This window comes from Gymnogyps californianus, chromosome 5, assembly GCF_018139145.2.
Source record: "Gymnogyps californianus isolate 813 chromosome 5, ASM1813914v2, whole genome shotgun sequence".
NCBI lineage: Eukaryota > Metazoa > Chordata > Aves > Accipitriformes > Cathartidae > Gymnogyps > Gymnogyps californianus.
In genome coordinates this window covers 26,978,415-27,532,963 of record NC_059475.1, presented here as the reverse complement: position 1 = coordinate 27,532,963, position 554,549 = coordinate 26,978,415, and the positions used below count along the sequence as shown (strand labels likewise).

The 554,549-nt window shown below is 41.7% G+C and overlaps 11 protein-coding genes, 1 long non-coding RNA gene and 1 other non-coding gene across 62 annotated transcripts; 5 read left to right on the top strand and 8 right to left on the bottom strand.

The window, feature by feature from the left end:
- Positions 1-2,751: 2,751 nt before the first annotated feature.
- CKAP5 (cytoskeleton associated protein 5) lies at positions 2,752-44,907 on the bottom strand. Of its 6 annotated transcripts, none has more exons than XM_050896913.1 (44): positions 44,826-44,907; positions 44,139-44,332; positions 42,808-43,014; positions 40,127-40,298; positions 38,977-39,109; positions 38,592-38,695; positions 38,103-38,216; positions 37,757-37,861; positions 35,009-35,098; positions 34,737-34,901; positions 33,798-33,926; positions 32,705-32,887; positions 31,626-31,739; positions 30,299-30,409; positions 28,976-29,068; positions 28,146-28,331; positions 27,570-27,664; positions 26,041-26,098; positions 25,835-25,960; positions 25,355-25,491; positions 25,026-25,200; positions 24,362-24,475; positions 22,181-22,309; positions 21,335-21,529; positions 20,546-20,681; positions 19,662-19,750; positions 18,730-18,840; positions 18,322-18,447; positions 17,469-17,618; positions 16,863-17,066; positions 15,457-15,592; positions 14,445-14,638; positions 12,528-12,700; positions 11,212-11,385; positions 10,649-10,769; positions 9,799-9,978; positions 9,153-9,340; positions 8,659-8,734; positions 7,677-7,865; positions 7,420-7,566; positions 6,808-6,891; positions 6,555-6,714; positions 4,673-4,827; positions 2,752-3,479 (listed from the first exon to the last, which is right to left on the bottom strand). In XM_050896913.1, exons 1-44 carry the CDS (start codon positions 44,880-44,882, stop codon positions 3,225-3,227), a joined length of 6,234 nt encoding a protein of 2,077 aa, XP_050752870.1. In that variant the 5' UTR covers positions 44,883-44,907; the 3' UTR covers positions 2,752-3,224. The 6 variants fall into 6 exon arrangements, with proteins under 6 accessions (XP_050752870.1, XP_050752871.1, XP_050752872.1 ...); XM_050896914.1 differs by having other exon boundaries at positions 2,752-3,476; XM_050896915.1 differs by having other exon boundaries at positions 7,429-7,566.
- On the bottom strand, positions 10,488-10,598 carry LOC127017461 (small nucleolar RNA SNORD67). The gene has a single exon (XR_007766595.1). It is a non-coding gene; the product is annotated as a small nucleolar RNA SNORD67 (small nucleolar RNA).
- A 13,573-nt stretch (positions 44,908-58,480) lies between the features above and the next one.
- On the bottom strand, positions 58,481-141,088 carry LRP4 (LDL receptor related protein 4). Its single transcript, XM_050897050.1, has 38 exons — positions 141,004-141,088; positions 99,664-99,810; positions 89,456-89,572; positions 87,289-87,402; positions 86,726-86,842; positions 84,127-84,255; positions 83,681-83,800; positions 83,425-83,550; positions 80,959-81,084; positions 80,374-80,508; positions 80,081-80,206; positions 78,826-79,056; positions 78,368-78,524; positions 77,789-78,006; positions 77,273-77,449; positions 76,574-76,696; positions 75,641-75,849; positions 74,926-75,007; positions 74,156-74,261; positions 72,970-73,171; positions 72,449-72,638; positions 72,065-72,196; positions 71,245-71,385; positions 70,426-70,512; positions 70,041-70,212; positions 69,795-69,957; positions 69,332-69,557; positions 67,583-67,886; positions 67,029-67,247; positions 66,585-66,719; positions 66,275-66,383; positions 65,806-65,950; positions 65,164-65,277; positions 64,736-64,859; positions 63,678-63,745; positions 62,965-63,052; positions 62,290-62,431; positions 58,481-60,510 (listed from the first exon to the last, which is right to left on the bottom strand). The coding sequence occupies exons 1-38, from the start codon at positions 141,086-141,088 to the stop codon at positions 60,175-60,177; spliced, it is 5,742 nt and encodes a 1,913-aa protein (XP_050753007.1). The 3' UTR covers positions 58,481-60,174.
- Positions 141,089-155,164: 14,076 nt separating this feature from the next.
- Positions 155,165-241,307, top strand: CSTPP1 (centriolar satellite-associated tubulin polyglutamylase complex regulator 1). Its single transcript, XM_050897195.1, has 9 exons — positions 155,165-155,178; positions 166,207-166,309; positions 183,565-183,695; positions 226,432-226,516; positions 231,994-232,079; positions 234,618-234,813; positions 236,407-236,516; positions 239,796-239,859; positions 240,391-241,307. Exons 2-9 carry the CDS (start codon positions 166,230-166,232, stop codon positions 240,569-240,571), a joined length of 933 nt encoding a protein of 310 aa, XP_050753152.1. The 5' UTR covers positions 155,165-155,178; positions 166,207-166,229; the 3' UTR covers positions 240,572-241,307.
- A 2,000-nt stretch (positions 241,308-243,307) lies between these two features.
- Positions 243,308-253,251, bottom strand: ARFGAP2 (ADP ribosylation factor GTPase activating protein 2). Of its 2 annotated transcripts, XM_050897193.1 has the most exons (17): positions 253,117-253,251; positions 252,733-252,851; positions 251,734-251,806; positions 251,068-251,199; positions 250,897-250,977; positions 249,957-250,059; positions 249,252-249,308; positions 248,033-248,077; positions 246,863-246,915; positions 246,291-246,427; positions 245,624-245,755; positions 245,007-245,135; positions 244,798-244,926; positions 244,292-244,418; positions 244,087-244,177; positions 243,850-243,968; positions 243,308-243,420 (listed from the first exon to the last, which is right to left on the bottom strand). In XM_050897193.1, exons 1-17 carry the CDS (start codon positions 253,186-253,188, stop codon positions 243,400-243,402), a joined length of 1,620 nt encoding a protein of 539 aa, XP_050753150.1. In that variant the 5' UTR covers positions 253,189-253,251; the 3' UTR covers positions 243,308-243,399. The 2 variants fall into 2 exon arrangements, with proteins under 2 accessions (XP_050753150.1, XP_050753151.1); XM_050897194.1 differs by lacking the exon at positions 248,033-248,077.
- A 10,372-nt stretch (positions 253,252-263,623) lies between these two features.
- PACSIN3 (protein kinase C and casein kinase substrate in neurons 3) lies at positions 263,624-285,213 on the bottom strand. 2 transcript variants are annotated; one of them, XM_050897393.1, is made up of 12 exons: positions 285,148-285,213; positions 273,035-273,118; positions 271,429-271,529; positions 270,830-270,986; positions 269,798-270,033; positions 269,233-269,388; positions 268,508-268,683; positions 267,553-267,673; positions 266,943-267,079; positions 266,223-266,288; positions 265,555-265,715; positions 263,624-263,934 (listed from the first exon to the last, which is right to left on the bottom strand). In XM_050897393.1, exons 3-12 carry the CDS (start codon positions 271,480-271,482, stop codon positions 263,819-263,821), a joined length of 1,380 nt encoding a protein of 459 aa, XP_050753350.1. In that variant the 5' UTR covers positions 271,483-271,529; positions 273,035-273,118; positions 285,148-285,213; the 3' UTR covers positions 263,624-263,818. The 2 variants fall into 2 exon arrangements, with proteins under 2 accessions (XP_050753350.1, XP_050753351.1); XM_050897394.1 differs by lacking the exon at positions 266,223-266,288.
- A 4,595-nt stretch (positions 285,214-289,808) lies between these two features.
- DDB2 (damage specific DNA binding protein 2) lies at positions 289,809-304,808 on the top strand. Of its 4 annotated transcripts, none has more exons than XM_050897389.1 (11): positions 289,809-289,832; positions 291,132-291,315; positions 294,171-294,301; positions 295,393-295,584; positions 298,340-298,506; positions 299,610-299,709; positions 301,080-301,257; positions 301,946-302,091; positions 302,370-302,534; positions 302,821-302,866; positions 303,600-304,808. In XM_050897389.1, the coding sequence occupies exons 2-11, from the start codon at positions 291,144-291,146 to the stop codon at positions 303,848-303,850; spliced, it is 1,548 nt and encodes a 515-aa protein (XP_050753346.1). In that variant the 5' UTR covers positions 289,809-289,832; positions 291,132-291,143; the 3' UTR covers positions 303,851-304,808. The 4 variants fall into 4 exon arrangements, with proteins under 4 accessions (XP_050753346.1, XP_050753345.1, XP_050753348.1 ...); XM_050897388.1 differs by lacking the exon at positions 289,809-289,832 and adding an exon at positions 290,151-290,184; XM_050897391.1 differs by lacking the exons at positions 289,809-289,832; positions 298,340-298,506 and adding exons at positions 290,151-290,184; positions 296,444-296,589.
- A 332-nt stretch (positions 304,809-305,140) lies between these two features.
- ACP2 (acid phosphatase 2, lysosomal) lies at positions 305,141-314,538 on the bottom strand. Of its 2 annotated transcripts, XM_050898084.1 has the most exons (9): positions 314,487-314,538; positions 311,587-311,739; positions 311,131-311,229; positions 310,879-310,968; positions 308,462-308,594; positions 308,298-308,386; positions 307,563-307,669; positions 307,167-307,342; positions 305,141-307,084 (listed from the first exon to the last, which is right to left on the bottom strand). In XM_050898084.1, the coding sequence occupies exons 2-9, from the start codon at positions 311,701-311,703 to the stop codon at positions 306,948-306,950; spliced, it is 948 nt and encodes a 315-aa protein (XP_050754041.1). In that variant the 5' UTR covers positions 311,704-311,739; positions 314,487-314,538; the 3' UTR covers positions 305,141-306,947. The 2 variants fall into 2 exon arrangements, with proteins under 2 accessions (XP_050754041.1, XP_050754040.1); XM_050898083.1 differs by lacking the exon at positions 314,487-314,538 and having other exon boundaries at positions 311,587-311,827.
- Positions 314,539-316,845: 2,307 nt separating this feature from the next.
- Positions 316,846-346,341, top strand: NR1H3 (nuclear receptor subfamily 1 group H member 3). The gene is given in 10 exon segments (XM_050896965.1): positions 316,846-316,887; positions 333,972-334,219; positions 337,067-337,075; positions 337,078-337,332; positions 340,257-340,465; positions 340,717-340,896; positions 341,295-341,394; positions 342,945-343,058; positions 343,906-344,000; positions 344,403-346,341. Coding segments are annotated over 9 exon segments (1,227 nt in total). The 5' UTR covers positions 316,846-316,887; positions 333,972-334,101; the 3' UTR covers positions 344,550-346,341.
- Positions 346,342-363,363: 17,022 nt separating this feature from the next.
- MADD (MAP kinase activating death domain) lies at positions 363,364-425,588 on the top strand. Of its 36 annotated transcripts, none has more exons than XM_050897675.1 (36): positions 363,364-363,513; positions 366,317-366,931; positions 369,689-369,992; positions 370,330-370,461; positions 371,697-371,810; positions 372,532-372,612; positions 375,205-375,383; positions 375,994-376,229; positions 376,606-376,762; positions 377,764-377,867; positions 378,751-378,944; positions 379,605-379,734; positions 380,525-380,665; positions 381,911-382,012; positions 384,051-384,110; positions 384,568-384,670; positions 385,726-385,912; positions 386,087-386,237; positions 388,699-388,905; positions 393,798-393,851; positions 396,926-397,023; positions 397,363-397,434; positions 400,453-400,611; positions 402,339-402,447; positions 403,004-403,066; positions 403,454-403,574; positions 404,727-404,832; positions 407,898-408,008; positions 408,585-408,692; positions 408,776-408,940; positions 410,254-410,326; positions 411,793-411,899; positions 417,059-417,067; positions 417,322-417,391; positions 422,269-422,315; positions 424,065-425,588. In XM_050897675.1, the coding sequence occupies exons 1-36, from the start codon at positions 363,452-363,454 to the stop codon at positions 424,170-424,172; spliced, it is 4,839 nt and encodes a 1,612-aa protein (XP_050753632.1). In that variant the 5' UTR covers positions 363,364-363,451; the 3' UTR covers positions 424,173-425,588. The 36 variants fall into 36 exon arrangements, with proteins under 36 accessions (XP_050753632.1, XP_050753614.1, XP_050753608.1 ...); XM_050897657.1 differs by having other exon boundaries at positions 379,605-379,885; positions 380,526-380,665; XM_050897651.1 differs by having other exon boundaries at positions 379,605-379,885; positions 380,526-380,665; positions 397,363-397,446.
- A 7,091-nt stretch (positions 425,589-432,679) lies between these two features.
- On the top strand, positions 432,680-436,693 carry LOC127016356 (uncharacterized). Of its 3 annotated transcripts, XR_007766490.1 has the most exons (5): positions 432,915-432,970; positions 433,204-433,258; positions 433,958-434,051; positions 434,135-434,151; positions 435,195-435,225. It is a non-coding gene; the product is annotated as an uncharacterized LOC127016356 (long non-coding RNA). The 3 variants fall into 3 exon arrangements; XR_007766491.1 differs by lacking the exons at positions 432,915-432,970; positions 434,135-434,151; positions 435,195-435,225 and adding exons at positions 432,680-432,749; positions 436,629-436,693; XR_007766489.1 differs by lacking the exons at positions 434,135-434,151; positions 435,195-435,225 and adding an exon at positions 436,629-436,693.
- Positions 436,694-436,836: 143 nt separating this feature from the next.
- Positions 436,837-500,455, bottom strand: MYBPC3 (myosin binding protein C3). Its single transcript, XM_050896779.1, has 35 exons — positions 500,354-500,455; positions 491,065-491,331; positions 488,384-488,479; positions 488,032-488,118; positions 487,736-487,884; positions 486,631-486,748; positions 485,161-485,209; positions 483,845-483,889; positions 481,431-481,487; positions 480,698-480,700; positions 476,332-476,355; positions 475,420-475,586; positions 474,442-474,574; positions 474,206-474,208; positions 473,647-473,771; positions 472,921-473,026; positions 468,694-468,860; positions 468,140-468,305; positions 467,079-467,185; positions 466,726-466,755; positions 466,422-466,558; positions 464,812-464,889; positions 463,395-463,554; positions 462,200-462,304; positions 458,538-458,726; positions 456,366-456,500; positions 454,976-455,143; positions 453,593-453,681; positions 448,315-448,510; positions 442,938-443,077; positions 442,019-442,178; positions 441,321-441,457; positions 438,580-438,766; positions 437,426-437,468; positions 436,837-436,900 (listed from the first exon to the last, which is right to left on the bottom strand). The coding sequence occupies exons 1-34, from the start codon at positions 500,376-500,378 to the stop codon at positions 437,458-437,460; spliced, it is 3,816 nt and encodes a 1,271-aa protein (XP_050752736.1). The 5' UTR covers positions 500,379-500,455; the 3' UTR covers positions 436,837-436,900; positions 437,426-437,457.
- A 10,806-nt stretch (positions 500,456-511,261) lies between these two features.
- SPI1 (Spi-1 proto-oncogene) lies at positions 511,262-531,287 on the bottom strand. Of its 2 annotated transcripts, XM_050898017.1 has the most exons (6): positions 531,188-531,287; positions 530,920-530,922; positions 524,510-524,603; positions 516,883-517,070; positions 512,767-512,923; positions 511,262-512,064 (listed from the first exon to the last, which is right to left on the bottom strand). In XM_050898017.1, exons 1-6 carry the CDS (start codon positions 531,230-531,232, stop codon positions 511,748-511,750), a joined length of 804 nt encoding a protein of 267 aa, XP_050753974.1. In that variant the 5' UTR covers positions 531,233-531,287; the 3' UTR covers positions 511,262-511,747. The 2 variants fall into 2 exon arrangements, with proteins under 2 accessions (XP_050753974.1, XP_050753973.1); XM_050898016.1 differs by lacking the exon at positions 530,920-530,922.
- Between the last annotated feature and the right edge of the window lie 23,262 nt (positions 531,288-554,549).

Sequence of the window (554,549 nt, the reverse complement as noted above, 5' to 3'; positions counted from 1 at the left end):
CAGTGTCAAAAGTAAAGCAACTATAACCTGTTCTGATAAGACAGACATTGCTCTCAGCTACAATAGCAGACAACAAACACGAGCACCACTGTTTGCAAGGTTAGCATCTTAAGTTACAGATGCCAGCCGTATGCAATTCATCCTACAGAGGAATATGGGCTTGAATACGTTAAGTGGCACTTCCATACTGTATGGCAGTAGCGTTCTACATGGCAGGTGGTGCTGGGTCCTCAAAGTGTATTTTCCACCTGCATAGCAAGATTCAGGAAGCAATTTATGCACAGTCACTGTCAAAGGGCCTCCAATGGAAGCATCCTGCACTATGCCTGTTTGGTTGTCTTATAAAGCCTGTTTAGGGATCACTCCCAAAAGAAGCTTCAGTTCTTTCATGAACTCCTCTTTAGCAGCAATTTGTGGATCACCGAGGACCCAGCAGTACAGCAGTAAACACATATTCTTGACTAGCCAATTTGTTCAGCCCAGTTTTCTCTTAAAGTAATCATGAGATTTGGAAACTGTCCTTGCTCCCTATGACACCATATTCCTAAACTCCTCATTCACAGTGCCATCAAGTCACAGAAACAGGCAACAGTGAAATTTTGTTGTGCCTCATACAGAGTATTAAGAAGCAGAGTGACTGTTGAAAAAGTGACAGTAGAGCTAACTATCTGAAACTAGTTGGATATAAACAAAGTTATTAATCAACTACTGTCTGGCTACCTCCTTGAAGATGGCTCATTTGGGAACCAACTTGAAGACAGCACAATTTGATTGACCAAAGAAAGCATAAAAACAACCTCTCAAAGACATCTGAAGAAAGAAACCTCAAGAGTTCAAGTTCTACAACTGTTTAGTGTCATTGATAACCACAGGCATCGGACACTGAAAACGTTTAGCCCTTCTAATGTTTAAATTTTTAGCCTCGCCCTTTCACTGCTATTTAATAATCTGTGAGAATTTGCATATCTAAGAGGGGAACCAAGACCATACAGTTTCTGGAGTAAGTCACTGTTAATACTGACTTGTTACAAACAATACAGAGGAATCATTTTTAAAATTCAGTTTAATGTTATTTAAATATTGTTTGGGCTAAAGATTAGGCTTTATTAATTTATGTGCACAAGTTTTAGTTCAGAACTCCCAGGATATTGAGTGCAACCAAATACTACAAAAACACAGGGCAAAAACTCATTCATAGTCAGCAACTATATCTTCTGCTACTCAATTATTCCTGTATTTCACTTCCAATTCAGCTTCAAATTTAAATAGTTGTATGCAGGTTTGCAGGCATTGCTGTTTTAACATCCTGAACTAATTAACAAATTGCTCTTCAGAACATCTGCTGGACATGGTTAAAGGAACATATGGATTAATTTAAATGTCAGTAAGTTTCAAAAAGCAGCTAGTAATTGAGAGGTAGTGGCAGTAACGCTAGTGCCAGCCAACACAAACTATTCACAAACAGCCCCAGTTTAAGTGCACAAAATCTCAGCACTTACCAATAAGGCCCAACCTCCACTTGTCATACAGCTCTGTTCCACAAGAAAGTGCATGCCCACTTCAGGTTAGGAGAGGAGACTGCGACTACTACATCAAGGTGGTGGAGCAATAAACAGCATCATGGCAATCAACAGAGGATGGAGAACGCTCACAAGTCACCTGCTATCACAGTGTACAAACTCACCATAAGCACCAAGCAGTATTACGTCAACTGCAACCCCAGCCTAGGGGTCCTATGAAAGGAAGATTTCAGCCATTTGCAGAAGCTCTGGCATAGATCTGTTATACAGGTACTAATTTAAAGCCACATTTTTACTGTAATCAGGCAAGATAGTTTCAGTAACAGCCCTAATGCAGAGACTGCTGGTCCACAGAGCAAAGAACAAAAGCAGCAGTTACGTGGAACAGATTAAAATCTAGAGCAGAAGTGTGCTATTTTAAGCCTGCCTGTCCAACTCTTCAATAAGTCTGTTCTAGCTATGGAACAGATGTGCAATTTATGCTTCACAACCAGCTCTCACATGGAAGTGCAGTAGTAAGGTGAAAACACATCACCTTCCTAGAGATGAAAGGGCTAGAAAGGCTACACAGTGTATGTCTTAATCTTCATACTTGTAGCTTCTGAAAAAGGCTAAATCAGAAGACACTCTTAAAACAAAAGCAGTGGCTACAGCTTTTGCAGACTAGCACTACCAGGTGTCTTAAGTTATACGAAACAGTAGAGTTTGCTGACATCAGATGTTTAAGAGCAAAAAGAATGCGGTGGTGAGGTCTACCTGCACAAGGAAGACTGCTTAACCAAATGAGTTCAGGATATATGAGTCCACTGACTGTACATCACTGCTAATCTATTCCATATCAACAGCAGCAGGCTCCCTCAAAGAAAGCATTTGTACACAGATGGGACTATGCTTAGTCTGGGTAAAGGCATCACAAGGACTAGATAATTTAAAATAAGCATTTCAGCAAACTAAATATTCTCAACTTACTCTCAAGTTACAGAAACGTATTCCAAAACAAAAAAGCAACTATATGAAAAAATGCACTACTGCTCATAGAAGTAAGAGTGCAAAGTCTCAAGACTGCACTCACGGATAGTATATATTCACTCATCTTCCTTATAATATATCCAAACGCCAAGGTTCATGTCAAGAATAGCTTAGTTCAGTTTCTAGATGCCCAGTCACTAACATTCAGGAATAGAGAGTGTCTCCTCTAACCAGCAGTCACTGCTGTTCCTACAGAGGCTGGTATAGTTAATGCAAACTTTATTTACAAAAGACACTTAAATTAGTTACTTCATGCCATGTGTCCACACAGAATCAACAGTTCAAGGATTACATGGAGAAGAATTCACAAAATTAAAAGTGAAATCACTAAAGATCTAAGAGTTAAGAACTAGGGAAAGATCTTAAAGACAATTTTACAAATAAAAAAACAAGTTATGAGAAACTAGTCTGAGCAAGAGGATGGTTGTTTACAGGTCTGTACACTAAAACTAATACACAGACAGCCTTCTATTGTCAGAGATGCTCACTGAGAAGCAGAGTATGTACAAATACTTGTGCCACAATGACTCAACCCCCCAAAATCCACTGTATTATACATAAACCAGTTTGTATACATTAGGCCTAAATGAGGCCATTTAACTATGAAGACTTCTAGTTTAGTAAACTAAAGCTGAAGACAGCCCAAGCAACAGTGATGCTGTCTCTCTCGCATCTCTATTTGCGACTGCTTTTTATTCTCTCCAATCTTTTTTTCAAGTCATCAATATTAGCTGCTGCAGAAGAGGGTGAAGCCAGGGTAGTTCCAATGCCAGAGGAATGAGTCTGATTGGAGTCCAGGTCCAGATGTTGGTACTGCTCCCGTGACTCACGGAGCTGGGAGAGCTTACTGTGAAGCATATCTGTAGAGGATGCAACTGTAGGGAGTGCTGGTTTAGAGAGCAGAGACGTCAGAGGTGGCCTGTCTTCCTGCTACGGGGGAGAAAAGTGAAGTGTTAAGACAGTGGCAAAAGCCACATAAGAAGTACAAACCATGATCAATGACTTTTCATCTTCACAGGAAACACTAAAAACAGAGAAAAGGGAAGGAGCAATACAACACAGGTGATCTGGAGCAATAAAAGTCATTTGCCATCAAAGTCAGAACCGTGCAAAGCTAACTACAGTACTCAATTCCTATCATTTAAGTAGTTCATGTTTAGCTTGATGTCAGTAGCGATACAAAGGAACTATAGTCTTTAAAGATCAAAAATTCACAGCAGACCAGTGTTTTACTGAGATGGCCTGCTACAGTCTTGAACAGCCTGAATTCTAACACCACAAGAGGAAAGTCCATGCCTAAGTGCAGCATCAATAGCCAATGAGTTTTCTGGAGGAATGAGAAGAAACTTGGATTACCAAGTTCTTCTAAAAGAAGAAACTTTTACCAATTGATACTTCCATCTGCATTAATTACCTTGTTAGTATCATCAAGGAAACATTTCCCCCCCTCAGAGCTGTGAGCTGATATGCAAATTTGCGTTAAAGGTTAAAACAGTGATGTGCCTGGATGACTATTCCTAGAGCGAACATCACTTCTCATGTGGCTGAGTGCAAACTTCAGTAATTGGCACTAGATTCCTAACACGTAGATCACCAAACTGTTAGAAATTTTGGCCCACAGGTTTCCAATACTAAGCTCATTCAGTATTTCTGTGCCTCAGTATCCATACACCCAAAATACATAAAACTTCACTCAAAGTCTTCATTCAGCTCTTATGGTTGTTTCAGAGCAGAAACATCTAGAATTTGCACATCATTGCACTCAGAGGTCAATATATGTTAACCTTTAGAGAACAGCAGTTATTTGAACCTTTCTGAGACTCAACTACGTGACAATGGAAGATACCTAACTACAGGGCTATAGAAACAACCTGCATGTACACCAGTGCTGCAAACAGAGTGGACTGAAACATAAGCCTACTTGGCCAAGTAATGAGTTTAAAGCCATTTATACTAGGCATGGTGACATGCAGTGAATAGCTAGGACATGCAGTATAATGAAAGATCATCAATTCTGACTAGAATCTGCCTTTGGCACAGAAAAACCAATCATTTGAATTCTTTAAAAAAGTACAAATGAAGTGCCTCCCCTAGGGATTTACAAGTGTTGTCAAGTACAATACCTTTGCGTTGTCAAGGCCACAACGCTGCCTCAGGATTTTTAATCTTTCCAAGTAAACGGAAGGCCCCACTTCCTCGCCATTTGTGTTTCCTATAGATGAAGATACAGTGTGGGTAGAAGCAGGAACACACGTTCCTTCCATCTGAGGAGAAATTCCTGGAAGACGAGGGGAAGGGAGGAGGGAAAAAAAAAGTAAAAAAAGAAAAGATTAAAACCATCAAAAAAGTGTAAGCCTCTTGGTCAGTTCCTTGAAATAAGATGCAATGGATGAAGAATCAACCAACCTATAAACTGCCAAGCTATTTGCATTTGCTAGTATAGGCATATCAACCCTTTCATTTCCTTGCAAGAGTGACAATTGAAAACCAAGAAAAGAAATTGAGACATTTAAGAAGTGGCAGCAGAGCAGCTCCAGAAGTAGTGCTGAAGCTGACAGCTGAAGACGACAGTGAGGGGAGAGGAAGATGCTGATGTGGATCAACAGTAACCATGATGTCCAACAGAGAGAACTCAGCAATTGGCAGGATGGGAAATATTTGGAGTCTTCTGTCTTTTTCTACATTTAGTAGTACTTCTGGGCAGACCTCACCACTGATTCTGACCCCTCTTTACCTCTTGTTCAGGCAACTTAAAGCTGCTGCTTCTCTCAATTAAATCTGAAATAGTGATTTCTGGAAGGCATGTAGCAAGGTTTTTAAAGCTTCCCTACCAAAAGACTAGGAAAAGGTTCTACATTATGAAAAAAACCTTTCCATTCTGAAATGAATGGCAAGTTCTAAGACTTAAGAGTGGACAGGGATTTGTTTTCACTAGTTTACTGCAAGTGTATTTAAAATAGATAAAAGGAAAATTAAGGTTAAGCATTTATACTTCAGTCTAAATAAAGCACAGTTGCAAGATGGAACAATATCCTTTATTATATCAAACTATTCTAGTTAGGGAGGGGAAAAAAAAGACAAAGTTGGGGCACGTAAATTCTGTTTTGAACTGTTCTAATTCTAACTGTTGAACTAACATTTCTTGGTTGTACAGACTTTTAGGATGAAAGGTAGAATTTTCTGTCCTATCTAGTGAGACACATTTAGGAGGTTCTGAAAGAAACTTACATCGTCTTCTTAAAGTAATTTACAATACAGGGATAGGAGAAGGAACAGTAGTAGGAGAAAAGGCTAAAGTCTCACAGGACACTGTGAAACGTGAAAGAAATGAAAGTTAAAGGTAGTTTTGCCAGACTGTGTATCAGTTTTTACTGTCAGCTAATCATTTGTCACACTCCCTCCCTAACATTGCATTAAATACTCATTTGTGCTTATCTGCAATGAAAAGACTCACTAACAAACTGTTTTACAGTAATTTATCCAATTAAAAAGCTGATTTATTGGAAAGGGGTCATCACAAAGACTGCTATAGAAACAGTTCAAGTTCTTTAAGATAAGCTTTCCGATTCCACAGTAAACAAGACTCTATAAAAAAAACCCTGTACCATTTTAGTAACCAAAAGGTAAAAGGAGAACCTGACAGCTGCTGCTGTTATAAACCAGCTGTATACTGTGCAGAAACAATTCTTGATACCAGACACATGAAGCATAGGCTAATGTTCAACTCACACTACAGGATACAAATTAGAACCACTTCTTTACCAAGCCTTTCACATGTTTTCTACATTTAGTGTGACGATGATTGTACCATCTTTTTTTGTAAACAAAGAATGCATAGTCCCTGCAAATGGTGCCTCATGAAGCAACACAAGTGCCAAGAAAATACATGACTTGCTTTGAAAACCCATAAACATTTGCAAATATTAGTTTCTACCAGGGAACATGTAACTGCTCTCCTTATATCTCTGCTTCTCATAAATCAATCAGTTTTGCTATAACATGTACCTGTGGAAGCAGCAATGCGTCCTTTCCCCTCCCGTTCTGTTTCTATCAGTCGGAGGCCTCTTTCCACATAGCTCTGGAAGAACTGAGAGGAGTTTTTCAGGAAGGGCTCGATGTCTGCATCAGAATATTTCTTTTTGTATTCATACAGCTCTGCCAGACCCTGGGAGGGAAGAGTTTGTGTGCGTTACTACAACTGCTGCATACACCATTCCAATGTATCATGCCCTCTTCCTTGCAGGAAAGGAGCACTTACCTCCTTAGTGTTCTCCTTGGAGCCAATCTTCTTAAATATTTCTGCCAAAATATCGTTAACTTTGGCCTTCGAAGCCTTTTCCTCCTAAATAAAGAAATAAAAGGAGACTTCTAAAACAAAGTGAATAAAAATGAAGAGAAGTTAGACGAACCCACAGTGACCTCAGACCTGCTAGGTGGATCCAGAACTTCCAAGATGAAGAAAACCTTGAAGTGATTAGGGTTTTACATAGCCAGTGTTTACACACAATGAGAGTAAGGACATCATCAAGCTGTAGGACTCCTTCTGAGAAGCCAGTGTTTAAAACCTGTTTTGGGTATGGCTAACCTTTAGTAGATCAAATGCAGTATCAGGCAGCATAAAACCTATGCTGCACACCTGAATGTCCTGGAGAGCACTTCATCCTGGGGTATGCACAGAATATCCAGGTAGTAACAGAAACACACTGCAAGTTCCCAAAACAGCCATAAATAAAAGTGAAACTAGAAGAGTATTTCCAACACTAGTTGCATGTTGGAAAGGCAATTACTACTTCATATTCCACAATCACAAAATGAAGCTTGTTTCTTAAATAAGTTGCCTTACATTCCCTCTCCCTACCAACACATTTACCTTACTTACTATGCGAGAAGCCCCTTTTTCTGTATCCTTATCAGCTTTGCTTCCAGTCTGGTCCATAGAGTGTTTCATTACTCTACACAGGTGAGCCTCCAGCTCAGACTCATTTTTGTTGTCTATCATTGTCAAATGATCTAAGATCTAAAAGGAGAAAAAAGGGAATAAATTTAAAAAAAAAAAAAAAAAAGGAAAAGCTTTAGAGACTGCATGAACATCCAATTTAAAAGTACATGACTGGTGACTGCTCTGACCTTGGGCCCTTTCAGCTTGCACAGGGTGTGAAGCAGAGTCTTCAGTGTCCTTATAGGAAACTCACTCTTACATTGCTTCAGTTTCTCTTTGGGAAAGACCTTCATGAAAATGTGGATATCCAGTAGAATCCGATCCAGATTGATGCTATTAATGGTTTCCGGAAGAAGACGCACCATTCTCCACAGACACTGGAACGAGAAGCTGACTTAAAAGCAAGACAACTCAAGGAAGAAGCATTTAATTATATAAGGAGAGATCATACAAAAGTATCGTTGAGCCGTATCACTCTGCTACCACATACAGACACGCACCATGTCTGTCTGCTCAAGCTATATTTGCACTGGTACATACTTTTTCTTTGTAACTACCTGTACTGTATCGAGATCCTTCTTTAGAGCTGATGCATAAAAGTAGTGTTAATTTCTCTACCAATAACAGGAGACTGAATGCTTTGCGTGAAGAAATTTCAGCAGATAATGCATATATGCTATGTACACCCCCACACAGTGTGAGTTCTTTAGGTTTAACCTCATTAAGAACGCCTAAGTTGTCTTTAAATCATGCCAGTTACAAAAGGGTGTTGTATTATAAAAAAAAAGATCACACTCATGCTTTAAACGCAGACATTTGCATGTTCACTCTGCCTGTCCTTAGAGATGCCAAAATACTAGCCAGCTCCAGCCTGGGACTGTTTGAATCCCTAGCACAGTGTTATGCCTAAGCAAATAAGCCCAGCAGGTGACTGCACACCTCTGTATGGAGTATGCATTAGTATAAACAAGCTTCTGTAAACTATTAGCAGGTGTTAAGCTCCCTCCTGGCATACATGAAGTCACTACATGTAACATCTAATTATAAGATTATAAGAGTTATAAGTTATGGTCACCATTTTTTTTTTTTTTTTTTTTAAATATATCTGTTCTTCCAGCTAAGTTGCTTCACATAAACCAAGTAAGTTCAAAACCTCTACTACAGGCTCACCTTCATGACAAGTTCTGAAAACTTAGGAGAGCTGGCTGTTGCTAGCAGACTGTCTTGGAGCAAAACAAGCAGAGCACTAGAAGGAATAAATTTATAGTAGTTACACAGGAAAAGTGCTACACACAAAAAAAAGATGCCAATTCCCCACAGAATACCACACCAGAGACTAGGGTTAGTCCAGCAGTTTACGTCATGTTGTATAACAGCTCTTTCTTTCTTACTAGTAAGTTACAAGAGTTTAAGAGGCAGTCTGAACTACAAAGCATATAGAATCATACTAAGCTGGTTCATTTAGCCTGCCTCCAGCTGTGCAGACTGTGCAGTCAAACTCTGATCACCACTGACAATCAGTGATAATTCTTCATTAGCCAGCTGAATGATTCTACAGACATCATTCTTTGCTTATAGAATGACTAACAAACAAACTCAGCCATTCAAGGAACACACAAGAACGAGTGAAGAGAAGTAGTAATTGCGCAATTTTCATTATATACCTCAAGATGTTGGTCTGGTCAGACTTTTCTAGAACCTTCACTACCAAGAGGTTGACTGATCGGATGACCTGCTCACCCTCCTCAAGGTCTTCAACTCGAGAATCCAGCATTAATGTAATAAGACCATGCATTAGGTCCTTCAGCACACCCGTGGAGGCCTCTCGAGCCAGACTCTCTATCTGAAAAAGCTGCAAATTGAAGAAAATATTAGAAGACGTTTTCCCTGCATGCAATACTTTAATATACTGATTTCTCTAGACTACACTGCCAGACCATTTAACATTCCCTCGCCCCCCCCAACATTAAACAATAAAAATGCAACTAGGAAGAAAGTTATTTCTACTGAGTGACTTCTGAAAATACTTAGGCCACCAGCTAAGCATTCAAAAGGTAAGGAATATTAAAACAGAGTGTTAGAGCAGCTGTATTCTGTATAAGCAACAAACAGACCTTCTTCCCTTCCCCAATTTCTCATTCCCCACTCCCTCTCAAAAGGTGCATTGGTGAGCAGACAATTGGCAACAAACCTTCATAAATAAGGCTCAGTAGTAAGCTAACCTAAGTACAGGACAGACATTCTATTCTCCCACAACTTCTGCGCAGAAATTATTTGCTCTTCACCTTAACTTCTAGGTCCAAGTCTTACCGAGATCATGCTCCCAATAATACAGCTGTAAAGTTTGACTATCTCATCTTTGTCTAGCTTCTCATCTGCCATGTGCGTATTGTAGATTAGCCGAAGCTGCATAAATGTAGCTATTAGGAATTGGTCAATGTGGCCAGACATAGCTTCTGCTTTGTCTTCCTGCCTGAGAACCTCATCAATCTGAGATTTAAAAACAAAACACCCACGTAAAGTCAACATAATGCAAACAGTACAAAATAACTATAATTTAAAAACTTTTCTATAGGAAAGGTGCCAAGGCACTTGTATTCTAAGCTTTCACCTGAAATCAGTAACCATAGACTTCTATTGCTAATCCAAATACAACCAATTATTGACCTTTTAGAGAACTGCAATCCTATCCTGTACGCAAATGAAAACATGAAATGCTGCATTATGGATTCTGGAATTAACAACTTTATGAAATCTTCTGGATAAAATACTTCTAAGTAGTTAAAGCCATCCTAGAAACATGTAAAAGCTATGAGGCAAGACAATTCTTTTGCTGAGGATCTTTAAAACAGTTTACATTTAAAAGTTAAGTTTCACTGGCTTTTTCAAATTTATAGCACAGATACTTGACAAAAATGAAGAGATACACTTTCTTTTTTCTTAGTGCTTCTGTGTTAAGAGTCTATTCTACACCATCCAAGTGGAATTTCTATTGCTAAAGCGAGTCAGATGGCCCCTGTGCACTTAGTTTTGTCATCAGGGAGATTCTGAGCAGAGTCCACGTCACCTGACATGATTGCTCCACCACAGTGCAACTCATCACCCTCGCAGACAAATAGTTTAGGTACAGTGTGATTAGTTGCTACCTTAATTCGCTTACCTGTGCCAGAGCCTGGATGCTTGTATTTATATCACCACTGGCTACTTGGGAAATGACAAAGTTGATAGTAGAAGCTGTGTTACTGTGCATGTCATCGAAGTGTGGGGACACAGCACGGATTCTAAACAGTTGAAGAAAACAGGATTCACTGCTCTTTGGAGAGATAGCTCTAATTTACACTGAACTGCATTATTTCAATGACGGTTTAGAGAGAAGGGAAAAGGATTTAATTCTTCACAGAGGATACTCAAGGAAGGAATCATTCCTTTTAACATGTCTGTTGCACTACTTGTAAAGGCACTGATGATGCATTTACAAACTCAAGATTCTTTTACTATAAAAAACACATAAGCAGAACTCGGGTTTTTCATTAGAAATAACTGCTCTCCAGATTCCAGAACAGTACAACAGACCGTCGCTTTGACTTCTCTCTTCAAATTAGCTGACACTACCTTCTTGTGTAAACGAGTCTGAACGTAAAAACTAGCATGGTCAATTCAGCTTCTCAAAACAGTTTTTAAGTAGCCCTACTGGTTTCACTTAGGAGTTAAAATTAGACTCACTTGGGCTCAGGAATCAAGACTGGCTCAAAGATGTCATCTAGTTTGTGCTGTACAAGTGCTGGCATCTCACATCTGACAGTACCATTGTCATTTTCAATTTCATCAAGATCCAGCTGAAATTCCCGTGGAACTGTATGCGTTGTCTCAGAGTGACTGCCCATGTTGCGATTTTGGCTATAGAAACCAGGAGAGAGGTGTTTATTATATACACACGAGAGGCAAGAGTACTAGCACTAGCATCCACTGGTAGCCCTAAAGCTCTCATAATAGAATAACACAGATTCTGAAGTTCTGATTTTATTCAAGCCCCATAATAACCCCCTTTGCCTCTCCCCTATTAGTAAAACAAGCTTTTGTATGCCAGAAGAGCAGCTGCTAGTTACTTGCCTTCCTAGTTTCTCTTATAACCCACCATGAGACCCCCTGCATCTGTGATAGGTTCATTTTGAGACATATCTAGCACAGTTTAAAGTAGTATTAACGGAACATAGTGTTAAAGTTAGAGTGGCTTTTTTTTTTTTAATGATGGATAGGATGCGTATGTATATAGCAACCTGGCAAGCTCATCTGAACCTAGGACTCCCAGCATTCCACAACTTGTGCTGCATATTAGATTTTTCAAGGAAATGTTCTAATAGATAGTTCTCAACAGGGACTTTTATTCCAAGATAATGAGCAGGTGGCAAGGAATACAGTTTCTGAGCTTTTTGTTTCTGGTACTGTTGCCACAGGCTCTACAATTCACACATGCTCATCCAGTTCTGTGCTGTATGTCTTCCCTGACAAGTTAAGAACAGGGTCCAATCAACACCAAGTTTAATGTAACATATAGGAAGTTCTCCCAATATTTTTAACAGCTGCTTAATGTGGAAGGGCCACATCTGCCTGCAGTTTGATCTATAGTCACCTTGGCAGAAACCCGTATTTTTGGTTCCTTTCTTTTCTTTAAGTCAGAGACCTGTAAATAACCTAGAATTGGCCATGGTAAACCTGTCACCCTCAGGAAGGGATGACTAGGATAGAAACTGAAAGATACAAGAGCCTTGCTACCAAGGAGTTAGTGGGCAGTACTTACATCCTATAAGTGCGATACATAATTCTGTCCATGGAGAAGCAGTGAAAAAAGGCACAAGACCATTTAGAAAGATTTCAAGACAGACAAGACAAAAAAAAAGTTTCAGACATTTTGTTTTATATTATTTGGCCAATTTTCACAACATGCAAAGATGATGATACAAGAACTAAAATAACATCGCCAGACATGATATTAGCACATACACTATGCAGGCTACAGACCATAACATATCATTACATACTTGAGTTTGGAGGACATGTCCTCAGCTGGTCCCTTCCGCAGCATGCTAGCATTAGCGCTGATGTTTTGAGTACGCTGAGGTTTCTCCTCTGCCTGTCTCACTGGAGCAGCAGATGGTCTCTTGGCTGACCGTTTTATTCTTTCCTCCAGCATGCTCATGTCTTTCTCAGAAAGCTATAACACACAACGCTTTCACTCAATTTGAGTTGTATGTATTTTAGAAATCTTGGTCACCTAGAGGAGGTATACTACTTATTACTGCAGACTGAAGTTCTCTAGTACCAAGGATATGAACTCTCAATACTACCATCTAGCAGCAATCTAACAGGGCCACTCTGGACTGCCAGATACTACTTCAGGAGCTAATTAACACATATTGACAAGCTGTAATACTGAATACAGCTATTTCTAGCCCACATAATTTCCAAGAAACAAGTCATCTTGAATTCAAACTATGGTACTATCACGTGTTTCTAATTGTTGCTTGTGTTGCTGCAAAAAGCCAACTAAACAAAAAATCCCCACCCACCTTTCTATATCCCTTATTAGGAGCCCAGGTAATGCTTTAACACTATGGACCCTGCCACAGAAGCCAGAGTCCTTTTAACAGTTGACCTGTTCAATGTACTTATAATTCAATTTGAACACAAGGTAAGACAACTGAACACTCCAACTCATGCAGTTAAAAGAATCATATTTATCTGCTCACCTACAGGACCCAAAAGTAGCCGTGACAATTTTGTGGGAAGTACTCTCCAGCATCCCTATGATTTGGAAACCTTCCTGAAAAGCCATACATTTTGGGACTAGATGGACCATACTGAAGCTCAAAAAGCCATGGTTAGAAGGGGCTGAATGGTTCAGATGCTACAGTTCTTAACCTTCAAAATCCCAAAGCAAATGGACTATGCAACACTGAGGAGGCAGCAGATTGCACTCTGAACAATAGTTAAAATAAGATGGGAATCTAAAATGTTAATGAAAATGTAATATTAATTCTCATGGAGATGGTTACCAGAGAAAATAAGTCACACTAAATTTCAACATGAAATGTTGAAGTTGGAAAGAAGAAAGAAAAAAAAAAAACCAAAAAACACAAAAAAAGAGAGGCAGCTTTGTTTCCTTGCTCATCGTAATCTGTAAAATATCCATCCAATAGCTTGTATGCACTATGGCATATAACACAACACAAAAAATTCATACAGACATTAACATATCTATCATATTCTAATCAGTTTAAGTGCTGCTAGAAACATTACCAAGACCACAAATTCAGAGAACAAAACAGGAAAAAATGGTCTAACAGCTCTTGATTCAGGTTACAACTCACTATACTTAATCCGTTATGCACAGTAATTGTAGACAACACAGTGAACTAGCTTTCCACTGCTGGAGACTGGAAACAGTTTTGCCACCTTTAACTTTTACTGCATTTTAGATGACATGGCTAAGTATGATTTCCAGAGAACAAAACAGCAGCAATACAAAGCAACACAGTACTGACACAGACCTTAAGCACTAGAGTGCAATAAGATAAAGCAAACAAACCAAAGTTACCAGACTTCCACTGCAAAGCAGTCGGTGGAGATAGGCATTATAAAAAGCCTAGAGTACTCGATGAAGCCCCAACAACTAGCCTTTTTTGGCCAAATACAGTTATCCAAATATCATTCTAAATCACAAGTGTTACCTATACAGTTGACTATAAAGCAAGTTACTTTTATAAACAATTTAATTCCCATAAAAGATCTATGGTGCAGCAAGTCATTTTTAACATTACAAAATGCTCTTGACACCAACAGCAAGATGTACCATGACCAATCACAAGCAAAACAGTGCTAATCCCCTACAAAAGTGTAAGAATTTGAAAAAAAAAATTTTTTTTTTTTTTTTAAATCTTATTTCCAGTTACACTCACATTTCCGATCAGCTTGAACACTTGGTCGCCATGAACATTATAGACAGTCACAATGGTGTTCAGTGCAGCATTGCGCACAGTGTTGTCCCTATCACCAATATGAGTTGCCATTTCTTTTAAGGCTTTCCCTGGAGTTGGCTGGCATACATTCATGCCATACGATTCAACCAGACATCCAAGCTCCTCCAGGCATTCTAAAGGAAGAGAATGACACATGCACATTCAAGTTTAAAGCCGCTGGGAAGAGAGCCCTCCCAATTTCTGTGTTGCTTGCACAACTTGAACATTCACTGTAGAGAAGTGTCAGTCACAATGCTGATGATAGATATACTCCAGGTGAATTATGGGATGAATAGTAAACTAAAGGTTCAGACTACTTCACACAGACAGCATCTAAAAGCTGCGAGTCACCCCTATACCCTTCAAATATTTCCTATTACCATATATGAGTAATGTTACAGTTAACTTCACATCTAGGTAGACAGTTGTGAGCTTGCAATGCTATATTATGTCTATAATTTAACTTTTTGGTTCTATCAGGATAAGATATTTTCAAGGTGACTAGGGAGTTGTTTGAACTACAAACACCATACCACAAAGAATTTCTATAATAAATTTGAGACAAACGTACAGTGTAGAGACATTTCTTTCCAAAGTCTTGATCAGATTAACTGATTCCCTTAGTCACTTGGACAATAGTATTGTCACTGTTCTCCCCAGTACTGTTTCACTAAGACAACAAGCCAAGTACTCCAGGGAGACTCAAACCTAATGCTGATAGCAATTTAACAGATTGCTCATCTTTGGAAGGTAAAGAGACACCGGAAATAAAAAGCAAGACGATACTACTTTAAAATCCAATCCTTTAAACACTTACAAGCATTTGCATAAAATCCTATACCTAGGCAAATCTCACATTCCACCAAATGTTATTATGCTGGATTTTTCAAGATGTAAAACAAAGCAATCTCAAGTACTTTGCAATTGCCCAGTTCATCATGCCATTTCCCACCTGCACGCTGTTTTGAGTTTTTGGATTTTGTCCCCTCCATGATGAAAGTGAACATCTTGCTGGCTGGATAGATGAGACACATCCTGTTCAGAATGGCACGTACATCCTTGCGGATGACATCTTTCGGTTCTCCTACCTAGTGGAAAAGCCAAAAAAAAAAAAAAAGAGGGGAAGAATTACAGAATAAACAGTCTCATGATACTGTCGATTAGTCTAAATAATGTTAGGAAAGCCAGAATTATACTCAATGCAAAAATCCTTTTTGGTAAATGGCTTTTAAAGGCAAATATACAATATAGAATCATAGAATCATTTAGGTCAGAAAAGACCCTTAAGATCATCAAGTCCAACAGTTAACCTAGCACTGCCAAGTCTACCACTAAACTATGTCCCTAAGTGCCACATCTACATGTCTTTTAAATACCTCCAGGGATGGTGACTCAACCACTTCCCTGGGCAGCCTCTTCCAACACTTGACAAACCTTTCATTGAAGAATTTTTTCCTAATACCCAATCTAAACCTCCCCTGGCGCAACATGAGGCCATTTCCTCTTGTCCTATTCACTTGTTACTTGGGAGAAGAGACCGACACCCACCTCGCTACAACCTCCTTTCATGCAGTTGCAGAGAGCGATAAGGTCTCCCCTGAGCCTCCTTTTCTCCAGGCTAAACAACCCCACTTCCCTCAGCCGTTCCTCATAAGACACATGCTCTAGACCCTTCACCAGCTTCGTTGCCCTTCTTTGGACACGCTCCAGCACCTCAACTTCTTTCTTGTAGTGAGGGGCCCAAAACTGAACACAGTATTTGAGGTGCAGCCTCGCCAGTGCCGAGTACAGGGGGACAATCGCTTCCCTAGTCCTGCTGGCCACACTGTTTCTGATACAAGCCAGGATGCTATTGGCCTTCTTGGCCACCTGGGCACATTGCCGGCTCATATTCAGCTGGCTGTTGACCAACACCCCCGGGTCCTTTTCTGCCAGGCAGCTTTCCAGCCACTCTTCCCCAAGTCTGTAGCGTTGCATGGGGTTGTTGTGACCCAAGTGCAGGACCCAGCACTTAGCCTTGTTCAACCTCATACAATTAGCCTTGGCCCATCGATCCAGCCTGTCCAGATCCCTCTGTAGAGCCTTTCTACCCTCAAGCAGATCAACACTCCTGCCCAACTTGGTGTCGTCTGCAAACTTACTGAGGGTGCGCCCAATCCCCTCATCCAGATCATTGATAAAGGTATTGAACAGAACTGGCCCCAGTACTGAGCCCTGGGGAACACCACTTGTGACTGGTCGCCAACTGGATTTATCACCATTCAGAATATATTTGGAATGAACATATTGAAGTGTTTGATGGTATCCTGCTATATTCCTCATGAAAAATAAGGTTAGTTTCTGTACAATGAACCGTACCTTTAGGATAAGATATGGGATGAAAGAGGATGCTTCATTTTCAGTAAGGTGATACTCTTCTTGACTCAACAAATTGAAAAGCAATTTAAGGTATTCAAGTGCTTTCATCAAAACACTTGTGTTGGTATCAAAGAACCGCAGGGTAAGCCATTTTAGGATCAGATCCAGGCAGCTGATTACTCCATCTTTTTCAATCTCCAAGTGCTTGAAGAGAAAGGAAAAAGAAAAAAAAAAAAGGTTGTGCAAAGTGAAATACACTGTTCAAGACAAGAACAGAGAATAAGGAAAAGCTATACCTGATAAGACGGTCTACGTTTATTGGTTGATTCCTAGAATCACAAGTACTCACTTTTAACTTGTACAGCTTTCTGAAATTCTAAGAGAAGTCTCCAGTGAGGAAATTTTCCCTTCTCCCAAGAAACAGTATTAATACCAACTTCATCATTCCTCTGAAAATTATTTCTATATATGTTAAGGCTTCAACTTCACAGAACAATGACCCCTGGCTCCTCAGAGAATTCCTATTTGATTTTAATTCAAGCAGAATCTTTCACAGCAGAGAATAATTCTATACAACACCATCTACTACCACAGATCCAAACTCACCTCAATCATAACAGCCAGTGCTTTGTTGTGGTGCTGAAAGTCTGCATGAAACATCTCATCCTGTAGCCATTTGGCCACACAACTGGACATCTGAGTTTTTAGCTGCTCAATATATTCATCACGGGGAGTAGTGAAATTCCACTTTAACACCTGTAAAAGGCAGCATTTGGAACTCAAAGCAAGCAATACCTTTTCTTCCTGAAAGAATCTGCAAATTGCATCCCTTTTATTTCTGCTTTAGAATCGGTTTTCAAAGTCTCCTCGTTAACAACAAGTAATGGAAAAAATTCCGTGGTGTTTGCTCACCTTGGCTTCCACGAAAAATTTTCCTCTTTGTGGAGTGGTTATCTTTAGGCCATTATCTTAATTACTATCACTTAAAGTGGTTGTTTTTAAGCTATAGATAGGCCTATTTACTAGCAAGTTACAAATAACATGCATGTTTTAAGTAATAGAATTTCCCTACAAAAGACAAGCTTGATAAGTGGGGCTGTTCAAAATAAGTATATTAAAGCATTTACAATGTATCCTAGAATTCTAAAATTAGTCAACTGTTTTCAGGTAAAAACTTGATACTTTACAACTGAAGACCTTCTCTTGGAAGTTGTAAAAAGGCCTTTGGCTTTTGTGAGAGTGTATAAATGCACAAAATTTGGAAATCAGAAGAGAAACACCACAGTAAACCAGATATTGGCCTGTGAAAGTCAACTGAAGAACTAGATAATCAATCTAAGGGATGGACAGAGACTAGCACTTTCATGTCATAGCGTGTTTAATTCTAAATTAAAAACCAAAAGAACGCATTAAAATTACACTCCTTCAAAACTTGTGAATACATTCAGAATTTTCTCACCTTCAGACCTTTCTCATCTTTCATCCTCTGTTCTTTCCCATTTGGGACTATGATAAAAATAGGACCCGATTTATCATCATCTTCCTTCAAATTAGGCTTGCTTAGCACTTTCTTCCCCTGTACACCCTGAAAAAAGCAAGGTATTAACATGCAACACAAGACATACATATGCCTCAGTTCTAGCAATTGCAAGTGTTAGATACCAGCCAACCTCATGCTGCCTATGTGTACAAGAGCCAGACAGAAGCTGGAAGAATAACGTTGATTAGAATTTTAAAAGTATGTGCTCTGCTGCTGTGGAAGCAATACCCATGACAGTGTGCGCAGTAGTACCCTGTGAAATACGACACATCACTCTCAACCAGTGTGCTAGTCACCCACACACATCCCTAAAACCCAGTGTGGTACCTGTTTGATAGATTTGCTCTTTGTCAGACTGGTACTGCCTTTGCTGAGGCTTGTATTAGCTTTGGACAGGCTGATATTGCCCTTGGACATACCGCTACTAACATCTGACTGCTGTAAATAAGCCACAGAAAAGGCTTTATTGTTAGACAGCTATTTACTCTTAAGAGTTACCATTCCAGACCTTTTTATGTGTTCACAGCAAAGGCATCAACTCCAGCATCAGAGTTTTGACAGAAGAATACATTGACTTAGGCAAATCTACATCCTTCAAGGTTTGTTCCGTTCATTCCTGCCATGAATCTGGACCTACATCAAATGTTCTCATTACAGCACTACTTTAGACAATGGAGGCAACGGAACTGTAGAACAATTTGGGGTTTTTTTTTAGTTATAGGACAAACTTTAAAGTTAATAGCAAAAAAGTTACTGTAACACAAAACAACAGAAAAACCTAACCACAAATTCATATGTAATCAGTTGAGATTATTATTATGCATTTAAGCATCTTCCTTCCCTTTTTGCACTTGTGATTGAGAACATTTTACCCTTCATACTTTAAAAGAGAGATTAATTTCTTTTGATACATGGGTTCAAAATTACTGTTCAAAGTAGAACATTGGAACTGCAATGGTAAGAATGAATTCTCAACAGCACGAAATCAAGGAGGCAAAGCAGATTTAGAACATAGACTGAGCTGCTCACAAGACTGCATTTTTGACAACACAGACTTTAAGAATTAAATAGGTAATGACGAAAGTAATGATTAAATAAGCGATATGGGAACACCTGTCATTTCAGAACTCAGACAAGCATAAAGATTCTCAGTAAAAGCAGTCCCTAGCAAGGGCTATACTCTTCTGCCTATAATACATTAACGAACTACAGCTATTAACTTCATAGAACTGATTTTATACAAAATGAAATCAACATACCTTAGCTTTAGAGGAGGCTCCTCCTGCTTTGGCTTTTTTGGGATCAGGCTTGGATTCCATGGTATTGGACCCCGAATCTTCAGCAAGTGCTGGAGAAACAACAGAACATTTCAAACTACCAACAAGCCCATTTTAGGTCAGCACAGTTTTCCATTCTTAGGACAGAAGAAAAACTGTTCAAGGATACAATATGGTTATCACACAGAGGTCTGAGGATTTTAGACCCATAAAAGAAGTTCCTTAAATTCCATGTTAGCATACAAAGTCTTCATAGTTAAGATCATACTATGTTAGCAGATTTGTCATTATCAAAACAATTTAAAAGTGCACACACACATACACAGTACAGGCTAATGTCTAGAGCTGTAGTTGCACCAGTTTGAGCAGGCAAGCTAGCCCCAACAGAGAGATAAGGCATGGCTGCTTCTTCAAATCACTTCTCCCCTAATTCCGTTACCCTCCCCTCTGCATCAGCACAAGCATTCTGGTAGCCCCACAGTGAACTATACTGAGGAAATAGTCCAGATAAAAAAAAAAAATGTGAAAACATTAAAAAAAAAAGTTAGGTTAAAATCAGATTAGTATTACCACCACCACCACCCCCCCCAGGTCCATGGATTTTAGCTTCAATACCAAGTAGTTATTTTCAACGAGCAGCTGACATAGTTGTGTGGAAAGGAAAAACCCTCCTACATTGGAAGTTGACCCAACTGCAACTAAAACCAGAACTGCAGACAGAACTCACTAGATTACACAGCTATTTGTAACCCTAACTACGCTGAATTCTGCTCCTCCTGCTAAGTATGTTTCTTCCTCTGGCATGTCAAAAAAGCTTCAAAATCCATCCTTTTCTCAGTCATTTCCCAGAACGTAAGAGAGATTACCTGATGCAGGTTGGAATTTGGCTGGAGCTGCTCCCCCTACCACTCTGGAAGATGCTTTAGCAGGAGGAGCTGGTTTGGCTGGCATGTTGGCTTTGGCTTTCTCAAGCATGGCCAGTACCTGGTCTTTGGAAGTTGGCTAGAGAATAGAAGGGGGAAAAAAGAAGTGATAAGTTTGGAAAGATTAGTGATACTGATAACTAATACATGCCACAGACAAGGACAATGATAGTAGTTTGAAACAAGCTATTCTCTGTTTAGCATCTTCCAGGACACTTATCTTAAAACATCAATATTTTCAGATATCTCTGTTCTAAGATAAAACACTCTTCCTTTAAGTTTCTTCTGCAAGACCTATGGGAAAAATGTGAACCAGCAATCTGTTCTAGGTGAGCAGTCCTATGACATTAATGGAGTGCCCTAACAGTGATTCAGCACTCAAGGGTCCATAAGATACACCAAATTGCTAGAAGCCACCTTAAAGCATGTGTTCAAAGGCATACAATTGGACAGTAACTGGTATGGAAGCTATCTGCAGGTAGATTTTTTCAGAAGAAAAGCAGAGTGAATAAATGTCAAGCTCCTGAAGTAATAACCTGTGGTGGCAGTAGTCTTTCTGAACTAGAGAAAGCTCTAACTCACAGCCTCCTGACACTATTTTCAGCCCCCCTGAAAATATTCAATGCAGACAAGCTTACATGACTCAAGACAGCGTATCATGAGATTATGAGTGTGACTTTTTAATATCCACCCATTCAAGGTCGTATTATCTAATCTTAATGACAGAAATACCTTCAGCTTGCTGGTGGCTTTTGCCATCTTCTCAAAGCCAAGATGCATCATAAAAAATGGCAGGGCATCCTGGGCCTTTTTACGCACATCCCCATTTCGATCTTCAAGGCAGGAGTACAGGTGAGGCACACACAAGAGTAGGTCAGAAGGAACAGAACGGAGGGTAGGCAACTTCTCAGCCAACCAACCAAGAAGCTGAAAGAAAGTTTTAAAATAAAAGTTTTTGAAGAAGCACTCACAGTGCTCTGTCAGGCCACAAGAGCCTAACTAGTAGCCCTTCACATACCTCTATGTAAAGTAGGAAAAAACCCCACCCCAACCTTTGTTCAGACAAATATTCTTAACCAACATCAACTTTCATGTCAGCAATTAAAAAATTTTTAAAAAATTAAGTACAGTATGTTAATACACAGCTATCTTAAAACTTGGAGCCTGGTCTCTTAAGACTGCACGGGCTGTTTCTTCCTTTTGAAAGTAACATCAGAATTTCAGCTGTACTTTATCAGCTTCAAATATATTAATGCCTCCACTTCAGTTCTGGTCTTCATTACCATGTAGTTAATTTGAGGGAAAACAGAGCAGCTCATAAAATGCTGATCAAAACAGACAAAAGCTTCATTTTGGAGGCACTGAAATCTGAATGACAGCTATCATGCAGGAAGAAAGCTCGTTATTAGCCTTTTGAGGTTAAACGATTTTATGTCAGCATGAAGACACAGCTATTTGTTTACTCATGTAATGGTGGCATTGTGTCATTTCAGTCTGCATAGATAAACATAGCCCGTAGCAAGCAAGGTTCTTTTGATTAGACACACATAAGGAGAAGTTTACTTAATAGAAGCCTACCTCTTGTCTTAGGAAAGGATTTTCTTTTTTGAGCTCCTCAGACAGGTCTTCCCCTTCCAACCACTCTTTCATGCCAGTTTGTTCAGCCCAGGCGTTCACAGTTGCTAGGGCAGCAGCACGAACATTATTCTGTAGCAAGAACAAGGTTTAAGAAGAATAATCCTAAAGAGGGGTTAGAAGATTACAACAGAAGAGGCAATAGATTCATCCTTCCCATGAAAGGTAAAAGCTTCTATGTCACAGGCTTTGAAATTTCTGTTTTTATTCACTGCTTGAGAAGTTTAAGATTCAGAAGAATTTAGTTTTAGTGATGGTATCAGCTGCAGAAATCACCGAATCAGACACTATACTTATCTACCATAATTTATAAAAAATAAGTTTAATAAAGAGGGACAAAGGGTATCTTTAAAAGCACTTTGTACCTGCTGCCATTCATTGATGAGAATTTTGGGAGTCTCCTAACTCTCAAACAAGCTAAAGAATAGGGTTATGATTTATGTAATGCTTAAAATAGACTTAGCACATTCATAAATCAAGGCAAGTGGGTTATGGAGCCTGTTATTAGGGCACTCTTAAGACACACATGAGCAAAAGTCAAGTCAGGAACAGAGGAGCCCTCTAACTCCTGCCAATTTCCATCTTTAGTGTTTTTTTTCCAAGCAAAATTTAGAACAGCACCCTTTTTTGAAGCAGCTATGTGAAGTTATGAGAAGTCAGATGGAATACTTAACAACCATGGTTCTTCAAAACGTTATCAGTATAGACGTGACTCCATACATATGACTTTCTCCTGTAGGCTGAATTTCTGAGGCAAGCTGATAATATAACAGACTCATTTAGCTTTAGTATGAATCAATTTTAAATGCAAAGGTAACATCCAGGCATGTATCTAAACAAGAAGTGAGCATCCTTGCAAATAACTTGTCCCTTCTTTAATCTCATTGAGGAAAAGAAACAAGTCATGTGCTGCAGGTAAATAGATACTCATCAGCCTCTCTGACAAGGCCTTGGTGCCTATCACCCAAACTTAATTTGTCTTCACTCATGCTATAAGCTGTTGATTTTCCTCAACTATTCAGTGGGTTCACTATCAACATTTTGACGTAGGGCCCAAAAAAGATCCTCCTCATCTTCAAAAACTTTAGTAATTGGATAAACTGGGTAAATCTTGCATTACATCAAAAAAAGTTACTACTGTAACAATGTTTGAATGAGTATACAATCCTCTGTCAGTATTATAGTGCTTACAAGTAACACTGGTATTATGGATTTTAGTAACAGCACAAGTTAATCACAGTTGGCCTTATCCTTAAACCATATACTTGGAACTGAAGGGAGCTTGCTGTTTCCTCAAGAAAATTGGTGAATAAAAGAAGAATCCAGCTTAATCACGTAAAACCTCAGTTCTTTAAGACTCTTAATAAGAAAACAATTTGAATTAAGAATTTTTATCTAGCCCTAGGACCAGTCCTAGTTCTTCCATTGCTTGGGACAGGCAGATCCAGTTGCTGCTCTTTTTCCTACTCACATTCTGAATAGAGACATCTGAAGTATGCCACCTCTGATAACTGCCTGTGACTTCTGGCACAAGACACTGGCATCTTCCCAAGCCTCCTTCCCCCATTGCTTCAAATAGCTCTTTCTCATGGTCCTAGCTTTGATTTTGACATAGCATCCTGACAAGCTTGACACTGACATTATACAACCTTCAGTGTCAGTCGTGAGTGTCCTGTTTCTACCTACAGTTCAAAGGTTTCCTGCACAGTGACACAAAGACAACAACGTACACTGGAATCCACACTGACATGCTAAAAGAACAAAAGTTCTACAAGCAACCTTACTAAGCAAACCTGACTAGCATCTAACATAGTGTATTTTCAGCATCAGAAGTATGCATACAGTCACCACATTTCATTTAAAAGCTGAATTATGACACCGACTGAGTTTATTTAGAAGCAGGAGAATACATCTCAGGCAGAATATATATATTTAGGCACACATTCATATTTGGGTAGTAAGTCGTCATTTAGGCAAGGACCTTTCAAAAAAATTTGTAAGCTTCCAAAGAAGTTTTAACTACCATCCACCTCTCAAAAGCAAGTCCAAACAGCAATAGTTATTCTCAGGCATAGCTCAGATAGTGAGAGGCAAAAAGGAAAGAGATCTTGATGAGTGTCCTACCTTACTGTCTCCTAGGACTGTAATGACTGGAATGCCCAAATTTTTCACATGCTGTTTGATATTGGGGCCCATTGCTGTTGCTAGCTGCTGAAGAATGCTCAGTGTTTGTTGCACCTGCACATAAACAAAAAGGCTTTGAATAAAACACTGTTACAACCACGTGCACAAAACTCCGAGTCATATAGGGAAAAGTAACACTGCTGTACACCTAGACTTTTACTTTAGAATGCCTGCTCAATGGTATCTATTCCAGGCTTCAAATCCATCACACAGATAAAAATTATTTCTGTATTCTGAGTAAATTAAAGTTCAACTAAAAGTATTTTCAAACAAGGGAAACTTCACTTCTGTCACAAGTGGAGCAATTATTCAAACTTCTTTTTTTGTTTGTTTGGGGTTTTTTAGATTTGCTTACATTACATTCAGAGTAGAGGCAGATTTTCCCTTTTTTGAAGGCTTTCTTTTAAATAGAAAGCCAAGACAAAGGCAAATATTTATAAAAATAGGCAAATATATGATCTAGAAATACACAGTTCACTGTTTCCCAACTGTTGATTTTGTGATATTGTAACAGACTGAGTAATAAGCAAGGTTCAGAAACCATAAATAGTTTGTCTTAAGTTCTAAGCTGGAAATAGCTGAAACAGGATTTTGAATAACATACCAAGATTTTATTGGAGTCATTGAGACGACTCTTCAAAGCAGCTGGAAGTTCTCCTATGTTTGGCTGTATAAACTTAGCATCATTTATTATGCTTGTCACTTCATCTAGACCTTCCTTTCTGATCTTCCAGTTTTTGTCCCCAATCTTAGACACTAGTTCAGCCGTGATCTTATCACTAAGAGAAAAAAAGGTAAAAAGCCCATTTGCTTAGTTATGTGTCTTTTAGTATTTGAGTGCTTCAACATCACAGATTTCTGCTTAGAAACTGTTTATAAACACAAAGTTTTGAATTGCAGTGGAAGTCTTCAGGTTGTAGAATCCAAACCTACCCAATATCTGTTCTTGGCAAGAGATCCACTACATCATTCCCAACATCTTCCTGTTCCTCTTCCTCGCCATCATCCCCACCTCCCCCACTGTGCCTGGAAATGCCACGAGTTGGGGCTGGCGCCATCTGCCCTTGCATCTGCAAGCAACACAAAAATCAGAAACAGCTATTTTACAGTTTTTCATTTGATGTTAAAAATAAAAACACTTGCATGATACGAATACGCTGTCTTGGGGCGATAGACTTCTAAAACATTATGCTAGTCAAACAAAACCAGAAACTTTTGAAGCTCATAATGAAAAAAGTGACTATTGACATAGCTAGACATAATGAGTTTGCAGCTGCTTTGGTGAGCTGTCTTAAAAAAAAATCTAGTTCACTTACAAAAACACAGGTTAGACCACATTACTACAGATTCCAGCTACAGAAGTTTCCAAGTAGTTTTAATGACACTTGGTAGTAAGAGAGCTACACTTCATACCTTTTCAAATTCTGCATCTATCTGGGAGAGAAGGGCTGGCTTCTCATCCTCAAAAAACATTCGCAAAGGAGGTCCCACATAAAGATACATGACTCCCAGCAAGGTAATGGCAGAAGTCCTTACAGCCTGCCAGAAAGAGGATAAAAGCACTCAGTCTTCAAATTAAGGATTGATAATAACTCAGGATTAAAATTCTGTTTACTCACTGGGTTAGTTGCAGCAAGAGCTGTCTTCACGTTACTGATGAAAGCTTTGACATTCAGTCTGTGGGAAAAAGATATCCCCCATAAGTAAAACACAACACAGGAAACACCAACAAGAAACAAAATCATCACAATATGCTAAAGAAAAAAAAAAAATGTACTGAGAACAGATTCATACAACTAACTTAGACGCAGAAGATATTTGCACTTACAAAATAACATCACAGGTACAGTGTAGATGGTAGCTATTCAAATAACTACTGAAAGAGATCAGTTTGGGGAATAGCCTACTATGAAAATCAATACAGTAAATATAAGATAATTTATATCAAAGACTGCTATTATTACAGCTGGAAAGTTTCTTACGCTACATCACCCACGATTGCTAGGACTGAAATCCTGAGGGATGAGTCTAGAATCATTTTAAGCAACAGAAACATACAACACCTACATAAGCACCTACAACACAAGCACCTACATAATAAAGGTGGTGTTGGTTTTGTTGGGGTTTTTTTTGTGTTGGTCTGTCTCAGGATCTTCCAGAAAAAGGCATAAATTTCAAAAAGAAATTTACAAAAGAAAGAACGGAAGGTTTAGATTACTGAATCCTCTATACCACCCCTGAATTCAACAGAAGAGAAAACAGGCAATCACAGAAGCTTCCTTTGTGCAGCCTCAAACACTGCTGTTCGAGTATCATATCTACACATAGATTACACTGCTGGAAATACATACTGTTTGGGGAATTTACTGAAGAAGAGAGTTTATTTTCCAGACTTAATCGATATTACTATCCGTTTAATAGCTGCGAAACAACTTGGACAGGCATAGTAATTGCCTAAGTAGTCAAATAAATTAATATTTGAAGTCTTCACTGCTTAGAAATTTTGTTCTCAGGAGTAAACCATATTACGTATGCCTCACCACATTCAGTTAAGAGACTGGTGATTAAAAATTAAGGAATGTTATCCCTGGTTCTGATGGAGAATCCATTTCTTACCCTCACAGCGCCAGATGCAATAATGGCTATTTTGTTGGCTAAAACTTCATCCCGTTATCAGCCTCAAAATCTCTCCTAAGGAGAGCAATAAGCATGCCGGTATGTACTCTTCTGTAGGCTGACAGGTTTGTTTTTTTTTTTAAACTATAAAATACAGTGATCCACCAGGGTGCAAGTGTATCCACGTAGAACGGCAACAACAGACATGCAATACCACAGCTCCTTGCCCAGCCCACTCCTATACTATATAAAGTTTAAGAAAAATGCTCTTCAGAGAAGGCTGAGTGATGAATAAAGCATCTAGTAGTGTAATAGTATCCTATCCTATTAGTAATGTCAGATACTTTCATTTACACATTTAGAGCTAGAAAAGCACCTGACAGAGCTAGCATCAGAGTTTAAGGAACAAGAGTTCAGATGCACTTGCAGCCACCCTCTTCAGACCAGTCTGACAGAGAAGAACAGATTCTTAGTCCTAGATTAGAAACATTTTCATTCAAGTTTCTCTTAGCAATTTACTTAAAAGACATACCCAGAAAAGCCAAACTCTTTAATTGCATTTGAAAGCCAGTTCAAAGTTTCTGACTGGTTTTTAGGATTCTTTTGAGAGAAAGCCATAGCCACAACCTGGAACAGAAGAGAGTTAAGTGTAAATTTTCACTGGCAAACCAGGTGACAAAGTACTCTAATAAAGGAGTGAAGACACCTGCAAAAAACACAGGGCACTGCAAGTAAACAGAAACAGCTGGGGTAACATACAAGGAAAAAATTTGTTGCATCACTGTAGCAGAATATGATTGCAACTGAAGCGAACCAGAAGTTCCTGAAGTACTTAAAGGCAGCCAGAGATACCTTTATTATGGATGTGTATTTGCTTTGGCAGTATTTCAGCAAAATACTGATTATTTCAGCAAAATACTCGTTATTTCGTCTTTTGGAGGAACTTGTATTTAACTTCTGCCTTAGGAGGTATCTTGAAAGCAAACAAATCACTTCCAGGTAACAGAGAAAAATAAAAGATTTAGGATTTACTCCTCAGACTGAAAGAACACCCCACATGATATTTCTGATTTTATTTACTGGAAGAATACCTTTGCTGCTCACTCACCTGCTCAGCAGTCCATGGCAACTGACACGCCTCTGCTATTGCTGTCATGGCTTCTTTTGCATTACTCCCACATTTCACATCACCAACCTTGTCTACAAGACCATCCAGCACAACCTGTGCTGAAGTTTTGGAGAAGTTTCCTTTCTGTGCAATCAATGCAACTATATGCAGTTTCATCTGCATCACCTGAAACGTCCATAACAGCAAGGAAGTTACTTATGTCTTAATGTATTTTAGACCAAATTTTTTATTTTATATATTTATAGATATATATATATTAAAAAATGCATTTATGGGTAAACATAAGTGTATACATAAAATATGTACTCGTGTGTATATACATACAAATGTATACATACACATTTGAATATACAAAAGTGTTTGTGTTCACACACAACATTTGTGTACACAAATACATATTTTATACCCACACACACTTGTATATATATGGTTGTGTGATTATACACACAATTTGTGTGTATACACACAAATACATGTTTTTATCTCTATATGTATATATACATATACAATCAATAATACTGGGCAGCCGTTATCTACTTTTAGATCTTATATACACACACACCTATCCACACACATGTATACACATACATATACATCTAGATATCTTCAAATGTTTTCTCTAAGTCTCAACCATCAGCAGAAATAAAATTTAATTTCAAAGTTTATATTCTCATTGACTACAGATACAACTGTGGTCACAGTGCTAGGACTGTCAATGACATATATGCACCTACAGCCTTTTAGTTGGAAACACAGCTTACATTAAGTAACAAAAATGGACTGTTAGTTACTGAAGGATAATGTATTACCTGAAAATTTGTTTCCTTCCAACCAGGTTTCTTGGCCAGCATCCTTACTAGAGCTTGGCAAGGCATTTCACTTCTCTCCATAAGCTCAACAGCCTAAAGGATAAACATTAAGTTAGTAAGTCACAAGTGATAAAAAACCCAAAACACAAACAGAAGTTACCCCAACTGTAAGTATTTTCTTAATACTGAACTAAGTTGCAGAAGTTCTCAGCATAAGAATTTACCTGAACAGCCTTACTACAAGACCCACTTTTACAAGGAGCCCATTTTACAGGTACTGAGCCAACATTTAAACTACAGCATTCACATGGCTACACTTTGTATGTTCTTTAACAAGTGTCCTTACAACCACTACTGGCCATTTCAGCCCTGAGAATTTAACACTTAAAAAAAAAAAAGCAGCTTGGTTTTGTTTTTTTCTTTTTTTTAGATGAAGTATACTATGCACCTTTCACATTGGATTGCTGACTACACAGCAGCAGAAATTAAGCCTGAATGTAATCTAAATTACTGTTTTTATTTGTTGTTAGGCTTACCCATTCCACTGAAACTGTAACATCTTTACATTTGAGTAAAGCAGGCTTCTGCAGCAGCATTTCAGTGCAGCCAGTCACCATTTCATAGTTGTAAGTTTAGTGGAAAAGGTAACTAAATACTAAAACTCAGTCACAACCGTAATGGCGTAGCAGTGTGAACTATTTGTACATCTACAGTTGATGCCTTTTTGACTGTGAACTCTCAAAGGTCTTATGACAGATACCATGGGAAGAAAGCCAGGCTTCACATCTGAGTAACACATGATGGTTTTTTGTTTGTGACTACATGAAGCACTCGCCACCAGCTGTGAAGACTGCTGGTATTGCATAAGGCTTCAAACATCAACTATTTGCCAATTGAAATTTTAGCGTTATAATCAATTGCTGCCTAACATGCAATCAGCAGGGACAGACTTGCAAGTGGTTTTGCCCAGTCATTGCAAAACTTTTTGTTTAAACCTAGTTATCTTTGAGACTAAGCTTTAGAATTACTTAGGGTTTTAAGACGACCTCTATGCATCCCCAATCCAAATATTTCTGACAAAAGCATAACTATCTACATTAAACTAAAAGACTTACTCCACTATTGTTACGGAATAAGAGCCAATTTAAACCATATAAGCCACTTGTCTTTTGCAAGCATTGTTTAATCCATCTGAAGTGCTGACATATCACTACTACTGGTATGTCCTTTAAAAGAGTTACCAGGCATAAAAAGCCGAAGAAATTATTGTTTTCTTTCTCTTTCCCTACCTGCCTCTCTTCTTATCAACCACTACAAACTTACCTTCTGAAACTCCTCCATGCAGGCAAGCCTCTCTTTCCAGTTACCACTGTCCAACTGCTGGATACAAGAAGCTGGAAGGACAGCAGCAGCTTTCTCTTCACATACTTCTATCTGCAGACAGATCAGAACAAGGCTAACACCCCACTGTATCCCTTCAGAGGGATGCAGCAGCCTTAAGGACAAGTAATATACTGGAATGACCCTTGCACTGTGGTGCATTTACACAATACGAAAACTTTTCTGTTGTAGGTTGAAAGATTTTGTATGGATTATAGTTTAGGGGCCTTATGAATTTAGGAAGCTGCTAAATTGTACTGCAACAGAAAAGTAATCCCTGGAAAGTACGATAAGTTGTGCAGACAGTCAAAAATAATCCTGAGTAGCCACTATCTACCTATACAATCAAGCAGAGGTAACCTAAAATTTGCAAGATAATTTTGTATGAAGTCTGAATAAACATTCACAGCAATGAATCAGTGGTTGATGAGGGTGGATGGGAGAAGACCTATCTTCTGCATCCATTTTAGCAAAAAGAAGAATTCAAGTTATTTAGTATATGAAAAATGATAAAAACTTCCCTTGTTTTACTGGTGTTTGTATCACCTTCAGGAAGTATATACTCATTTTCCACTGTATAACTAGCAATATAAACTGGCTATATAATGGAAAGTATTCATTCTAAGTGACACTCTAAAGATAACTGACAGTCCAAAAACTTGCAGATACATCTAGCAAAGCTTTAATAGCTTTTTGTTACTGTTTGGCCTACAGATAGCTTAGTTTACCTGGTTCCCTACCAAGAGGATAGGTAGATGCTCAATTAACATGCAGAATTCAATCATTTTTTTGAAGTGTAACTTAATATGAAGAGCACAGAATAAACTTGCATTAGTTCATTTAATTATTACTGTATTCTACTTCAGGTTTCAATGTAAACTCCAGAATACTGTATTCTCAGGCTTTTAATACCAGACACCTTCAGCACATCATGCATCCTAAATTACATATGAAGTAGTCATAACGTTACTTTTTTCATCTGGTCCTAGTTCAGGGACAACATGATATACCCTATTATATTAGCATGATTTATTGTTTACTGTCTTATATGGCCTGGTACCAACAACAGCCTGAAGAACAGGTGTATTACCAGAATATATCGAACATCTGTTTTATCAGTTATGAATTCCTTTTAAGTATATTGCTTTCCCTTGTCCTAACAAAAAAACCCCCCAATTTTAGTGAAAAATTCTGTAGTAGCTGAAGAACTAATTAGCCAAAGCTACTTACACAGAGGACTTCGGATTTCAGAGAATAGCAGAATACTCACCGAGAGCTCCGATTCAAATATTTCTTTGGTCTCGGGACCCTTCTTGCCTTTTGCCCCAGCACCTCCCATACCTGCAGCTGCAGCTGGTTTGCCTTTCTTGGGTGGGCCCCCAGACTAGAAAGGAAATGCACAAGTTAGTCAAGATTAAACAGGTCTCTAGTTCATCAGATACCAAAAGAACTGCTCTTTTTCCACACTTCTACATTCTAATGTTAAAAAATACATATCTCTCTACTACCGTAACAGCTGCAGGCAAAGAAATAGTTTTCTGCTACAGCTTATTTAATTCATATGTTGCTTTCAGACTACCAGGTTTTATAAAACATGTACAGTAACAGGGACACACGAGACAATGAAAGATGAAAAGGGAAACAATGTATGTATTTGTGAAGGTTCAGGAAATAATGAATTCATCTACATATTTTCCTATTGATACTGATTAGATATTAAACTTGTGACTGGTGTCTCTTTTCCAGGCTACCAGAGTATCAATAGATTTTAAAAAATATGATCCATTCTACTATTCACTTCCAGGTTTCTCACCTGGAGAAATAAGTAGGATATTACAAAGATCATCTATAGTGCTACTTAGGTGAATTTTTAAAATCCAAATAATCATTTGAAAGTAATACAGGCTAATGGTTCAAATTATTTATGGTAACAAACTAAAAACAACACTGAAGAGAATACTCAACACTTAAGTAGTAACCTTGCTAGTTATAAGAGACGTTGACTTCAGTCAAATATTACTGTATCACCACAGAGCATATAAATGTAACAACATCTGAGGCTCCTCTGAATGCCTACAGCGGTCTATCGCTATTTCAGTATCAAAATCTGGTATTAAGATGTAAGTGACAAAACAGTTTGTATCATTAAAAATGGAGATTTCATCAAGTACATTCTCAGAAAGTCCCAGCTTCTTTTTGTTGTTGGGCTCACCTACTCCTACAGAAGGACAGCGATTCCTCAATGGAAGGAGACATTCAACAGGCCACCTTTGATCTTCAATAAGTAACTATTCAATGCAATCACAGACAGCTGTGATTATCAGATAATCTCTTGGCAATCTCTCTTACCTTCACAGTGGGTGCTTTTTTCAGTGGTCCTGGTTTGGTTGCTGCATCTTTTGTTTCTTTATCTCCACCGCTCCCTGAAAGAGCAGGGGCCTTTCCAGTAATAGGCTTGCCTTCTTTTTTCTCAGCAGCTCCTCCTGTCTTTTTACCATAAATCAGTTCTACCTTCTCAGCACACTCTTTAATCTGACAAGCAGTTTTTAAAAAAAACAAAACAAAACAAAACGGAAAGAAAAGCTATTTAGCTGCCACAATTAGAGGTACAGTGTCCTTTCAACAGCAGTGGCTCAAACTTGACTACTCTTGAAAAAAACCATGAAGAGTTTAAGTTGTTTACTTCACAAAATTTTGTTATCCTACTTTCCTTACAGTAGTAATGTTAACTAGTCAATGGCATCAGCCATCACTGTATTGCTAGAATAATTTTCCTAGTTCAAAATGAAGTGCATTTATACACATAGAAAGCATTGACACATACCTTGATACTTACAGGTGCTCTAAAGACTAATTCTTAGCACCTTAAACTATAAAATCATCATTCAGTCAACAAACCTGTCAGCTTATGCAAAAGCATGAGAACTTTGTTGTCGGAAAGTCTTTGATAGCAAATCCCGTCTAGTAATATAGAATTAGACCATGTGGTTGTGACCTAAAACCCTAAATTTTGTTTCAGACAACAGAGAAAGTGTTCAAAAACAAACAAAACCCCAAATACAACCAACCAACAACCAAAAAAAAAAACCAACCCCCAAAAAAACCAACACACCCCCCCCCAACCAAACCTCACAACCCAGCTCACAGATAATACAGCCTTGAAGCCAAACAGATACTTTACATAAGAATGAAAAGTGCAATGTTAACATACTAATGCATTTTAGGTAGTGGAAGTCAAAGAAACGATGCTTGATAATCTAGCAAGAAACAGAGATTTTCAGATTCCCTGCAACATCAGTAACTTTTAAGTAAAAAACAAATTTTCAAAAATCTGTGCTGAAAGTCATTAGCTAAAGCATCCTCTTTAGTCTTCTCTAGCCTAAGATGCATCTTAAATGGATAAATAGAGCATTTTTGTTATCATAAATGTTGTAAAACTCACCCGATCAAGCTTTAGTTTGTCTACATCTGCTAGAAAAGGATTCACAGCTTTCTCTCCAGCCACTTTCAAGGCAGTTCCTAATGCTTCAAATCCAGCATCTCTTACTTCAGGAGCAGAATCATTGATATGCTGCAGAGAAAGACAACTTGTATCATATGACTTGCAGCTCATATCTAAATAGATTCTTAAATCCATCTTCTGTACAAATCCCCTCCCCTTTTTAAAAATCTAAATCTACTACAGAATAATCCTTAACATTCCACTGCAGAAAGAAAAAGGTGGTTTTTCACTTCTGTTTTCCTATGTACTAATCAAGTCTACTGTTTCTCAGATATCAGTTTCCCATCTTTGAATCTTTCACACAAGAGGGTAAACGTTCATGCTTTAATAGATACTGCCACACTATGAAAGTTCACAAGGACTTCGAAGTTCTGCAACCCCGTTCAAATCTCCATTTTTGAAGCCAGAGAGATTTCCCATAACAAGGAAAGGGCTATTTGGCAATGAGAAAAAAGTATACATCATTATCGTTTACACTGATAAATGCTCTAGTGTAACTGCAGTGTATGAATCAGTGATGGTTCTTTTATTCATGGTAAATGACATGTAGCATTCCAACAAAACCTTGCTAGAGATGTCTGCAAGAAGCAAGTGGCACAGTGCCCAGAAGTTTAACAGTTGCAAATCACTGTCTTAATCTATTATAAACTTGGTGAGATGTCAGTTTCAGAGAAGCTAAGAAAAGGAGACTAAACTGTTCCCATGACTGACAGTCATCTTCAAGTCTGACATCAGTCAAAACTGACTCTGATGGCTACATAGCACACAAGAACTCTTTAGTCCTTGCACTACCAGACGGGTCTTTCTCCCAAAACCATCCAATGCTTCACAACAACAGTGCTCAAGTCAATGGCAGAGAAGTACCAACTCCTGCTTTACCTTGAGGAGTGCAGCACAGAAAGGTTTTAACAGGCTTTTTGGCAGAGTAGAAGGCGTGCAGTGACGGAAGCTTCTTGCAATGAAAAGGGATGTTTGTTGCTTAATTGTTGGGTTTTTGTTGTCCATCACTGCCAACACATCTTCACTTATGTTCTGCAATGTGGTCTGTAGTGTTGGATAAAGAAGTAATTAGTTTCAGTAAAGTAAGAGAAAAGCAAATCAAAATTAGAGACCAATTCTCAGACAATGGGAAAACTGTCACTCTTACTTACTGTAAGAAAGATTGCATCAATGGCCTCCTGCAGTGCCTGCACTACCTGAGGCTTCTTCTCTTTAAATTTCTCCAAGATTGTTGGAACAACCTATGGAGAAGGGAAAAAGAAACAAACAAAAAAGTCAATCCACTCTTCACTAATATAACTGGAAAGCCTGACAGTCTGCTCCCTGGTATTTTGCAGACAAGCAAATAATGCAAACATCACTGCTGCCCCCTCCAGGGGTACACAACAGCAGTATGAACTAGTTTATTCTAGCTGATCTCCAATATTAAATTCATTCCAGTCAGTCTATTAACAAATACAGATTTTTGAGCAATTTCATAGCAAAGCTAAACAAAAGGCAGATATACAAAGTTCACATAATCACAGATGAATACTCTGGCTCTACTGGTCTGGAACAGAGAGTAATAGAATGGAAGTTAAACAATTTCACAGCACAGAGTGCTGTGCTCTTGTACTATAAGAATCCAAGAAGGTATATAACCTGTTGCCTCTTTCCCAGCTTCCTGACAGCACTCAGCACGGCTCATTAAGGAGCCCTCATTTGACCCACAGCTGACAAGACCACGGTTCTAAAGCAACCCAAATCCTTCCTGGAACAATATTTTTTGGATCTATCACCTTGGAAAAGCAAACCTGACACTAAACTATGCCATACTGGAATTTCACAGCAATTTATACCCAATCTAGCTGCTCAGTCAGTCACTGCTGAAAAATAAAATAAACAAATAAATAAAAAAATTAAAGAAAGAAAGAAAAAAAAAAAATCAGCAGACATTCTCATGTGCCAGTAATACAAGCAGCTCCATTTAAGTATGGTCTCTGTAACAGTAAGAACTTCTGTCAGCAAGCCAGAAACATGCAGAGCTTTTAACTGTGGAAAGCAGGCTATTTTCAAGATTTTCATAAACGTAACGCAGTTCATAGTTCGGAAGCAGTCTGATGCCTTACAGAAGTTATAAGCTCTTGCATAATACAAAATAGATTTTCCACAGATAATGCTTTCTACACAGAAGCTGACTATGAGATCTCAACCCCTTGCGACACAGTGACCTAGGCTCAGCTGGTATCCTTTGCTGGGCCGCAACTTGCAAATTCCCTGTTCACAAAGACTTTAGCATTAAAAAAACTTCAATTAATACAGAATGGCACCATGGAAACCCTCATACATGCTACTGCAGGTGCGAGACACCCCTAAACCCTACAGAGAACAAAGTCATAGGAAGGAGATATTTAAAATCATTAAGTCTCCATTTTAGAAAATGCTGACAGCTAGAAGAAATATTTTTTAACATGGAAGTTAAAAGCCATGTCCTATGTGAGAGAGGGAGGGAAGGAAGAAGAGTCAGTCCAGGGCTCCAAAGGCAGTCAGAGGTGAAGTTGGGCCACACGTGCTCAATTACAGCAAGTAGTACAGTTCTATGCTTTATTTCATCACTCTTGTTTTAACATGGACTGCAGACTGTAACATTACAGTCCAATATTCAGCTAGAGTTTATTATAATCCCACAATTCTAGCAACAGTTCTGTTTTATAACACTTCGAATGCCCGCTCTCAGGAGAAGTCTACATCTTCCTCACTAGTAAATAATCCAGCAAACAAATCAAGTGAACTGGTAAAATGAGTGCTGAGATTATACAATTCATAGCTGCCATTACAGTACTGAAAAAGTCATCTTCTCAACACCATTTGCTTGGCAACCATGGAGCTATACCCTTATTTCAGAAGCTTGGCTTTTTCAATACTAACTCTGTAGCTCTAAGGGATAACCTTTAAAATACAAATCAAGTGTAAACAGATGTAAGAACGCTGCTTACAACAACAGACAGCTTTCAGAATGAAAGAGACTTTGTCCAAACTGTTGTTCTGAGTTCAGGAGACTTGAATGTTTCTGAAGCAGTGAGATTCAGTAACTTTCCAATTCACCACAAAATACAACACTACCGGCAGCCAGACACATCAGTTCTTGCTCTCTAAGTTCTACCCCCACCACTCTTGCTTATCACAAGAAAAATTTGATTGAGCAGCTTAAAGAACACAGCAACAGAGGCTTGAGAAACAAGTGAGATAACCAATCTTTGGAAAGAAGGGGAGCTTTTAATTAGTTGCAGTTAAGCTTCCCTGTATTCCCTGATATTAGCTGTTGGTAAGAGAAAAGCAGCAAAGGAGAACAGAAAAGAGCATTAAACTAGATCACCAGAACATTTTGGTACCAGAAATCTCAGTAGTTTGGCTATTTAAAGCAGACAAAACACCCCACAAAACCCAGACAACAAACAAACAAAAACCCACCCACCACCAACCCTCCCCCAACATTCAAAAAATCCCAACCAACCTAAAACATACATCACTGAGCTGCTAAGTAGAATCAGGTTCAGAAGCTATTTTTTCCACTGTGGCCTACAAATGCATTTCTGTGGGTGTATCTCCAGGATGGTAAATGTAAATAAAGTTCATTTCATGGCAGAGTAATTCAGAGTTGTCTTCGTACAGAAGATTTATTGCAATAGTAAGCTTCACGTTGTTGAATGTGAATAAATAAGGTCCTTTTAACCTTAAGCTGCAAGAGATCTTGGCAGATGTTTCACTGCTTGCTCTATTAAGGGGTAGGTAAGTATTCATAATTGTACAAAGAATACCTTTGATAAATACCAAGATATGACAGGCAAAAAAAAAAAAACAAAAAGAGGAAGGTGTCCAGCATCAATAAAAACAGAAAAAAAGTACATACTCTTACTTACATGCCCTGCATACTGTCCAAATTTCTTTCGGAGGCCAGCAGCTAGTCCAGCAAGGCATTTGGCAGCCAAAGCAACTAACATAACATTTGTATCCTTTCCAACAACCTGAAGAGAAAAAACAAACAAAAAAACCCCCAAAACAATGTTAAAGACTGAAAATCCAAGTTTCAGAGACTTGGAAGAATTTCTTAGAATAGTCCAGTGGGCCACAGATTGGGTTATTTCCACCACTGTTCCAGCTAACAATTTTCTACTCATATTACCTCAACTGTAACTTTTAAAGTATAATACAAATAAATTACAGAAAATATTAAACCATATGTGTACTCTGGGTTTTATTTACTACCTTTTTGAGAACTTTCACCAAGTCTGCATAGTCTCCTGATTCCAATTTGGGATTTTTCACCAGCAGTTCAACAGCTTCTAGAGCTTCTTTCCTTTCTTGCCATTTTTTTGCTTCCTGCAGAGCAAATAATTCACATTCATTTATAAATGGAAGCAGTTCTAGAGAAGCATACTTGCCACAAACCATAGATTTTAAAACTTAATTCTGTCCTGAGAAAGCCAAAGTCTCCCTACAGTTCAACATCAATAATTGCAATGAAATATGAAATACAGTCCTTTCCCAGGACATATCTCACCTCCTTAAAATTACAGCTTTCTTGCTGGTAAATCAAATTTTGAGACTTATTTATGATAGTCTATATTTTACTTACACTAGTCTGTTATTATCCATGTGGCAGTAAAGCATACATTGCAGAATGCCAATAAGTCTTAAGACTCATTAGCTCCACATGTCATAGAATTAACTGGTAGTATTTAAGTTTATGCTTACTATTTTCTCATAGAAGTCTTTGGGAAGCTTGGAAAGAATTTCTACAGCTTCAAGCAACTCATATGCATCTACTTGTGGTACTGCCTCTTCCTCATCATCACCTCCTGCAACCAGAACAGAAAAAAATAGCACCAGAGTGACAAATGAAATTTTGACTACAGCACCACCTAAGGCTCATTGTTTAAAAAGTACTATCAGCAGTTGTGATTTTGCTATTCTAAAGGACAGATACTCTTTCATATAAAGTTTTTGCCCCAGCCACATCATCTTGTTGTGTACTGCACTCCACGTTTTGCACCAGTTTGAGTAAAAGCACCTTTACAATTTAATGCATTCCTTCACAAATAATATATCAGTGATATACTTCAGAGATTAAATAGTTTACCTCCATCTGCATCTCCTCCAACTGCCTGCTGCTGCTCAAATTTTGCTTTCAGCTCCTGTTGGGAACGCAGGAACCTGGTCTGCTTAGGAGCAGCTGATGACACTTTGACCCACTCTTCTTCCAGTTCTTTTAGCTGCCAAAACGAAAAAGAATCATCATATCAGAGACATTTTGTACATACCCCAAGACAAGCAATGCTTCATGGAAAGCAATGGAGTTTTCCCATTTCAAAGCCAAGATGGCACTACCTTTCAAGTTCTTTTTTCTGCCAAAGTGACTTCCCCTTCACATTCACTGTTCAGAAGCTTTTGACCACAGAACACAATATCCACAGAACAGAATATCAACAAAAATATCAATGCAAAGCATTTACTTAAGAACAAACTGTAGAACAGTCAGAATGGTGTGTCCCCTCTGTAGAAGCTTTAAAATAAAAATGGCTGAGCATGAAGGAAAATCTTTTTGTTACAGCCATGCTATTATTACACACTAAAACTAAGACAAAACAAACACGTTGAGCTACGTTTGATGAGACAGTTTGTTTTTTTTAAACCATGCCTTTTTCCAGCAAGTTACTGCTTTCCACCTGAACACAATTAACTCAAGTGGGTAGGAGGGAAGGATGCATAAATAATTTATAAATTTTTAAAATAATGGAATGTTCCATCTCCAATAGCATAGTTATCTATTGTAATGTAATGCCACTTCCTGAAGTGGAACAGTAACATCCTGAGCCCCACCAGAACAAGTCTGAAGGGCTGCATAGAGGAAAAAACTTCAGGAAAAAAAGAAAACTGAGAAGGAAAATGGTCGACTTGACTTTCAGTGCAGGGATCTTTTATAAGGGTAATCATTTGCCCTTGGGTTAGGCCTCCAAGAACTACCATCCTACTTCTCAAACCCCCTCCTCAGTTTCAATATGATGCTTCCCCCCACAACTTCACATATATTCAGAGCAACAAAACATTGTCACAATAACAAAGATGGACTAACATTTTAGGTGAAGTTACAGGAAGCTAAAAAAATAACATTGTTGTTACTGAAAAAATTCCAGCTTTGACTTTAAGAATGCCCAACACCACAGGATCAGGGAGGGTGAGCATGGAAATATTTTCTCAAATGTTCGGATACAGAACTACTTTCTGCCTACCTGAACAGAATTTATGTTCTGCAATGGAGGTCTCAGAGCATCCCTTATCCAACGGTAGATCTCCACAGCAAGGAGTTTGGCTTCATCTCGAACAGCCTTTTCCCGAGACTCAAAAAGTTTTGGCAATACTTTAATGATTGGCTTCAGTGAGATTATTTTTGAACCAAATTCACTGAAAGTTAAAAATATGGAATAGCATCAGTGTCCAGGTAGGAACCCGAGAGTGATCCACAAATAATAACTGGGTTTCTTTAAACAATCTATGAAATGCTTCCAGTGCACATTCAGGGATTGTGCCATTTACTCAAATCATTATTGTAGCTATTATTTTGTGAAGCTACTAAACTACTGTAAAATTTAAAGAATATTTGCCCTATCATAATTACCCTCCACGCCCATCTTGGAATTACAAAATCAGGCCTCTGAAATTACTTCAAAGCACTTAATCCAATCTGCTACTTAAATACGTTCCCTTGCGGGGGGGGGGGGGAAGAGAAAAAGAAAAAAGTGTCCTTAGACCAAAATTTGTATGACCTATTTTTTTTTTTTTTTTTTTTTTTTAAATCAGAATAGAATCTCCTTTGTCTATCCTTGGAGGCAAACTGCAGTAAAACCATTAGTCACTTTTCCAGTTGTTGGACCAGATAATTACAGTGAGCCTGGGTCATCTTCACAGAAAACACACACGTTGAAATATGTGCTGCTGAAAGGACACATAAAACAAGTTTCCCCAGCCAATCACCCTTCCTTGTCAGCAGATTCGACATGATGTTGAACTTAATATACTAAATTTCCTTTTTCAATCGCTGCTGAATGAGAACACAAGAACTTTCTTTTCATACTCATAGTAAAGTTAACCGCTACAGTTCTTAAAGCATCATATCTAAATCACCTCAGAAGCCATAATTTTTTTTGATTCAGAAGCATTTCCTTTCCTTGAGAATTCTGAATTAACCTTTCCACCAATCACTTTTTCTTCTGCTTCCCTCCAATCAAGTACCACATGAAAAAGCTAGTAAAAATGGCTGCTCAAGAACTAAAACTTATGTCTCACTTTCTAAAAATTCTAGTACTAAACATTTTATTGCCAAGCCCACTTTGAGAAATACTAAGTATTAAAACCTGCATAAGAGGCTCCAGTCTTAGAAACAAGAAACTTTAAATGCAGAATATGAACAAATGAGTTGCCCAAGATTTTTATTTTTCTACCATGACTCAAAAAAAGACCGTATTAGGAAAAGTGCCTATGCAAATTCTCTTATTCTTATCTAATTCATATAATATTATCTAATTCATATAACAACACAAGAAAGAACAGAAACCTTAGCACAAGATAAAAAACACCAGAAGCTAAACTAGTTATGCACTCAAGCTACCCACCTAGGTACAACAGACAAATTTTGTTATCAGTGCAGAAACCCTGTCAAAGCGCAAGACAAATTTAGGTAGCAACACAGCTCAGAAGCACAAGACGAAGGTTAAGTCAACAGGGCTCCATGAAAGAATTTGATCTTGCCATCTTAAAGATAATAAAATACTTCATATGAAAAAAAATAGGCAAGTGTGGCACATTTTATAGGCGTGGTTAGTTGAAAGATACTGAGGAAGGTCATGCAGGTTTCTAATTACACTGTACTGTTAAAAGGACATTTGACTAGATAAGGCAATTTAAAATAGCTAAAATATATTCTTAAATGTGGGACAGTAGTTTCATTTAGTAGAAGCATAGGTAATGTGCTAAGCCCAATGCTTTATTTTGACTTCCGTTACAGAAGCCTGAAACAATTAGTTTAACAAGGACCATCTATACACATGCCTCAGCAAGTTCTCTAAAAAATACCTAGCATAAGATACTCTCCATCTATATTATGCAGCTTTCATATGAACTACTTTACTCAGAAAAAGGTGTTCTGTCCATCAATACCAAAATTATCTGTTTTGTTTAAAAAAAAAATATCTAATGGACAGTGAATTATATATAACCAAGTATAAGAATTTGATAAAACCCCAGTATTTTTCACTCAACTCAAAGGCAGCAAACATACTTGGAAGTGGAACAAAAAAAGACGTTCCAAATCTAATCTTGAAACCAATTACCCCATGTTAATTAAATTGGATTTGATTTTTAGGGAGCATTATCAGTTTTTCTTTTTAATAAAGAAATTATTATATGGACAATGGAAACTTACTGTGCAATGAGCTTTTTCCTTTTTTCTTTTCTTCCGAAAACACACACCACATACCCAATTAAAGATGTTAACATCAGTGAGGAAAACAGTGGTTTGGTTTTTTTTTTTAATTTTTTTAAAAAAAGACTACATTTTAGTTTTCCCATCAGTGAGTTTATTTCAGCTATTCAGAAGAGAAGCTCCACAGTCTGGAACAAGACACACTAATCCTGCCCTTCTTTCAGAAGTCCATTGTGAAAATGGAAGTTTGGTGAACAGTTGCCATGAACTAAAGTGATCAGATGAAGCTTGTACAACAAAGACATCCCTCACATCTAACAAATCCCACGATGCTCTTAACCGTTGTCAGAAAATATCAGTTCAGTAAAGATGCGTGCCCTTGTTATTGTTGAATAGGATGTTAAAGACTTAAGCAACAAATTCGACTCTATATACTGTTGGGGTGAGGGGAAAAGAAAAAAACAACCCATGAACTAAAAACGAAAAGCTTACCTTAGTGCTTTCCTCAGTGTCTCTATACATGCTACTATGATTTTCGGGTTTTTGTTGTCCAGACCCTTTAGTAATTCTTCTTGTACTGCCTCCCCCTTCTCAATTTCTATATACATTAGACATATATCTAGACCCAGCTCTTTTGCTCTGGCTTTCGGCTGATTGAACACTTTATTTACAACTCCAGACGCTACTTCTCCTGTTGTCCTGAAAGATGAGAGTGTGTTACTTTTGGAACATTTAAGTGAATTAGGTGTTCTACAGCATTATCCACAGACAAAAGCACACACAACACCCAAAACATGCATTAAAACTCAGCAAGTCCTCATATAATAGGGACTAAATTCTAAGTTAACTTTGAAGGTAATAACTTTTTGTAAGAGATGACTTCAACCTCTAGTTTAATCAAAAGAACTCCTGCAGACCGAATGCTAGTTAATATATTCCTAATACTGGACTACACCAGACAGTGAATAGTAGACATTTTCTGAAAAGTGTATTCGTTAATATACATTAGTTAAGGTCCACAAATAAATGGCATTTCCTGGAACTGCATACATTACAGTTAACTAACATATAGTATTGATGCATAATCCCAGCACAGAATTTCACATCTATTTCAAAGCTTCCAATCAACTAAATCATTTACACCACTTAAGGGATTTGGAAGGTTGTTAGGTTTTTAAACAAAGCTTTGGGTTTGTTTATTTGTTTTTTAAATAAGACTTTTAGTCATTTCATCAGGTCACAAAGTCAGTGGACTGAAGCATTGATCTGGCCCATTACGTGTTTTTATTTCACCTTCACAAGTACAGGCTGTTTCACGGGCTAGACAACAGTGAAATACTAAAAAACATCCCGTGAAGAAATTGGCAGGTATGAAGATTCATATTGGTTAAGTTGGATGCAACACCGCATAACCGTAACTACATTTATTTCATGGATGAATCACACAAATATCTCCCTGGAAAGAAAAGGCTTCCTGTATGTATAGACTGTTTTAGTCAAACAAGAACAGGGATTCCAGTTCACAGCACCTATAGCATCAAATTACTGATTACTTTCTCTACCATTTCAGAAATCTTTACTACTACCTTTAATAGCCTCTTTGAACATTGTAAGCAATTTCTGACAAGTTAATATGCACATGGAGGCCATCTACAAGGCAAGCCTACCATTCGGCAAATCCTCTAGATCAGAAAGCAAGTTCTGCTCTCAATAGTAAAGATCAGAATTGTTAGCGGCCACTGTACAATTTATCTGCAGACTTTCTCAGAAAGGCACATTAAACTGTTGTAATAGCCTACCAATAGCAAGAAAAGGCTACTTACTTCCCAGCTACATGAGCATTTTCAACATAAGCAAGCGCTGCTTCCAGTCCTTTCAACTGAGCCACTGCATTGGAGTCTGTCACAAATTTCTTTATCAATCCAAGATACTTGGACCATTCGGGACTCTTTTCATCATCTATCTTCTGGAAGAGCTTAAGGGCTTCTTCATAACCATTTAATCTGGCTTTCCACAGCTGGAAGCAGAAATCAGACATTTAAATGTTGTGCTAGTACAATCTTAACTCACCAATCTCACAAAGTTCTTCAATCATAGTTGAAAGTGTGCTCAGTAAGCTGGCATCTGCAAGATCTCTCTTCAATGACTGCCAAGAATGATCTGGATAGAGATGCCAGTCTTCCCCACTGCTCTTCGTAAGCTCTAACAACGACTGATGAGTAGGTGGGAGCCCAACAATAGTGATGAGTAATTTCTCCACATGAATGAGTGCACTGAAAGATCAGTGCACAAGCTTACGCCATACAGACTATCATGCTACTAAATTCTGCTTAATAAATGTTATTCAGCCTCCAGGTTGGATAGAACTGATAGAGTTTCAGATCTGTTATACGCACACTGTGCGGCTATTGAGATTACCTAACTATGGTGTACTTAGATAGAGGAGTACCACAGAATCACCACAGCAGAGATATATACAGCAAGCCAAACCCAAAGACAAGATTTCCTACCTTGTGTTCACACTTCTGGTCAATGGGCAGTTTCATCCACTCACTGTCGTCCCCCATTGTAATTCAGGTTCTCTCTATAATTACAGTAATTCCTGTGGAGATAGGGACAAGTTAGAACGCAGAAAAATACATGTCAGTATGTTTACTGACTTATTTTACTTATTAAAAAAAACAAAACAAAGACAATTCTGTAGCAAATCTTATCGCTAATGCACAACCCAAGCCTGTAATTATATTTAGATATGCACTACTAAGACTATACCACTATTTTTGTTAGCCCTGGAAAGCTACCAGAAGCCATTAAAGATTAGAGAGCAGTGCAATTTGTAGTATTTCAGGCACTAGAAGTCTCAATCTGTGAAAGTTTTAGTAAGCTGAGAAGACATGCAGAATATAACCTCATCTAAGCTTGAGGAAGAAGTGTACTACGATTAAGGTGCTAAAACAAAATGAGCACCCATCAACACTAGAAAACTGACTTACTGACACATGCTTTCAGCAACAGGTGCCATGAATCAGTATCAAAAAAATAATCGGGTGCTAGTGTAAGGACAGCCATTTTTAACAACTTTACAAACAGCACAATTGAAATGAACAGTACTGTGAGAGGAACAAAACTCATTTTGCAAGCTGGACACTTTATGCCCTAATTCTAATGTAGCCAGCGTCAGCAACTGTCAACAAGAGATCAATTTCTTACCACACATAGGGCTCAAATCCTTACTCATTCAAGTTCCTAAGTGTTTTCCTCCTCCCTCCCTTTCCTTTTCATTAAAATAGGAATACTGACCATTAGGGTACAAGAGATGAGACCTCAGGCTCAATGCCCATCTCAGACGTATTGTACAACTAACCTGACTGCTCAGAGAATAACAAGAGAATATGCCTGATGCAGGCAGATCAGCAAAATGAAAATAGCAGCAGAAGTAATGAGGGCTCGCAACATTATTTATACAAACAAAATCAAACCAGAGAACGAGTAACACATTCCAGCACACCAGTTCAAATGCATAGACAAAGATGACCAAAATGCTAAAAACTGACCAGCATATACAATTTACCACTAAAGGCATATAAAATACACAATACTAGCAGAATATTCCTAATGCAAATTCAGCCTATGCCAGCAAAGCTGCATACTTTAACCTACAAACTATTTCACCTAATGCACAGAGGTTCTCTGCAGAAAATTAACCCCTAGAATTAGGAGTGTAATTTCACTGGTGTAAGTTAATATAAGCAAGTTCTCCAAAGCCTTCTGTCAGCCACACAACACTAACATACAGCTAACTCAATAGCAAAATTAGGCTAGCAACAGTCCACAATAAAAAACAATCTTTTTTCTTCCGTCCTGGATTAGTTAGAAGATACTTAAAAAAACCAACAACCCAACCCCCCCAATAATTAGAAAAAACCCAAACAACCAAAAAAAAAAAAACCCTAAAGCCCCCACCAGCCACCAACACACCCACCCACACCAAACTACACTAAGCTTACTTTAAATATTTATAAATTCCTATGAATGTTAATACTGTTCTCACTGTAATTGCATAAACCTACTAATTTACCCAATAGCAATAAAACAAAAGTCAATGTCAGGACAGAAGCTGACTACACATATAAACAAGTGTATCCAGACATTATTATGGTTTGTCCTTCTCATTTCACAAACAGCGATGTGGATATTTTTTCTTGACATCAGCATAGTTGCACAGTGGTACTGAGAAGTTTGCTTTTTAAGCAAAAAAAAAAAAAAAATATTGTTGAGAGGGCCAAAGATGAAGACTTAATTAATCCCTAGAACTATAAACCACTGAGAATGAAGGGATCACTCTGCTCATTACGTAAGAAACAAAGTACACAGAAGTGAGGCTACCTAAAGCCCATTCGACCGAACCATTAATTCTGGTACACTATCTTTTTAAATGCACAACTTAATTAAAAAAAAAAAAAAAAAAGCTCTGGGTTAAATACTGGTCACATCATTCCTCCATGTCAGGAATTGACAAGAAAAAGGTACTCTGACTTAAAAGTTACTCTGACTTAAAAGTTACAACGAAAATAAAACTCAGGCTTTGAAATGCCATACCACACCCAAACAATCATAAGAGGTCAATGTGGCAAGTGAGTTACTACATCTTTTTGCAAAGCCCCACCAGCCTTTTGCAACGGATCCTGCTTTCATCTGTTTAAACTCTTCTGAAACTCTACTGCTTTTTCTCTGCCCAAACCTCTCATTTGTTCTCTTGTCCCCTCCTTCAGCCTACTGAAAGAGAGGGTTCAAAATTAAATACAAATAAACAGCCTCCTGATTCAAATTCAATGCATTTTACCTACTTAAAAAAACCAAAACCAAACACACCCCCAAACAAACAAAAAAAAAAAGCCACCTCACGTGCAAAAGCAAGACACTTGTGGCAAACATGGAGGTAGGGGGTAAAACTATATCTAGCTCTATAATTGTGATGATTTCTCTCCAAAAGCAAAAATGAGACTGCATTCACATTAAAAACTTTTCAGATAGCTCACCTAGCGAAGGACGCAGGAATACCCTAGTGTGAACGCAGTTACAGCAGCAGACTTCCTTCTGTCATTCAAGTTAGTTCTCCAGCCAAGCACCATCAGGAAAGATGCAGCTTTGCCAGTATAAACTGTGTTTGCATTAGGAATACCTTCATCTTAATGTACCAGTATAGAAATACTGAGGTACTTCCCCAGTGTGGATGCAGATGACATAAACAGATACAGCGGTCTCTTCCCAAACTCACACATACCTTTGCCAAGAATAAGCAGAGTGAATTTAATAGGAAATTAGGTAGTTCTGAATCTTGCTCAGAAACTTGGAGGTAATTCAAGCCATTACCTGTCTATACCATTTTGTTGAGGAAAGCATAAGGAACCAATACAAGGACAATAGTTATTCACAAATAAAACAGAAAAAGAAATAAAGCACTAGCACACCTGCCAGCAGCAAAAACATCAGAATAAAGAGTTTTGGCACCTGTACTAAGACAAACCCCCATCTACACCCCATTCTTTTAGAAAACTTTCAGCAGCATGAACTTCCTACTTCAACAATAAAAAGAAACATTTATTTCCCTCCAGAAATCTGTTCCCCCAAGGAAAATCTTATTGTAAGACAGCAACTATCTTACTACAATCCTAAAATCAGTTCAAACCCTAAAGTCAGGAGCAACTCCATTAAAAAGGCTTGTCGATTGCAAGGCTGATACTGATTTAGAAGTATTTTTACCTTACACATATACAACAGTTCATTGCTACAAAGTGCGACCTCTTGCTTGTACACTCTAGTGATGCGCTATAGAACCTAGAAGAAAAGGATCTAAGATTTCCCTTCCCAACATCGCGATGTACTCAACTTGGGGGAAACACACATGATGGGACAGACACAGGGAGGGGAGACGGACAACCATGAAACAGCGTGCATTTTCTCACCCATTTTTTTCAGTCTGGTCAAGTCAGTTCCCCTACTATTTTAGTCGTTAACATCTACAATGGTTACTTCAATTATAAAATGGGTTAAGTTGCCTTCTGTGCTGAATCTAGCATCTAAAAATAGTGATAAAATTATACTTCCCCTCCTCTTCTATAACTTACAAATCCCTTTAGAACAGACAGTTTATCAGAAAGTATTCCACGGTCACAGAGGGAGAGCTCCTTCTTAAACATCCCATCTTTCTAGCTTCATCACTGCTCACGCCTGTCCTAATGCCAAGATCTTGCACTGTCTGCATCTTGCATTTACCAGAATAAAAGACTGTTGTTTCTCCCTTCAATTAAGTCACTGGGTTCTGTATGTTCACAGAATATCCTACATTTGACAAAAAGCTTTTTTTTTTTTTTAAAGCTTCTTTGTAAAGACCTGTAAACCTCCAGCCGTTACTTCTCAACATCCAAATAGCAAGTAGCCTCATTATACAATAATGCAGCTAAATTATATTATTACCAGTGAATTTGCAGCGATGAAGCGTTTGACCTACATAGCTTTCTTGTTACCACAACTCAGAACAAACAGATTTAAGTCTTTCAATAACAATATTCATTTTGGTAGAATCCAGAAAGCAAGACCTCCGAAGTGACTGAACCACCAAAATAAGTTTTGTGAGAGAGGTTTGTTATTAACATGGTCAATACAACATTTCCAAAAGCAAGTCAGCTGAGGAATCTGCAATGTAGATGAATAACAAATCCTCCCTGACAGTTCTTGGCAGGACAAGTTCTTATATTATAGAGCAGTGAGAAAATGAAGACCATCAAGGAAAGAATAGGATGTCTTTCAAAGGGAGACCACGCAAAAGCAGCAAGAGCAGAAAATATTTACAAGGCAGCACAAATGCAAGAATTTCAAGTGTAAAACTGAGAATTCCCCACTGAATATAAACAAGTTTAGGAAACAAATTTATCAACACATTAAGAGATTATGGGAAAGTGTCAATGCATGAAAGTTTGGATTAACCACGCACTGCTCTGAACAGCTCCTACTCAGCTTCTAAATAAATGCTTTCTCTGCCACAATTTTTGAGGGCTGAATAGCATCAACCTTACAGCTTCATAGTATGGGGTACTGCTTAAGAAAATCCTTTCATTGTAAGCATCCTGAAATGTCAGTGTTTTATTTTGAAGCATACATTTATCACCCATCACTGTATTTTATTGTGAAGTTTCAGCTTCCAGACCATTTTCTACAGAAAATGTGCAATGGCAAACTAGGAAGCCATTTTATGCTAAACAAAAACAGATGTTTATTGATACTGGTTGTCCACTTCTCCCTACTTGCTTCCACCTATTGAACATCAACGTTGCACAAGAATGGCATCAAGCATTTTGGTATTTTGAAAGCTTCTCAAAAACTTTACTCAAAAGAGTAAGTTCTAAGAAAGCAAGACAGGCCTTTTTAAAGGAAAAAAACTGTTTGAAATGTTCCTATACAGTAGGGCACATACTTGGAGAGTGTATAGCTGTATGACATTTCAGATGAAACTATACTTCTCAGTAGACAGTTCTCTGTCAGTACAGCCCACAGTTTTCCTAGCAGAAAGAATTTTTATTTGTTTAATGGCAGTTTTGGGTCATACCTGCTCTTTAGCTCTGAGAAGATGAAGTTTCACTTTCTTAGAAGTTTAGCCCATCATGTTTTTGGTGTTTGCCAGCTAAACCTTCTCATTAGATACAACAAAGTAGCTCAGAAAAAAGGTTGAAAAATTCAAGTAATCATAACAGTTAAATTTTTATTTTACACAACACCTGGACACAATAAGCATTTTGAAGAGCACACAAATCTAAGAACTATAGCCTAATCAGTCAGTGAAATAATGCAATTGTTTTAGTAAATTCCCCATAATCAAAAGGAAAACTGAAGTCCAGCTAACAATCCTGAACTACAGATACCTGCAAAAGCAGCAAAGAGTCAGAAGAACTTCCAGTCAGACTGTAAGTGTGCTTTCCAGCTTCAGTCCACATATCTTTTGATGACAGACAAAAGAACAAGAGGTTAAAAAAAACCACCCACAGAAGATTATTTGCTGCTTAGGCAATAAAAATTTCCTAGGATCTTAAAGGCTAGCGTTTTCATTTAAAAGATGACTTAGAAGTTGCAAGATATACAGACTCCTGATGAAAGGAAAGCAGGACCTCAGAATAATGAAAAAGAAATAGGAGAAATGCATGCTAAAAAGGAATTGTTTTGCAGGTTATGGAGTAGATAGCAGCTGAGAAAAGCTACTGCTTCAGCAGCAATGAAATGGCATTCAAGAATAAACAGCATTAAATTCTCTCTTGCCTGCTCTAACTGATATGTCCTAACTCAGCTCAGTGACATCGTAAGAGCACAAATAGCAAGTTATTGGTAAGGAAGACAGATACTTAATTTCTCTGGAAAAATATGTTTTAATACATGGTCTCTGAAAGTAACTGAGGCCATTCTTTTCCATGCACCTAAAAGTGAGAGACAATGCAAAATAAACTGACCTTCTGCTACAGCTAAGAGCAAAAGCAATTTCTTACTGCATGGGTAAGCCTGGAGTGAAGCCAGTCTTACAGAGCAGAGAGGGGCAAGAGGGAAAAGGGCAACCCACGGGCAAGTTTGCGTGCACTGACATAATTCTAAGGGTGGCTGGCTGGAGTGAAAGATGTCAGTGGGGCTGTGCTTACTAGCTGCGAACTCCCCCATCCCTCAAGGTGTTTACAGCTCAGGCGTGGAAAGGCTCATGTGATGTTCTTTAAAAATGACGGCCTGAACTGCTGATGAAGGAAAGCTCCCGCGGAGACATCACACCCCAGGATCGACCACTAGCTCCCCTCCTTCTCCAAGGGAAGCACCCTCCAACAGCAGCACGGCCCTCCCCCCGCCCCCCGAACTAGCGGCGCCCCCACCATCCCCAACACCTTCCAGAAAAGCACCCCTCCACTTCTGCCCGCTCCGCCCGCCGCCGGCAGCCCCAGATGTCTCCCTCCTCCTCCTCCCCCGCACGCCGCATCCCGGAGAGGTTTCCCGTTCTGCGGCGGCACCGGCAGCGGGTATCCGGCAGCAGGCCGCGGCCGGGGCTCGGGGCAGCGGCGGGCCGGCAGTGGCGGAACAGGCCGCCCACCCGGCATTGTTTCTGCCCGCCGCCCCCGCCCGAGGGCCGGGCCGGGCCCCGCCAGCGCCGCCGCACACCGCCCGCGCGGCTCCGCCGGGCCTCGCCGGACACTCACCCTGACAGCTCCGGGCCGGCTCCGCGGCGACCGCGGGCGGGGAGCCGCGGGCCGGGCCGGGCCGGGCCGGGCCAAGCCCCTCCCCGCCGGCGGGCGGGGCTCGGGGCGCCGCGGCCGCACCTGGGCGGGGAGCCGGCCCGCGCCGGGGCCAGACAAAGGCGGGCAGGGCAGGGCAGCGCTGGGCTCCCGGCCCCGCCGCGCTCCCCCACGGCAGCCCCGGGCACGTGGCTCCCCCCTTCCCTCCCCGCGGCCCGGCCCCCGCGGAGGAGCCCTCCCCCGCGGGGCCAGACACGCGTCCCCCCCCGCGCCGCCGGTGCGCAGGCGGCAGCGGGGGCTCCCCGGCCCTCCCGGCGGCTGCCCTGCGGCTGGGCAGGGGCCACCGGACCGTGGTGGCCGGTGACCAGCTTGGCCCACCAGGCCTGCTGTTCTCATGAGTCATACCCCTGAACACCCATACCCATCAGAACAATTATTCTTGTAACAGAGGTAGCTGCGGTCACATTCGACCATGGAGTAGACGTTATCCCAGGCCACCATCATCCAGCGATCCCTAATTGAAGAAGGGAGCGGTTCTGAAACCCGACAGGAGGAACAAGGCCTGCCATGAAGAACGAGAAATACAGTACCTTCCAAAGGAGGTATGAATGAATAGCCTGGCACCATACCATCATTGCATTTCATGTTCTGCTGTGAGATGTGTAATGACAGTGCACCGGTGGAGCTGATTCATCAGCAATCTCTCTAGCCCATCGCCTGACATTTTGAGATGCCTTTTCTACAGTGACAATAGCAATTGAAGAAGCTGTTATGGTGGAAACTGGGTGTCAATAGCTTCCTCCTGAGAAGAGGATCAAGCCATATAATGCAAGGCTCTGTGTCTTCAGACATCTTTTCAGCTAGCTGAAGAAAGAAGCCTCTTCTAGGCACTGCAGCACCAGCCACGCTCCCCCCTGAATAATCACCCAAGTTACTTTCTCTACCATCTCAACGTTCCCCCTGCAACAGGGAGGCATGAACATGCACAACAGCTTCTGCTTTTCAATGTCTGACATTCGCAGCAACCAAGCTGTCATAGAGACAACCCCAAACAACGCGCAACTGCTCAGGTCAAGAGACTCTTTATTCAAACAAGCCACAACAACACTGCCCGGTGCAAAGCAATGTTTAATTTAAACACAAGGGTAGAAGGCTTTCCTGTGTCACACTTTAGAACTCCACCCCTATAAGATGAACCACTGGAACAGTCTACAACAAAGCATCAGCAACAGCAGCAACACCGTATTAGTCTTAGACTATGTTTTCTTGAAACCATTCTGTTAGAGATGCAAATGGCTTTAATGCCATCCTACTCTGGCAGAGACTTCACAAACCATTTACATTAAATAGTTTACAAACAAATTAGCAACACAAGTTTAAACATTTATTTTAAAAACCAGAAAAGGACATCTGCTGGTACCAAGAGGAGAGATAGGAAGTGGGAAAAAAGCGAACCAGACGATCACTGACCATGATTTTGAAAACTCTAATTAGAAGGTTTACACGTATTTACATCTCTCAGGGGTCCTTCAAGTCATACGTCCTACACAATATCATCTTCTAAATTAGATACTTAAGATTGAGAGACAGTTATCTCTACTCCACAAAACATTCAGAGCAGTTTCTAATTGTACGTACTCTTCAAGATGTTCATAAGTGATCTATAAAAAGGGGCGAACAGAGGTGTTACAGTTTGCAGATGACACAATTAATCAGGGTAGCAAGAAAAAAAGGATTGACTGAAAGAGCGTACAACATGCCAAGTGAATTGGAGCTGTAAATTGGTCACCTAACACACACAGTGATGCACAAGGCAGAAACAACTTTTAACATTACACTGGAAGTCAGGTTTTCTGAGCTGACTATTAAATTAGAACAAGACCTTACTGTTTTAACAGACATCGGTAAGAGATTATCAGCTCCACCACGGCAGACCAGGTTTTCAGAAGCACAGGCCCGGATTACACAACTGGCCCATATCAGGGAAAGGACAGGAGCCAGTGTGGAAGTTAAGTTCCACCAAATACAAGTCATACATGTACGAGAATCGGGAATCATGTTCCATTACCATGCATTCACTTTTTTATATTAGAATATCAAACAAGAAGTCTCGCATCAGTACAGATTTAAAGTAGTCTGACTAATTTCCCATGCTTCTGAAATCCAAGTTTCATTTGTTCTTGTGCAGGTGTCACATAAATTATTTTTTCCATAGCAGGTCCCCTAGTTAATGTTCCCAACTTTATATTCTTGAGAATTACCTTCAATGCATCTACAACAATTTGTTTAGAACCAGTTTGTTGTACTTGAAGGCCATTTTTTATCGATTCTGTTTGGATATATCACTCTCTTGATGTTGCTTAAAAAGTTTAACCCTATTGCATCTCCTGAAGTTGAGAAAAAAAGAAAAAAAAAAAAAAAAAGAAGGTGCATTTATAAGTTTTAAATGGGGGAAAGCTACCAAAACAGCAAAGCTTAAAGAAAGGCCAAGCCCTAGGCAAGAAAGTCAAGCCAAATTCTAATTTTTGCACAATCAACTGATCTGATATTGGACACCAAAGAGTCAAACCTATAAGGGCAACTTGCACCCAATCATTCTTCTGACTTGACCCCATCACAAAGTTTTCATAATAGATTTTTATGAGTAGCCTTTTAGAATACGTCAATATTTGAGACTCTCAGCATTTGGAAATACGCATCTTCACAGTTTCAAATTAATAGATGTGTTCATTGAAAGTCTATAGGAATGCTTTCTCCAATACACAAGTAATAAATAAGGAAGGTCTCCCACAGCTGGTAACCCAACATCCCAACAACTACTCATCCCCTTCTCACCTGCAGAAGGCAACTTTAACAGCACTGCAGTGTAGCAGAAGTACTGGAAGATGCAACACTAAACACAAAATAATAAACCAACAAAAAAGGAAAACTGCAGAATAATTAGACAGATGATACACACCGAACACAAATCAGTTAGAAAATTGTAGCAGATGAGTTTGTGACTTAATTTTTTTTTTTTTTTTATTTATTTTTAGAACAGAGTCCAGGTCAGCTTAGCTCCACAGAAATTTCATTCCTCAGCCTCTGCTACACAAAACTTTGGGTCTCTCACTGACAGAGGTCCAAATTCAGGAGGAAAACCCCCTACACACCAACCTGAAAGCTACTGTCTCAGCAAGAATCACACGACTGACTCAGAAACAGAATCAAATGAAACAGAAGGGGAGGGAGGGAACATGGGACCCACATTCCTGTCCAAACCGTCTTCACATACACTACAGAAGATTCAACAGGAAGCACCTCCTGGTGAGGGATCCTGGAGATCGAAGATGAACACCTGTGCCCAACAACAGAGCTGTAGAAACGGAGATGAACTCATGCCTTTCGCTTTAAGATTAGAATCACCTCAGAGAACATTTTCCTCAGGTCATTTTAAAGGGGAGACCAATCCTGCACGCAGCCTCCTGAAACACACGCTCGGGGGACAGAAGATGCCAGGTCCGTATTTCCCTCGAGGAACGTTAGGAAGGGGCCGAGCGCGACTCCCTCACCGGCCCCCAGGCCCACCCTGCCGGCCGCCTCCCAGGCAAGGCCCCAGCAGCTCCCAACCGCGCCTGGGCCCACAGTGATGACACGAAGGAGGCGACCGCGGCGGAGCAGCCCGGGCCGCGGCTCCTTACAGGCCCCGACGCCACCCGCCCCGCGGACGGCCTAGGCGAGCGGCGCCCCTTAAGCCTCTACAGCGCGGCGTAGTACAGGCCGCGGCCTCCCACCGTTAGCGGTCGCGGCCCCCACCCCACCCCACCCCAGCCACGGAAGCGGCTCTAGGCGAAGCCCGCGGGCCCGGGTCGTTCCCGCGGAGGGATGTCAGCGCCACTCAGGACCGTGCCGCCGCCCAGTCCCCAGGTGAGACGGGAGCTCAGGCCCAGCCGCAGAGGAAGGCCTACCCCGCCCTCCTGCGGGCCCCGGCAGCCGCGGCGGGAGGGGGAAGGGGCCGGGCCCCCACCGGGGAAGGGACGACGACGGCGACTCTCACCTGGGCCCCAGCGGGTCGGGCGTGGCGGGTGTCCGGCCGCTCCTCGGCAGGGTTTGAAATCACTAACACCGCCCGCACCTCCCAGTGTCCTCAGTGCCCATTGGCCGGCGCCGGCCCCACCCACGCCCGCACCCGCGCACTTTATTGGTCCGTTTGAATTCGGCAGCGGCGACGCGTGCTCCGCGCTCTCCTGAGGTGGCTGCCGCGGGCCCTCGCTGTGCGCTGCCGACGCCGCGGGTCCGGCTGGGCCGCGAGGAGAGCGCACCGCGACGGGGACGGCCTCTGGCGGCACCGTCCCGGCTCCTGCGGCCTGGCGCACCCCCGCTCGGTAACCACCGAGACGTGCCGGGGAAGGAGGCCGCTGCGCGCGCCCGCCCGCCCGCCCCGCGGCGCTGCGGGGAGAGGCGGGCCCCGCGGCAGCCGCCGTGGCCCCGGTGAGGGTGTGGGGCAGCTGCGGGGACCGCTGGGCCCGGAGCAGCGCCTGGCGCCGGCACCGCTGGCGAGAGGCGCTGGTAGCGTCCTGAGGCAGCCGTGGTGGGCCGCTGCACCCGTCGCCTTTCGCAAAGGGCTAAAACAGCTTCCTAGCTGGCTGCGTTCAGGTTCCGGGAATATCCCATGACAGGGGAATGGGCTTTCTCTTCTTTAATATCTGTACTATGATTAGTGAGTTTGCAAGCAGTAACTGTGATGTTAGAGTAAAATGTGTCTTCCCTCCTTTGTTTCTTCATTTCAGCTGAAGCAAGCAAAGGAAAAATTCTTAGGGGTAATCAGAATAGAAGACAAGGGACAGGACAGCGCCATCAACACAATGGCAATTCATCTTACAATGCCATCTCTCCCCACCACACTGCTCAACCATCATCAATTTTTTAAAAAGTGAGGTGATTATATTTTTGCATGACCTCAGTGAAATCACTTCTGCGCTGTGCTTCAACTGTGAAATGAGCAGGAATAAAGCTAAAATCTTTTAAATCTTTTTGGTACTTCTTTCATCAGAAATGGACAGAATGGGGTACAAGATTAGCACCAGTACTGCAGTGTTAGTTATTACTGAATGTTTCATTCATTATTCAGCCTTTTGCACCATTTAAACTCTCGGTTATAAAAAAATGCAACAGAATCTTGAACAAAACCCCTTACAGATAGAAAAACAGCTCTTCTTCAGACCTTTATTTTCCACTGGGCAGAGGCTTGAGACCACTACAGTCCTAATACTTTCCAAGAAGAGGAACATCCTCTTCTGCTATTACCATGTTAAAATGGTAACGAAAAGGAAAAAAAGCAAGGTGAGAGGTATTATGTGTGCACAGGAATTTGTGAAAGTGCGTGAGTGTGGATATTTGGCCCTTGATTCAAAGCTGTAGTGGCAGAAGAAGTGTGTGTTACAATCAGATTATCAAAAGAACCCAGATCCATCCCTACCTTCTTGCTCCTCTCAAATGAAGCAAAGTTGAGGTTCTGTACAAACAGGTCTGGGAGCTCCTCTTTCAAAGGAGAGTCCAAATGACATGCATGATTCACAACCAAAAGCCAGGCAGAGTGGTTAAGAAAAGCTAAATTTATATTAAATTATCATCAACCCCTAAAATACTGAACACAGTGGTTAAATAACTCCAGAAAGTCCAATGTCTCCAGTGAGTAACGTTAAAACCATTACACAGGAACACACGGAAATCAATGACGTTAGCTCGGGACAGACAGGAGAGAGGTTTGCTTTTTACATAGTAAATCAGTGCTCAAGAGATCATCCTCCAGTGGCCTTTCTACATTCTTAACATCCTAAGTGCAACGAGGGTCTTCTCTTCCCCAGAATGGGGAACCATGATGCACCCCCTAGGCAGCATCTCACTGGGACTGTCTCTAGGAAAAAGAAACTAATTTCTGCCTGCCTGACTGGTAGAGGAGAGGCTGTGGGACATTTTGTTGCTCCTTTTCACCATAATCATTTGAGGAAGGGAGCAGAGAGCAGTTACGAATGGTTGTTAGGCTGGAGTGTGCAGGGCCCCTCCTAAGAAGCAGCAGAGAATATTTATCAAGGTGGAGATCACAAGCACCATGAGTTGTTGAAAAGACTGACTGGGTTTTCCTTTCCATTCTGCACTTGTGACTCGGACAGCGATTATTTTGACGGGCTGACTGAACCTCAAGTGACAGGTCTGGGCAGATGTTTCCCTTCACCCCTGTCCCACCTCAGGATTTTGGTGCACACTCACACAAGCTATTGGGGCAAAACCCCTCCCCCCAAAACCCAAAGAAACCCCGCTCTCCTAGAAGTCAGAGCCTTCCTCCCCCATCCACCCACTCACTCCCAACTCTGATGCCCCTGCCCCTACACGTGGTTTCTGTTCAAATCGATTCTCCTGCCTATGCTTGAGCCCTCTGGCGTTGTCCCTGCATGAGGCAGCTTAGACAGGTAAGGTCCATTTCAGTGATACGCACTCCTTTCTCAGTTCCCAGTCGAGTCCACGCCTCAATCCAAAAGTGCCTCTGCCCAACAAAAACAATGCTTCCCAGGCTGGAGTCAATCAAATAAATAATTAAATAAAAATCTAATTAAAAAAAAAAAATCCCTCTGGGAGTAGGGAAGAGTCCCACGTTAATACAGGGAAATTTCCAAGCCTTAGCTCTAGTTCATTTTCCACAGGAATATACACCAGTCAGCCCAATGGTGCAGTTATGGACAGAGTTTCAAGCCACCTAGCCAGGTCAAAGCTGCAACCTTCCCCTTTCTGCAAAGCTACCTCTGCTGTAAAAAGTACAACCAACTCCCTGGCAACTGTAGTGTTTTTCAGGGGTAGCAGGACTGTTAGTATATCATCAAGGTTAGAGCAGAGTAGGGTGATTTTTTCCCTTTTTTTTTTTTTTTTTTTACCAGCTGGAAAAATATCGCACAGGACACACACCCTCCCCATACCTCTAAGCCATACCCCTAGCGTACGCTTTGCTCTCTTTACACCACGGGTGGGAATGTACTTGACCTCTTCCCAGGAGATAAAGAGGTTACAGCGTTTGCCGTGAGAAATTCTTCACTGGAAAGTACTGCTTCCAAGTATCTGGCTTAACACTTAATATTTTACCATGATAGTATCCATATGACTTGAGGGGTTAATATAAATTTCATTTTTGAAGAAGCATCAAGAGATATTTTCTCTATCTTTTTTCCCTCTGAACAAACACATGACAAGAGAAGTCAAGAGAATATGAAAAGGTGGCAATAGTCCTTGGGAGCATGCAAGCTCCAGCTCCAGATGCTGCTGGGGTGTAACTGCAAGGGTAGGATTACACCCCCTAGAAAGTAAAGGCCTTGGAGGCCAGAGAACAACTGAAGCTCATGCAGCTGATGGGAAAAATGACTCTGCAAGGAGAGCTTTTTAGTGGTAACAGAAGAGCTTAAAGTGCAGTTCTATCTGATAAACAACTATTTAAAATGGCCCTTATAGCTCCCTGATTATTGTCTCCTATTCTAGGTCAAATGGGCTCAGCCTAGTAATAAAGCAGTTCCTAACTGTCAGCACTGAGCATTCCCCTGGGAAAGACTCGACCCAGGAATTCTTTTCCCTCATTATGGTAATCAAAGGTCCTAAAGGCCAAGAGAATTGGGACCTTGCAGAATTGGGACTAGTGGGGACTTGGCAAATTTTCTTTTTTTATATATCAGTTATGCAAAGACAAGAGTAGAATTTAGGTCTTGCTGAGATCCATTTCCTCCCCTTACCTCTGTAGAGCTAAGAACAATACCAATCTCTTCTTTCCTTAAGTTCAGCACTCTGACTCCAGTACCCACAGGGAGCAGTTCTGTAAGGGCCATTTGCTGACTCTTGTTTTTCCAGAGCAGAAACATGTTTTAACAGGAAAGGGGAGAACAGGAGCAGTGTCCACTGCCAGCAACAGACACAGTGCTCCGATCTGAGCATTCCTTAAAGTTTTTACTAGCAGATGGGAAAGTAAGCAGTGATGCTCACATGAAGCGAGTCACAGCAACTGTGGTTACCCTCTTTATGCCCTTAAAAGGTGACCTGATGCTGTGTCAGTGTCCCCTCGAGCCCCAAAGTATACCCCATCTATTCCAAGACCTCTCTCAAGTCAGAGACCCCTCAACACAAAGCCTCAAGAGTGCTGCTAGTGCTGGAATGACTAGGGGAACTTCTGTGACCAGGAGCTAGCAATGAGGCAGCTCTGCTCTCTTCATGGGCATTGACTGTGAGGTGGATGGCCACAGGACTTGCAGGTTGCCAGAGAACACAGAACCTGAACCAGATTCAGGCCAGAGGAGTCACTGCAAAAGTTAACGAGGCAGCTTCCAGGAAACGGGAACATATAAATAAACCACAGACAGTGAAAATGAGCCAAAAGGGTCTCTGGGTTCCAACCCACCCATCCTCCCTCTCCAACCACAACAGCACAGCTGCCCAAGCTCCTTGCTGAAAGGCAGTCACAGTCTCTGGGCCCCTCGCAAAAGAGGCTGGTCTCTGTGCCCTTCCTTGCCTAGCAGGCAGAGTCCTGTCTTTTTTGTGCAGAGCAGAGGCTAGGGAGGGTACGAGCATTTCCAAAGTCACATGTACTTTAGACCTCGCTCTCTGTGGAGGGCTTGCGTTGGTGTTTCCAGCCTGTGTCTGGGAGTGAGCCACGCCGTTCAGGAGTGGCTGCTGCTGTGTTAACACTGCTGCATTCAGACTGTTCTTCCTGTAGCAGCTGCTCAGTTTCGGTGTCATCCAGTGAACCAGAACTAGCCTGGATAGAGACCGTGTCTGTCTTCATGCAGACGTGGTCCCGGAGGATTCCTCCTCGGGAGTTCCGAATCTGCTTAAGGTCATCCCACTCAGAATCATCACTGGATAAAAGGCATATCCCCTCCACAATCTTGATCTTCTCCTTGGTGTAGCTGTGGTCAGGACCAGTCTAGGGAGCAGACAGATGAATGAAAAAGACTGCAATAAATCTATGGAAAAATATGGCAAAGAGCAAAGCAGAGCTGGAATGTAGACAGTGAATCAGACAAAAGGCTGGACCTCCATGTAAGCAGCCACTAGCTTTGACTGTCACAATGGCAGAACCCATTCTAAGTTTCCCTTCAGTTCTTCACCACCCCCAGATGAATCCTCCCTGCAAGAGCTCTCATTCCAAACTCCAGGAGCCTTCAAATCATGGAAGGGGAATGAGGATGAGCTGGCTCTTCTAATTCAACTATATATATATTCCCTGACAGCAGGGAGTAAGAACAACACTGAGCCTAAAAAGGAAGAAAAAAAACCCACCAAAATGGGAAGCAGGAACAGCCAGAAGACTTCATGGTAAAAGTAGGCAGGGAATCAGTTCTAGGTCTGCAATATCTTTATATGAGAGTCATTCTAGATTTGCCACTCAGGAAAGCACAGCTGGAATACCACTGTGGAGTCCGAGTCTCAGTGATACAGGGGAAGGATATTATAGGGAAACAGTGGAAGTGATCAGAGGCTAAAGGGACCACACTGAGACTAAAGTAGTGAAATCCGTCTAACTTGGCTCACTGACAAATAAGGAGCATTAGAACATCTCATCTATCCCTGAGGAGAAAGTGGATGGGGTGGGGAAATATACATCTGGGTATATCTAGGAGCAGCAGAATTAAGAGAAAAGTGGAAGGGATTTAGATTCCCAGATAAATAATCTTGGCTTATCCTTAGTACATTAGGCTAAAATGGCAGGAAAGTTTGGGAAATCTATTGGATAGTACCTTTGAAAAACAAAGCCAGGGAAAACTCTCCTCTGCATAAGTCTTTGTGATCCCTGCTAGAGGAACTAAGTGATCTAACAGATTATCATAAATAGTCCTACAGAAATTATCTTTTTCAAATCTCACATACTGAGTATGAGTAGCCAAAGCCAAGACCAAAGGATCTGCCATAGAAAATTACCTATACCTCCTTGACAGACAGTAGAGCTGGTTTAAGAACATAAAAGCAGGGGAAAAAAGAAGAAAGAACAATTAGTATAGGACAGTGCTTGAGCCACACAACAGAGCTTGAGTGAGGGAGCAGGATCAAACACATAGAGTAGTGATACCTGACGTGAGGATGTGGACGGAAATCAGAAGAGGGAAGATGAGAAGCTATCTGAGTGATAAGAAAGCTTCTGAGGAGAAAACAGAGGAGAAACTAAGTGCTGCAAGATATCATATTAAACCCTCTCCATCCTGTGGCACACAGGGCAGACCACTGCAGGGCCTTGAAAATGCTCCATTTAATAAGGGCTCCAGTTCTCTCCCTATCCCACCCCTTCCAGGCAGTGCACAGCCAGGAGCCATGTTCTTGTTACCAAATCCCTTCTGGCTGCCTGGTTTCCCCAGTGACTGTCTAAAACAACCTTCCTGCAACAGTCACTAACCAGGACTGTGTCCAGGGAAGACAATTCCCTTTGACTCCTGTACTTTGAGGGCCAGCACCCAATGCAAATGAAATACAAGACACTGTGGGAGTGGGGAAGAAGCAGAGAGCTAAAAGACAGGTCTAATTCACTACAGCTCACTGGGGAAGAAGTGCTGCTGGTTGATCTCCATAGGAGTCTGAGCAATTCACTGAAGCTGTCCTCCTACGTCCTAGAAGTAAATGCTGACAAGGTGCAACATTTTCACACACTAAGGCCTGTAATACTCAACAGCAGCTTGAGCTGGGCTCCCATGTCCTTAGTAGCAGCTCTTACCTCTTTCTTATAGCACAACTGGTTGTACATGGTTGGTTTGGGAATTGCTTCAATCTTCACCTCCTGGGTAGATGTCCGATATGAGGGATTACTGTAGGTTAGGTTCCCCAAGCCAGGGTCTGTGAACTTGGACTTATTATGCCTAGAGGGAGAGAGCTGTTAGAAAAGACACAGGGCCCTACTGCCCAGGATCCAAAGTTCCTGAGTGCTCAGCAAGTGGAAAGCTCCAGCAATCTTTACTGTCCCTCAAAGAGAGAGAATGCTGGCTTCACCTGGCTCTTCAGCTACCAGTACATTCACTAGCTACCAGTACAGCAAGGCACTGCCATTAACCACAAAAGCTATACTGGCAGTAACTGGTGAAGCTATCTGGCAGAAAGCACATGAGCTCACACATGTACTGAGATATGAATTATCTCACATCCCTGTCCATAACTCATAAGCTCTCTGCAGAAAATTTAGCCAATAAGGCTTCAAATAATAGAGTTGCATGCCCAAAACGTCAAAGGCACAGGACTCAAACCTTGCAAATAAAATCATCAGACACCGCTTCCAATGGAGGACAAAGGGATTGTAAATGACAATAAAGAAAGATGAAGTGCTTTCAGGAGCTTTCTTCTCCTACAACCCTAGATTTTACTATTGGCCAGGAAAGGGGGAAAAAAGATCACTTACCTATATATAATTAAAGCAGCAATAAGCAGCAAAATAAACAAGATGCTGAGAAGACCTCCAATAATGTAGCTGACATGCAGTCCTTCTCCTGAAAGTGAACACAGCAAGGGTAATTTATGCACTCTCCTTAACTTCCACTGGATAATACTGACCTCGGTGTAACGCCTAATACAGAGGTTTTACACCATACGGAAGCATGTAAAGTAAAATGTCAGCACACCAAGGTTTAGCAGAGGGTTTTGTTTGGCTTCATACGAAACCAAATATATGATAACCCTTCCTCCCACCCAGGCCCCAGCAAACCAAGGAGCATCAAGATCTTTGTAATGGGGTTGGATAAGGATGAGTTAGACCCCCTTGCTGATAGGTTACTCCTGCAGTGGGAAACAATTACCCTAGTCAACTATCCTCAACTAAACACAAAGGGGACGGTGAAGAAGAGTATCATTAATGGGAAGAGCCCAATGGATGAGGTATGGGATGAAAGAAAACAGAACTATTCTTCAGACCAAAGTGTCATTTGGAAAAGTCCCCGTATAGGCTAATGAATGTGTATGACTGACATTCATCCTTAGACACACTGCTCTGCTCAGAGGGCATTTGAGTAATTCAAGTCTGAGTTTCAGAAATTTGAGTTTCAAACACTATGGTCTGGAATGCCCTGGGCACATCTGGAGGAACAACCCTGGTGGAGAAGAGTTAAAGGAACTCACCCATGGTTGCCAACACTGCCTCGTTGGCATGGGTACACAAGCCTCGCCTAGCATCTTTGTCAGAGCAGCTGAATGACAGAAGGACAGTTAGTTACTGAAAGTAGTATCAACAGTATCAAAGGTATCAAAAGACAGGATGGGACAGGCTAGCACTGATATCCCTTCCATTTCCAGTTCAACAACAGCAGCCTTCCTTTCTCTTCTTCAGTACCCTTCTGTATCCAGAGGAGAGAGGACCATATACATATACATAGCGGTGTGCACATGTATATATCAATTATAGGTCTGCAATATCTTTATATCCGAGTCATTCTAGATTCACCTCTCAGCTACATAGGTGCATACATATATCTACCTATCAGAACACAAATTTCAGCATCAGTGCTGAAGCAAAAATTAGGACATCCCAGAGTCAGCACAAAGATCTCTGTCCAATACATCATACTCAAGGAAGTGAAAGTTTTGCCTTGTGAATAACCCAGCCATGTATTATAGAACATACTTTTTTGCTGGGCAGTAGGAATAGCAGGCTGTAGGGAATTAGCAAAAAAAAGTCTCTTAAGTGCCTGCATTGTAACTTAAATGTTAGAGCTGCAAAGGTTCTGTTCTGCCCCAAACAAGCTACCCCTTTGTGGCCAGGGCAGAACCACTTCTTCAGATGTCTGGGTCAGGTCTGAGATGTCTCAGTGAACTGAAGCAACAGAATCCCCTCTCCTCCTCTCAGAAATAAGTTCTCAAAATTAGGACTTCAAAAATCAATCAAATGAATGACATGGTCTCAGGAGGATTTTAACACTTCAGCACAGTCAGCCTAGACACACATTTCAGTAGAACAGACAAAAAGATCTCTGCACCTTTTTCTTGCCAGCTCAACGGTGTTCTGCATTCTTTGTCAAAATGGTTTTCCCCATTATGAATGTGAAGTCTGGAGCTGGAATAGCCTCTTTTGGCTAGGGAGAGGTACATTTGGATGATGACAACCAGAGGGGGCTTGCATGTTGCACCTTGCACAAGCTGTGACTTTCACACCCCAATTCCAAGAGAACAAGAGCACTTACTTTCCTTCCACTGCTTCCAGAGATGTGAGAGGTTTGGTTGTTGAAGTACCTACTCTGCCAGGTGGTGTCTGACTTCTCTCACTTACACTCGTGGGTTCAGGACCAGGGGGCACCACACCAGGAACTAGAACAACAGAGAAAAATAAGCAGGACCCCAACTTTGTGGGACAGATGAACAAGTCTGGTAAGCTATACAGAGTTTCTGAAATGGCCTATATGAGCAGCTTTCCCATCTCAAACCCAGTCTGTCAGCAGAAAGGACAGAAGAAGGCTCTATTGCTCACAACCGCCTTACTTCCAGTATAGTACTGCATAAGTGTTTATACACTGGAGAGTTCCAGATGCTCTGGTTGCCACTGCCACTGCATAAGTAGTGACAGTGGCTCACTTATGGAAGCTACTACCTAAGTGACACTCAGTAAACTCACTAGTAGAACAGGGCCGCCCATCTGGTTCATCCGGACACGCGCAGACAAAGTCAGAAGCCCTGGCAAAGCAGAGGTGAGTGCAGCCTCCATTGTTCACTCCACAAGCATTAGTACCTGGAAGGAAAAAGCAATTTTCTAAATATGTTGCAGATGACCAGGTAGGAGCTCAGAGCAACAATCTTTTTTCCTGCTCAGACAGAGATACTTCCTAGAAATCCAGCAAGTTACTATGCTCTGGCACATGCCCTTCATCTGACTGCTAAGAAGTAATGACAATAGCCAGACACTGGTAGGATCAGGGCAGTCTTGAAAGGAAGGCACTGGAAATCATTAGACAGGAGCCCAGTCAACACAGCTGCACAGATTAAAAACCAAAAAGCTCACATTCTTCTGTTTTAACACAATGTCAGATGAACAACACAGAAAGTGACATTTGCTAATGTCAGCTGTAACAGAATACTGTTAAGATGTACTTGACTGAAATGTCACAGGCAGACAAAGAATGTGCCCAGGGAAGATGCGTTAACAGTTTGAGTATAAGAAAGGATGCCAGCCTTGCTTGACATCTACAGTAGCACAGTGGTTCCAGAGTTCTTTTTGTCTACAATTAGCATTTGCCTGAATCAAGGTCCTCCTATTTACCTGTCTGTCTCTGAGGGGAAACCACAATGATATCCATCAGTCCCTCAACATTGGCTAGGACAGTCTCTTTGTTCCGCCCAGAGTATTTGTCCACTCTCTGGATAGATTTGGTTTGCCAGTCAGTCCAGTATATCCACCTATCCTGCTGCTCAGGGAGACAGCAAAGAGAAATCACAGCCATTAACATGTTTAGCCACATAGACACAGGATACCCATAAAAAACACATCCCAGTGGCAGAAAGCCCCAAAGGCCTTTTCAACCCCTCCCCTCTTACCATAAGGAAGAGGGCAGTCTACACCCCACAGGAGTCCAGACAAACTTCCTTTATTAGCTCCACAGAAGAGTTAAGTACTATCCCCTCAGCCATCTTGGTTTCCCCAGACTGTAACACTTCCCTGTCCCCAAGCTCTGCTGTCCAAACTCAGCAACACACCACGGAGAACGGTGGCAGCAGGAAAATCTTCTTACCTGTGTCAGAGCAAAGGGATGTGACACCTGGCTGACCAACACTTGCCGTAGCTTCCCATTGAGATCACAACTCTCTATGCGATCAAGATGTGCATCTACCCAGTAAATCCTGGAGGAACAGGGAAAGAGGTGAGCTTCCATCTATACAATCCCTTTACTTTCTAGTCATTCGCTAGCCAAGATGGATCAGACAAAAAAAACCCAAAACACCCAAACGCACAACACTACTCCAATAAACCAAGCTAAGAAGGCTAAAAAAATTCATTACATCCCTTAACCATATGCAAGTATAAGAAAATCTTTCACTGACCTCCTGGTGTCATAATCCAAGGTCAATCCATTGGGCCATCCTAGGTCAGTGTTAATCAGGATTTTACGTTCAGAGCCATCCAAGTTTGCCCGTTCAATTTTAGCAATGTGACCCCAATCTGTCCAGAAGAGGTACCTGAAGAGAAAAAAGGCAAGTGTAAGAAGAAAAGAACATTTCATTTAGCCTAATGAAAGTTTCAGTTATGAATTAAACTGCCAGATTCTTCAAGTTCAAAAAAGATCACGTGGTCTGTAGCTTGCTTCTCCTAGCTATCTGCCCAACCTTCAAATTCACTGTCTGCCTGATTACATCTGTCACTCAGAGTCAGCCCCTTGCTGGTACCTGCAGATTCACATGACACATCTCTTCTTCCTCCCACAACTTCCTCTTCCAATCTGCCTCTGCACAGCCCTTCTCCCTGCCCCACCAATATCCCATACCTACCCCTTCTTGGGAAAGACAGCAATGGCTCGGGGCTCATCCAGGCTGTTATTGATCAGCACTTTCCTGGAGCTTCCATCCAGCCTAGCTACTTCTATGGTATTGCGTCCTGTGTCTGTCCAGTAGAGGTTCCTGGCAACCCAGTCCACTGCCAGGCCATCTGTAGTCTTCAGACCCTGACCAATAACAGTTTCCATGTTGCTGCCATTCAGATCAGACCGCCTGGATGGAAAGCAATGACAAACGGCAGTGAGGAACGGGTAGCTCCCAGAAAGCCTTCACACCTCCATGTGTGATCCCCATCAACCACAGGGCCACTTCATACTGCTACCTCCGTAATACCTTTCTCCCCAGTCTCCAGCAGGTTAAACACACCTTCAGCATTTAGTTCAATGATACATACGGTGCTGTGTACCAAAGACAAGGTGTAAGTAGTGGTTTATTGCCAGCATCTCAGTCTCCCCAACTTATTGGCACACTCCACAGCTCACTGTGGCACAACCAGCACAAGTAGCTGGGTGACCTGGGCACTGGCCAAGCAGATGACTGGCACCCACCTGATGACATCAAGAAATACATCTGTGTAGTAAATCTTTCCATCCACACTATCATAGTCCAGAGAAATGACGTTGTTCAGCTCGGGGACAGGTATGTGCACATCTGTGTGGTCACTGGTGTCCAGCGAGATACGACGGATGGAAGCACGGCTAGAGAAAAGTAGGTAGGTCTCTGGAGAAGAGTCACACGTCTGCTCATCCCTCTTCAGCTGGATGCCAGTGGGGCAGGCACAGGAGAAGCCAGTGGGGTGAGGCAAGCAAAGGTGGGAGCAGCCACCATTACGAACTCCACATTTATTGAAGCCTTTAGAAATAGGGAAAGCACAGTTTAAGGATCAGTGTGGTCCCACAGACCAAAGCTTTATTTTAAAGGCTACATACATGCACAACTTGCTAGCAGCTGAGTTCATCCTTACCATCCCAGCCTTGCTGGGAATCTACAGCCCTTCATATAGAGACTGCCTCCCTCCCCTCCAAGATTCGTGGTGGGTATGGGCATGGTTGGGCAAGGAGAACAGGAAGGCACAGAAGAAGGGGGAGCATTAGGAGCAAAATCTTGACCTGCATTCCTTGCTAATCATAGTTTTCCCATGGAAAAAGGAACAGCCAAATGCTGATAGACTCACACAACTGCAGTTTAGCTTTATTATTGCTGCAAATGGTAATGCTGGCAGAAAGATCCAACCCTGTGGGGAAGCAGCGTGACAATGCACCAGAGGCCAGGCTGACAAAGAAGCTTCTGTTACAACTTAGCTGCACACAGTGGCAAGTAAACAAAGGCATCAGAGAAGCCTGCCGAAAGTGCCTGACATATTAGGGTCATATCTTTTTTTTTTTAAAATTGAAAAAAAAAACCCAACAACAAAAAAAACACCCAACCAAACACCCCAAAAAAACCAGCATACATTTATGAGGTGGGGATAAGCCCAGAAGACAGGTGCAGGGAGTGGGAAGAAGACAATGGGGATATGATGGCTAAAGTTTTGGTTAGCTTTAAGTTATATTGTAAAGTTATACTGTCAACAGTGATGTTCTGCTGTTAGTAGCCACAGGAGAAGCAGCACAGTTTTCTGTAGAAGTATGTATTGGGGAAATTCCACCAAAACGAAGCCACAGCACAAAGCAACAACTGCCACTGAAGAGCAAGGAGGCAAAATGGGGTCATATAGAATCCCCAAACAGTAACATAAGGAATCTGACCCTGGCACAGAATAGTTGGAGAGCATGATATATTAAGAGCAACTAAAGAAGCAGAGTTTGTAGAGCAAAGTGGCAGACAGGAAGATGAAGCCTGCAATGTCTGGGGAAAAAAATTACTAGAACTTGAAATAAGGTTTCAGCAACTAGCTTAAGAGGAATTAGTGCCTTTTGGAGTTACAGGGAAACTGTCCAATGCCAGTAGACACTAGTGAAGCCTAATAGGGCATGACTCATTCAGTCATCCTAAGAAAGTGGCTCTGCTGTGTGTGAGAATGAGGTTGTCAGTGCAATCCAGTGAAGGAAATGAGATGAAGGGGGTCAAAAGGCATGCAGTAATAAACAAACACCAGATCTATGGAGCTGAGTAAACAGGGAGAAGTGCAAGAATAGTTAAAGAAGAGGGAAGAAGAAAAGAAAAGCTGATTTTTGAGAAGTCACTCTATCACTCAGGCTTTACACCAAAGGACTCTTTTCAATGACAGCTCTGAAGGGCTTCCCTAGTCAGTCACCACAGACACCCGCTGATTTGGGAGCAACCTAGCAACTCACCCAGGGGCCGTGCCCTATCAACAGCTTGAATGTCCATGAGGCCAGGCAGGTTTGCCCTCACCAAGATGACATTGGCACCAGTGTCTTTGTCAGCCCTGTGAATGCTGCGAGTTTGCCAGTCAGTCCAATAGATGTAAGAGTCCAGCAAAGTGAGGCCATAGGGATGTTGCACTGGAGACAGCAGGGTGCGGCGGTTAGCACCATTGAGATCTGCAGCCTCAATCCGCTGAAGAAAGAAGTAAACATCAGCCCTATATTCAAAACACTGATCTTCTGGCTAGCAATTATTATATCAAGTGGGAAACAGAGCCTAAGCAAGTGATGTTATTCAAGTCCACCCTCCCCATAGCCCATACTCTCAGAAAAGTTTATGTTCCCCTTGCTCTTTTGATAGCTTGCTTCAAAACAGTCTCCAGACTACCAGAGACCCAATGACAAACAATGCTGAAGAACAGAATCGGACCTCAGTGTGTGCATCAGCCCAGAGCAGCTGGGACCCAGCCTTATCCACTGCCAGTCCATTAGGCCAGCCCAGGTTGTTGCTGATCAACACTGCACGTCCAGAGCCATCCATCCCAGAGCGTTCCAGCTTGGCATTCTCACCCCAGTCCGTCCAGTACATATACCTGGGGAAAAGCCAGCAAATATTATGGAAACAGAGATCACAAGTCCTGTTCTAACCCGTAGACAGCCTCTTGACAACACTAACCCCATCTCATGGTATAAAGCTATTGCCCGAGGGCTGTCCAGGTTCTGCCAGACCAAGACTTTCCTCATGGAGCCATCAAGGTTTCCCACTTCAATCCGGTTTGTTCCTGTATCTGTCCAATATATCTTCCTGCCAATAGCATCCACAGCTAGCCCATCTGTAGTCAACAGACCTGAGAAAAGAGGAAGGTGTATTGGTCACTGCTCATCCTCCCAGCTTAGTCAGGAATTTCTGGTATTCCCCTTGTGCACCTCATCAGGAAGTTGCTTTAGGTTTTGCTTGCTCTTCGACCAAAATTTTAAAGATTATTCTACCAGGGCATCAGAGAATCTCTCTTTTCATGCTGCATGGAGGCAAGAGGCTCCCAGGCCAAAATCTCTCTTACCTGTAGTGATGATGTCCTCAAATTGTGAGCCATCAAGGGCAGCCCGGCTGATTTTGCGCAGTGTGCTGTCTGACCAGTAAACCTTTCCTGGGTAGAAGAAGAAAGAGAAACTTAAAAAAAGCCCACAACAAAACCAAATCAAAACAAACCCCAACAATCAAACAGCAAAATCCTTAAAAAACAGATTCAGGTCTCTGACTACCTGCTACACCATTCAAAACAGATCTGACTGCACAGGAATAACAGCAGCACAAGACTATTAAGCTAGAGTAACAAAACAGTACAAATTATCTTGTTCCAATCCTCCCCAAAACATGTAGGAGCACTGGCACTCTGACCTTTACACAAGGCCAGAGAATACATAACACATTATCAGCTAGTAGTATAGAGTCCCACATCCGATTTCTCAAAATGGCCCAGAGAACAGCAATCAGATCATCTACCCTACTGTACAACAGTGGGTTTACATCCAGCACAGCATCAGATGTTCAGTATACGTGAACAGCCAGAGAGTCTCAGCTCTACTGCTGTAAAAGGCTTCAGCAGGAGGAAAGCTTTCTTGAATCCAAAATGCACAGGAACCTCACTCAATATAGCAAGCAGCTTTTTCCACATAGTTGGGGTTCTCCATTTTCCTATAAGTACATTCCTTTCCTGATTGGAAAGGAATATTTGCAGCACATACTAGAAAAAAAAAAAAACCTCCCTGAATTCACAACCTACAATAAGATCTGCACCTGGGTCTCTACTCAGACATTTAGATATGAAGTCACTTGTTGCCTTTCAAACAGACAGTCAGATACACTACGAAGTTCAGACCTTCACGAGGATCCACTCCAATTGCAATGGTGTTCTTCATGGTGACATTGACTGAGACGACAACATCTGCAAAGTAGGGAATATCCAGAGAGACCATCCGGATGTCAGTCCTTCTGGCAAAGATCAGAAAGCTGGTCATTCCTGCAGAGAGTTGAAAATGGACAGATATCAGCGAGGAACAAGTTCAGTCAACTGTAGGCATCATTTATTGAACATTCTGGAGGTGACATCCACTTCAGTGGAAAAGGGGAAGTCTCAGGCAGATCTCGGCTTATGGGGAGTCATAAGGGTACAAAAGCTTTACTGAGCATTACTGAATGCTTCTTTACATCCAAGTTGAAAAGGAGTGCACTCATAGAAGAGTTACTTCTGCTAGTATGTGTGGGAAACGGGAATTAGGAGTCAGTTTTTTCCTGCTAAGGAGAAAAAGTGGATATACCATGGCCTGAAGCCAAGCCTTCCACAATCCTCAGAAAGAGGGTCCATGGGAGGAGTGCATGCAGACCTATTAAAGAATATAGCACCTTGTAGTTAAAAAAGAATCCACCTCAAGATTAGGGCAAAAGTATAGGGAAAAATGTGACATCTGGTTTAGCTGCCCAACATTATTTCAAGAAAAATTTCTTCTGCATCAATCCAGTTACCAGTAAGTTTCTTCATAGTAATTCCCCCTCAAATTGAAGGTACAGGCATCAAATGGGTTTTTCAAGGGGTAAAGCAGATAAGCACATAAAAGTGAATTTTGTTCTCTAACAGGGCAGGAGCTTGAAGTGTAGCTGTGATACAAAACTGCAATGAGGATCCTACAGAGAGGACTCACCAGCAGAGCAGGTCTTGCCATCAGATTGCAGGTTGATCCCAGTAGGGCAGGTACAGCTGTAACCTTTTGGAAGAGGTGCCAAAAGGCACAGGTGACTGCAGCCTCCATTGCTAACTTCACACGCTGTATGTACTATAGGAAAGAGGATGAGAAATCCATAAGCCAGTAGCACAGGCACAAAAAAGGGGTGCAACAGCTACAGAAATGCATTCTAGAATGCCCTTAAATACCAAGCTGAGAATTATTCTCATGCTCACATATTCCACCCAGAGACTAAAGGCATTGAGGGCTGACAGACAGGTCAGCTCCTTGCAGGAGAGCTGTGCCACATACCAGAGCCTGAGCAAGCTCTTCGCTCAGTGTGGCTTGGGGCGAGCTCTGTACCTGGTGGCCTGTGCCGGTGGAAAACATGAATATCCATAAGATTCTCCAGATTGTCTTGCAGCGTTTCCCGAGCCTGCCCAGTCCTTCTATCTGCGCTCTGGATGCTTTTGGCCTGCCAGTCTGTCCAGTAGATTCTCTCGCCATAAAGAGTAAGTCCAAAGGGGTGAGGCAGATTGCTCCCAATCAGCACCTGGTCAGATTACCCCCAGCCCCCCCAAAAAACATTACTAAGAAGTCACTAAGGGGAAGAGGCTTCCCTTGCCCCCTCTCAACATCATAATGTACAGTCACAGCAAAAGGAGAGTGATGGGGCAACATCAGCCCTCAAAAGGAGGTTCCCTCACACACAGTTTGCAACTGAAAGAAAGGGAGCTCTTCTCTCCCAGTGAAAGCAGCTCAGCATGTCTTGATTTGGAGATTTCACTTTCAACTGGAAAGAGAGGCAGGGGCCATCAGCACTCTGTGCTCTTGGACTTACACCTCAGGCTCCCAGACTCCCTCCTCAAAGATGGCTTCCTTACCTTCCTGTTGCTTCCATCCAGACCGGCATACTCGATGGTCTTCATGCCTGCATCTGCCCAGTACAAGCGCTGTGACTCATAGTCAATGGCCAAGCCGTTAGGCCATGTCAGGTTGGAGGAAATGATCACCAAGCGGTTTGAGGCATCCATACCAGCACGCTCAATTTTTGGGCTGGCTCCCCAGTCAGTCCAGTACATGAACCTGAACACAAACCCAGACAGAAGTGAATGCCCGCACTCCTTCACTGCCACTACGGCCAGGCAGTGTTACAGAGAAGCAAGAGAGCCTGGTGCCTTCAGGACCTAGCAGGAAGCAGCATTACACTAATACTGTACTCATGTCCAGCCTTGGGTTCTTGTAATGTACCTAAGATCATACTCAAATTTATATACCTTCTACTACCCATGGGCTGGCCTAATTACAACATGGAGGAAAAAGTTCCAAGGTAATAGTTCAAGGTCTAAAAATTAACCAATTATTTACCAGTCTCCACCATTGGCCCTTTATACTCCTGCTGCATTGGTCTTCCACTAATCCACTCAAGGAAAGAATAGCACACTTTTATTCAAGACCTTCAATGCTTCTAAAGCAATGGCTGGCAAGCTTTTTCCTGTCCACCCTATCCCCAGCTCCACAAGGTCTTATGATTCAGAAGCAAAATCCGTTATTGAAACCATTTGTTTCTGTTACTCTGCTCAGGTTTGCTTTCCATGGCACAGTTGATCCCTCAATACTCTGACACAGTGCTTTGAAGCCAAGAGGCCACTAATGTTACAGCTTGCTTGAGATCAGCAGTAATTTATCTGAGGAGATCCTTCTGACTGAACTCTGTTTGATAAACCGAGAGCTTAAATACAAATGCAACATAGATGTGAAATAAAAGAAATAGAAAAGATCTAGATGGCCTCATTCTCAACATTTTTTGTACCACATCTTTAGTTATTACGTCCCCAGGATAAACAAATGAAAACATCAGCCAGCTCCTGCAAGCTCTACAGCACAACAGGCAATTATCCCTGCTTATCTTGTTCCACTAGCATCCAAAATCAGGTCTCTAATTTCAGTCTTTGGCAGGATGTAGAAAAATGGCACCACAGAGAAAGACAATTGCACAAAACCAAAGAACCTGAACATCTTTAAACATGCAAGAATTGCCATGTCATCCCAGAAGAAAGAATCTCTCACCCTCCAACAGGGTCCACCACAATATCTCTAGGTCTGTCTAGGTTCTCCCAGATTAGAACAGTTCTCATGGTCCCATCTGTGTTGGAGACTTCTATCCGATCTGTTCCTACGAAAGTCAAGAAAGAGAATGAGAGAGACATCAAAGACCTCTGGAATCACAAGAGCTAAGGCAAAAAACATCCATACAACAATGCATTCTTCTGTTCCACCCTCCTCTGTTCATAGCTGGAAGATAGGTAAGAAATGTGGCTCACAGTGTCACCTTCCGCTAGATCTCAAGTCACCTCTGTGGCTGTCACTGATGCAGAGTCCTGTATGAATATAAACCAGCTTTTTCCTAAGCCCCCAAGGTATCTACGTAGGCATGAGAGAACAGCTAGAAAAGAATCACCTTCCTTACACCTCTCTGACTATGACTCTCCATCCAGCAGGGAACATCCTCCAAATACTACCTGCTGCACCCCAAGATACACCGTTGGAAGATACATAAACACACACAATCACAAGCTCTACAGCAAGACAACAGTGGTGCTTGACTTCTACTATAAACCTTTCTACAGAATTAGTACTGGGGATACTGCAAAGAGAATTAAACTAAGGATTCCACCTCAGCTCCCACTTTGTTAGAAGCACATGAGGTGAAACTCCATTTTTTGCTAAACAGAAACAGACAAATTTGGAATAAGACAGATAGACGTACCCAGCTGTTTTTCAGTTTTCATGACTAATAAGGAAGACAGAAGCCTAGGTAAAGCAGAGGATCCCAGTACCTGCATCAGTCCAGTAGAGCTTGTTGGTGACCCAGTCAATTGCCAGTCCAGCTGGACTTTCCAGGCTGGTGTCCACCACAACCTAAATAAAAACAAAAAGAAAAAATCCATAGTGAGATTGGACCTTAGGGAGAAAGCACTTGCCCAAGGCACTACCCATTCACAAACAATGTTAACTTTCAAAAGGCAAAAGCCCAAGCAGAGCAATGCCATACAAGAGAGAGCATTAAGGATGCAGAAGTTCAAACAAGTCTTACATTTGGAGAAACATCTATTTTTCATGTCTGTTCAAACCGCAACTCCAAACTTTGAACTCTGTTCCCCTCATTTATGGCAACATTAGCCTAAGGGCATGTGCAAAAAGCATTCCCAAGGAGCGTGACTCTTGTTCCAAATGTAGTACATAACAGAGGATTTAATACCTCTTCCTTTCAGATTTTACGGCTACAACAAAGGAATTGACCACAGCTTACAAATCAACGTGCTTCGTGTCCCAATTCAAGGTTTTCCATACAAGCAGGAATGTACACCAAACTTGTGTATGAAGTGTTCAGTGATCTCAGGGCTCTTCTGAGCCAGAACTAGGTAAACTAATGAACAACAAATCCAGCATGAACTGCAGCTCCTTAGAAGGCCAGTGTATCCCAGTGGCTTCAAATCTGATGCTCAAGGAGTCTCCTGGCTAGATGACCTCCACACGTAGTTAACACTGTACCTCCTGGCTTGATCCATCCCATTTTGCTCGGCTGATTGAGTCGGTGCTAACATCTGTCCAGTAGACATAGTCATCCTTTGAGTCCCAGTCTAGAGCCACAGCACTGCGAACATCAGCAAGGGGGATGACATCATCTGACAGGTCATCTGTGTCAAAGCTGATCCGACGGATGTCCATCCTTCGGGCAAAAAGCAGGAACTTGTCAAGACCTGATCAAAGGTCGAAAGGTCTTCTTTTAATTTCTCTAAGTTCAACAACACAGTGATAGACACAGACAATTCCCTGCTATATCAACCTTAACCACTTACATCATCTCTCACGGGCAGGTCACAGCCCAGGATTTTACTGGTAGCAAAATATCACTGGGGGGATGGGTGGGGTGGGTGGGCAGGGGGAAACAGAGTAGTAGGGAGCTGTCTCCTGGGGATAACCTATGCTGAGGGAACAAAGTCAACCATATTCTTCAAAGAATGGCATAGACCTCCCTCCAAATCAAATAACTATTTGACAATAGCTCTTGAGAATCTAGGAGACAGTTGGCCTAATTCTTCCACATGGTTGCAAACCAAGAGAAACTGTGGCAATCAAGAGGACTGAGTTTTTTGTTCATCACTGACACAGCTCCTATGGGAGCTTTAGGGAAACAATCAGCTGTGACAGGTAGCATGGCACCCATAGCAGCCCTGAAATAAGGGCCCAAGGATGGAGCTTCTCTGTATCCCCACCCATCAAGCCTAGTGATGGCAATGGGAACGCAGAACAGGGGAATGCATCAAAAAGGTGAAGCATCCTCTGGCAGGGCCCTTAATACTACTAACTCAGTCTATCCAGCTGCATGTCCTTGGAAGCAACTGCTGTTGCTTACTCCCATTGCCAACCCTCTGCCACCCGCTGAACATCTGAGCATGCAGGCTGTGGTCCCACCTCACTTACTCTGGGCGCAGGCATGGCTGCTGGTCTTGCGGAAGCCCGTGGGGCAGGCGCAGGTGTAATCCTTGCTGCTCGGCAGGCAGAGGTGAGTACAGCCCCCGTTGTTGGCCCCACAACGGTTTCTCCCTGCTCAAGTAGCCAAAGACAAAAACAACCACGCATAAAGCAAAGAGTAAAGAAAAGAGGAAAAACACCAGTCGAGGTGTCAAGACCGACATGGATTAGATAACTTGTCTACCCAGCAGTTAATTGAGAATAAGGAAACATACAAGCTAAAAGCACTAACTCCATTTGTAAGGCTCAATTTTAAAATAAAGCATTTAACTCAATCCACTTCTAGAGCAGATTATGGCAATTGAAGAGGAATAAGGGAGATGTCAGTCATTACTAGTGCCCACTTATGATTTTTTCCCCCTCCCAAAAAAGCTCTTGCATAAACGAGCCACGAGTATTTCTTACTGAAAAGGCTCCACTCTCGCGTGTCAGCAGGGGGAGCTGTGGTAACACCTAACACCAGGTTACCGGGGCTGAGGGACCTCAACTGAACTGCCAGATGGAGGAAGTTCTGTGACAGCTCTGGATGGAGGTGGTGGATGTGTCGGTATGCTGGGTTCAGGCTTGCCATCTCCCTGCTTTACAGGGTGGTGGGTGGCAGCACGTCTTCTAGTGGCTCAAATGGGTCTCTACCCTCTCTGCAGTTACCTGCTGGCTGGCGCTGAGGATGCAGTGTGTGGATGTCCATAGGGAAGTGGAGTTTGTTGCGGATGATCTCCTGGTTCTTGCCTGTGAATTTGTTGGCACTGTTGATGCTCTTGGTGTGCCAGTCTGTCCAGTACAAACTGTCCTCAAACACAGTGATAGCAAATGGGTGCGGGAGGCCTGTAATAGACACCCAATACAGGGATATAATCAGGTCCAACAGGACTCAGGCTAGCAGGGAGACAATGGAAAGCTCTTTCCACTGCCCCTTAGGCCTTGCCACGGTCAACCTGCTCAAATCCATCTTACGCTTATATAACAGACAATTCCTCTCTCCTGTCCACCGAAGACTGGGTAGCAAACCCCATCCCTCAGCGGTGGCAGAATTCATCCCACAGTGAAAGAACAGGAGACAAGCATAGAAGCAGGAGCCAGTGGCTCTGAAACTCAGAGTAGCACTGTGCTACTCTGTCTTCTTTACTGCAGAAAGCACTCCCTGTACATAGCCCTGTTACTTACCTTGGCTAATAACAGCCTTCCTATTCCGCCCATCGAGGTCAGCCCTCTCAATGACATGATGTTTGGCATCCACCCAGTACATTCGATGTCCTGCATAGTCAATGGTCAGTCCATTGGGCCAGAAGAGGTGTGTATCCGCAATGATGCGCCGATTAGAGCCGTCCATGTTCGAATACTCAATGCGGGGAGTGTTGCCCCAGTCGGTCCAGTAGATAGTGCTGGAGGAGGCAGGGAGAGACAGCCTAGAAAACTCATGTCCCACATACTGCACCCAGCATCACTCCCTATCAGGGCAAAACAGTATCAGTCCTGTGACCTCGAGCATGAGACTGGGTCACAGCCATGGGAGAAATGACTGCCAACAGGGTAACACCCAGCATTTCAGGCTGGTGAAACCTGAAGGGCCCAGAATAGGATTAAGGCTCTGAAGGCCCCCAGCATTGCCAAGTTCCCCAAACTGCCAGTGCCAAATGAAGGCCTGAGCCCAGAGGCAGCCTTTGTGACCAAGGATGGGGTTATCAGTGTTCACCTGGAAGCACTTGCACGGAGGGCTCACTGGGGTCCTACGTTTTCACTCACCCCTCCATAGGATGTAGGGCAATTGCTCGGGGCTTCTCCAGGTTCTGCCACAAAAGCACTTTCCTGTGAGTGCCATCCAAGTTTGCTACTTCAATTCGAGATGTCCCAGAGTCTGTCCAGTATAATTTGTCATGGATCCAGTCAATAGCAAGTCCACCTATCTCCAGGGGAGAATTAAGCACAGAATGAAACCAGGAGCAGGATCTGCTCAGAAAAATAGTTCCCTTTCCCTCTCAGCCTCAGAAGAGGCCCAGTTCAGTCCTCCTGTCTCTTCCCCCATCAGCCAAGATTAACTCCAGGGGGACACTGATCTCACACCCATTCCATCCAACCCATCCCCTTGCTCAGGGAGATGCACTCCATTTTGAATGCTGGGTACCCACTTTTCTCCACTCACCCACCCCTATTCTCACACCATGGTCAAACCCCGGGCTTTTGCCTTTTTTGTGGTGACGCACCTGGGCTCTCCAGCCCTGTGGAAACCACCTCTTCCACATTGCTACCGTTCAGATTGGCCCTCATGATGCGATCGAGAGTGACATCAGACCAAAACACCAGCTCCTTGCTGTGGTGGAAGTCAAGGGCAATGGCATTTTCCAGGTTGTTCAGGAGCAGCGTATACTCTGAGCGATGAGGCAACACTTGTCGGATATCAATTCGATTGGCAAAAAGCAGCACTGGCTCTGGCCCTGAGCATATATGGGAAGACAGCATTAGAGTACTTTGACAGCGTCCTGCCTACCATTCCCTCTGCACCAAGTCCCAGAACATAGTTCTGCAGTCCTGGCAGCAAGAAACCAAATCCCAAGTGCAAAACACTTCAGAGAACTGTTTTCACATCCTCAATACACAGTCCTAACTCAAAGATGAGCAGTTTTACACCTTTTGGCAAACATTCACTCAGCAAGAAGTGATCTTTCCAGGTCCCATGTAAGCCCGCCTCACCTCAACCTCTGAAACCATACCACTAGGCAGCCGCTTGGCAGCTGGACTATAGTTTCGTTTTCCTACATCCATCTCCTAGCCATACAAACACACATGCTCTACCACATCTTCTACCACAGACAAGACAGTTAAAATCTCCCTCAGCCAGATATAAACTCAGCAGGTACTTCCACGGGGCAGGGGTGGGAATCAACATCCTTTATGGATTTAATTAGGGGAATTCCTAATGAAATCTTAATTCTTTAAATGGAATTTCTAATTCCTCAGCTCCTACATTAGAGGAGCTGAGGAATAAAGTTAAACAAGTGTATAGATGCCCTTAAAAAACAGCAGATGTCCATACAGCAGCCACTCAGAGTATTCAGGACTGGTGACCAGCATCAAGGGTCAAACCACAAGGAGGTGTGATACAACCTCACTGACTGGAAAGGTTAAGACACTTCCTGAACAGAGACAGAGGCAGGAGGCTGTTTTTGTCCCAGGGTCTGGGTCACCAGGAATGACAAGGGACTAGGAAAAGAAGGCAAGGGCTGTCCTGCTGGCAGGGAAAGGAAACAGTGAAATATCTCTCCATGGTGAAAATCACACAAAATTTTCACAGGCATTCACCAACAACCTGGGCATACCTAATACAAATCTAGGTACTTCCTTTTCCCCGTATGTTGGCTTGGTGAACAGCATAATGATGCCAATGAAGCATTAGAGACAAAATTATGAGAACTGAACCAATACACACACACACCAGAATAAGGTTGAACTCCTCTTTACCTAGAGCTTTGCAGCTACGCTTGTCAGGTCGCAGCTCGTAGCCTTGCTCACACCAGCACTGGAAGCCTCCTTCACTGTTGGTACAGCCTTGGCTGCAGTAACCTTCCTCAGCACATTCATTCACATCTGCATGTTACAGACAAGGGAGAAAGTTACCATTAGATCATCAACAGGCCAGGCAAACTCACCAATAGCTTGCTTCTGCTTTCATGCTCTGATTTGCACCCTATCGTAGCCATCAACTTCAAGCACATCAAAGCAGCAGGGAGGAGGCTACTGCTCCAAAAACCCACCTTGACATAATCGGCCATCTTCCAGGAGCCTGTAACCTGTGTGGCAGGTGCACTGCACCATCCCTCGTACCATCTGGCACTTCTGAGCACAGCCACCATTGTTGACATTGCAGTTCTCCTCCCCTGTTCGTGGACCTGCAAAAGGAACACATGAAGATAACTGAGCTGAAACCACAAGGCAGCTGCTTGTGTCCTCAGCTGTTAGGCAGCAGTTGCCCTTCAGAACAGGCTGAGCAAAAGGGGCAGGACACAGGCTGTGCTGGAAGCTGCCTCTTCGCAGTCAGAACTCTCCCCTGCAGGCCACAACTAAAGGGGACAACGAAGCTCAGAATAATATGCTTTTAGGATTCACTATCTCTGCAGACAAACTTTGATATCTGAGATCATAATCTTCTCCCCATTACTCCTTGTCTGCAGTATGTAATTGGCAAAACCACCAATGCCTTTTTCCTCAGTCTTCAACTCTCTCCCATTATCACAGCCCAGGCTTTCTTCCTTTTACACACAGCCTTCAGCAACACCAGATAGACTCCCACACATCACAGTGCCTCCATTTATGTTTAAGACTGAACCTGGAGGACTTACGGCAGTTTTGATGTGGGCTCTCATCACTGCCATCTCCACAATCATTTGCTCCATTGCACAGCTTCCTCTGGCCAATACAACGCCCATTCCCACACAGGAACTGGTCTGGGGCACATTGAGGGGTCCCTGCAATACAAGAAGGGGAAAGTAAGCACACCACAGCTTACTGATAGAACAACAGTCACGGTGAAGAAAAGGATACAGAACATTTTCTAAGATTTGTTACAAACTTTACATATAAGCATAAATCCATGACTTCCTCTTTCCCTGAATTCAGCTCATCTTGCACTCCCTACTGTTCCACATATCTTTATGCTGATTTGGAGGCCTGTGAACTCTCCTCCAGACTGAGTCCAATGTTGCTTTACTGGGAAGTTCGGGTATTTAGTTTCTCTCAGAATGACTGGAAGGTCCTGGCTTCGTTCCCTTTGGTTCCAGATTCCGCAATCCTACTCAGCATGTGCAAGAGAGGAGTCAGTTCCTCACTTTAATCATCTGATATGTCACCCCAGCATGGCTATGGATCGTAAACCTGCCCAGGAATGAGCGTCTTGTCCAGCCCTAACTGCACTGTGACGGACTTGGAATGAGATTTACATGCATCCTTGAAATCTGAGGTCAGGCAACAGGATTTCACACATGAGCTACACGCTCCAACTTCTGCTGTTGGCAGGGAGACTCTACAGAATTCTTTTAAGTAAAGTAATACTGTTTGTAGGGACTTTGCCAATCTGATTGTTTCTTCAGCAATAACTGCACTGTCCTATTGCCTCTTATTTCTTGTACCTCTTAAGCTGACTTGGTTAGTGGTTTCCAAATCATCACCCTCTGATAATCCTAGGAAGACAACAGGACAATACAGTTATCAGCAAAGAAACAATTAGATTGGCAGACTGCCTGTAAGCAGCATAGAAACGGGCAGTTGTGAGATTAACAACAAGTACAAATAAGAACTAACAGACACACTAACTGGGAACATAAAACCAAGTCACATGCAGGTTCACTTTTCAGAGCACAGGAATGCTTTATATGAAGGATTCTGAAACTTGGACTATATTTGTTATATTGAACATAGAGATCCTTAAATCAGCTGATCTCCTAGTATTCTAGGAATCTTCTCTCTATGGCCAATAAAAACATAATTCTGCTCTAAATCCAAGAGGTGACACAGGATTTTAACTCTTGCTACAGACATTGAGACAGCACACTATTTCGCTTAGATGAGCCAGTACACATTCTGCTCGGAAGCCCTGAGTTAATTTTTACCTGCTGCATATCACCATAGACCTAATGCAGAACTGCACAACTAACCTTACAGTAACAACAGCTGTACTCAACCACCTCGGGTTTGGTTTGAGGTGGAGAGGTTGAATTTCAGTGGCTCTGGAAGTTTGACTTGGCTTCTGGGTGGCAACTGTTCTTTCAATACCTCTAAATACCTTCGTTATCAGGATAAGGAAACAGGGTTACTAGCTTGTCTTTAAGTACAATTGCTTCTTCCAGGATCACCACCATCTCCTGCACACTGGTGTTCACGACAGCTGACCAATCTAGAGCAGCTGCTCTCAAATGGTTACAAAGTGTGCCTCTCCAGGTCCTCTAAGCTCAGTTGTCCTTGTAGAACACCCACTCTCCCCTCCTCAACAGGCCCAAACAAGGGGTACAGTTTCACAAATCCCTTTTGTCACCCCTAAACCCACTGTTTAAAATACACTGATCCAAAAGGGGCAGTATGCACAGCTGGGCTGCACTCACTGGGATGAATTCATGCACCAGTACACACTATTCCTCAACGAGGCCTACAGACATCCTGAAGGATTTAAGGAAAATCGAAGATTCTAGACATTCCTTGAATCCTACCATAACACTAGGGTCTGTTGAAACCCTCCTCTTCTCCATAACCACTATTACATAAAAGAATGGCTATATGTGAAATGATTACTAGGAAGTGAGAGACTCCTGAGCAAATATCTAAGGGGGAAGCTGACACCCTTAACCTTTAAAACAAAGGCTTTATCCTTCACTTCCACAAAATGCCCTTTTTGATTCCATTGCCTGCTAGAATTGCTTGGCAATTTCACAAGGCAACATGAAAGCTATCCAGAACTATCTAGAAGGCATGAGTTAGACACAGTCCATTTGACAAAGGTAGCAACTTTGCACATTAATAAAGTTTCCAAGTCTGAATGGAATCGTCTCAGAGTTCTGTGGCAATTCATAGTGTAGGGACAGGATAGAAAGATACAGGGATCTGATATTTGACCAGAAAACACCATCACTTAAGTTAGTTTAAGCACACAGACCTGCACCTGTTTGCAAGTGTATAAGATAGCCTACAGATCCCATTCTTTGGGAAGGATGGAAACTCTAGGCTGAACTCAGTGAAGCAATCCAAAAAGAGACTTCACTATCTGTTACCTCCAGGATGGAAACACTAGCTATAAGCAGCACGGCAGCAGGCCAAACCTGTGTTCTCACAGTTCTCCTCATCACTGTTGTCAGAGCAGTCATCCTCCCCATCACAACGCCAGGACAGACGGACACAGCGCCCTGATTTACAGCGGAACTGGTCAGCTGTGCACATAGATGTAGCTGAGGGACCAAAAAAAGAATATTAGATAAGCAACAAGTATCAGAAGAAACCCAATTCCAAAGCTAACAGTCCCAAACAGTCTTTTGCATCTGCAGAAACTGAATGCTTCCACCAGTTCCCAGCACTCACTGCAGTTCCTCTCATCTGACTGGTCATCACAGTCGAAGTCTCCATCACACCTCCAGCCAGCGTTAATGCACAAGCCACTGTTGCACATGAACTCTCCAGAGCGACAAGGCTGGTGAGATGCTGCGGAGATGGTAAAGAATATAAAGAGCAAACTCAGACCAATGTAACATCCCCAAAGCCCCTCAGCACCACCCTTACACTCCACTATTGTGGAACTTGGTCCTGAATAGACTCCTCCTGGAAACTGCTTTAATTCCTGTACGCAGTTCCCATCACTATTTTCACTTTCCCGAGTTAAAAAAAAAAAAAAAAACAATGAAAGAGCTCGCTTATGTGTGAACAATTAGACGGCTGTATACACTGCAACCCCTCTCCAGCCAATGCAAAATTCATTTAGGTTTGTAACTCAGATGCTTGGACCAGTATATCACCCTGCACTAACTTACAGCAGTCAGATTCATCAGACCAGTCCCCACAGTCATCGTCGCCATCACAGTGGTAGATGTCCAAGATGCAGCGTCCATATGCACACTGGAACTCCTCCAAGCTGCAGGTGGCAGCTGGAACATCTGATGCTAACAAGGGAATCAAAGAAAAAATGCCTGAGGTGACAGGGCACAATCCAGTTTAGATGCAACCTTCTCAGTCTAATAATGGACTAGCAAGTATTCAGCGCAAAGGTGTTGGAAATTACTAGCCATTGCTGCATATCTCTGCATGACTTGTATTACTGAGAGGAACTGGAATGCTGTTTGTGCTTCACTGAGGGGCAGGTTAAACCTATATATAAAGACACCGTGCAGACAATCCACTAAAAATAATTTTTTTAAAAAATTTAAAAAAATTTACATAGGATGTTAGTCTATAAACACTAACTTTTTAAGAGCCATTAAGTTCTAGAGAGGGAAACAGCTACGAAGAAGGAAAGCAACAAAAAGGATCCAAGAGCGTCACCTTCCATCTATGCTTGAGACACTATGTGTTAGTGCCCTCCAGAAAGTGTTTAAATTGTTTATTAAACCTGAAAAAGGTAGATACAAAACCAGATGGAAAAATAAAGATACCCTTTGGGGTAGCTCTATATTAAGGATTGAGGCATGTCAGAATGCAAGGTTAAAGTATGGAATGATTCATTTAAAATTTTAACAAAAATAAGGACTTGAAGACCAAAGGAAGCAAGCAAGCAGCAAGGTGCCTAGGTCTGCACCTGACCTTTGAGGATTTCCCCCCTCCCTTTCCTCTCAAGCTGTCTCCAAAACAAACCATGCCTTATCAGTAAGGAGCACTTCCAGACAGATGACCCTGAGCAAAGCCCAACAAACTTTCAGTGAAGAATTTGCCCACTGTTCTCTGTTCAACAGTACACTATGTGGGAAGGGATGAAAAAGATTTTGAGTCCCACACAACAGAATCTGACACGTCTTCTCATCCTCTCCAGAGAATGAACTGCATGTTTCAGGCATATGAGTCTTCCAACTAAGGAGCTCTGACAATAAATCCATTAAACAAAAGGGAAAAGAAAGACTGACAGTCTAGCAAGTGACCTACACCTGCCTCTCCAGCCTGAAGTAGTGGGCACAGCCTGCAGGCATGCAGTAAGAGCTTTAGTTCAGTGAGTATCCAGTGGCTGGATACTAAAATGCATGTTAACGCGTGCCTCACCAAAGGAGCCTGAAAGGAGTGTTTGGGTCTCCTTGAGGAGAAAACGAAGTCAGTGACTTAAATTCTCATGTAGTGTGATTCAATTATAACACACACACCCCCAAAAGAAACACATGCACACACACAAAAAGAAAAAACACACACAAAAGAACAGTGTAGTCCCACCTTGTCCTAGATGAATGACAAGCAGGATTGGAGATATGGAAAAGATGACAACTACATGGAGGAAGATAAGAGAAAGGGAGGTAGCCAAACTGAGCTTCTTAGTGAGTTACTTAAAATGCCTTAGAGAGACAACTGCCAGCCAGGACTGGAGAAGCATTCCAGCTCAGAGAAGCAGGGGCACCAGTTCTGGGTGCCCCTCCACTCCCAAGGAGGCAAGGTTGAAACATCTCCCCTCCCTTCTCGAGGGCCTAGTCATGGCCTATGGGGAAGTGACACGCAAGGGAGTGAGAAAGGGAGAGGGGGAAAGCAGAAGGAGAGAGGCTGGCTTCCTCTTAGAGCCCTTTCCTGACTTAGAAATGTTTGCAGCCCCTGGCTCCCTGCCAACTCTCATTATCTGGAGAGATAAAAGACAACTCCCCCATGCATCCACTCCCCCTGCCCTTCAGGAGCTGGCGGCCCGGATCCCCCTCCCAGAGCCTTTTGAAGTTTCCTGCTATCTAGAACAAATTCTGCAAAATGCCTTTGAGAGCTGGGTGGGGGAAGGGACCACTGCAACTTCCACAGACACCGACAGTGCTCACAGACACAGGAGAGAGGCAGTGGGGGTTAGGAAGGGACATAATAGACTCCTGTCCCACTTGCTACAAGCCTGTGAAGGTGGAGGAGAAAACAACTGTTGTGGGCTCTCATGGCCCCCTTTCTCTATCAGTCACTTTTCGGACAACGTCCTGCATAAAGAATCCAAGCAAAGAGAGGTTGGTCAGGCATGCAGCCCCTGCAGTGTGCCAGCTGGGGACATGCAGTCCCTGAGGATGCTGTCAAGGAGCAGAGCCCCCAAGAAATTTCAGGCAGGAATCAGACAAGAGGAAAAAGAAGGGAATAGTTTTCTCCCCTTCTCCCCTCCCCTCCAACTCCTACAGTTTTATATAGAGCTGTATTCAGTAAAGCATAAGCCGCCTCCTCTGACTCAAGCCTCACACAGCCATTGGAAGGACCAGAGAAGCAGTCACGCACAGATGAAGTATGCCTGTGAGGTAACACAAGAGATATACCATTCTCTTGTGCCCTCTGGGGTAGGCAACAGAAGGCAGCTTAGCTGCCAGTACAGGCAGGACTAACTTGTTTTTGATCTCTGCTGCAGAAAACGTGCCAAACCCCAAGACAGGAGCAGGTCCAAAGGGCTATTTCCCGTGGTTACAAAGCAAGGAGAGCACTTACGGCAATTCTCTTCATCTGAGCCATCCTTGCAGTCTGTGTCACCGTCACAGAACCAGTGCTCAGCTATGCAGCTACCGTCACTGCAACGAAACTCCTTCTCCGAGCACTTTCTCATATCTGCAGAGACAGCAATGCAAACAAAGCCTTGGCTTTTCTCAGAGTACCCAGGAAACAACCACACCATGCTCCTGAAGCTCCTAGGGCACCCGCAAACAAGACTGCTCATTAAACCATACATACCCATGTCATGCAGTGCCTGAGCAAAACCATCATTGTTCATTTAACTGACACAGAGTGCTGGATTCAAAAGGAATCCATGGGACATTACAATGGCATGTCAAGGAATAACAGGTCTCAAGTGATTTTTGCCTGTCAGGTAAGCCACACAGCCTGAGATCCCAAGCAGCCAGCCCTGGGAATGGAATATCCCACAAGCCCAGCCCAGACAAGCTAGCTGCGAGCCCTTGCCATGCTCAGGGGATCCTAGAACTGCACAGGTTGGAGTCTGTGCAACCCCTTTTAAAGCACTGGTAGGGCAGTATTTGTAGGGCCACATTACTCACCACACTGCTCATCGCTGTTGTCACCACAATCATTGTCACCATCACAGTGCCACAGGCTGCGGATGCAGTATCCGTTCTGACATGAGAACTCATCTTCCTCACACTCCCGTGGAGCTGCATGGACACAATGGAGATAAGTGAAGGCAAGGCAAGAAGATTTACCTTGCAGAACACCAAATCTGTGACATGTTACTAATCAAGCAACATCGTCCTCCAAGGACACTGCGATGTTGGAAAGCTGATTTCCCTTCCCCTAACAATACCAGGAGGGCCACTGTGAGATTTCTTGAGTGTCTGTCTTCCACTCCATCTGCAAGTCAATAGTACAGCAGGCTCTAAAACTTGAGAACATGGGTTGGAGGAAGTACCTCGAACAGTGAGATGGAGCCACCCACCCTGTGCTGGTATTCTAGCCCGGCCTCAAGCCAGGCTCAAGAGATCCCTGCACAGAAAAAAAGGCAATCCAGGCCTCTTTTAAAAGGAATTAATAGGCCCTATCATTATCTAACAAATAATTTCTGGTAGAATTATATCTTTACTTTCTTTTCACAACAACGCCAAAGCTATCTTCAAAGGAAAGGAAACGTTCATTGAAAAGGGAGAAAGAAAATTTAAACTTCCTCTTCTGAACGCCTCAGTATTTGCAGCCTCATTCCACCATCTTTGCCAGTCTTCTAAGGAAGCTTGTCTGCAGACCAGTGAGGAAAGGAAAGGGACTGCAAAATTAGTACCTGAGGACCTCAATCCAACAGAAACCCTCCTATGGTTATGTGCTAGTCTGAACAGCCCCCTATGAGTTTCTTATTCACAGAACCTTGCCTTCCTCCTCTCATTAGTCTCCAAATCTTTTGATCACTCCCTTCTCCACTGTTGTCTTCGATATAAAGGCATTCCAACTTTTTCTGAAAAGCAGAAGACCAAACAGTCCCAGACCTATATACCTTTTCTTTCAAGAAAATCTTTAAATAGACTGGAATATTGAGCTTAGTCCTGTGATCCAGAGCATCACACAGGATGTCAAACCTCTGAAACTTGCTTCCCAGCCCTTTGCCCAAAAGGGCAGGCAAAGATCAGGGGCCTACTGATCAAAAAGTGAATTCATTTCCATGCAAGTATTGGACACAGAATACTTTACAGCCAAGAGCTTTATTCGTGCATTTCTTGAGATGTGGTTCCTCCATCAGAGCCACTCTGGAGCACCATGCACACAACTTTTGTAGAATTCAAGGGCTGTAGATTGACACTTATTAAGCAGCTGCAATCATCTCAACCAGACAGCAAAGCCGTTCTGCTCCAAACTGCAGCCTGATGCCAGCCGTAGCAACCAATGCAGTTTCAGAAAAGCTGAAGCTCCAGTGCTACATAACACGCTGTTCTCTGGCACATGCTGCCAAGTATGGACCTGATGATTTGTTGTGGAGAACAAAGTTGTATCCCTGAACACCTTTTGCTAATGGAAGCCAACCACAAATAACCCTTGTCCTCAACACAAAGGGGAAAGGAGGGGGCTGAACTCCAAAGACTCAGGCAAAATTCCTTCCATTTTAATAATGTGTAGAAGCACAACAGCAGTGCTCACAGCTAGCAGCATGCTATGGCAGCTCTTTTGAAGGTGGCACCTCACATGGCAGCAGACAGTCAGCTTTCAGGGTAACCGGTCTCTGTGTGGGCAGCATCCCTACAGCACCTCCCTCTCCTCAGGGTGCTCTGTTTCAAGGGAGAGGATGCTGGGGACAGCCCGGCACAGCAGAGAAGTCAGACAGTGGAACCTGAGGCCACAGGAAGTCAGCCAGACAGGCAGTTCAGTAGGATTTGGCAGGGGTTAGGTGTTTCCACCAACAGTGGAGGACACAGAGAGCTCAGCTCAGGGAAGTGCTTCATGGGACATTAACTAGCAAGGCTGCAGGGCATAAACGGTTCTCCAGCTGGATGGAGGAGCATCCCCTCCCCCAGGACACGCAGCTGAACAGCAAGCCAGGTGCCAGGGCGGCAGGGCTTACGGACATCAGGTACACAGCTCTGTCAGAGGCAGGATATAGCTTATTACAAGCCAAAGGTCTGATTTGGTGGATAAACTCTTACATTCCTGTAATAAAAAGGGTCAACTTTCCCTGGCCATGGCAGGCAGGCACTGCACCCACCCTCTCCCCTCAGAGAGGTGACTTACGGCAGTCCTGTTCATCAGAATCATCCTCACAGTCGTTGTCTCCATCGCAGACCCACGACCGGCGGATACACTTCCCGTTGTCACAGTGGAAGTCCAAGGGGGAGCAAGTGGGCAGCACTGCAACAGCAAAGAAACACCTCATGGAGCTGCAGCCAGCTTCCTTCCTGAAAGCGAAGTTCCTTCCCTCCTGAAGGAGGAGGGCTACACCTCTTAGAAACAAAAGACAAAACTTCAAGTCATGAGGAAGAGCTGTCCCTTAGATGGGGGGCCAGGGTAGGTCTGCAGCTTGGCAGTCTCTCCTCCCCAGAGAAGCACTGACCTTTCCACAATAAAGTAGCCACCACAATCCCTGCACTGAGTTCCTTTTTTCTCTTTCATCCCTGAGCCTGCTGTCCTCCCATAACTGCACTTGTTTTATAACAAGCAAAACTACATTATCAACATCTTTCCTGCATGGTTCCCAGTGCAGTCCATCCTGTTTCTATTACACAGCGAGTTCTTAACTATCAGAAGCAATGCTTTTGGGAACAGGATTTTGCAAGGTACATGTTAGAGTGTGTGTTCCAGCAGAGGGACTCTGCCAGCATTTTTGTCTAACAAACCTGCAAGAAGCTTAGAGGCAGGAATCCACTGCTGGGGTTATTCGCTGTACCTCAGGTGTGGGCAATAGAGTCCAAACCCTGCTAGAGGTCTCCAGAAGGGACGGAGGAAGGGGGCAGACATGGGATGATGCTTGCCTACACAGAAGTCTGCTGGCAATGGAGTGGAACCACAAATCCACAGTGTTTGAAGAGGCCTGGAGCCACAAAGCTGGAATTTAAGGGAGAGCATCAGCCCTGTCCTTCCCCCCACAGATGAGAGGAACACTCAGCCCCGGGAGGTTCATGCTTTTAAGTGCTGCCAGCTGTGGTAGGGAAGGGCCTGCACAAGACTGTTCCTGACAGGTGTGTTCTCCAAAGAACAACGTTCGCTCAGCAGTGTGAAGGGGTGAAGGCTGGAGAGGCTAGTGCCTGAAAGCCTTTCATCCCAGCCCAGCTTGCCAACAGCATCTCCCATCTGTCACCAGGCGGGCCAGCCCTTTTCTGCTGTGCTGCTACTTCTTCCCCTGCCAACACTATCCTGGAGGTGGGAGCGCGAGGGGAGGGAGGCGAGTAAAAGAAGAAGGTGAAGACAGCATCCACACACACAAGGAGGAGGATTTAATAAGGAGAACAAATAGTCACATTTTCAGCTTTTCCAGCTTCCTCAACCCTCCATTTCTCCTTGGCCCAGGACTGCTGCCAATGTCCTGTGAAAGCAGCATGGATTACACTATACAGAATCATTCACTGCTCGCTATAACAAGTCCTCCAACATTTCTCACCAAAGGCCTGTCTAAAAGTCTCCCACCCTAAGAATACACTAGTGCAGTTAAATTCAGATTTGCTCTAACATCTCTTTTCCTAATTGCAAATTCAGATCATCTCCTCAGCCGTTCCTGCAGTAGATACAGAGATGCCTATGCCTGCCATGACAGGACATCACTGCAGACATCACTGCTCTCAATGCTGAACCCTGCACTAGGTGACAAAATACAGAATCTGGCACTGGCCCTTGGGAAAAGGTTCTTCCCATCATGTCCAGGATGCCCCATGCAGACACATGTCCAGGTCAGATCCAGCTACTTCTAGAGGCCCCAGAGAGGTATGAAGGAGAGGGAAGCACACAAATCTGTATTTTCACCCCACAGGTTTGACAGCACCCTGGTCTTCCAATGGCTGACCTGTTTCCTTACATTGCACTTTCTCTGAGCACTCCTGTGCTGCTGCATCAAAAAGGAGAGGGAGCCTCCCCTTCTTCCCCAGGGCCGGCAGAAGGGGAAAACACTCCAGTTCCCAAACTCTGATTCCAAACCAAACGAAGACAGACTTTTGGATTCAGAGGGTCAGTCCCACAGATCAGCCCTCTCTCCCCCAAGCACAACTTCCATACATTGCACGCTGAGCAAACCTTCCCTGGCCTCAGCTGCAGTTTCAGGACTAAAACCATCCCCCCAGCATATGCTTTTCTGTCTGCTCTCCCCAGTCCCAGCGTGACTAATCACCAAAGGACTGCACAGGAGCCACCTGGAAGGGAATTTGCATGCTGACTCTCCAGGGGAGAATTCTTCAGGCTCCCAGAGGGTTAGGCCATTAGCACTGGTTCAGAGCTGATACCATTATCCCACTGAACTGCTGCATCCCTTCATGAGGTAACGACACAAAATGAAATTCCACCCCTACAGGGAGCAGTTCAGCCAATTTCATACTCCCCCTAAATATAAAAATTGAGTTTCAAGCACAGGGGAGGGGAGCAGGGGGAAGAGGGTGAAACACAAACGGCCACATACAAAGGAGGACCTAATTCCCACCCCAGCAGACAGCAAGTGTGTGCCAGCCCAGACAACACCGGCGGGGGGGGGGGGGGGGGGGGGGGGGGGGGGGGGGGGGGGGGGGGGGGGGGGGGGGGGGGGGGGGGGGAGAAGAGATAAATCCCCTTCTACAGGAGCTCTCCTTTAACGGAGGAAGAAAAAACACAAACCCACTTAAGACAAAAAACCCTAATGAATGAAGGCTGATGCCTCATAGAGCAGAGGAACTGCCAATGGGATCAGGGCAGGGATCCATGTAAACTCGTAACCTGAATCTAATAATGGTCAGAAGCAGATGCTTCAAAGGAAAATGCAAGAGATTCTGGGAGCAGCTTTCACATGGGGGCAGTCTCTTCCCAACCCCCTCTTCCCAGCTCTGCCCTCCCAATTCACGATCCCTTCTTCCCATTAAAAAGCAAACTGCCTACACAGAAACATTCCGGTGTTTCCTTCTATTCGTTCTAAACACATCAGGCTTCAGTTTCACTGTATAGCCCTTTGCTCTAGGGTTGTTATTATTCAGCCCTTCTGTTGGTCATTTATTACTTCATATTTTGATGGGTTTTATTCCTATGGAGTTAAAGCTGAGGGCGTACCACTAGCCCAGAGTTAATGTTTAGTACTGTTGTAAATATATCCGAAGTGTTTGGAAATTTGAAGTTAAGAGAAAATTCAAAAGTTAAGAGGTCACATGTAGGACATTCAAACAACCTCCACTATATTTTGTCCTGACATCATGGAGCAGCTATACAATTTGGTAAGTGTATTGCTTTAACTCATATAACTCATTTTAAAAGCCACACTTCCATGGTCGGAAGAGTAGTACATGGCAATATAAATGAAGCAGTAGGAACTCCTTTCACTGCCAGAGATGGAGCAAGACCTCTCTGGACAAGCTGGATTAGCATCTAGAAGACTGGAAACAGAACCCTTATATTCTCTTCCCAGCTTGATATTGATGCTTGCATGACCATGGGACAGTTCTGTCTCTTTAGCCCCACTTCCCCAACCTGTAAAATGAAGGATATTTATTACTTCCTAAGAAAGCTGCAAGTCCTTCACAGGCACTGCTTCCACTGATGAGAGAGTAATCACAGATTGCACTAACATACTTTCACCACTACTCATAGCAGGATTAGGTAATGCAACAGTAAACACAGTTAAGCCTCATCTCCTCTTCCCTGCTCAATTCCAGCTTGATCTCTCCATATCTGTGCAAAGAAACAGTATTTTCCTAAAAGAGATGAGCAAAGGCAAGTCCTAGGATGCAGCTGAAGACAGACACATGCCCAGACAGACAGGGACTAACCTACCTCCCCAGGCAGAGCAGAGAGGCAAGATGGGGAATAAGCCCAAGGAAGGGGAGCTGGTGGGAAGAGCTAGGCTGGGCAGCAACAGCCCAAGAGAGCACATCTGTCAACTGACAGTGAGCAACACAAAAAGGCGTTTGAACTTCCAACCATTTCCCTGAGCTCATCCCTCCGCATGGTCACACTGGACATCATCCAAGGTTTCAGCAAAGCTAGGTCTATCGTTAGCCTGCTATTCCTCCCCCTCTCCCAACTCCTATTACACAGGGCGCTCTTTTATGGCCGAGCAGAAGGGGAAGGGGGAGGGCAGGGGAAAAGGGAAGTTTATAAGGTGAAACGCAAACTGAATCACGTCCCACTGTCCTTTGAACACTTTATCCCTGTTGGCTGTGGTGAGCAGGTTGCTTTGTGCCCAAGGACAGCGAGCGACTGGTGTTCAGAGCTATGGAGCGCAGCAGTTTGAACAATACTGCTTGCTTAATTAGACAAACTTTCGGTCATGTGAAGAATGAGCAGCTAATTTAAAAAATAAATACAAACTCAAAAAAAATTCATGCTACCTACATTAGAGACAACTGCAGCCTGACCCCCAGCTATGTCCACATTCATGCATGTGTATGAGCACATACATAGACACAAACATAGATCTGTTTGCTGAGATCTGTAGCACAGTGGGCTATCAGTCCAGAAACAAGAATAAAGGACGTTTGTCCACTCTCAGGAAGAAATAGGAGTCACTGCATTTTACTAACTACATTTTGGAAAATCTAGTTCCAGAATAATATAAAATGTTTCAAATAGCACTGCTGAACTGTATTTAAGGATGTTGCTGGTCAAAAGAAAAAAAAAGAAAGAAAAAAAATTTTTTAAAAAGAGTATCGGCACCCAATCTTTCACAATCAAAGGGATCACAAGCGCTGTGCCCGAGGGGGCACTGCATTAATTCTGATGCCTTTTAAAAGTAAACACACATACTCCAAGCCCAATAAAATGACGAAGTATGGTTGCAGATATGGAACTGGTGTCTTTTCAAGAGAAACTTGAACTCTCATCAAGAGTTACTAATTAGTAAAACTTGACGTTTAGAAGTAAAGCTTCACTTGAGCTCTTGCATCTGAGCCCAAGACTGGTGATTCAGTGAAGGGCAGAGGGAAGATGATTCTTTTAAAGCTTCCATTAATTTTAGTAAAAGCCCTGTGAGATTTTTATCCTCACATCACCTCAAAAAATTTTGTTGTGGGACTGATAAGCAGGCTATACTGATAGCCCTGTTCCTGGCAAGGAAGACCCTCTCCTGGGCTTGAATGAGTTGTAGCTCAACAGGAACTGCCTAAATTTCCCAATGAGATGGTAACAGACTACTTTCAGTAAGCTTTAAGGTAAAAGGAGTAAATTCTTCTTCAATCCCTTTAAACGAAAAAGCATTGTACAACAGTGCACGGAGCTAAGCAAGCAAGTCTGTATCCCAAGGACCTACACATTTACAAGCTGATTAGGTATGATACAGATCCAAAATTCAGAGTAAGAAGGCTCTACTGGGGGATGGTTACAAGGGGATTTGGCGTATCTTAGGAGAAACAGAACTATTTATCAATCCTCAGGCCAAGTTTACTCAGTTGTCCTTTCACCCTTGCCACAGGAAGTAAGACTTATTCACAGCACGCTGGACTTCAAAGCGCGTGCAGGAGGGCAGAATGAAAACCATTCCTCTGCTTGCATGCGGCTTTCGTTAGGGACCATCCAAAGCAGTCTCTGTTGGCACAAGGCAGGAAGGCAGCTGAGCTACTCTGTGCATGTGTAGCAAGGGCTTCCAAGCCAGACACTGTCAGCAAGCCAGAGAGCTGACACCAGAAAAAGTCTATGAAGCTGGCATGACAGCTGGGAGGTTGCTTATTACTATTATTACTACAGCACTCTGGCTTGTAAACATGATCCAGAGCAGGAAGCAAACATGTCACGGAATAATTGGCTCCCATCACAGCAGGGCTTCAGATTTGCAAGAAAAACAGTTCCTTGTCACAGCCAGGTAAGCAAAGGCAGGGGTCTCCCAAAAACAATGGGAAAATACCTATGAGAGGCAGACTTTCTGAGGACGCTAATACAAGTGGAAAATATCTGGGGTGTGCAGAAAGGGTAACAGATGAAAAAAAAACTTAGTGCAACTGACTTAAAAAGTGGGATTTTATAGTTTGTAACAGAACATTTAAAAAAAAAAAAAACAAAAACACACCACATTTTAAGAATATATCTCAAAACCAAATAATCTGTCTCAAAAGGAAGAAGTGTTCCCTGTGTCCGCTCTTGGTTTTCATAGTTGCAACTCCTCTCACTCAGTGCCAAGTGTAAGTATCTTGCCTTTTTTTTTTTTTTTTTTTAAACACACAGTGCATTTCAAGCTATCTGTCATTCTTTAACTGAAATGATAGATTACCAGTTCAAGGCTAGAAAATTGCATTAATATAGAATTTAGTAAACTCCAATCAGCTACTCAACCATTATGCAGTGCTATATAGACACAGATGCAAGATTGCATCTTGACTTGCTCCAGTAATTTTCACCTTTCCCCCCACCCCGTGTTTCACTCTCTTGCTTTGTTAGGAGTCCAGCAGTCCAATGTCTTCCCATTCTCCTCTCCCTTTCCCAAGGAAGTAGACAGAACTCTCTCAGGAACTCATTCTTGTCATTGTATCTGCTTACAGTATACATATGAGCTGATACACTGAAGGAAAAGCAGACCTTAAAACAAGCATGGTTGCAGCTTTATTTTTCTGGAAAGTTAGGACATTCACAGGAGAAAAAAGAAAATCCTGTAACTCTGTAAAGCTAGCTTGCAGCAGACCAGTGGAAATGGGGGATTCCTTGCAATCACTTCTGTTCACTCTTCTGATCAGAGACATCTACTTGATGATATTATAATTCCTGTCTTTAAAACTCAGAGCTGTACTTCCATACAGCGCTGAAAAAGAATCCCGACAGCTTTAGCATCTCAGAAGAGTCCATATAAGTGGTTGCACAGACTTAGGTTCATGAGTCAGAACAAACCACTGGGCTGACCCCAGCATGAAGGCTAGCCCCATGGTTTTTGAGGAATCTCACTGATTTTTAACTAGGCTTTTAACATATCTGGGGCTTGTAGGATGACCTCATCAGGACAACCCAAACCTACAGCTCAATATTTGTATTAAAAAGAAATTCACCAATTTCAGATCTGGTATAAGTCAATAAATAAAAAATAAATCAAGTTCAAAACAGAGGAATTGTCCAAAATTTCACTCCGACCAGAACATTGTATGCATGTCACAGACAGATGGCCAGGGAAGGAAAGAAAATCTGTGAACTGACCGTTCTCATGTACTATGTGCAAGCATCAGTGCTGATTTGTGAGAAGCTTAAACTGATTTAAAGTTTGAGTTGCTGTTCCAAGGGGCTCATACCCCACCCCTGCTCTTGCACTCCTGCTGCCTTCTTTATGCTTGGCACAGTCAGCAAACAGATCAAATGGAAAGTTAACCCCACAAATGAATACGCCTTCACAAGGCTCCTGTATGCCAAGCAAAAGAGAGATTTAGCAAGCGGTCTGCTCTAGCAAAAAGTTTCAGTGCCATAATAACTAAGCACAGACAACTACCACGAACCTACACTGTAGAGTCGATCTAGTTGTTACAAGCTAACAATAACACCACATACCTGGACTCGCAATGAGCAGCTACTCAGAGCAAGATTCAGCAGGCTTAATGGAATAAGTGTTCCTAGGGCCCCTCCACTGCAACCTCGCACGTGTGTGCTGAAGCCATGCACTTAACATTTCTATAGAGTCCTTAGCCCCATTGCTTAACTTCTATTTTTGCTTTCTTCTTTCCACTAAATTGCACTCAGAGTACTTCTGGCTGTCAGCTGAAAAAGTTCTCCTCTTTGTATTTATTCTCCTACAATGCAATATTTAAAAAGGCAGCTCATATTCTAGTCTTTCCCCTTGAGTCACTTTTCTACTCTGTATAAATGCAGCTCTTTATCTCCCCTCCCATCTTGTCAAATCTACTGTCCTTCTCTGTACATGCTAGCTTACCTCTCTCACTAAATTGCAGAGACCTACAGCACAAGTCGTATTCTGAATGAGATGTTTAAACATTCCCATCTTACACGTGCTGTTTTCTAGACAGCTCCCTTTGCTTCAGTCTTATTCCTCCCTTTGCCTTGTTAGAAACTGTAAATTAAAGAAGGCAGAAGTCAAACCCAGTTCCTACACTCTCTGCCTCACTTGGTTGTCTGCCTCTACTTTATATACTTCCCAACCTCCAGTGCCTGAGAGTATCAGCAGATTGATCACAGTTCACTACTACTCCCTAGTTTGCACAGCTTCTGTTCAAATCCATATGGGTCAGATTTCCTTAATATACATTAGGAAAATATATATAAAATATATATTCTTATATATATATAACATATATATTCCTTAATATATTGGGGATACACCATAACCACAGCCTTACTGTGCAAGACCAAAAGGTTCCTCTCACCCAGGCCACGGAGAGAGACACAGATGCCAAGAGAAGAGTGTAAGAACAGAGCATGCAAGTAAACATTCTTCCTCAGAAGACAAAATCTGCCTCTGTGATACAAAGACTTCCCAAACAAGAGGTGGCATATTCATCTTTAACAGCCCTCAGTGGATTTTACATCCATAAACTTGTCAGATTGCTTTCTGAGAATGTTTGAAACTTCAGAATCAATGTTTTGCAGCAAGGAGATCCACAGCGTAAAGTATATGTTGCATGAACAAGCAACTCTTGTTAGCTTTGAACCATCTCCTGCTAGTTCCTATGGAAGGTCTTATCCCTCCTGCCCCCAATCCTACCACGCCTGCTTAGCTTAAAAACCTTTGGTGCTGGATTTTGTTGAAGTACAAAGTAGACCTTATCAACAAGTATCTCTTGTCTAAATCGCTACTGACTCTTTCATGGTGTTCCAATAGATTTGTGAAGCATGACTTCCCCTTACAAACAACCCCCCCCTCACCCCCCAAAACAACCCCCCAACCTTCCCCCCCCCGAAAAACCCACTCAAAAAAAAAAATAAAAATCTGTGCTCAGTAAGAAGCCAGCAAAACCAGTTTAGTTATTGGATATGCCTTACCTCCCCAAGCCCCTTATTCCTGTTCGACTTCTCCCTTTTCAGTCTGTGCAGTTCAGTACAGCTTCCTCTCTCCTGCTCTTTTGAGATTTTAATACTATTTATTCAGTTCCCAGATCCTCATCTCCTCTCTCTTGAGCATGGCAAGTTCTCAAATTCACACTTTTCTTCACTGGATGTAAACATGCAAGATTTCCTTCCACTTTCTTTGATTTCTCCAGTTAAGGTCACTTCCTTGCCCACTAACCCTTTCACTAATCATCTTTAAACCAAACACCTCAGTTTGCAGGTAACCTATTTTTCAAAACCCCATTTTTCACCCAAGGTCTTCCACGTTGCTCACCATTTGCAAAATTATAAGAAACAAGAAGTGAGAAGGAAACAAATTTTCACAAAGCTGGGTTGAGATCTCCCACACTTAAGGAAGAAGAGATTCTCCAAAACAATATTTCAAAGATGAGGAAAGCTCCTTTCCTTACAGCAGTCAACAGTGGAAACCAGGGAAGGCTAGAGAAACATCCAACAGAGGAAGATAAATTCCTCAGCCATGTTCATTGACAGGAGCCTTAAATCTAGGGAAACTTTCAGGAAAGGAGTTCCACAAAATTGGGCCTTTTTTCCCCCCGTTCAATTCTACCACAGTCTGTGGAATCCAAAGAGATGAGGTAAGAAAGCAACTTACTTGTGGCTCCAGGGAAAGAGGTTTTCTCCATTCATCTATATCGTGCTAAACCCAGTAAGAGTGACCCTTCTTATCAGTTCTCACCTGGCTGGGCTCAGCTACACAGATGCTGACACTATTCAGATACACAGTAGCTGCAAGGTAACTTCTCTCAGCGGATCCCAAGACCAATGAATGTTGATTACAGTGCTTACCTTTCCCTCCCTTCATAGGGCAGCCAGGACAGAAACTAGAATGCTACTTAAAAGGGTAGACACCCTCAATACACTTCTTCACACTGCTTATTTATTTTCCATTAATATTTATAGCAAAACCATATAATATAGTTCACAGACAGCACTTTTGCAAGGGTGGGAAAAAAGAGGTACTTCTCTCTGTTCCTCCTCTCCCTCTAACACATTCACATCCAACAGCCATCTAAAATCTCTGTTCCTCCTCTCCCTCTAAAACATTCACATCCAACAGCCATCTAAAACCAGCTGCAAAAGGCAGAGTTGGGCTTTCACTGTGCTTTATGTCAGTGCATGCTGGCTCTGTTAGACTCTGAGTACTGAGGTCAGTCAAAAGTATGTCATCTACAGTCTTAAACATTTGTCATACAAAAACTAGAATGTGCCTGCAAAACAGAGAAGCACCTGCAGAGAAAAAGTTAAGACATTCAGTTTCCACAAACATAAGTCAAGAATGGTATTCTTACTGCAGCCATCTTCATCACTGTGGTCCCCACAGTCATTGTCTCCATCACATTGCCACTGAGCAGGGATGCACGTGCATTCACCAAAAGCACTGACAGCACATGTAAAATGATTACGTCCACAGGAGCATTCGGTACTACTTGTAACACCTGTAAAGTAACAAACAAAGGAATAAGATATTTTGAAGAGATCTGTCTATTTTAGGGTCAATGCATTAAATACAAAGTCATATCACAATTCTTCTCCACGTACACGCTCTATGTATGAACACATACTCTACTGCAAAGGAAAACATTCACCCCCCTCGCACTGTTGAAATAGGAAATCAAGTACTATGCAGTTTCCTGGAATGGGGCTACTTGAAGGCAACAGCAAATAGCAACCTGCCAAAAAGAGACTTGGGAATCAGTTAGCTGAAAAATAACTCAGCACTAGTCACAATCAAATTCAAGGGATCCCAGGTATCAGAACACCCTTTTTATTTTACAAACTCAGTCTTCTAGAGCACAGTGCTGCTGCTGCTCCACTTAGTTCTGACACCACAACAGAAGGGAGAGCAAAGATTCTACTTCAGACAGTTATCTGGGGTCTTCTCCAGACCCTGAACTTTCTAGATGCAAACCTTTTACATGTTACTGCTTTAGACATTTCAGACTCCAGTGAAAGAAAAAAAAAAAAAAAACCAAACACAAAAACCCAAACCTTTCTTATTTATCTGTAGAGATTAAACTGCAACATTATCCTGTGCATAACTGACATTTATAAAAGCAAGAGAAGAGGATTTTCAACTCTACAAACTGATCAAAAGAAAATGCAGTCCAAATGTCAATATATAATCTGATAAGAACATTTTTTTCCAGCCTTAAAGTTAGCTTAAGGAGCTCCCAACCTTTTTCTCCCCTCTCCCAGCTACAGAACAATACTCTGCACAACTCTTGACTCTCATCCTGTGCAAATGCAACTATTTATGATATTATCCCACACATTCTCTCAATAAATCTCTGCCTTGAGAGAGAATAGGCTACAGCCCACCTCTCGAAAAGGAAAAGGTCATGCCTGAACTTCTGTCTGACGTTATCTAGACAATCTATATAATCAATATCACTGTTAAACAAATGATTATTCTATCAATCAACAACCCCCTCAGGCTAGTCTGTGACTGGATTCTTTTTGCATGGTTCCTTCTTTCTGCAATTCAAACAAACCTAAAGCTCTCAGATTAAACAATAGATCATAAGGAAAGAAGTACAGAGGGATACCTGCCCCAAGTGGTAGTTATATACATCCTGAACAATAGTTTTTGCAGACTTTTTGTTCTCATTTGTTACATCTAGTGGATCTGTGAACCATGAGCTGTAGAAACCTAAGCAAATAAAAAAAAAAAGGAAAAAAGCCTCATAATTTCCTTATTTTCCATTCTAATTGAGAAAAGCAGTATCTGCAAAATCTTATGTAACTATTCTGCAACTCTCTCAACAGCAGAATACCCTCCAGCGAAGACATTCACTTGTACAAGTTAAGCTAAGACTTAAGTTTAGAGGGGATGCACTTCTCCTCGAGGAACAATTCCATGGTAAGTTTCTTCTGCAATAAAATTGGCTGAGGAGGTTTCTGCCAGTGTCTGCTGCCTGCTGCAAACCGCTACACTGTAGGTTGCAAGGCCTTGCTACAAATTATTTTCCAAGCACATCCACAAGCTGCTGAATTAAGTCAACCAAATTGATTGCAGGATCTCCCTTCACAGACTGCCACGGGTGTAACAATCTTTTATTCTTTCCCCCATCTCCACTACAAGTTATCTTTAAAAGGTTTAGTAGAAAACATACATCTCCAGGTATTACTGTATATGCTAGAGAAAGTGGCCAGTATCTGGTGTAACAAGGGATAGAGGCAGGAAGAACATAAGGTGAATAAGGAACAGAAAGAAGGAAAGGCAAATGAAAGAAGGCAGAGCGGTCAGATCCTCAAAGGACTTACCAGGTATGGCCAGGGCAAAGGCTGACTCAAAAAGACAGCAAGTGGGTGATGTAGAGTCGGAAGGCAAAAAAAGCAGCACAGACTTCCCTAAGGAAAAGCAATGCATCATCTAGGCAACATATCCGACTATTAGAAATAAACACAAGGAAATTCAGAAGAACCACAAACCTCCCTAAAAATCAAACAGGTTCCTTCAAACTGGCAACACAGGAAATTCAGGACAAATCACCTTCTGCTGTTGCCTACCACTATTTAGAAAGGCAGAACTAGCTGTATATTGTATTCAAGGTAGCTGCTGTTTAAATCACCTTTTCCAAAGCAATTTTTCTACCATTATCCCCAACAGTACCCCAAAGCACTTATCCCAGCTACTTTAAGCTCCAATACCCCTTCCTGTTGGAGTACACCAAGATGATCATCATCCTCATTACCCCTAGAAAAAGACAAATATGGAAATACTAGTGACTGGCTCTATCTTGCCCAAGCTCCACCATGTCTTAAGGTAGCTTCACCAACAGGAAAGGATCAAACATCAAGTCAACCAATTCTTAAACTAGGGGAATATATTTAATAATTTATTTCTGGATAAGCACAAATGAGAGAGTTGGGGAAAAAAGTAAAAGCGAGTTATTTTAGCTCCTGAATAGCAGCATGGAGCTACAGCTCTGCAACAGCAGATAAAGAATTAGTGCAGCTGTCCCCATCTGCAAACTGCAACTTAATCTACTGCATTGTCAAACACACAGTTATCTTCAAAAGTTGCTAATATCAGGTTTTTTATATATATATATATACACACACACACACACACACATATTAAATCTGTTCTTCCCACCTCATTAAAGTTGCTATGTTCAATCATCTCTGGTTTGTGTTTTTACCATGCTATAGAAACTGTTGGAAGCTGAAAGATACTTTATGACCCAGATACCAACACTCTCTCATACACGCTAGCCTATATCTGCAGCACTATTATGTAAGCATACTTTGCTTAACTAGTCCAGATTATGACCTTTGTGAGTCTAATTGCTTTGTGATTTGTGACCTTTAGGGTAACTAACCTTCTAGTCATTAGGATGATGCATTTTGTAAGCCATGGTTTACCCTAGTCTTACACTTGGACAAGTAAAGCACATTATCATTCAGAGAGCACACTAATTCTAAACTATAAACAGTATCAGAAGAATCAACCCAGTAAAAAGAACAGGTTGAATGAAACCTGGGACGCCCTGCAGACAGCAGGAATTTTCTCAATGATTTCAACATGGACAGTATTTCACCCTTGGTGTCCCATGATTACTTCCCAGTGCTCAGAGCTCCAGTGACATTACCCTGTAACTGTATCTGTAACAGTAGAGGGCCAGGAAGGATAAAGATGAGAAGCATGTTTTCTCCAACTCCCTCAAAGACAAGCAGAAGTAGTGCATTTGGTGTGAGAAGCCTCAATGGAAGACTTACTGTTTAACACTGAGCTCTCATTAAACATAGGGAGTGTGAGACAGAAGACTAACCAAGCGTGCACATAAACCTCCAGTGTCACGTTTGAATCCCAGTTAGTCAGGGGTCCAGGAACAGAACGGAAGTCAGCACTTGCTGTTCAGGCAACTGGACCAACAATCAAAGCAGACATATCTACTTACACTTCTGCACATTCTTCTGGAGCAGGAACAATGAAAGGTACCTCTGCGCTTAGCCATGACAAATGTTTTTCCTAAAACTTTTCATCACACTGCAGGCTTGGACATTTTGCCAACCCTCTATATTCAAAAATCATTTCACTTATGCAGGAGGCAAAAACCCGACGTATTTTAACAATGCAATATATACAAAACAATACACAAAAGCTAAACAGAGGCATTGCCAGGTGCTGAGCTGACATCACTCAACTTTCCTGGCCTCTCTTGATACCTCATGTGACCACAACACAAGTTTCCTGCTCTCTCACTTGCCCATGGGTACAGGCAACCAAAAAATCATCTTCGCTGTCTGTAGTTTGGTTCCCTCCAGATGCAACAGCAGCAGGATCCAGTAACCAAACAGTTTTCATAGCAAAGTATTATACAAACAGCCTCCAGATTTTAAAAACAGGAACTCAGTCTAAACACAGGCCTCATACTTAACATCTGCCATCACCTTAAATTTAGCATGGTATGCTCAGTTTCTTCAGATTCCTTCCAAATACCCTCCCCATCTTCATGTTTATCTGACAAATGAAACGTCTCCTGAGGGAGGGTGGGTTCCCCCATCACCACCCTTAAAAAGATAGTTAGGATCTTTGTAATTGTATGTCTAAAGTTGGCAAAACAGTTATGTCATTTCTGGCTGAAAAACAAAAGTCAATAATCATCCTGTTGTTTCTTCACATCTCTTTTTTTGGGGGGTGGGCAGGGTTGCTTAAATAATAAGTTACTCTGCTTCCCCCCCTCACCCCTCAACAACTCATTAGGCCAAACAATATAGCCCTTAAAGAAAAACCTAATATACAAAGCTTCATTTTGCTGATGAGGTCACTTGCAACCCTCAGAGCTATTACATAACAGCCCTGTATTTGCCACAGATTCACAGAAACATTGACATTACAAAGGAAGCTTAAGTAGACAGAATCATTACCAAACTGAACTCTGTAGCCTTTGTTTTGTTAGGGACAGCAGATTTCTAGGGGAGAGTGAAAACACTGTTTCTTTTAAGTCCTGATGGCATGCTTTTTTCCAAAAGGGGAGATGCTAATTCTATTTTCAGTAAAAATAATGACAGATGGCAGCTCTTACCACTATTTTGTAGCAATTCGACCTTCTATAGGTTGTTGCTTCAACATGGAATCATATAACAGCCCAGGTTGGAAGTGACCTCGAAAGATCACCTGGTCCAACCTTCTGTGGGAAATGGAGCCTAGATGAGATTATCTAGCACCCTGTCCAGTCGCATCTTGAAAACCTACAGTGATGGGGACTCTACCACGTCCCTTGGGAGGTAGTTCCAGTGAATGATCGTTCTCACTGTAAAAAATTTATTTCTTATGCTGAGATGAACATGTTCCTGCTCTTCAGGGTCCATCAGCTCTGTCAGGCCCTGGCAGCATTCTAGCAATAGCAGGATTTTCTCACAGTCCCATAATATGGATGAAGTTTCCTCAAATGGATGTTGACCAAGAATACTGCATGAACAACTGCCAAAGATCCTTGCATCTATGGTCAACAGCATGCTGCCTTTCCACATTTTCTTTCTTTCCAGGCACCAAGAACTGACTATGTAAGAGACTCTTCCACTCCACACCACCCTGTAGTTGCATCTTTTCCCCTTCATCCTAACACAGAAATTCTTACTGTTATTTTTTAAAGCAGTGGTATTAAATTCACAGCCATCAGTTTGCTTGTGCCATCCTGAAATTCTGCATGTACCTGTAACATGGGGTAGCATAACTAACCATGGCTAAGTATCCATTTAGTTCTTCTATACTGCAAGGAAATTAGCACCAACAGGTTTAGAAAACCCAGAACTATGAAAATATTTGGCATGATTTACAGTTGCAGACTGTTCAGTTCAGAATCAGAAGCCTCTGGAAAGAACAATCACTCTTTTGGTCCAGGACTGAGTAACACATGGATCTTGGTTCCTTCCCCTCCATGGACAGGCACCTATCTCTGCATTTCATGGCCTACAGAATACCTTCAATGGAAGACAGAGATCTTTCTGTAACCTCATTACTACAAGAGACATAACCAAAAAGATGACAGTACCAGCTTTTATAATTTTAATCCTACCACAAAAATCCCTGGCAGAGGACAGAAGCTATAAGTGGATATTGAACAGATGCGAAAATACAGTACAAATATTTGACAGTTACAGTGACGAAGAGGAAAAAATCCAGGACTGTGTAGAAGAACTGGAATATGAATAATGGAATTAAAGGGAAAATGAGAGAAATAAAGTCCTAATGGTGACAGGCATAAGGCTGTGATTTTTTTCCCCCAAGAAAGTGTGGAAGGGTATCACTAGAAACATTTCTGAACAAATTTGAACTAGCATCAGAATATTTTGCCCTGGCTTCAACAGATGCACTTCATTTCTTATTTCTGTATTTTAGGAACCCATGGGCATCTGATTGTTTATCTGGGGTTAAAATTAGTGAATTCTGTAGCATAGCCTTTAATAGACTCTTTAACACCTTGCACACCTGTTGTTAGAAGGCCTGTGTCAGACACCATTTTCTCTTCTTCTCCACTTCCAGGCCAGGCTCACTTTTGCATTCCCATTACATACACACCTTGATGAGGGCAGACCTTGGACATTTCAGACGGCCTTGAACATAGTTCAGTTGATAAATTTTCCTTCTCCATCCAGCACTTCCCTGAGTGTTTCTATAGCAAAGCAGCTCAGCTTTCTTTGCTTGCCTATCTTGAGGGAAAACTAAAATTTTTGATTCCTCTCTTTACCCAAATAGCAGTTTCCACTGAAGGGAAGTACAGTTAATCCAGCTTTAGAAGAGGGATTTGCTGACCATTGTTTAAGCCCAGAGCTCTGCTGGCAGACACAGCGAAGGCAACATTACAGCACAACAGTCTGATGTCAGAAGGGGCACAATGCACTGATAAAAGCCAACAGTTTTCTCTTTTTTTTTTTTTACTCCCATTATGGAAGCATCTGAAGCAGTTCTGACTGCGTGCCCACATGGTCTCCAAGTATCTGACGCCTGCCTAGAGTAAAATTAACCTCACTAGGAAGAGCAACCCAAAAGTTTTCAAAGCTTTAAACAGAACTGTTTCAGTTTTGTTTGAAGAAGAATGTAACAGCAGTAAGGTTAAAAAAAAAAAAAAAACAACCCCCAAAAAACCCAACAAAAGCACACCAACCAGGCAAGAGAGGTTGAAGATGTTACAGCTTTTTGGTAATTGAGTATTGTGCCTACTTTGGCAGTCTCCAAGTGAAGATGAACGTTTCCCGGGCTTAGAGGTTCCCCTCTCAATTTGCAAAAGCAGGGATACCTCAGTCCTGAACCAGCTGGTTCTCAACTAAACACGTGGTTGAACAATGTTCTAGGGAGAGGCACACTATCAAGCACAACCACCCTTCAGTTCTCTTGTTAAACTGCACAACTGTGCAGGTTAGACCCGAAAAATGTTACACTTGATATGACCACAAGGAACAGGAAGCATAAGGAAGAGAAATTCCACAAGATGTCTGCTAATTAGGACCTAAAGAAAATAAGAGGTGCAACAAAAGTGCAAACTGAGTTAGTGTTTGGTGCAATGGGTGTATGCATGAGGCAGAGCGAGACTGGAATAGAAGCCATATTTTCAGAAACACCGCATGGGTCAGGAGATACGAGGCCTTTAAAAACATGTTTGAGTCTCTGAGGCCCAATTCTGATCCCACAGAAGTAAAGACTACCAACCCCACTGAAAACCTCACCCTGCACCCAGGGAATAGAAAAGCATTTATAGAAACAACTATTGAAAGGAGAAGTACTGAAGAAGGATTTGATTTGAACATAAAAAGACTCAAGGATCAAGAACCAATTGTTACAGTTCCTTCTCCCAAATCCTTCAAGTCATAAACGAACACCTTGCAATAAACAACGTGACTATAACCGAGGTCTCCAGATACTCGTCCTAACTCTATCCATATCTTCTACAGTGTTTGACAAAATTACTTCTTACCGTCTAGAAGTGGGGATACTGCTATTATGTCAGCACAGTGTATTAATGTTTAATGTTTAATGTGTGTTTCTATACATCCAGAGTCTTTGAACAGAAGGTGCAGCTGAAGGGACAGTGTTATTGCCATGAAACCCTAGTCAAAAACTAATTCAAATTGGCTGGGCTACCAGCACACACAGATCAAAATATCAGCTGAAGGACCATAAACAAAAGATAAGGAGAAATGGCAGCAAGTCAAACTGCAGGGGGTAGAGACAGATAGTAGGTATCATAGGGATCAGCATTAGATCCAGTCCCATTAAATAACTTCCTTAATGATCTGGAAGAGAGAATAAGTATCATGTTAAAGGAGCCTGCAAATGATACCAAAATAGGAAATATTCTTCTACAAACACCATAAAGGAAAAAGAAATAATATAGAAGAGACCTTAGAAGATCAGAATTATGGGCAGGAAATTAAGATTCAATCTTTAAAAAAAATTTTTTTAAAAGCTAGTGCATCTGATAGAAAATAATTTGAAACAGATACTCAAATGAAAAGAAAACTCTGGGATGCAGCAATGCCTGGAGAAATCAAGAAGCAATAATAAAAGACAAGCTAGCCATTGGTTTATGTTATGACACAATATGACAGCCAAAAAACTACTTTAGGCTAAATATGTGTAAGTGTCACATCATGGAGGAAGAAACTTTCTCCCTGTGCAGAACTGGGGTATAAGATTAAGTTCCACACTGAGGCTGATATAGGGAAACTAAACAACGTATTCTAACCACAGCCACAAAATGTTTATCAAAGGTGTGTTATGGCACACTGCTCCCTCAAGACTTCTAACAGATTGTTTGAAGCCTGAACCAGCATGGCATTTTTTTTCCCCTGCTGACTATTTAGTTCTTGAAATCAGAAAAGGCAACGACTATAAATTCTGTGCATTTTTTTTTCTAAATAGCACTTTTATTATCCCCTGTTTCCTGAGCAACCCCTCAGTTGCCTATAGAAATAGGTCATGGTGGACAACCCATGAAGTCCCAGTATAGAAACAGGAACCTTTCAACCACCAAAGTATGTTAAACACATCAAAATCTCAGCCTAAAGTCCCCATCCAGAGGCAGCAAGAAGTATCAGGTAGACGACAACTATTTCCAAGCTACTGAGGAATTCTATCAGGCGAGGCCAGACAGGAGAAAGTCGTATCTGAGTGACTTTTCCCCCCAGCCCTCTCTTCAGATTCCTATGCAGCTCTTTCCTGGTAACACCAGAACTACTCTGCAAGAACCTGGTAAAACACCTTGTCTCTAGTTTCCAGATCTTTTGGCTGAAATGTGACCATACTGTGATGCTTTTTGCATATTTACTTGCCATTAAATGGCAAATGTCCCGCTTTCCCTAACTATGAGGTTCCCTCAAAAATTTGCAGCTGGCAGAGGAGTCAAAAATGCAGGCTCTGTTCTGTAGCTCCGCATGCCTGCCAATCACTGCTGCCATCCAAGAAACCAAGCACCGTATCAGCCTTGTATCAGCCTGTTTCAGGTGTTCAAAAACATCAGATAGTGGGAGCATCCGTTTTCACCTTCACAGATTCTTGGTAAAACAAAGACCACAGAAAGTCATGAGCTGCAGTATACTATCTCTGACATTCTGCTTCTCACCTCCAAGGCCCTTACTGGAAGAGATTCAGCCTCCTAAATCCTTTTAACCCATGTATTTACATTTTCTCTGTGGACTAATTCATTTTTCCTACATATAAACTTGGATTCCAAGGAGCAAGAGCATTATGCTTCCCACCTTGTGAAATTTTCCTCCTGTTACTATTAAAAGCATCCCTTCGGCCTTGGCATTTCATTATCTGTAGATTTTCTCTCTTAAGCAGAGAGCATTTCATCCATATTGTATTATGAAATGCAGCGTGATACCTGAAGGATGCCACCAAGAAACATACTTTGCTGATTTTAGCCTGGAGTGGCATTTCCTTACGTAGCTGCAAGCTCCTGTGCAACTGCATGTCAATAGCGAACTACAACGAAGAATCCAAGGGACAGATACAAAGTGCTCACCCACAGCACAAAATTACTTGTCATGCAGGAGCATTCCACTCAAGCACATTAAACAGAAATGAAATACCACTCAGAAACGGACAGAATAATAAAAGGTTGCTGCTGCATAACATCATTCAGAAACATCATCATCCGCTCTAGAACAATGCGGGAATATTTAGCTGGACCACCAGGGCCTGGCAGGCAGAACTACGTGACTCAAACCCTTTCAGACTACACACACGCTAGACAAACACTTTAAAATACTACCTTAAGCCTACATCATGCTTTGCAAGAATTAGTCACCTCAGCGACATGAGACACATAACTTTCCATTTCTTTCACTGTTTGGTTTTTTTTTTTTTTTAAAACCACACACTAACAACCTCTATCCTTTCCTGTCCCATAAGGGTTGTGAACAATTTACTGCTCATTTATCATGAATCATACAGTACAGTAGACACTAAAATTTAGAAAATAATGGCACAACAGCAGAAATGTTACCAGGACACCTTCATGATACCAGACAATTGCTAAGTGCCAGCTAGAGAAGCAACCTGCTGTTTTAAAGAGATAATCCATACGAAAAAGGTACTTCTTATGTATTTCACCTACTCTGGTCACCAAAGAGTTTCACTAGCATGACAGCTCTTGAGAACGAAGCTCATTGAGCAGTCAGAAATCCTTCTACTATGTCAAAGTTCATGAAGCTAAGCTACAGACACTTATCAGGACTAGTGAAACATTGGAGTTTGTTTTCCCAGTTACAGGACGGAAAACATTGGTATTTTAAGTTCCATAAGCTTTCCTTTAACTTTTCAAATACTTCTCTTCTGCAAATAAATTAAAATGAGGAAACAAAGGGAAAGAGGCACAGAGATATAAGAGCACTACTGGCATTTGTTGGAGAATACAAGGAATGGTCCAAAAGGAAAAACCTAAGCAGCTTTGATTCATATGCATCTTAGAGGATATTTCTGTGATAGCAGTTGATGTATACATTTGGGGCAGCTATAAGATCCATATCCATGTTTTTTAAATTTTGGACAACCAAAGTGCACCTACTCCCCTAAAGGCAAAGCACCACTTTAATCAAATGCTGCCACTTACAGCCTTCAGAAGGAAGAATTTGGGCAAAGCAGGCTCTCACCAAGTCCCTAGGAACAGATCCCTGCTCTTGCTGCTACAGACAGTGTTTTGTGAAAAGTTTGCTTCAGTCGCTGCTGTCCCTCAAGTGTACCGTAGATTTACTCAAGTTAGCTTCAAACTAGCTAACTTGGGGTTTGGTGGCAGTAGATCACAAAAGCACAGAGCTGCAATCCACCTGCAAAAGTCAGCAAAAGCAGCAGAGGAAATACTCGAAGCAATTATCCTACAGTGAGCCTTACATTACCTCAGCTACAGGAGCACCCAAGTTTTACTACAGTCACAGCAAGGATATGCTCTGTCACTTCTGGGAAACAACCTGGAAGAATCAGAACTTCGGAGCTATTTCAGAAATTCTGAAGCTTTGCAATCCTTCCCCTTCACTGAATGGAGATCAATGCAAGCAGCCTACAACACCTAATGAAAAACAGCTTGACATCTGTCACTCGTAACAGCAATATGACAAAACAAAGGTTTAATTTGCATCCATGCGTTCCTCCCTCTTCTACTTCACTTCCCTTAGTTTAAGTAACCCAAGTATTAACTTTTAAGGCAAACAAACTTTCAGTACTTTTCCAACATTCAGTTTCTGCTCCCATTCCTGTCATGTCCTCTTCCAAGCTGTGAGCGTCTTTGGGATTTCACTGAATCCCTTGCTTAACAGCTGAGAAAGACATAGGTGTCATCTCACTGCGCATGGACTGACTCAACCTGACTTGAGCTAAAAAACAAGCAAAGAAAAACACACTCAGTTTTCAGTTTCATATAGGATAGCTATACATCTTCCTGTCTGCATACAGTCTTGAACAGTAATGGCCTCCAACTCTGGCAGATGCTACTGAAGAAGCAGTTACAGGTCACAGCATTAAGGAAAACTGAAATTAATGCCAATTTATTTTAATCTACTGTCTGTAAACTGCACCTGTTAAATTGCAGCTTCACAAGAAGCTAAGCTGTCTCGGGCTAGCGGGAAAGGAAAATGGAGTGGTCAAAAGAGGACAGCTAAGAGGAGGAAGCACTACTGCCATCTTTGCTTGAAAAGTAGCGCTCAGAGGCTTTAGGGAACCAAGAAAAACTGAAAGTGGTATTTTTCGATCTAGGTTGCAAGGATTAAAGCCTGGTAAATGTACTTAGGAAAATTCAGAACACAAAGGAATCTATCCAGCCACCTCCTTACCACAGATTCTCTCAGAAATTGGCTCCTTTCTCTTTAGATTCAGAAGCTTCTTCAGCTTTTAGCTTCCTCTCCCACATCACTTATGATCTTTGTTAATTACTGCATCAGTGCTTGTCCAGTGCTCTCTGGATTTACAAAGCACCCATAACCTTGCTCACAACACATTCAGAAGCCATTTTTGACCTGTCCTTCAAGGTTTCACCCTGCATTGGCTCTCTGAAATATGCTAAGTAAGTCTGTCCCACAAGAAATTATCAGCCAGCCTCTTTCATCTTTCAGATGCTCCAGGCACTGGACTAGCTGTAAGGACATTCTGCCCTTCAGAACATACACCCAACTTTTCTCCAAAACTAGAACCCAGAACATTCTTTTGTTCATTTAACCTATTCAAGACAAAAGCCAAGTTCCTCTGTCTTGATCAGTCCCAGAACACATCAACATGGATTGTCATACACTTCTTTTCAGGAGATAAAAGTGCAAGCATTGTAAAATCTTCCTTTTCAGGGAACCTAATGTTCTAGCTGGATTACAGTTGTCCAGGCACATAGTACAAGGAGACGAGATCTGCCTCCAAAAAAGCCCATTTTGGCTTTTGTGGGCTGCAGTCAGATTCTTCCCATCATTATGGCACGATACAGAAAAGGCCAGGTTCCTGGACAAGACAGAGACTGTTCTCTTACAGGGTCATTTTAATGAGTTTATTTTGGTCTTCTATAAAGAGGCCATCATGTTAGCGGTGGAGCATCTGAGCTTTGTAGCCTTCCAGCTCTCTGCCACACGAGAGACTGGGAAGCCAACCACAACAGCTCTTCTTAGCAGAGGAGTTCTCCAGGGAAAGGATAGGATACAGTGTGGTTTTGTGGCAATAAGGAGGCAGAAGCTCGTTTTTGCAATCCCACAGGCAGGAGGGCTTCAAAAGCACAAACCACAAGATAAACGGAGCTATCTTGGGACAAAGAGAGTTGTTCTGTACGTTGTTTTCTAAAAAATAACCCCACACATGATATTATGTTGCCCCCGGAGGATGAGCAGCAAAGGGACAATTATTAACTGGCCAGACTGAGCTAGAAGAACAGGGTTGGGCCTGGCAAAGAGAGAGGTACCACACAACCACAGAGACATCACAGCAACTGTGCTGCCTACCAGAGAACTGGATTAACTTAAAAGTAAAAAAGAAACTTTTACCAGTAATATTTTTTTAATATATACACACACACACACGTGCACTCAAAAACACAAGCTTAATGCAAGTGTTTTATGGGCTCAGATGGGATAAGTTCTTTCCAATAGAATTGCCAACAGGAAAAACAAAAATGTCAGTATTGGGGTTACTGCAGGGCAGCTACGCTGTACATCAGCCCCTATTCAGCCCACCCACATTCATTTGCTTTCTAGGCAGCTCACGAAGCACTGGTCCGACACTTCCCACAGCACCTGGGCTTCAGACTCCTTTGCAACACTTAGAAAGTGGTCACAAAACTCTTCCTCTGCTTTAACTGGAAGTCTCAGGTGCTGCCTCTACAAACCTGCAAGCTCCACAGTTCATTCATATTCACACCCCAGAAAAATTAGCCGCAATAGTGAAAAGCACCAGAGGATCCGTTACAGCCAATTTCATACTGTTCACATTGGGTTTCACCTTCACCGTCAATGAAATAATAGCAACAGCACTGAGGCAGGGGGAGGAAGACGCACAAAAAGCAAGATGGCCTAATTATGGAACCACATCTTTGTAGGCATGTGTGTGGCCTCCACTACTACAGTCTCAGAGTGCCTTTTTCTACTAATGAACAATTTCAACACCTCTTAAAAGCTGGGAAGTATTATCTTCAATTCAGAAGCAGAAAATGGAAGCCCAACAGCATAAATCTGTGAGTATTTGGATGCCTAAGCCATTTAAAATCAGTGGCAAATTAGACATTTAACTATCATTAGACATCTAGCCAAAGAGATTTAGACCTGACTCTCGGTATTACAAAGTACTCATACCTCCCACCACAGACACTCTTCATGCTTGGAACCTGAGCCCTAAGTGACTTCCCAAAGAGCTTGTGGCCAAACTCAGAAATTAACGCAGATCCTACCCAGTCCCAGTCCACTTCTTAAGCAGGGCACAATTTGCCCTGCCCTACGCAGGTCCTTACCCCAGAGAGCTCGTTAAAACAAACTTGCAGGAAATCACAGTCACTATTGCACAAACGTGGAAGGATTTACACACGCTGCTTGGGAAGTCAAAATAACACCTCCTGCTCCACTTCGCCAGTCTGCTCCCCTATGCTCCCTGACCCAAATTAAGTCGCATCCAAGTCCTGCTTCCCAAAAAAAGGTCAGAGCCAGGCTCCTGAGACCCTCCTGGGGCTTCCCAAGTTCCTGTATTAGCCTTACAATTATTAAAAGGCCAACATTAAAGGAAGTCCAGCCCCGAGGCCACTGTTGATCTAATAAACACTGGAATTAGATTTCTTCTCAGTGAAGAGACTGCCGGCCTGATGGCACAAAGCCAACATTTAAATGCTACTGTTGCTCAGAGCCCTAAATTAGTTTTGGATCTGGGGAGTTTGCCTTGAGCTACAGCCAAAAGAAACATAGGAACTGGAGGGAAATTTGTTAAACGTTAACAGAGCTGCAGGAAAGGACGACAGCAGGGCTAGTAGGTGGCAGGGAGGAAGGAGGGGAAGCCACAAACAAACAGAAGAAAGAGAAACAAGAAGCAGACATGGGAAGTGAGCAACAAGTAAGAACATTTTTGTGCAGAAGTGACTCCCCTGTCCAACCCCCCCACTTAGTTGCACGAACAGCAGACTTTTTAGGTCCCACTTGCTCATAGGTTTTTTTGCAACTACAGTGGTTCTCATCTACCTTCCTCTCTCCACGTTCAAAATACAGAATAAGAATCTGAGGAAACTCTGTTATTCCTGACTCCTTGGCTATGTCAATGCTGAGTTACCATGAAGCTGACTAAGGATGAGAGTCAAGTTAAGAGCAGACGGATATTTCCAGTCTCCCTGACTGGGATCTCAACAGATCCCATGTTCTCGGAGGGAGCGGTACACAGCTGCCTGCAGGAGCAGCTCTTGCAGCAGGCTCTCTTTTCATGAAGAACACGCAGTGAAAACAGTGCAAGATCCTGTATGTTCACGCTGTTCTCCATTGTACTGATGAATCATAGAGACTCAGACAGCACAATGCCCTTCTTCCCTTGAATACTCAAACACTCAATCTACTCAATCTAATACAAATGTCTATGCAGAGTTTAAAGATACTCCCATTTTGACATTTTTTTCTCCTCTCCTTTTCCCAATAGGAAGGAGCTGAGCATGAAGACTCCCCCATCTGACAGTTGCTTCCTGTGAAGCCAAGCCAGTGAGAGCACAACCTGCATTGGTAGCTTCTAATGGAAGTGACCAGAGATGCAGGACAAGAAAAAGGAAGATTAGCAACTTCCATCTCAGAAGGCTCCTACGACAAGGTGACCTGCTCAGTGGATGAGGGAAAGGCTGTGGATGTTGTCTACCTAGACTTTAGTAAAGCCTTTGACACCATTTCCCACAGCATTCTCCTGGAGAAACTGACTGCTCATGGCTTGGACAGGTGTAATCTTCACTGCGTAAAAAACTGGCTGGATGGCCAAGCCCAAAGAGTGGTGGTGAATGCAGTTAAATCCAGTTGGCGACCAGTCACAAGTGGTGTTCCCCAGGGCTCAGTACTGGGGCCAGTTCTGTTCAATACCTTTATCAATGATCTGGATGAGGGGATTGGGCGCACCCTCAGTAAGTTTGCAGACGACACCAAGTTGGGCAGGAGTGTTGATCTGCTTGAGGGTAGAAAGGCTCTACAGAGGGATCTGGACAGGCTGGATCGATGGGCCAAGGCTAATTGTATGAGGTTGAACAAGGCTAAGTGCTGGGTCCTGCACTTGGGTCACAACAACCCCATGCAACGCTACAGACTTGGGGAAGAGTGGCTGGAAAGCTGCCTGGCAGAAAAGGACCCGGGGGTGTTGGTCAACAGCCAGCTGAATATGAGCCGGCAATGTGCCCAGGTGGCCAAGAAGGCCAATAGCATCCTGGCTTGTATCAGAAACAGTGTGGCCAGCAGGACTAGGGAAGCGATTGTCCCCCTGTACTCGGCACTGGCGAGGCTGCACCTCAAATACTGTGTTCAGTTTTGGGCCCCTCACTACAAGAAAGAAGTTGAGGTGCTGGAGCGTGTCCAAAGAAGGGCAACGAAGCTGGTGAAGGGTCTAGAGCATGTGTCTTATGAGGAACGGCTGAGGGAAGTGGGGTTGTTTAGCCTGGAGAAAAGGAGGCTCAGGGGAGACCTTATCGCTCTCTGCAACTGCATGAAAGGAGGTTGTAGCGAGGTGGGTGTCGGTCTCTTCTCCCAAGTAACAAGTGAATAGGACAAGAGGAAATGGCCTCATGTTGCGCCAGGGGAGGTTTAGATTGGGTATTAGGAAAAAATTCTTCAATGAAAGGTTTGTCAAGTGTTGGAAGAGGCTGCCCAGGGAAGTGGTTGAGTCACCATCCCTGGAGGTATTTAAAAGACATGTAGATGTGGCACTTAGGGACACGGTTTAGTGGTAGACTTGGCAGTGCTAGGTTAACGGTTGGACTCGATGATCTTGTCTGTTCCAACCTAAATGATTCTATGATTCTATGAATTGGAATGAACAAGGAGCTCTAGATAGCAAAAAGCAATCCCTCTGTCATCTTCCCAGGGCCCACAAAAGACCTTTGTTTGCTCCAACTGTATCTCCACTCTTTCCACCTCTCTACAGAAACACTTCTGAGCCAGTGGGCACACGTGCATGAAGTGCTGTAGAAAAGGATAAAATGACTGGCGAGCATACTTCTTAGAGATCTTACATACCATCCTTCACTGTGTCACACTTGAAGCTGAACATTGCTGGGGGCAAGAGCATTTCCCCCACCACCACTCTGATCCTTGCACTGCAACACAGAGACCCCTTTCAAAGCTTGAAGAGTCTATTTGAATAAATCATCCGTGCTTCTTGACAGAAGGAGCAAGCTACAAACATGGTATTAAAGAAGCAAGAGAATGAGCAGAGGGCATTCAACCACGTCCAGACACTAAATCAGCCGAGTAAAAAATGGGTTAAAGAAAACCAGAAGTATCACACCATGGACTTTTCTTCCACACATTTAAAATGAAACCAATATATAATAAAAATGAGAGTTTTGACTCACAGAAAGGCATCTCTAAGCATCTTGAAATTCCATCCCATCACTGCTGAGATAATGTACGTCCAAGCTGTCCGTCCGCTTTCGATCTCCACATCAGTCCCCAAGTTCAGCTGAACTACAGCTTTGTTCTCACACAGATTACAGCATTCTTTCAAATACTTACCTAGTTTTTTATGTTATATCCACCACAGGGGTATTCATGTTTCTACCAAGTTCATCTGCAACAATCCCCAAGGAGTCTGTGGAACTTTACAAGTCTTTTCACAGATTTTTCCTATTGTCACATTCAGGATTGCACAGAAGGACAGACAGACACGGACAAGGGCTATTAAATTCTGCAAAACTATTAAAATATAGCCAGCAATGTTTAAGCAAATCCCCATACAAGCTCTCCATGAACAAAACATCCCTAAACCTTATTTTCATTCTTTGGGCACTTGTCTTTCAAGAGATACAGTCTGTTTACAGGTCTCCTGCTGTGCATACAAGTCCTTCCCCAAATGACAGAAGTCCTCTCTCACACAAACATGTAAACACAGACTAGGCAATGCTGACTCCGGTGAGCATCCCCCTCCCCCATAAGCCTTGTAAAGGGTTAAGGCCCAGATATCACACGCTGGTAGGCTGACAGCTTTATGTCTGTAATGTCTATGTGGGTTTCAGACTCTCCCTTTAATCAGGTTCCATTGCAATTAATCAGTGGGTTTCTTTATAAGAAAAAAAAAATAATAATAAAAAACGGTGAGCACTCTATTCAGCCCAATTCAATCTGTCCAGCCAAATCTCATGACCAGCTGGAATGCCCCCTTCCTAGCCTGCCCAGCAGGATGCCCAAGAATGGCGTGTGAACGTTTCTCTCTGCTCCTGCTCCAGCGTTAAAATGAACAATAGTCCCTGCCAGTGTCATTCTTCAGCAATTCATCTCTTCCTGTCGCCAGACTCTTTCGTTCCTTCTTGCCCCTTCCACCTTTTTTGTATGAAAAACAACAGCAGATCGGCAGCAATATAATAAAATAAAATTGTATTTACTTGGGAGATTTGGGGAAAGGGGCAAGAAGGGGGTTGGGGAGAGGAACAGCCCCCACCCCCCTCCTGCAATGAAGACACAGAAGGGGAGCGTTCTCAGGCCCCAGCTGACCTGCTCCACTCCACGCCTGGTTTCCCTGCTGCAAGGAGCATCGAATTTGCCAGGGGGGCTGTAGGGGGGACAGGGCCCTTTTCTTCCGGAGGATGTTGGAACTGTAATTACAGAGAGGCAGTTTCCGGGGGGGGATTAACATGGATCTCAACTCATGTTCCCTGTGTTTTTCATGTGCAGACCTGTGGCCTTTACTCAACTTTCTCTTTCACCAGGGAATGGGTCAGAAGAGGCTGAAAGAGGCTGCAAGTGCAGTGTTACAACAGACTTGGATCTCCTCTTCCTGAAAGAGCAGAAACAGGAGGGAAATGCTATGGGACAACTCCAAGGAAAAAATAATATTACATTAATAAATTAATAAAATAATATATATATCCACATACAAACACATATTCCCCAACAGAGCGGGAAATGTGTCAGTGTAAAATATTAGACACCATTGAACGGTCCATGAGCAACAGGTTAACCAACAGAGGCAACAGTAAACAGCATTCTAAGAGACACACTGTGACTCCCCAACACCAGCTCTCTCTCCATTGAAAGGAAATGAGGGACCAGGTCTAATGTTACAGAACCTGGAAGATTTTAGTAAATTTACTTTTACAGGTGTGAATTTGAAAGGGTTGCTTCCTGGTATGCAGAAATGAGCAACAGTCTGGCAAAGATAGTATCTTATACAGTATGCTTCAGAAGAAAATAAATCCAGCTGCTATTGATTACACAGGACATTTAAAATTTATTATAAGCAAGTTAAAAAAAGCTTTAATGAAATCCCAGAATTAAATTCACCTGCACAGCTTTTAACAGGCCCCTTTTGCACTTTATGACACCCCACATTACTTGTAGCACAAAGTCCTGAACTGAATGTAAAATTATTATATGGTATTCATCACCCTAACAGTCAAGCAGTCCATAAACACAGATTCATTTGTCTTCATATCTTACTGCTGTGAATGGTTTCATCAGCTCCATTTTATAGATCTCAGACAGCCAGAGTCCCAAGCCAGAAACCTCTGTTCCTAGATGTCCAATCTGAACAGCCAAGGAATGGTTTGCAGAAGTGTTGGAAGCTCGTAAAACACAACAGAAGGAAAGGGGAGCAACACAGGTGGTATAAAAGTAAAACACTGTGCCAAACAGGTCAGCCTGAGGCCTCTCAAACTTGCAAGTCCCTTTTTTCTAAGAAAAAGGACAGGCAACAGAAAAGAACCTGAAAGACACAAGTTGCTTTGTGGGTGAGCCACTACAGAGAAGTGGGGGACAGGCTAGATGTAGGAAAAGAGAGCATAAGGCAGAGTGTCCCATCTCACACCTGCTACCCAGAACCCTCCTTCCACCTGCTCACATTCCCTCATCCCTTTTCTGTCTCTTAACAAGCTTCCCTACTTCCATAATCCAATCCTCTTCTGCTACCCTTTCCTCCTAAATTTTTCTCTTCCTTCCACCCCCCCCCCCCCCCCCCCCCCCCCCCCCCCCGAACAAATGGACAGAAATTCAAACCTGATCCAAATCAGGTGCAAACACAGTCACCTTTCTCTCTTTTCCCACTGAGTACACATACTCAAGTTTAAGCCAGGTGCAAGCTGATTGCAAAAGAGCAGCTAAGTGATCCAGATGGAAAAGAGCTAGCAAAAAGTTAACGCTTCAAAACTACCTGGAAGAATTTGAACAGGCAGACAGATTGCATTATTCAAGTATTTGGCCTCACACAGCTGCACTGTTTTTGCACACCCACTTCACGGCCTTGTGGGATGACAGACTCAGCTCCATTGGGGACTCCATGTTAGTTCTTGCATTGCAACACAATCTTCAATACTGCATCGTATCACACAGAAATAGCCTACTGTAGCTGCCTTCTCCTCCTCACCACGTGTAGGCCAGCAAAGGAGCGCTCAGCCCCAGAGGGCAGCCTCTCAGAAGGCATTATCTAGACTACAGTTCCTCTGCAGCCCTTCACTTGGGGGAACAATTGGAGCAGAGCTCCTGTTCAACTCAAGCCTGCCACTGGATAGTCAATGTCCTTCACAGAGAGAGTCAGAGGCTTTTGCTGACAGGCTTTTTAACTCCTACTCAGCACATGCAAGTACCGATTTTCAAATATTTACAGCTCTACCATGCATGGGTGAATTTCAGAGAAACCAGAGAATCTTTAAGCCCCTTCTGCTTTTTTTGTATTTCTGGAGCATGGGAGGCTTAACAAACATTCTCAAGCTCTTCTGTACTATGGCAAGATTTTAAGGGGGGGCGGGGGGGAGAGCATTTTCTCTCTATTCTCCAAACTCACTGAATCATTTCTAACTGAAGTTTCACAGACAGTTTTAAGCAGAAACTCTTCTCTCTCTCCCTCAAGTTTCAGCCTGGCAAGTTAGAAATTGGTCAAACTTTAATGAACTGAAAAGAAAGGGAAAATCAGGTAGGGATTGAGGTAGGCTTGGCCCCTTGGGCACCACTCCTTTCCCACACATCATCCCTCTTCTGCTCCAGAGATATCAGGAACCTTCTCTTGAGTTTCTAATTCACTAACACAGTCAAGCTGAACTCAAAGCAACTGTTCTCAACTTGCACTTAATTTAAAGACTTAGGCTTCTATTTTAGTTCTCAGGAGAAAGTGCTCCCAAAAGCTTGTCTGTTTTTCCAGTCATATTAGTTGGTCTAACTAAAGTTGTTCTCTCTCCCTACAAACCTTGCCTCGCTTGTAGTCGTGATGCTCTAAGAATAGAATGCTTCTACAAATATTATATCATGAATAATATAGAAGAAAGGGGCAGTCACCAGATGCCAGTGAGGATAAGGATGCTTGAAAATCTCCATAAAGACAGTTATGTACATTCTTTTGACTCAGGTCTGTATTTGACATATTAGTAATTTCTTCCTACAGAGAAGGACTCTTATTCTACCCTCATCTCCAAATGAGAGGCAAGGATGTCCCTTATTTAAAAGCATTGGCTATATCCATGCTAAGAACTTTACTGAGAGCTTTACCATAGCACAGCAGTCTTGCCTTGCCTCATCCAGCATATTCTCCCGTACACTCACACAGAGTAAGCCTTTACGGACTAAATTCTGCTGATTGCTTGGAGACTGGATTCAGTTTCGAAATTCTGCTGGAATTTAACTGACTGGAAATGGAAGATGAGCCAGGCCTTGGCCAGAGAGTTCAGGAAGTCCAGTCTCCATATGTACAGCCCCTAGTTATGCTCAGCGTAAAGCATCTGCAGTACTATGACCTTACAGCAAGAGCACTCCCTGCTCTGGGAGAATGCTGACACAGGTAAGCATCTCCTACCCAAATTTAATTTCTGACATGATACATCTGGAACAAGGATTATGCTTCTGGCATCGTTCCTACCATAACAAGAGCATCAGGTCTAAGAAGACATTTGAAGCTTTAATACACAGCAAATAATGCATGCAACACAGCTTAGCCAATGTAAGAATTTAGCCCCAAACTGTGGGCACACCAAGCTTGCTGCCAGCCCTGCAGGGATGGAAAAGAATGTTTAAAGGAGGTGGCCTGGTTACTTTTTCCCCATAACGCTACAGAGAAGTGGGCTCATATGATCTCTTCTCGACAAAATCAAGCTGTTTCATGCCGTTTAGATATCTCCACTGCAGCTTTCGAAATGGGGGACAGAACCAGCACATGGATATGAGCTTACCTGACTATCCCAGGACTACAGTAATGGGCTCAAGGAACTCCCAAGGCCAAAACCTATCAGACAGTCAAGTTGCAATAGTTTGCTTTAACGAGACATTACTTCTCTGATTTCTTCCACATCTGGAGCTGGGACCCAGATCAAATAAACTAGAAATTGAGAGATAATTCACAGGTAGTAGACGGAACATGAAATCAAGCATAAAAACATACAGAACAGTTAAGCAGAAATAAGCTAGACATACTTAGCACAAGAAAAGGCTGTGCTTTCAGCCTACACCAATGCTTTGGATGAAACTGCCCAGAACGGGCTTGTCAGCTAATGCCTCCTACTTAAGAGAAAAATAAAAAAAAGGAGACTGGCTGAACCCAAACCATTATGTGTTCTCTGCCTAAATCTCCCTCCTCCCTCAGATCCAACACTGATGCCCCTCAAACCTTCTCCAGCTTTAGCGTGGATGCTGAATGCTGACAAAGGCTCCCTTTAGAAGCCTGGACCACAGAAGCCAGAGATGAATCCCTCCACCCATCTCTATTTTCATCTCCCTCACATATACAAATTTTCTTTCCCCCTCCCACCTCTCAAACCCATCTCACCCTCCTCCCCTCAAAAGTGATTAAGGAAAAGCTGTAGAAATATTTGCCCAAAGCTGGAGCCTGTTGCTGGGCCCAGCTGTATTGTTGGTAGGAATACACACAGCAAACTTGCACTGTGAGGAGCCCTGCGGGACTCCGGGCGCTGTGGGGAGGCTTTGTGAGCCCAGCTCTGCATGCACTAGCCAGACTATTGTGAAAGGGAAACAGAAAAACCGTTACAAACCCCAATGCTCCCCCACTCCCATCTCCCCCCCCCCCCCAAGTGCCCCCCTTCCACCAGCCGCCACCTTCCCCAAGACAAATCAAGAGGGAGGGGGCCGCTGCTGAAGAGAATGAAAAGGTTTCCTCAGTTAGATTTAAGGCAACAACTTATAGCTGCAAGGAGTCCTTTATCCGCCGGGGAAGCCTCCCACTGCTCCAGAGCTGGGCCGAGCGGGGATCCTGGGGGCCAGCTTTCTGAAGGCTGCCATTGATTTGTCATTGGTGATAAGTGAGGCCGGGGCCGTTCCCACCGTCGCCTGCAGAGGGGACGACTCTCCCACAACGCCCGGCAGGGGAGAGGGGCGGCAAACGAGGAAACACAGAACCGGACGGTCGAAAAATCCCGAAGGGCTCTTTTTCTCTAACGAGCAGCAACAAAAAGGAGCGACTGTGCTGAGACCAAGGCAGGGGAGGACAGGCAATGGCACACAGGGGCAGCACGGCCGCTCGCCGGTGAGCAAGCCTTTCCCAGGCGAGAAAGAGCACGGGGGAGTTCTTCAGCCCTTGCCTCCAAAAGGCCTCCTAGTGCCAACTCGGTCGAACAATATTCCTTCAAAAACGCCCCAGCCGCTCCTTTGCCAATAGCAGGAGGCTTTTAAACCTCCTCTATTTACATAGAGACACTCTTCTCTGAAGTACATGCCGATGGAAACTCGTTCTTCTGCTTTTTGGGAGGGGAAATCTTTTCTCACAGTACTAAATAAATGAGAGAGGCTAATGAAGCACCATGTCTAAAAGGTGAATTCCCAAAGCAACAGGAGATCTTAAAGGAGCACCAGAGCTCCCCCAGGGAACATACAAATAGAGAGCAGCAGCTGCCTGGGCAAGACCAGATGCAGATGGGTGAACTGAAAGCAAGACAAAAGGGGGGGGGGAGGAAAAAAAAAAAAAAAAAGAGACAGGAAAAAAGAAAGAAAAAAAAATCAGTAAAAGAAGTAAAGATCCTTGGCCCTTCTGATGTAACTAATTAGGAAAGACCATCAGAACTGGTTCAACTTGCATTATAAAATGTCTCTCTTATGCTCCAAGATGCTGAGGAGGTTTGGGAGCGTGTAGGACACCTTTCCTTCCTTTTCCTGCCCTCAGCAAAACCCCTCACCTAGCTTCTACCCTGGCCAGGCTAAGGCTGAGGCACACAGGCCTTGTAACACGGCATGAAGACCAAGATACTTGAGTCTCCAGAGGGAAATGAGCATCACGCCTGCAGCCTCCTTCCAGTTCAATCAGACTAGACCCAGCAATCCGGAGGATCTTATCTGGCAAGATATTACCTCAGGACAGTTGTGCGCAGCTCCTAAAGAACCAGTTTATAATCCAGCATGCTAAAATAAATGGAAGTTGCCAGGCTGTAAACTGTGACATTCAGCAATATTATACCTCGCATTCAGCCATTCAGAGGCACAGGGCAGATCACTGGGAACAGTAACTATTTCAGATATCCCAGTTAAAATTTCTTGCTATACAAGAGAGCACAGCCTCCATGGACCCTTAAGCTGGGGATGAGCACAGTATCAGAACTTTAACAGATAAAATCCAGCCCAAAAATTTCACTGGTTTAAACAAAAAAAACAAACAAACAAACAAAAAAAACCCCAAAACAACAAACCCCATCCCAAACCTCTCATTCATATTTAGGAAGCAGCCAGCAGCCAGTTAGCTCAGAACACAAGTTTAACATGCTTCTCGCCAGACATATCACTCTGCAGCCAAGCAGCCACATCCTAAACCAGCCAAAGCTTTTGAGCAGTCCTAAAGTACAACCCAATTAAAGCCCATTGAAGACTTCTGCCTCCTAACGAGAGAGGACTAAATATCTCCTGAGCTTTGTGAACTAACTGCTTGGACCACTGCCACTACTTGGGAACCTGGAAATAGGCTTATGTCCAGCAAGACTCCAACTTGCACACCTGATTAATCTCAATAGCTACAGGAAAAGTAGAACTAACAAAGCCAGTTTCAGATGGATTCACCTCTAATAGTCAATTTTGGTGCATCTGTTGCCAAATGGAGGGAGGGAGGGGATTCTTTCATGTCTAACAAAATGCAAACTCACAAGGAATCTTCACCCACAGCCAAGTTGCTTCTGTGGTGCCTTCCCTTTATTGTGCTGCCTATTTTCATGAAACTTTTATTCTCTAGGACCAGTTTTTTGGGTGAGAAGATATGCACACATATTGAAATAACCATTGCTTCCATACAAAAGCAGGCTAAAGATGCCTGCGGATTTTTCTCATGAGAAGAGCCTGTATTAACAATATTATTAAGAACTGCTTTTGATACTACTTGTTGGACCAACTTCCAGGATCTGAAGTGCATATCTAAATAAAAGACACAGATTCCTCACAAAGCCTACAAATCATTTCAGCAGACATGTCATTCAGCCCTGGAAGAAGACTTTTTGACACTTTTTAAAAGCCTTTTAAACTCTTCTGCCTACAGAGGAAAAGTTCACCCTACATGCAGGCATACTGCCTTTTGCTAGAACCATGATCTCAGGGCCAAAAACCATGAAAAGACAGTGTGGTGTCTTCTGTTCAGTTTTACAGATGCATTTACTCTGATGACTCAAGAGCCATTTTCCTTCTGTTATTCCACTGTACTTTGGGGAGTAGGGTGCAACAGACAAATCAAGTTGAATCAAGCTTTTGAGGCAATTTGTGGGCATTGCAAGAAGTGATGTTATTCAGCCAAGTATAGAGTACTTCCTCTGATCAAAGAATGACCCAAGCCCATCAGTGCTATAAATGCTACCTAAAATGACTGGATAGCAGTAAAGATGCGGCAGAACACAGCGCTACTCGTCTAGTTACTTCTATTCGCAGCAGAATTTTATCTCCGGTAATTACAATCTACCTTGAGAAGTTCCTGGGAGTTTTTTTTTCAGTTGGACGCAGACTTTTTTCCTCTCTTTCCACTCCTAAGTGGAAGAGTTATGTAGTAATCCGTTTTAATGGTTGTGCAGTAAAATGACTTTTTTCAGTCGGGGGGGGGGGAAGTATTTCTGTGGTGGGGAAAAAGGCCGTAGTGTGCAGTTTGTATCTTGACTAAATTTGCTAAATATTTCTGGTACCTTACACTGCCATTCCCAGACACTGTAAGAACATAACATTTATTCCTACAGATCATTCTCTAAGTAAGAACATCTGGTACATTTGGACCTTCAGCCAGCAAGCCTTGATGAGTCAAGATCAGATCTACTCAAGTCACAGTACTCCACTAAGCTACACACCATTACAGTCATGATAGCATACATCTCAACCGCAGAGGCTGAGCCCAGTTAGCTTTCCGCTTTCCTGGTCCTTTATTTCGAGGTTGAATGTGGTCCATTAATTCCAGATTCCAAGAAGTGTGCTTAGAGGTTCATTCCACTCCCTCCATTTTTTATTGTACACTATCGAACAATGTGGAATTATGAATAGCAACAGCATTCTGGAAATCGTTCCCATGTCCCTCCTTATAACTGCACAAACACTTGGCAAACTGAAATACATACAAGATGATTTAGGTATCAAGTCCTCAGAAGAGCATGACAGTTTTCCTTGGGGAAGATATAATCTTCTGCCCTTCATGTCATAATCTAGTTTCTTGATTTCTTTGCCAGATATCCTCCCAAAACAAACTCTCTTCTGTGCATGATAAGCAAAGGACAGGAAGCAGCCTCGATTTGACTATATTTAAGTGATAACACAGCTCTCAGGTCCTCCAGAAATACACTGATACTTGCTCAAAATGGGAAAGAAACTTCAAGACTGTGGTTTCATATTCATCAGTAGTGCTAGCTTAAAGAGCTCCCAGCCCTCCTTCCCCTACTCACAGTCCCATGACCCCCATAAGCTGGCACAGCTTTGTGCAGCCTGATAAAAAACAAATCAGGGAAAGTGGTCCAGTGGGCAATGAGCAGTGAAAAGATGCAAATTTGAAGGATCTTCCAACTCCTCCTCATCCAGGCCAGTTTGATTCCTCCTTTTGCTTCACTGCTTGCAGAACCATGGCCTCAGAGCCAAACAGACAGAAGTAGTTGGGGTCATTTTCCATTTAAGGCTTTACAGACTTATTTACTACAGTGGCTCAAGAGTTATTTTCTTCTTACAGTCTGTTTACAAAGTGTTTGTACATTTAGAAGTAGGATACACACGCTAGTGTGCTGAGAATTCTTATGAAAAGGAATAAACATGGTGAATTAGATCCTTCTACACTTGAGTACAGTAAATGTTTAAAAATGTAACATTCTAATCTGGGAAAAAGCCACTGACTTCACTATGCAGAAAAAACTAGCTCTTAAGCAACCAGTCACCACAGTTCAGTTCTTTACCCTTGCAAGAAAAAAATCTGTAGACTCCAAAATCAAGTTGTCAACTATCCTTAGAGGAAAAAAAAAAAAAAAAAAAAAAAGACCTAGCCATTAGCACACCTGGCCCAACAGTCATAGGGAATCTTTATGTCACAGCCTGCAAAGAGGACACTCCCAAGTTAAGTTCTGTACAGGTGATCTCCAAAGGTTATGGGAAAAACAGTTAAGCTATTGGGTAAATACGGCCACTGAAGCCAATTACGTATTTACAGAATTCTACCCAGCAATTTAGCTTGCTGCTACAAAGCAGCAAAACAGAACATTCAATAATTATCATTTAAAGTTGGCCACAGCTAAACTATCCCAAGTCAGGAATCCAGGGTTTAACACTTGGATTCCTAACCAAGTCCAAGTTATGCTTCTGTTCTCAAATTTCTTGACCTTTGTGGTTACATGGTTAAATATCCATTTGCGATCCATCGTAAGAGCTGCTACAGTCAGGATAGGGGAAAGGGTGGAAGAGTCACGGAGGCAGAAGAGATCTTTGTGAGCTGGGTTCAGATATGATACCCCTCACTAGACTAATACTAACCATTTATTGAACACACTGGCAGATAACAGGAACATGCACTATGTAGGACAAAGACAGCAACTAGATCCTCTCAGAAGGGCATTAAATCTTAGAAGAATTTTTGCTCTCCCAGTATCAGACCCCAGACAACAAATGCGTCTATTTAATTGTGATTATGTTCCATGCAGCATGTCGGGGGGGGTGGGGGGGTGGCGGAAGATTAGAGAAAGGAAGCTTCAACAGAAAGATATTTTGGGGACAGAGAGGACAGGACAAGGAATATCAACACACATACTAAAATGCAAAGCATTTAAGTTCAGCCTCTCTTTACTATGTTCATCAGTATTTCATTGTGGTTTTTTCTCTTGTTATTCTATACATCTGTCAATTTATTACATGTAGAAATTATGAACTCTTCGGAGTAGGGACTGTCCTTATTGTATGCACATACTGCATGTAACACTGTGAAGCTCTGATTTCCGTCAGAGTGAATCTTTACACGATCCAATTGACAATTCATGTGTGAGATTCAGCCCACATAGATCTTCCCCTTCAGCCTGCCACATATTCATTCAGGGAGAACTGGAATGGCCATTTAGGCAGCTAGTGTTTCCAAACAGCTAGCTCTGTCCTCCTGTGACTAACCAGACACTTAGCATCAGCGCTGCCATTTCTGCATCAACTCTGGAGGAGGTTGGGATTGTGCCTGCTTTTGTGTGCTGCCCAGGCCACACTTGTCAAACCACGACACACGACTGCATCAGTGGAGAGGGGTGGGGAGAGCAAGCAAAACTCGGATCCAGGTTCTGCAAATAAGGGTCAAAACCCAACTTTTTGCTAGACATCAGTAATTTAAAAGGCAAGATTAAGGAAGAAGAGTCAAGGCACTAGCAAGGGGATAAAGCCTTTCATATTTAGATTGACAATTTCTCTGGCAACAACTCAGAACATAAGTCTGTGTTAGCCCAAGTAAAACAAGATAGTAGGTCTTTGCTTCCAGTCTTAACGAATAGATGTTTCCACCACAAAAGGCATCACCAATTAATGTACTGCACCAGTTGCACAACACTTTGACACTAATACAGCACTAAGACTGTCATACAAGTACAATACAATAAAGAGGCCTCTGCTTACACGAGCCATAGAAACTGAATCTTGGGCTTGAATTCTCACCTTCCCTTGTTTCCAGGGAAAGTCCTTCCAAATTACTGTTAAGGCAAAATGAAGTAGCAGGAAGCCAGTGCCAAAAAAATGGTTGGTCTTCCCTTCCTCCATCCTTCCATCAGGTCTATACTGATCAGCTCACTGAAGAGCAATTCTCTTCAGCTTGCCAACACCACACAACCCATGGTGTCACTGGTTTCACCATTTTGCAGGTCAGTTCTGTGACAGATCAACAAGCTGAACTGATTCATCCAGCAGACATACACACAGACCTATCAAAGGGACAAGGGGGCAAGACAGCTCTTGTGGGGCAACCCACAGTTACACTAGATTAGGTGTAACATGAAACCACACCCTGTGGGTCAAGGAAGCCCTGCAGCTAGAGGCCAAGCCGCAGGTACTGCGGGCAGAGAACAATCCTCAGCAGTGACAACATCCTAGCACCCCCATCAAAAAAATTTCTCTCTCTCAGAGAGATATCAAGTTTACTGAAAGCAAAAGGCAGTAGGAACAAAAATTCCTCTCATTCTGATATTCCAAAACATGGGCTTTGTATTACTCTCCAACTGTATTTTGAAGACAATGTTTTCCATAAAGCAAGATTATACTAAACCCTACTCCAAATCAGTAACATGTCCTTATAAGTCATTTGCAGTTACATTCCTAATGTCACCTGAAACAAGCCACTGACTATGTTCCAGGAAAGGCAGATCTCCACTGTCCAGCCCATTGTTTAATCGTTCTAAGTAGTATGTTTAATTCACAAAGTCTAAACAGGAGGAGCGAACTAAGTTGATAGAGATGAAGGAATAGAGGATAGGAAAAATGCAATTCATGATCCATAAGTCATTTCTTCTAGTGCCCTTGCAAGAGACGTGGATCTGCAGGAAGGCAAGTGGGTGATAATTAGGGACAGTTGGAACATTGTTTATTTCCTACTAGCAAAGGCAGCAGTTCAGGCCTCCAAGGATAAATCAAATTTCTTAACCAGATGGAAGACATTTCATTTTCAAACATCAACCATACAACAATGGACCACAGAAAGGAAGGAGCCAATTCACAACAGCAACAAGAAAACAAAATTACTAGAGATTTTAGAGACGAGTTCTCATCAAAATCTGCACTTAACAAAGAGCCTCATGTTGCATCAGAACTTGCACCACATCCCACCACAGTCAATTCAAAGACACTTTTATTGGCAAAACAAGCTCTGCAAGTGTTACCCACATGTAAGAGACAGCACACTTGAGTTTCTCCCAGAAGTGGATTCAACATATGAAGCGCCTGCCTCCACAGAGGTTTCAACAGAGAAGGCTACATGGCATGGAGTCCAATGATAGAAATGAAAATATTCCAAGGAATAATGGTTTATTTCTAGTGAGATAAGTGTTTTCTCGCTCTCTCTAATCTTCTTCTATATTTTACTCCCAGGATTAGAAGATTTCCTTCTTAGTCTCTCCTTTTACTTCTCTTTCTCAGACATTTACTGTTTGATTTACAGTGTTCTCCCTGTATCCAACTCAAAAGTTGCACATGCCAGTACAGTATTTGGTAAGAGCCTGACTTGATTTTGCACATTTCATTTGGTACTATCTGCCAACATAATAACTTTGTGCACTAACTTGTGGCAGTCTAGTTGGACAGTAGGTTAGGACTTTTTTTTTTGTTACAGAAACTTGCGTTCTGGTTTAGATTCAGAGTAGTTTCTCAAACAGATGGATTTTAGATTAAGTTATTTGCTTCATTAGCCTCAAAAGGAGTGCCAAATCCCAGAAACAATGTTTTCATAGGAATGGACAGCATTTTCATTTGGTTTCAGTCTACTGTTCTCTAGTACTTTTAGGTGGAGACAGCTTTTGCTGCTTTGGCTGAGATAGCACTGAAACCAAGTCTTTTTATGCAAAAATCAGCAACGGAAATCCTTCCAGTTCTACTCTGTAGCCACCACTACATAGATTTCATAGATTTAGTTCTATCATGTCTTTGCACATCTGAAAATAAAAAAGTTAACTTCCCTTTAGTTACAATGTAAGAACATACAGAGCTCTGGAGTTCATTCTTGTGGGAGTCAAATGTTTAATTTGCTATCAAATAGTATAGCGGGAAAATCTCAGCGTTGTATTCAGTTCTCATGGTTTGAATAGTTGAAATGTGGCTTACTTGCTAGGGCCACTACATAGCCAGCACAGCCACATTGGCACAGAGCCTTAGGCATGCAAGGGCTCCTGAGGCTGGTTAGTGTGGGGCTGCAGAGGGACCTTGCTGCATGCCCACCTCAGCCCAGCCCCATCCTGCAACAGGATAATTCTCTCCTTATGGAGTTACCATCATTTCTCTCCTGTATGCCACTCCCCTTCTGCTTGTCTCTAAAGGGCACAGAGCCATACAGCACATACCTTAAAGACTTTGGTATGCAGCCCGCAAGGTCAGAAAAGCTGGCTCCCTAGGCATATCTGGTCCTCTGTGGCATAACTGTGATGGCCCTCTTTCCTCACAACACTTTAACAGGCAGTTTTAGCATTGCCATCACATTTATTTTAAGATTTTGACATACAGGATGCAGAGCATGTTGTTATGACTTTGTTCAAGAAAAAGCCCAAAATGAACCCAGGCACTACTCCATGCCTTTCCCATATTAACCTGCAGGACCGATGCACTGCACTATATTAGCTAGCGAATGTAGGTGTTTTGGCAGCTGTCCCAGTCACTTAATCGGAAGCCTGAGCTCAGAGGCTGTTTCGCCTGAGCGGGTAAGTCAATATGTACATACCAAAGATGTCATCTCTGCCTCACTCCCTTCCTTGCTTGAAGGCTTCTGTCTGAGTACTGTTTATTTTTATCCTACAATTGATTGATTGTACATAGGTTTAATTTGCCCTGTATCTCCCATTAGTTCTATACTGTAACTGTGTTAGATTTGGCTAACCCATTAAGATAAACAGGGGGTCTTGCCAAGCGTTTAAAGCAGGCAAGTGCCTGCCACCCCCTCTTCCCTGCCACTCTGTTCTAAAGCATCTGCAGCACAAAAATTGCTCATGGGTCATTTCTCAGAAAGTAATCATCTGAGCTTCTCTTCTTCCTCCAGCATACATGTTACTGTCATCAAGAGTTTGCTTCTCCAGCACAACCAACCAACAAAAAGTTATTACAGAGTATCACAGGAATTACCCCATTTTTTTTTAGACATTCCTTTCCAGCTTAAATGTTTGCTCCCAGACTTCTGAAGACTTGTGAGTGAAGAACTAACCATAACAAGCAAGAAAGGAAGTGTGAAAAAAATATTTTCTAGGGACGATTGACTGGAAAACTTAACCTAAGGAATTAGCTTATTTTGTTCTAGTCTGGAATTTGCACTAAGAGCAACAGAAGATTACAGCTCCTCATCTTCCAGTTCACAGGAGGCAGGTCACAAACAAGAGAAACCTCAGAGAAACAACAGGCTTCTCTTGTGAGTGGATGAGCTGCTTCAAGCCAAAGAAGTTTGTAGTGGAAGGTTGCAGAAGGCAGGGATCAGCAAGGTTGTTCTTCCCTGCTTGAGTACTGGTAGCATAGAGATTACTCAACGTAACTGCCAAAGATGCAAAGATGACAAATCTGCCTTTCCAGGGGAGTTGAGGCACAGGCAGGGGATCCACCTGCTCCACAGATAAAAGAGCCCTGGGCCTGGAAAAAACAAACAACAAATGCCCCAAAGGCCTAAAGGCCTTCTGTTGTTTACGGTAATGCTGACTGCAGGTCTGAATTCTTCCTTATACTCAAAAATGCAGTGAACAAAGGCCTACCAAAGGCCTACAGACCGTATTGATTCATGAGCAGTGACAGTTTGCACTGAAACAACACGTGAGGTTACCACCTTCGTGGTGTAGACATCTTAACCGCTCAGGAATCAGCTTTTCATGAGTCAACACTCTCTTGCAGCTGCTGTTCACTGGTACAGGAAAGAAGTCAGAGCCAGGGGCAGCCTTCCCTAAGGCCTAGCAAACACAGCAAAGGGCCATAACCTCACCAACCAGCCCAATTCAGTCCTTCCCTGTGTCCAAATCAATGCCCAAGAAAAATCCCTTCCCCACTTTGACTCTGCATGAATACAGCTCTCAAGTCAACCTGCTCTTTCCTTGTATTAAACAGGTCTGTTTGCGGGGCAATGACTAGTGCCCTTGTCAGGAGACCCGACCTAGTCTCCCACCTACTCCCACATCATGCTTTCTAAGATTTACACACTCAATATTTCTATTTGAAATCCATGACAAAAATGCAGATAGTCCACTAGCATTCCCATTTGCCAATGACTATCCTCTCCTGCATCTTGGCTATTAAAGCCTCCAGAAGGGCAGCCTCCAATCTATCTCCCTTTCCCATGCTGCAAACTCTCCAGCCTTCTCTCACAGCCAGACCCATTATGTTTTTCCTCATGCTAATAGGTACTATGCTAATCAAGGCCCTTTTAAAAAGGCAGCACAAATTAAGGGCACGTCCTCCAGCCGTAAGAAACTCAACTCAGGCTTTTCAAGAGTAAAAGGCTTCAAAAAATCACAGTCTGAAGAACATAATCGCTGAGGCCTCAAAAACCTCATTTCCTAAATTTGTCAAGTCTGAAAAAGTTGCAAACTCTGAATCACAAAGAAAAGGACAGCAGTAAAGCTGGCTTCCTCTTAACAAATGCAATTTTAATTCAGAGAATTATCCCACCTCCTGGTTCATCCTCAGGAGCTTGGAACAGAAGCAGGAAATTACAATCCTGAGATTTCTCGTTTTTTTCCCTGCCCTCAGAGTTGCAAAGAAAGGATTTGACTATTCAGCAGTTATGGAAATTCAGAACTAAAATTGGGTGGGAGCACAAAGAAAGAAAATGAAGGTGTGTCTTTATTTTATTCTGATCCTAGATCCCATGAGACATGGTTCTACTACAGTGAATGGCTGCACCTTAGGCAAGAACCTCTCACAGACACTACCAGCTGTCACCAAGTCAAATGAACTGACAGAGCTGGAGATTCAGGCTAAAGGAGCAGAGTACGTATTTCCCTCTAACCTTCTTGCATATTCACACAATGCTTCTTATGAGCCTTTCAGAGAAGGAGCCTGAGAACATCACATGTTTACGTTTTAACAGTTCTCACTAGTGACTCACTCCTTCACATAGCAATTCTTAATGGAGAAGAGGAAAAGAAGTAGCCTCCTTTTCCAGGAAAGATGTTATTTTCTGCCACCAGTCTTGTTGCTTCTGTACCCAGACTCCTTTCCAAACCCAGAGTAATCTCCTATTCTCACTTTATGCCTTTTTCCAGGCAATCATCTCCAACCTCCTAGCTTTTCTCTTCAACTCTCCCCTCCCATTTCATATGCTGTTCCAGACAGGACTGTTCTCCAAAAAAATCTTCCCAGACATCCCATTCAAAAATCCTTCTGGCTGTATGTGCTCCCAAGCCGGACAGGTCGCACATTCCACCGCTGCAGATAGCTCCATCACCACCTCTATCTCATGGGCTCACCATCTCAGCACCATGCCAATATCAGTCTCCCTTTCCACCTCTGCCCCCATTGCTAAGCCCCAATATTTCAGAAAACCACCCCGCTAGGTCAGGGACTCTACTGATGAGGATCCCTAACAAGTTGTCACATCCTCCTTTAAAGCATTACTAAAATAATTCTTTCCCTGCCTCAGCAGTTAAATTCTGTTGCTCAGCTTCACTTTCAAAACTTCCATCTTTTATACTACCTAATTAACAACTCTTTCTGCCATCAGATCCCATATAATTACTCCACTTGGATCTCCTTACACGGCTCTTCTGTTCCTTTGCCAGTTCAAGTCCTTGGCTCTCATTTCCAAAACGCCTATCTTTGCTTCTGTTAATATCTGTACTCCTATATCCCCTTCCTTTCTTCTCATGGTTTACACTACTCTTGCATCTGCTTCCTCATCCTTATTTCCGCAGTCACCAGCTTTCAGTAGTCTTTGATGCCAACTCCTACCCAAAAACCCCTCTCTATCCTTGTTCTAAGAAATGATTGGAATGAAAAACTTTCAGAAGCTTTTCCCATTAAATGAAAGCTAAAGGAAATTTAATTAGAAAGCTATGCTATTTTAATATTGGACCTTATCTATCCCACTAGAATTATCACATCCCTGATCCTTATCAGATATCAGATGTCCAGTTTAGACTATAAACCCTTTGGGGCAAATGTAGCCTCTTCCTCCATGTTACACAGAGCCACAGCACTTAGACTGATCTTTAAGGTAAGAAAAACACCTCAGAAACTCAAAGAACTTGATTTTGCCAAGAGCAGCACCACTCCATACACTGAGACTTGGGAATGACCAGAGAAGTTAAAAGTACTCACTCTTTGAAACTTCAAAAGGCAAGAATAGGGTTCCCCCCCCCCCAACAGAAATAATGTCTGACCATGTCTGAGAAGTGAGGAACTGGGTACAGACTGCACTGAAAAAGTTTTTCCATGGTATCTCTAGCCCCTTCCTGCCTCAAGTCTCCAAAGCCATCACTTATCCCCTTCAAAACAGCAGGAGAGTCACTTCTTTTTTCCTTCCCTCTCCAGAAGGAGCACAGCAGAAATAAACCTTGAATGATAAATTATGCACCACCTTTGTGCGGCTGCCTCTTGGCCAGACGGGAAATTTTTCTCCCAAAGCCTTTTGTTTCCAGCTTTGATCCCAGTGTTGGATCCGCTCTGTTCAGCACTCCCTCAGCATGGAGGTGAAGGGAGAGCTGACACAGGCCAAGTTCAGGCTTACTGCAAGTCACAGTCAGATCTTCCATTAGCCTTCTCCCCTCCCCCTTCCCAACTGGAACTGTCCTTGAGTTTGAAAAGATCCTATTAAACATTTTCCAGAGGGCCTTACAGAGGATACATTATTTTGATGGATGCTGGGACTAAAGGAGGAGGATTTCTAAGTACAGTGAAATAATGGAGTTTGTTCTAATGGGTTTAAGAGATGCCCAGGGGCACCAAGTAAGTTCCTTCTCTGCAAATCAAAAACACAGAAGACCAGAAAATGGAGCCGAACAACTAAACGCCAGGAAGCGGGGAAATCGGGCTCTATTTAACTGCTGCTCTTGGTTACAGCCAACTTCAGGCTGCTTGGAAAAACAGCACACACACATCACTGGCACAAACTTAACAGGAGAAAACAAAGAGACAACAGGGGTCAAACTGGGGGTGGCAAGTAGGAGAAGGATGCAAGGCTGGGTCCCCACCCCCTACCAGAGAGTCGGATCAATTATCCTTGAATACTAACAAGATTTCTGATTAAAGAACTGCTGCTATGCAATAGAAACGGAAAGCTCCAGCAGCTGGGAGGGGCTGTCAGGCAGTAACAAAGAGACACAGAAGACTATGCCCTGCTAGGGCATACGGAGGAAGTCACCATGCTGGTAGCCAGGAGAGGGGTCTCCCCTGCCTCGAGTCATGATAATGTCTCACTGCTGGTAAATTTAACTCCAGGAGTAAAACTTCACCTTGACACTACAGAATATGGGGTCTGTTTTCAGGCAAACACGTTCTCTACCGGAAGCTTTGCTCAACAACATTTCTTTAGACAACCTCATCACTATAGTACAGAGAGGTGAATTTTATTCTCATCCTAACCCATTCGGGGGAAAAATCTGGTGCTTATTAGTTCTGAGTATTGCAACATCAGAAAGTTGCTATTAACATACAACAGCTTGAGAAACAAGAGCTTGCACTGTCTTCGGTCATACACTTTTTGACAAAACTGCAATTTGCAGTACAAACATTGAATATGCATATACAACACTATCTGTTAATCTTAATGGTTTGTGACTTGCTGACTAGTGGCTAAATACAGAAAAACCTAATGACGTAAGAAGAACCTCATGAAAAACAAAAGCTTCTGTTGATACTTTTCACAACCCAAAGTTGTGCTGACATCAAGCATCCTGGCATAGGCATGTACCTCATACCATCAGAATGAGGCTCCCAACTGTTCAATCCCCTTTTTTCTTTTTCTTCTATTTTAAACAACAAACATAATTCCTTGATATGAGGAGTTTCAGTCATCCACAATTTAGCAAGGCCACAAGTCCACAAACATCAGCTCTGTCTGATGTTAATAAAGTCTTTGTGAAAACTTATTTTTCCTGCCCTTACATAGGGAGTCTGCTTTCATCTAGTCTCACAGCAGCCGAGAAGGAGTTCTGCTCCTCACAGAAACACTGACTGCAGCTCAAGAGTCTCTCAGACTAAATACACAGGCTGGAATACTTCAGCATTTAACAGGCAGTTCTGCATAACAGAGGCGAGGCAAAAAAATGCCTGGAAAGCTGAAAAACCTGAACACTAACTCACCCACAACAGGATGGCAGCCAAATACTCCCAAGGTAACAGTCCCAGAGCGACCAGATATACAGCATGAATAAACCGCAAGCCTACAGAATCACAAGCCCCTGAATCCATATAGTTACTATCTTTAATACAGGGAAATGGAAATCTACAGGGAAGACGATATAGAAAGAAGAGATTCAAGAAGCATTGCAGTGCCCAGTCTTCACACAGTAGAGACAACAAAATCACATAAAAGAGTAATGCCTAACGTAACAGCCATGGCAAAGAACCACAGGCACTACAGATGCAAAAGCAAGAGCCTAACCATCAAGCACATTAGATTCATGGACAACCATTATAATAGTGTTCTCTGCCATGATTTGTGTGAAACACAGCCAGTAAATACAGTATGCCAATTAATGGAGTGAGTTTGCTGTATGCCAGAGCTCCAGCTCTGGATGTTGTGTCAGGTAAAGCCAGAGATCTTAAAAGATGCTCAGTTTAAGTGTGTATGCATGCATGCACACTATCACCTTATTATGTAAACCCCTTTGAGATAACATCACAAGTAGTTAAGGTGGAAATAACAGAGGACTAGAGAAATAAAGTGTCCACTCTTCTTATATGTTTCTTTTAACAACACTTTACTTACCAATTCACCCTTTCCAATGGAGAGTCAGTAAAATTTCTGCAGTTTTATGAATCTTTTGATCATCAGTAAAAGAAATAGAAGTATTATTAAAAAGAGAAATAGCCACAAGTCACAAGCAGCAGAGGAATTCAACGAAGGTGTAGGATGTGCACTTACTTTTTAAATCTATTTTTAAAACCTTGACTGGTTTTCAAGATAACATCTCTTTATCAGCTTTTATAAGTGCTATGAAGCATATATTCTATTGTGTTCAATGGTAAGCTGCATTCTAGGGCAAATGGAGTTGGCCTTGGGCAAGACAATTTCTACTTCACTTCCCACATTTACAAAACAAGGATAATATTTGCCTATTTCACAAGAGTGCAGGAAGATTCAAGAGGACTATCAGACTACATATCATTCTCATAGAATTAATGTTTTAATTATTTTTTAATGTTAATTTCACCAGTCTGGAAAACTACAGGTTTTTAGGAGTAAAATCAAAATACAAATCACTTAAATTTCTTTTTCTAGTTAACATAGAGTAAGTACTGCCTTCTGGTTTGTACTACAAACAACTGCATAATGTTTATATCCAACCACCTTTTCTTCTGTAACTTCAATGAACAGAATGTAGAGAAACAGCTCCAAGTTTTCCAAAATCCCATTTTGTGGCCCACATGAACAGAATATCCCTCTTCAAGGTTCACAAGACACTCTGGAAATGCAAGCACTTTACGTAACTAAGCACCTATTAATTTGGTTGCTGCATACACCCACGCTCCCTGGATGCAAGAAGGGATTCTCTATTGCAGAAAACAGTGCTAAAACACACAACTTTTGGAAAGAGAATATAAAAGAAAATTGCTTATCTACACTAAATAAACGAAACAATGATGTTAACTTCATATTGGAAGATTTATGCTTTATGCTTTTCCACTAATGCTACCATGTTTTAGTAGACACAGAATTGTTAAGAAAAAAAAAAACCCAAACCCAAACAAAATAAAACAAAAGAAAAAAAGCCAACACCACCACTTGTCAGCCTCCTGCAGCATCTTCCTCTTCATTTTAGAAGAGTGGGGATGTTACTCAGTGCTGTCACCACTTTGACAAAAAGAAACAGTTAAGATAATTCAGGGTGATCATTAGATCTGTCAATATCGTCCAACCTGATCAGCAGTAAACCCAGGCACTCTCAGCACACCCAGGAAGCAAAACATTATCAGCTCCAAGTTGACAACAGGAAAACCGGCATTTTGCACTTGGCTGAGAGCTGCAGAACCAACAGCAATGCCAAGCACACATAGTGGAGATCACAATTCCCACTGCAAACTATACTTCTATAGAGGTATCACATTCAGGTTTGTGACTCCAAAATGTAGTCAAGATGTCTGGGGAGTGAAGCTCTGATATTAGCCATGTATTTTTCTGGCAGAGCTCCAGGAGCCAGAACAGCAAGCACATCACCCAGACAGGTTCTGTGACATTCTGTATTTATACTAACACAGACCATCATAACATCAGGCCCTTCTTCATCACCATGCACCAGCAGTGCATGCCATTAGCTTTAAATTCTCTCTATATCCCCGTTTTTACCTGCAACACACTTTTTTTTTTGGCACAGACTTCTCCAGTTTTAACTGCCACTATCCACTAAAAGAGGGTCAAAGGTCAATCTTGCAGACTTGTTTGCTTTACCTGCTCCTGTACTGAGGCACAGCAGTAAATGACCAAGTGCTTCTAACAATTCACGTGTTTGGCGTGTTGAGTTCTGTGGCTGTGGATGCTTTATGACAGTTAAGCTGTACACCATCCCCGCAGGTACTTCTAAGGGACAATGATGAAAAATTTCTAGCTAAGGGGAGGAACACCAACTCATCACAAACTTTGGCATCTTCCCTGCCACCTCCATCCTGACACCTCCTCATGTTTTTCCTTGCTTCAAATAGGAAAAAAATTGCTCAGGAATTGCGTTCTTATCACAAAGCATATCCTTCCATGAAGGAAAGAGGATACTCACTTCTGGAAGCAGTTGGCACATCCAATCATAAACTCACGTTCATTTGACAAGAGGATACAGGAAAGTGCACTGATGTGAGAACTACTTGAAAGAGAGACAAACTGCCATAAAAAGCGTCTCGGAGACATCAAGGCACAACCACCTACAAGCAAACCTGCACTTTACAATCAGACATCCCCCACATGGCTGTTAACAGCCCAGACACATTAACTAGGAGCACCTGGGTAACAGCCAAAGTAAAACACATCCAGATCTGCACCTACACTAAGATCTACGCTTTAGAGCCTTCTCACTCCTAGGCTGCAGCTAAGTATCTGTGTGGCACTTGCGAACTTAAGAGTACTTCTGGTTTCTAAAAAGCAGATTTTCTGATACAGAGAACTGCAGCCCTCTGCTCAGCCTTTCCAGCCTGGTTTAGCACCTTCTTCAAAGCTGCCTGCAATTAGGTTTCTTGTTAGAAAAGAAATAATATTACTTGAAACCCAAACTCCATGTGATTGTGCTCCAGAGGCAATACTTGCAGAATGATGGAGGTCAGCAGCACTACTGCAAATGCCTCCTGTAATTTCAGAGTAGCATAGGAGAAAATGGATGGGTGAAATTATACAGCAGCTGCCAAGGGAGTGAAGGGAGAGAAATGAGGTACGCATCTCCTCTCTATACCCCTCCCCCAAAAGCCTTCCAACTCTTTATTAATAATTCCGCAAAGCGTTCAGATGTTTTTTCCTCCACCGGGCGCACTTGTAAAATAAAGCACTACCGCACAAGACGAAGAAACAGTAATTGCTTTTCAGTTGATAGAGCAACCACAAAGATAAGTTTTCACCGGCGAGACTTCATGGAACCGCTTCCCTGCTCGCTAAGACCGCAGCGAACCCCTCCCCTCGCCACTATTTCTGGTACCGCTCCTGCCCTGGCCCCACTCTGCCAGGGCGCTGCGGGAGGACTCCCAGTCGCCGCCGAGGCGAGGCAGGTAGCCCGGGGCGCCGCCGCGGAGCTGGGCTGTACCTTTAAGGGGCCCGTCGCGGCGGGTGCGCGGCTGCATTCCTGCTCCGGAGCGGCGGCTGTCCCGACACGCCGGGCACGGCAGCCTCCGAGGCAACCTGCGCGCCCGCCCCGGCCCGGCCCGCCGCTCGCACCGCGGGAACAAAGCCCGCGCCCGCCGCCGCCAAACTTCCGCGGGGGGCAGCGGCCGCGTGGGCGGCGGACTCCGCGCTGCCGCCCGGCCAGGGCAGCGCCGCCCGGGACCCGCGCCCCGGCCTGCCGGGGGACCCCGCCGGCTCCGGCCCGCCGCGCCGGGGCACGGGGAAGGCGAGAGCCCCGCGTCCGGGCGCGGGACGGGGCACGGACCTTTGTCCTGCGGCGGGGCAGGGCTCCCCGCCCGGCGGGCGCGGGCAGGTGAGCGGCGCGGCAGGGCAGGGCTCCCCGCCCGGGCAAGGCTCCCCGCCGCCGAGCCCGGGACGGCGGCCGGGCCCCCCGCGCCGCCGCGGGGCAGAAGGCACCGCGGCAGCCACTTACCTCTGGCGCGGAGCAGCGCTCCCAGCAGCAGCAGCAGGAGCTGCGGAGGCGCGGGTAAGAGGCGACCCCCGCCGCGCCGCCTCATGGTGGCAGCGCCCCGGCCCCGCGCCCGGGCCGCCCGCAGCGACGTCCCGAGCTCCTCCTGCCCGCAGCACCCCGGCCCGGCCGCCGCTCGCTCCCTCCGCAGCCGCGGCAGCTCCGGGACTGGGGGGCTCGCTCCCCGCTCCGCCCGGCCCAAGCCCGGCCCCGGAGGAGGAGCCCCGCCGGGGCAGCCCCCGCCCCGCTCCCCCAAGCGCCGAGGCACTTCGCAAACTTTCGGCGCGGCAGAGGCGGTCCCGGGGCCGCGGCTCCGCAGCGAGACACCCCCCCGCCTTCACCACCCCCTGGGGCCGCCGCTCGGCACCGCGGCGAGACCCCTGGGCTCGCCCTGCGCCCCCGGCCCCTCTCCTCGCTCGCCGCGGATGCGGCGCCCTTACTGCGGGCGGGGAAGCCCTTCCTAAAGCGGCCCCGATGCTCGGGGCTCTCGCTGTCGGCTCTCACTGTCCCGTCTCCCGCAAGCACCGCCAAGGAGCATCGCTCCGGGCTCTCGGCTGCCCGCCGCAGCGCTGCCCGGTATCCTCCGGTGGCTGAGCGGTTCCCCCGTGCGTTGCCACCGCTTCCAGGCTTGTGCCAGCTGTCTGTACCCAAGACAAATGGCAGAGCCCTTCTGCCTGTCCCATCCCCGTTTGCCAAACACCCTTCAGAAACGGAAAGCCTCTAAGCACCTCATTCACGAGCCCTTTGCCCAGCATACATGTTGCTATCTAAGAGAAACGTCTGATTTTTCCCTCCGTTCATGACAAATGTTCTGCTATTTGCTTTTTTCCTTATAGCCGCGGTGTCCGGAGACAGCTGATTATGTATGAATCTCGGATACCCTAAAAAAAGAGCTAGGGTCATTGCCTGTAGCAGTAGAAATTAACACTTGGACAATTGCCTTAGGTGCCTTCTGGTCTCTGTGCTGCATTTAAAAGCAGACAGGCTTTCACTGGACATCATCGTTAAAGCCAGTTTTATGATCCTCTGTGACATGATTTGACATTTTAATACATAGGGTTGCCAATGCAAGAAACTGTTGTTAAATAATTAATCTCAGTTGATTTCAAAGTATTAACTTGAATGAAAAGCTGATTCAGATAGTCCAAACTCTGGACCACAGGGGAAGATGGGAATTTTGTCAAATTGACACCAAAGGGCCAGTGATAGGAATGGTCTTATTTAAAGCCTCCACACAGATTAATCCAGAGGAAGCTGCAATTAATCCTCTCCTTTAAAGAATCAAAAGAGCAAGTAAACAGCACAGCATGTGATTGAGACAATTCTGCCACTCCTATTCATTAAGTGTAAAACAGTGAAGACAGGGGATATTATTAAAAACGTCAACATAAAATTAAAACAGAGACTGAGACTTGACAAATTGAGCTCAATATAAAGAAAAAAAATAATCCAACACAGAGCTTCACTGAGGAGGAGAACTCCCAAGAGCAGGAATACCATAAGAAACAGTAAGCAGCAAACCATGCATAAATTTACAATATATGGCCCCCAAAATTTAAGAAATGCAGACTTTTTGCTTTATATGCAGAATTACTGCTCCAACAGAGGAATAGATCCACTTTACATAGCATGAGTGCAATAGTATGCAGACTACGGCATTAAATTCTACGCATTTGATAGGCAAAGTGTACAAAGTTGCAGAAGAGTAACAACAAATACAGGTAGCCAAGAGGGATTGACTGAGGTGGAGAGATTAAAAAACCTCTCATGGACTCGGAAGCAGTGACAGAATGAGGCATGGAAAGAATATGCAATTATTGTAAAGGAATAAACTCCAAGATACCAGAGTTTAAGATGATTGAAGTGGAAGAGGTGGGAACAGTGGGTTGAAGTTAAGGGAGAGAAAATGTTTACATCACTCTGACTGGGGGTTGGCTGACTGGCTAACATGCAAAACCCTTACTGCATCCCTCTGAAATACAGGGCAACATAACCAAAATTCATTTAAGTTTATATTCTCTACTAAGGCTAGATCCCCAGGTAGCATAAATCAGAGGAGCCCTGCTGACTTCAGGCTCACAGAAGCTTGTAAGAAGTTTAGATGCTGAAGTACTGAACATGATAAAGCACAGACACAGGGCCCAGAACTTCCCGATAATTATACACTTAGGTCATGGAACAGTCTTCCAGCAGTTGAGATGAGTATTTTCCTGTGTTTGAAACAAAACCCTCCTGAAAAATATTGTCCTAAACACAAATAAATTCATTTGTTAGCTTTTCAGTCCTTCTCTCCCCAGGGAATAAATGTTTTTACCCACTTGTGTTTGTTAAAGTGTGTTTACTAGTCCTCTGCATCTTGCGCTGTATTCTGGCAAATCACTTTCCTCTCCAAGCTCAACTTCCCCATAATTATATCTCTGTCTTATAAATCATTTTGAAATCCCCTGGTGAAATGTTAGAGGAGCACATAGTATTGTCTTTCACGACAATCTCCTAAATAGGTTGCAGTTGAGCAGATGGAAATTTATATTATAAACCTCTCAGTTACCTACCTGTTGACACAATACTACGAATATAGCCCCGATTCCATGTGGGACCTTTGGGGAATAATTGTAAAGTAGATTTATGCCGTGTAAAATGGATATTTTTGTTGAAAGAAAAGGAGAAGGGTTGCTAAATAATGCTGGTAAAATTGAACCATATGCTTAGGACTTGCCTCTTTCAGACCAAATAACTTTAAAAAAGACTATGTAAATATCAGAATGCACTTCAACCCATGCAGAAGGTAGGTACTTGCTTTTACCCACAGCTGTAAGGGAAGAACATTATTAAGTAACTTGTAGTAATTTATAGATCACTGATAAGTGATATATAACACAAGTATTGTAAGAAAGATGAGAAAGAAGTAATTAAAACATAATTAACAATTAATTTATATGACAACATGCTTAATAAAAAAACCACACCAGGCATTATAAAGGGAGCAGGGAGAAGATTATTATCATAATAACCATTTTGGGACATGATTCTCTCCCCTCCGCTCCAAACAGACACATTAGAGAAATAAACCAATCCAACGACAGAGGATAACTGCTACGAAATAATACTAAAAGTTAGCATCATTTTCAGAGTGATTTTAAACAGCAACCCTGTGTCAGGAAAAACAGAACTAAGGACATGGTGTCATTGGAAAAAGAAGAAAGAAAGGAACCAGAACAAGGTAGGATTACTAGGGAAAATACACTTTAACTGTTTCAAAACCGCAAAGACCTTAAGAAGAGGTTAAAAAAAAAAAAAAAAAAGAAAAAAATGGGATGGGCAGTTTTGGTCTTGCCTGTCAAAGTATTTTTAATGCATTCAAATGGGCCCTTCCTTGGGAAGATGTTTCTCCACACCTTAAGTTTCCTAGAAGAGAATGACAAGTCAGACGGCTTAATTGCTATGTTCAGAAAGGTTTGGAGCAATCATGTTTTAAATATTTGAGATAGAATGAATTAATTTAATAGAATGAAAAAAGCACATGGAAAATGGGCAAAATGCGTTTGTGCTAAATCAGGTTCCCTTTTTTTAAGTAATGTTAAGCTCACTGGGTAAACAGAAGGCAATGGACATGATACATCTTGTACAGCTTTTGGCATTGTCTCACAGGACACTTTCATAGAATGACATTTTAAATACCACTAGTAGAAGGTGTGCAGGCATCTGATAGAGGAAAACCATAGTGGTCATTAGTGGTTATTCATCAAAATGCAAAGGCACCTCAGAAAGACACCTTTCAGGGTCTGTCCTAAGCTGTTTTGTTTAGTACATTCACTGACAATTTAGATGATGCAATATTTATGCTTGCAAAATCTGTGCTAAAAAACCTGATAACCTCAAAACAATGGCAGGGGATACAAACACTAGGAAGGATGAGATCAGACACCCCAGATGCTATTGACAGATTGGACAGGTTGTCCAAAAACCAACACGGAAAAAAACAGTAATAAGAAATCTAAAATATTATTCTCAGGAAACAGACATCAATAAACAATGTAAATGCCTGACTACACAGAAATACAGCAAAAACAGATCTTAGGGTTGTACGGATAACGAACAATATAAATCAACAGTGCAGTGCCACTGCCAAAAAATGCATTCAATTCTGGAATGTGTTAACAGGTGTGTCATACACAAGACAATTTGTTTGATTTCTTAACTTTGCATGGTACCGAAGCCCTGAGTGGCATACTGTGTCTGGTCCTGGCTGAACACCTTAGAAATATAAACACAGCTGAAGAGAAACAAGAAAACAACAAGAACAAGAAGTTTAGAGAACAAACCCTTTGAGAAAAAGCTGAAGGAATTAGATTTGCCTAGTCGAGAAAATAAAAGCTTGAAGGAAGATGCAGCTTTCCGATACATGCAAGCTCATTAGAGAGATGTTGATGAGCTTTTCTCTATGGCTCCAGTAGAAAGACATGAAAGAGTCAACTTGATTTGTGACAAGAAATGCTTAAAAGATTTTGCTGATCAGCATTCCAACTAAGGTTTTTTCAACACTGGAGCAGACTGTCTAGAAGGACTGTGGAATCTCTTCCACGGGAATTTTTTAAGAACAAAGTTTGATAAGCACGCTGGTGCTAGCCTTGATATATTTAGTCTAGATGCAGTGGAGCCTGGACTAGGTGATCTTTTGGGACCCCTCCCAAATCTACGTTCCACAATGGATATAATTCAGAAAATTCTAACTGGAAAGATCATTACAAACTCTGCACTCTGGCTGATCAAATTCTGTATTACTAGTGAGCTCCACTAACTAAACAGAAAAGCCAGGAAAATAGCAAGTTGTTCCCAACAGAGCTCTAGGTTCAAGATAAAATCATGGGTTCCATGCTATCAGACCATGGGATTTTCCAATGGCCCTTTTAATTTCTATCATTATTCCACTGCTACATTACCCACATCAGTTCCCTTTTCAGTATCACCAGTGAACCAAAGAGGTGGTAGCTTGTAATACTAGATTAAATACCAAGTTAAAAGTCAAGATTTTACCCATACATAGGAAGATGAATTCATACAGTTGCGCTTCTGAATTCAGTCAGACATGTAAAGAAACAGTTTAATTTTCCAAAGAGCTGAGGGACCTACAGCTTTCACAGCTGGTGACCTAGTTTGTAAACAATGGTCTCTGTGTTAAATACATTAAATGAAATTTTAGCATTGATTTATATTTTATGCTACCACTTTTTCCCTTGTTGCCTTCCCTGAAGTTTTCTAAGCAGTGGCACTACTACTGTGTATCCAGATATGCTCATAGATGTCATAAACATTCAAGTCCTGTCAGTACTCTCCTTTACTTGAGTGTTTCTCAAGTTACTGCCCACTTACTCTTAAGAAAGCAGTAATCCATGTGCCATCTTCTGCAGTGCTACCACAATTGTTTTAATTTACAACAAAATAAAATTCAGGTTAACAAGTTAGAACTTATGTGTTACTTCATTTTCTTCACCTTTCATTTATCTGCTGCCTTCTAAGCATTCCAGTTGCACATTTATTTTGGGAAACTTTGTGATCATCTCATGGACCACCATTAATTTTACTTTGCAGTGCAGAACAGCAAAACTACTAAATGGCTACATTCAGAAGCTGAGATATGAAGAATCTTGCAAAAGGCCCTTTGTAATTTCATGACCAAAGTGCAGATTCATCTGACACCCCCCCCTTTTTTTGTGTATGTGTGTCTGGAAGGTGGGACTGAAGCCAACCTGTCAGGCTGTTCAACCTTCCACTCTGGGAAAAAGAAAAAAAACCCTAAGACTCTCAAACTAGGGAAAAAAAACCAAAACCAAACCTTTCTTCATGTTTTCTTTGAGAGGGTAGCTCTTCCTGGGTGTCTTGCAAGCTGGTTCTTCTCCTTCTTTTGCCGGTTCCCTTACATACTCTATGTAAAAATAATGCAAATACACCCTCTTCTATTCCTGATGAGACTCCTCCTTGCAGTGAAATGGCAATTACCCAGGCCTTGCACAATGTCTGCATTGCAAAGGTAGCCTGTGGCCTAGCCTTAAGAACAGCACAGTTTAATACCTTGACTCTGGCACAGAAAAAAAGGAGAGAAAAGAGGAAGAGCATAAAAGGAAAATGTTCTTTTAAAAGCTAGCAGTAGAAGAATTCAGTTTCAAGACAGAAGCCTAACCACCTTTATTCTCCTAACACATTCAAATGGATAAGTAGCAAGTTGTGGCTCCTAAATTAATTTTTGACTGCACAGAGAAGCATTTTCCAAAGAACTGAAGACCTGTGTCTTTCTTTGACTTCAAGCTATTAATGTAGTTTGCGATCATCAGTCTCCGTATTTAGATAAAAAGTTTGTGGTAGAAATCAATCACACAATCAGAAAGAAAGGTGACCTTATGTCTTGGTATCTGGAATATCTCTGATGGGGAGAGTTTTCCTTTCTCAAAAAACTAGAATACATAAATTGGGCCTGTAACAGAAACAAGTAGTCATGGGAATAGATGTGAAAGACATAAACATATCTTTCCCTCAGCTCACAAACCTTTCTTGTTTGCGGAAGCCCTGCCACTATGGAGATGAGTGACACGTAAAAATGTAGACAGACAGATAAAGAGTGTTTTCTTTCTTGAAGATGATTCAGTTCCAATACTTCACTGGCATGATGGGTTAGGCAAGTACTGCCAGCATGCACAAGATATAACCCTTGAATCTTTCTGATAAGAGATACGGCATGTCAACCATCTGCTTTCCTATCAGGTGGCTGAATCAGATACGCCTCTTAACACCTCTCCCTCTCTCATATTAGCTCTTGATAAATGTGAATGAGGGAACAAATTAATTGCTTCTTACCAGCACTGAGACCTGAATAAAGGCACAGGTGGGAGCAAGATCCAGAGTTGCACACACCCTCCACATGAGTCTGAAATCAGCCACCCACACATATGCACACACGTCCAACCTCTCTCCTAGCCACATATACTTCTGTGCATGTCATTGCAATTTCAGGATTTTAGGATACTTAAGCATAGTAACATAATATTAGCATTCTGAGAGTTCAAGGTAATGTGGGTTTGTGTATTGCATTTCCATTTATGCTTCATTCTAGGTCAGCAGAGTTGATGGAAACTTTATCTGTGACTTCAGCAAGCACAAAACCATGCTTTTAATGCACAGTGCAAACTTTGTCACAGAGACTGCAGGTTTCTGTTTCACATAACTTAGAGCACATTGAGTATGCTTAGTAAATATCAAAAATGGACTCTAGTCACAGAGTTTGAGAGAAACTCTGATCCACATCTAAACTTTAAGTGTTCAAGGAACAACTCTTCTTTCACTAACACCATGTAAAGTTTAACATATAAGGAGTTGGAACCTTAAGGACATTTTCTTACTATCTAACATGTTATTATCAGTTTCAAATGCGGAATGGTCAATCTATTTAGCTGCTTTAGAAACTAGCATGATAAAGTTAAGAAATCCAAAGAGAAATCTAAATACATTCCTCAGATAAAATTTAATTAATGTCTTCATTTGCTACCTATATTCTGGAAAATGTTCCACGTTCCCTCTATTCTGTTTAGAATTAATTTCCATGATCTTCATTTGCTGTTTCAGTCTCCCATGGCTTATCTTCTCTCTCAGTAAGTGATTTGCATACTACACTTTCCATCTCCCATCCACTACTCCTCAACTTCTCTTCCTAAGTACTCCAACTATTATATCATCTTCTGATCTCTATCTTCTCTTCTAATGACTCCACAAAGATGTTACTCTTGAAAACACCTCGAGTATTATGTAGCAGAAAGGAAAGAACATTCATCACTTTGTCCTCTTATATTACGAAGTGAATGACTGGGATACCAATGTGTGCTTTCACTAAAAAAAGAAATACTGACTTCAGCTCTCGCATAGCTGCAGGGTTCTGCCGTGCTCTCTCACAACAGCCCTAATAAATACTCAGGCTCTCTTTTGTGTACCTAACAAGCAGAACTAAGGATTGTTTGGCAAGAATTCCACAATTATAATGAATCTGTGATCTCTTTCTTATATTTTTTTTTCCTTGCTTCCATCATTTGCTTTTCCCTGTAGACGTTATACGACAAAATACTTTCAGAGTATTTTGAATGTGCTAAATCTCTGTACTGCACTTTCCCATAAAAGCTGGCCAGTATAGCTGTCAGAGTTACTGCTTCACTTCAGCCCAAAAAGCAATAGCTCACTCCCACATAGATTTGCCTACTCTCTTGCACACACACAGAGCCATTTACTTATTAAAATTTTCTCACACCTGGTCTAATAGATAACACAGTCTGGCAGCTTAAGTTTGCAAGGAACATTCGATGAGTAGGAATGAAGAATGAAAATTGCAGGCCTTCATGGGTTACCCCCCAGGATGAGCTAAGCCTTGGCTGTCAGAAATGTTTCCCATGCCAGAATTTCATAGTGATATTTATTTTTACCAAGCATTTTAGACTTTTTTGTTTGGCATGACAGATCCTGCAAACTCTGCCAGAAATGGCTGTTTTTCTTCTCTGCATCATTAGTGGGGCAGCATTCCAGCAGAAAAGGGTCACTCGCTTGGTACTTAAGTACATTTAAAGATGTTGTCCTTTCCTTCCTGACAAGATAACGGGAACAAAAACTGAAGGAGAATTTGCTCCCTCCAAACAACAACAGTTTGCTGTTACAAAAAAGCCAACTTTGTTTGCTAACACTAAGGTCAAAACCGACCAGAATTTGGACAGTGCATTTAATACGTGCCAGGAATCTATCATAGAACTTACAGCTACCCTTGATTTTAAAATGAAGATGTGGCCTCCATAAGCCACAGAGCCTGTCATAATAATATTCCCTCTTCTCATAAGCAGATCACCCAGAATTTAGAAGTACTCCTAAGACTGAGGAGTAGAAGAATGTTTCAAGTTTTTTTCCTAACAACTTATATTTAAAATACAAGGATCTGGGAGCTTGATTAGACCTAAATCCTCAGGTGAACATAAAGCTCATCAATATAGAGAGACCTCAAAATTATATCAGATCTCTGTTTACTTTCTTTCTGTCCACCAGTTCAAGGGGAAAAATAAAATCTCAGCAACCCAGATTAAAATGTAACTAAACTAGTAAATAAAAAATAAATTATTGGCATATGTTCACAGCACAGTTTCCTGCATGTTTATGACATCTTACCAGTTAAGTATATTCTTGACTTAAGACTTCCAGGTACAATTACAGGTGTCAGATTTAAGCCCTTTAATGGTACAAATGCTGGCTACTTAAGAGAGCTGCTGCTGTCGTCATGTCCTATCACTAGCTGGAAAAGACACAGCTGTTTCCAGACTTCATCTTGTGGCAGATGTTAGGAGCGAGAAACTTTGTGAATCTTATTTCTCTAAAGTCCGTTGATCTTAAAGAACAATGTAAGTCCTATCTGTTTGTCTAGGTTTTACCTGAAGAGGTAAACTAGTATTAATACTGCATTATTAAGGAAGAATGATTGGTTTACTTGTTGTGCAAAATCACTGTGCTGCATGTGAACCACATAAACAGTTCATTCAGCTTGAGAAGGCTCAGATTAGGATAAGCACGAGAAGTACTGGATCTTTCTCTGTAAATGTCTCCTGAGGAATCAACAATATGAAAATATGGATTTCATCACATAATTTCATTGTGATTTTGGCTGACCTTTTTATTTAAGATAATCTTATTTTTAGTGCATGTGTTTAGAGAGTTTGGTCATAATTCATAAAAATAATTATTAAACCAGAAATTTAATGGGAGGTTTTTATGGGTTTGCAACTGACTCATAAATGAATCATCCAGCTTCAGCACCATTGATTTTTAAAATGTCTTGCATAGTAGAATCCTAATTTCACTTACAAGATTTCCAATAATTTACATAAATAATAGCATGTGAAGCTCTTATTCTCCATTTCTTCAGATCTCTCCTCAAAACTTATCTCTGCTATGGTGCCCAAAATAATAGAATATCAATAACGATTGACAGTTGTTCAACTCAATGTTTTTCTCCTCTCAGTACGATTTGTTTTTCATGTGTCTTAAGATAAACACATTTTGTTATCACACCTGCAATTTCGTTAATTATTATGTACTAGGTAAAGCTTAGCTGGCAAATGTGTGGGAAGCCTCAAAAAATACAAAGCACCACCAAATCCCAAAAAGCTAAGTCCTGCACAAGACAGGCTCTTAGCTAACTGTTTGAAAATAGGACAAGGCTTTGGACCCTCAAAGGATGAACAAGAAAGGCTAGAGACAGTTTCCTAGTGTTTCTGTGAAACTGGCTTACATTAATTTCATAGAAGTCAGATGGAGCACGACTGAAGACTGCCCACAGCCTAGTTCTTTGTATGTTGTAGTTGTAACGCTTAAAGCAATAGCTTTTCCAACTGTCACCTGAAGAAAAAAACCCAGAAAAGTTAAATTCCCTCCAATACGTCTAGGCTTTATCGTAACTACTTTAGCACTAATTGTTAAAATTCTAAGCAAATAAAATATTTCATTCCAAGAAAAAGTAATAGAAGCCAGACGAAATGACTCAGTCTGTTTAAAATAAGGCATTTCCTCTGGAATTTGTTGCTTGATATCTAGTCCTGTTTATTATTCTGTATAATACTTTCTCTGAAAGACGAGCTGTTTCTAAGGAGAACTTTGGCTAATAAAAGGAAAGTATTTCAGCTGAACATTGATAGTATCATTTAGGAAGGTGAACATAAAACCAGCAAAGAGTAAGCTAAGCAATTAACATAGTGGGAGCAAAGTATGTGGGAATGGAGCAAAACAGAAATCTGATTTAAGCTAAATTGCTGAGAAACACTTATAAAACTGACACAGAAAGGAGTTTTTCAGTCCATGCATCATAACATAATAAAGAAATTTTCTTTCATGACATAATTTAAATTATACCACTGACTATTTTCAAACTTGTGGTCACATGGACTCTTATGTAAGTAAATTAGCCCAATTTACCTAAAGGTATGATTTCTGAAAGACTACTTAAACCACACTTTGAAGTGAATTAAGCTAAATTAAATCAAGGTCACTTTAACTCTGAAAGAGGGTGTGCACAAAACGTATCAATGTAGTCCAACCCATCCTTCTCGAAAGATTGATTTGGATTCCCAAAGGTAAAATGTATCAATGTAGTCCATCTGATCCTTCTTGAAAGACTGATTTGGATTCCCAAATGTCCCTGGGAGACAAAACTCAGCAATTTTAGTTAAGAGATGTAAAGCACCACCTTGATTCCCAGGGTAGATGGCGACCCTAAAAGTGTACTCCATAGGCTTGCCCTAAAGTGAGACCTGTACCTCTGATAATCTACAAAGGGCTGTGACAGAGAAAAGTATGTTTTTTCACCGTCATTCTTCCAGCTGGGTCCAAAAGAACATTAAGCCCCTGTTAGATTTGCCCCTCTTGGAGCAGCTATTAAACTCGCAGATATTTTCCAGTGATGCAGAAAAGCCTTCTCAATTTATTAAAATGCACTAGTCTAGGGTTCTAAAATCAATATAGGAAAACAAACTTAATACCTATGGCCAGGCTGGCAGCATTTCTCCCTTTTCAGGTCATGAGTGTGAGAGAACAGGTGAGTCCTGCAGCTGATCTGTTATATCACCTAATCCTGGCTCCGGCAAGCCCAGAGAGAAATAATAGTAAACAGGGAAGTCTATAAATGGCTCCAGAAACGACATCTTGTTTTTATATAGTTTTCTTTGAGTCGTTGACAGTCAGGCGCCACTACTACTGAAACTTATCATTATTACAACCACAAATGGGCTCAGTGTCCAAAAGGATTCCCTTAGCTGGTTTAAAGGAAATAACAAAGTCCAACCCACAGAGACCAAACACTAACAAGAAAAAAATCCCAGAGAGAATGAAAAATAGAAATATTAGAATGTAATACTTAAAACTGGACTTTAAAGGCCTCTGGTAAATGAGTACTCCAGATACTGATCAAGGATAAATTGTGGTTTACAGAAATGGTTTAAACAACAAAAAAGAAACAGTGCACAACCTGTGGAAGGCTCCTACCAGCTCAGCTGACCAGCAATGTGGGAGAGGAAGGCTTTTATATTTGGCTTTTGAACACCAGTGAATCTACCTGGCTGATGATAAAGGATTGCTTGTGAAAACAGAGATCTTGATGCTAGTTTTAAAAGTGCAGGAACTATGCTCTTAAACCTAATGATCACAGGGGGTCTACCAAATTCCATTTCTCCTCTCCAGCTGTGGCCTACAACTAGATACCTCACTGAAAAGTGCCAGAAACCCCAATGTGAGCAGTTATGGAATAGACACCATGTTAGGAAAAATGTTTTCCAAAACCCCATTAGTCAGATAATTGGCTTCACTCTGAAGTAGGATAGTTCATGTTCCTACAGATGTTGTGCTCTTTTTTTTCCCCATGCTTTTGTATGTAAAAACATAATCCTGTTTTCTCACTCTGCATGGAAAGATCTACTTCCTTTTTAAATTCTGATGAATTCCTGGCCTCAAAAATATCTTGTGTCAATGTATTCTACAATCTAATTGTATCTATTATCAAAATTTTCCCATCTTTAAATTTGTAGCCTATAACCAAATGCACAAACTGCAAACCTGAACAAATATGAGTTTTTAATGAGCTTCACCGTAGCACAAATCACTTTGGATAACAACATTTTGTATGTTATGCATATCCTCTTTAAGACAATCTTACATTTTTCCAATTGTTCTTCACACTGGAGTGTCTCATTGCCTGCTTCCTAAATTATTCTCTCTGCCCATCTTTGAAATATTTATATCTAAGCCATATCCTTTTAAAGACAGAACAAGCCAAAGACAGTGGAATAGTCCAGGCAATTTTGAGGGGGATATGAATAGGTGAGTTATAACATCCTGTTTGCCCTTTTTAACTGTAGCTGTCCTTTGAGTACAGAATAAAGTTGAGTTGCCAACAGTCACGCTCAGCTCTTTCCTCCAGTGGAATAAAGGCAGGTTATATGCACGCACAAGTGGTTTATTTAATTTCTGTTCTTTTGCATTTGTCAGTAAAAACATAGACAACACTTCCAGCCTTTTTTTTTTTTTTTTTAACTCCCGGGATTACATCCTGGGCTGGGATTTTTCTGGTGGTGATGCAAGAAACTGCAAAGTAATTTGGGAGTTTTAGTCCCATCAGCTTCTGAGGAAGAGGAGTCCAGCAGGGCTGCTTCCAGCCATGCGAAGAGCTCTGCCTCTCCTACATCCCCAGGACAAGGGCCATTTCCAGACAAGCTCCCAGACAAGAACAGAAAGAGCCCAGTGGCTCAGGATGTTTCTGCTAGTTTCTACTTTCACGTGAGCGAAGGACGATTTCTGATGCTCCCCATACCTCCCTCTCCCGAGCACAAGGGTTGCAAAAAAACAGCACAGGAGTGGTACGGACAGAAGGACACAGATGTAATGGACATCCTTGGTCATCCTGCTCAGTCCCTGCTCTCTGGGAAAAGGGTGCTACGCATTGCCCTTCATCAACTTATTGCCATTCACCTTCAAATTAGGGTCTTTCCCCCACAGCTGTAGTCCCAACAGCCCCTAGCGTTAGGCACCTTCTGATTTCCAACCTAAATCTAACCAGAATGACTTTACACATGCATCTCCTCATGACATTTTGGCTCTTCAGCTTCACTAGCTCTTCTGCCTCTGAGGCGTCCCTCGGACCTGGAGCATGCTGCCCAGAGCATCGCCCACCGCCCCTTCCTCACAGCCAGGCCGCCACGTTGCCCACAGCCCCTTCCTCAAGGCCAGGCCGCCATGTCACCACGCTCCTCCAGAGACGCTTCCCACGACGTCACTCGCGGCCTCCCAGCCTTGCTCGCAGCCCCTGACCTGTGCAGACGGGCTCGGGGCTAGCGGGGCGCGGGCTGAGGTCGGGCGGGCGCGCCTGGCCGGGCGGTTTTGGGCGCGGAACCCTGGCGGCGTGAGGGCGTGTTCCCAGCCGGGGCGAGCGGCCGAGCAGCGCCGGGCCCTGAGCGCTGCGAGCGTCGCGCGCCTTGGAAACGGACGGAAGCTGGGAGGGAGCGGCGGCGGCGGCGGCAGCGGCGGCGGGAGGGAGGATGCTGAGCCCCGAGCGGCTCTCGCTGCCGGGGCCCGAGTACCTGGGTGAGGAGCGGGGCGGGGTGGCGAGGCAGCGCCCCGAGGGCCCCGTCCCTTGGGTGTGCTGCGGCCCGGCATGGGGAGGGCTCGGCGGGACCGGGGGTTTCTGCGGCCTGGCCCGGCCTTCCCGGGGACAGCGGCGAGCGGCCTCAGGCCCGCGGCGTGTCCCCCGGCTGGGCCGGACCGGGCCGGACCGAGGCGGGTCGGAGTGACTGCGTGTCCGCCTTCCCGGCTGGGGAGGAGGCAGCACCGGAGGGTTTCAGGTCGGTGTTGTAGGGTGCTGCTTCTCCGGGTGCTCCCCTGAGGTGAGAGGGCTGTGGGGCCCTCTTGGGCGCAGGGAACTCCCCTCCGGTGCCCTTAGATGTGGTCTCCGTGAAGGCAGCGCCCGCCTGAGGAAGGTGAGCTGTGGTCTCCTCCCCTGTCTCAATTTGCACGGAGTGAGCAGTAGCAAGCAACGTCCAGCTGCTCCATGGCAGACTGTAACCTCATTTAGCCCATTACCAACCTGTTTTGCTCACAGATCTGTGTGAGCAACCTTATTTTATGCTCATTTCCCAACATTGGAAGGAGTGCTGTTCTTACATTGAGACATGGTTTGAACGTCAGCTTTTCTTCTGAAATAAGGTAGTATTGCTAGTATTTCCCACGTAAAATGGAAACCTTTTAACTTATAAAGCAGCCGCTCCCTTGCAGACTACATCCTTTTAAGCTGGCTCTAACAGTTTGTGTTACTGCTTGATGTTCCAGGAAGCTAAGGAGCAAAGTGATTTGGTGTTAATGCGTCAAATAAAAATAATTAGGATGGAAAAAAGTCAATATGACTTCATTTAATTGCTAAAGAGCAGATGAATTACAAGTAGTAAGCATTTGGAATGTGTTCAAGACAGTATTTTTGAAGTGAAACTCTGCAGCCATTACTTTCTAGGCCCAAGAGGCTGTTTGGTAATAGCTATTATAAAGGTATACATAATGTACTGTGGCTTTCTTGTACAAGGAGAGGTCAGAAATGGCAAGGATTGGTTTGTGCTACTTGTTCCACCATGATTTTGCTGTCTCTGCTAAGCCAAAATGCAACAAGACTAGAGAAACACTGCTGGCTTCCAGTAAATGGAAAACCTGTCTTGCAAGGAAGAGACTAAAAAAGCTTAGTTTGTGTAGCCTAGCAATAGTGTCAATGAGGAGGGATCCGACTGTTCTTTCAAAGCACATCATAGCACTAAAGAGAGATGAAGTATTTAAGCAAAGGAGGGATCTAATTTGTCTTAGTGCTAGGCTGCTGTTAGGGTACTTTGTGCATACCTACATAACTGCAATGCTATTCTGTGTTAAGGAAACTCAAGGCAGAAATAAGAGTTTGTTTAGTGCTCTGTTTGGGGTGATTCTCAGGAGACTCATTCTGCTGAATTTCTTATTGCCGATTTCAATTCTGGAGCTAGTTCAGGTATTTGAGAACAGTATCGCAGTGTGCCATGTAGATACACCTTTTGGTTTTGCGCTACTCTATCACACTACATCAGCATTTTCAACCTACGCGTTAATAGAGAGACTCATAACTTTTCCAGAGTTGCTCTAGGCTGAAACTTGCAAAATTTGTTTTTTTTTTAATGAGCCAACTTGGTTTTAGGTTCATTTAATTGTTTTTAATGAAATAGGCACTTAACTTTTACTTGTGTGAAACTTGTCAGTAAGGATTGAATCAGTCAAAACAATCTAGGAAGCAGACTAAAAATTCTTAAAGTGTAAGAATAAACCAGTTTTCTGTTTAACATCTGAAGTTGAGAAATGAGACTTCTAAGAGATGTGCAAGATTATTAGGTGCAAGCAGCTTTATTAGCCTACTTAAAGTGAGCCTCCTTTTATCTCTGTTCCACATGCTGATCTACCATTCCCTTTTCATTTTGTAAAACCTTCTAAATTATTCTGACATTGAGGTCAGAAGAAGACACACGTGTGAGCATGTCAGGTTGAGCAATAGCTTGTATAAGAGCCTGCTCTGTTGATCACTTAGTATGTCCTTCTGTTTAGATTGCAATATCTGTTGTCCATTAGAGGGGAAAAAGTGTCTGCTACATCATGATATTGTTATTAACTGTAAATGTTACCAATAACAAAGTTAGTGTCTTTGTGAGACACTGTAACTTACCAAACTGCTCACAGATCCTACTGAATGAATTGTGTATTAACAGTAGGAAAGTGGTTAAAAACCAAATAAACACCACCCCCCCCCCCCAAAACCAACTCTTCCCCCCCATAAACACACCTCCCCACATGTTTTCATAAGATGCTTTTATGTTTTCTGCATTGACCTGTGTCCTGGTTTTGGCTGGGACAGAGTTGACCTGGCATTCTGAAATCACCATTCTTTGGATTTGTTCTATTGTGTGTTATTCTATTGTTATTAACAAAGTCTTGTTAATATAGTTGTCTGATGTGGGGTTGTAAGCCATTGTGATAAATTTCACTTTCTGTAATTTCATTCTGAAATTGTGTTGCCCCAGGCTGCCACATAAGATATTCTCTGAGTCTCCCAGATAGATGGCACTGTCTTTCTTGACCTGGAATGGGCAAGCTTCACCTAACCTCTTCTTCGCCTTTTCCTTTTTCAATATCAAAACCAGGCCAACAAATAAAATGAGTGGCCAAAATCACATTAGATGCTACTTGCTGTATTACTTTTTTTTTTCTTTTTTTCCTATTTGAGATGTTTCTTCCATGTCCAATTTGGATGCTAAGAGGGAAATAAAAGCAGTTGTGAGTTAAAATAGAAGTGAACAGGGAGAGAATTAAGCACTCACTTAAGATGAAAAATAATTGCAAAGCTTTGGTACAGCAGAGTTCCTGGAAAATAAAAATCAGGGCAACATGTCTCATGCCACAATGATTGTGAGACAGTAAGTAGAAGAACAGAGATGGCTGATACTCAGTGAATAGGAAAGGAGATGAGGTCTTCAGAGTTGACAGAAAGGCTACAGTGAAGATGTTGTAACAAGCAGGACATCTTAAACAGTATTTTCACTGAATAAACAACACTTAGTGTTTGAGGATAGTGATGAAAATGTGTTTCTCATTTGATGGATGAGACTGGAACTACAGTAGGCAAAATGAGGCCTATTTGAGACACTTTTCCATGCCTTCCTCATTATGGTTTAATAACTGGTGATTGCTCAGTTATTTATAGCAGGCAATGGAGCACTTAGTGTATTGTTCTGCTCATGCAGCTGTCTTCGGAAGCTTCAAATTGTATTCCCTCCCCCCCCTTCCTGTTATGGAGAAAAAGCAGTAGATTATTGCAAATTTCTGAACTTTTATTTTTCTCTGGATTCCCCTCCCCTCTACTCCTCAACTCCAGGATGTGCTTTCTTTTCTTCCTTTGCCAATATAAGACATGTAAGAACACGAATACTCTGTTAGGGAAGTGCTTTATCAGTAAAGCATGGGGCTATTAAGTACCAAAAACACGGTCGTGTTTCCTCATCTCTCTCATAAGAGGTCTCGGGCTTCATGATTAGAAAGAACGTTCATGGTATTGGTGCTTTTACAAAACTGCGTAGCTCCCAGCAGAGAACTTCAGTTGTGTAGAGACTTTGCAGATACCTAGGGTTTACTCTTTTTCTGAACAGTCTTAATAAATACTGAGTTGGAAGGTCCAAGTGCAATCGTTTTCTTTAACAGCATAATCAATGTATAGGTTATGTTGTTATTCAGACATCCCAGCTGACACTGAGTCTCCTCTTAGTCTAGAGATTTGATGAGCTCCTGTGAGGCACTCTGGCTGAAAGAGCTTGTGGTCTAAAAAACAGAAGAGAATGCCTTTTTTTTTTTAATTATTTTTTTAATTTATTTTTATTTCTTGCTCTGTTGTACAGATAGGAGAACTATAATGTAGAAGATGAATGACTTCCCCACTGATGTGTAAGAGTTTGCTTGTAGAAATGTTAGTTAAGTTTGAATCTTCTTAGACTCAGTCTAGTACTTTCTCCAAAAGATGGAAGTTTCATCTCCAAACCTGCTGTTGCACTACAGGACTTCCACTTTAACTTGAAAGGTAACAGGTGAAATCTGATCCTGATCTAGGTAGAGTTCCAGAACTGGAGAGTACACAGTCCTTCTGCGTTTGAGTATGAATGGGTACGGACCTATTAGGCTACTTAATACCTTATAACAAGCTGGAATGACAATTACTTCCACAATGTTAATAATATACTGCATAAATTCAGATTTATTTATTTTTTTAAAAGAGAGCTCAACAATTTTGCATTGACGAGGTGGTGATTTCTAGCAGCTGTACGACATCTTGCAGGAGGTGGTCTGCTGGAAGGACTTGGACAATTAAGTCAGTCTGGGCAGCCTCAGGGGTGCAAACTGAAAGAGTACAATGTCATGGTTGGCAACTAATATGCTAATTAGTTGTTTGAAACAAATTTTCAGTTATGGTCATGTCGTGGTTTAACCCCAGTCAGCAACTCAGCACCACGCAGCCGTTTCCCCCTCCCCCTCCCAGTGGGGTGAGGAGGAGGAAAGGAAAAAAAAAAAAGTAAAACTCGTGGGTTGAGATAAGAACAGTTTAATAACTAAAGTAAAATATAATACTAACAATAGCAATAATGAAATATAATAATAATAGTAATGAAAAGGAATATAACAAAAAAAGGAAGGGGGGGGGAAGAAAAAAAAGCCAGTGATGCACAATGCAATTGCTCACCACCCGCTGACCGATGTCCAGTTAGTTCCGGAGCCGCGATCCACGCCTCCCGGCCAACTCCCCCCTGTTTATATACTGGGCATGATGTTCCATGGTATGGAATACCCCTTTGGCTAGTTCAGGTCAGCTGCCCCGGCTATGCTCCCTCCCAGCTTCTTGCCCACCTGCTTGCTGGCAGAGCATGGGAAACTGAAAAGTCCTTGGCTTAAGATAAGCGCTACTTAGCAACAACTAAAACTTCAGTGTGTTATCAACAGTATTCTCACACTAAATCCAAAACCCAGCACTGTACCAGCTACTAAAAAGAAAGTTAACTCTGTCCCAGCCGAAATCAGGACAGGTCAAGATTAAATTATAAACTGAAACATTTCTTACATTTTTTGTTGAAAGTGATTTTGAAACTGTGAACATACGAAATACAGTGTAGTTATACTGTGTGGCCCCTTAGCATGTGTTACTGAGTAACAGTGCATGTCTTACATTGTGATGTTATCTCTGGTATGGCAAGGTCTACTTGTACTTCATTACATTTTCTGTCCTTCAAAAAAAAAAAAACCCACAATTTTTTTTGAGGGTTAATAGGAAATTACACTGTGAAGCTGTGCAAAGCTGGAAGGAACTAGAGCTGTACAGTGATTTAGCTTTTAGGTTGATTGTTTTGTTTACATACTTCTCTTGCTCAGGCCATTCCTTGGCAATATCTGAAGAGATTAAATCCCTAATGATACCTGAAAAGATTAAGAAGAGCGTCCTGAAAGACCATTAATGCTGGAAAAAGTTCCAGAGTTGACATTTTGTTCTTGCAGTTTGTATCCTCACTAATTCCCTCTTGCATCATTATTGTTTTGGTAATATTTGCATGAAATTGATTTTGTGTTACTATAGATGTGTCTTTGCATTGTGCATAATACAGTAGTGTCCTTAGTTAAGCTCCAATTTAGAATAACTTCTGAAAGGGTATTTAGCTGTTACTTTATATGCTCTCAGAGATTAAAAAATGCCAGAAATATTCCAAATACATTAAAGCTTGTTATGCTCTTGAACTTCTGATAACTGAAATGAATCATAATGTTAATTGCATCAAATAGTGTATATTTTCGGCACTTCAGTTGAGGAGGCGGCAAATAATTAATAAAAGCTGATCTTATTATCCAGGAATTCCTACTCCTGATTTTTCAACATATGCAGTTATGCCAGGAATGAACCAGCCATAAAAATAATGCCCTCTTATGTGCATACAGTACAAATTGTTTTGGTAGACAGCTCATGTTCCAGAAGAAGTCATCTCTCATGAAGAGTTGAGCAATAAGGTAGCTAGCTGATTTGATAATAATTTGATAAATAAAGACTTACCTCTGCTGTAGGGCTCTGTTCTGCTGCTTCTTTAAACAAGGTATGTGTTTTACTATCTGATACCAATTTATTCCAATCATACTCTTTCTTCAGGTTGTTTGGCGCACTTTATTTTTCTTTTGCAGTATCTGCTGCTATTTTTATTGCATCTTCTGGCCATCCCATGTTTGCTATTCCTTTCAAGTATGACAGGCAGCATCACTTCTTGGTAAGTGTGCTGGTATACTGATCTTCAGCTTTTCTTCTCTGCCTTTAGAAGAGGCAAACTTGTTGGAAAGAGAAGCTTCTTATCAATGTAGCATTAGGGAGGTATATCTAAGTTGTAAAACTGGGAAACTAATTTGCAAAACCAGTATGGTTAACATGATTGTGTTGCCAATATGTGTTGAAGTAGGTATTACGTAACTGACACAAACAATACTGTGGCACTTCCAAGGTCTTAATCCTCTCCATTCCTGAGCACTGCTGATAATAAAAATATTACATATATGCAATATCATTACTTAAAGGTGACATGTATTACCTTCCTTCCTCCTGAATTTCTGGCTTTGAGAATTTCAGTGCATGTATTCTGTTTCATGCAGTGGTATTATTTGCATTAAATTTTCCTTCTCCTTCAAGATTTTTCAAGTGTCAATGTTTGTTCTTACAATATTTGTAATCGAACCTATGAATTAGCAGATTGTTTGCTCTCGTAAGAAGATTGAAACAAGTCATTCGGTGGCTTATAAAAGGACTATTTTTACTATTTTAAATACACATACAAAATGATTTGACGCAGTTATAGCTAAATGGAATTAGTTGTGATTGTCTAATCTGTTGTAGTGAAGTCTATATTGTGGATTGACTGTGGATGTAATCCTTGTTTTGCCTTTTACTTGTAAGCTGGAGGAGATTTATATGACTTGGTCTGGCCATGCTTGAATTGAACAGCCACTGTTCAGTCCTGAATTTGGTTCTGAGCCAAAAGTGCATTAATTCCAAAATTCACTTTAAACATTGGGCGTGTGAGTGATGGTGGGGTGTGAGCATGTGAATGTGGTGGTAATACCATCAGAGGCCATTGTCCTAAGTGCTGCAGTAGCCGGCTTTGGAGGAGCTGTACTGTACATATTGCTACTGATTGGACAGAGGCTCCAAGTCTAACATCACTGCTAGTGGTTTAGTGATAAGAATTAAGATATTCTGTGCAAAGGTATCTACTTAGCATCAGGTCATGGGCCGCCCGAAGACTCCTCTGTGAGCTTATTCCATCAGATCCTTCTGTGAAAGCTGCCTGGTAGTTCTTAAATCTGACAGCAAAGAGTAGCACCTACCAAATGAGTGTGGCAGGCACACTTACTGTTTGGAGTAGTTGCATGGGATTTCAGGGAAGAGTTTAGCAAATATGGGTTTGTCCTGGTTTCAGCTGGGACAGAGTTAACTCTATTCTTAGTAGCTGGTACAGTGCTGTGTTTTGGATTTAGTGTGAGAATACTGTTGATAACACACTGAAGTTTTAGTTGTTGCTAAGTAGCGCTTATCTTAAGCCAAGGACTTTTCAGTTTCCCATGCTCTGCCAGCAAGCAGGTGGGCAAGAAGCTGGGAGGGAGCATAGCCGGGGCAGCTGACCTGAACTAGCCAAAGGGGTATTCCATACCATGGAACGTCATGCCCAGTATATAAACAGGGGGGAGTTGGCTGGGAGGTGCAGATCGTGGCTCTGGCATCGGTCAGTGGGTGGTGAGCAATTGCATTGTGCATCACTGTTTTTTTTTCTTTCCCCCTCCCCTCTTTTTTTGTTATATTCCTTTTCATTACTATTATTAGTAGTAGTATTAGTATTATTATATTTCATTATTATTATTGTTAATTTTATATTTTACTTTAGTTATTAAACTGTTCTTATCTCAACCCATGAGTTCTGCCTTCTTTCCCGATTCTCCTCCCCATCCCACCAGGAGCAGGGGGAGGGGGACGGGGAGTGAGGGAGCATCTGTGTGGTGCTTGGCTTCTGACTGGGGTTAAACCACGACAGGGTTGCATTGGAAAGTTTTGTACAAGTAGGAAGGAGAGTCTTTGTTGTAATAAGCCATAAACAAATAAATGCTGAGGATGATAACCTGTCGTAATACCTCCTGTGTGGAAGCTGCAGTGTACTGGAATTCTATCAGGAAGAAAAAGAGTAGAGACAGCAAGCTGTAATAGCACAGTTGCGTGAGTATTTGAGCTTTACATTCTGATTTGGACTTGCTGCCTTATTATTGCAAAGTGAGCCTCAGAAATATGAGCAACATGTATACCAATACACCATTATCTTCCTGAATTTTCAAAAACTATTAAAACATATGAATCATCTCACTTATTTTGCACAGGACCCCATAGATTTTTAACTCTGCTTGCATAAACAGTTAATGTTCCAGTATGGTTCCAGTGTTTGTTATGGAAAGTACCATTTTATAAATTATGGAGCTACTATTTTGCTATAACCAGACTCTTGGCACTTTATTTTGCCTCTCTGGCCTGCTAGAACCTGCCTGCAAATTAAATATTATTCTGTGACTTTCCTGTGTAGGGTAGAGTTGGTTGGGTTATAAAACGTACTACTTGTACCGTTCCATGGAACTGGGCAGCCAGTGAACAGGAAGCCAGAGCTGGAATTTGGTTTGGCAGTGTGAACTGTGCTACCTGGAAAAGAGCACAGCAGCCGAAGAGCCAGAGAGAGAGACTTCTCAAGGAGATTGCAAGTGCTATTTTCTTTCAGTTTCTCTGCTCACCAATTTCTTCCTTCCCCCACACCTCTGCCTACCTTCTGGGAAATAGGGAGAGAGGTTCTTTGCCAGGATCCTTAGACCATGCAACAAAAAGCTTAACACAAATACCATTTTAACAGTGACTGTATTCAACAGTGACCCATATATATTTGTGTACATTTTGAAGTGTGACAGAAATGTCTGATATTCTGTGTTGAAAGTTAATTTATTCTCCAGGACCAGACTCAAAGGTATTTGTTATAGAGGTCAGCCACATTGTGCTGTGTAGCCCTGTGGGACCATGCCTGTCTATTCCCAGAGGCTTTTAGGGCAGAGGTTAATGAATCTAAAGAAGCAAAATTACAAAAATATGTTTTATTGACAGGGGCTATTCTATGAAAGGAGTGTATACTTCCCCACAAAATTTTGAGAATGGTTTTGCAGTTGAGCAGAAGTTTATTGCAGGCTGAGATGAGTGGAAGCCTGTCTGCTAGTACCGTTTCCTGGCTTAATCTGGTGCCACTGACAGCTCAAGAGGGGCCTGGGAAGACACTTTCTGAGTGCAAGATGGGCTGCATAATGAAGAGGGAGGAAGGATGGGCTGAAATAAAGTTACCCAGTTGCTGTTATCTTGAGCCTGTGACTGAGCTGCACAACTCATTCCTCCCTCAGGGGACACAGGTGCGCAGAGCTATTTTTCTTTAATCACTCACATAAATTAAATTTATTCCTTTGCATTAAAATAATTAAATAAAGCTACGCCCTGTATCTTTTAGTACCAGATAATATCTCTGAACCTTTGGCTCACCATTTTGCTATCAGCTGCAAGGTATTTTCCAGGGTGTGCTTAACCAATTTTACCATTGTCCTGAAAAGTGTTCTAAGCAGAGAAATCCCCTGATAGCAATCAATGTTCATACACACTTTTAATCACTGTATCCACTGGGAATAATCATTTCCGGGCCTCTCTTGAAGTCCACCTGCCCCACACTAAGATGAAAGGGACTTCCATGCTGTGTATCAAGTGGCGCAGGCTTGATGCTTACCAGGATATTAAGCACAAATTAAAATGGTTTGAAGCATATTGATGTGGGTCTGAGGTTGGCCAGTTGGTGGTGAAGGGATGATGCTGCCAAGTCTGGAGCAGATTGGCAAAGAGCAAGAACAGCCCTTGCTTTTCCTATATCCCCTAAGGGTTTTCTCCTGCTCCTTTTTAGGACACGACACTACTTGCAAAGATGCAGTAGCATACGTGTTTAGGATGGAGGTGTGTGCTTTGGGAACAGGGTTTGTGTGCTTTCCAGGTTAAGAATGATTTTCCTGGGTTCGTTGTGACTTGTCTTCTGATTGTTGAACTTGTAGATTTGGAAAGTCTACTGCCTGGTAGCTGGCGCATCACCCCAGACTTGGCTCTTTGTTGCTCCAACTTGGTTTTTAGCCAAAAACATCAAAGGGGCTCAGTGGCAAATCTGTGCTGCTTCCTCCCTGGCAAATGCTTGATTTGTACAGAGTCTGCCCCCTGTAGAAGCAGCAAAATGGTTTGTGTTGTACCAAACTATCTTTACTCAGGAGTCTTATAAGTGAGTGGCATTCTGTGGTTGGGTACTGGCAGTTCCACCAGTTCTGAAATTTCCTTATGTTTGGTTTAGGCAGTTATTTGAGACTGACTGTTGAGTAGTATAAATCTCTCTTGGCATTAAGACCTGTTCCCCACCTGCCACTCCAAGAATGTTTGCTGATGCTTGTATGGAAACAGATGTACTTTTATTAGCACCTTTAGGAAAAAAACTTTACAGAAGAACCTTAAAGCTGCTTGGCTTTGGTAAGGAGGGATGGGCAGGGAACACCTAAAGCTCTGCAATAACCCCATCGATACGGCATTGACAATCTGTATAGGAAAGATGGCTGTGACTCAGAACAGAGACCAGGAACTCCCCTTGAGTAAGCATTTTCCAGCGAGGCAGTCTCACAACTCCTCCTCCTCTTCCTTCACTTCCAGAATCTCAGGGGATTTTAAAAAAGGGTCAGCACTGTTAATGACTAACTCTGTGTAGCCAGGAAAGAAAGCAGGATTTAGGTCAGGAATTTTACTATCCATATCTGGGAGAATGAAACCTCTACTCTCTAACTGAGGGAGCAAATGCTTGTTGGCTTGTTATGTAAGGCACACAGCTAGGCTGGTCTGGCTCTGGGCTTTGCAGGCCCCTTGTATTCTAATTTCTGTCTCTTACTGTCTTTTATTTGCAGCTCAAAGACATGTCCTCACGTACATGGAGGATGCAGTGAGCCAGCTGCTGGAGAACAGAGAAGATATTAGTCAGTATGGCATTGCCAGGTTCTTCACTGAATAGTAAGTACATCAGGATGCTGCCAATAGGGCCAGCCTGAGGGGGGCTTTTGGAAGCAGGCAGGGTACATGGAGAATGGAGCTGGACACATGCTGATTATGTTGTGAATGCTGGATTTCACTGGGTTAGCCAAGGGCTGCCTGAGCATGTTTCGGAAACGTGCGTGGGTTTCATACAGTTCAGTACCTCTTCTATTACAAACATTCACGTGAAGCAGTCACTTTGGGGAACAGACCTTTTAAAAGCATGTAGAAAACCAAATTCTGCTTGCCTTAATCAGGGCTGTTAGTGTCAAAAGCAGAGACTGCTTCTGGTTTCAGCAACACTCATTCTTCCTTTTTCTGAGTATGAATTTGAACTGTTTTGTCTCCTTGTGTGATTGTTATCCTGTTGAATGCTTCAATAGAATGCCTCTTCCTCCCTTATAACCTGCATAAGTCCTTAAATAATGAACTTAATAATTAACACAGATAATCTCTTCCTACTAATCTGGAAAGATTTTTGGGGGGGAAAAGCTGTGTGCTGGTCTTCAGTGTTGTTGATGTTGACTCAGCCAATTGCTGTATGTTTTGCCAACTTGATGATGTCTTGCACAATGTCTAAAACTCTTCCAGGCAGCTTCATTAAAGATCTGTTGGTAATGCATGTGCTTGCAGTGGTTATATGTTTCTGTCTTTTGCTGCCCATTTGAAAATCTTTCCTTGCTTGCTTCCTTTCCTGTTATCTTTTTCTGAGGCAAATCAATGTGCCGAGTATTTCACAACAGTCTCTGTACTACAACAGTGGAAGAGGATCTCAAAGCATAGGAGTAGCTTGCTTTCTCAGTTGACCACAGTTTCAGGTTTTTTTGTGAAGTTTTTTTGGTTTTGTTTTTTTCTGCACATCAGTGTTCATCTAATCTCCAAATGAGGTCTAACTTGCTGGTTTGACTGATTGGACAACTTGCAGTATATTTTCTTGCCCCATGCACATTTTCAACTTTTAAACAACCGAGATTCTCACTGGTAGATGAGTAACTAAGATAGATACTGCAGCAAGTCTGAGGGGAAATTCTTAAAGCTTTTTTTTTTTTCTTTTTTTTTTTTTCTCCGAGATAGGGTAACAAGCAGTTCAAGACTAGTGTGGTTTTGACCATCTTGGCAGAGGAGGTAAGATACGGGCCATCTTGCTACATCTGTTTATATAACAGATCTTTTAGGTAGCTGGCATTGTAACAAGAAAATATGGTTTCTTGGTAGTACGTTATCTCTTTTGCTCTCAACAAAGTACTTCCAACTTTCACTTGGTGTGAATCATCCATGTTGCAAAATCTGGAAGACCCATGCAAAACAGTATAAAGGCAATTTTACTAGAAGAATCAAACAACTTATCAAAGCTGTTTAGTTTTACTGTTAACCTTTCTCTGTAGCTTAGTGTAACTAGAATGAATACTGACTTTAAAGACCTCAGAAATCTATTTTAGAAGCAAATAATACTTGGTACTACATGGATTTTATAAGGAGATTGATATTTTTTGTTGTTGTTTATAAAGTAGCTTAAGCTCTCAGAATGCATTCCCTCTTTGTAGACTACCAAAGTTAAAAAAATGCATAGTATCAGGAATGAAACTTTTACTATACAAACCAATGAACACTATACTTCCATGTTCTGAGCAAGTTGCAGTGGTCACTGTTAAGTGAGGGTTGCGGAGAATTAGTCACTGAGAGTAGGTATTGGGGACAAATGAAGGTACAATCTGTGCACTTGACGTGATTGGGAATCATGATACTCCATCTGATGTAGGTGAGTTGCCAGAGGAAGTAATACTGAGATTAGTCAGCTGAACAAATAGTCAGTAAACAAGAGCTTAAGAAAGATAAAGAGCATGACTACAATGACCTCCACCCACCAACAGGATTTTTTTACCAGAGTTGAAGGCAAAGTGGCTCTGAAATACCCGGCTGAAATAATCATTCAGGCATCTCTCCAGATCGGATTTGGTTTGCACCTACTTTCAAGCTGACACCTCAGGGCCTTTTCTAAACTTCTGATCATATATACTTAAAAAATGAAATGGTGAGTAAGAGGTCTTCCACACTTTTGAAACTGCTCACATTGCTTCTTTATAGTATTTCTTCATCATGATATGGTAACCATCTTTTTTTCACTTCCTATTCCTCTTCTACCTTTGAAAGAATAAATAGTAATTCAAGGTCATTATAAAAACAAAACTGTCACCATAGAGCACAACCTATGACTTAGGTGCTGGAGATTATGTTTTTCCCATTTATTTTCAAAGAAAGGTGTGAATTTCTACAATGGCTTTTTGCTCACACTGAGTGTTCTGTGGAGCTTCTGATTTCTTGAAACAGGAAAAGGCTGCATGTTCGTTTTTTCTGTGAGTAATATAGAACTAGTCATTCCCTCTTCTCTTCCCTCTTCTCTTTCCTCTTTTCTTTTTTGTATGTTTGGAGTTTAGCAGGTCAAGCTGTGTCCCTGTACCAAAGCACAAACAGGCTTAGTAATTTTGAGAGGTGTGAAACTCTTAAGATTTGAAATGTGGGATTCTTTATTTAAAGTGGAGAATAAATGGATGGCAATATGGATGTAGGTAGACTCAGAATACAAAGTTTCCTATTATGAAAGTGTCATACATTCTGGCTCCCAGGGCTTAGTGGTGGGCTCTCACTGCCCAATAGATTTCTGTTCATCCACACAACTGTCAACATTTGTTCAGGCTATGCTTTGAAGGCTACACTGCTCTGCCAAGCAAATAAGCTTCATCTTGATTTTTATCTTTAATGTCAGTATCTTCGAACTCAAAGATTGCTTTTGAGATTCCAGAAAGTTTGTGTACATTATCCCAGTTTTTTTCTTGTTCCAGGTTGTTCTAAGTGAGAGGATTGGCATGTGCATATTTTGAAGTATGCTGCAGTGATTTGAGATGAAGGGACTTGGTATTAGGGTGTCCAGTTTTTCACATTGTGCTTTCCGTATTTACGCTCGCTTAAAATTAGAGACCAAGCCCAGGGTTTAGAAAGCTAGCAGGTAGACCCAAGCAAGTGACTTTTTTCTTTTTTTTTCTTTTTTTTTTTTTAAGTGTGTATGGAATAAAATAATGACTTCTGTAACTTTTCAGAAATAATGAAGTTAGTGTGTCAAGGACGAGTGTTAGATATTCTCCAAACTCTTCTCAGAGGGCACACTTTTCAATAGAGTGGTGTTCCATGGACCTCATCATGCATTGCAATGCCCCACCTTGCCATGAGTCACTTCAAATCTTTGTGCCAGTTACAACAACTATTTTTATGGGTAACTAAGAAAATTTTTTGGGGTTTAGCTTACCTGAGTGAAATTTCAGAGCTGAAAACTGTGGTCATGTAGCACTGTATGGATCAAGCAGTAAGTGTTTTGCAGGCAATGAGTGTTTCTAGTTGTTTCTAGGAAATGAAATTGGGTATGTATTCCACTGCTATCCACAGCCTAGCACCGGGATTGCTGATTGCAGAGGGCTGACCTTCATCTCTACAGTTCTCCTTCCAGAATATTTTTGGTGTTCAAGGATAATTTTTCTCCCACCTTATTCCATTGTTCATTTGTCCCAATCATGTGGACATCTGCTTTCAATCTTGGGAGTACCTTGAGGCTCCCCTCATCTGACTCACTCCTGACTTTTACAGGAATAGGGATCAATCAGCCTTCTGCCAATTAATCCACATCTTTTAGCTGAACGAGTAAAATTATGCCTCTCTTAGGACTAGTCTTGATTTTATAGATATGCTGAAATGCTACTGGTATTTGTTCATTACAAACCCAAGAAATCTCTGCTCTGGATTTGAATCTCCATGATATGCAGACTTTTGAAAGCCCTCTGTGTAATTACAGGCTAATGCTGCTTTACTTCTTCCAGCCTAACTTCTGTGCCAACATATCTTAAAGGGACACGTTCCTCCTATACATTATTTATCATCCTGTTTTCTTGATCTTCCCTGTACTGAAGAACAACAGGGCCCCCATGCTAATGCATTTGACCACACAGAGGGAATGTGCATAGCATCCCACTTTATATTTTCTGGGATCTTAAAGGGAGTCTGTGTGACTTTTTTTCACTTCAGCTGGAAGAAGCAGCAAAAAAATTTTTTACCAAGAGACTTCCTACTAGTAATTTTTGCTTTTCTTCTGGGCTAACCCTTTGCTTGAAACTTTCTCTTCCGGCTTGCAGGTAGATGTGCTACTCTGTTCAAGACTCTTTGGAAAGCTCAGAAATATTAACCAGTGATAACTTACCTCGGACAGGAAACTCTTCTTCCGATCACTTTTGTAGTTTGTTGATAAACACAAGTGAACTGGAGACACAGGAAAAGGCATTTTTTTGTCTATGTTCTTCTCCCAAACACTTCTTGTTTTCTTTTGTTTCTGGTGAAATGTCTCCTTGACCACCTGCCAGCTGGAGCATGATTGAGAAAGACATCTTGCTTTTAGCTTGCAGATGCAGCACTACTTCCATTGGGCTCTGCAAACTGATGTCTGAGATCCCCTTTTTCTGTAAAGGATGTTTCTGCTGGCTCTAACTTGAAGTGCCCCTGCTGGATCTTGTGTGACAGTTTGATAATATTTATCTGAGAAGGTGTCTGTGATATGTGTGTTTGAGGGGGTCAGGGGTCAGATACTGCTTTTAGGTCTGTTGTGTGCCTGGCAATTCAAAATACCAGGTCTGCGCTGTGTAGAGCCCTGTTTTACACAAACGGAACATTTGCTTTGTTCAGAGTAACAGGACTGCCACTGCTATATAGTTTGAGATCCTTGGACAGGAAGATGTTATCATGGTGAGAAGTACCAACTTCTAGCAATGAAAGTACCTCATTTTTTCTTGCTGTCTGGATTGGCTGGAACAATTTGTTCAACTCATTCCTTAGGGACAAATACGACACTGCTCTCTTGGCTTTCTCTGGCAATAGCAGTGACACAGGTTTTGGTATCAGAAAAACTTTTGGCTTGTTCAGTCCTGTACTGCTATACAACATTACCTAAATAAATCTGTAGAGTAAACAATGTCCTCTTCTTTCAAATAGTCTCAGTACCCTTGGCGTGGGAGGGCAGGGGGGAAGGGCCAGGAACAGGACAGATGGGATGCCCATGAGAAATAAGCCACTCACTGAAGACGACCTTAATTGGCAACTGGAAATAAGCTGAATTATCTGCTTGTAATGAGGAGAGATTCTTAGAGCTAGCTTAAAGCCATCAATTTTTTTTTTTTTTCATTTCTGTGTATGTAGGCCTTATCATCGTCATAATCTTGCTGTCGTCTGCTCTGCATCTTTCCCCTTTTCACAGTAACTTGTTCTGTCTTGTTCGCAAGGATAGTGTGAGCTCTTCAAGACAGAACTGATTTTGTACTGCATGTACTTTACAGCATCTAGCATTGTAGAATGTCATCTCCGTGCTTTGTACAATTGTAGTATAAACAGCAAAAATAATAGTGAGAAGGTCCTTAGGGCTTTGACAGGTTGTGCCAGATTCCCTTTCTGAGATGGAGCCGTTCATTAGAATTTCTCAGTAAGACTGTTTGGGGGAGGGGTGTTGGTTGTTGGGTTTTTTTAGTGTTAGTTCTGTGTGGTTTGAGCAAATCAGTAGCCTTTGGGAGGTAACAATACTTTCAGGTTCTTACATAAAATGTTGATATTCTCTCGATATAATCTTATGAGCAATTGCAAAAATAATATTTCCTGTGTTCCTCAAATACTCTCAGGATTCCTACATGTGTTCTGCTCTGGAGAGAAAAAGACAAAATTATCACACTCAATGCAAGATTGCACCGAGCCATGCAATTGGTATGAAGCTGCTGCTGTCAATGACCTAGCTGTGAAGCAGCGCTTTGTCCTGAAAATCTCAGCTGGGACAATGTGCTTGATGGTTCCTGACAAGCTCTTACTTGGGATTCCTTGATCCCTAGGGCACTGCATAAGAGTGCTGTCTGCCTCTCCTTTGCTCTTCGGTTATCAGTGGAAAGAGAGTGAATATATGCACTCAGACACAACACTTGTGCCGGAAGCTCTGAATAGATTTTGCAGCTAATGTGAATAAGTTGCTAGGAGAGAGACATTTTCAAAGTCTCTGTCCACAGAGTACATGGATTTGCAGGACTGAATTTGTTGATAAATCTTTCTGGGGAACCTATAATAGTTGCATATTTCTCCACTTAGAGTATTGCTAATGGACACAAAGCCTTTCTGTTAAAGTCCATTTGTTGCCTTCCAGTCTACCTCTACAGAGAAGAGTTGTCAGAACGGCCAAGTCTCTTCCTTGTAATCTAAGTTTCCCCAACCCATGTTAGAAATGGGATTTCAATACCCCCTGTCTACTGTGCATGGGGTATGCATTTTGTATGAGAGCTATGGAGGATTTGGGGGTTGTGGATAACTTGTTTTATTTGTGATTAAAATGATGTGAATTTTGTCCAGAACCTGTAGATCTGCCACCTGAAGCATCATCTTTTTATTATAGAATTGCTTGACAGCAGAAACAGCATTGGTATCTTCATCTGACGGGCAGGATCTAGGAATTCCTGATTTTCCCAGAGTTGTTTCTTTGTAACAAACATTGCAACAAGTCCTAGCCTGTCAAATACCCTGATTGGGATGACTGCTGTTGAGTAAACAGCTGGAAAAAATGCATATATTAATGGGAATAACACACTGATTCCCACTATAGTTTGTACATGTTGCCAATGTATTAGAAAATGTCATGTTTTTTTCCCCACATACTCGAGAATCTTACAGATGAGTGGATACTCAGATGAGTCCAAACCCTTGCAAAGAAATACAGGGCGGGGAAAAAGGTAAAGAAGATTTTTTGTAAGCAGGACAATCTCGGAAGGCTTGTAGCCATAGGAGTAACATAGAATTGAACATGAAAGACAACATTTACCATTGATGCTGCGTGCGATAGTATACTCCACTCAGGAAACTTATAATGATGTTTTGGTGACAGAAAAATCTAGAGAACTTGCCATAGCATATGAATGTTAGCACTTGATATCAGCATCTTGTCAGCACAGGGTAGTTATCCATAGATAACCCTTCACTTACTTATACGCTGACTTGAGCTGCGCTGTGCTCTTGCTATTTGAGGAGAAGCAATCACAACTTTTATATGCAGTGTGGTCAGATTATGATGCTTCTAGTATGTATTCACTGGTGTAGCAGTGCAGTCTTTGCCCACTTCTTTCCTATTCCTTTACATCATGGGAATTACAAATTTATTTGTGGTCTTTGTCAGAATAGTTGCAGCAGAAGTGGACTACCTTATGGAGACCTTATGTAGTCAGGTATATTTGTGTTCCTTCTTACAGCCTTGAATGTTGAAATGCAACACATTTGCCATGAAGTTGAGATTCCTGTAATGATGGTTAAAGCCAATTGCATATAGGCAGTGTTGATAGCTAATAAAACTGAAAAACAGACGTTTGAAATTTTCCAAAAGCCAAAGTCTAGAAACCTGGCAAATGGTACAAGCTTTAGGACTATATGTATCTGAATTAACTGTGTTTATGCTTTTTCTCTGGGCTAGAATTGAATGTACTATCCTCTGTCTAGTTTTAGTTCATAACTCTAGCATAATTCTGTTTATACTTCCAAATTTTTATTGCTTTTCATCATAGTTGTTAGTGTTACTCATACAAATTTGGAGATGTATGCATGATCCCAGTTGGGAGCTAAAATCAGACTTTTGTGACACACTTGAAATGTGTAAATTTATTCTTGAAACAAGTCTGGATAATTTAGGGAGAGAGGGAAAAGGACAAAATCGTAGGGTTTGCTAAAAATTGATCTCTCATCTCGATTAGAAGGTAATAGAGAAGTAATTTTTCTTGGTTATGTGCATTTGTGATACAGTTTTCCTTATTCCCAGTCCTTCCCACTGTCTGCATTTGGCAGTACAAGAAAATAGATATGGAAGTCATTGCTGTTCCTAAGAAAATCTTTAAGGAGCCTCCTGTATGTGTGCTCTTTGTGGTTCTTTTGCCATAACTCATTTCATCAGTTGGGTGTTTCATAGTGCTCGTCATATCCTTTGTTGGGATGCCACAGGGTCTTTTGTTTAATTTTATTTTCTCCATCAGTCTACTTGTTTTTAATATCTATGGTATTGGGTAGTTCCTGCCTTATCCCTGTGCTTGCATTTCTGATCACAAATCTCTGCTCTGTTTTAGTTTGTATTCTTGCAGAAGTGAAAGGGCCCTCAAGTCAGAATTGGTGAACTGTGGCAATCTTATATTGTCCGTCTTCCACTGAGAAAAGGTCTGTAGTAGAGCTCAACATGATGCAAAATAGATATTCAATGCTGAGATCACTGTTTGACAAGCATCTTTCTCCATCATTCTGGAAAACCGCTCAGCTGTGCTTGCTGAGTCACTGTGTTGGAATATATAGGAAAAAATGAGAAAGATAAGTAGTGACACATCCACAACAGATGTAGTGGGTCTATTTACAGTCTTTTGCATACAGTCTGCAATGTGTATATAAAGCAGTAATCTCTTTTCATGCTTGGTCACATGCTGTAAGGATTGGATTTCCTGCAGCTTCTGTAAATGTTTTGAAGAAAACTCTTCTAGTAATGTGAAATTGGCACCTGGAATTCAGTAGAAATGCACTAGAGAATAGCAGCTTTGGAAAAACATAATAACGTGGGAAGTTTGGTACACATTGGTGTTTTTTCCCTTATTATATGTTGGTTTTTTTATTTTTAAGAATTACAAGGCATAGTTTTATCATTTTCTGTTAGGAATTTTTTTTTTAACATACTGTTTCCTCCAATAAAGTTTTTGATGTCTCAAGCTGTAAGAGAACCGCTGTTGAATACATGATAGCTTCATCAATAACTATACCTTTCTCTGTATTACTAACTTATATGGTTTAGTTCTGGTTTTAATGAAGCATTTTGGCATGAGTCTGGGCTACTATATGTATATAGGAGATCAATTTCAGAGGATTTCTTGGCTTCCATCTATCTAAGCTTATAAGACTTTGTATTAAATTGGAATAAAGTAGTGTAAGTTTGAGGAACACTTTATTTTTCCCAGAAAGATCTTTAAGAAAAGATGGATTAGAATTGAGGTTGGGGTTTTTTTGGTTTTGTTGTGATGGAAGAACTTTTGTATTCATTCTTAGGCTGTAAAATGTTGTAGTGTCACAGAAAATCTTGAGGAGCATTTCTAATTGCCTTGCTAAGAATACGTGTGTTCCAATGTGGACAAGGCCAACAAATGTAAAATTTCTCCTAAATTGGATATGCCAAGCTGTAAAAATCAACAAATGCCTGCAGCAATGGGATGTGATAAGATCCCATAATAGGATTTCTTATCCTTTACAGGATAAAATCCCTTAACTGTCTCTGCATCCCCATGAACAGCAACCTGCTGAAAGTCTTATGGCTTGCCTGAAAAATGCATGTTTAAAACTTGGTTTATCTTCCTTTTCTCAAAAAAAAAAAAAAAAAGAAAGAAAAAAAGTGTAGTTTCTAGAAATCTGTCTTCAGAGAACCTGAGACTTTCTATGCTGTGTAGTGTTGAAACTATACAGATTCCAGAATACATTAGCCTTAGAGACTTGCAGTAACCTCATGTCCTGCAAAATTCATCCTATTGCATATCTTCAAATGAATTAGACAAACTGGTCAACACTGTGCTCACTACAACTTGTCAACAGTTGTAGTGAGCACAAAGCAATCTCTAAATGCAGAGTTAGCATTAATGTCCAATGATGAAGCTTCATCTGTATTAAGGAATTTTGGCAAGGTTCATTTGTTGCCATGATGGAAATACTGGAAGCTGCTCAGTCTTTGATGTGCTATAGCTCTTGCCAAGGCAACTGAATAGGTGAGAGAGTATTAGTTGTAAATTTTTTTCTTCTTCTGAAATTCTCCAATCTAACCAAGACTGAAAAGAGCAAACATGGGAGCTGCATGCATGGCACCAGTATTGAATCTCTTTGGAACAGTCATTAAGTTATATTTCAGTAGTTCCTGGATCATCACATCGTAACATGATTGTGCTGCTACCTTTTAAAATAATTAAAAGTCTAATTTATAAAACATGGAACTGTCTTACAATAAGAGATACAGGAGACTACGTGCAGAATAGAGCAAGTAGGCCCTTACTCGTGCTTATACTTCGGCCTCAACTTTCTGAGAAGCCAGTTTGCCTTCACTTGGCATTACGCTTTGATCTTAGCAGTACAAGTTGGGTGCAGTTATTCAGTAATTTTCAAGTTCATACTCCTCCTTCAGTGGACATTGACATTTTGGTGTCAAAATCCATCTCCAGCTGCTGTCAGTTCCATAGCTACTTCCAGAGTTGTTGTTAGACTAGAGGAAATCTGAACACTACCTGTGTTGCTTGTATTTTTAGTAGTGTTTCTCTTCTTTGTGCCATCTTCTCACCCTTGCCACAGGTTCACTGCAGGGTTTCTGCAGCATCTTGCAGCTAGTGAATGAATTTCACAGCGTGACAGGGAGGGCAAAAATACATCTGTTGGTTAGTAAAGGAAGCCAAAGAATGGAGATCATGGCTGTATGATAATAAAGCTTATTGAGGACTTGAATCTCCCATACCCTCAGCCTATAGAAGGTTATGGACCAGTTCAATAAGGAATTTTCTTCTTGCCCCAAAATATCTGGTTGGACTAGTTTGAACAAATACTAAATACATTAGCTGGAGAGTTAGCAGCTTCCTTTGTGTAGTTATAATTCTGGATTTTTTTACTATTTATTTATATTAGGTTGGGGGGGAAGGGCAAGGGTTTTTGAGGGAAGCTGGGTAGCAACTTGCAATGATCTCCATAAAACTAGTTATAATGGTATTCATGCAGCTGCCTCTGTGGTGCACAACTCGCTATGCTTTCTACTGTAAAAACTAAATCTCTGTTTATACCAGAAAGACCTTTCCAGACTCACTGAAACACCATGTGGTCTGAAATAGCACCTGATCAGACTGAAAGAGCTAGTCCTGTGTGATTGATGCTTATCTCTGAAGGCTTCTTTACTTTTCCCTTAAGCACCTTGGAGGGCTTCTGCAGGGCTATTTACCATCTTCTATTGTATGCCCTTTTCCATCTTCCTGAATACTAGGTTTCCCAGCTCATAACTATAAGAAGAAGCTTTATTTCAGAGTAGAAAGGAGCCCCAATATGTGGCCTATTATATCCATATCAGCTTGCTTACCCTTTTCAAACAGCTATTGTGTTTTAATAAGGCCCTGCCTGGCAGGGGGAGTCCTTAATTCCTACTATATAAGAATGGCCAGCTTGAGTTACAGCAAACTGCAGGATGCTGCTCTGATCAAAAGGCCTCTGTTTTGAGATCCACCCTCCCCCCCCCGTTTGCCCTTTTTTTTTTTTTTTTTTTTTTTAAATCCTGGGCTAATAATTCAACACAGTAAGGTCATTTTATCTTTTGCTTTGAAAGCTTCAAGGTGTTACATTACTGACCTAGCATAGGAAAAATTAAGGGAGGAAGACTCTAAAAAAGATAAAGGGATTCTGGGTAATAAAGAGCAAGCACAGCAACTCCTTTAATCCTTTCCTTCTCCAGAATCTGTAGACTGGTCTCAGAGGGTTTGATTTGCTACAAAGCAACATAAGAAAGCTTGTTCACTGCCAACTCTGAGCTGTGTCACAGGTGCTGTGGTTCATTTCCTTTCAAACAGTATTTGGGATAATCTCTGTACCACCTGTATTAACTCTGCCATGAATACAGAGATTCCTGAGCCTATACCAAGCAGCCTGAAAACAAATCATTAAAATTTGTGTCACTCCCTTCCCTCTTTCCACACCCTTCAGCTGAAATAAACTTGAGTAGGTGAGACAGAAAGGATCTCAAAAAATCCAGTCTCTGTGTTTGCAGTGTTACATCACCCAGTCTTGCCAAAATGTTAAGAGTGTTAATGATTTCCTATCTGCCTGGTTGTTAAAAAAGGATTTTTCCTTAAAGCCAGTCATCAGGAATAACTTTCAGCATCTGTTTCGTCTTAACACTGCTAACACATTTCAGAGGAAGTGCCTAAAAAGCACTGCTAATTTCATTAGAGGAAGGTGGTGATTTCCTTGAGGCTGACTTCATTGTCCCAAATTTTAATATCTGTGGAATTTTAACAAGCATTTGATACAACAGCTTTGGATTGAGAGATACTAATGCTCCTATGCTACCTTCCAAGAGGGATAGCTAAAGAAACAGTCCAATGATTGGTCTGAATATTGCAAGTAGTGTAGTACACTTAAACCAATAGGTGAAGAATAGAATGGTCTCAAATTAAACACCACTCATGTAGCAGTCATTTATTCATCACAGCAGTGAAACTGGGATTTTTTTCCCAATGGTGCCTACAGTTTTAAGTGTTTTGTCTTAGGGCTCGCTTGAGACAAGGTAAACCTCACTTTGCTATTTGAGAACATAGCCTTGGGGTAAGTGTGATTAGTCACTTGGGGATGCTTTGTGTGTGGATGAGTTATTTAACAACAGAAATTGCCTGGGTTTTAAAGCCTTTTGAATTTCAGTATTTTCTATTGCTGAGCTAGTTCTTTGTTACCCATTGTACCATAGTCCCTAATCCTAATACTCCTGATTATCCCTACTTACTGTTCACACCATGAAGCAGTCTGTGACCTGGGTTCCTTTCAGATGGAACTGAACTGGAAGATGTGTTCCAACTGCAAATGAGCATTCAGCCCATGGGACCAGACTAGAGCTAGTCCACAGCATGTTTCAAGAAAAAATGAACCCTGAGATACCCGTGTTGACATCAGGTCCTCTGCACTGTTTCTCTTTACAGATGTTTCAGTCTAGACATAGCCTCTGATGGCAACTTTGTGTTTGAGACTACCTGATTTTTGCTTAAGATGCTCAAGTCTGTTTTAATGACTTAAGACACCTGTGTAACTGGGAAGAAAAGTAGTGTGTGTGTGGGGAAATTGTTCACGCTCGAGAAGCAGCATAAGCCTTCAAAGTGATTTTCTTCCTTCATCATGCTCTCTATGGAAAATGCAAGCAGTAATGCTGTAAGTTAAGGAATAATGGTCCTTGTTCCTTGTTTTCCATTTAGTAGAGGAGGGGTCTTGTGAACTCATTCAGCTCTTCGCATGATAACCAAAGGTGGCACCTGCTAGGGGGACAGCAGGGTCCTGGCAAGCTCTTCTGTCCTTCTCAGGGACTTGGGGCTCTCTCTGCATTGTGCATATTTGGCTTTGCCTGAGTTCAGCAGGCAGAGGCTAACTACTGTAGTGGGTTTCAATTGGGATGTTACCATAGCATCCTGGGACTTTTACAATCTATTTAGAAGTCCAAAGGTTTGAAAAGAGTGCTTGAAAGTTTCTGAACTCTGGCAAGTTGCCGAAATGTAATTACACAAAAGACAAAGCCTTACTGAAAGCAGCTCTGTTCAGAGAAGCAGCACCTGAGTGCTAGATTTCCCAGCATAGCCATTTCTGAGAGCTGGGGCTGTTTTATGACAGTCTCCTCCCAAAACTTTTTTTCTTCCTCTCAGGTGCACGTGCCATCCCACAAGCACAGACTGGGTGTGCTGCAAGATGCAGCTCTCTCAGCAGTGGTGTTGGAAGAGACTGTTCTGTGGTTTGGCTGCTCTGGGGCATGTAAAGGAAAGGAGTGAAAAAGTAAGCATCTTGAAGTTCCTACTGCAAAAGTTGCTTTAGATCTTCCCATCGAGTGAGAACCTTCCTTTATTTTTCTCTCATCTTTCTCCAGAATATTCTCACAAGTGAATGGGAAAAGCTGTTTTGTTAACAGAATATCCAGTTGTGTAACAATTCTTGTGTGAAATACGAGTGTTTGCAGTGAACTGGTGTTAACTAATGAACATTCAGTTCAATTTCTAGTCTCGGTTTCAGCAAGACAAATACAATCACATCATTAGTAACTTTTGTTAATGTTCTAATTTGCCTGCTCTATTTACTGGTAATGTAGAGGGCCAGGGCAACCATTATGTTCGCAATAGGAGGCTTGGAGACTTGCAGAGTTGTTGAAAGCTTTCTTCTTGAAGGAATCTCTTGCAGATGGCTGCACTAAATGCCTAAAGGGGGGAAAGGAGAAGTTAACCAGAGAAGTGAAAAATTATTTTCCCTGCTTCTGGGTTCACAAACCCATTTCTAAATGATTGAAGACAAACTAATACCTTGTTGAGATACCCTAGTTTGTTTGTAAGTCTTTCTCCTGCAAATATGCTGATAAGCTCTGGCCACCTAACTTTGCTAAGCGTATGAGTTGTTCAGTGAGAGGAGGGCAGATAGAGGGAAGACTGAGCACTCCTAAGGGAAGAATCTCAGCAGCTGTTAAACTTGCTGAGAATGTTTGAGCTAAGTTTATTGCTTTGCTGTTGATGTCTTGCTTGCTTAAGCCATTCTTCTGAGTCTGCAGCTTGTTTCATTTTTGCGTTCAAAAGAAACTGGAAAAGACATCTGTTTGCATGTATATAAAAATCATAGGTAAGATGTTGGTCATACTCCCTACATGCTGTTGGAATACCTGCAACAGCTTTGGGTTGTCACCATTTCTTTTTCTTCCAGAAGGGTTTACCTGCAAGCCGTTACTACTTGCCACATTAATGGTAACTTCACTTCTAAGCAATTGTTAAGGAAGAGGTGGCCAAGTTATTTTTGTACTGCCCATCTATCCGTGATAAATGAATTTCAAAATATATAGTTTGTTCAAAATTTATAGTGTTCCTGTCTCTTGTAGTGACCTTGACCCTGCCTGAGAATAGATCTGTTGATTTGTCACTGGGCTGCTTGCTGGATAGCTCAATCATGGGCTGGCTCCTTTGAACTGAACAACTTATAAAAAGGAATTTATAAAGTAGGGTTTCTGAAATGCAGCATCTTAACTGGGATAAAATTCTGACTCCCATGCTTGCAGACTTGAGCTTTTGGGGAAAAATCCTTCCATTGTATAGTTAAACAAAATCTTATTGCAAGAAACGAGGAATGAAAGAAATATTGTACCTCTTTTACTCAACTAGCTGGCGGCACTTGGCTGTCAGCACATCCAGGTGTGCTGATGTTCCAACATATCCACCCACTCTTTTAACTGAGTAAGCAACAACAAATGATATCATACCCTTCTGCCTGCTAGGTTTAGAGGCATTCCATGCTGAAAATGCAAGTGACTTCAGTTTTTAGTTATTAGAACTAAGGAGTAATATAGTAGAGCTGTCTGCTGTGAATTAATACTATGTTAGCTTCATGTCTGGACCTTTCCATTACGGTTGTGCCAGGATCTGCTTCCAGACGTTGCATGTGCTGTAGTTGTTCTGAGCAACGTAATTTGGTGTATTTAATTGTATCATTGTGCCTTCATCTTCTTTCTCTTCTTAAACGTCTCCCTTACATGTGTCATCTTTCTGAAAGCTGCCTTCTCCTATTACACCAAATTTCTTCTTTTTCATTCATATCCCTCTTTTTCTCCATCAGCCTGTCAAATCGTCAGCAAAACAATGCAAATTGGAAATGAAAAAAGTCTTACAGGCTGTGGTTTGGGATGAGAAGATCTGAAATCCTATTTCCAGCTTTGTCACAGGCATCTTGTGGGACTTTATGCAAGTTACTTTCCCTTACTCTGAACTCATTCACTCTAAGGCAGTGAGCTACAGCACTTTGTAATGAATGCTCTTTACTTACAACGATAGTCATGGGAGCCCTTTCCTGTAATTTTGGCATATTTTGGTCAGGGACATGATTTATTTATTTACTTTAACCTCTTGGGACAGTGGCTGTGCTTTCCTCTGGTTTGTACAGCACTGGTGCATGAATAAGGTTTCATAAATACGAAATAATATATTTGTCCATGATATTTACAGACAGAGTATTCCTAATTCCAGGATTCAAGAGTCATGAGTGTTTCTTAATCATAAGGTGATTGTACTTATTTTATTTGAGTTGCATTTCCTTCTGGACAGGAGGGCTAGAAACAGTGTTCTGCACCTAGCTTTGAACACATGACAAAAAATTCCATTTACTCGCATGTCTTTGAGAACCAGGACATTAAAAAACAGAAATTGTGATTCTTTTCTGAAAAATTGAATTGGCTTCTCTCCACCCCCCCCCCCAGTTGTTACATGACTTTTAAATTTTGCTCAACTCTGTCTGGTATAATTCTCTTTCAAATGTGAGACCCTTTTCTATACTATGAAGGATAAGGTGATTTAAACTACTTATATTTAAACAGATGATTTAAAATTGCAAACTGAGAGGGTTCACACTAACCACTGGATTTTGTCTGTTGTGGAGATGCTACCTATGGAGAGGTTCTGCTGTGATGAAAGTAAACTTGTATCTTTTCATTAATTCTCTCCTGTGTGGGAGAGTTAAGCTGCTGTCCCAAGTGAATGTTTTTAATGATCTCTCTGGAGTGTTTGAAAGCTTTGTCCCACTTGCACGATGCACAGTGAAGTGCACAAAATCTATCTTTGAGGCAACCCTGTCATTATACCTTTTGGTATAGAAAGTTTGTATTTGCATTTCTATTGTTCTTGCATGTTGAGCTTTACCATGCCCAAAGGAGAGCTTCTTGCACTTCAGAGAAACCTTTTTAAGACAAATGTTTACTATAATAAGTTAGCCTGAAGTGCTTACAACTCAAATATGAGAAATTTGTACTAAAATACAAGAATGTGAATATCAAATGGATTATCCATCATAATGACCAGTTACTCTTTTCAAAATGCACTAGTGCAAAGTGTCGTTTAGTGAAGTGTCAATCTGCTTTTCATGACCACTGAAGTAGATTTTATACATCCAATACAGTCAAGTTTCAGTAACCTAGAAATGAAATCATGAGGCTTTTGTTAAAGAGGATTTTTTTTTTTTTTTTTTTTTTTTTTTGGTGGCTTCGTGGAAAAGTGTGATGAGAATAGCACTGAAGTTCAAATGGTACTAAAAGAAAGGGCATCTTCTGGTCAGATAAACAACAGTTACTCTTGGCCAGCCATTTTCCAATGGATTGGTTTCAAATAAGTGCCTCTTGGACACCCCTTGCTTGGGATTCTTTAGAATGAATTTTACTTTCGCAAACCTCTAATTCCTATAATTAAGTTCCAATGTGTGGTTTTTGCAAATAGTCTTCTCTCTAGAGAACAGATGGGTATAAGCTTTGGAGATTTGGTTTCACAAAATGTAACTGCCAGTGGTTTTCTTGCTACTGTTCCAGCTGGCCCCAGAACATTCACATCGGTTCAGCTTTCTAACGTTCTCTTGTTTTGACTTCATCTCCACAGTTTTAACAGCGTGCGTCAAGGAACACACATCTTGTTCCGTGAGTTCAGCTTTGTTCAAGCTACCCCTCATAACAGGGCGTCTTTTCTTCGGACCTTCTGGAGGTGTTTCCGAACAGTGGGGAAAAATGGAGGCAAGTATTCCAGCATCTGCTGCTGTCCTGTTACCTTGACGTTAAAATCATTAGCTAGGCTATTAATGCAGTACAAATACTGACACTTCACACTGTGTTCTAATGTTCTAACACTGTTCATAGGGAGACACCATCACAGTTGCCTGTGGAATAGTCAAAAAATGCTCACAGCATAAAGTAGTGTAGGAGCACTTTGTTGCCCGTGCTACTTCCATTACAGAACAGCATGTCAAGCGACAATAGATCAGAGGGAGGACATTTGTGGGCCTGTCCATGAGGATGGATAGGAAAAAAAAAAAAGTGCTGGGGATTGGTGGATGGGAGCAGGGTAGCAGACCCAGGGATGGCTAGAATATAGGGTATGGAGCATGAGGGAAGTAGGTGCTAAGATTATTAGGCAGCTGGGGTACCAAGTGCTTTGACTAGGAGCCCTGCAGGAGGTAGAGTATGTAGTGGTGTTGGGCTGTAGGGTGGTGAACACTGCCACCCGAGCTGTGCCTGAGCTAGTCCTGGCATATCTCCTAGATGCTGTTGAAGGATCCTGATGGCTGTGGAGGGAAGACCACTGACAACTGTGTGACCTCTTCCCCAACCCTACACACAAGGAGAAAGCTCCAATGCCAAAATAACTATTCAGCACTGTACTATCTTGTCTAGCTATTCTTATATTGCACTCAGTATATTAGGTGTTACAGAACTAGCCAGAGTTCAAAATAAACTCATTTAACAACATGCAACTAAAATTATGTTTTGTTTTAGTTTTTAATGTAGTGTTTTAAGCAAATACACTGAATGTTGCTGTACAAATATGAATTTTTGGTTTTGTTTTTTTTTTTTTTACTCTAAGCCTCACTTGTTTCAGGCTATTCAGGTTCACTTCTTGTTGCAGGGAAGACTAGAACCATCTCTTAAATATAGATAAAACCTCACCTTCTGGCTAAGCTTTGCAACACTTCTGCTCATGATGGACAGAGTTTGCAAGTCTGTGAATATCGACTTGACTTTTTTGACATATGCCATTTAGATCCTTGGAAATTAGACAATCACAGTTAAACATGACAAAATCTGTAATTAGCTACTGACGTGACTGACTATGCTGTCTGTAACACCTTCTTCCCAGTGACAGGTATTCTGTTACGTTCTAAATCGTTTACATTAGTTCAGGGATAATATTTTTAAGATTTCAGGTAAATAGTATGGTACTAATCTAACCAGTATGCAGTGAGGACATACCTGATTTGAGGTCAGGTCATAGTCAGGAAAGATAAAGTGTAGACTCCTAGAACATATTTCTGTAGGAGAGTTAGACATGGTAGTGAAGAAGTCATCCACCAGAACTGCAGCTGTCAGTGGTAAACCTTGTTGACAAGAAGCTATGTGATGGAAAGTACCCACTGCTGTACTTTCAATGCAAATTTTCATCAGGGTTCATCTATCTAGCATCTGACCTCAGCCAGATGATGGGCACCTGAATTTGTTGGAAAGAACCAAAAAGTTTTAGCTACATATCATCTCCCTTCTCTTTTACTTTTAGCAGTTTCATGTGAATATGGAAAAGGTTGTGGAAGAAAATGTAATCACCAAGGTACTTTGAAGGGGAAGGGGGAGCATAGAAACAAAAGCTTAGGTGGATGTTACTATGCTCTGGTTGTGGCCTTAAGAGTTCAACATACATTTTTCTGTCCAGTGGCTGCGCTTTTTAGTCTGAGCAAACATGGCATATTTACCTGTATATTTATACATTCGTATACATTTTCTTTTTACGTTAGAGACAAATGCATCACTTCAGAGAACTTGCTGTCAATATTTTCATCCGCTCAGTCCAATTTCTCTGATTCTCTAATAGTAATTACAGACTAGAACCTTGATTTTATTCATTTCAGTTTTATTTGTTGTGGGATTTTTTTCTGCTATACTTGTGCATAGGGAAACACAGGACATTCATGGTGTCTTAAGAACTAAACTCATTTACTAAGAAGCTGAACCTGTGCAACGTAGTGCGTGAAATATGGTCATTACCACACTCAGGCATAGACTAGACCTGGGTTTCTTTCCTTGAAATACATTGCTTTTAGATGAATGTGGGAAGGAATCATGTTATACAACAAATAGCAGCAACCAGAAGTGAGATAATTGGTGATCTGAACTTGTATTGGGTTTGCATGGCAAGGTTTTGGTAGGTGGGGGACTGCAGGGGTTGCTTCTGTAAGAAGCTGCTAGAAGCTTCCCCTATGTCCGATAAAGTCAATGCCAGCCAGCTCCAAGACGGACCCGCCGCTGGCCAAGGCCGAGCCCATCAGCGACGGTGGTAGCGCCTCTGTGATAGCATATTTAAGAAGGGGAAAAGAAGTTAGGGGGTAGCAGTTGCAGCCAGAGAGAGGAGTGAGAATACATGAGAGAAACAACTCTGCAGACACCAAGGTCAGTGAAGAAGGAGAGGGAGGAAGTGCTCCAGGCGCCGGAGCAGAGATTCCCCTGCAGCCCGTGGTGAAGACCACGGTGAGGCAGGCTGTCCCCCTGCAGCCCATGGAGATGAACAGTGGAGCAGATATCCACCTGCAGCCTGTGGAGGACCCCACGCCGGAGCAGGTGGATGCGCCCAAAGGAGGCTGTGACCCTGTGGGAAGCCTGCACCGGAGCAGGCTCCTGGCAGGATGCGTGACCCCGTGGGGGACCCACGCTGGAGCAGTCTGTTCCTGCAGGACTGCACCCTGTGGAAGGGACCCACGCTGGAGCAGTTCATGAAGAATTGTAGCCTGTGGGGAGGACTCATGCTGGAGAAGTTCATGGAAGACTGTCTCCCATGGGAGGGACCCCTCACTGGAGCAGGGGAAGAGTGTGAGGAGTCCTCTCCCTGAGGAGGAAGGAGCAGCAGAGACAAGGTGTGATGAACCGACCGCAACCCCCATTCCTCATCCCCCCTGCGCTGCTGCAGGGGAGGAGGTAGAGAACTTGGGAGTAAAGTTAAGCCCGGGAGGAAGGGAGGGATGGGGGGAAGGTGTTTTTAAGATTTATGTTTTATTTCTCATTATCCTACTCTGATTTGACTGGTAATAAATTAAATTAATTTTCCCCGAGTCGAGTCTGTTTTGCCTGTAACAGTAACTGGTGAGTGATCTCTCCCTGTCCTTATCTTGACCCATGAGCCTTTCGTTATAATTTCTCTCCTCCTGCCCAGCTGAGGAGGGGGAGTGATAGAGTGGCTTTGGTGGGCACCTGGCATCCAGCCAGGGTCAACCTACCACAAGGAGGTAGGTAAGTTATAGAGTTCTGGTAAGAAATTCTGTTTATGGTTATCCTATACTATGCAACAGAGCATGGGACAAACAACACGCTGGTCCTGAAATTAGAAGCAGTATAGCTTGGATTAACGTTGGTACAATGCTTTTGAGACCTGAACTAGTATCTTTCAGCATTTGGTGCCCTGTGTCAGGTGTATGGAGAGTTATTCATCAAATGTCCATTTTATTTCAATAGAATCTCTGTGTGCAGAAAAGGATGAAAGTATGCCCTTTGCCCTCTACAGCCAGATTCTGCTCTGTGCCAATTTTCTCTCCTAGGTTTGTTTCTGGGCAGGGATCTCTCCGTGCTTCAGTATTGTCATTGATTTATATCTGCGAAGAACTATGAAGGCATCTTTTGTCTTCCTTTGTCAAAAGTATTACATTCACTAACATCCATGTCTCCCAGGATGTTCTTGGTTTTATTTATTCTTTTGCCATAAAAGTGTTTACTGCTGTTTTTCCTTCTCATTTACTTTAAGTTTCATTCCAGATTTGAATTTCTGTTTTAGGAGTGAGTTGTGGCTTTTTCTTAGTTTTGTCCATCTGTGGACCGTATCCCTGATAAACTGCATAAATGCCAGCTCTGTGAGGATATAGGTCAACATAATAAATGTGAACTTGCATCAAAGCTTGCACCCTGGCTGGAGGGAAGCAAGGGAGAATAAAATTGAAGATGTAAGATGATGCAATTTCCAAGCTTATATAAACTCAAAACCCCCAAACAAACAAAAAACCCCACCTTTCCACTTCTGAGTGTTTAATCGGGATTTTAGAAAAGTAGACAATATCTCACAAATGAGTGAACTGATTGCTTCATCTGGCTGCTAGTTGCTCCTCCTTGATGCAGGGAAATTTACTGCTTTGTCTGTCAGTCTTGAAATAACCATGCCTTGACTTGGAACATGCACCTTGTTCACCCAAGCAGATGCATCTAGCCATGAGTTCTCAAAGGGCCAATAAGAGAGAAATCTATCTGAACAGAAGCAATACTTAAATGTAACAATCCATGTATGTACAGAACCATGTGTACACTAACTGAAGTGTACTAACATTACTGTTTCTCTTGGGAACTTACTGTAGATGTTACTTTTCTACTTAATTCCTTATCCTTTTGAATTACTGGAAAGTAGTTCTTCATGGAGAGATGCAGCAGCTTTTATGTTATGTTGTTCGATGTTAGCCCTGCTACTTGATGGGTTCTAGTTACGTTGCCCTTCATAACTCCTTTTGTTTGGAGACTGGATTTATTTTTCCTTTTGTCTCCAAATAGCAAGGAAAAATTACTAGCTTCACTAAATGTGATAGTAGCATAACACACTTCAAAAAGTAAAGAAAAAGTTTGTTGGTTTGTTTTTTGTTTTTTTTTTTTAAAGAGGATTTCTGTTTGGTGATATGCTGGATCTGTTTTTTTACAGGAATTCCCACTGGTTTTAGAAGCTTAGCAAGATGCAGAGTTCTGTTTTCAAGTATGCATAAGCATATCTGGGATTCCGTGCATTGGGGGAAAAAAAAGATTAGGTTTATTTTAGAATGTGATCCAGTGTCAAGAAACTGAAGTGGACTTCACAAAATTTCTTCCCTTCCTTAAACACTTACCAATGATACGCAACAGCCATAGAGGTGGTTAGAGGACAGCTAGTTTTTGTGTTGGGAAGCACAGAGCATAATGCTCAGTTAGCAACAGATTTCTCCCAGAGGAAGGCAAAATGACCAGAAGTCTTGTCTTCCCTCTGCTTATGCTTAAATTGACCTCTTGGAATCTAGCTGACCTGTTCTTTTGAATTGTCTGTTCCTCAGGACTCTTTAATTAAAACTGTGCTTTCTCAGTTTAAACAGCCCCTGCAGAGTTCTGCTGTGAAGATTCATAAGGTCAACATATGCCTCTCCCAACCCCCATGGCTTTCATGTCTTGTTGGTTCTCTGTTTTTAATTAAAAAGATTTTTCCTTAAATGCTTTCCAGCCAATTAGAGAAATTTTGCACTGAGAAACTTGTTCCAGGCCTGATGTATTAAGTGAACAGAAAGCTCAGTCAGGACCATTGGCACTTTTTTCTAGAGCCCCAGCTTGCTTTGGTGTTTTTCAACAGCTTTTCTCTTTTTCTTTCTCCCCCCCGCCCCCCCCCCCCCCCCCCCTTTAAAATTGCGTCCAGCAAAAATAGCTGCTGTTTGATACCTTAGATACAGCCCTGGAATAGTTCAACACCAGATACAGGATCTTTTCCTTCCACTCAGGGGTGATTGTTACTTTATTTAGATGCACACAGCAGAGAAGCATAAAACTGCTGCAGAAAGTGTGTTGGACTATATTGGTTGAGGATCCTTTTTGCAGATTCTTACCTCCCCTTCAGACAAAAAGTACTGTTACTGCTCGTATTGAAATAAAATCTTCTTATAAACTTATCTTGTTTCTTTCACATTCATCACGTGGTGTAATGGCTGCCTCTTTGCTTCTGCACACTTGAATTGGGAAATTGGAAGCCTAACTACCTTTGGAGCTTGTGGAAGGGAGGCTTACTACAACCAAGCACACAATCTCTGTCACGGAATGAGAAGAGTGGTATGTCTCTGTGACTAGTTCTTCTTGAGTTCACCAGGAAGGCTAGATTCCTTACAAAAATTAAAGAAATGTCCTATCCATATGACTCATGTAACCTGGAGATTGAGAAGAGCTAGAAGGACCACGGTTCTCCCAGCTTTTTTGAAAGATGCTGACAAGATTACTTTCTTGAGGTTCCAAAACCCCTTCCTTCACTATTGTCATTCTAATGCTTCCACATGTAACTCTTTATATTAAATTCCTCCCTCTTTTTTAACTCCCTCCCTTGTAAGCTGTTACACTATCTTCATGTGTAGCTTAGCCAAACTTTTTTTAGTGAGATGCATAGAACAATACAGCAGATAGCAGCAAATGTCAGAATCTTCTGCCGTTTCCCTTTTGTTATTAAAACCAAATCAGATCTTTATACCATGTTATTGTAGGAAAGTTTTTATGAATCATTAAGGTCTCATAGTATGTCCTAAAGATAATTAAGCTGTGGATTTTAATACAGTGTTCTCTGGAAGCTTATTCTACAGTGATATAGCCTTGGCTGAAATGATTGATCTCCAGCCTTTATTCACTTCACAGTTCCTTTGCCCTACAATTATAGCTGTTGCTATTTATGATTCATCAACGTAGCTCTGCCTGGAACCGCTGATGACTCTGGAATATCAGGACAAAGGATTTCTGAAGCTGAGGAGAAATAAGTAGAGGATTACATTTTAGAGATGGTGAGGTATATCTACAAGCACTGTAAGTTAAAACATCAGCATTACATAGATCTAAAATGCATTGCAGTTATCATTTGTAGAAGTAGTAGCACGTGGGTCAGTGATGGAGTCTTCAGCTAGCCTCTCCCTGAATTCAGTTCATACCATTCTGTCAATGCAGTTTGTGAAATTAAATGTAGTACACTGGAAGTCCTCCTTATCTAATCTGGTTTTGTGTTTTTTTTTCCTCCTAGTATTACATTTCCTTTTCAACTATATCTCTGAACATGCACCAGATCATCTTAATTTCCAAATGTTTTTTCAACTTCATATGCTAGATGTGTATCTCTCTAAATGTACTCTTTTGGAAAACCAGTAAGCTTTTCTGTTTGTTTTCTAACATTTTCTGGCTATTTTGTGTCTTTTGACAGTTCTTCACTGGTTGTGTCATTGGCAAATTAAATTAATATGTTCTTTACTTTTTGTCCCAGTTGAGTGAAACATTTAAATGAGCTTATGTACAGTGATCATTGTTGCATACTGCTAAGCAATTATCCAAAATTCAACTGGTAATTATTATTACCATTTGCTTTGCAGTCTTCTGGCAAGTTTCCCTTCCCTATGACAGCATTCTTATTCAAACCAACTGAAATGGATTTTTTCAATTAAGACTTTTTTAGGTTCCAATATCGGCCTGAAGAGTTAGTATTCCAAATTGTGGGGAAGTTCCCTGGAATAAAATTAGTTCTAAGTTGTGTGATCTGGGCTGGGATTCTGAATGCTCCATGTTTCTTATATTAAATGAACTTGGTCTATCTCTTCTCTCACTTGTGACGAGTCTTGAGAGATGATCTGCACACTACATATGCATAGGCAATCATCCAGTAGAAGGTCTATGAAGCATTAGCTTCATTAACTAGTATGTTTTATGATGTTTCTGGTCCACTCTTCAGCAGCGGAGATGCTGAAAGGGGGAGAGGGGGGTGGAGAAAGGAGATAAAAGTCTTATTTTCTCTTGATTCCTTATACTGTGACTTTCTGCAAAGAGGTTGTAAGAAAATCAGAGCCTCTGTCAAGCCCATGTCTGCTTTCAACCCATTGTTGGCTCTTAACCTGCCCTGAGATGTGAAAGTGCCTGAACTGAGGAAGGAATTATTTTCATCCCTTCTCAGTGAACCATAAAACATATGTCTCCCCATGTTGTTGGCTTCAAGTGTATGTCTGTGCTGTGTCATGCAATGTTTATATAGACAATCTAAGCTTGGGGTTGGTATTTCCATATGGTACAATTCAGCACTATCTCAAGATACTAGCTTGGGACCTGGAAGTTGCAGAACTATATTTCTTTGACAGCAGCCTGAGACTAGTTGATCTAACTTAGCAGGTCAGCTGACATATGGGGAGTGTTGTTATGGTGTGTCCATGTAGCTCATTGCTGCAGAATAAACTCTGGTGTCTCTGTGTTGAGCTGCTGTGAGCAGTGTAGATGCAATCTGAGGAAGAGCACTATGAAGAGAGAATGTGTGTTCTGGTTCAGTGTGAACAGATGACTAAGGACCCTCCTTTACACACATGCAATTAATTCTTCAAAGTAGCCTAGGTGCTAGGAGATGTCATGGTAAGTGAAGAGATACCTACCTTTTTTAATATCTATCTTTTTTACGTGCTGTGGTCCAGCTGCACAGAAAATCTCTGAACCAATCGTCTTTGTGTCTTTATCGCCCCAGCTGCTTTTTATAGCTTTTCTCTCTGGTGGTCTTGTTATTCATAGTTTCCATCACTGCAAATTCACCTCCTAGCTTTCCTAAGTTAACCTGATTGATTTATATAGTGCGCTCCTGACTCTAGAGTCTGTCTCTCCTATTGCGTCAAGCAGGCCTGACCTATATCTAGAAGTTTTTTGCCTGTTTGTTGATTGTGAATTTGAACAACTGCAATCTCTCACTCCCTGTTCTTCCACTCCATCTATTAGTTATACTCACAAAAACTTAGGTTCAGTTATTCTGGTAAAATAAGCTTGGGAGTGCCATTTATTTCTTTTGAGGAACTGATTTTTCCCGATGGTGTTAAAAAGACTGACATGAGCTGAATTTCTGTTTCTGTAACTGTTACCAAACTCTTCCAGCAAACCTTTTCTTGTTAGACAAGATAATTGGTGCCTACAAACTCATAATCTCTCAGGAAGTCACTACTTTGCACTTCATTTTGAGGCCTTGGTGCCATTCAGTATGTCCATGTTTGACTAAAGGTGTGATGTTGAATTAAATTAGTTTAGCTAAACAGTACAGCTGTGCTTAGGTGTAGAAGTTCTTGCATCACTTTAAAGTCACCTTACCTCAATAAACGTCTGTATGTCTGGTTTAAATCAGTATGATCATGAATAAATGTGGTGTATATGATTAAAAGGATTGTTGGGTTATGCTCTGTTATGCACCTTTCAAGAATCCTAGATGAGTATCAGGGGAAGTGATCTGCATGCATGATTAGTACTTTGACATGCTACTACTACTTTGTGAAATGGGGATAAGGTAATACTATGGAAAACCTGTAATCTGCAAATGAGTTATGAAATGTAGTCGGTAATATTTATAAATTAAGCTTGATCCATTTTGAATTTGTCGCAGGGACGTGATTCTGATAATGTACAGTCTGATACCTTCCTTCATAAGCTGATCTGAGAGTGATTTGCATTCCATGCTCTTACTAAGCATGAATCTCATCACCTCAGTTGGCACAATGGACCTTTCTTGAGCTTGGAGGAGGAGATACTTGAATATCAACAAGCTCTTCTCGACCCCTTTTTCTCTCTAGAGCCATATCCCATGGGATTCTTCCAAGCAGATCTCTGAAGACATTGAAGTCTGCTCTCCTGAAATCCAGAGCTGTAGTCCTGCTTTTTGCCAGGTAGATAAATTCCTGCAAGCTTCATGAAATGTTTTTTCAGGTACAAAGAGAAAGACCTTAGAAATGCTTCAGGTGCAGGAACAGCTGCCACAGAAGTTCACACCTTCCTAGACTTAAATGTCAGCCAAAACCCACAAATCTGTAGGATAAAAGCTTTGCTAGTTCTAGTGCTCACAGAGATATTTGTCCAATCTTGTCTTCTCTGAGGTTTTCCTGCATTAAGGTCTAGTCCCAGAAGGAGTCAAAATCTACATCGGCTGGTTTAATAAACTGGTATAGATTCCCCAGTAGAACTTGTGTATTATTTGTAATAGAGTAACCTGGTGTTGCTTAATAGAAGAAGCAATAGTATCAAGGGGGGCTGGAGAGTACATAACAAACCTAAAGGAAACCGAACATTTGAAAAGAAATGGATTTTTTTTTTTCTGTTGGAAGGTGCAAGCATGTCTGGTTCCAAAGTGTTACTAGTGTTCATTTTCATAGAGGGAGGAGAGATGTCAGGAAAGGGAATATTGTCCTGAATGGAATTTCAACCCTTCCCCTTTTGTTCCTTTGCGCTGTAGGACAAACTTTCATTCTGAACTATATTCACCCCCTCCTCTAGTCAGGTCTTTACCTGCCCATTTTTTTATTATTTTGTATCATTATACTATCCTCCTCCTGAGTTTATCTGTTTGTTTTGATCATCTGTTTCTCAAATATTTGTTTCCTTCAAGCCCTGGTATCTGGTTATCTATTACTACTTTTCTCCCTGCTCTTTCTGCTGGAGTTAAGGTACTGCATATTCAAATTCTCATCTACCTTCCAGTCAAATTTCCCTTATATAATTCCCAGAATAACTTATACATTATCTGAAAGGAAGTCAAGCTGCCAGTGCTTTTGGTGTGAAGCTGTCTCTGCATCACTAGCTTATGTCAGAAACAAAGCTTTTTCTTTATTTCCTCTTCCTTATCCCCACTCTCCATGCTGCTAATAGATATCTCTTCATTTCTGCCAGCGGTGGCAGAGGGATTGCTGTGCTGTGCAAAGTTACAATGCAAGGCAGATACTAGTCAATGTGATTAGGATACCGAACAGTTAATGTTGCAGCTTCTTCCTGAAAGAATTTTAATTTTTCTGTCTACTCTGATTGGAAACTTCTTTTATCAAACTCTTGAAATGACTGAGCAAGTGTAATTGTATTTTTCTTACAGATATAGGCTTCTTTTACCACGAGACAAATAGGAAAACACACGTTAGTATAAAGCAATATCATTTAGAAAAATTGTTTGTAAGAATCTGTCTTTTTTTCTTTTTAAAAGTTTTGAGAGTAATCATTGCCTTACTCAGAATAGTAGATCACTGTGCATGACCTACATGGGATGATGTAGGATGTATTTTTAGTTGTTTTCAAGTTTGACGTTATAACCCACTTCACTACTTACTTTTCTAGACAAAGTCTTTAGAGCAAGATTGAAGTCAGATTAGTTAACGTATGCATCGTGGTTTAACCCAGCAGGCAGCTAAACACCACACAGCTGCTCACTCACTCCCCCCTCCCCTAGTAGGATAGGGGAGACAATTGGGAAAAAAAAGTAAAATTCGTGGGTTGAGATAAAGATAGTTTAATAGGACAGAAAAGGAAGGGAAAAATAACAACAACAATAGTAATAATAATAATAATAATGGTAAAAGAATTAGAATATACAAAACAAGTGATGCGCAGTGCAGTTGCTCACCACCTGCCAACCGATGCCCAGCGAATTCCCAAGCAGCGGCCCCCAGCCAGCTTTCCCCCTAGTTTATATACTGAGCATGATGTCATATGGTATGGAATATCCCTTTGGCCAGTTTGGGTCAGCTGTCCTGGCTGTCTCTTCCCAGCTTCTTGTGCCCCCCAGCCTACTCGCTGGTGGCGTGGTGTGAGAAGCTGAAAAGTCCTTGACTTAGTGTAAATGCTGCTTAGCAACAACTAAAACATCAGTGTGTTATCAACATTGTTTTGGATTTAGGATAAGAATACACTGTAAGAGCTACTAGGAAGAAAATTAACTCTATCCCAGCCAAAACCAGGACAATATGTCATCAAGTTCGTCATCTCTATTGTAGAACCACATGCGCTATATCACTTTCACAACAATCCTTCCGTCTTCGGGAGGGGAAGGTAATTTCATGTGTGTGCATTAGTAATGTATACCCTCTCTGAAAGTACTGTGGCTCATAAGCATTCTGGTATTTAGCTGGTAACTGTATCACTTAGAAAGCCAATCTCTGCGTATAGAAGTTGCTAGCTTCTAAAGTAAAATTGCAAGAGTTCTTCCCTTTTCAAGGAGCTCAAAAGAGAAACTACTTTATATGCTGGAGTATCGTCTTTATTCATCTTCCCTCATTGTGTAAATTCAGAATATTTCCCTTTTATATAGAGGTTGCAGTCTTTTGTTGTTTTTCCATAGCTTCAAAGTACTAACTAGGAGAGTCTTGTTCAAGCATGTTGTTTTTCAAGGGACCACCTTATAAAATAGCATACTGTTCTTTCCCCTTAGGTCCAGTCTGCTAGGTGAGTTGCACATAATGTCTAGTGAAAGATTTCCTAAACACATCTGTTCTGTGAAGTCTGTCTTCTGAGTTCTTTTATTTAAGCAGTGAAACACAGAAGCCTAGAACCTGATCTGGCTATGTTACGCCTTGCTGTTTATCTGGAAATACAGGCTTAAAAGCCAAGCTTTGGATCTCAAACCCAGCAAAGTGGGATTTTGGCATTTGCTCTAAAGAGGCTGCTGCACGGGAAAGTTGAGTATGTGCACTGGTGTAGCTAAAGCCAAAGCTAAAGAACACGTGCTGGAGCTTGTCCCTTGTTGCAGCTTGTGTCCATCATGTCTTGTCCTATGAGTATACAAGTTTGATGCCCAAACTAGAAATCTAGTTTTCATAGGTATTGTGGTTTAACCCCAGCTGGCAACTAAGCACCACGCAGCCGCTTGCTCACTCCTCCCCCACCCCTCCAGGTGGGATGGGGAGGAGAATCGGGGGGGGGGGGGGGGAGTAAAACTTGTGGGCTGAGATAAGAACAGTTTAATTGAAATAAAATAATGTAATAATAATAATTGTTATTATAATGAAAAGGAAGATAACAAAAAGAGAGAGAAATAAAACCCAAGAAAAACAAGTGATGCACAAAGCAATTGCTCACCACCTGCTGACCGATGCCAACTCCCAGTTTATATACTGAGCATGATGTTCTATGGTATGGAATACCCCTTTGGCTAGTTCTGGTCAGCTGTCCTGGCTATGCTCCCTCCCAGCTTCTTGTACACCTGCTCACTTGTAGAGCATGGGAAACTGAAAAATCCTTGACTTAGGATAAGTACTACTTAGCAACAACTAAAACATCAGCGTATGTCGAGGTTTAACCCCAGCCAGCAACTGAGCACCATGCAGCTACTCACTCACTCCTCCCCCGCCACCCCCTGCCCCGCCATGGGATGGGGAGGAGAATCAAAAACAAGTAAAAACTTGTGGGTTGAGATAAGAACAGTTTAATAATTGAAATAAAAAATAAAATTTAATAATGAAAAGGAAGATAATAAAAAGAGAGAGAAATAACACCCAAGAAAAGACAAGTGATGCACAATGCAATTGCTCACCACCTGCTGACCAATGCTCAGCCAGTCCCCGAGCAGCGATCCACCCCTCCCGGCCAACTCCCCCCAGTTTATATACTGGACATGACATCATATGCTATGGAATATTCCTTTGGCCAGTTCGGGTCAGCTGTTCTGGCTGTGTCCCCTCCCAACTTCTTGTGCCCCTCCAGCCTTCCTGCTGGCAGGACAGGAGAAGCTGAAAAATCCTTGACTTAGTATAAACACTACTTAGCAACAACTAAAAACATCAGTGTGTTATCAACATTATTCTCATAGTAAATCCAAAACACTGCACTATACCAGCTACTAGGAAGAAAATTAACTCTGTCCCAGCTGAAACTAGGACAATAGACTTCTTTGATAATCAACAGAGAGTGCCTGATCCATAGGGCAGTTTAGAACAGTTCAGATGGGATCCTGGCCATGAATCACTGTCTGGTAATCTTTTTCTCTATTGATTGTATTAAGAGTTTAGGTAGAGCAGCCTTTTCAGTGAGGACCTAAGTTTGATGCCTGAAGTTAGGCAGCATAAAAATTACCCTTCCACTCTGCATTTCAAACGTGCTGTTTTCCAGATTAATACGTTAAACCCTTAGCAAAATGTGTCTTTCTAATGATGCTGTGTTATTTCATTTTAGTTTAGCACTCACTGTTCTGTAATGCTCATGAATAAACCTGTTAGGAAAGTTTTTGATTCCATGATGGTTTTCTTCCCTTATAAATCTTCCACAACTTTTGTATCTAAAGTATCCCGCTAAGCAAAGGAAAGTGAGTATTATATTAAATCTTATTAGACCGGAGGCATTAAGAAACAAATCAATAGTCACTTAAATTGAACTTGTAATCTCTTGAAGTATTTCCTTTGAGTCCTAGCTAAGACATCTTGCAGAACTAATTTTAAAGGAAAAAAAAAAAATCTAGTGAAATGTTATTTCTCTGTTTCTCAGAAAGTGAACACTCCCAGCTTCAGCAGATTGTGCTGGGTTGACCCTGGCTGGATGCCAAGTGCCCACCAAAGCTGCTCTGTCACTCACCTCCTCAGCTGGACAGGGGAGAGAAAATATAACGAGAGGCTCATGGGTCGAGATAAGGACAGAGAGAGATCACTCAGCAATTACTGTCACGGGCAAAAAAGACTCAACCTGGAAAATTAATTTAATTCATTACCAGTCAAATCAGAGTAGGATAATGAGAAATAAAACCAAATCTTAAAACACCTTCCCCCCACCCCTCCCTTCTTCCCAGGCTCAACCTCACTCCTGATTTCTCTACCTCCTCCCCACCAGTGGCGCAGGGGGACAGGAATGGGGGTTGTGGTCAGTTCATCACACCTTGTCTCTGCTGCTCCTTCCTCCTCACTCTCTTCCGCTGCTCCAGCATGAGGTCCCTCCCACGGGAGACAGTCCTCCATGAACTTCTCCAGCGTGGGTCCTTCCCACGGGCTGCAGTTCTTCACTATATGCTCCAGCATGGGTCCCTTCCACAGGGTGCAGTCCTTCAGGAACAGACTGCTCCAGCGTGGGTCCCCCGCGGCGTCACAAGTCCTGCCAGCAAACCTACTCCAACATGGGCTTCTCTCTCTCTGCAGGGTCACAGATCCTGCCAGAAGCCTGCTCCGGTGCAGGCTTCCCACGGGGTCACAGCCTCCTTTGGGCGCATCCACCTGCTCCGGCGTGGGGTCCTCCATGGGCTGCAGGTGGATATCTGCTCCACCGTTCATCTCCATGGGCTGCAGGGGGACAGCCTGCCTCACCGTGGTCTTCACCACGGGCTGCAGGGGAATCTCTGCTCTGGTGCCTGGAGCACCTCCTCCCCCTCCACTGACTTTGGTGTCTGCAGAGTTGTTTCTCTCATGTATTCTCACTCCTCTCTCTGGCTACAGTTGCGCAGTTTTTTGGTTTTTGTTTTTTCTCCCCCTTCTTAAATATGTTATCACAGAGGCTCTGCCACCATTGCTGATTGTCTCAGCTTTGGCCAGTGGCGGGTCCGTCTTGGAGCTGGCTGGCATTGACTTTATCGGACATAGGGGAAGCTTCCAGCAGCTTCTCACAGAAGCAACCCCTGCAGCCCCTTTGCTACCAAAACCTTGCTGTGCAAATGCAATACACAAATGCAGCAATTAAACATGGTTGTTAAGGGAAGCAGGTTTTTTAAGAAGTAATACAGCTACTGAAAGCTTTGTTCATTATTTCTTTTGGATTTCTCTGTTAGAAGAATGTATCTGCACCATCCCTCTACACACCCTCGCATGCACACACAGAGTCTGGAGCTTTGTTTTATAAGATCTTATGCAATTTAAAGTAAATTAGATTAGTTCTTATGTACTCAAAATACTATTTCTGATAATAGGCATGCTTTAGGTGTAAGAAAGTGAATCTGTAGGCAAATAGCCGATACTGAATAGGGTTTTGGCATTTTTTGTTTATGCCAAGTGGAAGATGTAAGCATTTTCCTCCCTTCTCTGCTCTCCTTGTTGTACTTTGTCTGCTGGAGCAAATGTGGGACAAGCAAAGAAATTCAAACTGGCAACTCCTGAATCCTAATCCTATTAATCTGTGTCTTGGCCAAATCACTTAATCTCAATGTACCTTCATTTTTCTATTTATAACCTGGAGTTACACCTGTTGGATTAAATTAAGTAGTCTTTGGACATAGAAGTTTTGGCTGAATAGGTAAAACTGAGACTACTTAGATATCTGTATAAATCAAATTTGATGGAATCAAGGCCGTAATGAACTTTAACTTTTTTGTTAGTGGTAAGCAGTTAATTTCAGACAGATGCATGTAAACTTCCTTGCAGCTTCTTTCCATTAAAGTAATTTAACTCTTCTTTAAATACACAAAAAAGAGTGAGTAAAACAGTATAAACATTTGAAATTTAAAAACTTTAATATAAAACCCCCTTTAATATCAGTCTTCCTTCTCTTCTTCCCCGTCTGCCCCCCTACGCCCCCCCACCCCCCCTTTCTCCAATTCAGACTCAGGAATTTTTTCCCATAGGAATTTTTCTGCCTTTTAACAGTCCTTTGGATGATATTAAAATCAGTTCTGGAGGAAGGAAGGAAGGAAAGACTTTATGGTAGTTAGAACTGGATTTCAAGAGCTATATATATTCATGTGAAAACAAACCTGCAGAGAGGAAATATGAAAGTGGCGGCTCTGTTTGTTGTGGTTTGGTTGCAGAAGATTGTCACACGCAATGTACACAATCATCTTGAACTCTTTCAGACCTAGTGTGGTTTCAGCAGAGGGTGAGGTGGACCATTGATTTTAGCCAGAGAGATAGTTAAAATTTGTTGCCTTGCCTTGCCACTTTTCTTACTCTCTTTGTATTTGAGCATTTGCTAAACGTTTAATAAAAAATTAGGTGTTGGTCAAATACAAGTGATACTTAATTTGTGGATATTTGTATGATTCTATTTCTGATTGGTACAAATTGAACATGTTAAAAACATAAAACCTCAGATTATGAAAGTAGCATTGTACAAGCAAATCAGTCTTCTTAATTGTCTTTTCTTTTTTGAGCATTTTTTATGTAACGTGGTGTCCTGGTTTCGGCAGGAATAAATATACGTAGAGAAGAATTTTACTTTTTACTTACTTATGACTACTCTGCAGGGCACAGACCTCAATATTCAATCACTTGTAAGGAATGGCTCTAAGGTATTTTGAGAAGAGGCTTAGGTAAGTGTTAAGTTCATCTTTAAGCAGCCTCAAAACACTGGATATTTGCTTGCTATTAAGTTAACTCTTCTTAGAAAATTATTTATTTGACTTGTAAGGCCATTTGCAGGGAACATAGCAAAAGGAATTTACATAACTCCTAAAGTTACACAGAAATGATCAATTTGAAACCAGAGTATAGTAGTAATTGACTGTAGAGGAGCCTGAATCATCAGGGAGTTAACTGTGTCATCAAACCTTACAGCCTTACAACCTAGTCTGTGTGGAACGTCATTATTCAAGTTATAGCCAGAAGTTATTCTAAAATCTTGTTTTCAGACTATAGTAGCTTTTTGGGGAAATACAAGCAAAAATAAATAAATCCAGGATGAAATAGCTTGTATCTCTGCAGAAGAGATGATTTAAAGAAAATATCAAGAGAGTTTTCTTCAAAATACTGAGGTTTTAAGTTACTGAGGTATCCAGGAGTGACTTTTCTACTCTTCAGGAACCTTGTTCAGATAACTTTGAACTTGAAATAGTTTCAAGGTAAATGCAGATACGACAGATATTATTATCCTTGAGCCCTAAAGAAAAATTAGTATTCTAGATGCCTTCTGTGATGATTTTGAGGAGAAACAAAACCAAGTAAGGAAAAGCAACAACACTGAGAAATAATTGTAAGTGAAAACATCTCACAGAAAATACCTTAGATTTAGCCTCTGAGACTGGCTCCCATCTGCTGTAATTGGAAGTGCAATGCAGAACTTCTTGGGACTTGAATGCAACTAGAGCAGCATGTAGGCTGCTGATTTTTCTGCACAAGTGTTTATTTTCCCTTTGCTAACTGAGGGATTGTCCAGATATACTCCATACAGTGTTCTTCTGTCATTTCGCTACTTCTGTACTGTATTTTTTTAAAGCTTATTTTTAACTCGGATCACTTTCATAACCAAATTTATAACACAGCTACTCAAACAATTGGTTTGGCAAACTGAAAGTGCAGTGAACTGTGACAGACAAGGTGGAGGTGAGAAATTGTCAAGTTTGCTACTGAAGAAGTAGATACTGGTATTCCACCTTCAGTGTACAAATTGAAACCTACCTGATGAAATATGCACACTGTTGTGCTACTGAATGCTACATGTGTTTCAGCTCATTCTTGTTAGAACTATAAACATGATCATTTACAATTCTTGGCTAAATTTTTTTAAACAAAAAAATCTATTTGTATGAAATTTTATACCTGTCTGTAGTCCTCATGCCTGTGTACCTTAATATAAAAGCAGGCAGCAAAATACAAATGTGATTCTAATGGATAACTTTAAAAACCTTTATTCAATTATTTTAACCAACATACTCTACCTCTCCTTGCCATGATAGTTATAAATTAAAACTAGTTCTGGTTTACAGCTCCCCTCTGCCTACCAGACTAGATTAAGTAGCTTTTGATGGATGTCTACAATATAATTAGCTTGTTCATTATAACGATGAGTGTAGCAGAAAGTGAGGAAGTTTGGGCATAAGTGGCAGTAAATGTTATTGACTAATTTATAATGTTGAAATTAAAATTAATAAATTAGGGGAGGGGAAAAACCCTTGTGTGGTGCTTTACAAGCTGAGCTGGATTTTGGGTGGGCTATCATTATGAACAAGGGGTTTTTTTAAATTTTTTTTTCCCCCTCTTAAAACCACCAGAAGATGAACAGTGCATACACATGCTGCTTTGAAATCTTGACAGTGGATCTGACTGAAATGGATGAATGGGATGAGTTGGAAATCAGTTGGGTGACTTTTGGCAGAATTCAGTTTGGGCTTTAACTGAACTACCTCAGATTCCACTAGAGTTCATATCTTTGAAATTTGTTGCAGAGTTTGTTCTCCCATTTCTGCATGTGTAGCTATATTATTTTTTTTTCCTGTCGTGCTAGCGTACAGGTGAGATCCTGAAGCGATACTGTGTTCTGCAGTTTTAGCCTGGTCTGGTGGTTACTTCTACAAGAAATCCTTTGGTTCTCTTCTTTTACAGTTTTAGCATGTGACTTCCATGTTTGAGTGCCAAAAGAAGTCTAGGGATCGCTAAAACATCATGATAGTTCAATTGCTTTTTAACTCAATTGTGTATACACTTTATTGCAAGCTTTGGATGCACTGAATAGATGTATTCTGATAAAACTACAGCATGCAATCCCCTTGCCTCCAAGTAGTGTCAAGTGATTTGGAAAGGGCCAAAAGCACCATTATTGATTGATAGGAGCTTGGAAGACAACAAAAGGGAGGCAAATGACTTCACTGTTTTTGAAGGAGTTTCAAAATTCTGAAGGATTTTAAGTTTTTGCTTGTTGAAAAGCAAAGTCCCAATCCCAGAATGTTTTACCTGGGTCACAGGTGAGTTTGAAGAAGCTGCCTGGTAACTACATTATTTGTGTAGGCTTTGTCTGGCATGGAGATGAAGGTCTTGTAGTAGAGATGTTTTTCTTGTTTTAGGGAGTGGGAGGAAGCATGGTATATTGCATTATTTCTTAATGCAGCCATCTTCAATTGTAAGTACATAAGCAGGTTAGAGCACAGAGGAGCACCTGTTCCCTGGCATTTTCTGGCAGTTGAGTATCTAAGTGTGTACCTTTTGTTGATGGAACAGCTTAGTATCTGTGTGTGAGTTCAAACATCTGAATAACTGGCAGCTGGGTCTTCTCCCTGTAAAATTGCAGGCATTCTTCTCATATCATACTATCCTCCCTTGCATTCCCTCTCGTTGGCTTCAGTCCCTCCCTGAAATCTTCTATTTCAAGGGCAGAGTCTGCCAAAGGTGCATTGGCAAGAAAAGCAAATTCTCCCTCTGAAGAACTGGTGTCACTCATTAGCATATGAGAAGAGTGGTTGTAAATAAACAACAAATTATGTTGAGTTCTGTGTAGTATTAATTCTAGTAATGTATACAAGAACATGCAGCTGGCTGGATAAGGTAGAGATATCATTATTGTTTAGAAAGAACTGATCCCTGCACCCAGTGAAGTGCTTGCCACTTTATCCCAGAAGCCTTTTTGTAACTCGAACAACTGATACCATCTTTATCTTAGGAATACCTCTAGTGTCCTTGGTTTTTTTAGTTGAACTTGACAAGTGAAAGAGAACCAAGAAAGTACGTGTGCGTGTCCTGTAGAGTTGTCCAATATTCAGTTAAGCGCTGTCACCTGTAATGCTTTTTATGATCCCACATTGTCTCTTTAATATAAATAAAGGGAATATACAAGACTGTGTTCCACCATGCAGCGTGAATGGGTTGCCCAGGGCAAGATGGAATGCTGCAAGTTGAAACCTGTTCTTTTAGAGATTGTAGTTTCGTTACCTTGAAAGCAACATAATTTGTCTTTCTTCACAATCAGTTTTAAAATGGCTTTAAAACGAGACTACTGTGCTTCACATGGCTATGAAACATTCATAGTTGGCTTGTCCTACTTTGCAGTGCAAAAAGCTTCAGCTCAGTATTTAAGAGAAGGATATCCTAGTGATACAGTTTCTTGTGGTAAGAGCTAGACAGGAAAAAGAGACCTATTCTGCTCATATGCCTAAGGTAAATTGGAAACTGAAGCTGTTGTCTTCTCTGAATTGAATGCATCTGAGACTTTACTAATGCCTTAATTAAAGCTGCAGTACCATGTCAGGATAACCTGATCTAATTGCTGGCTAGTGAGATACTTGCCTTCTCGCATCCTTCTTATGGCAGCTCCAGCACTTGTCCAATCTCGTGCTGATTTGTCTCAGCATGCTAAACTGGCAGGAAACTATTCAGTACTTCTGCTGCTTGAGTTAGCTTTCTGCCAGCATAGCACACTGAGATGCGCCAGTGCGAGGTCACACAAGAGGTGGGATGCAGAGCGTGGTACTCTGCAACCATGGCAGAACTCAAACTGCCTAGCAGTTTGTAAGTGCAAAAATCCCAATGTTGACAAACCTGGCCCTAAAGTACAGGTCATATTGCTTTGTATTGATACTTGGCCCAGTCTAATTAGGTAATGTAATGAATATACTAATATTTTGTTTTGAAACCTCCTTTAGAGAGTAATACACTTGTCGAGTTTATAGCCAGAAAGTACCGTTAGGCCATGTAGTCTGACCTGTATAGCACATCATTAAACTTCACTTAGTAACACCAGTATTGAGCCAAAAGACTTTTGTCCGACTGAAAAATAATTTGCATATCTTCCAGAAGGGCATTCAGGTTTGATTAAGCCATGTGAGCCTGAACGGGCCGAAGGGCCCCTGGGAAAAATAGCGGGAGGAAGCAGTCAGCTGTCGGTGCTGCCAGAGCAATTAGGCTGGCCTGCAGCCCGGTCCCCATGAAGGACTGAGTTTTCATGGGAAGGAGGACTGCTAGAAATAGGCTGCTCTCAGACACCTTCCTGGTATGCTCGCACGTGCTTTAGCACACAGCAGGAAGCCTGAGCGATGTGTAGTAGTTCTGCAGGCATGCGGTAGGGTGGCCCTTGTGCATGCTCTGCACTGCTGCTGCGAAAACAGTCGCTTGTGAAGACTGCTTGTGATGATAGAAGGGCCAGGTGAGAAAGAAACTGTCCCGACAGGGAAGGAAGGTTGCTTATTTGATAACTTTTGTTTTGTTGGAGGTCAGAATTTACTAAGACTTACTTGATTTTGAACTGAAAAGTATCGTTAGGGGCTAGTGAAATCAGAATCCTGAACATGCTTCTACAGTCTCAACTTGTGGCAGTCTTTAACAATGTGATTATCTTCACCTTAAAAAATATTTTTTTTAAAGTTTATGAAAATTATGTTCTTTTAAGTATTTGAATCATATGTTGAAGTCAATTTCTTATCCTTCTTTTTGATAAGCCAAGTAAATTATCACCTTGAGCCTCTCGCTGTGAGGCATGTTTTGTAAGCACATGATCATTCTTATAGTCATCACTTCTGACTCCTTTTTAATTCTCACCATCATTCCTGAGTTGTGGGTATTTCAGATTGGTCAAATGCTGGTAACTCAGCCTCTCTGCTTGACATTGCTGTGTTTACTCATCTGAGGACCATATTATTCTCCTGATTACATTATTCTGAGCATTTGTGGTCACCTTCCTCTCCACTTGTCTTCATAGAAACTGTTTACCCAGGTGGAGCCCTCTGCATTCTTTGTTTCTAGATACAGTGTTTCATATATGAGGATATTCTAAGCTAGCTGTGAACCAACTATGTCAATGAGGTTTTTCTGTGTTACTAGTCATTCCTTTTGAATTTTTAGTGTTTCCTCAGTTTCTATATGGCTCACAAATGTTGTCATTAATTCTTGTTCTTTTCCAGGCCATTAATTGAAAAATTGCTCCAGAATGTAGAACTAAGGGGGTATTCTTGGAGATCCCAGGAGAAACACACCTTCTAAGTAGTGATTCCTCATCGTCATTTTGAGATGTAACAGTTATCCTGTTAACGTGTTTGGTGGTTGTTTTGAATAATTCAAATTTTTTAATCACAGCACTGTTCAGTATAAAGTGTAGTATCTCTCAAAGCCTAACTGTTATTTGATGCTTTTTTACATCTAGACTTGTGTTCTCGTTTGAAAAGATTACTTAATTCACTGAGAAAATTTTTTTCATGGTTGATAGCTATTGATAATTACCCAATGAAGTCCAACATTTCCTGTTTGAATGTTTTGTTTGGGAGTACTGTCAAGCTGGCCATGGTACAGATGCCTAGGTTATCTGAACCAATGGCAGCACTTTAGGCCTCATTTCGACCCTGTCCTTGCACTCGTTGGTATACTGCGTGCTCTTGTTGGGTAGCCACTTCAGTCAGTGTAAGCCCCTGATCTTATAATTTTTAAGTGCTAATGTGACTTCAGCTTTTTTCTAGTCCTATAAAATCTTCCAGGTGTTTCAGACTTTGAAAATCAGTTCTCAGCAGTGCTGAGAGCTTGTCAGCCAACCCTCTTCAAAATTCTGACAGAAATTATGAATATCTGCTTTTAATTTTTTAATATGTTAAGTACCACTCCACTACTGACATCTTCCCAAATTATCATTGAAACGGAAAATGTTTTGGATTATGCAGAAGAAGAAGGATGATACTAAATATTAAATACAGCATGTGCTTTTTCTGAACACTATTTTTCCCCCCATGGAGCAAAATGTCAAGAGGGCTATCTTTACTACAGTTTTCTCCTGATATGCATATCATTATCTTTGCCTTTTTGTCCCCTGATTTTTTTTACGTGTTTCGTTTTGTTTCTCTTTCCAGTTTTCTGCAAATTCCTGGCTTCTCACTATTATTCACTGCTGTCAGCAGACTCTTTTTTTTATGTTGTATTCTTTATTTTTATACTGCTTAGGAGTCTATGAAAGATATCTATGCTGATGCTAGATGAGTTTTACTTGAATCTTCCAGTTGAAATGTGTCAGAAAGGTAGTTAAAATATTGTCAGTGTTTGGCAGAGAACTTAATCTGTCCTGTTATCTGAATTTCGTCTTGGGTCGGCTGTGCGCCTTTGGAAAGGAAAATATGTGACATTCCATCCAAATAAAGTATAATACAAAAATCTGTCAATAAAGATGTTTGGCACCACTGTGACAATGAAATTTGTATGAAGTATGCAAGAATGGTAGATGTTATGAAGAAACTAGGAAAAATGCTATAATAGTATAATGCTTAAGAATAGTATTTGCATAATGGAGGAAATGATATAACTTAAACAGACTTGAGGTAGATAAAGTTTTCTGCACATTCCTAATTTTAGCATTTTATGACATTTACAATGCTTAGCCTTACAGATACAATGCTGTATTACTGTCATGTTTTTAAATGGCTTTTCCTTGGGTTTTTTTGAGGTAAACAAGATCTTACACTACTGAAATAAGTGATTAATACTAACTGCCTTTCTATTCCATGTACTGAACAAATTCCATAGCAGGTAGTTCTTCTTTGTTCATTTTATAACCTGTGCATGAAATTAGGTAACAGCTTGGACAAAGCCTTGTTATATTCTTTGCATGACTCCCAAAACATCTGAAGGCGTAAACAGGGAAAATTTCCGTTTGAAACAGGAAATTGTAACATAAGATGAAAATTTCAGTGCTGTAGGCAATGCTGTAAAGTCTCTAAAAGAGTTATTGTCTATAAATGGATTGATCCCTGCTCATCCTTATTTTATTCTATTGAGTGGAAAAATAGATTTTTAAACTGTGAAGATGCAAAAGCAGGTCTTTCAGTTTACTCAAGTTAGAGTGGTTTGTTGTGTAATGCTGTTTGCTGTTCATAAAGTTGAATAGTAAATCTTCTAAATAGTGATAGAAACTGACAGCAAAGGCAAAATATGCCTTATGTTGGCATGTCAGCCCAAGTGTGGGTGGATTTTCAGAATTTTGAACTCTTCAGCTATTAATAACCTGCTCTCTGCAGAGAAGTCTAATCTGGTAATTTTAAAATTAATTATTACACTTTCAACCACCTGATAATCATGAGTAACTCTTTAAAAAAAAAACAACAAAAACAACCAACAAAAAAACCAACAACTTCAAAAGGGTAGGTGCTCCCATTACTAGGAAAGAAAATTGACTTGGTTGGAAAACCTTAAGGCAGACATGGGACTTTTGAAGGAGATGCACCTTTCCAAGTCAAATACAAACGCATAAGAGAGACAGGGTGAAACTAGCTGAATCTAATGACTTTTTTGCCCAGAGCAAGGGATGTTCCTATCATGTTTAATAAAACTGTTTAAAATGCAGCCTCTGAATGCTACAAAACAGAGGCTCGTACGCCATTGCTGAGTACTGAAGTGACTGGTTAAAGATTCATTTGTCCTTAATTAAGATGACCCTAAATTTCTTCAGATGGTGTCTTCTGGAGGATATAATTGGAGGCACCTGGCACTTGTTCACAAACTTTAGTTCAAGATCTTACTCTTGTAAGAGATTCTTCAGTAGATAAATTCAGAATGATTTATCCATTTAATTCTCTAGCTTTAATAACCATAAGCTATTTCCTTAATGATTTAGAATTGCGTGATGCAGGAGATAGTTAAACTTACTCTCCAAGAGATTAATTCCCTGCTTTTTCACTAGTGTTGACTTTTTTTTTTTTTTTAAACCAGGAATATTATGGATTTCATTTGCCTTTTCTAATCACAGGTACTATCATTTGTAAAATATTACCTGTCACTCTGTCCTGTTTGCTGTGGAGGTAGGGACATTTTGTGGATTGCGTTCTGAGGAAGGTGATGCATTGCTTTCAGACATTGGAGAAAGAAGAATAGAATTTTACTGGGAGTCCTGTGGCCAGCTGTTCTACAAGGTGGCTTGCAAGGAAACTGCTTCTTCCCAAGGAAGACAACTGAGCCTGTGGCTAGATAAGCACTTTTACGTTGGCACTGGTGAGGGAAGGAGTAGTCCTTGGCCTCCTCTCTGCTCCTAATTTTCTTCCCTTTCTTTGTGGGGGTGCAGTTGGCTGTGTAGTAAAGACAGCACAGCGCTGATCCAAAGAAAAAACCTGGAAAAAGGAAGTTACATTTCAGTTTAATCAGTTTCTTGTCCTCTTCACAGTGGGGCTGTATAGGCAGCTGGGCTGGCATAATGGAGAAGATGGGAATGAAAGGTAGGGAGGAGAGTAGGACTGCCCTTTTCAGTAAATGACCCAGTATAAAATCTATGTTTGTATTACAGCTTTGCTTTGTGGTGATATAAAGGGCCTAGCAGGCCAAACTTGCTCTTAGCACCATAAAACTTCTCTTCATCAGAAAACAATTTATATATAAACTTCAGATCTCTTGTTTACAACTGTAGCATAAGCTATCAACAGCCTGCTAAATTTGTCTTGTCTGGCTTTAACTGCGTGCTGAAGAGTGGGAGCCAAAGCAGAAAGATGACTAGTATATTGGCTCAAATAACATATTACTGAAAATACCCTGGTTGCAGGTATTTCGAGCCTCTTCCTGAACTTTCAATACAAAAAGTATTATGGATGCTTAATCCACAGATGTTAATTCCTCTATGGTGTAGGTCCTACCCTTTTCTCAGTTTATGGTTCTTCTGCTTATCCCAAAGTTGTCAGAATATTTTTTCCACCTTTTCCAAAAGCCCACTTATGTTACAGCCAATGAAGTAGCTTTTTTCTTTTTCCTAACTTTCTGATGTACATTATAATTTGCTATGCATATAGAAAAGAGTTTGACTGAAACTATGCATGTTTTACCCAAAGCATAGATGTAGTGAAGCTGCTTTGACAAGTAACTTTAATATCTCTCTGCCCTTCTCAAGCTGTGAAAAAGGCTGTAGGGGAACCAAGAACGTTTGCCAAAACTGTTTAGCCAAATGCCTAAACATATCCTCCAACCACACTCATAGTACTCAGGCACAGCAGACTCAGTCTGAGTCAGACTGACAGTGCTTCTAGAATAATTCTGTTTCAGATGTTAAAATTTGTGGATGGATAATGAAAGCACCTCTGCTGACTGCAAGTACATTAGAATAACAGAGCAAAGCACACCACTGCAGACAGTCAGGAGACTAACATTAATCAAGGTGTTCACCTGTATTTTGTATTGAAGCTTCCCAAAACAAACAAAACCACTGAAAACATTAATCAAGCTATTAGCAGTGGTTCCTTCGTCTTGACAGTACCAGCTCAATTGAGAGCTGGTTAGCCTGAGGATTCTTGCTCTTTACTAAGTAATGCTATCTCTTGCACTCATCATCTGAGCGTATCCACTTGTATTAAAGTGCCTTCGTGTGGCAATACTTGAAAGCCTTCTTCAGAATTCATTGTGCCCTATGTTTTGACTGAGCAATTTATATTAAACCCATTTCTGCTTCCCTTGCCTGTTTGCTCCCTTCCCTCTTCTCCCCCCTCCTTTTTCCTGAGTAACTGTAGGGTGAGAAAAGAAGCGGTTTTGCATTTCAGTACACTTAATGTAGCCAAGAGGTTTGTTCGTTGCCGCTTTGTACTTTCAGGCAAATGAGAAAATTTAGATTAATAGGTTGTTTATTCTTTTGCATGTTCCTCAAATCAAAGGCACTGGATTGCATTATTAAAGAAGTTTTGTGTGGCAGGCTTGGAACTGTCCTCACTGAGCTGTACATGAAGAAAAACGATTGCTTTTCATCCCCCACTCATTATGCAGACTGGCACAGGAACACTGTTAAATGCGGTATCATGTACTATCACTTAAAGACCTTCCTTCTGTACAGCTGATGTTGGGCTCCAATTTCACGGGATGATCTGTCTTGGAACAGACAAGGAAAACCCTAGAAATAGAAACACACATGTCCTTATATTTTAAAAATCTAAATATTAACCAGTTTAATAAAGAGAGGTTTTGTTCAGAACACTAGTGACTGTCTGCTTTGCAGTGCTCTCAGATCTCTTCATTGGGGATTCTGTTCATTTTTTTCTCATCTGTTCAGTTAGCAGTAATGCACAATTAGGCTTTCAGCAATAATCTACGCAGTCAAATTAATGAGGAAAATATTCAACATTATTTTGAGACCAGACCCATAACTGAAGGATCTAGCTAGTGTTGGGTAGCTGACTAAATGCATGACTGTCCTCTGGATGTTCTGTACTAAATGGGCAATAGAGTATCTCTGGGTCTCTGATTACATTAGGTACTCTAATTCCCTTGGCATTCTGTGACAGAAGAGTCTCTCTTGACCCAAGGCCGCCTGCTTTGAAAGTGAAAAGTCTGGGGGACATAATTTAAGAGAAGAGGATGAGACTGTGCCTGTCTTATGTAAATAAGAGGAAAGAAGTTGCTTTGCCTTATAGGTTCTACTTCAGCTCTAGCTAACGTTCAGAGCAAGAAAGGCAAAATTGCACATTCAGCACTGCAATTCATCATCTTAAGAAATGGAAAGATCTCTATTTTGTGCCACACACCAGGATTGCCAGGTGCATAGTGGGAAGTAAGCAGTGTCACAGTTACCAGACTAGCCAAACCACTGAACTTCCCTTGTATAATAGTAGGTATTATTCTTCAGTCGCAGACCTGATGAGGGATGGAAAAATTACGATTTTTCTCATTGCATGCTGTGTTCCTGATTTTGCAGCCCCTTTGCCTGAATTAGAACCTTCTTGTTGGTCTGGCTGAAACTTAGTTCCAGCACTTCCATTCTCTCTGAAGTACCAGTGCTAGGTTCTCCAAGTCTCCCTAGAGAGAAGTGTTTAAAGAAAACCTTATATACAGGCTTGTTTATAAGGTATACTGTCATCTTCCACCTGAGGATCATGCAGAGTTCCTCTAGCCACTTCCATATTTCACTTCTCTATGTTAGTTTGCCTCTGTATCACAGATCACTGGGTTTTCCCTGACAAGTAACCATCCTCTTTCTCTGAGGGATCTTGACCCCTTTTGGGGAAATGAGAGTGCCGATGCTTTGGTTTTTAGGGGTTGGTTGGTTTGTTTGTTTGTTTTCAATCTCTGCATAGGAAAGTGGTGGTATCTTTTCTACCTGAAACATGCAAATGTACTAGTGTCTTGTAACTGCTGTCCCAGATTTTCAGGGATAGTATCATCTTTGTTTGGTCTTTTTATAACTATTCAATTCTCTGGATTGTTCATTCATGCGATGTTTTCTATTCCCATTAATGCTTGCAGGCCACGATAGCCAAGTTCATAAAAGGATTACAGATCTCTATTTATAATGTTACGTATCAACTTTTAACCTGTTATGAAGTGCCTCAAACATGAATAATTAGACCACTGTATTCTTCTGTATTCCCAAGCAGGAGAAGAATTGTGACTGAATCCCAGACTTCCTATGTGCAGCTAGTGCTGTTTGATCCGTGACAAATGTGTGACTCAGCTGAACGTTGTCACTTTTTTGAGAAAATAATGAATAATTTTTTATCTTTCTGCTTAATAATTCTAGATACTGTTTCACCTGCTTTAATTTTACCCCTTCATTCAATGATTTTTTTTCCTTATAGCTTTTGGACATTTTTGAGTCAGATAATGGCCGTTTGCTGATATATCGTTATCACTAAATACTAATCTTGTTTATGTTGCTGATCAGCAGTATTCTCACTTACAAAAATTAAAATACTGGAAAGATGAATAATAAATTATACTTGTTTTACAGAGCATAAGTTTTACCTAGTCAAAACTCTTCTGTCCCTGTTCCTATTTAGCATCTGAAGGCACATTATTGCAGCCACAAATTCCACTCCTGCATCTCCACGTATTCCTGCTATATCAGAGACTTCTAGTAGTTGTATAGTTTTCTTTTTGTTTCCTAATAGGTATAATAGAAAGTATTTTCATTGCTTCCTTTTAACATCTAGACTAGTTAACATTTTTACTCAGACATTGAAATTAGAATCTAATCTGTCGAGCACTGAAAAGCTTTCAAATCTACACTGTATTCATTAAAAGACTTTAGACTGATACAGACAGCAGTTCAAACAGAAAAGGAAATCAGAAGAAAAGCTCATGAAATTCCCAAATAATTCACTGATTTGTTATTTCAAACATTAACTGCAAAGCAAGTAGTGATGATCTTCCTTGTGCTGTGGCGGTGGGTGCAGAACTGTATGTCCTTCATTCGGCAAAAGTCTGTTCTGGTCACAGCTGTGTATACAAAGCTGCAAGTGAAAATGAGATGTACACATAAAGGCTCTCAGTCAATTTCCCTTCGCAGCACTCATCTGTTTGTTCTTTACCAAACTCCAGAAAACATCCTCCTAAAAGGAAAGAGCAAAAGTAAATAGTGAGAAGATTTGTTTTTTCCCTTGATAAACATGTCATGTACAGTGACTTTCCAAGCATATCCCATTTAGCGGAGATAATTTAGAAACCTTGAACTTCAGCACTGTTTGTTGCCCACCAGTATGGATCCTCAAGGCCCCTATTCTTCCTGTCAGAGTTTCTGATTCCAGGAGCTGGTAAGTAAAGTCTTGTTTTGGCATGTGGACCCAGATTCTCAAGTCCAGAGAGTCACTTCTGTATTTTTCTAATAACTGAGGAGCTGTTTCTCTTAATTTCTGTTTGTCTGCTGAACATCTCGGTGCTTTTTTGGCAGTGGGATATTTTCTGCTTTCCTTTCGGATCCCCTATATGTCAATAATTTTATTTAATCTTGAATCTCTTAAGAGCTAGCACTACTAGTTTCAGAGCCCTACTGCATGTAGGTGGGGACTTGGAACAGCAAAGCCTGAAACAGATCCAGACAGGAGATAACTCATGTGAAAGACAAATGGAAGGATGGATGTTACCTTTAAACATTGTGTGAAAGTGAGAGGAATATGAATTAATATGTTTGTATAGCATCCCTTTTTTTACCAGCCACTTCACATAGGATACTACTAATATGCAGCTACATCTGATGTAGTGATTTTTGATACAGTTCTTTTGCCAGGAACACCAGGAAGCAATTTTTTTCCCAACAGGGCAGCATTAAGAAACATTTATAATTGCATGGAGCAAATAGGACCTCAGCTTTTAAGCTCTGCTTTGAAAGATCCAGCACATTTCCTTTGAGTCAAGAACATATGCTGAAATACATTACATTTAAGTACTTCTTAAAGCTATATTGCTGTATGATTTGCACCATCTGATTTTCAGACTTGCTCCGTAAGTCTCAACATCGAATGGGAAAAGAAGGGCAAATGTTGCAGCAAATAAAAGGAACATGTGTTTTGTAAGTCTTCAATGGCTGGAGATGCTTAAAGAGCAGCTTTCATCTTGACTCCCACTCTGAGGGTTTATCATACTTGCATTTCCATGATGGTTTTTTTGCTGAACAGTCAGGATATTGTTGCATAGGAGACAAAAAAACCACAAAGAGTACAGTTGTGTTAGAACAATGTAACTGAGGCCCCAGCTGCTAGTAGAAGTTAATACAGTGTTACTCACTATGGATGGCCTGTCTCACTGTTGTCATTAAATGGGTTAGTCAGCAGTAACTGTATTTGGGGTTTTAGGACTCCTGCCATCTTTTATTCCAAGTAAGGACAGCCCTACATCTTTTAGAGGTTGTGTTTTGTTTCTTCTTTGCATTGTCTTCTCAGTAGCCTACATCACAGCAGCAATCCATCCTGGAGTTTCCACAGCATACTGATCGTGCTTCCTTTAGGAGAAATCACTTGCATATCATATCTGGTCATAATCATTTGCTCACTATGCTAAGCTATCATCCCACCACTAATCAGTTAAGTGATATTCCTTTTTATTGCTCCTGCCATAAAGATCGTTACAAAGATCCTGAAGAGCCTGACCTCATTATGAGGCTGAAAAAGATTAAACAACTGAACTCTATCTATTTTCAGTTTCTACAAGCCAGGATTACGGTATGGATTCATCTTTACATATGTCCTCCAGTAGATGGCCTTTTTTTTCCCTCTAGAAAGCCCTGTGCAGCAACAAGAAAGTGTCCTTTTACTTTCCACAACAAGAGTTGCTCTTTTGTCTAGTTTCTTACACTTCCCTGATTACCATAATATATGCATACCATCAGTGTTAGGGCATACTGCTGGAGGATTTAGGGCATTTGCTTGAGCTTTCCTCCAGCAGAATATTCTTAACTTGTGGTTCATGGTGGATGGTCCATGGAAGTGTATTTAGCTGTAAAATAGGTGGCATTTAAGTTAAACTTTGACAAAGATGCATGATGTGCATGAGAAACTTTGAGGATTAATGGACATCTGAAGAGTTTAGAACTTGCTGGGCTGAAGCTTAAAGAACGTGAAAAAAAAAAGGCTTTGTTTCATTTTTTAGAAATGAATATCCATGTTAAATTCTTATTAAAAATGTATTTCTCCACGTGAAATACAGAGAAAACTAACTTATTTCGTTCTCTCTCTTCTTCTCAATCTTTTAAAAATTATTATTATTTTTTAGGACACACAGCTCTCTAGAGTATTCTAAGAGTTAAAATCAAGAGACGTTACAGAACCTTAGCCAAAAGCATACCCTTAAAAGGGGTAGTTGGATGCCTTGTTGTTTCAGGTTTCTCTTAGTGCATTCATTCTGTTCTGCATTCAGACCAGTTCTGTAGTGGTGGTCATTTATAATCATTAATCTAGCTCATTGATATTGTAATGGGCTCCAAACATTCTCTGTGGAGCTTACATGCTCCACTGCATTTCCTTCTAAATAACTAATGATGACTTCTTCAGTCTTGTCATTAACCAGATTACTTTCCTCCAGCCAGTTCTCTTATTGATTTGTTTGGTTTGAGGTTCATTTTCTTCTTAAGTTTTTACACTCATAAAAGAGACTCGCTATCAGTGTGTTTGAGGGCATTTTATGTGACTGAACAACGCTGCCCAAGCATAGGTCCAGATACTGCAATACTTATTTTTATGAATAGAGGCTCTAACTGTTGACTCAGAGGCTCCTAAAAACAATGTCCTTTCCTTTCAGACTGGTTTTTTCTCAGCGTTATAATTTCTCCAGTTTTCTTTCACAAAACTAGCCAACAGTCTGGGTGCTTGGGATTATACTGCATAGCATGCATATAAACCTATACATAAATATACTGTGCAGTAAAGTCAAAGAATGGCCAGGACTATGAATGGCTTTCAGTTCTTGGAAGATTCATGTTTAAGTCAGGTAGTCAGATTGTTCCAGGTGAACACAAGTGCACAGAGAAAGATGTGCTAGACCTTCCAGTGCTTTGTGGATCACAACTAGCTTCTTGAGTTTCAACCACAGTGAGCTGACTGCTTTGCGTAATTGCGTACTGGTGTCACTCTTGGTGGCATGTGGGATTCTCCATTCTACGCGGGCCTGAACTTGTCTCTTTCATGGTTGGGCTCATGACGGACACATTTCAGAGAAGCAGTATCAGAGTACCTGCTGTGATGACAGCTGTTGGTGAAGGTGCAGTTAACTGTTCAAAACTTTGCAGTGGATTATTTAAGAGTCGATGTGGAACAGGGACAGGGAGAGACACACAAGGCTGTCCTTAGTCGTGATCTAAATTATGCTGAAATGTTTTGTCTCTCTTCCATGAGGTGTTTGTAGCAACTCCACTGTTCTTTGAAAGCCTCTTCCAAACCAGTCATTAAAAGAGGAAAGTCCAAAACGTTTCCGTTTCATTCATTGTTCTGAGAAAATTGTTGACTGTTGCACTTCATGCTTTTACATGCCATGTTGAAGTGTGAAACGCTTGGGAGATTCAAGGTATTTGAAAATACCTGATTCTACTGGAACTGGTTCATCAGAACCTTTCATTGGTGTTTCCTGGAAAGGTCGGGCTAGAAAGAAACTGGAGGTCAAGGAGATCTTTGATCTGAGATTGCTACAGCAATCTGCAGCATTTCTGTAGTTCATTGTATGTCTTCCTTAACCTCTACCTCCTTTTCTTTTTAGGCCAATGTCATTGCTTTCTTCTGCTCCCTGACCTTGTGTGCATGACACAGATGAGCTGTCTGCCAGCTAACTGTATTTCTTGGGGCTCCCAAAGCAGAAAGGAAATACCAAACAGTAACTGAAGACTGTGTGCCTCTCCCTGGCCATAGTCCCATTATTGTCACTAGGCCTAGTAGGGAGGGGTTGTATGTAAGGTCCTGTATTGCATGAGATGCAGCTGCATACCACCTGCCCATTTACTCTGCCCATCTCTTGATGCGTAGCTACGAATTCTTTAGTTGTTTTGAAGATCTGAAGCTTAATGACAACTTGTTTTCTTGAATAGAGGCTGATCCACATCTTGTCTAAAGATTACTGCTGCTGTTTGAGAGCTTGGGGAAATGTTGATGGTCCCCTCCAGTGAAGTGTTGCCGGCATTCCTGTACTTCACTATTAAGATTGCTGTGGGTCCTGTTTCAAGTGGTTGAGCAGTCTGCCCCCCAGATGGCCAGAACTCCAACAGGACTGTTTGCTCCTTATTGTTTACAAGACCAATTAGCTCTGGCATTGGATTGATTATTTTCTCAATCAGTGACTGAAAACTCCTCAAAGTGAGGAAAAATCAACTGTTGAACAAGATAGAAGCAGTCTAAATCTATTAGTTCACCTATTGCTTGAAAGATCTGCTAGGTACATCTTTAGTGACATTACAGTGAAAGAAAAAAATAGTTTCATAGTCGACACATACAAAGAACATCAAATGTCACAGCATTTCAGTTATAAATTACTCTCACTCTGAAATTGTACCTTATTTCTAGTTTTCTAGTTTATCTGTCTTAAGAGCCAGTCTTGTGTTGTTTTGGTTTGGTTTTTCTATGCCTATATTTGGTAGATTAAAGTGCCTCTTATTACCTGATGTCATTTCCCTTGTAGCTACCTACAGACCAAGGATCCTGTTCCACAGGCTTACAGTTACCCAAGAATATACAGCGTATTTATAATCACACTTAACTTCAGATGTTAGGACATTCTTAACATTTCTTACTTGGCTTTTTAATGCCTCTGAAACATGAGGGGAAGTCATACATTTTCATACTGTAGTCCATAAAACTAGCCTCTTTGTCTGCTTCAGGCCTATGTCCTTTTGGATCATACTCAATGAGCTGAGCATATCTTTAGGATTATATGTGCTTCAGAATATGCACAGAATTATCTTTGCAAATGTTAAAGAAAGCTGCATGGAGAAAATTGGGTGTCCCTGTAGTAAATAAAGTTTAAGCCACTATTTGGTTGCTGTTGAAATAATGTACTGGAAAATTTAAACCAGGCTCTTTTATTTGTCGTCTTCTATCTTCTTTTTCTACTTCTGGAAATACTGACAGAAGTTGTGGCTGCCTCTCCTTTCTTATTGTTTGCTGTTCTTGCACTTCAGGAACTCTGAATTCTTTAAGCTCCAACTTCATTCAAAGTCCCATCCTATAGTTAAAACAAAAAATTAAAGAGTTAACATTGTCTTTAGTGTTGCATTAGGTATAGTGTTAAGGTTCCCAAAGTAGGTGGAAAGTTCAAACTTGAGCCATGTTTCAGGCTGTCTGTAGATTCAGGAATACCACACTGCATCAGTTAAACTCTTCCACTATTGGAATGTTTTCTTTGCAACCATGAAAGCTGAGAACTTTTTTTATGTTTCTAATGAAAGTTTATATTTTTCAGTTTGTGGATGTGCCATGCTAGCCACATAAGCACGCCAGATGATAGCCTTGGACTGTACCTTTGGCACAGCTCATCCTGCGCTGAGTAACATTCACTCAAAGCTGAAGTAATGTTGCCACATGAAATGTTTGATACTGAAGGATAATTATGGGGAATTTGAAAGGGACTAGAGGATGATTAAAGTTTGTATAAGCAGCGAGATTCTGGATTTTGGAGATAGAATTGGAGCAGTTCTGTATAAATTCATTTTTTGTTTTTGTTAATCTGGCAAGTGGTTTATTGATAAAAGGGCTCAAGATCAAAGGGCAGAAAAACAATCACACCATCTAGAGGATTTTGCTCTCTAAAAAACCTTTAGCTCACTCAAAATATGGTGCTACTGGAGCTTTGCCCATAATAAGCCCGCTTTTCAGTGAATTTACAGTTCCTATCGACTGTCCAGATTCCCTCCAGAACGAATGAGTTCATTCTTCACATCAGCTGCAGCTGAATCTTTTCCTTCTTACCTGAGTGCCTCAAAACGAGCTTTCTGCTCAACCACAGTGCTGACCCCCTCTAACTGTTCTCTCTTGCAGCATTCCCCCAACAAATCTTTTTAGGTCAGTGTGCTTAGCTCTCCACTATATATGTCCGGAGTCTGACACAGGTTGTTCCAGGCAAATCTCACTAAATCTGTCACTCTTGGCTTTTTCACATCATAAGCTGCGTCTTTCTACCTGTTGTCAACAGGAGTCGCCTATCTAATTCTGCTGTTTGCAGCCATGCTCCTTTTGTAGAGTGCAAAGCATCTTGTTTGTGAAGACTACTTGCCTGCAAGAGCACTCTTAAGTCTGGCAGGATTTTGCTAGTATTCTCATAGGTCAGGAAAGGCAATCCAGGGTGCAGTCAGTGCTGCAGGTACCCTCCTGGAAGAACCCCCCCACAGAGCCAAACTCTAGCAACTCTGTGCATTCTTCAGTTACCCTGTCTGCTTTTGCTGTCACATCAGACACAAAGTCTTCTGGGGTCCTTTCCTGAGAATGCCCTGGGATCCCTTCTGGGAGGACCTAAATGGTGTCAGTGGAAACAGTAGATGAGGTTTGTGAATAACCTGAACTCATCTGCCTGCTTGGATAGTAAGGATGCCAAAAGTTCTGTCTTAAGAGTGTTCACAAACCATCTTAGCAGCTATGGTGCAAGTACAGCCAGTAAAGCTGAACCTACTTTTAAATAGGAGGATCATTAATCCTATGGCAATGCCTTGCATACATCCTGGGCTTTAAGAATTAAAACATCTTAAGCAGGGAATTACCTGAGCCTGTCTAACAGTTTATCTCTGGTGAGGAGGGAAGGTTCTGCTCTCCTCCTCCACCTTCTTCTCTCTTCCCTGCACCTGGCCATGCTCTTCCACAGATTGCTTTGCATGAGCTTTCATCAGATATTTCTGAGAGTCAGTTCAATTCACTGGCCCGGGACAAAAGTTGAATTTTCTCAGCAAGGGGCCTGCTGAGTGCCAGAGCTGGTACAAGGGATGGTTCAGAACCACATAGCCAGCAGCAAGTGAGGGGAAAGGAGAGAAGAGAGAGAGGAGTGAGACCTGACCCTTTCAGCAGGAGTGAGGTTTTAGATTGGCTTAGCTGCTTGTTGAACTTCACCATCAGGAAGGCAGAGGTAATGCATCCAGTTATTAAAACTAAGAAAATAAATTTTTTTTGTTAGTATCTAATGGGATTGAGCCAGATGTTGGTACAAAGCCACATAGTCTTTTAAAGCTACTTATGTCCCAGACTTCACGTAAAGCACAGATTCTTGATCCATGAAACAGATTTGACCATTACCCTCTTTAAATTATTCACTAGAAAACCTTCCTTTAAAAAATGAAGTTGGTTTTGAGCTAATCTGGCAGAAATCTTTGGCTTCTACTGCATTTTCCTGTCACTTAAAAGTAACAAATGAGACTCTCTCAGTTTTCTTCTGATTTTCCTGCACTCTTAGGACTATTTTCTAATGATTGTGGGAGCTGTCTGTACACTTCAAGAGCAGAATGAATTCTGCTGTACACGTCTTACATGAACATGCTTATACAACTTAAGGGGAAAGTGTGTGAGTGCTTATTCTTTATTGTTTAGTTTAGCTTTATTTAAACTTCCATCTCAAATTATGGGGATAATTATGTGACCTGCTGTTTTGCTTTTTGTTTGAAAAATAAGGAAAATCAATTTTTAAAATTAGACAAATGCACATTCTGGATCTGGTTTCTGTTTATTTTATATCTCTTCTTGTCAGTGGAGAAAGCGAATTAGTCAAAGAAACAGCCCTTGAAGGTTTTTATTTTGTTTCAAATTCTTATTTAAACAACCATTCTCTCAAGTAACAGGAACAGATCTTTTTCATGATAGGTCATAAAATCTCTCAATGCAAAATTTTATAAAAGATTAATTGAAAAGAAAGAATTATTTTTTTTTTTTTTTTTTAGAGTAGAAAGTGTTATGAGGAAGAAATGGGATTTTTACACAGCTGTATATCACTGTTTAGGTCCTACGCATGGATTAGTTTTCCTAGAATTCTTGGTTTTCTGTTTGTTATTAGTGCTAGGTATATGGAGGAAATTAGGCTATAGGTATCTTGTAAACAAGGCATGTGCAGAGCATAGCCTGTTAGCCAGATGTGAGTTGTGAAGTTGCAGTATTATCGATACTCATGTTTATACTCAGTTTTTTGTAAAATCGCAGCCTCCTATAGACAGCACAAGAACACCTAGACTTTTATTTTCAGGGACTTTTGTTTGTTTTTTTTCTTTTCTACAAGGTTGCAAGCTTGCACGGATATAGAGAGAATCCTAAGGATGTGATACTTATTTATAGCAGAAACATTAAAAAAACTAAAGGCCAGGAAAGACTCTCCCAACACTTTAAAAAAAAAAATTATTATTTATTAGGCTATTCTCTGTTATATTTCCAGGAGACTGATTTACAGCTCTCTGACTTTATGACTCTTGAATGACTTCATGACTGTGGTGGAAAAGCAAGCTGTGGAAATTGTGTGTCCTACCATAAGCCAAAGGGGAAGGCTACATTGCCCAGGGCTCCAGCCTGCTTGGATAGTGGTTGTACATAAAAGATGATGGGAATAGGGAACTTAAACGTATGTTCATCAAGGCAATTCTTGTGTTTCTAGGAAGTTATTAATGTGACTTTTTGGGGCAGATTTCATATACCAGCTGCAGTAAATATTCCCCTACTGCTTTGGGCATATTTATAGCTGTCACAGTGTTGTGATAACATTGTAGATAGCTACTTCTTGTGCCGAAAGCAGCCTAGATACAGCAGCAATGACTGCAATTCAGGCTAAGTCCTAAATATTTAGTGGCTTCCTGGGTAGATTTTACAGCCTTCACTGAGCTCCAGGCTTCTGTGGCTAGGCTGCTGTCAGTATGAAAGATAACTAGTTTAAAGATAGCTCAGGTGTGTCTACACTTCACTCACGACACTGACAGCAGCATAAACGCATCATTTAGCATTCCTAGAGTTTGCATCGCTTCAGATCAGGTGCCATCTGTCAGCCACATAAAAACCAGAAACAAAGCTGGTAAAAACAATATGTGTTTTAAAAGCCAGGGAAATACAAAGCAGCTGCCTTCATGTTTCTCAAAGGGAGGCCATTTTTATCCAGAAAGCAGTGTTTGTTTTCGAAGACTGTAGCACATGGACAAAGTTCCTTCTCCCCTATGCCTCTGAAACATGAGGAAGAGTCTGCCTCAGGCACTAGAAGACAATAAACTACTCACAGACAGTGAGATCTGTAGGGAAGAGGCAGGATTTTGCTAGTGGCATGGTAGCAGCAGCAGTACAGGCTGGGCAGAAGCTTGAAAACCAGTACAGCAAAAATTATGACTGAACAGTTGAAGTACTTCCTGTGCAACTCTAGCCATACCACTTTACTTTTCTGTACTTATTGTATTAAGCCTCGCAGCTCCTTCTTAGTGTACTGCTGTTTTAAAATCACTTTGGAATTTGTTATTAGCTGCTTTGCACTAGAAGAGCAAAGTGTTATGTTCAGCTGTAAATGAACATGGTTAACATGCAGATTGCAATCTCTCTCCATCCTTAAGCATGTGGTATGACCAAGTTTTTCTGCTGTGAGAGCACGGTAGAGTGCGTATAGCTCACTGCCCTGTGCTGTGGGGTCAGATTTAAACTCTCCGTGATTTGCTTCATTTGTTACTGGAACTTGAGATACAGTAATTTGTGGTAGCAACCAAAGTAGCAGTTGTGGATTCCAGTTTTCACTCATTCTGACTGGTACCTTCCTTCTTTTCTTTCTTTCTTCATCATGCAGCATTGAACACTATTTACTCAGCTGTGGCCTGGAGACAGGAAGGAGCAATGTGGTCATGCACCAAAACTGCCCTTGTTTATTCCAAACAGCTCTTGGCAGACAATATGGTGCATGGGCAAATGTAATTTTCTGCATGGTCTTCACTGACCTTACTGTAGGGAATAGGAAAACAGTCATCACAGCAAACTGTAGACACCTCCTAAGGTCTGTGGTGATCCCCCTTCCTGTGTAATAGGTACCCATCTGTAGTCTGAGAAATTGATATGATTTATTGGTCAGGCGCCTGGGGTGTCTACAGGCTGAGTTGTGTTATGGCCTAAAAGAGTCTGCCTGCATACTGAAGTGACTAATTTAGTGCCATTTCTCCAAGCATAAGAAGCAAAGAGCTTCTTTCTTTAGAGAAGGAACTTCTCTGCACCACTTCAGCTTTGTGTGTAGTTCCCATCTAAATAGACCATTTGCTCAAAGACTGAAACTGTAATTAATTCCACTTTTATTGACAATGAACTCCACCATCTGATGTGCTGGTTGGAGAGGATCTCTGTCACCCTTTCCCAAAGTCTTTTTGAGCAGACTTCTGCTTTTGCTATATGTTGTTTCATTGTTTTGTGACGGAGGAGTAAGGATGATGCTGTGACTTGGTATGAAGACAGAGGAGAAAAAGACATTATAAGTTTTAAAAGTATGTTATTTCCAGCAAGTGAGACATCTCTATTTATGCCTCAAAACTAATGCTTGCTTAGGGCCCAGTTACCCTCTCAAGTTGCTTTTGTCTAGCAACCTGACAGGGACTGCAAACAAAGTGCAACTTTCCATGGAATCCTCATCCTTCAAAAAAACCATTAAACTCCTTCACCTTCAAGAGGAGAAAAGAGGAGGCTAAGATTCAGAATTAATGAAAAGGGGCTTCGCTGATGAAAGTGAGCAGATTATCGTCCTAGAGCCTGTCTGTTCTGAATGCATGAGGGATGCTTTGTACAATGCTGGACACCACACTGTGAAAATCTAAAGGGGATCAAAGCAGAGCAACAGATATGACTGGGCGAGGTAGGGAGGGATGTAGAGGGTAAGGTAAACGTAAACAGATTTAACTTTAAATTAATATAGTTATCAGTTAAATAGATTGAATAAGATACAGTATGAAGAAAGGGTTATTATAATGATCTGTTGACAAATGAAAGGAAAAAATAATGGAGAGCAAGAGGTATAAGGATGCATAAATAGGAATTTGAACTTAAGCAAACAAAAAATGTAAATTGAGTATTGTATAAAGCTTCCAAATGGTGTGGCTCCTTCAGACCAACATGTAGACTTTTTAGACAAAAATCACAAGTTTAATGCCCGGCATTATTCAAAGCTAGATTTAGAAAGCCTTGAAGAGTAGTTGTTAGAGGTCCATACTGTGCTCGTCAATTATGAGAAAGTGTCTGTTTCAAAAGAGCCTTTTTATGCCCAACTTCTCTGTTTTCCTGTAACCTGCTTCCTATGCTGCGCCTGTTGAAGATGATTTTATGAAACTTGCATGTACCTTACATGATCAGATAGTTTTCTTAAGAACTTAGGACCAAAATATCTATTGCTATAAATGACTGTTGATCTAACAAAATAACAGAGAAGAAAATTTTCTTTCCTCTATGTAGTGTTGTGAAAGAGAAATAGTGAGCTGAAAATTCAGTTAAAAATATGCATCTTCCTGCTCATGATAACTGGAAGTTTTTCAATAATATCCTTTTGCAGTTATACATAAAACTTGGTGATACCTCCTTGATGACATTCAAGGAACTGATTAGCTAACATGGCAGGAGAAAACACCACCATTCCACTGGATACCATCATTAACCCAAGCTCAGATATACACTGACTGAAGGAGGAAGGTAGTATCTGCAAGAGAACAGCCTCTGATTTGTGTTTTAGTAAGAAATGACAACAAAGTTACAGTGTTCTCCATATTCTCCCAGACATCTGTAATTTCAGTGCAGTCAGAGGAATTTAATTCAGCTCAGCATTCAAGTTTTGGAAGAAGAGAGGTTCTGATGTATTTATCCCTACAGTAGAACAGGTTGCACACATCCCTGCAATAGTATTGTAGTTCTGCACAGGCTGGGACTTCATTGTGTTATAGGAGATTTCTGACTGCAGAGTTGGCTTTTCCAGACAGAGCAACACCTTTTCATAGCATGACCCTAAACCTAAGGTGCTTCGTTAGATAGAAAGTCCTCCCAAGAGCAGTGTATAGTACTCTAGGGAGTGTCTATAATGGATGTCAAAGAGTCTGACAACAGTGTTTTTCAGCTATACGATTTCCTGAACTGAAGAGAAAAATAGTAGCTCTCTCCTCTCTTTCCTCTGCTTCCCTGGCTAATAAGGTAGATAAAGGAAAAGTCTATAACTTGATTTCAGTGACAGTCCTACAGTATTTCTTTAGTCAGCATTGAAAATATTAATTTGGCTGGGTTGGATGTCGCAGTGCAAAGTCCCTTTGATACTGCATACCTGCCTCTTGAAATATCTGACAAAGGCATAGCATTTTCCCTTTCTCTCACTTTTGTCAAACTGCCAGGCTTTGAGGAGTTGTGGAGATATGGAGAAGTTGTGGCTATCATCTCGGACAAGGTTGTTTATTTGGATGGGAGCCTAAGGAAGGCTAAGATGTGTCTGTGGCAAAAGAACTCATGCTTTGTACCTGAGTCCTAATGCCTGTGCCCTTTGGATCCCCTCCCTGACTACTGCTTGGCTCTACTTCCACCCCTGGCTCTTTCTTCCATACTTTGCATTCTTCTGTTTATAGAAGTACTGCAAAATTGCTGCTGTTCAGCTAGTCTTCTCCTTAACTCCAGTCCACAGCCTTTTGGACTATGAACATACAATCATGTAGGGCTTTTTGACATCAGTATGTTTCCATTCCCTTGGGATCCTATAAGCTTCCCTAAGAATCACCTCTTTTAGACTCTTTCTGCTGAACCACAGAGGCCTTTCTTGACCAGTCTTTCACAAAGTTGCTCTCTAAAATATGAATCATTTGATTGGTTTTCTTGTGTTTTTTGGATCTTCGTTCTGTGCTTCCTATAATACAGTGACCAGATTTGTACACATTATTCCAAAAGAGACCATCCAGCTGCCTTACTGAATGCCAAAGTAATAACGTCTGTGGTGTATACTCTGCACCCTTCCATACACAACCCAAAAACCTTGTTTGCCTTTGTTACTGCTGCCAGATGTTCTGTGGATGGTTTTCAGGCATATTGTGGTGAATGTCACCATGCCAGTGAATTTCAGCAAATTTAAGCAGCTTTGAAATTACTCCTTTTTCCACATGGTTATATTCAAGTCAAACCAAACTGTGTTCTCACTTGGAACTGCCCTGTTCTGGTTACCTCTTTTTCACACTGAATCACTACCTGTTACCAGTTTCTCTGCAGGAGTCTCTTCAATGACTACCCGTTACCAGTTTCTCTGCAGGAGCCTCTTCAGTAGGATTTCCCCTTTATCAGGCCTCTTTCTGATTGTCTTTGCTGGAAACTCCATCTAAAGAGCCCAGCTCTGAGGGTCTAGGGAGCAGTTATATTGTCATTAGTACCCAGTCTACTTGAACTGAGAGTAGAAGGGAATATGAGGGGTTTTTTGCTAGAGAGGAAGCAAGGGGAGGGAACAGCCTGTAGAAGAATTACGATGTTCTCACCTCTCTCTTCCTGCAGATTTGCTGACAGCACAAGAATACCACTGCCTGCTGCAGCTGCTCTGCCCTGACTTCCCAATGGAACTCACTCAGAAAGCAGCAAGGTGGGTCCTCATCCTCTCGTTTAAGGCAAGATCAGTCCTACACACATGGACTTAGGAACTAGATCTGTGGGTAAAGGTATGGGCAGGGACCTTCAGCTTTTAAGATTTTGGGGAAAAGAGATACCATATTTTGAGGTTAAGAACAGGGTGTTTTTCTAGCAATGAGAAAGAGTGTATATTTAAGGTGTACAGGGACTGAAATATCAGTGCGGAATGCTGCTGCTGGCTCTATGTTCAGAAGATGAGTTGCATATAAAAGAATGTTAGCCAATGTGTTTTTAACTGACATGATTTTAAACTCTATTTCAAATACTGTTTACCATCTTTAAAATGTGTTCCCCCTCGCCCCAGCTTCCTATGGTTGATCACGTTTAAAAGGTACTAACCTCTGAAGGATTGCCAGTGTTTTAAAGTATGTTAGCTAAGAACATGGTAGCTAATCTTTTTGAAATTTTATTTTAATCTAGACAAGGCCTAAAGCAGATAGATGGCTCAGGGCACTGATAATGTGATATGGAATTTGTTACTGATAGCGCTTGCTGGTTCCAGTCCAGCCCAGGCAGTTGATTATTAACTATCTGATAGTGAAAATGTAATAAGGTATATGCATCTGTTGGGGTGGGGGGTCAGTTCAGATCTTGGTAGGAGTGCGCGCGCGCGCACACACATATATAATCACAGCAGGGTTACTGAATAAATGCTTTCATTCCTAGCCATCTCGGCAGAGGGGGCATGGAAATTTAACTTTTTTCATGGACCTAGATATGACATTTGGAAACAGGATCCAGACACATGATCAGGATATTAGCTGCTGCCTGTGTTCATGGCTTAAATAATGAAAAGGTCCTCATTTTCTATTTTGTCATTCTATTATCTTTCTTTAGCATCAGAGTCCCATGAAAATTATATTAAGAAAGGAAAGTGAAAAAGACAAGTGTTATCCATCTGCTAGTACTTACACTTGGCTGATTCACTGAATTCTTCCCTGGCTCCTATGTGCTGCTATCTGAATTGAACTGCAGTTAAAGCTGTGTTGATTCAACTAAAACTAAAAGTTGAGCGCTACTTTTGCTTCTAGCTCATCAGTGGGCCCTTCGGGGCTCCACAGAGTACAGTTGCTTGGCCTCCAATGCCAGACTAAGAAAGAATGCTAACCCTGTAGCAGGGATATATATGCTGCTTCCTTTCATGGACGTACACAAGCACCAGTCCTGTGCGCTGGTGTGTATTTCATAGGGTTCCAGCTGAGCTGAGCAGGAATTTGTGACGGTGCATGAAAGGAGACTTCAGCATATCTACACGTGTTATGATGTTTGTGTCAAGGAATTTAATCCACAAGGCTGTTGTAAACTAGAGGCCGCATTCAGGGGCCTGCTGCACTGTTGTGCCTGTGCTGTAGAGACAGACAAGCTGGCTTTGGGAGCAGGTGTTGGAGAGAAATGAGATCTCTGTCAGACGCACTCAGGCTCAGGTGGGGATGACCTCGCTCTTACTTTTGGCTGGCTAGAGATTTACTTACACATTGCTACTATTCTATTACAAGCTGATCTAGCTGAACAATTTTAATAAAACTTGTCATATTTCTAAACCATCTTTCTCTTTCCTTCCAACTGTTGCTCACTGTCTTGTCCTTTTTCTGGTCTACACTTCCCATTGTCCTCCTTGGTCTCTGCCAGTTAGGAAGGTGAACTCTGCAGGCTGTCTTCCAGCACCAGTTGATTGAGTCCTTGCAAAGCATGAATGTCACATGCAAACCTACTGGCATTGTTCCTCCTTCAGTCTGCACACCCCCAATGGTTTTGTTGCTAATTTGCTTGGGGAAGGAATTAAATAAAGTAGCAGCGGGAGTAGCCACAGCATTCACTGATAAAGACAGGACCTGTGCAATTATTGTCGCTCTTGGGAAGAGAGCAGCTGTAGTTGTAGTCTCAGTGCTGCACGACTGAGATGATCTTACAGCACGGTGCACTCCACTCATCCAGGAGCTGTTGCTATGCACTGATAACAAACACTGGGAGCAAGATCAGGACGTGTCAGAGCAGAAGAACAGAGGCTACAACAATATAGGTTTTATTTGCATGACACCAGAGAGCTCAATTTTTCTGTTCCTGGTGCTACACAAATGCAGAAGTCATACCCAAAAAAGAACCAGGCTATCTGTGTCTGTGAGATTTCTTGGATGTTTTTTTCTTCAAAGGGTTATAGCCATTAGCAGATTGAAAATTTTAATCTACAGAGATACCTTTGGTCTTCAGAGACACCTTTTGGCTTTCTGAATGTTGAAATTGCAGAAAGACAGAAAATAAAGGGATTTTTCTGGTTTGATGCCATGATTTCAAGATCTGTACCTGAGCATTGACTTTTCTCTTGTAATAGAAACACAAGGAACTCGTTGCCCACATTTGAGTAGTGAGAGCTGAGTAGTTTGCAGCTCCTATGCTGTTTTATGTGGTATGAGCTCATGTTGCACTGATCAGTGCTAATGGAAGTAGGGCTTGCAAGTCTGTACCCCAGTTGTTAAAAGATTGCCTGAGAGTGCGGATCTTGCCCTTTTTGTATGTTCTGCTTATTTTTGCCTCTATGTATCAGTAAACAAACCAGGTCCCTGAAGACTCATTTGAGCCAGCCTGGCCTTAAGACAGATTGTGTCAGTTAGCCTTTAATGGTAGCAGAGAACAGTAAAAGTCCTTTCAACTTGCCTGGTCTAGAGTTTGTCCTGGGGACATCCTGTCTAGTCTGGATTTCTGAGATTTTAACCGCAATCAGTAGATCATAAATTTTCCCCATTGGCACAGTAGCTAGGCTTTCCTGCCAGCCAAACCCACTTGAACCTTGAAAGACCACTACACCCTTTACCAGAGTTCCTCAAGCGTAGGCATCTTTCTTCAGTCCTTTCCAAAGTTTCTCCTTGATTTTCATTATTCATTGAGTGCCGACTACTAACTTTTTAAATACGTCTGTGCCCCTGAGGGCTTAAAGTCTAATTTGGACAAGGAAAGAATGAACAAAGAATCCCTTGAAATATCAGCTACCTGATGAACTCTTTTGAGTTGCAGTTCAGACTTTCAGATTTCGTCCTCAATTTTGGTCGTGCTGTCTGGGTTACAGTCCATGGCTAGGATTCTCTCCTTGCCAGATATTTCAGGGAAGAGGTGCTCTCCCAGCTTCCCTGACTGCTCAGTCAGCTGGCTATGTGGGGAAATAGCCAGCTGCAGTCAATCTCCTCATATATGATTTTATTGGATTTAAAGACTTCTCAACATTTCCGGAGTGCAGACTCCTGGGCCAAGTGGAGTCAGTAACCCAGCACCAGAGTGCACCTGCTTCTATTTAGACGCTCCTCCATCACATATGTGCTGTACAGCCTTCCTTAGAGGCTCCTTGCTGTCTTTAACAGCAAGAAATGTCCAGCAAATTCTCAGACCTCTGCCTACTTCCTCATGCTCTCCTCCAAGTAAGAGACTGGGACTTGGTGCTGCAGAGCACAGCCACTGACCATAGCTTTAGATTTAACAAGTGAAATGAGTTGATTGTCATGAAGGTGTTGTAATATTGTCTCTCTGCATAACAAATACATACAAAACCTCTCCACTGTTGCTCTCCTGCATCTCCAGGATGGAGAAATGCACTGGCAAAAGCTTTGGAGCTTGTGCTTTGAGGGTATCTGGGAGACAGACCATCATTTCAAAGGAGGGAGTGCAGCTCATCAGCAATGTGGCCCATCACATTTCCGGTGCTTAAATAGTGGTTGGAAATGCCAGTGGCTGAGCAGTATTGCCTGAGAGATGAAGATGCTCTGCCTGCTAGCTTCAAAGCTGTTCCCTTGATGTGGCCACTGACAATCTCAGTAACATGCTTATTAGTGAGAATTAAGAACTGAAGCTACTGCTTCTTTAGACAGGAGGAGGAGGAGGCTTCTGGAACATAATAAATAAATCAGAAGCACTTTGACATCTTCAAAGGGTTTTGTTTTAAATACTGGCTTTTCTCCTGGGGACCCTCTTAGCCCCAGTCTTTCTTCTTTGAGATAATTAATTCAAGCTGCTCTACATGTTTGATTTTGCCACAGTGAACAGAACTGGTCTGAGTGGCAGGGAAGTCTTGCAAGATCCTATAACTCTTCTAGGTCAGCCTCCCACATGGCTCCCTGGAGTCTTTTACATGAGACAGAACAACGTTTCCCCAGCAATGTGTTTAGACCATGGATGCTGCAGGAGTTGGTCCATGGGTTGCATGTGGCCCCGTGTTCAAAAGGGTCCTACTAGATGACCTGTACTTTGGCTATAATGAACTGGTAATCCTTCTCATATGACATGATATGCCAGATACTGACTGTACAGGGTCAGTAGACCTGCACACAGTTGAAAAGAAGTACCAACTACCTTTCTTTAGCATCGTCAGAATACTCCATTTTTTCCCATCAAAGTGGAGTGTTTCCTTCTGTTTTTCAGTCTGAGTGGTCATTGATCAGCCCAAGTTTGATTTTCCCCACTTCAGAGACTGACCTTTTCATCCTTATATAGTGGCAGTGACCAGAGCATTGATTTTGTTTTCATTTTTATGAATGTTTTTGCCCTAACTTGCTTCTGAAATCGAGAGTTTTTTCCCGAAAGGAGGAGTTGGACTTTGCTATCACTTATACTTCATCTTTATGGCCTGTGGCTGATACTTTCCGTATTCATGAAGTATGCTTCAAAATAGGGATGCATGTAGCTCCCCATATGCACCTGGGGCTTAGCAGAGAGAAAGAAGACATTGTCCCTGGCCCAAGAAGTCTTCAGTTTCTGTGAAATTTGACCTGATAGTCAAATGATAGACCTGATAGATATGAAAAGAGACTGATTCATTCATTGGGAAGGGAGGATAGAATGTTCACAGCGTGTAATTAGAAAGCTGATTGTTGGTGCAATGTTATTTCCTCTGTAGTCAAGTGGAGTTTGTTTGAGTATAGATTGGGAATTAATAACTGTTCTTATCCTTATGAAACTGAAAATATCCCAGTTTGATGAACTCTGGTATGCAGAGGAATAGCATAAGTCTCATTCTGCTTACACTAGTTTAATACTTGTGTAACTGTCTTGTCTGTAGCACAGTTACTCTTTGTATAGCCATGTGAACCAGCCTTGCAGTTTGTACGCCAGTGTTCATTCCGTTGTGTCCACCAGGCTTTGAATGCTTGACATCCATGTCACACTGCTCTGTTCACACTGTAGCTGAAGTGTGTGATAGCACTGACATTCAGGATCTTCTCCTCGCTGCAGGTTCTTAAGCTGCTTTCATCTAATATTAGGGTGTCCACATCCATGCAGCAGTGGGTGTTCCTATTCCTGCCTCCTAACCTCTTATACTGGGCCAAGCCACTAGCAATCCTCAGTTGCACATAGCTCCCTAGCTGCACATTCTCTGGATCTGGGGTTCCTGGGTACAGACTTTAGTTCTTTTGTAGATGCTAAACTGTTTCTCTCATCTTATTCTAGGATTGTGCTGATGGATGATGCTATGGATTGCCTGATGTCTTTTTCTGATTTCCTCTTTGCTTTCCAGATCCAGTTCTACTACTCAGGTAAATGCTGGGAAGCTGCTGACTTCACCCACTAGTATAGTATTACAACTTTACAGCTTCCCAATCCCTGCAACTTTTTTGAAACTTGTAAGGATATGGTTTTTCACAGAAAATATATAGATAATGGAATCTACTGACGAAAGGCATCACTGATGCCAAGAGATTAGGACGCTTCATAAGGAGGTTCCAAATTTTTGTGAATAACATGATACCCGTAACTGTTATGGCTTACATGTGTATTTGTCTTAGCCTTGAGACATACATTTCCAGCTTTATCTAGAGTATGTTAGCACCTAACAATTAACTTTTACTAGGAACATATTTTTTTCCTTTCCTCAATACAGCATTTCTGCCTCTAAAGTATTGGTCCCTGCTGGAGACAGGATAAGAAAAGCCCACCAGCTGGTGCCTTGAAAGGAAAAGGAACTGGACAAATGGATACAATTTTTCCCCCTACTACTCGCCCAACTATGAGCTGGTTTCAGCTCAAAGAGTTTCTGAACTGGGTATAGTTTCCATGGGTTTAGGAACCCCCAGTGGACTCCTCTCCCAAGTACTTCTCCAGCCTCCCCTTGAAATCACATAAACTTGTAACCTCCACGACACCTTTTGGCAAGGAGTTGCACAGGTCTGCCACCTGTCCCATGAAGAACCACCTCTCTTGTTTGATTTGAGAGCATCTAGTTGGAAGGGAAAGTGAACCGTTAATCCCCATTTACCTTCTTCATATTGTTGGTCATTTATCATATTCTACCCCTCTCCCCCAGTTTGAGTTTTAACTAGATGGAGTACTTCTTTTAAAATTCTTGGCAGGAAAAGTACAAATCAAATAATATTAGTTTGTGTGTATATTTACATATGCTCACCCACACATATACATCTATAAAAATCCCCAGGTATTTTTAAACTAAAGTTCAGGAGACAAGGGGGAGAAACTTGGATGAGCGTTCAGGTGCTTATTCTGTACAGGGAGACTGCTTTAAAATACATTGGCCTGTTTGTCCTAGCCCCCCTAAAATGTGGTTGAGGAAAGGGAATCTCATTCAGGGAACTGCTTAAGTGGGCAAAAAGAGGGAAGTATTTCCTTTATCAAAGTTAGATATGCTCCCAAGCACTGGGGACTGCTGGGGTGCCACTTACTCATCTCCCAGCACAGAGCACTAACGGCAACATAAGCTCATGGATTTCTGTCCACTCGCACTTAAATAGCTCCCTCTGATGGACGTCGCTCACAATTGGCCTCGACCAGGGAAAAGGGGCCAGGTTTGGACACTGGGAGACACTGGCTAGAAGCTGTGGTGGAGCATAGTCTGTGGTCAGAGAGTAGACTTGGGTGGCCTGCTGATCTGATCCAACCTGTCAGTTCCCATCTTTCTAGCAGTTAAGAGTCAGCTGTTATCCCTAATACAAAAATCTCTTTTTCTCAGTACTTCTCTGTATATACTTCCCCTGTAACTCCCCTGTGCCATTATCCATGACAATTCATCAAAAGAAAAGATTTCAAGATGGTGATTTTGGGTTGGGCAGAACCAGGCTTGTAATGCCTTTAGCCAGGGACAGAAAATGTGTTTGGAAAGTTTTTCTCTGATATAACAAATATTTCCACTGAGCTGCAGAACCTCAGCACAGCCTCAGGGCCCACTGATATCCTGCCTTTCCTCTCCACCTGCCTCACGCACAGCATTACACTTCCATTCACTCGGGACTTAAATGCCACTGGAGTCCTCACAAGCCCGCCCTTGTGTACACACACTCAAACATCCCATCCCTGTCCTGTTCACCCAGGCACAATGCACACACGCAGCCTGTCATATGCTCTCCCACCAACCCACACACATGCAAACCACTCAATGGAATCTAGATTTGTAAACTGCTGACCACATCCATAAACAAACTTGTTTAAAATTAGACTCTTGCAGTAAACAGTGGGTAGTATGAGGAGCCTGGGGAGAGGCTTTCTGCCAACTCTAGCCCTGACCTGCCCTGGCCCTTCCTCTAGATCCCGTGTTATATTTACTTTGGAGCAGCACAGAGACAAGCTGGGATACAGCCTGGAGCCCTGACTAACTTGCTCCCTTTCCTCCTGTTGCAGTTCCATATAGTTTGTTCCCAACTTGGATGAGTTCTTAATCAGTGGCAAGAGATGGAGAAGGAAAACTTTTTAGACTTTGCAAACGAGTTTTCTATTTGACGTTAGCTTTCACACTCCACTGTTTTATCCATGTGCTAGTTAGCCTCTGTTCCCTTGAGAAGAATCTTGTTCAACAGAGTGAGTGGCCTCTCATAATCATCCCAGAGTGAGCGGCCTCTCATAGTCATCCTGACAGGAAGAAGCCAGCAACTTACATGGAAACGGCTGATTGTGCCTGCATAATATCTGATCTGAACATGCAGGACGCCATAGTGTTGTGCTTATTTCCTGTTGGTGCTATGTACAACACGGAGCAGGGAATGACAGTTTAATCCCAGGCCTGGTAGGTCAGGAGGATGCTTTGCTGGTTATAGCCCTGAGTTTTAAGATGCTTTCTGTTTTTTCAGAGTTCCTGGAAAGTGTGGCTGCCATTTATCAAGATCTGCTGGCTGGTAAGAATCCAAATACTGTGATTGTGCCAACATCGTCCTCTGGGCAACATCGGCAGCGCCAACCCCCAAATGACTGCAGCCCACTTGATGGGGTAGAGGCATCTCTTTTCTACCAGTGCCTAGAGTCCTTGTGTGACAGATCAAAATACAGGTATGAATGGAGTCCAAAACACAGATTTGAAGTCTGTGTCTCTGGAGACCCTTTGTAAGGTTGGAGCTGTGAAGAAATACAGGACTTTGAACAAGCTGTAACTCCCAAAGAGATCTCATTGGAGAAGTATGAAGGGAGAGATCATAGCCAAACCGCTTTAACCAAAGGAGAGAAACAATTTCATGGACCTAAGAAACATGGGATTTGAGCTAATTCTTGAAGTAATGGATTGATTTGGGTCTCTGCTTTCCTTCTGACTTCTGCATTGACACTTTCATCAAGGAGTAGGTCCATCTACCATCATGAGTTAACTAGAGGAGATAAACAAGTGCAGTTGTGGTTTTGGGTGTTGAAGCATAGGAAAGGCCCACTGAGGTGGATGGAGTTTGAAGCCTTAGTACCTAGACAAGATCACACTGCTAGTTTGTACGCGAGCCTGTGATGGAGCTGGTCTCCAGTTACAGATCCCAGGCACAAGACTAGCCTTAGTTCAGCAGGGGATGGAGCAATACCAGACCTTATTGTATAGCTTTGACAGACACTTTCTTCGTAGTTTCTTGCAGGTAGTGAGCACATGCCCTGCTAGAAGGTCATGGGCTAGATCCACAAAAAGACTCAGGACACAAGTTCCATCTGATTCCTGCTTTAGGTGCCTGAATCCAAATTCGTGATCCACAAAATTACTGCTGAACTGCTGTCCAGTACTATAGATATCTAAGCATGGAGATGCCAGGTTGTTTTGTTCTTTTAAATAACAAAAGCTCTACATTCCCTGTATGTCCTGAGAGCTTCAGAGGGGAAGGATACTGTGAGCCCATCTGGTAGGTCAGGCTCTGCACAGCACTGTGAGGAGAGCCATTCCCAGCCTTTCATCCAGTAGCTCAATACTCAGCCAGGCTTTGGTAACCAACTTTGCCTGAGGGATCACCAGCCCACACCCACATCTCCCAGGGGTGCCACTACACAGTGTTCAACACTTCCTCTTTATGAGGCAGTTTTATTTTGCATGAAATCATTTAAGGAGTATTAGGCAAGAGCAAGAATCACTATGATGATATTACTTAGAAGTCAGGGCCAGGGGTTAAGGTGAGTGTAGAAGAAGGGGACATGTCAATTTAGTCCCCACCTAAATATTGTTTTCTGACATATTTAGGCTCTCATTGGAGAGGTTTTCCTGCCCCTTGGACTATCACTGATAAAAGGGTGATAACAACATAACAACCCTCATGGAAGTTTATTGTTTTCTAAAAGAAAGGATTTCCCAGTTGATTTTTGAAAGAATATGCTAAGAGTTGGGATGTGTATGCCTCTAAGCGAATCTAGGCTTTTCTCCCTGTCCTTGGAATGGAGACAGGTAAGACTGCTCCTAGGGATGTACCCCAGCTCAAATATCTTGCATAGCAAATGGGGAGCAGATGCAATGCTAAATAAGCAAGCTGGTGGCTATTTGTTTTAAACTGAGTCAGGGCAACTTGACAGTGTTAAAACAGGTAAAAGGGTTTATTTCTCCAGTTTGAGCTGGGTCTTGGGGGGTGGGGGGGAAAAGATGATAATTTAAAAGACAAGGTGACCTCTTTGTCTCTCTTTTCCTAGCTGTCCACCTTCTGCTCTTGTGAAGGAAATGTTGAGTAGTGCACAGAGACTAACCTTCTATGGATTCCTTATGGCACTTGCAAAGGATCAGGGGATCAATAGAGCCCTAGGTAAGACTCCCATGAGTAGTACAGCTCTAGATTTTCAGTCATTCTGCATTTCTGTGGAGTTTCCTCTGTAATTATGCCCCAGATTTTACACTGTCAGGAAGAGAGTGAGGGAAAGTTTTTCATCTTTTTGTTGATGGATTAAACTTTAAAAACATAACACTGCACCTTACTGTCTGCTTGAAGTTGTGGAGCTTCTTCAAGGATAAAATTAGATATGAAATGCTGCCCTAAGATAGCAAAGTTTTACCTCTTCAATAGCTGATCATTTTAGCAGAACTGTCGTTTTAACATGTTTGGCTATAAAGGTTGGGCAGAGGTGGTCAGGAGACAAGTAAGGTGGCTGACTGCTGTTGACAGTACTGAATTGGAGTCCCATCCTATGTTTCAGCCCTTCATTCTCCCACAGATTTTAAGTGACTGCTCTCGTCTACAAGAAAAGGAGGCGCACCTAATGGGAAAACCTCTGCTGCCTCCTTGGCTCAAAGACTCAAAGCCCAGTCTTTCCCAGCTCTTCCCCATCTTCCCTCAAGGCAGTGTGATCTCGCTAGTATATTAATCTATGGCCTGCTGAAAATCTGATGGTATCATAAAACACAAACTGCTACAAAATTCTGTACCAGACTGCTGTGGGAACCAGAGGGATTACCAAGCAGCATCTCACTGCTCGTTTCCCTGTTGTGATGGTCAATATTGTTCTACAGCAAGGAAGCAAAGTGTTGCATTGGCAAAGGACAGTATGTAATCCATACATAATTCAGACTCACAAGTCCATATTGCCCCCATATGCCTTGCTTGTGCTCTTCCTCCTCTTGCAAAGGGGAACAGAAATGGCTTTTTGTGTTTGACAAGGCTGTATCCAGGAAGTATGTTTAAATGTGTGGAGACCCAAACACTCTTCACTCATTTCCATTCAGCAAATCATCTGGCCAGTATGGGTAGGCTTTCTCTGTCTTTGGGTAGGTATCCTCTCCCTCTACTTCTAGGCTCGAGTATCTGCCAGTCCCTATATTACAAAGCCAAATGTCAGTGAAAAGGTGTACCTTGCCTGAGGGCTTGTTCTTTTGCACAGGTGTGTGTCATAAGAGTAAAAGCGTCCCATTCCTGGCTGAGCCCCTTCTTACAGCAAACCATTTAAGCAGCTAATGCTCCTCTGGGGCAGGGCTGCTTACCCAGCAACATGGAGATTATATATCAAAGGTGCATGAATGCAGCCCTGCAATGCCCTTTGCAAACAGGCTTAGGAAGCAGTGTATTCACTGGGGAAGGTGATGCCTGGATTGCAGCAAGCAAAATCATTTTTTCCTTTGCCCTACGAAATCCACTTCTAGTCAAGTGCAAAGAAAACAGATGAGCAGAAAAAAAATCCTGCCCACAGCTTCCATTGTGCCATCTACAAAGTGTGTGGGTTTTCGTTTCCATTAATGTGGGCCTGGCTCTCTGCCAGCCTCCTGCCGAGGCCTCTCTCAGACAAGGGGCAGCAGCCACAAGTCTGACAGGTGCTAGCATCTTGGCAGGGAAAGGAGGGTTCTTTTTCTGGTGTCTTTTAATCTCTCCTGAAGGGTGATTTCAATAGTCTTTGGTCTGTAGGGGATCACAAGCTCCCCAAAGCCCTTCAGCAAGGGCAGTTTCAGGCAAAGGAGCTTTCAGTCAGGATGCCTGCCTTCTCTCTGGTCTCACAAAGCCAGTATCCCCCCTTGAGGAACAGGGGTAGGGATTAGAGCGGCTCATTCAGGCTGGGGCAATGCTGATGAGTTTGTCAGGCAGACTGGAATCCGGAGCCTAACTTCAGTGTCAATGTTGATTTGTGAATCCTTTAAGTGTTATTTACTGACTCTCCCAAGTAATTCTTGTGCCCTAGAGACCTCACTGTGTATTCTGCAAATGCAGAAACAAGTTAAGCTCTAGCTGCTTATTCTTTTAATTGAGCCCGTGAAAGGGAGCAGGCTGGGGCACTTCACTAGACCTCCTGACACTCTGTGTTGCGGTGCCAGGCTTTCCTGTTCATTTGCAGGAGGGGAAGACCAGAACTGGAAGAACTGGCGGAGTTGGTTCTGGTCTAAACTGGTTCTAATTTTTAGGCACTCATTGCTATGTTTTTGGTGACTGCTGCTAGCTTGCCTGTGTGAGGCAGGTGGTTCTCCAGCCCCTCCTTCAGGAGCAAGGTGTCAGGGCCAGAAACCAGATTTGTGTCCCCACAGGGAGTACAAAGCCGCTTCCCAAAGGCACTGAGTGTAGCACCCAAGTCTCCTGAAAAACAAGAGCATTCCTCACTGCACTGCTGGTACAGATTATGAAGTGGCTTTTTTTGTCCTGGTGTGCAGTGGCACTATCCAGGCCATGGTAGGCAATTCCTGTCACCTCTGTGCTGGCTGATCACACCCTCCCAATGAGCAGTGTACAAGGTGGAGTTTGTTACAGAATTAGGAAGGAGGGCTTTCCTAAGAGCCCCATCTTCCTTTCTGGGCTCTTCCTGAGGTGCCAGTGTCCTTTCAGAGAATGGCAAGGATGATCCAACCAGCTGTTCCAGTCCTGAATTACACCATGTTCTTCATCCTGAATAGGGCTTCAAATGTGAAAAGGAGCATGCTGACCTTACGCTGAGAGAGGGTACCCGATTACTGGCCCAGCCTTTCACACTCTCACCCAGACAGAAAGCAACACTAGAGCACAGTCCATCCACACTTACTCCTGTAGACTTAATGTGCACCAGTGACTTTCCTGACTTGCAAGGAAAGCAATAGTCTTACATCTGTGGAGTGTTTTGATCCCCAAGCTCAGTGCACCACAAGAAAGGCAGGTGGCACAGAAGTATGCATCTCCCTGGGTAGTAGAGCGTATGCTTCAGGCTGTGGCACAGACAACAACATATCTATTGCTCTGATAGGATCTGGGACTGGCGACTATATAGAGCAATTAGCAGAGGCCCAAAGTTGACAGACTGTCATCTCCCTGACAGTCAGTACTCAGTAGTTTTGTATAGTGAATGGAAACTGCCAATCCTTAGGGCTCTTCAAGTTCTCTGGGAGGTGACACTACTGAGAGTGCCTCCCATTTAGTCTGAGCTCAGCTACAGCCTGTGTGAAGGACACAGAATATGGATCATCATTCTTTATCTGTCCATGATCCTCAACATTCAGTGTCCATTTCTCTAATAGGTATAAGAAGAGTCTTCTCTGTCTTGCAGGGCGGATTTTGGATGCTGCTATGGCTGTAGCGCTTTTCTTTAAGAATGAATAGCCTAACTCTGCTCTGATACTTTCCTTTGGGTTTTTTTTCCAGGGGCTTTGCCAGATAAAGGAGATTTGTTTCTGGACCCTGCCATGGATCAGGAACTTGAGAAATTGTAAGTGGAGTTACCTCCTAAAGTAGGAGGTAAAGCAACAGATTAAAGGTAGCATGCTAAGGAAGACTTTACTGAAGTACTGTCCCTATTCCCTTGCTCTACTATAAAACACAGAGAAGCTAACAGAGCAGCCTGAGCAGAGAGGGCCTCTTTCTTTGGGGTGCCTTGGTGCAGCTAACAAAATCCTTAGAAAAGGCTTCATAAACAGAGGGGAAAAGTGTGCCTCAAAGAGGGATCTAGAGGAAGCAGCAGTCTCTAATGAACAGGGAAATTTTGTTTGGATGGTGAAAACTAGGAGCATTGGAGGACACAGGCTCAGCCCAGAAGAAAGATCTGTTTAAACAGGAAGAAAGATTCACACAGCGAGTCTGGTAGGTACTAGTGCGAGGTGTTCCCCCTCTGTGCCATGAACATCTTTCATCCCTGTGCTAGTTGTGAATAAGTCGTCCTCCCAGGTTCACTCCAAAACTGCTACAGTAAAGGTTGGAGATGACAAGTTAGACTGCCTAGCATTTGTCTTTTCTCTTTCAGGGTAGCTCAGGTTTCAGGGCTTTCTGTCTCCGGTCCCACCAGCTCCAGCGGGGACACAGCTAATTTGCCTGTCCGTAACTCACCCAGGATTAACTCTCCCTGGAAACCTCTACACCATCGGCGAAAAATGGATGCTGAGAGTGAAGGCTCCAATGAAGAGACAGACTCCTCTGAAAATTGAAGGTTGAGAGGGTGGGCACCGTTCCCATCTTCGGTTTCTCCAGAACTCACTGGAAGAACAGCACCTCCTCCCAGAGCATCTGCTCTGACGGTGGGTTCTGTCCACATCACCAGTGTGTGTGTGGCCGTGCCAGTCCCCATTGCCAGGTCCACCCCTCTCTTCACAGGAAGAACTCCGCCTTTCTCCTAGCTCCAAATTCATGCAGGAATAGCTCCCCTGCAGAAGCTATTTCCAGCTGCAGAACTATGCTACCCTCTGCTGGTAGGCAAGACAAACCAGCAGACACTAGCTCTGCCTCCACTTGGAAATAGCCGGGTATTCTCTCCCTCGTGGTTCAGCAGGTGCTGGAGCAGTGGGAGTGCTAGTGCAGGCTGCTTGCCCGTGTTTCGGTGTGTAGCTGTGTTCAGACTTGGCCTAGACAATAGAGTGGTTAAATCGCCAGCGGCAGCTCTGCACTCATGCTCCATTATACTTATTCCCAGTAAAGCTGCACCTGCATATGATCAAAGGTAGAGAAATTCCTGAAGTTCCTAGAAAAGAAGGGCTTAGGTATTGCTATGCCACCTGTCTCTGCTTCCTCCTCCGTATGTCCAAGACTTGCTAAAGCAAATATAGCAAATAAGCTAGATGATTGCAGTAAGTACTGTATGGTGCTGTCTGGCTCCTGTGCTGTACCGAGTTCCCTTCTGTGAGGCCTCCCACTGCCTCCAATGGTGTATTAAGGTCATTTGGAAAAGCAGGCTGGGGGGGGGGGGGGGGGAAGAGTCTTTAAATTCCTTGGCCACAGGTGGTGTGACTTTCAAACTTATAGAGCATCTGCTGGGGTTGGGTGGGCAGAAGCACCAGGGGAGAAGGAAGTAGTTATCAAAGAAGTCCAGGCTATTTTTTTGTAAATGTTGGCATTGTTGTAGCACCATAGTGTAGCCCTTACAACTACAAAAAGAAGTAGCATCTCATTGTGTTAATGGTAACTAACTCAGCAGCTAGGCCTCGGCAGCCCTGAACACTTTGTCTAGCCCAGCTCCTGTGCCTCACCTTGCATAGACTAGTTATTTCCTGGGGAACTTTAGTTTCTCTTGCATCTTTGGGAGCCTCCTTGCTCCTCCTGTTCATAAAATGCTGCAGCATGGGCTAGCAAGAGCTGGTAACCCAAAGCTTATAGCAGCCCTAAGCTGAGTGGATTCAACACAAGCTGGAGCTATTTTAAGACTAATCCTTTAACTACTGCCAAGTCTGTACCACAGCCCCACCTGTGGAGGTAGAGGGAGGGGTTATTTATTTATTGTAAGTAAGTTATTTTATTTATTAACGTGCTCACTAACTGCGCTTTCTCTCCCAATCATCAGTGAGTGACTGTGACAGCCCGGCAATAAAGCACGCTGCATAAGGCCACTACTCCGTCTGGGCTCTTCCGGGCTGCCTCGGCCCCTCCTCAGGCCGCTGCCGGGGTAAGGCCCTGGGGGAGCAGTACCGGGCTGACAGGCGCAGCGCAGGGCGGCGGCGGTACTCGCGGGCCCCGGCCGCCCTTCGAGCGGCCCCGCCAGACCCTCGCCTCGGCCGGGGAAGGCGACGGCACCGCCCCGAGCGCCGGGGCAGCTCCGCCCCGCCGGCTCACTCCGAGCGCCGCGGCACTGCTTGCTGCCGCGCAGGCGGCCTGGCCTCCCGCCGCGCCCGCGCCCACCGCGCAAGCGCGCTCGCCCCGCGGCGGGAGGGAGTGCTGTCGCCCCTCACAGCCCCGGCACCGGTTGCCACAGGAAGGCCCGGTCCTTACCCCCGTCCTGCCCCACCGCAGCGGCAGAGCAACCCTTCCCCTCCCACCCCCAGCCCTGCACTTACCACAGCCCCGAGTTGGACAGGAGAGCTGAAGCCCATGCGAGCTTGTTAACAACCCCAGAAGAAGGGCTGCTCCCACTTCAGAACAAACAGCCCGAGCCTGTCTTTTTGCTAGTAGTCAGTGTGTAACTAGCCCTTTTCCCCCCTTCTTCTTACTCCCCCGTCCTCGATGCCATAGTCCAAGGAAGAGAAAAACACGCTCTTGTTAAAACCAGAGGCAGGAGCAGAGAGCCAAGTTGAACAGGACTAAAAGGACAGTCCTCACTCACTGCTGCACTTCAGAAGTTCACCTCATGGTGAAGTCAGAGGCTCAGGACTTTGACCTCGGTCCAAAGCTGGGCAACAAAATAACCAGGGATCCAGTAAATATCTTTACTGTATTTCTTTACCTGGGCCTTTTTTGCTGTTGATGTAATTAGAAGCTAAAAAAATAATCTTTGCTTTGTTTGATTTTTTCCTCCTGCATCAATATATGCTGATTTACAAGACAGTAAAAAGGATTATCCCATGGTAAAAGTCAGACCTTGCAAATACAGAGGACTCCACAGCACCATGGATAGGGAGCACTGAGCAGAACAAAAAAAAAAAAAAGTCACATCCGTGGGAACCAGGTAACATGATGTTCAGAAAAATAGCATTCCCCTTTCCTCTGTCACTTGGTGAACTAAGGTATGGGCCAAGAAGGACAGGAGCACTGATGAGGGCAGCCCAGGAGTCTTATCTTTTGCAGCAGTAAGGTTAACCCTGTAAGAAGGCCTGTCTCCACTGGCTAGTAGATAGCAGTGGGTATGAGGGCACACTGAATTTTAATAGAGTGGAATCCAGAGATATTTGGAAAGCATCCTGGGCACAGCCATGTCCTGAACCCGTCTGCTTACCTTCTCCCCTCCCCACCCACCCCAGACAAACTAAGACAATCCTGCAGAGTTTACTCCAGGCAAAGGTGGCATCAGTGCCTCTTGCTGGCTTCCCTTGGAGTTGCAGTCCCTGGGTCATCAATATGAGCCATAACGATCCTGGGGAGGAAACACACCAAGACACCACGCTACAACACTTCAGGCAAACTCCAGAGATAGATAACAAGGTCTTGGGGTGTTTGGGATTGGAATGCAGTGCGAGGTTACCTAGAGAGGACATCATGCAAAGGCAGGAAGTAAAATGGCCTTAACTTTTTAAGTTCTGCCTGGGATTTGTGGGAAAAGGCATATCTGACATAACAAGGTATCCTGTCCAGCAGGAGAGTAACATTGGCCAAGCAGACTTCACTGGCCACCCGGAATTGCTCACCTATTGTAGTATAGTCATCAGCTACAAAAGACAGGTCTCTACCTGGGACTTTCCACATAATTTGAGAAAACAATGATAATTCCAGCAGAAGCCAGGATATGGTGAAAGTCCCTGAGCATGACGATAGCCTGTCGGAATGTGCCACAGTGTAACCTCACCTGGAGGGAGTTCATCACCCCATTGGCTAGGACAGCCATCTTGCCAGCAACTGATTTCACTCCTTGCTTGAACTGTGCAATGTCAGCTGCAGGCAGGACATTTCCAATTGACACGCCACCTACGAGAACCAGCAGGAGTTAGCCCACAGTCCCCCAGCTCCAGAGAGCACCCTGACCCCCTCCAGTCTAGGTCCTCCAAAGCTGCCCCCTTCCTCAACCCACAGAGTGCTAACAAACCTGAGTGCACATTCTCAGCCTCTCCAAACAGGTCTGCAGAGCTGATGGCACTGCTGCCTGAGAGCTGCTGCAGTCGGGATCTCGCTTCATACTGCAGCAGAAAACAAAACAAAAATGTTATAAAGGAAGGGAACAAAGTAGGACCTGAGTAAACAGGAGATTAAGCTGGAGCTGTACCAGCTTAAGCACTGCAGAATGCATCTACCTCAGTGTCTGCCTCCCGCCCAAAGAACATATCTGAAGAGATAGCTTTAGCCCCTGCAAACTTCTGCCGAGCTTCGTTGGATTCCACAACAGATGTCCTGTTCTCTGTCTCCCGCCTACTGGTGGGTCTGAGGAAACAAGAGAGGAGACATCTCAGCTTAAGCTCACCAACACAGTAAAGAAACAGACTTCTCTCTCAGACCCCATGTGATCAAAGGAAAGCAACAAATCCTCAAGTGCTAGCTACCATCAGGGTTCTCTCCTCACCTCAGGACAGCCAGCACTTGATGACCATAAAGGCTGTATCAAAGTTAGGGACATGATAGGCAAAGAAGTGCCCAAACCTCTTTCACTCAAGGCCCTTTTTTCTTGGGCTTGTCCATGCAAGTTATCTTGTGCAGCACAAGGCTCCTGTCATAACACAGCAGCATCTCTCTCCACAGCTCCTAGACGTATCCCTTTGTCCCACGCACAAGGAAGGCACAGTAGCAGTGGCAGGCGCTTTACCTCTCTGAAACTGGCCGAATACTGGAAATGGTCACCTCAGGTTCCTCTTCTTTGTCCATACCCCATGAAGAGTCCGTTTCCCATCGTGAGCCAAATGCATCTTCGAATGAGAAGGGATTATATTTGTACCTAGGTACCAAAAATAGGTAATTTAGGCCAGACATTAAATTCAGGAATAAGCCAAAGACTACACTGAAGCTAAGTCTTACTTGGGGGGTCCAGATGTGAAGCCTCCAGCATCTTCAAACAAGTCCAATTGGGAGCGCGAAGATTTTGCAGCCAGTGGCGTCTCCTGCTCAATTACTTGCATCTCGGACATCACCGAGTGTGAAACAGAACTAGCACAACAAACAGGCAGTCAGGGCCGATGGGTCTGACAGCATCCCGCCCCTACCACCAGTCTGCCTCAAAACTGAATCTGGCCTTCACAGGCAGGGCAGGTGCCACAACTCTTGAGGGAGAGTTGTGGGATGCCAGCCCCCTTCACCACTTATCTAGCTTATCCTGACTCCCTCAGAAGTCTTGAGCTACCTTCTTAAGGGAAGTATTCTGCAGGGGGACATCTGTCAAGCAGCAGGGCTCTAGGGCTAGACACTGACAGGCCACATACATCTTTGGAAAAGCTCAAATGAGAACTAGAACCTCTGAACAGAGTGCCCATTCCTTCCGGGGCCTGAAGCATTTTTAGACATAGTCCAGCATATGAGCACTTTAAATCGGCTCCTTATCTGTTAGAAGAACAGCAAGCTACTGCCTTCAGGAAACTTCTCCAGAGCAGGTTGTTTCCAAGGCACCTGTCTGTCCTATGCCATCCACAGCCAAGTACCTTCTGGACACCAAGCCCATGCCCAGCCTCTCTGCTTGTTCACGCTTCTTCCCTTCAAGGTTCTGAAGTTTCTTCTCTTCCTTCTTCCGATTGAGCTGCAGTTCCTGATAAGCCAGTCGCATTGAGGTGACTCTAAAGAAAAGAGCTGTGGTGGGTACCAGCTCATTACCCTCCCCCAGAGCCCATGCTGTGGAGGGGCAAGGGGGAGAGTAACCCTGACAACCCATCAAAACACCCATTTCCACAACAGCTCTGCCAAAAATCCTTGCATAGAAGCTACTGCTTGTCTTCCCATCTCACCTCCACTGGGATTCAACTCTTTTTTGGCTAACCATGATTTCGTTACTGTAAGCATTGCAGCCCGCCCTCTGACATAATGCCCCATCCAGTTCAGCCTTTGCCTTTTTCAGTCCTGTCCAAAGGTCAACAGAAACACAAAATATTTCCATATCTACTCCTTAAACTCTTCCAGGGATGCTAATTTGAATAAAATATGACAGTATAACTTGTGCCCTACTGTAAGGGCCATATCAGCTTATAGCTACTGCTCATCCTATCATGCAGCATGTTCTGTACTCACATCAGGTGGTCCTAGGGTGAACAGCATTAACCTCATATTACTTCTGCCTTACGTATGCAAGGTATTCAGCCCAAACAGGGCACTTACATGGACTCCTCAGCTTGTTTCCTGGACTCCACTGCCTGCTGCTCCCTCAGCTGCTCTGCCACCTGGGCTTGCCGCTCAATCTCACTGAAGCTCTGGCTGCTCACTTTCTGGGCTCCAAGACCTTTTTTTGCACCCAACTTTGAAAAACAAAACCAAAACATTGCGATTTCTTCACTCTAGATTGTTCATCGTAGAAGAAAACCAGAATCCTACTCGTTGCTGCCCTGATCAGGCCTTCAGTCTCCCTGTATAGTCACAACATACAGGCCCAATAGAGCTACCAACAGAGTATGGAAGAACACCCAAGAGTTAACCCACCAGTAGCCAGTGCTAAGAGATCAGCCACATACACTTCAGACCATAATGAGTAACGATCCAAAACCTAATTGTTTTTGTCCATTAATATGCAAGCTATCTTTCAAAATAAGCAGTGATATAATCAAAGCTCTCCCTTCTCCAAATGGATCTCTCAGTACGCAGCTTTGTCAAGGGCAGAAAGCAAGGGCCAGGGAAAGGATGGCAGTAATACGAGACATGCTCTACCTCCTCTCTATAAAAGAGCTCAGACATACCCCTTTCTTGGCAGCTCCTGGCTTCTTCTTTCCAATGAGAGAGGATTTAAGTTCTGCAAGAGGAGGAAAGCAGCAAATAAGCAGAAGTGAAATTAATTTAAGAAGCCAAAATTAGTCAGCAACCCACACAAACATCCACCACAGTCCAGCTGCTATAGAGTCCAGGGCACACCATGCAGCTTCACATCAGAAGCCTGGGTGACTTTACCCAGCCAAGAAAGATGCACTTAGAAGCTCCACAATTGCAGGCTGGTGGCCTAGAGAAGCATGTCCATTGCTGGAGAAACTTGTAAGTGAATTAAGACCTTTGAATAGCTCCTCCAAGCATCATGCAGCTGGTGACCCTATCCAGTAGGGATCAGGGTAGGTAGAGAAAGACTAGATTTATTCCATACATAAATCCAAGAAAATGCAGCTTCAGAGCCATATGAAGGTCAATGCCTCACCAATGCCTTAGGGACAAAGAAGCAAGAACCCTAAAGTCATGTTTATATGAACAGACAAACGACAAAATGGACCTAAAGTGCAGCGAGCTGTAAAAGCAACAGGTTCCCCAACACCTTGCACCAGGAACCTGTCACTGAGGGCATGAAGCATGCCACACTTGTAAAACCAGCCAAGGTCCAGCCAAGCAGCAGATGCCTGGGGAAAAGTGTAAGAACAAAGCAAACAGAGAGGGACTGCCCAGGACATTTCCCCAGCTTCCAACATGTAGCTCCAAAAATCTTTTATCGCCCTTGTTGGGCTTTTCTTCCACAGAAGTTTCTCCTTACTTTCTACACTCACATGACTTTTGTCAACCCATACTTTAGATCATTCTTGACAGCCTTTCCTGTATCTTTTCTAGTCTTACCATAAGTTTTTGAAATAGGAGGGTTCAAAACATTCATGCTATCCAAGACTTTTTCAGCTCACTGTTCCTAACACTTGATTTGGGGTTGTTTGGGGTTTTTTTTATTACTGTCAGGAAACATTTAACAGAAATGTCAATAAGATCCCTTCCAGATATGGAATAGCTGGTTTAGATCCCAACACGATACATGTAAGCTTTGGCTCATTCTCTCCCTCCAAGCACAGGAAGCTAAAGTTAAAGAGTTGAAGGCAGAGTCACAGAAGGGGCAGGCGGAGTTGTCACAAGCAGCCAGCGCAGGCCAGCTGTTAGCCAGTTACCTCTGGCAGGAGCAGGCCCTTGTGTTGACAGATACATGGACATGTCTGAGGAAGAGACATAAAACACGGGGAATGAATAGACACTTAAGGACACAGGCTTTCCACCTAGGATGAACCCACTGTGGGCTAGCATGCTGGTTTTGGCTGGGATAGAGTTAATTTTCTTCACAGTAGCTGGTATGGGGCTATGTTTTGGATTTGTGCTGGAAACAGTGTTGATAATACAGAGGTGTTTTAGTTACTGCTGAGCAGTGCTTACACAGAGTCAAGGCCGCCTCTGCTCCTCACCCCACCCCACCAGCGAGTAGGCTGGGGGTACACAAGAAGTTGGGAGGAGACACAGCTGGGACAGCTGACCCCAGCTGACCAAAGGGATATTCCATACCATATGATGTCATGCTCAGCATATAAAGCTGGGGGAAGAAGAAGGAAGTGGGGGGACGTTCGGAGTGATGGCGTTGGTCTTCCCAAGTAACCATTACACGTGATGGAGCCCTGCTCTCCTGGAGATGGCTGAACACCTGCCTGCCGGTGGGAAGTTGGTAAATTAATTCCTTGTTTTGCTTTGCTTGTGTACGCAGCTTTTGCTTTACCTATTGAACTGTTTTTATCTCAACCCACGAGTTGTTTTCTCACTTTTACGCTTCCAATTCTCTCCCCCATCCCACCGGGAGGGGGAGTGAGTGAGTGGCTGTGTGGTGCTTAGTTGCCAGCTGGGGTTAAACCACAACAACTAGGAGCACACTCTCAAGAAGGAAAGAAGCTCCAGCTAGATGCTCTGTGTGCAGCCAGGACAGTAATGGCAGGGGAGAATCAGATGTAAATCCCTATTACTCTGGAAGCTAAAAATTCATTGCCTCCAAAGCTTCTGGGGAAAAAAAAAAACAAACCAAAAACCAAACAACAGAGCCACGTGGCCTTGATCAGCCAAGTTATAGATATGCAAATGCCAGGTTTTGTCCAAAGCTCAAAAAATGAAAACAAGCTTTTGGGAAGGTGACAGCTTTGAACTCAATCATCCAAAGGAGGAGGAAACCTCCAGTAAACCGTGGCTTGGTTTTGGGGTTTAGGGAGATCCTCAGTACTGGCTCCACAGGAAGATAAGCTCCTTTAGATGTTCTGGAAATTGGCTCAGCAGTTCCAGCTTCACTGAGCTTACTACTGAACAGTAGGTATAAGAGCAAGACTGATGTGACAGAGAGTGAAGAGTCTTACTTACCTAGAGGAGCTTTAGGAGATGTGCTCAACAAGTCAATAGAGGGGCCCTGGCTGGAATCTGTGGGCACAAAAACAGAAGAGAACATTCAGCAGAGAGATTCTCAACCCCTTTCTTTTCAGTATGCACACAGTTCCACTACATCTTTTACCTCCTCTGCCCCCAGCCCAAACAAGCTAAGTTACAGTTTGAAACATGCAATTTCCGAAGCACGACTTTACGTCTCCACAGAGCAAGTTACTCCCTCTGCAGTGTTCTTAACACATTAAAAGAAAGCAAACACTCTGCAGGGGAATACACAAAGCTGTTTCAAATTACAGCTGTGCCCCCAGATTCTTGGTTTCCTTGTCATTCACCCTAGAAACAGTTTTTTGCTTTATATTTGTAGATCATTTTCAGACCCACCAAATTCAAAGGACAGAAAAGAGTCTTTAAACAAATAATTATATCTGGAAGCAAGGAAACAGGGCAGCTAACCCCCAACACAGTTTTGTGTGCATTTCAGGAAAAGTGGAGAACTGATCCCAAACAGAGCAGTGTTTTTAGAAGTCTCCACTAATTTAACTAAACATCAGAGAGTGCACAGAGCTTCCACTCCTTCAAGCCTGAACCAAAGGAAAAGCTCAGCCCTTCCAACCGTGGTACAGAAGTATATGCTCCTGGAAATGAAGTCAGGTTCTTGGGAAAATTATTCAGCAGGGAACTCACTCGACACTTCACTGCCTTCTGATGACTTTGCTGCTTTTTCCACCTCCGGGGAAGACTGTGCAGGGTTCTGGCTGGCATCTGCTACATCCCAGGTACTGGAAGACTGCAAGGAGATGCTCATTCCAGTGATTTGCAGAAGATGAATGAACCCAATAATCCTGAACTTACTTCAGGTTTAGTAACTTGTATTCAGTTTTAGGCCAAGGAAACGTGTTCCAAACTCCAGACTATACCTTCATTGAAGATAAGATAACATATGGACAAGTCCACATTCCCTTAGCAGGGACAAAAATTAAAGAAAAAGCCCAGAAGCTAAGCTGAATGGAAGGCCAGGAGGAATGACAGCATCACTCAACAGTAGTATCAGAGTTGGCTACTGTGAGGACTTCCCAGGTTAAGGAGATGAGCTTAAATCTGGGAGAAAGAGTGTGAATGAGTTTCCCGGGGCGGGGGGGGAGTCTCGGCTTCCACCATCTTTATTTCCATACAGACAATTCTCACATTACTCTATTCACTTGAGAAAGTCTGCCTAGCATTGTGCAAACAGTTGCTCAAATCCACTTTACCAGGGTCTATGCACTGAAAAGCTGACTAAATCAGAAATTCAAAGTAATAGCCAGTTCTTGCTTTAACTGTACAAAGAGACTATGCATTAACGCAGCACACAAAGCGTTTTCCAGGGAGTAGGTGGTAGCTCTGAGTATTCCTTGAAAATAAAGACGGTCTCAAAAACAAAGGACATGGATATTACAGGCCCCATGAGGGATTGTTTAGATCTGTGACTATGTCCCAGGCTGATGGCTGAATCTTAGTTCTTCCATGTTAGTACTGAACGAGTACACAACTTAGAGTCCTTCCAAACTAAGTGGGACTGCTCCTGGCTGAAGAGCTGGCTATTTGAGAGCTGTTAAGGCTGTCTGGTTTAGACAGTTCTTCTCACCTGTGTGTGCTCCATGAAGAAATCGGCATCACTCTTGTCAGGGGAGTGCCCAGGGGCTCCACTCAGTCCATCTATAAGCAACTGAAGAGAGGAGAGGGAAAAAAGATGATCTCCTACAAGACTCAGCACCCAGCGCTACAGGTCTAACAGTACAGAGCTGCTCAGACTTACATCAGTGCCATACTTGGCCATGGCAGCACTTGCCAGCTGCCGGATCTTCTCCCTGTACATCTGGGCAGCTCGACTATTATACTTAGCGTTGGCATCTGTGGTAGTGCAGCCATGCTGGCGGAAGAAAGCAGTCTGAAAAGAGAAGAACATTCAGTCTCCTGACTGCTAGATCATACTCAAGCAAGCATTAGACAAAACTCAAACTCAACAGAAAAAGGAAGCTTCCCAGAGACAGGGGGTGATATACTGAGCACACAGCATGAACCAACCATTCATTGATCACCTTTCTCCAATAAGTCTCACTCCAGGCCCCAGAGGGCTAAGAAAACCATCCCTGTCCTCCACAGGAGGATGCTTCTGAGTCACAATGCTGAGCATGAGCTTTCAAACTGATCAGTGTTACAAATTCCTTTCCTTTAAGAGGACTACGTTTGTCATTTAAATGAGATGTAAGGAAATAACAAATCTGCACATCAGAAAGCAATGCATTCAAAGGTCACAGTCTGACTTCCAAGCACAAGTGACAAACATCTCCCCTCATTACACATTTCCAGAAAAGATGGAGAGGTTGGTTCCCAGAAAGCCACACAGAGGAAAGGGACAAGAAACAGAGCATGTGGATTAGCAAGATGGAAAGCAAGTAAAATGCCTACAGAGGCTCCTCACCGCGTTGGCATTGCTGCCCACTTGCATACACCTCAGCTGGAACCAGTTCCAGTTAGAATCCAACTCTGTGGACCTGTGTGAGAACAAATTATTTCTATTAATAATGTGCAGGCATGCCAAATGCAAAAGCAAGCTCTGAGCTAGGACGGTCAAATATCCCACTACTATCCCAGAGTATAGGAGGCAAAAGAGGAAAGAACATCTTGGTAACTCCTTTGCCTAAATAAGAAATTAATTTGAACTTTTAAAGTGAGGAAAAAAACCAGTTTCAACTTTACACCAAATAACAGTGTCCAAACTTAGAGGACCTCTCACTTGTGTTGCCTAAGAGGACGGAGCTTGAGCTAGGAAAGCACAGCCAACAACTTTCATTCTACATGTGATCTCACCACAATATGAAAGACTCATATTCAGCCCGTCCCACAGATTAGGCCAGAACACATGACAAAGCAACTGAGAAAACAACGAAGCTAGGTGACAGAGTATGTCTCATACCAGTTACTCAACTTATCTCTGAATAAGTAAAGGTCACAGTTTTGTTACTTAAAATGCTAACTTTTACAAGTACTGAAAATAAGATCAATAGGCTGAAAAATCCAACACCATCTTCCTCACTGGGTTGATACAGAAAAGATTAAATAATATTCCTCTTTTTGCCTTGCTCAGCATTACAAGAAAGACTTCCATATTGCTGCTTTACTGGCAAGATTCACAAACCACACTCTCCTCCCAGCTTCTACAATTTGGAGTCCAGACAGTGTTTCTGCAAGGTAATGTATGAATGTAACATGTCAATGTTGCACTGAGGTGCTTCAGAAACTCCATTTTGGAAGGGCTGAGTGACCTAAAACCTTCAGCGAGCAAACCACATAAAACCCGAAGCAATTACTCTGTAATAACGCTTCTCTCCGAGTCCCTGCGTGTTCCCACACCAACGAGGCACAGCTGCTCCAGGCCTGCCAGGCGGTCACCCACGGGCCGGAGCTCCCCGCCACGCACCTGATGAAGCTGAGGTGCACGCCCAGAGACCTGTGGACGCCGGAGCAGTCGATGCACAGGAAGACCCCGTAGGTGATGCTGGCCCAGCTCGGGTTCTTGGCGCCGCAGTCGAAGCACGACTAAAGCAAAGGCAGAGAAACGGCCGGGCTGAGGAGGCGCCTCCGGCGGCTCTGCCGTTTCTCCCCCCCCTGCCGCAACCCAGTGGCCCCGTCCCCCGGCCGCTCTCCCCAGGCCCTCCCCGCGCCCCAGGAGCCCCCTACCCGGCCGCCCCACCGCCGCAGCGCGGCCCGGAGCCCAGCGGGGCCTCGCCCGAGTCCAGACCGCGGCCGCAGGGAAGCAGCCCGTCTCGGAAGGGCGGGAGGCTGCCCGGCACCGCCCCGCTACCTTGTTCGCCGGCGCTGCCCGGAGCCGCTTAAAGAGAGTCTGGATTTCCGTCTTGCTCGGCTCCGCCGCCATGCTCTCTCTTTCCCAGACACCACTGCGGCGACGGGTGCCGGCCGGGCCCAATCGGCGCAGGGGGTCGGTCCGCAGTACGGGTGCCGCCTGAGCCCACACTGGCCCGCGGACGGATCCCCGCTGGGGTCAGCCCCTACCTGCCCCGTCGCCATGACAGCGGGGGCGCGGCGCCGCTCCGCCATTAACCGCTCCAACCGCCACACCCGGCGGGGCGGCTCGCCGGGAGACCCCACCTTCCCCGGCCTCAGGGTGGGCGTTTCGGGGCAGGGCCCCTCCTCGGCGCCCTGCGCTAGCCCCGCCATCACCCCTTCCACTGCTCCGGCCTGGCGGCCCCGCCGCTTCTCGGGTTTCACGGCATCGTCCTCTGCAAACCGCTTCCTGAGTCTAAACACGAACGGGGACGCTTCCACGCTCGAGACCCCCGTCAGCTACGGCTGTTCCCGGTGTTCCCTCAGCCCCTTCACAAGGCAGGCATGCAGCAGGGCTCTCGGGGAGCATTACTGGCTGCGCCCTTCCTCTTGGGGGGCTGCTGGGGGCCCGGACAGAGAGGGGCTTTGTAGAATAGCAGGGAAGGCAATACCTGCCTTGGGTCAGCTGCTACCTGAGAAGCAGCTCAGATGAGCTCTTACAGGCGTCACCTGCTGCAGCAGCTGGAGCTCAGGCCACCAGGCCTGGTACACTAGCACAAGTGAACAGACCTGGAAATAATTTAGTCAGCTGGAGACTTCTCAAGAGCAGCAAGCAGCACTGCCTAATCCTGTGCAGTAATCAAGGTAGGGAAGTTGTTACTTCAGACCAAAGGTGGTGTCAGGGCCTTAAAGTGCTATATTACCTGCCTAGAAGCAGGAGGGAAGGGACTAGAAAGTCATTCAGGTATAATGCAAGAAAAATAGGAAAAAATATGGTTGTGCTTTGAACTAAAAGTCAATGGCACATAGCCCATTTCATGCTTTAGCCAAAAAAAAGTGACTGCAGAGCAATGAGAGGTTCAGAAGGGCAACAACAAAAAAAGCTAATCACTAGCATGGTATTACTGAGATGGAACAGATTGGGATTTCCTTACCTCCAAAAGGAGATTGCTTTGTAGCACCAGCTTGTCACTAAAAGAAACAATTAAATGTACTAATATCTGGACAAGACAACTTTCAGTTTAAATTTAAAGGCTTTCCTTTCACTCATTTCCACATTTTCCAGATACATAAGGTAGACTGTAGAATTCATTGCAGTGGGAACCTAGGACCCATGATCTTAGCAAGATCCATAAAGTCTTGGGACATACAGATGCAATCAGGAACAATTGAGTTCTTGGGCAAACAAACCCTGCAGAAAAACCCCTACAGGTTTTGCAGGGGTATGAAGTCTTGCATTCTGGGAATCAGCAAAGCTCTAACTACATGATCAGAGTGAGACCTGATAGGGGAGGCACATTGCCTTACAGTAAGATGAGAGGCTTCTGGCTGACACATCTGATTTGAGCTACTCTGATACGAGTTTCTGAACTGGGTAGTGAAGCCTGATCCAGCCTGCCAGGGCTCATTCTTAGCAGCAGTCTTGTCTTAAGTAGCCCCTGGTGTCTGTTGCTCTTACACTGCTACCTTAATTGTGCCGACATGCCCGTTTCTGGGATCCCACAAACAGTATTGGGGAATCAATTCAGGTAAAAGTAACCGATAGCTTTTTCCTCACAGCTATTTTTAAACCAGTTGAGTTCCCTGGTGCCATTCATGGTGCAGCTGTCCTGGCAGTCATACCAGGAGAGCCGATGTCAGGGTGCAGCAAGGGCTGGCTGCACCCTAGGAGAAGGAGAGCTGTGAGGGAGGGCGTTCCCAAGGCCAGCAGGCCTGGGCCATCATCAGCCATAGCCTATCCCCACAGTACCTGAGCAAGGAGAGCCAGGCAGGCCCAGAGTAGTGGCCAGGTTTGACCAAGAATTGAGATAGCCAGGGAAACTCATGGCAATAAGCTAGTCTGCAGTCAAGCTGGGAAGTCAATCCACAGGTCAGGATCAGGCCCAGTGATTGCCAGGCATGTCTATAGTGACAAGGCAAGTCTGAGGTTAGGCCGGTAAGCCAGCCTACAGGTCAGGATGAACAAGGCCCAGCCAGAGACCACTACTCCTTCAACTTAGCTCAGACAGGGACTGGTACCTCTGGGCTGAGCTTAAATGAAAACACCGCCACCCCCACACCCATGGGCAGGGGGTGTGGGCAGAGGCCCCAGGGGAGGCTGCTTAGGACAATTAAGGCCTGTTCGTGCATTCAGGGTCCTGACAGGTGAAGCTAGACAGAAGGACAGGAGAGGCTGTGTAAGCTGCATCTTGTCATGTAGAGGAGCAAGTTCAGGGGATGAGTGTGCATTGGGAGTGGTGGTGTTCATGTTGGCTCGAGTAGTCTCAACCCAAGTTGCTTGCTCCTGCCTTGTCACCATCTGTTGTGTGGTGCTGCTCCCCTCCTCTGCTGGCTTTGTTCTCACTAGGTCTGTGTTTGGCTGTGTGATGGAGATGTCACATGGGGGTTAGGAGGGACAGAGTCTGTTTATGCTAGCGTTACCCCAGGTGGGCCTTGTGAGAGAGAAACAGCATGTGCCCAGGAGAAGCCAAGGCAGCCTCAGAGGCCAATAGGTCAGTGTCACACTTTGTCTCTGCCTGTCTGTGCTAGGAGACATGGGGAGATACAGTGCAGGCTCCTCTCCTCTGTGGAGGGTGCACAGTTTTTGTTCACTGCGCTGTGTCTTAGGAAGGCTTGCCTCAGCAGGGTTACTCAAGCTTCTCTACCTCAGCTGGGTCCCTTGCAGGCCTTCCAGCCCATGCTGGTTGCTCCAAGTCCTGGCAAGGCTGCTGATCCTGTCCATCAGTTTTACATAAAAGCAGCAGGAAGAGCATGCTGCTGGGCTGAGAAATAGTCAGCTTCTTTTTGTTGCCTTTGTCAGTACAGGAAAGACCTCCTGCTGCTGACTGTTCCCTCCAAGCGCGTGCTGTCACTGCACTTGTTCTTGCTATTTCCTGCGTCTGTTTCTTTTGCATCTCATGTGCTTTGGTGCTAAATTTCTGAGCTCCAAGCTGGCAGCCTGCTCTTTGGCCCTCAGCTTCCCTGTCCATCTACATCACACCTGACATCTGCCTCTTTCCTCCTGACTGCTGTGACACCAGACCCTGAGCCTGATGTAGCCTCCTAATCAGAGATCGCCTTGCTGTTACCCACCTCTGTCAGTAAAAGATAGTCCCCAGCATCATCCAAGAGAGCAAAGGAAAGCAAAGGACGGTGACCAGGCTTGTTCTTGGGGTCTGCCATACCACTGGGGACACATTTTCAGTACAGAAGTCTTGTCTGAGGGCATGAGGTTACTGTGAAAGAGAGCTGGAGAGGCTCAGGAGTGAAGTGCTGTGATGCGGATAAAACCTGCCCTGCACTTGCAGGTCTGAGCCAAAGGGAAGAGAAAGTGCTTCTCTGGGAGTCTGTCCAGAAGCAGGGTGGCAGAGGGGAAGAGGGACCTTGCTCTCTTCTCACTACCCAGCAAAGAACGTGGGTGAAAGGACTGTGCAGGAGAGAGATGAGGTGGCTGAGTCCTGCTCTCCTACTCAGACCCATTGGCCTCTCATGCTTTTGCTGAATGAGAAGATTTGGGAAGGGGGCCAGCAAATTCAGTAAACTACCTGAAAACTAACTGGGAGATATAGTTTCCCATTGGTCACTGTGAGTGGTGGGGTACCAGGAATCTACAATGATGCCTTGGGGAGAGGAGCAATTCCTAACACAAATCTATTACTTCCCCCCCCCCCCTTACTAAGCAGTTTACAGACACTAATGAATCCGCATGATTTCCCCTGGGAATAGTCAGTAACCCTGGGAGAGAGCTCTGCTCAGTATTTCAGGGCAGCCTGGCTGTTTTCAGTAGTGGAAAGAGCAAGCATAGCCACAGATGGAGGAGAGGAGGAAAGGAGAATCAGATAGAATGCATTCTCCCTCTCACTAGAACAAGGGACAGATTCTCAGCAGGTATGTACCCTCCCGGAGTGTGTAAGAAGATGCTCCCAATTTCTCGTGGTTTCAGGGATCATATAGAAAACTTTTCCTTGGGTTGGGTTAGGTTTCTGTCAGGTCAGCAAGCTGCCCTGCGTTCCCATAAGGCCATATATTCGCTAGGATTGATGCAAGGGAAGCAGCCGGCCGAGGGTTGTGGGTGACCAGCCTGCCAGTGTGCCGGATTGAGTGTAATTAGTAGCTGCATCCCTAGGAAAAAGTGTAGCACTGAGGCAGGCAAGTCACGTCACACACTGACTCCATGCAATGCTTCCAGGAAGATCTAAGATAAGGAGCTAATATACCATGTGTAGAGTGAATATTTTGTTGAGGTTTACAACTTACACAATTTTACTGCAGTCTTACAAATGTTGTGGTTTGGTGAAAAGCCAGCAAAGGTAAAAGGAACACACCAATTAAGGAACACAATGGATGGGTAACTCAAGAGATACTGAGGAGCACAGTCATGGCTGGCTTGATCCAATTTGGGGTTGTGTTGCAGCCAAAAGGCCGGTCCTGCTGCACATGCTGTCCCTTCCACCCGCTCTGGCAAGTGGCAGCCGTGGGCCGAGTCGTGTCCCTAGCCCTGCTCAAATGCTGATTGTCATTGCATTGCTGAGCTGATCTCCTGCTCGTGTGATTGCTGAAGCAAGTAAGGGAAGGGCTAGGAAAGTTTGAAAGGGAGAAGACTAGCCCTTTCAGTTGTGCCAGCTGATGTTGCTGGGCTGCCAGGCAAAACTGCTGGGGTTTGATGGAAAGGGTAATTGGAGTATCGAGCCAGGGAAGGAGCATGCTGCTCCTGATTGCTCCCGAGTAGTTGTTAAGCGAGTGTGTGTGTATAGATGTATGTCTTCAGGCTTTTCTTTTGTAACTCTGTTTCCAATATTATAATCAAATATTTATTTTCAAATGTCTGGTAACATCACCTCTGACTGGCCTGGCAGGTGCTTGGGACTTGGGAGGCTTTGGGGATACCCCAAAGCAGAGGTGAGCTGGCAGATGTGCCCTGGGGTTTCGTGGATCTGAGGACAAGTTTTAGACCTTGCTGTAATGGTCAGTCTGGAGATGTTACAGGTATCCCTGTCAGGAGCAGGCTGTTTGTCAGGTGACAATCACTCAAGTGATGTATAGCTTCCAGTCATGCTCATCACACCATATGGAAGCAAGGTGGAGAGACTGGGCAGTGAGCAGGTCCCAAGCGACCTCACCCTCCTTCAAGGGCAGTCCCCAGCACAGGCACTAATGTGCTTGAGGTCAGAGCCGGCAGGGCTGTCCTCTCAGTCATGACCCTTCCAGATTTTCCAGCAGACATGTAATCTCTCTTCCCTGGAGATCACCCTGCTCTCCAGAGTCTTCTAAACTGAATCCCTGTAGTACAGGGACTAGTTGCCTGCAGCCCCTACAACAAGCGTAGGGAGCATGCCTAAAGCAGAAGAAAGCGACCCTTGAAAGCAGGGCAGGCAGAGCTAACGAAAAGACAAGGTAAGCAAGGCAAGATGAGAAAGCTGTTGGTTTACTATTAAGCTCTTTTGAAAACATACAAGTATCACAGAGTGCAAGCACCACTGTCAAACAGGTTATTATGAGGGATTTGGGTGGAGAGGGAGTAGGTAGCAGTGCTTCAGCTCTGCAGGTGGCCACAATGTGTAGAGAGGATGCAGGGCCACTGGTGAGACAAACATCCATAGCATTGTGGAGGCAGCATTCCTTAGGAACTGTGTGGCACCTGTGGGGAAGCCCTGAGGAGAATTTGAGAGAAAGCGCTTGTGTGGTCACAGCTGGGGGCAGTGACTATTTTGCTGTCATCTCCTGCTGAAACCAGGAACAATAGACTCAGGAAGGAAAGAGGTAGTGAAGTCAAAGGGGGAGAGTGCAGGACCTGGAAGAAGACTTCCAGCTGGTAGGATAGAAAGGAAACGCAGGGAGGAAGGGACCAGAGGATCTGTAAATACCTGGACCCAGTGAAAGCGCTGAGACTGAAGAGGAGAGATTATGGGCCCCCACACTGAGGGGGAAGAAGTGCTGACCACCAGTACACTGCTTGTGGAGAAAGGAAGTCTCAAGCTGCAGCTGTAATTGCCTTAAGCTGAAAGACTGACAAACCAGGAACCTCTGCAAGCAGGGTTACTGAATCACAAAAAACAGGAGGACATGGCCAGTAAAATGGATGTGCTGAATGCAGCTGAGGTGATTTGGCCTGAAATTTGGTTTGGAAAAGTTCACTGAAGCCATGCTGCTCAGTCAAGATGTTCCAACTTCTCCAGAAACATCTTCTCATATTCATCCTCTTTGATCTTCTAAGAACCTAGGTAGCTTGGTAAACTGTCTCACTCGTTTGCAGCCCCTGAGTTTTCCAGCTCCTTGTAGCCTGGACCTGGGCAGCGGTGCAATGCTTGCTTGCAAGTCTTTTTCTGTTTCTCCTTTTTTTTTTTTTTTTTTTGGTGCAAGGTCCCTCTGAAAGCACTTTGCCTCGTATCACGCAGCCTTGCTCTTCTTGCGTCTTTTGCACAACCTTTCCCACCAGCCTATAGTGGGTATTTTTCCAACCACATTTCCATGGGTCAAGATGGAGTTTGTAGCACTGGCTTTGTCTCGTGTTCAGCCCCATGACTAGTCTGCAGCCAGTCTCTGTGCAGTTACCCTAGAAACAATCACCTACCAGCCTGAGTGTTCAAGCCCATTTTAACTCCAGCACCAGCTTTCTTCACAAGCAGAGGGGAATTTTGCAGCCTGCTGCCCATAAGCATAATGCTAGCAGCTCTAGAAATGCAACTGAGGCAGCCCCGGTTTACGCACAGCCTTTACTTCCATCAGGGAGAACCTGCCTGAAATAGCAGAGCTGAGCTCCACACGGCTGTGGCCTTGGGCTGGATTTGCAAACAGGGCAGGAGCAAAGGGAGTGCAGGACAGTTTGTAACAGCTCTGATGGGTCTCCGTGCAGGATTGCCACATACTTGCACCTGCCTCAGCACTTCCTGCCAAGCAGAAGAGCCACAAGAAAGACACAGGGGATAGGGAAGTGGGATGGAAAGTAAACTGAAGCACCAATGGCCCCAAGCTCCATGCAGGGCTGTGGGAGGGCCACCAAGAGTTAGAAGCTAACTGCAAGTCTCAGCTGCCATCACAGAGCACAGCTGTCCTGTGGGCTCTGCGACCCGGATTTTGCCTACAGGGCAGAAACATCATTACTGGGTTGAGCAAGCTCAGCTGCTGCTTTGGGGAAATGGGTGTGATCTGTCATAAAGAATCTTTAACTTCCTCTTCCTAGAAAATTCATGATCAACAGGAAAGCCAAGCTTTGTGTGATACTTCAGAAATTCTTTTCCAGGAAGATGTCAGAACCAAATTAATTATCTGACATCCACAGATATACAACCTTTCCACAAGGAGTGGCTTTATTAAAAAAATAAAATATGACTAGATAATGTTTTCACTGTGTTGCCCATCAGGCACAGAGACACATCTGTATGTTTTTACAGAAGCCATGGGGGAAGAGTAGGCTTTGCTGGCTGCCTGGAATCCAGGCACAGCAATTAGTTCATGTGTGCCTGTCTCTGTTCACACACAAAACTTTTGGCATGGCATGGATGACAAGTTTCAACTAGAGCCTTTGTGGTTAACAAAACCTCGTTTGCTTCTATGGAAAACTAAGTCTCCAGGCAGAGCTATTAGTTTAATATAAGATCATTAGATGTGTTTGGGGTTTTTTTTCCCCCTCCAGCTGGTTCTTTACTACACAGGCTCTCTTTTACTAATCCATTTGGTTTTGGGTAGCCAGGACTAAGTGCCACACCAAAATTTATGAGGTACAGTCTAGCCAAGCAATTCTTCATTCTCAATGTGTTGTCTCCTGTCCATTACTTCAGTTCTTGGCAGGAATTTCTGATGTGCAAACATTCCTTTAGGGGACTTGTTCACATAAGCTGCAGTATGTCACTATTTCTGGAAACCTTCAAGCAGCCCATTATGATCAGGTGGTCATGTTTTCCTAGGACAAACAAGTCTGTTCAGACTTTGTCCTGTGGAATTTCAGGTTGTTTGTACTGTAATGAGAGGTCCTGTCCACTGGACATTTCTGTCCTCATAGCAGGTTCTGGCCACACTGAACTCCATCCCTAATTATAGCCTGACTAGAACTCAGAAGAGGAATTGAAGTCAAGCCTCTACGTTATCCTTTGTAACTCCCTTCTAGAATTTTTTGACCTTACATGAAAGGCTAGCATTAGTGTTTGAAAATATCCAGGCTAACAAGGTAAATTTCAGTATTCATTAGAGCACATCTCAGGTCATTTTATCGACTGTTTTTGTCTCTGTTATCTCACAAGCCTGGCAGGCATGCTCTCTTCACATTCATGTGTGTTAGGACAAAGCAGCAACAAATCATTCAGTTGTGGGTCAGCAAGCGGAACACTTGCAATTACTGTACAACACTGATAACGCTCTACCTGGGACATAGTACTGAAAGCAGAGACTACATCTTTAAATAAATCCAAGTGCTTATACACCCACACCTCTAATTACATGGCATAAGCTCAGAGGTTTCTTCAAATATTGGACCTAGAATAATAGGTAAATTCATAGCTAAATCCAGGCGTTTTTAATGTCTGCTGCTTAGATCTTTAATTGCCTTTTAGGAATACTTTATCTTTTCTTGAGAAATGACATTACTGATTCAGAACAAAATGCTTTAGTCTTGTTCTTTTGGTTTGCACCCCTCTCCCCCCATTCATGAAGTACAGTTCTAGGGATACTTTGAGCAAGACCTTTCAACAGCTGATGCATTTCTGTGGTCTCACAAAAGCGCTAAATAGCATTAGTCTCAGATCTCTTTGTCCATGGCAGACTACATTTCAAGGCATCCAGTGTGCTGTAAAAGGTTAGTTTCTGCTCTGTCTGGCAGGCAGGCAACAAGATGTTTGTGATACTTTAATCTCTTGTAAGTTAACAGTGTTTGAATCTGTCCATCCTCACTTTTCAGTCTACACTTGTTAAACATCCATTTTGGTTCACTAGCTGATGCTAACATTCTGTGGTCATTTAATCCCAAATGCTCACCTATGACTTCAGACTTCCTTATCTGTATCACCCCTTTTCCCAACAGCTCTGAGGCAGTTCGCCCCGGTGTGACTGGTGGAGGCTTGACTGAGTTTTGCGAGTCTGACTTAACCAAGTTCCTCACATGTGCTAACCCAGAATAAGAATTTCACTACAGAAGGCTACTACAAACTCACAATGCATCTCACTACATCTGCTTGAAACTGTTGTTAAGTAAACTGTTTTTAAACTATTGTTTTTCTTTGTTTTTCCAAAAATGGTAGCTTTTCCTTTTTTTGTTCCCTCAAGCTCTTGGGCTTATCCTATACAGAACATGTTCATCAGTCCTCATGTTTGAATATGCAGAGCACTTTGTCTCAGCAGCCTCAGAAGCTTTCAAGAGCAGAAAGGCCAGATAAAGAGGTTTGATAGGTCCTCCCTGCTGAATGGCAATTAACAACTGGGCATAAGTACACCTGCAGCAATTCAGGACCAGAAGGACAGTTATCCCTCTATAGCTAATGTTGTGCTAGCCAGCAGGTAGCTTCCACACTCTGCTACCCTTCATCACAGTGTAAGGGTCTTTGGCAAAGCAGGGAGTGCACTTCATGCATGCGTAAGTCAGGAACGTGCAGGAGAAGGAAAAAGAGGAGGAACTGAGTGTTCACGAAGAAGAGAGGTATAGCCAAAATGATCTAGAAGCATTAGAAACCCCAACACATGCGAGTGCATTTAGGGGTCCTAAGCAGAACCGCACTAGAACGTGGCTGCCTTTTTGTTAATACCAGCCTTCATTGTGTGTCAAGGCCCATTCCAGCTCAGGGAATTTTTGGTCAACTCCGACCTGCTGCCAGACAGTTCTGTTCACAACTTGTTAGCCTGAACAGCCACATCATGCAAGAGAGAAGCCTCTTTCTCCTGTCCCCAAGCTATACCATACTATAATTCGTTCCTGGTGTTATCCCAATAAATCTGAGGGCACTAGGAGGGAACATCCAGGGTGTTGAAGCTGTATCACTTATACCAGCTGCCTTACCAGGGGAGCCAACAAGCCTGCAGGTGAAGGATACTGAAGACTTCTGAAAGATGTGGGAGAATAAATAGATTTCTGCCAGTCAGCTTCATTGAGCCAAAAACAGGAAACAATACTAGAAGTTCCCTATTACCCTGCACATCCAAAAGTTCCTTGAACAGGAAGCTCGGGGGCAGGGCAGACGCCACCACCCGATGGATGCATGTGCATTGAAGCTAAGGAAGTCTGCTTTCTCTGTTTTGAAGAGTTGCATGTGTCACATCTCCTTTCACTGAGTGCAAGCCAAGAGGATCTGTTCCCTTCTGCACTCCTACACTCCTATAGTGCTCACAGTCAGAGAAGTCTTTACTCATCCTTCTTTATTTATTAGAAAATCCCTACAGGTCTAGGCGTTTAAAATGAAGCATTAGTTACATGGAATACATGCCCTCAAAGTCCAGAAGTTGCTGGATATATTGCAAAGGTGGATTGGGGCCAGCAGTGACCCAGTGACCTCTGCAGGAGATGCTGGTATGGCTGTGAGACACTAGCAGGGCAGTAGCAATCATGATCCAACCTTCTCAACATAGTTAGCAGGATAGAGTCCAACTTGGCCAGTGAGAAGTTGGCCCTTGCACCAGCCCTGCTCATCTTCCTCACTAATCTTCATTAGTTCTTCACCTAAAAGCAAAAACAGTCATTAGGAAGCAGCCTTGAGAAAGGTAGCATGGCATTTTTCCCTGCCTCAGAAGAGCTGATAAAAAGCAAGACCTATTGGTCTGAATCACCACACTTCTCCCCTTATCACACTCTGTATCATACTGCACAGTTTAATCAAAGCCAGTTACTGACCTCTTCAGTATCTATGCTCAGTACCATTCCCTAGGCCAAGGAACTTAGAGACAGACCTTCACTTCTGCTGTTCAACATCAGAATTATTTTTGTGCCCTGTAGTTCTGCCTGCTTTCCTCCCCCCAGAGGAATATGCTTACAAGCCAGAGAGATCAGAAGGATCTCAGATTTTTTTCTTAGTGGCTCCTCTGTAGCAGGTGGGAAGGAAAAGTAAGAGGCTGCTAAGCTCTGGCTGTTAGGACCCAAAATGACTATTCCATGATGGAGTGTCTGGTTTGACCAGCAAGGCATGGAATCAACTCATTTGTCAGACTATGACCAGGAAAGGCTTTTAACCTTCCCACATCTACTTTGGGAAGGGGCAGAAAGGTCCCCTTCTCCACCAGTAGAAGGTCATACTTCTGCCAGAGAGGGAGGTCTGACTGCATCAATAGGCACATCCCACACTGGCAGAGGCTCAGAAAGAAAGTCATCTGCTGTTAAGCTTAAGCCCTACTGGTGCATGCTGCTCAGAGCAGATTCAAAAAGGGGATGACTGAAGCTAACCAGTCATGCCTCATTACATCTGCTGGGTGGAAAGAGAGAGCAGAGAGTCAAATTCTAGAGCACCCACATTGTAAGATATTTTAAAGCAACAAGTTAGTGTTAGGAAGTTTACTAGTATGGTAACACTGCAGCATGGATATTGGCCTCAGGCACAAGCCCCTGCTACTGAAGGACTTCAGTGCCTTTTTAAAACAGGTGTATTTTGGAGAGGTAGGGCACAGAGATACCATGTAAGACTCAAAACAAGCAAGACAAGAGACACTTTCAAGATCCAGATGTCCTCTTGGAGTTGGAGAAGATGGCACATGTAAACTAAGTTTAACTGAAGGAAGAAAAGGGGAAGGGTCTGTTTGCTCCAGCATTCTCTCTCACTCAATCCTCTGCTGTGAGCCAGGATCTCCACTATCAAGATACTCATTTTGAGCAACACTTTGCATAGCTGTTTTTTGCCAGTTGAACTCTGCCTTCAATAGTGCAGTCAGCTGAGCTTTCTTCCAAACCATCTATCTTCTGGTTACTTCAAAGGGCAATCCAGACCACCTATGTAATTTTTATATCAATGGCACAAGGGAGAAGCATTTAATAAAGTCTTGAGATACAATGCAGAATAAATGTCTTAAGAGGGTGCAGGAAGGACCTGTTTTACCACTTGTGGTCTGCTCTCCCTACACTGTGACCAAGGCCTAGGCAGTCTCTTTTTATGTGGCCTCATTGTCTCTTAGTCTAGAACAGGCTGGACTTCCCAGTGTATCATCCACCTCAGAGGAGCTGGCAATGGGTCAGGCCAGGGGAAGAAGAGTAAGTATCAGTTTTCAAGGGGACATCTAGTTCTTAAAGAGTGTTTCAGTCAGTCAGCCCGAGTAAGGACAGCAAAAGGTTAGTAAGAGATTAGTGCTTCTGTACCTGCTTTAAAGCTCAGCTCATCAGCCTCCTGTCCTGTGTAATCATACAGCGCTCGTACCCGTACACCTGGTACCTTTATGTCCTCCTCGTGCCCGTTGGCATCCAGGCACTTCTTGGGAGTGTCCTCATCTGACCACTCTGAAATGTCTTCCTTCCCTCCGCTTTGTATGTGGAAGGAGAGAGGGGACAAGATGGTTGTTAGTAGACTCATCTCTCACCCACTTCCTCCTGAATCATGCACCACCCTGACTCCCTGCAAGACTGCTATGCTATAGAACAAGGTGCAAGGGGCCCAACAGCCAAGTGAGGGTGAATGGGGAGGAGAGATCCCAGGAGATACTAGATTTGGTTGAAAGCATCCCAGCATTAGAGCCCTGAGGGCCAGGAGGGTAACTCATTCTCAAAGTATTTTCACACATGCACACTCTTCATGACCTCATCCTACTACTCTAGCAGACCCTCTCACACAAAGGCGGCCAGTCCTAACTGGAGAGCCCAGCTGTATCCAGAGTTATTCCAGCCAAGAATAAGACAGACAGGAAAAGCCATCCCGAAGAGATGTCTGGAATGCTGTTTTCCAAGTCAGGAGCAAGAGCAGAGGGGAAGAGCAGCAGAGGACAGGCACCTGGAACCCAAAAACCCCTGAAGAGGCTACATTCCATACTAACTTCACATGGGCGGGTGCCCTCAGGCTGTCATAGAAGAGGCTGTTCTGCTCCTCTTGATAGGAAAACCTGTAGATTGGCAGATAGGGCCCCTGAATCCAATAGACTGAAATACAGTAGTGGCCTTGAGACATCTCTATATCCCCACTCTTTTCTGCTCAGTTCACTTAGGCCAGAGTTCACCTTTTAAAGCAGGATGGCTACTGGAACTGTAGGACATGAGTCTCTTGAGCCTCTCCCTATCGTCCAGCTTGCTTCCTGGCAAGGGAAGCAGGTATACCCAGACTTGTCAGGTAGTACTCAGCACCATGCCAGGGAAAAAAAAAAATCTGATGCCTGCATTTAGGAAACAGTACAGCTAACTGGCAAAGCTGCCAGTTCCCAACTCTCCTCACATGGTCTGGGAGGAAGAAGAATTGGGGAAATGCATGCCAGAGTCTCACACAGCATTAGTCTGACCAGGCCAAATCTCATCACTAGAAGGATCTCTACAAGGAAGGCACCTTGTAAGGCAGTACATACTGGACAAAAAAAACCCCAAAAACCCCACGGCTACCCTAAACCCCCTTTTCTACCCTGTCTTTTCCAGAGTAGCATGGGCAAAGCCATGGGCAAGAGACAGGAAGTTAAGGAAGAGATCACTCCTATCAATCCAACTCATTCATGACCCTACGCAGGACTGTACTTTTCCTAACCTGATGTATCCCAGACTTCAGCCCTTACCTTCGCCTTGTCTGCAGAGGGGTCTGTGAGACAACACCATCCCGTGTAGGCAAAATGCTGGTCAGCGTGACATCGTCAGCCATCTTGCCACTCTTCTCCTTCTTGGTGATTGGCCGCTGTGTTTCGAGGGACCATTCCTGTTCAGGGAAAAGCAGTAACACCATCAAGCCACTCAGATACAAAAGCTCTGTGCATCTTTTCTGACCAATACAGAAGGAGAGAAAACCAGGTCATACTTCAGTCATGGCTGGGCCGGTCAGCCAAATGGCCTTGCTGGCATAGCATGCTCACTCCTGTTGAATCCCAAGATGCAACAAGAGGGGCTGTGAGAAAATTATGACAGGAACTTGTTCCAAGGCCCTGAGCACCAGCCCCTGTTCTTTGACCTTGCAGCTGGATGGCTGGACTATTTGCAGTTTGGCAGGGTTGTACATATCCCTTTGGGCACCAGAGAGCTTGCAATACAACAAAAATTTTAGAAGAGCCTAACATCCTGAGCCTGCCAAGCAAAGACATGGTCTTTCCAATACAAGACTAGCAATCCACTGATTTCAATAAAGCAGCTAAATGTTTGGAAATAGTAGTAATACACTCTAGAATGCTACATCACCTCAAACTGAGGCCAGTTCATCACCATGCCTGGTCCATGAGTGTTGCGCCACCACTTCAGGTCCTCCTGGTTGTCTGCAGCCATGATGACTTGGTAGAGATCTCGATACAACGCATGAAAGCTATGACCAGGAACAGACAGAACCACCAGTAACAAAGTCCCTCAGCAGTTTCCCAAAAGCCAAGTAGGAAGAAAGAGTGTAACCTCATGCACAATTACACAGCATCCAAAGTCCCACAGGATTAAGGATGCTAGAGCAGCACCTGTTCAGCCCTAGGAAAACAGAGCCACCCTTACAGAAGGGTCAGCCTGGCAAACAGGACAGGCTTGTTTGGTGTGGCAGCGGCTAACGTCTACCAGCTCTCAGCACAGCTCATCAAGTGAGCACTGAAAGAGCCTGGCACATTCTTGCACACAGACAGGGAGGTGGCTCAGATGTGTTGCCTCCACCTTTAAAGTATAGGGGCACAGAAGATTTTTGACTGCACCTATTTCCCCCCGTGTAACCCCTACTTAAGGGCAACTTGTGGGCTTACGGTTATCATTATCTCACAAAAGGTCTCTTTACTCAGGGCAGATGGGTGTAATAGCTATAGATACTAGAAGGCAAGAGAGCTGCACTCCTCAGAATGGGATTACATATAGCAACATGGAGGCATTTCATAGAATAAACGCACCCACAGGACAGTACTGGACAGTAGTGGAAGAGGAAGGGTTCAGAGGCAGAAAGAATCCTCTCTGGGGAGCCTGGCACTGTCCAAGATCAGAGACACCGGCACTGGTCAGTCTAAAGGGACCAAACGCCAGTTCTAAAGACACACTTGGAAGGGGAAGGAGCGAGACCTGGCAGATGCAAGCAGGCAGCTCCCTTTCACAGACACCAGAACTGGCACCCCCTACCAGAGCCCAGGGCACCCCAGGCTGCCGGAATTCCCTCCTGTGTCAGGGCTGGTACCTTTCACTGGTAGAGAGGTTGAGATGTTGGTGCAGATTCAGGAACATCTCCTTAAAGAAGCACAATCGCTTGCGCTCTGCTTCCTGACAGCCCTCAAACACTTGCTCCATGTCCTCCATGTAGCGTGGATTGTAGCGGTTCAGCTCTTCCAGCATCTTCTCATATTGATCCTTGCACTGTATCAACCCAGGAGGACAGCAATGGTGAGATGTGTTGCCTTGATGTCAAACCAGTGACATTCCCCCTGCCCTGGCTTGGAACTGACAAGTTTTTTCCCCCTGCACTGCTGAACAAATACACCACAGAATGAAGAAATCCCACAGCTGGTATCCCAGTCCATTGCTCTCATAACATTCTTGCAAGTTCCTTGCTCTTTCTTGCCACCCTCTTCCACACAGGACCTTCTGCACTTTCACTCTTGTGGGCAGGCAAACCAGCCACTTTTGGTAGCCAAGTCTTCAGCTCTGCAGCTCCCACCCCCTGCACCAAATCTCCTGCTTTTTTTTTTTTAATTTACTTATAAATTAGATCTTACCCAACACCAAAGACAGAGAGACCTTAGTCTTAGTTACTGAAGTCTCAGTCTAACTTGCTAAAACCTCAGACAATGGGATCTCACACCTTCTTACAGGCTTCAGCAGGAGCCATTTCACTGAGTGACATTACAACCAGTGCTTTTTCCTCAAGGAGTATCCTTGTGACCCACGTCCATACCACACACACACCTTCTCAGCCTCCTGAGTGCACTTCTCTACACGCTCCTGCAACTTGCGCAGCTGTTCCTGTGAGACAGACGAGTCTGCCTTGGCATGGTTCTCCCTTGTATGGGCCGTTTTCTCCTCCTTCCGGGCTGCATGATAGTTTTTCTTAGCAGTCTCCACCTGTAGAAGGATGCAGAGAAAGCCATGATCCTGGCCACATTGATCCTCCATTACTCAGGGAGGGCATGTTAACATTTGTTACAGTCAGCAGCAATTGTTTCAGGACAACCTAACAGGAATGCCAATTTGGCATTTAGTAAACCATGCTCCAGAGGGAAGAGGTACCTCCAAATGATCTCTTTTTCAGTGCTCACCTGCCATGCAGGAATACAGAGCCTGTTACCAAAGTCTTCCCACATGGGGAGGAAACTACAAAACCACCAAGAACAAGACACCACCAAGACATCCCTCCCTCTCTGGCATTCTCTGCTACTCTGGCTAAACCCACTTTGTTTGCCCAGTGGCTCTCACAATCAGGCAGCCAGCTCATCTGCCGTTATCCCTCCTTTCCCATTCACACTTTGCTCACGTCTTTCATCTTCTTCACCCAGGGTTTCTGGGCCTTGCGGAACCCATCCTCCGCCTCCTTTGTCTCCTTGAAGCCTCCAATCATCTGCTTGTGGTAGGCCTCCTTCTGCCAGGCCTTGATCTTATCCGAGTCTTCGCCAGCCAGGTGGTTCCGGACAGCTAAGTGAATTTCACTCAGTTTGTCTGCAGCTGTCAGGAAGGCATGCCAGGCCTTCTCCACAGTACCATACTGTGGACCTGCAGGAACAAGCACCAGAGGGGCTCTTACACCTCCTGCCCACAGAAGGGAACGCAGATTCTTTTCCTCCTACACACATCTATCGGTATGGATTCACTTCCTTAACTCTCCCCCATCTCACAAGTCAGCATTGACTGGTCTCCACACAGTCCCAACAGGCAGCATCTAGACTGGCTGTTACATTTGGCTGAGAAGGGCATTTCTTTTGGGCAGCCTTAGCTGTCCCAAATGGTGCCTGCTAGGAAAAGGTTTCTGTAGAAAATTCTCTTCACAGATCTGGCCTGAGCTTCAGGACAGATAGCAACACTAGTTCATGACTGAGGCTAAGCTTCTGCTTCACAGACCAGTAGGTCCTTTGGGGCATCTGTCCCATTGTTTCCCATTACTTTGTGAGACACTGTCAGTTTGAGCCCACTGCCACTAAGTCACAGCATTAGTAGTTATTCTCTGACTGGAGGAGAAGAAGGAAAGACAAACAAGCCATCCTTAAAAGGGGAGATCTGCAGCTTGATTTAAGACTTGGACTGCCCAAGGACTTGCCAAACTAAACAAATAGGTATTTTTTTTTTTTGTAACCAAACACCTGATAATGCAGAGAACACCTTCCCAAGTGAATCAGAGGACTGGCTACAAAAACAGACACACACAAAAAAAAGACACCCAAGAAAGTCACCCCATTCCCGCAGAAGGGAAGTCTGTCCCCCAAGGAAACAGTGTCACCTCAGTAAGAGATAGCACTCAAGGAAGCGAGTGCAACAATTGCATCCTATTCCCAGTCCAACCTGCCAACTTTACCTTTCTCCACATTGGTCCTCCACTTACGGGACCACTCTGTTAGCTGCTGGGCATAGTTCTTCTCTATCTTGGCTCGCTCCTGGAAGCAGGAGATTAAGTCATTGCAGAGCCGGTACCCATCATCCACACGCTTCACTGTCCGCCTGTAGTTTCCAGCCTGAAATTTCACACATCATCATCATTTATATTGTACTGACTTTCATATTCCTTCAGGACAGACAGCAGCAGGTCAATCATTGCATGGGAAGGGAGCACAGGCCCCTCTGAAGCCAGCAGCTGGGCTCAGACCCTCCTCTGGCACTCTCTCAGGCAGGCACAGCAGTGGAGGGAAAAAGCTGAGATGCTTTGCTTGCCCCTCTAACAGCTCAGATCAGTGTCAGCTGAACAAGGAACTCTCATTCCACAGCATCTGTGGAGGAAAGGGTCACCTCCTCCCTGCAGTAACACACAGCATGTTACTGAACATCCCCACAGTTCCTCCCTTCCACTCCCCAAGAGCAACATGTCACCCAGGAACCTGAAACTCAACCCCCTAATTCCACTGGTGGGAGGTAAGACGACATTCCTACCTCCCTCACACTCTGATTATCCTTCCTTACCTCCCAGAAACTGCCCCCAGGAGTGTCCCCGCCAGCATCATCTTCTGATGACATCACCCCCGTTTTCTTGCAGCAGAGAATTTTTGCAGATTTCAGTTAAGCTGAGAAGAGAGAAAAGTGATTTCTAACATAGCACTGGCTGAGCCTTTGCAGAGAGTGCAGTTCTCCATGACTCCTGGAGCTGGAAGAGCCCAACTTACTGCCCTGCAGGCAAGCACTGGCATCACTGCACCTCCAGCAGCAGATGGCTAGATCCAGCAGAGATGCCCAGGACTGAACCTGCCTCCGCCCTCCCTGCAGACAGATGGCCTCCTTGGCAGGCCTGTAGCACACTGGGAAAGGATGTTGTAGAAGACAATCTTGCCAAACCTCAGCTGTACAGATATTGGAGATGCTAGTGAATCCAACACCCTTCAGCAGCACCAGACATCTCTGCAGAGAATCCTTTCTTAACCAAGGCCCTCAAGAGGGTAGCAAAAGCTACAGAAACTGAGGTAGCTAAAGCTATTTGAAATCTGCCTTGAAAGACTTTAAATAAGTCTTCTGTCAATGGAGATGACTCCAGCTTCCCAGTATGACTCAGGATTACAACAACTGACTGGAGAAAACAAGGCTGAGCAGTCAGCGGGCAGGCATGTCTCGAATGGGGAGGAGCCCTATAAGCTGCCCACCAGCTGAGCTGGCCTTGAGCAGAACTACAGAAACATGCTGGGGCATACCCAGCCAAGTGGCACTGCAGCACACATGCCGGTTACGCAGCAGCACTGCTTCCCTAGAAACATCCCTGTAGAGCTGGTGTTTTCATTACACTCAACTCTCTCACTGTATTAGGCTGAAAATCTAGGCTAGAAGGTAAAAGGTTCATGTCATCCTCTGTTGTCTCAGAACCTTTGCCCATTCTCCTGTGCTAGTCTGCACTGCCAGTTTGTTCCTGACATGGTGCAACACTATGAATTCCTTGGGGAGAGGTTCAGGGTTGCTCTTGTGCAGGAATGAGAGAGGGAGTAACAGAAAAAGGCCCAAGCCCAGTCACTTGCACACAAACCCACTCCATTCTAGGCAAGCTTGGGTTAATGCAGCATAGATGTCCTTTGCTGCCACTTCTCCTCTTGCACATTCCTAGTTATAAAAAGCTTCCCTCACACCCCAGAGAGGTATCTGCTCGTTCTGCCAGCCCACAGAGCACACAGCAGAGATGAAGATCAGGTCAAGAGGCCAGATCTCCCACCTCCTGCAAATCCTTCTCAGTGGCATGAGCCACACCGTGAAGCACCCCAACACAGACTGCAGGAATTTCCTACATTTCTTCCGGAAACAGTCTGGCTCCGTTTGCCCAGTCTCATCCCATGGAGAGTCTCAGAAGTACATTAATGCTGTTCCTCTGGGTTTCTCCAGAAGGCTGAAAGTGCTGAATTCCAGTCACTGAAGCAAGTTGTTAAATGGGATGTGACACTCAGGTGCATGAACCTGGAAACCTGAAGAATACCTCCACCCATGCCACCAGCTGTCCCCATCCTTCCTCCCCACCATTTGTCAGGAGGCTGCAAAGCTATCTTACATGCCTGCAGGGCATGCAACTCTATTCTTGTCCCCAGTAACTACATACCTGAAAGCTGGAAGTGAGATGCCGCAGGGGAGCAGTAGGCAGCTGGCAAGTATGTCCCCAGCTCTTCAAACTCTGTGAAAAAGACTGGAGGAGACAGAGATGGGCACGGTTAGACACTGCTGCTCCTTTGCAGGGATGCTGGCTGTTCTGATGCATAGCAATCCTAGGGGTGTCCCCCTTCTGCCAGCTACTAGGAGGGGCACCCTCTGATATAGCAGCTGCAGCCGCTGTGCCTCCTGAGATGCCACGTTCCAGCACGTAGGAGAGATGCCAAATCCTTGTGTCACAAGATCTAGCCCCAGAGAGAGTTAAAATAGAAACATTGGGGCGGCATGACAGCACTGTGCGGGAAAGGTAGCATCACAACAGCTGAGCAAAGGGAACAGCTCAGGCCAGAAAGGCCTAAAATAAGCACACTCCCCAGGCACCATACGTGGGGCCTGGTCTCCCCTCACTGTACAGCGTCCAGTTTAGCAAACCCCACCGCCTCCATGCACTGCTGCACGCACTTTTACACATAGCTGGCTTTGGGAGAAAAAGGGAAGGACACACACATACACCTTCTCCAGTCCCTTTTTACTAAAGATGAAGAGTATTTATATACAAGACAAAGGACTTGATAACTCTACATTTAAAAAACAAAACCAAAACTCACAAGAATGCATATTCTGGTCTAGAGGCCTAGAGTCCTTTTAGTAGCAGAGCACCTAGCACTGCCCTAGTAGGATGTGGCTCTCTACCAGCAGAGATTTTTTGTCCCTTGGTTCTGTAAGCTGTTCCCATCACATTCTCAGAAATACTTTATTTTTGCCATTATGGTATAGGTAACTGTCAACTTTCCACAGAGGAAAGGGAAGTAAAAGGCCTGCAGAGGCCGAAGGGAGGACAGAAAGAGGCATTTTTGTTTACCTCACATTCACTGCCCTGAAGATGTACTTCAATGTCAAAAGCCTATTTATTTAAAAAACAGACAAGCAAAAAAACCTTCTTCTCAGTAACCAATATCCACTTGGCTGAGGCTGGAAGGTTAGGGCAACGGAGAGTTAATACAGCTGAGAGCTGAAACTGCAAAACCTGGAAGTGGGATTTTTAGCCAGACATTAAGACAATTTTGGAGAAGGAATGAAAGAAGGCAGGAAAAGAGGAGGAAGGAAAGAAAAGCAGACTGGGTTATTGCAAACAGACTAGTGACCTTTGGTGAGGAAGAGTTGGGACACTTTTGCATGATCCAGGTCACTGGATAAAACATTATAGCTCATCATAAGCCTTCTAAGACTTCCCAGTGGTCCCCAGTAAAACCAGACTACACATTCCTGAAATTGCTAAGATTAAAAAAACTTCATGAACAGTTCTGTAAAAGTATATTTAAAACTTCCCCAGACCCTTTCTTTCTTTCTCCTGATGAAGACATAGATCAATTAGATACAACGCATGAAGGCTGTATCACTTTTTCCACACCACACCCCCATCCCCACTTTATCAGGAAGCAATGAATCACAAACATGCCTTCCATCTCTGGTTTCCAATTCAGGCTGACTACACAGTGCTAGAATTTGGGGGTAAATGTGGAAAGCTGTTGTGTGTCAGAGTGTGCTTGTTCATTTGAGGGACAATGAAGAAAGAAAACACCCCCCACCCACCCCCAATCCATTCTTTCTGCAGTTTCCACATTAGAATTTGAGCCATACCCACTTATTTTCTCAGGAGTTACAAACCCAAATAACTGGATTTACTATCACGAAGATCAACAGGCTCTGAAACATAATAGTAGCTGTGCTGGATCAGACTAAGGGTTCTCATAGCCTCATAGCCTCTGTTGACAGCAGCCAAAAGCAGATACCTTCCCTTGCTTTGAGAACAGAGCAAGCATACATGATGCCTCCCTGCATGTTCTCCAAGCCTCTAACCATTTGTTGACAGGAACTTCCTGAGCTGCATGTGGCACCTATGAATTTAGTAACACTCAATGGATTTTTCTTCCATTAATTTCTCCAATCTGCTTTTGAACCCACATGAGTTTTCAGCATCCACAATATTATGTGGCAAAATATCCCACAGCTTAAGGCTATACTGTAGTCATCGGCACAGTAGCTAGGTGGGAGAATACAATAAAGTAGTATAATATTCTACAGGCTAATCTCCATGACCTGAGTAGCAGCCAGTCGAGTACATACTTCCATAGCAGTTGTACAGAGTTTACAGAAGTCCAGAAAAATCTAGCTTGGTAGAAGCAAAAAGGTCAAAGAACAAGGAGGACCCTTTTCTGCCAGGCTTTTTCTGGACTTTACATACTCCATGAGCCCATGTCAGTCAGCAGATCAAATTGGATCTGCATGCAGACATAGGGAAGGTACTTAGTACTGCACAGAGGGGCTGAAGAACAGCTGCTGCTGTCACCCTAAGCCCTAGAAGAGCAAATAGCTTGCCATTCCACCTCTTCATGCCTAGTTATTCCTAGTTAAACACCACGTGTTGTGAGCCACCAAGAGCTTGAGACCAGGGAAAACCTGAGTTTGCCAGGAAAAGCAAATATATGAGTTATACATGCCAAAGCCTGGAGGTTGTTTTACAGCAAAGTAGAGATGACAGGGCTACCTTGTGGACAGCCAGATATAGCAAGAGCCACCACGTGATGCAGGAGGGCTGGCAGAGCCTGTATAGTATGAGCAATATAGCTGCAGTTATATTGGGTCAACGAGAGCTATATGTGGGTCAGCACTACATACAAGACTCCTGATGCCGCTGCCACCTCTGCTAAGAGAAGCCTATCTAGCAAGTCATATTTGCAGGGCAAAGGAATGTTTATCCCTACCTTCCCGCCTTCCTCTTTCAGCTCTCACAGTTAAGAGCTGCTTGAGACCTCACTGCAGCTCCTGCAAGACAAGTTCTCTGAAGGAGGGAGAGTAACTGCACCTCTATTCACTTCACACCTCTGCAGGATTACAGACGAGGGCATCACAGACACCACTACAACCAGCAATGTCAGGCAGAAAAACTGAACCATGCAAATGAGATTTCTGCAGAGCTACAACCCTTTCTGCTAGTAGTGTTAGAAAAGGTACTCCCCTCCTTCCCCCAAATACCTGCTCTCACTTATGACCAACACAGTTATTAGGCCACATCTGCTATCAACTCTCTATTAAGTTATCAAAAAATGGCTCTTGCTCTTTAGCTGCTGAAAGGTAGAATGGCTCATGACTGCCTCACTGGTACTGAGCTCCACTCGGGGAAATGCCAGAGGGCTCGTCATGGCAGAGCTGTTTCCACCTTTAACCATGTTGTTAATCTCACCTCTGCTCCAGTCAGTCACACATCTCGGACCACAGATCCCTGCCCTCACACCAAGGTGTCAAGCTAAAACCTTCCCTTTCAAAACATGTGTGAATCTGGCAACACACTACAAGGTATGCCTTTTTGTTGCATGTTTGCACAACATGAGTACAACAGGGTCCTGATCCACAAATAAAACTTATAGTAATAACCACTCTCCTCCACCTCAGAAACCTTTCCCTAAGGCAGGTAAACCAGAGAGATCCTCTTCCCTCTACACCACACTCCAATACTTCCAGCCTCCAAATGCCCAACGCATCACTTCTGTGCATTGCTTGACTGCCTCCTGAGACTCCTTGTGAGCAATTGTTTTCCTAAGTTTGCCAACAACAAGCCTCTGAACTCTACAAATGCTCAAAGGGCTGGTGCATGCAGCCCTGCAGGAATTCATCCACAGAAACAGAGCTTGTACACTGTGCCAGACAAGGCCTTCTGCCCAACTCCTCTCCCCTTTCCCAAGTGCAACAGCAAATGCTGGATGCAGACACAGGTAGGAACAAGTTGAGTTATATTTATCTAGTAATAGTAACTGAGGCTTTGGTGGAGGCACATTTTATTATGGATGAATTTCTATAGGTGTTAAAGCCAAGCTAAGCAAGACTTTTAATCAGGAACAGGCTGCTACTAATTTCCACCTCAAGACAACAACTAACACCACAAGGCAGCAATGTGAGATTTCTGCAGCCAATGTTTGATTCCCAGAGTCACTTTTCTGTATAGCAGGCAGGGGTGAAGGTGGTGTTTTCACTCCAGGGCACTTCTGGTGTAAGTTGCAGACAAACATTTCAAGCTGAACAATCCAAATACCCAAAAGGGTGACAGCCCCCCTCCCCTTACAGAATGATAGACATAAAAACCCTGGTTTGGGGGTTTTTTTTTCTGTTAACTTGTTGTCAGAATGGAACTAGAGAGCTGGAGCCAGGAGGTTCCACATGACTCCAGCAGTGTAATGAACTGGACTGCTGCTCGTACAGCAGTGCTAGGAAGGTCCCTGATGGAGAGAATGAAGTGGGGCATGGGACAGGGTGTCCTTTCCAGCCTCACCATCTCTGAAGGTGCACATCCAATAGCTCTGAACCAGTGACTGTAATGATGCCCAGTAACGCGCTCTCCACTGCCATTATATAAGAGGACTGATATTGACAGGCGTACTCACCTTTCTGAAGAGGGGGCAGTTCTTCTCTACAGCTAGAGAGGATGCCAAGTAACATGAAGATCCTCCAAAACTTCCCTTAGAGATATTTATCTTATTGCTGTGGTCACACCCTCGGTAGAGTCACCTGACTGGGAAAGGGACTAAGAGCCAGTGTTTCCCAGCCGCTCCCTAAGGACTGAAGCCTGCCAGGGCTGCGTAGTACAGTTTCGAGCAAGATTTCATCTGATGTCTCCAGCCAGGGAGAGGTCAGAGAGACATCAGGCAGAACAGTAACTACACACAAAGGTCACTTCAGCTACGTGCAAGCCTGTAACAGAAGCCTGTCCCCCAGACAATGATTCTCTAGAGATCATGTGGCCATCCACTAGCAAAATTCTCCATGATTATACCAAAGTACTAAAAATACAGAAAAAATCCTCCTTCACTTAAAGGGCTGACCTCTCAAGTCTACGTGCTGCTTCATTACCCTCTCTTATTTCAGACCACAGCTTCTTTATATTGGTCTTCTTCACATTCAGACCAAGCTAATGTACTGAAGACAGACATCCCCCTATGTGTTACCCCAAGTTGTTTTCAAAATGCTAATTCAGAATTAAATACTTTCCACATTTATTAGCTATTCTCTGTCAGGTTCTCAGAGGCCAAGGCTACAGGACAGGCTTCTACCAACACATTGCTGCTGATCTAAGGGTTAAGATTCCTGACTGACATAGCTTTACCAGGCAGAAATTGTTTCACCAAGAAAAGGAAAAATTCTGCTTTCTTTTCCAATATGATGTAGGAGATCTCTAGTATTACAGGAACACAAATCTATCCTGGTTAACACAACAATGTGAGACAATGTTAACGAAGGAACATACTGGGCTTTCAAGGTCTGTGTTAGTTTTTCCGGAGTTGTTCTTCCTATGAAAAACTTGATTATAATCTCAAATATCCACAGAGTTAAAGGAGGAAGGAAATCAGTGCTAGACCATGGGGTACCATACCCTAACAGGGCAACAGGCCATGTTCATTTGGTATGTTCAAGATGGTTGCTGGAATAATCTTGACAGGTATGCTGTGTCTATGTATTTAACAGGCACCTACAAATCGGAGCAGTGGATAGCTTAACGAAAAGGCACACATCCAAGCTACCAGGAACAGCACTACACTAGCCTACTTTCTTAGCCTTGTGAACTGCACAGCTCCTGGTCCACACGTTAGTCAGCATGCCCACTTCCCAGTTCTCACACTCCCCATCTTACCACTCTCTCAGGGCAAGGTTTTAACCCATGCAGATGTTAAGAACCTGCAATCTCTACTGTGCCACTCCCTGAGCCTCTTCACTTGCTCGCTTCCATGCTGGGTACTTCCCAGGGTACTTCCTACCCTGCTGCATCGGTCTCTGCAAATAAACACCAAGTTTGCCAGCAAATACATACAATCAGCACTTCCATTTTAATCAGAAGGGACCCCAAACAACTGGAAGCTATTTCTTCCTAAATCACTGATAAACAGGTGTTTAAAGCTCCAGCCAAAGCTATTATACCCTTCCTCAGCAGTCTCAATCTGCACTGAATGCGGACAGTTTTTCCAGAATTTAGTCTACATTTCACCTGGTTATGTTTTTTCTGCACTCAGTGACTGGCAAGACAAGATCAATAGTCCATCCTGTAACACAGTTGCCTGTAACTTAGTAAAGGTTGCAATAGCAGGCCGAGCCAGTCCACGCACTTCCAACCAGGCTTTGAGTAAAGAAGTTTGTTTTGTTAAGATCTTGACGTAAACAGCAGCGATCCAAACAGAACAAAATGCCCCAGCCTCGTCCAACCCTGGGCAAAGAAGAGAGAAATCTTGAAAGGTGGTGATCAGGGGCGTTTCCTGTGGTTGGGGGGCAGGGGGGAAGCAAACTCCTGTAAGTGCCTGTCAATGGAATATTCTCCTTCTGTGATTGAATCACCTTGCAACCCCCAGAGCAGGGATCAAGTTTACTTGAATGCATTAAGTAGTCTAAAGGAAGCAGACTGCAATCAATGCAATCAAACAATCTTTAGCTGAGGCACAAGCCAGTTAGCTCCATTCTAACACCGAGCTTCTGGTGGTTTCTTGCTTCACTAGACTGCACAGTAGTCAGATGTCTCCAATCAGCCTTCTCTGCCCACTCCTCCCATTTGGAAGTCACAGTGTTTTTTTTAACCCAGCTGCAGTTCTGCAACTTCTGGCTTCACTTTACCATAGTTGTCTTTTCCATTAGGTGTATTTTGAGGAAAGGGGAATGGGAGTCAGAGTTGGCAAGTATTTTGTCATTCAGACCAAGCGTGCGGCAATCATATGGCCAATGAATTCAAAGTATTGCATTTCTTTATCTCTGGGTGCATCAAACAGGTTTCTGGTTTTACTTGGTAAAAGCTGACTTACTAAAACTGTTTATTATGTGAATACTTTCCTTCCAAATGTTCATATAATGCAGACAAGAACCTGAAAGATGATCATCATCAAGGCATTTCTGAAATTCATCCAGTTCCCTGCACAGTTCCAAGTCCCAAACAGGCTGTAGAAGGGAGTACAACCAACTTCTTGAAGTGAGAGCTGAATAAGATAAGATTGAGTGCTAGGACATCTCTTATGGTAAAGGAGAGAATGAGATAAAGCATCACACCCATTGCTTCTGTTCCACATTGTGGTCAGTTCCTCCACTTTGATGGCAAGGCTCTTTGTTCACCTTTTGTCACCAGAGCTAGGTTTACTCAATTGCTTCCTTGCAGGAAAATCTAAACAACATAAAGAAAAACTGCAACTGTAAGGCAGACTTTAGTACCATATGAACTGGCAGAACTATAGACCAGCTTTTACACAGAGTTGTTTTGCACAGTCTTTTATGGGACCAGGCATGTAAAAAGAAAGCATTGTTTGCTCTGTGGACTGGAGAGAACATTCAGTAATTTAGATTCCCTTCATAGCATCTCCTGGTTCGGGAAGAGTTTGGCAGATTCAATCACTTTGTAGGTACTCCATTCCTAAAGATACTCATATGCCTTTCAGACAAATTTCCCAGAGATACACACAGATAACAAAGTTGAAGTAGGGCAGCCATTAGGAACTGGCCTGCACCGTCAAGATTCATACTTCATGCATTCTTCTTGAATTTCATTATCCTGTATGTCATGGAGTAACTTTTATCTACTTTCATACTATCTGCACAGAATCTGCTTTTTGGTATCAGTAGTGCCTCTTCAAATAAATTTTTGGATCTCAAGCTGAAGAGCAGGACTATTAATATAAACTACTTCATATCCCACGTGTTATCCACAAGACTCCAGGAGAACACGAGCAAATGGGACAGTCGGCCCAAAGGGCACATATTACAGAATAGATTTTAACTGTTCAGCATCACTGGAATGTCATTTGCTTTCTCAGCCCATTGCCCAAAGCAATGATCTCAGTTTCTGATCCTCAGGACTCAACTTGACATGTGAGGAAAGAACACTGGGAGGCTTTTTAAAAACAGAAAGCACAAACAGAGCAATCCAGTGGGCTTTATTTCCCCCCTAATGGCTTCCTGAAGCACGTCTTATCCCACAGCTCAAACCCCTGGTTTTTTGCTTGCATTGGGGTAGAAGCCTGCTGGAGTCAACAGCAGGCTTTCACACAGGTTTCCACAGGTCAGCAATCCTAGCACAAGGAAGAGCTGACTGAAAACACCAAGAAGCAAAAATAAATATCTAGAATCATTCAAGAAGTGAAATATGCTGCATCTTCTCCCAATCCTCCATGAAAACTTCTTGCCCTTGTCAGAGGCAGGCAGCAAGCCTACTTCAGAGCTCCACACAGCAGTGCTGCAGCTGATACAGCTCAGCACTCGCAGCAGAGGTTTGGCTCAGCAGCAGGGATACTGAGGGAGAGGAGGAAGTTACTGCCAACAGATAATCACCTATAGGCGACTGAAAAGACTGAGCATGTCCCCAACAGCCCAGGAGGCAAGTACCATATCTTCCTGCAAAGAGAAGAGACACAGCTTGGGCAAGCTCGTAGCATGGACAGGACTGAGGAGGCTGAAGACTTGCTAACACTGTTAGTTGTGGGTTACCTGCAGCAATCCTAACTCCTCTAGCCTGGAAAAACTTACTGACAGGTCACGATAAACAGAGTCCTACCACAGTCACCTACTAAGAGAGCATAAAATCCCCCACAAGCCTAATGCCTCTGGATCCAGGCCCCCGGTACCATGGAGATCTCTCACATGCCTCTTCAACAAACTATAATGCCCAGTGACAACCACTAGATTTAACACACAAATTCTGACTATCACAAGTCTGAAAGGCTTTTTCCCTTCGTGCCATTCACAGCGAGGAGAAACCACTGAAGGCTGAAATATGATTAGGATGCCAGTCACACATATTGCCTTATAGCAGTGCCCAGCTTCAGCCCACATTTCAGCTTGAAGGAACATGAGAATGATGTACCAGTCACTGAAACAAAGCTGCATGATTACAGCAAAGGATGCACCAGGCTCTTTGCACTGACATTACACTTTGTGCTGCTGGAAAAACTTGTGCCCAGACAGTCAGAGTGCATTTGGATGTTAAATTACAGTGGTCACCATGCCACAAGGTAGTGGCAAAACACTGTACCTCTTGAACAGCTTCTTAACTGCTCCAAGGATGCAAAGTTCTTTTGTTATTCTTCAAAGAGCAAAATCCCAAATTCTTCATGAAAACGTCCAGATACAGTAGTCACTGTTTTCTGTCCTACCTACTAAGGCCTTAGACTAAGATATTAAGGCTTTTTTTTTTTCTAATCTGACAGCGTTCCCTGTCATACAGTACCCTCTACACCCATCACGCTGAGTAACTAGTGATAAAATAGCTTGCCTGATCAGAAAGTCTGTTTTAAAAAGATAAGAGTACCTCAAAGGGCTTAAACAGCTCTCCTATTGTTTAGGCATTTCCCCATGAACTCTCAAGAGCAGCCCAAATTCACACATCACTGATCAGCTAATGGCAAAAATAGAGGCAGTTTATTAATGCTGTCTGATCAAGAGCATAGCTTTTTCCACTCAGGCTACAGGCAGATACTTTTAGCTTTTGAGGTCCCCAGTTCAATCCCTGGATGCCAGCCATGACACAGACCAAATAGTTCAAACAACAACTGAATAATCTCCAGCCCTCAAGATGGCCAGAATAAAGAATATACAGTATTTGCCATGCTCAGTGATACCATATGAGTTCTAACAGAAGCTCATGTTGCCCCTGGTGCGGTGACTAATGTTTTCTCACAGTTTTGCATCTCCTAAGAAAAGCAATCACATTACAAATATACCTGACTGTACTGTTGAATTAAAAAAAAAGATACATATATCTGTGTGTATATATTTATTTATATTTTTTTGGAAACTCATGATCATCCAGCGAAAACCCAGAAGATTCAGGCTAGATCTTGTATAATCCACAATAACCTAAAATGACTAAAAGCACCCGTCATTGCCTTGTGAAGAAATGAATTTGGGTCCGTAAGATTTTCAGGCTTTTATGACTTGGTTACACACACAGTCTGCCAAGGACCTGCAGTATTTTGGCACAGTCCAGTCACACACAATCCTTATTCACTCACTGATGTTTGATAATGGAGTTCCAGGTGGGCAGTTGTTCTCAGTCCTATACATAGCTGACACACTGACGGTACTGCTTTTCACAGCCTGAGAAGGAGAAGACAGTCTTCACTTGAACAAGTGCAGGCAAGCCAGAGAAGCTCAAACTCATAGGTCAAAAGAAACAAAAAAAGCGCCAATAAAGCAATACAATACAGCAGGCACAGAATAGGGAAGGCAGCAAGCAGCTGATCCAGCTCGTACATTCATTCTGTTCCAAGCTGCAACTCAAAGGACAATCTAGTAAATATTTTAGGGAACTTCTAGTGAAATACCATTAATAACACAAGACACTGTCAAAGCAGAATAGGCTCCGTCTCACACAGAGCACGTTGTGCACTTCACAGAAAGGTGAATCCTTGCCCGAAAGAATGTGCCCAGTTACGCAACGCATAGGGAGAAGCTCCACTTTGACTCCACCCAGAGACCAGCTTACACCTGGAGCGAGGAGTATCTGGACCCTGTCATTTTAGCCCACACACTACAGTTGTGCATTCTGCTCCCATTACGCACCAAGAATGACTTGAGTCGTCGTAAGGCTTAGTGACTTCTTGGTGACATTTCAATTCCAGGGTGGAATGGGAGGCTCTGCTAGGGTTCTGTACTGCAATCAATTACCATTGTATCAGAAATTCCTTTGTGTGAATTAGGCCGGCGGTTGATTTGAAGGGGAGAGAGGCTCATCTCCTGTTTCAGGAGGTAGGAAGCATCAGCTGGGTATGGAGGATTAAAGAGTGAACGAGAAGACCAGACTACTTCCTAGGACCAGGAGCAAGTGTCCGGAGGTGGTCAGCTAACCTCCCCCTCACCACCAAGCTCTGAGCCTTGTGCGAGCCTGAAGAACTGAAGCAAGCAAAGAACACATAGTTGGCACAGAAAGTGGTGAAACTGGTTAATGCGTTTGGGCCATGCTAGCTTCACTTATCGATAGCTTTGCAGAGATCGTGGATCCCTCCTGCCGTGCACAGTGACAAATCATAGACGGTCTTCTCAAGCATGGGATGTTCAGGCCCACTAATACCCTCCATGTTTATCAGCTTTTTCCTGCCGTGGGCTGGAGAGGACATGGTAACCCCAGCAGCCTGCCAGGGGCCAGGCGACACCACCGCGGGGAGCACCCCTTGGCCTGCCCCATGCCGTGCTCTCCCCCCCCCTGACACCAAGACTGCTCTCGGCAGCCAGAATGGAGGAGGAGGATGAGCAAGGCCAGGACTGTCCCGTTTGCTGTACTCTTCACTCCGGCCATCAGAAGCCCGGCTCATAGACCGACAACACGGACCCCCCTGAGACAAGGGGGTGCAGCCCCCCGAGCCTGGGCCCCAGCGAGGCCCCTTCCCCCAGGGGGTCCCGGGAAGCCGCTTTACCCCCCTCCGCCACCGCGCTGCCAGCGCCCGCGGCTCCGGTTTCAGAGTGGGAAGCGGCTCAACACGGATCCGGCACAAAGGGGCCCCTGTCCCCGCCGCGGAGCAGAGGGGAGGCGCTGGCTCCAGAGGGAGGGGGAGCCTCCGCAGCCCCCAGCGACGGGGCGGCGGCGGCAGGGCACCCGGTGAAGGTCAGGCTGGCGGCCGGGCTGCAAGGGACGCGGAGGGACCGGAGCTCTCCCGGGAGCTTCCCCCAGCCCCCCCACGAACAACCTGCCGGGGACCGCCGCCCCTCCCGGCCCCGCAGCGCCGCCGCTCCCCCGCGCCTACCGGGGGTCTCCGCTCCGCGTCAAGCCGAACCGCGCCGAGCAGCCTCCCGATCCCCTTCTGCCCACAGGCAGCGCCCGGCCGGGCACCGCCTCCCCCACCCGCCCCCTTTCCATGAGGAAACTTTTCCCTCGCAGCTGCCAGCGCCTCTCGAGCCGCGCTGCCCGCCGCAGGGAGGCGGCGGCGGGACCGGGCCGGGCTCTGCTGCCGGGACCTCCGGCACCCCACGGGGAACAGGTCCCGACAGTAGCGGGGCCGCCCGGCCCAGGGAAGCGGAGCCCGCAGCCCCGGCAGAGGTGACCCCGCCGCTTACCTCGCAGGCGGCGCGGCGCGGCTCGGCTCGGCGCGGCGGGACGCTCAGCGGGCAGCGGCCACCTGGGCTGGGAGCGGGCCGGGCCCTCCCCCTATTTCAGCCGCGGGACACGGGGGCTCCCGCCCCGCCTCCAGCAGCTCCCGGCAGGGCGGGCGCAGCCCGTGCGCTCGGGGCACTCCGGTGGCGGCGGGGCAGCTCCGGCGAGGCTCCCGCCTCCCCGCCCCCCTCCGCCGGGCTCTTGATCCAATTAACGGGCGGCCGCCGCCGCCGAGCGGGCTCTGCCTAGGCAGGTGGGGCCGGGGGGGGAGGGGGCTGGGGGGCAGCACCGGCTCCCGCCGCGGTTCCCCCTCCATGGGGAGGGCCCGGGGTCGGCCCTGAGGCGCGGGGCGCCGCTTCTAAATCAGCGAGGAGGGGGCTGGGGGCTGCCCTCTCCCTCAGGGAGGCCTGCCCGGTCGGGTCCCCCCCCCGTCATGGCGGGCGCCGGGAGGGGGAGGCGGGCGGCCCTGTGAGGAGCTGCCGGCCCGGGCGATGCTCGGCCCAACCGTGAGGAGCTGGGCTCTTCTCTGTGTTGCCCACTGGATTTGGAGCTTTAGTTAGTTTTTAGTCAGTTATTTTGTGTGCTGTACCGGCCAGCTGACGCGCAGGGCCCGGAGCCAGCCTGGTGTGCAGGAGCAGGAGGCCCAGCAGGTTCCCCAAGCCCCGCTCCCACCCAGGCGGAGAGCTGTGCCCTCGCTTTTGAGCATGGTGTAGGTCACTCTCCCTGGGGCTGGAGAGCAGCTTCACCTCAGTTCGGCTTGGCATCCTTCTTTCTTTATCAGCCCAATCCCGCTAACTCTGTTCGGTCACTCTCCCTTTCCTCTGAAAACCTTTATCTGAATAATCTGGACCTCATCTTTAAGCCCTCAGAGACTCTTCATTGAAACCAGCTTTTTTCTAAATGCCAGGGGGTTTGCCTGCCAGACTTTCCGTTTCTAACGCCAGGCCCCCGGGTGCGATTCCCCATGACGCTGGGGCAGGGCTTGTATGAGGAGCGCTGGGAGGCCTTGCTGGCCTGTCTCCTCTTGACTGCTTCCAAGTGACTTGGGACACAACTCCAAGGACCAGCTGTGGGTTTGCAGTGGTGTTTATTCAATCGGTGGAGAAAGGAAAGACTGAGAGCCTTGCAGGAGGAAGAGAGGAAAGAGCATGCTGTAATTCTGTGCTCCCACTTCTCTAGAGCGGTACTGGGATGTTTTCTCTCTCTTTACAACTGCCCCAGGTTTCATAGGAGCCAGAAAAATAACTGTACTGATGCCCTTCAGATACGATGAATTGCTGTGTTGGAAAGTGGACATTAGAAACCATTCCACTTAATTTGTTTTGGGGCCAATCCTCTGTTCACTTTAACCTGTGTGGGGTCCCTGGAAGGTGGACACCCATGACCGGTCACTGGATGTGGTGTGACCATGAGCATCCTTTCAAAAAGTGATGCAAGATGCTTATCTTGTCCTCAAAGTTAGTCACAGTTGAGAGTATAATCATCAACTTTGTATTTTACTAAAACAAAACCAAACCCAACTCTTTGGCATAGATACTCCCTAATTCAATTAAATTCTGAGATTTTAATTCCATTATCAAATTAATGTATGTTAATGAAGTATGGAAAAGGCAAACATCTGTCATACATTAATATTCTATATCCAGGATTTGCCCTATGTTATGTTTTCATGCTGATTTTGATATTGATATCCCACACGCTGAGCATCTAAAACAGATGCTTTCCATTTGGGACCTGGCTGCCCCCAATACTGACTGCAAGGCGAGGGTACTACATAGCATGGCTGCTGCAATCCTTTCCTCCAAGGCTGGAATAGCTTAGGGAAAATGGGGTGCTCATGTAAACGAGGTCATTACAATAGTGATATTTTTGTCCTTTTTCCTGGTGCAGGGCAGCTTAGTAATGGTCATGGCATAGAAGGAGGTCAGATAGCATGATATTTACTCTTTTATCTCTTAGGATTATATATTTTTTCCTACTTTTTAGTGGAATATAGGCTTGTTGTCATATGCACGCCAAACTCTAGTTGCTGTAATGGTACTCTACATCAGTAGTCAGGCTAAAGTAGCCAAAAATATTAATGCTTTGGAAAAAAGATCCTGGTGACAAGGAGGCAGAATACCTAATGGTATTACAAATACCATGAAGCTGATCGTCTTCGTCACAATATAGCTTTACCAGACCTGGTGACAAGACAGCTTTATTCTGCGGTAGAGAACTACGTCCCATAACTAAGGCAGAGCCTCAACATAATGGTATGTCAGACAAAAGGAATCATAAAAATAAGCCTAATGTCCTGCCCACGCATAATTGTACTCCTCTGACTTTGAACTGTAGTTCGAAGAGTGTGAGACTGTAAATATATAGAAGAATATTTTTTCAAATTAGTCTTTCTCTGGCTTGCTCAGTGTACCATACAGACAGCTCAGTGTACAGACACCGAGCTGTGGCACCCTGGGCCAGGGGCATTTCTTCTGTGCGTGTTTGTGTACTATCTGCTATTCTTGTCCTTAGTGAATAATAATTACAAAAATATCTGGCGATTCTCTAGACAGAAAGCAAACTGGGTGTTAGTAATTGATAAAATGACTGTATTTAGCATACTGTATTTAGCGCTGTATTTAGCATTGGTGCGGCCTCAGCTTGAGTACTGTGTGCGGTTCTGGGTCCCACAATTTGAGAAGCATGTTAAGGTCCTTGAATGCGTCCAGAGTTTGGGCTTGTCTAGTTTGGAGAAAAGGAGGCCGAGGGGCGACCTCATTGCTCTCTACAGCTTCCTGAGGAGGGAAAGTGGAGAGGGAGGTGCTGAGCTCTTCTCCTTGGTATCCAGTGCCAGGACACGTGGGAATGGTTCAAAGCTGCGCCAGGGGAGGTTTAGACTGGACATCAGGAAGCATTTCTTTACCGAGAGGGTGGTCAAACACTGGAACAGGCTTCCTAGAGAGGTGGTCAATGTCCCAAGCCTGTCAGTGTTTAAGAGGCATTTGGACAATGCCCTTAACATGCTTTAACTTGGTCAGCCCTGAACTGGTCAGGCAGTTGGACTAGATGATTGTTGTAGGTCCCTTCCAACTGAAATACTCTATTCCATTCCATTCCATTCCATTCCATTCCATTCTAAAAAATGCTAACCATGATAGCTCCAAGAGGGAAATGCGTAGGTTACTGTGTGCGTGCTCTGCACGGGGACGCTACTGCTGGGAGACAAATGGAGCGGGGACAGGAAGTGCACATCTTAGCTGGAGATAACTTGGATAACAGTGTCAGAGTTATTTTTGGGATTAATACATAGAACATTGAAATCAATGCAAGTCTTTCAATCTACTTTAAGAAGGTTGGTATCTGGGCCCCTTTTCTCAGTTGCAAATTTGGAAATGTATGCCTTTTAAAGCATATGAAAACCAAAAGATATTAAGATTTATGTAATTTAATCGGTGTTTTGTTGATGATTTCTGATGAACTCCATAGATTCTGTCTCCAATGATGATGACTTCTGCAGACCTATAGATGAAACCGTTGATCACTGTCAAGATGAGAAGGATCTTTTTCTGTAGTAGTTTCCCTTCCTGAAAATCAAGCCTTCGAGGCTTCGGAGGGAAGAAGGGAAGTGCTATGTTCAGTTATTCGTCTTGCTATTTTTTGCTAATGGGTACAGTTCTAAGAAGAATGTTGTGTATTACAGAAGTGCTTGGTAAGACTTTAAGATTTGCTAATCGGGTTGACGTATATGTTCAGATTGTGTTGTCTGTTGGTGGTTATAATTTTTTGTGTATGTTATTCTGATACTCAGGATGGCAGCAACTAATACAACATTGTTACAGTTCAGAAGAAAAGCATAGAGTCTGGGTCTTTGTTGTGTCTTAAGTTTTTCTATGCATTTCCTAATATGTGAGCAAATGCATAGATAAGTGTAGTTATAGTGCAAAAAAAACGCCAACACCCAAAACCAAACCCTAAAGCCCCACAATTCAAGGAGTGGTTGTGTACAGATATTTTAGGACCTGTGTTCATAGCCAGCTGTGTGGATGACTGGACCTTAATTACTCAGCATAGTTACTGGTAGGCCTGATGCATGGGACCCTACTGCTGCAGAGGTAAGGTTCCCCACACAACATGGCCGGCAGACAGCAGCCTCCTTTGCAGGTGAAGGGGGAAGTGCGGGTACCTCCAGCTGTGTTGGTAGGGCTCTTCCTTCCCCATTCTTGTCTGCTTTGTCGTGTAAGATTTGGTAGTCTGTGAGCTGATCCTGTTGTGACTTTTTTATCTGCCTTTAAAGTGCATTTTTTTCTGTTGAGTTCCAACACCAGGAACATCTTCTTGTGGTAGTTGTGTTTTGAAATAGTGTCTTTTTTTTGGTTGCTGTTTGGTTGATGTATTTTGGGCCCTTACCATGCAGCTTTAATACGCCAACTTGGTGCTCTAGAAACTAATAAAGTATCTAAGATTATAAGTCCTGCACCAAAAAACCAACAACGATAAGCTGCCAAAGGACACCTCACAGACTTTGACTGCGTGTTTCGGGCCAGGCCACGGGCGCAGTGTGAGCCTCGCAGCCGCCTCCCGTGCCCTCCCGCACCAGCGGAGCCAGGGGTGCTGCTGCTCATGCTGATCGCCGCCGCGGCTGGGCCGGCGGGGAGGCCGGCAGGGGGTAAGGACGGGGGGGGGGCAGCGGCTGGGGCAGGCATCCCGGGCCTTCCCCGGCCTCTCCCTGCCGAGGCCGCTGCCCCTCAGCGGCGAAGGGTCGGCGGGGGCCGGGCGCGCCGTGCGGGGCCGCCGGGGGCCGCCATGGCCGGCGCCTCCGGCCTGCGCCGGCAGGGCCCGCGGGCTCAGCGCCGCTCCCCAGGGGCGGGCGGCGGGGGGGGGGGGGGGCCCTTCCCGCGGGGCCGCGCCGGGAGCCGCTGCCCCCCCTTCTCGCCCCGGTTATGAAACCGCGGGGGAGGGGCCGGCTGCCGCCCGCCGTCCTCGGCCGCGCCGGGGGAGCGGAGGCCGCCGGAGCGCAGGTGAGAGCGGGGCGGCCCTTCCCGCCCAGGCCGCGGGGACCCGGGCCGGGGCCGGGGCCGGGCCTGGGGCCCGGCGGGCCGCGGCCGTGAGGGGCGGCCCCGCGGTGCCGGGTGAGGCCCGGAGGCGCGGGGTGGGCGCTATTTGGGGAAGCTTGCGCGGTGCCTGCCGAGCTATATTTAACACGGGCAGATATCCGTGACAGCCATTCGCTAATTATAAATAAGTTTAGCGCTAGCACGGGATCAGCCTGTACGAGGCTCTTCGCGGAGGATCTTCTGGGGCTGCAAACGGCATGTGACGCATCGCCGGCCAGCTACGAGGAAGACTGTGGGAGGCCCGCGCCTTTCCTCAGGGGCCGGGTGGTGTTTTGGTCGTCATAACATGAGACACGAGTTGCTGCATCCCACCGCTGGTCAGAAGAGCAGTTCAGGTGTGGTTGCCAGCCAGTGTAAGAGCCCAATCCAAATATCAGGTGGTGGTTATGAGGAAAAGCGGCCGTTAAATAGGAAGTACCTCGAGCATATTTGGTGGAAGACTAGTCGGCCCTGGCCATCGTCATAAAAGCTCTGACCTTTTTCTTAGCTGAATCTAAAGAGCTCAGTGTGAGCTACTAGAGAAACAGTTAGGGTATTATGTGGTTTCACGGATGTACTTTATGCAGATCTGTGGGTTTTAAGCTTAAAACTTTGGTAGAAGCACATCTGTCAAAACATATTCTAATGCTTTAGGATACGTTCATTTTCATATGTGAACAAAGAAGAGTTTATTGAACCTGTTCCCCTCTCCAGCAGAGCACAACAAAAAGCTAGTGTCATGCTGATGAAAGAGGGTGCAGGTATAATCACTACTTTCAGACCACTGGGATATGTTTCATTCCAGTTTTCCTCTCTGTCCTCTAGTTAAAAGTGTATGACAGTCTTACCTTCCATGCTTTGTTTGCTTTTAGTGGTCAGACAGAATGGCTCCAGTGAACCAGCCAAAGGACAAGAAGCATGAGAGGGCACATGAGCATTGGCCGGAAGAGGCAAAATCAGCTGGGAAGAGGAAACCGGACTACGAGGAACTAGGGAATGAGCCACAAGCAAAGAGGTTGTTTGTGAGAAAAACATCCAAACCCCCAGAGAAAATCGGTAACATTTCCTCAGATCCTGTTTCTCCCAACCAGATTTACCCTAAATGACAGGCATCGACTAGTTGAAGAGGGAGAATGCCAAGAAGCGTGTTCAGACATGAGTGTTCAGATGGGGTTATATACTGAAGTGATACACGGACATGTATTGGGGTAGTACATCCTGCAGTTATCTGTCTAGTGAGTGTGTGTGTGTGTGCATGCATGCGTGTTTCATTTTTGAGACTCCGTACCCCTTGGTAGAAGCCTGCTTACTGAAGATGCTGTCACAGATCATTTGAGGGTGGTTAAGTTTTGTGGAATTCCTGAATTACCAGGTGTCTGCTTTATTGTAGTACAGACCAATCTTGGTAATACGTTGTTTTTTCTCCCATGCAATTCTTAATGCAGTTTCCTAGTTGTAAGGTTGGTATCGTACAGCATGCAGTCTAAACGGGCATTTCCACCCGATTCTTTGCATATTCTAACTTTTGCTACAGTAAGTAGGAATACTTTCTACCTGTATGTTCAGATTAGACTGGACAGGATTTCCACTAATCACTTCTACTCATGTGCATTATTTCCTTTAGTATGTAACTTAAAAAAAAAAAAACTCTTGAAGATTTTTGATATAATGAGGAGAGGTGATTAAGTTGTAAGATACTGGAAAGGTTAATGCTTTGCATTATCAAGAAAGTTGTGTAGGATTCACTTACAGTAAGGACTGTTTTCATAGAATCATAGAATCATTTAGGTTGGAAAAGACCCTTAAGATCATCGAGTCCAACCGTTAACCTAACACTGCCAAGTCCACCACTAAACCATGTCACTAAGCACCATGTCTACCTGTCTTTTAAGTACCTCCAGGGATGGTGACTCAACCACTTCCCTGGGCAGCCTCTTCCAATGCTTGACAACCCTTTCAGTGAAGCAATTTTTCCTAATATCCAACCTAAACCTCCCCTGGTGTGACTTGAGGCCGTTTCCTCTTGTCCTATTGCTTGTTACTTGGGAGAAGAGACCGACACCCCACCTCGCTACAACCTCCTTTCAGGTAGTTGTAGAGAGTGATAAGGTCTCCCCTCAGCCTTCTTTTCTCAGATAAAACCTTTAATTCCATTGTTTGTTTAGGAGATCACTAGAGTTACTGCCTTGTGTGGAAATATTACACACTTTCTGTACAATTTTGGCTTTAAGGATCCAGGAATTACTGAAGTGTTTTTCAACAGTCAGAGATACAGGAGTTCTACACTTTTGTACATTTCCATTGTCTGGTGTATAACTCCAAACTTGGAGTGGTTGGCAGTGTGAACAGTGGATGTGGAGGCAAAATACTCTGAAAGGAGTTGTGTGTATAATTGTGGATAGTTAAAGCATCTTCTGTAATTAATTTAGCTACATGATTTTCATTGTAACTTCACGGCCTGATTTTCAGATTTGGTAAGCATCTGCAGTTCCTGTAGGATTCAGAGGGAATTGGATATAGCTAGTACTTTGGAAAAATGAGGCAAATCATATTTTTCCCTTAAACCTTTTTTAAAAAGTTGAAGACATTTGTATTTGAGCTTTTCCATTCTGTGTTCCAGTTTTGATTTTTATGTGTTTTGGAAAAAAATATTTTTTTCTCCTGAGCCATAAAGCACAGGTTCAGTTTCTTGCAATTGAAACACATTTTTAAAGGGTTTCTTTCAGCAGATTCTAAAAAAGCCTGAAGTTTGTTTCCTAATAAATTGTCCTTCATAATAAAACAGAATTTGGAAAAAATACCTCAATTTCCGTCAACTCTGAAGAAGGAACTGTGGATGTGGAACTTTTCTTCTGTGAAAAAAAAAGAATATAAATACTTTTATACCTATTTCAACAGGTGTGACAAGTGTTGGCACTATGTTGGCATGTGAACAAAGAAGTTTAGTTTCACACTTGTGCATTTCTAGGCTCCAGTGTTGCATTAAAGAAAGATTTTGTTTAGGTTCTAATCATATAGAATGATCCCTATGTTTTCAGTCTTCTGGTTTTTTTATAAATATCGTTAAATGAAAATAGCAAGCATTTTTGTTTCTTAATAAACACATTTGACATCTAGATCCCCTGGGGTGTTACAGACCATTGCCGTGGGGATGATTACATCACAGACACGAGTCTGCACAGATCCAGTTTTTATGTAAAGGTCCCTGAAGATAAAAACTTGGAACATGAACAAAATGTAGAAGCATGCTGTACTCTCAGCAAAAATCACTCCGAACAGAAAGGTTTTCAGGCAATGAGGCGTCAGCAAGTCTATTATCAAAAACAAAACTCGCAGTGCTGTAGGCACACTGTACAGGCTACTGCACAAGCAGATCGAAAATTCTGATTCACAAGCAGGCATTTCAGGAACTGTGTGGGAACTCATGTTGCTATGCTTGGGGAATTTTCAGGTGTTAACGTTTCTGCTGGTCACACATCTGACCTTCCCTTTGCTGTACCCAGGGGCTTACCACCTCCCATGGCGTATTTCCAAGTTGTTGGGGCTTTGGATAACTTTGTTGTGTTTTGGATGTGAACCATTCAAATTGTATAGTGTCCAAGAGATGCACCACCTGCGGCATTGCTTTAGTCCTCCCCTGTTGTCTTTTTGATAAATCTTTGGGAAGGAGAAGGAAGGTTTAACAAGAGGAAGCATACACAAAGCTCTGGCAGGCTATGGGAAACACCGGACTCCATAATTGCAGCGGCTGCTGCACCTTAGACATGTAAGAATAATTTAGAGACTTTTGTCTTGTGGCTGAAGCTTTTCATGGATGTAGCAGCAAATGCAGACGTCTTCCCGTGTTGTTTAGTGAATAAGCATGACATGCATTGGCTCTCAGTAAGTTTTACTCTTTTCCTCTCTGGCAGGTTGGAGTGGAGGTGGGTCCGTGGTGAGAAACAACAGAGTCCTTTTCCATCAGCTGGAGCGGCAGTGCAGCATTGTTCATTATGTCTACCAGAACATGCTGGGAGGCTCCATTCGGGCACAGCTCAGGCAGGTGAGGAGTTCCTCCTTCATGACCTGTTCAACATCTCAGCTCCCTATATAAAAACATCTTCAACACAAGCAGGGAAATTTTAAAGGGGCTTAAAGTTCCTCACATACACAGTTTGTGGCTCCAAGTCTGGCGCATCCTTATGTTTCTTAATCCTGTAAAATGCAAGAGCTGAGATGGCTTTCCCTTTTGGTTGACCCGGCCCTGTCACTCTACATTTTATCCTCTGTTAATTCTGTGCTTCCTTGAATCACATTTAAACTTACCCACTTGACCAGTTGAGTTATTGCACAGTGCTACTTTTGCACACTGATCTGACTGTTTTGTCATACTATTTTTATATCCACTCTACTTTGCTAATCAGGTCAGGTTTAGTGTTGGTTTTTCCTCTTCACAGACATATTCCATGAAGTCCATAATGTTTTACTGCTTTTCACAGCCATACTCCTTCTTTCATTTGAAAATGAACTTTTTCTGTGACATCCATAGGTGGAAAGCACCTGGGCTAGCTTTATCTTCCAGATGATTTATCTGTTTTAAGTATCCAAATGATAAAGAAATCACCAAGCTCAGCTAAGCAGTACCTGTTCCTCAGCTGAATAACAATACAATCGTGTCATGGTTTCTCATTCCATGTTTCAAGTGTTCTGTTCACTCTTATGCTGTATAGTTGAGCTGCAGGCAGTTTGGATGGAGGACCATAATGTATCTCTGGATCATGTGTAACATTTTGGGATGCTCAGTAAAGACATAGATAGTCATAAGTGCCTTTTACTAGTGTGGACGCATGTTCTTCTCCATTGTTAATTATCCTGCCTTTTTAGCTCAGCCCATGAGGCTTAGCTCCCTGTACAACATTTGAAGTGTGATACTCTCAGTTCTCTGTTGCTTTCTGAGTGCTGTGGCTGATGTAGATTTGTGTGGTCACAGGCTATTTCCCTTGGGGACAGCATGTTCTCTTCATTCTACAGAGAGGCTTAGAAATTTGTGTGAATTTACTAACACTGATGGCAATTAGAAATTGTTAGCACTCCTCATTCAGAGAATCTCAGGGATCCCTCCAAAAGTCATAATTCTCTTTATCTTTTTAACAGTGTCTGCAGCTGCCCTTTCTGCGTTCTCTTGCCTCATACCGCCTCTTTCGAACAGCAAGTCCCTTTGACAGGAGAGTGACATGCCTGGAATGGCATCCAACACACCCCAGTACTGTAGCTGTTGGTTCCAAAGGTGGAGACATCATCCTTTGGGACTATGAAGTACTTACTAAAACCTGCTTCATAAAAGGGGTAAGCCTCTGGGTGCCTGGAATGGGTGGGAGGGAAAACTGGAGTACCACCAAATACTGCAGATCAAAACCGAGGTCTGTTGTGAGAAGCACATGAGGGTCTTGGGTTGCAGAGTAGCCCGCTATGGGGCAGGACTGAGATGCAACAGCCTGTCTGTTCCTAAGTCCCATACTGTTCTAGCGCTGGGGAGAACTGAGGCGTGCTGATTAAGTTCATAATGAAGCAGTACTTGGTGTGTGCTCAGTCGAAAAATAATACAGCAACTGGCAAAACAGTTATCTTAAAGAGATGCCAGAAACAAGTAGGCAGAGAGGGTCTGTCTGTTTTAGGTCTTGATCTTTCTCTGCTCACCTTTTGTTCTGTGTTAGATGAGGAAACATCTTTGAGTGGGGAGAAACAAAGTCCCTTTATCTAAAGTGAGAAACTAAGGTAGAATGAATGGTTTATATAGCTGGCATGCCCCCTTGCTGCTGTATTGAGCCATTCCCATTCCAACAGGGGCTCAAAGACTCTGTAACTTTTATCCCCTTTCTAAATTAACATAGGTATACACTGGGAGGAGGTCTATCCTCCAGAAATTCCAGAGTCATCTTTCTCTTTTTGTAAATAGCGTGGTGCCAGCCAGCCAGGGAATACATTGCCTAGGGACTGAAGGAGTTGCAGTTTTGTCCTCCAGGAGGGCAGCTGTCTAGACAGCCGTCATGTGGGAGGACATGGTTGTCTTTGCCTCCTTGAAGGGCTGTGGTGTGTTTCACTGTTGCTGTTAAGGACATAGCAGTGAATGCAGACTTACAGAACACACTTTTCTCCTTCCCCATCACTCAGTGGATTTTTCTTTTGTTCATCCCCTTCCTTGTAGATGGGAGCTGGAGGGGCCATCACAGGAATGAAGTTTAACCCTTTTAACCCTAGTCAGCTGTACACTTCGTCAGTTGCCGGCACTACCACCCTGCAGGATTTTAATGGCAATACTGTCCGGGTCTTCACCAGCACCGAGGACTGGGAGTAAGAAATACAGCAATGCTTTGGGCCTCTGTGTCCTGTTGGCAGGAGCGTGCACGTGAGAGAGAGAGAGAGACAGATATGTTTGTCTCTAATATGTGGGAGCTGGGCTTCCTCTTCCCCACATACATGTCCTTTATCCTCTGAATTTCAGGGATCCTCTCTCTTCCAGGGAGGCTCACTCTCCCTTTTTATTTTTCCCTGAAACGGGGTGGTGGGTAGGAGAGAGCTTTTCTTCATGAAGGGGAGGGACTCTTTGATGCTGCTTACTTCCTGTTATACATGGGAGAGCGTGGGGGTGCCAGGGGATTTCCTCAGCTGTCTGTTCTTAAACCTCCCATAGCTCTGTGCGCTGGGGACCTTTAACCTCTTTGCCTGTGCTGCTTGTTGTCAGATGGTTTTTACAGGACAATTTATAGGCCCCTCAGTGCTTCTCCACAAATGCCACTGACTTCAAGTGGTGTGTGTCATGAGGATCACCCCAATTCATCCCACCTAACTTTTGGTGCTTATCTAAAATACCAAAATTAAGAGTCTGGGCTCCTTCAGTAATGAGTGGAAAGAGGAGATGAATTGCTAGAGGCAACTCTTGTCTGCCTATGCTTAGAATCACCCCCTCAGACTGTTGCTTTTTCTGTGGACTCATGAGGAAGCCTGAGCTCTTCAATTAGTTACTTCAGTTCAGTGCTTAAAGGTAAGTGAGGGAATTTGGGTTAGCCTCCTCTTTACTTTTCCCCACCTGATTCTTTCTGGGTGGCAACTTCCATGGTTGGTTTCCAAACTGGGTGTTCCAGCTGCAGTCTTGTAATAGGGCAGAAGGTGAACCCAAGTAGTGCTGGGATGACTGGCCAGGTGAGCAAGGAGAGATAGATCCCCATGGGTCCTGGGACATGAGGATCTTGTATCCCAGTGGGATGCCTGTCACAGCAATGATGCCTGGATTTGAAAGGGCATGCCATCCTCCTCCTACTGCTGTGAGGACAGGCAGGCTGTACGGGCGGGCCTTTTTTTGTCTTCATTGGCTTCTTGAAATCTAGTATTTAGAGTGAGATTTTATTAAGTAGTTGCTCTGTGAGCAGCAGATGGAGTGCACTTGAGTATCATAGAGTTTGGGGACTCCCAGCTAGCATCCTTCTTTTCTGTCTTTGTGTAGGGTTTCCCTGTTTCCTCAGTAGACAGATTGGGGGAAACCAACATAACAAAACAACATAACATAATGACAATATAACATAACACAGAACATAAGATTCCTGTGCCATGGGGTTAGCAGTAGGATTTCTCCTTGCACCGCTGTCATCCTGCCTGCTAGTACCTTGAGAAAGACCAGATACAGCACTGGAAGCAGCCTGTAGGCAACTGGTGAATGAAGTTTCTGTAAGAAAAGCTTGGTGCAGGGCTGTCATGAGATTTTATGTGGTTTCTGCATGTAATGGTGCTGGTTTTGCTTGTGATCTCCTAAGCCTGGTCTGAGCTAGGTGGTTCACTGCAGATTAGTCCTACCCCCATAGCAGAAGAAGCAATGCTACTAATGAAGTTTGCAGCCCAAAGTGGTGGGCTTGAACTTACAGGCTCAGAATGTATGTGCTCAGATTGGAAACAGATTAGAAAAAAAGAGTTCTTACGTACGTGCCCTGTCAGAAAGCAGTGCATTGTACCTAGGGAAACCGGCAGTGTGTTCCAGGAGATGAGTGTTGTATTAAGATTTTGTCTTCCACTCTAACCTTGATGCCTCTTGGCTTTGTGTGTGTTCCAGAAAGGGCCAGGAGATTCTCTCGGAGACATGAAGTTCAGTCCTTATGAGGCAGTGAAGCTTTATGTGGCATCAGGGTATGGCACCCTAAGCCTGCAGGACCTTGAGGGCAGAGCGGTGCAGGTGATCTCCCGTGTCCCGGACTGTGGCCATGAGAACCATAATGTTTGGTGAGAAGGGAGCACCGCAAGGTTGATTCTCTGTTCCTTGGGGTTAATGCTGTGCTGCTTCTTGTGCTAACATCTTCATCTTTGCCAGTGTTAGGAGGCTCTTGGTATGAATTGGTCCTGTGAGGAAGCTTGGAGACAGGCTCCTCGTCCCAACCCTAGCACTGCAGGGTGAGTGGCAAGCTAGGCAGCCACAGGGCACTTAGGCTTTTAGAGTAGCTGAGCGTGCTGCCTGCATCTTCTGGTGTTGCTTTCTGGTGACGGCATCTCCTGTCTTGCAGATACTGACAGCTTTTCACTTCATAAAGTGTGAGGTGAGAAAAGCAGGATAACTTCCTCCTCTTCATTGTCATCAGTGTTCTGTTTTGTCTGTAGCAGCTCACGTAGCATAGGAAAGCCACAAAACATTCCTGCACAATCTGAGTTCCAGGTTATTGAGTTTACCCTGCTGCCCCTCTGGAGGCTTCAGGCTCACCATGCTGATTTCCATGACCTTGAATTCTAGAATAATTTATCTTTGCAAGTGAAGCTTTCCCAACAAGTTCCCAAAGGACCCCAGCTTTATTCTCGGTGCCCTTCCCCTCCCAGCAGAACTGGGGTTAAGACAGATGTCTTTATCAGATAAGTCTCTATTCAGTTTGTTTCCTGGAGCATGAAGTCGAGACAGTTTGATGTGCAACTTTCCAGTCCAAAGCTTTTGTCTTTTCTTTACTGCTGCTTCAGCGTTTTGTGGAAAACGTCATTTTAAAGCTGTTCCTGTACATATGTCCATGTCACAAGGGTGTTCTGATCTTTCCCAAGGTATGTCCATGCGCAGGCATCAAGTGGCTCTTCAGCCTCTATTACGTTCTGCTGTCCCAATGTGTCACACTCCATCTAATGAGCACTTCATAAATGACTAGGAAGTTATTTCATATTCAGTCACCAACAGAAAGCATTGGTGATAAGCCGTCCCCCCTCCTGATACTCAGGCCCACACCATCAGGCAGCAGATTGCAGTGACAATCTGTTGCAGTCTCCCTTGTCAGGGACGAAATGTGAAGCAGAGCTCCATTGCCTTCACTTGCCTGTGGGAGGCAGCACTGATTTTGTGTCTTTCCCTCTAGTTGCTGGTACTGCAGTGTTGATGTTTCTGCAAGCTGCCGTGCAGTGGTGACTGGTGATAATGTGGGCAACGTGGTCCTGCTCAGCACTTCTGGTGAAGAGGTTTGTATGGCTCCATGCAGCGTCTCCTCTACGGGAATCTTCATGGCTCATGTGCTTTCCTACACTACAGGGACCCTGAAAGGAAGAACAAGTACCTTGCAGCTCAGGAGATGAGTCCACCCATTGTCTAGGTGGTGAGAAGTCCTCCACTTCTGCCATTCATTAGATGTTTTCACATTGTTGAGCGTAATGGTAATAATTCCCAAATGAGGACTGTGTCGTGTGCTACCCCTTCCTTAAGAGTATTTGCTACTGGCCAGAGTAATTATAGGGTAACCTGAAGATGTAAGCACCCTCTGCCAACAACCTTCACACTTCCAGAAACTTAGTGCACTGATGGGAGTCATTTAGGAGATACTGGTTTGATGTATACCCTTCCATGACCTTGGAGTAGGTACGCACAACAGTAATTCAGGAAATGTTGGGATAGAAATTGCACTACTGCCATTAGACACGAGAGGGCAGGCAGAGGCCTTCGAGTCTGAAGTAGTACAAAAACATATTGGAGAATAGTTGGGAGTGGGCCCTGCCTTCAAGAGCCTGTTGTGCCGTCACACTGGAATTACCGTTTCTCCTGCCTGTAAGGGTAACATCTGTAAGAGTTTGCCACCCAATGAGCTGTGGCCAGAGGCAGCTGTGTAAATTAGTGGGCAGAGTCAGGAGTGCTGCAAATGATTTGTGCTTATTCAAGGTTAGTTGCTTCCTTTCCTTTTTTTCTCCTGAAAGAACGTGACAGTCTTTTCTGCACTTGGGAGACACCCATTATTGTAGGGAGGACGGGCCAGCTTCACCCTTTTGATTAGAAATAATTTTCCCGCTTCGGATATAAATTTATTCATGGCCAGTTTATTCTTGTTAATTGAAATATTTCTGCTACCCTCATGTTTCTTTGCTGATGTATTTCTAGAAGCCAGTTATATCTCCTCTCACCTTTTTTACTAACATAAACAAGGCAAGCTCTTTTGGTCTTCTCCCACAAAGCAGGCCCTTCCTTCTTAATTTGGCAGTGCGTTTTCTGTACCTGTTCCAGTTTGTTTTAATCTTTCTGCAGGTGGAAGACTGGCAGTGCATAAAGTATTCCAGATGTGACCTTGCTTTGTACAGTGGTACTAATGCTTCCCTCCATGAACCAGGGATTGCGTTTTCCTTTCTCATAGCTGTAATAAATTGGTGGATCAAAGTTGTCCTAGAATTAAATAGTTCCCAAGGTCATTCTTCTCCTTTCTTGTTTCCAGTGGATAAACTCTTGGTATATTTTAGAAGTTTTGTTACTCTGTAAATGTGAGACCTCTTTACTCTGCGCTAGTAGATTATTATTCCAGACCTTGATTATTTTTTTTCTGTATGATTTTCTGTTTCCTCTGCTGCAGATCTGGAAGCTGAAATTGCACAAGAAGAAAGTGACTCACGTGGAGTTTAACTCCCGATGTGAGTGGTTGTTGGCCACAGCATCTGTGGATCAGACAGTCAAAATCTGGGACCTCAGAAACATCAAAAACAAAATGAATTTTCTTCATCTGCTTCCTCATGACAAACCTGTCAATGCAGGTGAGTTGAGAGAAGGATTTCATTGCGTGGATGTCTGCAGAGAGTCCACTCAGCTCAGCTTTTATTGTTGTGGCGATGTTAGCTTTCACTCAGATTCGAAGTTGCACAGTAGCTACTGTTAAAGCAAGGAAGGCATTGGGAACGTGTGACCAGAGACAGGGAGGTGGATAGGGCAGCTGCAGCAGTCTTAGACTTGCTATACAAACTGTGACACTGTGCCTTGAGAGGTGAGTGTGGAAGCATCAGCAGTGGCTGAGATTAGAAAACTAAATTTATTGGGGCAGTTCCTTCAACAAAAGCAGAGCACAGGACTCAAACCTCTGTTTCTTGGGTGCAGTTTTACCAGTTCATGGAAGCCCAAACTGCAGGCTTCCGTCTCCAACTTTTCCACTAACTTTCCATTTGAACGAGCAAGTTCCTTTCTTTGCAATGTCTCTTTCTGTGATTCTAAAATGAGAATAATGGTTCTTCCTATGTAACCCAGTGCTGTAGGTTTCAGCTTACTGTTTGTAAGAGCTTTGAGTTTGTTTGAGACAGGTAAAGTCTTGGCTGTTGGGACACATGGCCATATTCACATCCCTATTAAAGAAATAGCAATGGGTTTCCAATCAGAGAAGTGTGACTTCTGTGTTTCTTGTCAGTCACAGCATTGTGATCTTTTGTTTGCCTTATTGTCCCACTCTCCTAGCTTACTTCAGCCCAACAGATGGTGCCAAGCTCCTGAGCACAGACCAGCGCAGTGAAATCAGGGTTTACTCATCTTCAGACTGGACCAAACCACAGCATCTGATCCCACATCCACATCGGCAGTTTCAGCACCTCACACCTATTAAGGTGAGTTAAGCCAGTGCAGTCCGAGAGGAGTGTCACGCTTGGTGCTAGCAGCCGGCTGTAAATCAGAAATGGTCTGATTTGTGGTCAGGATACCACATTGGTGGGTGGATGTTCACACTGCTGCAACTCCCAGCAGAGCACTGTTCCGAGGATACTGATGTTCCTCAGGCTGTGGGTGGGATGTACAAACTGTTGCTCGCACTGCCGGTTGTCTGGTGTGTGTCAGTATGAGCTCTGTCCCTTTCTGTTAACTCCCCATCGCTCTGCTCTATGACTAGGCAACATGGCATCCTCGCTATGACCTCATTGTAGCAGGTCGCTACCCAGACCCTAAGTTCCCAGGGTACACGGTGAATGAGCTACGAACTGTTGATGTATTCGATGGAAACACCGGGGAGATGGTTTGTCAACTCCATGATCCAAATGCTTCTGGTATCATCTCGGTGAGTTGAGCGCTGCAGCTAAAAGGACCGCTGTGTATTGAACCGCAGCCAAGAGATATGGGGTAGGGACTAGAACAATAGGAGTATCCTCTTTACTTGTGACAGACCCACGCTCTCGTGGGGGTATGGCTGCCGGCTAAAGCTGCTGACTCGAGCGGGGCTGGTCTGTGGTCATCTGTGGGTTTTCTGTGATACTCTTTAGAGAACATTGGGTTTTCCAGATGGTTTGTTGCTGTTATATAAGCTGTGGTGCTCTTACAGACTCTGATTGTGTTTCCGTTTTCAGCTCAATAAATTCAACCCTATGGGAGACACGCTGGCTTCTGGCATGGGTAAGTAAAGAGAATCTGGGGCACATTCACGGGTGGGTTCCAGTCCCAGAAAAGGGCAAGCTTGTTTCTCCAGACTAAAGCAAGCTGTGAGTGAGGGTTTCCCAAATCCCACTTGCTAGTAGTCCTCTATAATTTCCTACATCTGTAAAAGAGATCAAGACATTCTTTTCAGTCTTCCACCTTTGCCGCCAGAAAACAGGTTGCTAGTCATCTCCTGTGAAACGTTCCCGAGAGCGTGGAGTCCGGAGGGGTGAGAAGCCTCCCCGCAGCAGGGAGCTGCTGCCATCTGCCGGCCCCGTCGCAGTAGCAGAAAACGATGGAACGGGAGGGGGAAAGCCTTTTCCGGCTAGGCTGTACCCTCTCCCTTCGTGGAATTTATCTCATTTCCTAGGCTGCACCCTCTCCCTTCGTTTAATTTATCTCATTTCCTAGGCTGCAGAGCCAAGATTACTCAGTTTTCGCAGGCTGTATGGGATTAAGGGAGCTGGCTATAGATGTAGGTCTTAGACCTGTGACAGATGAGATTAGGAATTACTAGATTATGTTTCTTAATTAGATCAAATTTCCATGGCTGTGTGGAGATAGCTTCTGCAATAAATATCTTTGCATCCTCTGTACCTTGGAAGTATCTTAGAACAAAGCATTTTGAATTTCTGGCATTTAAGTGACATAGCCTAAGGTATTATATTTGATGTAGAGTTTCTGATGCACAGTGTTTAATTTTTCCTCTCAGGCTTTAATATTCTGATCTGGAGCCGGGAGGAGATGGTGGCCAAGAAGCAAGAACATCTTTTGAAAGCCATGACAGAACAGGGGATTGGAAGCTGGAGTTTGTCCAGACGTGGAGGGCAGAGGCAGGCAAACCCTGGGACAAGCAAACTCAAAGCTAACTTACTGTCTTGGGAGCTGGAGGAGATGAGAACAAAAAGCAACGATTCTAAATCACAGGGAAGGAAGCGAAAAGGGAAGGATCTAGAGAACTGATTTAGTATTTTGATCCTTTCTGGATCACAGGTGTACAAATTCAGTGTTGGCAATGGGCAGTATAAGCTGTGCGGGGCATTAGACTTCTACTTTGTCCTTCCTCCCTGGATCTGATCTTGCTTCCCCGATTCTCTTTGCTTCCCCTTCTAGAAAGTTGTGTCAGTACTCAATTCCTCCTCCAAGTGGAGTTACCACCTATTTTCTGAGGCACTAGGAAAACTTCCAAGATGTTTTCAGATCCTGCTGAAGTTACTGCTTCCAGCCTGCCACATCTGCTTGTCATCACTTGTCAGAGGTTACCATCTCCTGTAGTCTGCTGCGGAGCAGCTCATGACAGGGTCCCAGCCTGTTCTAGTCAAACTGAGCTGAGAAACCCTTTGCTAACAAGATTAACGTCCTGAAAAGGTAGAGTGTTCACAGGAGTGAGGCGATGGGTAGCTTGGGTGGCCTAGGGAACACCAGCCTCTCCCATATGCAAGCTTCTTGGAAAATGTGCGTCTGTCAAGACCTCAGGCTTAGCCTATTCTGTGCTTGCAGCTATTTAACTAGACCACGGAGAACAAGATGACACCAGAGCTCTTTACCTGCCTCATGGGATGCAAGGGCAGTACGGAGCTGGGAACCTACTGATTCTGTAGTTTCTCTTTTCAGAGCTCTAGGCTTTTTCTTGCCACTGATGAGGTAATTTTTTTCACCCATGCCTATGTGCTTCAGAATGTTGGATAGAAGTGTTGTAAAGCAGAAATGAGGAATTTCCAAACACCCCTGCTCAGAGCCAAATCTCAAGACTGCTGTTAAACTGAAAAGTTTTGCTTTTTCTAGTTTGTTTACAAGGCTGCCCGGGGCCTTGCTGCCGTCCCAGAGGTTGATGGATGGGACGGGCTCCAGGCCTGCTCAGATTCTCTATGTTCACTTTTATAGTTTCGCAGTATTGATATTAATAAAGTTTTGTACTAAACTAAAATTCCTCTGATACAGAGAGTGGCTGCTTTGAGCGTTCTGCTGAACTGCTTTTGTATGGGGGAAGAAGTCATAGACCTTTCTGCAGGAGGGCCAAGAGACCTAGAACAGTGGTGGAAATACCAGTGGTAGTACTGTGTCTGCAATGGACCCTTCCAAGTTGGACGGGTTGCATGATAAGCTGTATCTACGCATAGCTGCTGCAGTCAAAAATAGTTTATCTCAGTTCTCACTCTGCTATAAGTGGGACTGTAAATCAGGGAGTTACTTTGGGAGGGGGTATACTGCAGTAAGTTCTGCCTGTTCACCACTGAGCACACTGGTGCTGGCCCTGTGAAGTCTTAGAGAAGAAGAGGAGTAGAGTTCAGTGTGAATTTCATTTTAATAATGAAAAGGAAATGTATTGGAACAATTACAGAAAGTCATTCACAGTCAAAATGTCTAAATCATCATAGAAACCTTTCCTCTGTGTGTGCAAAATTTGCTGCCTTTAAAAATAACAGGTCTGGTCCTCTTAAATGCACTTTCTATTACCTCTTTCTTGTGCCTGTTCTCACAGGCAGTACCTGTTTCTTTATGACTGGCTTGCTGTGCAGGAGACCTAGATTATATCTTCAGAGGACAAAAAGGTGAGGAAGATGCTGAGAACAGCAGGCTGCTTCTGCTGATTTAGAGTTCCCATGCTGGCAGATGCCGATTATGGCGTAGGGAGAAGTCCCCACGGTACTCCATGGGGGAAGAAAAGGAAATGTCTGTAACCTAAGAACTGGCTTCTGCCGCCAAGAGGGAAAGGGAACTGCACCAGAAAGGGAAGTAAAAGTGGGAAGTGAATGTGCAGCATCACCATGTGAAGAGCCTGTGCTTCTGGTGCAGTCTCATTTTCTGCCAAAAGCTACAAGGCAGGTGGTGAGCACTTGGTGTGAGGTTCCCTGCAGCAGCTGCAGTGCGCACAGAGAGGCCAGCCTGGAGAAAGAATCGCACTTTGGACAAAATGCCCAAGCACGGCAAATAAAGGGATCCACAGTCACCTGCAAACTCTGATCCTTAATGGTTTTTTTTTTTTTGTTTTTTGTTGTCCATCCAGTAGGGAAGATAGGAAGAAAAGCTACAGAACTTGGCATTTAATCTAGTCTTAGGTAAACAACTCTGCTACATCTCTTTAATTACAGCATAAAAACATTGTGCTAGTAGAGCATATTCCTTGGGCTCGCAGCTGAAATCTGGACTGCCTGCAGTACTGGATACTCCCTGTCACAGGTACTTGAAGTTCAGAGGTGGGGAAGTCAAATTCAAAGGCTCAATCTTTAGACAGGAGCCAAGTTTCTTATCTACTGGGACTCTCCTTTCTAGAGCCAACATTGCACAAGAAATTGGGTGCGGGTTTGCTATGGTCACAGGAATTCATCTCTCTGATGAAGCTCTTAGAGCTTTGGATCATATGTAACCTACTCTGAGCTGAATCCTAGATACTGCCAGGTTTTCAATCTTGTCCTGACTCCAGGTCAGTTCTCTCTTGAACTACAATGTGAGGAGGGAAAAAAAGACCAGCTGCCAGCAGCAACTACTTGGCAGCAACCTCAAGAAACACTTTTCACTGTCTGCCACCATCTGCAGCAGTTCCCTCTGCATGGGCAGATGAGTCTCGGTGCATTGTTGGTGAGCTGCACCCTCAGCCTTCCCACCATCATCAGCCCAACGGCTTGAGAGAAAAGCACTCAAAGCAGGTTGACCCTGAAGAGAGATGCAACTCCTGACTGCACTGGATGTGGCAGCTGCTGGAGGCCCAAGCTCCTCTGCCACAGTCATGGTGAGTGGTAACATTTACAATCACTTGAAAGGAGGAAAACTTGACCAGCTCCAACTGGCCATGTTGGGAATCCCAGACTAGGCAAGCTATATGAGGACTGGGGGCACCACACAGTGTACTGGCTTCAGAATTAAGGTGTCATTTCCATTACAGTAGCTCGGTCCTCTCTCTCTGGGACGTCACCTTTGGAAAGCATCCAAAAATCAAGTCCAGCTTCATTCTGGCAAGCAATGGCCAAAGCAGAAGAATGCTCAGTAACTGAAGGTGCCCGATCATCCTTAGGGGCAACACTGCTCCCTCCTACTGCCTGGGAAGGAGTTGAAGCCACTGTCAGGCCTGCTCTTCTCCCTCATTGGAAACATGCCGGTAGCCGGGGGGCTGAGACTGTATGCGAAAGAGTACAGTCAAGAGGAGGATTATAAGGAGAAGGAGAATGGATCCACACACAGCCAGACCCACAAACAGTTCTGCAAGGGAAAAAACAAGTGGTCAACATGGTATCGTCCAAGCTTTCCCCTTCTGCCACGCTCTGGTCCAACCTGGGCTCACCTGTGTCATGCATGCTGCTTGCAACCTGGCATTCTTGCTCCCAGTCCTGGGGAACAACAGGATCTGTGAGTTCCAAGAATCTTTGCAGTGAGCATTTATGCTGACAGCCAGGGATTGTCAGTGGGAAAGGTTCCTTCCCACTCTCGTTCCGGAAAAACATCTCCACAGAGAAGTTACTGAAAACAAAACACAGCTAGATGTTTGGTTTTTTTCTCCAGCTGAAGTCATCCCTTCCCAGAAACTCAGTGTGCACACCCTTTCCTTTATTCTGGTGGTAGTTTTCTTCCTAAGAGTCTGCCACTAGGAGCAAGATTGCATCCCCCTAGGGTGGAGCCTGGCCTAGGTATCTAACCCTTGAGGTGAAATCACAGCAGACATCTTTACTGCAGCCCTCACCCATCATCCTCTTGGTACAGCTCAAATAAATGACATGAGGCGTATGGTGCTTGAATCTTGTTGTAGACATCTAGAGCCATCTGCAGTGCCACAAGTGTGGTGTCATGCTGAGAAAGAGGGAAAAAAACCAAATCAGTCACCCTTATGGATGTGGCAGGGCAGCTCAGACTGTACCAGTAACGCACAGGGCAGCGCTGAGGGGACGTCACCTTTGTAACTTCCATCTGGAAGAAGGGAGAGGAACTGTACTGCTAGAACGGTGATCTGTGACGGTGTCAGAGAAGGGGAGGAAGTGAAACACGGCCATATATATCATGCATTGTTCTTTAAGAATTAATCTCTAGGGAGCAATTTGGGAGAGACGCTTGACTTCCCAGTCAGTAGGCTGCTGGAAAGGGGGGATGACTCTCCATCTACACTGCTGAAACATCACATCTGAGTAGCATCAACCCATCTACCAAATAAATACAGCAGTGGCTCCCCAAAGTCTGCCAGTCTCATCCACAAGCCTGAGCTAACAGAAGCAAAGTGCAGGTTGGGAATTTTCCTCAGGGGCCCCAGAGGAATGATGCCAGATACTGCACATCCCACCCAGCCAGAGGAAAAGATGCATGTCCTGATCGCTGCATGGGCTGTAGAGAAGCCAGAAAAGGTTAAAACTATCACCAAGCCCCAATCCCCTGTGAGGAGGAGGAGATGGATAAAAGCTAGCCCTCAAGCTCTGACTTGACTTACTGCTGAATAGGCAAGTAGTTTCAGGTTCTGGTGGGCAGAAACATTTGCTGCTTTGGTTAGGCTTTTCCTTATGTGATCCAGCAGGACCCCTGAGGAAAGGGAACAGCTGGTAAGAGGCAAAAACTAGACAGAGCAGCATGAAACTCCCTCCCCGGTGCACTCACCGCCTTGCAGACGAGCTTTTTCTACCCGATTGTGGATCCCAAACAGAAATTCAAAACCAAAGTCTTTCAGTTGCTTCAACCGAGTCATGACATCTGGTGTCACCCATACAGGCAAATCCATTTTGTGTGCTTGCTAGAAAGAGAAACAGAATACTCATCTGCAGGTAGCACGGGTCAGATTAATCAGAGAATGGGAGTCAGGGTGTCTGGAGTCCTGCCCATACTGCTACTGATTTCCTATATTATTTCAAATATGCCCCTTTCCTATTTATGCTTCTGTCCCCACATTGCTGTGCTGCATACAAAGAATGTATGTGGGTTTTAATGTTGTTTCAGAAAATAATGAGAAGCATAAAGATTAAAATCTAGGAGCTACATTTCTGTGAAAGCACAACTGGAGTGCAGGGTTGTGTCGTCACACCGATACAATAATCTTCAGGCATTTACTTTACATGTGGCTGATTCTGCCCTGCAGATGGCATGCAGTCAAAAAAAAAAAAAAAAAAAAGGCAAGAGAGCACAAACTCAAGGTTCCTGGTGTACCTGCAGCACAATTTCCCTGGAGGCTCTGAGGGCCACTGAGGGATAATGGAGAAAGTTAGCAAGCGCTCTGCAGACGTAAGACTGGAACGCACCACTGACAAAGCCCAGTACTCAAACCCAGAATACACAGAACTGGGAACCAAGAGAAGAATTTGCTTTGCAGCCAACCCATTACAAGAAAGGATTAGTTATGCTGGCAGACAAACAGCAGTTGCGGTTCCCTGGCATTACTCGGAGCAATTTTCTATGCCACATCCCACTAAACTGCCAGAAGATGAGGTTGAATATTCTTAAGGGCCCATTCTGTCTGAGCGGTTTGGAGAAATTCCCATCAGCAACTTAGATATTTAGTTAGTTTTTCATTAATTTACAAAGAAAATAGCTGGTAAGTTCAGCTATTTCTTGGACGTTTTTATTTACTCCATCCAGATGGTAGAATGAATCTACTGGCTCAGGTGAGAAAAACAATCCTCCTCTTCAGGGCACTGTATGGGTTAGAAAAAAGGAGGAAGCCCAAAGCAGCTGAAGAGACTGATCAGCCTGAGGGTATAGTTTTGAGAGTAAAACTCCCCTTCCTCAAAACGTTCTGGTTTTATTTTGGGACAGTGAGCTATTCTCCAAGTTCTTGGGGATTATAGTGGTTGTCAGCTGGCCTTTCGGGCCCAATCTGCAAGCTCATTAAGTGAGTCTTGAAAATGACGGTTTGAAATTCTTGATCTCTCTGACCAAAGGATTTTTTGTTACCAACAGAAGTTGCTTCACTGTGATTGTTACGAGACAGGAGATCAGGCCTGTGATACAAAGGGCAAATTTACATAGTGCAGTGCAGCTCTGGACTGGAATATTCTCAGCTTGCAGCAACTCAAGCTGCTACTTTACATAGCAAAGTGCAATGCCACGCATGTTTATCTTTTACATCCCCAAAATAGTACGTACCACTGTATACCACTGCCAGCAAGCTAAGTAGTCTTGCACCTCCATAGAATTAGCATGACACAGTGTCAAAACGCTTGGGTTTACTGCTTCTTCCCCACTTAGCTAGTTTGACCTGAAAGATCTCTATAATTTACTTCATCATGCTGTATAGTTACACACAAATAAACTTGTGTGCAACAACTGTAAGTCTCCTGGATAGGTGACCTTGACTTTAGCATTATCACAGCACCGCGAACCCGATTTTTGATTTTGTTTAAGCCATCATGAGATGTGCTTTCAACAAAACTCCACGCGAATATAGAGTTTGGTGCCCCACCCCAGACAGTAAAAGGGTAACATCTGTCTCCAGAGTCTTTCTCTGGCAAAGGACCTTATTATAGGTCAAAAACCAGATGTGGGTGAACCCCACTTAACCTAGAAGAGCATTATTTTCTTTTAGAGATGGCATTAACAGAAGCACAGAAAGAAAAGTGATTGATCTAAAGTAACAGAGAGGTAGAGGCAGAACCAGGAATAGTCCTAATTTAAGCTCCCAACTTAAATCATAAAGTTAACGCTTCTTCAGTTTCCAGAGATCTCATTTCTGCCTTACTTAACTCAGACTTGTCCACAGAGATCTAAAGATTTCAGATTGCAGTCATTTTCTAGTGACTTTCAAAAAAGGTATTTATTACGCAGGTGGGACTTTTTCTGGCTCTGGCACGTTATATATCTAAGCTACAAAGTGGGAGGTTATAGGGTGCAAAAGTAGGTAATTCTTGGCACATGCCTCTAGTAAGCAGGGACTGTTATTATTCTGAAATTAGAACGTTACTTCTAACTGTAGGGTGGCAATGGTGAAAAGTTGTTTTATGGGATTTTGCAAAATAATTTTCTACCAAATCCAGTAAGTCCTAAAGACCAAATCCCCATGGCTGTAAGATGATGGCCAAACTTACTTCACAGAACAGTGTGTCATACACACTCCAAACACACTCGAGAGAGACATCCCGGATCCCAGTCTCGTTTGCCACCATCTGCAGGAATTGCTGTAGGTATGAGAAAAGAGAAAGGCCTTCAATTTTCTAATCTCATACTGTATTACATGCACAGGTGTTCCTACCCTTTTCCCAGAGCTCTGATTATATACATGTGATAATACTTTAACTACAAGCCTAAGACCACCTTATCTCATGCAAACAATCACTTACCCAATTCTCTTTGGTCTTATTTATGTATTCTGCTGAGTGCCGTGTTTCATTCTGTAGCTGTTCATACCGTGGACAGGGGGTCAAAGGAAACTTCAGTAGCTGGGCAGAGACAACAAGAGCAGCTAGGTCACCGAGAACACTGAAGAACAGAATTTGCAGTCGACATGCGCAACTGTAATGAAACCCTGACTAGCGGGACGCATCTATAAACAGCCTCAAGTACTGCCTTCTAACATACTCCGGATCGTGTGTGGTCTGCTGAGGTGTTGCAGCTAACATGTTGAGCGAACGCAGCCCCTGAATTCTCGTCTTGTTCTGAGAACAGAAGAACCTTTGCAAGGTAGGTCCCAGGAGAAGTTCAAGACAATCTGAACCGAGACTGAAGCAAAGACTTTTGGACAAGTCAGCATAACACGCTATTTGAGTAGTCAGTACATATCCTTGAGACTAACTTACCCTTTCCTCGGACTCAGGCACTGTGTGAACAGGGATAGGCTGCCAGGAGATGTTAGGGTTGAACATCTGTTGTCCCTCTGGGGGATACAGGCCTGCCAGATTGGCCTCCGCACTCATCAGCGTCCGGTCCCAGTCTGTGCTGCGGATGAAGATCTGCCAGGACAGGGACAGCGCACCATTAGTAATGCTACTGTAAGCGGTGATACTCCGACGCAAGACGATGCACTCGCTGAGGAACATTGCCAAGTGCCCTGCAGCTGCTCATGGACAACAAGATAACAGGAGTTGAAGTGACCGAGCCTGCTGATACCAGCCTGGACAAAACTGTAAGGACGGACACAAAGACAATTTGGTGTGTAATGCTGGAGTGGTCTGCTCCGGATCAGTGGGATAGCCAGATGCACTGTGCGGAGGTTACAGAGAGAAAGGAGTCTGAATATGAGGAAGAGTCAGAGAAGAGCAAGACAGAGATGCAGATAACGATGGGCACAGATAGGAAATGCACTACATTTACAGAGCAGGACTGGGGCAAACTCCTGCATTCCATTCGCAGTTCTAGGAATGACCAGCTGCGCTCATGAAAAAAACTGGCTTCTCCAAGCCTCAGTTTTTCCCTCTGAGAAACGGAGACAAGAGTGATCTGACTATCAGGAGAGGAAGAAAAGGGGCAGCTGGGATTTTATTTGATCGTTGTGGGCTCTTGGGATTAATGGGCCAAGACTTATCATTCCAGAGCTGAGAGAGAGAGATCTGAGCCAGAAAAAAGAGAAACAAGAAGAATACAGAAAAGTTCAGAAGGTCAAAATGGCAAAACTTTGGTATTCTGGTATCTGTGTACTGAAAACACTTAGGGGGAGATTGGAGAGAAACCAGTGATAAAACAAGAGGAACACATAGGAAATCATGAAAGAATGCCCTAGAAAACAGCATGTTGAATCTGAAACAACAAGAATAAAAAGCCAGAAGAATGAAATACAATGTCAAGATTGGGATTTTTTTTTTAATGTTAAATGAGGAGAGAGACACGTAAGAAAAAATACATATGCTCACTCTGTATAGCATCTCCCACGTGAAGTGTATCTCAAAACAACAGTCACAAGGGGGGGAAAAAAAAAGTTGTCTTTTCTCTGACAATTTCTACCCACTTTTACCTCTTAACTGTGGCTTGAAAACAACTGACCCTGTACTCATTAGACAGGATTGCTTTCATCCTCAGTGGGCTCTGAAGAAATAGAAAGGAAATATTTTAGAAGATAAGGATCTAATTCTAGAAGTGTCATAAAAAGCAATTAAGCTGTGAGCATACATGCTTTCTTCAGCACCTTTTGCCAGGGCTCCAGCTTGTCGCTGAGTCAGGTGACAGACGGTCATATGGTGTCACCCAGAGGCAACACTTCTTATAAGGGAGGTTGCTCAACTAGAGCAGGGGTTTGGGCTTGGTTAGCAGAACAGCATTTGTTTGCATATGCCTTGGTTTGTTTTTCCTTCTCAAGCAAGAGAAGGAAAACAGTTTCAGCTGGCAAAAGCTCTGTAAGAGTGAAGTATGTTTGGAAAGGAACTACCGAGGAAGATTAAAAGATCTGTGTTTGAGCTGATGCTGGAAGTTTTGTTGATGAAGCAAATGTCAAAGAAGGGCTGTAATCTGAACTATGTCAAGCTGGGTATTCACTGGGGAGCCCAAAAAGTGGTGAAACAAAGACAGAAAATCATATGGGGCTTCGCAGTTTGCCCCGTCTGGTCAATCACCCAAAGTGAGCTCAGATAAAAAAACTGAACCAACACAGAGCCAGTAGTGGGACAAGGGGTCCTGACTGCCCGCTGTCCATCCGAACCGCGTGACAGCATGCCTCTCATCATGACACTTGCTCATGTTCCAGTTGACTCACACCTCTTTGATCAACCAGCAGGGGTATTTGAGGGGATTTTATATTTCCTTACTTTTTTTGATCTTTCAAATTTTCCCCTGCGCTTAGCACATGGTTCCACAAGGGCTCCATAACTTTTTATAAAAGAAACCTACCAGTTTCTCAAGAACTATTATAAAGTGTGGCAACATCCTGGAGAGAGAGAGAGAGAGGAAAATTAATAGCTTTGGGGGACTGGAGCCGTTGATATTTCACAGGTGGAAACAAATGAGAGTGTCACTTCCCGTTAGTAACTGCTGTTTGTGTGTACAGACTCCCATGAGATTGTGACTGACGTGCACTGGGGAGGGCAGGGCAAACACGGGCTGCATTCGTGTCAGCTGGCGTGACAAAAAAAAACCCCCAAAACCCAAACCTCACAATCTCGAGTAAGAAACAAGTACCTGCTACAACACAGCATTCCTGATTTGTTCCCTTGACCTCAGAGCAGGGGGCTTTTAACAGTCTCACAGCGGTGCTGTCGCTGCGCGGCCTGTGGCCGGAGCGCCTTAGCGCCCGCAGCGAGGGCAGCGCCGATCCGCTGCCCGATCCGTGCCCGCCCGCGGCCAGGCTCAGGACAAAGCCTGCCCCGGCCCCTCTTAGCCTGCCGTGGAAACGGGCTAGAAACAAAAATGCTCTGAGACGAGGCCCGGCGCCGGCGCCGTTTCCCCTCCGAAGGAAGCCACTCGCGGCGAGCGCGGCGCTTCCCGCAGCCCCCGCCCTCAGCTGCCGCCCGGGAGGGCGGCCCGGGCCCCCGGGCGGCAGAGAGCGCCGTTCCCCCTCCCCACCCCCCGAGCCCCGGTACCGGCGCGGCGGCCGGCGGCACTAACCTCCTGCCGCCGGTACGCGTCGCTGAGGAAGCCGTGGTAGCGCCGCCGCAGGGCCTGGCCCAGCTCCCACTGCTGCCGCATCCCCACCTGCAACGGCACCGGGCGTTACCGACGGCGCCGGCCCTGGCCGGCCCCCGCCCGCCGCCCGCCGCGGCCGCGCACGCACCTGCGTGAGCTGCCCGAAGCCCTGGGGCCAGGCGCCCTCCTGGAAGGGGTCCCGCGGGTAGGCCTTGATGGGCGAGCGGTCTCCGTGCCGGTACACCTGCGGGAGGCAACCCGTCACACCGGCCCGGCCCCGCGTCTCGGCCCGGCCCGGCCCCCTCCCACCGCCCCCCTTCTCCCTCACCAGCGTTACGAAGCGGAGGCTGCGGGGCCGGGCGGGCGGCGGCTGCAGGCAGAGCGCCAGGAGGAGCAGGACGGCGCCTCCCCAGCCGCACCCCGCCGGCTCGGCCGCCATGGCACTTCCCCCCACCGCCGCCACCGCCGCCGCCGCGCGGAACCGAGCCGCCGCCGGCCGCGGGCCCGCACGGACACAGTTTTCCTGCGCACAACGGAAGCGCCGCGGCCGGGCCCGGGCGGCCGCCACTCCCGGCGGGGGCTGGGGACGCCCCGCCCCCCGGGCCCGCGTTCCCGCCTCACAGCCCCCGCGCGCAGTGCGCGTGCGCGGCCTGGCGGGGGCGGGGCGGGGCGGGGCGGCGGCAGCCCTCGGGGCGGCACCGGGGGCTTCACGGGATGCGCTCCCCCCCGCGGGCACGGACGGGCCTCGGAAGCGCCGGGTGGCGTGGGGCGGCCGCGGGGCCGGGCGAGGCCGAGCCGTCGTGGGGAGGGGGCCGGGCCTCAGGCGGGCCCCCGGGGCTGCTCCCGCCTCCTGACGGGCGGAGGCGGGGCCCAGCGGCGGGGCGGCCTGCTCAGCCCGCCCGCCTGCTGCGGGGGCGCCTGCGCCCGTGGAGGAGCCGCGCACGGCCGGGTCGGGCCCACCGGGGTAACGGCGGCGTCCTCCGCTGGCTGGCCTGCGCTCGGCAGCTCTGCGGAGGCGTCCCCGTGGGCTTCAGCCACGTAGGTGCTCGGCGGTGGGCAGCAGCGGGCGGGAGCGTGAGGGCTTGGTTGCCTGGCGGCGTGCGGCGCGTTGCGGCTGCTCGCGAATAAAGCGTCACCTTAAATCTCTTGTCTCGGGCACGCAGTCGTCCGGCGGCCTCTTGTCAAAACAGAAGAAGTCGCGCGGCATTCACGCTAATCTGGCGTCATCCGTGATCTCTTGGGTAAAGTCCTAACGGACAGCAAGAGGGAGAATGCGCTGGCACGCACGGCTCGGCTGCCCTGGCTTCGCGGGTCGTTAATCGTCTCATCCCTTGAGTCAGCCGAAGGGTGCCTGTGCGAGAACAGAAACCTGCTGCTGCCGCTGACCCTGCTGGCAGGGAGGCTGCCGTCGGCGGGTTGTGCCCAGGTTTGGTCGTGCCTTACGGAGCGCGGTGGAATTGGGCGAGTGTGTGAGGAAAGCCGGCTTCTGCTACCGGGTGTGCATCCGCGGAATCGTTGGCCGCGGATCTAGTAGGTGCCATTTAAGTAGAGGGAGAAGTCATAGGCGGTTAAATGAATTTTGTGATGCTTAGTGCTCGTCTCCACCTGCTAGTGCATAGAGGCAGGTGATTACATGGGGTTCTCAGCTTTCGCTTTTTTAAGAAAAGAAGGAAATGTGGCTCTCGTTTGCAAAGAAATCTTGGAGACGTGAAGCCCAACGGCTCAAAAATCAGCTCATTTGTATGTGTTTATTTGCTTAAAACTTTATGTAGTTTGCAGCATTAGGAAGTCACGTGTGTAACATCTTAGAGTGCTGAATTATTTATGAAACAGAGGGGTTATGTCAAGGCAGGCTTGGTGTAATGCACAAAGTTCAGCTGGATGGAATAATGTGTTTAATTTGCTCGTTCTTGAACGCTTAGTGAATTTAAACCAGTGCTATTTCGTATCTCTAGGAAGGCATGACGTTGTGTTATTTTTTTGCTGATGCCGCACCACTGGGGTTCGTGGTGGGGGCTGGAAGGAAAAGGTTATTTGCAGACGGAGACCGTGTGCTGTTCCGGTGGGCACCCGCTTTTTTGTTGTTCTTCTGCTGGCTTTGCTCCTCTCCTCCGAGGTGAGACGAGGGCGGGGGGCCGGCGGCGGCTCCGGGGTGAGGCGGAGCTGTGAGCGCCAGCGGGCACGGAGGAGCGTGGGACAAGGGTCTGACTCCGTCCGCGGCCGCAGTTCCAGTGACCCGTAATTAACGGGCAGGGTTTAACCGTGCGCGGGCTCCGGAGGGCGGCTGGCGGCCTTCGCCTCCTACCGGACTCGCAGGGGGCGGGGCCGGGGGCGGCCGCGCCGGCCGGCGGGGGACGGGGCGGGCGGCGCCTGCACGTGACTCGGGGCCGCGCCGCGCGTGACATCACCGCAGCTCCGCCGCGGCGCCCCGCCGGGATCAGCGCCGGGCCGGGCCGGGCCGCCCCTCCCGCCGGCGGCTCGGGCACCTGCGCCACGGGGGGCGGCGGCCGCCGCCGCAGCCCATCGCCGAGGAGCCGTGGGCCGCGCCGGTAACTTTTCTCCTTGGCTCTGGCTGTGGGGGCGGCGGGGCGGGCGCCGCCGCCGCCTCCTCCTCCTCCTCCTCCTCCTCCTCCTCGCCGCCCGCGGGGCCGGCCCGGCCGCCCCGCGTGTCCGTGACTCACGGCGGGGGACGGGGACGCGCTCTCCCGCCCCGCGGCTTTGCAGCCCCGCGGCCTGCGCCGGCCCGAGCCGCGGCAGCGCTTCCTGGGAGCCGGTGTCGGCGGCCCCGTGCCGGCGGCCCAGCGCCGCCCGCCTGCCCGCGTCGTGCTGCCGGCCGGGCCGGGCGGCACTGGAAGGTGCTGGAAGGAAGGGGGGCGGCGGCGGCGGCAGCGGCCCGGCCCGTCGCGCCGAGCCGCCCGGGGCCTGGCGGGGGTGCGGGCCGGGCGGCCGGCGGCCCCGAGCGGCGCGTTTCTCGTGGCGGCTCCGCGAGACCCGGCGGCCGGGCTCCCCTGCGCCGTGGCGGGAGGGGGTCGCTTTCCTGGCGTGAGTAAGGAGCCGAGCGCTGGCGGCCGTGTGGTGTTTGTGTTGCAGGCGGCGGCAGGGCCTGCCGTCTCGGGCTGGCAGTGGTTGCGCAGTCGCGCCGTTGGAGAGGGTCCCTCTGCTAAAGAGGTCGGAGAACGGGCAGAAACAGCGGGTGGATGGACCTAGCAAGCTATAGCAGGGGTTTAGGGAGGGGGTATCAGTTACTCATGGCTGTTACCATGCATCCAAAGAGCCTGGACCTCTGTCCCCTGTCTCCTCCATGCTGCACGTGACAGCATCTCCGATGTTTACTTGCTTTGTGGTAACTTGTTAGCTTTCTTCTTCCCTTGTCTTCTCCACTCAGCTCTGCATTTCTCTGTCTCATTCACCTGTTGCATCCTGTCGCCCCAGATCACGAGCTTTCTGGGACACAAACTTGTCTTCACAGCTGTCAGTTTGCATGGTGCTGTTAAAAGGTAACTTTGGTTACATTGGTGATGACTCCAAATTGTGCCATTTCACTGATGCTCGTTGTGCTAAGGTCCGCAGATCTAAGACAGGTATTTCATTATGGGACAGAGGCAAACCTTGGATCACTGGTGAAAGAGAAATACTTAATCTCCTGAAACTTCCTCTCCCCCTTTTCTTTTTCCTAAAGGCACAGCTGGGCCCTTCACTGCAAGGCTTTTTTGAGGGAGTCTCCAACACTGAGTCACGTTTATGACTAACCGTTCGGATCCCTGTGTGTCAGCTGGTTTCTGGCTATGACTGCAGGTTATGTTTGTCTGTAGGGAAGAGTCCTCTCAGCTCTGCTGCTTGTTCCAAGGTACGTGGAGTATCTGCTGTTCCCCAGGTGTCAGGGAGAAGGCTATACCTGAGGACAGACAGAAGAAAAAGGAGAAGCTGTTTTTTACTTCCTTTAGTGAGTGGTGGGCTTGGTTTGGGGAGTGAGTGAGTCTTAATCGAGATACAATGCCCCTGCTGAGGTAGAAACAGAAGAAAATTGTCTTACCTTTTAGTTAGGGAAGCAAATGCGGTTTGAAAATTTCAGCAAAGTGTTGCTGAGCTCAGCCCTTCTTTCCTTTGGGCTGTGGAAAGAGGGCATTGGACACGGTACGCATTGTGCCAGGACCAGGTGGAGTTTGGCCTTGCCACGCTTCTCCGCTATCACACCTGTGGCACGTTCGCCAGAAGATTACTGCTGCTGCAGGATTTGCGAGGACAGACTGACTGTGGCTTCCTGTTGTAACCCCTTCTTGAAATCTAGCACTGAGTTCAGTGATGCTTCTTTCTCGTACATGCATACACCCATGCACCCTTCTTCATACAGAAGGCCAGCTTTTGCAGGAGAAAAGCAGGGGTGAAAATAATTAACAACCTCCTCCCTCCCACCCCCCCAAAATAAAAGGCAGGGGGAATAAACCCAAACGAGGCTCAGGTAGGACAGAACGTGAGTTGTTGCGGAGCTGCTTGAGAGTTCTGTAGCTGCCAGAGTAAACCTGCAGCTACTTGTATTGTGAAGGGATGCAAGGAGAAGTACCGTAGCAGGGACTGTATATATAAATTGCCTAATCTAAAAAAATAAGAAATGGGAAACTTTATCACAGAATTAGTGTGTCCTGGCTGTGTGCCTTGGGTTACCGTCGTCAGTTGTTTCCAGTTACTGCTGCCACAGCTCTCTGCGCCTTGTCAGCATGTTTCCTTTACCAGCTGGCTGTGCAGCGAGGAGGCAGGCAGAGCATGTGCAGAAGAACAGGCGTGCAGCCATACAAGTACAGAGCATGAGTTTGCTGCCGTGTTTCCAGTGTGTTAAAGTGCGTTTGATTGCTGTGAGGGTTTTTTCCAAGAAAGATGCTTTCTCTAGGATTAGTCCTCACAACTCGGCACACTTGTTCTGTGGTAAACAGAAGGATGAATTTTTTGCTGCTGTTAAATGTTTGATCCAGTGGTGATAGTCTCAGGCCTCAAAAGTCCTGTCTCTTGTAATTAGACCTGGTCTGTGATTGTATAGCTGTAAAGATTGACATTTTTAAAAATTTTAAGTTTTGAATTTAAGGTCTTGAACTGTTGCTGCTTTTCAGAAGTTGTGTTCCCATCTGCCCAAGGAAGAGTATAGAATATAATGTGCTTTGTCTTGAATGCATTGAAGGGTGATCCTGCTTTCTGCTCTGGAAGCGGCTGCTGTGAAAGTCTCATTGTTGCAGATGTGTGGGTCTTTGCATGTTGAATAGGAAAGCGTATCAGATTGTATGTCACTCTCTCTCCCTTCCCTCCCCTCCCCCAAGAAATAAGATTTGCAGACCTGACAATCTTGGAGAAAAATCAGTGTTTCAGAACTGAGGTGAAACCTGTCATAGGTATCCCTGCCCATGGCAGGGAGGTTGGAACTAGATTATCTTTAAGGTCCGTTCCAACCCAAACTGTTCTATGATTCTATACAAAGATATCTTGTTTCATTGGGGGAAAATGTTCTGCTGGTCTGCAGTAGCGTATGTTACCTTGTTTTCCTCACAGCCTAATAATTTAGGAAGGCAGAATCACATTCTCTTGGCTGTGGAAACTGTCTCGGTGGGAAGGAACCTCATCTTAGGAGGGAATTCAGGGAAATGCTTTCTGCTGACAGGAACAGGTCTGCATTTAGGCTGCAGACAGGTTGAACTTGGTCATTAGATCATACTTCTGCTAATACACAAGTACAACATTTGACTTAGCAATTTTGTTGCGGTTACTGCAGCTAGAAGCTGTATTGTAGTCAATATGGGTTTGAGAGATGTGTACAATATTGTTAAATTAGATGAGGCTGTCCATGTTCTGGCAGATCTTAAAAATTTCTCTATTAGAAGTGGTACGATGTGTTACTTTAGCACTCCTGTGTCGTTTTTGTTCTGTGGCTTCCTGCTCAGGACAAAACACCTTTTTTTCCATTTTTGGAGCATAGACAAATTCCTTTCTTGTGTCCTCACTAGAAAGGAGACACCCCTGGAGCCAGTGTAGCTTGCACTTTTAGATCTGGAGATCTCAAAACCAGATTTCCTGTAAAGCAAAATTACTTGCTTTATTGAGTGTCAAAAATAAAATGTTAAGGTGATATATTCAATTTTGGTGTAATTTCATAAATCGCTTTGACGTATACACTGTCAAGCTTTTAAGTATCTTATTTATGGAGGGCAAAGGCTAATTAGGGTAGTGCACAGAGGAGAGCAGAGCACTGCAGACCTTCCAGTATGTTTAAGGGAGGGGAAAAGATAAATGTTTATTTAGTGGGAAGTTGATGATGAAGAGAACAATGTTAGAGAATGAGAAATCTAAATCGTGTTTTGAACAGACCAAACCTAGTGTCTGTAGGATTAAGTAGGAGAACTATCTCGTGGGATGTGAGGATTGAAGCAATTTAAAAGCCATACTGCAGAGTCAGGTTGTATTGTGTACGCATAGAAACCTCTCTGAGATGTAAATAAAAGATGTTAGGTGAGTATCAGACTGATTGCTAAAGCAGACAACTGACAAGAGAGTAGGTGTCTCCTGGCATGTAAGGCTTTCTAGTTTGTTTTAAGGTTTTAAAAATATATTGGCAACTATACTTGCAAAATTTCTTGAAACAAACTGGGCATGGAAGTTGTATCCTCTCTCCCTCCAGAGAGAGGGGCAGTCTTGGCTCGCTGGTCTTACCACAGCTATGAAACAAACAAGGTTAATAGGTTTAAATCAAGGCTTCCCACTTGCTGATTTAAATCATGATTAAAGTTGGTGATTTAAATAATTAATTTAAGCTTTGTTTTGCATTTGATACTTTCTTAAAAGGAAGGTTTATTCTAATTGGTTAGGCTCATTATTACTACTTCTTGCTAAACAGGTAGATACAGTGTATCTACATACACCCATTTATGCTATTTTATCACAGTAAACGTTTACATTACAAAATGGTCATTTGTATTTACTAGGTGAATAATTTCTTTCCTCATGACTTGTACAAAACTGCATTTTCAAATTAAATATGCAAGTTTTTTTATAATTACACTATAATCACACAAATCATGCATTGGATACATAAAAGAAAATATGCTTGCTGGAGTGTGTGCTGTTAAAACTGACTTATTTTAACAGAGTAGTGTTATCTGTACTTAGCAAAATGAACTGGTTGTTTTTGGTCATTGTGTCCTTCCAGATCTTAGAATGAGCATAACTCGTCCTCCCTTGTCTTGTTTTTATTCAGAGATTGGAAGACAGAAACACCTCCCCCCCATTTTATGCTGCCTCCCCCAACTTTGAGTGAACTGAACTAATTTAATAAGTGAAGAAACTAATCTTTCTGCCTTTTTAAGAAAGATTTGTTTGGTACTTCCGTGGATTCTGATTCTGCGGACTTAGTGACTTTCTCGAGTTTAGGAATTATACTCTTTAAACATTCTCCAGCAACCATGTGCTGCTTGGATAGGGTGTGTGTGTGTTTGTTTAAATGATTATTTTAGGCTTTATCATAAATTGTCATTAACTTAGAAAAATAAATTGAATGAGTGGAATCTTGGAAAATGTGTGTAAAATCCATTTAAAGGGAAATGTTTGGAATTGAAATAGTCTATCTAGGGCCCTTATGAAAGGAAGACAAAAAGGTAGGCTTCTGCAACAGCTCCATAGTGTGTCTCGGTTGCCAGGAACATACATGCAGAAATGTGCCAGCCTCCAAAGGACTCCACATGCCATGCCAGTGAGTTTTCCTGGAGGATTTTACACAGTCAGGCTGTCAGATATGCACATGTAGTGGCTTCTTGAGCACCTACCAGCAGGAACCCACGCGCGAATGTTTGCGGGCACATGAAGTTGCACTGGAACAGCCTTTGAGACTTGCTCTGCTGGTGCTTGCCTTGACATGCATGCACACATGCACCCACAGAGTCCTGTGGCCAGCCCTCCTCACCAGCGTGCTTTGGCTTGCCTAAGTACTGCCACTGAGGCAGGGCAGCTCACCCAGCTGTGCGCTCTGAGAGTGGAAGGAGAAGCTGTCATCTTGCCTTCAAAAACCAACTTTGTGATTCTGGTCTTCTAACTGACTGCTTCCCACCCTTGGCTGTTGTCTGTAGGAGACAAATAATATTCTGGTCTCTGTGAAAGGGCCAGGAAGAAGTTCAAAAGATGGCTTCTGTGTTTACAACTGGTGAGGGGGACAGATTCTCAGGCATCTGCAGGTCTGGGCAGGAAGCCCTAGAGATACGATTTAAGGTCCATATAGCATGCAGACAGGCAAGGTTGCACTGCTGGACCTTTGAGGAAGGTGTCAGACTCCCTTCCTTAGCAGAGGAAGAGGGAACTTCTGTTGTGAGGAGTGTTTGAGAATGCAAAATACTGATAAGCATAGATCGTATAATGTAGCTTCTGTTATCTAGGCGTGTCTGAGAAGAGGGGACTTAACTTTCTGGCCTATATGGGACTGAAGAAAAATTTTCCCTTGGTCTCCAGAAAGCTCCCAAGTTGCTGTTTGTTTTCCTGGAAATAGAACGGGAGTGGAGAAAGCAGAAACCTTTGCCTGAAGAAAACATGAATTTTCTCCCTATCACCTGCACTTGGAGGGCATTTTCTATCATGCTGCTTTTAAGCAGTGTGCTGGGGGTGAAGGCTGAAGAAAAAACAAGAAGAAACTGCAGACTTTGTCCTCCCTTGTTTCAGTATCATCTCCAACTGCTACTCCCTGATACTTGCTCTGGGTGGTGCCTTTAGCAGTGTCCCAGAATCGGCGGGCCATCCCCACCCTTCTCCCTTGATACAAGGATCAAAATAAGAAATCCAGCCACCTGTTGGCTTAGCCCTATTGCCCGCTCCCACACACTTGTACACGCGCTCGCGTTTTCCAGCACTGATCTTGGATTTGCAGTTATTTCTGAGAAGTCAGGTGATATGGGCTCTCTGACAATATAATGTTTGCTTGCTTGCTTCATGCAGACCATGCCGGAGCATCAGTCTTTGCAGAACCACTGGCTCCTGGTTTGTCCGTGGGTTGTGTGTGATGGCTTCCTTCTCCTTGTGGCAGGGTTGCACTGGAGTTGGGAACAGAGTGGGCTCCTTGCAGCACGTTGCTTGTGACAAACCCTGACAATCTGGTGGTTACGTTCTTTTGCCTTTTTTCTATTGGAGCCTTTGTGCAGACTTGCAGTCTGTTCTGGACTGCGTTATTTGGGCAATAGACAAGCATTTGTCTGTTAGCACCTCTGATCTCTTTGTGCCTTGTTAGGGCTCTTTCTGGATGGATGAGGGTTGGGCCTCCTGGATGCTTGGAGACAACCTGTGAGGAGAGTTGGTGGCTCTGGTTTCTCATTTGGTAGGTGTGCCGTGAGTGCAGCCATTTCACTGGCTGGTGTTTGAGCGGTGGACTCTGTCCGGCTCTGGACTGTTTTCCAGCTGAGTGTTTGTGGTGATGTCAGGCAGTGTGAGAAGGGAACATGACTTGGCAGGACAAAGTCTGCAGAAAGTTCAGCTCCACATTTGGCTAAGAGCCTCGGACGGAATGAGATCTACATACGCATTCTGCTACACAGCCTGTCACACACCCTCTCACATGCTCCCTTCCTGTCACACAGCTCCTCTTTCTCTCATTTTCAGACCTTTAAGGCTTCCCTCTTAGCTTCCACCCTGTGGATTTATAAAAAACAAAAAAAATCCCTCCTTATTTTGCTGTTATTGTACCTTCTAAGTGTTTAGTTGCAATGACCCCCAAAGCAGAAATAGACCATACAGGCCAGGATCCAGAATAGTAGAGTCAAAAGCAGGGCAAGTTTACTTTGCCACAGAGCTCTTAATAGTCCTTTATTCTGGCCTACACCCCTGTGCCAGTCTTCACTGTGTTTCTTGGCAGCTCTTCTGATCTCTTTTTTTGCTCTACTGCAGTCTTCTGGCTGATCTAGGTTTGGGTACGTCCATCTGCTGCAGGGTGGGAACCCCTGCCTCTCTTCTCCCATTCTTCTAAGAGCAGTGTTAGCAGAACCTGCCAAAATATATCCCCAGTAATGGATGAGTGGGGAACAGACTAACAGTCAAGCTTACTCTGAAGCAATTTAAAACGGTTCCAGTATCCCTTCGATGTGTTCTTAATATGGGTATTTCTGTAGTACTGTCATTTCTTCCTGACCTCTGTGCTACATCTAGGGATGATATTTCTATGAATGGGAATCAGTACTTTTCCCCTACTGCCCTTAAGGGAATCTTAATGAGTTTCCTGCCTATTTTGCAATCCAGTACTGTATTTCTGTTTTGCCTGTGAGCGGTAGTATTTGTTTTGATTGATGCTTTTAGGTGGGATGGTGCTTGGATACTAAGTGCTATATAGATACATTATAAAAAGGCTGTTTCCCAGAAACAATCCTGTTTCAGTTATGGTGGTATGCAGCATGTTGATGAAGGTACTCTCAGGGTGGGAGGAAAGGAGGAAATCAGAAAAATGAACAAACAATTATACCATAAACAGCCCTCTCCTTTATTCTGTTCTTTCCTCTTTTTGCCTCTTATTCTTCATGTTCTTTTACCTCATAGCTGCTAGACGATGTACAAGACCAGTTTGAAAGAGAAGGTGGTCTGGACAAGGGCTAGGAGTTGAGGGCTTTTAAGTTCTCTTTCTGGCTTTGCTATGATACATCCTACAGCTTTACGTGTCCTTTGTCGTCGTGTCTTCCTGGTAAAATATTGCAGCTGCTTTTTGCTGCTTTTTACTGCTTTTATCTGTTTTAGTAGTAGTTCAGTGCTGACAGTGGATTGGGCTGTGTTCCTTCTCAGAGGAGTCAACAGCAGTTTGGGATACTGATGTTGAAGAGATGGGCTGAGACAACCTGGGGAGCTGAGCAGATTTCCCTTTTGTGATGCCAGCTGATAAAAGCACTTGACTAGAATAGGCATGGGTCGTGAAATGTTACTCCCTTACTGCGTAGTTTAGTGGAGATGAAATTATTTTTAAGGAAACAATCAGGTAAACAGTATGTTGTGTGATTATTTATCATTATCATTTTCTACATGCAGAAAAAAGGTCTGCAGTGCTCTTTTCTAGGCATAATCTAGTTGGTTCTCTTATTGTTTATGGACTAGGTTTAACCCTTTTCCCTGGCATCTCCACTATCAGGATGTTATTTTGGGTATTCATTCTTGCTTCTTTTCTTTTTTCCTTTTTTCCTTTTTTTTTTTTTTGTTGTTTTTTTTGTTCTGATCTCTTGCTTCAGTTTGGAGATGGAGTTGGGATGACACCTCAAATCTGCCATGAGTCAGACTTGTGTTCCCTGAAGCAGGGCTGTAACATGTGGGGGACTGAGGGTCATAAAGGAGGAATGTAGGATGCAAGGTAGAGTTTTCTTTTGTTCTGTAATGTGGCGCCCCTGTGGAAGTCCACAATGATTAAAGAGAGAGGCTTCTCTAACTTTTTTTTTACTTCTGTGCAAGCCCCATTTTAAAAAAACAGCATTTTGAACCTAGCCAGTTATTGCCATTACCTCTGATCTTGATGACACTCTGTATTTCCTGTCTTTTTAAAACCCTGTTCTCTGGGAAGACTAAGGAAGCTCTGGGTCTTAAAACTGTTGCTTCAAAGAATGGCTGGCTGTTATGTTTTGGATAGCTGTGTATAATTGTGTAGAACAAGGTATTGATGGCTGAGTAAAGCTAGAGAAGGAATCCAGAAAGAAAGAGTCTGTGGGCATGTTTTCCATGCTGCCATGCAGTGGCATTTATAAGGAAACTAAGGTGCTGGGGTCAGATCTCATTTTCAGCCTTCAAGTAGGACATGATGAGCTGTCACTGCACGTAGGATGTGTAAGAGCTGGTCAGCTGCAGGAATAATGAGCTGCAAACATGTCAACTTTAATTTTCCAAAGCAGGGTCTTGCTAGTTAGCAGATTATTTTGTAGTAGGAAGTTTTCTAGGTTGCTTGAACACTTTTCATCTTTGATTTTATTCTTTTTGTGTGTGTGTGTGTCTGGTGGTGTGGTTAGAAGAGTGAAAGAATTACACCATTAGCCAATACTGGGGCCCTAGGAGGAAAAACAAACATGCAAACCAAAACCACCTTTGCATAGATACGTTTAGATGTGCAAGGGAAAAAAAGGCTTACTGGTAGGATAGCTTAATTTGCTTGGGGAAATTGTGATTGGTACTGGCAAAAGAATGCTGTTGCCGTTTTAAAGCAAGTTTCCATAGGGAGAGTTTGCTATTATAGCTGATGCTGACAAACATATTCTGTAGACAAGGCTCCAGACTGGATCCCCTCCCTTCCCCTTCTTCCCAAGGAGTGACAGAGAGCTGCCCTTTGCTCCTCTGCTAGCAGGAGGGGGCAGTTGCCCTGCTTTGTGTGTTTCATCCTCCTGGGAGGAGCACAGATGGGATTTTTCCTGTTGCAAGCCCCTGTCAAAGCCTCAGTTGTGCTTCCTGCCATCTGAAGGTCAGTGCTGATAGCGGTGTAGAGCTGTCAATGAGCTGGATTCGCAGCCAGACATGGGGGACTATTGCAGTTCAGCTACGAATGGCAAGTTCTGCTTGTGTTCATCCCTGTGGGTGCTGCAGAAGTTGGTGTCGCTCCAAAGTGGCTGTGCTCTGTCTGCTCCCTGTGTTGAGACACTGGCTTCACAGCTCATCTGGCCAGACAGAGCTGAGAAAGGATGACTTGTCATTTTACAAGACTGCTTGGAGGGGAGGGGGAGGTGGAGGGATGCTGCTACTGTAACACCTTCCTTGCTGTAACCCAGTGCATGCCCTAGTTTTTGCCATTCTTGAGGTGGTTATACCCTAGGTTAGCCAGAAGCTTGAAAGCTGAGGTGACAGTAGAAAGCCTAGAAGGGGTAGAAGGGACTGGAGCTTTGTTACCCAGACCTGGCTTGTGCTGTTTGCCAGAGTTCAAGGGAATTTGCATCAATGGCCTTTAAAGGAATTTCATGGCAGCAAGGTGGCCACATCACTCCTGATATCACTGGTTATTCATTTCCAGTTCATTAACCAGGGAAAAGTCTATCCTCTCTTACCATCATCTCCTCTCTCTCCCCCTCTATGCCTCTTTCTCTCCCTCTCCCTTTGTCAGAGGGACTGATACTTCCATGCAAACAGGAAGAGAGGCGAGAGCAGCCCTGTGCGCAGTGTGAATGAACTCCAGTAACCTCATCTCCTTTCTCCTCCTTTCAGTTGCAGGACCAAGGGCATCTGGCAGTCGGGAGAGATGGAGGGAGGAAACAAAGGCACAGCCCATTTCAGGATCTTACCCGCCCTGAAAGCAGTCACACGTATACTCTCTTTTCCTCTTGGTTCTTGTGTTGACATGGCACTCTTTGATCAGGCAGAAACCAAGAGGTGAAGACAAGGGCAAAACCAAAACCTCAACCAAAACTTTGACAGGCAAGGAATAATGAGAAGCAGGTGAGAGGGGAGGGAGCATCTCCTCCTGGATGAGGCATGTGAACAGGAGAGCTGACTTCTTGCAAAACAATTGCTGTTGGGGTGAGGAGTTCCTTTGCAGAGCCTGTAGGTTCTTGGGTGGGACTGGAGTCAGCGCATTCTGTCTTCATCTGATGTACAATTTGGGAAGCCCTGTTCCCAAAACAGGGGAAGCCACAGGCTGTGTAGGAAAGAAACAAATCCTGTGCTCTAAAGATCATAGACAAGGAGTGAGTTTGGTTGGGGTTTTTTTTATGTGGAGCAAAGCAAAAGTACTTTGGGCTGATTATGCCCTGAATTATTGCATTCTGTTTGGTAGTTCAGTTGTGCCTTATGCACTTCGCTAACCAATTTGTTCAATAGAGAGAGACTTCTTTTTCGTTTTAGTCCTATATTCCTTCTTACCTGAGGTAGGGTGGCTTGGAACTTCTGTTCCTGCCATTGTTTATAATAGCATTTTCTGTGAGTCAAGAGCATCTAAGTTGTATTTGGTTCAGACTCAGAAATGTCTGCAGACCTCTTTGCATTTTGGTTGTAATACAAGGTCTAATTTTGGAAGGAAAATTATGGAGACTGCCCTCCAGTCTCCCAGAACTCACCTTTAAGGTGTTTTTCTGTAAGAGCCTGACTTTCCCTTCCTCGGTTTCCTTCTGTTCCTTTTAGGCGTACCATCTTTCAGAATAAGGCCTTTCATCCTGCTGTATGCCATCATTACATCTTCCTGCTTCTCTTCCCAATACTCTTTCAACCAAGTGACACATGTTTGTTTATTTTAATCTGTTCAGTTGTTAGTCACTTTTGCTGCTGTTCTCTGAACTCTGCCATGGCATCCATACCTGACCTGGGTAGGAGACGGCATGCTGCATGTTGAGACCAGACTAAAGCCAAAGCAAGTCTTCACAATGAGAGCTGGGTGCTGCCGTGAGAACCCAATCAAGCTCAGGGATGCACCAGTTCAAAAGAAGAGTCAAATGCATGGGCGAAGGCCATGCCAGAAGTCAGCAAAGTCATGGGTAATAAAGGAGTTGGTCAGCAGCAGGAGTAAAAGCCAAAGTAAGAGGAGGGCTCTAAAACTCAGAGCTGGAGAGGCAGAGGTGGGAATAAGACCCTTAGCTTGGGGGCAAGAGACCAGAATACGGCTTCCCATCCCTGAGGAGCAGGCTGCACAGCCAGGAGTGACTGGTAGGACTCTTCTGTGTAGTTGGCAGAGGTGGCAACAACTTGCAAGGCTCACAGGCCAGTGCTGCATGCTTGGGCAGCTGCTCATGGGCAACTGAAGCTTAGCTCGACAGCAAATGAAAGCAATCAGGAGGCTGTAGCTTTTTTTCATCAGCTTGGGACTGATGGTGGCTTGCAAACTCCTTCCAGTTTGTGGTTGTCTTTATGCTTCTGAGAGATCAAAATGGATAATGCAATTTCAAACTGTGTCCCTGGAGTTCTCTGTGGAGAGGGATTTACAGTGGGAGCACAGAGCTAGTCTCCATTCCCTGAGAGTTACAGAACTGTTCTTTCCATTCCTTGTAAACATACTATTCAAAATCATTCTTTATACTACCCTGTTGCACTGCTTTGCACACCTTGCATTTTCATGGTTTGTCCCTCCCATTGACAATCTGAAGTTGGTTATTTTTCCTCATGAGTTTTAACAGTTTTCACGTGTAGTATTACTTCATTTTCAAAGTGACAGATTTGCATAGGATTTTTCTGCTCTGAAAGGTACAAGTGTCTGTTTCAACTTTTTCCTAATTGAAACCTGTTATATGTGTACTTTTGCCCTGCTTACAGACCTACTAGCTGCTCCAGCATTTCTTGAGAAATGTGATGATGCAGAGGGAAGGAAGAGGAATGAGCCAACATGAGCTGGGAATAACTTTTCTTTCTCTGAGACTACCAGGTAGTACCAAGTTCCTTGGGAAGGTTTGTGAAAATACTCTGGCTGCTACACCAGAGACAGTATAGGAAGAGCATTAGGTCACATAATACTGGTTACTCCTTATGAAAGGATTGGGGTGCTGTCTCCTAAGGGGCTTAGTTCTGTGCTGGTGCTGTAGGATCCTGTGAAATCTCAGTCCAACAAGTTTTTTTCTTGGCCATTTAAATTTGCAGCCAGCTTTTGATACCCAAGGTGGCATCACCACTGTCCAAGTTGTGCATTTAGATTTCAGTGAAGACCCTTATGCATTGTTGCGAGCACAGCTTTCAGAGGTAGATTCAGATTGGACGCTGGCACTCGTATTGCATGTCAGAACACATTTAGAAGCCAAAATGCCAAGTTATATCCCTGCTTTAGGTACCTCTGAAAGATAGCCCTTCCTATCAGATGTATTTGTTCACCAACAGCCTGTTAGGCCTATGCACAAAGGCACAGTCCTGTTGACACACAGCTGTGTGATGCATGAGCACAGTCATGTTGACATATGTATACAAATGTAAGGTCTTCTCTGCTGACATGCTGCAGAGTGCATGCTTGTGATTCATTACAGAACTGAAACATAACTATATATTTTTCCCTTGGTAGAAGGCTGTAGGATTTTGTAATTTACAGGACCAGGACTCTGACCAGTAAATCCTGTTTTGAAAGATCCCAGAGACTTGCACAAACTTCCTAAAAAGCTACCGATTCCTCTGAACATCCAGTATTTGGAGGTAAAGGGCTCGTTGTGCTATTCCTCTGACTATTCCTGCACTCCACAGTACAGTTTCTTCAGAGATGTGCTTGCATCTGATCTGGTTCCTGATCCTTAAACTTCTCACAGAAAGCACCAAACAAGGAATGCCAGGAGAGGACAGACCTGTTGAGCAGAAGTGTCACAGTAACTGCATCTGGCTCATTTGGTTTCTTTATGTGCTGTGCTGCCCAATGCTATCTCCTTGACTTGTCCTCAATGAATGTGGGACAGAAATTAGGCATATTCTGTAGCACAAAGCTACAACACAAAGTCTGTTGATGACAGGTCAGATCAAAGACTTCCAGAAGACTGCGTAAGTGCTTCAGCTGGGCTTGGAAGAGGACTCAGCTGAGGGAATGGGATGAGATGAGACAATTGCTGGAGGAAGTGATGAACATTTCTGGCACTTAGCATGAGGTACAAGAGCCAGGGCTGCCACCTCTAGTCTCTTGTTAACAGTACTTTCTGTTGCAAGAGCACTGATCTTGAGACTATTGGTATTCGAGTTGTTCTGTTGTCTCAGTAAAGGAGAGGGAAGAAATGGAGTAGGGCAAAGCTGGTGGCAACACATTTCAGAAGTGTTTAGTGTCTTATTTGAGACATGGGTGGCAAGGGCTGGCAGAAAATTATTTCCTTTAGCCTTTCATCTATATGTGCTTCCTCACTGGAGTATGTCTGCTCATCAGGTTCCTCTATTCTAGACGCTGCATTAGAGAGAAGGGATTGCTTCATCTTTTGTCACTTGGCCAGTCCTGGTTTCTAAAACTGACAGAGTTGAGACAGACAGTGGGAGGCAGCACAGCAGATTATGTCAAGAAGAGAGTGTTCCCTCTTGCAGTTACGGCTTGCATCACCCTTCTACATTTTTAGTTGAAGTGGTGGTGCAAATCGGAAGATGTGAACCTCTAATAACATGGTTATTAGTACAGAACTCAACAAGATTTTAGTAATTTGAAAACAATCCTCATGTATTTCTGTGAAAACTAACTCCCTGGCCTACTCATACAGCCTCTCACTTGTGTGCCTGTGGGGAAAATGCTAGTTTAGGTTTCTTTACCTAGCACCAGAGTGCTGCTGTTTGTAGTTAGGTCAGTTTTCCACAGCCTGCAACTGTTACTGCATCTACAAAACTAAAAAATGCTCTGTCTTAGGAGCAGAGAAGACAAGAGGCCTCTCCTATCTGGCCCATTCTGTTTTGGGAAGGCTGGAGGCTGGTGCATGAAGCAGGAACACGTGGGTTGGTTTTACAGCATGAAGATAGTGGCTGATAGGCCTTACCCCTCACCGTGTCCTGGGTGCATACATGGATTTATACTCCCCTCCCTGTTGGCAGCTGCAGACTTCTTGGACGTTGCCAGGAAATCTGCAGTCTTTTAGAAACTCCCCTTTGGGCTCCAAATGTCCTTCTGACAGCAAGTTTTGCTCTTGCAATGTCAGTCATGGTTGTGCGGATGACAGTTTTGAAATCCCATCAGGCTGTACCCTCCTCTTTTGCTTTCCGGAATACATTGCAGTTGTGTCTGGGATGCAGCAAGACTGGGTCACTGAACTGAAGGCAGTGGGGCCTGAGCACTGTCACTCAGTCCCTCAGCTGGGGGATCAAACTCTTCCTTTGAAAAATTACTACGGTACTGCTGCCGGTGATTCATTCTGCACAGTAATTAATGTTTGAGTGAGTCTTTTGCATGGTTTAAAGGAATGTGGAGATGCACTGAGGCAGTACACTTAGCTTTCTTGTTTCGTGCCCAAACATGTCCAGAGACATCTGCTATTGGCATCAGTGAGGAGCTTACATGGCACTAGGAATACAAGTCGAGTTTGGGTTTGTTTCAGTGAAGTTCCTATTTCCATCTGATGCTCTGTGCCTCTCCACAAGGTTTTCAGTTGCTACAGGATTTACTGTGGAGACTTTTTTTAAAAAAAAGTTGATTGTGATAGCCACATTGTTCCTTTGAGGACTGTGAGTCTCTTTGAATTGGTTGCAAATCACATCAGTAAGGTGGTAGTCTCCCACAATAGGACTTCTTCTTTTCTATGGCTTTGAGTTTCATATTTGCTGCCACTGCTTTTATCCTAGATAGTTTGTTTCTCCGGCGATTCAGTGGCTGCATGCACCAAAGGGGAGGGCGCTCTGAATTCCTTATACAGTCTGAGGCTGTGCTTACAAAGGTCACACGAATTAATATGCCCTGTGATTTTTAACACCTGCATCTATTATCTGCTACAGTGTAATGGGAGATGCCAGGAGCTCAGCAGGCTTGACAGTATGACTGCATTTATACTTGATGACTGTTTCAGATTACTGGGAGGGGGGTGGTTTGTGGAAGTATTGCTTTCATCTTTGCCTTTGGCATTCTACGAAAAGTTGCACGGTCTGGTCCAAATACCCAGGAGGGAAGAAGGGACTTGGGACTGTGGTCCTCTGCCTCTTCCCTGTCAGCACTGCAGTGTGTGAGGTGTGCCCCTGCTTACCTGATGCTTTTGTGTCTGGGCTGCTGCACAGCTTTCTGTCACCTCCTGTCTTTCAGAGCGCGGCAGGCTTCCAGTCCTGAACTCAATCACTCAAGTTAAACTGGTACAGGCCTTTAACGTAGTTGCTTTTTAAATCAGTTAATCCCTTTAGCTTGCATTGGTAAATCACTGAGTTAAGATCAACTGATCAAATGCATGTTCAATCAGATTAGGAGTGTTTACATTAGCAGTTTGCATCAGTTTCACTAAGTCTGTGCAGTCAAACCAGTAAGGCCTTTTTCTGTGCAGGTAGGGCTTTTTGGAAAAAGTGATTGGATTTGCTTTTCAGGTTCTGTAGTGGAGTTAGTGCTGTATAATAAAGATGCTTTTCAGTATGGTTTCCAGGTTCCAGAAAAGGGTATCCTCAGAAGGTTGGTGGTGAATCTATTTCCTGAGGGTGACGTAATGGTTATTTCCCATAGGTATGATGCTGGCTTTCAATTTCTTGCTGTAGGTGAGGGGAGGATTTGTCATCCTCGTCTTTGATACATCATTGATCTTTGGCACAGCCTTTGGCTTCTGATATTAATAGGGCAATTTGGTGTTTTGTAGTCTTTGCTAAATAATTGTATCAAAATTGTCTTTTACAATTTTCTGTGTGCTTTGCAGCACATGCCACAAAATCCAGGACAGCTGGCAGCAATGAGCTATTTGTTACTGGAAGCTTTAACAAAGGCCACCAGTTGTAAAGTCTGGAATTTCCCTCTTACACACTTGGAGAGGTCAGCGCTGAAGTCCCCTGGTGTTGTTAGCAGTAATGAAGACTTGTCCTGCTTTGATAAATATTTTGGCAACAAAAAGACAATTTTGCGCCTGGGTGTGCTAATCTTGTACCTTTTACCACAGTTTGTTAAAATATTGTGTTTCAAGAGCATAAACATTGATAAAACAAAGATAATTGTCTCTTTTAATAAATAAGGAAACAAAATCTTGAAGCTTGCTTGTGATGCAGCTTGTAATAGATTTTGGGAGTTAATAGCCTCAGTAGTTGAATTCTTGCCTCTTTTGCATCTGTGTGTTGTTTTTTTTTTTTTTCCCCACAGGTACTTCCTTTCTGACTTTCAGTAGCAGAGAGAAACTAAAGACCTTGAAGAAGGACGGTCGCGGCCCCTTGCTTGGCAGTAACAATGCTGCAGCGATGAGATTATAGTGAGCCCTTCCTGTGTGGCCTCCATGGGTCCCACTCAACTCAGCACACAGGATCATGGGAAGAGGGTGGCAAGCGTATTTGAGATGGAGGAGGAAGGGCTTTCGCTCTTCCCTGGCTCAGAGAATCCCCCTGAGCATGCAGGTATGGAAAAATTCTTACTAAATCCATGCAAGCTAAAGGCTATCCATTCTTTCAGCTGCAAGCAGAATTGATAATTGACAAAATTTTAGGGTGAGTTCTGCTGTGCTTGAGGCACTCAGAGGGAATGTCTAAGAATAGAATCAGTTATTGATAGTTGAAAATGACTGGGTTTATCCAGGTGATAAATGTGTTGAATATTTTGCTTATTTGACCTTCTAGAGGCTAGGTCCGTGGCAGTAAAATGAATTTCTTTGTTAGCCTTATCAGAAGCTGCTGAACAATAAAGCTTTACTACAGGTGACAATCCAACAAGGGTTAGTGACGCAGAGAAATAATAGGTTCTCGCAGATTCATATAATGGAAAGACAATACTAAGTTTCCTCTACACGTTTCTGAGGTTAACTGATGTTAAAAGAGTATCAGGAAATGGAAATGAGATTTTGCAGTTATAATTGTTACTGAGACACACAATCCTACACTTTCAAACTGTAAGAAGACATAGTATAACATCTTGGACAGGAAACAGGACAAAAAGGAAAGCACAAGTGAGGTATCCAGCATAGTATCAGCAACTTAATGAAAATATGAGGAATAAATGTATTTGTTGAACAGTCAGGCAATGGGCAATCCCTGATATAAAAAGAAGAGGTGATCTGAACGTTGAACGAGGACTTATCCGTAGAGTAGAAACAAAGAGAGTAGTTGAAAGGTGAAAAGATACTACCCAATGAAAGTCCTTAAAACAGATTTGAGGACAGGAAAAGAAAACAAATGATAAATGCCTTACAAAAATGCAAGAAAAAAAGGCACAAAATGTGGAAAAAAATTATTAAATAGATGGTCTACCAAAGAAGGAGGACTAATGAGAGCTAAAGGTGCAGAGATGGCATTCATGCTTGATACATCTCAAATTATTTGTGTTATCTTTGACTACAGAAAATAACAATAATAAGCTATATAACTGAAACGGTTAGTGTTCAGAGATAGAAAATAATTTGTATAGATCAAAGAATAAGTCTATCTGTCTCAATAAAAGGTCACAGGAATGGTAATCAGACATTTATGTAATGTCTTAAAGACAGCTAAGAAATTCACAAGATGGACAGATCCGTCTTGTGGAAGTCACTGGATTACTCTGCTGTCCCTCAGAAACATATGAACATCATTTGAGGCTTCTGCAAAGTTATTATACCAGTTAATATACATGCAATGGCAGACTAAGTAATTTGAAATAACTGTAGGCATTGCATAATTTCCTCTTGGTAACAGATGGTGTGAAGAGAAATACAGTAGAACAAGAGAGGGGAACATCAGAGACTGAACCTTTCTGATGACATTTTCCTGCTGTCCAATCTGCAATGAGAAGTGCGGGCTGAAATGAGTGACCTCCAGACCTCTGTAAAGTCAATGGGATTGAAAACGAACACCAAGATACTTAAGACTGTGAAAACCAATATGTAGTCAAGAACACTAATAATAATTTCTGAGACTGACCTAAAACTGTTTACCATTTCAGGAACTTAAGCAGAATAGTAAGCGTAACTGAGAGTAAAGATAGAAGTATTGGAACCATACGTATGAAAGTGAGGCGTGCCATTGTAACCCTGATGCTGATCAGGAAATGCAGCAGCCTTGTCCTGCAAACCAATTAACTCCAGTGTAAAGGCTTTCCAGGCATATCTAAACATAATCTGGAGACTTACTAAGACATGCTGTTTGTAATCTTTATGAACAGCTGCCATAGAAGAATCTATAATATCTGACATACAGAAAAATACTTGCACTATGAGCTGTGCAGAAGGATGTCAGATGTCAATGTGGCTAGAATTAAATGGAAGGAAAAAGACAGACAGCTAATAGGGAGGGAATACACAAATAACATGGGCAAGCATTTGGCTGGAATGCTTAAGGTAAGATGCGTTGGAGTAGACCAAAGAAGTTTTCAGAACGCACAGCCACTGACAAGATTAAGATCTGTCAGAATGACGTAGGAAGAACTGGGAGCTGCTGCATGAGACCATCTGAAATGTGAGGCAGTAGTGAAGGCCCTGTGTTTCAGATGGAATAACAAGGTTTAGTAAATGAACTGTCAGTATGAGTGTGCTTCAGTTTTAGGAGTGGGGAGCACTCTTCTTGAAGAAATGATGGCTTCAGGGTTCCAAAGGTTCACAGAGTTTGTGCAGTGTGCTGCTTGCCTGCTTATTGCCCCTAACTCCATGAAGTTGCTGTCTTCTGTCTTGACAGTTTCCCCAAGTGTTCCAGTTACAGGGATTGCCTACTCAGTCTGCTTTTTGTAGAGTCACAGTTTCAGCACCGGTTTTCTGTCACTGTTTGACTGCTGAACCATTTTTCCTTATCCTTGTGCATGAGTATGGCAGAGAATAGAAGTAACAGAACTGGAGGTGAATTCTGAAGAAAACTACTTTCTGCACAGTCTTGGATTTCAGCTCAACTTTTTTGCAGCTCTTTCTCACATTGGTAACTTAACTGTCACTCCTGCTGATTGAAAGTGCAGAAGAACATCTGGCCTGAGCGTGTTTTAGCTATTTCACCCTATTTTGGAGGGAACAAGTGTGAAGCTATATCTGCTTATATAGTTGAGGTGAAACTGTTTGGATTATGTCAGTAGTTGGTTAGTTGCAGAAGATATGCTTGCCCAGAAGGGAAGTCTGTGAAATGGGAGACTTGATCTTTTCATCCGTGTGTTTGGGAGATAGTGGGTTTGAGTGAGGATATTGGTTATTGTAAGGAACGGGGCAGTCAGCTGCAAACACCATGCTTCCCTCATGTATGTGGGTTTTCTTTTCTTTTTTTTCCCCTTTTCCTCGGTACTGTTCGTTTCGGTAGAAAATCCCCCCTGAAGCGGAAGAAGGGCCCAGCCCCTAAGATGCTGGGAAATGAAGTGTGCAGCGTGTGTGGGGACAAGGCCTCCGGCTTCCACTACAACGTGCTGAGCTGTGAAGGCTGCAAGGGCTTCTTCCGCCGCAGCGTCATCAAGGGTGCACAGTACGTCTGCAAGAATGGCGGCAAGTGTGAGATGGACATGTACATGCGTCGCAAGTGTCAGGAGTGCCGGCTGCGCAAGTGCCAGGAGGCAGGCATGCGGGAGCAGTGTGAGTGCAGGAAGTGGTGCTGACGGGAGCACTGTGGCGTTGGGACAGGAGGCGTGTGGGGGCAGGCTGGGGGCTGATGGGTGTAAGGAAAGGGGCAGCATGAGTGCTTGGGGGTCACATGTGAGCCATGCAGGCTGCATGTTGGAATGTGTGTGGGAGGCCACTGAGAGCTTAGCAGGGATCACGTGGAGAGGTGAGGCTGTTAGTGGAACACCAGTGGTGTGCTGAGAGTCCCAGCCCTGCTGTATTCCTTGTAAGAACTCGTAGAATATGGCATCAGAGGAAAGACTCGCAACTAAGATTTACGCGTTCTTCAGTATGCTGTCAGCTGTATCAGTAAACTCAGGCTTCTGTCTGTCTTGTGATCAGGACTGCAAGGTTGGTCACTGTGCTCCTCGAACAACAGGCACTTTCCTTTGCCTCATACTGTAAGCTTGTGACAGAGGTCAAGGGCGGCACCACAGTACTGCAGCTGTGTTTGTGCAGACCTGATCTCGTTGCTCCCTTCAGTGAACTCTGCTATTTTTCTCACACTAGCCATAAGACTGCTGTTTCTGAATATTCAACAGTGTTCCTGCTCACATATCAGGAACAGCCCTCTTTTGCCAAGGCATCCGGGTTTCATCCCATTGCTGGCCAAGACTGACTGAATGGATGCTTGCTTAACGTTAAATCTGTGTGAAGTCTCCTTTTCTGACATCCAGCACCCAGAACAGTGAGGAACAGAGGGTATTTTGGAAACATCTTATAAAAAATACGCCTGCAAAAAAGTAAGTCCCACTGAGCTGCACCAAGGAAACACGCTGTTCATTTTTTGCACCATGAAACATGGTACACCTAACGTATGTAATCAGTATCTTTGTCATGCTGGTTTGTATCAGCATTACGTATACTGTCTTTGCCCCATTTCCCCCTACTCCTGAGAGCTACAAAACATGTATTTGAAAAGCTACGTAGCAAGGCTACCTGTCCACCTTGCTACTCTTCTGTTGCAGGTGGATACTAGAGAGCCTCAATGTGTTTCTGCGTTTACTCATTGTCTTATGTTGAAGACAGCTCAGGAAAATTAGGCCAAAAGGAATCTTTGGGTTGTTATTATCAAGTGCTTGGCAATTCTTGTCGACGCTGTAATCCCCACTGCAAATTCGCCTTGTCAGTCTTGACAGAAACTGAGGGCTTTTTCCTCCAGCTGTTTCACTTGGAAGGTCATTCCAGAACTTCCCTCTACTAATTGTTGGAAACATTCTTCTAATTCCCAGACTGAAGTTATTCATGGCCAGTTTATTGTTCCTAAGCCAGTGTGAACCATGAGGTTAAATAGTTCCTTCATGGCAAACCGAGTAACTTAGATTGCTTTGAATTTAGCGTGGTGTAGAAGCTTGCAGATATAGATAGTTTTCAAGATTCAGTAATATCTGGTAACTTGTTACTTGGCTATAAATTCTTTGTGCATCTGAGTCCCAAGATGAGGGACTGTATTCGCTTGGATCAATTACTTCCCTTCTTAAATTAACACTGTGACTAGCATTCTCTAATCTTACAGATCCCCCTTAATTTGGTAATTGTATTGAATGTCTTTGCTGTTAGAACTGTAATTTCTGCGCGTGTGTGTACCTGTGCGCGCATCCTCCCTGTTGGAAGTCAGGGATAAAGATTACTCTCAGCTTGAATGTGCTATGTTCTTTGTCTTTCCCTCCAATCCCGTGGACTGTCCATTTCAGAATGCTCTCTCACAGTAGTTCTCCATTTCTTGTCTTCATGTTTAACATGATTCTTTTGAGAAGTGCAAGTATATACTTGTTCAGTTTTGGGGCCTGCCTTCCTGTGTAGCAGCCATGTTTCCTTGTTACCTGTGCATAAAAAATGACCAAAGAATCTTTCAGCACTTTTTAAATCTTGTTTGCAAAGTCAAGTTGGTTTGGTTTTTTTAATATCTGTTCCTGAAGATACGGTTTCTTTTCCAGTCAGTCCCTTTTCTGCTTTTTGTTCGTTCATCACTAACTCACAGGATGATTCTTTTGAAGATAGTCCTTGGATCCAGGTAGTTTCCTTTTTTTGGATGCAGCTTGCAGATAGTTTTTGCAACTTTGACTTAAAGAAACAACAAACCTCCTCTACATTCAAATCAGTGAATTTTTCAGTTTAACTTAGTTACGGGCTGTTAACAGGTTTTTGTATTTAAATTAGCTAATGAGCAGTTGGTCCAATAAGATTTTTCACAACACATGCCTCCGAGTTGTTTTATTCCTTACAATGTTACATCTAAATGGCATATCCTTTCACTTCACGACTGAAGAAGACTTCTAGTCCTACTCCTGAAGGACTTGTGGTCCTCAGTACTTTTTATGCAAAGCTATTCTTTCATTATTCATCTTGTGGTATGTTACTATTCTACAGTCTGCTGCAGATGGGCTGTGTAGAAAATTGTCCTTTCACTCTCAGACTCCATCCAGTACTGACTCTGACCTCTCAAGAGGAAGATGAAATGACACAAGCTGTTAATTTAGCAATATCAGAAAAAGACACAACAGCAGGATAATATGAAATACAATGGACACACCATGGCATGTGAAGAGAGCACCTGTTGGAATCTGTTATAACATGACATTTTGGGGAATTGCTCAATGGGGAAAGTCATTGTTATCTTTGAGATCTGCAGGGCATCATGAAGGGAGCTTCTGTCCTTTGTGAACGCTTTGCATGACAGTATGATTAAAAGAAAGGCAATGGAACAACTTAAAGTGGGGAAAAGAGGGAGAAACAAACAATCAGTATCACTGCTGTCTATGTTGTGTACACTCTGACATACCAGATACAGGCAGCTGTGATCTCTGCCTCTCCATCCACAGCATGTTACCCTGTGTTTACTGTGGTTTCCAATGTGCTCCTATGTCACGATTGATCTCTGGCTATTCCTGCTTTAGATGTTCTGTCTGAAGAACAGATCCGACTGAAGAAACTGAAGAAGCAGGAAGATGATCAGGCTCGGACAGTCGTGGTGCGTCCAAACCCTCCAAATCCACCAAGCCCTTCCCACAAACTGACGCCTGAACAGTTGAGCATGATAAAAAAGCTTGTGGCCGCTCAGCAGCAGTGCAACCAGCGCTCATTCACAGACAGGCTCAAAGTGACGGTAAAACTTCTACCAGTGTACCCAAAATAAGAAAAAGTGAAGTTTGGGGAGTCGGGGTTGTGGGTAAATTATTTGGGAGAACATAGATACTTTAGGCATTGCATCTGTGGGCTAAAGTTCTGTAAAGAATAGCAAAGGATGATGTTCCAATGTGTCTCATTTTCTTTCTCTGTTCACTTCATCTCCTCATCTTTCTGCCCTGGCTCCATCTTTCATATATATATATATGCTGTCTCTTCCCATTCCCACAGCCGTGGCCCCAAGTTCCTGACCCTAATAACCGTGAAGCAAGGCAGCAGCGTTTTGCTCACTTTACAGAACTTGCAATTATCTCTGTGCAAGAGATTGTGGACTTTGCCAAGCAACTACCTGGCTTCCTGGAGCTCACCAGGGAAGATCAGATTGCTTTATTGAAGACATCTACCATAGAGGTGAGAGTTTGGCTCCACCACAATACATAGTAGCAGAGGTGAAAGAATTTGGAGTACCCACCTGGAGAACTGGTTCCATCCCTTATTTTGGGATGGCAGGCTGAAGGACCTCAGCTATGGGACCGTTACTGCAGTGTCAGGCTATGCTGGCAAAGGGCCATGGAGGAGAATGAGGCAAGAGCCTTGGTAGTGGTAAGCAGGTATTTCCCCCTTCCCAGAAGCAGACACCGCAAGGGATGCAGCAGAACTTACCTTGGAATTTTTAAGCACTCTGAGAGAAACTGATTGGAGGGTGGGTGGGTGTGTTTGTTTCAGAGATGCTCTAACACTCAGCAAATTATCGATGTTGTAACATTCTTTCCTGTTTTCAAACCAAGTATATCTATTTCTGGTTTCAGGTGATGTTGTTGGAGACATCTCGACGCTACAATCCAGAGATTGAGAGCATCACCTTTCTTAAGGACCTGAGCTATAATCGGGATGACTTCGCCAAAGCAGGTGGTGCATTAGACAGGTGTTCCTTCCTTCCCTGTGTCTTGTGTTCTTTCACCTTTTCCTTTTTAATGTGGGCTGCTGGCAATAGTATGTGGGGCCTTAAAGCTCAAGTCACGTGAGAGGTTTAGAACAGGACCAGACCAATAGCCCCACAAACCTTTCTTTGCTTTTAACATGTGATACTAGCTCAGTTCATGTCTTTTTTTTAGTGTGAACTTGCTTTGGAAAATTTGGACTCTTACAGCATGAAAATGTTGCTGTAAGTGTGCACCTAGTGCTAGCAGCTGGTGTGAACTTCCTTGCTGGTAGAGATCCAACGTGGACATGTGGTCTTAGAGCCATATCAGATCACAACAAATCAAACCCCAGTCTTCTCTCCTTTGCAAGTGTATCACTTGCTAATCTAGATGCATGCTTTGAGTGATGACATTAATGTGATTACATTTCAGTTGATATGAAGTCTATACTGAAGATCCCTGCAGAGTGCTCTAGACATGTCATCAGCTCAGTATACGATGGTCTGTGGTGATGTGATTTCTGAAGTCTATTTTTCCAGGAGCAATGAGTGTCTGTAATTTCAGATGAAGTAACAGGAAGTGTGTATCTTCAGCATTTCTGAAAACGAGACTTTGGCTGTCCTTCATGTGATTTCTTTGATTCTTTGGGTAGCTATTTAACCATTTATACTTGAGATGGCTTTTATATACAACTTTCCTCTTTGATGCTCTTCCTGGTAGCCTTTTCCTCAGATTATTAGGAAGGCAAAAAGCAGGCAGCCAGAAAGATTCCTTCCATCTTGTTCATCCTTCTCTGATGCAGCTGTACTGCAGGAAACTTGGATGCTGTTTTGGGGGAAAGGGCTAAAGTTTTCAGCATGATTGTATAGCACATAGCATAAAGAGACCAGATTTGACAGTGGCCTCTGTATGTTATGACAATAAATATCAATGCATTTCTGCCTGACTGCATTTATCAAAGGAGGTGATTGGAAGCCTAAGTCAGGCTCTGCCTCAGCTCTCCCAGCTTTTTGAGATGAAGGAAATGGCATAGTTCAGACTTCATGGAACTCTGTATTTTCAGCTCAGATGGACTTAAGATGAATCTGGAGCATGGGATTAAAGCTTTCCTTGAAAGCAAGAGGGCTGCTGGGTTTGAAGGAGGTGATGGTGTGAGAGTGGAAAGTATAGATGTACTTGTGGGCTTCTGACTTTTTGACGGACTTATCTGATAGTCAATGTTGTGTTCCTTTAGCTGTTGCCTAGTAATGTGCTGTGGGGCATTTAAGGCTCTAAGAAAACCCAGAAATCACGTCATTTTACAGTTAGAGCCCGACTCCTCAGCCACTGTTGTTGGTGCTCGCCAGTAGTGGTGGGATGTAAAGGGAGGTTTCAGCCACCCTTGGAACATAATGTAAGGGTTTTTCCCTGCCTGCCTGTCCTCCCCACTCACTGGTGTACTGTGGTGGGTTTCTGGCAGCTTATTCCATGAGAGGGAGGGGGAGAGAGAGGAGACAATTGTCGTTGCCTCACCTTGTTCTCTTCTGTTTGTTGCAGGTCTGCAGTTTGAGTTCATTAACCCCATCTTTGAGTTCTCAAAGGGAATGAATGAGCTACAGCTCAACGATGCTGAATATGCACTTTTAATCGCCATCAACATTTTTTCTGCAGGTAAAAAGCCAGGGAGATCTGAAGAGTTGCAGCAGTGAGTCAGAGGGCAAAGAAAGTAGAGTTAAGGAAGGTCACGAGCTGAAGAGGAGTAATAGAGGGTGTATAGGGTCTAGTGATGAAGGGAGCATCTTACTACTACTGCTTAGGGTATTCATTATATTCTGAATTTTGTAGTGCCACCTCCAGAGGAAATTAGATTTCCCACTGCTGGAAAAGTGTATAGAAAAATCAGCCAATATTTATCTTCCTCATTTAGAAATTGCTATTTTACTGTCCCCTTAATGTACTTGGCAGGTCTCTGGTGTGATGCAGGTCACACGGCATGAGTGACATCTAGTGGTCAAGTAAAGATTCTCTGGATGCGAAACCAGTATTGCTCTGGGCCAGGACAGGGCTTTGCAAAGAAACCACCTCTACTCTTTACTTGTGTCTTCTGTCTTGTGACCTGAAAGATTAATTTTTTTTTTTCCTTTGTTCCTGTTTTCTAACTGGCTCAGCTGCTGGAGAGACTTTCCGATTCCCTCGTGAATGGGCAGCTTCTCATCTTCACTGGGACAGGAATGTGAGACCAAACACGCTTATATAGTGCTCTTTGGTCTCTCTAACCTTCCACCTCTATAGGAGTCAGATTGGACTCCCCATGTGCAGTAGACATCACTGAGAAAGAACAGTTACAGAAAACTGACATAGCTGCTGCAGTCGTAGATGACTCTGCCAGCTGCACTGGGTGAATGCTAGATGAGGTTTTGGGGAGAGACCATACTGAGGGACTGGGGTTAGGCAGGTATGTCAAGTCCAGTGAAACTGCTTGTGGCAATCTGCTTACTTGCAACATGCTTTTTGGCAGACCGACCGAATGTGCAGGACCAGTCCCTGGTGGAGAGGCTGCAGCACACCTATGTGGAAGCCCTTCATTCTTATATTTGCATCAACAGACCAAATGTAAGTGCCTGACAAGAACGTCTCCAACAATGACGCAAACTGATTGATTTTGTGTTTATGCAGGCACAGTTCCTGCAGTACTGTCTGTAACAGGTCTCTTGCTGCCTGTACTGTCATGCTTGTCCCTTCTGTGGCTGTTTGGTAGCAGCTGTAAATGCAGGATTTGTGAGCTGTCACAGCCTGCTGTCCTGTATCACGTTCTGTAGTTAGTCAGCATGAAAAGTCTGGAGTTTTGGGACATGGTGTAGCATTCGTGTTCCTCCACACTGCCGCCTCCTGGAGAATGCCGGGTTTAGAGGAAGTCAAGATTGTGGTTACAATGCATCGTCTGGTGTGGTAATTTTTTTTAACAAAGTTTTAGTGTGAATTTACTAACGGCTGTCTATTTGTCTGACTCTGCAGGACCGCCTGATGTTTCCACGGATGTTAATGAAGCTGGTCAGTCTTCGGACACTAAGTAGTGTCCACTCTGAACAGGTGTTTGCCCTTCGGCTGCAGGACAAGAAACTCCCTCCCCTGCTCTCAGAAATCTGGGATGTGCATGAGTGACCGCATGCTCCCAGGGCACTGACGTGCCAACATAATGCCATCTCCCAGCCTTTGCTAACGAGAAGCCAGCCTCCCCTCTCCAAAGCACTGAACTCTGGGCTAGGCAGTGCAGGGAGTGATGAGCCTGGGGTTTCAGTGTTGTCATGAGACTATGCAGGACGCAGCTGGGGTAGATCAGATGGGGGGCTTGGTTTCAATGTAGTGCCCATACCCCAAAGGCATAACGTGAAACATCTGAAAACGGTAGAAATGAAGACCTTCCCCCCACACACATACACCTCTTTCTTCAGAGTCTTTTTCTTCTCTAAGCATGTCCTGAGGACTTGGCCATTGATCCTCTCCTCTCTTGTTGATTATGAAAATGAATTTGCAGGAACTTGCCAAACCCTCTCTATTGAGAGTAACCCAGCTCAAAAGGCTTCTGCAGGGTCCCCAGTGTACCTGGGTCTGAGGAGCTCAGGGAAGTCAATGTGGATGTTCTAGGGGTTTCACTGGGTTTCCTATAAATAAAATCTCTTGTATGTGCTGCCCTTTACCAACGATTCCAAGAGAAGTAGCTGTTACTTCTTTATTATGAGACTTCATCTCTAGAGCTGCCCTTTCATTCTGTCTCTCCTTTGGAAAAAGGATTCCTCTGATGTGTAGTGCCCTTTGTCTAACAGGGAGGCCCTCTGGGTAGGGAACATTTGTACATCAGAAAGGTGTCAGGCATAAGGTAGTGGATTTTTTTTAATGTAATACATCGCAATTTTATCTCATGGTGGTTCTCAGCCAGTTCACTTTACCTATGATTTGCTAACAGCTGGAAAACTTTAGTTCAAAACAAATCAGGGCATAGATTTTTATCTTTAGGGGTGGAATAGCAGAAAGATAGGTGGGAAGAACTGGTACCTAGGCAAGGTAGGTGTGGCGGAAGGATCTCAAAAACTTCCAAGAATTTGGAGCATGTAGTATGTGTTCCAAGGTGGTGTGAAGATGTATCGGCCAGGGAGAGAGGACATGCTGCATTTAGTGAAATATGTGGGCATTGCGTAAGCTATGGGCTGCACAATTCTCAGATCATGGGCTGCAGGAATCTTGGGTGTAGCCAGATCCACCTGCATCTTCTTCCTTTTGCCAAAGTCTTTCCAAGGTACTTGCTCAAGGTTTTAGTGATGGTCATGGGATATGGAGGTCCCTCCTGTATGAGGAGTGCCAGCTGCTTTAGAAGGACACTTGGGTCTTGTATCCTGTCTTCACTTTGGGCACTGTGAGATCCACACTGGATTTATGCCCCAAGTTCTTAAGTATCCACATCCATAAGTATTCTAGGATTTACAGCAATATTTTGTCTGACAGAAGAGAAATATACTGTTGTAAAACATGTTCCTTATTTTCCCAGAAACAACATCTTATGGCTGATCTCAGAGATGTAACCTTAAGTATCCTGGTAGCTTGGTCTCATAAGTCTTTTCTGTCATAGGGGTCTATGTTTGCTTGCCCGGTGAGCATCCCAAGAGCCTAGGTTCACATGGCTCGGTTTTTTTGTTTGTTTTTGGTTTATTTTTTTGGCTGTGTATCTGAGCGCTATGCCCGTGGTGAGGGTATCGTGTCCATTTTGCACTTGAGGTTGGTCCCCTGCCACTGGCCTTCACTCTGCACCTTTGTAAAGCACTTGTAACAATCTGTAAAATAATCTGTTGTTTTTTATAACTCATTGCAATTGCAAAAATTCTTGTTTAAATCTGTATTTTTAACTAATCTGTTTGAGAAATGTTAATGTTTATATAAAAGAATAAAGCCTAATACAGGATTCTGACATTCTCTGATGTGCTGTCATTAGACTGAAGGAGGGTGGAAGAAGTTCTTGATGTAATGAGTTCAAAGCTGATACAAAAGTGAGTATATAGGTTGGGCAGAAGCAAGAAGTGGTGAAAAAGAGCGAGCAGTGCAATCCCAGGCAGTTTCTTTGGGCCTCTACCATGAGATTTTAGCTTGCTATGCACCTTGCTGTGTGCCAGAGCTGGCACATAGGTGAAATGGATTTAAGTGCATGTCATGAAGACCATGAACTATCCATACATACCTCACCTTAATTTGTACAGCTACATTCAGAATTTAACCCTTTTATTCCATGTGGTCTACTCCATTTTCTGCATATCATGGCTCACCAAAATTGAAATAGGAGTCCAGTGTGCCCCTGGCTGTTGTGTGGATTTCAGCAGGATCCCAGCTGATACCTGGTATGAACACATCAGAAATGATCAGCATAGGAGAAGCAACAGGAATAGCTGTCCATACGCATTACCTGAAAGGGAATGGTAGAATGGGGGAAGCAGAGAGCTGTCCAGCATTAGCTGCTTCCTAAGCACTTGACGATCCCCTGCCACAATGGGAAAGGAAAGCAATTGTCAATTCAGCAAGGCTCCACGCCACAGGCTATTCTGCTGCAGCCTCTGCATTACTTTAGAGTATAAAATCTAAATTGGAAACTACTAAACCAGAGGAAGAGGGAATAGCAATAGGCTTATAGGAGACTGCAGCGGGGTATGAGGTGGGGAGTCATGAGCAGAGCTTGAGAGCTCAAGCCAGCCCTGGGTGGATTAGAGGGCGGCTGGGCCCTACTCCAAGGACTTGCTAAAGAATGAGGCTGTCAGCAGTCAGAAGAGGCAGTGGCAACGAAGCTGCAGTTTCATTTTTAGCTTCACTTTCTTCATTTTGAACTGCATCTCATTTTTATTAATTTGAAGAGAAAAACTGCATGTAAATTTGACGGATTTTCAAGGTACAACCCATAACGTTGCTGTTGATGGCAGTGGTGAAAACTGATTTTCCTTGGCTCTGGCTTCTCCATCCCTTTTCATTATCATGTAATCAATATAAGCTCCTTGTTTACATATTCATATTCTCATTTTTTCAAAGTGCTTATCAGTACAGAATTAGTTTGTTTTATAGCAGGTTCCCAGGTTAGCCCAGGGAGCTCAAGTAGGTGTGGGGGAAGAACCTTCCTTGAGATCAGTGGCCCTTTGTACTTTTATATTTGAAAAATGCTACCTAGGCTTGTGACTCAGTCCTGCTGCTCTAAGTCTCTGTACCCTATCTGTGTCAAATTAATTTTTCTAACTTGGCCACTGGAGAAATCATGGGGTGCTTGAACCACGATCTCAGGAAGTGTTGCCTGTTGGCTGTACCCTTATCCAACAGCTGTGTTTGATCTATTCAGATCAATGGGGAGGAAGAAAAGATGGGTGTATTTCTGAAATCCCAATTCCTCTACAATGGGCAGACTACAGATGTGGAATACCAAATCAAGTGTTTCAGCATTTTGCACCTTTTTTTTTTTTTTTTTAAACCATTGGGATACTTGCGGTAGTTTTGGTTGCATTTTGGGTTTATTTTATTAATTTTGGTTTTGTTAATAAACGGATTTGGTTGCGCAGTGTACTGGTTTATAGGAGCTTGGAAGGAATTAAAAAAGCTGTATCTCAAGCTTTTAATAACCAAATTCTCTTGTGATCTTATGAAGCCAGTAGCAAATCAGCAAGTAAGTACCTCAATACATACAGGGTAAACGTACACAGCACTATCTCCTTGTTGTAAGGTAGTGTTTCCTTATCCATGTGGCTCTCGCTGGCCTTGCTTGCCTGGAGGTGGGCTTTGCTGTGAGGCTTCACCTTCTGCTTGCCAGGACGAGGTTTGAAAGCAGTAATTCGACGCTTCACGTGGCTGAAATGTTCCAGGTTATCTTCATGCACCCCGGTCTGGTGAGCTGCGTCCGCGCAGCTTTTTGTCCTCCCTGCCATCTTGCCTTCAGCCTCCCGGCTGCCTCTCACCGTCCCCGGGTAACAACTGAGCGTGATGGCGCCGCGGGCCTCGGCAGGAGCGGGCACCGGGGTGGTGGCAGAGGCCGGGGCTCCGCGCTGCGGCCTCGCCCGTCCCGCAGGTCCAGCCCAGAGGAGCGACTGAGGCGCCCGTTGAGGCGCCCGGGGCGGCCGGCGGGGCGCGAGCCGCTTCCGCGTCCCTCCCCGCGCGCCCCTACAGCCCTCCCCTCCGCGCGGGGAGCGGCGGCGCGAGCCAGGTGCAGCGCCCCCCCCCCCCCCCCCTTTGCGGGAGGCTGGTGAGGTGGCTCCCCCCGCCGTCGCTGCGAGTGGTTCGCTCCGCTCCTCCCTCTCTCCCTCCCTGCGGGTGGCGGTGGCGCGTTCCGCTCCTGGCGCTCGATGCGGAACTGGCCGGGCGGCGCAGAGCGGCCAGGGGGCGGTGGCGGCGGCGGCGGCAGCGGCGGGGCCGGGCAGGGCAGGTGAGCGGGGGCAGCCCGGCCGGGCGCGGGGGCGGGTGCCCGTGCGGGCCGGCACGCAGGCGGCGGGGTGCGTGTGCGTCCATGCACACGTCAAAAGCGGCGAGCCTGCCCCACCGCCGCTACGCGTGGGTCGGGCAGGGGAGCGCGGAGCCCGGCCGGCGCTGCCTGAGGTGATCCGCACCCAGACAGCTGGCGGTAGGGCCCCCCCCGCCCGCCTCGGGCTTTGCCGCAGCCGCCCGGCTGGGCGCTGTGGTGATGCTCGGGTACGGCGAGCCCTTCCGCAAGGTCACTGCAGGAGGGGACAGAGGTGGTGGTCCGCCGCTCCGGGGAGCGGGGCGGGCCGAGCTCTGCCCCGTCTTCCCGGGGCTCTGGCTCCGGGGCTGCGCGGGGCCGCTCGTCTCGATGGCCCGCGGTGCAGTGCGGCCGCTCCGGGCTGTCGCGGCGGGGCTCTGCCGGCAGCCGGCCGGTGGCGGAGCGGTCCCCGGGCGGGAACGGACAGCAGCCCCTGGGGAGTCGCTTGCGGGTTTCCAGCGGAGCAGGGGACCGCCGGCCGCCGGGGCTGGCCGGCCCTGGAAATGGCGGCGTGGCCGGCCGGGGAGGGGGCTCGGCCGGCGGCGGGTGTGAGGGCGCGGAGCCCGCCGCCTTCCCGCACAGCGGGGCGCCCGGCGGGCAGGGCCGAGCCCGGGCCTCCCAGCGGCTTTTCCTCGATCCCTGCCGGGAGGAAGCGGGCGGGACAGTTAGGGCAAGTAGAAGGGAGACGTAGGGCGGACTGATCCCCTTTGAAGAGGTTAGGTGTGCAGCTTTGCGAAGGGATTGCTGCAGTAATGTGACTGGAAAGGTGCTTTTACTCCTTGGTTTGTAAACAGCAGATCCTGTTACTCCCCAAGACAATAGAATAGGAAATCCGCTTTATACTAGGCAATTTCTTACAAAGTAACCTATAAATCACGAGCATTTTCCCCTTAGAAATAGGTGTCACCACCTTGCTGTGTTACTCACTTTTATTTTCAGGCGGAGGAGGGGAAGAAAGCTTGGTCTGCGTTACTGTTTGTGTGGAGGCACGATAAAGAAGTGCTTATAGAAATGATAAGCCTTGGAGGAAGCTGATTTGTCGTCTGGCTTTCTTCTCTCCCTTTTTTCCTGAACTCACCCATATACCACACTGTTTTCACAAAATACATACATTCACAAAATACACAAAATAACATACATTATAAATTTGCAGCCCCACGGAGATGGGGTAGAACTGTGAATCTGGCAATACGTTGTGCTTTCCCTAGGCAAGCCAGCCATTTTCTCTACATTCAGTACAACTCTGGGTCAGCATTTCTGTTGGTATGCTCTCAAGTGTCCTTGCTGTGCTCTTTGCAGCATCACTTATCTGCAAAAAGTATGTTACTGGTAGACAGAAACAAGGGGAGGGAAGATGTATTGTGGTGTCCTGAGGGTCACATAACCAAACCAAAGTCGTCCAAATATAGGTTATTTGGGAACTGTCTCTGTTTTTGGACTTTATACTGCTTGAATGTTGGGAACTGTTTTGGATGGGCACAAAAAGTACTTGCTGTTTTCAGCACTAATGAAAATCTGCAATCCTGACACATCAGAGAGAGAGCACCTCAGACATCTAACATAGCTGAAATGCAGTTTTTGCAGGATCTAATCTGGCCATCCCCTCATAGCATGTTATGTAATACTGAACAGATCGATCATTACAGCTATAAAATAGTTCTTTTGCTTCACTGTTGTATTGTTAGAAAATGCATAGCTCTTGGACCCAATTTAATATACCCTGGAATTAATTATACACTCATTAAACATCTTACTGTGTGTTTAATAAAATGCAAAATCATCAGCAAGTCTCTAGAACACTTTTGTTTGGAAAATAATATAGCCTTGTCCACACTAAAAGATCTTGTACATGCCTGTCCAGTGGTGCTGCAGTTGTATCACAAGTCTGGACTTTTATGTTTTTACCAAATTAACAGCTTTCAAGCTGTAAGCTTCAGAGTCCTACTGCATTAGTTTCCACACCATTACTACTTTTAAAACAGTCCTAGTTTTACTACGATGGGCAAAAAGGAAAATAATGTCCACACTGAAAGAATGTTGTCCATACAAAATGCGTAATATGGCCAAGATATATTTTCATTATGTATGTTATGTGCCAAAGCCATGAATGGTGGTGAACCAAAAGCTGTGTAGCAACTGGCAAAAACCCCAGGTCTTCTAGTTTCAAGTTTTCATGGAAAAACATAAAGTAAATACTCTAGAGGGCAAACCTCTTCTTCAACCTTGATACCATTCTGTAACTCTTTTGAAAGCAGAAAGGGTGTGTATGTAATGAAGTCCAACTTCAGACTGTTTCAGAAGGATTTTGGAGATGGAGAAATAAAATTTTCAAGGATTTTTAACACTAAGCCTTGCCCACCTAGCCAAAGTAGCTTTTTATTTTTTAGAGTGTCAGGATTGATGGTTCAGTAGAAATGGTAGAGGCATCAGTGCATCTCAAGTCTTACTAAAACACTTGTTCATATAATCTTCCCAAATTAAATTAATGTTGGCTTTGATTTTATGTGGCTTGAGGTGAGGGGCACAGAGGCTCATCGTTTATACCTTTTCCCCTCTCACCTCAAGCCATATCAAATATTCAAGTTTTGCATAGACAGGATATACTAGACATACCTCTGCAAAGATGTTCAGTCTGGTCTATTTAATATCTTTTGCAATGAGTCAGTGGAAAAAACAAATATTTGTGAAAATTTCTGGTATTAAATTAGCAAGTCACAAGTACTCCTGAATTCTAAGAGAATAAATCTCTTCACAGTTTTTAATTTACAGCACTTGAGCTAACAGATTTTCTGATACTTTTTCCCAGATACATTTGTTAGAGAAATTACTTTCTTTTTTGGGGAAAAAATACTGTTAGAGACTTAGTGCATGAGAGTGGATAACAAATGATGTAAAATTTAGTGACTTGGCTGTCATTTCGCACCGTAGTTTTTTAACTAGGTGGGTAGTGCCATCATGCTTACAAGATGGAAATTGATACTTTTTTGTTAAAACCAAGTACAGAGTTGAATGTTTCACTTACTTTCCATTAGGAAGGAATCGGAGACAGGCAATGCATATGTTACAACCCAGATTAATTCCTGCAAATGTCCTTTGGCCCTATTGTGCCTGCATTTAAGATATACTGCATTAAATTTCCAGGCAGCCCCTTAGCAGACAGGCTTTGACATAGTTATTCAATGCACTAGTAGAAAATAAAGAATGCAGCTACTGATTGGGGATTTGCAGCAATGAGGAAATGATTTAGAAACAAGAATGAAAGCTTGATATGCAAGATTAATACCACTTCCCCAGCTTAAATGATCTCCATCTATCTCAAGGTGTAAATTTTCATGAAGGAAAAGCATCGTCAGTGACCTAATGAGACACGTAGTGAAATAAAAATGAGCAGCATGAGGCATCAATTAGAAGGGAATGTTTTTTAGTGGGATAATCTGTTAATCTGTGGAATAATTGTGATATTTCTTTTGATGATGGAAGGGTTTGCTGCTTTTCCTTCTCCACCTCAAGAGCTATGAAAAACTATTACGATGACCTGCTGTTCACTCTCTGTAACTGAGCCTGTATAATTCAGCTGGTCTTTGCTCTGTTGTCTGAGCTAGAAAATAGTTTTAGAGCAGTTAGATTCTCTGTCACTGGAGGCCTTTAAACCTTAAACGACCACATGAAAATTACTGTTGATGATTGAGAAACATGCTCCTGATTTGTCTCTTGGAACTCAATAACCAACTGAAACCCCAAACCCAGCAAAACTCTGAAGAAATGACCCACATGCTGCCAGGAGCTCTAAAATCTCTTCATACCGGAAAACTCTCAAATGGAGAGGCTCTGCCTTTTAGTGCCCAGAAACCACTGAATTGTGAGAGGTTGTGTTTACTTTTAATCACTGCTACTAGCAGGACCCTTGCAGTGATTTAGAAGTAAGAAGTGCTGCTTGCATATGCCTAAATTACCTATGCGGAGGCAGTTCTCGTGCTGTGTTCTTAGGCATTGCGGTTAAATGAGAGACTGTTGTGTTTCCAGGTCCCTGTGAGAAATAATGCATCAGTGTAGCAGCAAGGAACAAAGTTTCATGGTTTTCTGTTTCTTCCACAGCCTTCAATATTTCACAGCAGCAGCAGCCCTCAAAAAAGGGCTGGTCATCGTGTTGCCTTTGATGTATCCTGTAATGTTTGTCAGATCTCTCCTTTTTGTTTTGTTTGTAACTAATTTCTAAACAGTTGTTCTAAGTGGTATTTGTGAGAATCAGGAAATGAACTGTGGTTTTTTTACACAGGGGACAAAGATACGCAGGTTGACAGTAATGTATCTGATGACCTCCAGGAACTGTGTGTTATCTTATGAGCAGAGCAGCCTTTTTTTTCTTAATCTGTTCCTCCTCTTTGTCACATCTGCGAGTTCAGCACCATGGTTGTGTTCTGCTTCCCTTTATATTCTAACTGAATTTCCCACTGTCAGTATCAAATGTTTGATCGTCTTCCTGCCCGTAGCTTTGGCACCAGCTTCCCTGGATCTCTGCTTGCCTGGGTATATTGTACTTGCTCTGGAAAGGTCCTTGTGGCAGGAGATGGGGTGTTCTGCCTCTGCCCGTTTGCATCTCATCAGATAGCAGGGGGAGAGGAGTGCTTGTTGTGATGATTGATGATAAAGATGATTAAGAATCAAAACTGGTATTCACCAAAATTGCTTCACCCACAAACACTGAGCCACTCTGGTGCTGTGTCTGTGTCTGTTTCCACTTGATAGCGGTTAAACTGCGCTCTGCTGGAGCTGCAAGCTGGGCATGCTTGTTCTGTCGTCTAGGCCACCTCGTTTCTCCCTTCTTTCTCTCACTAGTCTTCAGACGTATCCAGCAGGTGTTGTGTTTTCTGTCCTTCCTTTGCCGTGGTGACTGCCGATGTCTAGAAGGTCCTCTCGGGACCCCTTGTTCTGTCACTCGCTAGCCCTAACAGTTGCTTGAGGCGGTTTGTATCCCTTCTTTGCTCTGAGCTTGCTTCTTGCAATGTTCATGCATGTGTGAGTCTGCCAAACACATGCTTCTCAGGTCCCAGAGCTCTAGCAGAGAGAAAATGGACTTTTCTCTTTGATTTCCTTTCAGTTTTGACCAGCTGATACTATGATTTATCATCAAAATTAATAGTAGGATTGGTTTGAGAGTAGGAATTTCTGATCTTCCGCAGTGTTCATGAAGAGAAGGGGAAGGTGTGTAGCAGGAAGGCATAACAAGGCAGGTGGCACACGTGGGGAGACAGGCTGAGCGTTTCTAAGATGAGGCAAAACAGATGTGAGGCTCTGAGTACCAGTTCTGTGGTGCTAACAACAGCCAAATAACTGGATAATTTCAAATACTTCTCTTTATTTTCTGGTTCTCATTATCCTGAGCAATGTTTCAGTGTTTCCACACTGGTTGTGAGTGTCCCCCTTTCCTGCCTTATAAATGGCTGGAATTCATTGTCGGGATGCCAGCGAGCCTGTCATTTGTCCCTGTGTGGCACATCTCCAGGAAGGAGAGTTGAATGTGCCTGTATTTGGTAGTGGTGGTGCCATGAGCGATGTAACCTGTTAAATGAGTAGGTGAATAGCTTGAAACCTATGTGCGAGGAGAAGCCACTCGTCATTGGTACACTCCTCACTGTTTGCCTGCGGTGTGTCTTTTCTACCTGCTGTCCTCTTGTACAAGTCTCTTCTCTGAGCTGCTGGCCTAGAGCTGTTTACCGTGGCTGGGGGAGGCGTCGTGGCAGGGGAGAGCACTGAATAATTTAGCAGTTGCAGCTGCATCCAGCAGTTCTCTCAATTTAAATGTCACATGCTTTGTTGTTTTCTTGTTAATTTTTTATGGCTGTACATTTGCAGTGTTTGGCTTTTGGAAGAAAACCTGCTGGTGCCCGCATTATGGGAACTGTGGCCTACTTCTCAAATGGGAACTGGACAGAGGGCTGGGAATGGAAGCATCTCATGGGTGCTGGGGTCTAGGCTGCGCTCAGAAGCAGCGAGAAAGTTTCTCAACTCAAAGCTCGAGCCGAAAGCAGTTCTGGTTTGGAAAAGAATGTAATGCTGTAGTGGTTGCAGAAGGTGAGGCTAATTCAGTTTGGGGGCATGGTGTAGGTTTTGAGGTTTTGGGTTGCCTCCCCCCCCCACCCCCTCCTTGCAAAGTGTATGAGCAGCTGCTACTGGAGTTTTGAGGATCAATGAAAAGCTGATGAGGTAGAAATAGATGAGAAGGCTCTTGTATTTTGTGATGGTGACGTTGCACAAGGAGGGGAAAAAAAGGACAGACTTGAAAAGAGTGAAGGGCAGGGAGCCAAACCTCCTGTGTTACTGTTCTCTCATGCAAATCTCTGGAGATTATTTTTAAATAAAAGATGAATTCAAATTCGAACAGTGTAGAGCAGGAGAACTGGCTGGGTTGACAGAGGGTTTTTATGCCGGAATTTATGTTCTATGATGTCACGGTTTAACCCCAGTCAGCAACTAAGCACCATGCAGCCGCTTCCCCCTTCCCCCTCCCGGTGGGGTGAGGAGGAGGAAAGGAAAAAAAAGTAAAACTTGTGGGTTGAGATAAGAACAGTTTGATAAGTAAAGTAAAATATAATACTAACAATAGTAATAATGAAATATATTAATAATAATAGTAATGAAAAGGAATATAACAAAAAAAGGGGGGGGGGGGAGGAAAAAAAACCCAGTGATGCACAATGCAATTGCTCACCACCCACTGACTGATGCCAGAGCCACGATCTGCACCTCCCAGCCAACTCCCCCCTGTTTATATACTGGGCATGACGTTCCATGGTATGGAATACCCCTTTGGCTAGTTCAGGTCAGCTGCCCTGGCTATGCTCCCTCCCAGCTCCTTGCACACCTGCTTGCTGGCAGAGCATGGGAAACTGAAAAGTCCTTGGCTTAAGATAAGCGCTCCTTAGCAACAACTAAAACATCAGTGTGTTATCAACATCATTCTCACACTAAATCCAAAACACAGCACTATAGCAGCTACTAAGAAGAGAGTTAACTCTGTCCCAGCCGAAACCAGGACATACGAGAAGAGGGTGAGTGGTGCTCTGCGTGCCGTGCACTATGAGGAGCTGCAGGGAGGATCACGAGAGGTGTTCCAGGCAGTACAGGAGGGGAGGAGAATAAGGTCTTTAACCTAAATTGAAGTGTGCGAAATGAACTAGGGCTGAGGCTAAAATCTGTCATCTCCTTTTTATTAGCGAGTACTGTAAAAGTGTATGGTTCTCCTGCATTAGTTTATTGTTGATGTTTTTCCCCAAGAGTGTAGTAGAATAAAGTGGATAACAGTATTTGCATACTGTTCTTTCTCACATGCTTATCTCTCATGGCTTATTCAAGGCCTTGGTCTTGATTTTTCTTGTTGTTTTTCTCTTTTTTTTTTTTTTTTTTTTAAACAATTCCTAGATGAATGTCCCAGCTGCATGGTTTTCAAGTATCTACTGGTGGGTACAGCTGTGCTTCTGTGGGGCAGGTACTGCTGGGACTACTCCTCTGCATTTGCTGCTGACTGCATGTTTGCGTTAACACACTTTGCACATCCTTTTTGTGCAAGACTAAAGGAGCAGCTGCAGTGGATATCTGTGGAAGCATCCTGTGGGTACCTGGATAAGCGGATTTTGTCAGCTGCCGTTGGTTTTGTCAGCTGCTGTTGGTACTCAGCTTTCCGTGAGCAATAACGACTTCTGATATTGGTAGTATTCATGGATATGGAAAACCTCACCGACTGGGAGGTGTTTAATATGTTGCAGATACTACGCTGTCATCTAGCTCGGTGGCCCACAGGCGCCAGAAGGGATATGTTTCAGCATTGGCTCCAGGCGGTCCTTGTGCCTGGGTGAAGCTTGTTTGTAGTGTGGGCAGTGCTGGGAGCTTTGGTGGTGGAGCGGAGGGGGTGGAGCGCTGCAGCTGCTCTATAAATAGACTCGACAGGCTAAGATCTAGGGACTAAAGATTGGGTTGCTATGGAGATTGATCTGAATCAGATTACCTGTGGGTCTGTTTTCACAGCATGTGCATATGTGGTGACTGCGTGGTCTTGCGTGTACACCAGGCTGCTTTAGCCAAGCATTTGGCTGAAGCAGGGCAGAGAGAGGAGGCAACGCTGAAGGGCCAGCATATGACAAGGATGGGGAAATCTGTCACTATAGCAACCGAGAACCTGAATCAGTCCAGCTTCACTCTGTGATGCTGCAAAAAGGTTCCTGTCTGTGTGGCATGATACTTCTGTTTGTGAACTAATTCTGGTCATGTTCAGTCTATTTGTTGGCATCCCTGTCCATGCTACCTCCATTTTGCTCTGGAAAACTGATGTGGATGCTAAAGATGTTTGGCTGTGTCAGTACTGTTTTCAAAAGGCAAAGAGATGATATCATTCTGTAGTAGCAAAGGAAGAAATCTCTAAATTATTATCATTCTTCAGAAGGGCTTCCAAGGATGTCTTTTTGTATTACCAAAAACTGTTTTCACAATTTGTTTTCTAATTTTCTTTAATCTGATTTATTCTGTCCTTTCCCTCAAGCTTTATGGAGAGAGGAAAAGTGGAAACAGTTGGGATGCATCTGCTGTTTTATCTGTAAGGAACTCTTACTGACTCAAGTGATGTGTGTGCTCCAGGGAGGATGCTTTTAGAATCTGCCTGCAGTCCTGTTTTCTACTGGGTGATTTCTTATGCTTGGAACTATCCCTAGGCATTTCGCAGAACCACACCTATATTATAGGCTAACCATACTAGATAAATATGCCATTGTCTGTTTTAGGCATGCTTGCAATGCTTTGAAAATGCCTCTTTTTTTTTTTTTTTTTTTTTTTTTTTGGTGCCAAAGTGCTAGTATCTTTTTAGGAGTCACAGCATTGGCATGCACTGCTGCCTTGCCAAGGTGGATGGTAACACACAAAGCAGCTGCACCAGTATAGCAAGTCCATCCAGGTCTGACTTTAGAAATTGTTCCATGTTCTGTCAAGCTCTGGAGAAGGGGAGGTGTTCTCAACTCATCTGCGCGGTCATCTGTGTTTCTTGTGTTAGTAGAACGACTGCAGTATCGGGATAATAGCGATAATGGGCTTCCTAGAATGTTGCATTTTTTAAAGTATAAAACTACTAGCAGTGTTTAATGTTAATATAGCTGTTAAGCAGAGAAAGTGTAAAATGGCTCATGTGAAATGGGGACTGCTTATCTGCTTCTTTAAAAGCTTAGTACAAGCAAAAATAGTATGTGCTATACCAGAGATAATGGCTGGAATCACTCGAAACAAACTTGGAGGAAGAAGTAACCAAAATGTCAGTGGTAAAGATTCCATAAAGATTATTAAAATGTCTAAAGACAGGTCAAAGCTACCATGAGTAGATCATATTGTGCTTCAAACTGTGTTGATTTCAGTTCTACAGAGGCTTAAGTGGGGTTCCTGGCCACACAGGTGAGATTGGCTGGTCCTGAGGTACTTGCACCTATTTCTCATAGCTTAGCAGATAGCTGTCTCAGTGTACTCAAGGTGTGTAATGTGAGAAAAGGAAACATAAATCAACCAAAAAGTGGGCATTGAAACTGCTGGCCCTATTTGTGTTTGTTTCAGCTTTCAGTTTAGTCCAATTGGTATGGATCTTGAGTTCACAGTAAACAATGCACTAAGGTCAGGCATAGTGGCTATAGATCTGAACTGAGTACAGACTGTCTTGGCTGAGAATAAATAGAAATTCAAGATCTTCCAAGGACATTTGAGAACTGAAGATTTAGTTCCTTTTGGACATGGCTGGAAATCTGGTCTTTCGCAAGGCGAGATTTCAGTGAACCAGAATTCATGTGGCTTCTGTCCTGTAATTCTTGCTGTCTCCTTCATGACTTCCTCGTTTTTGTCTTAGAAATTAATGTCCCCCTGTATGCTTGCTCTTCACTCAGTCAGTTAGTCAATTGAATTGTATGACCCTGATTTATATTCTAAAGGTATCCATGCACTAGTGAACTGTGCAGTGTGATCCTTGTACCAGATAAAAGCAGGAGATAATGGAAGGAGAGGCCTTTCTGGTACCATCCTAAACTATGGAAGAGTTGGAAGGAAAGCAGGGCTTAACATCTGCCTGTTGGAAAATAATTGCTGTCTTCGTATCATTTTTTCAAGCAATGATTTAAATACCTGCCGGCTATCATACAGTTGAGTGTAAGGCTGGCCTATCAAATCTGGAAGCTTCTGTGTGAGGAGAATGACTATAAGTGAGCTAAGTTGGGTTAACAGTTTGTTGTGTTCAAGTTATTCTTTGACTAAATGACTTTGTTCCTCTGGCTTTGTGTCTAGAAAGAAAAGACACTTTTAAAAAGACTGAAGACTCCAAGGGGTAGCTGAGACAAGGGTGCTGCACAGTTCATGTCTCTCCTGACTAATGCTGGGTATCGGTCTGACACAGATGGCTCTAAACTGATAAAAAGTCAGCTGCAGTTCTTTCACGCTACCATATCCGTTCTGTGGTATGGTGCTTTTCATGAGTGTGTGTGTTTATATAGACTTTTATTTCTGGGAGGACTTTAAATTGCAGAATACCATACAGATTGTCCTCTAAGAAGTTGTGCTACAACGTAAAACGTGGGTGTTTGGGGAATTTTGAAATGTAGAGTAGTGCCAGTAATAGAACTGTTGTTTTGAACACTTTTTTGTCTTGAGTCACTGGTAGGCCGTGGGTTAGTGCTGGCTCTGGCCTTTGTCTTTGTGTCTAGGCTACAGTGCCAATTTCTACTGGTTCGTGAGTATTGCTGACAGCTGCTACAATATGTGGGTAGTGTTAGTTCTCACCAACTTGTTCACCATCCATATGAGTGCTTATTTAAATTATGGTGTTCTCTGATATGTGATATGTTTGTGTAATATGTTTCTGTGGTGGCCTTCACTTCTTTATTTTTCTCCTTTTCTTGAGTTGAAGTTATAGGAAGTTTCTTCTCAAGCACTGCTTGAGGATTCAGCCTTCAAAGGGCTGGTTCCAAGATGGTTGCAAAGAGAAAGCACACTGCAGAAGACCTTTTCAGAAAAAGCAACCTAGAGTTAAAGCAGCTTGAGAGAGGCCATCAATGTCAAAACCTGTACCATCTCAGAGTCAAGATAATCTCTCAGTTCAGGTCCAAATGCCAACATAAAAGAGGAGAACTCTTTCTGTTCTAATGTATTTAGTCTGTAAAATCTAGGAGCTAGACGAAGGATGACAGAAAAGTAAAGTAGAAAGAAACTACTTTACCTCTTTATTGCCTGTAGAGAAGCTGTCATCTGTAGTTCTGTGATCATATTATGTTCAATCAAATTTTCCAGATTCCCTTAGCTGCTCGCGCCTACCTTTTCTTTGTGCCTGAACAAGCATTTGTGTGGCCGCTTGGTGAACCAAGTCATAGAAATAACCTAGTAAAAACAAAAGTGGAAAGGGAGGATAAGGGAGGGTGTTAGTTTTAGTCCATATCAATTCCACAATCTGGTTCACCATGTAACTGCACAAGCACTTCTGCCAGCACAGAGGAGGGAATGACCGGCCTGAAAGCGAGCTTTTGGCAGATAGGGAGAGAGAGGCAGGATTGTAATGCCTGTGTGTGTTGGTTTATACAGATCATCAGCTGTGGTGTCTGGTTCCAACCAGGAGTAGGAATGTGAGTTCCAGCAAATATTGACCTAATGCTCTTTAATTACTGTCATCAGCCATTACTAGATCTCTGAAGAAGCAAGAGATTGAATAGGGGAAAGCAAAAAACCTAAACTTGGTTCTAATTCTTCTACCTCTTGCTCCAATCCAACAAAACTTCATCTTCCAAAAGAAAGCCTTTGTCCTCTTCTGTCTCACTGTAACTGTGGCCTTGTTAAGAATAAGTAACCAAGTAAAGGAGACTCTAGAAGCCCCTGCAGAATATCTGCGTCAGTCTGGTCTCCCTGTGTTGCAGTAGAAATCAGAAATCTTGGAAAGTGCTCAGATCTTTTTCTAAAAAAACTGTCAGAAACTTTGATGTATGGCATCACTAGGATACAGCTTCAGCCATTCCAGGGACATTGGAAGCCCTGCATATGTTCGTTGTACTGGTCTGTTTGGATAGTCTTTTGAAAATTTTATGGTTTTGATGGAGGTCTTCATATTGCATACTTTGCTAGCTCCTTTGCAGAACTGTGGGAAAGATGTATAATGAATTGCAGTCATAAGAGGTGTTCTCCAGGCTATAGAATAGGAGAAAAACCACAGGATATGGACAAGTTACGGAAAGGTAAGCTAAGGTTGTGGTCTTGTAGCCTCTCAGTTACTTTGTAGTTGTTGCATATGTTTTTACTCCATTGTAAATGCAGTTTACTTTCTCGACCTTCACTGAGGGGTAGGATAGTCTCTGTTATAGAGGAAGAACAGATGTTTGGTTACCACTGAGTAGCGGAAGTTCCTTGAAATCATACTTCTAGCTTACCTCCTGGTAACTTATTCCTGTGCCCATATCTGTAACTGAATAGTGAGTTCCTTAAAGAGTTCTGGGTAAAGCTGTTGGGAAGAAAACAGATAAATTAGTTCTTCAAACTGAAGGCAAAAAGATCCACTTGATTATCCCAACTTCATCTTGTTCCTCTCAAGTTTTTCTACACCAAGATATTTGCAGAATATGTTGGATCAAGAGCTGTTGCAGGGCAGATTCTACAATGTTTTCAATAATATCATTAAAATGAAGAAACAGGAGCTTTGCTTCCTGTGTCTGCATTTTCTGTTGTTCAGAGAAGATAATTTATAGAAGTATTGCTGCTCAGAGAAGGTAATTCATAGTGCTGTCACTTAGGAACTCAATTACAGCAACTGTCATTGAGGATCTAGAAAATCATGCCATAAAGTCTTACAAAATGTGGGGTTTTGTGTGTGTGAGGGTTAAGGTTTCTTTCAGTTTATTATTCCATAATTAATACTTACTGACTAGTATGATTTTCCTTTTTTGATAAATTGTATGCATACTTTTTTGGTCTGTTTGTGTTCTTACTGGTATTTGGAGGGCTAATGAATGAAATTCCCCAACTCTGTACCTGGAATGTGAAGGGCTGGGAAAAAAGCAAATATGTTGCTGGACTATGAACGTGATTACAAGATGCTGACAGTTACAGTGCCTTTAACTAACTTTTGGTTGTGAAGTAATGAGAGAAACATCAAGAAAATTACCTAATTTTGCTGAGATTTACAGATTGTTAGTAAATCTGTTATACTTTTATACAAATAAAGTCTAAACTTTATGCTGCAGAACTGAAAGATTTTAGTACAGTAATAATAATTCTTTGAATTCTGTGATAGCCTTAGGATGTAAACATGAACTGAAATAGAAACCTTACTCTGAATATGTCCCAAAAGGCAATCAGTTCAGTTTTTTTAATATAAAATAACTTTATTAATGCTTTCATTGGGATGCTCAGTAAACTTGTAGTACAGTTTGAGCATCTCTGATTTTAGAGTTTCTGAGAACTTTTTCAGAAAATTTCAGTTTTCAGATTGTTTTCAAATGTAGGTAGGGAACATTGTAATATGGAACTTGATTACTTTTTAAGATTTTTTTTTTTCCTCTCTTTCGTGAATTCAATGAAGTATGAATGGTGGGATTGGAAAGAACAATTTTACAGTGTTTACTGAATTCTGGATGTCTATTAAGCATAGTTATTGACAAATAGTAATGCTGCAGTAAAATACCAATTGTGCCAAGAGGATTTTTCTGTTCTAAAATGGGCAGAGAGTAGCTGTAGGAGGCATGGATATCAAGAGTAAATGGTCAAGATACACAGGATAAATGGAGTTGAATAAAGTAAGTGAAAAAAACAGTATGATTTAAAAGAAGCACTTTTGCTGTTGCAAACTGCAATTCTACAGAACTGCAGTTCTATATCTTCACAGAAAAAGTGTTAGAGATCACAGTTGTTGGGGATTGTGGAGATCATTCTTGCTCTAGGCCACATCCAGGTTTGGGAGTGTGAGGTGCATTATATCAAACTGGACTTCTCTTGATATTACCCCTTCTTTAGTTATTCTGTTTATCAGACAGCTAAAGTTCAGGTTGCATTTTTTTCTTCAGTCATATTTAACTGTACAGAATTGCCAGTTAAAGCTCCTTTCCCAAGGACTGTAGAACTCCCAGGGATTTGCCTAAACAATACTTTTGCCTCGAAACATTTAATGAATAGCTCTTTGTCAGTGATATGCTTTTTTGTTTGTCTGTGGTCTTTCTTGAGATCCTGTTGTACTTTTTTGTGTGTTTTTCAGCTCTCTGCTTTTGTGGGCATGTGGTTGTGGTTTTATGCTCATGAAGAGAGAGATCTGTGGATGGCCATGACTGCACAGAACACTGAGGCTTTTTGGGAATGTAATTAAGGTCATGAAGTTGCTTATATGTATTTGGTATTCCTGATTGTGCCTTTGACACTCTTGCTTTTCTTGATCGTAGGTTGGACTTGCCAGACAGTTCCAAGCAGATCCTGTTCCCCAAGGCAGTCGATCACAGCGGACTGGATAACTGACTACTGGATCGATGAACAGAAATTCACTGACATGACATAGGGAGGGGCATCAAGGACAATGGTGCAGAAAAAGAAAATCTGCCCTCGGTTACTCGACTATCTTGTGATCATTGGAGCAAGGTAATGTAAAAGAGTCTCAGCACTGCTTTTGCTTTGGCAATAGAGTGGGGATAAATAGCCTAGCATCCATTGATGAAGCCTGGCTTGGTGCTGAGGAAGTGCTGTCTGGAATGTGTGCAGAATGCTACCATAATGGGAGCATCCACTTGGGCCAGGGCACTTTTTGAAAGACAGTAGTGCAGCCAAAGTTTTTTAACTTGCGGTCTTCAGACTCCTTTTCAAGAGTCTGCAAAAGGTGACTAAGAAAAGCCAATTTATATATGACTCTCTGGTAGCCTATGTGTCTGAACTTCTTTGCTTCTACTGGCATCAGGATAGAGGGATTCACAAATTGAAAATACAGAAAGCCACATGCAAGTAAAATACTAGTTTGGGGTTACTTTTTTAGCTTTTGAAGTGTAGTCTGTAAACTCAGTTTAAAAAAAATAATCTGGAACTTGCCTTACTTGGCTGTTTCTCCCTCTAATACTCATTTATCCTCATAGGAATGACATGAATGCTTTCTTTTTTTAAAGTCTTATTAACTATCAATAGATAAAATGTTATGCTTATTTACTTAAAGCGTGTATGAAATGGGGTTGATATGTATGCTGTTTGTCAAATACACAGGTGCTCAGTAAATGTTATTTTTCTTTATTCAAAGTTTATGCAGTAACTTTCTGCCAGTCTATTTAATGGGTGTATGCCAAAGTCTATTTTACTTTCATTTCTAAATATCAGTGGTTTATGTGCATTAGCCTGTTGCTTTACCTCCCACTTTCTTTTCAGAATACTTTGAGTACAATATTTAAATAGGCTAAGTGGAGGAAATTACATAATCCTAAGTATAATTATTTTTATTACTGTATTTTATGGACAGAATAATTTAATAGTTTAATTACTTCTTATTGTCTGTAGAAGAATAACCAAGTTTTCCATATGTGTGTCACCGACTAGGAAAAGAAGGAGGAAGAAATGTTGACTGCCTCCTCCAGTGATGCTTATAGTATCTGATGTTCTCACTTAGAAATTTGCTAGCATCGCTTCTGGACTCCTACAGTTCTCTTGCTTTTTGCTGGGCAGTGGTAGCTAGATTGCTAATGCTCTGAGGTCTGTTGTCTCATTAGGCACTTCAACAAATGCCTATGGTAAGAGGTGGAGCTGAGTGAAGTAGCTTCTACTGCAAAGTCTTTAGGAGTTCCATGTGGCCTTTACCATTACATCTTGTTATCCACCATGCACAAATAGCAATGCGTTTTGGAAGTATTCCCTTCTATTAGGTGCAAATTTTCTAAATGTCTGAGCAGACTCTGTCTTTGTAGCTAATATTACTGCAAAGGCATGAACTGATGATATATTCACTGGTACTTTGTTGATGACATTTTTTTTAACCATTTACTGCCAAATAGATTCTCTAAACAGTACCAGCATTATTTGACATTTCTTCTTCAGCAGATGATGCATTAGTTGTGTCCACTAATATATAAAAGCTTTTTAGAGTTTCTTTTTTCTTTTCGTACAGTATTTCAGTACTTAACTCTACAGGCAGTATAAATTTGGTTACCAATTTATGCTTTATTACTAAAGCATTTTTACTTTTTCTTTAATAAAGTATTAGTTTGGGAGAATTAGTCAGCAGAGCTATTTACACCACTGATTTTCTTTTGTAAATTACAAACATTCTATTACTACTTGTTTGGGTTTTCTCACCTCTCAGATAAGAGAAAAAGAAGTGTCATTTGTATTTTGAAATGGGCAAATCTAAAGTATCAAGGTGAGAAAATGTCTTGTATGAGATCCCGTAGGAGAGTGATGGTGGAGTCAGGTCTCCTACATCCCATTTAGTAAACATGATACTAAATGCTAATTACTTTAGAAAATGGTAAGAGGTCAGACTTCATAGCAAAGGGGTCAAACCAAAGAGAGGTTGTTCTGGGGACATATTTTTCTTCCTTCGCTATGTGGATCTCGTACTATTTCTCTGGCAGTTATTCAGTAACTTTCATGGAAAAGTAGTGGTAGGAAAGTAGTTAATACCTTGAAAGAATCTGTTCTTCTGGTGGAAAATCAGGAATAAACAGTATTGCGTTTCTGTCTTTGTGTTCCGTTAGTGATTTGCAGTACAAAGGTTGGTGAGCCACAGTGTTAAATAGGTCTGCATATTACTACCCAGCTTTTATAGTAACTCAAATCCAACTTGAAAATCAAACACAGAAATATATATATCTATGGTTGCTAGAACTTTTTAATGAAAATTTTACAGGATGAGGTCCATATCATTCCACCATTTGTCTGAGTTCTTTCCTAGTAAATTCTTGTTTTTCCCAGTTAGGAATTGATACTGGATTTTCTCATTTAAATTTTCTTCTTATTCATAAATGGCTGAAATCCAAGGGATTTTCATCTGACTGTATATTTGGAGAGGGACACTGTATTTCCTACCCAAGTGTTGTCCAGAGACCTGTGTGGTTAAATTAATTTTGGAAATCAGATTCAGGGAAACATGACAATATGATGTTCTCCTGGGAACAACATACTCTTGAAAGTCCTTTTCTCGGTCAAATTTGAACAGGCTCCTTCTTGGGCCTTGATAATGATGGTATAGACTTTTTTATTTAACCTTTCTGCAATTGTGGCCTTGTGCTAGTGATTGAGCATTGTGGCTAGTGACTTGAGAAGCTGCGCTTTCTCTGGATAGTAGGGGAGAGAAGAAACAAAGGTGAAGCTGAGCCCACAGGCTCCTGACATGTCAGTAGGGAGATACCAAAGATTTTTATTGGCATTAGTCAATTATGTATGGTTTTTTTGTTTGCTTTTTTTGTAGGCAGCCAAGTAGTGATAGTGTTGCTCAGACTCCTGAACTGCTGCGACGTTACCCTCTAGAAGACCATGTGGACTTTCCTTTACCGCCTGATGTTGTATTCTTCTGCCAGCCAGAAGGATGCCTGAGTGTGCGGCAAAAACGGATGAGCTTCCGTGATGACACTTCCTTTGTCTTCACGCTCACAGACAAGGATACAGGTGTCATTCGCTATGGAATCTGTGTCAACTTCTACCGCTCCTTCCAGAAGCGAGTACCCAAGGAGAAAGGAGAAGGCACAGGGGGGCATCGAGCTCGGGAGGGACAGAAAATCCCCAAATCTGGGGATGCACCTGCACCCCAAGAGGAAGTGGGCACTGAGAGTTTGGAGAGTGGTTCTTCACTGCAGGCTCCAAGTACAGAGTCTACCCCAGATGTGAATCGATCACCGCGCAGTAAGCGTCTGGCCAAAGGCAGCCATCGCTCTCGGAACAGCACCCTGACTTCTCTGTGCATCCTTAGTCATTATCCCTTCTTTTCCACCTTTCGTGAGTGTCTGTACACCCTCAAGAGACTTGTGGACTGCTGTAGCGAGAGATTGTTGGGCAAGAAGTTGGGGATTCCTCGTGGAGTGCAGAGGTATGTTGAGGGGGAAGAAAGAACTATTTCCTCCCACTGCTTGTGTCCATGGCTGCAATTGTCTGCATGGCAAATTGTGGCTACAGGTGTGGTTGCAGAAGCAGCCAAACACCAATGGTTGGCCTTTTTGCTGTTTTAACTCAGGATCACAGTAGGAAAAAGAAATTGTTGTGATGATTTCTTAAAAACTTCTCTGATTCTGTAACCTGGTATGATTTTCATTTTTGATACACCTAAGGAGGCACTATCCTGCTAACTACTGACTGAGCATGATCTTTTCTGAAGCTGAGCACTGATGGTGTTATTGTTACTTTGGCATATAAGCTCCGTGGCAGTGTATGTCAGGACTGATTCTCTGGCAAATTAGAAACAGCCAAGAAATAACAGAGAGAATTTCCACTTGGGGCAAGAGGGAAATGATGAAAGTGTGCTTAACGAGCTTTTGAAACAATCTGAACTTCAGCGTGGGAGAGAAAAGACTAGAGAAGCAGGAATGGCTGAAAGAGATCAAAGTACAATATTTGAAGGGGAGAGGGAGGAGAGGTAGAAAACAAAGGAGTTGTCTAGGAAGCATATGGGAATGGGGGTTGGTAACAGCAAATTAACAGGAACTTGGTGTATTTTTAATGTACTGTAGTAATCTTACATATCTGCTATTATAATGTTGGGTATGTAACAAAAGCTGTTGCACTGTAGGGTACAGAAAGAACAATTATCTTTATGTATATCAGTCATGGATGTATATCCGTGCTATTGTGCCTGACACCTACATTCCAGGATGATATTTTCCTTCCCAATATGCTAACTGAAAAGAGAAAATATAAAATTAATCTCTGGAGAAGGAGGGGATTATCTCAATAAGAGGGATGGGGCTGTGAGATAGCTCATAATGTGAATTAAGTAGCTTGGTACACTCCAAATTAAACTTGTCAAAAGCAAAAAATGGCAGGACATCTGTCATTTTCATCTGTATAAGCTCTTTACATTTTACATGAAAGGGGAAATCTGTCCCATTCACAGAGCAGGAGCCTACTTCTTGGGTTACTGCCCTGGAATAGTTCTAGGAGAATGTCGTGGGCTTATGACTGACTCCTGCATTAGCAGATTTATCACCTGAATCCACTGACTGTTGGGGAAAAAATGATTCTGTCAGAACAAAACTTTTTTTTTTTTCTTTTTTTTTTCCCAATGGAAGTATGTATTAAGGGAGCTTATTTTGTTACTTGATTTAGTCTGATAATTACTGAGGCAGGAAAAAGCTAAATTTCATTATTTTCCTCAACTCTGTGAGCTCATTGATTTTTGAAAGGGGTGCTAAAGTATTCCACTGTTTGAATGGCCTGTGGTATTTGAAAAATTTGCTCTTGTTGGACATAATTCTTAAAGAGGAGAACTGAGTGACAGATGAGGAGGGCAAGAGAAGGAATGCTGAGCACACATCTTTGGGAAAAGTAAAGCAGCAGGTTTGAATTACCATGTGGTAACATTGCAAGCTGTGACCTGGAAAAGTAGAATAGTTTTGAAGTGGTGGCAGAATAAAGGTGAAGCCGAATCCTTACAGCTTGCAAAAGGTTGAGCGTGCCTGTTAACAACCTAATGTCCTGTGCATTACAAGCAGCTGAAGGAAGAATGGAGGATGAGAAATATCACAGTTCCTGAGAGGTGTATCACTTACTCAGCATAATCTCAAATTGCCCTTCTTTTGACCTCTCCAAATTTCTCTAAATTTTCTTCCTTTCTGAAGCCTCCAGTGTCGTAATCTTTTTTCTCTTTCCCTTTCCCTTTCCCCTTCCCATTTCCATTTCCCTTTCCCATTTCCATTTTTTTTTTTAAGTTGTGAACTGTAAGGTAGAACCTCTAATTTGAACCCATACCATTCTAAGGGATCTGTTACAGTAACTGAAGATATTTATCAGGCTGAAGTTTTTTGCAGAATGGCTGCAGCAGGTTTGCAGCCTTCACTGTGCTACAACATTAAGGGCTGAAGTGGACAAGCCACTTTGCTTCCCTTGTCAGACCCAGTTTCAAGTTTTGAAGCTCTGAAGGCCTTGAGCAATGCTGTACATGTGTTTTGGCCAGCCCATCTGTGAGCTACAAGTTTGCAGATTGCTAGCTTCGGGCATGGAAAAATTGCTGCTTATTTTGCTAAGGTGCCTAAATGCTTTCTAGACGGCTTTCAGAAATTTATATTCTCAGCTGAAATGCATCCACTTCTACCATGGGTTATTCAGCTCTTAAGAATATTACAATGCAATTTAGGGTAGGATGAAAAAGAGTATTTTATCATGCCAGAACATCTGGGAGATCTTGGTGTGGCATATTTTTATTATCTCAGGTTGAATTCCTATTCTTGCAAAGGTTTGCAGGACTGCTGGAAGCAGAATGCTACAATCAATCAGTCTGCCACAATTCTGGACGAGATATGAGAGTATCCTATGTGCATGCTGAATTTCAAGCACGAGGGTGATGAGAGATCTTCAGAGATCTGGACCTAACTGAATTCTTTAAATGAATGAATGAACTCTTAGGTGGAAGTGACATACTTGTGTTGATTCCTGCCACAGAAAGATTTATACTTCCCCACAGTGGTTGTTTCAGTAAGCTTAAATCCCTACCTTCCATTCCTCTGTGTGACTAAATGTTTGTTAGCTGTATCTTTTAATTGTCGGTGGATCTGCCCTTTCCCTGGAAGAGTCTTGCGGAATGGCTGTCAAGTGAAGCTCTTGGAGTATTAACCTTGTTGTTCTCCCTGTACAGGGATACAATGTGGCGGATTTTCACAGGCTCCCTGCTGGTGGAAGAAAAGTCTAGTGCATTGCTACACGACTTGCGGGAGATTGAGGCCTGGATATACCGGCTGCTCCGTTCACCAATGCCTGTTGCTGGTCAGAAGCGGGTGGATGTGGAGGTCTTGCCACATGAGTTGCAGCCAGCTTTGACCTTTGCTCTTCCTGATCCATCCCGCTTCACCTTGGTGGATTTTCCATTACATCTGCCTTTGGAGTTGTTGGGAGTGGATGCCTGCCTGCAGGTGCTGACCTGCATCCTTTTGGAGCACAAGGTAAGAAGGGAAGAGTTGATCTTTGATAGGTATGTAGGAAGCTCTGCCCTCTTCAAAACCAGGGTAGGCTGGATATGTAGAACAGCTGTCTGCTGCACTGCCTGGAATCAATTTGTCTGCGGGGCAATGGAATAGCTCCTTCTGAGGTTCCTGTTTTGAAAAGTTTTGGTCTCACTCAAAAAAGCACCTGAAGCTTGTTTTCAGACAGATTAATGGAGGGTCATCCAGCTCACAGCCATCAAATGAGACCTGGAGGCTGTGATCTTTGTATACCCCTGGGGGGAGTATTAGAAGTGAATGGTTGCTGCAGTGCTACTGTGAGTTTCTTTGGTTGCAGGTTGTATTGCAGTCCCGAGATTATAACGCACTCTCAATGTCTGTGATGGCCTTTGTGGCTATGATCTACCCATTAGAGTACATGTTCCCAGTGATCCCTCTGCTTCCCACCTGCATGGCCTCTGCAGAACAGGTACCTATTTTTCCTTTATTGGTCTTTTCCAAAGGATGTTTCTGTGATGTCTGAAACTTATATAAGAGTAGTCCTTGTTTCTTTCCCTGCTGTTTCGTCAGGGATTGTAGCAAAGTCTGCCTTGCAAAGAACATTCTTGGGGCACCACTAACTATTTAAATCGTAGATAACACCACTTATTTAGGATATCTTCAAAGCAGTAGTTCACAAGCAATGGACTGAAAGGCCATAGATCCACAATATTATGACAAGTATTTACCTCCCACCCTCCCCCCAAGTGAGTATTAAGGTTTGTTGTGGAGGGTCCAGAGTAATATTTAAGGATGCTTGAGGGCTCTTGATTCAGAGTTTAGAAACTATTGCCTGCAATTTATTCTCCTCAGAAATATGAAGTGTTGAGTTGCTTCAGCTGGGAGCCTGGGTTTTGCCAGTAGTCAGCTCTCTGCAGGAGCTCATTATTTTGCTTGGAAAGATAGAATTCAGGCCATCTTGCTACTTCAGTGCTATCTTGCAACTGATGCTGCAGGTTTGTTCTTGTACCACCCCTTGGAGGTGACCAACTGTTCTAGATTTAAAGAATAAATTAGCCTCCCAAGCCACTGGTCTCAAGCTGCTACATGCCTTATTGATTTAAACCTTTTCCCTCTGCTGATTCCCTTATCAGAAACAACCTGAACTTCCCCTTAGGTTTTCCATGTACATTTGAAAAAATGTGTCTATTTCTTCTGCTTCCTAGAGATGTTGTTGTTTTGAAACCAAATTACCATTACAAGGGTAAGGGTAAAGCCCTTGCAGGGGTAAAGCTGTATTTACAATGGCACAGACTCAGTTTGAGCTGAGGGTGTATTCATCTGTGACTTGCTACTTCTTTAGTTAGGCTCTTACTCTGAACATCTTTTTTCTTGGTCCATGATAGATGTGGCAAGCTGTTAGATTAGCGAAGTTTTTCCAAAGAGCCATGCAGCCATATAACTTACATCCCGGGGTGGGTGGGGCACAGGAGGCAGACATGTATTTTCTCCTGGATGAAAATTGAAGCTCTCTGAGTAGGAGCTTTTCTTCTTCTTTTTTTTTTTAATTTTTTTATTGTATGGAATTAATTACTTATTTATCAATGCCTTGTGTGTTGTCTCCTCTGCTGTAAACATACTGTAGTTAATAAATAAATATTTGGGAAGAACATGGTGATATGAAAGGCAGATCTTTGTCCTTATTAAAGTCTCTCTTTCTCTCAGTTGCTTCTAGCCCCTACACCTTATATCATTGGTGTTCCAGCAAGTTTCTTCCTTTACAAACTGGATTTTAAAATGCCTGATGATGTATGGCTTATTGACCTGGATACCAATAGGGTAAGTGGTGCCCATAAGGACTTGTGGCTTTGTTTCCAGGGAACTGTGCACTTTCGTCAATGTACCCACTGAGAATTTAAGAATGCCTGGCCTCAGTCTGTCTTTGCCACTCCTGTCTTAAACTTTAGGATTCCGTTCCTTGTTGTGTCTCAAGGGCCCCGTTTCTTTTGCTCATAAGGCATTCTTTTTCAGTTAATCCATCTGGCTGTATCATTAGAAGATAAATCCTCAAACAAATGATAAGGCTGTCTTCTTGAGTAATTGTGATCCTGTCTCTTATAGCCCTACCTAAGAAACCCAATCTGATAAGAGTCTTCCAGCAGCATTGGTTGTCGTGATTCAAATGGGACTATGTATCCCGCTTTCTACTGGGGCATGAGCAAGGCTAATTCAAGGCAAATGTGTATAACATCTTCTACTTGATGGAAATTCCAAAGGATGAGTGTGGGTTTATTCAGACTTCTCTTTTTTGTGGTAAATGATAAAGTAACTCCTCCATTGTTTGTGATACTGTAAACAGTAACAACCATAAAGAAGTGAAAATCAAACTATTGATGCAGGTGTCTGTGTATGGGGGTTGTGTTGTGGGTTTTTTTTTATTAATTATTTTACTTTATGGCTTTTATTCCTTGGTCTCTGGAGTGGTGGAGATTCAGGAGATTCTGTTTTGGAAATGACTACAGCTGGGGAATTTTTAGTCTGTTGCTGTGCTTAATTCCAGGTGATCGTTCCCACAAATGCAGAATCTTTGCCAGCACTGCCAGAACCAGAAGCTTCAGAGCTGAAAAAACATCTGAAACAGGTAATAAACACTTTGGGGAAAGAACTCAGATTCAATAGAACTTAGCAGGTGTAGTCTTGCACAGCTCTTCTGCTATACTGGACAAGAATGCAAGTCAGCAAATGTAAAGCAAAATGTGTTAAAAGCAGGCGTGTATCCTTGCACATCAGATGGATGTGAAAATGTATCAGACTACTATAACACTCTTGTTCAGGAAAGTGCCCCTTGGTCAGTCATGGAGGGGTCTACTCTGAATGTGGAGGTGGGCGAATCAATAGGGTGGCTAATTAAAGTTATAGGGGTGTCTTCTTTTGAGATCCCTGAGCTGTATGGCTTTCTAACATTGTCTTCTGCTGACTAAGCTAAATCTGAGACTTTCATCTTCTTTCAGATCTCTCTGTAGTTTCTCCAGAGGACTTCATTGTAATTTTTGTTACCTGTTTCATCTTTTGCTGTCTGCTGCTTCCACCTTTGTCATTTGTAGAGGAAGCACAGGACTAGGAATTTTCTGTCAACCTGTTTAAGATGCCTCTTTCGTATAGTTGGCCAGTTAGAACATCCCCCATGTTAGAATACAACAGCATTTTGAGCTTGAAAAGCAGTATGAATTGATACAGATGTTAAGTGGTAGGTATCCAGTTGCTGCTTTTCTGTCTTAATGGAGAGAGTTAATTTGGAAAAGTGAGTGGTCACTGAGGCTTATAACTGCAGTTAATTTCTTAGCCAGGTGAGGGATAATTTGAAATGCTCCTGGACGCAACAGATGGTTTCTGTTTTTTACTGTTGTTTGGGGCTAACTTGTTTCCAGTTGGTGCAGAAAGTTCCAGATTCCTCCTTTACGTTTGCCATGTGGGCTTTAAACTCTGACTTGATCCATCAAGCTATGATCATCTTTGTTTCCCCTCCATTCGCAGATCTGTGTGTGAGGTCTCAGTCTCTCCTCTCAGGTCCTGCTAAGCCATTAATCAGCTTGGGTCATCCTGGCTGATCGTGTCAAGCAGGTTTTATCTCTTTATTTCTGTTTTCCTTATGCACGCTGCATGCAGTATCTAAAGGTAAAGTGTGTTACTAATGTGATAAGGTCTGGTCTTTCTCTCTCCTCATAGACCAGGAGAGCAAAGTGTGCAACCTCTATGATACCCCAGTACCTGCTGTCAGCACAGATGGAAGCGATGTGTTGCTTGGAGTTTTGTTAGATCCGCCTTCCCCCCACTTCTGCCTCACCCCCTTGCAATTTCAGGCACTATTCAGCAAAACTCTCTCGCTAGGGCGAAGTTGGATATCAGAAGAACAAATTGCAATTTCCTTGAAGACGTATTTAAAATTCTCAGTGTTCAGCCAAACTCAATTCCCTATGTATTCCTATGGGCATTATCATTGAGAGTTGACCATTGGCAAAGGAGAAGGAGCACTACTGGTTGCTCTACAAAGTAGAGGAGACTAAATTGTGGCCCACATCACTAAGGTTAACACTTTTGTGTGCCTTTGGGTCTCAGTGTCAATGACTAAAATTCAGGATATCTGCTTTTAAACTGAAGTAGAAAGTTCTTAGCTACATCAATAAGGACAGCAGCCTTTCCACTTTCCACAGTGGCCAGATGTGACTGTTTGGGGGTGGGGCAGTTAGACCTCTCTCCCAAGATGTGCCTGTTTGTGGTCCCTTTTATTTCCTTTCATTTGTGATATTTGGTAGTAATAGATTTTTTTTTTCCCTCCATCTGTTTCTCTGTGGTCATGTGTTCGTCTTGGCTCTGATGGGCTGCTGGTGTTATCATATGATCTTCCATCTTGCCTCCAGTGTCTGGTTAGCATGACTGCAATCACTCAGAAACAGCTGCTCACTCCTGACAACAAGGTTCTTTATTTTATTCTTTTCCCCTCAATTTTCCATTTTACCCTTTTCCTTTTGAGTTTTGGTTTTAGTTTTGTTTTATATATTTATTTATTTTTGAAATAAAAAGATGAAGACTCAGTAGACAAATGGGAGAAATGAGGAAGATCTAGGATAGGTCTGGGTGTCCAGGACTGATTTACCACTTGTGCTGCTCCAGTGCATATCCTTGAAGATGTTGTGAGGGTTGAAGAGGATGGTAGCTTTATGGAGAGATGAAGACCTCATTCAGATGGGAGGTGGAGGTTTGCAAGGATACAGGCAGACGCCTGTGTAAAGGTGTCTCCACATTGTCCTGGGATATCAAACTCACTGGTTGAATGGCCAAGTTGCAAGGCAAGTTTCAAGGCCTCTAGGTCCCAAGATGTATTCAAATTACACATGGGAATAACTCTACAATAAGTTGTACACAGTGCCATACTACTAGTGGTCCAGTTTGGACTATCTGTTTTCATGTCATGAATGATCTAGCAAAGTGGACTTCTGTGCTACCCCTTGGCTGGCTCCAGGACTGTTTCAGCATTGAGGAGATCATTTTGACAATCCACATAAAGGAGGGCCTGGAGATACTTGTTGACTCAGCGTAGGAGATGGTTTAAGATAAACTAATGGAGCATGCACAATTGTTGCAATTGCCTAGAGGGCAGGGTAGCTCTGATCTCTCTGTTGTTCCTTGAATAACTTTTCTTGCTGAATGTGTGCATAACGTTGTCCTTTGTTAGGCACTGGCCAGCATGAGTCTGAATACTCAGCCCATTCTTAATCTAGAGAAGTTCCATGAGGGGCAGGAGGTGCCACTGCTGCTGGGAAGACCACAGAATGATTTGCAGTCTACTCCCTCCACAGAATTCAACCCTCTGATCTATGGAAATGATGTGGACTCTGTGGATGTGGCTACCAGGTAAGGCTGAACAGGAAGGTAGTGTTGAGTCTTCATAAAGTTTGCACTTGAAGGCAGCACAGACACTTCTATGGGTCCTATGGTGGAAGCAGCATCTTCCAGGTTCTATTGCAAGTTCTACTTTGCATCATGGGAAAAAAAAGAGCAGAAATTACAACATTTATCTCAGATCTGTTAACTGCATGAACGTAACTGTGTATCTTGAGGGGGTGTTTTGTTTCTTCCATTTTCCTATAGATCATCCACTTTACGTGGACTTGTCAGCCTGATACTGTATCCTCAGCTTAAATCACAAGCCTTGAACTACAAAAAAAGCTGGAGACTTAGTTGTCACCTCAGCTAGTGGATATGAGAACGATGTCCCTCATTGAGTGGATCTTGGTGTTGAGGTGGTGAATTAAAACAAAGTGATTTCTTGGGTTTTTGGTTGTTTTTTTTTTTTCTTTTTTAAAGACAACTGTTTTCTAAGAAGACTTAGCTTTTCGTACTAGGTTACCATTCTTCAAGGGTTTGAAACATTGCCTACTGCATACCTTTTAAAGGCTCCCTGCCTTCTTTTCTGTTGTGTTCTGTGTGTTTATCTGATATATTGTCCTCTGTTTCTTTTTAGGGTTGCTATGGTGAGATTCTTCAACTCCCCAAATGTTTTGCAAGGTTTCCAGATGCATACTCGCACTCTTCGTCTCTTCCCACGACCAGTGGTGGCCTTCCAGGCAAATTCTTTTCTTGCCTCTAGGCCGAAGCAAACACCTTTTGCAGATAAGCTTTCCAGGACACAGGCAGTAGAATACTTTGGAGAATGGTCACTCAACCCTACTAACTATGCTTTCCAAAGAATTCATAACAGTAAGTTTTGGTCTTGCCTTTCCTGCACTCAGATGTAATGCAGGAACTTAAAAAGCAGAGAGATTATAGGGAAGGACTTAGTTTTACACCATATTATTCCTGCTGGGGAGGGAAATCCAGTTCAAGGAACATTTTTTCTATTTTTATGTCTGTCCTCATGTGTTTCTACCAAGTTAGCCCTGCTATTAGCCACTCACTCCTCCAATTAATTTTACCTCTTGTCTTGTTTGGTTACAAAGAAGAAGTCTTATAGGCTGCTTAGAGTACAGCCTGTCCCTTCCTTTGTGCAAGACTTAGTAGGGGTAGTCTCACTGTGAATGAAGCCTTTGACACCAATAAATGAGTTCAATTAACTCTCTCCTTGTTTTTTGTGCAGACATGTTTGACCCAGCACTGATTGGTGACAAACCGAAGTGGTATGCTCACCAGCTGCAGCCCATCCACTATCGTGTCTATGACAGTAATTCACAGCTGGCTGAAGCACTGAATGTCCCAGCAGAGAAAGAAACAGATTCTGATCCCACTGATGACAGGTTAGTGGGGAGCATGACCCTAGTCACATGATAGTTACTTCAGATTGCTGGGCATCTCCTCCTGCTTCTCATTTGCAGCCTTTTCCTGTAGCCTGCCACGTTGCTGTTTCATTTCTTCTGTCTGGGCAGAATACTGACACTGAAGTAAATTGTCTCACTGTTCTGTCATCACAGCAACCTCTTAACCCTTTGCTAGTGTCTTTTCAAGCCTTCATTTAATGTGATTCTCCATTTGTATTTTCCTGTTTTCTTTTGCTACCTGTATGCCACTTGACATTTGATGTTTCCTCCCACCCTAATGCTTTTTTCTTCCATGCTGTTCTTTCTCTGGTTATTTCTATTGCAGTACTAACAAGTACTCCCACCCATCCTACCACTCTTTCAAATCTCTACTCAGTGCATATAGTCATGTGAAGCTTGTTAGTACTATCCACTGCCTGAGACTTCCTTGTGTGTTCAGTAAAATGAGAGTTAACTTTTTTGTTATAGTAGTTTTGGCCATATTTCCCAGAGTTTTGCATGTAGTTTTATTATCCTTCATTCTCTGCTAGCCTGTGAGATTTTTCAGGCTTGGACTTACACATCTTTTACATTCTACACAGTACCAGTGGTCCTGACAGAGTGGGATTTATCATTAGTATAAAAAGGGAATGCTTTTAGTTGTGATTTCCAGTTCCCTTGAAGTCGTCCTACACACACACACACACTGAGAATTAAAACACTACTCCCTGCTCACTTGTGCTTGACCTCATTAACTTTGCTGAGAGCCTTTAAATGTCTTCCTATATTGTCTCTTCATGTACCTCAAAGTTATTTCATTTGCTCTGACCTTTCATAAAGCTGGCTTCTGACTCCTGCCAGAAATTTGTTTGTAGAGACTGTAATATCATGAGATTTTTAAGAGGCCCATGAAAACAGTGCTGATTCATGTCTTTGAAACATCAGGCCCTGCTGTTGCTGTTATGCTGCCACTCATCTCTCTTTCTCACCTGTTGTGGCAGTGGCAGTGACAGTGTCGACTATGACGACTCAAGTTCCTCCTACTCCTCCCTCGGTGACTTTGTCAGTGAGATGATGAAATGTGACATTAACGGCGATACCCCAAGTGAGTAACTTTGAGCTTTACTTTCACAAGGTCCGCATAGGTTCCTCTTCCCCATTCATGTGCACTGTGGGAAAAATACCTCCCCTAAGTCCCTCAATCAGAGCAAAATATTGTTCCATTGTAGTCTTGCTCTGAGGTAAAAGTGTCTTCTATACTCCTTCTTCAATATCCAAGGGTAGGCTGAAAAAAAGACATTTCTGCTTATAAACAATGCCCTTCAAAGGACACTGGGAGGAGGAAGAACAGAAATAGGTGCTGCTGAACAAAACTGGCTCACTAGATCTGGAAACAACCTGCTGCTGCCAGTAGATACTGTGCAATATGGACAGCAGAGTACGAGCTTTCTCCTGCCCCTGCATACTGGTTCTCAGTGCTGGCTTTAATGAGTCACTCTATCCTAGTGGGGACAGGAAAATGCATTCTCTGTGGCTTGTATGGAGGCTGCAGCAATAGCTTCTCTTCTGAGAGTGGGAAACTCTCACTTTTTTCAGTAAGCTAGATCTACGAGTGCCAAGACATTTCCTGTGTCCCAAGGACAAGAGGTAAAAATCATAAGTTGCAACAAAAGAAACTCTGCTGGGACATACGGAAAAGATCTTCATGGTTAGTGTAGTTAAACAGGTTCCCAGGATCGCAGTAGAATGTCAAGCCTTGGAGACTTCAGAACTCAGTGGGACAAGGCCCTGAACAACCTGCTTTAACTTTGAAGTTACCCCTGCTTTGAGCAGAGAGTTGGAATAGGTGACCTCCAAAAGCCCTTTACAACCTAAATTTTTATGCAGGTTTATTCTACTGAGCAGTCCTCATCTGCTAGGGATCTTTGTCAGATGGGCAAAAGGCTGAGGAAGGCAGTGTTCTTTAATGGAAAATGATGTGTTTGCAGATGTTGACCCCCTGACTCATGCAGCCCTTGGTGATGCTAGTGAAGTGGAATTTGATGATTTTCAAGAATATTCAGGGGATCTGGATGAACAGGCCATGGACAGTGAAAACTCCCAAGAGAACAACCAGCCTCGTTCAAGTTCCAGTACTACAGCCAGTAGCAGCCCCAGCACTGTCATCCATGGAGTGAATCATGTGTGTACTGAGATGAGTTCAGCCCCAAGATCAGCGTATTAGGATATAAAGAATGGGAGAATGCACGTGCTTCTTTCTGAGAAGGGCAAAAGCTAATAGGCCTATGAAACCATGCACGGATTAAATTGCATGCTCTTTCTGGACTTTCTGAGCAAAGTGGAGTTTACTGGTACCCTCTTATGCTGGGATAGAGCATTCCTGTACATAAAAGCTCCCATGCATTGAAAAATGCAGCATTAAACAGAGAGCAGTGGTCCAGGTTGTGACTGCAGGAATTGCTTTTACAGAGTCTGGAAAGACCTGATGTGTTAAAGGAACAGGGAGCGGGGTGGGGAAACTCATGAATCTGTGGTCATTTAGGAAGAATGGGAGTTGCTTGCATAACCACAAAACAGGGTAATGGAGAGCCATTATCCTGAGCTAACACTTACCAGTAAGATCTATTTTACAGGGAAGTAAGTGCCTAGAACAATGCACAAATACTGCAGTGTATATAAAATCCTAGATTAGAGGCACAAATAGTGGGGATGGGGTGGGGGCCCAGTAACAAACAGCAAGGACCCTGCAGACTTCCCAGTTTGAAATAATTGTTTTTGTCCTGCCCTTCAGTTGTATGTATCCCAAATTAGCGAACAGATCAATGATTTGACTGGTCCACAGGAGTCAGCAGATTCAGCAGAAATGGAAGAGAAGTTGGTTGCTGGATTTTCAAACCATCTCCCTTCCTTGCCACTGCAACCAAGCTTTCCCAAGATAAGCTTGGATCGTTGTGAGAGCGACAGTGCAGCTGGCAGCATGAGCTCCTCGGAAGGGGTGGTGAGGAAGCGAGAGTATGACAATCCATACTTCGAACCACAGTATGGTTTTCCTACGGAGGATGAAGATGATGAACAGGAAGAGAGCTACACCCCAAGATTTAACCAGAATCTCAATGGAAGCAGGTGAGTCCTCCTTGTCTCCTGCCTTTCTGTATGGCATTGTTGGGGTTTCCATCTGCTTCGTGTAGTTTAATGCTTATTCGTTCAAATGTCTTTTGCACCTGAAATTTATTGTTGATCACTTCCATTTAATACTGAAATTCTGTAAACCCTTCTGGTTTGAGTAAAGGCACTTGCTCAGTTCCCTCAGTTCCTTGCTTTTATGTAAGCAGTACGAGCTAACAGAATTATCAGTTTTTCCTAGAAACATTCTAGTATTTCACCTACTGATTTCTGGAAACCTTTGAGCGATTTTTTTTTTGTGAAGCTTTCTCTCTTGGGGGAAAGATACTGTAGTGATTGATGACGTTGTGTTTTCTTGTTATTGCTCTCAAAGCAGAACCCTTTCACCCCCAAATCCACCAATGCCCTTTTGCAGACAAGTTTTCAGCATGCCCTGAAAGGTAATAAAAGCCTGAATGCAAAGATGCTTCAATTCTCTCATTTTTTCTTTTTCTTTTTTTTTCTTTCCCACAAAGTAAGGGTAGTGTGGTGAAAACTGATGAGGAATGAGACCAGCATTGATCTCCCACAATCATACAACGTGTTGATTTGGGGTGGGAAGGGGGAAAGCTAATAACAGTTGTACTTAATTTCTTTAAAGGTCTCAGAAGTTACTCCGTCCAAACAGTTTAAAACTGGCCAATGATTCTGATGCAGATTCAGATTCCAGGGCCAGCTCCCCAAACTCTACTGTCTCCAACAACAGCAGTGAAGGTTTTGGGGGCATCATGTCTTTTGCAAGTATGTACTAATAGTGTTTTTTTAAATTATATTAGAGTTTACAGAGAGATGGAATAGGGGGATGGCTAGTCAAGAGAATGACTTGGTTGTCAAATTGTTACCAGCTCTCCAGAAGTCATGTTGGGAGCCACAGGACCTATTTAACTTACACTGCTGATAACTACTGCTTTATGTATTTTTCAGTAAGAAGGACTTTGGTTATGTGGTTAGGCTCTTGAGTTATATGGCACTTTAGGGGCACAGATCAGAAATTCTTCAGTTTCATTTAAACAAAAAGTTGTGCAATTTCATGAAGTTGATACAAAAAATCTTACCAGTAGTATGCCTTCCATGCTACCACGTTGTGTGTTTAGGTGCTAAATTCAATTTCTTGACTGTGCTCACCTACTTTCAATTATATTTTAATAATAAAATCCACAGGTGTGGAAAACTAATCTAGAGTTTTTTAAATGAGTGAAAGAAGAGATGGCCAGCTGAGTCTTGCACTATAGTGGGGAGCAGTGCAAGAAGTTTGCAGCACTGGGGAAAGTATATTGGATGTTCCTAGTAAAATGATTGTTACTAAAATAAGGCTGCAAAAAAAGAACCAAAGCAAACTGAAATAGTACGCTGACATTTTAAATGAACATCTTGAAGTGTTAGTCAGCTCATTGATCTACATGAGATGCTTTCAGGCTGTCTACAGGCTTAACCAGATGACAATGCATTATTGTGTTCTCAAGATCTGCCTGTACTAGGAACAGCTTTTGTTTTCTCCTAATAAATGGAAAGCTTCTATTTTAAAGCATGGTTCTGTGGCAGATTTACAGTGTTTCACAAGGCACAGTGCACAATCCTCACTTCAGAATTGCATATTTTGGAGATCTTCTGTCATCTTGTTTTCTCATGTGGCCCCTACCATTCATTTGCTCCTAAAAAGAGGATCAAACTAGAAGACGTGAGGTTACCTGTTTAAGTGCAGGAAGACAGGTGGATATTGCTGTTACATTTAAGACTCAAAGATACAACAGCAATGATTGTGACATGAAAGCTAAGAATTATGTTTTTGTACAATTTAGAATAATCTGATTACAGATGTGGTTGCAATGTAAATGAGATGATGTTATACTTGTGAGACTTTTTGGTAATAAAGAAGAACTTAATCATTAAGGATCTGGAATAAGAAGGTGAATTACAGGAAGTTTAGGAAGTTTGGGTCTATGCAGTGAGCATTAGGCATTTAGTTATTTTCTTCTTCTGTCATAGGCAGCCTGTACAGAAACCACAGCACAAGTTTCAGTCTGTCCAACTTAGCCCTACCAACCAAAGTTGGGAGAGACAAGAATACTCCCTTTCCCAGCCTGAAAGGTAACCATTTTTCTCTTTGTCTTCTACAGCCTTTACAGTTCTTGTGACTTGGCAGTCTGAGTTCTTACCCCTAACAGAAATCCTGGGGGTGACGCATTTTGGTAGTTTGGGTAGTACCTGCTTTGAGTATCAAGACAGTAAATTGTCTTGATATTTCTCAGTCAGACTTCTTCCCAACAATTGGACTGTGTTGGGATGGGAGACTGCCTAGTCTAGCCTGTGTTAACGGATACACTGTGAATGTTGGGTTTGTTTTGTATTTTGTTTTGTTTTATTTTTGAGTACTTACTGTAAAGAATGGGAACCAAGAGGTAGGTCCTACTTTTGTACTGCCACTGTTCAAGGCCAGGTTGGATGGGGCTTTGAGCAACCTGATCTAGTGGAAGGTGTCCCTGCCCATGGCAGGGGGGTTGGAACTAGACGATCTTTAAGGTCCCTTCCAACCCAAACCATTCCATGATTCCGTCTTCATGACTAGCCTTAAGTAACTTGTTAGAGCAATGATGCTGCATTTGTAAGTGGGGATAAGGCCAACCTCCCATGAACACTACGATTTACGTGGGTTTCAAAAGTGTTTATAGTCTTTTCAGTTCACTAAATAGAAAATTTCTGATCAAAATCAAATTATAACCACACTTCAGCTCATTCAGAGGAAGTTATATGCACAATCTTTTCATTGGAATATCTCCTGTTTATCTGCAGTATCATTAGATAACAAGCCTGAATAGGCACTAGAGAAATGACCCGCTTACGGTGGGGAGTTAGACAGCCTGGTCGTCCTTGTACCAGATGTAATAACAGAAGAGTGACTGAGCACGTGCTGGTGTTTTAGTGTTGAGACCTTTTCAGCTGCTAAACTGGGGAAAGGTTTTATTTTACCTTTTGAGTTATTCTATCTGATTAGAACTTATTGCTTTTGCTTTAATATGTTGATTTTTTTCATTTATTTTTTTCCTCATCATTTTCATCGGTAAAGATTACTTTAATCTGGAAGTGGGAAGGGATGTGGATGAAGGTTGGTATGATGTTTTGCTGACCTTTGACCTTGTAGAAACAAAGGACAAAAGCTGGTTTTTGTGTTTCTGCTTTGGACTTTGTTTTTGAGACAAGTAATCATTCCCTGTGTGTAAAATGAGGAGGAACAGGACTGGTAGGGTGAAAACACTAGCAGAGACTCTGCCCAGCTGTTTTTGACAACCTTTTACCAGTTGGTTATGTTTTCTTGTCCAATTGTACTGGATAAGAAACATGCTTCATGTCAGGGTTATTTCCATGGGTAAACTTAATGACTGATTCCATGCATTGGAAGAAAACAGTGATGGGGTTTGCCATTCCACGTTCATGCTTTGCGCCTCATCTTCTGCACTTTGGTGTTCTTTTCTTGACTATTGTAATCCTGTAGGGCCTTTAATGTTACTATGCAGATATGAGGATGGGATTTCAGTGGAGTAGCTCAGTCTGTTTTATGCATGTGCAAGTGTGTGTGTGTGTTCGTGTTCATTTATGTGTGCATGCTGGCTCACTGGGATTCACTAGGCACTTCACTGGTTTTTAAATGTTTTTGTCTCTGTTGTACAGGTATAAAATTGCTGCATTAACTTGTTCTTACAAGTGTGTGTGGTACCTTGTGTTTCTAACTGTAATGGGAAATGATGCTGGGACTCCATCTCATTGCTGCTGTTTGACCACTTTCCATCTTCCTTTTTAATTTTTATTTCATGCACATCCATTGATATTTTTTCCTCAGTGATGCAGATGTTTTTGATAGTGCCCTTGAAATACAATATGTGCAATAATGTCCTTGAAGATGCAGTACTTTAGTTCCACGATGCCAAATTTCAAGTCACGCACTATCTCTAAGATTAATTATGCTGGCCCTTGTTGTCTTGGGCTTTCAAGTATCCTTCCTGCTCTAGCGTCATTTGGGTTTTGTTTTGAGGGAGGGCTGGGAAGAAGCTGGTAGTTGGATTCTTTTGATGCTGATGGTGGGGAGTGTAGATATTGTAGTACACTACTAATTGTATATTTTGTGTCCCAGTATTTGGGTTAAATACTATAATGGAGATTATTACTGAAGCTGGCCCAGTAAGCAATGAAGGTGGGTTCCCTACAGCATGAGCTGTGCATGATATAACAATTTCCAGCATTCCCTATGCCTGACTTTGGGCTACCTTTCTCACTGGGTAACCAGTACCACATGATCTATACTAGTCACCCCCAATGCATTATGCTTTTACATACAGTGACTAATATGAAGATGGTTCTTGTTGTGGAACTGCATGCAGAGCAGCCAAACTTTTCCTGCCTTTCACCTCCTGCTCCCATTACCATCTTCTCTTTTTCTCTCTGCATTACTCCCATTACTGTTTTCTGCCGATGTGTGATGCTAGAATATGATATACGCTGCTGCTTTTTTGGAGTTTCCATTTTGTTTGAAGTCTGTTACCTGTAATCCGAATAGGTGTTAGCCAACCTTAGCGTTGCTTGTTACTGTCCTGGGATCAGATTGTTTTTCTCCCACCCCTTGCTCTCATCTTGTTTCCTCTCCTGTTTAGGAAACAGACGAGCCCTTGTGGATCAAAAGTCTTCAGTCATTAAGCACAGCCCAACAGTGAAGAGAGAATCTCCATCGCCTCAGGGACGAACTAGCAATTCCAGGTAATATTTTTCATTGCTTTTTGATTATAAAGTGTTGCTGGAGTGGTCTCATACTTGGCCAGTGTTCCTCAGAAGTCTAGCTGTTGAAAACTAAATAGTACTTTTCTATGGTCCTAAGCTTGCACGTATTATTGTCCGAGAAGATTCGGTATGGATGGTCTTACAGTTAATAGCGCACATACGTATCTTTCTGTGCTCCGAAATGTATGCTCTTTCTGTCTGAGATCCAAAAAATTATAGGTCCCTACTTTAACTCAGTATTTATTCTTTGCAATTGAGTCTGTTCTGAACAAGGTAGTCTAGCCAGCAGAATTTTAATGCATGATGCAGGGGATCAGCTGAGTCATATGAAACAGTTTGGTTCCATGAATTCATGTGAAATGCTTTTCTCAGCCTTGGGAAGGGACTCAGAATGGTGCAAGTAAACAATACCTGACCTGTGCCTGTGCTTTCTCCTCCCTTTCTTATGTAGCAGTCATGGGTAGAGTGAAATTTACTTTGAGCTACTGGGATTGGGAGACAAGCAAGAACAGTAACTGCAGTTCAGGCTGGGGAATGCAGCAGGTTGCACAGGAGTTCCCTTTGTCTTACCATTCCCTCCCCTGTGGCAAAACAAGCTAAAGCAGTACATTTGTCAAGGCTGCTGCAGTAGTGCTATTAGTAGTGCTGCGCTTCCTCTTTAAGGAAAGCCTACAGGTCAGGCAAGGCGGCTGTGGGAGAAAGTTGTGGCATAGAGGATTCCTATGGATTCTGACAAGTGCTGTGAAGGTGAGGCTTAGAGCAGTAGCTAGAGGACTAGAGGAAAATCTGAGTACGGCTTATTATAGGAAATAACGGGCAAAATAAAATATTTGATACTACACCTATAGAACAGAGCTTGGGCTGTGGGCAGTTATGTTAGCAGCAGGCATAGCTAGATTTGAACTTCTTTTCTTGTAAACTTAGCTTTGATAGGAAAATGCATTTCTGTGTGTGTCCTGGCCATATCTCTCTTCCCATGCAAGCCAAGGTAAGCAGAGGGCTAACTTTTGCCTGCTTCCTCTTAAATCCATCAGTGAGAACCAGCAGTTCCTGAAGGAGGTGGTACACAATGTTCTCGATGGGCAAGGTGTTGGCTGGCTGAACATGAAGAGAGTCCGACGTCTGCTGGAGAGTGAGCAGCTCCGTGTCTTTGTACTAAGCAAGCTGAATCGCACAATCCAGTCAGAAGAAGATGCTCGACAGGATGTCATACAGGATGTGGTCAGTGCTGAAGTCAGCAAGGTCCTCATACCTAGTGTCTGCTGAGGCTCCATTCGTAGAAAGTTTTTGTTAGATTGCCTCCTAAAAGCTGATGTTACAGCAGTTTTGGAATTTGTGTTCTTGAATTGCTTTGTCACTTCTGAGATAGTGATGCTAATGGGATTTTCATTGCAGGAGATCAGCCGCAAGGTTTACAAAGGCATGCTGGACTTGCTGAAGTGCACCGTGTTGAGCCTGGAGCAGTCATATGCAAATGCTGGCCTGGGAGGCATGGCCAGTGTTTTTGGCCTGCTAGAGATAGCACATACTCACTATTACAACAAAGGTAAGAAAAGTGTTTATGAGAATACAGTGTTAATGAACCAAACAAGATCCTTACTGTGAAGGTAGCTGTTTTGTGGCTTCTGATATTTCAGGGGTTTTATGACACTTTCAAAATAGGTGACAACTCTACCATTGTTACTGAAACCTTACAAAGCTTTAAACTGTTTTCTTGCACACATGTAACCAGACGAAAGCAAAATAATGGCCATACTGATATTTGATTGAAAATGGAAACTATGCAGTGAGATACAAAACCTGGGACTTTTACAGATGAAGTGGAAATTCTGAGAGTGGCGACCTTCAGCTAACACTGTCCCAACCACAGTTTTGGAAAGTTATTGCAGACAGCCTGAATAGGGAGGGAGATATTTCTAATGTGGAACCATATGAGACTTATATCTCACCAACCACCTTGCATTACACAGTGATTCTTATATCACTAAGTACTCTTGGAGAGGAAAGTCTGAAAATACCTCTTTATTTTTCAGCTTTTTCTTAAAATCTGATTCTTAATGCAAAATAAGAAAATGCATGCGTAAGGAAAAAGCAAAAGATGACAAAAAGCTACCTTTCTGCTTAATATCTGACTCAGCTGTAATCTCAAATGATGAAAAGCTGTTTATTTCATTGTAGCAGAGGAGTAACATCTACTAAACACTTTATAGTTGGTGTTCTGGGTTGCTTGCATCAGGGATTTTATGAGTTGGCTTAGATGCCCTGTGAGTTACAGGTGTTCATTTCCAATTGTTGTTAGAATGCTGAGGAAGGTAAGGAAGGCTGTGCTAGTGTAACAGTCCTGAGTGTGGGGAATGGGCTGATCTTGGTAATTATAAGCCTTTTAGTCTGACACTGATCCTAAGCAAAATTATAGAGTGGCTGATGTAAAACTCAATGGTTTTAGAGTGAAGTCTTGCTAATGTAATGCCAGATACCATAATTTGATGGTAAGTAGAGTTTACCCAGTAAATTAATTGTGGTCACAATAGACAAAATTTGATATAAACTTTTAAAGCCTTGATACATCTTTGAAGGACTTCTCTCATTATTGCATGACATCTTGATTTGTAGTCAAATTTTATCTGTTTCGTATGTTTTACCTGTTTTCAATGAGTTGATCTAGGTATTTCTAGAAATGTTTTATAAAGATTAGTGCTTATCTTAATGTTATTTAACACATAGTAGTGATCTAGTAATCCTAAAATTGTTCAGTTTGCATATGATGCATACTGTTTGAACAGGACATGATGGATATAAGTTATTTTTCTAGATGAAGCTGAATCTTAATAAAGCATGGTTGTGATTAATTTATTTTAATATGGCCAAACTAAGGACTTGCGTTTAGGAACAAGGACAGTTGGCAATAATAGCAGGATTGGGAACTATGTCCTAGGAAGCAGTGTCTCTGAAAATGGCAGCTATGTGTGAACTTCCCACTGTTTACTGTGTCTGTAAAAACTGGAGAGGGGGGCACTGTGTAAACATGGGAATACAGATTTGGGATGCAGCTATTGTATTGTCTCTGGATATGTCACTAACAAGACCCACAACTGAGGTAGTGCTTCCAGTTCTGATCGTCACATCCTGAAAAACTGAGGAGGTTTCTGAAAAGACCTACAAGGAATTGGGAAAACACTTTTGCTCTGAAAGATGGAGGTGTTCAGTCTGTTGAATGTTAGGTGTTGATTGTTTTCAATTATTATCTAAATGGTAAAGTGTTGCTGATAGCAGAATCTTTACTGGACAAAGGTATCACAAGGTCTAATGGTACGAAAAATTTAGATATTAGGATATGAAATTTTGACTATTAGCCTCATCAGCTATTGGAACAGTTTGTGGAGGATTGCAGGAGGTTCTTTACAGAAAACCTAATTTTAATTATTCTATTCTGAAAGTTTTGCTGTAATTCCAACTGTGGACTTTGCTACAGAGAAATAATCCAAACTGCCTTTGGGGACATATGATTATAGGAAGTCTCGGAGAATGATGGAAGAGCTATAGCTGATAGTTTTTGGGGTTTTTTTTCCTAACAAGTTTCATTTAGTGTTACCCATCAAAGATGATTGTATTTGTCATCTTTTCACTGTGAGAGGAGCTTGCTTATATTCTAGAAGTGATATTCTTGGTAGTTTAGGCACAGTTGTTTAATTTTGCACAACTCAGGAGAGGAGATACTACAGTTACTGTGTCAAAGAAGATTCCTAGGTTTCAAATATACAGGAAGGAGATGATTTGAATATCCCAAAAACAGCACTCTGGCTTTCTCCTCTACTGTTTCCACCAGTGTGTCAGACTATCTGCAAGCCATGGTGACCTATGGAAACAAATGTGGGACTGAGCTGTTTCAGTGCCAGGCTTAATGATTTAGGTGAGACTGTCTGTCTCATCTTCCTTTTCCTGCTCTCATTTCCTTTTTCCTTATGTGTTTTTTTTTTTCTTTTAACACTTATTTTTTTTCTTTAAAGAACCAGAAAAGAGAAAACGAAGTCCAACGGATGGATCTGTCACTCCAGTTGGCAAGGATCCTGCATCATCCCCAAGAGTGGAGCCAAAACCTGCGATGCAGCTGCCAGTACCTCAGCTAATGCCAAAGGCACCGAGCCCTGCAGGCAAAGGGCCAAGGGAGTTTGACACAAGGAGTCTAAAGGAAGAAAATTTTATTGCTTCCATTGGTGTGTATTGAGGTGCATGTGAAGTGCAGGAGGGACTTCTATTTTGGCATTAGGTTCTATTTGCATTCTCTCCATTTTAACACACTACATTGCTGCTGTAACATGCTTCATTTACACCTTGGATCACAAGGAACAATCATATGTGTTTTCACTCTACTCTTGGATAAACTATCCAGGGCAGTTTTCTCCCAGAAGCTTTCTAATCTTAATTGTTTCTGAATTTCATTATACTTTAGACAACTTTATTTTTTGCTCTGTGGTTGATGTTTTCAAGCAACAGGAAATGGCAAAAGGGAAACAGGGTCAGCAGGACTTTGGAAAGGGCGACTGTGGAAGGGACTACATGAAACAAAAGTTTTTCTAATCATTGCTGACTACCTGTGGATTATCTAGATTGCATCCTTATAGAAGTGGGACCCAGGATCTGCTGATTGTTAATAACAAAAACTGCCAAAAAGATTTTAGTTGTAGTGTTACAGTTTCAGCAAGCAGGACTGATGGATCTTCCTTCTATGCAATAGCAAATAGAATGCATGTCCTTCTAAACAGCATCTGCTAGGCTGGTCACTGAAAATTTTCCCAGTCTAATTTCTTAGCTGGTATAGCTTTTCCCTGTGTCTGGGAAAAAGTTAGAGGTAGGCTTTAAACTATTTTACTTAAAAAGGGCTTTACAGATTTTGGGCGGGGGGGGAGAGAAAAAAAGAAAAAAAATATTTTGATTGGATCCAACCCGCTGTGGATTGTAAACAAGAGAAAAGTACCATCAGCATATGAGAGAAATTCTTTGTCAACTCCAAAAATATGTCATGTTAAATTTTAGCCATTGCTTCTTATAGCCTGTTTAAAATAACTTTTTAATGGAATCATTGTATGAAAGATTAATCTTCTGAAAGCAGCTTGCTACTGTGAGGCTGTACCTGCAGTATGTGGCATAAGACAAGGGAATGTGTGTGTTGGGCAATTATGTGGCAGGAGTGCAGACATTTATTCTTATACCCACATAATAGCTGCAGGCTGAGTGGTGTCGAGTCCTTCTGAACTGATACTGAACCCCTCTGACTTGATTTGCTTTCCTGTTTCAAAAGGTAATCTATGGAGGCAGTTGCTCAGAAACTAGTCTTGCACTCTGAAAATCTATCGGGGAGCTAAAAGAGATTCAGATTTCCAGCATTTCAGTTTAGTGGTTTGGTTCGCACTGGGTATTTAATTTCTTTTCTGTAGAAAGGAGAAAAAGGAAAATATGCTTCTGACACAACTAAGAATAAAAGAGACGCTAGGCCAGTGTTCTTTTAAAGAATGAAGAGATCTTTTGATTGGATTGCTGAGACTGCTCCTTTCCCTCAGGTGAAATTAAAGCCTCATAGAAATGGAAATCATAGAGATCAGACAGTCCATGTTTGTGAAGCATTATAGGAAGTGCTTTTCAAAAGAGGTGCTACTTAATATGTTATGTTAACTACTTTTGCCAGAATATTAGCCTTAAATAATTCACAATCTTCAAGGACAGGCAACAGGTAGATTCTTATTGGTGGTTCTCATGCTCTAATGATTTTCCTTGTCTTCTATGGAACTAAGTTACAAGGATATGGTTTCACCAAAACTGATCAAAGTTTGAAAGACTTCAAAGTTTTTTCTGAAGCCTTTTTTTCTAACTGGTTTTGTCTGTCACTAAGAACCATGAACTAGTATGCAAGTCAGTCTTTAAGAAATTGCTGTAAAAACAATGTAGTGTCCATGTTCATCTGACTCTTGAGATCTAGAAGTAAAGGGAATTTCTCTTGTGTTGCAGGCAGATAATTTAAAGCTGCTTGGCTGTTATACTTCCTTTATGTTCTGTTATGGAAGCTTCAGTATAAGACGGTACTTTGGATATACAGAACCAGAGTTAGTCATGGCTAGACTGAAATTCCTTCTGTAGTGAAATGCAAAATTTCTCGTTCAAACTAACTTCTTTAGGGAAGAAGCATTTGGTAAACATTTACATGTTGCTGAAATAACGAAGTATTTGTAAGTAATTCCATTTAAACATGAGAAAAAATGTTTTTTTATGTGAAGATGATCCAACACTGGAACAGTGTTGGATCCATTGGAATGGATCCGTTGGAAGCCTGGAAAAGTTGTGGATTCTCCATCTGTGGAGATAGTGAACACCTGACTGGACATGGTCCTGCGGCAGCCTGCTCTAGTTGACCCTGCTTTGAGCAGGGAGGTTTGACTAGATGATCTCCAGAGGTCCCTTTGAACCTCAGCAGTTCCTTGATTCTATGAAGTTTGGAAGGTACTTACAGCCTCAGGTTGTAGATATGTAAATAAAACTCTCAGTGAATCTGTTGGTATTGTATGGACAAAATACAAATTGGGCTGCTAACCTTTTGACCTAGTTACAAGAGGAATTACTAGAACAAAAAGTAAGTCGTCAGCATGATGGAGTAAAATCATGTATGGCACTGTTTGCAATAGCCATACATAAAGTGTATGTTAGTGTGGCAATTAAACTGCATCTCTGAGATCTAGAAGTATGGTAGCTGAATGTGTGCAGTTTTCTTGTACTACAGGAACAACGGCCAGGAGGTTCACAAGAGTTTTCCAAAGTTCAGGGTGAATGTGTTCCTGCTTGAACCCCTTTTCTTGTTCACTTTTCAGAAAGTTTATGGTTTCTTGTGTACCTCTGAAGTATGTAGGATGCTCCCTTGTAACAGGGAAGGCTGTTGGTATTCAAAATTCTTATTTCTGAGGTGAAGAGTGATGGATTTTTATCAGTTGAGGATTGATCTTTGCTGTGCTTTAATACCTAATTGCTTAGCTAGGAAATTCATTGTGAAGATGATGCTTCTGATACTTTGTTTCCTAAAAGATCACCTATTATTTGCTTACTTCTGGGGTTCTTGTCTTCCAGCGTCCATGGTCATCACCTGTAGTGTTGGCCTTTTTGTTGGGACACTGGTGGCTTTAAAGGTGACAGTTAATACTTTCCCCCTTTACATTAGTGATTAGTTTGGTTTAATTGCATACGTGCAGTAACTGTTAATGAAAATGTCAGTACTTACTGAAGTTTCCATTACTACTTTTTAAATAATTGTTTAATGCTGGCAGATCATTCTATTTTGACAGTTTTTTGAAACAGAAAAGATTGTGCTACCTGCTTTGTCTGCATCAGATCCTTTCTGGACCTGCTGTCCTGTTCAGTTCAGGCTCATGTAACAAAGTCATAGGCATAGTATTTTATGCCCCTTGAGTTTATTTGAGGTTTTCCTTTTCTTCTTTGTCAAAGTAGTTGAGAGTAAAATCTAGGCTGGTTTTAATGTGCTAGGATATGCTCTACCCTGAATTAACAGGCAAGTTAGCTAAAAGTAATTTAATGGCAGGTATTGTAGCTTTCAGCCTGGTCGTTTCTAAAGTAAAGCCATATAGACAGAGCACTTAAGGGGCCAGATGTTTTCAAAGCTCTTTAACATACAAATTCAGTACATCTTAAAGAGATTGTTATCTAGCTGAGCACGCACTGATACAGATAAGCCTATAGGATGCTGTTTGGATCCATAAGCAATTTTATCCTATCCATCTGTGTACTGATGAAAGTTGAAGGAACATCCATCAATCATGAAACAAATATAGAAATCAGCTGGCTAGCAGCCGTCTTTCTACCTTTTTCTCCCTTGCTACATTTGCCTTGCTCCTGATACATTTAATAATACTTTGGAGCCTTCCTCCACAATTGTAACACTATCCTTCCCCCCCCCCCTTCCCCCCAGTAGACATTTTGCTAAATAGAACTTTTTTAGAGCCTGTCGTGCCCTAATTTCTGCCATTTGCAGGGTGGGATGGGTTTCTGATGCACTTCAAGTGACCTTTTAGTTGCTCAGCAAGTTTCCTTGAAGAGCAGTAGAAGAACATTGTACTTCTTTTTCCTTCCCTTTGCCTTTGTCGCTTTTCTAAGAGTATCTTCCTCTGTAGCATTCCCAGCTTTAACTGTGCTAGTGAGAGAGGACAGTGCCCAGCATTCAGAGTCAGTTAGCATGTCAGCTTGTAATGTTTCCTTCGGCCAACAGGCCAGCACCTGGAATGATCTGATGTTTCTGAGCAGAAAAGATGACTGCATTTTTTCCTTTTCTCTGCATTGTATCCTCTTATGGAATTCCTTGACTTGATTGGAGTGCTGTGACCTAATTTGAACTTTGGAAGTTGGCATTAAGCATGACTGATATCTTGCTCATTTTTCTTCTTCTTCCCTATTTTCCATTCTTTATACCATGATAGGAACAAGTGGATGCAGAGAAGTTCAGCTTTTTGCATGTAGGACTGGTTGATAGGCAGAGCCAAGCATTTATTGAGAATGCTGTCAGGTCAAAAATAACTTGTACTTGTAAACTTTGTGATAATTTTTAAGATATAATATTGGTTAAATATTGTGTTAACCTACAGTTTTGATTTTCTTGGAATTGCTGCTGCTGGTTTTGTGCCTTTTCCTTTCAATAATATAAACTAGAGACATTAAAATGTTTCTGTTAATTAGAGCTTCTGTGATGCCTACGTTTTGGAGGAATAAATATCTGACAATCTTAAAGGCCTTTCTCAGGAAAGGTGATTAATTGCATTATATGTGTTCATAATAGCTGTTTTTCCTTAGTGGTTCACTGTATGAAGTCATCTCTAACATCTGAATTCTGTAAATGAGAGATGATGCAGTGCTCGATTCCTAACATTGATTTCTTGTAAAATGGTGTTAATTAACCCTTCACTCGGTAGTTGTCGTAAATTTCTCCTTTTTTTTTTTTCTTTTTTTGAGATGAAGGGGTGGGTTTTTTGTTTCAAATTTTTTTGCCCACTTTCACCTGTCTGACCAGCTGCTGACTCTTTCTCTTTCTCTCCTGCTTTCAATGCATCTTGGGTAGAATTGTGGAACAAGCACCAGGAAGTGAAAAAGCAAAAATCTTTGGAAAAAACGAGTAAGGAAATTAAAAACCGTAGAAACTGACTCCTCCAGCCTCCCCATAACTGCCAACTCCCCAGGTGCAGGGTGAGCTTGCATCTATGGCACACAGTTTTTATACCCACAATAACAAAGGTCTATCAAGAAAGCCTGCATTATAGAGGAGACCAAACAGATCAGTTTGCCCTGGGGAAATTGTGTTCAAATGTCTCTACTTTTTTTTTTCCCTTATTTTTTTTCCTCCCCTGAATGTTGCCTTCTTCAAAGAATGGGAAGCAGATATTCTGCATCCTCACCATATCAGATATATATAGAAGGATTTTGAGATATTCCATCTCCTGTCTTAAAAGTTAAAGACGAGTTTTGCTTAACAAGTCTTTGACATGAATATATTGATTGATTGACTGAATGTTACTGGAATGAAGAATTCTCTGTTCTTTCAAGCCGTGGGATGGCAAATTTTGTTACCTGGCATCAACCATGAACAGTTTATGACCACAGTCAGTGTGCAACAAGAAATACTTCTGAGGGGGAGAGAGAAGGTGTATGTGAAGAATTGTATTTAGTGATGGCTGTTAGAGAATAGCCTCATAATAAGGAATCAACCTGATTTTGTTTTTTATATTCCATGTTAAAGGAGGAGTGAAATAGTCTGAGGCTGTTTGCAGAGTCTAAATAGTAGTCTAAATCTACACAAATCTTAACATCTATTGAAATATGATATTGAATAAAATATTGAATATGTATTATCTGCAGGTGTAGTACAAGGTTTTGCTCTTTTGGTTATCACTGTTGTAAATAGGGACATATGACATAAGGACATTAGCTAGTTTGTAATAACCATGATGTGGTAGGTGTTTCCTAACCATAAGTGTAGTTTCTACTTTGCAGAACTGATGCCCTTTTTACAGACTGAAGGTTGGGGAGGATTAATAGCTAAGATGAATGGGTGAAAATTCCTGACATTCTGACTAGGCCTGGATTTGCTACATTAGTTTTAGGTTCCTCAGTTAAATACTTCAGTTAAGTACAAATGAGCATCTGGAGTTAGTTCAGAGAGAATAGGGCAAATGGGCACCTCTGCAGTACAGCTTACTACATTTAAGATCTGAATTACTTTCTGCTGAGGTAGGAGTGTGTGAGACAGACACATAGCACGTGCACACACCTACTCTCCCAAACTGGGCCTTTCAGGTAGGTGCCTATATTGGGAGGGATAAATTGAGGTTTTAGTGGTTTATGTGTATTAGACATACAACTCCATAAAGAAGGGAAGGGGACGTATGTAAGTGCCTGTAAATTGATAGTGACAACAATGTGATTGTGGTTATTGTGCTCCTTCAACTCAGCTACCAGTATTACCCACAGCTGTCAAATACCTGAACTGCTTCAGTCAGTTTCACTTGCATTAAAAGTCAAATTGCCAGAAATATATCTGAATTATGTATTGGGACAGGGAACTCTTAAATTGCTTAAAAAACACAGCTGAAGCTTAGTATTCTTGCTGTAGTAATGAGATATAAAACTTTTTGCTGCATCGTTACTCAGAACTAGAAATGGTGGCCATTTGAATGAGTGGAAATAGACCTCTAGAAGTGAGCAATGTATATTTCAGTGGAAAATAAGATTCCAAATTCTTAGAAAGGATATTTTTAGTTATTTTTCTTTTTTGTAAATTTTGTGAATACTTTCTCTTTGTTAGAATCTTCGATGATTTGATTTACAGTAACTAAGGCATATGGATTTAGAGGCAGAATACTATAACAAATGAAGAACACTTTCTGTAAAACACTTCACATGGAGAATTGGTGGTTGAGTAGTAAGCTAGTATGGTCTGCACAGCCCGCTTATGGCTTTGCTATTCATGAGTTTACATACCATCTCAAACTCACTCCCACAAATCTTTGTATATTATCCTTCTCTCTCTCCTCCTTTCCCTTTTTCTTTCCTTTTCGCTGTCTTACCCTCTCTAATATTACATATAATACAAACATGTTCATAATTCCCAGGTTGTTGTGATCAGTGCTTATAAGAGACAGTGGCATTGTTTGCTTAGAGATACTGGATATAGTCATGGGTATATAATACAAATATTCCAGCTGCTGATCATGTCTTCCTGTTACTGAATAGTTGGCAGATATGGATATGGCAGAAGTGTTGCATTCAGTCTCTTCCCCTTTCTGAGAGTAGTGACATTCTGTGTACAGTCTATAACACATTCTTTTCTTGCCTCCTTATTTACCTCGTTCAGTGCTTATCCAAATTTCTTTTCAGGCTCTACCTCTCCATCATTCTCTTTGCCTTCTGCCATCCCATCAGAGGACAATAGATGATATGATTCTAGAACTGCATGGGAAATTGAACATAAAGTTCTTTATCCTTTTTTTCCCCTTTTTTGTTTTCGAATCGGCGGGTTAATGAATGCATGACTTAAAGCTTGCTGATTCCCTCTCTCACTACTGACCTATGTGATTGCTAACTCTGGAGAGCCATTTGTTAATGTAATTGGGGAATGTTGTGAAGTACAGCATCATACAAGCTTCTTCCTCGAAATTCTTACTGGTGTAACACCAGTTGTTGCTGTTTATGTTCTTGCCATGTGTTGCCTGATTTTTGCCTAGATAGTTGCTGTGGGCAACCTAACAAACTCAGTCCAAGACTTTGAGCAAATTAGCTGTTCAAAAAAGGATTCTGACTTGAAGTAAATAGGTATCCTTTATTTTACCAAGAATAAAGGAAATGGCTTCCTAGAGTTGAATGGCAACTGCTCTGCATGTGTTACTGTAACTGGAAGCTACTTGACCTTTGTCTGTCCTCTTTTCTCTCTTGAATGGCTAACAAAGGTACTGCTTAGTGATAGTCACTCCTGGACTATGCCTTTGGAGTATTTGAAATTCAAACTAACATTTGAAGAATGGCAGATGTGTCCTGCTGGCCTTGTTGTTTACAGTACCAAGGAATAAAAAAAATCAAAGGAATGAAAAAGCAAATTTGTTTTCTTGGTACTGTTCCTGCTTTCAGTCTGTCATCTGCTTTCTGCCATACTGTTTTTTCTTGGTACAGTAATGATTTACTTTTTCCTTTGTTCAGGGCCAGAAGGTGTGAAACACTTTGATTTGGGAGAAACGGATGAGAAAAAATCCCAAATCAGTGCAGACAGTGGCCTCAGTTTGGCCTCAGGTTCGCAGGTCAGTGGCTCCTATGCTTGCTTTATTTATGTGGTAAGAGAGAGAGGATTCTTCTATTCACTACTTAATTGTGGGAAGACTTCCAGAGTTTGAGCATTCTTGAAAGGCTCATTCAGTAAAATTTCTTCCCCCCTTCCTGTAGGGGACTGATCTTTGCGAACTTCTCAATTGTATGACCTCATGATCTTTTTGACATGCAGGCAGTAGTTTCTATTTGGCTGGCTAAATAAACCAAGGAAGTATGATTCAAGACCCCATAGGAATGGGAAGTGATGTCCTCTCCTTATGATAAAAACTAATGTGACTTTTCTTCCTGTCTTTTATATGTTTTGATTGCAGAAGAGTGATTTCGACTCCATTCCCAGCGGAGGACCAGCAGTTATGGTCCGAAGTACAAGCCAGGATTCTGAAGTTAGCACAGTGGTAGGATATGCCCAAAGTGAAATCTTGATGTGATTCACTGTTTGCTAAAGTGGGGGAAGGCATTTCGTGCCTACATTTTGTATGGTATGGCTGCATACTGTCACGCATGCATAATGTGTATCTATGAGTTCTCTCTCCAGAGCCTCTGAGTGGGTGGCAAGCATGTGTCTGACAGAACATACATAGTGCTTTATTAGCAGATTGTATCCTTCATATATGGTGCTCGTTGCTGTTACATATTCCTACATATTGATGTATTTATGGAACTGTTGGACTGCAATAATTTTATAAATATGCCTTAGTTGTGTATAAACCATCCATAAAGAATAGAAGTTTAAAAATGTAACCTAAGAGCAAAAAAGGCAGATCGTTTGATGCATTAAAAACAAGAACAAACTTTCTGATGTATTACCTTAAAGCACTTCAATCATATCAAAATATGTCTGCTTGCTTTCCGATCAACTATAGGGCCTAGAGGGACAAGGTAGCAGGAATGCATTCAGTAAAAAAAAAATGAGCCTTCTTCCTACCACTTGTTATAGGATATGGCATATTCCAGGGATAAAACCCAAGGAACTTTCCTTTTTGTTGTTGTTGTTTGTTTTTCTTCTCTCTAAACTGCTGCATACCTGTGAATATCTGGCTTTCCATGATCTTTTCCCAGCCTGTAACAAGAATAATACTCTGATTGTCTTTCTCTAATGGACCCAGAAATTGTATTCTATGGCATACTGCCCCAGATAGAAGAGAGGTCTAGACAAGCTGGTTGATATTCAAGTATGTCCTCCTCCAAGCTCAAGAAAGGTCCATCCTGACAAGTAGGAAACCAAGCTAAGGCAGCAGGAGGCCTGCATGGATGAGCAAAGAGCTCCTAACTGAACTCAGACATAAAAAGAAAATATACAAGAGGTGGAAGCAGGAGCAGGTGACCCAGGAGGAGTATACATTTGCTGTCTCATCTTGCAGGGATAGGGTTAGGAAAGCCAATATGGACCTGGAGTTGAATCTGGCAAGGAATGTGAATGGAAACAGGAAAGGATTCGACAAGTACATAAGCAGCAAGAGAAAGGACTAGGAAAACATGGAGCTGCTGCTGAATGGGGCAGGGGAACTGGTGACAGATGGAAAAGACTGAGGTACTTGGGGCATTCTTTGCCTCAGTCTTCACCAGTAAAACTGGCCTTCAGGAATCCCAGGCTCCTGAGACCAGAGGAAAAGTCTGGAAAGAGAAAGACTTTCCCTTGGTGGAGGATGACCAGGCTAGGGAGCACTTCAACAAACTGGATATACATAAATCCATGGTTCCTGAGGGGCTGCAGCCACAAGCGCTGAAGGAGCTGGCTGATGCAATTGCGAGGCCACTCTTGATTGTCTCTGAACAGTCATGGTGATCAGAAGAGGTTCCTGAAGACTACAAGACAGGAAATACCACTCTTATCTTCAAGAAGGGCAACAGAAAGATCTGAGGAGCTACAGGCTGGCCAGCTTTACCTCAGTCCTTGGGAAAGATGATGGAGAAAGTCTTCCTGGAAAACGTTTCCAAACACATGAAGGACAAGAAGGTGAATGGGACTAGTCATCATGGATTTACAAAGGGGTAGGCATGCTTAACCAACCTGATAGCCTTCTACAATGAGATGACTGGTTTGGTGGATGAGGGGACAGCAGCAGATGTTGTTTACCTCAACTTCTGTAAAGCTTTTGACACTGTCTCCTGTAACATAGACAAGCTGACAAAGTATGGGTTAGGTTAGTGGACAGTGAGGTGGACTGAAAACTGGCTGAACAACTGGGCCCAGAGGGTTGTGATCAGTGGCACAAAGTCCAGCTGGAGACAAGTCACTAGTGGTGTACCCCTGCGGTCAGTACTGGGGCCAATACTGTTCAACATCTTCACTGATGACCTGGATGATGGTACAGAGCAAGTTCACAGATGATACAAAATTGGGAGGAGTGACTGACACACCAAATGGTTGTGCCACCATTCAGAGGGGCCTCAACAGGCTGGAGGACTGAGCAGAGAGGAATCTATGAAGTTCAACAAGGGGAAAATGCCAGGTCCTACATCTGGGGAGGAATAACCCCAGGCACCAGTACACACTGGGGGCTGACGGGCTGGAAAGCAGCTTTGTTGGGAAGGACCTTGGGATCCTGGTGGACAACAAGCTGACCATGAGCCAGCAATGCACCCTCATCACAGAGAAGGCCAACGATATTCTGCGCTGTATTAGGAAGAGCATTGCCAGCAGGTCGAGGGAGGTGATCCTTCTGCTTTACTCAGCACCGGTGAGGCTGCGTGTGCAGTATTATGTCCAGTTCTGGGCTCCCCAGTACAAGGAAAAGGACTTACTGGAGTGAGTCTGGCTCAGTGCTACAAAGACCATTAAGGGACTGGAGAATCTTTCATGAGAGGAGAGGCTGAGAGAGCTGGGACTCTTCAGCCTGGAGAAGAGAAGGCTCAGGGGGGATCTTATTGATGGGTACAAATACCTGATGGGAGGGAATGAAGGCAAGGGAGCCAGACTCTTCTCAGTAGTACCCACTGGTAGGACAAGAGGCAGTCAACACAAAAATTAAAGCACAGGAAGTTCCATCTGAACACAAAAAACCACTTTTTTAGTTTGAGGGTGGTCAAACACTGGAGCAGTTTGCCCGGAGAGGTTGTGGATTCTCCGTCTGTGGAAATTTTAAAAACCTGACTGGACACAGTCCTCAGCAACGTACTCTAGCTGACCCTGCTTGAGCAGGGGGGCTCGTCTATAGATGATCTTAACCCTTCCAACCTAAACAGTTCTGTGATTTTTCTGAAGGGCTTTTTGTGTCTCTCTTCATCTTTTTCTGCAGAGTAGGATTTCATGAAAAGATAATGTTATTGAAGGAGAAAAGGCAAATGTGGCCTTCAGTTGTACTGCTGCTTATTTTGTGCCTTAAGAAGAAACATTTTACAAATTTTCTCTCCACAGTGTCTTTGTCTATTGAAGGTAACTGCTTTATTTTTCTCCACAGGTTAGTAACAGTTCCGGAGAGACATTAGGAGCAGACAGTGACTTGAGTAGCAATGCTGGTGATGGCCCGAGTGTGGAAAATGGTGGCAATTTGACAGGATCCAGAGGCACTGTGTCAGACAGTGAAATTGAGACAAACTCTGCTACTAGCTCTATCTTTGTAAGGGCATTGCAGACTTCCTGTTTTTATTTTTTTTTTTTTTAATTACATCTTGTACAGTAGTCATTTCAATGTGTGTGCACGTGTGGAAGAGGATCTCTGATTCTGTCCTAAGGGTTAATCAGCAATTACTTACAATATTAAAATATTGTGTAATTTTGTATGGATCCACGTACCTTTCTTCATTTCCTGTGCAATACATGGTTCTCTGAGAATAGTAGATTCACATCTCGCACCATGTTACAGGCTCTAGCAATATTTAATTCCCCCTCGTTCAATATTTCTCTCAACCAAATGGACATTTAATTGCCCTTCAGAGGCAAAACAACATCAATGGGCCTTGTTTGACCTTACCTAACTAAGAGGAACAGATTCCCTGTTTCTTAGGAGCAGCTGTTTGATACAGGAAAGGGATGACCCATTGTAGGTTTAGCAGCTGTTCTGTTTCTTTAAACATTACTTTAATCCTATTTGAAGTGTAATCATAACTTTTAAATGTATTTTCCTAGTTCAAAGATCTGTATGCAGTAAAATTCAAATGAGCTGAGAGCGCTTCTTGTTTATTTTGTTTTTTAAAGTCCTTGATTATTGGGTATAACCTCTAATATACATCTTACCAAGAAAGCAATTATATACTCTTTTTGGCTAAATCAAGCTGTCAGCCAAATATGGAAACAACTTGCAATGCCTTAAGATTGGTCTTACTGTGTTCATTATTTTATAATCCTGATAAGATTGTAAAAGCCTTTACAGGGCTTCTACTTCAAATTTTAAGCAACAAGCAAAATCATTGTGCTTCATTGCAGATTTCTTCTAAAAGCATGAAAATGATGTAACCATGTCCGCTTATTTAGCTGCAAGAGGGTGTTTTCTCAGTTACTAAAGAGTTAGACTTTTTTTTTAAACACTTAGTTTTCTGCGTTTTTCTACTTGATTAATGAAACTAAATGGAATTTTAAGAACCCTTGCAACAGATTTAGAACAAAGATGATGGGTGTACATGATGTACAAATAATGTCAAGTATTGCACCATAGATTACCTGGTGGTAGAGAAATAGATGGGCCAGCTTTATTATCACAGTTCCTGCTGGCTGATAGTCCCAGCACACAGTTCTTCAGACCAGATGATATGTAATCATTTGCTTAACATCATACCTTTATGAATGGTAAATGAAAGAAAAACTTGTGAAGTCTGAATGTGAGATAGAGCTCAGGTAATCTTACTCTGTTTGTGAATATTCATTTCCTGTGTAGTCCTGAGAAGCCTGCATATTTCTTCCTCCGTTCCTCACAATCTGTGCAATGACAGTGATATTCAGCTGTTTCCTAAACAGTGGGAAAGATTTACTATTAGAATTTGGGCAAACTTACTGCATAAGTATGAAATATGGGGGATGACAGAAGAGGTTTAACTGTTCTTTCCTTTAGTCTGGGATTTGCATTTTTTGTTTTGTCTCAGTTTTCCTTCAGGGAAGCATTTTGCTTCCTCTGTGTTTTGATTTCGCTATCTGTCTCTCTTTGTTTTTCCTTTGTCTGACTCTGGACTTTTAAGTATATTATCTTGCTCTTTGAACACAGTAGTTTATTTGGTTTGTGAACATTTGTGGGAGAAGCATCTATGAAGTACAGCTTGCAAACTGCATCTGTTAAGCACAACAGTGGACTGCAAGAAACACCCCTGCAGGGCGCAGAGTTAAATTGTCTGACTCCTCTTGTATTATTTTCAGGCGAAGTCTCACAACCTGAAGCAGAGTGTGAAGGATAGTAAAGGCAGTACTCCAGGGAGAGGTCCGGAGGATGGGAGTCAACGTGTCTATCTCTATGAAGGACTTTTGGGTAAACTACTTTTTTTGTGGGGAGGGGATCTTTTAGACTGAAGTTCAAGTGGAGTCATGTCTGGGGCAGACTGGAATTTTTACGTTCCCAGAGACTGTTTTTTAACCACTTACTGTTGTCCATACTGGTAGAATAGGAGGGTGCATCAGGCCTTTTGGAGTAAAGCCAAAGATCTGCTGGGGAGATTGAGTAAGAGTAAGAGGAGATGGGTGTGAGTGGTGTAGTTTGCAGAAAATGTAGTTTGTCCAAGTCTCTTGCTGTTCTTGAATATGAATTCTTTAAACTGCTGGAAAAAGGGGAGAAGGAACTTAACTTAGCCATGCATGGAAGGCTAAAATCTATGACTGATCTTGAAAAAAGATCCTTCAGCTTAAGTCGTTGAACAGAGGGCTACTAAACTCAGAATACTAATGGCCTTCGAGTATATCCTTGAGTTAGAAGTATATTGGCTTTTTTGAGATGTATTTTATCTGGACTTGCTGTTAATCAAGAGCTCTCTCTTCCTGTGTTTTTCATACTTTCCATTTATCGTTCCTACCTGCTTGGAATGGTGCAGGTAGGGATAAAGGATCTGTCTGGGACCAGTTAGAGGATGCTGCAATGGAAACCTTCTCTATGAGTAATAATCTTATCTTTCCACTTCTCTGTGTGTTTGCCATGATCTGTGTTTGTGTGAGATATTCCTGTCTCTTTCGGGCAGTGTTAACAGTATATGGAAGAAGATATGCTCCTTAAAGAATAGAGATGAGAGGTACTTTTGTGTAAGGGTTTGAAAAGATTTTGCCATGAATTAGAATGAGATATATCTTGTCTTCTCTTTTACACTTTTCTTCAGTTGTGATATTGCTTGTGGTTTAAACGTAACCTTTTTTTTTTTTTTTAAATATGGATTAATTGTGTGTTGGCTTATGGTATTTTCAAGGAGTGGGAAGGAACAGAAATTAATCTTAAAGTATTTGACTGGAGTAAATGGAATAAATGCTCCATTTTTGTATACATTGCATAGGCAAAGAGCGTTCAACTTTGTGGGACCAGATGCAGTTCTGGGAAGATGCTTTTTTGGATGCTGTGATGTTAGAGAGAGAAGGAATGGGGATGGACCAGGGACCTCAGGAGATGATTGACAGGTAAAGTTCTTTAGTAGACCTCTTTCCTCCTCATTGTTTCACCTGGGGCTGAAATAGTAAAAAAAAAATCATTTTAATTCTGCTGAACATGTCATATTGTCACTTTGTAAACCTTGTTACTATACCTGACTGTTCCAAAGTGAGCCTTTTCTCTCTGTGCTGGCCAGTATCTCCTGATACTGAAATTCAGTTGTGACATATATTTTTTTAACTCTTGTGGAGAGGTGATATTTCCAGAGAAATGGGTAATGTAAGCATAATCACAGTACGAACAGATGGAATAGACTAGATCAGTAGTAAAGCAAGAGATTTCTGTGGCAAAATGACTATATTCTGGAATAAAGGAAGATATCAGTATGCTGACATAAAGTGAAAGAATTAAATGTCTTCAGAAACTGCATTTTAAGCCTTCTCAAAATGCAAAGTCACTTATAGGTGTTTTTACTTTACAGTTTGTAGTTAAAAGAAACAAACAAAAAACCCACGAGGGAACCACTAGAAATATCTGCATGGCTGCTTAAAGCTAGACTGTTTCTAAGATGTCAGGCTTCACTACCTGCTTGCTTTTTTTTTTTTTCCTCAGCTCTGTTAATATCTGATCATTCTCTGCTCTGTCTACCACCTGCAGCTGTACCACCTACACCTGTGCTATCATGTAACATGGGATCTGGTAGCCAAAATAAGAACTAGTTTATGGGGTGCTAGTTTGAAAACTGTTTCTTTTTCCATGAGCTACCTACCTTGCTGGAAAAAGAGAGTGCCTGTGCGGTTCCTTTGTCAGTTTACTTCTGTCTTGCAGCCGCGTTTAAGCTCTAAAGGCGGGTAGCTCTTGTACTGAGTTATAAGTTTCTCTTCTGGCAGTTGTAATTGTCATGGAGCTGCAACTGCAGAAAAGAGGAAATGGATAAGCCCAGTGGACCACTGAGAACTTTCCCACTGAGCAGATGGTATTTACTTCAACTAGTTAATAATTAACGGCAATGTTTAATTAGTGATCACAGTGTTTTACTCGGAAATGCCCATTTGGCTTAGTGGTTTTGGAGGTTTTATTTGCCATACACTTTACAAATAGTGCTCTGTCCTCTGCCAGTGTTTTAATGAATTGGATGAAGACTGCTTGTGAGTCTGCTTCAGATCTAGCTCTTCTTGCAGGTATCTTTCCCTGGGAGAACATGATCGAAAGCGTTTAGAGGATGATGAGGACCGCTTGTTGGCTACACTGCTGCATAATATGATTGCTTATATGCTTATGATAAAGGTAACTTCTTTTTCTTTTTAATAGATCACTGCTCAGATTTAAACAGTATATTTTGTTGGTGTTGTCTTGAAACCATACATCTCTGTTTACAGAGCTCAGAACAGTGAAGTATAAAAGAATGTTATAAAACATCTCCTAATCTTAATTAAAAAATAGCTTCAGTATCTGGAGATTCTTTGAGATATGTTGTCTGAGTTTACGCAGTTCTATGCCATGGGTATGCATATACATTGCCATTTAAAATAGAAATTTACTATTTCTACTAGTAACTTTAGAGGACATTCTTATTTTTAAGAGTATGGGTTATAAATTGAGAGCATCTTCTAATCTGATTTCCTCACAGCTGCAAATTCCAAATGTAGGCAGACTGTGAATATACGTATCAATAACTTAACATGAAATTTGCTGTTACTAGTAAGCAACCCTTTTTTTCCTCATTCAGTGGGCTGTCTATGTGCACCTTAACGCTGCAGGTGGCTACTAGCTGTCGTGGTTTAACCCCAGTCAGCAACTAAGCACCACGCAGCCGCTTCCCCCTTCCCCTTCCCAGTGGGGTGAGGAGGAGGAAAGAGAAGAAAAGTAAAAACTCGCGGGTTGAGATAAGAACAGTTTAATAACTAAAGTAAAATATAATACTAACAATAGTAATAATGAAATATAATAATAATAATAGTAATGAAAAGGAATATAACAAAAAAGGAAGGGGGGGAAGGAAAAAAAAACCAGTGATGCACAATGCAATTGCTCACCACCCGCTGACTGATGCCCAGTTAGTTCCCAAGCCGCGATCCGCGCCGCCCGGCCAACTCCCCCCTGTTTATATACTGGGCATGACGTTCCATGGTATGGAATACCCCTTTGGCTAGTTCAGGTCAGCTGCCCCGGCTATGCTCCCTCCCAGCTCCTTGCACACCTGCTTGCTGGCAGAGCATGGGAAACTGAAAAGTCCTTGGCTTAAGATAAGCGCTCCTTAGCAACAACTAAAACATCAGTGTGTTATCAACATCATTCTCACACTAAATCCAAAACCCAGCACTGTACCAGCTGCTAAGAAGAAAGTTAACTCTGTCCAAGCCGAAACCAGGACATAGCAATATCTTTCTTTTAGTCTGAATAATTTCTTAGATAGTCCAAATCCTCCCTCAAAGTCACTGGAAAATCAATCTTCTAAAATTTTTGTCATGTTTAGAACCAGCTTAGGTGCATGGTTTTACCTGTAACAGATTTGATGCACTGTGCTGTCCAGTGCAACAGCTTGACAGTAAGAATAGCTGTACACAGGTGATAGTTTGATAACTTTCACTGTTTAAATGAGGAGGTGAGACATCATTCCATAAAGAATGTGTGATACCCAACCAGTGGAAGAAGTTATTGTATGTAATTTGGGGGGGGGAGGGGGGGGGAGCGGGGAGAGAGAAAGAAGGTATTGATTTTTCCTGACATAAATGGAATTTGAAGGTAAGTTTTAAGACGGGATTTGAGTATATTTGGAATGAGTTTATTTCAGAAGAAGACTGTGAGATTTGGCCATTAGGACTTGCATTGCTGCAATACTGAAAGTAGAATTAATAATGAGTGCAGCTACTTTCATCAAAGGAGGCAAAAGAGGAGAGCAAATAATATTGGTTTCAAAAGGCTATCTCACGAGAGATGTTGATAGAGTTAGTCCCAGACGGGAAGAGTGTCTTTTGTTGTGGTGAAAATAATCAGATCCCCAAGAAGACAGTTTCCTGGGGGAAAGGGATAAGGAGGCAAACAGGATATTATGCCTTTGAAAATGATATCACTCTGGGCCTATCAGTTATAGATGAAAAGGGAATACAGGGGATCTGAGAGTTGTGATAAAAATATTGTTTCTTTCAGTGCATCTTCAGAGATGCTCAAGAGTGAGGATGGGAGGATGATTTTGAACTGGGCAAAAGAAGGGTTGTGGGGTGTTGGTTTTTTTTTCATTATTGTTGTGGTTACTTCCCCCCCAGTTATCAGTTTTGGGATAAAAGGTGGTGAATCTAGAATTTGGTACATATTGTTTGTATATAGGATTTTTTTCAAGCAGTTAGAGTGAAGGCTTTAAGAGACTAAAGACTGTACCAAGGTATCTCATCTTGGGGCAGCTTCTAGTAGAAACTGCAAAGTTAGAAGGCCTTCTGTTACTAGAGAGGTAAATTCTTCTGAGCTATCAAGGGAAGCATAATCCTCCAAACCGAACACCTTGGTACTTTAATTTATTTTCATGTTTTGGGATAGCATAGGCTAGTAGTTTTTACCTAAAAAATTCTTGAAAAATGCAATGCTTTCTTTCAAATGCAAAGAATTCTTGCCAAAGGAAGGAAGCAGGTTGAGTTTGTTTTGTATGCTCCATAGCATTAAGGTCATGATCACGATATGATTAAAAAGAATGTCCGATGTAGCTTGAAGTCAGTGCTCAAACATGAGTGTACTGTCTTGAAGCCTTTAGTATCAATGGCTGGCATTCATAATAGCCTTTTGAAATGGCACCTGAGGCAGAAATGTTTTGCTTCTGAGCTTCCCTGCAGCTCATCTTCAGGAGGAACCTGCTGCTGTTTGAGGACTATCTGGAAATGTTTGTTAGAGCCCTGGCCTAGTGACCAGGAAACAGATCGTGAAAGAGTGAGAATTCTGAAAGATATCATGCCGTTGTGTTAATATTTCTTGTGTTGAGGGCTTCACAGTTGACTAAATCAACTCTTTGCAGAGGAAGAGGTGGAGAAGCCAGCCTGGCAGATGAGACTAATCACATAAGTGGCAACATGGGGAACTGAGGCTTTTGATGTCAGTAGTTGGAAGTGGAATTGCTGCTTTTGTGCAAGAGTAAGCAGGAAATCTGTTGTGCACAGTATCACTTGCCCAGCAGCTGAGGAAAGTGGTGTACGTGCAACGTCTGCTTGTACTGCTGGGCTAAAGAGGCCTTAGCATGACTGAGCTGGAGATCAGTTGTTTTGCTGTCTTAGCAATGGAAACCAAGATATGTTGATTTTGGGAGATCGGAGTTGCTGCCTGTGAATAGATAAGAGTATGTAACTGTCTTTATGTCTGCCTTCTAGGTGAACAAGAATGATATTAGGAAAAAGGTGCGTCGTCTAATGGGAAAATCACATATTGGATTGGTGCACAGCCAGCAAATAAATGATATTCTAGACAAACTTGCCAATCTGGTAAGTAAAACAGTGATGAGTGATGTATCTGTGGGAGCTATCCCTGTCAGCTATCAGCTGCCATGCAGAGTAAACCTTATGTCCTGTAATGCTCATTAAGAATATAGGCTAACACTTAAGTTAATAAAACTAGCCAGCTTTTAACACAACCATCACCAGGGTGGACGCAAGTTAGGCCCTTTGAAAGCTAATTTTTCAAAGCATTTTTACATTTGGAACTTAGTTTTATGCACAGAAAGGACACAAAATTATCTTACAACTAATTGGGAAAAAGCAGACCAGTTTACTGCAATGTTACGGGAACCCAGGCACCTCACTATCCCATACTGAGTATGGTACCAGCGTGAATGTTGTTGTATGCTGTGATAACTCTCATAGTCACACTTGTCACGCTTGTTGGAACTAAACTAGAGTATCTTGCTTTGTCCAAAATTGCCTCTAGTCAGCTGTGTTAAAAATACTTTTTTCTTTCATTTGTTGAAAATGCTTCTAGTGTCACCTAATGGACTTTTTTCCAATAAATGAGGAGAAATTGGTTTCAAAGTTCATTAATGATTGCATATTTTTTTTCTCTAGAATGGACGGGAACTCCCTGTAAGACCCAGTGGCAGCCGCCACATCAAGAAGCAGACTTTTGTAGTACATGCTGGGACAGACACAACAGGAGACATTTTTTTCATGGAGGTAGAGACAAGAACAATATTAATGCAAGTAGTAGCATTCAATAAATAATATTAGAAATCTTATGTAATATTTTGTGCTCCCAGGTATGTGATGATTGCATTGTGCTGAGAAGCAACATTGGAACTGTGTATGAACGTTGGTGGTATGAGAAACTCATCAACATGACTTACTGTCCCAAAACAAAAGTGCTGTGCCTCTGGCGGAGGAATGGTCAGGAGACACAACTGAACAAGTTCTACACAAAGAAGGTACGCATCTCGTTTAATACGCACAATACTGAGGGAAAACTGCATAGAACAAACAACTCCTTGGTGTGTCATATTCCACGTTTAATCAAAAAATAGCATTCTCTCTCCAGCACTGGTTATGGAACTGCAATGGCTATTTAACAGCACTGACATCTGAAGCTGGCATTATGCCTTGTCATTTACCTGAAGAGAGTAGTACAGCAGGATGTAATTTAAGAAATTACATGTGTAGCTTTTACTTGGTTTTTTGGTTAGAAGAAAGCAAGCATCAGTATTACTAAATATTGCGTGAGCTTGCAGGCTTATAAAGGTAGTAAAAATATTGTGGTAGATTCATGGGGAAAAAGCTGAATAAAACTATGTCTTAGTAATTGAGTTAATTGTGTCATTTTTAATGGCAAACCCAAATTGACAAAATAGATGAAAATTTTTCGCCATGAGCCCGTGTTTGATTTTTATTTCATATATGCCTACATTCTCCACTAATATGAAAGCCCTTTTCTTCTCCTTATGGTTAATTGCAAATATAAAGAAATAGCTTAAACCTACTAGGAAAACTCCAGTAACTCTTAGAACTCCAGTAACTCCTACACAATGACCAGCAAACAAAAGGTAAAGATTTGTAAATGCAAGTAATATATTGAAAGGTTATTATCTTTGAGATATATAAAGGGATTAGATTTCCGCTTCAAAAAATTCATTTTACATAGACCAGGTCATCATAATGCAGGTGTGAATACAAAGGGAAGGAGGACAAAAGCAGTGTGCTACAGAAGTTACTTGGAAAATTAATTGCATGTATCTTGGGCTTCGGATAGAAAATTTTCTTAAATTTTACTCTGAGATTATGGCTTAACTATTATTTGATACTAGAGAGGGGAGTTGGAGGAAGATGAATAGAAGAATATGGCATAAGGAAATTGATATGACTAACAAAAAGATAGATCATATGAGCATGACCAGTAACATGGATTGCTGGAAGCCGAAAGAAAAGGAGGGATTGTGATATTGTTTTGAGGCTTTTTCTACACTAAGAAACTGAGCAAACTTGGTTAGATTGCTCATGAGCATGTGCCAAGCCATGAACTCTTCACTAGCTTGTGCTATGAAATGATATGAAATAGTTTCTCTGTGAACTTGAAAAATAAATATAAATACCATCTAGTAATTAGCTGTGGTTGAACCCTTATAGGCTTTTTGTCATTATGCACCACATGGGGCTTGTTCTTTTTGTAGAATCTTAGAATCTTGCTGTTCTTCTTCCTTAGTAATTTGGAAAAATAACATTGTATTACTCTTCTTTCATATGTTAGTGTCGGGAATTATACTACTGTGTAAAAGACAGTATGGAGCGAGCAGCAGCAAGACAGCAAAGCATTAAACCAGGTACAAGATTTGCTTTCTAGGAACACTTGTTGTTTAATCTGCAATCAACAAAATTTTTTTATTAATAACGTCTTTGAACATAATCTCCTTTTACTTGGAAATCTTAGGGTAGCTTTGTACATCCGTGTGTACGTAGCAGACTTAGTGTTATCATTACCTTGCCCCCATATACCTCACTCTAAGTACAAACAAAAACAAAACACCTGTATAAAGAAGAGTTACATGTAAGGAGGACTAGCTGCCAGTAAAATGATAACTAGAAGAGACTATGAAACTTCAGCTTCACTTTCTCTTCATGGTTGGCTACCTACTCTTTATATTCCTGATTGAGACATAGAACTGTGTTGTCCACTTTGTGTTGAGAATGGAGGCTAATAAATATGCTTGTGTTAGTGAATCTACAGTGATGAATCTGCAGCTTTCTGCAGACTTTCAATGCACAAACCTTTTCTATATTGGAAAGTCTCACACTGGTGCAAGTCAAAAGGTGCAGTTAACCCTATGTCCTTATATCAGTAAGGGATCTACATTTTGTACTCATAACTGGCATCAGCATGACTGAGAAAATGACTTGTGTTTAAATCTAGCATCCTAAGTGTTCAACCCTCAGCTAGCTGTTGGAGCTTGGAAGAGCTACCATTTTCTTCCTCCTACCATTAGTCCAGTTTAATTTGAGGAGGGGGAGGAAGGACTGGACTTTCACTGGGTAGAGGACGCAAAAGTGTCTTTGAAAGCTATTTTAAGAATTGGGCAATAATGTAGTATTAAAAAAGTGTTTGAAAGCCATTCTCCAGAGTTCAGTGGTTCTGCACAAATGATAATTTTTTAAAAATCATTACAAGAAAGCATTTTCTAGCTGAACTGAATGATGCAAAAGAAACTAGATGAAAATACCTACATTGTCATCTATTAATGTCCTCTATTAAATTGTCATTGTTGTAACCATGTTGACTTTTTCATTGCTGAAAGCATAAAACAATGCCATACAAAATCATCTAGCTCACAAACGCAAGCCTAGTTTGTGCTTGCTTATGTGTTTGTACTTAAGACTATGCTGTCTGTGGTATCATGTGATTGCAGTGTCTTACCATGCAGAAATGAAACGTGGCATTTAAAACAAACAAACAAACAAAACCCCAATATGAACTACAATAAATACAGACGGAGCTGACATTGATGTCCCTTTATGTAACCAGGATGACATTTGTTACGATACTAAAAAGTCTAGTGGTTCTCAGAAGGCTGTCATTAGTGAGTGGACTCTACTGAAATGCTCCCTACTATTCTTAGTAGTGTCCTTTTGCTATGCACATCAAATGGAAATTATGTTTTTATTGTTTTATATTTCTCTTCCACATATCATGACTTGGCTGACTGCTTTCTGTTCTTTCTCTCTCTCTCTCTGGATATTTTTGTTTGTTTGTTTTTCTTTGATTTTTTTTTCCTTTTTAATTAACATATCACAGGCCCTGAGTTAGGTGGTGAGTTCCCTGTGCAGGATATGAAAACCGGTGAAGGAGGTCTTCTTCAGGTCACACTGGAAGGAATTAACCTGAAATTTATGCACAGTCAGGTATGAGGGAAATCTATGAGAAGACTGTGAGCATGAAGCTTTTTGCAGCATGCCTGTATATGTGTTTCCTCTTCCCAGAGTATCAACAAGGACAAGGGATAGCACGATGGGGGTAAAAAAGCATATGTTTATTTACACACAAACTAACACACACACATATATATATGTGTAAAAATACACTGAAATTAAATATCCTCAGGAAAACTACAATCAACTGAAGAAAAACACTGATACAGTTTTCAACTTCTTGTTTCTGGTGGTCTGAATTGTCTAAGCACAAAACAAATGGTAGCCAGTATATTAAGGGACAGAAAAAGTGATCAATAGTAATCTAAACTGCCATAATGCATCACACTGTTAACATACCCTGATGGCATAAGCAGTCAACCTTAAAGATACAGTGTTTGAATACTGCAGGTACAGAGGGCAACCTTCTGCATCATATTTAATCTGTCTTGTTTTAAAATTTGAGAAATCATCTGTAGAATGTAGTATGAAAATAAAATGGGAAAGTGGCTCTTGCTGTAATTCACAAAAATAAGAAAAAATTACTGATTCTTTTTGCCTTCCAAATAGCAGATCTTGTGGGCATAGAGGAAACACAGCTAGAATTGTCATTTCTTCCTTTCTCTGAATGTTGTTTCTGTTGCTTCCTTTGATCCTTGTTTTTTATTTTGCTTTGTGTTTTTTTGTTTTGCATATGATATTAAATGCATGGTATGCTAGACAGTAGAATCAATTTTTAGGGGGGGGGGGGGGGGGGAGAGAGAGAGAGAGAGAGAGAGAGAGAGAGAGAGAGAGAGAGAGAAGCTTCTGTCAGTCCTCTGTGGAGTGTTTTTTCCTTTCCTCCTGACTAGACTTTTCTCCCCACACAAGCTTTGTTCTTCTTTGAGGATACATCAGTGTAGATCCCACTGGAAGTGCACGTGCATCTCAAACACACATGCTCAGAATCTTTAATACTTCTCCCAAGGTCACAGCAGCACCATGTGCCTCTTTAAGTTCATATGTGCTGGTATAAGGAGTGGAGAGTTGTGAACCTCCTTCAGTTTTCTTCCTGCCTATTACCAGGGTAGAGCCTGGACTACAGCTGACCTGCTGTAGTATTTCAAACCTACTCTGTGATGGAACAGTCTACCTGACTTAGTTAGAGATTTTAACTTTGGATATGCCAAAATACGAAGAACTGCAAGAGGAACTCATCAGTAGTACAGAATGAATTTCATAGTTATTGGAAATGGCAAGTCTACAGCCTTTGAAAATTAAGCCCTGGTCTCGAAGCAACAGTTTGATATCATTATAGATGGACGTAATAGAAATTACTTTATCCTAAGGTAAGGACACACCATAGGGAATGTTCTGTTTGCTTCTCCTTCTTCTTCTTCTGCCAGAAGTCAAAAATGATGTTGAGCTCAAACTGCTCCTCTCTTGAACAGTCTATAGAGATGACTCTATTTCATAAACGAACAGCCAGGCATATATACATTTGCAGTGAGAAAAGATATATAAGAAGGTAGCTACATCATCATCATCATGGTTTCTTAAGTGTAACAGGCATCTTCACACGACAAACACTCAGTGTTAAGCACATAGTGAGCACACATGCATCTGTCCGAAAGAAAAACTCCAAATCCTAGAACATACCCTTGTCCTTAAATTCAAAGCCTTTTTTTCTTCCTGAAAGACTGGAATGACATTCTGAAAGAAACCTCAGGGAAACCTAGTACTGATTGTTATTATGTGACTGTCAGGACCATTACCAGTTGAATTTCATACCACAGATACTGAGTCCTGTGCTACCACCAGCACTCCTAGAGTACTAGCTTTGTCATATCCTTCCTTACAGAGAATGGTGTTCTAATTTGCTGTCTGTGATGAAAATTACTACATCTTTTCTGGAAGACAGTCTGTGCAGGTCAGACCCAGGAAGTATGCCAGCTGTCTCCCCCACCTGAAAGATTATTCCTCCTCTTCATCACCTTTCCAATAAGGCTGTAGCCAGATAAGTTTTTATTACTTAAGAAGGATATTGAAACAAATACAGTTCTGGAAAATACACTTCATTTATTCAATATGTTTAATTCTTGGTCTGTTAGATTTACATTGCCAGCTGGCAAGGGCATTCAGTACCATTTAGTGGACCTAAGACACATCCTTGTTTTCCTTCTCAAAACAAAGTGTCTAGACAGATATCAAAAGTCTGCCATTTGAGGGTCTGTATAGAATGGACAACTGTAGCAGTTATGTAAAGGACTCCTACTAGTTGCACCATACAAAAAAAATCCCCTCCAATTTCATAATCTGTGGAGCTAAAGGATGTTTGCATTCTTATTCTAACATTCATCAACCAGTCTGCTTTCTCAAGGTCTGCTATTCTAGATGAATTGTCCTTTCCATTTTTCATATAAATTATATGAATTGCTCCCTAAGGCGGTTGATTTCAGAATATGTATATAAGCATGATTAAACCCAGGATCCTACAGCCGTTTCTCTGTGTTGAAAATGGCTTTTTCTGTTTCTGTTGAGTTTGGATGGGGATACTGACCAACAAATGCCTACAGGACTTCATCAGGCACAGCTTTCTCTTCATCTTCCTCTCCTTACTCCATATACAGGCCCTGTTCTTGGCCTTCTTTCAAAGTACTCTTTTCAGCAATGCAACTTACTAAAAGAAGGGATTTCTGTTGCTCTGCTTTGTTGGATGTCATAGAAATAATTCATTTAGAACATAGGAAGAGGGGTTTCCACTTTTAAAAAAAAAAAAAGATAAATGGAGTCTATTCTGTCCTACTTGAGAAGACTGAACGTACCTCTTCAGTGTTAGAATGGTGTTTGCTTTCATGAAACTGTTTTTGAAGGCTCTTGATTTGCAGTGTGTATACTACCTTACCACCTTGTGAATTCCTCAGGAAATGTTTTAGGTGCATGGTGGGTCAACCTATTATTGACACGTGGTAGTTGTCTTTAGTGTTCACAAATTGTCTCACCATGCTGGCAGCACACATAAGTTTAAGAAGAAAAAATGTTCAAGTCTATCTGTGCCTGGCAGGTCAGAGGAAGTCCTTTGGAATGGGGAGAAATCAAGTGTACCTGTGGCATTGGCAGATTATTCTGAGTTTACATCTACAAATTATGTTATAATATTGGGACTCAGTAACTCTGTCCCTGTTATGAATTCATCTGTGTCAAAAATAGATGGAAGTTTAATAAAATGCAGCAGGCACATGCCCATCTACAGTAGGATCCACACTGAATGCTCTGTCTTGAAGAACCACAGTTTCCCTAGGGTAAGTAACTGTTATTTCTTTTACGCTTGTTTTCTGATTGAGTGAGAGGAGAGCATCTCTGTCCCTTAAACAATATGGCAAGAAATTGCCCATCAACTCATATGTCTTCTGAAAAATGGATAACTTATGTAATTGTGACAAACTCGATAAATTCTCATCTTGCTCATAACTCTTGTGGAAATGCAGTACTCCTTAACATTATACTCAGCTCATGAGTACCTGGGGCAGTCAAGTCTTTTAGGCAGCTTTACTGTTACCAAATAAAACAACCAATGTTTTGCCTGAGCCTTTCTATTGAGTTTCTGAATTTTGTACTTTATAGACTACTAGCAAAAACTTTTCACAGAAAATATTACAGAAAAAGGGAACTAAGTGCAATAAAGAAAGTGTTCTGTTATTGACTTGTTTACTCTGTAACTATTCCTCAAAAAATAAAATGTTTTTGACCAACTAAACTGATAGAGAACATGGGCGAAAACAGGCAAACAAAAAAGATGGGATTAAGTCTCCTTTCCCTTGAGTGCTTGAATGTAAGCAGAAAGCAAGCTTCAGATTTTCTGATTAAGTAAGTGGAAGTTTAGTTTTTTGTATTGACCAAAAAATACCCTGGGTCTGTTTGTTAGTTCTCTGCTAATAAAAATAATGATAAAACCCCTTTGACTTGAAAATCAGCCTGACTTCTCTCAGATGTATGGTGCATTTACTGATCTCTATTGCTACAGATAAGCCTGTTTCTTAAAAAAAAACACAACAATTTCTGGTGTTGACTTCCTTTGCCTTTCTTGGGTTGCATATCATCTATGATTACATGGATGTTGCTAATATTGGATTCAAGAGGGTTGCAGAGTTTTCCTTTTCCTTCTTTCCAAGACAATGAAGTTTCTCTAGTAACATTTTTCAAAAAAGGTCCTGAGATCATGGTGTCATAAGTGTATAGGCACTGAAAGTATCAATCCAGACTATTGTAATATAGTCTTGCAAGGGTCTCTCTAAGGTATTGGACATAGACTTACTCTGAATGCTAGGGCAATGTTACTCTTAGTGTTTCTCTTGCCTTGAAAAAGCAAGTGTATTAGAAACTGGAATATGGAATTGATTCCTTACAGCACTTTGTACAGCTTCTTACGTCTGTGTACTGACTCTGACCGTTTTGGAGATATGCATATAAGAAGGGACTATTTTGTATCTTGAAATAGACTGGATATTGAACAACCTCATTATGCTCAGAGAACTTGTTTATTCATGCAATCTTGGCATCTAGGTTCTGGACTGAAAAACCTAGTCATGTAGTTCAGCTGTTTTGTCTTTTGGGGTTCATGTATGTAAAACATAAGTTTAAAGCAGGTTTGTTTTCTAAGTGACTGCTCAGCTGGCAGCAGCCATATGTGAAGTGAGCACACAATAGAAAAGCGTCCAAACTCTCCCATCCTGCTTAAAGCAGAAACTGCTACTGTTAAAGGAGACAGTTCCAAGAGTAAGTATGCAGACTATATATCATAAACTGTAGTAAAATCTTAAATGGCAAGGCTGTCAGGGAGAAGGAAGATTAGTGGTTCCTCATTGGATTAAACTGGACTACTGGATAGGTTAGGAGGATCAGTGTCAGGGTGGGAAGTGTAGTGCCTCTTACCTGCCCTCTGTGCTGGAGGAGGATGCATGGAGGGGCAGAAACTAACTGGGATGGATCAGAGGCTACGAATCGTGCCAAATTTGGGAGCCAGCTTTTTTCTCGTCCCCCTCTTCTGTTGTATTTCAGGTGTGTTGGTATTCTTTTTGCAATAACTCATTTGAGTGCCTGAAGGGGTAGCAATGTTGGATATGTCAGAGTTACTAACTCCTTCGTTTCTCTTCCATGCTTTCTCCTCCTGCAAGGAGCGGAAGGTACTTCATCTTCTGCTGTCTTCGCTTCTTAGCACTTTTAAGTTATTTGTTGATTTCTAGCATTGTGGCAAGTTTGTCTTTTGAATATTTATTTCACCTTTTATTTATATATTAAACTGTAAATGAACTGGTAGTGTATGCTATAACACTTCAGGTTGTATCTGCTGTGGAGATGTTTTTGTTTAATTTTGGTATTTAGTTTAAAAAAAACAAACCTGACTAATTTTATGTTACTTTTCCTCCTGTTTTTGTAGGTTTTCATAGAGCTGAATCACATTAAAAAGTGCAATACTGTGCGAGGAGTCTTTGTCCTGGAGGAATTTGGTAATTACATTATTTTGATATTAGGTCTGTACTCACATGGCAGTAACTCAAATTTCCAGTCTTCAGATTTGGAGTTGCACTGCAGTTTCAAAGATGGGAGAGAAATGTAGATTGCACATGAGAAGTTGCCTAACTGAGAGATGGGTGACTTAACATAAAAAATTACACATTAATTTTCATCATATTAAGATTTGTGGCCTAGGTGCTTTTTGTTAATAGACAGAGAAGATGGTCTGAGTCTTCTGAAGCAAACAAAACAACAGTTAAACTTGGATGTGTGTAGGAATTTTCTTTGGTATGTTCCTTTTTCATCTGAGAAACCACATTTTTAAGCAGGACTTATAGTTGATCTTTCTCAACACACTAGGCTTTCATTACAAAGAATTACTGTTAATTGCAAAGTTTCCTCTTTGCTCTATGTGGAATTTCATTTTTCTTGTATGGAGCAGAAGATGTTTTGTCAGGTTGCACTTTATTTATCCTGTGGTTTTTGTTTCAGAGCATGACTGGTAAAGAGTGAAAAAGTAAAGGTTAAGGAGAATAGAGAATTTGTGCTGTTTTGGTCAGTTATTGCTATTACATATAATCTGCCTACAGTCTAGTTTGGGGAAAATTCTGGGTTACTATTCAGTGTTAGTGTCAGTCACACTATACTTAATTAGTGTCTGCAAAAAATGAGTGACTTCAGATGCAGCTCTGTGGAAGAGTGATCCACATACTTCTCTTGAAATAGTCCCCAAACCCATATTGGTTTATTCTTCCACCCATCTGTGAGACATTTGTCTAGGTCTTAAGTGTATGTATGAAATATTTAAAAAGATAAAATTTACAACATTCTTTCCATAGTAGATCAGCATCCATACTTTGGCCGTTAATCAGCTCCCTTTACCAGGACTCTCATTGTTCTTTGGTACTGTGAACAGAATGTTCTGGCTGAGGGATTCTCTCTTAGAATATGAGACAGTTAATATGAGATTGCTGAAATTAATGTCTTTGTCCATAATAATGTGTTGTCTCCTTTTGGTGATACAAAGTTGTAAGGTATTCAAATGATAAAGCCTTTTTGACTATTGCAGTTTGCTTGTTTGCCATAAATTAATCTCCCAGAAGTTTGGGATTTGAATTTGTGAACAATTTTTTCCCATTTTCTGGAAATGTTTTTAATTATTCAAATGATCAGATCAGTGTATTTAAACCCTGAAAAATTTCTAATAGTTTAGATGTTCAGAAGTTGTCTGCACTTTTTGGTTGCATATTTCTTTGATATCATGTTTTCACCCTGACGGGCATGATTCATTTTACTACTTAATTACAGAAATTGCTTAAAGCTGTAAAAGACTATTGATGAGCTTTACAAAGATGAGAGATCAGAAGCCATAAAACTAGCTTAAAGGATGGCTTCAGCTTCTGAAATCTTTAACTTAAAAGAAATTACTTGGATCAGAAATGAATTTTGGATCATTTTTGGAGAGGTTTTAACTCAAAGTATTTCTTTTAATAGTTTGTTTATATTGCACAAGAAGAAAGACAGTGTTTGACTTAGTTATTTCCAGTCAACTTCTATTGATCACTCTGTAATACAGTGTTTAGCCCCTAAATAATGACTGTAATAACTGTAAGAAAAAGAACTTCTTTTTTTACAGAAAATTTTGTAATCAAGGGCCTATTGCAAAAGCTAGAATTGTGATATGGAACTCATGAAAGGATAATTTTAAGAAGTAATTAAAAATAAAGTGGGAGTTGGACACTACAAGCAAAAACTGAGAAATTAAACCAATTAAATTAAAAATACCCTCCTCCCAAAATACAGGTCACAGACAAGAACCCATTTAAATGTACCAAATGAGATTTACAATTTGCCCATCCAGCTAATAAAGAGAAAGAAGAAAGGAAGACAGATGTTGCAGGGGAGCTAACCTTTCTTCTTGTGCAGAGATGAGCGACTACGTCAGAGCTGCTTTTTTAATTGTTATAAAGATGACAAGATATGCCAATCTGTCCTGTTCAAGAGAAATTAATGTTAATTTGTTAATAGTAAACTAACAGCATTCAGCAAAAACTTGCATGGACTTCTTAAGAATGAAGTTATTCAGCTGTGTTAAACATTGTGAACCTTGCAATCAGATTCACTATAGTAGGAGTATACCGAAGTACTATCTCCTCTTAGAAAGGTAGAGAGTGGTAAGCATGCATACTCCAGTCTGATGGGAAATACTTCAATGCAAGATTTGTTTATTTGATTTTGCCAGGCATGAGCGCTCCAAGTTTAGTGATATCGCAGCAGGAAATTAAAGGTCTGTTTGTGTTAACGCTGGGTTTAGATGGCAGCATGAAAGTTGGAATTGTGATTTCAGAGCAGGATGCAAGCAGAAGTTCAGGAATTGTTGCCCACAAATGGAAGTGGAGATTTAAGTAAGTGAGGAAATGTAAGGCTGTTCCCTCTGGAATTTGAGTTACTGCTGCGTACTTGTGCTTTACTTTCTTGTGGCCCCTTCACCGCCGCTGCTATGAAAACCTTCATTCTCCAGCAGGTAAAGTGATGTCCCCTAAACTCATTCTATGCTAGCGCCATATTTTCATTCACAGGACCAAAAGCTGCAGGATGGTGCTTAATAATTTACTCCCTTCATCCACTTAGTTCAACAGCATCAGGAGTAACTTTTAATGTTAGAAGAAAAGTGCTTCTGCTAATCTCTTAATTTGAGGCTGGGGTCTTTTTTTTTTTTCTTTTTTTTTTTTTTTGTCCTTATTTTTAATTTGTATTCTGCAGCGGTAGTGCTTTGACTTTTCTGAGTGTAAATCCAAACCCACTCTTTTTACTCTTCCTAACTCAGTCCTCTCAGGAGAATTTTCCCCATTGGAAGGACTCTGAAGGAGTACTTTACTTAAAGACAAGGCAACTTACTGACTGTGAAGTGGGGAGACAGTACCTTGGCTAGGTGCTCTCCTGTTCCCTCTTCTCCTATTCTCAATTATGATACAGGACTTTACAGCTTCCCTTCTCTCCTTCCCTCGTGGCACAAGGTCCTTACAGCTTTCCCTTCCTGCTTTTTGAAGAGTATATGAACAGTTGTATGTTATCCAGTAGGCAGTGAGACTTGCACAGCTGTAAAAGTCCTACCCTATTTGGCTGTGCACCAGCCTCACTCCCACCTTTATCCCCTGGTGACATGGAGTTAATTTGGAACATCTGGTGCCAACGGGTAAGGTAGCTTGGATGTGCACCTCCTTATCTCCCCAACTCTAGTCACTGGTATCACTGGGGCAGTGCAGCCTGGGTGTGCACTTCCCCTGTTTCTCAGTCCTTAATGTAACTGCCAACTCCAAGAAAAGAGAGAATTGAAAAATGAAACAAAAATATTACGTTACTTTTTACAATCATATTCTGTACTTTTCACTAGATTTTTTCCAAGAATGACAATACCATGACATACGAGAATTAGTAGGCACTGGTTTATATTTAGAGTACTTTTCTCAAACCCAGTCTGCACTGCCTACTTTTGGCCCCTTAGAGTGTGATCCGTCTCCCTCTCCAGCGTTTAGCCGTGTCATATCATAGTTGAAAAGGTGACATCTGCATGGATAGGTTTTGTTGTGGACTTTTCCTAGTTCTTCATACTGAACTCATCTGCCTCTGTTTCTTTTCTTGTCACTAGTACTATGTGTAATAAAACATTTACCCTTCCTTTATGAACCTGGTATGATTTGCATAATTTCTGTATTGCTTCTTCTAAATTTTTTTGTTGTGACACAGAAATTCCATGGCAAATTTCAGCTATTCTGGAAAGGGAAGTATTCAAAGTTGGTCTTGGTATTCCACTGATCTTAACATTTTAAATTTGCCATTTGTATGTTCTTAGTGTGGTCTTTGTTCTCTCTTGGTGATTTCCCATGGTATCTGTTCACAACAATATTTGTAGACCAAGTGTGGGTCAAAGGCACAGTTCAGATGCAATGCACACTAATGGGATGGTTACAGCTTGCTTTTTTATGCATTCCACAATGAGAACAAAAGGCAAATTTTCTTTAGCTATATTAGGCCTGTTTCCTTTCTGTTAGTTAGAAACAGTGCAAGGGAGCAAGATGAAATTTTCTGGATAATAGATGTTTTTTCATTAGGGCCCTAATCCTCTTATATATAAAGTCTTCTAGAAATCAGCAAGCCTGGTATTTTAAGAATATGTATAACTGAAATCAGTATTTTACTTTAAGGCAACTTGTTCAAAAGCAATGAACGTTTTCAGTGAGTATGTCAAGTAAATACCATCACACACATCCTAGACAGGAGAAAGAATGTCTTGAGAAACTTGAAATAGAGCTGGGAAACAGTCTTCCATTTGAGAAAATTTTCTCCCTCAGCTTCTTTTTTCTGGATTTCACTAACTTACTACAGAGTGTCCAACAGTTCTTTTGAGATCTGTTATTCAGCAGAGAAGGATTCAAACATCTAAAGGATAAAATCTTTGGGGGCCACATACTGACAAATTCCTATGGAATTGTTGGTTTATGTTTTATTGTAGTAGACATTAGGCATATTTTGGTATTAATTTTGCTGTCTGGAAGCAATAAGTAGTATGAGAAAAGACAGAGTCTCTAAGAACCATCAAATATCTACTATGGTTTTCCAAAGAGGCAGTGAAATATTTTTGCCAGCCTGAGTAATTTATCATGACATTACCAGTATCTCCAAGGACATATGTAATGTAAATGAGAGAAGGAAGAGTATCTAGAAGTGAGGGATAGTGAGGTGCCCTGTACCTGCACCTGCTGTCTGTGTGCATCCCTTCCCTTTCCTATGGGAACATTGTGCTATTTCTTTCCCCTTTTCCTCTCGTTTTTTGAACTTTTTGTTTTGTCTCTTGCCCGTCCGGTTTTAGTTCCTGAAACTAAAGAAGTGGTGAGCCACAAGTACAAGACGCCAATGGTGAGTCAACTGTGATGCCTTCTGGTAGTTATTTAGAGGATATATCTTTACATTTTCATGTGGCGAAAAGAATTACATTGACATTGCAGGATTTGCAATGCTAATACTGCAGTGAAACGCCAGCTGCTCTTTTATGATAGTTTTCCTTAAGGGAAGACAACAAAATGTGGTAATTGTTGTTTCTATGAAACTAGAGGAACTCACAGGTAGTGCAGAAAGCGTGGTCTCTTTTGTAAAGATAGATAAAGATGCAAGGTAGCTGGTTTGGCATGAATTGTAGCACAATAAGAGCTAGTGGAACTGTTAAATTTGAGACAGTGCAAAAACAATCCTTAATCCACAGAACAGATGGAAAGGGAGACTAGTTCCTGGGCATAAAATGATTGCTAACTGAGTTTATGAAAAATTCCCATTTCCTCATGAAAGTGAGCAGTGAGATGCAAGAGAACAGTATAAGTATTGATTCCTGCCATATAGGTGAGCTATTGCTGTGGTTTAGTGTTCAGTTTTTATTTTGAACACCAGCAGTTGATAACGATACTTAGCACTTTTACACATAATAGTTCAATGATCAGGCCTACATGCGCTTACGAGGAAGAAATAGAAGCCAATGATTATCATCAGAACTGAAATTTCTTCAGTTATTTTAGGTCTGAAGTGCAGTGTGTACATTTGGTAATTGCATGGAAACTCACAGTCCTTCAAGAGGAGAGAGAGAAAAATTACTTGAAAAAGCTAGAAATGTTTTAGAAACAAAATGCTTAGAATATATGTAATTTAAGAAGCAGATAGCTGTATCTTTTAGTAAGAAAAGCCAGTTAAATGAAAATTAATTATATTTTACACAAGTGTTTTAGTTTGTGCTATAATACAACAAAACACATTGTTATGCTTCTTATCTTTACAAAGATTATAAATGTCAATTTACAGTACAAGAACTTTTAAGATCACCAGAATAGCCAGTATTAGAACTAGGATATAAACTAAGTCTAAGTCTTACCTTCACTGAATTGTGCTGCCAGTTGCATGCTAAAAGAGGATTTTCTGTTAAATAATAGCACACTTAATCAGTTAAAAGCAATAATTGTAGATCTTGCTAATGCTATGTGGAACCCTCTGCTTTAAGGTAGTGACAAAATTGCTTGGTATTCTTCATATGAAACATGTAATGTTGGGTTGTGGGTTTTTTTTAATTTAAAAAAAAAGGAAAAAAAAGCTTGTATTATCCATGGATTCACTAGCGTTGGTTAAAAATTACAAGGATTACCAGTCCTTGTACTTTTGAGCATAAAAAGATAGTTGTGAATAAGGAAGAATCCCACCATCTCCTGAGTCAAGGTACAGTACTGGATGTTGAGTTTTACTGGTTTTAGTTAGCTCTTTCAACCCTTCCCAGAAAATTTCTTGTAACTTCATACAAGAGACCAAAAGCAAATATGTAGGATGTTTTTTCTAAAGCCAGCTAGCCAACTTTCTGGCTTACCATACTGTTCTTGAAACTGATTAGAATCATACTATCAAGAAACTAGTGTTTTTATCCCAAAGGAGGTTTTTTATTTGTTATAAGGCTTTTCTTCTCTATCCATCTCAGTTAGAAGGTAGTATGAGACACTTTTTCCTCATTTTTGTCAGTAGCCAGAGTAGTTGTCCCATGAAGGAAGACATGCAGCAAAATACAAAATGTGCAGTGGATTTTGTAAAACACTAAATCATCTGAATTTCATTCTCTCCTTTTCTAAATTCTTGCAGGCTCATGAGATCTGCTACTCTGTGCTGTGTCTCTTCTCTTATGTGGCTGCCATTCGTGGAAAAGAGGCAGAAAACAAAAGCAAACCACCTCGACCAGTTTCCAGTTGATCACGATATTGGGAAATACCTACCCTTTGGTACGCTGATGTGCAGTACTCCCATTTTTACTGCAGTTACTGGAGCTCACTTTATGGTCTTCTGTGAGAACTTGATTATTTATGTATGACCCTGCAAGTCTTGCCCCATAGAAAAACCTGAGACTTCACTGCTCAGTCTCCTTCTGAATTCATCCTTAATGGAGTTTTTATATGAGCTGTTAAGCAGACAGTTTTGAGCATCAGCATCCAGCTGTGAGTGACCTACTCTGGCCATTCCTTTGGAATTCCTTTTTCCTTAACGTGACGAACAGTTGAGTTCGGTTGTTTTTTTGTTTCTAGTGGTACTTGTTACAGATTAATCACTTTACAACTGCAGGCTTCTGCTTTCAGATTCTCTGGTATGTGCACAGTGGAAGCAGTCTGGTCCTGCATGTTGTTTAAATGTCGTGGTTTTATTGTTTTCCTTCTGTGTTGTTCATTTTTACCCACCAACGTGGAGTTCTTGTCACATAGTTCTTCAGACCCTTTTGGTAGAGATGAACAATTTAGCTACCATAGTCTTAAAATATCATGTGACAACTGAAGATTGGCTATTAAATTGGTCCATCTGTGGAGATGACTGCTTCTCAAGTGGCAAAAGAAGTGGAGAGAGAAACTTTGAAGGCAGTATATTGTGAAAAACCCTGACACCTCATGGATTGTGTGGATTTTCAAATGGGAGTTTAGGTAACGTTTGTAGATAGCCCAGCAGTAGAGTTAACAGATGCATATAAGCACTACCTAAAGCAGTTAAACACAGGGATTAGAAAATGAATAAAGAAATGTAAAACTTGGAGACATTATTGGCAGAAGCACACAGCAGACCCATGTCTTTTTGGGTTTGTAACTATACACAAGATATTTCTATAGCAATCTGCAGAACATGTTCAGAAGCCCAAAGGATTATGCTGTCTCAAATTTTTTAAGCTATTGCTTTTTTTCAATCTGTACCTGTATATCAAGGAATCTTTCAAATACTGTGTTAATGTATAATGAAACTCCTGCAGTTAAAACTATCCATCACATTCCTTATTTTAAGTAGGCCGAATAGGAGTGTTTTTTGCATCCTGTTTTTGTTCTTGAACTGTACTGCACTTGTCTGGAAAGCTCTTAGGATGCTGGAAGGAGAGACTGTCTAGAGAAAATAATGTTACATGTAAAATACCTGGAAAAAAATGCTCTGATGCAAACTGATGTATTGTATGTTTTGACATAGCATTCTGAGTAAATGCACCCAGAAATAACCCTGTTTTGACTTGGTCAGGGTATCTACTGTTTTGGATGGAATACACTAGTAATGGGTGAGGAAATGATGTAAATATTATAGTACCACATCTATTTATAGAAACTGTACAGCAGTCTGAATGTGAAAATAAAATGTTATTCAACCAGCAACTGGCTTTCATCCTCCTGTGCTTTTCTATTGATGCAACTTATTCTGGAATTAATACATCATACATATATACAAAATACATCATACACTTATATGAAATAATGAGAGAAGACTATAAATGGAAAATCTACATTTCTTTCCACATAAGCAGTTGAAAGGAATTTGGGGGTTTTTTCTTCTATCATAACATCCATGTAATTTGTCTTTAAAAAAAAAAAGTGTCTGAAAAACATGAATAGGGAAAACAGACACATCTGAAATACTATTTTTTTTTTTTGCACACATGCAAATAGAAGCAACATGTAAAGGATTTTTTATCCTTTCCTAATATAAAGGCAAAACTGAAATTGGCAAACTCTGAAATGAGCCTGTTTTGTATTTAATTTATTTTCTTTCGTCTTCTGAGACTGTAAATTTTCTTATAGCAATATCTGACTTTAGCAGTTGTAGTATTCTTGATACTACTATATTACAAGTACAGTTAAGACTGAAATACTTTGGTCTACAATAGATGTTCCATTTACTGCAATACTGGGTCCCACTTAGGTAGACAATTTTAATGTTTAAATTGTAATTATGTTAGCATGCCTATTAACATATTCAAACCATTAACTTAAAATTATAAGAGGAAGAGTAGAGTTTAAAATAATTAAATGCACAGCATCACTTATTATATACAGCTCCTTTTTTTGCCCTGTAGAAGCTGTATTTTTGCAGGTCTATTTTTCTGTGACTTAAAACCATAAATTACATAAACTGCTGTACGCTCTAGACTGCTGAGAAACTTTAGTCCAGAATAAGACTTTTGAAGGGCCTAATAATAAAAATGGACCTCTGTCCCTTTTGACAGAGTTTTTTTAAAGAACAGGTGTGGCTAAATAGTTGTAGCACTTGCTGTTCAGTGCTAAGGAAGAATCTAACAACCTCAGCAAGTGGACTGACATTGGGGTTCTGCTCTTTAGGTGAGAGCAACTGACTTGGCTTCAAAATTGAAGAAATTTTTGAAACGTACAAAATCTTTCTTGTACTTGATGATGGTGACTTGGCAGATGTTCTGCTGACTGTGGGAATGTAGCATATTCATCTGAGACAAAGGCATGCCGTGCAGTGTTTCCACTACTACACAGTGCTGTTCTCTGGATACCAAATGCGGGTCAAATTTAAAATTGGTATAAAAGCCTAAGTTTTTTGGAATGTAGTCTTCCATCCTTTCCACCTTCACTTCATCACTCCTAAGCGTTGCAAGATACATAAACTTTACTTTGGAGGAAAAAAAAAATTACAGTGATTTGCATGCGTTTTGTCATGTCCCATTTATTTTGATCTTTAGGTAAGAATTCCTTAGCAGCAGTAAGAACTCGGAGGCTTCTAAACCTTCCAGAACCAAATGGAAGACTAACAGAATAATTAGTAATAAATAGTGCTAGAAGAGTCTTAGAACAAAATAAATAATCCTTCCGTTTTTACCACTAGGAGGAGCCTGTGTCTTAGTTTTTAAGTATTTCAAGATTACAATCTCTTTATTTTAACAAGGCATGCGCTTACACAAATATGACAAAGATTCATGAACTTGCCTTAAAACTTAAGGTATTTGCTTATCCTGAACAGGTTTCTTTTTCTGCTACAATTCCTTGTTTGTGGAAGTTGGTTTTCAAAATGACCATTAAGTGTTCTCTGCAAACGCTGGGGTTTGTGACTAGTCTTCCTGGCAGTTTTCAAAGTGGAACCAAGGTTACTAATTTATCTGTCTTCTGGATTGCATATCTTCATTGTGACATTCCAAAAAAATGCCCTTGTTTTGTTTGTGAATGCAGTGTCAGTTTCTAATATGAGTAGGTCCACATTTTAAAGGTTAAAGGTTTTAACATCAGTGAGTGTCACAACAATGGTATTTATTAAGTGATATTTATTAGAGAAATCTCTGGAAAAAGCTTTGAAGATGTCTGTTGAAGGAAAGAGTTCATTAATTTAAGAAAACCATTGTAAAAATTTCCTACACCCTAATTCCTAGCTTCAGATAATCCGTACCCTCCTACTTTGACACTTTCAGGATAGCAGAGTTTGTAAGATAAAATGTTCATCTGGGTATTCAAAAGCTAAATTGCTAGTAAACATAAATCATGAAGAATTTTGATTCCAACTAGATTTCTATCTTAGTGATCAAAGTGGATGGAAAAATGTGGCTATGATTCTAAGCCTTCTTAGGAACCTTTATGTTGCAAAGATATTGAAGATACTTCTAGAATCATGCTGCTTATGCCAGAGGAGGGCTTTTGGTTCCCATCGAGTGTATTTTTAATAAGGAAGCAGTTGCCTAGAATGGGAACAAACCAGTTGCTTGCCCCGTGTCAGGTATAGGGTCCTGTTACACTGAATTCAGAATTAGACAGAAAATAGAAGCTAAGCTTCTCACAAAGAGCAATATTTACATCCCAGTTCCCCTTGATTGCCAAATGGATGAAAGTTGGAAGATGTTGCCTCTGAGGTGAGATCTTCCTTCTGTGAGAAAAATGGCTTCTGCTCAGCTCCGACTCCAGTGGTATTTAGGAACTCCAAGTCACTGCTGTTAGACAAGCCAGGTTTTGGTGAAAGACAACATCTCCTAGCTCCTCAAGAAGTGGGAATTAGGACCAAGAAGCAGCAGCTTTGTGCAAAGGACCTTGCCTCACAAAAGGCAATGCCAAAGAGCCTCTTGCTCTTCCAGAGGTTGCAATTCAGCCAGAGGCGTCTGCTTCTCACAAGGGCAAGACATTTCCAAACAGCTGTGTGGTATTACTTCGCTTCTGCTAGCAGCAATGGCTTCATGTACAGCCCTACCCTGTAACGCTCTTGTAAGACGTTCAATGTGAGCAACACCTTTGTGTTCCTACAGCCATAACTCAAGTGTGGCTATTTCACTAAAATAGTAGAAATGTGATGATGCTTTAAATAATAGCAGGTACGTGACCCCTCTTTCCAGCACGGTATCTGAAGGTTTAAAAGCTTGATGTTGGTGACAAATGAGGTTTGAGTGCAGTTGAGTACAAACCAGACTCAGAGAGGACCTCTTTCAGGCAGATTCTGTGCTCAGATATGATAAAAATCAGCTCAACATTTATACCAAGGTTCGTAAAATCCTAAGTTAATTTTCTGTTTACGGGTGTATAATGTTTTGAAACTTCTGCGGCATAGTAGTTCTAGCATTGGCTAATTTTTTTGTAAAGCATCAGTCCAACAAAGAATCATACATACAACAGCCAAGGGCAAACAGTCCTGCTTCTATTTGCAACAGTTACTATAGTGATAAACGTGGTTTAGGAACCTACATAGAAATAGAAATCCCCTTCTCCCAAAATAGCTATACATAAAAAGGAACAAACGGTGGCAGGAAAAACACCAGTACAACTCTAAACAGTTGCTTCCTTCAAGTATACGAAAACTCTAGTTCTGTATTTCCATTCCTTCCACTCTTTTTTGCCTTTTCAGTTTCTCTTATTAACTCCAGTGAGTGCCAGTCTATCCGCAGCGCTCTGGGTATCAAAGTGCTCTCTTCTTCCCTTTCTACCTGTCTCCCTGCTTGGATTCCTCACCATTTCCTCACAATTTCTTGGCCTACACTCTCTTCAGCCAGTCAGGCTCAGTTCTGCACCGCAATTTCTCATCAGATGTCTCCATCTGTTTCGCTTAGTATTTTTTTAAATGTTCTTCTTGCCTCTCTGATCATCATCATCTTCCAGCTTCTTTGCCCAAACAGTTCAGACCTATGCTCTTCCCCAGTCTCCTGCTCAACCAGTCTCTGCCCCTTTCCAGCTTCCAGTCATAGTTATCTTCCTCTCTCCTGTTCTTGCCAAGCTCTCTGTCATCTTCTTTCATCCCTCAGCCTCATTCCACTCTTACTCCCTTTGCATTTAAATAAGATTATTTTTGGTGGAGTGCTGAAGAGTGCTATAGAGGGAACAGAAAAGATTTCCAGTCTTAGTTCTGCTGTTCTGTGATAGCTCCCAGCAGCAGCTCTTCCGTACGCTCCTTGTTAGAAATGGCTCAACCATTTAATCTGATATTAAAAATAAATAAATTTTTCTAAAACAGACTTGTAACCTAACAAATTGTCTAAATTGTTAAAGTTTTTCAGTGCTGTAGGAAACAAAAAAGCCTAAGAGGAAACATCATGCTTTGTAAATACGTAGTACTGTTAGGCCCCCTTATACCAGTGAGGAAGAACAAGCCCCGTTTCCAGGTAGAAATTTTTGAGGACTTTCCTATGATCAAAATCTACTATACTTGGGGTTTTTTAAGGCAACATATACACAAACTGACCTACAAAGCAGAAGAAAAGCTTGGATTTTTTGGCCTTTTTTTTTTCTGGGTTTGGTATATGAAAACCAGCAGTAAACAACAAAACTGTATTTGAGAGTTATATTAGTAATTAGTCTTTTTGTGATCATACTTCCCTGGAACAGATGTGAATTACTGGGGCAATTATGAGCATTATGACAGACACCAAGCAAATGCAACCTTACTGAAGGTTACATTACATTCATGCACAATCTGGGTTCATATATTTGGGTCCCATAATTTATACTTCCAAGCAAAACAATGAAAACTATGTATGATATTCTTTGTTTGTTAAATAAACCATAATGAATATAAAATCAAGTTCAGATGATTATCCATGGTGAAGAACAAGGAGGCACACTTACCACTTATTTTTTCCACCTTATATCAATTTCCATACTTTTTCATATCCACTGATATTTTATATATATTGGATTAGTCACTCTTTTGGATTATTTGTCTTCTGTAAAGCTATCCTAATACAGAATTATGACTGAAATGTATTCATAGCTATCATAAGTTATCTGTGGTTTTAGGGCTGCTTATTGTCAACATTTCTTCCTGGCACAGAAATCAGATGCTAGACTATTTTTTCCATATCAGGACCTAATAAATAAAGCTGTTCTTATCTGTTTCTTTTAAACTTTCACCAGTTCAACCTGTTTTAAGATATGTTGCTTATGCAGACTGCTGTGGGGACTCTGCTCAAAGACAAGTAAAGGATATCTCACTGACAGCTTTTGTTTCCCTAAAATGGAGTTCTGTGGTTGGGAAGCACTTGAAAGGTATCAGTGGGGCTATTTTTAATCTCAGCAGACTGTTCTTACAAAATTCATTTGTAAGGAGACAGGAACGGCTTGTTGTTCTAAACCTACTCCAAGACGGCATGTTAGTGACAAACCTCTCCCCTAAAGACTTAGAAGGATTTTATTTCAAAGGAATTCTGTAATAAAAGAAACATAAATGACTTTTCTGATTTCCTGAAACATCTTTTCCCTTGCTGTTCTCATTTGAATGGCTATTGTATGATTAAATTAAGGAAAAAATGCTATCAACCAGTATTTTCTTGTGTTTTTATTCATTCTACTCAATTGTAGATCTCCCTTGGAATAGCTAGCACAATAACCCTTTCTTAGAACGAATGAAACCTGCAGGTGAGGTGTACTGAAGCTATCTTAAATATCTGTCTTGCCCTGCATTGAAAAGCTTTGTTACAATAATATATGGGAACCTCTTGACCTCTCACTGTAGTTTTCAACAAGTAGAATTTTTATATATAATAAGCTTAAACGAATCTTAAAATGTCAATAAACATAACTGTTCCCTCTTGTAGAGGGAACAGGAAGATAAACTCATGACAGGTAAGCCGCTTTATACTATTTTAAACTTTCTGTTGGGACAATTTGAGCTCAATCTGTTTAATTTGCATTTCACCCCACTGTATCACTTAAGTATTGTAATTTAAGCAGCAAAGCAGGGGCACAGATCATCAGCTTGTGCTAAAAATCAGGTCATGCATTGACTGAAGTGATCATCTAAACCAAAACAATCCATCAAGGACAATGTTTAGAGTTTACAAGCTACTAAGGAAAGCAAGATTTTTCTAAACATGTTACTGAATGCAAGTAGTTTTCTTTGTGTTACTTTGATTTCTACCTAACATTAGAGTGATTTTCCAAGCAATGATTTATTAGCAAACATGTGAATGTGTGAAAATTTAGGACTTTTTCATTTTATGATATTTGTATCAGTGTAACTATGCTAGTGCACCTTCAATTACAATTGAAGGTGTAGTTAATCCTAACTTGAATATCTAAATAAAATGCATCAGTACCTAATCTGCAACAACATACTCACATTGATGGAAACATAGCTTATTACACAGGTTACCCTTCCTTAGTCACACACAGATCCACCTGCATTGAGGATATTATAAAAATATATTTAGTAGTTGGCACTCTTTCTACAAGAATAGCTCTAGTACTAGAGGATTTACAGTGGCTTGGGGATGAAATACTGCATGCATTTTTATTAACCAGTCAGAAATCTAATGCTCAGGAAAGAAACAATGGGCATGTTTATTCTGCAGCCATTACCATGGGATATGCATCCTAGTTTTAAACTAGTAGTCATGTATTTATGATAGCAGAATACAAAATAGGCTGCAACCTGAGAAGCTCCACCAAATGCAGTCACTGTCGTGACTTCAGCGTGGACATATGTGTTATTCCCTTCTTTACCTCCAACTGATCCACTTCTCATTTGTTAACAGGAAGAATTAATTATCTCCGTGGGGGACCATCAGTTAATTCACACACAGCCTTTGACAGCTTCTGTATAAGCCCGCTGAGTTAAAACTGGAAGAGGAACAGGAGCACGCTTTACCTTCATCCTCTATGCTCACACCACAATGTGAAGTGATTTTCTTCAGGCTTTACAGACCTGGGCAATAATCTCTCAGACCAAGAGTAGACGAGCGGGTGGAGGAACTCCCGGCTCTGAGGGGAGGTGGTCCCGCGGAGCGAGGCAGCCGTTTGGAACGCCCTAACGGCCGCGGAGCCGGGGCGCGGCAGCCGCGTCCCCCTCCGGCGGGAAGCGCTGTGCCGGGGCGCCGCCATCGCGCACCGCCGGCTGCGCCCTCACCTCAGGGTCCGGGTCCGGGTCCGGGTCCGGGTCCGGGTCCGGGTCCGGCCCCGGCGGTAACAGACTGTGGGGGCTCCTCCGTTACACCTCCATGTGCGCGTCCCTGGGCCCTGACGGGGACAAACCCAGGCACTCCCGAGAGCGGCGAGGCTGCCACACGGATTGGGGGTGCTATACCAGCTGGCCAGTAGTGCTGAGGTATCCTAATCCACTCCCACCTGCGGTCCTGGAGGGAGTGGATTTTAAATCCTTCTCAAATCCTGCTACGGCCACTATCCAAAATTCAGGTGTTGGCCTTTAAGGCAAACAGCCCCCCCACCCCCATCACTGCTCTAAAGTTCAGTCTGTGAGCATCCCGAAGAGAAGCTCAATTTTGTACCTTTTAAATAAGATTTGGGTAATGCTTTAAAATCAGATTAGTAAGTAAGAAAATAGTCAATACAGGTTTGAAGGAGCCAATCTTTCATCTTTGAGAAGTTTACTCAATTTTAGAATTACACTTGAAGAAAAAGATGGTTTTCTTCAAGTATATTATGCTTTGGCTTTTGAATTGTTTTCTCCTGGCTTTCATGCGCTTTTTTTTTCTTTTATTGTTATTTTATGAATTATTGGTGAACTATTAACTAATTTTGCTATTATTTTTCACTCACAGAATAATGGTCAGGATTTGAGCACTAAGGCAATCTCAAGTAACTAAAGGAGTTCTGGTAAGGTTTGCTTGCATTTGACAGTTTAATTCCATCTTGTGGCTTTTATAATGAGTATTAAGTGAAGCTTCCCATTGCCAGGAGCAAGTAAACATTGTTTACTTATAATATTTACACAACAGTGCTGAAATGCAGGATAAAACACAAAAGAATTGATGCTGTGGTGTGAAACGTGTGTTACCCTGGGCTAAAGTGTCAGCTGAGTGTTTATTTGGCTAGCAGGTAATGCCACACTGAGAGAACTGAGCTAGTAGGAGTACCGGAAGTGTTATTTGTTGTCTTAATATTTTTGGGTTAGTTGATGTTTCTTCTAAGTGGTATCTTAGCTCAAGCGAAGCACTGGGCTGGGTTAACTATTTCTGTGCTGTGTGATGCTGTGTCTTTAATAATGCTCTGCAACATCCCTGTGCTTCAGCTAAGTCTTATATATGTTAATTCAAAGCATCTAAGTATCTCCATTCCTGGTATATAGTTAGTAGTAATTTCTTTGAAGGAAAGGCATGTACACTGAACTGGCAGCAAGCAGGCTGAATTGATAGGTTTTAAATTGAAACTGTGGTAGCATCAAAAGTTAAAGTCAACTTCACATCCAGCTGGATAGAAATAATAGGCCTGAAGAGGTTCTGCTTGTCTAAGTTACATATACTTTTCACATGGAAGGATCTTTTACTTGAGCAATAACAGAGTTTTTCGTCTCAGGAAAACTACTGAAAGGACTTCAATAGGACTGTTGTTTTTGATAGCAGTTGCTGTCAGCTGTGAAAGGCACTTAATATGCTAAAAGAGAATGCTGGTAGGTAAGAATTTTTTAACTTTATGGTCTATGTTAATAATTTTTTTACTATTGATCTTACCTTGCACTCTTCTTTCTAACAGTACTTAACAACTGCAAGGTAAGAATATTTGCATAAATAAATGACATCTAGAGGTAAGTCCATCTGATTTTTGCATCAGAGGAGATCCCACATAGGAAAAGATAGTTAAAACCATCTTTTGTCAAGTAGTCTTTCAGGTGTGATGGGGAAAAATTGTGAGATACTTTGTTGTTCTTAGCCAGTAGGTTTGGGAGAAACTGCTCAGTTTATGTAGTTTTAATCAGATTGGGATGAAAGTTATTTATTTGTTTATTAACAACACGGAATTAATGGGCAATTAGTGAACTATACATTCAGGATCAATATCAGCCATGGAACAGATAAATGACAATACTATATGTTTGCAAAACATCAATAAACACCTACAATTTTCTAAAGACCATTCTAGAACTAATCACAGGAAGTTCAGGTCTTGCAGGTGCACCTTCCTCCTTTTCCTCTTTCCAGTGTGTGAGGAGTGGTTAGCATTTTGAATTTTCAGAATTCACATTTTTAGGAATAATTTTTAGAAACCTAACTAGAGTGTGCTTCTTTTTTGTAACTATTCAGATTTGGATTTGATTCACTCCTTGTCATTGCAAGTTTTGGAAGTTAAAACTAATTTGTGTTTTTCATATAGAAGCACAGCATTATCTTAGAAGGCCCTATAGAATTAGATTCTAACTGTTTGGTGCTACTCTGCATGAAGTACTTCCAGAAGCAGTGACTTGGCCAGTTTTTTTGAGGAGGCATTTCTTTGATTGTCATTAGCTTGAGGACTTCAAAACAGTAGAAAGTAAATTTGTGAGCAGTGGAAATTTATTTTTTATGTATATATATGGTAGAATTTCATACTTGAAGGCCATTTGAACAATGAAATTTCATGAAAAAATGATTGACTAACATCTAGTGAAAGCATCAGTTTGCAGTATACTGCTTTTCACAGCTGAAAGGTGAAATAAATGTACACTTGTGAAAGTACTGCTCTTCCCAAAAACATTGTACTCATGTTGAATAGCTAAGAACTGAGCAGAAAATGCCATTTTCTTAGTGACTCTTGATTTATTTTTGTACTCTTTCAGTATTGTACCCTGTTACAGCATGAAAGTCTACTCTCTTCGCGAAACACCTTTCTGACAACAGAATGTATTTGGTATAGCACCTAACTCTCCTTAGAGTAAACTGTCCTTTGTAATCTAAGCTCTTGCAATTCAGTCTCTGCTTTTCAATAGACATTGTCCCACAGATGCTGGGATGATCCTCTCAGTCCACTGCGTTCTGGTCATAGGTTCTTTATAATATAGAATGTCTCTGACTCATATGTGTGGTATGTGCCTTATTTTTTAAATAATAGTGTTGCTCAGACAATGAAAGTACAAAACAATGTAAGTTTGTTTGCATATTTTCCACAACTTTTTATTTGTTTGTTGAATAATAACAGTGTGCAACAGACATGTTAACCTTGGATGAGTTGATTTTGGTTTTAGAGGAGTACCCTTCTTTTTTCTGACACGATAATAAAATAATCAAAATACACATCTTCTTATCATCAGTGTTTTTATTATGAAGATGTATTTGCTTGTTTAGTACAACTAACATGCTGTGTCAGACATGCTTTCCCATCTCAACTGGCATGTTGGAGGCCGGGGAGTAGTATTACTTCAGTTCCTTTGTGTTGATTCTTCCAAAAGGCAATGCTTCCTGGATTAATTTCATCTTCCCACCTTCTCTTGTACTGTGATCATGAAAAAGTACTGTCCAGCCAGAAACTACTAACAACTACTGCAGGTCCAAAAAAACCCCACCCCAAATACTATTCAAACTAGTAGGTGAGAAGCCAGAAATGCTATCGTGTCATTGCAGACAAAATTATCTGCAAAAATACATACGTACCATTCATAGACTTTCAAAAGCCTTCAGTAATATTTGATGACAGTAAGTTTATTGCATTCATCACAAGCTTTTTGTTTTGAAATTTTTTATGTATGTGGAAATAATCTTCCTCGCTACATCTTTGACTGTTTCATCTGATGTACAAAATTATCTCTGTAGATTAGTATGATGTCTATGATTGGTTGCAGAAACATCTAATAACTGGAATTCTATGCTGGTGTCTGGAAAACCAGTAGTGAGTAAATATCAAAGAAACTATTTTCCACATAAAGCAGAACAGTAGCTTTAGCCAGAGATTCCCAAATGGTGTGTTTTCGACTTGGTTCTGCAAAGATCTGCTGAAGAGCACAGAAGTGGGTATTTCAAGCACTGACAGTAAAAGCAGTAGGAAAGAATGTTACTTTTTAGTGTGCAGAGATTAATATAATGAAAGGTGATTAAGTATTACAAGTAATTTGTTAGTGCTTCATTATTCTGAGCCACTTGTTTCTTATGAAGAATGTCAGAATTTTGAGAAGAGAAAATGGAGAGAACTGTAGAAATGGGGAATTTATGTTCCTTTCAGACATTAGGAATGGACTCGGTTTGCACGTAATTGTATTTTTTTTTTTTTTTCCCCCCAGATATATCTTATGTATGTAATGGGAGGAAAGTTTCATCTTGATTTCCCTGAATTTCTTCACATGGAGACAGAGGCAATGTAACTAAAACAGATGCATGAAAAGAGGAAATATTGCCTGAAAACATGTTGAGTAAGCAGGACACTACAAGACACTGCCACCTCCTAGTACACATCTATTAAATGGCTTTTAAGATGAGCAGGACTCCTAACTGTAACTGAAATTATCCTTCATTAATTTCTTCAATTTTCTTCTTTTCAAGTTCCATTCCAATGCTGAGACAGAGAATGAGGAGAAGGATTTGTTGTCAAATACATTACCTGATTGTTTATTATAGCTATTTTATTTTTTTAAAGTCTAAAATGTACATTACACTTCTAGATGCATTGTAATTTTAACTCTGCTTGCTTGGTTAAAGTAATGCACATGGATTATTGATACTAGTTAGCTCTATATTAATAAATAACAGTGTCCTAGAGGGAGTGCTTGTAGTGAGTTAAGAAAAAAAGTCAACAAAATATTCTGTTATTCTTACAGATTTTCACACTGACACAGCGTATTAAAGGTTGAGACCCATGAAATGCTGACTTTAAAATAAATCATATAAATTACCTTGCAGGAATGTGATCTTAGTATGATTATTGAAAAAACAAACAGAAATCAAAACAAACACGCACAGCCCTGCCAACATTCTAAAAATTCCATGAAGTCTCTAACATGAATATCTAACAACTGTTTAATCTTGTATCTAACCAAACAGTCATTGCTCCTTTATCCAGCTGAATTATTTTGATTCATACCTTGACTTGCAGATGAATTGAGATTCAGAGTTTTACTGAGGTGCTGGAGAATGAAAAAAAAATTTAAGATATTATCAGTCATTAAAGGATGCTAATTTTAAATTGAGACTTGGTGATGAAGGTGAAATATGGAAGCTTTATAGCAGTTGCTTTTATCTGATGATTCCAAGGAGATTTAATGTTCCTAAAGCAAGCTTCAGAAGATGATAATACTAAGCTTTGAGCCATGTCTACACTGTACAGTATAGCGCTGAACAGACATACTTCAGCTAGCCATTGAAGTGAAAGTAGTGTGTCTTAATAAGCTGCTGCATAGATTAGCCAGACATTTTGGAGTTCTTAGTCTGAGTTCATCATCGTAATAATGCAGCTAAATTGCTTGCTGCCAAGACAGCACTGAGGGTATCGGTGCCCAGCACTACAAGGTGTACTGTGTACACATTCCTGACTTAGCACTGAGTAAAACATTGAACTCTGTGCTGTGTAGAAATACCTTCAGGCTTGTCGTGCTGAAGACGGATCTCCATCAATGGCTGTTATGCAGGTCACTTTCACAGCTTTTTCTGGTTTTGATGAGCATTTAAAGTGGTGCTATATAGGTTTGTATTGACAAATAGATATATTAGTAGCAGCTTTACCAAAAATATTTAGTCAATATTTCTTACTGTGTTATAAACATGTGACTTTTTTTTTTCCTGGCCCTTTTGACAAACAAAATAAATTATCAATGTTTGAAAAATGTTTGTGATGTAGCATGCACTACCTTTTACATATGTCTAATGGCTAATGACTTAATTTAAAACTTTCAGTTGCAGAGCATGGCACAGAGGATAATAAAATTATCCACAATGCAGTGTTTGTAGATAGACCTCCATTTCAGTGCTAAGTATCTTCTCTAGAAATATTAAGTCAGAAGCGTAATAATTGCACACCTTCAGACCTGTATTACCTGGCAAGTAACCTAATTCTGTCACAACAGTTTAGAATGAAAAACACAATCTTGCTGGTGCCTGTAATTAACAAAATTTTTATATATCACTGAATAAGTCAGGGTTAGGTAAAGGGGAACTATGATACTTTTTTTTTTTTTTTAGCTATGTGTTACTCTTTCTTCATTGCAGTATTAGTGTTATCCACAAGATTCATCTAATTACCTCTGACGTCCAGTCTGCACTCTATTTCAGCTTCACCACACTCATTAACAGCTTTACAGGTATAACAGCCACCGTCAAATGGAGTGGGTTTCCGGATCTCCAGGGTCAACACACCCTGTTTACTGAACATGCGGTATTTGGCATCCCCAGAGAGATCCATTTTGTTTTTGTACCAGAATATCTTTGGCTGAAGAACACAAAAGAAGAATTTTAAAATAGAAGGTAGAAAATGGAAGACTTATGGCTGATCTTATAGCTTTAATTTAGCCATCAAAAGTTTATGCATTATGAGGGCTATGTATTACACAGCAGTGTTAATAATTTTTCAAGGAACCTCTCCTCATTCAGTACAAAGTCATGAAACTAATAATTCAAATGTTTAGTATTTTCTTTAACTTTCAAATAGCATGTAGAGAATGTAGGTCTGTACCCTATTTTATTGCAATTTTTAAAACCCCCCTAGAAACCGGCTACAAATTCATTCCTTGAGGAGTTATTTAATTGTGCTTATTAAAATATATTTGAATGCTTCCAGTATCTTACAGGAGGGGAATTAAACTGCACAGATTGTTAGAACAGAAGCGTCGTAAAGGTCCGCGGATGCTGGGTGGCCAACTTGGGATGCTAAGGTTTGGGCTGGGAAAGGATTTTCCAAACCATTTAGCATATCTTTAGCAACTTCAGGAATTTCAAAATAAAGTTCCTGTTGGCTTCAGCTGAGCAATAAAGTGGTTGGCTCTGTACCAATTCAAGCCATTGTGTTTTGTTTCCAGTACCTGAAAATATGCCTTTAATTTTTATAAATGAAATTTTGAAAATGAAAAATCTGATATAAAGCAAATTGCTTTTGTTTATTTCAAGCTTGTTAGTACATATAGTGAAGAAGCAGGCTTTAAAGAGTAGAAGACCAAGCTCTGAATTCATCTATTTTACTTTCAGAATTAACGCCTTCTGTTTCTTCACCCATAAAAAAATAAAACTACCACACTGTTTTATAGAGTGCATTCAAATCTACTAAATCACTTGTGTCTTTGGCATGTGATATACAATTCAGTGCATCCCAGTTGCCATGCTTAATTTTCTTTAAAGATATCAGCTGGATTTTTTACTGCCTCAAAATTTTTTGCTTCTTTTTCTATAGCCTCTTTATCTCTCTGGGTATATGTCTTTTATCTTAACACTGCTACCAGGGCGTGAATATTGGCTCTGCTTGAACTGGTAACTTTTTCATGTCATACAGATCATATCTGAGGTATGCTTGATAATCTATAGTTATTCAGAATTGGAAAGCTCTGTCAACATAAGCTACTCTCCGTGAAAAAGACCTGTTGCAAAGTTCTGCAGTAGGTACAGAAACTTTTTGTTAAGGTTCATTTGGGCAATGCAAGTACAGAAATGTATCTGGAAAAGCTGCTTTAAGAGTATTAGGTGTCCTGAAGGATGAGGACTATTTGTATCCTTCAGGCTAACGTGGAAGGAAGAGCTAGCATGCTCACATTCAAAAGCCTGTGACTACTGTATTTAACAGCTGTAAAATATGAAGTTTTTCTTAGAATCTTCTTAAAACCATGGAAACTGAATGAAGTGGATACAGATGCACAAAAATGTCAGTTAACCAAGAGGGAATATCATTACTAGCACTGTCGTTTCATGATGAATCTAAGCTGAGGCAGCTACTGGAGGATGGATTTTGCCTACAGTTGCTGGTGTTTCTTCTATAATGTTCTTGTTCTTTTGCAGCTATTGTCTGGAGCTCCTTCTTCATCCAATGAACTGCAGCAAATGAATGCATTAAGACTCTCTCTCTTTTTTTTCTTTTTTTTTTTAGTTAATTTGAACTTTGAGCAATTACCTTACATGTTTTGCTGTGTAGCTATCAGATCCTTGTGCAGGCATGAGGAAGGGAGAGGAGCTGGAAATAAGCAGCCAGAAGGGGAAGGGCAAAGGGTACTGCATTTTTGGTGATTGTACTAATTTAAATTTATGACAACGTTATGTCATAATATGGTAAATTCCTTCACTGCAGACAAAAAGCCTATTTCCCTTTTTTAAGAAACCTAAATTTAGCTCCTAGCTGATACAGTTTTTACTGCTTGTTTCTGACTAACAAAAAAGTACATCTTTTTGTACTCTTTGAAGAGACTTCAACAAATATATTTAGACTGAGAAAATATTCCTGTGAGATTAAAAAAAAAAAAGCCCCAAAACATCACACATGACAGCAGGTCTTATTCTAGTTAATTTTGCAAAATAACTCAGATTCTCAAAAGGTTATGTGGATGTATTGACATAACAGAAAAACTGATGTTCCTATGTATCATTTAGGTTAATGGAACAGGATGTTACATTAGCTGCTGTTTTCTTGAAAGACTGAAGAGAACAAAATATACATTGTGAGAAGATACTTTGTTGTTGTTGTTGTTGTTTACTTTCTTCAGTGAGTAGACTTTATGTACACGTGGTATATTTTCAATGGCATGGTGTTACCATAAGCAATGACTGTCCTTTCCTCTGTCTCCTTTACTGTATTGCCCCACTGGTTCTGTGCACAACCACACAAACGCTTGCACCATGTGTTCTGGTTAAGCATCAGTTGTGAGTGAGGTGGGAGATAATTGGGTGACCTTTACTTTTTCTTAACATAGTCATGTTACCCTCTGGGCACACTGAACTGGCATGGACTCTAAGGCAGCATCTTGACTTGTTGCAACAGTATCAAAGACAGTTGATGTAATCTGTACCTTGGGGATTCCTCTTACAGCACAGCTGAGTGTGGTGTTGTATCCTGCAATCACAGAACGGTTTACTAAAGGGTGAGTGAATTTAGGAGGTTCGGAGAAGTCATGTTCTTTGTAACTAGGTGGCTTATAAGTGGTGCCTGCAATTCAAAGAAACAAAATAGTAAGAACTGTGTTTTCAATTCTGTTGACTTATGTACAATCTATTTGTCATTTAATTTGCCTGTATGATTTAGACAAGCTTCAAAGCTGTGGCATTTATGATATAACAAGTCTTTAAATTCACTTCACTCTGAAACACATCTCATGTTTAATGCTTTAGTTAAAGGTCCTGGCAATCATGTGTTTTCAGCTCCTGTTAAAAATATGAAAGCCATATGTCTGCAGGGGAAGTCTTCACCACAGACATCTTAAACTTTTAACCCCAGAATGTAAATATAACCCCCCGGTTGTATTATTTTCTTAAAATAATATAGTTTAAGAAGACTTGTGATTAAATATTTTTGAACAGATGTTCATGTTAGTACAGGAGATCTGCCTAGATAAGGGCTCTTGATGCTAAAATACTTTATAAGTGCTAGTTACTAAGTAATGAAAATATCTCTAGTGGTGCATCTAGTAATACTGTATTTTCCATTTACCAATGTATTACTTCTGGTACTTAAGGGCTTTTGTGATCTTTGTTTTGAAGAATATGTTACCTGTTTTTTGGATATAGGCAGGATTTTTGGTGGTTGCAGCAGTTTCACTCAATCCACACAAATTTTCACTGAAGATTCGAAAAAAATACTCATTTCCCATAATCAGGTCTGACACTACACAGTTTGTGCGACGATAGTGATCAAAAACAGTATACCATTCCTGTAACAAGACTATACTGTTTAGAAAGATGCTATGAGAGGTCAGACATGGTGCTAGTTTTGGTATGGAGAGATCCTTCTTGCTACAAGGAAAAGACAGGTAGACAGGTATTTAACACTAGCCTGTGAAATGAATATTATGTTGCTTCGCGTGAAGATCAGCTGATCTATTTTCTTACTTTTATTTTCTGGCTGGTGTGATAGATGTATGAATACTTGCATTTTGAGAAAGAAAGCCTCTTTACATTTTAGCCCTACTCATATCTGGGGAATGTGATACAGGATGTGTCCTCAGAACATGACTACTTGATGGGGACTTCCATGAGGAAGAGGTTTTCCAGTTTGAGTGGCATACATACCTCTCCCAGTATATACCCTAGTATGCCCAGCATCTGAGTTCAAGTCTAACTCTTCCTCCCACCCCTTTGGTTATTCCCTGCATTTATAAAAAATATAATTCCAAATAAAAAATATAATTCCCCTTCTGAGTAGAGCTATCTGTCCAGTCACCACCAGAGATGGGACAGGCTAGGTCTCTCTTTTTACATTTTCTACCGGGCATTTTCTACAGTTCTATACTTAGCCTTTTGGTTCTTTTAGATTCTGTTCTTCAATGTTTAACTGCCTCCGATATGCCATAGGACACCTTGGACACACAACAGAGAGTCATGAATTCAGCTGTTTTCCTCAAGTCTCTGTGTTCCCAGAGCAGGTAGTAGTTTAAACTCCATACAAAGTCACTGACAGTGCAATTTCTTACCATTGTCTTTTTATCAGCTTTCTGGACTGTGTAGCCCAAGATCTGTGCATTGCCATCATCTTGTGGAGGTGTCCACTCCAGGGCTGCATTAAATCCCCAAACATCTACAAGCTTTATATTCTGAGGAGGACCTGGCTTGTCTGCAGAGGAGACATGAAAAAAAAACCTTAGCTTTTGGTTCAAGATCTAAAAGCTTTGTTATTTCCTCCCATGCAGGGAAAAAATAGAACTTGATAACAATCTATAATTGTTCCATAGTAATACACTTCATTTATGTGAAGTTAAAACTGTAAACAGGAAAGTTGAGAAGTTTTCAAATACCCTATTAATACTCTTCTGAGAAGCCTGAAACCTACTGAGAAATGACAACACAGTAGAATTAGTAACATAAGAACCAGAAAAACTCTTCCTTAAAAAGGAATAAGAAGTTTGTGTTGTTTGGATGGGTGTGATTAACTCTTTTACTACAGTTTTATTACTTGCTTTGTTACCTCAGTGCAATTTCTCAGCCATTTAGGTACACTGAGAGTAATACAAACAACAAAGGCAACTGGGTATATATTCCTCTCAGCTAAGGAAGGCCGGCCATTTGGGAATATACCTGACTCTTTTTCCTTTTGCCTCAGTGCTTGTTAGCTTGCCCACTAGTGACATTTCTCTGTAATAACTAGAAAAAGAACAAACTCTCAAAGAGGTACAGAAGTCTATGTCCATTTTAAGATACCTGGAAATATATAGAAGAATATATATTATAAAATTACAGTAATTTTCTTTTTTCCTTCTTTTAAGATTCATTCATATTTACACTGATGTTGTTTAGTCAAATGCTGTAATATTTAAATTAGATTTATTAAGTAATATTCCTGTCTGTTTTAACTTGAAGATGCTAGTTCCCCTTTTTGAGATGTTAGATTGTTGCTCACAGTTACAGGGCCTGTTGGGGAGATGATCATTAGGCCTGGGTAGATGGTCTTGTGATTAAGTGAAGGATAGTTCAGGATCATTCTATATAGCTGAATGGAAACTGTCTCCCCTTTTTGTAGCTAAGCTGGAAAAATGAAGAAAATAGTAAGAATCTGACGGATGTAGGTTTGAGATGAGCAGAGCACAAAGGAATGTAATTATAGATTGCTTGTAATTTAATTCCTTAAAAAAGGAGATGCAAACCAGTAATAAACCAGCCTTTGACTGTTATTAGGGGAACTGTGACTTTCTATGTCAAAGCATAACATGCTCTTTTCACTGGCATACTTTGGAATCAAGGACTGCTTTATAACTGGCTTTAACCCTTTTTGTCCTCCTTCAAATTGCTGAACATTGGAGCCAACTAGAACACTGCATGAAGTTCAATAAGGAATATGGAATGCATTGCTCTCATTCCATTTATTGTCCTCTTCCTTCCTCTCTTACACGAACATTTCAGAGAAAAAGCTGCCATCATCTTCTGTGTTTCTCAACAGCTACCAACTTCAGGTAAAGCCTTCTTTTTTTTCTTCCCTGTTTCTGAAGCAGGGAATGGTAATGTGTTGTCAAATGAACAACATTGCATATGAAGATGTGGAAATGTATTTGTTGTTATCTTGAATCACAAAAGAAAAAATCTAGATATGTTTCTAGATACGTATCTTCATTATACAGAAATCAATCTATTCTGATTCAAATGGAAGAATTTTGGATACTACATATGAATACTTGTGTGGGTATGAAAACTGCAACAGTATCAGTGGGCAAAGCTCTACAAGCCCTGAATAAGTGTATTATAACCTAATAGTAGACAGGTGTTGTGATGTTAGCAATTTGTTAATTATTTTCAAGGCTACCTACTGTTATAACCCTCCACAGTATCTGCCTAGTTTTACAAGTATTTTTCCTGTGTGCTTACCTACAGATATATCTACACAACTGTTTTTTGTTTTAAAGGGATGCTTACGCAATGCTTTGCGAAAAACTGGAGATCTTGGTGATGGTAGTTGGTTTAAATACTATAGGAAGAGATTGATAAATGGAAGAAAAATACAGTCTTAAGTGCAATGAAAGGAAAAAGAACACTTCTTTTGGGGGAGGCCTTACTGGACAGATAGATTTTTGAAGCCTATGCCTTATTGTTCCTAGTTACCTAAAAGCAATTATCTGGGAACCTCCCTTCAAAACTAAAAACAATGGGATGGCAGGTCATTTGTTAATTCAGTAATCTATTGGAAGATTTAAACTGCAGGAATGTGTGTGTGTGTATATATATATTTAAGACATTCTTATGTATGTGTTTATGTACATAGATATAGATAAGATTTTAGGGGGGAACAATTTCAGAGTATGACTTTATTAAGAACAGAAAAACACTTTAAGCCTTAATCTGCTATTAGATTAATGTGATAACAACTCAATGATGTATTAAATAATCCCTTTTTAGTTTTTAATAAATTATTACATCTACCCATGGTGGTATAGATGGAATAAAGAAAAAGAGTGTACTGAAAGCCTCAATACTTGTAAGGCTTTGTAAAGGACAATCTTACAAAAGGTAGAGATGGATAAATTTGCTAAATGTGTTTTTATATTCTAGATCTTTGTGGTTTGATGGGATAATGCAATCTGCAAGAATATCTATTCAAAAATTCTTTGTAGCATTGTCGAATATTCCTTTCTCAATACTAACCAGTACATCTCTAGCTGGTGAACAGAGGATGGGAAAAGTTAATCCTAGTGATGCATCTGTAGCAAATTATCTTCCTCTGTAGGACACTGTGTTAGAGTGGGGATTTATATTCTGGGGAAATACTCTTCTACCCTCAGCACAAGCTTATCTGAGGATTTTTGCATATTACTGAATTTTATAGAATGGGAAGAAGAGATAGAGTGTGAATTATCTTTCAAGAAGAAATGATAATTTACATTTTGAAATAAATACTGAGAACAATAAATACTTCCAGTTAAAAAAAATTAAAAATATAGAACTGAGGTTTGCTTTGGTCAATAGAAGGCATAATGGAAGGCATCATTTATTGGTTCATGTAGTCGGGGGAAAAAGTTGAGGGAACCATATTTTTCAGAGATTGGAGATATTTTCATTATCTAAGACCTTTCTGTAAATATTTGAAATATACTGTATTCCCATAGTAAAAGTCCGTATTTTGTAGGTCTCTAGAGTAAACCGCAGCAATTGTTTTGGCAATAAGGGCAGGTGGTGGCAATAATAGAAGTGTTTCCTCCTGTTTGGGACTGACAGGTGTCTCGTCATAGCAGCAGAGCTTTTGGTTACCTGCATTCTTGCCTTAGACCAAAAAAGAGAAGGGCTGAAGCTACAAGCATTACTCCTTCATCAAGCAGACATTTGCCAAGGGAGGTTAGCTGATGAACAGATGCCTCAAAAGATCACTGACTAATTTATTATATCTCTGAAAGCTGGGTTGGCTTTTCAGCATGCCATTCTACAGCACCTAAAGCATTACTAGTAGTATAGAAAGAGTGCCTGAATCACCTATATTTCTCTCCTGCCAAGAGAATATAAAATCTGGAGAGCAAAACCTGCTGTTGACAGAATTGAAAAGAGGTAGTTCAGATGAAAGAGTGACAGAATCAGGAATCAGAGTAGATGTCTTGGTTGCAGAAGTATCTACGTATGTTACAAGTCCTTTCTTTTCTTGGCCAAGAATTAAATGAAATTCATTTATTCCCTTTCAGTTGAGCAAGCTGCCCAAGAAGTAAAAAGTTTGATGCCTGTCCTCCAACTCTGACATGTATTAATCTATGTGATAAGATTAGTTGCTTTTTTTCAGCCATTCATTTTCTATATGAAATAACTCTTTGACAATGGTACATGTATGTGTTTTTATGCCTTTCTACAGTACCAAACAATGGGTGGCAGATACTTTGTACTATGCTGTAAGAGCAATGTGCTAGAATCTAGAGTCACTAACCAGTTTTAGAAAGGTATTTTCATCTGTAGGGTGCACTACTCCCCTTCATCTGAGTCCCTTGGGATTACTTTCTTTTAGCTGCCATTTACTTATTTTGTTGTTGCAGGACTGCAGTCATCCTCTTGAGCAGAAGCAGCTGGTGGTATTAAGGCATATTTGCTCCAATTTGTTACGCCTTTCTTGTTTGCTGTTGGCACCACTGCATACCCATTCTGCCAACATTATTTTATAAAACTTTAAGCAGAATACAGTCAGCATTATATCTTTAATTCCAAAGCATTAGGAGTTATGTTTAAATACTCTTTTTGTGCCAAAATACATATTCTAAAAATGTATTGATACATTGGAGGAAATTTGGGATGACAGTGTGAAAGTGTGGGGAAAAAAATAAAAACAATTATCAATAATGTTATGTAGAGCTGTAATGAGGAGAAACAGAAGAGTTCTGGCTGAACATTAATGAAATCTGAGTAGGCACGATCTCAGAATCTCTCTCACAAAATCCTAAGGTAAGTTACTGAAACTTTGGCAGTGCATTCCTTTAAAACGACAATAGAAAAGAGACTAGAAATTGTATAATAGAGAATAAGCCTCCACTAAGCCTCGAGCTAACTAGACACTCTTAACAGAATAAGGCATTAAATGTGAATTTTCAAATTCACAGGACTGTGTCTTGTTGTCATTTCTAATTCTCCGAACAGTAGAGGTATATTAGTGCAATGATTTTATCTTCACTGTCCTTATCTGCTGAAGAAACCCAAAGAGAATATATCCATTTCAGGATTCGTATTTCCTTCCTTGAGGACAATATGGCTATTCCCAAGAACACCAGAACTCTCAAATTCTTTCTATCACTCTCAAAGTGGTAGAAGGAAGGGTGATAAAGATGATGAAAGATATGGAATGGCGTCTTTTTGAAAAAAAAACAAAGAGTCTAAAACTTGAGAAAGTTAACTGAGGAGAGTGTGACTGAAGGCTACAAAATCATGAGGAGCATGGAAAAGGTGAACAAATGATTATTCATGTTTTTTCTGATACAAAACTGTATGGACATCAAATGAGATTATTAGGAGAGAGACTCAAAACAAACCCAATAGGTAGTTGTACATGCACTTAAACTGAAATTCCTTACAAAAGGATATTTGGATTCTGAAATTAGACCTGGATTAAAAAAACTGACTGGATAAAATCATGCAAGAAAAAATCCCTCAAGAGCTATGGGACACACAGATAATCCCTCTCCCTCCAAAAGTCTCTAGAACACAGATCATTTCAAGCTGAGAAAATATACTAGGAAAATAAAGTGACATGCTAGCCCTGCTCTGAGCTTTGTCCTAGTCATTTGCTATCAACCATTGTCAGAGAAGGGATTCTGAGGTAGTCGGACCTTTGGATTGCTGCAGTATGGCCACTATTTTTTTTCTACAATATGCTTAATTTTGATGTTGTCCGGTTCTTACCTATGATTTGCATTGTTATTGCAACTTTATCAGTCATGTTTTCTATCTGAAGAGTGACTTCATACACTCCTGAGTGACGAAGCTCTGCCTTTCTGATGAAAAGGATTGTGTCCATGTTGCTGTTCCGAATTCCCACATCTTTGGAGTCTAGAGTTTGACCATCTTTCATCCAAATGATTTTGGGTCTTGGTTTACCCTGAAGAGAAAAAAAGGATTTTTTTTTTTTAGGCTATAATAGATTTCAATTTTTCATTTTTCTGTTTTTTAGTGATCTATAAGTCTAGAAAGCCTAATTTAATATGCAGAGTTGAGATAGTAAACTCTCTAAATACTTTCCAATTTCTGTTTTCTTGCAGACAAATATTTGCTCCCATCTGTGTGGTTTAGTGGCACCATGCCCTGAGGATGCCATTTAGTTATAGTTAGAGACTGAAATTATATTGAGAACAAATCCAGAAAAAATATACTTGTGCTGGCTGGTATTCTTTCCCAGGCATCTGTGAAGCCAACAGTTGATCTGGCTCACTCTTATTATTAAGTAACAGAAGTCTCTAATATCTGAGGAGTTTATTAGCTTTTCCCCCCTTTCTCCTCCCTTTCTTAAAACATTTGATTCTCTATTCCCAGGCGTTTTTAAGATCTTTTGAAAAATTGTTATAATCTTGAAGTCTTGGGATGTGAAACTTACTGTATAATTCTTTCTGCATTGCAAAAATTGTTTTGGTGACTGTCAACCTAAGCAGTCAGTGTTGCTACACCCATGGAAGATGACATTGTGGAATCAGTAAGATATCTGTGGTTTACATCACTGTCACTCAGTCATTTCCAGGAAAACTGGTAAATAATATTTAGTTCTTCAAAAGTTGTTTGAGTACTACTTCCACAGTACAGCTCTAAACCAAGAATCCCGAGAAAACAGAAAAGGGACATATCATATTTATTGACTGTATTTATAGCAAATCTAGCAGAAAATAACTCCGTGGGGTTTTTTTAAGTTTCTGCCAGATTAACATGGTGAAACAGTGCAGCACAGGGCTAGATGAATGCCAGGAGTAGCTCAAATGGGTGGGGAGGGAAAGTGAGACCATCCAAGCCAGCAGTCAGATCTGCTTAGGCTGCCCTGAAACTGAAGTCTAAGGCACTGAAATTAGGACATGTACTGCCCTCCACCTCTAGTAAACAGTAGAGAAAGCACCTCTAGAAGGCTCCTCAATTCACTGAGTGTCTGGAACATACTGTGTAAGACTGTATCTTTTTCCTTAGGCTACAGAGGGAGATTAGGATACTCAGACTCTTGGTTTAGGTGCCTAAAGGTAGGCAGAATAAAAATAAATCTTTGTGCTTGCTGCACCTTTCTTTCAGGTTTGTTTGGTATTTGCTCAGAAAGTCTGCGCAGCATAATTTTATTTTTCTGTGGTATTAGAAAAAAACTTCTTCTTTCATAAGACTCAGGCCAAGATCCATCCAAAATTGCACTTAAGGGACTTCTAAAACACCTAGAAATTACTATTCTTTAATAGATGTTCTTTTCTCTAGCATCTAAATCATTGGATGTATTGTAATTGATTTTACATCAGGACTGATAATAAACCTTGAATGAGCAAAGTTTTTGGATCTTCCATTTTCCCCATCTGGTAACTGATTTTCTTACTGCTTTCTGCCAAGGAGTATAGTCACCTCAGGCCTGGAGCTCTGAAATATTAGGTACAAGATTATTTTGTCCAGTGTACCTTCACCCTGGTATCATTTCATAGAACCCTTACAAAAACCTATTAGAGGAAGACATGGCTTCCCTTCTTCAGCTGGAAGGTATAGTAGAAATTCTTGAACAAGTTAAAGGATGTGGGGTTTTGGTTTTTTTTTTTTCCATATCCATGTCTGATTATTGGTGAACTTGACTTGACAAGAATTGACTCTATTTTACTTTCCACATATGTGTATATTTTAAAATGATATGAGGATTCTGCTTGAAAAATTTGGCTAGGGGAATGCTTTAAAAATAAAAACAATCTACTTAAATAAAATTTCCATATTATTATACCATTTTAAATTTCTAATTTGTCAAGACAAATACTTGGCTAGGTTTTCAGACTGATTACAAGATTTAATAGTTCTTGATGGATTGAGTAATGAAGTGAATCGAGGATCTGGCCCTAAATATCTTGGCAGGAATGGGCGTGAGAAACCATAGCATTATCTTTATCATAAGAAATATCTTGACTATAAATCAAGCTTTGCTACTGCTGGTGTTCTAGTGTGGTTGATCAGATATGTTCACTCACAGCACCTCCTTTTTTGAGGTGCTATGAGTGCCAGTGAAAGATTGCAAGTGTTCAAAGTGTTGGTTTTCATATACTCTTATATTTATAGACTGTGAAAAGCATAAACAGATAGAAAGCATGTTCCTAATACATATCTCAGAGGATTGGATTTCTGCGATGTGTAATAGGTAATCTGAGAGAGAACACTGAGTGACAGAGTGGGTAAATAGCACACCAGAGAAGCTTCAGGGAGTTTACTGCCAGGGAAGAATGAACTTAAATGCTTTTCGATCTTTATATTCACACATATATGATGGGGAAGAAGACTGCTCAGTAATACTGTGAATTTTATCCACTAATAGCACATAATATCCCTTCAATCATGTGGCCATGTAGTTAATTTCGAAACAAGAATGTGTTGATTCCCTTCCTTTCAGCAGTTGCTTAATGCACTCAGCAGAAAAATGGTTAGTAATAATGTTGTACTTGTTCTTTTCTGTATGTTTTAATCTAAAGATTTGAATAGATTTGCAAATAGCATTTAGCCCAGGATACCTTGACAAGGTATTTAATAGAATTTCAGTGTTAAATGACACAGTAGTGACCACAGAGGTCACTGGCAGGGTTGCACAGAAACTGTAAATAGTAGAAGACACTGACTTACACTTTAGTTAGATAATATTCTGCCTGCTTGTGTTCCCTAGCTCAGGGTTCACAGCACTTCCAGTATTTATGTATTTTCTCCTATATCCTTTTTGTAATTTGAAGATCACAATCATATCTACCTAGAGTCTTTTTCTTCAAAAGAAATGGTCAGTGATTTAAACTTTTTCAAAATGTAAAGTGAAATGTTCTTTTTCCTTTGCTTTTTTTGAAAGATCCTGTTTTGCATATTCTAAATAGCTTTTGCAGTATTAAGAATTGTAGCTCTAGCTGCAATTCAACATATTACAAATCTAATTCACTCAAAAAAACCCTCTTAAATTAAAATTCTGATTTTGTTCTCAGGCTAAAAATTGGCGTTGATGGATAGATTTTAGCATTTTTTGTTAGCCTTACCTTTTAGGAGACAAGAGTTTATACCAACACATGATATGTCTGTCAGTCAGCTACTCAAATAACTTTTGAATCAGTTGATTCCTTTCAGCTACATTTGCCAGTGCACTAGAAATCTCCAAGATGATTAGCTTAGTATAGTTCTGTGAAAACTGATGACAGGGTGAAATACCGAAACCTCAGTTAGTGTCCCCACTGAGGAAAAGTCAGGAAAGACTTGGTCTTTATCCGTTTTGTTTGGCAACAGCTGAATGATCAGGCAGGGTAAGTGAAGCTCTGGATTAGTTGCTACATGTACTTTCTCTGGCCCGGGGAACTGAGGACATGTCAGCCAGGACTACCTATGGGAGTAGGGCAATGGACTGGCAAATCTCTGGGAATATTGCAATGAGGCTGCTCTAAGCAAAATAGGTGGGTGGTTATGCTGGGAAGATGGTGGTACAGGGGACATAAGACACAAATCTATAAAACATCAAACTTTATCAGTTCCTCTGCTTATGGGACAGTTTGTCAATTTTGTGCAAATTTTCTTCAACTCAGACATCAAAGCAGCAAAAATATCCATTTATTTCATTTAATTTTTTTAAGACTTACATGACTCAGAAATATCAGATGTAAAATCTTGAATTTTGCATGTGGCTAGACCTCAGTGAAGGGGCCATTTTAGCAATTTTAGAGATAAGAAACGTGAAAGAAAAAAATAAGCATGTGATTATGTCGAAGTAGTGCAAGCATGCAATTCAAGGCAGTTACTCCATGTATTGGTTTGCAACTGTTTACTGATTAGATATATCTTTGTGAAAAAGCAACTTTTCATGTAACCCAGTAACCACAGGGCAAAAGACATGTATATTTTATTTTACATAGATATTGCTCTTATATAGATTTTTTTTTTCCCCTGCTGGTACTGCCCAAACAAAAGAATATAGGTAATATGGGCATATATGTCTCCCTTGCTGAAAAAATGTTTTGCATATCTCCAGCACCTTTTACATGAGAATTTCAAAACTCTTCACTAATAACAGTGATTACATTTTCATAAATGCCAACCCTGGGCAGCAGAGAAATTTTAGTTTCTTCAAATTATAAACAAGGAGTAGATTAAATGATATATCTATTATTACTGAGGATATCTCTGTCAGAGCCAGAATCTGCACCTCACAATTTCTTTTCCCCTGTCTCACTCAGACAACCTTTTCCTTTCACACAGTAACTCTTGCACTGTATTGGTATTATAGTCTTGCATCTGAAAAAATGCATGTAGTGTTTTACGAATAGTCGTTATACTTGCTTATACAGCTGTAGAAAATGCAAAGACAGGGTAACTGGTTAGGTCAGTCTGTGTGTATATTTTAGCAATTTTGTGCATGCCATAGTGGCATGTGTAGTTGTATGCATGCACTCTTGATAATCCTTGGCATGCTGTGTTTTTTACACCTTGAGCTCACGTACAGTAATACCCAAGCTATTCTTTTTATACACACAGATTCTATATAGGGCCAATTGTGATATTCTGTTTATGTACAAACTCTAATTTTTGTAGTCAGTCTTTTAAAAATGAACATGCACACTTTTGGCAAAGAAGTTGCCCAGTAACATCATGTACCTTGGCTCCAGAAGAGTAGTTGGTTGAATTCTTACGCTTTTGTGTACTTCTCTCTTTAAGATGCATCCTAGAGTCAATAAGCAAGAATGGGCTTGCACTTACTTACAGCACTTACTTTTTCTTCTTCCTCAAAATGAGGGATTATGGAAGAAACTGTGACTGTAAAAAAATTGTGACTGAAAGAAGAGTGATATTTTTTTTTTCCTTTCTTTAGTGTTTGAGAGGGTTTTTTAAATCATCAGCCATATTTTATGTAATACTGCTTAAGCAGTGAAGCAATGGGAACTTGCATAAGGGAAACAACTTTAGGTAAGTAATGATAAATAACCATGACAAAATAGAAACCGATACGTACCTGAAAAGGGATCACAATATTGATTGTCTCTCCCACTTTCTTCACCAGAGTCTGTCTGAGATGGCGTGGCAACCAGATTTTGGGACGCTCTGCAGTTAAGCATTAGTACATTAAATACAAAGCTTTTGATAATTTGAAATATTACTTATAGCACAAATAAGACAAAACACCGAAGAGGAGAGGCTTGGATACTTGTAAGCATAAGAAAATTGTGCAAACACTGTTTATACAGTTAGGGAGTAGTCAATTCTCGAAGCACTTTCAAATGTGTTTGACTACTGGATACAAATTCAGTAGCAAATCTCTGTTATATATTTACAGCTGAGCAGGTTTCAATGACAGTAGGATTTGTGAAACTGTGTCGTATCTGAAATGCCAGATTTGGGTGACTTCTGTTGGATGTGAGCCTTCTATGTGGACTTTGTTTCTTTGGAGAACTTCATCAGTTCAGTAGAAGGGATGGGGCAAAGGGTGTAAATTGCCATTTAGAGATACTTCTGGACTTACTCAGAAAGCAGAGCAATCAATGGATTTCCTTTATCTTTCTACAGTCATTCAGTTATAGTTCTTTTTTTGACGTGGAAGGAGTGGAGTCTCATTGTAGCAGCTTACTTTTCACTAACAAAAAGAGGACCTTAGTGCACGTCTTTTCATCTAGTCCCTGCTTTCCTCTACCTCACTGGAAAGCTTTCTGTGTTCTCAACGTGTTCCTTATTCTTTTCCTAGTCATTTACACAAAGAATTTCTTAATATACAGTTGGAGTATCTGTCTTCATGTCCATTTGGTTTTGAGATGCATTAGAACTTCGTTTCATTTACACCGAGTCATTTTACTGTCAGTGAGACTCTGGCAGACACTTCATGTGAGTCAAGGTTGAGGAATCCACTATTAGCAGCTCTTGATATCTTTTGGACTCCAGTCAAATGAATTATAATCTGCTGCTGTTGGGTGATACACAGGGTGTAAATTAATAACCTAGGACAATCAAGTACAGATAACTGCTTTTATTTAAACAGATCTCTTGCCAACATGGTCATTTTGCAGTAATATAGCAGCTTTTCCAGCAGAGAGCTAAATATTAAAAAATGTCTCTTAAATGCTGACAGTGCCGTTACAAGAGGTGAAATGTCCATATTTTGAAAGTAAGAAGTAGGATTTCTTTTTAAGGGCTATGCTTTAGAAATGTAAGACCTGGACAGTATAGTAATGTTCTCAGAATCAGAAGATATGGGGCGCCCAGTCAAAGTGAAAGAGCTGTTTGGGTGTTATTCTTGGAAGAAGGCACAGGCTTGTCAGTCCCAGAGTTTTTCTGCATGTGTACCTGATCAGAATTTTGACCAGAGGAAACAGATGAATAAGATTTATTCAGTCTAGATACTCACGCAGGATCTCTTGAACAGTAATGGGCTCTTTGATTATTGCTGCTCCACTCTCACCAGCCAAGTTTATAGCCTTTATACGGAAATGAAGTTTGTCCCCTGTGACCAGGTCTTTAATCAGTGCAGATGTGCGCTCAGTTAGGCCAGGAAGAGCTGGAATCCATTCTGTAGCTGCAAGTACAGGATTCGCACATTGTAATAACATATTATTTTTCCAAACTGATGCCTTGTCTACAATTGAAAGTAATTTGTGTTAGGGTAAAATGAATTTAACATGCAATACCACACTTAAAAGGGAATAAACTAAGCTGGCAAAAGAACTCTGGATCTAGAAGATGTGTTTACACACAGAGTTAAGGAATGTATACACTTTGTTTATTCAAAATAGCTAAGGGTAAGGGAATCATCTTTGGGTAGTTCCTTTGGCATTCTGTTTTATAGAGCTTAGAGCTGTGGGGCTTCTCTACATTTATTTTCATTAGCAAAAGGTGAGGAGGGAGAGAATTTTGGAAATATTTTTAGCAAGAAAGTGAAGCCTTAATTTAGTTTTTTCTTGGAATAAGTATATCTCCTGTAGGTGTCCAAATGGATTTGAGAGAGCCACATATGCTGAAAACAATAATAGAGCACATAACCTGGAATTTATTATTAACTTCTCAATTGACACTGTAGAACAGAATTCTTAGGGCTTCCTTAGTTATCCTAATGACACAGAAGTACGACTGATAAAATCATTCTTCTATGACGATGACATAGGGATTCTGGTAGTTCCATGATGATATCTCATTAAAGACTATAAATTATTTCTGGATCAATTATACCCTGTAAAAACCCTAGTTTAGGTTATATGGCAATTGAGCTTAGTGTCAGAAAAAAAATTAATAATTGAAGTGATTATAAATTTGTTATTTGATTTTTATGACATAAATGCTATGTTGTAACATCACAGTAAATTGAGTGTTGTAGATATGGTGCAGTTATACTCTTTATTATCAGACCACAAGTACTAAATAAGATAAGGTAACAGTCACTTGAAAGTTTGACTGATGTTGTTACAGTCATGTTATTATATTGGTTTTAAGGAGTAATCAATTTGTGAATGCTGCAAAAGTATAGTAGTGACTACAGAACAGCACTGGTATTTTTGTAGTACTTTTCTGTATTAAAGTTTATGATGATTGTGAAGATGATGTTACGGTTGATGTGACTTTCATGGTTTTACAGTCATGTCATGGTCAGTCTGGTGATGGTTGGCAAGGATGTTAGTCATAGATTAGAGTTCAAATTTAATGATACTGGATATGGTTAATTTATTGGGATAGTGCAGTGAAACTATTGCAATTATATTTTAATAATGTTCAGTTGCTGCTGCCTAGTACTCGTGCTTACTCACATCCATCTTTGCAGTATTCCACAATATAACCATCTAATCCCCCGGCTCCAATCCGCTCAGGGGGTCTCCACTTCAAGGCAACAGTGCTGTCAGAAACTTCTTCCACTGTAAAGTGGGTTGGTTCACTTGGAGGAGCTATAAGGAAATACATAGAAGTAAATTCTGAGAAATAGCAATATAACTGTGAGAATTCAAAGGCTATAGAAGGAGTGATTAGCAGCTGAATTATATACCACTATCTGTTTTAATAAAATAAATCTAGCTGAAGCTCAGTTGTAAATTGTAACACCTAATACTTCATTTAATAGAAGTGCGGCATAAGATTCCTATAATAGGGAGGGGAACAAGAGGTTAAGACGGTAGTTCCTGTTCACATATGCTCCCTTATGAGTAAAAGCCAATGAAAAAAAAGAGTTGTAGAAGGGAGTGAAATTGTCAGCAGAAGTCTGCAGAAAAGTTTAGAAATAAAAATGCATACAATTTGTATGCTGTACTTACACCCTGATTGTAATTGGGCAAAATGTATAGTCAGAGGACCAAATTCATCAGTGGCTAAATTTGACTTCACTCATTTTCCTCTAACAGTGGAGAAAATGACCAAAAGTTATGACTACATGTTTACAGAAACACTGGTTCTGATTTGCACGTTTGTAATAGAGACATGCCTGAGAAAAATATTTGGGGGCTGAAAAATTTTCCCTTCAGTTAGATATAGCTATTTCATATCTTTTCAGAACAGGAGTGTCATGGCTCTTTTTAAATCCATAGTTCAGAAAGACCACTAGCTAAATTCAGTCCTCTTAAGCATGACTGTTGTCTACTAATTAAAAAACAATCAAGAAAAGCCCTCCAAATACACACAATGGTGAAATCATTGATTCCAAAAAGCAAACAGAAAGATAACTTCTTCAAAATAACATTTAGAGTGCTGGAACATAAAATTTAGTATACATGTCATAAAAGCAATCATGTTAAAGAAATGTATGTTTGGTGTACTCTGTATATGTATTATAAACTGAACATCTTTTGAATATACATAACAGATTTTACATATTAAAAATATTTCATATATAAAGTTAAATACAGGTTTATAAATTGTGCAACTGATTGAAATTGATCTTAGTTCCCAAAGTTATTGTAAAAAAAATAGAATAAAAAAAATATCACCCAGTTTCCTTTCTGTAGCTGTGTCAAAATTTTTCGTATTCAAATGGCAGCAAGGACTGTGAACAGCACACAGGAGGCAAAGGAAGTTGGGAGTGTACACAACCACACAGTACACGATCAAAACCCCAAACCTCTTCTCTGAAGCAGTAACTGTGAACTTTATCCTTAATCAAGTAAAACTCTGCCTATTCCATGAAAACTTTGGACCTTTTTTTTCAGTAGCTCCGCTTGATGGTTTTCGTTTGCTCTCTTTCGTTGCAGACCAGCCATTGTGTGTTTGAAATCCAGAATTAAGAGGCTCTTCTTGCAGTTCGTCCTTTCCTTCTGACCCCTTCACTGCATCATCTGCTTTTGCATTATCTCCTTCAGCAGGCTGTCCCCCTTCGCCAATATTTGTAGATTTAGCAACTCTAGTCATTTTAATCTCCAGCTATTTGTATTTTTGTGGGTCTTCTTTCTAAAGCTCTTAGCAGGCAGGCTTCCTGAGGACTCCCTTAGTTTGCTCCTTGCTCAGGGATGGCAGGAGACACTGCACTGCTGTGTTGGGAAGGATTATTTATAGAAAATCATTCCTAAAATATGTTCTTAATCAGCTATCTTTTTAGCTGTGGAGAGGGCCGGGATTAAGGGAGTACTGGGTGGGATACTGTGATATTTGCACCCATAAGGGAATGGGGGAAGCTGAGAGGGACAGGGAAAATTCTGTCAATTAGTTCTCCTCCTTTCCAGATCCAGTTTGACTCTCACACTTCTAATTATAACAACTAAAAATTCATCAGCAATTTCATGAAACTGGAACCTCTGTGCTTCTCAGGAAGGGGAATGAGAGATAGAGAAGAGGAAGATTACAAAGGAAAAGGTTGATTAAATATAGCATATAGAGATGGTTGATAGCCTCTTCCCTAACACATTCTTTTTAGGTATAAGGGCAATTGAAGAGAAGAGGTGAAAATTGTCCTGTCTTGGTTTTGTCCTAGAAATAATATGGAGTGTGGTAAAACTCACCAATTGGCATGAAAGGTTGCGAGGCAGGGCTTGGCCGGGACATGCCAATAGAATTCACAGCATAAATCCGCATCTCATAAACTACTCCTTCAATCATTCGCTTGGCTTCATAGGTTAGCTCTTTTAAAAGGTCAAAGTTCAGTCTCATCCATCGATAGCTCTTCTTCTTCTTTCTCTCTAAAATATAGCCTGGAAAGGATAGCTCTTATGATGTGAAAGAACTGCAAATTATTATCTCACATGCAGGAAAAAAGAAAATAACTTTTTTTTTCCCCCAATGGCATAAAAGAGCCAAATGTGATTCAGAATTATTGCATATAACTGAATTGTGTGAAGCTTTGGTATTTTCCTCCAGTTTCCTTTTGTCTTACTTTCCTTCTATCTGACATTCTTACCTGAACAATTATACTTTTCAGAGTAGAAGTTATTTAGAATTGTCTATGTCTGATATTAGGCTTTAAGCACATTTTGCATGCACTACTATTAAGGTATTTAGAAGTATGCAAAATAGAGATACTAGCAGAGCTGGTTTAAATGGTAAATCCTTTCTGGTGAGAATGCAGTCACTCACACCTAATGGCAGAGAAATGCATGAGACACAGCAGTTCAACAGAAAGCCCTTTCAGTGAAGGAGAAATTGCCTTGAAATGTGTAAGATGAGACATAGAGTTAAGAAATTAATTTCTTTCTTATATTCTGCTGCAATTCACTAATCTTGACTAACAGCATAAATCCCAATGCAAAAAATTGGTTGGAAGACCAGTTTGACAGTTCCCTTTGGGTTTTCTGGTTTTTTTGTTTGTTTGTTTTTTAAATGATTTATCAAAGAACTGATGTTAGGTCTCTGTCCATTGCTAAGTGGTGGAATTGCGGAGTGCTTTGCAGACAGTGCAAATCCCAGCTCTGTTTCAGCCCTATAGTGGAGTGAGTCCTGACCACACACCATTTTTCTTGCTCTGATTTCCTTGGGAAGGCAAGTGAACCTGTATGATTACAGAGAGCCAAGAGAGCTGCGTGCACTGCAGAACAAATCTGTAGTATAGCTTAGATGTAGTCTGTATACCCAGAATCCAGGTCTTTAGTACATCTTCCTCACCCCCTCAACATCCACAGCCTTTCCCACACTACCATGCTGTTTTTCAGAACGACTAAGTCAGGCTGGGTTATCAATTTAAAAGATAAACTTCTCATTTCCCAAAACTGGGAATGGAATCTGTAATTCTTGATCCTTAATACGGAGGATGCTGCTTCTCTCTGTTGCAGATGGTATGCCTGGATGTGATGCATATAGACTTCTTTTAAACAGATTTTGTTTTGAAAGCTATTAATCTTTTAACTATGGAGTGAATAATCAGAAAATACACTGAATAGTGATTTACACATACCATGTATTGGTAGGTATTGTATGTCTGTTCCTACCCATAGTCTACCGAGGATATGTCTGTAACAGTGGTCAGCTACAATAGTGTAAGTCTATAGCAAAAACATTGTGAAGACCTATGAATTGAGCTGTGTAGGTCAGTGATTCAATCCCTGCTGCTCACAAAGGTCGTGGCTGTCAAACTTGCAGGTGTCCCTTTGGTATACCTGGGAAGTATGATTCACACTTACAGTGTCTAAAGGGAGATGGAGAACAGGCACGTTTGCCGACAGGTTACAGGCACAGACATCCTGCAGCAGGAGCCTTTCCTGTCTACATTGAATTGCAAGAAGAGCATGGGAATCTACAGAATGTTTTGGGAAATGAATGGTGGAAGTACCTTTGAGCTGACAGGTTGTATCATCACTTCCAATGTGTAAAGTTACTCATGGCATGCTTGTTGTCAGTAGCTTTTAAACAGGGTTAAACGCTGTAAGCAAAGAACCTGTGGTTCCTTTGACGTGTTCCTGCTTTTTTCTCTCTTCATCAGGGTCTGTGAGACTGAGAGAAGTTCCAGCAACTCAGTTTCTGTTTTTCTGCCATTTTAGATATGCATAGTTTCCTGTCAGAACTGAGACACTTCTTCGCTGTGGCATACCAGAATTGCAATTTAAAAAAAACCCAACAAGTAAAAAGGAGGTAAAAAGACAATACTGGTACTCTTGGTGACATTTGGTAAAGCAGATTATTTCCCCAAATGCACAGAATGTATGATAAAGATACTGCTTTAGTAATACAAAAAGTATATGAGACCCTATGAAAGGTTTGTGTAACAGTAAAGATGGGGTGTGAATTTCTTTTCTATATCTGTTGGATATAGCTAATAAAGACTGTAGTAGACTACCTACAATGCCATCTGTAACAATATGAAGACAGATAAGAATGCATATGTCTTTTCCCCCTGCCTTTTTAATTTGCTTTTAAAGCTTTGTTTGAATGGATAGTGCTGGATCTTAGCTTTTTTTTTTTAGGTGTTTTATTCTAGCTCTATTAGTAGTACAGTCCTGTGCTAACTGAAGAAACCTCCTCATGTAGTGCAAAGGGTTGTTAGTAGAACGTTAATGAAATAATTCCTTTGACAGTGAAAACAAAACAAAGAACTTTCCAAAATAGTGTCCTGAAAACTCTACAAAACGAAATCATGGGCTTTGCAAGGGGAGGGGGCAGGTTGGCTGTGGTAATGGGACAGCTATTGGTATATATATTTGCACATAATAGTTTAAATTGTTAACTTCTTGCTTGCTTTCTGTCAGAACAGATGAAACCACAAAGGACTGGCCCAATAGTATCTTGTTTATTCCTAGACAGATAACTTCTATTGAAGTAAATGAGGTTACTCTATTCTTGTGGAAGTGGATGAAGTCCAAATATCCAAAAGCAAATACAAACTCCTCTCTTCCAGATACTATGCAGGGGGTTAAAAGAATTTTAAAACATTTCTAACCCTGGCATCCCCATGGGAGTCCATATAGCTTTCAGTGTATTTTTTTGAAAAGAAACTCGAACTCCAGTGATCTTTATTAAACAAATTGCTAGATTTGGAGTCCAGAGGAATTTTTCCCTAAAATTGGCCAAGACCCTGCATTATTTTCTTTTTCTTCTGAGGATGACAGGGAGTTTTTTCTAAAAAACACCATGCTCTGCAGAGAACTTAAGATGCTATCAGTGATATTCTTGATTGCTTCTGTTCATTTCCTGTATTGCATGATAACTTTGGCCTCTAGTTTTTAGTACAGATTTTAAGGTCATTAAAATGATTGAAAAGTGTTTGTGACCCGTGGTGCGTGGTTGTATCTGAAGTAGAATTATGAAATAGTTTTCTAAAAGAAACATGTATTGCATGAGTGCTTGAGATTGCAGAAGATTGGATTTGATGACTGAGGTGGCCACAGATCTGTTTTGGTATTCCTAGGTAAGTCCAAAGGGCTGTACACTGACTTAAAATTTCAGTCTTGAATGAGAATGTTTAGCTTTAACTATTTTTGGTATCGCCTTCTTGTGCTTTGGTAACTTATTTGCTGAAATATTTCTCTGATTCAAATAGTGCGGGTAGGGGGCACTCTCTCCCTAAAGTTGAAGGGCCAGAATCTAGACCAGTTTGAAGGTTTGATATATTAGTTAGTTTCTGAGGGTCAACCTCTCTCGAGTGAATAAATACAGAGAATCCCTCTGTGCCATTTTAAAGGAGCAGCAAAAAATATAGGCAAGGCTGCTGGGGACTTTATATTTTAGCACTTCTTACCAAGTACTGGTTGCCCACCATCGTATTTCGGGGGTTGCCACTGCACAGTACAGTAATCTTCTCCAATGTTGCTGATCTTGGGAGCTTCTGGAGGGTCAGGAACATCTGAAGAAAGTGTGAGAATGAATGAGAGTTGTTACTGTTTGAATTTCTGTATACAAGTCAATGAAATATTTTTCTTTAACATTTTTTCTGTATCATATTGATACAGCTTTGTCAGATAGCAACAGTAGGTACAATTGAGAATGTATTATCTTAGTCTAAAGTGAATCCTGCTCTTTGACGCTTCGATGTTAGGTTGGTTTTCCTTTAAATACCATTGATTATTCAGCTCCCTTGTTCTTCCCAGACATAATCAACTTTTTGCAAAAATGTAAGATAACAAGGTAATTCTGTTCTGTAAGAAGAGGCTTGCTCCAGGCTTCCCTGTTTTCTCTTGAATGAAATTTATATAGAATACAAGGGTTGCATGTCTCTCATATTTTGTTATTTTGGAGATATTAATAGTAAATATCCTGATTTAGGATTTATAAAAGATGAAAAGAGACTTAGTATTCACCTAAGCAGTGAATTCTAAATTCTAATACTGTAGGTGAAAGTAATTTTCTTTTATAATTTCTAAGTTTGCTTATAACCTGACCTTTTGTCATATGCATGGCAGGGTATAAACAAGTTAAATGTTATGAAAAATTCCATAAGAATTACTGACTCAAAATCATATTCCCCCCAGCTCTTCTGTGACTCATAGTGGCAATCTGTTTATCTTATGTCAGATATATATTATATCTCTTTATTCCATTAACCATTTACTGCTTATAGAATTAAGTAATCTTTGCTTAAGAATATAAACCACAACAAAATGACAAGAAGTTTTTCTTAACTCAGACAAGCATGAAGCATACACTTCAGAACGCAATGTCACCTATAAAATGATAGGATCACCTAAAACTAGAAATATATAAAAAAGAAATACATGGATTTCTACTGGGAGTTGTTCTCTTACCTTTTCACACAGAAGGCAACTAGCTGTGAAAAATACTTCTGCCAAATTTTGTGATTGATAGTATTCCTGCCTTTATGATCCTTTTCTGTTTTTTTCTAAACCTAGTCAGAACTTGCCTCAGTTTTAGAGAAGGGTGAGTTTCAGTGAACTCAAGATACTTTCATGCTCTGGTTGTTTCCTTCCTTCACTTACCAATAACTTTGACTGTGATATCAGCCTTATCTTCTCCCACTGGATTCTTAACTATAACTCTGTACACTCCCTCGTCCTCCTTTTCTGCTCCTTCAATGATGAAGACACAGTGGTCTTCATGCATCTCCACACGAACTCTGCCTTCAGATTCAAACAGAAGCTGTGGGCAGTGAAAGTAACAGATAAAAGTCATTGTAAGTTGTGCCAGGGACAGCTTGATGAGCCTGTATGTAAGCTGGTGAAAATCTTCAAATCACTGAATATTATAAAAGTTATTGAAAAGCTAGAAAGTTTTTCAAGTTCTGTTTGTATGTAGAAGAGAGAAAATATAGACTAAGTTGTTCACATAAATAACATTTGGGAAAATTGGTTCTGAAAGTCTGCAGGTTGTTAAGATTAATTGCTAGTTACACATACCCAGTTACGTTTCAAAGAAGTTGCTAAGTACTTCCACAAATTCGTACTTGGGATAGCTGCTAGTATCAATGTAAAGAGTTTCATGGGTAACAGTTGGGTACTGTGTAAATTCAAGATGGTTTGCAAATTCAACTTCAAATGGTTGAGCAAACATTCCTGATCAACAGTATCTACATTTGGCATCAGATAACATGGATTTGAACAATTTCCCTCTAAAAAATTTACCATGTTTCTTGTAACTGGTAATGGCATCAGTGTGATTTCTGTCACTCAAGAATGTCATATGGGGTAACTTTCTACTCTTCTCTGGGCTGAGATCTAAACATAATGATCACAACTTTGCTGTACATTTATAACACACTTCTTTCTTCTTTATGTGCCCGTGTATCTTTAGACTTAGAACAGGAACCACTAGAAAGCATATGTGCCTGAATAGTGCCTAGTACAGCAACAGTATTATTGTTGCATAATAAATGTAAAATATTTTTGACTCTATCAAAATAAAAGTTATTTATGTGAAAAAGGAAACTTGTTGGAAAATGAATCCTCTTTCACTGTTTTGTACCTACATAGTCCACTCTCTTGACCCATTGTCATCTTTCCGTGTGTCCTGTAAGATTTTGTCCTAGTTTTTTTTCCTCTAGTTATTATTAAAGCTTAGAGGTTAGTGGGGAAAAAAAGGGATAAACATTCACAAATATATTAAAAACAGTTTTCAAATAACTGCTTTGATTCCTTGTAATCCAGCCACCATGTGATGGTGATTAGAAAGAGATTTCCTCAATCAGCATCTTACTCTCAAATTACTCACCAGATCTCTTGTGCCCATTCAAAGTGTTTGGTAATTACCATTGTGAGGCAGGATGTTGGGCCTGATGTGCTATTTGCTTCACCAGTTTTAATATCTACTGACTTCAATTTTATTTCCTTCTGAATATGACCTTTTATCTGGAAAACACTAAGCATATTTGTGTGTCTGCATAAATAATAAGGAACTTACCTTACTATCAGCATTTAAATCACTGCTGTTTTCTGAGGGAGTCATGGAATCATCACTGCTTCGAACAAGGTCGCTTTTCTAGATAAGCAAAGAAACCACAGAAAGTCAGCTAAGTCTTTCTGAGCAAAGCAGTAAAGCTGTTTCTGCAAGACAGAGGAGAAGAGCCCATAGGTTTGTTAGGGGGGTTGAATATGGAGGTGTGAGAAAAGCAAAGAGCAAAGTGAGGCAGCAAGCAGACCTGGCAAGAAAATCATCTAGTATGAAAGTAAAAAGCAGAAATGGAAATAGGTGTATCAGACTGCAGTGAATTAAGGGAAGGGTAAGTCAGCAAAACCAAATTTACAGCTTAACAAAGATGTATGACATTCCTGCAGTAGAATTGTAACTGGTTGTGAATCTGCCTGTGTTCTGTGGTACTAGTTACTCATCTTGTGTAACTACAGAAATAAGGATTACTTCTTTCTGTAACAATGGGATAGTAAGTCAATGTAAATGTTTTAACACTCAGAAATACAGTCAGGTCTGTAACACACATCAGACAAGGTATTCTGAAGCTGTGCTACTGTTTGTTTAGGATTTCATTAGTAAGTATAGGTTATACACCCTTCAAATCAAGGCTGGCTTCTTTTACTCGTATGTTGAGACCTCATGCCTTAGAAATAATACTGTATAGGGGTTGTCTGATAGTCAATTGTCATTTTATCGGAGAAACTTGTGTATGAGAGAGTCAATTTCTCTTGGTTCCCAAAAGAGAGACAAATGGCTTTTTTGTTTGTTTCCATACTAATTCTGCATTGCAGAAAAAAGTCGTAAGTGTTATTAAATATGCTAACCTGAACAAAGAATGCAGCAGAATCATGAAGAAATGAGATTGGGGAAATTAATATAATTGGCAATATTATTTTGTCTATATCTACACCTGTGGGAAGTGTAATGATGCTGTAGAATATTATGCAAAGTATTTCTGTGTTTTGTGCTAGTTATAGCTCAAGAGCCCACAGATGGTGAGGGGTGGGAATGTTCTGAGATAGCCAGAAAGGAATCTCACTTAACATTTTATGTCTAGCTTCTGAATTCTTTCTTTGATGTTTTGTAATTCCTTTGATAAGGCAAATAGCAAGTGTCCTCTATTTTCATTATACCGCATACAGTTTTACCCCAGTGGTCTGCTAAGAAGACATTTTCTTCACAGACTATAGAATTCTTGAGAAAGATTAAAAAAGAAGCTGCCATCTCCAGAACATGTCCATCCTATCAGGTGAAGGTGATGGGGATGACTTATCATTTATTTCTTTTTCTCTGAGGTAGGAAGAGAATAAACGTGTATGGCATCCTACTGTCTGCACGTACATATGTCTACTCAAATGTACTCAGCCCCTTCTTTTGGAATAGCAAAACAAGCAATGGTTCAGGATGACTCTCACAAAAACAGCTAAATCCCAAACAGCTGCATTGCAGATATCTTTTTTTTTCTTGAGGTTTAAAAAAAATGAAAGGAAGATGAAAATACTTGTAACTAAGAATTGTAAATCAAAGTAAGATTTGAGAAAGAAAATAAATTTCCTGTTGTGACTTCCTTGCCTCAGACATTGTGTCAGATTACACATTACCTTATTTACTTTCTGCCAGATGACAGTGGGTGTTGGATCTCCTGATATGGGAACATCCAATCTCAATTTGTTCCCAGCCACCACGACAATAGTGTCAGGGGATTGGCCCAGACAGTCAAGGTGGATTTTGGGAGGTTCTATAGCAAAGGCAGAGAAAATAAGTTTTAAATATAGTTTGAGTGTTCTGCATGGGGAAAAAAAAAAAGGTAAATATTCATACATTAAATTAAAAAGGAAAAATACCTGTTTCCTTTGCTATTGAAAACATGTTTACTTGCATATAAATAATGACTGCTGTTCTTACCTTCTCTTGGTACAAAATCAATCTTGACCTCTGGGGAAAAAAAAAGGGGGAGGGGGTAGGAGAAATAGATCAGAAAAGAGAATTTACATAGCATCTGCACCCACAAAGTAATTTTAAAACTATTCATCATTAAAACCTCATAAGGCATATACATCAACAGATTAATGCAATAAACTGGAAAACAGGCTCTGTAAACAATGTGATAATGATAACACAAAATAACAGGGAAAAGCAGTGTGCCTCTATTGAGGTATCAGGAAAGAGATTCTGCATACTCTTTCCTGGTATAACCATGACTAATGACATCATTTTATCCCTCTGGAATTCCCATTACATATTCTAAGATAACTTACCCAAAAACTGAAGCTTGGCAGAAAGGTTGTAAGCAAATCCTTGAGGGATGAAGGAATAATCAGCCTCATCACCTGGTGTTACGTCCTCAATAGTTAGCTTATGGATTCTGGAAACATGAACAAATATATTCCACTCCCTTACCTTACCTGTCCAGGAAAAACAGGTCTATCTCAAGAGACAAGGTGCAGGCTATAGGATATTAACAGACATTACTATTCCTTCTCCCCTTGCCCTAACATCAAGTCAGCAACCACCAGGGCTGTAGACTGCTCTCCTTTCAGTATTGAAGCAAATCCATGTCAGCATGTTGTCTATGAAAGGATTTTTCTTGTCAAGGCAGATGCATAGTCTAGTCTGAATAGAGGAAGCAGTTTCTCTGCTTTAGTCCAATCCTGTACCATTACAAGGGCAGTTGTAACACTGCTGACTGGTTTCATTTGATCAGATTGTGACTACAGTAAATTCTGGAAAAACAAGCTAAAAATTGATGCTCCATCCCTGTATTATTGTAAATTCAAAACAGAATACAGAAAGGGAGTACCAAGGAAGACTTTACCTAACATGTAATGCTTATGTATCTTCTGAATCTTCTTGGTCTCCATTTCCAGTAGTAGTTAGACTGCTAAGAAACTTGAGCACAGAATTCCACAACTGTATTTGTTAATATAAACACCAGTTTTTCTGAAGGTGTTTATACATATGTGCTATCTTAATCTGTCTAAACACTACTGCTAATTTTAAAGTTGTCAACAATGCGTTTTCTAGATTGTTTGAATACCAAGAAAACATTAAATCCTAATGAAAACTGAGAATGAATTCTGCTGATATACCACTGATGCCATACATGCAAAACATACCAACACAGAAAGACTGCACGCATACCAAAGCAAGTCTGTGACTATATGTTGATTGTGTATGAGAAGGTTTTTAACTTTTTTCCTTTTAGCTGGAGCCAGCTAAAACAAAGTCTTTTTTTATATTCCTGTCTCCTGAGATAATAGTTCCTGTGGATTGTAATGCAATATCCAAGCCTGTACCTGCTTTCTGAAACAAGACTAACCTGCCAATATGGGAGATCTTTATCCTTTCATCTGGGACCACCTCCTTTCCATTTTTCAACCAGATTCCTTTCACATTTTCATCGGAAACTTCACACTTGAAGACTGCCTGGTCACGTGCCTTCACTGTCAGATCCGCAATGCTCTGATAAACTTCCAGCTTTTTCTCTGATATTGTGAGAATAATCGATACACACATCAACAAATCAGAATAGCTCTGTAAGTAAACAGTTGGTGTGGATTTACTGAGTAGAAAAGGCTAGGGCTGAGCAAACTGTTTGTGGAAGGGTGAAATATGAAGGGAAATCCACAGCATGCAGGGCTTTAACAGGACTGATAGCTAAGCACCTGTTATTATCACAGTATCTGTTACATCCAGCACACAGGTCTGAGTTCTCCTTAAGGCCTTTATTATCAAACCTTATGCCCCTTATTAAGCTGTCTTTTTCCCTGGCAGGAGGATTATGCTACCCCTATGCACTACCCTGGAGAAGGTTACCTTCAGCATGTTTTCATTTTTCAGCTTCTCTGGTTCTGTAATATTACCTGTGCCTACCTTGTACAATTAGTTCAGCGACTGATACCCCACCGTTGGTCTTTACGGTGTAGTGTCCGCTATCCTCCTTGGTTGAGTCATTAATAATTAGATACTGCTTTTTTCCGTCTTTCTTGAATCGGTATTTGAATGTTTCTTCCCGTGTCAGCTCAATTCCATCCTTTTCCCTGCAATGCCAAACAACGTTGAGTTATTTTTCTGTGGTTGGAAGAGGAGAGTGAGAGTCAGCTCAATGTTACTAGAGATTGGAAGACACAAGATAAATCCACTCTTTGTAGCATTTCAAGTTAGCAAAAAAGAGACCATTGCACAAATGTTAGTGGAACCAGAACCAGAATGCTTCTAGCTTGACCATTAATTTTCACTAGGTATTTGACTTCTGGTTCAAGAGAGTTCACTCACAAGGAATTACTTGATTGTTGCTATTTATATGCTATAGATAAACATGAAAGTATGTTAAATGCTGTAGAAGATACAGGGATGAAGACACACTTCACCAGCAGGGAATTTATATATTAAAAGCTACCATAAGGTAAATGGGACTAGCTGGGAAATGACTTAAAAGTCTTAATTTCCCTGATGTGAATTATAATTTTTATAAATTCATGGTTTGTGGGCATCAGTAAAAGAAGAAAATTTTAGGCTGGATTTAAATGAAGATGTATTTTGGATTTTGTAGTCCTTTCCATTCAAGGATGCCACAGTATATTTAAGACATTACTAAATTAAGCTTCACCATCCAGCCTGGGAGGAAATTTAATTATTGTAATTTCCAGTTGTCATGAAGGGAGACGAGCAGAGAGGAGGATTCATGCTGTTTAGTCAAGGTCACACAAAAATACATAAGATGTTTTAAAGATTTCCTGTTCCTAACCCTAAATAACATAAACAGGCTACAAGAAAATAACTTGTAATTTCTTCAACTTACTCCTTTTGCAGCATTTTATATTTTTGATTATTATTTGAATATATTTATATTATGTTACTTGAATACTGCTGCAGTTTGTAAATGAAAAAGTTTTTCTCTTTGATACTTACTCATGTGGAAAAATAAATAGAAAAGATGTTATGCTTTTAATAGAGTAAGAATTTTCTTTCTATCATCTTGTGTATTTTCCTTATTTGTTACCAGTGACTATTCAGCTTAACAAATGAGCTTACAGGACAGAAAATTGAAATGCTACTTAGGGACTCATTAAAATACTATAGCTCTAATTTCTAGGTAGATGTATGCAAGAAAACCTTTTGCCTCTGTTAGAGTCTGCTGAAGTAAATCACAGGATCAAGACTTTAAGCAGAGACAGGAATCCTACAACTTGTGACTTAGATGTACCTGCTGCAACTGTATTTCAAAATACATACAGGTTACTCCCTCCTAACTGTTCTTTACAGCACAGCTTATTGGAACTTATAGTTGGTTTAGAAAAAACACTGGCCTCCCTTCCAGATCACAGGACTACAACACTAGTAAGGGAGCAAACAGAGGATGCCTATGACAACCACGTGAAACACAGCGCTTAGTGTTATGTCAAGATGTTTCCTCTGCTTGCTGAGTGGCAAGAGTCTGAGGCCACATGCAAGATACTCTTCTAAGGCTGATATTCTTTCATGCACATTAGTTCTGGAACAAGTGCTACAATGCAATGCGTAAACCTCTGCTGAACTGCTGAGAATGGACTGTAATCCAGAAGTTCAACATGCTGCTGTGGCAAAACCAGGCACATGCACTGTGGCTAGTGTTCCAAAGCTGAACCTTTAAATTTATTTTTTGGTGATATATTTTGACACATGGCTTATCAGAGATGTCTGAATGTTCTATTCAGCCATTGGTAAGAAAGAGATCTCTTGAAATCTTATCTAAGTAATGAAAATAGATTATTTGCAAAGACTAGTGTCTTAAATCCCTGGGAAGGGAATACTATATTTAACTTGTGTTTGTTTTAGCGACTAGCACATTGCTGATGCTGTGTATGAGTAGAGTGTTTGCAGAGGGGTGTACTGACAAATAGTGGAGTGATAAAACTGTAAACCTCAAAAAAGAACTCCCAAATATCATTTGGCTTAAAATAATACACTGCTGCAATGAAAAGTGAAAAACCTCATATAAGGTAATATTACAGGCCTTCCTTTGGTAACTAGAGCAATGAAGTAGAAGAATCAGTTGATATTAAAGTGTAAGTGGCGGATTTTATAGAACCATAGAAGTGTTGGTTTAAAGACCACTGTAGGTCATCTGGTCCAGCCTCACAATTGAAGCAGAACTAGTGCAATAATAGGTAGGTCAGCCATGGTTTAGTCTATCCAAGTCCTGAACATCTGCAAGATCAAATATCTGTTCTCAACTTTGCCACTCAATGCCTCTTTTCTCTGTCTGGAAATGCTTTCCTATTTCCTGTTTAGATTCTAAGGATAAGTTGGTTAATGTCTTCTGAGATATCACTGATGTAGGTACTATGTGATAATGGGGACACACAGATTTATTGTTATTATTATATTACTATAGTTTGTTTTCATTTGGAGCTGATAAGATGATACATCCAGCATTCAGAGATGGAAAAATCAGGTCAAAACTATGTATTTTATTACATCTTTTTCTTCAAGAATTATATTATTTCCAAGACCATCTGAAGTTTAGAAATAACTATTCCATAGCACTGCATAATAATAATGTGAGACCTTTCTGGGTGATCAAGAGAACATTCTTTCCCGATTACTATGAAGAGACCCATATAATGAATTCTCCAAGCCCTAGTCTGATGGCCTTGCCTAAGAGGCTGTAAGCCTTATTTCTGTCTTGAGCAAGTCACAGAATTGCATTTGTTCATGTGCTTGAGATTTCATATCCCAGGTTTAAAGGGTGCAAGAGCTATAACAGGTGCCCTGAGTTAGTGCCTGCTACTTGGCTTAAACTGTTGAGCATTTCCCTAATGAGCCATAAAACTGGAACTCTTTCTCCATACTGTGTTTCATGTTTTCCCTGGACACTTCTCTACATCGTCCAAAATGCTCCCTTTGTTGCCAAAGAGCATTGACTGAGTCTCACGTAATAATACCAGTAAAACACAGTGTAAATGTCTAACTGCTCAGTTTTCTGTTGCTATGATGTGAAGAGTTTCTCTGACCACTTGCTGCATTTCAGGCTGAGACAGCTGCTGGTTTGCCCTTGTCACACCAAATGCCCATCCTACAGATACCAGCTCCGCAAGATGTATGGGAGTTGTTCAAAGGCATAGGATCAAAGTGTGGCAGCTGCACTGTGCTCTGAGAGGGGCAGATCTGGTTGTCCCCGTCTCTTGTGACCAGGCATCTGTAAGCAGTTTCTGAACAATAGCATGTGTGTGCCTGTGCATGTGGCTTTAATAGTGTAATGCATACACTGCATTAGCTCTTGGGCTCTATTTAAATTCTCAGTTCCTTCCTTTGGGAGAGCAGATGAGTGGTTGGCACTTTCCAGGAATGTAATGGGCATTGTGGGAACAGTTGATAACCATGTGCCTGAAGCTGTTAACAAGCACAAGAGAATTTCATCTGGTAGAGAAATGAAGTGAGAACAGTGTGCGTAAGACCTGGTATGTGAGCACTGCCTGCTGTGCCTGCCCAAGCAGCGTGAACCTTCCAGCTTCCGCTCAGCTGGAATGCCCAACAAAATGGAGTCTATGGTCTAAATGTTTGTCATCTTAATCCTGCTCGCTGCATATGCATAATGACCAGCTTTGCAGGGTCACCACAACAGATATGTTAAAATAAGTCAATGACCTTCCCTCTCTGTCTCAAGAGACACTGACTTTTTACCTGAGAAAAAATACTTAAAAAACCCCTCACTGCAGTTGAGAATACCAGAAGATTCCATAAAGTATAGCAAGCTCATCACAATACAGATCTGATTAGTCTGGGCGATAGTTAGACATTACTGTCAAGTGTTTGGAAAACTTTAAAGCTAACAGCTTGGTACAGTTAGTAGCATCCTGTAAATGCTGAACGAGAAATTCTAGAGACACTATAAAATATCTATACTTAATTTGTTTTCTGCCATGTTCTGGCCTCTCAGTTCCCCCTCAATGTTTGACATATAGGAGGAGGATCAATCTTTTCCTGAAAACAATTATGTAGCATGCCTTCTTCCTTTTTATTCCACAACTCTTGTACACAAACACTGGTCCTAGAATGTCCCATGGAAGGATATGGTTTGATGTTGTTTGGGTTTTTTTCCCTTTTCTATTCTCTTACCATTTCACAGTAGCTCCTTCCTCAGACACTTCACACTCAAACTCCACTCTCTCTCCAACCATCACCATCTGGTCCTCCAGTGGGTGAGTGATCAGGATTGGAGGTTCTGGAAATGAAGAGACTTTTGTTAAAACAGTATCCTGAAAGACTGAAGACCAGAGGTAGATTTCACCACTCTGCACTCCACAGGAAGAACCCCTGGCCAAATACATGGTGATCCTCTCTGTGTTGGATCTTAAAATTTACTATGCTGGATCACGTTATCAATGTTATCAAATGACCTTTTGGGTTTTGCTTCATGAGACAGAATACAAACACAGGATTAATCAGTTTTCATATATATTCTGAAATTCTAAACTGGAGGCATTAGTTTTCTGTACTACTTGATCTGCTTGTAGAGCTTGAAGCACATATTTACCTTGAGCGGAATCACATTTTTAAAGTTTCTAACCCTATTGCTGGGAAGACGTAAATCACTTTCCAAATGAGAATTAATGGTAATTATTACTGTGCTGTTTTCCTGTGCTTTCTTAGTTGCAGCTATAGGGAAAATTTTCCTTCATTTAACTGTAAGAAAAATATCTACTTCAATAGATGTCAGAATTTGTTCATATGTTTGAGAATTTTCTTTCCTACAAGATTAACTAATCTGAGAGTAGAGAAGATGACAGTAATTCAATGCTAAATGTTAGGGGAGATCTCTTTCCTTTTGCTACCATTGCTCACCTTTTACAAATAATTCTGTGAAGCTCTTCTCCTCCCCTACCACACATTCATAAGCTGCATCGTCGGCCAGAGAGCAGTGGTTTATGGTCAGTATTCTCTTATTCCCAATAGCCTCAAAAATATATCTGAAAAGAGAATCTAAATGTAATTATCAGAGAGTAGCTCTTTTGGACCCAGTCACTGTCTTCCCCTGCCTGGCAGAGAAAAAGGTTCCTACTTTTTTTCTGACATCAGTGGCAAGGTTTGTTAAGACTTCAAGCCCTATATCCCTGTCTCAATGACAGCAGTAGCGTTTGAAAAACTAGCATAGGAAATTATGGAGAAATCTTCATACAAGTGCATGACATACAAACTCCTGTGAATGGTGTTGGATGCTTTTTTGACATCTAGCCATACAACAAACCTGACTCCCATTAAAAAGGCCTTGTCATGGCTTCAGCACGAAGTCACTGGAAATTGGTTTTACAAACAAGCTACACTGTAGCTGTAAGAAATTACAGAAAGTAATTTTGAACCTTGGATATACACATAAAGACCAGAATATAATCTGAGGACTTACTTGCTAAGTAGGTAGATGTAAGCATCCAGTTCCACGTGTAGGTATATAGAGCAGAGGGAAGAAAAAGAAACAGTTATGAGAACGGCAAACTGACCCTGAGCCAAAGCACTACGTAGATTCGTTCTCCGCTCCTATTTGTCCCTATTTTATTCCTTTCTTTCTAAGAAAAGCTAGTTTTTCCACTTTGTCCAAGCTGTAGCCCATTTCTTTTTGGATTTCCCATATTTCTAGTTTACCTGCCGCTCACTTGGATCTCCTGTCCATTCTTCAGCCATTTCACATCAGCATCTGGATTGGCAACTTCAACCATTAATTTAATCTTTTGCCCTTTGTCCACTTGGTAAGCTGGATCCAGTTTCTTGAGGAATGCTATGACGAAGAATGATTAAAAAAAAAAAAAAAAGAAAGAATATCTTAATCATTACTTGATTTTATTTTTACATTCTCTGTCAGGAAAATAAATCTTTATTCCCTTTCCTGTTGTTTACCATCATCTTAAACCTTTCCCACTTTCTGCATCCCTGTTTGCATTTTTACCATTTCTGTCTGTTCTTCATCCTGTTCTGTTTTCTGTTATTCCTTAACGTAGGATGAAAAGCACGTGATATAAACTAAAATAAGCAAAGAAGAATATTCTATATCAGATGTGAATATGTACTTCAACACATCCTAAATAGAGTTACAGCTACATCTGCCCATGTAGGAAAATGATACTGATCTTCTCAGTATTAATGAATGGCAGCTTGCCTTCTCTGTTTCAAACTTTTAAAACAAATTATTTAAAATTAGGTAATTAATACTTCACAAGACTAGAAAAGGCTCAAGAATTCCAAATGTATCATCCCAATGGAAAAGAAATTCTTTAAATGTATCACTGATGCCTGACATACTGACCAGTTTTGGGTGTGAGGGGAGTGGTGCGTGTTGTTGTTTTATGTTCAGGGAAAGATAAGGGGCAGAGCAGAAGAAACTACTAAAATGATCAGGTTCAGAATATCCAGAGTTTCAGAGCAAGGTAGCTCAGAGCTTTGGGCATAGCTTTAATCTTTGGTAATCAGCATTTCACATGTAGAGACTGTGTAACAATTGGAATAGGTAACTCCTGTTTCTCATGCTCTTGTATCTGGTTGCTGTCCAGCTGATGTTAATATTTGAAGAACTCCCAAAGAAGAAGATACAGACATATATATTTGGAATAAATACAGCTCACCAACCTGTACTTTTTTTCTCTTCCTTCTTTATGCGTTTGAGGCGTTTCAGCATCCCACGCAAATCTGTGATACCATACTGAAAAGCAATTTTCTCATATTCGGAAGGAGGAGCTTTCCTCAGGATTTCCCAGACATCAACATCAGATTGTGATTCAGATTTTGCTTCACCTCTGCAGAAAGGCATTAGAGTATCTGAATGCCACTATTGAGAGGATTTAGAAACAGCCATAGGCTTGGCAAACTACATATTGGCTTGGTGAAGCCATTTCTTAATAAAGAATTTAGCAGTCGAACTTTTTGTGATATTATTACCTAAAATAATGAAATAAAACTGGTGACTAGTTTTACTTCTATTTATATATACAGTGATTAAGATCCAATCACTGTCCTGAAGGGTTTCTTTCTAATAGCCAAAGCAAATAAATATTAACTTCCCTTTAATGATGGGTAATGGAAACACAAGGAGACTTAATTTCCAGTGATGGTCATACATAAAACGTGGCAAAGCGAGGAACTGAACTGATATCCTGAGAAAGCCTTAGAAACAAGGCAGTTGGTTTATGTTAATAAGAACCAAGTCCTTTTCTACTCAGGACATTTTTTCTCTTCACTAAAATGAATCACAGATTATTAAAATATTTGTCATCTGTTATAAAGACAATTGTTGGCTATAGTAATCTATAAAACATAAAGACACATAGACTGGTGAGTAATGGCAAACAAGACAAAATTTACAATGGACTACTTACTTTATAGTTTAACCAAAGAACTAGTGATTATGGAAGAATTAATGTTTGGTTTAGCAAAACCAAGTGAAAATTTGGTTGTCTGGCTCTGGGAAAGGCATTCTTTTTCTGTCATCATATTTTTTATTTAAAAGATCATAAATAGAAAAAGAAATTGGTGTAACCTTACCGATTTACCGAGCGCAAGAAGCTGCTGTACTCCAGAATGATGCAGAGAACCGTTTGGAAAAACATGCAGCATCCCGATGGGCAAGAAAGAGGGCATCATGTGTTAATACAAAAGAGCCATGAATGTCATCTTCACCTTTAGCAGAACAAGCCTGTGCTTCAGTAGCAGGGACATGAAGGAGCTCATGCAAAAGCTCTGAAATAGGCTTAAGAAAAATGCTGTTCTCTATTGAAACCAAACTCACTCCTACATTTTGTACAGTTCCACTCTGCAATTTATATTATAAGTATAAGCACTTCTGCTTATTCCTAATTATGGCTGATTGCCTTACAGGGAAACAAATAGCTCTACTTTGCCCTGTCATTGTGGAGTTGTTGCCTGTCATAGTTTGCATTTTGGTAAACAGAGAAAGGATGAAAGAAGCAACATTTTCTTAAAAATTTCTTTAGGAAAAGGAACTTCCTGTGGCTGCTGTTTCTGATATCACCAGGACCAAGCAGGTTCCAGTGCAGCAGAACACACTCTTATAAGGAAGCCATGTTCAGTGGTAAACCCCAACAAGAAGACAAGTTATGCAGCAGGTAATGCAGAGAAAAGTGGAGGATTAGTGGGCATATTTCCATTTTTGTCAGGAAAAGTACAGTCCCATTAGTCTGTGAGAAATATTACTACTTAAAAAAGCATGACTGTAGTCAGTCTAGACAGCAGGTATAACCAAACATTTCTGGTACTCCTTTTATTGCCCAAAAAAGGCTTGCTTGTAATGAGAGCGCTAAAGTCCTGCAGTCCAGGCTTGGGATTTCCAGCACCCTTGTAGCTCTTGAACGGAAAGGAAGCAAGAGAAGAGGATTTCAGCTCAGTGAGTCTGAGCTGAAATATGGCATGCAATATCTTATATCTTTGGAGTGGTTTAACACTCACTAAGCACTAAGCCCTCGCTAGCACTCGTTGAATTGATAGGTGTATCTGAAGTTTGGACTCCTTGCAATAAGTGCAGCCTCCTGGGTATTTGCTTTGTCATAACAGTGCATCAACATCACCCACAAATTTAATCAGGGTTCCTCTTCTTTATATATCTACCATTTAGTTTGGGGTAGCTCCAAATGGTTTGTAGTTTTGCCTAGCAGAAGGCAGGACAGTTGAACTGATTTGCCAAATAGACCAAGATTTTTTTTTAACATAAGCAGTTCTTGGGCTAGTAGCCCTGATGATTGTATCAATGAGCAACTTTAAAATATTTCTAAATACATGTAAATTGGAATAGATATATAAGTACATAAAACTAGGAATATAAAATATTTCTAATATGTGCTGAGTTCTTTGTACTAGTATAATTAATGTTCTGTGGAGTAAACTGTATCTCAAAAGGAAATATAAAATCATCGGAAATAAGAAAGACTTAACAGATTCAAATATTATTATTTTCCCTCAGGCACTGTATAAATATTGGTGATCTCTCTGTCTATCTGCCTACTTACATGCTCATCTGTGTACACCCCTTTACCTGAAAATTTGCAGGTAAGATTATTCATTGAGTTTCCAAAAATATTTTGTGTGAGTTATTTTTAAACACATCATGAGAAAAATCTTCCAATTTGGAAGCAATTCCACAGTCTAGTATATCTCACTATTGAGAAGACTTCCTTAATTTTTGCTTTAGCTTTTCCATTACTCAGTGTCATCCCATTGTTATATCTGGCAATAGTGTTTCAGTGTATGCAAGCTGAAATACAAGAAATTTGATCATAAGCAATAGTATAGTCTCTTCCTTGGAAATACTAATATTTTCTAATTACAGGGAAAGGCTTGTAAGTTGCATGTAAAATGGTACTGAAAGCTAAAGGTTGTAATTCGTATAGCGTTTAATTGAGTTCTGAAAAAGAAAAAAAAAAGTCTTTGCCTATGAGCAAAGGTTTCCCCACCCCAGTACTCCTTTTCACTGTTTTGTATTTGTTAAAACATTCTCTTTGATCCCATAAAGACACAGAGTTTCCACAGTTAGGCTGTACTCTTCCACTACCAACAGGAACTAAGCAGTGTACGAAAAGTAATAGAGCACTCGGACTCCTGAAGTTTCTCCCACCCTTACGTTACTCCGCCTGATGTTGGGGATCCTTATTCAGAGTGATCCCCTCATAGGTTAACTATGCACTTGGGGGCATTAAGATGCAGCTTAGTGAACCTGCTGTAAATGGAATATGCAGCTGATATGTTTTAAACATGTGCGGAGGGGTTAAAAATAGTTTTGTACATCCCAGAGATGGTTCCTTCCTATCCCATTACTGTCAACTGATTGGACCCTGTCAGCTGCCACCTCCTTCAAGGTCTCTGCTCACTATCCCGTTTAATAGTTCTGTGACAGCTGTTCCCTTCCTCTTCCCAATGACCTCTCCTTGGCCCATGACATCTGTATGTCAACACCAGTTAATTAAATTACAGTGATAGGAGATACAGTATTAAATGAAGCTCTCTTTATTATAGTGGGAATGTTCATTACCTCTGGATTAAGGGGCACTTGTAAATTAGGTAGGACAAAGCAGAAGTGGTAAAAGAATAGTCTTCAATTCTATTTGAATCTGCATAGCTCTTGAGAGTTCCTTGGCATGAGGTCCCTTTTTCTATTCTATTTTAATGAAGAATACTTTCATTCCATGATGAGTTTTTATGCCTATCAGTTCTCTTTAATATAGGAGTGGTCTTCAACCTGTGGTGTGCAAAGCCTGAAGGATCCACAAATTACTTCTAAAGTGGCTCTGAAAAACAGCTAGGAGCAGTGAATTTATCAGTATGCTTAAATTCACTAAATGGAGATTTGTAAGTCAAGAAAGGTCAAAAACACTGACAAAATGCAGTGAAATTTATAAGCTTCTTTTAATGAATTTTATTTCTAGTCTAACAAATAATGAATAGTTAAATCCACAAATTGAACATTTCTGGAAATACTGGAGATTTTTACTACTTTTTAGGGTTCTATCACTGCTCAAAACTGATTATGAAAGCCGAAGGGAAAGGCACTAGATGGGGGCTCGTAGTGCTTAGCACTTCATTCCAGCTGGAGTCACTGTATGAAATTATGCAAATATTTTCATGCTGGCCTCCATTTATTTGAAATTTTAAAAAAGAGATCAACAATTCTTTTTTGCCTTACATTTTCTATAGAAATTAGAATATGTGTACAACTAGTCTATTTCAGCTCTCAAACCTGTGTGGTTTTGATTGTTGCCATTATTCAGAAAGCATATTTTCCCTACTTTAGCATCACAAAAAAATTCTAATGCACTTTTTGTTTCAGACTTCTCTGGGGTTCTTGATGAAACAAGAAACTTTGATATCAATGTCAGCTGTAGAAAGTCTGATAGGTGTACTTTCTGTCTCGTCTAGCTAGCCTCCTTCAGAGTTCTGGTTGTAGTGTTACTGCAAAGCCAGAATTCACTTCTAATTGGATACATTGCATATTGCATAATACAGGGCTTTGTATACTTATGTGACCTTGTTTGCCCCACTGAAATTTGGGTGAGTTAACCTGAGTGAAACATGAGGCTGTTGTGGCTTTATTGCCTTCCGTAACCACGCTACTTCAGATGTCTACATGATCCTGTACTCTTTGTGAAGATAAAACACTTTTTATAAATAGTGATACCGATACCTGAGCAGAGACTGAATGCAGATTCACAACAACATTCACCCAAGTAGTTGATTGTGAAAACTTGAACTAAGTTTAGATTTGCAAAACATGAGTCTAGTAACAAGTGTTTATAGTAACTTCAGGAGCTGGCAAGACAGAGTGAGCAGCCAGAGGCAGTGAACAGAAAGAAGCATGCTTGGAGTAATGGGATGATAATGAGCAATGGCAACTTTACTTAGAATAAAAAGAAAAGTTTTGTAACAGAGAAGCCTGTACATTTATGGAAGAAGTGACTTCAGTAATAAGTTCACTTAACATGTTTAAGGATGGATGGAACAAAACTTCAGCGCATATTTGATGGGCACCAGCAGGCATATTATGCAAATGATTTTTCTGATTTGAATTTCTATGACAATAGGAATTTAAAACAGCAGGTTATTGAGAAAATCTGGAAATTCAAGGACAATTTAAAACTGCTTATAAAAGAAAGTGATGGTGAAAACCAAAGGACATTCAGAGAAATACGTTGATTTGTATTGAATGGTCCACCTTTAGCTTCTACTAATTGTTTAAAAGCATTTGTCTCAGAAGTTGGCAGCTGGTAATTTTCTTTCATACTATCTAATTTTTGTCACGCTCTACACATAAGAAAGATAAAGATGCATGCATTATTTCAAACCAAATGGTTCTTATATTCAGTCTGACCCATGCATTTATAATAAAATGAAATAGAAATCTTACTCTCTGTTGGCAACAGTGGAATCCAAAACATCCAGATTAAGATGGTGGTAAAAAGAGAAAAACATAAGTAGACAGGTTATGAAAACAGATGTGGCAAGGAAGGATGAGAATGGGAGAGGAAAGTCCACCAAAAAAAGTGAAAGTAAAAGCAAGAAATAAGAATTAGAATTGGAAGAGTAAAAGATATTTATATAATATTTATACAATGTAGAATATCTTTATATATATATATGATAAACAGCTATGTAATATACAGTTGTATAGTGTAATAGTAACATTTAAATATCTAATAAAAAGGCTTGTCCTCCTAGCTCTCTGATGCGAAGTATTGTGAAAACTTAGGACAGAAAATTCTTAATAAGGCAGCATTATAGACAGGTATTGTAAATTGTTGTGGTGTTTTGGGTTTTTTAAATGAAAAGTGCTGGTGGAAGCATGTAATTACCCTAGTCCCAGCCTTTTCTATCTTGGGAAAGACGAATCTTTTTTTTTCCCTTCTCTTCCCCCCGCCCCCCCCCCCCCCCCCCCAGTATAAGCCTAGCAGAAATGCAGCAAATGCTAGGTATTTGTTGCCATAATTACCTGTCATCCTTTTTCCAGTTAGAGCTGCTTTAGGAAAACTACAAGGATTCTGAATTTATGAAACTTTTACTTATTCTAGTTTTAGTGTTTTCAGAGTTGTTCAACAGAAGCTGGTTGCTTTATTTCTCTAAGTCTATGGATTTTTACTGACCTCTTTTTCAGTAGGGCACTAAAATTAAACTCTCCACCTTCTTCATGTCCATCCATACTGTATAGTAACAGAAAACTATAGTTAGTTTCAGAAGGAAATGAGAATAGCTTGTGAGACTATATAATTATGTAGATGATGTATTTTTGTAGAGGAGTAGTAGATGGGTTTAGAATGACTTAGAATGTGCACTGACATGGAAGGTGACTTAATTAGGCTCTTTGTCCATATTGGTCTTCATATAGGTTTAAGAAATATATTTAATGAACTTGTATTTTTTCTGTACTGATTATGGATAAAGTTGTACAGGGTATTAATTTGGTGGTCATATTGATCTGGAATTTATTAATTATCATAAAGACGTTGCAGAAGCTTTCCTTTAGAATCATTAGTGCTTTCGGAAAGCTGTAGTTTCAGGAATGTGTATTTTGTTTACAGTGTGGGGCAGTATTTAAGCAACCTTTTTGTGGGACTTTTTACAATCTAAAATCACATTTTTTTTCTAGTATTACCCCAGAAGTAATAATTTCTTAAGGCTCTTTGTGATTCCAAGATTCATTATACTGAAAAGTGTCACATCACTGCTGCTTGGGAGAGTTAAAGGAGGAATGCTGTGATCTGACTTTGATTCTGAGATGAGGTTCAACATGCAGTTGTTCAACAAGCATCACGGCAAGCAATGTTGTGATGAGTTGATTCATGAGAACAAGAAGTAACAAGCAGGATTTTTTTTATGTGTAATTCTGTCTGTTACATACAGTGAACTAGGATGGAATGCACAGTGTTATTTTTGGTGGTCTGAATCAAATGTGTCTTAGCTGTGCGTCTGAACATTTGAAGTACAGATCTACTCTGAAAACTTAGCGTAAAGTCACTAAAATCACTTCTTTGGGTTTAATTCCTGAAAAATCACTTCAGGGATTTGATATAAAAGTACTGGTAGTTACACTGGATTTCATGACCATTGATTATTCAACTTAGCAAAAAACCAGGTCTTTTTTGCATTCAGACAGGGTTTAGAAAGTCAAAATGGATTTTCTTCATCTCAGTCAGTCTGCCATCATCAATGTTCAGCTGCTCCTTGACATCTCTGTTGTCTTGAGCATAAGAATCTGGTGATGCCATCTCACAGCATTCAGATTCTTCCAGCAGCAACACCTTATATTTAATTATTGTTTTATACACAGAAATTAGTCTTTGCAGTTGTACTGGTGGTAGTGGTAGCCCATAATGCTGTCTCTGTCAATACACAGTGCTAGTTGCTTCAGAGAAAATCAGTCTGTAGAAGTGTAAACCGGAATGTCAGAAAAACTCAATATTGCAGGAACAAATATTTTAAAAAGTAAGAAAACAGCCTCAACAGATAAATGATGGGCATTTTAACAGTACTGTTAATAAAATGGAAGAGAAACGAGTGCCAAACTTCTTGTGCTGCTTGACAATGCAAGGTTAGTGAGGATAAGTAACAATTTTGAATCAGTGTAATTTTGAATATGTTATGAGAAGACATCTTTTTATTAAGAAAATACTAGTTTTACTTCTGTGATTACGTTCAAGATAGTGCAGTACTGGAAAGGATAATTTTCTGGGTATAATGCTCAAACAGAAAAGTGTATTTTTGGCCACTTTGTTCCCTACTTTCAGAAGACTTTCAATGTTTACAGGCATAAAATGTACATAAAAATCACCAGTATAATCCCAAATTTGAAAAGGGCTTCTTGTGATCAAATATTCAGGAAATCAGAATCTACAGCTGGGAGAATAACTAGTCACCTTATTGCTTCCCAGGTGGTAGTTAAATCAGATTTTCAGGAAATCCTAGCAATCAATGTTTAGCTTTTCTGAAGAGTAAGACCCTAATAATTGCTTCAACATGCATAGAGTTAAGTCTAATCTCAGAGTTCCTATTTTAGTTATGGTGGAAGACATTGGGACCAAAAGGGATAGGGTGGGAAATTTAATGATACTAGGATAAAGAGCGTGCCAGGAAACAACAGATTTTCATATACATGTGTGTTGGTACACTTCTGTGAGCAGTGACAATTTTAGTCAGGATGTGCTCAGTAAAGAGGAAAACATGTAAAATAGAGGGGGCAGACATGCATATGATTTGAAGTTACTTTTTTTCTTCTAATGGTGAGAAGACGCCACTTGCCAAACACATGCGTTTTCTGTAGATGAATCTGCCTCTCACTGAACTATCAAACTACTCTTTTCATTATTTATACTCCTTATGTTACTATTTACTTGTATGTAATCATCTCGTATAAATACTACATCCTATAAACGATGATTTATTTGGAATTTAAGCTGCAGCTAGTTCTGTAGGGTTTTTTTTCTTTTTTTTCTTTTCCTAAGCAGAGAGAGACAGTTCATTGTTAGACTTGAATTTGGCTGCTGACACAGACAGTGGCTACCTGAGAAAGGCTGAAGTCATCCGTCTTCCCCCTCCTGCCATGCTCCTGAGTGAGGGTATCAAAGACAAAGCTTCAGATTTAAACAGTTCAGTTCAAAATTTGGCTCCATTCTTACAGAAGAAACTGAAAACCTGAACAGCCTGAAGCTACTCACACTGCAGTCACTCTGAACTGATTCTAAATTCTTTTAATTGTGCTAGCAAGAACAGAAACTCTTGAAGCCTAATTTCACTGCAATGAAATAACACAATGCAGCTATGCACTGAGTGTCCTCTATTTAATAGGCATCACAGGGAGGCTGGTCAGCTACCTATAGATGGATTTGACTGTAGATAAGTTCTGCAAGCGTTTTTTAGTTCTTTGTGATAGAATGTTAAAAAAAAAAAATCTCATATAAAAGCAGCACTTATAGGGAAAAACTCAAGGAGTTGCCACAGATGATTTGTGTCCTGTGTTAGAGAAATAGATGTCTGTTGGAATATTCTTGGTCTAGTAACTTTGGAAAAATATATAAAAACTAAACCAGAAACTGAATTATGCAAAGGGAGAAGAAATACTCCACAGTGAAAAACCATGTTGTTAATGTCTAAATAAAAAAAACCCCAAATTTTGCAAATTTTACTAATAGAAGGGAACATTATTCCATTAAGTCATATATCAATTCAGACAGTATTACAGATGTGGGGAGAATAGCCTTTTCAACACCAGTGCAATACCTTGCAGTCTTTAATATCCAAGACCTACATATATCTGAGTTTTTACACAGGCACTTACAGTATCATCTTCATTCAATTAATATAATTATAGAACATGAAAACAAATACAATCAAAATGCTTGTATTAATGTTATCAGTGATATGCCGCTTACAGAGCTCACATCAAACTCCACTTCTTTGTTTAGCAAACATTTGTATTCAGGTACGTATAGTACCTCAAGCCAGACCAAATCAAGACTAGCCACTACACAGAATCTTTTCCTTTTCTATTGGTCTACGTCTGGAGTGCTCTTTACAGGTCTGGGAAAAAAGTGCTGAAGTTCGTGGTAGAATTATACATATTATCAATTGCATAATTGAAGACAAGCATGACTGTTATGCTAGTACAAAGTCTAAACTCTCTTAGATGATTTCTAGGAGTTGTATAGTATTTTAATAGTAGAAATATTTTCTTAATAGAAATATTTTCTTAGTAGACACCCCTATCTTTGTGCTTGTTTGTACAACAGCTTTGCTTTTAGTTAGTTTTGTCTAGGAAAGTAATGAATTCTGCATGGAATTATAATCTGATCTACATAAGTTTCTACTGTACATACTCACGTGCGTCGGAAGGCAGCACGAATATCCAAGTCTCCAGTTACTGGTGCTTCTGATGTGACAAAAAGTGACAAACAAGAATGGGAGAGCAAGTCAAAATAATGCAAAAATACACTGTTATTTCTAAAGCTTTTCCTTTGCAGACTTTTTTTTCCTAAAGTTCTTACATTGTAAATTGTGATATATATTGAATTGTGATTATATATTGCAAGATTGCATCATCCTTAAACATGTAGCTTTCACTAATTAGCTTTCAACATCCAGTGTTTCATATACAACTGAATTCTGTCTCATGTTTCATAATAACCTGCAGCACGACGAACTGTCTTATCTCTTGTTTGTCAATTCTCCTGCTGGTAAATTTTAGTTTCCATACTGGCTTCACAGGCTATTTAAATCCTAATGAGAAAACCACTGGATATCAACTGAATATTATTACTAATAATAAATTGTAATCCATCCTCTGAAAGCAAAGGTAAATTCCTGGAAATATGTAAAGATGTACAGAAACTCCATTGAGGATGTTGCATAGAGAACTTCATTACTCTGTTCTAAGCTTCTGTTGGTATGAATAGGTGCACTGCTACTACTGGGAGAAAAGCTGTTCTCAGTCACAGCTCCTAAGTTGTATGAGTCCTACAGCAAAGTAGTGAAACTTCGAAAATGAACACTGCTGATTGAGTAACTTCAATAAACTTTTGTCTTTGCATATGAGGCTCATTGGTTGCTGGACGCAAATCAATGTTGCAATCCTTTCAACAGAACCACTGAAACAGGAGATGGTCCAAACATTCAACTCTTTCCTGTGGTCCATGCTTATACTGTTTTACCTAAACTCTTCCACACTAAGGGGAAATTGATGTTAAAATGTACTTCCTTTTCAATTGCTGATAAGCTTTTCAGTATAGCAGTTGTGAGGGTGGCACCATGTATTATGTAAAATGAGTCATCTAGTCTTAAAGCAATTTTATATTGCAAGGGCCTTCTGCATGACTTGAATTTATCGGGAAGAAAGGAATTGATAATAGTGTCACATGTCTAAATCTTTCCATTTCTCCCCTTTTTTTTTCTTTTCAAGCGTCCATTTTTAGTACTGAACTTTTGCCAAAGTAAGAATGGACCTCTCTTTTATTCTAGTGGAATTAAATATCATGAAAGAATGGATTCGAAATCAGAATAAAGCCAGAGAAAAGTTGGGCTGATTTGCATCTTTCTGTGTGCTTTCTTTAAAAGTATCACAGTTCTGACGTGAGTGATATCCAAGTGTTACTGCTAATGCTCTATATCTCTGCCCACCCATCCCAATCCTCCTCTGTGGGCCTCTGTAAGTGTACCTGTAGCTCATCAGGTCTATACTTCAGGTCTATGCTTGTCTATAGCCACTATATACCAGAAAGAATTGTTCGTGGACATACAGGAAATAAAAAAAATAATAATAAAAGGAAGAAACAAGGTGGCAGGAACTCATCTTACCATTGACTGTCAGGTTGAAATTAGAACTATCAAACTTGTCCTTGGTAGACACCTCACATCTGTACCCTCCTGCAAAAGTCATGTTTGCTTCTATGATTTCCATTTCAAAGGTATACACCTAGAACAGACACCAGTGACACAATTCGTAAGTTAGAAAATGAAATGGTGAAATAGAGAGAGAGAGAGAGAATACACCATATTAAGGCATGGAGAGAAATAGACAAGGGATGAAATATGCCTCTGTGTCCTTTTAGAATTAAGAACCTCCTGAGCATGTAACTTGTTACTGTCATAAAAAATACATACACCCCCCCGCCCAGTTCAGTAGGAACAGCAAAAGAGTATTATCAGTACAGGTCTTCCAGAGGATACAAGTTATGTTAGCAAACTATGCTGGTGTACTGGCGTGTGCAGTCATCACATACACTAATTGCATGTACATTGGAAACAGAAATAGAGCTTTCATTAAACAAATACAGCCTCTACCTAGAATGTATACAGTACATTTAAAAATTCAGCAAAAGGAGTGGCTAATGTGAGCAAGTCTGTTCTGTTCCATCCAGGAGAGGGTAGCAGTGTTTCATATACCACACAGGATGAGAAGTCATGGTACAGACTCTCTTGTATTCCTATTTGTGTATCTTTGAATGCATTTGCGGTAAAAATGGGTCTTACTCAGCTATTTAAAGTAGTCTAGACAATGCAAGAGCACAATAAATTCCAACACTAATAGCTGAATGCTTGATCTATTAAAATCAAGATAGACTATACTTAAATATCTGTCTGATTTATAGTTTTCTCTTAAATATAACAAGTATCTATTACTTGAGAGGAAGATGGAGGGAATCCTGCAGTAGCTAGTGCAAAACTGCTCCCCTAGTCCTCCAGACATTTTCTCATTTCATTATAGATAAGGTATGCAAGAGTCTGTATGTAGTGCTTTTCTCTTGTCTGCGTGGTCAAAACATATCCTTCTACGCATAAATATAGCATTGTGTGTAGCTTTGGGTGCCTTAATATCAAAACATTCCTACATTAGCTTGTATTTTCCCCAGATGAAAGATTAGTATCTAGAAGACTGAGAACCTTACTCTGCCAATTGTACCTTGTTATTTCGATCATAATTGTCACGTAGCTGGAGATGTTTCCCCACTTTGCTTCCCAGGTCCATCCACTTTCCTTTGAACCATTTCACTGATGGTTTCTTCAGCAGGCTCTCACCTGCCACTTTGGCAGTGAACGTGATGTTTCCACCTTGTAAGGGAGGTAGGTTAAAATAAGATTATGAATAGTGTTTGATTTATCTGTTATATCACTGCTGTCATCCTGTACATGGAGAGCTAAATAGTCAAGCAACAGGTACAGTTCACAAACATCACTTGACTCACATTTTGTACTCACCAACAGTAACTTCTCCATCCTGGGGTCGTGTCACAAAGAGCCCAATAGGGTCCAGAGGCTTTTCTGGTTGAGTCCCAGCAGATGCAACTGAAATAAACATCAGCATTACTAGTTAGAACTTTCTGCATCAGCTTCTGTTACAGCCTATATAATGAATTTGTTAAGTCATTTCAAAATACCTCAATATGTTTCTTCTGTCTCTGAGATTCCTTATTTTTTACTGTCTGTCATTCATCACTAGTGGTCTGCTTTCAGCTACTGTCTCTACCTCACTGACTCGACGGATTCCCTGTTCCTGTTCTTTCCTTCTGTTAATGAACCAGACTTGATAACAGTGTTAGTTCTCTATTACCTTCTGTGTTTTGGCTGCTTTCTACTGGTGGAGCAGGTGACTCTGAGGCAGCTGGGGCTGGAGCAGCTTCAGCAGGAATGACTGTCTCACTCTTTTCTGGAAATGAATGTAAGCCAAGATTAGAGAAAGACATATTTCTACTTCCTTTCTGAAGAAATTTTGCAAAAGAACAGCTTTTAATATACGTTAGGAAATGCAGAGAAATTAGCTGTGGTTTTCTAGAACTTAGAGGATGTGCTGGAAGGAGAAGGGGCCTACTGAAGCTGGATGATGAGGCTCGCTCTTTTGCTGAGCTTGGAAAGAACTGATGCCTGGCTTTTTAAACTCTATAGTCTTGATGTGTAGAAACTTGTCAGCTGATGAATAACACTATTATTTGATGTTAACTTCAGTGGTCTAAATAGAAAAGGTAATGAAAAATTATGCAATTATTATTTTTGTAAACCATTTGCTTATTCATGAGATTTTGTTTAACTCTGCTGTTGGAATGTAATGTTCCAAATGCTACTGCTGTGTGCGGCTTGAGAAAACCCCTAGACACTGCTAGTAATCAATATGGAGAAAGTATTTTAAAAATCCATCTATCATTTCTTCCCCTGGCTCATGGAAGTTTATGGCCTTTCAATTAAACCATGACCTCACAGACAAATTCAGGCAAATGCATTTGGCACAATGGAGAAGATAGAAATGTATGAAAAGAGAGTAGGAGTGAGCAGCTGGGGCAGATGGAGGGAGGTAGAATTTCTTGAAACAGATCAGTTGCAGCAAGATTATTTTTTTTTCCATAGGTAGCGGAGCCATTTCCAAAGGGCCTCACCTACCTCTCACACAAGTCCCACATGCAGTTTCCTAGCTATTTGCAATGTTTTTTCCACCAGGGATTTCTGGCTCTGTTGTGCCATGTGATGACTAATTTGAGTGGCTCCTCTGTCACAAAGGGAGGTGGCTGTGTCTGGGCAGGTTAGGGGGTGGTTTCCATTTTTTTGATAATGAAGAGCTGAAATTATTAACGTTTGTGGAAATAATAATGGGTAATCCAGTTACTCTTTAACAACCTAATCTTAGTAAGGTCTGAAAAACAAGACAGCATCTGTGAACATGTGAACATGAGTCAACACCGCGCTCAGAAAATTTATGCCTTTTACCCTAAACTATTTGTGTCTTGAAAGAAAACAGTGTAATTTTAAATTGGTATTGTTTTAATACTTAAGTATCAAACTCTACCACTTTTATTGTTAGAAGGCATCCCATTGGATCTTGTCCAAATAAATTTCAACTCAATTTTTACTGGAAAGAACTGAACGTTATTCTAACTAATGTAGCGTAGATGCTCCCATAACTTGGATGTGTAGCTGTTTAGAAAAGGCTTATTTTGAGGCATCAATATATAATGTATACAGGAAAATTATCTCTCCTTTGACATCCTGATGTCTCCATCACCAATGTGTGCTTGTCAGAGGTGTATTGCTTTTAGGTAATGATTACACTTCCAAATTCAGTAACTGTGTTATTTGTAGGCTGTCTGCCTGGAGCAAGCTCTACCTGGAACTAACCTGAAAGACAATAAGGAAGATATAACTGGTATAATATGTACCTGTTTACTTTCAGGATGAGATAGTCAGCAGGATCATACTTTTATATACTCTGACAGCTGTTAAATTGCCCTAATCCATACTAGGATTTCCCCTTCCTCATAACCTGTCATGCACTGTCTTTTCATCTGGAACAGGATGTCTTGTCTCTTGTTAAATATTCACCAATATCTTTTTAGCTGACCAGAAGATCTCACTACCATCATGTTGCTAGAATAAACAGTGGTAGCAAAGGAGAGGAGGTGATATGAACAATCTGAGTTTACGGCCTTTCACAAAAATAAAAAGGGAAAATTAAAATACCAGAAGTGGTAAATGGGGACCATTTTGGAGGGGAAAAAAGGGATCGGGAATGTCAAAATGTTTCCAAAAATGAGTGATTTCATCTATCTTCAGCATCTTCAGACATTTTTCGTGAGAACATTCCAGAGAATTTGGCTCTTTATAGTTTTTCCCAGGAAAAGCCTGGGGAAGTTTTTCAATTTCCCATCTAACTGATCCTTTAATGCATACAGAGGTAGTAATGACAGGTGATATACAAATAATACAAAGGTTACTCTTTGTATTCAAGTCCCTCTTGAAATATGTATTTTTATTGGGAGGTGATTTTGAGACAGTTTTGGGGAACATATGAGCTCCTAAAAACATTACAGCATAACTTGTAAATTTTCTGTTGATTGTTACAATTTTGTATTTAAATAAAATAACTTAAAAAAAAAATACCAGGCCTAAGATGCAAGCATCTTAGCTTAGGTCAGGTTAGGTTAGACTAGCTTTGCTTTGCTTTGCTTTTCAACAGTTAAGTTGAAAATCTTGACAGAGAATTCTGAAGATGTACCTTGAGATTTCCTCTGTGATCTCTACTGTGTGGTCTTCTGACATCTGGAAATGGGTGTCTTAGCCACAGGAAAAGTATTCCTCAACTTAATATTAATAAGTAGCTTCAAATAATTGGGAAAAACAGATGTATTGCTGATAGAGAAATTTTACAGTGTTAAGATAGGCTAATTTCCATGGGCCTCATTCATGAAGTTTGCATCTGGGACTGGAAATACTGATGGAATTAGAATTGCTTAGGAAATACTGTACCTGGTTCCTTGACCTTGAGTTCAAATTTGACCTTGGAACTTCCAGCTATTACAGCATACATCACATCATCTTCTTTTCCTACATTATTGATTGTCAGTGAATGCTTGTTTCCTTCTGCCTTGATGACATATTTCTCACTTTCAGTAATTTCTGTGCCAGCTCGCTGCCACTTCACCTTGATGCCAGCTTTTTCTGTCTCTGCTTCAAACACAGCTGTGCTTCCGGCTGTCACCTCTGTTGTCTTCGGCTTCTTGGTAAATGCAGAAACTAAAAAAAAGAGAGAGGGCTCACTAAAATCTGTTTTGCAATTGTGGCATATCTGGTGTAGTCAGCTGTTGTGGCTGCAACAGCTGTCTCCTTTCTCTCCCATCTGCCCATGCAAGATATAAATTACAACACTTTTCACAGAGAAGTTGTGGAATTGTCTTTGAATTTACCGAGTTCTGTCTCTGACTGAGATGTCATATCTTCTCCTTATTGTCATGAAATAAAATGGAATGGATAGCAAACTCATCTCACTGTCCATCTTCCTCTTTCTTTCCCCCCATAATGAGCTCTGATTTTTCATAAGTGAATGTTTTGATCTATGACAAGATGGCATGATGTGTATTCTTACATATCAAGCTCTCTACATTAATTTGCCATGCAGTTTTATTTAGAAGTATTAATTCTGTCCTAACAGTTGCTTAATACAGTTGTTAAACAGGATCAGGATCTGTTCCTCCAACAAAATTGCAGTTTGTGCAGCAACCTGTGTCCTAATATACCACAATGAACTAATGGTTCATCTTTAGTCCTTCTGTTTTGACTGATCAAGGCCTTAGTGGAAAGGGATGCACGTTCCTATGATGGCCCTTGTAACTTTATCCCAGCTAAAATAATATGAATTATTGTTTGCATTCAAATGTTTAGTTCAGCATTAAAAGTTAAAGTACTTGCCTACTTAGCACTCTACAACAACTAGTTTTCTAATTAATTACAAGGTGGATCAAAATATTTCCTCTATGTGTCAAGAAGCACTTATGATGCTTATAATGAGAACTAATGAAATTATTAATATATGGGGTGAAGAAGCATAAACCAATTGATGTTTTAGTTCATATGTAATCAAAGTAGCACAACAGATAGGAATTTGGAAAGCAAGCAATGTATCGTGATTTTGGTCCATGAGTATCCTAATCTTTCTCAAGATTAGATTTTAATAAGGTAACTTATTTTACTAATTTCTTTACCCTGATTTATCTATTTAGATTTCTTCAACTTTATTTTGAATCAAGTTTTTCATTTTATGCTTATGTTTTGGTCTTAGTGAAATTTGTTACCTTTTTGCTAACTGCCATGAGCTATGTTCATGTATAAAAATACCAGTAATTAACATTCTGATTCATACACTCAATGTTTTTTGTGCATCATTATGTCATCTTTTTATTGACTTACCCCTGCATAACTGTGCTTTTATAAAATATTAGTAATTCCATCACATTTAATTGTATCTGTCACCTCTGTAGCAAATTGTCTATGGCTCTCCTACTTGGGCAGCAACAAGAACTCTTCCAAACAGGAATGGTTATAATTAGCTTTAAACTTTTGATTTTGCTTTATAAAAATGAAAGGAACATGGCATGGAAACATTTTAAAAGAAATAGTTTATATTCATATTCAAACAGGTGCTTTAGTTAGTATAAATGGTATATTACTAATAATACCATCTGTTCATTGCACAAAATCTCTATTCCTGTAGCATGTCCTCAGACTGCATGTCCTCAGACTGCATAAATTAATTGACCTCAGTGGAGTTACATCTGCAAAGATTTCATCTGATGGCCTTTGGACTTTAGTTATAATACAGTTCATGTTTCTTGCATTGTTTTGCAAAGGATTCAAAGCTGCTTAAACATCAATTAAAGTATCACTTACAAATACTTTTAGAATGTAGTATGTATTGTATTGTGCCTCTCTTAGTTATATAAAAAACCTAAATTACATTTTTCTCTTTCTTTTTTTCTTTTTTCCCCCACATTTTATACGTTTGATGAAAAAACAATTTTGATTTGCACTGAGCCTATAGTAGCCTTGACTGAGCTCCTGTTGTAGTCTTCTGCATGCTGTTCTTCCAAGTTAAGACATAAGTGTGTGAAATTTCCTCTGGGAGTGGAATGTCCCTGTATGCTTTTATTTGAGTTTTTTCTAACCTCAGGTCTGTAAGTGGTGTAATTGTTCTTAAACAGAATATAGTGCTGTGTAGAATATAGGGCTCTATACTACAGCATAATACTCAAATGCCTGTTATCAGTTGCATATCTTTTGATATAGTATTGCACCTCAGTAAATAACACAGCAGGGTACACTTTGACGCAGTGTATCATGAATAATTGCAGAAGAGTTATTGTAGACAGCAAGTTTGATGTACAGGATTCCAAAGACACCTAAAGGTGACCAGGCTACTGCACAGTGGGGAGCCAGGTCAGTTCTGGAACCCACTCCTGAAATACCTACTGTCTGGCTCCTCTCCCTGTGACACTAGAGATAAAGCAGCTAAGAGGCATGTTTTTTGTCTCTGAGTGCTATCATCATCACTCTTCTATTTAAGCACAAAAGAATCTATAAATATATTAATTACTTAACAGCAATGTGGCCTGTAAAGGTTCCAGCCTACAAATGGCAGCGTTTCAAGACATGCATACTTGGAACTAACCCTCTGATCTGCTGCACACCCTGCAAAGTGATTAGGTTTCTTACATTTACTTTAGATGACTCAACAAAAACAGATTGTTAGCCAGAACTACATGCACAGTGAGAAATCTCCACCACTACAAAATATTTCTGACTTTTGGGAAATCTAAATATATATGTAGAAGTTTACAAGTAAGTCTCCTTGTCTTTTTTTTTCTCTCTCTCCCTTTCCTGCCAAAAGATTTATTTCAGTTTCAACTTAAAATGATTGTGAATACTTCCACTAAAGCATAAAATTGGAAAAGCCCAAAATCTGCCATGAGAATTAAGGCCTGCAAGAACAGTTGTTGAGAACCCACTTTTTCACAGGTAAAGGAGACTCTAAGAGTCATTTTCCTGCACTTAAGATTCAGAGTCAGTGGGTGACAGTGTCCAAAGCAGTGTCTCTTTTTATCCATCTGTATTCCCTTTCATCTTTCACTGTTCATATTTGCAAAGGAAAAGTAGCCATGTACAGCTGGAGATTTTGCAGGAAATTACTTTGTTGCAGAAAAGAGATTGCTGAACAAGCATGTGAAGAGAATGCCATCATTTTTCCTTCTGGGGGAAAAATGGGCTGCTTAACAGAAGGAAGAGAAGTGAGAGATCAGCTATTCCTGGTCTCCTTCATTGTGGCTGCTACTTTAAGTAACACATAAATCCAAGTTCACCAGCAGATTTTTTTTCTCATGCAGTTATACTAATCTAATCCAGCTATTTCCTCATTAGGTATGTTCCTAAACACCATCATTCAAAACTTCTTGTCTGTCCTGAGAGCCTCACTTTTGCCTGCTTTTATCAGAAACACATTCCTCATTTGGCAATCTCTCTCACTTCAACATTTGGCTTCTACGCAGATACGCCCCTCTGAGTTCCATATATCCATCCCATACTCAAAACACTCTTGCATATGACCACCACCATCAGGCTGTGGAAAACCCAACGACTGTGACACCTCTCATGTGATGTTGTGGAATGTCTTACTGCTCTTGTGCCTGTCAGGCACTGTGCCTGTCAGGCACTGACAGATCGCAGGCACTATCACATGTTTATCCAGACTTCAGTTAAACATGCACTTAGGAGCCATTGGGCTGGGGCACCTGATGACCAAGTAGCCCATGTCCTCTGCCACCCACTTTGTTAACTCTCTGCTTCCCAGTAAAATCTAACCCACCCTGCACAAAGGGAGAGAAAGGTGACATTAATACTAACATACTATAGCAATTCTGGAGAGAAGGCAGAGATGCACGTGAGTTACCAGTGCTGATGATGACAGGAATTATTGAAAGCAAGGAGAGCAATTAGTGCTCTGTGTGTGTGTGTGTGTGTGTGTTTTGTGGGGATGGAATTGGAATTGCTGTGGGGAGTTAACATGGGGAGAGAAGAGGGACATGGAGCTAATGAAAGAAAATGAGGCTAGAGACACTTTGTACTAACTCATTTTTCAGCACTTCACTTATATCCCAGACCTTCCTAATCGCTTCTAGCTTCCATAATGCAAAGAACTTCATGTAACTTCTGAGTAATGTAAACCAGCAAATTTCTACCCCAGGCAGAAGAGGAAGCAGGCTGCATGTGGTCTGCAATAGTCTTGCAGAAAACTTTTCGGTGGCTAATGCTGCTGCTACCAGAACTTGCCTGCAGCACCCATCCTTTAGAAGTCTTGTAACACCTGAAGATGTACACATCAGCCATACAGTTATGTATGTTACATGAGTTACAGCTTCATTAATTAGTAATAAAAAGCTCTGTTTGGAGGTTCACGATCAGATTGCATTTTGATAATAATTTATTAATAAGTCTTTCAATCAGGAGGCTGAAGAAATATAAAATATATTTGCTTTTGGCCAAATTAAACTAGAATGAAATAATTTAAGTTCCCAAAACAATTTCCTTCACTTTTCACCTAAATAAAATAATAAAACTAGTGTTCTGCCTTCCTACTGCTGCCATTTATTAAATCTTCATGCTAGCACCTTCATGCTTTCTTCCTTACTTTCTGACCTGCTTTGAAGCAATCTCCTTCTAACATCCACCATCAACGTAGTTTACTATTCTGCTTCAAAACTTTTTCATACTCCTCTATGCAAAAACCTAGAAAATGGCTAAGCTACTATCCAGGTCGCTATCTATTGTACTAATCATTGTTTCCTTTGCTCTCTTGTTGAACTATCTGTCTATTTACTGGGCTTTTATTTTGTAACTGTTTTGAGGCACAGACTGTTTTTCTGTTGTCTTTGTACAGCATCAAATTGTTAGTATGTAGCTACTAAGTACTGTTGCATCCCTAATAAGAATAAATTTAGTATTAGAAGCTAGAAGAGACATTCATATTTGATGATTGTCAGAAAAAATGGAGATGAGATGTATACTAAAATAGTGTTTAAATAACTGGAATAATTTCAATTCCTAACCACGTTCTCTAAATAATTTGGCTTGTTAAGGATCACAAGCATTAGGTGAAAACTTTTTCCTAAAATCACTGAATTTCAAAGTATGCATGAAGTATCTGAAATGAAAGTGAGGAAGAAGTGTGGATTCCACAAGAGTGATTTTAACTAGATAGAGTGATAGAGGAGAGCCATTCTCTTGTTTGTTTTTTTCTTTTATTTCGTCCTGCTTTTCAGAGTGGTGGCTCTGACTTCAGCTCTTCATCATTCATTATTTGTGATATGTACATGGAGGAGAGGGAGATAAGCACTTAAGGAGAATGTGTGTTAGATAAGGCTTTCAAATGATTTTTCTGCCTTTCTGAAATAAAAACTGTCAAAGGTATAAATGTTTTAGGAGAATCTAATGTATCTGGTTGAATGCATATCCAGCAGAAATCTGTGATGAGTATAATTAGAAAAAATAAAGTCACAGGTTTTCTCCCACAAAGCTGAGTTATCTTACTGCACATTCTGTGTATTTGGTATTAAAATATGTATCTGGCCAATGTATTGAATTAATATTACAAAAGTAGTATTAGCTTTTGGAATTCCTTAATTTGTTAAGGCTTCATGTTGAAAATTTATCTTTGCTTTAGTACTTACACTTGGCATCTAGTTTTCCTTTTATACCATTTGCTCTTCCATTGAGTTAAAATCCAAAGTGTGGATAAGCAGACTTCAGTAACAGAGCTTGTAAATTCCTTGCTGAGGAACTATATAAAGATGCTGCGCATTCCTCAGTCAGGACCTAAGTGGCTTCTTGCAATTACAAACTTAATCATTCTGTGATCCAAAAGCTATTGAACTGCTCAATCTTATCATTCCTTGCCTACTTCAGCAGCTGAGATTGTAAATTCCTGTAATATGAGCAACAGGCGAGGAATAGTTTCACTAAGCAGAGTTGCCTCTCTCTCTATGCATCCATCATACTTTCTGTAAAATGGGGATAATAATGTTCAGCTTGCTTTGAATCTTGACTTACAAAAGAGGAAAATATATCTATATGAATTATTATTGTTTATTTTTGTATTACTGTAGTGCACAGAAGTTCATTATCATGGAGCAGTACTTTGCTAGGTGCTTGGAAATGTAAAACAATGAGCCTATATTCAAACTAAAATACTACAGTCTACTCTTCATTATGCAACATTTATTATTATTATTAATGCCAAAAGCCTCTATGTACTTACAAGCCAGGTTATTTATAAACCCTTGATAAAATTTCCTAATTTGAACTGCAAAATCTAGACTCCTCAATCTATAAAATACGTGAATAAAAATTGACTGATTTTCAGAGAAGGTGAGTAATACCAGACTTCTCCTTTTCCAGATATAGTAAAGCACACATTTCCCATTAAGTCCCATTTATCTACTAAATTTGGTGTTTAAAAGGTCACCTGTTTCCTCTTAATGTCACAAAATATTGTTAGGGAAATGGTTGGGTTTTTTTTAACCTTTCTGAATTCTCACAACAAAAAAAGTGATCAAAACTTTCCAAAAAGCGAGCCTTTGAACACAGATTAACTATGAAATGTTTAAATCAAAGGGAGAAGAACATAAAGTTTCTGCAACAGAATCCTGCAAAAAGTGATGCTTTTCAATGTTTGATTGTTTGCTCTGATGCTAAATTGCTACAGGTCTTCTAAATTCTGTTGCTCTTGGGGAGTGTATAGATTTTCTGGAAAACTATGACAGTTCTTTTGGTATTCTGTAAATAAATAGTGCAGTGCCTTATCCTGAAGTATTTTAGTTGGACAGTTTAAAGTAAAAGAATGTCTGTTGGAAAATCTACTTCACTGTTTTAGGTTTTGTGGGTTTTTTGTTTGTTTGTTGGGTTTTTTGTTGGGTTTTTGTTTTTTTTTTTTTAACATGTTAAAAGGTTTGTTAAAATAGCAGATATAGGCAGAACATCTCTGATTTTCTCTGGCATGAAGCATTTTCCTTTGTATGAATTGCTAGATGATTATTCAGCCCTCCTGGGATTATGCTCAACATTATCCCATCTTGAAATGGCTTGAACTGTATAAACAACATGAAATAGAAAACCAAAGAGATTAACGTCTCTTGGGAGAATGAGAAGATCCCCTCTAGAAGTTATGGGCATGTGACTGGTTCTGTCTCGGTCAGAGTGGGTAGTAAGAGCTTTTCCTCCCCCTGCTGCGATAATCACAGTGTTTGGGCTGGTTTGTTCATAAGAATGGTGTAGGACTAGTGATGTTAGATACCTGTTAGATTCCTCTGGAGAAATAAGCTGGAATAGAATTTCTCTTCACCATTAGCTAGCAAAGGTGGGCATCTTCACAAACAGAGAAGTTGCCTCTCATCCACAGAGACTGAAAATGTTGATTTCAAGGCAGTTAAACCATTAGAACTCAAAAGTCACAATGCCTAGGTGATCACATCATTGTCAAATTTTGCCTATTCTGTCATATTTCTTTTTGCCAGCATTATCAATCACAAGCATTAGACATCTCAATAAATCTCAAAAATCATGTGACTTTAAAAACAGTATATGATTATGAATGTCTTATTTTTGGGGTGATTGCTGAAACTTTACAGCTTGTATTTTCAAGGTTTTTGCTACAATTACAAGGTCTGGTATATACTTCTTTTTTATATATGATTCTACTTCCATCTAATTTCAGAAATTGTAGCTTTAAGAACATCAAATGATGTTATAGTTGTGATAAAATTGAAGGATTGGTGACACCACTGTTGCTTTAGAGTTATCATATAGAGGGAACATAGAGTCTTGTTGGGAGTTAATCATGCTTTAGTGCTTTGCAGTTCTTAATAGGTAATACGGGCTGGATTTGTGCTCTGCCTCTGGCAGTGGCTGATTCCAAATATTTTGGCCAAAATGAAAGTTCTTCTTAACAAGTTCTTCTTTTGTTGTGGTGACCATAGGAGATTTTCCCATTGACCAGCCTAACAGGAGACTGATGCCTGTTCAGTCCTTTGCAAAGCACAAAGGCCTACATTAGTAAGTATCAACAGCTATTGTTGACTAACTTTGGAAACTGCACGTTATTAAAAAATCACGCACTTTGTACTGTACATTCAAGTAATAGTGACTCTGGGTATACACTGGAATCGGTGAAGTGAGAGCTCTAGAAGTGAAGAATCCCAGATTTCGTACAATTTTCTCCAGCCCTGTGTACTGGATATGTGTACACTTTTCAAACAATCATAAATTCAGCTTTTGACAACTTTTTTTCCAAACTTAATTGTGGACACAAAGTGCTCCTGAGACATCTTCCTCTACCTACACACAGGTGTCCTGAAGCTAAAGTCTCCCTACCTCTGCTTCCCAGGCTCTCTTCCTCCTTCTCAGACAAACAGATTCTTTGCACCTTACACCCCATCCTAGGCCTCCCTTTCTTTCCTATGTGGGCAGCCTCTGAGTGATTCCTTATTTCTCAATTTTAAATTAGAACTTTCCTAAATCTGAAATCTTTTCCTGATGTTTTTCTAGTGGGGCAGGACTTGCACTGGGCTCTGTGACCTTGGCTTTCTGAAAACGGCTAGTTATCTTCTGGCTCAAGGGGAAAGCATGGAGGAGGCTGAGTGAAAACAAATATGCATATATTCTTTACAGTACAGTGTCTTCTTTTTTCCTAGAGCTCTGCTGTCACTGGCTGGAAGAACTAGAAAGAATAAGCTCTGAACCAGGTGCCATTTGCTTTCTTTTTCACAGAGAATTCACTAACAACCAATACCATCAAAGTTTGCCGATAACACTTCCTTGAAATTATCAGGGAAAAAAACCAAAACAAAAGCAGGAGAGGTTTATACTGCCTAACTGCCCAAGAGAGAGACTACAAGCTTTTTTCAGAGTCCTAAAGGTGACTGGAAAAAGAAATGAGTACTGAAAAGAATCTGAGAATTAAACACATTTCACCTCTATTCGTTCCTCATCCAAAGTCTCTTGAGAAAATTCTGTGGCTGAGGGTTGCCAAACTAGTTACTGATTTCTCTGCAAGATCACTCAACATCTCTTATATTTATAACTTCATAAAATATCGTCTCTTTTTCCTCTCTATTTTTTTTTCCACTGAGGCATCTCATTTCTCTAGCATACAAAAGCTACTCACATTTTTCTCTGTCAAGCTGTTCGAAGGTTTTGTGTCAGTTATAATCCTTACCTGTTTTCTTTACAGGCTCTGGCATCTTCACTTTGTTTCTGATGAAGCTCCCAGTTGTATCTAGAAAGCAGGGTCCGAGCTAAACAGGAATGAGACTGCAGGGCTTTTGAGACCCCCTAAAGAAACACTTGGTGGAAGCCCCCATCCTGCTCCTCCCCCTTGATCCCTCACTGTTGTCAACTACGGCACCTTATCAACAGCAGGACACACTTGACAGGCTACGTTAGCTGGGATAAATATAGCCAAGTTCCAGGAGCCAGAGAGCTCAAACCACCCAAGTCTGGCTACCACTGATCTGTTGGTACAAACCAGAGCACAGTCTGATGTTGCACATGCGTACAGGACATTTTCCAGCTTCACGTGTGTATTGCATTTAAAATTCCTACACTGCCATGTTTATAGCACATTCAGCAAACTAGATCTGATAGTTACGTCTCCCGTATGCTGGTTCTGTACTTACTCTAAGTATGTATCTGCTTGCATTCTTGCTACCTATTTCAGTCTTTGTTATTGTTATAATTGGGTCAGAACTGAACAGCCCCTCAGAGAGCTTTGTTCTTGTTTCTTTTTTTTGCTCTTCTACCGAAGACTGTGTTTGTAGAACTAAATGTGAACCTTCAGGAAAGAACTCTCTTTTTCAGAGACACTTATACATTACTGACATTTGCAGTCACAACTAGAAAGCATGACAGTACTTAAATAGTTTCAGTCCTCCCTCCCCGTCCACCCATTGATCTGAAGCATACACTTCTTGAAAATGAGCAAATTTTTTTCTTTCTTAAGTACCGTTTAAAAAATAGTTCCAAGATTCTATTAGGTACCTCTAGAAGTTTTAATTTTGCTTAATTATATAGAAAAGATCTGGGGGAAATCTCACTAGAAAATTACTCTGGTATTGCCATTTCATGCTCCAGTCATTGCTTCTTATTTATTCATACATTTAGCATATGTCAAGATAGTAACTTTGGACAATCATCCCTTTATTGACTTGGTGATATATCCATTTCCTGACACTTTTTCTGTCTCATTTTGAGTTTTGAGCTTTATCAGAGAAACTCTGTAGGCCAAACATTTAGCACATTTTAGCTACCACTAGCACTGAAAAAAGATTTTTTAAACAATGTGGTTTTCAGTTTTTCCAGTTTTCCTAGCCTGTAAAAACCTCAATCTAAAGGATTTCTGCTTTTGGCAGGGAGCTCAGAATAGATGAGTGCGCACGCAGCCCATCAGTCACTGTACTTTGTGTCTGTCTCTCACATCTGACTCTCTGGGTAGACTGATAGGACAAATGTGAACATGCAAGAATGACTGCTGCTGCCTCTCCTGATTTTGGGCCAAATACCTCCTGTCCTTCCCCTGAAGGAATTTTTTACATATGAGTGAGGAAGATGGGCAGGATGTGACCTGTATACGTTTTCCGTTGCCTCTGTTTCTAGTGGAGCACAAGTTAGCATGATATGTTTTTGACCTACTATCCCGTGCTTAAGGCATTTCGCTGGGAGTCAGGAAATCTCAGCTACTTGCTTTGGCTTGAACTCTTTCAAAGGGCTTGGGTGTCACAGTATGAAAAATCTGTCACTTGACTAGTGAAGATTGTTATTCCTTTCTTAAATATTTCTCCCTATTAGAGAGCTACCATTAACTCCCTCTTCTCTCCAGAGCTGATCCCCAACACGCTGTTGGAACGGCATCCAGATCCCTTCTGGGAAGAGAGTTGTCTCCCTGCAACCTTAGACAATGGAGGCCACAGGAGACAGAGCTACCATGGACTGATATGGAGAAAGAAAAAAAAATCTATGCAGGTTATCCAGAGGTGGACTGTGATCAGAGCTACGCTTCTTCTCAACTTAGTTGCCTCCTAGTATGTATCCTTGAAATAATGTTTACAAAGAAAATTAACTTGCTAGAAGCCACTTCTGCAGCATTTAAAACATGAACCTCTTGTAGTTGCCATCAGAATATGCTAATCTTCCTCAGGAATCATTTTCCCTAGAGAAGTTAGTTTTGATACTTCATCCCTTGTCCCTCACCTGTTAGCAAATAATTGTTTTTACTGAAAGCCTATATGCTATGTTCTGAGGTTCTTGATTTGATAAAATACATAGTATGCTGACATGTTATGTTAGATTTGGATTCAAAAGATTGTTCAGTTCTGAAGTTTTTTTTAGAGTTAGCACCATAGACCTTGATTACCATTAATTAAAATAGTGTAAGTAGAAATAAACCCATCTGTATGGGTTTAAAGGAAATATATACTTACATACAAACTCTTTAAAATGCAGGCATGTGGCATTTATCATATACTCCAAGCCTGTATTTGTTCTCTGTGAGTGTCCAGTAGGAGGTGCTTCAAAGCAAGAACTGAGAACCTTGGAATAATTAAATATGGGATAATGCATAACTAACACAGAACTCATTCTGAATGCTAATAGATATTGGCTTAAGTACTTCTTAAATATTTCTTCTAAGTTCTTGGAACTCTCAATATTATTGATTCACCTAAGTACTCATTTCTCTCTAACATGACATTAAGTCCTTGGACTCGATACTTGCCAATAGTGGTGATTCCACTGTTGAAATACACATTATAAAAATAGGAATTCTATTATTGTTTCTGTACTTTCCAACTTTTAATTTGAATATCCTCTTGTTCTGGGAGAACAGAAATTGCCATTCAGTGTCTGAATGCTGGTTGTTTTCTATACTTTTGTTACAGCACCTCCAATTTTTTAGGACAAAAAATACAGCTGTGTAAATCTACATTAAAGCACTTTTAAACCTGACGTTACATATGGAAACATTTTCCTCTATTTGCCGCTTTCTTATTGTCAGGTATTTTTCTGTAAAATTGTCAGGCATGTGTCTGACAACAGCATGTCTGTAAGAGGTCACTTCCGTCACTTTGACAGCGATGGAAGGGTCCTGCTTCCTCCAGGGCAAATGGGGAGTTCATCCTGCCATCACATGGCTTGCAGAATAATTGCATTCCTATGTTTCTCTGGAAATTTATGGGATGATCTAAACTGTGTTGCCATTCAAAGGAGATGATACAGTCATTCGTTAGATTGAATTCTAAGGGTGTGTTGTTTGAGGGTAGTACCCCAGTAACTGTCTATGAGCCATTATTTCCTAGTGAATTTGAAAGAAGTTTATGCTAATTTAAAAAATCTAATATGCTAGCATAATAGGTCACTAAAAATATATAATGAGATGATGAAGCATTCGCACTGTGTATTAGAAAGGAAAGCTAGACAATATACCCTGCATCTCTTTATTAATGTAGGGAGTACAGCATGCAGGAGTTCATCCCAATGATGCTCGCTGGGATCATGTAAATAAGTTTATTCTGTTTTGCACTCTCTCCTGCTTATTTATCACAGATACTTAGAAACTATTTTAGACTTGAAGAGTTATGGACTCTCGTAAATGCCTGGGAACCTTTTCCCAATGCATTCATGTTTCCCAACCTTTATATGTGTTTTTTTCTGTTTAAATAAATATTCCTTATTTAATGTGGTTGTAGCATTTTCCTTTTCATGAATGGATTTTCCACCTATGACAACACCTGACATCTTATTTTCTTTGGATCTCTTTTCTCAGAATTTCATTTTATCTATTCCATATCTTTCTCACTGTAGATTTGATTCTTTCTGTAAACGTTTAGTGGTATAGTTTTAATTCAGCAAGCTACTGGAGGACATGAATAACTTTAAACATGGACTTAATTCTGACTACTTGTGTGCTCAAAATCAGGCATATTTAATTCAAGTACTGTGGTGAGTCAATCCCTTAGCTGGTTATTCTCCATAGATACTTTCCAGGATTCAGAATCAAGATAATCTGGGGAGAGTATGAGTTACTTCTTCCCCACAATGAAACAGAGCCACGAGAATGATTTAATCTGATGCAGGGAAACGATCCTATTCCAGTTATAACTTTGCAGCTTCTGTGATTTTAAATGTTATTTAAAATAGTGTCTGCATGTTCAAGACAGAGCAAAATGAATGTTTTCTCTGCTATTACACTTCTGGTTACCAGGTGGCAGCATTGTTGTAATAGTAAACTTTTTTCTAGCATTTTCTACATTATATCTATTTATTTATGTAGCCACTTTTAATAACAAAACTGCTATGCAAATGAAATATATGATAGCGATGGCTACACTGGCCCAAAATAGATGTGTAGTGGTTTGTGATAACCACTTACCAGTGCACCGCAACACTAGGCAATTTTTTAGAAAGTGTGTGAAGTTTCATCCTATGTTCAAATGAAACTGATGTACAAGCATAGTGAAGCAACACGTAACGAATGTCTCTGGGGCTTTGCTAAAAAAATGAATGAGAGGGAAAAGGGTGTCCTTCCTTGTCAGAGGAATTGTCTTGCAAGTCTGAAGTTATTGTTCTGTGCCTCAGACAGTGACTTCCATCAGGTAGTTCAAAGTCAAGTTAAAAAACGACAGTAATAGGTGGCCTGCAGTGACAGGCTGTGTGATATATCTTCCTGATTTTGGAGAGTTGCAGCATGGCTTATGCAAAGAAACCCGAGGATTTACTATTTATAGACAAAGTTAGTAGCACCTCCTTCTAATAAGACTATCCACCTTCCTGTTAAAAGGCTATGTTTTTAGATGGTTACAACTTTGCCCAAATGTAGCTATCCAGGTGGAACATCTATATATTACTTTTCTACTTTGGGCTTTTTTTGCTTTTAGTTTCTGTTTTGCCATTTCATTTCTTGTCTCTTTCTCTGTTTATTTGTCTCTCTGCCTCTTAGTTTTGTTTTGTGAAAATATCACCACCTCTGTGATTCAGCAGTTTCTGAGGACAAGATAGTATAATTAACTCTCGGTTCCAGGGGCTGCAGATCTACTGGTGTGAATGGTGGGATAGCTGAGCTGGCTCAGTGCAGAGCACAGGTCCAGCAGGAGTCATTCGCTGAAGTGCTGCACCCCACGAAACCATTTGCACAACCATTTTGTATCCCTACACTTTACACCCCATATTTGAGACCTTTCTGGACATTTGACAGTTAATTTGCTTTCATTTCAGGGATGTACTTTTAACTGGCTTCATGATAACCAACCTGAGTTGCTCTATATTCTAGACTACAGAAAAAAATGCAGTCTACATATGCTCAGTGAGAACTTTCTAGATTTTATCCTCTGAAGAAGTTTTGACTGTGTCAATTGGTTGCAGTGTAGGAGTCAGCAGAATTTTCTCTGCATTTATCTCTGGGCTACTCTGGGGCTTGGGCTGAATCCACACACTTGAACTAAAAGCAAACAGCATGTATGTCCTGTACTCCAAATAGCATCTCACTCAGGCACATACAAAATGGAGGGGAGAGCTGGGGGGGCAAAGAATTGGAGCTTCAGAGAGAGAAGGGAACACACCAAGTAGAGTGGGACAAGGAAATTAAAAAATGTGATTGAAGGGTACGGGTGGGGAGAAGAAAATTGAGGCTAGAGGTTGTGGGAGGGGTTTGAAATAGATCCTCAAAGGACAAGAATATTGAATGGGGAGCTGGGGTACAAATGGGAGGGAGGGAAGAGAACTGGGATTCAGTAGGTGATAAGACTGAAACTGTAAGAGGATGTGGGATGGGAAAACTATAAATGACTGAACAAATATATTGGAACTGAGAACCATTCGCATAAAGAGAAGCTGACTGGAGGCACATGTGAGAAAAGTTGGTCTGAGAGGAAGAAATAAGACTAGCCGGGCAAAAGTTGAAACCTGACATTGAGAATAAAGCAACTGGGATCTACTAAATATGGAGGCATCTGGTGGCTGAGTCTAGAGATGGAGAAAAGCTGAACGAAGTGCTAGGAGTAGATAGCTGGGACTGGCTGAGAAAGGAACAGAGTAGAGAGTGTTGGTGGTTGGGAAAAAGTGGAAGAGGGAATGTCCTAAGAATTCTAGAATTATGTTTCTAAAAGCAAACACTCAAAACTCAGAAAATGAGTTAGTTAAATCTAAAAGAAACCCAAACTGATTTGTATACACAAATGCCCAGCTCAGCACCCAAACATTCTTCATTTTGCATAAGGCAGAGGCATCGGAGCATTCTGCACAAAGGCATCAGTGGTCAAAGAGCTTCTCATACAAAGAGCACTGCTGCTCTGCTGCTGGGGAGTTAAAACAAAAGCTCAGAGGGAGCCCTTAAAGCACAGAAACTGCATTCCTTCCTACCGCAAAGCCGCTTCCCCAATCCTTTGCATAACCTTGGTCTCCCCAACACCTCCTCCCACCCTTCCTTCTCCTCCACCACCTCCTGCTAAACCTTATCTGCTCTACCACATCCTCATTCTCCTCCTGTCCATAGGCTGCTCTGCTCATTCTCACGTACTGCTTTGGCTCCCCAATAGTAAAAAGTAACACTGTGGGGAACTGAAGGCATGAAGAAGGGGGATGTGGCTGTATGAGTGGAGAGAATGGAAAGAAACAGAGAATGGAGACAAAGTTGCCCTGAGAAACCTGATCTAATTGGCCTGCTTTGAGTAGGGGAATGGATGAGGTGACCTCCAAAGATCCCTTCCAACCTAAGTTACTCCGTGATCCTGTGTGGTGATGTGAGGCCTTGTGAGAGAAATAAATGGGGCTAAAGCAGACACAGATGAGTTACGAGCGAGAAAATGAGAAAGAATATCTGCAGCCTACTGCTATTTTCATGTTCTTTGGAAGAAGCTCACATTCCCCAGCTCTTGGAATAGGACTCTGATGACTTGGGTCATGTACAGACCTCCCTAATACCACAGGCTCAACCGAACCAACTGAATTGCAACATGCAAATTTGTTAGAGAGGAAAGGTGAAACTTGGTGAAGTTTTAGCTATGTTACAGTTGCTTCAAGCAGCAAAGCTCTTTGTCTACTTGACTGTAGTATGAGATTAGTGGATTCATTACAGTAGCTTTGTTTATTACAAGCTTTACATTTTTAGTGTTTTAGGTATATGGGTATGTGAAATTATGTAAATCTGGTTTGAGTATCGCTTAGAACAAGGAAAGGTGGTGAGATGATAGCAAGTTAACACAAAAAATAAATCAGAAATAAATGCAAATTCTTGGAATTGGTACCTACAGAGTGCTGTAGTCTGTGTCATATCGTAGTCTTTTCTACCAGTAATCCATACATTTTAAATACAGAAGAGTGGGATTCCCATGGAGAAGATACTGTTCTGGGCTTTGCCAAAGAAAAAATACGTATTGTATTGTCATCAGTGATAAAATCTCTGCTATGAATTTACAATGTGCAGTTAAAGTATAAGCAAAATCAGAGCAACAGAGTGAATAAACTGAATTGAACTGTCATGTGATATATGTACTTGTTATGAAGTTGGCACTATAGTTTGAATTAAGCTTGATGATTATGAAGTGACTTTTGTTGTGCAGAGATTTGAATGAGGGAGAAAAAAAAACTAGAAAGAAATGGAAGAAAGAAAAAGAGATTAAGGGATACAAATAGAAAAAGTAAACTGAGGCAGAAGGTTTACTGAGGCAAAAAAACCTGTCAAAGTACAGAGCATAAGCCCTGTTGTAATTGAAAATGAAGACAAATACAGATTATAAGACTCTGGCAGTGTATGGATCTCGAAATGAGGCTATGGAGATAAAATCTAATGAAGGAGGAGACAAAGCCCCAGCAAATATATTAGGATATGCATATATGTATTTTTCAGGAAGTTTGGGGGATTCAATAAATGTGGACTGTCAGGCAAAAATAAATGGTATCACCTTTAACTGCAGTTCTGTCTGATGTGAGTAGAAGCTCAGATCTAGAAATGTCTAAAACTCTCTTTGACTGTGTAGAATTAAAAAATATATGCTATCTCTGTAAATTATTATAAGCAGATTATCTGTCTATACAGCCATGCAATTGTTCTACCTTCTATACCTCTGATATATGGCTGGAGGGAGTCTAAAATATTGTAGGAAGTTCAGTATTTTGGATTTAGCTCAGCAATAGTTTTCTGAATAATATCTTTCAACGAGAATTGATTAGGAACTAGTCAGCAGCTAATAAAAGTGGTTGTTTTTTTTTAAAGCAGGCTGCAAATGCCATATGTAAGTTGAATATCCAGCTGTAGTACGAATGCTTTCTTTGAAAGAGGATTGATGATCTCTAACAGCAGTAGGCAGCAAAATGTTCCAATAAACTTGTGCTAATCATAGGTCATCTCTCCAGATAATGACCTGATCTACCTTTTTCCAGCACGTCTGCCTGTCTGGTACTTGGCCACTTTCAGAGAAAATGGAATGCTTGCTTCTCTGTAATTTTCCTGAACCAGTGATTTTGTCACATTAATTTTGGTATTTTTCTCTAAAACAGCCAAAGAGCTTCTGCTTGCATGTGCAACTGAATGGTGATAATTCAGCTTGATTAGACAGCCTACTATCCAGACTAGTTTGATTGGATGGGATACAAACAGTACTGTGGTGGAGAAGCATCATCATTTGGTCTCCTTCACAGCTGCAACACATGGTTATTCAGACTCTTCATGCCACAGATGAAAAACCTAACCAGAAACAGATGGGGAGTGAATATTTTTAGAAACAGTATTTCAAAGCATTAACAAGAGGAAGAGAAAAAGATTTCAACTTTGGAGATGAAGAAAATTTTAAACCTGCTTGTTAAATATATTCTATAGTATTTTTTAAAACATTTTAATTATAAATAATACTGTCCCCAGAAATATTTTTCCTCAGATTCCTCCATTTCCATTTCCATGTTACTTGTGGCCAAAACCAGTGTAAAATGCAAATTCTTCAATTCAAGTACAAGTAGCTGCTCTAAAATAATGTTTTATAGTAACACACAGTGCTCAAATCACTCATTTAAAGGTTGTTGTTGTTTCTGTTTGACTGTTTATTTTAATTTTGTATTATTTCTCCAGCATCTAATTGTTTTCTGTGGAAGACTTGCTAGGAAACTGGAAAACTAGGTCTGTGAGATCTAAGAAGGCTTTTTGACAAGCTTGAAATGGCTTTTGTGATATCCTAAACATCTCCACAATTAGCTCACCAGTTAGCTCTTTTCAGTCACCATAGTTTTCCTGCAAGAGGAAATGATCCTTATCCTCCAAATTATAGTGTCAGAGAATGATCAGTTCGGCTTTTCAAGCTGTGTTTGTGATAAAGATATTTTTATGAAGAGAGGAATTAATCCTCTAGTTTTCTTGAATATCAAGTCTGCAAGCCTGATGAGGGCAAATGTCTTTTATCTCTTTCTAGTAGCAAGTCAGTGGTGGAGAGTCATCATCAGTACCAAGCAGAAAAGTCCTGAGTTTCTAGCTCAGCACTGAAGAAACCCTAATTATGTCGGTGTTGAGTGTTGTTCTAGTCTTCTGAGAGCTACCTTCAGTGTCTTCAGCTTCCATCCTATAATTGCAATATGGATGCAGATGGAGTTTATGAGTCTAATTTAGTGAGTATTCCATTGTGTCCTACAGTAAATTCTTACAGTACAATTTTAGAAACAAAATCTCTTCTTAAATTGTTTTATAGCTTTGACATATCCTAAGCCTAACTGAATAAAAAATATTTGACTAGGAGAATATACATGATCCTCAAAGAACAGTAACTAAAGGTTGGGTTGCAAGATTTTTTTATAAGACTGAAAGATAATTTCTATTTATTATTCTTGTCTTGGATAGAGAAAGCTCTGAAGTCCTCACCCACTTTTAACTCTCAGTTGATTTCTGACATTGATTGATGTATTTATCATGTTCATGAACTGGGAAGAAGAATTGGGAAGTACTACATTGTGATTTTTTTTAAGCAGGAGCTTCTTTCTGTTTGGCTCCAAGGAGACACTGTGGCCCAGTGATTTCACCAGACTTTTCAATTCCACAGTGAGATTGTTAGTGTAGATAAAACTGACTACGTTTAGATATAATTTTGAGAACTCAAGTCTGTAAGAAGCTCATCACTTTCAAGTGTTTCTGGTTTCAGTGAGGAGCAAGCTCTGAAAAGCTTCAAGTTAGTTATGTTACTTAGTTACGACTTCCAAATTATCATATTTGACATGTTCTACTACGTTTCAATATTGTTAAACAAAACCCTTCTTTTCATTCTAGACCTATCGCATTTCACCTCATCTATTTTGGAAGAGTCATGATGATATTTCCTGATTTCTGAGTGCTTGAATACAGTTGAGATATGTTAAATAATGTTAAAAGTTAAAAAGCTAATTTTCTTAGTGTTGGTTGACTTTTTGGTTTTCTTTTCTGTGTTTAGATGTACTGGGTAACTTTACCATGGTATCTCAGGTGTTGAATTATCTTTTATTTTGCATTTTGAGTGTAATCTATACAATGCAGTTGTTATTAATTACTATTAATTGTTTTACAGTAGGGACTAAAATCCACAGTTAAAAGCTTGAAAACCTTTTGTACTAGAATTCTGCAAAGACATGTTTAAATACAACTTATTTCCCAGAAAGGTTCATAAGCTAAAATCAAGATATCACTGTGGAGATAAGCAAGCAAGAGGAAAGAACAGGAGCAGGAAAGTGAGTGAAACCACAGAAGAATATGGTTAATTGTTATGTTCTAAACCGGATAGAGCTATAAATGCCATTCTTGGTATAAGTGAATAGAAATTATTCAACTGGCAGGGCTTCATTTGCATAGGAAAAAAAATGATGGATATATATATATGTACTTTAAAATTGACTTCAGTACTGTAGTCTTTTTTGCAGTAATGTATCATCTCACCTATTAGCTTTGTTACTTAGTTTGACAGCATTGACGATGTTTCTAAGTACATTAAAAAGTAATGATAGGTGGATAAGGCCCTATAACCCAGCATGCCTTTTGTTCAGGTACCACACGAGCTGTATCTGCATAACTGAATGCACATGAGATTTGTTTGTGAAGTAATCATTTATTATGCAAACACCAGAACTTCATTATATCAAATTTTATTAAATATGTACATGTTATTACTATTTAAAAGAACGAGTATCATTCCAAGATCTGCAAACTTCTCTCTAGCTTTGAGAGCTGCGGCAGAGCCTGTATTAATGCTAGTTTGAAAGCTGTAAGCTAATGCAGTGTCACTGTGAATGACACAGCACCACCTTTGAAGGCAAAACTTCATCAGCTGTATTCTTTAGTTACAATACAATCAAAAAAATCTTTCCTGACAATAATATATTTGTACATTGTTTAAATTTCCCAACTCTGTCCAACTGGTAGGATGGAAGCAAAGAATTCTGTCACGTTTAGGATTCTCAGATGCTGAAGAAGGGAATTCGTACCAGAAACATCTGACGGTAAAGGCCGTTTAAAGGCAGAGAAGGAGGCACAGGAAGCAAAGAGAAAGATGCGTCCATCTCCTCTGCTGGTATCCAGCCAGGAGGTCTTAATATTTTTCTTGCTTAGGGTCCCATGGCCTCAGTGAGGATAATGCTTCCTATCAGTGACCCCCCTTCCCATCACCTCTCCACTAAACTGGTAGGTCAGCTTCTTCTTGACTTTCTTGACCTCCCCTGTCTTGCCGTAGTTTCTCAAAGCCCGTGCCATCTTCTGGTAGGTCATTTTCTTGCGATTGCCTTTCTGGATGCCCCAGCGATGCGCCAATGCTTCTTTGTGTTTGGAGGAGAACTGGAAAGTACCTTTTTCCTTGTCCACCCACCAGATGCTGTCCTTCATGTCTCCACTGCGAAGAAGGTCCAGAAGGAACTGATACAGACGTATCTTTTTCTTGCTGCCTGTGTGAGAGTCAGAGAAGAAAGGCAGTGAAGCATCAGTATTAGCATGTAGTTCCTGGTGACACAGCAGAACCTATATAATTCATATAACTGTTTCAGCTAGCTTGTCAGTCATGTAACTTCTTCAGTTTGCAACATTTATAACAATAGACAGTGTTACACTGTGAGAACAGAATGTGGATTGATGTACCAAGAAGAAAAAACAAGAATAAGGAATTCTAAAGGCCAAACTCTTGTTTTGAAATTAATTTGCTAATTTGAAGCTAACTGAACAACGTTGCTAATTTGAAACTAATCTGAAGCTAATTTGGGCAGGTTATACAGAACCTGACTTTCAGGTACTGAGCAAACAGAGCTAAATATTTTTAAAAATCAGTTCCTTGACCTTCTTGCCTTGTTTTTCTCATCTGTTAATGGAAATTGGAGTAGAAATGGCAAAAGCCATTTCCATTCAGGAAGCCTGAATAGGCAAGGCAGAAGGAGGAAGTGGTAGTACGTGAAGAAATGAGTTTTGAGATATAGACACAGTTATGATCATAAAAGATTCGGAGGACAGGAGAGTGCAAGGAGTCAGGGGCAGTGAAGCTTTGGCAGTGGGATAAAATACTAGCACAGCAGTTCTACGGTTCTATTCATTATCACCATGGTAATGTAACAGCTGCTCAGCACATAGCTTGACGAAGTCCCTCTGTCTTCACTGACCTGTTTCTCCATGCATAATTCCAGGCCCAGGGTCCACGCCATCAGTCTCCCCATCCGATACCTCCAATGGGGGGCTCTGCCTCTCTATGTCCTCCTCATCAGAACTGGGCTGCGGTGGAGAGGAGTACTGTAGGCACATCCGGGGCAAATAGGACACCTTTGGGAGAAAAGAGTAGTAGAGGGAGGAGGTAGTGATAGAGAGTGGGGCATCGAGATAAAAAAAGGAAATGTCATGGAGAGAGTTACAGAGAAAAGGGGGGAGAAAGTAAGAGGTATATGAGATTGTTTAGGGTAATACTTAGTTGTTGACATTTATAATAAATACTATGCAATTAAGAAACACTTCCAATTAACAGGCAACACTTACACATGTACAAAGATGCATCTTTACAAGAGGGAAGGAGGAATAAAGTTGTGAAAGTCAGAACTTTCCCATATGTTATATCCTATGCAAGTGATATTGCCCCTCTTCCCCCATACCTCCCCAAAACTAGCATTCTTCCTAATGAGTTTCTGGTCCCTGTTGCCTATCCCCACTGTAAAACTGCTTTTGAGAACAACTTTTTTCCTAACACAGACCTTCTGGAACTACTGTTTTAAATTTGAAAGAACTGAACAGTTCTGCCCTAGCATGGTTGCTTTGACTGGCTTTGCTCTGTTGTCCTCTTCCTTTCTCAGGCATAGTACCTTCTGACAGCACTGAATCCCTACACGTCTGCATCCAGCTCTGGAGATGGGGTTACACAGGTCTGTCAGCTTCCTGTCCTGAATTTCCCCCGTGAGGGGAACAGCCTTAGCACTAAGATAAAGGATACATCATATTGGCTCACATTCTCTTTTCCTAAGTGGCTATCTGAAAATTCCACGTTAATGGAGATTTCTCATCTGCAAAGCTGGCAAGCCAGTTTTTGTGCTAAATTCTCTTGCCCTTACATAGAGGTCTTGTCAGGAGCAGTGTGGAATATACCTCAGCTCTGCAAATTCTCCGTTGCAGTCCGGTTTGTTAGGGATCATGTCCAGTTGCCATGAATTATTGCAGCTTCTTATTTAAGAATGGGAAGCAGATCAGTCTGAGGGGCAGGGAGTAAGAACCCAATTCCTACATTAAAAAAACCGAACCAACATCTCCCAAACCCAGCAGCATGTCGAATGTGGTTTTCATGAAATGGGCCAGACTGGTAGTCCTGGAAGGTGAGCTCCTTTTGAACTGCTCTTCCTTCCCTCCACCGAGAAAGGACGTCTTGAGCCTGACTCCCCTTACAGGGGACCTTAGGCACTGAAGCGGGGAGTGGGTGTTCGTTTCATGAGTCACACCACCCACCCCATGTCGGGCTTTGCCGAGCGGTGCTTTTCAGATGAGTTTTGCACCAGCTTAAAATGTCCCAATAAGGAGCGTGCAAAGGGCCGGTTTTGGGGTGCAGCAGCTGGCGGTTAATGAGTTGGCAGATTGGCTGGAGCCGATCTGGCAGGAAGGCCAGGATTGGGTAAGAGTGTGTGTAAGCTTCCTGTCAGATCCCCAAGAGCGAAACTTCAGCCCTCACCACAGAGTCACCTTTAGCTTTTTACAGTTAAGAAAGCTGCGGCCTCAGGGGTAGGAAGGAAGGGAGAGACTCTGCCATGGGGGAAGGGGAATGAGAAGGTGGGACAATGTCTTACAGGAGAGGGGAACAGAGATTGGTGCCCCTGCAGAGAAAAAAGTTGTGGAAACCTGGAGTGCGTTGGGGGGTAATGTGGGAGTAAGGAAACTGCTCCTCTGGGGCTGGAGGGGGATGGTGGGAGGGTGCTGTGGAGGAGGGAGGGGGAATGGTGTCTCACAAGCAAAGGGAGTTGCAAAGGCCAGCCTGGGGAGTTGAGTAAGCTTCCCCCCATGCTGTCCCCGCTTTCCCTATCTGCTGTATTTTTGCTTACACTTACTTTGCGCCTGAAACTCAGTGTAGGTCAATACATACAGTGTCACATAGTTACGTTACACAGAGTCACACAGGACCTGCTAGTGTATTTGAAAGAGCCAGGTTACTAATACAGTTCTGGAGAGAGAAAGCTTAAGAAACTGCTAGCTACTTTCCATATTCTGATGTTGTCTCGGGGTCTGTGGCATCCATTTGTGATTTTCCTCTTTCTAAAGCTCTTCACAGTTCTCCAACCTTTTCTTTCATTCTCCCTTCAGAATGACTATTCTTTTCTTTATTCATTATTTGTGAGAGCACCTGTTGGCAGGCTAACAAAACTTTTTAAAGAAATCTTGTCCAAGAACAGCTTGAGCCTCAAATTTGATTTCACAAAATAATGTGATATCAACAGAAAATTAGAGAAATATCTTTGCATGTTCTTCCTTTATTTGCAAACTGTAACTCTGATGTTGCACGACAAGCATGGGTGCAGTTAGTAACTGGCAAATTCAGTGGAGGATTAAAGCTTGTTTCCTGCTTCTGTTTCTTTGAAAATGCCTTGAATAATAGTATGTGTTGCCTAGGACTGTGGCTGAGACACAGCAGAGTCTGAACCTCAGAGCATGCCAAGTATCACTTGCATGAGCTAGTGTAGGTTAAAGTAAAAAGCCAAAAATCCCCAGCTGGTAAGAAAGAGGAGGGTAGTGGTGAATTCTACCTACTAACATCTTCTGCAGCTTGGTATGGGGTGGGGCAGAGAGAGCACAGTGCTCTTTATTAAAAGCTGCAACAAAATTAATTCTCTGCCTTTTGTCCTGAAATGAAAGATGATAACTGAGCAGAGTGAAGTGGGATAAGCAGAACCACCCTGTCTTGTTTTTTGGTGGTGCTTCCAAAGACATCCATAAAGGGGCTAATTTTTATCCTTTGCCTTTGGTTGGAGGTAACGGTCAGTCATTATGTACTAGCAGTTGCAGTGAGCAACTGAAACGACTTGAAGCTTCCCACAGACTGCTGTTCCATGAAGCATTTTTTATATTTGTAACTTTCTGTTCCTAATCCTTTGTTTGTATCTACGTCTTATATTCTATTCCTGATTTTTTTTCTGAGTAGTAGGTGAGAAGTTTGATGGCTTGCAGTCAGTCAGTTTCCTGTTGACTTTGTTAACTTATTCACTCCATTTTTTTCCTTCTTTGTTTTTGATTAATACAGTATTTGTATGCAATTTGTTTGCTTTGAACAAAGAAGCCCAAAATGACAACTCCATGCATGCAGTTTCTCTCACAATACTTCAGCAATGGCACCATTATATGCAGCTCTGTAATCAGCAAACACTTTTTTCCTCTGACCTCAGTCCTATTCTGTCTTGTATTCAGCACATCATTGTATGTAGCTTGCCTGCCTTGGGAAACTCCTTAGCACAAGATCACCCAGCTTTCCTATTGCTCCCAGTAATGACTTTGAGCATATTCTTGTAGGATCAAGAGTTAAAAGTGATCTCCAAACCCACTTTGCTTAGTATCTTTGTAGTACAATGGAACCTCTTATAATTTCAGCTTTAGTGAGAATTCACTGGCGCTTTGGTGACTAACTTTACTGCACAATAGAGTATCTTTTTTTACAGGGAGATGACTGGCTTCATGTAAAATCTGAGCAGAGACAAGACAGTGTGTTTTGGCTCGTGACTTATTTACTTTCAGGTGAAAACACAAGTAAGTTGTCCTCAACCTGTTTCACTGTGGTAAAATTACCAGTGACTTGTCTTCGTTAGCATTTCTTGTACAGGTCATGTAAAATTGTCAGGGTTGCTTGGAAATATTTAAAACTTTCCTACTACTTTGAGGCTCAGAATACTTCCCAGTAGTCAGGGATACCCTTGCTATGACAATGCATAGCTTCTCAGGTCCAGTTCCTCTGCAGAATTTCAAAACAGTTGACTTTCATTCCAAATTAAACAAAACTTTGAAATTTCAAAAACCTCCACAAAATGCAATTATGTTTTTAGGCACAGTTTGAGGAACATGACTCCTCATTATCCAGATAAAAAGAATACTTAAACCACATTTGTCCTGAGAATGAAGAGTTTTATATCAAGTGCTTGTGCAGTAAGAACTTGTGTAATTCATTTCAGCAATCTCTTTCACATAAGAGTATGCATTCCCTGATGCATTATTTTCCTTACCCTTAACTATCATCCTAAATTCTGAATAAGGGTTGGGAACCATACCTGATGGTTGAGTCCGATGTGTGTGGTTGGGATTGCAGAATCCAAGACATGCATTTGTTCAATCTCCATGTGCCTGTACAGCTGCTGCAGCTGGGGAGGCTGTACGCTCTGCAGCTCTGTGAAGTGATTGTCTCCAAAGGTCTCAAACTCACTGTGCATGTGGTGTGGATGATATTCCCAGTAATGATCTAAAGAAAACAAAAATAGATTGTCTGTCATTACAAGATTAAGAAACATGGCATTTACGTGTCTTTCATTGGTTTCTACTCTTGTCGCTGTCCTTTCTGCCCTCTCCATACCGTCCCTGTTGACCTGTCTGTCTCTGGTGACAATCTATGTAGATCCCTGTGAAGTTTCTTTTCCTAATCTCATAAATGCCTGTGGCTGGAAAGTAATACTTAGACCACTTTAGTTAGGAGAATACTCTCAGATGGAGAGATGGATTTCAATGATAATTTAGCACAAGATGCAAAAGACATTAATGCTGGCACCTTTCTCAAGAAGAGACCATAACAATCTTACCTTTTCATTCTTGAGGCAAGAAATTCTACTGATTTACATATTGTCATATTCTCATTACACTCTTCCTCATGGCATGGAAATGAGGAGATGGAGAAAATCTACAGATTATTCTACAATTATCTTCAGTTTTTATTTTACTCTGCTAGCAAAATTTCAGGAATGCTGCAGAAAAGGCACAGCACTTTGCTAGATATTTCCTGTAATCATGTGTTGGTATGTCACACATTTTTCAGTACCAATACTAGAGAATAAAACGATAAACTGTTGCAGCAGTCTGGTGTACACTGTTTACAGTGAGGCTAAATTCTGATGCAGACTCTTTCTTTATTTTTTTAATCTCTTTAGTATGTTTGAAATTTCTGTGATAATTTAGATTTTTTTCAAAACCATAAAAAAGTACTCAGATAACCACTAGCCTGTTTCCTGATTTATTTACATTTGAATTAAATTCCATATAATTCTTAGTTTTAGATTTCTGTTTTTTTAGTTCAATGTAAGCCTCCAAAATTTTTAGAATTTCATATTTGCTGCTCAAAATTTAAAATCTGCTAGAGGAAATGTGAAGCATTGCAAATTCTATTTCTCTCTTATATACAGTAGCTGCATGCATAATTATGCACATATTTGTGTGCACTGTGTTTTTTAAAATCAAAGTCAACATCACGTCCTCTGCTCTGACTGAGCTAGGAACTAATAGTTTAACTTTTCATGTGTCGTTTTATGCATGTCCAAAATTTCTTTATGATATTCAGTGTAACAGTTCTAATTTATATCTTACTATTCTGAGTTTTCTTCCCTTGTATTATTATAAATCATTTCTGTCCTACCCTTCACATGTTTTCAGGTTGCTATCATGTACCCTTACAATCTACTCCTAATTATCACTTAACCCAGCTGCATGTATTTAGCTCTCAGTCTTTCAATATAAATCAGTATATTCACCCCCCTAATCATACTTGTGCACTTCTCCAAGCTCCCTCCCAGCTGTTGACATCCTTCCGATAATGCGATGGACAGAACTGAACATGTTGTTCCAATGTAGTTGTACTGAATTTATAGAGGAGCAATTGTCTTGTTCTGCAATATGATGTTATTTTGTATGACATTATCTGGATACTAATGTGCTGTGAATATTTGTTCTTAAATAGCAGTTTCATTCTTTCTCTCAGCTTCAATCTCCTCATCCTTCCCCACTTATGTTTCAATTAGGTCTAATCTCATTGAGGACTTGAAATCCAGGATAGTGACTTTGAATGTGGCATCCTTTAGAGGGAACTCAGTGACGTGTTTATACCAAACATAGTTGTGCCTGAGAAGTTGTAAGCTCTTTTAGCTGCCTTTATGGCTCAGGCCTGTAGAAATTTATTTGGAGGCTCTATCAGACCATTTACCACACCAGTGCTTACTTTTTTGTCCTTCCTGCTTTTCTGATTCATGGATAAACTATGTCACTGCATGTGAAAGGGAAGGAAAGGTGCTTATAAAAGCACCCAAGGAGTTGCTGCATTACTTTGTAATTTCTTTGCTTTGTTGTATAGCACTTTCGATGGGCTACATATGGATTTTATAGCCCAAAGTTCTAATTACAATGCACAGTAGCACTTCTTCATGTTGTAGTGCTAGAGAAAAATTTTGGTTTCTCTGGTAAAAAAGTGGGTTTTATGGGTGCAAAGTACCCAGGCACTTTTACATTCACATCTGCTCCAACCCAGCAAATGGCAGAGCGTGTGTGAGTTTGAATCCAGAGGTCATCTAAGGCTGTGTCCTCATAGGAGGCTTTGGGCATTTTCAATCTGAAACTTTTTGTTTAGTTGGAAGACTGAGCCACACTAACTCATGCTTTTTCCAGGTTAAATTACTGCAGATTTCTCTAAGTAGAGCCAACCATTGAGGGCCCATATACCATGGGCATCCCTGTATAATAAATTGTTGAGAATACATTGCAGGATTAATCTGTACTTGTGTTCCTTAGAATGATCTGGCTTTGCTCCTTGTGCAGAAAGTCCTCTGTCAGATGGCAACGTATATTCTCAAAGACCCCTTGTCTTTGATAATCTACTACAGCAAATGAGATCAATGCATAATTGTGAGGATGACAAAGCCCAGGAAAAAGTCTCTGAGGCTGTCAATGGCAAGTCTTCAGCTGTGGAATGTCTTACTATGGTGGTCAAGAGACAACACAGTACATTTCCAACATGCATAGCCATGAGTACTTGTGCGTGCTCTGAGTGGTCTACTTTTGATTCTTCTTAAATATTTTTTTATCAGCAGTCATGTTTTTCTACTTCAAGATACCTCTTGTTTTTTTGGAGCCTATGACAAGGTTCCTGCTGCCTCCAGAACTGTTCTTTTAAACTCTTTCTTGGCAAATAAATTAACCTATGGAACGCTATTTATGCATATTCATGTTAATCACTATGTAATATTTAGCCTGGTCATTAATGAATTCCTTTTTTATGGAATTAAGTGCTGCTGTAAAAATACTATAATAGAATAGTACTAATAGCACATCATTTAGGGACTTACAGTGACCATATAATACTAATACATTACAAAATAAATCTATGTCAGAAATTACTTCAATACAAACTTATGTCCGTATATTCAAGTTGTGACAGGAGGAAAAGTCCTTATTTCTTTCTAAATTATCTATAATTTCACAGTGATGCTTAGGAAAAACAATATTGTTTTAGTTACATTAAAAGAGAAATTCAGAATTCTGTCCCCACAAGCCCCTCTGCAGTTAACCATCCTGGCTAAGTTATAGCACATGAAAATATAAAAAAAATCTAAATATCTGTGTCTGCAGTTATTAGAGTTATCAGCAGCTATTTACTTCTATGTTCTTTGTTAGTGTTAAGTCAGTAACGCATAGCAATTCTGTTCTTTTCTCAAAAGCGTGAAGGTAGAAGGAAGAAAAAAGAAAGGGGAGAAAAATTCTAGAAATGGAAAGTGTCTATTCTTTGGGTAAAGGAAAATGTCATTAAAAGCCAAGCTATAGCTACACAATGGAGTCATTATGAGAAATTTCATGTGAAGTGAAAGAGGATGTGAAAAAAATTCTCTCTTATAGAGACATGGAGATGGTGTTTGTTTTGGTCTTGTATGTAGTGAAAGGTTAGAGGAAGGACAATCATGAATTCTGAACTCCCTCCCATGATAGAGAGGATGTTAGCCTGTTGGGAAGCAATAGTGGACCTAAAGGCATTGTGTTAATATTCACCATGGAGGTAGATTCTCACTCTACAAGTGAGAAAACATAACTGAACTTTCTCAGTCATCTTCTGACCAATGTAAATTGCTTTGCTCCTGTTTTAATAGATGAATAATGTTGGAACCAGCAGTTAGAATATTAAATAGGCTTAAGGAAGGTATTTATTATAAAGTGGAGCGGCAGGCTAAATCTGCATCACGGAGTGCAAAACCATGCAGAAATGCATGAGCCAGCTCTTGAACCGGAAACGTGACAGCTCTGTCAGCACAGCACTCTGCCTCGTCTAAGGAGATGACTGTGTTGACATGGCTGTACTTGTGAGGTCTGAGCTAGTGTCTCCGAGTGGTTCTGCTCTGTGCTGTACAGATTTTCCAACTCATTTTGAACTAAGAGAGGGTTTCTTACACAGTGCCACATTGCACAGCTTAGATGTTCCCACTGTGTTTCGCTCATCTGAAAAAACAAGCGAAGAAAAACCCATAGAGGAAATGAGAAAAATATTGAAGGACACTGGAAGATCAATGTCTTGGTTCCCTACAGAATCGCTCTCTGTTGAGTTAAATGCTGTGCTCCTAAGCAGTGCAGCAGTCTTATCTATAATGACAGTAGGATCTCATTAGCTCTCACTTTGCAAACTTCACGATTTTAATAATGCCAAATGTTCAAAAATCTGAGTCAGGCCCCAGCAAATCATGAGAATGGCTTTGAAGTGAGGGGATTTTTTAGTGAAGTTTGGAGTTCTTTCTATTTTCCATATAGCATTTAAGACTAAGGTTCACATGTTTGGACTTTCCTCCACTTCTATGTAGGCTAAAATCCTAACAAAAGCAAAGCTGAGATTCTTAAATGATCATATTACTCCAGGAGGTGGGATGAAAATAAAATCCCAAATCACAAAATCTAGTAAGTTCCATGAGGCTAGCAACAAAGTGAACAAGGGTCAGCATTCAGCTTCATATAAAAAGTGATTTTTACTAAACCAATAACGTTTAGTAATAACTTAGAGACAAAGCTGCAGTGGAATTTTGTAATTACTAAGATTGCATTAGTGTTACAAAATATGCTGTATTACATTTACAGACTTACTAGCATACAAGCTCAGGGTAGGGTGATGGACTAATACATGATCACTTGAAGTAGCTTCTGTCCTGCATGACTGTGTCTCTGTGTTTATTACAGTATTTACAAAATAGTTAAACTACAGTATACCAAAAAAATGCAATGCATGTTGTAATGAACATATGGATATTTTTATGGTGTGTTTTTGCTTGTTAAATTTAGTGTTCACTTATTGGCAATGATCTCCTACATATTAAATTAGTGTCACACTATTGTGTGTACTTTACTGCCTACTCACGTAAACATGGAGTAAGGGTTGCCTTCGGCATTATGTTCTAGAAAAGTGACAGTAACGCATGTAGCACAGATCTACAGATTAAGATATTGCCATCTCTCTTTCACAGAATTAATTTGCTAGCAGTGAGAGAGGTAGTCTGACACTTGAGAAAGACCTTCTATTTCTTTAGCAGTCCCTTATCAGCAAAGTCAGAAGTATTATTCTGTCTTGTAGTATCTATTTACTTTATCTGGTAACTTTTCTTTGAGGTCCATAGTGGTATTGAGTAGACCTGCAAAATTATTTTTTATGTATTGCCAGTGATCTCAGTGTACCCCAAGCTGAACTCCTCTCTCACAATTCTGTCCTACTTATTTCTTCTTTTTTCCTATCTAATCATGTTCTCAGCTCTTTCACTTCACTGCTATCACTGCAGCACTTTATTTATTCTTTTTCCCCGCCATTTTTCAATCATTGTGCTTTTATCCACATTGTTCTGAACACTCAGGATATTTCTAAAAGTAGTTTGTGGCGTCCTTTTCCTGCTCGACTGCACAGCTCTTCTCAAGACCCACTACTTCTGTCATGTTAACAAAATGAAAGCCAAAGTTGGGTTTGTCAATGTTTATAGGAAAGAAGCAAAATGTGTTAATTTGTGTTTTTCACTCCCCTTGGTATTCTTTGCTTGTTCATTGCTCTTTGGGACTGTGAGCAATTCAGGAAAGCATAGGGCATATTAGATATTTAGACACAACCAACTACATTACAGGTGCTTTCATAAATAAAAATTTGATTGAAATGTGCAGGCTGGCATTAAGTTGCCTCTTCCATAACCACTTACTGTAGGAGTTAAACATTAAACAATGTTTTTTGTTTTTAGGGTCTTTAGGACAAGTGCAACACAAATTTAGGAAGAGACAAATTCCTGTTCAAAGTGGATGTTTAGGTACTACTTAGGCATAACCCACATAGGTGACTTTCGAGTTTTTGTTGTGTTCATAATGATGAGTAAAAACGTGTTAATGATCTGAGCAGTGTAGATTAGGAACAGCCTTCCAACAGAAAAATGGGCAGTAAACCAGATGGGATGATAAGATTATGAAAGATAAAGGGATGTTGTTGCTTGAGGTAGCCTAGATTTAATGACAGAAAAGTTATTTCCCAGTGCTTTTTCCTACATGGCATCTTTTCTATCTATTGTTTAATTGTCACAATTGCCTTTTGAGATAATAAACGTTATCCTCATTTTATGAGTGTGTAAACAGGTACAGGTTATAATGTAAAAACCCTGAATTTCCATGTGGAATTTGCTGGGTTTGATTAATGTGACTTGACAGATGCCATGAGATAACTTATAAAAACAGAATTAATTCTTTGTCTCCAGGAGTTAAGAATATTATAGGTGTTTCTTGGATGCAATGTAGAGAACAAATTTAGGTAGGAATCTTTTTCAGGTAAATGCTCAGAACAATCCTATTCTGTAACTTGCTGTCCCTTAAGGTAGCTTCTGTTGCCACAGATAAAACAGTGCTATGCTGTGAAGTTGTTAGATGTCTTAAATTAAGCAGTGATGGGTCTAGTTGCTATATCAGTGGGAGTCTTTTAGGGAAACTCCAGGATCTGAAGGGACTGCCACGAGTGATACAGAACGGTGCTTTTCCTTCCTGAGTCAATATTGACTCTGATATTTCCAGAGTGGTGTTGCTGGACTATTGTATTGCACAGGAGACAAAATTCACAAAGCAAGACTCTCCCCTCTGCATTGATTTAGAGTCCAGTGCCCAGAAAACATGAAAATATAAAGACACCAAAGCTTTGAAATCACATACATAAATTGAAGCAATAAATAATCATACAGTAGTTTTATATTGAGGTAGGTTTACGTACAAACAGCTACAAGGAAGTTTTACATAGATTTAGAGAGAGGAAGTACTTAAGTGTACTGCAGGAAGAGTGAAAGTTACAGCTAGGTGTGGCAGCATGCAAAAGAGATCAAAAGAAAGAGAGAAATATATGGAGTTGAAAAAGGCCAAATACCAAAGAAACATAATTAAAATGAAGGTACAAATACAGTATCTAGGACCTAAGTCAAACAGGAATTGGAGATGGGAACACAAGAAGAGAAATACAGTATTGCAAATCCATGTCCTCAAAGAGTTCTGAAACAAGCAGAGTGCTTTTGATCTGCAGAGGAAAGTAAAAACACACTGAAGATAATGAAGGATAGAGATCATGAGATCCCATCTTCCTGGCAAACAGTGAATGTCCTGGAAGCTCCTTGCATCATTCAGTGCTTTCGAAAATTCTCTTTCAGAATTCTCTTTTCAGAATTCTCTTTCAGAAATTCTATTTCAGAGAACATGGTAATGTTGCAGTTGCTGGGTTGGAACAGTGCCATTAAGCAGAATAAAATATTGTTGGTTTCTGATTTGAAAGTATGTGCCTATACAGTATAGATCACAGCAACATGTCTGTTCTTTTCCTGAATGTCCTAAGTCTATTTCCTGTGGTATCCTATGCGACTTTATGCTCCAGGGAGATATTTTTTAACTTACCACCATGACTCTCTCCATCACTGTTGAGATATTGGTAATAGTCATGGGGCTGTCGGTAGAGGTCTGACTCATAGGGTACCATATCTTCAGAGGGCTGTAAAGACAAGAGGAATTTTTAGAACTGTAAGCTTACACAAATCCCTTCAAAATTATTCATATAGTTAGTGAAGGGGAGATGCCAACACATATTAAATTGCCTAGGGAAAGAAGGGGGAGGCTTCAAGTTCTTATTGAACCAGCAGGAACAAAATGCTTGACACCAAACAATGGTTTGGGGGAAAAAAAAAAAAAAAAAAGAGTAATCCATCTCCTTAGACCCAGTCTATGTAGCAGAACTTATCCTGTGGTATTACATAAGTTCTTGATATCCCACCCTCCAGCCTTCTGTGGATACTACTTAGAGAGCTGTCTTGGACATCAGGCCCAAGCCAAGATGCCATCACACCAGGACAGCAGGGAAACCTTTTCTTTGGTAGTGACAGACATTTATTGTTATTATTCCTCCTGTACACAAAAGAAAAAGCAGAAACTTGTCTTGCCTAAGCATGCTACTCTGAGTGTTTCTAGGAGGTCTCACTAAATGGTGGCAGTTTGTAGGAGGGTAATGACGTTGACAGAGGGCATAAAAACATTTTCTTTCTCAGTTTTTGTCCAAGATGATCTGTAAATGTTTGTTGGTTCAAATCAGCTGCACAGGGCTGTTAGGTATGCACAGAGAAGACTTTAAAAGTCCAAATGTGGGGCAGATATTGAGGCGTGACCTATTGGATGCTTAGCTGTAGAATTGAAGTCCTCCCTGTCTTCTTAAAACAGGTGACATAGGGTAACTTTCCCACTTGTCTTCCTCCCCATGCCTAGTACTCCAATGTTAATACTGTTTAACGTCTTATATTGTTTCAGTAAAGGTGGTCTGTTTATTATTAGTTGCGCACAATTCTGTTGCTTCATTTAACGTTTGGTTTTGTCTTTTTCCAGAATGAAGAGTTAGAGCAGGGCAATTTCCTTCACAGGGCTTTGCTAAACTTTTGTCCAATTAAGTTCGTTACAATATTTTCTTCCAATCTGAACAAATTCTTATGGTGTCAACAGCAATGCAGAACTCAAACACCTTCTTGCTTTTTGTTCTGAAAGGAAATTATTTCTAGTAGGTACTAATAGAAACATTTTTCTTCTGTTAATGACTTCAGCATAACTAACTTTAAAGAAAAGGACAAATGTTTAAAACAACATAATAACTTACATGATGGACATATTTTTTACGTTCATATGTTTATATGTTCATATGCCTATCTGTATGTCCCAAATCCTTATCTCCCTCCATAAATTTGTCTCATTTTTGGAACACCAGCATTTTGTAAGCTTAGGCTATGGTGACAGCATGCCAGAAATGCAGGTGAGCTTCTCTTTTTCCTCCTCCTCTAGACTACTTGAGAACATGAAACCTAAGGCAGCAGCTGGCATTAAAATACAGATGGAGGTGGTAGATAAGCAGTTGGCAAAAGGAAAATTTTTTTTTCTGGTGAGAACTACATCAGAGTTACCATTGCTCATTAACTCTAATCTTTAATTCTTCTAGTTAACTCCTTCAGTTCATTCTGTTGGAATTTGGGGATTTAAAGATTGTCCTTTTCTAGGGATGTGATTTCTATGATGACATTGAAGAAATTAGACCAAGAAAAAGAGAGACTTATTCCCAGAGGATTAAGATGTTAGAACACAAAAAAATAGAAAATACTTTTAGAAATTACTTTGGACCTTGGTAGATCCTTAGTAGCAGCTGCGTGCTGTATTAGCCTATCATATTAAAATGCACTGGTAAGATTGCCTAAAATGTCATGACTTCCAGAATACACACTAACTGGGCATCAGAACCATGGAATATTCAAAGCCTCAGGAGCAAATCCATTGCCTGGCTGTCAGCTCCCAATATAATCTGTGGTGGTGGATAATTGTTTTGGGGAAATCTTGAGAAGATGATAACTGACAATAAAGACAAGCTAAGGGAAAGACTAATTAAAAGGAGCAAATCATCATTTAATTGTATGCACAGCAGTGATACCAGTGAAGGGACTCCTCTTATTTCTGGTCTCCAGAGGACATAGGTGCAGTCTCCCTTTCCAAATCAATATCATTCCAATAGAATTGCCCTTCATCTACACAGAGATTTAATGGGAAGTATAACCTATTTTCCAGATTTCAGAGGGGTGGTCAAAGGAGACAGTACAGCATGGATTCTCTCTGATGCTTCTGGTTTTCCTCCACATATTTTCTTTGTGTTCTCTCTAACCATGACTGGTTATATGCATTCACTCATCCCCATTCCTTAGACCTGTGGTGTACTCTGATCTCTGACAAGAAAAAGTAATGAGACTGTGTTTTGTCTTCTTCCAGACAAAGTTCTGAATGGAATTTCTACTTTTTATTATCTTTGCAAATTAATTCAACCCACTCCCTCATTTCCTTTCCATAAATATATGCTTCCTGTTAAATCCTGTCAACCTGAAGAATGTATGAAGTTTTTGCCTTCATATTCAGGATTGATAATTTGTCATAACTCAAAGGAAAGCATTCATATTCCATGAAAGGAGAGACCTCAACATCCAAATGGAAAATGCACATCATACTATTTGGGAGAAATGGAGGTTAAAAAAGTCATATAAATGTATATAGTTCGAAAGAAAAATCTTTGTTTCCTTTCAACTAAAATACTAGAAACTGACTGAAATTATAAAAATTTTCCATATCTAAATGCATCAAAGTTTGTAGCTCTGATAAATATTTAGCCAAAAGCAAACAAATTTCCAAAGAAATCGGTGTCCTGTCAATCTACACTTAATTTGCTATGTATAAAATTTCCACAACTACAACAAAAGCTCTATCACTCATATCTTTAGAGAAGTATAGCTTGGCAGGAAGGCCAAGCATCAGTCCAAAAGTAGATAAACAATACATATTTTAGGCATGGGAAAGAACATTTGACTTTTCCTAGTTGTGTTCTTCCTTTGTTGTCTCTTCTTACCTAAGATTTTCCAAACTCTCCCATTTCAGTCCAATATACTGTAACAGGCAATAGTGTCTCACAGTCTGAGAGCTGAGAATGAAGTATTTCTACCATTCAAAAGCTAGTTTTACAAGTTCAGATGTGTATTCAATGAACAGAGCTAAAGGAAGGTGTGTTAAATAGACTCTTAAAAAAGTGATTCCCTTAATATTTACAGATCTGGCTGACAGCAGAGTGAATTGCAGATACTTAACATCTAAAAAACAGTCTGCTTTTACATAGATCATTGGTTTTTTAAATACTCTGTTTTGAAAGTCTGGGACTTAAAATCTCTTTAGTATGGATTGTGGGAATTTTCTTCCTTGAATTTGTTTTCTGCTCAGTGGTCCATTTGATAAAATATGTATGTGTATATCCTTGTTAACTCATGCAACCTGGACCAATCCATCCCCACAAAGGACTTGAATTGGCACCACTTTCCATCTTGGTGTCTGATCTTCAAGGGTACAGTAACTAACATGGGAAGATGTATATTAAATATTTAAAAGTTTATGTATCATAAAATTAATCAGGTGGTGGTCAAAGGAGACAGTACAGCATGGATTCTCTCTGATTATCTTTATCCTATGGGAAGGTGGGATATTTTCCTCTGTTTTTTTTAAAGTTTTATTAAAAGCTTTTTCTCTAGTTAGAGAAGAGGTTTCACCATGTGCTGCTGTTGCCTCTTGTACCAGTCTTTACCCACTTGCCCTGTCCTTCTCTGGAACCTCCCCACCCACACACCCATTTCATCATCTTACTTACTAATAGCACTTCCATGACACTGAACTGTTTTGTTTCCCCTGACAAAAAGCAAAGAATGGCTTATGTTACAACTTAATATTTAACTGATGTCAATGGCCATTTGTTCTATTAATTGTTTTCATGTAAAAGAGCAACAGAAAGCTTTTCTAGCAACTCATAGCTGTGGTCTGAAGTTGATATCTCCTTTCCTACATGCCATGAGGTGCAGCACGCTATCTAAAAACCATATTCCAACCTCAAGCAAGAGGTCAACAAACAATATTTTGTCACAGACTTTGATAAATGGAGAGTTGCCTCCGTCTTCCTTCTTTGCCCGATCTGAAAATCACGGGAAAAGCCACAAAACTACTTGGAGAAAGCTTGTTTGGCATTGGTTAAGAGAGATACAGGGGACACAACTGAATAGCAATATGAAAATTCTTGTTATTCACTAAGACTTTGTCAGATGATTCCAGGTGATTGTAAATTCACTAAATGCGGATCTTTTTTTGTTATCCTGACATAAGTATTCACTGGCATGTGATTCAGAAATACTCCACACAGTTTCCAACGATGTGCTGCTGAGACAAGTTTTAAGGCCAAGATTAATGGTATGTCCTTGGAAAAAAATTACAGTATAACTATTTTAGAAAAGATGAGTAAAAATATTAGCATGATCACTCATTGGGCCAGCCTCACTGGATCATGCTGGCAACACAGTTATGTGGAACAGAGCGCTTCTGTGGGGCATTTTCGCTCTAATACAAATATGCTTCCATTCAAAGCTGTGATTTCTACAGGTGGCTACGTAGGGATTCACATATAACTGGGGCCCTCTTTAGGCAAAGGTGTTTGACTTAATAATTTTTCGACCCGTAGCACAACTAGATTCTATCATGCACTGGAAGACACGGGCCCAGTTTGCAGAACTTTTCCATGCAAAATTCCTGACCTTCAGAGAAAGATGCAGTACTCCTAAACCACTTGAGCAGCGTTTTCCCAATGAAGGGTAAGAGTTTCCTAGTGTAGTCAAGAGGAAGGCAGTTACTGACCCACCCTCAACTGAAAGGGGAGGGGCAGAGGAGAGAAGTATTGCTTCACAGAAACCCCTGTCTAGAAACAGGCTTATGTCTCCCCTCTGAAAAAGTCCCAGGAGGCACAGACATTTATAATGATGCCATGTGGGGCTCTAGCTGGCAGTGCTCAAAGTGCACTTAAAACTCTTTTGAAAGTACAAAACACAAAATTATTCATTTTTGGACATTTTAATCACAAAAATAAAAACCAAATTGCCCTGTCAAGTGCTCCTGTAAGATGTAATTGTATTTTCACTGCCTGTTGTATCACTCATCTGAACAGAGTTCAGCCAGAATATTAACTGCAACACAAATTAGAATATGGGCCAGACTGTGTTAGATTCTCACTCCATTTATTAAATGTATGCACTGGAATTCAATACTGAAAAAAAGAGTCCAGAAAACTTGGCTATGAGTGAATGAGTAGACAGAAAATTAACAATTACATTTTTTTTGTAAAATGGAGACGCTGGTTTCTGGCGTAGTTAAGGACAAGGTTTGGGTTTCTTTTTAATTTTTTTTTAAGCCCAACAAGTAACATACTGAGAAATCTCTGTGTACTTTTTTCATTTTCTCAGTTTCTTTTCAGATTTCTATCCTGACGCATTTACAGTAGATCCACTGGGCAACTCACTGCATTTAAGAACAAGAAAAAAAGATTTTTAGGGTCGTCTCACGCTTTGGGTAGATAGGGGATTTCAGGGACACTGATGATGAACTACTAGAATAAAGGGTCTCCCAAAAAGAAGACATATTTTTTCAGTCAACATGGATACCAAACATGAAAGGAATTCAAAGGGCCATCTTTCTGGGTGGAAGATAAGGAAACATGTGTTTAGCCTTCGTTAGATGGGACAAGACAAAAAGAAAACTTGATACAAGTTTTGTTAAAAAGACTCTTGGATCTGCGTTGTCTCTTTCTGTTTTCTGAATACATATAGCAATTACCGTACGTCATCTACTATATAAAAAGGCAAGTAATGCACCTTATTTGACATCTCTTCAGCTTCTACAATTTAGTAAAATCTACTTAGGGCCTCTTTTACCCATTCTACTTAGAGATTTCCCATTAAGGTTTGTTTCTGAACAACAGGTTAGTGACTTTACGTTCTTCATAAATAATAATTTCCGAACTCACCATACGATAAATTACAGCAGTGTAACAATGCTTCAGAGTTAAAGAAAGGATAGAAACAGCCTCATAAGCATACAGAAAAATTTGTATCTTAGCGAAAACATTGAAAGACCCAATTAAGGGCTGTGGGTTTTTTCCCCTCATTCACCAATTCCTTTTTCATAGCAAGTGAATTCAAGAGAATTCAGTTCCAGAGAAGCTGAAGTTAGAAACTAAAATGCCGTCATTGCAAAGAGCACAGAGTCCTAAAATCTGCAATATGTAAAATCAGCATTCAGCAACTCTTCTCTCACAGATCGGTAGATAGTTAAATACATAAACTATGTCACCAACTCTAGATTATTAAGAATTACAACCTGAAGAATGACTCGGCCTTATATCACAAAGCTGGCACTGAAGAAAAAAATTTACTGACTTGCTATACGCATACTGTACAAAAATACCATACATTTAATCTATGAAAACAAATGGAGATCAAAATCAGATACAAGTTTGGGAGGAAATGTTAATGTCCCATTCATTGCAATGTTGTCACTAGCTTTATATATTGACCTAAGCCCAACTTCCTGGCATTACAAATACAGACCAAAACAGAGATATTCTCAAACAATAAAACCTGGTTTACTTTGACTTTTGCTACTGAGCCCAATGATCCATATTAGGAATAAACCCCATATACTCACAGGGGGAATGAGGGGAAATCCTTCCATTTTGCAAGCTTGCAACATTCAGCCAACTTCTGAGTGAATTTTTCTTAATTCAGTTTTCAAACATCCAGAATAACTGACTTGAAAAAATCACATGAAACAAACAAAAAAGAAAAAGAAAAAAAAAAAAGAAAAAAAAAAGTAAAAAGTGAGATCCTCGGACTCCGTGAAGTCCCTTTGCAGTGATGGATCTCAGGATAGGAGGAGGACCCTAACAAGTTTTCATAGTTTGCCCTAATAGGTTCTGAGGTGAACTTCTTCCCGAGCTGTATGTGAAGTTCCTGATTTTATCAAATGTGTGTAGAAGGGAGATAGCCCTTGGGTCTATCAGTGCGCTGTGACATCACAGCTTTTAGCCAGTTTGCATAAATCTCATTTCAGGGAGCAGCGGCGCTGTAACAGGAAGTCTGCCCTGAGCCAGATCTGCCATGGGCAGGTGCTTACTGTATAATCAGCAACCCAGAGCCTGGGCCTGCTACCAATAAACAAGCACATGGGTGCAGTGCTCTGTGGAAGACTATGTGCTTCCCACTGTAGATGAACCATAACGATGGTGCTGCTCTCTGGCTTAATGATGTATCATAGAGACACAGTCCTGACAACTTCTGTGAGGACAGTGCAGTGGCATAGACTTGCTTTAATAATAGTCCTGTGTTGGAATTAGGTAGCAATACTTAGCAGAAAGGAAAAAAAGAGTATGCAGTTTCAAATATACAGTCTTAGATTTCTACAAAACACTGAAGTTAAGCCCATGAGACTTTCTTCATAAACTTTGCAATAGAGCAAAATGATTCAGTGAAAGATACTTAGCCCTCTTATTTGTTTCTTGTGATTTCTTTTCTTTTCTAGCTCCTGCAAGGAGAAAGCAAGTGGGGAAAAGGAGAAAGTATTACATGTCCCATGCAATGACTTGATTTCTCTCACATCCTGAGTGCCTTTAACAGTGAGTAGAGAACAAGATTTGTAGACTTGTATCTAAACAGTCAGGTGCCAAAATTTCTTGTAGAGATTTTGCTTTAGCTCTTCTCACATGGTGTTCTCCCCTCTCTTTGTCCCACTGTTTTACTTGCATTTGGCTGCACTGAACAAATGGCCTTCGGACTGAGGTTCTGGCAGGGGCAGGGGTGAGTGGGCCACGGGGCAGGATGTAGAGGGTGGGGCCTTGCTACAAGGGGAGAACGCTCTCATTCTGCAAAATGCCTTCTTGCTTTGCAGTTAGTTACTAATGTCTTGGAGAAGTGAAGTTTCTTTGTCTGGGTTGTTCCCCTTCAATCTATGCCCATGTGCCACAGGTTCTGCTTTTGAAAGTAGCCTGTTCACCACTCACCTGGGTCTAAGTGTGAGGGGGAATTTCAGCCACTACAGACTTCCTCCCTCATACACTGGTAAAACCAGAGGCCGCTCACAAGTTCCTCTCATTTCCCACCCTAAGGAACTCAACAAGCAAACCATATTAGCAATGGGATAAGATCAAGAACATGATGGGAGATTAACTCTTGAAGCCCCAAACTGAATTTCACCAGCACCAGTTGATACGTAAGCATTTCATTCTTATTTTATTCATACCATGCAATCTTGATTTTAACCTAGAAATAAGCAAGCTGCTAACCAGTCCACTTCTGTCTCTGAGATGGTTCTCAAGTCTCCCCTTGGATACCAGCCTGGAAGTGATCAGAACCACCTGGGGGAAAAGGAAAGAAGCAAAGTACAGTCCCGATGATAAAATTCAGTGCAAACAGAGGAGAAGGGAGTGAACAATAGCATACACAAATCTTAAAGTGGGTAATTGGATAATAGGTGATAAAAGTAATTGTGGAAATTGTGTGTCTATTAAAAAGGCTCTTCAGAACAAAGAAGATATGCTATCTGATTCATCGTATGCTGAAAGATAGCTTAAGCAGCTACTGGAAGGTTTTAAAATGTAGTGTTTTACACAGAGAGGCTTCTATTAAAGTGGAATGCAACTATATTTCATACGCTGGAGAATGTTTCTGCACTGTCTTTTAGCACAGGAAATTACCTAATAAGGATAGATATTTTGCATCAGCCTTACTGCACTCAGGGAATGCTAGATCACCAACATTATCAACCATGTTTAACATATGAGTAATCATAAGCACGCCAAGGTTATCAATATAAATAATGAAATTGAGTCTCTATATGATGAATTACAACCAATTAATATGCCATAAATCTTGAGGACCAGCAGAAAGTCCAGAAGTTTAATAAGCTTCCTAAGAAGGAGAGTATCTCCATAAATGGAAATACTAAAAGCAAAATAAAATGCTTGTTTACACGATCATATTTATATAGGAACATCACTAGTAACAATCTTGCTATATTTCAACATATATTACTTTCTCACTGTTGCATATAACCGGTGTTTTATCCTATGTTAGTAATCACAGAATCTTCTCACTCCTAAAGGAAGGCCTACTAGAGATGATACTTTTGGCCTAGATCCTTGCAGTACCTTATTAGATGACTTACTTACATGCAGAAAACAGATGAAGTTACGAAACAATTGTATAGTAGAGACCCGATTTCCAGAGGCATATGATGTGAACTGCTACTCAGAGAGTGTAATCTGACCTTCAAAAAGGTTTTTGAAGTAGGGTAGGGATCCTTCTCCATGATGGGAATTTGCAGAACTAGAGAAAAACCTGCTGAATTGAAAGATTAAGTTTCTGAAAGATTATTTCTGAAAACATTTAACATTCATATTAATCTGAGAGATTTTCCCTCTAAGCGTCACCTCACTGTGTGCAGTTTTTTTGAAACAGTTCTTCCCCTACGTCTACCCATTTATTCTTCAAGCTATTTCTAACCACAAGCTACCAAAGCAAAAGGGTTTCAACTCGCAGCCACATCACAGAGAGGTCCCGTTACCTCAAACCTTGTTTGGTGCTTAGAAGGTAATTTTTCTCCCTACTAAAACCACATAAAACATCACTCATCCTGAAGTCTTTTAATCAGAAACAGGTGTTTACATAGATTCTGCTACTGAGTTTTCTTGTAACAGTGAGACAAGACCTCTAAGCAAGGGATTTCCTTGTATGTTCCATATCCTTCCCAGAGCTATGTTTTCCATTGAACTCTTTTTATCTAGAGGTGATATGGCTTGTGGGTCTTGTATACCATCCTTTAACACTGAGTATCCATTCAGACAACATGGGGGGTCTGCCCTCTTCTCTTAAGAGAGCCTATGGGTCTCTCTGACTGTGGAACCTGTGGGGTCTGGAGCTCTAGAGCACAATACTCTGCATTTAACTCTTCGTTACATATACTGCTACTGAGTTGAAGATAGGAGTTGAAATACTTTGTTGCATTTTTCCATAACGAGAGAGTAGGAGCCAGAAAATGGCTGCTGCAAGTTAATGGCTGAGAAGAATTTGTTACCACTTTTTCTCATGTGGAGCTTCACCTTAGGATCCTTAACAATCTGAACGTAGACTCCACTGAAATATGTGCTCCCCTTCCCACTGTGACAGTTTATCACTCACTCATGTTCCCTTGTGATACCCACAGGTTTATTACCATGGCTACATTTGAACAAAGACTTTTCTTCACTATGTGGGCATTCCCTCCTAGAGTTGATGCAGTTCTTAGTGGCAAAAAAGTGCTTTTGACAGTCCAGCTTTCATAAGTTCCTGAGTTTTATGTGACGGCATCTGTACAAGGACTTTTGCCAGTGGGAAATATCATAAAAATGTCATAAAAATATCGCAATCTTAACTAACTTCACTATATTGACAAAGATTGTCAAGCATAGACTAGACTAAATCCATAGCAGAATGAAGATAACCATTTTCATTGGGAGGAAGAGGAGTAATTTGAGTCAGTTCTAATCCAGAAAGCCTCATGGATTTTTAAAGAACCAAGATGATATCCAATCACTTATAGAAATGAAAAGCACTTAATTTCCCATTTTATTAGTAACTTTTAAACTGTCCATAAAGTAGAATTCAGCAAAGAAGAAAATCTCCCTTTGGCAATTTATACGGCTTCAAGATCTGTTTACATCTCAGCTGCATTTTATTATTTACTGTTGCCCTGGTTTCGGCTGGGATAGAGTTAATTTTCTTCTTAGTAGCTGGTATAGTGCTGTGTTTTAGATTTAGTAGGAAAATAATGTTGATAACACACTGATGTTTTAGTTGTTGCTAAGTAGCGCTTATCCCAAGTTAAGGATTGTTCAGTTTTCCACGCTCTGCCAGCAAGCAGGTGTGCAAGAAGCTGGGAGGGAGCAGAGCCGGGGCAGCTGACCCGAACTAGCCAAAGCGATATTCCATACCATAGAATGTCATGCCCAGTATATAAACGGGAGGGAGTTGGCTGGGAGGGGCGGATCGCTGCTCAGGCATCGGTCAGCGGGTGGTGAGCAATTGCATTGTGCATCACTTGTCTTTTCTTGAGTTTCATTTCTCTCTCTTTTTTTTTTTTTGTTATATTCCTTTTCATTACTACTATTATTATTATTATATTTTTTATTATTATTGTTAGTATTATATTTTATTTTACTTTAGTTATTAAACTGCTCTTATCTCAACCTACGAGTTTACTTTTTTTCGATTCTCCTCCCCATCCCACTGGGAGGGGGGAGGAGTAAGCTGCGTGGTGCTTAGTTGCTGGCTGGGGTTAAACCACGACAACTGTATTTGGAAAAACTTGTTTTGGCTTTAAAGTGTGTTCAAATAGCTGTAAGTTTTGATGTCAGTTTTTAATGATCTTCTGCATTCTGCAGGCAACATATTTTCAATTTACACATTCCTGCTCATTTATAGTCATCCAGTCTCTCAAAACTTTTGTATCATTTCAAGCAATTAACATGGAAGGGTGCTCTAATACCATCTACTCTTGAAGTCTACATCCAGTCTACATACTACATACAGTCAGTAGCACCAGTAAGATGCAAGCAGTATTGTCTAACATCCCTTCATAGAGTTGTGCCTTGAACCTACAGTCCAACTGAGGTTTCCTCCCCCAAAATCAGATACTTTAATAGTCAAAATTAAACTAAGGATGAGGTGCATCTGAGATAAGAGCCTATCTGTAGAGAAAAAAAATTGTTGTCGCTGAAGGCTCAACAACCACCCTGTATTTCCTTTGGGGGGTGTCACTTCAGACTGGCTCTAGTCTGATGCCATGGACTGAATTTCCATTTACAGCTAGAGTCCTGAGCCACATCTTCAGTTTCATCTGAAAAGAATCCAGTTTATGCGCTCTAATACTGCTATGTGGTGCAAATTAAAGTGCAGTAAGCGGAGAGGATTAGGAGATTAATTTTAGAAGTGCACTTATGATCTGAACTAAATTGCTGATCTACACCCACCATCAGAGAGGATTCTTTCCCTCGGTCCGTAGTGACCTCTGCCAAGCTGTGTCAGAAATACCTCTGCTTTATGGAGTTTGATTTGGATATTTAGGCAGCAGTTCTTTCTTGAGAGTGCAGCTGTATCTAGGAAGAAGTCTTGCTCTCCGAATGTAAATAATACTTTCCAGACTTGCATCTTATTAGGATTATATCTCTTAGTAATCTCTCAGCATTCTAAAGAGAAGAACACTGTTCACAAATAAACATGTCTTTAGGTAGCCAGTGGGTTTACAAGTGTGCTTCCTGTTCTCTGCCATCACTTTCACAAGGACTTTGTGTCTGGAATTTTGCATAAACAGAGGAACTGAAGTACTAGAAGCCAGTGCTCTTTATACATCCTCACAGTAGATATTTGGCTGTATAAGAGGTGAAGCATGCATGCAAGCCTCATGTCACAGCTTTACGTGTATGACTAGGACAGATGTGTATGACTTGTGTATGACACACTCTGTAGTATATTATCTATAGAAACTTTTTTCTTACAGAAGTAGTTACTGATAAGAAAAATTGTGTTTGAATTTATTACGTTTCATTCTTTTGTAACCTTAGACCATCTTTACTATATAAGTCACATGCAGTTAGATTCTTTAGTCTTCATTTTTGCTTGTTTGCCTGTGGTTTTTTTCAGGTGCCTCGAAATCTGCAGGGTTTGGTAAAAAGCTGACATCTTTCACTAGTCTTCTGGTAGAAAAAATTAACAGTCTAGCGATAAGTAGCTCCGTCTTAAGCTGTTCAGTTTTTTAGAAGCACAGTTTGCTTACTGCTTTGACAAATGCTACATCAGCCATGTAAAGACTGCAGGCCCATTGAAGGAGTTGATAATTTTTTGTTTGGTTGCAGTTGTTTTGCTCTCTATTTTGGTACTATATTTTTTGTAAAGTTGTTCTGCTAACAATATATGGGTTGATACTTTATTTCCTCCCTCCTGTTGTTCTCACGACTGTGGTTATTGGTCTTCTAATTTTGCAATCTTTTTTTTAATACAAGCAATTTTCTGTACCTACAGTCCAGTATTTGACTGTACTGAACTGTATTTAACTCTTCTTCTTGTTGTGCCAGAAGTGTTACATCAAACATTAAACAATTACATTATTGTATTATATTATACATTAAACAAACAAAGACTAAGGAGGACCAGTTGTGTGAAGGGTCTTAAAAGGACTTCAAAATTTGATTTTGCTGTGGCAATTGAGAGGAATATAGTGGAGAAATACAAAAGAGAGCATTTGAAGAGTATTTTGATCCCCCCTTACACTGGAGAAAGGAGAGAAAGGGAAAAGAGAGTCTGAAGCCAGGAAGGCCAGAGAGGAGACTGCTATAGTTCAGGCCATTGGTGGGTGAGAGTTTAGGCAATAAAAAGAAAGTGAAAAAATTTGATCTTACAGGTGTCCTGCAAGAGGAAGCTGCACATCCTTGATAAAGCCTGCTTGTGTAGATTGGCATAGTGTCAGAGACAACACCCAAGTGACAGTGAGAGTAAGAAGAATAGCTTTGCTAAAAGAAGGAGGTAGAAGGGAAGGAAAACAGAGAGGTTTTGTTTTGACCATGTTGTATTAGTGGTAGCAGTGAAACGTTTTAAAGAATGTTATGGAAGAATAAGCTAAGAGGTATATTTGTATCTCAGAAAATGAGAAAAATGAAATTATCTTCCCATTTTAGGAGAAGAGACCTCCACAAATCTGACCCAGTTAACAGTGTGGAGAGCCTAAGGTCTCGTGACTAAGAAGATTTCACTGCAGTGACAGAGGGGTGCAGAGGAGCAGAATACTTTGGGCGCTAAGTGCTTGTATATGGCTGAAAGGGAAAAAGGGAAAGAGGAACTTGGGGTATCTTAGTTTGTAGGACTGGATCAATTCACAATAATTCCCAGAAGGAGTTAAACATTTTCTGGGGTTAAAGTGAATCAGAATCTGTACACCGTGTGCTGGAAATTCCCTAAATGATTTCAGTGGTCATTAAGAAAAGGGAAATGGTTCTTTTCTGAGTAGGAGATGGTAGGAGACAGAGGAGTAGACACTAAAACAGAGCCACAGCTGAGTATTTATAACTCAGCTGACCCTGTCCCCAGATTGCAGGATTCCTGCCAGCTGAGAAGGGGACAGGCTTTGTCTGTTGAGGGGGGTCTTGTTAGTAAACATTGTGAGCCATTGTGACTGATAACACAACGGGCTGAGATAGTTACAGTTCTATTAGGAATACTACATGCAGTTACGTACAGCATAGGCAAATACAGGTAAAGCTGCTGATAAAATGTGCACTGCTGATAAATGGAGCTTCAACTCTTCTGCAGTCACCTTATTCCCACTCCTATGCCCCTGGGCTTACTCAATTTTTTGTCTCTTCAGTCACAGACCCCACCTACATACAAAGCCTTACCTGTTTATTTAAAATTTAATTCAAGTACTGGATTGTGTATTTTAAAGAGTGACTAAATTTAACAGAGTTTACAGTTGCAGCATGCTATTACCAATGTTGTTTTCATTGAATTCAGTAATACAGAAATTAAATTTAGTTTAACTAGTACAAGTATTATGTTTAGACCTATATTTTCCAGTCATGATTTAGTGACTTTTCAACTCATGGTTTGTAGGCCTCTGCAAGTCCATGGAGTATTTCTGAGGGATCTGAGAAAAATAGCAAAAAGTAACCCTGTTATCAGTGGGCTTAAACTGATCATGTAAATTGCATGTATGTTTGCACCTACATGGAAGCATTTTAGAGATCTGCAAGTAAAAAAGTTTTTTAACTCTGTGACCTAGAGGAACCTCCGATTTTATTTTCTTTGTATAGCTTTTCTTCTGAGTACCATTTACCTCCAGCTGAGATCTTGCCATCATCCCCCAGTCCCTAACTGGCTGTAGGATTTCTACTGTGGTGAGAAGAAATATAACGTGTCTGTCCCAAGCTGGTTTCTCCACCAAACCAATGGCAAAGTTTGCCTTTGCAGCAGCAGGCAGAGGACAAAGACTTCAGGAGTGCTTGTGCTGTTTATCTCACTATCCCAACTCATAGTGTTTCCTTAGTCCTGCTCCTGCTCCTCCCCATTGTTGCTTCTGCCTACTTTCCTAGTAATCTCTCCTTGATGCTATGGCTGGATGAAGCTTTTTCACTGTTTTATTCCTAATCATTCATGTAATCATAATCTTTCTGGACAGCACTCTGCTCACCCATCCACCCTGTCTCTAGTGTTAAAGATGTCTGAGGTATTGTAGAAGATTCCTCTACAAATGAAGATCTTCTCAATATTGCTTTTTGCTTCACAGCTATTGTTCTGGTCATGATATCACTTTGCATGCTCAGTGCAGATTACTATCAACCTAGAATAACCCAGCATTACTGACCACCCTGCCATGGTTTAACCTTCCAGAGGCCATCACTCCCATATGCATTGTGCAGAAGTTCTTTACTACTTATTTATGGGAATGCATTTCCACTTTTAGTTTATGCTACATAACCGCATACATTTAGTGCAAAATTCTGCTTTGTACAGAATATTTTTGAATATGCAGAGCTCTTTGAGTGTTTTGGAATGAAAATTATGGTGGTGGGTACAGAATTTAAAGCAAATCCGGTCTGCAATTAAACACAAACCCACAGCAGTAGCTGCTGGACTGAGCTCACCATGTAGTTTCCAAACAAGCTGACAGCAGTAGGAATCGTGGTTTATAAAAAGCTGCCAGCAGTGCTGAGCTGGTGAAGAGAAAGAGGAAGCTACAACGGGAAAGAGAAAAAAAGCACAACCAAAGGCAACTTCACTTCTCTGCCTTTACTGTTTTTAAATAGATTTGGCTCTAAGTTGCTGTTGAGGGTGCTGTGAAGAATAGCGAAAACCTCACAAACTGAGAGCCCTACAATATTTATCCCTTTCTGAACACCACCTGCAAATCATGTCCCAATTCTAAGGGACTTCTTTATGTTTTTGTGCATACATGTGAGAATCTGTGTATGTATGCAAGTACGAATATACACCATGTTACCAAAACTATTGCTCAATAGCATGCCAGTAAATAGAAGTTTACTAGAACAGTTTTTGCTCTTTTACTCTTCCTTTGCATGATATGCTGAGCTGTTCTCCTGAGATTGTTTCCTGATGTTCCCATCCACTTCAGGCTGTGGATTTCACTTGATTATTCTTCTTGTCCTATGAAAAGTGAAAGGCCGCTTCTCATCCTCAAACCACCAGTAGCAGGAAATCAACTAAGGCACTATTGACTGCATCGTCTTGTATCGGGTGTTAGGACTATGGGAAGGTGCTTTTGAAGAGCTCAGTTGGGGACTGGGGCACAGACTGACTCCTTTCACTTTGGGAAGGAAGTCTAGCTCATCAGATGTTCTCTAACCAGAAGGCAAGCCTTCTGTGAGGTTATATCTTGGGTCTTATTACAAGTGCTAAGCCAGGTGATGGAAGGTATGCTGTATCAAAGAGATAGTAAGTGTAACTTACTAAGTGTAACTAGAGATAGGAGAGTGTAACTGGAAAGCTAAACCCAGAAAGCAGAGGAATAATGTGAGAAAGGCTGATGATTAAAATTAGTTGGATTAGAGTCTCCTCTATTTTTATCATTCTGGGATCACAGCTTTGATTCTGTGTATTTTAGTTGACATGAGATTAACTTTTTGTAGAGCTAGTCAGAAGACTTCAGGAAGAAAACACTGTAGAGGGAAAGACCTTAGGGGCTCTGCAGGTTACCTGCATTTTGTGTTACACTGTACAGTTAGCTCTCTGAAAGAAGGACCTGGAAGAGTCTGTCTGCATGTTCATTGCTCTGAATCTGAACACAAAGAATCAAAATGAAAACCATACGAAGATGTCATAATCTGTTTCAGTAGCTGTGCTAGTCCTAGGAATAGGGCTGCCATCCTAGAATAATTGGGCATGATCCTTGAGGATAAACTGAGGGCATGTTTAATCTGCAATCATCCTATATTGTTGCAGTATGGGTCACAACACTGGTCAACTCTCCTCTGTAAGTGGGAGGCAAAAGGCAGTAACAGAACACGTGAATCCCATGACTTCCCGGCATCTAGAATGCTGAGTGTAGTTGCAAAGGGTTGTTTAAGCGCCCAAACTTTATAATAATGATTTCTTTCCCTTTATCATTGACTTTTTGGCACCAAACCTATTAGCACATTTGCTTGTACTGCCTGAGTTATCAGTATATACCAAGGTGTTTTCAGCTCTGGTGCCAGAGCCCTTTATATTTAGCAAACAGCTATGAGTTGGTAGTGGGATCTGCAGTCCTCTTTTTTTCCTTTTCTTGCTGAAACATTAACATCAAACCTTCAAGAGAGACAATGCTAAAATTACTTCCTTTCACAAGTTACCTCTTGACAATGAAAGGATGGCCTAATGGATATGTATTCTTCCTCATAATCTCCTTCAGAGAACATTCCCCATTTCTTTCCATTCCCATTTTACATGAGTTCAGAAGAGACCAGGCTTTTCTTTATGGCCAGTATGTGTAGGCTTGGAAAGAGACACTGTATAGCGCCCTTTCCATCCAACAAATACACTTCTTTTGCAATGTGCACAAGCCTGGGATCACTCCCAGCTGCCTTTCTGCTATCATGGAAAGAAAGTTTCCTAATTATTTTTCTATTTATTCTCCTGATCCAATCAGTTCTTAGAAAGATCAAAACTGGATGCGGCTATTGTAGTTACTCATAAAACAACGATTCCTGAGACAAGAATAGTGAACAGATCCTCAACACCTTCATGGTCAGTCATCACCAAATGGTCTAGATATGCTTTCAAAGAAACAAGGACAAATTTTTCACCTTGACCCCGAAGTACTACATCTGGCTTTGTGTTGGGAACATCACTGATGAAAGACGCTTGACTGAAATATAAAAAATAACCCAAATCAGGAAGTCAGTATCATGCTGTTTCAACAAAATTAAATGTAAACCATTTTCGGTGTTTTTTTTCAAGTAAAGTCTTAATCCAGCCCAGATTAATTTTCAAAATCTTTATTCTTTACATTGTTGAAACAATCAAGACTTAACTTTTGAAACTAGGTATGTTAGCCTGTAGTCCTCGTAAGTTTAAAAGGCATTATATTCCTCTTAAGTCTGCTTCATGTTTATTTTCCCGTAGAGAACCACCTCCATTTTGGAAATCGAAAGATCTGATGAATCAAATTTTGTGAAATCCGTGATAGTCTGTTTATTTACCACCTTTTCATCAAAACTATTTATTGTTACTATCACTTCAGAAAAGGCGAGTTGTCTGAAAATAAGTTCTCTTGGCAGATCCTCCTTACAGGGTGATCTTGTGACAATAAAGCCTCATACAAGAGTAACTAAAATAGCTGCTAATTTAAATGTCAGTGAGTTTACAATCTCTCAGGGATTTTTCCCTAAGCTTTATTCCTATGTGATATGATGCTAAACATACACCTTAGACATTGAGGGCCTTCTGTTCTCAGAATTAGGCTGAATATTTTAGAGGGCCACAATAGGATTATCCACACCCCAGAGTGCAGCAGCATCTTCAAGATCCTCCAGACAAACTGATATAACTACACAGTAAGGCACTAAGAAGAAACTTCAGCTCAGCCATGGGTCTGGCCATGCCACTGTATGTCACATACCTCCCCCAGGCATCAGTTTGAAAATCTCTGCACAATAATATATTATTCAGGATAGACATGCTTTGTGACAGTTCATAGCACACCGAAAAAAATCTCCCCCAGAGAATTTGTCTCAATCCTAGGACAATATTCTCACAAATCCTGTCAGCCAGCAGGACCTTCATCTTATTTTAGCATTTTAGCACACTCCACTGAGGCTAAAACAGTTTTCTCAGCCTGTCTTAGATGTATTGCATTTGCATTGCATTACTCTGTGACCTGACTGACAGATTAGATGTTAGATTTGGGGGAGACCTCTTCTAGAATCTGTAGTGAGGACTCCAGTGAGCATCTTCCTAGCAGTCAGGAATTGCTAATTTGTCATTAGGGAATACACCTGGAATCAATATGAACAAAACATCTGAAGCAGTTTTAAAGTGATTATGTACTTCTGCAGTTTCTGGTTCTTCTATTTTTGTGCGCATGGATCCCCAAGCCACTTTCTTCCTTCACATTTGTTACATGCTTTTTACCAATGAGACGTTGGATTTGTTGTGGAATATATGGCTATTAGGACAAGGTACTACTTTTCTTTATTTTTCTTCCAGCTGTAAGGATAAAGGGCACACATCCTGTTCAGTACCAATTATTGGACAAAAAATTTAAGGCCTCTCACACATACACATGCACCACAAGTATGATCTACGTTCACCAGCCTTGCACAAGTGAGTGTGGTGGTTTAACCCCAGCCGGCAACTAAGCACCACGCAGCCGCTCGCTCACTCCCCCCACTCAGTGGGATGGGGGAGAGAATCAAAAAAAACCTCGTGGGTTGAGACAAAGACAGTTTAATAGGACAGAAAGGAATGAAAAATAATGATAATGGTAATAATAATAAAGAATGACAATAATAATACTAAAAGAATTAGAATATACAAAACAAGTGATGCACAACGCAATTGCTCACCACTCGCCAACCGATGCCCAGTTAGTTCCCGAGCAGCGATCCGCCCCTCCCAGCCAACTCCCCCCAGTTTATATACTGGGCATGATGTCATATGGTATGGAATATTCCTTTGGCCAGTTTGGGTCAGCTGTCCTGGCTGTGTCCCCTCCCAGCTTCTTGTGCCCCTCCAGCCTTCTTGCTGGCTGGGCATGAGAAGCTGAAAAATCCTTGACTTAGGATAAACACTACTTAGCAACAACTAAAAACATCAGTGTGCTATCAACATTATTTTCCTACTAAATCCAAAACACTGCACTATACCAGCTACTAGGAAGAAAATTAACTGTGTCCTAGCTGAAACCAGGACAGTGAGGAATTTTCTTTCTTTCTTACAGCAGAGCCTCTCCTTCTCTGGATATTGATAAATCCATAGATGACTTATCTCTAGATTTTGTGTATATATTTCAGGGGAGCATGTTTATTGTATTTGACGGGACTGGAAATGCAAGGAATTTCCGCAAAGTATTTCTTTAGTCATTTTTCCCCTGGGTCTAGTTTCTTCAAATTACATATAAAACTGTTCATAAAACAATCAGAAAACATACCTTGGAACAGTTTGTTGCTGAGCTTTGCTACTCCTTTCATATTTTGCAGTGGCTTTGGTTGTATCTGTCTCCAGCATATGCTTATGCTCATATATAGAAGCTTCTATGTAGAAAGGAGTCAAAGAGGTTTCACCCAGGCTAGGAACGTTTTTATTTTTTTTACTAGTTTCTTATTACAGTGTTGAGAGCATATTACTTGTTCTCCCAGTTTGATTAGGAAAGGAACCTGAACAGCAAGAGTGAAAACAAGATGAAGAAAAGGACTTTTTAAAAGTAGCAGTATCTTTTTATGGGCCTCTTACATGAGAACAGAAGCTCTTGTTCTTCTTCCATATGCTGTACCATTTTATCCAATTAAAAAACTTGTAGGTTTGATATACACACATGGTCTTGGTCCTGAGCAGAGAAAAGAGGTTACCTGGATAATGAGAATTGGGCCCTGAAAGAAGAACTGCTTCTTTTTGAATTGTCATCCAGCCCAGCCCTGCAACTTCTCACAAATATGTTCTTTCATGCAGTGATATGAATTTGTTAAATTCTGGGAAATTCTGTCACCGCAACTTTTCCTCTTTAACAGACTTCAGATTTATCTAACTGATAGCTGCGAGCTCAAGCTTGTATTCATGCCCATACCACCTGACCATCTGAAGTGAAAACACCAATGTTATGTGAAAGGACAAGACTGCAGACTAGCAGTGTCTGGAGTGGACTCTGCTGATGATTATCTCTTTGGGAAAGAACAAGGTTCCAGATTGCCCAACATATTGCATATGCATGATTTCCCTAGAACTCCCATGTCCCGCACTTTGCAAGTGCTGTCCACATTGGTGTTGATCAGTCTGTGTTTATCAAGCCTTGCAGAAGAGAGGAGTAGGATTGTTTGTAGCTAAGTTATTCACGGGCTTCTGCTGGACCACAAACCATGGACACAGTGCATCATCTGTTACCATAATGCAATTTAGAGGCTCTTTCTGTAAAAGCCTGCTGTTATTTCATGTACCTTCTGGCTGCTGATAATCAGTGGATAAACAACTTTCATAACAACACTGCAACACCCCCCCCCCCCCACCTAGCAGTCTGACAGTTGACTTGATGGTTAGCCACGGACATGTAGCAGTCTTGGGTAGCCAGTTTCCAGATAGCAGCCTGCCTTTCTGGTCAGTATGGGCTCTGTCACTCATGGTATGTGGTTCCAAAGGACTGGGCAGGTTTATCACACAGGTCTGCAAAGGCCTGCTTCCTCATGCAGAAGTTTTGGAGCTGCTGTTGTACATCAGTAACTGCAAAGTGATGTGATTTGATCCTCTGTGTTAGTTCAGTTCCAGAAACACTGTTGGACATTTTAGGGAAGTTAGTATCATTCATCATGTCATCCAAAATGATGGACACTGATAAATCCATAGATGACATATCCCTAGATTTTGTGTTTTTTTTACTCCCATGTCCATTTTACCACCCTCCACGTCTTTTAGCATTGCATTTCCTCTCAGGTTCCAAGACCTGTCTGCACCACTCCACACTGCTTCTCCAGTTTGTGAACACCTCAGTTGAGGTTATAAGGAATTACTCTGCAAGAACCATGCTAGCTCCGTATTGCTGCAAACTGAGCTGCATGTCAGACCGTCAAAGTTGTATATGATTGGGGACTGCAGTCATTCTGCTTTTAAAGCCAGCAAGGAAAAATATATAAGTTATCTTATAATGCACCATAGGCTGATTCTCAGAAGAGTTTTGCTCAGCGGTATGATAGGGAAACTGGGATGTGCCCTTTCTTATTCTAGTGTTTTATATGCAAAACCCTGTGTAGATGCCACTAAGCAGGCTTGATGTGATTTTCAGAAAAGAATGTGAGTAAAGAAATGGACGCTTGAAGGTAGAGCCACTGAGCCAGATCAGGAAGATACCTAATGGCATGTCCTCATTTCTTGCATCCTCCAGCAGCACCAATGTCTTCATCCTATGAACTGGGAACTCAGGAACCCTACACTTGAGCTCAGAAAGCTTCAGATTAAATCAGTGAGTGAAAAGAGGAGAAAGTGAAACAAATGCAGCGTGGGGAGAGGAACTCAAGCTCTTTCGTATTCACTTCTCTGTGAAAACTCAGGGCAAGCCCATGACAAGAATTCAGAAAGCAAAGGGACATTCATCCATATTGAATATTTATGTAAAACGCAGTCTAAGATTATGGGGGACCAGACAAGAGTAGGAGGGTGTGAAGGTTCAGGAAGTGGAAAATGATGTGCAAATACTTGGTAGTATTTTAGACAATGTAGCATGTGGTTCAAATAGATGGTTAAAAGCAGAGGTGTAAAAGCATATAGGTAATGGAATATAAAAGCATTCTCTAGTATGTGTGTTAAATGCATCCAGAACAATGTAAACATTTGACAGTCAGTTGGGTTGAACATACGATCGCTTTGAGGCATGAGACTTAAAATAAGATCAAGGAGTAACAGAGCTATTTGGTTTAAATAGTAGTCTCTGTTCCTCTCTGGGCTGGCTCCAAATGTCAGGAGTGACCACGCATATTTCCCCAGGAGGGTCCCATCAGTCCTTCTTTTTACCACTGCTCCTTTCAGCCTTAAGAGAGATTTTCTAGCCTCTTATTTTCTCACTGTCTCCTTTTCATTTTATGTAGGTCTCGTTTCCAAAATGTAGACCTGGACTGCTTTTGGGCATGGCACTGAAGACAACAGCAATGAATTAAGGCTTTAATCATGAAACTATCTGGAGCAGGCTGGGGAGCTTGGATCTGAACTGAAACAGGTTAAAAAAAATTCATTTTAGTTTGCCAAAAACGTCTAGTGCTGTGATGGATAACTTAAAGCAGAGAGGAAGCCTAATATTTAATTCAGTGAGCTTAGTGCATAGTAAAATGCACACTGTCTTGTCTATGCAAGATTTCTCAAGCATATTTATTAGCATATGTTAGCTAACAGGTGTTAGCCTCAAATTTCTAGACAATCTAGGGGCTGATGTGAGTCTAGAGCTCAAAGTACAGTATGAATTTAACTGCCCCCCCCCTTTTTTTTTTGATTTTTTTTTGTTCTTGCAAGCAGGTGCTTCAAATATTCATTTCAGTTTTGAGAGTGTCCTGCTCAGGGAAGCATCTTCTGTAATCTTGGTTATATTGTATTTATTTGTAAAGAGGTATAGAGAATGTCTGATATTGATATGAAAGTTTTAATAATAATAACCAGATATAGTTGTAACAGCATGGATTTATTCTGCATCTTTTATTCTACATCAGAGGATTTTTTTTTTGTCAATTTCTTTCCCGTCCTTTCCTGTCTTTTACCAAAAAGTTCCTTCTTTTACCAACAAACTGAATTTAGTGTATCCTTGAACCCTCCAATGGTTTGAATGTTTATTGGTCAAAAGTCTGTGTAAAGGTAGTTCTGTGTTTCAGTAACCTTCCTGTCCATCTACTGTTACTGTTACTGACTTGTGGTTTTATTAAAAGTCTTGTGATACTTTGTGTTTTTCATATTAAAAAAGGAACGTATTTCTTGCTCTTATTGCAGAAAATGGGATGTGTCTCAAAGAATGGAAATTAAGTGAACGGAAGAAATCTTTTCCAAAAGTTGTGTGATTTTTGAACTAATCTCATGATCTGTTACGGTCTGGCTCTTGATTTTTGACTGTTTGGCATTCTGGGCATTCCCCACCCTCTTCTCAATGCACGCCAGGTAGCCCAGCACCACCAGAGTTAGAGTTCCAACTCTGGAAAGATTTGGGATTTTTCTGTAAGGATGGGATGGTGATTCATTCTGAGCTCTCACAAGACAATCATGCAGCTGCCCCTGTTTCAAAATCAGCAGCCCCGCCAGCTCGTCTCCATCAGCCTTGAGAAAACAGGAAGCACAACGGCCACCACAGGAAGTGGTGCGCTCTTACACCCACCCCAAAAACTTAGCTGCTGAACCTATTGCAAAATGTTAACAGAACACTGCAGGGTACACAGAGAAAGAGATGAGAAATCTGCTGACCTTTGGGTGCCTGTGCAATTCCTGGCTTCAGTTTCTCAGGCCTATAGCCTCACTCAGTCACCAACATGTCCTGTGTTTCTCAGTCATTGCAGCTTAAATCCCCTATAGTAGGATGCTCTTACCCAGAATGTGAAGACTTTTTCTTAATTATTTTGTTTCATCCCAAAATTTGTACAGAAATGCAGTAAGAAGCTTCTTGTCTGGAGGGCTGACAGACTGATAGATAGAAATAGAGAAGGTGGAGAGGACTGTGTTTTGTTCATCATGATTAACTATGTACTCATTTCCTTGGCAACATGGAAGAAATGGGTGGTTTTAGGGTGGAGATTTATATGTTTACCTTGTGATTTGGATGTTTTTCATATTAAACAAGAAAAAATATTTCTCACTTTCATGGTTGCAGAGAAAGGACTGTACCATAACATTTCAGAGAACAGAGGTGCCTTCTGCATATAAAAGGAGGAGCACGATGAACTACTCTAAGTAGGAAACGCCATTCCTTGGGGATGCTGTGGGGCACGGAATAGAACTAGGAATGGCTGAAAGAGAAAAACAGGATGTTCTACAACAAGCAAAAGAGACAAGAGAGACACAACCTGCAAAAAGATTTGAAATTTGAGAAGGTTTTTGGTTGTGTTTGGGTACTAAAATAATGTTGAAAATTTGTTCTGCAAAATCAAAGGGGAAAAAATGCAAGTTTATATGCTGGATGATGGGCAAGTAAAATTTCAGTAGGGGCTTTTAAATTAAAAAAGCAGGATTTGTGAATTAGAGAAGCTGCTGCAAAAGAAGTGCAATAATAAGAAGGCAGGAGAGGATCAGGAATGGAAGATGATATTAGCTATTGAGACTAGATCTAGGCATTATTTTTCTGCTAGATGTTTCACTTGTTCAATAAATGCAGATTTGAGAACCTGGTCCTGGAAACCAAACTATTTGTAAATTCTTGTTAAATTCTCTGAATTGTTTTGTCAACAGCTGAAGATTTTGAAAGCTGGAATTTTTTCTTGTTTCAAAATTTAACAAAATTTGAAATGAAAAAGTATGTAATTTTGGTTTGAAACAAATGTTTCATTCAACTCACAATTAAATCTTGGGGGATTCCCATTTTTGTAAGAAAATTGTCAAAAATATTTAGAGTGAAAATGAATTCCCTGGCTTTTTTTTTTTTTTTTCCTTTTTTTTCATTCAGCCAGTAAAAGTCAGTTATTCCCACAACTCCAACCAAACAGAAAAGCAGTCAGATACCTAAAATCTGGTTTTCAGCATTACTGGAAGATGGAGAATATTAAGAGCTATATTACAAGAGTACTGAAAGTCCTACACAGAGAGTAAATGTAGATTTGAAGACAATGTCATCAGAACATTAGACAAATATCCCTAGGAAGTTGGCTTGGTTTTACTAAAGCAGCAAAGTTGTATGTAGAATCTTTAAGCGATCTTGCCTAGATGTGGATTACAGACAAATATCTTATTCAGCAAAGTGGATAAATGCTTTATTTCTTTGTCTCTCAGCACTAGCTCCTAAGTGTCTTCTTTCTCTGTCACAGTTCAATTGATCTTACTCTATGGCGAATGGAAATGTAGTTCTGCCAAAAATAAATTGAATATTTTACCTGCTGCTGTTACTACGGGGAGTCTTCTATTCAGATTTCTGTTCCCCAGATTGCTTTAAAATGGAGTTTATAACACTTCCAGCACAGCTAGCTTTTGAAAATACTTAATCTGAGATGAAAACTTCATAATACTTCCTTTTGAAGTAACTCATTCTATACAGATTGTTTCTGTTTTGCACAGTCATTCAGCAGGCAACTTCAGTTTGTCTTGTAACTCCCCTCATTACGTTAACTCTCTTAACAGCACACACTTTGGAATTTTTCTAAAGCTCATAACTGTGTTTTTTTTCCTGCCATGAAATACATTTTCATTTCAAGTGTGCACAGAGATTAGCAACATGACTAGTTCCAATATTAACACATCCATATTCTCTTCATTTTGATCTAACATCTCCTGCTGGTTATTCTGTCTGTTGGCTATTTTCAAAGTTCTAAAAATATTAATAAAATCATGAAGTTTACAGGACAGAATACTGCTGTGCTGTTCATGTCTTTCCTCCTGAAAACTACAATAGTTATCCTTTTCTCTTGGTGGCAAACTAGGCAAAATATAAGGCTCATCCTGTTTGTTTCTAGTAAAATGTCCCAGTTCACACACTTGTCACAGATTTTTCCATGGAGGGCTTAATGAATTTTTTTTTTTGTGGACATATCAGCATATCCTTAAACTCCAAGATATGTCTTACTACTCTGCATCCACACACAAAAAAATCACTAGCTCACTTAAATTTGAGGTCTGCATTGAATTCTGTCCCTTTCGGAATATTGTGCATGTACTTAAGATTGAACTTCTGGGACTCCATCTCCTGGCCATGTAAATGTGAAAAATAGCCTGTCCTGAGCAAGGAAGAGATCCTTATCATGCCTGTTACTGTGAAAATCTGTCCTGAAAACTAAACATTCAGAAACAAACCATTCCACCAGTTCTTCCTCATTTACTTCATTCAACTTTGACTACAACTCACTATTAGCTTCCAGATGTTTTCCAGAGGTCTGATGATTCGTCTCAACCTGTTTCTAGCTTAACATTTATTGAGACTGATTTTTTCCTTATGACCTATCCAAAGTGAGTATTATTAACTTCTGCAGATAAAAATTTAATTTCTGAGAGGAAAAATCACACATTATCATTAATTTTCATTACACTAAAACACAGAGCCAAAAAAGATGATCAGGGAAACCAGGGGTTTTCAGTCCTCTTGAACTTTGTGTGCTTATTAGACTAGATCATGGTCTCTGAAATTTGTACCTTATTAGTGGTCTAATATGCAGTATGAAAATAATCTAATGTGTGAGGCAAGAAATAGAAGGAAAGGGGTGCATTTTATGCAAATGAACTCAGAAAGTGTTCAGGACCAGTGACTTTCAAGTGCTTAGGAAGCTGAGAGGTTCTTGTAGTCAGAAAGACTTTTTCCATGCCTCTCGGTGGAGAAAGGATTGATTGGTTGGATTTGACATAGCCCTTTGCAGGTCAAGTAGGTACAAAATTGCCCTTAAAGCTAGAAAAAACACACTCTGTGAATAAAGGTATAACTTGTATGAAACTGTATCATGTGGGTGCAGATTGGAAAATGGAAAATGGAAAGCAGTCTTTAAAATGTAGACATGATCAGTGTTTTGAAGAACAAGATCTGTCCTACAGGAGGCTAAGTTAGTTAAGTTTGATTACATTTCAATCAATTATTTCTTACTATTTTTTTCAGAGAGAACTTTTTCAAATGCCAAGCTGCTGGTATGCCTCCTGCCTATGAGTCTGCCTGGGCAGTCTCTGAGCTGGCTCCTCTAGTTTTCCTTTCAGCTGTTGTTACCAAAGATTACAGAAGGCCTCAGGTAAGGACTATAAATGTGTAACTTTATAGGCCTTCACTGAGAGCAAGAGGAAGCATCATTTCTCCAGCAGCCGTTCTATAACACACATTTCTTACTTCAAAACCATCTGTTTTGATTTTTTTTATTTTAATTTGAAAATTATTCTGCACACTTCACTCTGTCCCTTCATTTGTTCTCTTCAATTCACTGGCAAGGTAATCACTCTGGTTGTTCTGTATCTATACTGTATTTTCAGCAGTCAGCAGCTTCTTTTAACCCCTCATAACCTAATTTTGCTAAGCTAGAACTCTTTAGAACTCATTTTGTGAAATATGGTTCAGGTTTATTTGGTTATTTTGTTGTTTGGTTGTTTGTATTAATTGGCAAAACTGACAGACCAAAAAAGAATTGCAGCAATGGAGAAGAAGAAAGAGAAAAATGAAAGGAAGGCTGAAAGTTCAAAACACAGTTTCATCACTTTCAGACTAACATATATTTTAGTCCATCAATTTCTCAATTCAACCTTAGGTCAACATATATTTTTTATTACAGTAATTGAAGCATAATTTTGTTTAATTCAAACTCTGACTGTTTACAGTTTCTACAGTGTGAAAGGGAAACAGTTTGTTCTCCTCTTACACACTTAAGACTTGATTTTCATAGGTCCTGAGCTCTCTTGATTTCAACTGCAGTTGTTGGAACTACTAGATATTTTACCAGTAAATAATCTAATCCTCTTCAGAGCTGCATATGATCTATAAACTATTTTATAGGATCAGTAGTACTTTTGAAGCTAAACCAGTGCAGAAAAATACTTTCAGCTTTTCTTGATGTAATCAGAGCTTAAGGGAAAAAGCAGCATTAGCTTTATTTATTGCTTAAGGCAATGCTTTAGCTTTGCTTTAATAAAATCAATATCTAAAATATGCAAATTGTGTATTTTGAATGACAGAGGGTTGCTACATGCCAATTCCATTCTGGTTCCACCAAATTTTCTTAGAGGGAGTAACTTCCTTATGTCAAGATTATGTGACAGAGCTAGAGCTAAGTTCAGGATAGAGCTGACCTCAGAGAAAGAGCAGATTTTTGTTTCCCTTCTTTGTGCAATTTTTTGGCAGTTCTAGCCTTATTTAACATTATGCTTGTCCCAGGTTTCAGTTATGCAGATGCTCACAGTACTTTTTCCCTTTGAGCAGACAGCTTGAGTCTGAATCAGATGACAGAATGGTTGGACAAGGTTGGCCAAGGACAATGTTTGTTCTGCTCTGGACGTTGCAAAGGGAGAGACTGCAGCTGCCATAGACCTGCCTGGTAAATCCACACTTGCTTATTCTGTAGCCCTCAGGAATGTAAGAACTTTCCTTACTGCACAAAACTTCAGAAGATCAAGTAGAAGATTTTCCTTAAGATGGGTTAAGGACCACTTTGAGGAGATCAGCTCAGATCTTCTCTGGTTTTTCAATGCTTCCTGTCATATTTTTAACTATTGTTTTCCACTAAAGAGTTAAAGATTGATTTTGGTGCAGCATCTTCCAAAACCATTAGTTCCAGTCTCTAGCCTTCAAAACCGTCAGTCTCCGTCTCTATGATTATGTGCAATGAAGCTGGGCTTCATTTAGGATTTGCATTTCCTGGGAAGAAAAATAATTAGGCTTGCATGAAGGGGAGGGGGGGGAAGATAAAGCAACCAGAACATTTCTACTCTGCTTTTTTTCCATTTGGTGATAAGCTTGACTGTATCTCTCCACCACCCATGCAAACATTGAGCTTTGTTTCTATAGCAAATGGCATGATTTTGCATTTCTGCTTGCCTGCTGGTTTGGGTGAAGTAAAGCAGTGGGGCTTTGCAGAGTGGGACAGCTGGGTGAAATGCTTCTTGCTCTCTTGATTCTTTCTTTCTCTTTCAAAGTGACTTGCACTAGTCCTTGTGGGAAGGAAGGAGAAGATGGTGGTTTTGCACAAACATTCTCAGTGACTGTTCTTTTCTTTGGCAATCTTGGAATTTCCCCGAAGGCTTTTGTTTCTTGCAGCTCCTCTGATATATTTTTTTCTTCATTTTCTTTCCTAAGTCTCTGAGCCCCAACAAAACTTGGTCGCTCTCTTTCAGTGATATAATGGAAAACTAACCTTTGACCCATCCAGACCCTTTGGAACGCCAGGGCTGTAATAAACTACAAAAAGATGTGGAGGTATGGCTGCTGCTTGCCTCTGGTAGATGGATTTTATCAGAAAAGGTGGTGCTGATTTGTATCACTCAGCCACACCAAGGTTATACAAAGAGCAGCAAAGCCCCAGGAGCATAACAGTCGGTCTGCTCTTAACCTCAACCTTTATCTCTCACAGCCAGCTTCCTTCCCACACCACAAGCACCACGTGTTATTTTACACTGAAGCAACACTCAGCAACTGAGGTCTATCTGCCCAAAGG

Coding starts and splice junctions, on each gene's coding strand:
- CKAP5 (XM_050896913.1), bottom strand. CDS start 44,882: ATGGGGGACGACAGTGAGTGGATGAAACTGCCCATTGACCAGAAGTGT. Junction 25,961..26,040: donor CTCTTGCTGCAACTAACCCA/GTGAGTAAACAG, acceptor TCTTTCTGGCAG/GCTGTAAGGACTTCTGCCAT. Junction 19,751..20,545: donor CAAATTCCAACCTGCATCAG/GTAATCTCTCTT, acceptor TTGTTTCTCCAG/CACTTGCTGAAGATTCGGGG.
- MADD (XM_050897651.1), top strand. CDS start 363,452: ATGGTGCAGAAAAAGAAAATCTGCCCTCGGTTACTCGACTATCTTGTG. Junction 400,612..402,338: donor CTGCTACTAGCTCTATCTTT/GTAAGGGCATTG, acceptor TATTATTTTCAG/GCGAAGTCTCACAACCTGAA. Junction 408,941..410,253: donor ACAAGTTCTACACAAAGAAG/GTACGCATCTCG, acceptor TTCATATGTTAG/TGTCGGGAATTATACTACTG.
- CSTPP1 (XM_050897195.1), top strand. CDS start 166,230: ATGGAGGATGCAGTGAGCCAGCTGCTGGAGAACAGAGAAGATATTAGT. Junction 234,814..236,406: donor TGTGACAGATCAAAATACAG/GTATGAATGGAG, acceptor CTCTTTTCCTAG/CTGTCCACCTTCTGCTCTTG. Junction 236,517..239,795: donor GGGGATCAATAGAGCCCTAG/GTAAGACTCCCA, acceptor TTTTTTTTCCAG/GGGCTTTGCCAGATAAAGGA.
- LRP4 (XM_050897050.1), bottom strand. CDS start 141,088: ATGAGGCGGCGCGGCGGGGGTCGCCTCTTACCCGCGCCTCCGCAGCTC. Junction 80,509..80,958: donor GAGCCCACATCAAAACTGCC/GTAAGTCCTCCA, acceptor TTCCTTTTGCAG/GTCCACGAACAGGGGAGGAG. Junction 76,697..77,272: donor TCCTCAGCGCCAGCCAGCAG/GTAACTGCAGAG, acceptor CTACTTGAGCAG/GGAGAAACCGTTGTGGGGCC.
- ACP2 (XM_050898083.1), bottom strand. CDS start 311,826: ATGTTCCTCAGCGAGTGCATCGTCTTGCGTCGGAGTATCACCGCTTAC. Junction 308,387..308,461: donor AAAAGCTCGTCTGCAAGGCG/GTGAGTGCACCG, acceptor CCCTTTCCTCAG/GGGTCCTGCTGGATCACATA. Junction 307,670..308,297: donor AACTACTTGCCTATTCAGCA/GTAAGTCAAGTC, acceptor CCTCTTTCTCAG/CATGACACCACACTTGTGGC.
- SPI1 (XM_050898017.1), bottom strand. CDS start 531,232: ATGTTGCAAGCTTGCAAAATGGAAGGATTTCCCCTCATTCCCCCT. Junction 517,071..524,509: donor TGATGGAGAGAGTCATGGTG/GTAAGTTAAAAA, acceptor TGTTTTCTTTAG/ATCATTACTGGGAATATCAT. Junction 512,924..516,882: donor ACATCGGACTCAACCATCAG/GTATGGTTCCCA, acceptor TTTCTCCCAAAG/GTGTCCTATTTGCCCCGGAT.
- PACSIN3 (XM_050897393.1), bottom strand. CDS start 271,482: ATGTCATCAGAAGATGATGCTGGCGGGGACACTCCTGGGGGCAGTTTC. Junction 270,987..271,428: donor CTGGGGGCAGTTTCTGGGAG/GTAAGGAAGGAT, acceptor GTGAAATTTCAG/GCTGGAAACTACAGGCGGAC. Junction 268,684..269,232: donor GCACTCAGGAGGCTGAGAAG/GTGTGTGTGTGG, acceptor GGGTTGATACAG/TGCAAGGATCAATATGAGAA.
- DDB2 (XM_050897389.1), top strand. CDS start 291,144: ATGGCTCCAGTGAACCAGCCAAAGGACAAGAAGCATGAGAGGGCACAT. Junction 302,092..302,369: donor AGCACCTCACACCTATTAAG/GTGAGTTAAGCC, acceptor CTCTATGACTAG/GCAACATGGCATCCTCGCTA. Junction 302,535..302,820: donor ATGCTTCTGGTATCATCTCG/GTGAGTTGAGCG, acceptor TTCCGTTTTCAG/CTCAATAAATTCAACCCTAT.
- ARFGAP2 (XM_050897193.1), bottom strand. CDS start 253,188: ATGGCGGCGGAGCCGAGCAAGACGGAAATCCAGACTCTCTTTAAGCGG. Junction 246,916..248,032: donor AGGGCCTGCTCCTGCCAGAG/GTAACTGGCTAA, acceptor CTCCTCTTGCAG/AACTTAAATCCTCTCTCATT. Junction 246,428..246,862: donor CAGGAGCTGCCAAGAAAGGG/GTATGTCTGAGC, acceptor TGTTTTTCAAAG/TTGGGTGCAAAAAAAGGTCT.
- MYBPC3 (XM_050896779.1), bottom strand. CDS start 500,378: ATGCCAGAGCCTGTAAAGAAAACAG. Junction 488,480..491,064: donor ACTCAAGGTCAAGGAACCAG/GTACAGTATTTC, acceptor ATTCATTTCCAG/AAAAGAGTGAGACAGTCATT. Junction 466,756..467,078: donor TGCCAAGCTTCAGTTTTTGG/GTAAGTTATCTT, acceptor TTTTTTCCCCAG/AGGTCAAGATTGATTTTGTA.